Genomic DNA, 532334 nt, shown 5'->3' on the forward strand with positions numbered 1-532334 from the left:
CTTCATCCTAAGTCTGAATATTTATTAAAACCAACAAACCGTGCTGTCCAATGGGACAGATACAGCAGAAGGCAAGGAGACCAGAATAGGCAAAACCAGAGGCAGAATCATGCCCTAAGTGGCTGTAACTCATAAGGCAGGCAGGTAGGGGCTGTCTAGGGCAGGCTGAGGTTGGTGGGGCAGTGCCCCATTTGCACAAGCCCCCACTGATAAAAAAAAACCTCTAACAAACTTAGAAGCTTTTCTAGCTTCTCCATCACAGCTTGTCTGAATGCACTTGCTAGACAGCTAAAGTAGCTAGAAACCTGAAATTAGACTGCTTGTTCAAGAGCCGATCCATCATCACCAACTCATAGACACATAAGAAGACTGAAGATCCCCTTTCAAGTGATAATCCTTCTCAAAAAACCACAAAAAAATCCACCTTACTGTAACACAGAGATATTGCCAGAAGAGGCTGACTCACAGAATTTGTTGTTGTTGTTGTTGCTGCTGCTGTTATATTTTTAAATATCCCACCTTTCCCCAGACTGGGACTCACAAGGCAGCTTACAGAAAAAAAATACAAAAACACAGATAAAAGTAGTGAAAGCTAAAAACATAGAAAAGATGATAATTTAAAAGGAATTGTCTTTTTTCTTTTTTTACGTTTGCTAGTTTTAATTCTACAGTGGTACCTCAGGTTAAGTACTTAATTCGTTCCGGAGGTCCGTTCTTAACCTGAAACTGTTCTTAACCTGAAGCACCACTTTAGCTAATGGGGCCTCCTGCTGCCGCTGCGCCGCCGGAGCCCGATTTCTGTTCTCATCCTGAAGCAAAGTTCTTAACCTGAAGCACTATTTCTGGGTTAGCGGAGTCTGTAACCTGACGCATATGTAACCTGAAGCGTATGTAACCTGAGGTACCACTGTATTAGCATTAAAACTATGTATCTTCTAATTCTATTAAAAATACAGGCAGCAGCAACAACAAAAATATCACAGCACCAGCCCTTTCCTTAAAAACAGTCAGTTCCTAAAGACCTAAAGAATCAGTCTAACTTTCCCAAGAAGAGAGTTCCAAAGTCCATTTTCATATGTCTTGGGAGGCCAGCTACAGTTATACCAACTGAGTAGCATTAACACCCCCAAAGGCTCTTGTTTCTCCCACAGCCACATCCTTGAGGTCAAGGAGAGATCCTGCAAGTCTCACTTTCCGCTTGCTGTTTTGCTTCTGGCCCACATCACTGCATTTCAGCTCCCAACTCAGGTTCTTTCCTTCTGACAATCTCTGAGTTCAGGGAGGTGCCCCACCCATTTTTCATCTGGCACAGAGCTCCCTTTCCTTTGTTCTCTTAATGCCCCATCACCCAGGTGATCACCTCCTTGGGCTTATGTTTTAACATTTGCTGGAACCAGGGATTAGAAGGAACTCCCTCCCCCCCCCAAACTCATAAATATATGAAGTCCCACCATGCTGTCAACTTTTATTGAGTTTTCTTTTAAAATATCTGTGGTTTCACATATTTTCTAAGTTTCAACCTTAATACAGTGGTACCTCGGGTTACATACGCTTCAGGTTACAGACTCCGCTAACCCAGAAATAGTGCTTCAGGTTAAGAACTTTGCTTCAGGATAAGAACAGAAATTGGGCTCCGGCGGCACAACAGCAGCAGGAGGCCCCATTAGCTAAAGTGGTGCTTCAGGTTAAGAACAGTTTCTGGTTAAGAACGGACCTCCGGAACGAATTAAGTACTTAACCCGAGGTACCACTGTAACAGTATGTTGCTCTCTGTACAGCTGTGATTTCGGGGAGACCTGGACGGTGAACCTACTCAAGCAGCTATCTGGGAGAGAGAAAGAAAGTAGATTGCAAGGAGATTTGTTCTGACAGAGCCTGGGAAGGATCCCAGCTCTTTTAAGGTAAATACCATAACTTACTGGACAAGTGTTTGGCAATTATATAAATACTGGCAAAAGTCAAGCAAAGCTAAAAAGAGGCGCTGCCTTACAGCTGCTAAGGAAAACTCCAGGTCGTTTTCTTGTTCTTGCCTGCCATATATGGGCTATTCCATGACATTTCTGTAATGCTTTGCAGTGTGGCACATCTCATCCCTGAAGAGAAATTTGTGTGCAGGTTGACAGGGGTTTCTCCTAAAGAAAGGTAGAATCAGATGCCTTCCCCCCCCCCTTCATGCTGTCTGGCACCTTGTCCCTTTATGCACGGTGCTCCAAGGATAGCCAGAAAAATAGGAACAGCAGGCCCATAAAGCCATCAAGCACAAACTGATAGACAGATGACTCCATCATTCTTAGTGTTTCAGGGGACAGGGAGGAAACAAACACCGCCCACTTCCACCTTATTCTGGAAAAAAATCACTGTCCCTGTGTGTTGTGCACTGACAGTGTTCTTGAGGTAAAAGGCTCTTCCCAATACGTAATCCCAATACGTTCAAAGATTGCTGCCCTCTTCTAATTATGAACAAACTGGTTCCTTGTCTCTCTCTACATCTTCACTTGGTTTTGGGGGGGTTTGATGAGTCACTGTTTTTGTTGATTTGGAAATATTTTGGTTTTGATGATGTTGGCATTTTTCAGCGGCTTAATGTGTCTTTGTGGATTTTGCATGTACAAGTTCATTGATGTAAGCTGTTTTGGAATTTTCTTCTCCAGGGGGAAAAAGTGGGACCTAAGTTAAAAAAAAGAGGGACGCAGGTAGTGCTGTGGGTTAAACCACAGAGCCTAGGACTTGACAATCAGAAGGTTGGCGGTTCAAATCCCCGTGACGAGGTGAGCTCCCATTGCTTCGTCCCTGCTCCTGCCAACCTAGCAGTTTGAAAGCACGTCAAAGTGCAAGTAGATAAATAAGTACTGCTCCGGCGGGAAGGTAAACGGCGTTTCCGTGCACTGCTCTGGTTCGCCAGAAGTGGCTTAGTCATGCTGGCCACATGACCTGGAAGCTGTACACCGGCTCACTCGGCCAATAAAGCGAGATGAGTGCTGCAACCCCAGAGTCGGTCACAACTGGACCTAATGGTCAGGGGTCCCTTTACCTTTTTAAGTTAAAAAAAGAAAGAAAGAAAAAAACAAACCAGCATATTCAGGGAAAGATGGGTGGTGGCGGTGGGCAAGCTGTCTTTCAGCATAATTCATCTGCCAGAAGTGGCCTAAGCGACAAAGACGTTATTAAGTTCTCTAAAGAAACCCAGGGTTCACTGGAACACAAATTGGAAACCACACCGCATAGGACAGGGGTGGATAACCTGTGGCACTAGGTTGCATGAGGCTTTCGGCCTAATGTCAAACCCCTTTTTGCAGGCTGTTTCCTAATGACCTCTGGCAATCTGTCCCACCCTTGGCTGTCTGATGGGTAACGGCAGGGGAGGGGTTGCAGAAAGAGAGAGAAAAGAGGGTGGCAGAAAGCAAGAAGTTATGCCCTCCTTTCACTGTGGCCATTGGCAGAGTAAAAGCTGCACATCCTGGGTCTAAGGTACCAATTGATAGTACAGTGGCACATCGGGTTACATACACTTCAGGTTACATACGCTTTAGGTTACAGAGTCCGCTAACCCATAAATATTACCTCAGGTTAAGAACTTTGCTTCAAGATGAGAACATAAATCGTGCTCCAGCGGCACGGCAGCAGCAGGAGGCCCCATTAGTTAAAGTGGTGCTTCAGGTTAAGAACAATTTCAGGTTAAGAACAGACCTCCGGAACGAATTAAGTACAGTGGTACCTCAGGTTAAGAACGTAGTTCGTTCTGGAGGTCTGTTCTTAACCTGAAACTGTTCTTAACCTGAGGTACCACTTTAGCTAATGGGGCCTCCCGCTGCCGCCACAAGATTTCTGTTCTGATCCTGAAGCAAAGTTCTTAACCCGAGGTACTATTTCTGGCTTAGCAGAGTCTGTAACCTGAAACGTATGTAACCTGAATCGTATGTAACCCGAGGTACCACTGTACTTAACCTGAGGTACCACTGTACTAGAAAATGAAGCATAGGTGATAGGTACTGTGTTACCTCTAGTACCCAAGAGCCACTCATTTGTAAAAAGAGACACGATGCTGTCTTCTTACTTGGTTGGCCTCGTAATGCCTAGCAGAAACAGTCTGTGGTGTGTTATTTGCTTAGTGTGTCTCCCTGTTCCTGCTATCTTACATTGCCACAACTAGGAACCCGCCCCCTGCTCTGAAACAGAGTCTAAACACCAAGCTGGATGTGATGCAAAAGTTCCGTGACTGGAATGCCCACATTGTTTTTCCTTTCTGAAAAGTCTGCCCTAAAGGACCCTTATCTGAAATATGTACAAAGCACAGGACGGCAGGCCTCCAAGATTCCCCTCCTCTGCATAATTTCCTTGCGTCTCTCCCCACCCTCAAACCCTACGCAGTGCTATTTTGCCCTTACTGAGAAAACTTGTGTTGCCCATATTTATTTTTCAAATAAGGGAAAAAAGAACAGCTTGGGGTTTCAGTGGGAAAACAGTATGGAAGGAAGGGTTAAGAACTCTCCTCACTGCATAGGCCCAGGTCTGGATTGTGCCCTTCCCCTCGGCTGCGTTTTGCAAAAGAAAAAAAAACAACATTGGAAATTCCTTTTATATCACTTCTAGTTTGACCCTAAAATATATTATTTTAGCACTCTTTTGGGTCCATAATGTCAAAATATTGTGGGGCATGTATGTGTGTTTGAAATTAACATAGATATTCTAATGATTTTGTGGGATGTGGTTCTTTCAACTACTGTCATAAAAATAAAAGTCAAAGTCAAAGAATATGAAGACGCAGCCTCCTTCACACACTGAATCAACAGATTGAAACGGCTTCAAAGGAGCCACTTGTGTGCTGTGCTGTACTGTCAGCAGTGAGCTGTGCCTTTAGAAATGTTAGAACCATTATAAATCCTTTCTGATCTTCAGACTTATTTTTAGTGACATGAGGCAGGTATCATGTTGATCAGCCTCAGCGTGAAGCCTTCCTAGATCTAATGACTTTTGGATTTGATGCAAATTGTTGGGCTGATTTATTTATCTGTGCTTGTAGAAATGATAATGATAATTAATAGGGAAAATCGTCTGCGTAAGAAGAACCTGCAGGATCAGGCCAATGGCCCATTGAGTCCAGCATCCTGTTCTCACAGTGGCCACCCGGATGCCTGTGGGAAATGTACAAGCAGGATCCATGCACAAGAGCCATCGCCCCTCCGGCAGTTTCCAGGGACTGATTGTTGTTGTTGTTTAGTCGTTTAGTCGTGTCCGACTCTTCATGACCCCATGGACCAGAGCACGCCAGGCACTCCTGTCTTCCACTGCCTCCCGCAGTTTGGTCAAACTCATGCTGGTAGCTTCGAGAACACTGTCCAACCATCTTGTCCTCTGTCGTCCCCTTCTCCTTGTGCCCTCCATCTTTCCCAACATCAGGGTCTTTTCCAGGGAGTCTTCTCTTCTCATGAGGTGGCCAAAGTACTGGAGCCTCAGCTTCACAATCTGTCCTTCCAGTGAGCACTCAGGGCTGATCTCCTTAAGAATGGATAGGTTTGATCTTCTTGCAGTCCATGGGACTCTCAAGAGTCTCCTCCAGCACCAGAATTCAAAAGCATCAATTCTTCAGCGATCAGCCTTCTTTATGGTCCAGCTCTCACTTCCATACATCACTACTGGGAAAACCATAGCTTTAACTATACGTGGCTGGTAGCCATCAATAGTTTTTTTCTCCATGAATTCATGTAATACTCTTAAAAGTCATCCATCACTGCCTCCTGTGGGAGAAACTTCCATAGTTTTAACGATGTGCTGTGTGAAGTACTTTATTTTATCTGTCCCAAATCTTCAAAAATTCACCTTCCACAAGTTTCAGTGTTTTGAGGGTGAAAACCATTTTCTATCCACTTTCACCCTCACATGCATGATTTTATAAACTTCTATCATGTCAACTCTCACTTGCTTTTTCTATAAACCAGGAAGTCCCAAAGGCTGCCGCCTTTTCTCATGGGGGGGGGGGGTTTGCTCCACCCCATTGATCATTTTGGCTGCCCTTTTCCCAAGTGTACAAATACCCTTTTGGAGGTGAGCCAACCAGAACTGTATTCAGTACAGTGGTACCTCGGGTTACAGACGCTTCAGGTCATGCGATTTCGGGTTGCGCACTGTGCCAAACCTGGAAATACCGGAACGGGTTACTTCTGGGTTTCGGTGCTCGCGCATGCGCAGAAACACTAAATCACGTTTTGCGCATGCGCAGAAGCGCCAAATCGCAACCCGCATGTGCGCAGACGCAACGCTGCAGGTTGCGAATGTGCCTCCCGCACGGATCACAATCGCAAATTGAGGTTCCACTGTATCCCAACTGTGGCCCCCTCAAACATTCTATGGGGGGGTTTGAAGGGATCTCGACCCCAAGGCGTTGGCTCCTTCCAACTCTCTGACTTCAACCCCCCCCCCAAAGGCGCACGCTCTTCCATTGTCGCCAGAGACAGACGGACGCCAACAACCTGGGTTCGAGCCCCACTAGGGGGCTGGACTAGATGCCCCTCGTGGGTCCCCCTTCAAGTCTACGGCGAAGCAAGTTCACACGACCACTTGTCATTTGCCGCTGGGTTTGGGAGTCATCACCCTGCGAAGCTCCTCCTTCCCCAAGCCTCGACGCCTTGCTTTCTGACCCGCCTCTCTTCACGTGCTGGGGCCGGAGGGTTGCTGAGGGGGCTTCCTCTCCTCTCCTCTCCCTCGCCATTAGTCGACACCCCCAACACCCCCCCCCTCCTCCTCCTCCGCTCCCTCCCACGTCGTCCCAGGGAGTGGGCGCCAGGCGCGCGAGCCACCTTCCCCGCCAACCAGAGCCAGGCGCGCAGGCGAGGAGCTCGCGGCTCTTCCCCTCACGGAAAAAGAAGCCGCCGCGCGCCGCCGCCGCCTCTTTCCCGCCCCTCGCGCGGCTCGCTCGGGGTCTCTCTCGCCGTCCGGGAAGCCCTGCATGCTGCTGAAGCAGCTGCCGCTGCCGGTGGCCAGGGCGAGAGCCCCGCTGCTTCTTCGCCTCGCCTTGGCGCGCTCGCCTGCCCCGCAGCAGCAGCAGCACCTCAGCCCAGACGCGCCGCGGACGGGAGAGGCGAGGAGGAGGCGGCGGCGGCGGGCCAGGGCGCTCCGGACCGGCGGAGGGCACCATGAACAGCGCCAAAGGCGAGCAGGAGCACAGCCCCGCCGAGCCGAACCTGCAGGAGGAAGAGGTACCTGCCGCCGGAGGGGAGGCGGGCGGGCCAAAGGCGCTGCCTCCCGGGCTTTCGCTTCGGAGCGCGGGGGCGGCGTGCGCCATGGGCTTGTCCGGGGAGCCCTGGAAAAAGTTTGGGGGGAAGGGGGGGGAGCGCTTCCAAGCAGGGCAGCCGTAGAGCTTTTCGGACACCCCCCCCCATCCCTGCCACCCAACCCAACTAGCCCGTCCCTTAAAACGCATTGACACCGAAGCTGTTCGCTCCGTCCGCTTTGGAGAGGTTGCGCAACGCTTGGAAAACGAAAGGCGCGCCGAAGGTTCCCCGAAGCAACTAAGTTTGACCTTAGTTTGAACGGGGAAAGTGGGGTGGTTGGGGGGGGGGACATGGGAGGCGAACACTGTGTTTTCTCCTTCCTTTCCTCTCTTGTGTTCGTGCGCTTTCTCCCTGTAACCGACTTGTCCCCCGACTCCCCACATTAAAAGCAGAGTACTCCTTTTAAAAGAAAGGCAAGCCAGGCGCTCTGATTAATAGATAACGTATCGAGCGCATTCTTTCCCGATGAGTTAAGATGCAGAGAACTTGCACTTGGGCAAATCTTAATTCAGAGCCACCTTGGGGAAAGGTCGTAGTCAAAAAAAAGCAAAGCGTGGCAAAACACGCAAATGAAGTTGGCGATACGGTTTGGCAATATCGGTAAATGGTTTAACTCAGTAATAAAGCAGTGCGAGTGGTTTCCATCGTTCGAGATTGTTGTACTGTATTGTGTTGCCCGTTTATGGTTCAACCCTATATGCCTACTCAGAAGCAAGCCCATACTGTTCAGTGGAAAACACTCCTAGGTAGGGTTGCGTATCTCATAGGATTGTATATCTCATAACATAAGTAATTTCCTTGAAATACTTGTGAGTTCTTGTAAGTTTGAGGTACTAAGCCAGGCTTTATGTCTTAACCACCACATCCCACTTATACACTGTCTACTCAATTTAAACCTCCCTGTGTGTGTTTTGAATATTACAACCTTAGAATGGGATAGGTAGCCTGTGAATTTATAACGCCTACAGCATTTCTGTTCACAGTCTTTTTTTGCAGGGTGATAAACAGTCAAAACTCAGTGTAGTAGGACCTTAGGCATTTTGTTGGAGGAAACTTTGCTTTTCCTTGAAGTAGACTAATCCACAAAACCTTAGTGCTGGGATGATATTGTTAGTCTTTAAGGTGCCATAAGACTCTTTGGTGCTGTTGTTGTTTTGCTACACAGCTCCAAAATAAAGAAAGATGGTTACTCTTGAGCAGGGGTCAGCAAACTTTTTCATCAGGGGTCCACTCTCCCTCAAACCTTGTGGAGGGCCGGACTATATTTTTTTGGGGGGGTGGGAGAATGAATTCCTATGCCCCACAAATAACCCAGAGATGCATTTTAAATAAAATGACACATTCTAATAATGTAAAAACATGGTGATTCCCGGGCCATCCGTGGGCCGGATTTAGAAGGTGATTGGGCCAGATCCTACCCATGCTCTTGAGGCTGGGAACCTGTTTGGGAAATAATTAAGGCAGTAAACTACCCAGATTAACACTTCAAGCCTATTATAAAGTGCTGCTGATTCACAGATCCTAGAAGGATGAATGTTGGTTGCATGGAACAAAACACATTTTCTTAAAAGAAAAACATTTCCTTGTATCATGTATTCATTCTGCCTATCTGTGGGAATTACCATATATTTATAGGAACACGAATATGTAGGTTTCTTCATCTATTACTATATATAGGCTTCTAAGCATCAGTTCAGTTTGTTTTAACGTGGTAACTTGCCCATATAGGTAAGAATGAAAATTCTAATGTTTGCATTGTTTTTCAGGTTGCCGCCAAGTGCTAACCAGATAGTGCTTGCGATCAGCAACATAAACCGCTATGAAATATGTATATGTATGAACATTAGTTACTATACTGATTAATTAATTTTAGGCATGGTTTGGACAAACTTTGAAAATTTTGTATTAGTAGAAGTTCCCTTTTGGGAACTCCTGCAATGTGCTTAAATTCGGCATAAGCTTGCCTTGTATAGCAGCCGTGATATTTGTTAATGGGGTTGGTGGTTGAGAATCTTCATTGCCCTATCCCCTTAGTTAAAGGAAGAATTTTTAATGATTTAATAATCTTGTTAGCGGCGAAATCTGGTGGTGGCTCGGAAAATATTTATGGTGCAACCTGTTGTCCTGTGATGATGTGCAACGAGGTATTGTAACAATGCATTCATACACGGCTTTGATGCTGTGTGTTTCCTTTTGGCTTCTGGTGTCAGCCTTGGGACATGCTTGGCTCCTGAAATCCCAATGGAGAACATTTTCAGTGGGTTTTGGGGGGAAAGAAGTTATTGGTGCTGCACTACCTAAGTATTTTCCTGGTTCCTATCATTTCACCATTGGCAGCAAATAAGTAATGAATGGGAAGCCAAGGATGGAAGGAGAATATGGGAGTCCAGAGGCACTTCTGTTGTTCACCTACCACCTGTCTGCCATTTGTTTGGTGGTATTAGTTTTCTAAGGACCTTCTAATAGTGTTGGGCATGGGCAGAGGATTACATTAACTTCTGACCCTATTCCAACCTTACAGTTTATGGTTCGTTTATATAAACGTGACTTAAATCTCGGCAACCTCACATCTCCTAGAGATCTGTGCTACCATAGATAAACCATTTGGAGGTAGTGCTGACATCAGTGCCACTTTACAGCAGAAGCCTCAAACAAAGAACAAGACCCTATCTCAAAGAGCTTTCAGCCTAAAGTTTGATGGCAACTGTGCAGCAGGTTAGCAGTGCTTCTGAAACAGATAACTGTTCAGTGTACTGTATCAGTCGTGGATTTTATACTTCAGTGTTTTAAATTCACTTGTACTTAACTTTGTATGTAGAGAAATAGCATTCTGATGTCAGACTGTGGTAAATGGGCAGTGTGGGAAAAGGAAGTGGGTGAAAGTGAAAATCGGACGTAGCGCTGATGAAGGACCATATTTCCATTAATTATCTCATCCTTCACTTGTACACACCAGCTTGTTTCATTCATATGTTTGCATTCTTCCATTATCCCACAGTTTCTGCGCAATAAGGTGCACACATTTGCTACCATTAATTTATTGATATATATTTTATGCAGAGTTTAGTTCGTTTATTTCCTTGGGCTAGGGAAATGTAAAAGTCTGTGAGGTGGATTGCTGCTTCCACTAAATACAGGGAATGGAAGTGGAGGGCCAGAGTACATGTTACATGGGAGGTCTGTGATTGGATATCCCAATTTATTTTTCTTTACTTAGAAACTTCCAGGGTGCATGTGTTCCTAGTGTGATCCGGGAAATGGTACTGGTAGTATTTAATGCTTTCTTAGTACCATTTTGTCAATGTAAACCCCATTGCTCAAACTATTAGCCAAATTGTGGGGGAAGACCATTTGTGACTGCCTGTTCCCCCCATAGGGTAATAGCATCTCTGTGTGGTTAAATTGAAGGGTTAAACACATCTTCCCTAGTGGTTCGCAACCTTTTTTTTGGCTATGTCCCATCTAAGCATCTCTAAAATCCTGATACCCCCCCCCCCATGACATATAATTCTTATTACTCAAAAAGTGAACTCCTATTCACGTGGAAGAAGCCTAAAAGGCCATTAATTTGGTCTACACAAGCTTCCAAATCCGCCCTCTAAAAATCAAATTGCACCCGTGTGGGGCATGTGCCCCACGTCGGGAACCACTGCCCTGGAGCTATTGCCCTGATCAAATGAAGAACCCTCCTCAATAAGGAGCGGCTGCTTTGAAGTAAACAAAAAGTTTAGCAAATCTTCCTCATCTCTTCTACTTTGGCTCTGAGGTGCATTTCCCCCCCCCCCCCAAGGACAACTCAGTAAGTTCATGGCTAAGATGTGAGCCCAGGTTTCGAATTCTAGATCCTACCTCTCTTTGCCGAGCCAAATGTCCCTCATAACCTGCAGCATCGCTTAACAAATTGAGGAACCTTCAGGGCTGTAGTTGGTGTTATGTACTGAAGTTCTCACCCTGGGCCAGCAGGGGGATACTGTAGATAGTTTTCACTCAGGTCCGCATATGCAAATAAGGAATTGAAAGTGACGTTCAATGATTGGATAGTTACAGAAAGTTGTTACTGTTGCCCTGTAGTTGAGCTCTATATAAGCAGGCTGGCTGAACCCTTCAATTCAGTTCAGTTCAGTTCTGGCCTGTGAATAAACAAGAGCTGTCTGAAGAACCGTTGTGTCGTCTGATATGTTCACCCACAACTTAACAGTTGGCACCTGTCTTGTTCATGTCTTGAAGTTAGGCTGATAAACTGTGTGTAGAGTTGCCAGAACAGACATGCAATCAGAACAGTGCATGTTGAGGAGAGAATAGGGGATTGGCGCCGTAAGAACCTTTCATCAAAACTTACGATTTAAAATAGAGCAGAAGGCCGAGACCTGTAGTTACTCTAGCAGCTGAAAAAGAGACTAGTCATTTCTAATAACTGTTCTAAGAAAGGGAGAAATTGCCTGAAATGATGTTTTCTAACCACTGTGTAGTATATAGTTGGTGCCTGAAACATCACTGTTAAGGACTGTTTCTCACGTCGGTGCAAACGGAACTCCCTTCTGATGGAAGGACCAGGTCTTGTTGTGATGATATCTAGGTATGCTGAGCCAATACAATAGTAATTTACCACCTAGTATGGTCTTTTTGTTTATTAAAAACGAGTTACCCTCTGAATTACTGGTATAGGTTTTTACTGCTGTGCGGTTGTCTGCCAGATGGTAAGACTCTCTACATGGTGAGTTGGTTGTTGCTGGATATAGAGCAAAAATGACAGTGGCATTCCCCTGAGCTGGGTGGCAAACGTTCAAGTATATTCTTCTTCAGGTATTGCTAATCTTCCGTATCTTTTCTTGGTGGCCTATCAGTTTTTGTTATTTCCAAGTTCTGTTGCTGTTTGAAGTGACTTTACCTTTCTGAGCTGCAATTTAGAAGATTTTTGTGTGTCAGTGCCTGTGCTTAAGTAACCCCTCCCCCCAGATATCAGCCTCGGTGTGTCTGAAGTTGTAATTTTAGCAAGTGTAGATATGAGTGTCATAGGACAGATCTTTACTATACATTGTAAGCTCATCCAGTACACATAGTGCTTAGAATTGTAGATCTGGGGAGGGGGGACTACAGTTCCCAGGATTATTGGGGGGGGGAGAGTCATGTGCCTTAAATGTGCATTTGATGTGCTTTAAAAATATTGTGTGCTCATATTTCATCTTACTATTTATATTGTTTCATAAACAGTGGTAGTTTTCAGTATTTGATTTGGCTTTGAAAAACTCTGCTATGGAGATAGTTTACACATAGGCATGAGCAATCTAATTGAATCCAAATTGTGAATGCAGTGGTACCTTGGTACTCGATCAGCTTGGCTCCCGAACAAATCGGCTCCCCAGCGCCACAAACCCGGAAGTGAGTGTTCCAGTTTGTGAACGTTTTTTGGAAGCTGAATGTCCGACGTGGCTTCCACTGCTTACGGTTGAGTGCAGGAAGCTCCTGCAGCCAATCGGAAGCCGTGCCTTGTTTTCCGAATGGTTTCGGGAATGGATTATTGAAGTTTGAGAACCAAGGTACCACTGTAATGTATGATTACACAGTACAGTAAGGAACCTAGCTATGGAGACTCATATGCATATCTTCTTGGCTGGATCAGAAAGCTTTGGAATGAAGTAGGTGCACATTTCAGACAGCTAGTCTAGGTCAATGTAGGATTTGCGTTCTGGACCTTCACATTCTCTGTAGGTCTTGTTGACTTTTTTTTTCAAAGTAGGCAATACACTTTTTTTAAAAAGTCAACGACCTACAGAGTTCCAGATGTGGATTTCATAGCAAGCTAAAATGGTGATGATAATGCAACCATCCTATCTCTGCTGTGTTAATTAACACCTGTGCATGGGACGTGAAACCGTTGTCTTGAATCAAGCTTAAACAAAAAGAATCAAACCTCTTGATAAGTTCTGGATGATTTGTATTTATCACCAATTAATGCTGTTGTGAAAGGTCACAGTATTTACCTTCCGTATTTACAGTATATTACGTAGAATTATTGCAAGCTGTACTATTCACATTTCATAGCTGTTTGACCTCCCTGTTTTTCTGTTTATACCTCTGTAATATATGCATGTATGTACGTATACACTCTCTCCCCTGGGCCATAGGAGGATAATCTTTCATGCATCAGATGAAATAAACTCTGTTCATGAGAGCTTGTTCCCAGACTCTCCCTCCCCTTTTAGATGCCTTTTTCTTCTTTTCAGCTCATTGCTCAACAACAGTATCTTCATGAACATACATTTTCATATTTATTTAACTGCTGTAGTTATTTAAAAATATTTACAGTCTTCCATTCATCTATTCACATACCAGATGGGATACAAAACATAAATTAAAAAACACACAACAATAGAAACCCACCATTCAAAGTACACAAAAGCAGTTAAAAGCAACAGGTCAGGCTAAACAGCCATTAAAATGCCTGGGCAAATAATTGAGTTTAAACCTGGTGCTAGAATGATGTCAGCACTAATTGCACCTGTGAGTGAAGGGCATTCCACATTCCCGGTGCCACCACCAAAAAGGCTGTATTCCTCACCATGGGCTCACCCGCAGCAGTCAAATGCAGAGAAAAGCCTTTTAAGACATCATAGTTACAGTCAGCTTAGCATAAGGGAAAGGTGTTCCTTTGGGTATTTTCATCCCAAGCCTTTTCGGGCTTTAGATGCAGGTGCCAGCACTTTGAATTGGATTTGGAAGAGAATAGAATCAGTGGGATAAGATTCCACCCAGCTGCACCATTTGAACACTTCCAGGTGGTCTTCAGTGGCAGCCCCATGTACAGTGCATTGCAGCAATTCCCTTTGGGAGGTTACAAGAATGTGGGTCACTGTGAACAAACTGTTCACTGTCAAGGAGCAACTGCAGCTGGCAAAGCAGCTGGCTCTGGGGAAAAGCACTCTGTGCCACTGAGGCCACCTGTGTTAATGGTGACAATGCTGGATCCAGGAATACCTGCACACAGTGTACCTTTTCCTTTAAGGTGAGTACAACCCTATCTGGAAAAAGCTGCCTGCCTGATTCCACAGACATGAGAACCACTTAATCCTACTCGTGATTCATTGTCAGTTTATTGGCTTTCATCCAGCCCATCACCAAATACAAACCCTAGTTCAGAAACCGCATAGCTTCACTTGACTAAGCTGACAGATGGAAATAGGTTCCATCTGCATCATTCGTGGTCTTGTTCAAGGCTCCAGAAGCCTTGATTCTGGCAAGGGACACCTTTCCCCCCTTTCCTACTCTCCTGAAATCTTCCACAACTGCGCTGCTTGGTGCTAAACAGCTCAGGATTGGTGCTGGCTCACAGCCCCTGAATCTGAGCGTTTTATTTTTGAACAGTAGGACAGGACTTCCCAAACTGTGGTCTGAAGGATCAGTGCTTCACACAGGTGGCTTGCAGCATGTCTGTGAAGAACACTTACCATTTGACTTCTGTGGATTTCAAACTGCAGTACAATAAAATACATACAATGTAAGAAATCAAGGAAGCAATAAAAATGCGATTGAAAGTCACACAGCTTCTAACACAGCATATATGATCGCTGCAGCAGGCTCAAGAATCATTAAGTGGTCTAAGACCATCAGCAAATTTCAGTAGCAGGAGAAGTATAGTATGGGGAAGAGAGGAGGGTTTTTTTATTTTGGTGCACACCATTCCGCTGACTCTTAATGTTCAACTTCTAGGATACTGTTATAGAAGGATTAAGGGGCCTTTTTGACTCCATAGGCCAAATCCTTATCAGGGTCTGCCTTTTGGGCCAAATTTGACAGGTGTGTGTGGGGAGGGACGATCCTGCTTAGTGTTGGGTTTGGTTGTGTGAGAGAACACTCACATTCACCTGGACCAAGCAAATTCACTTTCCCTTCACATCAGCTGAGGCCCTGTGTACCTGAAGGAGCGTCTCCACCCACATTGTTCAGCCCAGACACGGAGGTCCAGTTCCGAGGGCCTTCTGGCGGTTTGCTCACTGTGAGAAATAAAGTTACAGAGAACCAGGAAAAGGGCCTTCTTGGTAGTTGTGCCCGCCCTGCGGAACACATTTCCATCAGATGCCATCATTCCCTATAACAGTGCCTATCAACTTGGAAACAAAATGGAACATCTCCGAAACCAGATAATGGTTTCTACTCCATTGAAGGATCTGCTGTTGAGTGCTAGATAGGTGATATTTTAAATAAAAAAACCCAGTCATCTCAGAATCTTACCTGCTCTGGTTTTGGGACATTGAAATAAGATGTTATAATTCATTGGAATGACTGCTGGGTTTGAAATTAAGAGTCGATAATAATTTTAATAATAATAATATGCAAAGCAGGGGGATGGGTTGAGTTATGTTCTGTTACAGGGGCTGTTACAAAGATGAAGGGAGCAGGCAACATTATATCAACGTACTGGTCATCTGTTTAACTGAGGTATATGTTTGTGTTATGGTGCCTGTACAATTTTGAAACTATATGTATATAAATCAGTTCATTTCTTCAATGGTGGTTATGCGTAAACGTGACCTGCATGATTCCTATATTCTCGAAGCTGAGAAATTATGTATGGAAATTCATCCATCTGAGTTTGAACACTAAAAACAACAACAACCTCTTATACCTTCAACACAGGCCTGTAAAATTGCTGCGTGCCTCTGGCAAGTTACAAGCCTCTCTGAATGGGAGAAGGTTTGATAAGTTAGACAAGTATCAGTCCTCGCTACCCCATCAATTAACATGCCAAAAATTGCCAACATAGATCGGGCGTGGGCAATTTGGGGAAGTGTTTTCTTTTTTCAAAGCCTAGAAATATTGTATGCCTCTTCTTTTTTTTGCAGTGTTGCACCAATCTGAAATATGTTCCAGATATGGATTATAGGGCACAAGGATAGTAAAAGGAGGGAAAATTGCATTCCTACTCCACCAGACTTAATTGTTCATTTAAAGCATGGTTGTTGGCATTGTGGATTTTAGTGTTTTTCTCCCCATAGTAGTACGTCTGGAGGTCAGTAGTGTTATTATTTTTTGTAAGACCTTTAGCTGAGATAAATATTGGTTGAGCCCACTTTTTGGTAAGGAAAATAGCATGGAGATCTTTGGAGTTAAGACTTTCAGACCCAAAATGCTTCACTTTAGTGATGTTTTCATGATTCTGTATGATTGCTTCTTTCATGATTGCTTCTGTTGGGAAGCAAGCCCCACTGAGTTCAGCGCACTTTTACAGTGGTACCTCAGGTTTACATATGCTTCAGGTTACATACGCTTCAGGTTACAGACTCCGCTAACCCAGAAATAGTGCTTCAGGTTAAGAACTTTGCTTCAGGATAAGAACAGAAATCGGGCTCCGGCGGCGAGACAGCAGCAGGAGGCTCCATTAGCTAAAGGGGTGCTTCAGGTTAAGAACAGTTTCAGGTTAAGAACGGACCTCCGGAACGAATTAAGTACTTAACCCGAGGTACCACTGTACTCCCGAGGAAGTGACAATATGACAAACTGCAGAACGGCTTGTCTGAGCTGTTCAGGGAGCAGGAGAGAGGCATTTTCATGATGGCACCATGGTTAAGATGGGCTGCTGTGACATGTGAATGAGGCAGCTTCGTATGCACATTTGAATTGGCTATGAGGGGTGTCATTGTACCTCCATGTAAAGTGAAATGGCTGCCTTGGGTTTCAGGTCTTGGATACTCTTACAGAGAAGACAGGGTGGAAAATTGACGCACCTGTCTCGTGAGATATGCTCCTCAAGGCACATTGAAATGAATGGGAGCAGCTCAAAATCTAGCAAGAATGCTATTCGCTGCAAGATATAGCTTGGTGTGTATATGCAGTGCTGAAAGCTCCAGCTTAAAAGACCCAACAGACTGCTTTATTTTTTATTACATAATAGAGCTATAATTTTAAAATATGGTTCTTAATGACTTTTTGGTTTTGGCAGAGCTACAGATATGAATGTTCAGAGCTAGGAAGTAATAGAAGCATGTCAGTGACTTAAAACTCCGTAAGAATCTTCTGCTTGTGGAACCAATAAATCATACAGAAACGTGTGTTTTATTGCAATGGTAATGTGTTAATACTGCAGATCTAGGGTTGCCATGCGTCCGGAATTTCCTGGACATAGCTGGGATTTGACCATAAGAAACAATGTCTGGATTTTCACTTTTTGAAATATGGCAACCCTAGACAAATTGGTGAATTCTAGGTCTTTAAGAGATAATTTCTGTGTAGTTGGGAAACTGTATTCTTTCATTTTTGTGGAACTCTATACCCAGCTACGGGATGCGGGTGGCACTGTGGATTAATCCACAGAGCCTAGGACTTGTCGATTGGAAGGTTGGCAGTTTGAATCCCTGCAACGGGGTGAGCTCCCGTTGTTCGGTCCCTGCTCCTGCCAACCTAGCAGTTCGAAAGCACGTCAAAGTGCAAGTAGATAAATAGGTACCGCTCCTGCGGGAAGGTAAATGGCATTTCCGTGCGCTGCTCTGGTTCACCAGAAGTGGCTTAGTCATTCTGGCCACAAGACCCGGAATCTGTACGCTGGCTCCCTTGGCCAATAAAGCGAGATGAGCGCTGCAACCCCAGAGTCAGTCACGACTGGACCTAATGGTCAGGGGTCCCTTTACCTTTATACCCAGCTAACTCTTGGGAAAAACATATTTATTATGTTTGTAATTATTTTAATGCCTTAAAATTACTTTGATGGGCCATGCACTTTATATTTAAACCTTATGTTCCAAAGAGTTGATGCTTTTCTTGGCCAAACCTGCAGATGGAAGGAGTTCATATAATGGAAGGCCCATATAAGATCAGTGTACACAGTTGGGTCTGATGAGCATTTACTGTTCCCAACCCAAATACTGCAGAAGGCCATCTAATTCAGATTTTATTTTTATCCTGACTTGTTTTTAAGAGGTGATTTAATTATTGTTTGATTTTATATCAATGTTTATATTTGATGTTAGCCACCCTGAGCCTGGTCTCAGCCGGGGAGGGTGGGATATAAATAAAAATGTAAAATAAAAAAAGTTTATCATTCAGTTCATTAAAAAAATGAACTGGCTTGGTTGGTAGTAATCTGGGCTCTAGATGGCATTAGATTACTTCTGTAGTTGGTATGTATTGCTGTTGAATGATAGGCTAATGCTGCAGGTTAACAAAATTCCAGAGATAAGAGGTAAGCTTCCCCTCTGAACCCAAAGAAATCTGAAAGTTTGCTTTGCACTTGCCATGTGTATTGAAGCTTTCATTTACTTTGGATGGTTGTAGAGGAAAGAGCCATTGGCCAGGAATTCCAAATCAGAGACATTTAATGGTTTACACAGGGTGACATTTTCAAGCTGCAAAACAGCAGATAGTAGTAGTAGTAGTAGTAGTAGTAGTAATAATAATAATAATAATAATAATAATAATAATAATAATAATAATAATTTATTTATTTATACCCCGCCCATCTGGCTGGGTTTCCCCAGCCACTCTGGGTGGCTTCCAACAAAATATTAAAATACAATAGTCTATTAAACATTAAAAGCTTCCCTAAATAGGGCTGCCTTCAGATGTCTTCAGATAGTACTTTAGTAAGGACTTGTATCTTTTTTTGCCACACAATAGTATTCAGAGTTACAAAACAGAGTAAAAGAAAACTTCATTGTTGAAATAATCTAATCTAAATCAGTTTCATTCTACCCAGTGTCTTTGGTAATCAAAAACCAGTTAAAAGATCCATGACTACTTCAGTGATAGTGCTGTATATGTAATAGACTCCGACAGGATGTTCCTAACGGAAGGTGACCAGTAGGGGTATCTGTCAGACCTCCTCATCCTTTTTCTGCTCTAAAATGGGGCTGTTTTGCCATTGAGCATTTAACTTTTGGGTTAGTGATAGATATAAATAGGTTATGATGCTGTATAAAATGAGTATAATCTCTGTATTGGAGAAGGAGGAGCTGAGCCTAAATGAACTGTAGCTTGCCTCTTAGGAGTGCCTAGTGAGATATGGCTGAGGTGAGATTTGAACTGGAGGATTTCTGGCTCACACCCTTTGGCAGCAGTCCTACACTTTCCCGTGAGTAAGTCCCATTTACATCATCGGGCCAATGAACTCAACAGAGCTTACTTCTGAACAGATATGTATAGGATTTTATCCCACGGCGCTCCACCACCATGAATAAAATATAGGTGGCTGTGTGTTCTCTAAGTGGAAGTTCATTCACTCCGTGTATTTTAATTTTTAAAACAAAAGCAGCTAGGAAAAGTATTTGTAACATAAGTTTATCTCTTGTTTCTAAAGTAAATTTATCACTTGAAACAGCTCCAAGTTTCCAAAGGCTTGTCGTACGTTCTAAGCAGGTACGCTAATCCACAGCAAAAACAAAGAGGGAAAGCATGAAGGGGGAAGTTCAGAAGATGGGAGATTAAACCCCCCCCCCCAAATGTCTTGAACCTGTTTAGAGTGAACAGGAAAACAGAAAGTGAACAGAAAAAAATCCTGAAAATTCTGAAAATATTATGCAGAAGCAACTCAAGTGCAGCAGGCAAAAACCCTTGCCTCCTTCATTGCTTTTTGGATATTTCCTCTCTTGATTTGTTCTTAATACAGCCCCTGTGCAATCCTGTGTACACTTGAGCACAGAGGTGCTTATTTCTGGACAGACGTGTGTCTTGGTTTCTGGCTGTTGTTAATGCAGCCACTCAAGACTTCATTGCTAGACCAGAACTGGAAAAACCCAAGATTATCATCCTGGGATTTAGCTCCTGACATGCAATGCCCTTCTAGTGCCTTTCTTTTGGCTTAAATGATCATAGATAACTAGAATGGCAGGTGGGGAAGTCTATAAACCTATACCACATTGCAGAGTGGCCCCATTGAACTCCTTGGGCCCGACTGACTGTTAAGTAGACATGCATAAAGGTAAAGGGACCCCTGTCCATTAGGTCCAGTCGTGGCCAACTCTGGGGTTGCGGCGCTAATCTCGCTTTATTGGCCAAGGGAGCCGGCGTTCAGCTTCCGGGTCATGTGGCCAGCATGACAAGGCGCTTCTGGCGAACCAGAGCAGCGCACGGAAACGCCATTTATCTTCCTGCCAGAGCAGTACCTATTTATCTACTTGCACTGGCATGCTTTCGAACTGCTAGGTTGCCAGGAGCTGGGACCGAGCAACGGGAGCTCACCCTGTCACGGGGATTTGAACCGCCGACCTTCTGATCAACAAGTCCTAGGCTCTGTGGTTTAACCCACAGCGCCACCTGCGTCCCTTAGACATGCATAGAACTGTGCTATTAATCTACCACTTTCTCCCCCACCCCTTGGTTTGTGGACAAATACTGTAAATAGAATGGGGGCTAGTTAAATTTGTAGAGGGGCATGTGCATGTATTGAAAAAGAGACTTAAATGTAGTCTGAAATCTGGCCCCTTGTGGTAGTATTTCAGTTGTGTCATGATGACTTCTTAAAAATCTACCAACAGTGGCGTAGCGTGGGTTGTCAGCACCCGGGGCAAGGCAAGTAATTTGCGCCCCCTAACCCCTGGATTTTAGCACTCGAGTGCGAGCGCGCCCCCCAGATGTTGCGGCCGGCCCCCCCCTGCACCCCCCACGCTACGCCACTGGGGCTGGGGGCGAGCGAAGGAGCCAAGGACCCCCCCCCTTAAGGCTCAGCAGGAATTTATTAAATTTATTATTTGCGGCGCCCCCGCGGGCCGAGGCAGCCGAAGCCCCCTCCCCTCGGGCGCCTCCCCGCCCCCTCCTCTCCTTGGGCTGTAGGTGGAGCCCGCGCTCCGAGGCGCTCCAGATTGGGGCTTGGCGAGCGCCTCTCCCCCCCCCCGGCCTGGACCGGGGGCTTCCAGCCGCGCTCCGTCCTCGCCCGACCCCCCCCCCCAGCTGAGAGTTGCGCTGAGAGCCGGAGCTAGCGGCGTCCCCTTCAGCCGGGAGACCCTCGCCCGCCCGCCGGCTTCCTCTCGGAGGGTGTTGGGGAGCGCAGGGCGCGGCGAGGCCCCTCGGAGCTCTCCTCCCCCCCAGTCGGCAGAAGCAGCCGCCGCCTGTGGCTGGGCCGAGGGGATGGCGGCGGCGGCGGGGTGCGGAGGTGTTGGTGCCGGCGGCGGCGCTGCTGCAGTGAGTGGAGCGCAGCTGCAGCGGTGGCGGCGGGGGGCGCGCGCGCACTAGGGCGCAAGGGTGGCGGGGGCGGCGGGGGCGGGGAGGCCGGCGGAGGAAGGAACTTGTCCCTTCCCTCTGGACTCGCGCCCCCCCAGAAGTTGCGCCCGGTGCGGCCGGCACCCCTGGCACCCCCCACGCTACGCCACTGTCTACCAAGACTGTGGAGGTTTCTCTTTTTCATTTTTTTGGTACCCATCTGTCTTGAGAGACAATGGAGTGTTACCGACTGGCTAAACCAGGTGAGGGTAGTCGATGGGTCTCAACCCCTCGATACGCTAGGGACTTCCCCTGTGTGTGAAGACAGTCTCCAGTGGATTGAGGGGACGAGACAAATAGTGGGTCAGATGGTCAAGAAGACGGTTTCAGCATGTGCTGTAGAGGGATCCAATAATTACTAAACAGACAATTAAGAAAAATGTATTTTAAAGCTCATACCAATAAAATAGTTCCGTAAGACTCAACTTCAGAGCAGCCTAATCATATCAATACATGTCAGAATATCCATATCATTAAAAAAAAAAAGATACCTCCTTTGAATTCTATAAATTGAAATTAATATGTTGGAAATGGAAACTGATTTTTGACCTTTTCCTGTCCCTTTCCCGGTCCTTGAATAAGCTAAGAATACATTTCCCCGCTCACCCACCCCCTTAAAATTTTTCCAAACCCTACAAAGGCAGGAACTGGGAATAACTGTTTTTAAAACTTGGATGATTGTTTGGGTACCAGACATCTGTAGCCTTGGTGACTATATGGTAGAGACCCAGAAACGAGGCTTGTGATGATGACATTATGTTGGAGTGCCTGTTAAGGTCCTTGGCTGAAAGTTTTTGTTTGCTTCAAGTGGGCTTGTGGGATTCCAGCAACCATAAACAGAGCCTGATAATCTAAACCAAGAATGGGGGGGGGGGGAGGTACAAGCCCTCCATTAATGGAGTTCGTTTTTATGTGGACTTGTTCCAAGAGAGACGGAATGTACCCTACTTGAAAAAAGCAGTGACACACAGAGAGCTATTTGCCTCTGTTGTTTTGGTATGTTGTATGTTGTTTAGCTGTTGTGGTAAAATTGCATTTTCCTCAAGGAGAAGGAAGACTGCAGTCTTAAATTATTGCAAACCCATGTTGCTTGCCAACATTTCCTTTTAAAATTTTGGAGACTTTTATCTTTCACTCCCTTAAACCCCAAGCATACATTTTCTGTCATGTTCTAGACATAATACTTCCTCCTGCTTGTGTTTATAAGTTTGTTTTAGGGGCGTGTCTACAGGACCACCATTTGTGCGTCCCAGGTGGTTACTGCCTTTGCAATGCTTGCTTGGAAAGCTCTGGTGCTGTAAGGAAGAGAAAAAATGGGAGGGGAGAGGTAAAGGTGATGTAGGATGAGTGAAAGGTCAGACCTCACCTGGAGTACTGTGTCCACTTCTGGGCACCACAGTTCAAGAAGGACACTGACAAACTGGAACGTGTCCAGAGGAGGGCAACCAAAATGGTCAAAGGCCTGGAAACGATGCCTTATGAGGAACGGCTAAGGGAGCTGGGCATGTTTAGCCTGGAGAAGAGGAGGTTAAGGGGTGATATGATAGCCATGTTCAAATATATAAAAGGATGTCACATAGAGGAGGGAGAAAGGTTGTTTTCTGCTGCTCCAGAGAAGCGGACACGGAGCAATGGATCCAAACTACAAGAAAAAAGATTCCACCTAAACATTAGGAGGAACTTCCTGACAGTAAGAGCTGTTCGACAGTGGAATTTGCTGCCAAGGAGTGTGGTGGAGTCTCCTTCTTTGGAGGTCTTTAAGCAGAGGCTTGACAACCATATGTCAGGAGTGCTCTGATGGTGTTTCCTCCTTGGCAGGGGGTTGGACTCAATGGCCCTTGTGGTCTCTTCCAACTCTATGATTCTATGAAAGAAAACATAGCTAGGTGTCGTTTCATTTGAAGATAAGAACTTGTGTCATTCACTTTAGAGGAAATAAACCAGGTACAGTTAATATTGATGAAGTGACAAGCCAAGTAAATTCCATTTCTAAAGTTCTGTGTTCTGGAAACGCTATTCCAATGTGACATGGTGACTATTTTTAGGCTGTAGCCATGGAAGTCTGCAGAGATCCACAAATACTTTCACTAGAGTACTTGCGTTTAATTCTGGCGTCCAGAACCCAAAGCCTCTAGTGTACTGTGGCACAGAAGCAGGGACACATTAAGAGAGCCCCTCTTTCAAAATAGCGCCAGGCTTGTTGCTTCTGCAGGAACACGGTGTCACTGCCATAGGTTGGAGGGGAGTGGTAGCTGCCCCCACACCAACTACCTGCCTCTTCTCCCATATAAAGCCTCCTTGCTGGGCAGCAGATACAAAAAAAAAGGAGCATGTTTCCTTTTATGGATCAGGAAGCAAGAGCCCAAATTACCTTGCAGTCACCCTTTTAACCTACTAATAGAAAATTAAGAAAACTCTGTTGAGCATGTGTGTGAGGAAGAGTTCTGCTTATGTGTGGGCCCTGAGTTATTTTTTTAATAAAAAGCACTTGCTGAATTGCAATCTCTCACACATTGCGTCTGAATATTTTAAGTTTAGTAGTTTCGTTAGGGAATGTTGAGTAAGCGAGGCCTCTTAACCATATCTTCCTCCTTGTGTTGCAAGCCTTCTAAAAGTGATGAACTCGCAAATCCTTGACAAGAATGTGTACAGCAAACTGAAAACAGGTATTCTCTTGGGTTTTTGAAAACTGCAGAGTAGCTAGGGAGAAGGGAGTTTTCGTTGGGTCAATCAGGTGTCAAATGTTTGCCAAGGACACTAGTGTGGTTGCTTATTTTTGACTTGGAATGTGCTGAGGAAAGCTCTGATAGCAAGGAGACTGGGTGCTTGCAGCCGCAGAACCTTCCTGAAGCCTGAGGTGTAAATCTGACTATGTTCCAATGCAACTATGATTAATGCTTGCACATTCATCGTGTGGTGATAGCAATATCAAGTGATAAGTTTCATGTGTAAATCAGCTATTGCAGAACTTCTGTATTGCCTCAGACCAGAATGTTCTTCTGTGGAGCCAGTTCAGACATTGGACTAATCAGTGAGGGAACTTGTATGTTTTATTTTGGATTGTTTTATTTGATGTTTGAATGTGTTGCAAACCACTCTGAGGCTTTTTCTTTAATAAATAAAAATAAAAATAAAAATGGTGCCTAGACATTCCGTTGTGGAGACTGTAAGCTAGGGTTAAGGTACCATTAGGTGATTACCTTATATACTGTGGTACCTCGGGTTAAGAACTTAATTCATTCCGGAGGTCCGTTCTTAACCTGAAACTGTTCTTAACCTGAAGCACCACTTTAGCTAATGGAGCCTCCTGCTACTGCCACGCCGCTGCTGCACGATTTATGTTCTCATCCTGAAGCAAAGTTCTTAACCTGAGGTAATATTTCTGGGTTAGCAGAGTCTGTAACCTGAAGCGTATGTAACCTGAAGCGTATTTAACCCGAGGTACCACTGTATCTGAGTTTCTAACACCAGCCAAAGGGACCTCAGCTTCTGGGAACTGGCTCCAATGATTCACGTTGATCTAGCGCCCTTGAGAAAACGATATTTCCCAGCAGCTCTTTGTAGCCTAGTGAACTGGTGACCAGAAGCAGAGGAAGGAGAAGAGAGAGAACGCGATGGACCTTTCCTTCCTCCTTTATGCCCATGCTAGTGGAACACCAACCAGGTCAGTGGAGGGGATTCAGGGGTGGGTGTGAGGTATGGTTTTATGGGCTGCCTGGGTGAGAGAGGGCTTGGTAGATAACTGTTCTGTTGCTTGGATTAAAATCTGAACCAGGAAAGTACAGTGGTACCTCTGGTTGCGAACGGGATCCGTTCCGGAGCCCCGTTCGCAACCTGAGCAAAACGCAACCTGCGTCTGCGCGTGTCATGATTTACCACTTCTGCGCATGCACGTGACGTCATTTTGAGCGTCTGTGCATGCGCGAGCGGCAAAACCCGGAAGTAACGTGTTCCATTACTTCCGGGTCACCGCGGGACACAACCTGAAGCAAACATAACAAGAGGTATGACTGTATTTCGAGGGCTGTAATGCCTAGCCTTGTATTTGAGGTGAGCATTACGAGCCTCAGGAGACTCATATTTCTGAGCACTGATGACATTCTGTCCTGATTTGCAAATAAATGGCAGATTATTAGCAGAAGCTTCAGTGTGTGTCTAGCAAAAAATATTACAATTATCTACCTGACATAAGCTGCTGCCCATAGAAGGACTGGGCAAATATTTCAAGGAAAACGGAATAGCCAAGAACTGTTTCTTACTCCCCACATCAGTGGGTTTCTTGCTAACCTTGAGTCGTATGCATCTGTGACCCAGTTAGTGCTGCCCCATTTTGCTTACAAATGTTCTTGTCTCTAGGGCCACCTCCCTCTGACCCTACGTAGAGTTCCTTCCCATCATGAAAATGTTGCTTCCTTTTCTGTTGAGTGAATCTGGAGTCCTGTGTTTCTTCTGTCTCCTTCCTGCCTTGACCCCATAGATCAGGGGTCAGCAACCCGCAGCTCCGGAGCCGCATGTGGCTCTTTTACACCTTTGCCGCGGCTCTGGGGCGGATACTAGCGAGGGGAGGAGGCGCATTGTGTGCCCCGACACTCCCCACTGTTTTAAATGTCGCAATGGTTTTGCGGCTCCCAGTTGTTTTTTCTTCGGTCCAAGTCGCTCTTTTTGTCTTAAAGGTTGCAGACCCCTACCATAGATGCTGCACTTCTTTTGAGATGGCAAGGTGAGATTTGGGCTCAGGCTGCATTAAAAAAAGAAAGGAGCAAAAAAAAACCCTGACTGTATGTAAACAAAATGGGTGTGATTCAACAGAAGAATTTCCCATTGTGTGATGGAACCTGTTCTCCACCTGCTCCTTTCCCTGCACTCCCCCCAAATTGGATTGAGGATCAGGAGAACCCCTTCTGGAGAGCTGAAATGTTTGTGCTGATGTAACACGAGGTTGAATTCTTCCCAGTGTTTTCAAAACAAGATGCCAACTCATCTCAAACTAGAATTCTTTTTTTTTAAAAAAAATGGAAAGTTCTTTGTTTAGTTTAAAATAAGCTTTGAATTTTGCTGTTCAAGAAGCTTTCCATATATTTCTTGCACTTTCAATAATCCTTTTACACGAAGGGTGCTCTTTTTAAGAGTTTGAAGCACCTTGTTTTTTAAAAAATATGCATATGCACCGTTTTTTTCTTCGCTGTTTTCGCATTTGGCGTAATGCCCTCCAGCTACAAGACATTGGTTTTGTTATGTACTGAAGTTCTCACCCTGCGCCAGCAGGGGGATACTGTAGATAGTTCAGGTCCACATATGCAAATAAGGGATTGAAAGTGACCTTCAGTGATTGGATAGTTACAGAAAGTTGTTACTGTTGCTTTGTAGTTGAGCTCTATATAAGCAGGCTGGCTGAACCCTTCAGTTCAGTTCTGTTCTGGCCTGTGAATAAACAAGAGCTGTTTGAAGAATTGCTGTGTCGTCTGATATGTTCACCCACAACTTAACAGGTTTATCTGCCTGGCATGTGGGAGAGCAAAATAAAGTTAGCACTGAGGCCAAATATACCCTGCAGAGTATATCTTTGTGACTGATTATGGAGTAGGACGGTGTATGTTTTTTGTGATTGTAAGTTGTTTTTGCTTTTAACATTGTGTTTTAAGTGTTGCAACCTGCCCTGGGAACTTAGGCTGAAGGATGGCAAATTATTAATATTATTATTAATGTATTTGCATTCTCAGTGCACATATGCGCATCCTATATATGGAGACACACGTGTGTCCCACTTTCCAAACACAATGTGATCCCAGGAAACTGTTCATTAGGCAAACGTTTGCATAACGAGTTGATGATTTCCATTATATCCTATGGGAACATTGCTACTCCGTGATCTCTTCCTCTCCCTCCATGGTTTCTTCCTAAAATGGCTGCAGCATCTCTTTGGAAAAAGCAGAAGCATAGGTATAGACTTGTGGAGATTTGTTCCATGTTCTCTCTGCTGCCGAATCCCTGCAAAGGTCTGCACCAGTGTGGGAAAGCAGAAACTGGCTTCCAGGCTAGAGGCCGTGGTTTTTGTGTTTACTTCTGGTTTGCTAGAATCTGAGTTGGAGAAAAGGTTATCCTTACAACGCTTATTTATCTCTTTATTATCTTTTAAAATGCTTATTGGTTCACGATCACTGTGCTGTATTTCCTCATTTTAATATGCAGAACAATACAGTGGTACCTCAGGTCAGGTTAAGTACTTAATTCGTTCCGGAGGTCCATTCTTAACCTGAAACTGACTTAACCTGAAGCACCACTTTAGCTAATGGGGCCTCCAGCTGCCGCCGTGCTGCCGGAGCCCGATTTCTATTCTTATCCTGAAGCAAAGTTCTTAACCTGAAGCACTATTTCTGGGTTAGTGGAGTGTGTAACCTGAAGCGTATGTAACCCGAGCTGCCACTGTACTCCTTGGCCACCATTCATCTGTTCACGGCTAGCAAGAGCTCCTTGCACGTCTCCGATTCCCATTGTTGTGTTTCTGTATCTTGAGGGCTTCAGAAAATACAGACAGGCCCGCTTCAGCCTGTGGCTTCGCCAGAATAAGCATTGAGACCTTTATTAAATGAGGAGTTATATAGTTCGTCCGTATCCCCTTTTGTGCCATACTCCTGATCTCAGGAGCTAAAAATAGAACTTTTCTTTCAATATAGAAGCCAAATAAGAAGATCCTTGGGGGAAGAAAAGAGAAGAATGCCCTCTCCAATCTCTTGCCCCAGCTCACCATTGACTTGACGAAAAGAGCAATAATATTTTATGGTTTGAAAGTTGGCTGACCTGAGATTCAACTTTTAAGAAAACAAGAATAATTGCTAAGGAGATGACAGTTCTCTTTGAGGCTTGTTTTCAGCTCAGTTCTCAGAGCACTTACGTTCGGTACCTGTGATCTCACGGTCAAACATGCTCATCTCTCCCCCTCTCCCCATTATTAATTGTTATTATTTAAATTTGGTTATTGAGTTTCATAATAAAGTATATACTTGTAGGGCTTTTCGTCTTGACACTTGGAAATTTTAATCGAAAACCATGACAATGTTTTGAAGTTTGGAAATAGGGTACAGATGTTCTAGAGCCGAGCTGCATGGTCAGCACAATTGTGTGGTTCATCGCTTCAGACTGCAGGCAGCGCACAATTTCTATGTCTGAACGACTTCTGCCTCTAAACACATCTTCCTACTCATGGGGAACCAGCATGCTGGACAGAAGGCTAAGCTTAAGAGCCCTCCTGTTATATTCACTCTATATTTATCCATCACCCCTCACCCAGAGGCTTCTCAGAGCAGCAATAGATATTTCAAAGTATAGCGTGGCTATTGCTACAAGGTCTCTGAGCCCCTTTTCATCACTGGACCCTTCCGCTGGGCTTCCATTAGAGCTGTGCAATAAATGGCCACATCGTTGCATACCGGTATTGAAATAACATCGTGATAAGTGTTTCAACAAGGCAATATACCTGTGAACAAAAGGTGGAGACTTGACAGCTTCCCAGGAGTTAGCACTTTAGCTAATGGGGCCTCCCGCTGCCACCGCGCCGCCGCCACATGATTTCTGTTCTCATCCTGAAGCAAAGTTCTTAACCCAAGGTACTATTTCTGGGTTAGCGGAGTCTGTAACATGAAGCGTCTGTAACCTGAAGCGTCTGTAACCCGAGGTACCACTGTACTTCCTTACATTTTAAAGCCCTCCACTGCTGCAGGGAGCCTTGTCAAGGCCCTCTGCTGCTGCAGGGACGTGTGGTGGGACCCTTTGCCGGGGGGGGGGGCGGTGCATGAAGGCCCTCTGCTCCTGTGGGGAAGCACGGTGCACCCTTTGCTGCTGTAGGGGGGTATGGCAGAATCGTCTGCTACTGCAGGGGAGGCCCAGCAAGGCCCTCCACCGCCGCATATATATTCCATCATATAACAAGATACTGTGATATTTAGGTAAAGGTAAAGGGACTCCCGACCATTAGGTCCAGTCGTGACCAACTCTGGGGTTGCGGCACTCATCTCGCTTTATTTAGCTGGTGATATATCGTGTTTTTGAAAACCAGGTATCGCCCAGCCCTAGTTTACACCAATTTCTCCTTACAGACTTGCCACTAGGACTCTGACTCAAATACCTGTGTTTCTTGTTGCCTTCTTATGTGCTCAGAGTGTGAAGGCTCCATCGGCATCCTTTCCACCTCTGACCTTTCTTTGGACACTGTTTTCGCAGGCTCTAGGCTCTGTTCCCTTGAACTCTTCACTCTGAGCATGGGATGGAATGCATATTGATGATTCCCCTCCTGCTTCTCTCAGCTTTCCTCTTTCTGATTCCTCCTCAAGCCCTTGCCTCAGTGGTTCTGTTTTATCTCTGCACCCTGTGAGGAGAGGCGTGACTTCCATCCTGACCTGATTTATTGCTCACAGGGCTTCCTGCAAAGACTTAACACATTCACAGCAGCAGCAGAGCTGCTTCCTCCTAACACCTTCCTGCCAACAGTCTAGGGGCCAAACTGCATATGACATTAAATGGGTCAGTTGTGTGACTCTGTTTTAAAAACTATAAATAGCAGCCACTGGAGGGCTTATCCAAGACCGTGTGTGTAGGGGAGAAACCTGTCAGGAAAGTTCCCAATCATCCCAGTGGCACTTTTCCTTTCTCCCCCCCCCCAATACATCTTTATTGAAGTTATGCAAAAAACAGACATTCATAGAAAAAGAAAAAAAATACCAAAAAAGTCATAACAAATCCTGACCATATGTCAGGAGTGCTCTGATGGTGTTTCCTGCTTGGCAGGGGGTTGGACTCGATGGCCCTTGTGGTCTCTTCCAACTCTATGATTCTATGATTCTATGTAAATACATAGGTTAATATTTCCCTTCCCCCACCTGTACAGATAAAGTAAAGACATCAAACAAACAAAAAAAAGGCACTTTCCTTTCAGAGCTAATAGCAACTTGGGTGTGTATTTGATATTCCCCCCTCCCCTGGCACTATGGCCTGGGAATGAAGACTTAATCCCACTCTCGTCACACCCTCAGTTCCAATCAGGCTCTCCATAGTCTGCTCATGGTTTTTAAAAGATTTGTCAGGCAATTGCAACTGATGTAGTTTAGCTGCAGGTCTCTCTGTGCAGAGTTCTTATAATATAAAGGAGAGCATTTGAGCATGTCTAAAGGGGTGCAGGGAAGAGCTGCAAGAAAAGAGAACACAGTTGTAAAAAGAGGACATGTTATAGTAGTCCAGTACGGATTTTTCCAGAGCATAAATCATTCTGGGGAGATCAGGAGTAGCCATGTCCTCCAGGTGTTCCTGGATCTGCAACAGCATGATCAATGGCCAAAGGTGGTGGATATTGTAGTCCAATATTCATCTGGAGGGCACCTCACTTGGTGGAAGGATCTTTGTGCCTTTGATGCCCATTTGGTATCCAAGTTGCAAACTTAATTCTTTTAGGGGGAGTGTAAGTCCTTTCAGAACAGGTTGAACCCCACCTTTCCAGTCCACTAAATCACCTACCAACACTTTATCTGCCTTGTGTGGATTTGCTTTTCCATTCCATTCCTTATTGGGTCCATTTCTGATTCAGATACCAGTTCGCCGCATTCACAGCCTCACTTGGCTCAATGAACACTTTCTTTCTTACATCTACATGCCACCCTTTCGTCCAAGGTGCTCAAGGTGGTGTATATGCCTCTTCTCTTCTGCCTTTTATTCCTGCAGGAGATAACTAGAACATGTACCACTCTGGTGAGACAGGGCGCAGGCAGGTAAGGTCTCAGCTGATGAACCAGATGGAGCTGGTCGGCAGCCACCCTGGACACAGAGTTTACCTGTGCCTCCACAGACAGCTGTGAGTCCAAAATGTCTCCAAGGCTGTTCAACTGGTCAGTGTTGCACTTTTGTATGATAGTCCTGGCTCACTTTATAGGGTTGTTGTAAGTTGTCTACTCTTCCCCATCCCACCCAAATACATTTTGTAGAGCTTTAAATGAGTGAGACCTCTGGCTTAACCTCCATTCCCTTTCTTCTGCAGATGTTTTTGCCCATGTTTCAAGCAGCTGGTCAGAGCAACCATTGGAGTTGCTGTGTTCCTGAGGTACCCAACACAGTGCCCTTGGGGTGTTGTTGGAACGCAGCTCCCATCAGCCCCTGCCTTCATGGCCAGTGGTCAAGAATGATGGAAGTTTTAGTCTACAAATATATGTCAGTTGCCCCTGCCATATGGCTTGAGCATGTTTGCAGAGTGGCAAAGAGTCTCTTAAAATTGGCTTGTGAATAGTCACTTGTGCAGTTTATCTGTGACGTGAATGTTAGCACATTTCCTGCAGGCAACTGGGAAAAGATAACTTTGCAGTCACAAATGGGTATGTATAGGCAGCCAGGCTACGAAATATTTTTGTGGTCTTTTCTTTATAAGACAGTCCTGCAAGCATTCATTAAACAGAAGGGAGGGTTAATGTTTTGCTTGCACACTGATTTCAGGTGTGTCAAACTGTGTCTAGTATGCCGAGTCTATAGTAGGCTTTTTCTCTATTTTTATATAGAAAGTTGGCTGCTTTTCAGTTTGGGAAGTTCGCAACGCAAAGCTTTCTGTCAAATACTGTGCAGAGGCCATTAAGGGAAATGTTTGCAAACAAAACTTTTCATGTCCATAGAGCACCAGTGGAAATAGAAGCCACATCTAAATATTGCAAATAAACAGAGGCTCCAGGCATTGCATGTCACAGTGTCGGGTATCTGCTTGTGGATTTGGAATGCAGGTTAAAATGACTTGGCCCTGTGCTCATTACCCTTGGAAACTCAACATCTCAGATTAGTGCTGATATACAGATGCGCTGGCATCGGCTCCTTTCTCCATTTATGGGGATTTTGACATCTTGTCCTAAAGTTCTGGTCCCTGGCCAAAGAAATTATAAGAGATTACATGGCTCCAGCTTCTCTTAGTCCCAGGAATCTCTATGCTAGGGGTTTGTTTCCACTGTCCCCTGGTGAACTTTAATGGAGATCTTTGCAACCAGCTCATTCCGGCAGTGTGCGTTACAGATTCTGCCATGTGCTAGTGCAAGTTTTCTTGCGCCCTTTTTCCTTTTTTGCTCATAAGTTTATTGTTCTAGCCAAAGGCCATGACAAACTTAGTACCTGCTTGCTTGTGTGAACAAAGATTTCAGAAAGCAATCTCTTGAGTCTCTATATAAGGGGCAGGCCAATGAGTCATGACTTCACCTGAGCTTGACCACAAATACGAAGTCTTCTGTGTATAGGACTCTGTTGTAGTGGCTATCCAAGATTGCTCTGGAGCTAGTTCAAGCAGTTTTGTAGCTTACTGTTATACTCATGTAATGCCTTTGACTAGACTTTACGAAGAGAACAGTACCCAGTAATTCTGGAGAAGCAAAAAAATGCAATGCATATCTAGACTACAATTACGTTGGTTCTATATAATGTTCGCAAACTGGAACACTTACTTCTGGGGTTGTGGCATTCAGGAGCCAATTGTTCAGGAGCCAAGCCGTTCGACAACCAAGGTACCACTGTACTGGGGCTTGTGCATGTGGAAAGTTATATAATTGGAACTAGCTACTTGCTGGCTTTCATTTGACTCTTGTGTGGACTTCAGCAGAACATAACCTCTTAAGATGTTTGACTCCATTGCGATAAGGGTATATCAGATACCTCTGAAGAGGACCAAACTAAGAGGAAGCCATTGAGCCGTTTGCTCATGTAGGGTTATTTAGACTTGCTGACAGCTGTTAATTATTGACAAGGGTTTAGAGATTAGCTTCCTTGTTTTGAATTGGAGTAAATCATTGAACTGCAGAGAATCTCTTAATAAACCTCCAAAACCAATGTTATTTACTAACATTAACTTACTCTGCCAAGTTGTATGTCTTCTTCATTTTAATTTTATTCTTCGGTATAATACATTACATTTGGTGGAGTCAAAAAGTGGAATAAGTGGAATATGAGGCCGCTTGATGCTGTAGTGAACAAGGTCCTAGGCAACGTCTGAACTCATACTTTATACAAAATAGGCCAGACAAAAGGCAAATTCTTGGTTTCTCAGTGAAAATCTATTGGAAAACAAGAACTCGTCTTTTTATTTAAAAATAATAATAATAACAAAAAAGTCATTGCAAACAGCCAAAGGCATTTGAAGTCTTTGTTTCTGTCTCTGTTGTACTTCTGGCAGATATCTAAGGACAAGGGAACATTATACTTAGCTTTCTAGAAAATAACACATGTCTGGAAAAGCTAGATTTAGGGGGCAGCTTTGCCCTTGGCCAGAATACCTCATTAATACCAGAAAGAATAATAAGAGATGAGGGAGGGTAGAGGGTGAAGGACGAAAAAATGTACTCGTAGGAAAAAAATGTATTATTTTTAGAAGGCTTTGAAATTCCTTGTGTACTCCTTCACAAAACCGAGGAATCCTGACAGGCTCAAGCACTGGAACGTTGCTGTGTTTAACACTCAGGAAGGAGTTGGGGAAAGGGGGGAAACCGTTCATGTGGTGGGTTTCAGTTGCTGGCCTGCCTCTGGCTGTAGTTTGAAATGTGTGTTTCTGGGATAGCAAAGATAGGCCAATTCAAGTGAGGGACACTTTAGGATGTAGAATGAGACTTCTGAACCATGTGTCTTGATTCAGTCTGTAGTGTGCGAGAAATGGATCTTGCAGAACCATACCTGTGACTAGGGCTGGGCGATATCTGGTTTTCAACATCATGATATATCGCAAGCTAAACATCACGGTATACAGCTATATAAAGGTGGAGCTATATAGAGGCATTGGCTGGCTTCACGGTTTTTACCGCATCGTGATTTTTGAATAGCACACACCTAGGCATCATGATTCACAGTATATTGCCAGATCAAAAATAATGAAACCGATAGATACTGTGATATGGACTTCGAACTGGTTTTGGACGATATATCGCATAGCCCTATCTGTGATGTGCTCCTTCACACGATGGGTAATTAACTTACGGACATGATAACCACAGTCTGAGATGTGCTTAAAAAGTTAAAGGTAAAGGTACCCCTGGGGTTGCATGCTCATCTCGCTCTATAGCTGGCGTTTGTCCGCAGACAGCTTCTGAGTCATGTGGCAAGCATGACTAAACCGCTTCTGGCGAACCAGAGCAGCGCACGGAAACGGCGTTTACCTTCCCGCTGGAGTGGTACCTATTTATCTACTTGCACTTTGAGGTACTTTCAAACTGCTAGGTTGGCAGGAGCAGGGACTGAGCAACGGAAGCTCACCCCGTCGCATGGATTTGAACCACCAACCTTCTGATCGGCAAGCCCTAGGCTCTGTGGTTTAGACCGCAGCGCCACCTGTGTCCCTTGAGATGGGCTTAGTGGTGGGTAATTTTAAGGCAAATTTATGGAGGAAAGGTCTGTCAATGAAAATTATCCTTCATGATAACTAATGGAGTCTCAGTGTAGGGAGACGGCATAGTCCTGAAGACCAGGTTCTGGGAGCCAATAATGGAGGGTCCTAATTTTAAACTTTGTGATAGCACGTGGGTGGCTCTTGTTGGCTATGGAATGCCGGATGACACGGCTCCTTGACTTGAGCCAGCAGGGCTGGATCCTTACTGCACATAAGAATGCTTACACAAGTATAGCTGTGTGGGAGTATATCCCTACCCCCTTGACTAAAAGGCTATTAATTGCTGATCTCATCTCTCTTTGGTGTTCTTCCATTGAACACGCCGCTAGACTTTTGCTTCTAAAGAGCAATGGAGCTTGAATTTCACCTTTGCACTGTATAATTTATTTACAGAGAAGAGAACTTGGGTCACTTACTATTTGGACCATGATTACATCAAGCCAGAAGAGACCCTTTGTTGCTCGTTTTAAGTGCTCTGTATGTTCACTGACTGAAACTGTAGGCTCAAGTTAAATGTAAATACCCCGCTTAACTAGCACAGAAAAGAGAGAAGACAAAGGCACCCAACTGAAAACAAAAGTCCTCACCTTCTGTCAGGAGCCTCCCCTCTGTTGAGCAAACCTGTTTTGGTCTGTTGTTTGCATATCACCCTGATGAAGGAATTCTATAAGGCAGGAGATGGGGGACAATCTTCTCTTGCTGATGATCAAACAAGGTGTTAAAGGGGGGAGGACTGAATGTACAAATACTTACCAAACCTATCTTCACAGAGGCAAAAGTGGAAACAGTATTGTTATAGATTGGGGGGGACCCCTAAGTCATATAAATTAGGCATGATTTTGATTATTTGGTTTGTGAAGGGAGAAATAAGAGCTGCAGAGGAATTTCTGAGCTAGCCAAAAAGACCAGGCCAAGCTAGGGCCATTAAGAAACAATACAGGGCCATTGGCATTGCAAGAGAACTGTCCTCCCCCTTTGCCCTGAGGTGTGAACAGAGGCTGGGGTTTGGGAAGGTTGCCAGGGTAACTGGATATGAGGTGACAGGAAAAGAGAAGTTTTTTTAGCAAGGTGTTCTGGGAAGAAGAAGGGGGGAGAAGAAGGACTGGGATCCATCTTGGACAGGCTGGCTGAAAGCTGACTGGGAGAGATGCCTTGGACTCTGTGACTGCAGTGCTGTGGGGTACAATCCCCTCTTGAAACGCTGTAAGATCTGGACTCCCTTCATGCAGAATGAAGGTGTAAATAGGTGAGCAAACCATGTTTCTTAAAGCTACAACAGTCTCTGCCATGTCTCAATTCTGCAAAGGAACACAGACCCTGGGTGAGTGCCTGGAACCCCCTGGACACTTGCCACCGCTCGTCGGAGAGAGGGGGAGGCACCTAACTTTTGTAACAGCATACACACCACAAGCAGCATTCTCTCTATCGAACTGCCTTCAGACGTCTGGGATGACAAAATCCTTTGCCTCTAGCCATCAAAGTGCCTTTCTGTGAGGTCTCTTTTATGTCCTACTGAATCCTCAATGATTATCTTTACAGTTGGCAAAAGGCAGAGTCTCAGGACAGCTGGTGATGTCTGTTTAGAGAGCTATGTGTATGTTGGAGAGAGAGAGAGAGAGAGAGGGATGTTGGGGTCAGAGTCTATGTTATCCTGGTCAGAGGGACATGGATGGTGCTGTGGTCCAAACCACTGAGCCTCTTGGGCTTGCCGATTTGAAGGTTGGCGGTTCAAATCAGCGCGATGGGATGAGCTCCCATTGCTCTGTCCCAGTTTCTGCCAACCTAGCAGTTCGAAAGCATACCAGTGCAAGTAGATAAATAGGTACCGTTGTGGTGGGAAGATAAACTGTTTCCATGTGCTCTGGCACAAATCATGGTGTCTCATTGCGCCAGAAGTGGTTTAGTTATGCTGGCCACATGACCCGGAAAGCTGTCTGTGGACAAACACTGGCTCCCTCGGCCTGAAAAGCGAGATCACCCTATAATCACCTTTGACTGGACTTAACTGTCCAGGGGTCCTTTACCTTTACATTATCCTGGTCAGGAAACTTTCTTTGGCCAACTTTTGATTGGTTGGGGTAGACAGTAGAGCTCTTTCTGCCCCGGAACATATTAGAAAAAGAGTAGCTGTTAACTTCTCCTCCTCTTCCTACTATGAGAGGTGGAAAAAATAGGGTGGAAGGCTGTTGAGTGGGCACTCATTTCATATTTGCTGAATCAAAAGCAGCACATTGCTTTGGGGCAAACTCGTACTGGTTTCCTCACAAAGCTGAAGCAAGCACATATCTCTTAATGGGAAACAGTACCAGCCAGGCCGAAACATTCTGCCTAATGTGCCGATCAGTGCCTTCCTAATCCTTCAGGACCTCTGGCACGCTTCAGAAAATTAATGTTTAGTTTGGTGAAGCATAGGGGTGGACAAACAACAGTTGGGCACTTTTATCTTGCATAGTCAGATTTGAGCAGCCCTTTATGAGTCTGGAATAAACTTGCATTCCTAACTTAAGGGAGATTGTACAGTAGATTCAAAACATTGGTTGCAACCCGTGGAAATTATAACACCAGGAAACAGGCTGGGAGTACTTTTTGATGACAGAGCCCTAAACAGAGGACTCGTTTGACAGCCGGCTTTTTTCTTAAACAACAGCAGGTCCTTTGTGCAAGTGATAGGGTAGAAACATTGCAAAACACTGTAACTTGGCATAGGAAGCTTTCATTATTTATCTATAAAAACGTATGAGAGCCTTGCAAAGAAAAGTAGAACTCAAGGTGATTTGCAGCTGCTGCTATTTTTCTAGGAGGTGCTGGAGCTCACCACGAGCCAGTGTGGTGTAGTGGTTAAGAGCGATGGGCTCGTAATCTGGTGAACCGGGTTTGATTCCCCGCTCCTCCATATGCAGCTGCTGGGTGACCTTGGGCTAGTCACACTTCTCTGAAGTCTCTCAGCCTCACTCACCTCACAGAGTGTTTGTTGTGGGGGAGGAAGGGAAAGGAGAATGTTAGCCGCTTTGAGACTCCTTAGGGTAGTGATAGAGCGGGATATCAAATCCAAACTCTTCTTCTCCTTCTCCCTTGTTCTCTTAGAATGGCACCAACCTGAGAGGTGCCGGAGCTAAGCTCTGGTGAGGTCCCGCTGAAAAAAAGCCCTGTGTGTAGCCAAAAAAGGAACATCGTATTAAATTCTAGTTTAAAATGCTTTCTTGATATTTCCAAAGCCAGAGGAAATGTGGTAACTCCTATGCAAGTAAGTCCAAAATAACTTAACAAGGTTAGATGCGGTAGGGGGAGAGAGAGAGAAATGAAAATGTGAGACCACACTGGTGTATAGGGAATCTGTTCATTAGGGCCTGACATGAATGAAGAGATTCTGGCTCAGTTGTGCCTGAAAAACGTATTTTGAAAGGAGCAGCTTATGCATTATTTAACAAGCTTATGGACCTGAAGTTACTTAGATGTTTAAAGCCTGATAGAATAGGTAGATTTTCACCAGACCTCTGAGTGCTAAGAAGGATAACCTGGCAAGCCTCCCTGGAGAGGACATGAAGCAGTTCTTGGCACCACAAATAAGAGTCCTATCTCAGGAGCCCATAAACTGACTTCATAAAGAGCTGTATGCAGAACAGGGTCTCCCAGATGTTCTTTGGCTAGAGGGAGGTTTCCCTCTGTGGGAGATGTTCTCAAAGATACTCTGAGCTAAGGCCATTTCTGAAACAGAGTACATGATTGCAGCATACATTTTCTTCTTGCAAAGCATTATTAAGTAACTTTGCATGCGGATATAGACATTGGTAGAGCAATTTACCATTTACTATGGGTATAAATTTTCCGGATTTGCAGAAGTCTGCGTTACTTCATATGCATCTGCAAGGATGCCAACACTTGGCGATCGTTTTTAAGTCATCTGCTTAAAGCTGGGTGGGGGGTTAATGCTGCTTTAATGGGTAAACATTTATTTATTTCTGGCTAAATAATTGTTGAGAGAAGCTTGAAGTCACGACTGCAGCAAAATATGGGTGTGATCCACCAACGCTCTCTTTCCAGTGCAGAAGAAACTGCTTTAGTATCAGTGTAATGCTGTTGGGTTTTTTTAAAAATCTTGCAGGATGAGCAGGAGTTATTATTTGAAATTAACAAACAGGGCTGGGGAAATGAAACATTGCCATCTGATGACTTTGAAGCCATTTTCATATTTGTGTTTATAAGGAAGGCTTAGACCTTCCAGGTCACCTGTAGTAAGAAAGAATCCCTTGTGCTCAGAGATGGAAGCTTTTGTAAATAAAGAGTTTAGGTCACTCTACACACACTTCCTGTTGATTTGTCATATACAGGTAACAAGATATGTTTGGGCAGGTAGGCTATGAATTTTTGTGAACAGACTTTAAAGGTTGAAGAAACTACTATTTGGAACTTCTTCATTTTTTAAAAAAAACGAAGGTTAAGTTGCCTTAATATTCTTGACGTGTGCCCTTTTTGCTTTTGTTTTTGTTAAAGGTACGAACGCTATTTGTCAGCGGCCTGCCTCTGGACATCAAGCCCCGGGAACTCTATTTGTTGTTCAGACCATTCAAGGTACCCTGCTATTGAACTTGGAACTGAAGTGCCAGTGTCCTTGTTTATGTAAATACTTGTGGTTCGTTTCCTGTTTGTTATAAATGGTAAATTGGTGCAATAATATGTACCGTATTTTTTGCACCATAACACTCACTTTTTTCCTCCTAAAAAGTAAGGGGAAATGTCTGTGCGTGTTATGGAGGGAATGCCTACGGGTGGCATGCCTACGGATTTTCCTCCTCTAAAAACTACGTGCGTGTTATGGTCGGGTGCGTGTTATAGAGCGAAAAATACGGTAATTGCCTCTTCTGGAGTAGCAGACAGAAATTCAGACGATGCTCCTCAGTATCTGGATTTTGAAAAAGGTTGGGATGCAGTCTATCATGATATCTTATTTCAAATAAAAACTTGGCTACAGTGACTTTCCCATGAAGTGAAAGTTGGCCAAGAGCCCATGAGTAGAGTAATTATAAATAGCATACTGGTGTGATCAGGGTTTAAAGTTGTGAATGCTAACCTCTAATGATGATAGGGATTTGGAGTAAGGACTCATAAGAAGGCTGAGCAACATGTAATAATATGAACACACTTATGTATGCTTCCTGCAAGCATACATGCGTATTCCTGGTTGCTCCTTGGAAGTCCCCCAGCTCCCAGTCCAGGCAACAGAATTCCTGCTGCCCAGCCTGGTTTATTTTCTGTTGCAGTGCTGGTTTCTCTCAGGAAATAAACCCCATCTTCCAAGTTTTAACTACTGGATGTAAAAATGTCCCAACTCCAGACTTCCTTAGTACATGTTAGTGTCTTGGCATTATGTATGTAGCAAACTGAATCTGGCTAGCTAATGCTGAAGTACCTTCTTCCCAGCAGTTGGTGTGTCTTGGGGTACAACTACTTTTATTTTTCCCTCTGTATCAAAGTCAAGATGAGCACGTGTCCCATTTTCAGACAGAAAATGAATTGGACTATAGATTCACTAGAAGGGATGCAGGTGGCGCTGTGGGTTAAACCACAGAGCCTAGGACTTGCCGATCAGAAGGTCAGCGGTTTGAATTCCTGCGACGGGGTGAGCTCCCATTGCTTGGTCCCTGCTCCTGCCAACCTAGCAGTTCAAAAGCACATCAGAGTGCAAGTAGATAAATAGGTACCGCTCCGGCGGGAAGGTAAACGGCTTTTCCGTGTGCTGTTCTGGTTCGCCAGAAGTGGTTTAGTCATGCTGGCCACATGACCCGGAAGCTGTACACCGGTTCCCTCGGCCAATAAAGTGAGATGAGTGCCGCAACCCCAGAGTCGGACACGACTGGACCTAGTGGTCAGGGGTCCCTTTACCTTTACCTTTATAGATTCACTGAATTTGAGTTTCTGGGTCTTACAGACATAATCTGTAATGATTTTAACATCCCATAAGTATTATTTTTGCTTCCAGGGAGCACCGCAAATGTCCCATCACTGCAGAATTTGCATGGAAGTATAGCCCTGATTCCCGCTGCTTTAAGAAAACCACCAGTGGCTTTGTGACCTATTACTCTTATCCCCACCCTTCCGTCAGACCTGTTTGCATGCCTAAGAAGCATACCTCACATTTAGAAAAGAGGGAAAGCCTGAAGCCTGCCATGCGCAACAGGCCTGGAAGCGAACAGGTCAAGAACGAATTTGAGCAGGAACTACCATAACTAGTGGCTGAAATTGAAAATGGAGAGGCAGCATGGGATTTTTGGAAGCAGAGACGGAGGGGAAGGCATCCCTAGGGCAAGAGAGGAGGTCGAGCCCCATGAGAAGAAGAAAGCCACCTGGATAGGGAATCTGGGACAGGAACTTGCCCCACCTATCTCAGCTTCTGCCTATCCTCATGGTTTCTTCACACACACACACACACACACACACACACTTTGGTGTGCATCTCACTAGCTGCTTAAGATTTGCATCATTAGCTTTCCTAGTAAAGCTATTTGAAGATTCTTTTCCACAAGCATTCCCTTTGACCTGCTTTTGCAAATTATCATCTATGTTCCTTTTATTGCCAGCAGAGCAGGGATATAAATTTTCCTCATCTTCTACATGAAATCCTCGAGACACCCGTATTTAATTGGGCAGAGCGGACACCTCTTAGACCTGAGGTAGCTCACCTTTTTTGGTCTTCTCTCTGCCTCTTACACCCACGACGCACAAACCCCTATTTGATCACCCCTATTTTATACCATCCCAGAATCTGTATCATCCTTTATTTACATCTGCAAGTAGACACTAGCCTTGAATGTTGATTCTCTTTTAAGGAGTTTTTTTTTAAAAAAAATCAAAGAACTTCTCTAAACATTCAGTGTAGTCATATAGTAAGCCTGGATTTAAGAATGCAGATATGTTACGTTTGAATGTTCCACCAACTGTGTATGTGTATATATTTTTAAACCACCCTCCTTGCACATGTGATGTTGGGGCAAAGAGTTCTAGGTTCTCGTCTTCTGCCTTGTGTGCAAATTTGCCATATTCATTTATTCCCTGAGGCATCTGATTGGTCACTGTGTTTATATGAGAAGGGGGGCATTCAGATGTGTGGTGATCCCAGTTGCAGTGAAAAAGCTTGTACCCAAGCAACAAAACCACAGCCATACTGAAGTACTACTGTGAAATTCTGGATAATTCACAGTTTGGATGGGTTTTACAATGCAAAGCTTCACATGTTTACTCAGAAGGAAGCCCTACTGTGCTTAGAATCGATCAATCATTTTATTTGCATGCTCCCTTTCCAAAGTTAAAACCATGCTTAAGGCAGCTTACGACATAAAAAAGTTACATAACTACAAACATAACCAAAGTAGTCATAAACAATAAAACATCAAAAAGTACACAACCAAACTGAACAATTTCCACATAACTTGTAAAAAAAGATACAAAAATTAATATCAATAACAGCAAAAAAAACTCCAAATAGACTCCAAAGAGTCTGTTCAGCAGCCTCAGCTTTTGTAGCTGGAGTCAGTCCGGGCCCTGCCCTCCCAGATGAAAAAAATCCCTGCAAGGCAAGAAGCAGGTCTTCCAGGACTTACAGCCAAGATGGTCTCTCAAAAGGGCTTACTTCTAAGTAAGTGTGCAAAGGTTTTCAGGCTTGCTATTTTTGTTTAATTCTTCTCTCTCAAACAAGAACAGTAGGCAACATGTATCTCCAGCAAGAATAAGCACCCTTAAAAACCATGCTGTTAAGCCCACCTTTAGGAGTTGGGATAGAAAAGGGAGAGTTCAGCTCCTACTGTTAATAAGACTTCTGCCTTGGAGCCAAATGAAATATCTTGCATCTTTCCCACAAACCTTCCTCTTAAAGTTTGCTGTTTCTAAGTATAGCCAAATAACAAGTCACTCAGGGAAAAATGTACTGTATCCTGTTTTTATATATTCACATTTATTTATCTAGCATTGATCTTAAATTTTATCTTGGCCAGACTGTAATTTTTATTTCTTCCTGCAGGGTTATGAAGGCTCTCTTATTAAACTCACATCTAAGCAGGTAAGCCGAATACACAGTTAACATAAATGTCAGCAGTGTATGGTTAACGTGAGAAATTCTAAACTAAGGAGATGGTATGAAATTTTGGCACAAAGTTTCAAGCACCATAAATCTCCAGATTGTATTCAGTCTAGATTCACCTTGGCTGTCTTGTGGGCTATTAAACATTATTTGGGTTTATGTGGAGTTCAGCAAAGATTTTCAAAAGCATCATACAGAAATGTTATAGAACTGCGAACAGGTTAAAGATAATAAAGTGTCTGCCTTTTAACCGAAGGAAAACTAAACCTTAATGTGTTCATTTCCTTTTAACACAAAATAGCCATAAAAAACAGGCAATTATACCTTGTACTTCCAAGCTCGCCACTTAAAACTGATAATCACCAATGTTCTGTTTGATTAATCTTTTAATTCAGTAGATTACAGTAGCTGCAGCAGTATGTAACTTTTTTATCACTGAAGTGTGAATATTCCTATCCCTGGGTTCTTTATTCATCCTTCAACAATAATTCCCCACCCCCAACCTTTGATTTTCTCGTTTTCTTCCAGCCTGTGGGCTTCGTTAGTTTCGACAGTCGCTCAGAAGCAGAAGCTGCTAAGAATGCTTTGAATGTGAGTATTGGTGCCATATGAAAAGCTTCTGGGTTGTGTTGCAGCAGAGCTGCAGTAGCAGCAGAACAGTCTGGTGGTGGAACTTCTCCCGGCCATGTAGCACTTGAGACTGCAGATGGGGATCCTTAAATGCTCACTCATGTGAAGAACAGAGCATAGGAATTTAAGAGACGGGGATGACAACGAACAAAACATGATGCAAAGCTGTGCAGAGTATTGTTACAAAGCCGTTCCCGACATAATAAAATCGCACCACGTTTTAAAACTGGAATTGTCCAAAATTAACAGCAGCAGCAACTATAGTGCAGGCAATCCTTAAACCCAGAGCAAGCTTAACCCAAGACCTCCAAATACTGGGAGGAAACAATGTGTTTTAATTAGGTGATGGAAGCCCATCAAGGATGTGGACATCTGTACCACGGTTGTTAGAATGATTGGACTTAGCTGAGATGGCAGAGTTGGCTATAGCTGGCGAATTGCCTGTAGCAGGAAATAGACAATCCTTGCCATTGATGCCACCTGGGTTTTCAGTGGCACCCTGACTACATATCTGTTCTTTCAGGGAGACTGCTGCTCCACCTAGGACAGGCTGAATGCCTGGTTCCTATAACTGAGAACCACCCACCAACAGGACCAAAGCTGTCTTAGTGTTGACACCAGGCCTTAACCGGAAAAGGGTCGAGAGAATGAGGAAGTGCTGTACATACAGGGGCCACCTCAGTTTTCAGAGGCCTCATTGCGTTGTGTGGAATGAAGCAAGCAGGCTGCAAGTGTGAGCCACAGTTGAGAAGGGATGAAACATCACCTCAGGCACTACGTTGCCAAAAACAGGAGGGAGCAGTATCCCTGAGTGTTTGTGTTTTACTTTCACCTGTGTAGATGGGGAGTATTTTTTGCTCTATAACACTCACTTTTTCCCTCCTAAAAAGTAAGGGGAAATGTGTGTGCGTCTTATGGAGCGAATGCAGGCTGCGCAGCTATCCCAGAAGCCAGAACAGCAAGACAGATTGCTTCTGAGATTCAGAATATTTTTTTTCTTGTTTTCCTCCTCCAAAAACTAGGTGCATCTTGTGGTCTGGTGCATCTTATAGAGCGAAAAATGCGGTAGAATATTGCATTAGTATTTTCAGTTAATAGCTTAATCCCCAGGGAGAGGGATTTTGCAAGAAAGTAGAAACTTTCCTGCATTTTGTGTTACCATCCTCTATCCATCATAGTAAAGGGGAATTTTCCTATTATTAGTCATGGATTATACAGGGCAGAAAATAGCCCTTCTAGGGGAAGCTGAAGGAAGTCTTATAGAAAGAAATCTGTGACAACAAGGTGTAAACTGTTTTATTTTCTTGTTTGTTATGATTTAAAAACAATAAAAATTATGCGAGAAAAAAAAAAAGAAAAAGAAAATAGCCCTTCTATACTAGGGTTGAGGAGCAGGAATATTATGCTATTGTGTGATTTTTCTGAACGCCTTAGTCTTCCTTCAGGTGGCATTAGGTGGAGCAGATGTTCCCTTTTGTGTTCTGCCAGCTCAGATATTGTTGAGTGCAAACAAAGTTCAGCCAAGTTTAATGTACCTTTAAAATGTGTTGGAAAGACACAGGGTTTTTTTAAAGTTCTCAGTGCAGGAGGATGGAAATTAGTTCAGGACTAACATAGCTTAAGAACCCAATTTGTTATATCTGTTGTGATGAGTTATCTCTCTTTATAGGAGATTTGAATTGATATCTTACGTTCACACCTTAAGTACAGAATCCTAATAAACAATTTTGGGGTTCTGTTTGCCAGTCCATATGCAAAATGCTAAAGCATACCTCTAATCCCTGCTGGCAGAACTCTGCTTGGTGAGGTTTGTCAGGCCATCTGTTATTTTTGTGCTTGTTTAGGCTAGCTTTTTTCTGATAGGTCAGATTTTTATTTCTTGGTTTTGTTTAACTGATGTACCTGTCTCTGTCTTAAGCATATTATATTGTTTTATAGCTGAATTTAATAGTTGTTAGTTGCATTGAGTAGTGCCATGAGCGCTGAAATTATAAGGAAAGGCCTTCCTTTCCTTATTATAAGGAAAGGCGGCAAAAATTTCTACGATCTCTGCTGCAGGTACCCAACTGTGTCCCCAACTCCATACTTCTGTTAGAAGCTGGTGAATGCCCAATTTCAGCTAAAGCATGGTGGGCTACCCTAAAACATTGGCTCAGGATTTCAGTGTTTGATCTAGGGAAGGGTTTGTACCAACACCTGACCAATGAGGAATTTGTCAGCAAATGGCAGAAAACCATGGCTCAGAAAGCCACCTCTATTGGTCTGTCACCCCCCCCCCAACTGTATTACCTGGGTTATGAAGGCGCCCAAAAGATGTTAAAGCAAAGATTATGGGATAATGCACACAGTGACTTGCGATCTCGATCACACGCAGTCTGTAGTCCGCTGGCAGTAGGAGTACAATATGGGCATGTCTTTAAGTTAACATCTTACATTAAAAACCTGACAGTACCAAACTATTGAAGGCTTTTCACCAAAGCCAGACTAAACGTCTTTCCTTCTGCAGTCTTGGATGGCAGGTTGAGAGGAGTTCCCTACGAGGACAGACTTTGCTTGTGTGCTCAAGACATCGATTCCATAAAACATATTTTGTTGCACTGTGCAAAATATGAGCAAGCCAGGGCTGAACTGATACTACCCTTGCTGGTACCTTTCCCGGGAAAATCAGAGGCTCACTATGTCAGGCTCCTATTGGAAAACTGGACAAACGCTAGAACATTAGCAGTGGCAAAGTTTTTATCGGTGGTTGCAAGAACCAATGATCCCTAAATTCTGAACAAAATGCTTGTTTAACCTGGAGGTAGGCTGTATGAATTTTGTCTTGCTTTGTAACGATTTGTTGGGTCTCTGGACCGTAATAAAGGTTGATGATGATGATAAGGAAAGGCTGCTGGATCAGGCCAGTGGCCCCATCTAGTCTAGCAACCAGGGGCCACTGGCCAGATGTCCATGGGGAACTGCAAGCTGGACCCAAACGCAGCAGCACTCCCCTCCTGCAGTCTCTTGCAACTGGTGGACTAGTTATATATAGCCATTGGAGTTTGTAGCCATTGTTGGCTTCATGAACTTGTGTAATCCTCCTTTAAGCCTTCCAAGTTGGTGGCCATCACTGCCTCTCACGAGGGCAAAGGACTAGGACAGGGGTCAGCAAACCTTTTCAGCAGGGGCCCAGTTCACTGTCCCTCAGACCTTGTGGGGGGCTGGACTACATTTTGAAGAAAAAATGAACAAATTCCTATGCCCCACAAATACCCCAGAGATGCATTTTAAATAAAAGGACACATTCTACTCATGTAAAAACATGCTGATTCCTGGACCATCCGCGGGCCGGATTTAGAAGGTGATTGGGCTGGATCCAGCCCCCGGGCCTTAGTTTGCCTACCCATGGATAGGAGGATAGGATGCCAATGCTAGTATAAATAAATACATTCAGTAGAAGATGGGGGATGTCTTTGCTACGTGACTGACTTCAGACCCATTGATTTTAGTAAATCTTATACATGACTAAGCTTTCTGCGGCTCAGGGTCACTGAGTGAGAAGCGCAAATGGCTTTAGTTTTGTGAAACTGCTCCAAGTTATTCTTTTAAATGTTCCTGCGTAGGCTACCTTGTAGGAATTTTGCCTGATAATGGAGTTGAAACAATGCAGCTCATTGATCTTGTCAGCCTCAGGTTATGGATGAACGCAGACAGATATCTAAAATGTAGCTGCCCTATGCTGGGGAGGAAAACCCATCCATGCCCGATGTGTCAGATGTGAAGATAATCTCTTGGTGTCGTTGCTGTCAAGTGATGACAACTCATATGTCAGTTCTCTCTACACATTGGCAATCCTTTAAGTTGTACCCAGTACTCAGGAAAGCAGTAAAAAAGAAGTGTGTCTCCAGGCGTATGAGGAATGAGTTTCCCTCAAAACTGATCACCCCCAGCAACACCTTGTTACTGGGGAGAAGCATTCCTGAAGAGTAGAATGCCTTCTCTCCGACACTGATTTTTGTTCATTTTAAAGTACTGATTCTTTGTCTTGTGTGGGGTGGGAGGGGAGTTAGCTGCCGGGAAATATGTTCTGTGTGTACAGAGTTAACCTCATTATTGATGACCCTCAAGAGCAAAAATATCTTGAGTGCAGTGAACAATTTTTCAGACTAGGATAAAAAGCATGCAGCAAGTACTCTGGTTCCCTAGTCTGTTTTCCTGTCTTCATTTTTTATGTACAATGTCTTCTTGGCTCTGCTAATCTTCGGGGATAAGAGTGAAGCAGAGCAGGATACAGACTGCCTTATATGGTGCTGATACTAAAGATGTTTTAGGAATGTGACTTGCTCTAAAGCCTATGGCCCCAGTTTTTGCTGCCAAACAAATTAGGTCATTTAAACTTCTGAGGTTTTAAAAGGACATTGGAACTTTAATTTGGAACAAGAAACTGATGTTTTTTTGTTGAATGGCTCAGACTCCCAGGGAGTCTAGGTTTGTAATTTTTTGTCAGGCTTCTTGACTCTTACTTGCTGGTTTCTGGCTGCAATGTTTTTCCCCCTGGTTTAAAGTGAACAGGGAAACTTTTAAGGCAGGGGTCAGCAAGCTTTTTCAGCAGGGGGCCTGTCCACTGTCCCTCAGACCTTGTGGGGGGCTGGACTGTATTTTGAAAATAAAAATAAAAATGAACGGATTCCTATGCCCCACAAATAATCCAGAGATGCATTTTAAATAAAAGGACAGATTCTACTCATGTAAAAACACAGATTCCCACACTGTCTGTGTGCCGGATTTAGAAGGCGATTGGGCCGGATCCAGCCCCCGGGCCTTAGTTTGCCCACTCATGTTTTAAGGCCTGCTAAAAAACATATACCGTATTTTTCGCTCTATAAGACGCACCAGACCACAAGACGCACCTAGTTTTTGGAGAAGGAAAACAAGAAAAAAAAATATTCTGAATCTCAGAAGCCAGAACAGCAAGAGGGATAGTTGCGCAGTGAAAGCAGAAATCCCTCTTGCTGTTCTGGCTTCTGGGATAGCTGCACAGCCTGCATTCGCTCCATAAGACGCGCATACATTTCCCTTTACTTTTTAGGAGGGGAAAAGTGAGTCTTATAGAGCAAAAAATACGGTACATACTTCAGTTTGCATTAAAATAATACTGGTCCTAGAATACAACACATGTGAGCCTCACACTTCACTGGGCATGAACAATGCATCTTGAGGTGAGGTGAATTTGTACTGTGAAAAGTTAATGTTCCATCATAGTTGGCTCAGGCATATTTTCCATGACGGAAGGGTTGCCACATTCAGCCAAATCAAGAAGCAACCATGCTTTTCCTTGGACTGTACCATTTCACATTGTTATGTATGAATGCTTCCTTGTGGTGGTAGTGGTGGTGAGCTCTCTAGAAAATCAGCACATCTCTCTGGGCTGATAGCCACTGGATTGAGAGGTGAGGCAGTGACGCCCACTACTCCAGCCTGGTTTGGGATCTATTGCCCCTGGACTCCTCCCTCCCAGATCTCCATTGGTGACCATTCCATGTGTTAATGTATGTAATTTGATTGTACTTGTTGCCATCTTCTTTCTGTGGCATCTGTCACCTTGAACCTTTTCAGAAGCAGGACTCAGGGTCCTCCTTAAACAGCGCACAGTAGGACCACCTTTTAATCCCAAACTGCCACATGGGACACATTTCAAGCCCACGTTTCTGTTGTAAACATTGTCTGGAACTCTGTCTTCAGGAGAGGAAGCAGCTGTGGGGAGACAGTCCCAGGGGGAAAGTGTTGTCGCCTTCTCTCATTCGCAATTTCTGCCCTCCTGGTGTTTCTTTTCAATACTTTTAAAGGCTGAAGCTGATGTTGATCTGTATTGTAGAATTAATTAGCTAGTGCCCCGGGTGAAGTCTCCAGAGGGGCGCCATTGAGGCTCCTGGCCTATGTGTGTTTGTACTCAAATGCGCATGGGTGGGTGTGCGCCAAACTGGGTCTTTGATCCAGGTGAAATAAAGCCTAGTTTTGCCTCTTGCTGAATGCCAAGAGAGAGTTGAGCAATATGTTGCTAGATGTTGCCTCATTATAGCTAATTAGAGGGTACCAACAGGGTAGTCTGCAAGAAGATCAAACCTCTCCATGCTTAAGGAAATCAGCCCTGAGTGCTCACTGGAAGGACAGATCCTGAAGCTGAGGCTCCAATACTTTGGCCACCTCATGAGAAGAGAAGACTCCCTGGAAAAGACCCCGATGTTGGGAAAGATGGAGGGCACAAGGAGAAGGGGACGACAGAGGACGAGATGGTTGGATAGTGTTCTCAAAGCTACCAGCATGAGTTTGACCAAACTGCAGGAGGCAGTGGAAGACAGGAGTGCCTGGTGTGTTCTGGTCCATGGGGTCACGAAGAGTCGGACACGACTAAACGACTAAACAACAACAAAACAGGGTAGTCTTTTTAATGGGTTATTGGGTTATTGGGTTTTAGACCCAACATAAAATCTCATTTAGCAGTACACATGCAAGGAGGAGCTCTGTCCTTGGACTTACACATCCCATGGTCCTCACATGCATTGTCTTCTAGTAGGCAGCCATAATCTCAGAATTGAGTCACTGTTTGTCCATACAGCCACAGCATTGCTTAGTCCTGACTGGGAGCATCTGTCTGTGGTAGAGGTCTTGGAGATGCCTGGGAATGGACCTGCAAACTTGGCATGCAAAGCATTGCTTTACCATGGCCCCTCCCTATGTTGCCCTCCTTGGCACAAGACTTTGGAAGCATCTCTTGCTGGGGCAGTCAGCTCTGCAAATCTATTATTGTAGGGCTAGTTCTCTTTCAGGCGGGTAAACCTGTATCTGACCTGTATGCCTGCAAGTGGGGAAATCACATGATTGAATTCTGTACGCTATAAAAAAATGCCTTTGGTGGGAGTTGGGTGTGGGGTTGTATTTTAAATCACACTAAGCCTCTGCCTCACTGTTGTAGTTATGATTTATTCATCAGGGACCCTTCACTATCTATTACTACAATGGGCAGATAGGGTTCAGAGGTTTCCAGAATCTGGGGTACAGATACATGGGATTTCCATACTGAGCTTTGGTGGCTGAACGGTTCCTGCCTTTTTTCCTCCGTTCAGCGTAATGGAACACCAAAGCTTACAGCTGCTTGTTTTTTTTCTTCACAACCTTAATGGACTCTTTATTTTTGTCTGTAGCTTATTTCAAGAATTTGCAAGCCCAGCTAACATAATTGTGTGTGCTTTTAATTAAAAATGAGAGTGAAGATGTCAAGCTTTATTTATTGCCTCATCCCACAAGTTTTCTCTCAATATTTAATTTCCCAGAGTCCGTCTCCCTAAAGATTCACATTTTCATAGGCCTTGTTTATCTTCTCCCACTTCTCTTGTTGTTAATTGAATTCATGACATCAGTCTTATCCACCCACCCCAAGTTGCAGTGTTCTGTTGGCAATCATTGTTGTAGTGATGCATAGAAAAATTAGGTTCAAACAGTAGTGTCCTGTTTCTAGGACCAACAAAAATAAAATTCGGAAAGCATAGGGTGTGTCATTTCCTTCTGAGTCTTATGTTTGGGGCAGTCAAACAGAGAGCAGCTTGCAGCTCTGATTCCATCCTGGACGGCACACCGTATGGAGGTGCACTTAATATTTTTTGTCAATGCACTAAACAAACAATTAGTTCATCTCCAGTTTTAATAAACATTCAGAATGTTTGGAGTTGCCTGTATAGGATAGCAATGCTTATAGGATATTGGACAGACTTACGAAATTATTATTGAATTATTGTTGTCATCCCCTGCTCAGAGTGGCTGGAGAAACTCAGCCAGATGAATGGGGTATAAATATTATCATTAGCATTGTTCTGTTGAAATCTACTTCCTCAAAAGACTAGAAGTGTCTTTCCCCAATATTTTATTGAAAGGCTCCATAGGAAAATATTGTACATCTTCATTATGGATCTTTATATATTTTCCTGACGGGTAACATAAATGATTGTCTCTCTGCATTTGTATACCCTTTTAAACAGGGAGAAAAGTTTGTCTTGATCTCTGATAGGCTAACACGTCTTAATTTCTTCAGCCTTTTTGTAATGGACTTGTTCCTAGGCCATCTACGCCCGTAAATTTCTCGTGAATCATTTTGTCACAATTCTCCTTGGAATTGTGGCGGGTTAAACTGAAGAAATGCTGCTTCTTAACCGAATCATTTTTGCTGGTGAAGTTTCTCTTACGGAGCCTTTTGAATGCATCATCCCACCCCATTCTGTCGTATGCCTATTTAAGGCAGTGGATTTGGGTTTGCATTTCTCAGGAGGATGTTATGCAGACTTGGCACCATGTTTGAGGGTGCCCTGGGCAAAGTGCCCTGATACACACACACACACCCCAGTAAAATTTATCAGGTGGTGGGCCTGGAACATTTTGTTCTTTTTTTTATATAAAAAGCTTCTTTTACTAGGGCAGACTGTGAAGTGACGTGCTGGCTGAAGCTGCCCACCGCTTCCACTTTCCCAGAATACTTCTGGGTCCTGCTATGTCATGCCTGGTGCTGATCTCAGACCTGATGCCGCGCTCCTCTTTCTGGATTTATTTGCTTTGTATGATGCTGCTCCTATTGTATTCTCATGCCGTATGCAGTCTTGTCTGTTACTTTTCAATTTTTTTTGCATATAATATTTTATTCAAACATTTTCACAATAACCTTCAAATCAAATACCGTATTTTTCCGTATATAAGACTAGGTTTCCCCCCTAAAAAATAATGTCCAAAATTTGGGGGCATCTTATACATGGAGGCCATCTCTCCCCATTTTCTTAAATCGGAGGCCCCCAAAATAGGGAGCGTCTTATACATGGGGGCGTCTTATAGCTGGAAAAATGCGGAAATTACATTGTTTCATAAGCTGATTTCCTTCCCTGCACTCTACATTGTTTTTACTCACACCTTTTCCGCCGCATTATGTCTTTTATCTATTACAAAAGGTTTCTCTATTACAGATAAGTCTTGTCCGTTACTTTCAGTGCAACTTGCCCGCCGGGATATCGCTGCAGGAAGAACTAACTCTCGTTCTTTCTCTTTCTGCAAAAAGGGAATCCGCTTTGACCCAGAAATTCCCCAGACGCTCCGGCTAGAGTTCGCCAAGGCCAACACGAAGATGGCCAAGAGCAAATTAGTGGGGACACCAAATCCAAGCACTCCTGCCACCCCCAACACTTTACCTCAGTTCATTACCAGGGAGCCGTGTAAGTATGTGAGAGTGTGTCTCTGTGCTTCACCATAAAAGAGCAAGCAGTGGTATGTCCCTTGGATAGGAATGCTCGACTTGTCTGCAAATTCCTATATGACCTGTCCTGATCTCCACCTCCTGGACTAATGTGTGGATTGGAGCGTAGCAGTTCTTTGGATTTTGCAGTTTTCCCCTGTGGCGAAACAGGAAGTGCCTGTGCTGCCCACCTCTGGTTTTGGAATCAACTTTGAGTGAGATCTTGCCCCAAATTGGTGCCAATTCTGGCAGCAGGGCAGGCAGGGTACTCTTGGGAACTTCCGCCGCCCGAGGCAGCGGCCTCACCCTGCCTAATGGCTGTTCCGGCCCTGCACTTCTCTGAATTTTTGGCAAGTTTAGCTACAGTATTTAGGGAGCATTTTTTAGGGTACTGTGGCAACAGTCTCTGTCTTAGAATGTTGGCTATAAAGTGGAGACAGGGGAAATTTCAAGCAAAGCAAAAGGAGTGTGCAGGTGTGTGAGTTTTGAGCCCCTTCTCCCCAAAGAATGCTCCCCCTCCCCTTCCCCCAAGTTGCTTTCCCCCCATGCCAGACCCGAAGGCTGTAAATCAGGACTCCATAGGGATGATCTGGAAGGTGGAACGTATTTGAACTTCCAAAACGCTTTTGATAAAAGTGCCTTGCCATGGACTGCTGAAGACATTTGGCAGTCATGGAATAAGAGAGCAGATCCACATAAGGCAAAGTGATTGATAATAGGAAGCAGAGGGCAGAATTTTATGTACAGTTGTCTTAGTGTGTGTGTGGGGGGGGGGGAATAAGCAGTGAGATCCCCCCCAAGCATGTGAACTGGCACTATTTAACTTGTTCATGAACGATCTGGAGATGGGGCAGCAGTGAAGTTGGCAGATGGACACCAAATTATTGAACATCTGGCAAAGCCTGAGTGTGTCTTAAAATTAGGCGAATGGGTAACCAAATGTCAAATGAGAATTTAGTGAAAGTAATAAGTGGTGCATATTGCAAAAAAAACAAAATACAAAGCAACTTTTCTGTCTGAAACCTATTATTTCTACTTTTCCACTTCAACCGGCAGCAGAGTTGCACTCAGTGCAGGCCAGTGTCATTCCCGTTTTCCACAAAATGGCCCCAGGAGAATGGAATACTGTTGTTTCCATTGAGCCATTTTGCGTCAAAAGGTTTGGGCTATTCTGCTGTTTCTCCTTATTTACACATGAGTCATTTCCTGAATATCTTGGGAGCACTCCATCTATTCAGAAACATCTAACCATCTAACATCTAATAGCCAAATTTGCTATTAGATAAACTCACGGTGCGTATCACGTGTGTCATCCCATTTGTGCCTTGGCTTGCTCTTTGCTGGAATACGACTGTCACGACTACGTGACAGACCTGATGTCCTCATTTTCGAGAGCGCAAGGTAAAACTGCCTGAGAGGGAAAAGCAACATAAATGTGTAACATAATTTTGTATTTTATTTTCTCTATACGTTTGCTAGAATCATGAAAAAGTAGCTTGAATAAGCATAGGAAACGGAACACATTTGGGATTCCCAATTTTGGAAAAGACTGGTCCAGTTCATTTATCACATTAAACTGTAGTTTACAGCAAACCATGGTTTAATGTGAACGAGCATTATGTGAACAACCCAAAGCAAACTGGTTACTGCTTGTGGCATGTTTCAAGGAGGCAAACGATGAGCCCAGGCTTGGACAACATGTCTTCCAGACAGGCTTGTTTCGTGCCCTGTGTGGAGCATGTACCGGGAAGCTGCTTGGTTACAGGGGTCAGCAGACTTTTTCAGCAGGGGGCCGGTCCACTGTCCCTCAGACCTTGTGGGGGGCCGGACTATATTTTGAAAAAATAATAATGAACGAATTCCTATGCCCCACAAATAACCCAGAGATGCATTTTAAATAAAAGGACACATTCTACTCACATAAAAACACGCTGATTCCCGAACTGTCCGCGGGCTGGATTTAGAAGGCAGTTGGGCCGGATCCGGCCCCTGGGCCTTAGTTTGCCTACCCGTGCATTAAACCTTGGTTTGTTTTAGGCTATGGTTTGATGTGATATGCAGTTCACCCCTGTATATCTCATAGATTGAGCAAATGGTCATCACTGTAACACTTTGGCTCATGTTGTGTATGCTTGGAGGCTTGTTCATTTTTGGCCCCAGTATTGTTCCTGGTTCAACAGAGGTTTGCAGTACATTTTAATACTTGAAGAACCTGCAAAATCAGTTTTACTGGAGACAATGGTAGGATGAAGAAAAACATCAACAACAGCACACACATGTAGACACCACTACCAATAATGATTGTCTTCAACTCTCTTTAGAATAGTTGTCAGTCTCCCAGAGTATTCATGTGGTGTGACATTATTGCACCGGATATGTCATATTTCTCATAAAGGGGTGATTTTGTAGCTGAGCCAATGCGACTTTTTGTTGTTTTGCCTGGCTCAACCCTTTGTTTCCCATTATACATTTCACATATTGGGAAATGGCCCCTGGGACGCCCAACGATGATAGCATTCCACCTGAACACGTGACACGTCATAGTCCCTGACCCCAAGGAGCTTGCAACCGAAATGTCAACAGAGAAAAGAGAACAGGGAGAGGACGAAATGCCAGAGGCGCAAAGGGAGTATGTGTGGCTGCAAGTGCCCTTTCTGCAAGTTCCAGCAGAGCAGCTTCCGAAAAGAGGGGCCCAGGTTACATGGCAGCGTCCCTTAGTGTTGCGTTCTTGCTAAACTCCTCCTGGCTCACATATTTCGGGGAAGGTTCTGGAGCTCTTGGGTGTATTTATAGGCTTGTTGCTCTCTGCTTGAGAATGACCGCAAAGCTTAGGAATGAATGGCGGAAGGGAACGTTGTTAGCATTAGCCCTTGCCAACTTTTCACTGTTTATCTTGCTTTTAAAACCAACAGGACAAACACTTAATCTCTGCTGTAATTAAAGTGCATCCCTGTCAGCTCCCACTGGGGCTTTGCTTGGATGTTCTCTGCCATGGTGTCTTGCGGGTGGAAAAAGAGGATTTCTTTAAATCTGAGGGTAGTGCGGATGGCTCAAGACTCCTTCAGTGAGATTCCAACCTTCCCTGATGCGTTGCCCACCTCCTCTCATACCTGGAAGGAAGCTCAGGGGCACTTGGGCAAAGCAAATCGTGATAGGAGGAGAAGTAACAGGTTGATAGTTGCCAACTCTACCCTTGGGTAGCCAAAACAGCTGGGGAGGGGAGCAGTCCTAGCAGAGGATCACATCCCCTTCTTCTGTCCCTGAGTGGGAGTGAGGGGACAATAAGCCACCCACTTCTCCCTGACTGTTGTGGCACCAACAGTTGGTTTTAGGGGGCTTTGTTTGGTGGTGGGAGGGGGGCAAAAAAAGAGAGGTTGAGTTGATGCTGGGCTTGTAACAAAGACCAGTTCCACTGTATTGGAAGAAATGGATCAAGCCTCTTCTAACCTCAGAAATAATTATTATTATTTATTAAATTTCCATGCCACCCATAATAACATGCACATACCCCAGGCCATGGGGGACGCGGGTGGCGCTGTGGGTTAAACCACAGAGCCTAGGACTTGCCAATCAGAACGTCGGCGGTTTGAATCCCACGACGGGGTGAGCTCCTGTTGCTCGGTCCCTGTTCCTGCCAACCTAGCAGTTTGAAAGCACGCCAAAGTGCAAGTAGATAAATATGTACCGCTCTGGTGGGAAGGTAAACGGTGTTTCCGTGCGCTGCTCTGGTTCGCCAGAAGCGGCTTAGTCATGCTGGTCACATGACCTGGAAGCTGTACGCCGGCTCCCTCGGCCAATAAAGCGAGATGAGCACTGCAACCCCAGAGTCGGTCATGACTGGACCTAATGGTCAGAGGTCCCTTTACCTTTTTACCCCAGGCCATAGATTGTTTAATTAGACAAAGGCCCGGGAGAAGAGAAATGTATTTGCCTGGTGCCTCAAGGTGTATAATGAAGGCACCAGGTGAGCCTCCCTGGGGAGAGCATTCCACAAACGGGGAGCCACTGCAGAAAAGGCCCTACCTTGTGTTGCCGCCCTCCAAACCTCTCATGGAGGAGGCACACATAAATCATTCTGAAATGAAGCCGATTAAGGTTGAGATGCATCTTTCCTCACTACCCACTAGATTAAGTAAAGTGGTAGCTTGTTCACAAGCTCTCAGAGAAGACAGGGAGCTGCACTCATGCAGCCCAGCATGGCATGTGGATTCTGCTGTTATGGAAACGTTTGGTTCTTGGATGTTTCATATACAGAATGGTGAAGTCTAAGCTGGCAACCGGGAAAGAGGTATTTGGCGCCCGGTGGTTGGCTCAGTGGATATTTCAGCTCTGGCATGGTGGTGCTTATGAAAAATTCAAGTTCGGTGCAAGGCATTGTTAGGGAAAAGACTGAAAATAAAAAACTGCCTGTATGATAATTGCTATTTTAGTAGGATTGCATTTGAAGTGTGTACTTTTCAGGTGACCTATCCCAAAAGGTGATCTGGAAAAGGCACAGGAAACTGCAACCCAAACAGTCAATGGATAATTGCACCTTTCTTTTTGCAAAGCAAGAATGGAGCTGAAATTATGAGTAGTTATCCTGGCTGCCCTAGATTCGTCTAAACTCTTCAGGGACAGGTGACTAGTGGAGATAGGGGGAAGCACTGGGTAGGAGGCCTTCATCGGTGGGGGCAAAGGAAAGAGAAGGAATGTGCTGGTATTGTAACTTAAATAAGGTACCTGAACCACTGATATGTTGTTGTACTGCTGTGAAAGGGTAGAAGAAAACCTTCATTATCATATAGACTCTTGATTTTGTTCTGTGCAGAATGGCATTCTGTGTGCCCCCTCTCCCTCCCATTCTTAAGATAACTGGATTGTTTTTAATTGGGGAGACAAATGTAGTGGGGTAGCTGAGACTAACCTCTGAGTTAGGAAGTCCTGAGTTCAAATCTTGACTATGATTGGCAGGCCAAGAACAACCTTGGCTTCACATTGTGGTTTGAAGCAAGCTATGATCCCTGGTTTAGATGTAACAGGCTACTGTGGTTTGTTGCCTAGGCTCACACCAGGGGAAGAGCGAAGCGGGAGCCACCAAGGCAACCACGGTAAACAGTTAACTATGGCTTACTATGATGTGTATCTAGATCAGGATGCAAAGTGCCACAGCCATAAGAGTTCATTCGCCCAGAGTCTGTATTCTTTCATCAGAATACTTTTGAGTGGCTCACTTTCCGCCTCTTAACAACAGCTGTAGACTGCCTTGCATTTCTTTCTCCAGCCGACAAAACGCCCCGTTTCCTTTCGGACAATAACCCTTTTCCTTAACGTAAGTTGCAAACTTTGGCGCCCTAACTCAGAGCAGAATTTTTGTACCTGCTCTTCTGATTCCATTTCCTAAGGAGAAGGCAGAGGGAGTCGGAGGGACCTCCTTGAGCTCTGCTTGTGTTTGCCGTTTTGTTTCCTGCATTTGCTGTTTTTATAACCATGAACTCTCCTTATTCTTCTCTTGCAGATGAGCTCACAGTGCCTGCACTTTACCCCAGTAGCCCTGAAGTGTGGGCGCCGTACCCTCTCTACCCAGCGGAGTTAGCACCTGCTCTACCCCCGCCTGCTTTCACCTACCCTGCTTCACTGCATGCCCAGGTAATTTATACCAATCAGTCACACCTTCACCCACGTTATACCACCTGATCCTCTCCAGTGCACCCCAAATGACTAACACCTGTCTGGCTAACAGGCACCCCAGAGAGATATTAATGATCACATCTCGATCAAGCTGACGCATTCTCCTTGGGACAACTGGGGACGGAGTTAGGAAAAATTGACAACACCCCACTGCCTGATAGAACCGTGAACACCTTTCTCTCCTCGAGTAATTTCACTTCCGTTCACACGAGGCAGCGAGAAATACCTGCCGGGTCTTTGCACACATATATACCCCCTTGTATATATGGACTCTGCTTCCCAGGCTTGCCTTTGCCACAGTTTGCTTCAAAGTTCCAAGGCTGAATTGTCTTTACAACGGATAAGGGGAAGGTGTGCAAGAGCGTGTTTATATACACGTGTGTTTCTAAAGCCAGAGAGAAGGGAGGTAGATGGAACAAAAGTCTGTCAGAGGACATGCACATGGCCTCTTAAGTCACATGGGGGAATTTGCATTGTAAGCAGTTACCGTATTTTTTGCCCTATAAGACTCACTTTTTCCCTCCTAAAAAGTAAGGGGAAATGTGTGTGCGTCTTATGGAGCGAATGCAGGCTGCACAGCTATCCCAGAAGCCAGAACAGCAAGAGGGATTGCTGCTTTCACTGCGCAGCGATCCCTCTCGCTGTTCTGGCTTCTGAGATTCAGAATATTTTTTTTCTTGTATTCCTCCTCCAAAAACTAGGTGCGTCTTGTGGTCTAGTGCATCTTATAGAGCGAAAAATACGGTACTTCATACACGTTCTGAGCTGTAGCAAAACGAAGTTACCGAGCAAAAACTTAACTGCAATGTGCGTATGACCACTTGTAATCCAGTTGCCTGAATTGTTGTCCGTTCCCAGCGAGTCAGAGAAAATCCTGAATTGTTGCTTGGACATGATGTTGGGCTACAGAAGAGCTAATGAAGCAGCACTTAACCCAGATAATATGAGATGCTGACAATAGGCCTGTTGAGCTGGGAAGGAGCGTTCAGGCTGTTTTTCGATGCAGGTCACACTCCGTCAGGAAAAGCAGGTTTACAGCTTATTCCCTTTGATCCTGCTTTTGTTACTTGATACTCAGAGGTCATTGGCAGCAAGGAGTGCCTTTTTTCCAGCTCCATGTTGGCTAGCTGTTCTCTTTTCTAGTGGCTAAAGAAATAAGTCATGGGGCGTTCTTGCAGGCTTGGATATTGCAGTGTGCTCTATGGGGGCAACCTTTTGATAAATGTCTGAAAGTTACAGCTGCAGAAAATAGGCTCTTGTCCAGGAGAGGAGATTATTACACCCATTAAAGAGCTGAGTTGGTTCTCAGTATCTGGCCCATTTCAGAGTGCCGGTACTGACCTTCTAATGCCTTAAAGAGCCTGGATTTTCAGAGGTTTGCACAGCCTGCATATCTTAAGACATGATGGGGAAACATACAGATGTGCAACTGAGATACTGCTTTGTGAACCTAGTTAGTGGAGGCGTGGGCGATGGCAGTGAGATTTAGAGTCTGCCTTGGGAGGCCTGCAAGGCTGACACTGCCCTTTCCCAGCTTTTAGGAAACATGTTAAGGTCTTCCTGTTTGGGTGGCCCTTTTTGGTTCTCTGGAGTTGGAGGAAGAAGTTGCTTTTGTTTCTCTGCAGTTCTGCTTGGTTGGTTTCAGGCTCTGTTGTTGCTATGTGGTGTTCTGTGTTCACTGAAGTGATGATTTCATTGCCACTTCAAGAGGCCGACAGGGCTGATTAAGCAGAGTATACATTTTTAAATATATCTCTGTGCCAAGAGCTTTGAATTTTATTGCATGGTTTCACCCAGTCAGAAATCTAGGAAGGAAAACCCCCTTGCCTCTTGGCAAACTAGTCTTTGTAACATTCTTTTGAGGGATCTTATGTACACTTTGTTAAATTCCCACCTGGTGAATGGCTTTCAAGCTATTGGGGGGAAGCTCATAACCCCCCCTCCCCCCCTTCGGCAAATGCTGAAATAAACATGTTAAGAAGTAACCTGAAAATTCTGATGAAGTGTGCATGCACCCGAAAGCTTATACCCAGAACAAACTTAGTTGGTCTCTAAGGTGCTACTGGACAATTTTTTAATTCATTTTGACTGCGTCAGACCAGCACGGCTACCTACCTGACTGTGGGATAATGTAACACATGATGCATTAACACAAAGATCAGACATATTTTAGAGTCGGTATATGGGTCAATTGAACATTTCTCTTTTTTTTTTTTTTTAAATAATTTTTATTGGTTTTACAACATAAACAAAAAACAAACAAACATAACACGACTTCCCCAAACCTCCCCTTCACTGCATCCTTATTTTAAAATTTTTTAGCAATTCTTCATCCCTTTTTATATTTAATTCTCTTTAAAAATTTTTTTATAGATTTCAATTTTTTTAGCTGTAATTCTTTGTATCCAATCCCTTGACATCTTAACATTCCGTAATTTTACAACAATTTTTAAGGTAAATTTTGAATTTTTTCCAGTCCTCTTCCACTGTCTCTCTCCTCTGGTCACGGATTCTGCCGGTCATCTCTGCCAGTCCCATAAATTCAGTCACCTTGGTCTGCCATTCTTCCAGAGTAGGTAGTTCTTTAGTCTTCCAATACTTCGCCAAAAGAATTCTTGCTGCTGTTGTTGCGTACATAAAAAACGTTCTATCTTTCTTTGGAACCGTTTGGCCTACCATGCCCAAGAGAAAGGCCTCTGGTTTCTTTACAAATGTCCACTTAAGGATTTTCTTAATTTCATTATAGATCATTTCCCAGTAGGCCTTAATCTTCGGGCAGGTCCACCAAAGGTGATAAAAAGTTCCTTCACATTCATTACACTTCCAACAATTATTGTTGGGCAAATGGTATATTTTTGCAAGCTTAACTGGGGTCATGTACCACCTATAGATCATTTTCATTATATTCTCTTTCAAGGCACTACATGCCGTAAATTTAATGCCTGTGGTCCATAACTGCTCCCAGTCAGCAAACATAATATCATGACCAATTGAACATTTCTCAGTAAGGAGATCTATTTTCCTGCCTGTAACTCAGTACCACCTTGGTTCTTGTTCCGGAAGTCCATTCAAGTTCTGTAAACGTTCGCAAACCAAGGCTTCCTGCACTCAATCAGAAGCTGCAGAAGCAACGTCCAACGTTTGGGTTCCAAAGAACGTCCGCAAACCAGAACACTCACTTCCGGGTTTGTGGCATTTGGGAGCCAAAACATTCGCGTCTCAAGGCGGTTGACAACCAAGGTACGACTGTAGTTTTAAATTCTAGTAGGAGGATGTTAGGACAGTTTAGTGAGGACTGAACACAACATAACCACTAGGTTAGGTTTGAGGGGGGCGGGCAGGGAGCAGGTTTTCACATAGAGATGAAATACGGTTCTAAAACAGAGAACTTTAGGAAACCTCAAGTAAATATCTCATCCCCTAAATCCCGACTAGGTGTTGTGTTTATTCCAGCCTCAGGAATTATGATCAAGTCCTAGTGTTTACAGCTTGATGAGAGCTCTTAATCTTCTTTAGTGCCTGGATTCATGGACCTTGGTAAATTCTGTGGCCACATGGACCATAGTTAAGATAGCCTGACCTCATTCTGTATGGTGAAGCATGATAATATCATCTGATGCTTCTTTAATCCAGGCCATATCTCTTCTTAAAGTCCATCACTGGTAATCAGCCTGAATGCACCCAATGCTGTATAGCATTGTTGAAACTTAAGTGGCCTGACTTGGGAGGCCAGCGCAAGCTGTTCAGTGCTCTTGAAAAGAAGTATGCAGTGTGCATTATTAAAAGACAGGAATAAAGGTTTGGCCAGGCTAGCTTATGCCATGATTGATTGACTGATGTTGCAATCTGCATAATTTCTGGCCTTACCTGTAAAGATTACAAGGAGATAATACAACTTTAAATCTTTCAAATGGAATGCCTTCTGGCAGTTGTTTTTTTTTGTCTCCCATGAATATTGTCTGTGGCTAAACCAGTTCATCCTACACGAGTGCAAAAGGGCAGGTCCCTACCCAGATAGTTGACAATCTGTAATTTGTCATGAGGAAACCACAGAGGAAGGGGAGGAAAGTGGAGGCAGGACTTAACAAGGGGAAGAATGTGTCTTATTCCAATGGCGAAGCCTTGGGCTTAGTTACAGTGGCATGTGGGGACCAGGGGTTTTCTAGAGCTTTCTCTGGAACAGTAGTCCTGAACCAGGGCATTTAGGCAAGGGCTTAGCTTTGATGGCACACGAAGCTATTGCTAACCAGTTGTGTGTGTGTGTGGTTAAAAAAGAATCTTACAGCAGAAGTCAAACTTATTTAAAGTTAGGCACCATCATTCTGCTTTGCTTGTTTCTCCTAGAACAGGGGTGGTCAACTCCCAAGAGACTGTGATCTACTCACAGAATTAGAAACTGACAGTGATCTACCCCCTTTTGGGGGGTTCAGGTCAAAGTTGTTGAGCCTTTTTTACCAGTAGATCACAATCGACCTGTTAGACATCCCTGTCATAGAACACTACATTTTCTTACCTTAATTGAAAATCTAGTGGAAGACAAGATGCTTGAAAATGTCCCTTTCCTAAAATTTCCCCACTCTGAAGCCTGATTCTCTCTTCTTGGTTAAAAGTAGCAAGCACCCTTTTTATTTTTTGAGAGGCACTTTCGTTGCTGGAGAGGCAGCCACCTAGGAAGCCATTAGGGTTCCCTGAGTGGTCCTTGGCCCACGATCTGTAGCTAAACCAGTTCATCCTACAAGAGTGCAAAAGGGCAGGTCCCGAACCTGCAATATACACACCAAGAAGCAGATATCTTATTCTTTTCTGGCACATTAGATAGGTCAGGTTCTTGTGTCAGCTGCCTGGGCTGGAAGTCACAGGGTAAGTCTCGCAACCCTCATTTTCAGGGATGGCCCCAGCTTTGCGGAGGCGGGGATGGTGTGTATTCTCCTCTGCAATTTTCCAGCCGGGTTGTGCTAACGTAATACACAAAACTGAACATGAAGACGGGAGTATGATGGCATTCTGGAGGAAATGAAACCTTTGCCCAAGCCACAGCCTTCCTCCTCTTAAAAGGGAGTAAAAGTTTCAGCCTGAAAACTTGGGGAAAGAATAAATGAGAACGTAACCAGAGCTTGAGGAAAACAGTTTCTGACATGGAGGGAAAGGGGAAATAAGCTTCAAATGGAACACTATCTTTTATTCACGACCTGCAGTGGGGCGGACTGCGAGCGCACGACTGAAAATAACCCCCCCCAAGCTCCACACCTCTCTGGCAAAGTGGGAGGCAGGAATGCCAAGTAATGTATGTTCTGTCACAAGGACTTTTTCTGCTCGCTGAACCTTGCTGCCTGGGACTGCTAATGGCCCCTGAGAGCTGGCGCACTCTAGTTAAAAATTAACAAACAAAGGGAGGGAAAAGTAATTAAATATGGATGGTGGTAATCGCTGAGGAGCATGTCTGGCCCGAACTGCCGCACGCTTGAGCGCTCCCGTGCAGCTCGCCACATCCTGCAAGTTTAGAAGAACCCTGCGGTGAGCTTCCCGGGAAGATTTGCCCATTAAATCTTCGGGGAGGGGCAGCTGCGCTAGGAGGGGATGGGCGAGAGCGCAAGACTTTCAGGCGGACACAATGGGAGACCTGTGGCACAAGCTGAGGAGTGATGGAATGGCGGCCAGGGAGGAATTTAAAAGGGCAGGTCCTTCTTGGCATCATCTTTCCTCAAAATAAAAGGCTTTCCGTAAGGTGTTGCAGATCCCTTGCATTGCATTGTAAGGGCTGCAGAGTCAACATGCATTGCAAAGCTGGGTGTGTGAGTGTTTATTGTGGATCGCCTTGCTGCAAACTTCTTGTCTTTATCAGGTTTGGTTTGTTCTTCCTCCGCTTGGAAGTATTCCATTACTGAAGGATTTGTCTCTTCTCAAGCCCACCACTTTCCAATCTCTCTTTTTACTCTTTCCCTTCTGCCTTCTCCACTCCACACTTACTTTTTTTACATGCGTGAACTTCCTCTACCCCACGCCATCCCTAAATGCACAACTGCTGAACTGCTCTAGGCAGCAAAACAAACTAATCCGTAACTTGCACTTTCTAAGAGCTCTGAACATTCAGGGGACAAGGCGTACAGTTTGTAGTGCTTCTGATTTCCACACGCCAGGCCATATTAGGGTACTTTGAACTGTGATCTCCCTCCACAACAGGCCCACACTGACGACAAAGATTCTAGCTGGGTGGTTTCCTGCTTGTGCTGAGAATGGGAGCTTGGGATTGCTTGGGAAGAGAACACTACTGACTTCCTGGGTAGATAGCAGTTTTAGCACCTAATGCACTTACCCCAACACTTGGGATTTTTGCAGGTAGCTGCGTGTCATTTACATTTTACCTTTACCCTGTAGCAATGGTGAGGCTTAGCATCACAGCTGTCAGTCTTCCACCCAAGGTGGGCTGTTAATGCATCAAGCACAAGATGTGCTGCCTTAGTGCTCAGACCTGGCCTGGATATGAAATTGAATCCACAGTGAAGTCCAAATCAGAAATATGTAATCGTGTCATTTGCATGTTGCTGGTAGATCTAAATGTACATATTGTGGAGTTGCTGAGATTTCTTCATAGATGTAAAACTGGAATAAAGGTAAAGGGACCCCTTTTAAACTGAGCTGGGGGTGGGAAGAACACTGGCAGGAGCTGAGGAGAATCCGGTTCAGAACAAAACTCCCCTCTCCTTGGATGAAGATGATAAAATTGAATAAAAATTAAATGGGGAACATGTTAAACTAGGCACTGTGAGTGCAGGGGCACAGCAATTCAGAGAGGTCGACACAGCACAAGTTAAAATAGTAAAGGTAAAGGGACCCCTGACCATTAGGTCCAGTTGTGGCTGACTCTGGGGTTGCAGTGCTCATCTCGCTTTATTGGCCGTGGGAGCCGGCGTACGGGTCATGTGGCCAGAATGACTAAGCTGCTTCTGGCGAACCAGAGCAGCGCACAGAAATGCCGTTTACCCACTGGAGCGGTATCTATTTATCTACTTGCACTTTGACATGCTTTCGAACTGCTAGGTTGGCAGGAAAACTGGAATAGTACTATCCAAAGTGCATCTCACACTGGATATGTTCCTGCTTTGTTTTCTTCCTGTTTTTAGCCCTACCTACCTCATTTCACATGATGTCATTTCAGTTGCCATTTCATACATTGTCATCACATGTAGATATTCGCTGTTCTGTCCAAAATGACTCCCTGAACGTCATGCAATTCATAAATTGTAGTGTTGGAAGGGACCCCAAGGATCATCAAAGTTCCCATTCAAGAGCAATTGGGCTGCGATAGACCTCCATACACTCTGTCCAGGCTTGTGCCCTGGGGAAGGGTACTTTGGGGCTGCTAACACAACAAAAGCAGTGTGGAAGGCATCAGTTACAAGTTCCCGGTCTTTGCAGCCACAGCAGGCTCTCGGATTCTCCAGCGGATTAACATCCTCCCTGGAGGCGCCCCCCGTTATCTTCCATTACAGAAGGATGCGAACAGCTAACGTTGGAGAGGTGGATGTCAGAAAACCGAAATAAAATTCAAAATGGCCTTGATAGAATGGTAAACTGCAATTTTTTATGTGTGGGGAGTTCAATCCTCCTCAAAATGATTAAGGTTTTAAATGACCATTTTAGGTTATATTTTAGTGATCAAGATTTAATATATATTTTTAACTGCTGCTATATCTATATCGTCTCTATTATACCCAATTGCAATTCAACGTATTCCTGTTGTGTTTTATGATTTTCCTGATATTCTGAGTAAGCCGGAACTGGTCTGTGACCGTAATAATAAAATTCATTCAATCCTCCTTAGTTTGCACATGCAAGAGGTTTCCTCAAGTACCCAAATGCTGCAAGAAGCAGGATTGAACTCCCTGCAAATCAGCCAGTGTGTGAGTTCAATCCTGCTTGGTCGCTGTTTGCCGTTACCCAACTCCTATGGGCCATCATTGACAGATGGATGGTACCACTCACACACCACACCCATCCCTTGATGTCATTATGATGTCAGATGATTGACTGGTGAGTGGTTCTGCCCTCTTGTCAAAATTTGCCCAAGGGGAAAGGGAGGAAGAGATAAAGCCAAAAGCTTCCCTACCCCTGTGATGAGAGGTAATCGTTCAATTTGATTGTGCGGCTAGTCAAATCTTATCTGGACAGCTTGCATCCAATTCCTGGCATGAAACTTGGAGACAAACTGGAGTTACTTCAAAGGGGGCAGTGAAGATGGCTGGTGGGAAAGCAGTCCTGTGCAGAAAGATTGAAGGACAGAAGCCTTGAGGAGAGATGTCATAGCACTCTTCAAAATACTTGAATGGCTCTTACATATAGAAGAAAGACTCATTCAAGACTAGATTTAATGTTGCTTAACTTACAAGGGATGGGGCGCGGGTGGTGCTGTGGGTTAAACCACAGAGCCTAGGGCTTGCCGCTCAGAAGGCCGGCGGTTCGAATCCCCGCAACAGAGTGAGCTCCCATTGCTCGGTCCCTGCTCCTGCCAACCTAGCAGTTCGAAAGCACGTCAAAATGCAAGTAGATAAATAGGTACTGCTCTGGCGGGAAGGTAAACGCTGTTTCCATGCGCTGCTCTGGTTTGCCAGAAGCGGCTTAGTCATGCTGGCCACATGACCTGGAAGCTGTACGCCGGCTCCCTTGGCCAGAAAAGTGAGATGAGCACCGCAACCCCAGAGTCGGCCACGACTGGACCTAATGGTCAGGGGTCCCCTTTACCTTTACTTAACTTACAAGGGTGTAAATTTGGAGAAACTTGCTGATGGTAAGAGCAGCTAAAAATCGAAACTTCTTAGAAGTCAGGGGGGCAGGGCTCTTCCTTGCCTGAGGTTTTAAAACAAGCTGGTTGGTCATTGACTGGGGATGCTTCCCCCCAGTTGTACTTCAGGGTTCGAGTAGGATTCAAATGGTGCTGTTTAAGGACAGATGAGCATTCAAATTCACACTTGTTCCATATCTTCTGTCTCCTTTCCTCCCCACTCTCCCTGCTTCTCAAGTACTGGGTTTGTAAAATTTCAATCAGGCAGGTTAATCTATTTTTAAAACTTTTGATCAAGTAACAAGGTTCCCTGATTAACTAGGCAAACATAAGTGTATTTAATTTTTAAAAAAAACCACACACCATTTTAGGAAAGTTGTTCACCGTTTTCTTGAACACACAAGGAGATGCCTCTTTGATTAATTAAGGATGGTGCTTGCTGCTTCATCTAAAAGCATGCATTGCCCCCCGAAACTATTTTTATCCCTTTGCACATTTAATTCGCATTGGATTCCTTTAAGTTGTTGACAAGTCCTGTCAGATGTACAGATCGTACAGTACTGACTGGCCCAACAGACCTAGAGGCAGAAAACTCTGTAAGTAAAGGCCTCTTCATAATGTTTTTTTCTTCCTCCCTTTGCATTTCTTCAGTGAAACTGAGTTGGAAAAGGGTCAGGTGGTGGTTCAGGACACTGTAGCAGTTTCTGCCAGGACTGCTTTGCACGCCGCACCATTAAGCATAGCCTTTAAGACTTCTGAAGCATGAACGAGACAAGCAAATGTTTTGAAAAGACTTGTGTGTCACGCAGGACTGGCTCGCTTCCCTGTCAAATCTACATGTGGGTCTGTTCCTGGGTGTAGTGGGGAATAGCCCCAAGGAATTATGGGAGTTACTTGGGTTCTGTACAACCTCTTGGTCAGAGACTTCAGGGATACGGCTTGCGTCAAGGTGTAAAGAAGCCCCCTTTCCTTGCCATTTCATTTGTGTACATGACCTCCCACGCCAACACCAATGTTCAGGTAAATAGTTGGCTGTTCTTCTAAACTAGCCTGGCGCTTGCCTTGTCATACCAAGCAGAAAAATCATGGAACTTACTCATGGTAGTTACAAAGGCGTGAGAGAGGGGGGTGTAGGTGCTGGTGGAGGAAACTACCTTGCGTTCTTTCTCTGAGGTGTAGCTGCCAGAGAAAGAAGCATGTTGGGTGGGAGCAGAGCAGAAGGGGTACCATGTTCAGAACTCTTTCCCTAGGCATGTTTGCATGGCACTGTCATTGCAATGTTTAGGGCCCAGATGAATCCCTCTTTGTCGTGTGAATTTTTGACAGCATTTCAGATCCTTGGGGACTTTTGCTATTTTTGTGTTGCAGCGGCAACTAGGACCGCTCCATTAGCTTGTTACATTGCATTGCTGTTGCTGTTAAGTAATGCTTTTGTCCCAGAAGTCTTTTGTTTGTTTGTTTGTTTGAAATGAGAGACAGAGATAGTTTAAATGTTCACTTGTCTTTCACCACTGCATTTGTACATGACCCATATCTTTAAGAAAAGAATCATCTGCACAAGTCTTAGGTTGCAATCCTATACGCTCCTGAGACTGAATTCCAGTGTTGAAGCCAGTGGGACATTCATCTGAATAGAAGACGCATCTAAGATTTTACCATGGGTGGGTTTGCAATTAGGCACCCAAACCATAGTATGGCTTTGAATTCATTAATATTTTAATTTTATTTATTTTTATTTATACCCTGTCCATCTGGCTGGGTTGTCTCAACCACTTGGGGTGGATTCCAACACATATAAAAGCATAATAAAATGTAAAACATTAATGCTAACAATCTAATCCAATATAAAAAGTCACAATAACTTTAAACAGCTTATATCAAACAAAGCAACATTCAACAATCCACCAGAATCTAATAGTAAAACCATAAAGTTAAACATCAGCACATAATAATCAGTTTACACTTATCAACTACAATAGAGAATTGCCAATCTATAATCAATAAAAATAACAGCAAATCGCAATGCATAAAATACCACAAAACATACAAAACCATGTAAAATGGTAAAATTGAGTGACAAGGACACACAACTTATAAAACTGTTTTTTGTTTTTTTTAAAATACAGTGGTACCTCAGGATGCAAACGGGATCTGTTCCGGAGCCCCGTTCGCATCCTGAAGCGAACGCAACCCGTGTCTGCGTGTCGCGATTTGCCGCTTCCGCGCATGACGTCATTTTGAACGTATGCACGAACGGTGAAACCCGGAAGAAGAGCGCTCCATTACTTCCGGGTTGCCGTGGAGTGTAACCTGAAAACGCTCAACCTGAAGCACATTTAACCCGAGGTATGACTGTATACCTGAACTCCTCTCCTCCCAGCTTCTGCTGCTGTTCTCAAACTCATGGTCTGGGAAAGGCTTCCAGGGCTGGAGTGTGGGGCAGGGCAGATGGAAACGCCATTGCCTGGTGAAGAATTCATTGATGTCTTTTGCTGCAGTTTCAGAGCAAGGAGAAGCGGGTGGAGGGGTATGAATGAGAGAGCTCCCTCTTGTGGTGAACTGAATTCTGCCCCCTGATTGATTCTGCGGCCATAATGATGAAGGTTTGGGATTATAGCGCTCTTTCCCAAACCAACTGAACTTGGCTCTTTGGAACTTGCTGTATGTTCCCCCCACACTTCTAATTGTTACGTGACAAAAGATAATCTGAGCAGCAGTCTCTGGCTTTGCTTTACCCCTGCCCTCTTGTCTGATTTATTCATTTGTGCACTGAACTCAGAAGGGGCCAGCTGCTCTAAATGGGAGGGCAGGCTTTGTGCAGCTTGGAAAAAGATGGTGCAAGGAGGTAATTGGACTTGTCATCTAGGCATTGTCTTGTAGGGCAGGAGCTCTTTCTTGGTCCTGTTTAGGGGTCTTGTAGGGTTTGCTTAAGGGACGCGGGTGGCGCTGTGGGTTAAACCACAGAGCCTAGGACTTGCTGATCAGAAGGTCAGCGGTTCGAATCCCCGCGACGGGGTGAGTTCCCGTTGCTCGGTCCCTGCTCCTGCCAACCTAGCAGTTCAAACGCACGTCAAAGTGCAAGTAGATAAATAGGTACCACTCTGGCGGGAAGGTAAACGGCGTTTCCGTGCGCTGCTCTGGTTTGCCAGAAGCGGCTTAGTCATGCTGGCCACGACCCAGAAGCTGTACGCCGGCTCCCTCGGCCAGTAAAGCGAGATGAGTGCCGCAACCTCAAAGTCGGCCGCGACTGGACCTAACGGTCAGGGGTCCCTTTACCTTTACTAGGGTTTGCTTCCAGTAATGCACCCCCTTTCCCAGAGTCCTTATGACTCTTCTTCTCCCACCAACCTTTTTGTCTGGTAGTTGAGAATCTTCAGAGTATGCTATTGAAAAGTTAGTGGTAGTCAGACTGGATGTTTAAGTATATGTAACAGCTATCACCCCCCACCCCAAAAAAAAATTACACATGAGAATTGCTAAGGGTCTTGCTAGACCACTTCCTTTTGTAGCAATTGCAATACACTGTGCTAGATGCTGTATGGTTTTTAATTTTATTTCTATTGCTCCTTATATTTTGTATCTTACTGCATGGATGCTAGATCATAAATATCTGGCACCACTAAGTTAGATGGTGTTATGAAGATAAGTGAGATTTAAGAAGAGATAAATTTTTGGATAATTATTAGATTACATTTAAATTCTTAGGATTTGAACAAAGGATATCTAAAATTAGAGAAAAAACATGGGAAAATTAGATAATAAGATTGGAAACAAGGCGATAAATTGCTGGAAATTTTTTTGTGTGTGTGAGGAACGCAGGAGTGGGAGATGTGAGGAAGTCCAAAGAAGTTAAGAAATTATGTTAAGATACATGTTATATTGTTTCTTCTTTTGTATTATATTTAAAAATTGTTAATAAATATTTATATATATATATATATATATATATATATATATATATATATAATTGTATCTTACTGCATTACAATTTGAATTCCATAGCTTCCCAAGTGTAATAAAATAAGAGACAAGTGGTAAAATACAATGAAAATCCAGTGCGAATTAATGTGATAGTTGATGTGCCATCTCCTGCCTTCAGCCACAAATCCACAGACTTGTCGCGGACCACCTGAATGATGCTTGCGGACAACTGGTGGTCCATGGGCCAGTTTGGCAGCCCTTCCACTATATTTCGGTGAAACTCTCAGTAAATTGACTCCTACAAATAAAAATGAACGTGCCTGTTTTGTTTAAATCAGGAGGCGAGACATATTGCAGGCCCACAAATTTTATAATGAACATTTGTTTTCTTAAAAATCCTTGCTTCGGGAAATGTTTGTGTGTACACATGTAATAGAGAATATATATCACACTTTGAAATTAGCATAGCCCTACTGAAACCACCAGAACAACTTGAAGGCTTTGATTCATTTTGGCTGCTTTCTCACTTAATGCAACACTTGCATCTGTTTTGATGGGATGGCTGGTGTCAATTGCCAGGAAATGTCTAAATTTATAAGTATTGTTGGGGTCTGGATGGGCCGGGTATAGCATCCGAAGAATGTTTGGTCTAGTTCAGCTCTCAAATCCGCTCCGATTTCCCGATAGTGACCCAGGGACTAGAGGTGTTTTGCTGCAAAACCTGACAACTTTCCACGGGTGGTGTGGCTTGGGAATAGAGTTGGTGTCGTCTTATTTCAATTTATATTAATTTTGTATCTTTCTTTTGAGGTTTTGTATATAAAATGTAGGGGGGGAAATCTCCTATAATAATTTAAAGCTATTTTGCTCTATGAGTGAAACTGTGGGTGCCTGTTGTGCCTTATCTTGATTTGAAAACTTATTAGGAACTCTCCTGTGGCACTTTGGGACCTGTGATCTTTGTCTCCATTCTAGAAAATGTCGAGAGGGGCATGTTCTTGTGTGTGCCCAGTGATCTTCCATCTGGTCCCACTAGAGCAGACTTCCCCAACCTGGTGTCTTCCAGTTGTTGCTGGACTCCCATCAGCCTCAGCCTGCATGGCCAATGGTCAGGAACGATAGGAGCTGGTGCCCAACAACATTGGAGGACACCAGGTTGTGGGGAAGCTGCTCAAGGTAAGAGGGACAGTACGAAAGTGGGTCATGTCAGGACAGAGCTTCTATTGGTATTGGGTTGCTCTTGATGGCATCTGTTCAGTTTTAAAGCTACAATAGTGTGTGTGTGCTTATTTTTATTATAAGAGATAAAAAGGAAACACACACACACACACACACACACACACACACACAGTAACAGTGCCAAAAGCAAACAGTGGAGACATCAAAATGAACTTTTGAGTAGCCGGGGAAACAAAGCCAGATGGATGGGGTATGTATGTATGTATGTATACATAAATAAATGTAATTATAAAGTCATCCTCAGGACACTGGGACACGACTGAATAACACCAAAAATTATAGACAAAATAAATGCTTAAAAAAAGGATAAATGATAAAAAAGACTTTACATAATTACAAGGGTGAAAAAAAATATATTACAGAACAGCCGTGTACAGTGCTTCTTCCGTCTCCAGATTTACGATGTATAAAACTTACAGAATTCATGTATTCTGTATGAACAGGTGCCATTCTAATCTCTCTTTATCATAGTGGAGAGTCCAGTAGTTAATAAAACAATTCCATCTCTCTACTAGCTCGTCTGCTCCTTCATCCTTCCCTCCTCCTTACTAGGTCTGTCAGTTTATCCATAAGGCCAGTGTTGTTATGGTATTCTTTTGTTAATCTTCCAACTTTGCTTAGCTGCCTTGGGGCAACTGCAAGAAGGTGGGATGTAAATTTCAAATTAATTTAGATGAAAGAATGCATTGCTTGAGATTCAAAGGTGAGTCCTGCATCCAAGGAGGCTGAGGGCCGCTCTTATAAATGCCTTCCAAGTCTTGTCTCTCACTTTTGTTTTGATTTTTTCTCTCTCTCCAGATGCGCTGGCTCCCTCCCTCAGAGGCTACTTCTCAGGGCTGGAAGTCCCGTCAGTTCTGCTGAATACTGTGTAAGTGGACGAGAAAGACCTTGTGAAAATGCTCCAGATTAGCACAAGAGGGAGCACGAGCGCTGTGTTGTTTTTGTTTTCTTCACTTCCTCTGTCTCGTATGGATTGGTGGGAGGCTTGTGGCTACTTTCAATCTCTGCTTGTCATGCAGTCTTCGGCCTGAAATTAGTCCTTCTGTACTGGTTGCAGGTAGTCTCCCTCCATGCCACCACCACCCCTACTCCCCGCAATCTCCTTCCTGAGAAAAAATATTCAACTTTTTTAGGATGAAAGGGAGCTGGTTCATGCTGTTGACCAAACTCTTTTATCGTTTTCTTTACCCCTTTCTCCCACAAACACATTTAAAAGAGTATAGGATGTCAGTCAGCCCAAGGCCTGTTTGAAGAGGAACATTTTTGCCTGGCTCCTAGTGAAGGTGCCAGCCGAACCTCCCTGGGGAGAGCATTCCACAAACAGGGAGCCACTGCAGAGAAGGCCCCGTTCTCGAATTGCCACCCTCCAGACCACTCAAGGGGGAGGCGCATGAAGGGTCTCAGAAGATGCTATCAGGGGCTGGGTAGGTTTACATGGAGAGAGGCGGTCCTTGATGTATTGTGGTCCTGAGCCATTTAAGGTTCAAATCCAGCACTTTGAATTGATGTTCCCCTTGCCTTGGGTGACAGCGATTAGTGTCTGCATAGTCACACATCACCCACCGCTACCATTTCTTTCAGGGGCATAAATAATACCTTAAGTGTAGATGAAGAAGCGTTTGGATTTGATACCCCGTTTTATCACTACCCTAAGGAGTCTCAAAGCAGCTAACATTCTCCTTTCCCTTCCTCCCCCACAACAAACACTCTGTGAGGTGAGTGAGGGTGGGAGACTTCAGAGAAGTGTGACTAGCCCAAGGTCACCCAGCAGCTGCATATGGAGGAGCGGGGAAGCGAACCCAGTTCACCAGATTACGAGTCCACCGCTCTTAACCACTACACCACACTGCATTTATTTGTTACTTTCCTCCTGCGATATGTGGGAGGGATCCTCGAGACTCTGGGACTGACCCCAGAGTCTGATTGGATAGCTGAGTGAGCGGTAAAAATACACTCCATGGGGTTTGTTTCCAAAACACAAAAAACTCCTTTGACCCTCTGAAGATAAAAGCAACCAACATGCAGCCTCTCTGTCTCCTCCTGCTTTTCTGTAAAGCAGCAGAGACCAATAGACCAATAATCTTCCCTCCCTGTTTTTCGTCCCATTTCAGCCAAAGAAAACAAATCTGCTGTTCTTAAAAATTAATGAAAACTTCACTGGCTGCACATCAAAGTTGGAAAGCTGTAAATCAGTGGGGTTATTAAAGGACATGAGTTTTGAGGGTGAAAGATGCATGCAGAGCTGCATGCTGCAAATGAGTTGGGATGACTTAAAAACTAAACCAGCAAGGACAGAAAGTAGTGAGGCCGAACTGATGGGAGAGAACTGCAAAAAAAATTTCCTTACAGAATGCTGGTCCCAGAATCTCAGGAAGCACTTCATACGCCAAAGTTCTGGTTGCTCTAGAACAGTGTTCTTCAAGCCTTCTATTGGCAGAGAGCACTTTCCATATCAGCTGGGTCTTACTGTGTGTTGCAGAGGACTTTGGGGCATGTCCTAAGTACACCGTCCATTCAGCCAGAGTACTAGCTATAAGCCTATTGGGCTTCATTGTCACACATTGTCAGCAGAATATACATCTCTCCCAACACACTTGTTAATCTGTTCATTCAAGGGAATATGAGCTGTGAAGGGCAAGCAGTATGTGATGCCAATAAAGGTTTGATGATGATGGCAAGCAGTGTTCAGTGAAACTTCTTGTCTTATATTCTGATTTATTAGCTCAAGAAATACATACCCAACTGCCACCCCAGAAAGTTTTGACATTGTTCAGCATCACAGGACAATAGGTGCCTGCTTTAGATACCAACTATTGTACTGTGATGCTGAATAATTTCAAAATTTCGTCTCATATCTGCACTCACAAATCCATTTAATCTTCTGACATCTGAAAACCCAAACCTCATTGTGTGTGGTTAGCAGTACAATGTGCCGCTGTTTTCCTTTAAGAATAAACTCAGCAAATGGCCTTTCCCTAATATAGTGATTTTATCTTCCAAAGCCCAAATTTATCTAGGATTATTGGATTGTGCTGGTTGTTTTTTTTCCCCTAGAGAGAGGGAGCCAATGAGTTGTTTTCATACCAGCGTATCAGAGTGAGCAAGAGATGCATGCAAAAAATGAGGCTTGAGTCCTTGCGGATTGTTCTCCCCTTCCAGATGCACGAACAGCCATATTTGGGAACAGTTCCCTCAGCGGCAAGCTGGCTGCTGCAATAGGAAAGCCTCAGTGAAGAAAGAAAGAAAGAAAGAAAGAAAGAAAGAAAGAGTTCACTTCCAATGATTTTGCATGTTATGTGAACAATAAGAGAAGACAAAAGGGTTCTATTTTAAGAAGTGCTGAGACTGATGTAACAAGTCAAGCACCTGCCTCTCTAAGCATTATTAACATGTTTCAACATGATGCACTGGCCATAAGAATTTGTTCCCTTGCATGTAGCATTAGTACACTAGAGACGCAGGTGTCCTCAGTGGCTACGGGTGTCTTTTACCAGCTTCACCTGGTAAGACAGATGCAGCCATTCCTGGAGGACAGCTGGACCATAGTTGTCCATTATTGGAAACCTCAAAGTTGGATTACTGCAGTGCTCTTGGGGGGCGGGAGGCTACCCTTGAGGCTGCAGTTTCAGTTAGGCTGCTTATGGGAGCAAACCTACTGCCAGCAGCCAATCCTGCTACTGAACCAAGTTCAAGATTGAGACTACCTTTTCTCTTATATACCAAGTAGGTCACTGTGTTTCGCAGGGGAGTTTTTCCTCAAAGTCCCCCAAATATCAGAAACTTTCTGCAGTAACTGAAAGGAAGGCTTTCAGTGGGGCTGCCCTTGTTTTGTGACAGGAGCACACTTAACCTGTACTTTGCAGAAACAGTAGAAGACCTTGTTTTGTTTTGACAAACTTATCCATTTGGATGAAAAGGTCTCTGCTTTAGATTTAAAAACCATGCAAAATGGACATCTGCCTTTAGCTGTTGTTTTTGTACTGTTGTTAAAACGATTTTTAGCCGTGTTTTACGGCATGTTCGTAAATTGTCTTTAAAAAGGTAAAGGTACCCCTGACCATTAGGTCCAGTCTCAGACGACTCTGGGGTTGTGCACTCATCTCACTCTATAGGCCAAGGGGGACGGAGTTTTGTCCGCAGACAGCTTCTGGTTCATGTGGCCAGCATGACAAAGCCGCTTCTGGCGAACCAGAGCAGCGCACGGAAACACCATTTAGACAAATACAAAAGGTGACTGGCAAATAAATCACCATAATCTCACCCCAAAGGCATTCAGTGGAAAGAGTAGCCATTGAACGGCCTGTCCTTTGGTTAATTTATTGGCTATACTAGCCAAATATAATGACCGTCCTTTGATGTGCAGAGGTAGACTTCCAAAATCCAGATACTGAGGGAAGAAAGGAGGAATAGCCATGGTGTGTTGCTTGTGACCTTCTCAGAAGTATCGAGCTATCCTTTTTATTTAAAACAATGTTTTGGGTGTTGGAGCTGGGGTGCTGGTCAGATTGGGTGAAGGGAGGCTTCTCATGGCCTGTGAAAAACAGGTCAAACTTCAGCAAAAATGGGGCATTTTAAGAAAACATGGTTAATAAAGCTACTGTGCAACTGGGAACACCGGATGGAGGAAGGATTCGATGGGAGTCCAGGTTAGTTGTGGCTTTGGCTGCATAGGAGCATTCTAACCCTGTTCCTAAGCTGGACTGTTCAATCAATCAAACCTTTATTGCATTAGCATACAGCCATAGCAGGATAAAAATAAATAAATAAAAATGCTAGAGACAAACAACCAAACAAAATTCAAAGCGATATTACTGCGAATGTATATAAAGCATATAATGGCCCCAAAATAGGCTCGGGACATTAGGTTAAAAAGGTAATAAAAGAATTAAGACAGGTCCAGGTCTAGGACACGCTACCCCGTCAGAGTAGCCCTGAGTTTCAAGGCCTGCACTATAAAGATTGCCACCCCACGTGTAACTTGGGGATTTGCGTCCACAAGAAGCGATTTCAAACAGTCTTCCTTAGATGTGATGGTGGACGGGATCAAGAGGAGGAGCTTAGTTCTTATTAGCTCATAAATAGGGCAGTAGAAAAAGAAATGTATGAAGTCCTCTACTTCATTCATTGTGCATGGACATAGACGCTGAGTAATAGGGGTCTTAGAGTAAATCCCCTGCAGGAAGGCTGTGGGTATAGAATGGAAACGGGCCATGGTAAACGCTCTTCTCAAATTGGGCTCCGTCAGGTCTATCAAGTAGTTGGCAAGTGATCTTACCACTTTCACTTTAGGGAGCCACATGGAGAGGCGAGCTGTGGTGGACTGTGCCTGGTCCATGGCCTCGTCTCTAGTAAGAATCCAGGCCCGGATTTTATGTTGATCCCAAGCTGACAGCGTGTCCAGATCTGGGAGGGAGTAGCGTGCAGTAATAGTCTCCATGGCCTTGGACCATTTATTGCTGTGAGAACAAGTTAAAAAGGCTTGCCTGGCTAAAAGGGAACCTGGGGCTTTGATTAATTTACAATAAAAACTAATAATTCTAATGTGGGCTCTCGCAACAATGGAGGGGAGGCCCAGTTCTGTTCTTAACTGTGCAGCAACCGAGCCCTTGGGGAGACCCAGTACCTTTCGTGCAAAGGAGTTTTGTAGAATCTCGAGCCGTTGTAGTGTTTTTAAATAGCTGGACTGTTGTTATTGTGTCATTTGCAAAAGTGGGGCTTTTCAAGCTAGAAAAAAAAAAATGAACACTGCTAAGGTTGTCATAGAAAAGAAAAAAACAAGGGAGGGAAAAGAAGCAAAGGGACAAATGTGGTATTGCTAGTGTACAGTCAGCATTGTTTGAAAGTCGTCAAGAGTAAAGGCTCAGTAGGTTTTCACCCTGAAATTATAATTCCTCATGCACATAGCACAGTGGATCCAGGGCAAACCGCTTATATTCTTGATGTCTAATTAGTTCGGCTACAGCTGTTGTAGTTTAGCAGATTTGTATGTTGCGGTTGTGCTGAGAACTCTCTCCAGTCTCCTGCACTGGATTTTCCTAGATAGAGGCAATTTTCAGTTTTCACTATTAAACACAGAAGCTAAGGTGTCCAATCTCTGTCATTTGTCCAGTCAGTGTAGTCACTGGGAAAGAAGGCCCCATGTATTTTATATAATTATATCCAAGGGCCTATGCAGTGCTATTTTTCTAGAAAAAAAGGTTCTGGAACTCACTCATTCTCTTAGAATGGCAATGGTGCCCACCTGAGAGGTGCCAGAACTGATTTCTGGTGAGTTCCCCCTGAAAAAAAAGCCCTGGCTATGTATTGTGTATTTTTCTTTATTGTAAATTGCTTGGAGAGCTTTGGGTGACAAGCAGCTATTAAGTTTAATAAACAAACAAACAAACAAACAAACAATCCTATAATGTACCAACTTTTTTCAATAAGGAGATATTCATATTAAGAATCTTTGTATCCATTATGGGGAATAATACCAACTGTCCCACAGATGAATACAATGCTAAAGTTTTAAGATGATGATTGTGGCAGTATTTCTGGTAACGTAACTCTTTGTGTGTTGTGCATCTTGTTGTTTAGTCGTGTCCGACTCTTCGTGACCCTATGGACCAGAGCACGCCAGGCACTTCTGTCTTCCACTGCCTCCCGCAGTTGTGCATCTACTCTCTTGCAATTTGAAGACATGATTTCATATCTCCCTTTAACATCTTTAGGGATCGTCCTTGTCATATTACCCATTTCATTCTAAAGAAGCATTAATGTTTCTGACAATGCATGTACCTTTCTGTTGTGCAGGTACCAGGTGTGTGATGGCGGCTACAATCTGTCTTGTGGGTATTAATGCGTTCTTCCTAAGTCGCTACTGGTATCTTACCTCCATCTTCAGATTTGCAGTGTGGTGGGTAAGTGAAGACCTGGTTGTGAAAATATGCTTTAATTTGATGGGCCAAACAGTTTAAGCAGCGCAGCCAAAAGCCTTAGACCCTCCATTTTCATCTTGGATCCTCTTGACTTTGAGCCAAGAGACTCTGCTGAATAAATGCTGTTTATATGCATCTTCCCTGGCGTATAACCAAGCTGGCAGTGCTAGCTAGAAATAACCTTGCACTGAAAAACCACCAGTTGGCTGCTGCTGGGTGATCAGTATATAGCAGGGGTTGGCAACCTAAGGCCCATGGGCCACAAGCAGCCATGGACTCCCGCTGCCCGCTCGGTCGGCTCCCATGCGCTGCACTAAACCAGCACGGAGCAGAGTGGGGACTGCCTTCTGCAATGCTGGCCAGCTTCCCATTGGCTGCAGGAAGCTTCTGCAGCCAATGGGAAGCTGTGCACGCCTCCTCTGCGCCAGAAGGAACGCCTGAAATAGCGTTTGCGCATGCATGCGTGCACACTCCGGCCCACCATAGCGCATAGCTGTCAACTTACAGATTTGAAAATAAGGGATCAGCAGCCTCGGAAATAAGGGATCAGCAGCCAAAATAAGGGATTTTCAAAGCACGGGTATGTTCAACTTCTGAGCCCCTCCAAGCCAAAGGCAGAAAGCCCATCCAGCAGCCAAACGAAGCCTCAAGCGGTGGTTCCCACAGTGCAGCAACCTGGCAAAGGGGATGCAGCAATGAAAACCACAGTCACCTCTCCGCTGGGAAGCGCTGAGCAAAGGCGAGTCCCCAGGCAACGTGGCCGATTTGATCGGCACAAGGCATGCAAGCTCCATCCCCCGGTCGTTCTTAGATTCCTTATTGGGTGAGCAATGCAGCCAAGCAACACAGTTGGAGCCTCCCTCCTCCCTGGCTGGCAGGGAGGGAGGGAGAGGAGCTGCTTCCTTTGAAACCTGGAATATTTAAGGGACATCATCAATAAGGGACAGCAGTGGGACACAGCGCCAAATAAGGGATGGTTGACAGCTACGCCGTAGCATCTGTGGGACCATGAACCGGCCCAAGCCACAGAAACTTTGCCGACGCCTGATATCTAGCATAGCTTCAGAAGGCAAAGCTTTTGTTCATCCAAGAGCTCTGTTTGCATTTGGCCGCACTGAAGCTTTCTTTGAGATAGCAGCTTGCTAATTCAATTGGCTTGAGCTCAGCAGTAACACTTGGTGTTGCTTTTCCTTTTGGAATCGGGCAGAAGCATGCCTCTCTCACTGCCAAGGAGTGAGAAATGCATTCACAGGAAGAGGCACCTCCAGAGCCCATGCATACCGTGGTTGTTCTGACGGTGAAATCAGTGTGCAAATCCAAACAAAGGGTCTTACAACACAAGGAAGTTTAATAATTCCTGTACATAATTTAATCCACCCTCACATTCTTTCTGTTCTGTTGTGCCCTGTGCTCACACATTATTCTTTGAGTGCTAAAGGTTCTGTTCTGCTCTTAAGAGAAGGTCTTGAACAGAACTGTCTATTTCTCCACTAGCAGATTCCATAGAGGGGAGGGGTATCCTACTTGTCAGCACTGCATCTGTTTCAGCAAGGTGATCTCTATGTTCTTATTGAGGGGCCCTGTGCCTTGTGCCTGAAACCTGCTGGCCTAGAGGCCTAAGTGTCTATATATATGTGAGCACCCACAGACTCTTCCACTTTCTCATTGTTCCAAGATTGTGATTGCCTTTTTCTAACTGATGCATCTTGCCTTTCTTACAGGCTTGAAAAAACCTCACACAAGGTTGGATTCCTTCAAGACTTTGCCACAGCCTCTATCACACATCTGCTCTTTTAGAAGTAAAGTAAAAATACTGAGTAATAATAATGTTTTCCTCTTCTATGCTGTATAAAATTGTAAGGAAGAGTGCGAATTCTAAAAAGCATGGCTGAACATCTGGTTTGAAAAAGTTATTTTCAAACAAAGCAACAAAGAGAACCAAGTATTTTTATACTAAGCATTTTAAGTAGAAAGATCTTACGCTGGGTTGGATCACTGATTACGTTCTTGACTTTTTGAATGCGTGTAATTGAAATTTCTCTTTCCCTGTCCTTTTAAGCTGCATGTTCAAGGCATGTTTTTAAATCTTGTTCAGATTTTTAAAAAGTGTATTGTTAAATTGTAGACTCTTTGGCTATCCTGACGGGAAGCCTGAGAGGATGTGTGTTCAACTTATGAAGTATTCCTGTGGTACGTGCTTCTCCCAGTTGTGCCAAATTATATCAAGCAAGACAATCAGATATGCAAATGTCTTTGTAACTTTGGGATATATTACCGTGTGCTGAGCAGTATACTGGCAGTTCTGACAGCTGGTTTATGCTGTATTTTATCTGTGGTCACATATTTTGATATAAAACTATATGGGGGAGATGTGCTTTTTTTCTACGGCTTTCTACTGTGCACTAAGACCATTTTCATAATTATAACAGCTAGAAAAAGTGCAGTCATCACAATAAAATGACTGCAGCTACCTCTGCATACTGTATTCATTCAGACACATAGTTCCCAACATGCCGTTGTGTAACCAGTAGGATTCCTTGGTAAGACAGAAGGAAAAGCATCTAGTTGGGCTATGGGAACCAGTCTTGAATGGCAGAGCCACGGAGGAAATGTCTTCTGTAAAGTAGGTTCATAGCATTCCTAGTCTACTTGTTTTAAAAGAAATAAGGGTACATTTGCATGCCTTTGCTCCATGTACAGGAAGGATTGGTTCTGCTAAGGTGGTGGTGGTTGTTAGCCGGTAATGCTGCTGTCTGTGAAGCTGACTGAAACATTGAGCAGTAAAGCTTCAGTTCATTTCATGCCATTATCCCATATGCATGCAGAAAACCAAAAGCCTTCTCTGTCACTGGATCCAGATCTAAGGCTCTTCTGTACAGATTTTCTAGGAAGTGCCAAACTTGGATACAACAGTTGACCTTCCAATGTCGCCACTAACATCCTCCATGTGTGTGCAAGGCTGCCAGGTTGTGTGAAACTCACATAAAAAGAGCCAACTCAGCGCCATTGTTCTATTAGTTTGATGTCTGCCCTCTGTCTATACAGACATTTCTGGGATAGAGGAATTCAGCAGCCCCTGTGTACCTACTTTTGTATAAAGTGTTGTTCCACCAGTGCCAAGATGAATGCCAGGATGCCTTGAGGTATTGGGAGAGAGTACCAGCTTGATTTTGCATGTGATCATCTCTCTCTTACTGAGCAACTACTTGGATTTCTTGTGCAGTCAACTGGGGTGTGGACACAATGGATTCGATTAGTCATCTGCCTTCTCAAGCCTGATTCATGCCACCATTTTCAGCTTGTATGCTGTCCTCTGACCTGCTAATGAAGTTGGTTACATGACTTAGGCACCATTGGACAACCTGCCTGTAAATCAGTCAATCAGGATATCTGTCTATAGTGATGTAACAAAAGCAGTTGCTTCACAAAAAGCAGAGAAGTAAAAAAAATAAAAATTAGAATTGACCTTGTCGTCAAAAGATGATTATGTGAACCAGTCCCTCTGAGTACCATGATGATGTGGAGAGAAGGCCAGGGCCCCTGGATCATTTATTGGTGTAGAAGGCAAAACTTCCAACAGATGAGCTTCCTTCTTTCCTGAATGATATGCTCCACATGCCAGATTCTTGCTTCCTATCCTCCTTTGCAATCTAGTCATGATACAGCTATACGGTTACTTCCATAACAATACTGGTAGTTCTGACTAAACAAGGAAACTGTTTTAATATGGTTAAATCTTTCCAAATGGGCTTCCCCAAGTATTGTTAATTCTCCTGAGAACAAATGACTTCATTGTCTTAAAGAGAATGCAGTATTTTGCAGGGAATACAAGTGACAAATGTCAAGCAGTCGGAGGCTTTAAAATTGCAGGGGAAAGGGGGTAGGTAAAAACCTATTCTTAAAACTAAATGGAAGACTTGAGAACAGAATTAAAATGTGAGAGCGGGTGGCTGAATAACAGAATTGTGTCGGACTTTGTCAGCAAAAAACTTGATTTTTCCATATCTCCTCCTATTGGCAATAGCAGAAACAGAAGATGCTTCCAATTTATGGTTTTGTTTTGTTTTTTTTAAAAAAATGTTGTTAAAGGTACTTTTCTATTGTAATTTTCTAAAAATAAAGAAACAATGATTATAACTTATGCCTAAATAACAGTGGCCTCTGTTACAGTGCCTCCTTAACTGATTACCTATTTGAGGAAAACATTATTTCCAGCAAAAATGTCAGGACTGCATTGCATGTTAATAAATTGGTGAAATGTTCACCACAGACAAGGGGGAAGTGAGCATGGCTCATAGTACAGGGGGAAATGAATAACTTATGGTAAATGGAAAATCCTATTGATAACTGGTGCTCATGGAAACAAATGGGTGCAGAATAGGCATCTAATAGATATGTGAAGCCACACAAAACCTGTTAAATAAGCAGGAATCATCACAGGGCAGTATCCTAATATCTGAAAACACCCTGTCAGGGCTCTATGAACCACCACTTTGGATGAAATGAGCTGCAATGCACACATGCAATACTTGAGTCTCCATTATTAATCTCCATGTACAGTTACAGTGTTCTGTGCCATGAGATATCAAAACTGGCATCACAAGTTGTCACCAGCACTTCATCTTAGCAAGTGATACTTGTCTGTTGTCATAAATTTCTCTCAATAAGCAGTTAAGTGCCTGTTTTATTTTTATTTCATATTTTACTTTTATGCTTTTTTGTTGCATTTTTAAACTGGATAATGCCCTCGATAGTGGAGTTCTACATCCTGTGTCGGAGACAGTATGCCTCTTGGATACCAATTACTGGGAATTGCAGGTGGGGAGGGTGTTGTTGCACTCAGGCCCTGTTTACGGGTTTCCTATTTCCTTGAATATATGTATATATATGAAGTAGTAAGTTATCTCCCCTATGCAGAAAAATCGCTCACCTCTACAATTTCCTTTCACCCCCTTTCATTCATGGTGGGCACCAGCATGATCTTATTAACTCAACGCTCTCAACAGCTTTCTGCCTAAGTATCATTGTCAAACTATACTGCAGAATCATCAATAGGAATCAGTGCGTGAATCTCTCATGAACTAGTCTGATTTTACATCTCTCAACCGTGAGACTTAATGGAGGCCACATTTAGTTAGGTGGGTCACAAATACAGGAAGCCAGCCTAATGGAACTTGGAACAAGTCAATAGTGGTGCTGTGCTGGCATAGCTGAAGTCAACCACCTCATCTCCCACCTCCCAACACACCTATTTCACTCCCTTGATGTGTTGCAGATGTTACATAGGCTCCCCTCCTAAAGCAGTTTAAGGGGCTGGGAGCTAGCTGAGGAATGAGCATTCCTTACACATACGCCACTTCCTTCTCTCAGGAGTGAATTTTCTCTTCCCATCTTAATACTAGTTACTGTTAATGAAACTTCCAATTTCTAGCTTCTGAAACCAAGAGGTAACCTGTTGTACCAGGCACTGCTAATAGTAGAAAGAAGAATTCTAACTTGACTGAAGGCATCCGTTAGTGAAAAACACCTATTTTTAATCAAGCCAAGGATGTGCCTGCTGCTAGTCTCTAGGCAACAGCACACCAAGGAATCCGATCCAGCATATTAGCAGCTACCTCCGTGTGAGCCATGCAGCTGTAAGTAATTGGATGTCACTGCCATCACTATCTCCATGGTTATCCCTAACCTCGAATCCCTTTCCATCAGCAGGCAGCAAGAGCTTGCCACTCCCCTGTGTCATACCACCATCTGCCTGCACTTATAGAAAGTGACAGGGAAAGCCAAATGGGCATTCTTTACACAATTTGTCTAAGCTCACTTGCCTTTTTCTCCTCCGTTCTCTAAAAGCCTGGAAGGATTGTGATGAATTATAGATCAAATGCATTACAAACTACTTCATGTCAGTTCTCTCAGGCAACCATGCAAAATCCTGCTGCTACTTCCTTTTTATTCTGTTTTCCCTTTCCCCCCCTCTTCCCTTGCCTATAGTTATAAATATCAGGGGAGGAAATAAAATTACCCTTCTGTTACACCAATTTGTAGAGCAGCATCAAACAGATCAGTATTTGTATTGCCGACCCAATAAACTCCCAAAATTACACTCTCAATTTGTGATGCCCAAGCTTTTAAGGGTGGCTAGGGACAGACAGCAAGTTGAATCTATGATTGGTTGTAGACCTCTAGGCCCAGTTTTTAACATTCAAAGCTAAAGGGATTGGGTCCTTTGTACCTCGAAGAATACATGCCTGATACAAGCCTCTCCTTTACCGTAAGTTCATTTGAAGAGGCATTACTGCACGTGACAATTCCTTATCTAAGGTCAGAACTGGCAGTGGCACTATCCTCAATCTTAACTGCAAGAACAGACAGGCTTTGCCACACTGTCTTGCAGGTTTTCTAGATTGGGACACACACACTTTATTCATTTTAATTATGTAAATTAGGGCAGAGGATTAAGCAAAATGCTCTTACCTTCATTTATTTCTGTTTCCCACTCAGCCGACAGGCAGAACAGGCAAGATGTTCCTGATCACTCCATAACTGCTGTAGGTCAGATGATTAGGTAGAGAAGAGACCAAGCTCTTCTGAGAAAGTCACACACAATATCCTAAGTCTTAAAATACTACGCTGAAATAATTCAGTTTTAAACTGCAAATAATACAGAGCTAAGGAACAGACCTTCATTAAATTAGTATATTGGTTGTCAAAACAGGAGGATGCCTGCTCTCTGAAGAGTGTAAAAAATTGCTAGAGAAGGCAAGAATACCTGATTCCTCACCTTCCGTACACACAGTTTTTATTTGAGTCCTGAGGTGGATCAATGATTTTTTTAGAAAAAGAAAAAGAATGCCACCATGTCCCATTCTTTTTGCAGTACAGTTAAGATGGAAGGAGGAGGCTGGAGCTTGAGTCATGAAGCTCTCCAGGTGATTTTCGCCCAGTCAGTCTCTTAGCCTAACCTACCTTGCAGGGTTGTTATGTGGATATAATGAGGATAAGGAGAGCCGTAATTAATCACCCTGAGCTCCTTGGAGGAAATGTAAGATATAAATGTAGGAAACAAATAAAAATATGTAAAAACCTATTAGCATGGATATACCAGGAAAAGCTCTAGACAAAATGATTTTGGGGATTGGTTTTGCCTGGCATATGAGATGCAGCTTTCCAACATAGGCTGAACTGTATAAACAACTCAGTCCAGTAAACTGCTTGCCCTCCATAATCTGAGTGGAGCTGCTGGCACAGGTGACCAATTGAAACTCTGTACTAAAAATTAATGGAGGTTTCCAGGGTCTTTGTGAAATAATAAATAAGGAGAATGACCCATGAAAAGATACGTTGTGAACATGGAGGACCATTTTAAATTGTATCCTAACACTTCCACCCCCACTCATTTTTATTTCCACTAGATAGAAAGCATCAGCTTTTATTGTAGTTCAGTTAACAGGCAAGGAAATATAACCCAAAATAAATGCCTTGTCTTTCTAGTATTTTATTATAAACATGTTTCCTTGAGAGATAAAACAAACACTCCATTTTATCTCTAAGTCAACCCCGATGAATAAAAGAAAATACCCACAGAACCCCCCAAAAATTATTCAAAGAAGACTTAAATGGTGAATACGAACCTTGGCACTACATGCTGAATATATTTAACTCCAATACCAGAGGTCTATTGACAGTGAACAGCTCTGATCCAAGTTCATATTAGCCAATAAGATAAATCTAGATGAACAGTTCATCCTCTATCTCAAGAGCTGGTTCTTCTCGGCTGCTGCAGGACTGGGAGGGGGTAGAACCACTTAACATTATACACAGGACACTTGTCCCTCAGAGCTACTGAGCATCTGCATCAAAGCTCACAACTGTTTCTTCCAGAAGGTCCTCTACTTGCCCGGAACCACATCAGAGTAATCCTTCAAAACTCCAGCCAAATGGTCATTGTGAGTCTTGAACCTCCGTTTCTTCTGAGAAGCAGGCTTCTTTCTCCTTTGAATTGGAGCCTAAAAGGAAAAATAAGGAATAATCATAATCCTGTTAAAACATTTTCTGCAAACAGCCTTGCAGGATCAGACCAAAGGCCTATCTAACCCAGCATCCTCTCTTGCCAGCAGTGGCCCGATGGGGACCTCTAAGAAGCTCACATGGAGCAGGAACCGGCAAGCCACTCTAGTATCCCTGCCAAGAAAACTCCATGGAAGACAGGAGTGCCTGGCGTGCTCTGGTCCATGGGGTCACGAAGAGTCGGATACGACTAAACGACTAAACAACAACAAGAAGCTCACAAACAGGGCATGACAGTAATACTTATCTCTGATGGATGCCCTGGCTCCTGATAACCAGAAACACAATATCACTGAACATGACAATTTATTTTTACCTATCATGGCTAATGGAAGTTGAAATATCAATTCTCCATGAATTTGATTGCCTGAGAAACACACCAACACTAAACCATGACTTAGTGCAGGAATGAGGAACTTCTGGACTGCAGACCAATCGTGGCCCTCCAGGCTACCCCCTATTTGGCCATGGAGGCCATTTTGGGGGAGTCACACCCACACCACCCCTGATGTCATACATCAGCTAGTGGGCGGGTGGGACCACACCTTCAAATTCCCCGCACTTCTTCAGACCTCCATGATTTGAAAGGAAAGTGCAAAGGGGAGGGATGCATGAAGGTGTGCTGATGGGTGGGGTACAAGTGTGTGCTTTGCTCAAAGCTTGAACACACTCCCTTCATTATTTCTCCTTTAAACCTCCATGTATGTACATGGTAACATAGTCATAATAAATGATTTTGAACAAAATGAGGACTGTACATGGATGAAAGAAATGCTACATTTTGACCCGGGTATAGTGAAATAAGGAACAGCCTTGAAAAGTTCCCAGCACTAATCTTATAATCAAGCCTAATCCTAATGTCATGGCACCATGCAAAAAGAATGAATTTTACTGAGTCCATAAAGGGATCAAATTGCTGTAACCATTTGCCAGATCTCAGGCAAGCATTCCTAATGGTAGGAGAAGGGCAAAGAGGCCTGGGGAGAAGAAGAGGAAGACAACTGCCTCATTTATTAGTTGCAAGACAAATTGTCCTGTAACCTGATTATTTTAAGGGTAACAAAGCATTAAATTCTGACCAGATTAAGTTCTCCTTAACAGACTCAACACTAGAGCAAAGCATGGAAAAATGGAAATTTTCTTACTATTTTCTTTGGTCCAGCCTCCTGCATGGAAGAAATTCCCTGGCGTTTCAGATACTCTTCTATCTTCTCTTCATCCATGGAATCCACAGGAACACTCCTCCACAGTTTCTGAAATTCTAAAATCCCAAAATAAGAATACTTAATTAGACACGGCACTGGATAAACAAACAGGAAATGTTTCTCATTGCATTCACAATGCAAAACTTGCAGTTTTAAGCAGTGTGAAAAACTGCTTTGCCAGACTGTCAATGACACGGCAGACAAACCATAAGGTTTTAAATTACAGTAGTGAATTGAAAGGTCAATGATGAACACTCCTGGAAGCTGGTTAGAGGGTCACTTCAGCACAACTGCTTTCAGAAAAGTCTCCCAACCTTTTCAGGATTTCTTTTTCCTTATAAGAAATGCATATGCACTTATGCTTAGTGAGTATCAGTTCAGTACACTCTAATGATTGATACCATACGTTTTTCTTTAATGTACGTGGCCTTAAAACTAGACAGCTGCTGCACCAGCATTTCCTCCCACTGACTTCTCAGTAACTTCAAGTGAAAGATAAGTGATGTGAAGTCATTGCATTTGGTGCCTCCACATCTCCCACAATGAGGTGGAGTGGAGACAGAATGCATTGTTCTCATGTGTTTTCCTTCCGTAGGTACAGCTGGGGAGAGACGGGTTGGCAGCAGACACACGTTTCCTATAACAACTAGTTTGAGCCTAAAGGAAGTGATTAACAAATCAAAAGATACATCATGCTTCTATCCAAGTCTCATTAGTGTTGTTTTTTTAACACACTTCTAAAACCAAAAAGCTATCTTGGCCTATGGGTCACAGAAAATGAAGAAGAGGCCCAAAGCTTTAAAGAGCAGCAATGGTCTGATAACCTGCATGCAACCTGCCTCCATATATCGTTTTAAGTGCTTTCCTGGAATGCCTTTATCAAGGCTGTGACTGGTACAATTCCACTTCCCTTCATTCCATGGTAATTAACTTTGATAGTGCTTGTCAACAGATCCAGTGCACAGCCCATCAATAAAACCCTAAAATACGAGTCAGAAACCATTTCAGGTATTCCCACATATACCAAGCATTCATGTTTTTGAAGTGATGCTAGCTAAGGAAATCCTCTGTGACTTTTCCTCCTTTGGATTTAATATGAAAGTAATGGAATTGGTTGGAGATTAACAAACTGAGGCTTAATCGAGAAAAGGCAGCTGTACTCAGCAGTGTAGCAGGGGGAGGGGGTCTTCTGGGGCAATTACCCTAGGCGCATTGGGGGGGGGGTGCTGACACTGCCCTCCTCGAGCAAGCCCTGCACCAGTGTCACTCTGGTGGCTGGTGTCACTTCAGTGGTGAGGGCTGGCCAGGCGCAGCAGGCTCCTTGGCCTTCCGTGCCCGGCCCCTGGTGAGGGCACACGTGTCTGACCCAGAGTACTGTTGCTTAAGGTTTCTGTTGATCTTGGTTCAGCTGTACAACCTGTACTTGATGGGGCTACACTCCCCCTTAGTGATCAAGTTAGTAGCTAAGGGGAGCAGCCACAAGCTCAGCAGCTCTGCCTGGTGAATCAGCCAATCAGTATATGAATGTTTGCGTAACTGAGGTGAACGCGAGACATGTGAACGGAGTGTGCAAGTAGTTTACAGAGTGTATTAAACTGAATAAGGAAAAGGTAGAAGAGAAAGTATTTGAAATGAATACATTTTCAAGTTTTTGCAGTTCTTCACTTGTTTTTTATTATTTTGATCAGCAATCTTGGGCTGAGAGGAGTGTGGTAGGTTTTGCACACCCAAACAGTTTGTAAACAAAGACGGGCATTATGTGGATGAGATGGATGACTTCATGAGCTGGCATAATAAAAATGAAATTCAACAATGCACTGTATAAGGTCTCACAAGCTGCTAAGACAGTAAATGCAATTCTTGTGTTTGCTGAGACATTTGTAATATAGGAAGTGAAATACTGGTATTTTTGGCATTGAAAAAGAAACAGGGAACAAGCCTACCAGAATACAGAACTCTTACAACTCAGAAATACAGCACTGTTGAAAACACTTGAATAACTTTGCCTAAAAAAAGAAGCACTTCCATAAAACATATGAATTTGATCTGGGAGAGGACAGATCACAGATCATAACATGGAATAATGAATTAAAAACCTTTGGGACACTTCTGCAAAAATCTAACCTTCCTCCTGCAGCCGCCTAGCAATTCTGAGAATTCAAGCAAAATCTATCCCAGATGCACTGAGTGCAACCATATCTTCTGCAAACAGAATACCTTCACATTTGAGAAAACTCAATTAAGTGCTTATACACATTAATATGTAACGCATTGAGCCTCAATCTTAACCCAATTAGACACAAGCGGAACAAAGAAATAGAAGCCCACCTAACACCTGCACAGTGGGAAAAGGTCCTATGTACAGTGGCATTAAACTATTCACCTATGACATTGGACTGAGATTAATCCAACAACAACAACAAACACTCCTCCAGGTCCACTGAACACTGGCATGCCTTAAACGCTTGAGCATTACACCCATGGATGACTGCTGGAGAAGTAAGCAGCCCACCTAACCCACCAACTATGGAGCTACCCAATAATCAAAACCTTCTGGGAATGGAATTAATTTGGTCCTGGACAAATTCCTGATAATTGGAGGTGCCAACATCCTATTTGGCTACATACCTGGGGATTATTGAAAATACAGAATAGATGGTTCCACTAAGTCACACAGGCAGCAAAATGCATAACCCTCCAACACTGAAAAGGCTGGATCACACACACTCCTCTCCTACAGCTAGCTGCCTATGAGAAAATGCTGCTCTATAAACTACATAAAAAGTCTAGTTTCCAAGAGAATTGGGAACACAGCTTTGGAACCTTTCACAGAAAAATACTCACAACCTGAAGAAGTGGGAGCACAACATAGGGATGGAAACTTCTCTAACTGAACAACTGTTAATCTGGGACCCCAAACATCACTGACATTTATTGGCCCACATCCTTATCTGAAAATGTAAACCCGAACACCAAACAACTGAACATCAGAAATGAAAATGCTGTAACTGGAAAAGCACAAGAGCAGAGGGAGGAACAGAGGAGAACTGGGGGTAGAGGGGGCAGGGATAAGGGATTGTTCTGCTTTATTGTAGGAACATGAAAACCCTAATAATAACAGAAATAATAAAAAAGGAATTGTGAGAAAGCCCTGCATTCCCTAAAAAAGCCAGGAAGATGCATGCAGATCTAGAGAAAAGTCCGAGCTGTTCAGAAAATGCTTATCAGCCCTGATTTTCTGATTCCCAGAACCATACGCCCTCCTATCTATAAGGAGAGAATAGCTCACTACAAAGTTATCATTCACATGTGGCATTATATCAAGGAAGCTCTAGTATTTAAGAATTGAGTATGCCAACTTGATATATATTTTTTAATGGTCTAAAACAGTGGTTCCCAATTGGTGGTCCATGAACCCCAAGGGGTCTGTGTAACCCACCCAGCGGGTTCGCAACACCACTCACATAACAAAAACTACTATACAGATATAAATATTTTCAAAAGTAGGGGGTTCATGGCTTGGCTTTTGAAAAACAGGGGGTCCACAGTACTGAGCTAATTGGGAACCACTGTTCTAAAATAAAGCCTGTAATATGTTATCCTATGATAGCCGTTGCTGACTATTCATATCTGAAAGAAAGAATTAAGTACAGTATCTTTTTAGCAGAGTTTAAGCTTTAAAAAATCAGATAAATGATAAAATCACAGGTCACAAAAACACACTGTTAATGTACCATGACAGATTCCAAAACAAAATTTATACACAATTATTTCCATAACAGAACAAGCAAACTACAAATGTGAGATTATGCTGCCATCTACAGATCAAATTATGAAGACTCTAACCTTTCACAAACATTTTACACAGCTATGCATTCATCCTATCATGTGATATTAAATTTAAACATTAAGCTAATAATTACAATTTTGTTATCTGAAAATAAACATAAAGCCTTAAAAATCAACCATGTTTCAAATTACTGACACCCCATATTGCAAAGGAATTGGGATTAAATAGACTGAACATCAGGTAGAAGTGCAACACCGACTATATTTAGATAATTCATAAATAAAATATGATAATGGTGATGACAATGCAGCACATAATGGACAAAAATGACATCATCATCAAATAGTACATAAAAATAGCACATTACTACATATGCCGAATGGCTTCTATGCTTTCTCTAAAGCATTCAGAAAACAGAACAATCCCACTTTATTCATAGCTTAGCCATATTTAAAATTATTTTCTCTCATATTCTTCTCTCCCCCCCCCCTTCATATTCTTCTAAAATAAATTTTTGAAGGAGACAAAGAGGCTTTATGAAAAGCCTACCAACCACTCCTATATTTAGGGAACAGTCTTATCATCTGCATATTCACAGCAGGTATCTGAAAACTTGCCCCTCTCCCAGGAGGTCCAATCTGGCCTGCAAGGCCATTTCCCCCAATCCACACACACACCAGGTGGCGTCACTGGTGATGTCAGCTGAGGGACAGGAGGACAGGGTTTAATTCCACACTGGCTGCGCAATCCTGTTCCCATATTCCTCCCTTAAAATTGCCTTAACCAAAAATCCCAACCACTTTTAGCTTTCCTCATAGAAGGTGCTCAAATCTCTTGATTATGGTTGTTTTTTTCCTGGGATATAGAGTTTTTAAGTAATGGCTCATACTTGCCTCCTCTCAATTCGTTATTTCCTATGAATAAACTAACAAGTTTACCTGTACCAGCTGAATCTCTGCCTGCATGTTTGCCTTTCATAAGAGGACAGGGGGACTATGTGGCTGTAATGCAAGGGAGCCTAAAAGGCCCTAGAGCAGTGGTTCCAAACCCTGGCTCTCCAGCTGTTTTTGGACTACAACTCCCACCATCCCTAACTAGCAGGATCAGTGGTCAGGGATGATGGGAATTGTAGTTCAGAAACAGGTTGGGAAACCCTGCCCTAGACCATGATACCTGCTTTCAAGGGTCTCCAACATTCAGCACACTGCTAAGATGAGTGTGCTCAGTATTTTAGGCTCTGGAATTTAAATATTAGGTGTATTAGCATTCAGGTTCAAGTTGTACAACATCAGATGAAGTAAGACACGCGAGTGACATTTTAACATTTGACACCATGCATGTGGCATCAGGTTTGGTGAACTCTCTCATCAACCCCAGACAACATGGCCACTTGTCCGTGATAATGAAAGTTATAGTCTAGCAACATCTGCTTGACCAAATGTCTCACAGCCCAGTAATAAATATTCTAAACCCATATCTAGAATATGCTTTCCCTAGACATACATATATTTTACAGCTGTAATTAGAAAACCAACCTTCATCCACTGTAAACTGACAGCTCTTATCATTGTAGAAAAGAATTTTCTTCTTATCAGGACGTGTAACAAAGATGATCTGGTCCCCTAAAGCCTCAAATGTAAACACAGAAACATAAGTGTACTTAAGCACTGATAATTCCAGTACTTTTGAGATCCTCAACAACTGAATCTGTTAAGAGATATGGGTGGATGCTCAACACTGGAACTCTTTTGGAATAAATATGAGACGGATCCTTGCATTAATTTCGCCTATGACATAAACAATTAACAAAATTTGCAAGCATTTTGTGAATGGGCAAAACATCTTGTAACTCACATAAAAACAGATTTTTGAAAGATACAAATTATTTATCCCTACAGTGTTCACTTTTATAAACAAGGGAAAGGTGAATAATCCTAAAGTCTAATGTGCCTTATGGTTTGTTGACTTATGGTTGTAGAAGCAAGAGGAATAACTAACTGTCACTAATTCAATGAATTATGAAGGGGAGTTAGCCCATCTCTATCATATATATTCTGGAAAGCTGCTGGAAGCCAGCTTTTCACTCTGAATGTCACTGCTAGGTAAAAATCTAGCACCAATTATCACATGAGAACACATAACTGCAAGCAGCTCTCAAAACACCTGTCATTAGGGTAAGAGCTGTTTGAAGGTATGCTCCCTCCATGAGAGGTCCAGAGGGTAGAAACACAAGAACCGGCCTTTTCTGCAGTGGCTCCCCATTTGTGGAATGCTCTCCCCAAGAAGGCTCACTTGGCACCTTCACTGCATATCTTCAGGAGCCAGGCGAAAATATTTCTCAAAGAACAGGCCTCTGGCGGATCTATGGCCTTTTAAATGTGTTGGGGGAGACAGTTATTGGTTTGTTAGTTTTTTATGTATTTTGTGTTCTCATGTTTTATTTTTATGCTGCGAACCACCCTGTGATCTTTGGAGATAGGGTGGTATACAAATTTATTAATAGTTAAATGTGTTAGTATTAATGGAATTTTCAGGAAAAGTGATTTATTAGGTGGTCCTCTAGGTGTTGTGTTGTAAGATGTTCGGAGTCTTTAAGATGGCAGATGGTCTAAATCAGTGATGTAAACAAATACCAAAATCTTTTGCCGTGATTCAGTTACTTAATGTAGTTTTGTGAATAAAAGAGTGTGTATTAAGCTTTTGGCTTAGCATTAAAAGTACTAACATGGTTCTTAAAAAGGAAGTCCAGAATTCAAAAGCATTCTCAACCACAAGTTGAACTGATGAGGACCCTAAGGAACTCACTCTCTGTCAGCATCAGTTCCTCATTTGTAAAACTGGTATATTTAGGTTGGAATCCTATACAGACTTACCTGGGAGTAAGTCTCATTGAAACCCCCCCCCCCCGAATCAATACTGCAAAGGCCCTCTTATACTGATTTGCTAGCATGAGTAAGACAATGGCTATGATTCAGAGGGTTGACCCCTGATTTTTATTTTTATTTTTAATTCTACCAGAAGCTGTACACATTGAATTGTCAAACTGTTCTTTGAACTCTGCAGTTCAAAAAGAAGGGTGGATGTTTTGCACCAGTTCGGTTAAAAAGAAAAAATGGTGCTGTGTACACTACTTTCTTCCATCTTCTCCTTTAAGCAGTGTTTGTAAGAACTCAGGGAGCTGAAAGAACAAGTGGGGGGGGGGATTGTCAAGGCAGCTTCTGAGCATTTCTCAAAAAAAAAATTGATCCTTGCCCAGATAGTGCACATAAGTTGTTCTGAACTGTAGCATATTATTGAAAAGTAAAAGCAATTAACAAGTTTGCTTTTGTAGAATAAGAAAAACAAATTCCTAACATGAAACTAGGGATTGTTGCTTACCTTTATGGCTTTCTGTGCATTAGGCAGTCCTTCTTCAATATCTTCTAGAAGTATTCCTCCTAGCCCTCGCTGGTCATGTTTATCCAAAAGCCGAAGCAGGGCCTTTTTGTCTTTCAAATTGTACTTAGGCTTGAAAGCATATTTTCCATCTATAACATCTATTTTGGGATTGTTGACAAGGGCCTGTAACATAAATACATGTTTTCAGCTTTTTACAGAAGATGCCATATATTTGCTTTGTATACATTTTGTTAAAACAGTAATTCCTAAATTATGTACCAGGAAATACTGCCTACAATAAATTAGAGCCACAATAAATTAAAGGCCCAAAGTAGGAACTTCATGTTGCATGCCTGTATTACTCACCTGATCAGCCTCTTTCCACCCAATGATTATGTAAATTGCATGATGTCTTGGCATCACGAGCAACTGGAATATTCAGACACTCTCGGTGCAGAGATCAAGCAGAATTATGTGCCTGCCCAGGAGGCTGCCTGGTGTGTCTCTGAATGAGCCATCACTCTGGCCTTGCCTCTTTCCAGGACCTCTTGAAGGAAAGCTAGTCTGCAGCATCTCTGCTTCTCAGCATGGGTGTTGTACAATATGAATTTGAGGTGAGGAGGACTGTGTCTGCTTGTAAACTCTAAAATATACTAGGAAAACACACACAGGGTGAAGGCTTCAGCATGTACACAGGGTTTCCTCCTCCTCTCACCACTACCCCAATGAAATTGGCTCTGGGGGGGTTGGGAGAACCCCCAGAACAGTTCGTTTCACACCTTGTTTCATATGTCAAGCTGAAATGGTTGAGTCTCTCAGAAAACTGCATCTTGGTAACTCACTCACAGGTAGGGATGGCTGAAGTGCTCATAAGCCTGGGGGATGAAGGTGCTTGGCGATTGTCCCAGGAGACATTGACCTCTCTTGCCCGACTGTGGGAGCTCCCCTCCAAGCACCAGCTATTTTCCCTGCCCAAAGCAAGGCCCACTCTGGCCAAGTCAAGTTGCTACTGAATAGTACTGATGGTGCCCTAAAGACCCTGGTTCACTCAGAATGTCCCTGCTAGAAGAAGAGCATGAAGATGAACAGCTTGCATACTCTGTTGGAACCAATAGGGCAAGGCAGGTGTTTCAGAGTAGGTGGGTGGAGGTGTGTTATATGGCAACAAGCTGCAGTTTTATTTTGCTAGCACATGTCTAGTCATGGATTCTATGAACACTGGGGGCTTCAGGGTGCTCTTTTCTCCAAGAACAGATTATGTTTAGACTTTGCTAAACATTTAATTACTGTTTAAAAGTGATGGCATCTTGTACAGCCAAAGGGAAATATTATTAGAGTATGTGAAAGTAAAATATGCCTGCAATTGTAACATTTGAGAATCCACATTTAAATAAATAAATGCAGATCTTTTAAGCTTTTATTAATATAAAGCACTCAGCATTAAAACTATTCCACAATTAGCATACACACAATATGAACAAATGTATATGCTTTGAAGAGTGCCACAGCTTTTTTAACGTGATGCATGCACATTAGATAGCATTTAGACATCAAGTTTTTAGGGGAAATGTAATATTAAACATTACAGAAAATATATTCACAATAACTTGAACCAATATTTACCAAATAGTAATTTAACAACTTGGTAAGTTTGCCTCTTTTGATAGCTCATTAAAGCTCTGTATGACAGCTTCTTACAGCCATACGATCACTGAACAATATTAGTTAACGTTTGATAAAAATGCTTATTTGAACTGGCCTTATCTTAGAAGTCTGAATAGTTGCTTTCGTTACCTCACTCATTAACCATTGTTTCTGCTTCAGTCCAATATCTAGGTGCTGTGTTTCATCCAATATTTCTTCCAAAGTTAATGGGTGTGTATCACCACGCTGGTGCCGCGTCTAGGGAAAGAAATCATAACTACTTTGAGTTGCTATTAATTTTTTTAAGTAAAACATTAAGAGTACATAAACTATGTGCTGAAGTTGGGTAGCAACGAAATGCAATTTCTTTTAGTTAAAGAACTGAGACACTATTCACAGATTCAGCTCCAGTAATTTATCTCTCTGTATTTATTCTTATCCTGCATGTGTTACAATCAGATCCATTAATTTTTTAAAATATCGACATATAAATGCTCAGAATGCTGTGTACCAACAAATAGGCCAGTGTTGTATCACAAATGTGTTACAACAGCGTTTCAGCAACACTGCATTACAGGAATTCAGCTGCTAGGTTTTGGATCTTTATTGATAGCCCTTCTAAAATTTGAAATGGTACCTATGCTCATAGGAAAGGAAACCAGCATCTAGGTAAACAGGTGGGTGAAATCTCAAGATCAAGGGCACATTGATCTACAGCTTGGCTCTTACCCCAACCAGCCTATACCAAGTAGCTCTCCTGCTTTGCAACATGGGCAGGGCTGTCAAAACTGAGTTTGGTTAACTCTTATCAAAATGCACATTGGGGAAAGAAGCTCCAATCAATGTAAGTTGTAATAATATCATACTGCACAATGTAGTTAGACCTTCTACCAAATGAGAACAGAACTGCAGAGTTTGACATAGCTCTATTCACTTTCACCAGCAGATCCAAAGGAAATAAATGTAATCTTACTCTGTCCACAAAATTACAACTGGACCAGCAGGTCTAATAAACCATTGGACTACAGTCGCTCACCCATTTTTTTATTGTATGAACTAAGGTATATATATTAATTCAGATGAATAATGTCCTTACTGTAACTACAGCGAAAATTAACTTGTACAAAATTATTATTCCAAGCCAGGTGCTAGCCACAATACTTTTTATACTTTTTATCTCATTGCTGCAAACAATGAAATCACAAGAGTTTATATTTTAATGTCTGTGGTTACATAAAAATATAGTTACTTCTTGGTTAGTCACAGATATGTCGTGTACTGCTATGCAAATGAAGAAAAGACTAAATCCTTACTTCAGTGTCTCACATTTCCCTTATGCCTACTTATTCCCTATTAAAACTAGCACTTTTAACCCGAGGTTTAAATAGTCTGTGAGAGGCCTATAAACAAAATTGCACCTCTTAACTTCTATAGTCATTTCTGCACAGGGAACAAGGTTTCCAGGATACCAACTGTCAGAGGAAATCAATCAGCTTGTGGTTGTTGTGTGCTGCTAGGTATGGTCATATTTGTGCTTAAATCAGAAACCTTCAAGGCAGAGCTTAGCTGATACCCTACTCCCATTTCCCACTCTTAAGGATTAAGCAGGAAACGATAGACCTCAGTTGGCAGACAGAATAGTATCCTCCCCAAAAGCAGCAGAGTTATGCCTGCAAGATATATGCCATTTTTTTGCATCTAGCCATTTTCCTTATCACATACATTTAATATTGCTGCTGAGATTAAGGAAATTATACTAGAAGGTGCACACTTTATTGTTCTAAATAACTGGAAACAAATGATTATACCTTCATATAATTCACTATTTTTGCAAGGACTCCAAACTTGTAGCCAGATCCACCAGAAAGGGCTTTCAAGTTAAAAGATCCATTGCTGTGATCTGCAAAGGAAAAACATGTTCTCATTTAGGCTAAATATACCCTTCTGTTACCATAACCACAAAGAAAAAGCTACGAGCAATACCTAGCAGTTTTCATATGCGTTACAGTGTTTTCAGAAACAGCACTTATTACAAGTTTGGAGAAACAAAGATTTTCAAAGCAAATTTCATTATCATAGGAGTAATCTTTATCAATAAACTGTTTGTGACATTTTTAAAGCGGAGTATCTCTTTACAAATTGTGTTACACTGGGAGTTTTGCAAAACTTGGCAGCCTTGGTGTTAACGATATTTACAGATTACCAGCAATGAGCCTCAAGCCTTCCACACAGCATGAATGAGGTTCCATGCACATGAAGCTCTGCAGAAGACATATTCCCATGGAGTGATCCCACAATGATAAAAAGCATGTAAGGTAAAGCAGTAACACAGGTAGGGCCAAATAGTTATTTATCAGAAACTTCAGTGGCATGGTGACTGCATGTGAAGGGGACTGGAGACAATAAATGCTTCAACCAACTAGTAAATAATTATTACCATATTTTATTGATAGCCTTCTAAACAACCGTCTCTAGGTGAAGCACATGAAAGATAATTAATAACAGTTAAAAGCACAAGAGCTGAAACTGTACTATCTGATTGTGTTCATTAGCATTACCTATCTCACATGTGCCTGCCCAGGCAATTCCTCTTCTGAGTCCTCATGCCTTCAGAAATGAAGCAGAGGAGCATGAGAAACCAGGCCTTTTCAAGCACAACAGCAGACTTAAGGAATTGTCTTCCAATGTATAGCCTCCACAAGCAATGAAAACCTATTCTGGATAGCTTTTGAATACTGATGCTTTTATTCTGATACATTGATACCTCGGGTTACATAAGCTTCAGGTTACAGACTCCGCTAACCCAGAAATAGTACCTCGGGTTAAGAACTTTGCTTCAGGATGAGAGCAGAAATCGTGCTCCGGCGGCGCGGCGGCAGGCCCCATTAGCTAAAGTGGTGCTTCAGGTTAAGAACAGTTTCAGCTTAAGAACGGACCTCCGGAACGAATTAAGTACTTAACCCGAGGTACCACTGTACTGCCTTTTAATGTATTTTTCTGCTACTTTTTTACCTTATGTGATTGGATTCATATATTGTTTATTGCATCTTTTTGGAGGGGAAATTCATTTCCCCAACCCCCTGGATCAGATGGTGGGAGAGACAGGAGGATGAGAGAAGAAGTCCTGTTGCACAAGCAGAAATCCTTACACTAACCAAACAACTTTATTAGGTACAACCATCTGTCTAGATTAGTCATGCTGGCCACATGACCCGGAAGCTGTACGTCGGCTCCCTCAGCCAATAAAGCGAGATGAGCGCCGCAACCCCAGAGTCGGTCACGACTGGACCTAATGGTCAGGGGTCCCTTTACCTTTTATCTGTCTAGAAGGCAGCTGAGGGTCCACCAGACCCAGAAATAGCAGGATATGAGATGACATACAGTAATAAATAAAATCTCCCTAATTGTCCCATGTCTTACAGACAATAAATAGAAATTAAACTGCCTCCCAATTTCTGTAGCACTAACCAAGCCAAATAAGCATATATTTTAGATCCCACATGCAAGAAAAGGCCACTGAATTCTTTAGGCTCTGAAAAGTTGCCAGCTCTCTCAAATCCTTCCCACTAACATTCATTCTAGTACCACAAGTCCATGGGCCTGGGTTTCCAACAGCAAACCCATTTACTGAACTAGAGTTGCCATATTTCAAAAACTGAAAATCCGGACACAAAAGTAAAATAAAACAAAAATTTAGTTTTGGAATTATTTTAAAGGAAATTTGCAAAAAAAACCACTTCTGACATGGTTTGGCATACGTCCAGATTTTCCTGGACACTCAAGAGTTTTCTGCCCGAGCGCTGTTACAGATGGCAAAATCCCAGCTGTGTCCGGGAAATTTTGAACATGTGGCAATCTTATCTGGATTCATGTGCCAGAAAAGACCATTAACTAAAAATAATTTTACCACATCTGACCCAGTGGAAAGTCTCTGCAATTACTGTATCAAACAAAGTGGTTGAGTGAACTGGATAAATGTATTTTAGACTGACTTAGGGTAAAAATCAGACTCCTGGCAATGAATGAAAATTTGAGATTTAACTCAGTTATTATGCTGTATAACAATTCACAGGCTGATTTTCTCTACAAACTGTACCCAAGGAATCTCATAATAGAAAAATACAATAAAAACAAAACTACAAGCAAAACCATCAGTAAATTATTAAAATAATGTGAACAGACTATAACTAAGGCAGTAGTTTAAAAAAAGAATGCTACAGTTGAACAGTCTTCTGTTCTTATGGAAAGGCAATCAGTGATTGGGTCAGGAATACCTCCATAAGAGACGGTTCCATAATCTCTTCCCACAGCCAAGAAGATTCTATTTTCTCATGCCCCCTCACCATACATCTGATGGTACAGAGTTCTTGAACGTATTTGTATAGTTGAAAGCAAATTTAGTAACCCCATTCCCAAGCCATTAACCTGCTGTTGTTGTTTTGCTTTATTTCAGATTTGCCTAGCTTTGCTGTTTTTTTTTAATTAAAAATTTGATTTATTAAAGGATTTTCATAGTTAACAACATCTGTTTTCAATTCATAGAGTCCTTTATATTCATAGAGTCAGTTATATTAAAATGAAATATTGTTTTAACTGGAATTGATAGTTTCTCTTCCTTGGTGTACTTCCTTCCGAAAAGGTAAAGGAAAATGTACACCCCAAACTACTTAGCATGATGGTTTTTTAATCACTTTTATACAAGCAGTCGAAGTGATAACAAATTCAGTTTTCTTTCCTAAATTGTAATATGAATCCGCTGAAACAGAACATTGGCATTATTTTCAGATATATTTTGTGGAAAACAAAAACCTAAATTTCTAATTTTCCAGAGGTTATTCTGTTTTTGGCTTATTTCTTTTTTGTTGTTAATAATCATCTCTGGTATTTTGCTAGCTGCCTTAAGATGCTAGAAAAACAGCCTACAATATTTTAAAGAAAGACAGAATAACAAATTTGGACACATTTTGAAGAATTCAAAACATATTGTAATTCTCATAACTATCACTTGGTCTTCCCTGTCTACTTCAGCTATAGAAACGGGTCAGAAAACAACAAAAGAAAAATGTAAATATTACGGATGCAATTCACAAACTACTGCTGTAGTTTCAAATATTTCAATGCCTTTTACCATAAATGGTTGACAAAGCAGAAAAGACAAAAGGTGTGTCTGTGTGAGGTACATATAATATATGAAAATTTAGATCAGTCAGTAATTCTCTTCTATTAAGATCCTGACTAGTTATGGATGGTTCGCACCAGCTTGGTATGTCATTAAAAGAGCAAAGAAACCTGAAGGCATTAACACAATAAGTGCCTTGCTCGGATCAAAGCAAAAGCACAAAAGGCCACATTATTTATAAATATATTTAATGGTTAAAGGAGCTTCTGGGGGAATGGCAAGGCAGGGGAAAAAGATCTAGACTGATACCCTCTACATTTCAGATTTATGAATGATTTCCTCCTCGAGTAGGGGTCTGATGCAAATGAGCATAAAGGAAGTTGTCAGCTGCATTCTGCTTCAGCCAATAGCAGCAGAGCTCCATTTTAGCTGTACCCGAGGCTGTATTAAACAGCAGATCAGCACTGTTCCAGCATCCTTTCTAAAAAGAGGTAGGTTTATACCTTTTTTAAACTGTTGTACAATTATTATCTGACGGCAAAACAGATTTTTTTAAATAAATCAAAGCATGCAAGACCCCTATCTACATTTTTTTAAAAAAATACAAACTGTTTACTTTCTCTTGCATCTAAAGGATTATGTGCTGCTTAAATGCAGAGACGCTTCTCTTGTGCTAATAGAGAATCTTACCATCTGTGCATTCATGAAGAATTGATGACCATCCATCTTACACACCCAGAGCCCAACACACCCAGATAATATACTGTGATCAAAATCCCTTTGAGGCGACGTGTGACCTACTAATTAATCTAATTTTGCCTGCTAAAAGCTACTGTTAATAAATATGAAATAAGGCTGTGCTAGTAAGATTCTTTTGTCCTCAAATTTAAACTATTGCTAAACTGCACACAAAAAATGCTATTAACCAAACCCACTAAACTGGAATCTTAGACTAGCCTTAACCCTTAGCACTTAGCTATTGTACCTCTTCCGAGATGGATCACTGACATATTCAATGGGATTCTGCCAGTTCAAGTGTGAAGTGATTATTGTTTTGGGCTGCAATCCTATATCCTCTAATTTGGGAGTAAGCCCCACTGAAACCAGAGGGACTTCAGAGTAAACATGAGCTGTTAAGTTTTATGTTGTACTGGTTCATTTAACATTACAATTCCATGCATGTCTATTCAGATGTAAGCCCCACTGAGTTCAATGGGTCTTACTCTCAGATAAGTGGGTATAAGACTGCAGAGAAGATCGTCCTTAAAAACATGTTGTCGTATGTTTCCTTATGGAACTTCTTTAACATGACCTAGAGAACCTACTTTGCAAGTCATGTGCTTTTACTGCTTTCCATATGGCTAAGTAAAAATAAGTCAAGCAGGAAGTACATACAAATAATCATGAAATATTTAACTGTCATTTGATTGTGTGGGCACACAATGAAGTGCATACATACACATATATATTTACCTTACTGTAAAACCAAATATTTTGTTTCAAAATTTTAATCTCAAGGTAGTAAAAGAACGAACCCTTCCAAAGCATAATTGTCAGCATGTAAATACAAATGCCCATTCTTAAAACAATCAGTATTGGACAGTAATACATTTACTGGTTTACTAAGCACCATCATGTATTTATACCACATTCTATCAGGGCTAATCCTCCTGGCACAAGTAATATTTAAAAATAAAAGGCAGTTACTCCCTTGATAGCCATGTCTGAAGCTCTCTTAAATAGTTACGTTTATATTTCACCCATCCCCTAAATATTATTGAAATATGTTGTTTTTAAATCTTTGTACAAATTTAAAACAGCATAATACCACCAGTAGCAATCATTAATCTGATTACAGTTTTTTTAACCACTGCACTCTGCTTTTTCAACTAAAATGAAACACAGCCTCATACATTAATCACCCCCCCCAAAATACGTCAGGTTGTTTACATTTAGGCTAAATAGATATATAGGATTCCTTTCACAGAAAAGCAATCAGTAGGCAACAATACCTTTATGACCTATGGACTCATCAGGCTTTTCTAATAATTTAGGCAATGCACTTTGCTCATAATTTTATATACTTCCCAAGCTGTTGCTTCTATTTACAACAGTAAAGTGTTGGATCTTATGTAGCTATGTGTCAGTTGTGGCTAAACAGGAACCTTCAAAACATGGCCCAATCTCTCTCACTGAACTCTACGACCATCATTGGGCACAAGCACCTGCTAGAGGCACCGTGGGCAATTTAGGTGTTTTGTTTTCTTTCCTGTATCTTGTGTTATTTGACAGGATCAAAGTACAACAGGAATCCAAATGCTCTTTTTATTGTGGGTGTTTTGCTTCCTCTTCTCCCCTGCTCTTGATAATTTGGAGCACATTGTAGGTCCTGCTTCAAAATTAACTTGATCAAATTAAGCTCATGGAAGTTCTTTCCAGGAAATTCAAGAAATCCCAACACTTTTAGCTTTTCATGTTCATATTTTCAACACACAGCTGGGCAGTCTATGTGCCAGTGTAGAGCTGGAAAGGAAAGCTGTTCTCACTAGTTAAAACTCTTGCCTTTGCGCAGCCTGACCCCCCCTCCTCTGGCAATCTGCACAGATTTTGCTTATTGGTTGCCATCAATTTGATTTTAATTAATTTTTATAATGAAATGTTTTTAGAATCGTTGGATTATTTTGATTGTTGTTAGCTGCCCTGAGCCCAGCTTCGGCTGGGGAGGGCGGGATATAAATAAAATTTATTATTATTATTTAATATTTGTCTATGTAGTGTGTTACCAGAAGGGCTTTGTCTTTTTGTCTCCACTAAAACTGCCTTTGGAAGAAATGACAGAAGCTCTCCATAGCCAAGTCTAGCCATCTTTCTGTGACAAGTTTTACCAGCTGCCAGGGTTCAAAATTAGCAGGATGCCAGGCACATTTTGTGCCTAAAATTCTCTATTTGTGAGCACCTCAAAAAGTCTGGGTGCCATTTTTCGTGCCTGGCTGACACTCAAGGTTCACTGAAATGTATGTGCTTTAAAGCCTCAAAGTATATGATAAGGATAGACAATAAGTTAAGGAGTTTAACAATAAAGAGTAGAATGTTTTGAAAACTGAAGTATGGTACCAATATTTTTATTCTAACCACCAGTCTAGGCATGTATTAACAGTTTATGCTAAAAATGCAATCTTAACAATGTGTCACTTGTGTGAATTGCGCATCAGTTCATGCTTATCAAAATAATAAATAAAAAGTGCTGCCACCCCACCCCGTCAGTGACAGCTAGACATTCTGTGTTGGAGCCCACAACCCATGTCCCAGAAGCCATTTAGCTCCTAGCTTTTCTATCCAGGTTTCTAACACTGCCTGCTCCTCAATGATGCCATGTGAGGTCTAGCCACCTCTAAAGGAGAAGAGCCTAGCTGTGGCTCTTACTCCCAAGACTGTTCTTCCATCATGCACTAACAAGCAGGCTCTTTTCTCAATGTTGATTTTTCTGATGGGGCAATTTTCCCAAATCCACCCCCTGCAAGGCAGAAAAACCCAGCAGATAGATGACTAGACTGGTGGGTGAACTGTAGTCTAGAACTGCTTTCATCGAAGACACAAAGGCAGTATCAATGCTCTCCCATTCTACAAAACAAAATAAAAAAAATTCCTTCCAGTAGCACCTTAAAGACCAACTGAGTTAGTTCTAGGTATGAGCTTTCGTGTGCATGCACACTTCTTCAGATACACTGAAACAGAAGTCACCGGACCTTTCTATATAGTGAGAAGGTGGGGAGGGGTATTACTCAGAAGGGTGGTGGGAATGGGTGAAAAAGCCATTTTTCACCTTCTCACCCCTTGCTTTTTCCTGTTAGACCTATTGCAGTCGTTAAGAGTCGTCAACAGGCTCATCGCAGCTATCTGCCAATCACCCATTCCCACCACCCTTCTGAGTAATACCCCTCCCCACCTTCTCACTATATAGAAAGGTCCGGTGACTTCTGTTTCAGTGTATCTGAAGAAGTGTGCATGCACACGAAAGCTCATACCTAGAACTAACTCAGTTGGTCTTTAAGGTGCTACTGGAAGGAATTTTTTTATTTTGTTTTGACCATGACAGACCAACACGGCTACCTATCTGTAACTCCCATTCTACAACAGGGATGGGGAATGGAGAACATTAGGCCCCTCCCAAACAAGATGATCAAGTTCCTTAAGCTCTGGGTGTGTAGCTCAAAGCTGTAGTCCAAAGCTCTCTTGCATTTGCTACTGAGGCTTCATGTGAGTGGGGAGTGGGGCTGTCATGCAGCTGAAGAGACCATGTGGGCCAAGACATTTCAATATTACTTTTCTGATCAATGTTGAGCAGAAGGAGCCTAGAGGCTTGGGATCCATGGCATTCCCTGCCTGTTGGGGGCACAGATAATAAAGCAGAGCTAGAACAGTTTTGGGAGTAGTCCTAATATTGAGATGGCGACCCCAATGGCCTCTACTAGGTCTTCTCTTTTGGCGATGGTAGCTGTAGGTTGTGTGTGGAGGATGTCTCACAGCCAAAGGGGTGTGAGTGGGGGTTTGCCAGCTCCATCCAATTCCCCACCCCCATTTTGAGCTCTCTCACTGGGTTGTGGTGATGTATGCTTGCAGCTGAGGAGTCCAACGAGAGCTTGCTTCCCACAAGGAGACAGGATTTCTCTCTCTCTCTCGATTTGACTGGGGAAGCCTCTCCTCAACCAAGTCAATCCAGAATTCTGTCTTCCAAGGCCCAGAGATGGAGACTTTCCCTGTGCCAATTACTGTCTTTCTCTAGAGATTTCAAGAGAAAACTGAGATCTCATTTTTTAAAAGTTGTATTTCACGTTGAGAGCCACTGGTTTAACTCTTATCTCATTAGCTCCTACAATTAGACCATAAAGAGTTCAACAATCCAAGCAAATAAAGAGAGAGGCACCATTATAAATGTGAGAGTACCAAACAAATAGCACACAATGCAAAGTTATTTGGATCTTATTGTGTTAATCAGACTCATTTAAAAATAGAACTGTGATTAATAGCACTAGCCTACAATTTACTCTTTAGGTAAAAAATGGACTAGAAAAGGATTCTAGCATTTGTTTTGACCTCGAGAGTATGACTGTCGTGGCAATTACAATTTTTGTTAAACTTCCAATAAATGTTATACATTCATAAAAGCAAGGCCTTCATTGATGCTCAGAGCCCTTTAAACAGCAAGATATCCTTCTGATTTTGATGTTTGGCTGTTATTTGTACCAAAAGCTGCCATTTCAGAGAATTATATGAAGTGACCAACATTAATCTGTACTACTTGAATTACTATGACCCAGAAGACATACAGGCCTTGTTCAAATGATCAGATCTTAGCTTATATGGCAGAAATATGTGCTAGCCTTTCCCCTGCACATGCTGCTCCTTCCTTTTCCTCTGTGCAGTGCACAGTAATTAAACCCAGAAATCTCTCAGTGACCATAGTTCTAAATCGAGAAAGTGTCGTTTTGGAGTTTTTGAACAAGCCATGGTAAACTGATTTAACACCTTGGTTTGTTCTGAACCTGGGAATCAGGGCTAAAATCAACAATGCCTAAATGCAACCAGAATGGACTTATTGATACAGCCCCAAATCTGCTCCAAAGGTCTGAGATACTATTAGTGCAGATTTGGAAGGGTATGCGGGGAGCAGAGGGGAGTGAAGGGCATTTCCATTGTATGAGTAGACATTAATCTAGACACAAATCCTGGTGACCTTTAAAAAGTTCTTTAAAGCTGCAAACCTATGCTAATTTACTTGGGATGAAGCCCCATTGAACTTAGTGGGACTTACTTCTGCATAGAAATACACTGTGATGTGAATTATGACCAAAGAATTATATTCTAAACACTAGAACTTAATTCAAACAAAATGACTAAGGTTGGCATGCCAGTCAGCCAAGCAGTCAAATTTGGCCAAATATTCCATGAAGTCAAGATTGTCATTGGCTGTGTTAGCATGTAATGCTAACTCATGATTTGTTTAAGCTACTGTATTTCCAACAAACCACAAACTGGCAATCATGGTTTGTTTCTCCAATGTTTGGTTTGTTTTCCAACTGTTCTTGTCTCATGCCTCTATAGCTTACAGGGGTCAGCAAACATTTTCAGTAGGGGGCCGGTCCACTGTCTGTCAGACCTTGTGGGGGGCCGGACTGTATTTTGAAAAAAATAATGAATTCCTATGCCCCCCCACAAATAACCCAGAGATGCATTTTAAATAAAAGCACACATTCTACTCATGTAAAAACACGCTGATACCCGGACCATCCGCGGGCTGGATTTAGAAGGTGATTGGGCCGGATCTGGTCCCCGGGCCTTAGTTTGCCAACCCATGGCTTAGTGAGTGGGGTGATCATACAAACGAAGGCTAAGCAAGGATGCAGACATAACATCCAAGCAAAGTTAGTAAGTCAACTTGTTAGCCAACAATAAACCATGGTTTTACATCACACTTTGTTGCGAGAAAACAAACCATAGTCAGTCTGCTGATCTAGGTTTGGATATTCAAACAAACCACACTTTGGCTAAATGAACCATGGTTTAGCATTATGTATAAACTAGCCATTGTACAGCTGACAATTCACCTTTTTATTTCATCATGGTGTCATTCATTAGCAAGATCAAGAGTGAAGTCTGCTTGCTCCCTAGCCCTATAGCAGTCACAGAGAAAGCTTCTTCTGCTGCTTATCCACAGGCAACTACAATAGTAGCAACGGTCACTGCCTAGGACTGCTCATTACTTCATCTTGTCTACTGAAGGAACCAAATAATTTATGACCTGCACAAGTGCTTTTAAAAACAAATTTTTTGTTTTTCAATAGTTGCTGTTACTTGGCTTATCTTTCTGTTTTACTTTACCTTTAAAATAACAACAACTGTAGGCTGACCATGTTTCAGGATGAAACTGAGAGAACTGATCAGTAAATTGTTCACATTTACACAAACTTTGTTGTTGTTTAGTTGTTTAGTCATGTCCGACTCTTCGTGACCCCATGAACCAGGGCACGCCAGGCACTTCTGTCTTCCACTGCCTCCCGCAGTTTGGTCAGACTCATGTTTGTAGCTTCGAAGACACTATCCAACCATCTCGTCCTCTGTAGTCCCCTTCTCCTTGTGCCCTCCATCTTTCCCAACATCAGGGTCTTTTCCAGGGAGTCTTCTCTTCTCATGCGGTGGCCAAAGTATTGGAGCCTCAGCTTCACAATCTGTCCTTCCAGTGAGTACTCAGGGCTGATTTCCTTCAGAATGGATAGGTTGGATCTTCTTGCAGTCCATGGGACTCTCAAGAGTCTCCTCCAGCACCATAATTCAAAAGCATCAATTCTTCGGCGATCAGCCTTCTTGATGGTCCAGCTCTCACTTCCATACATCACTACTGGGAAAACCATAGCTTTTACTATACGGACCTTTGTTGGCAAGGTGATGTCTCTGCTTTTTAAGATGCTGTCTAGGTTTGTCATTGCTTTCCTCCCAAGAAGCAGGCATCTCTTAATTTCGTGGCTGCTGTCACCATCTGCAGTGATCATGGAGCCCAAGAAAGTAAAATCTCTCACTGCCTTCTATTTGCCAGGAGGTGATGGGACCAATGGCCATGATCTTCGTTTTTTTGATGTTGAGCTTCAGACCATATTTTGCGCTCTTCCTCTTTCACCCTCAATAAAAGGTTCTTTAATTCCTCCTCACTTTCTGCCATCAAGGTTGTGTCATCTGCATATCTGAGGTTGTTGATATTTCTTCCAACATTAAAACATTAAAAATGATAGCAATTACCATTTTGTAAATTAATTGGGTTGGTGGAAAAAAGAGGTTAACTTGTTTTTACAATTTGAAAAATGTCAAGCCTGTTTTTTGTTGTAATAAAGTTGATTTCAAAATACACGACCATTATTTGACAATATCTGTCCAGTCAAATGTCTAGTCCTACGCATGACTGATGCAGTCTTGCAATACAGTAAGAAACATAAAGTAAGCACTATGATCCAAAACTTTGCTTTATTTGAAATAAAACTGAATTAATTTACCTGCAGGTCAACACCGTTATATAAAACTATAGCAAGAAACATGAACAAACAATTAGCCAATTAAACAACACAACCTTTCTCAAACTATTTACATAGAAAGAAACAGTTCTATTTTGTTGGTGACAGGAAAAAGCATAAAAATTTAACAACAAAGGAAAATCACCAACTTTCCTGTTTGTATATTTCAACACAGAGAGCTGGTGCAGAGACGGAACTTGGAAGACTCTCTCAACATGGCAACATTCAACAATAGCCGTTGGAATGAAACTACATCCCTCTACCAATACCTTGGTTTTCAAGTGCAGAAGATTTATCCTTTCCATGACAACTGGAACACTGCCTGCTTTGTAATTTTGGTCATATTTATATTTACTGTAATATGTTTGGTGGTGCTAGCTTTCTTATATGAGCTGCTTGACTGCTGCTGCTGTGTGAAAAACAAAACTATGAAAGACTTGGAGAATGAACCAAACCCTGTTAGATCTATGATGGACAGCTTCAGGAAACGTGAGACAGAAGTGGTGTAGCAATGGACTGTTTTGCTAGCACCTGCAGCAAAACCTATGTTCAATATTATAACAAAGCTGCTTGCAACTTTTGACCAAGCAAGTCAGATTCTGCTTAGCCTTAAATATCATTAGCACCATTTTTTGTTCACTGGTGGATAGAAACTTGAAGAGTTCACAAAATGCTTAATACTGGGATGATCAATCACAGTGTTATGTGAAAATGGATTTTATGTAAAAATGGTTTCTTTGTTGTTTTACAATGAAAACCTGTTGACTAGATTGGAGTAAAATTTTGTTCATCTGACCAATTATGTCTACTGCTTAATTTATTTATTTTAAAAATAAATATTATTGTCATTCAATATTTCTTTCCCAAGGCAGGCAACAAGTAATAACATATAAAAAGACAAAGTAAAGTGTATAAAAACAGAAGGCAGTAAAAAATAGCAGTAAGACTGATTCTATTTTTAAAGTATTTGTCATAGTCTGAAAGCTTATCAAACCAAAAGAAGTATAGCAACACAGAACCATTTTAGAATTCTGCACATCTGAAGGTATTAGATGAGCAAACAACAATTTTATTATCATTTATGTAGTACATTTCAAGTATTTAAAGTTCTTCACATATTCATTATGGTATAAGCATTCCATCAGAGAATGAGTATAGGAGTGGCTAACATTTGGGAGTCCAGATGTTGCTGTCCTACAACTCATGTCATCCCTGACCATTGGCCTTGTTGGCTGGGGCTGATGGGAGTTGAGAGCACAACAACAACTGGAGAACCGCTGTTGGCATTTTTTGTATTCCATCTCCTCTGACCTCACTGCTAACATGTTTTTCTTTAGACACCACATATATATAAATATAAATATTCTGGCAATCCAGGGTAACATTCCATGCATCTGATGAAAGCATTATGCCATGAAAGCTAGCCTTATGCCAATACATGAGTTTGAAAGCATACCAGCGCGACTATCAACTGTATTGCATATTTGTCAACCCTGCATCTACACAGTAGGGCTGACAACTTGGTTAAAAAACATGAAAAACCCAACAGTATGTGATGTCAGGCAAGGAAGGAACTCTTTTAATATGAAAACAGAACTGTTTCCTGCTCTTGACTTTGAGAGGATTTAAGCCTTACAAGTAAAGGTAGTCTGGCACCAAATCTAAGTAGCGCTGTGTTGGGTTCCCACCTCCACCAAAATCTGTACAACACAGAGTACAACTTGATGCCATGACATCATTACACTATGAGGTCCCCTTGCTGCCATCCAATTATGCAGAGCACGGAAACACAGCATGGTGATGACAGGACAAGCAATTCTTGGCAGTAGGCTCATGTAACATTTAGTTCTGCAATCTGGTTTAATGAGGTGGGGGGAGGAAACGACTGAACTGATTCTGCCATGGGGTGAGTGGTACAGCAGTCTTTTCCTAACCACAAGCAAGTCTCAGTGAATTCTAAGCAATACTCAACACTGCAAGTTACAAATGCTTAGCTGGCTGATAGAACTCTACATCAATAGCAGCACCAACTTTGCAATTCTTAGTATTGGCCCTGAAAATGTAGGATCAATGACTTGAGGAAGGAAGTCTGGAGGAAAGAAGGAATGGCAATCATGCAACAGGAGCTGGCCAAATGATGAGGCTTGCTTTATTAGAGCATAGTGTTACTCTATTCCTTTGTCCAGCTGCTAGTGCTCAGCAAATCTCCTTACCTCACTGCTCCTATCTTGCCTGCATGGGCTCCTATCACCAGCTGCAAAAAACCTGCCACTCAAACAGAAATCTCAATATAAGCCAGGGTTAATTCCATCTCTCACATTTCTAGGCTATGATATAACATAATTAACAGCATAAAGGCCCAGAAATGGGATACTGGGTCTTAACTGATGATTTATTTTTTTCTTTTAAGAGTAGATATACACAGTAGCCTTACTCATGTGACTGGAACCTGTATTAAAAAAAAACTATAAACACTGACAAAATACTATCATGAGAGCTAGAACCACTTTAGCAACACAGCTCTGCTGCATGAAAGTTCAGATAATATTACTTTTCTCTTGAAGGAGCACCACAAACCAAGAAGAACAGTCCCTTGGTTCAATTTCTGTTATGTCATTATTAGTAGTAGTATTTTTTGAGAAAAGGGGTATAGTCCAACTTCTCCATCCCCAAGTCATTAACTGATCTAAATTGTTCCTGACCCCCCCCCACAGAACTACTATTAGAAGAAACATACAAGGTGCCCTGGTTTGCACATTATCTATTTATTTGTTTGTTTGTTTGCTTATTTATTTATTAATTAAATTTATATCCTGTTCTTTCTTCCAAAGAAGCCCAGGGCAGCAAAAAACAAGTGGTAAAACATCTTAAAAACATTAAGCCACAATTAAACTATGGTTTAATGTAAAAGAACAGTGAACTTGTGAATGCTACTAAAACTGCAGGCATTTCACTCCTCCCCTACTCCTGCCAGGAAACAAACCATAGTCTGGCTTGTCCAAACCTAGGGCTTATGGTTTGTTTTTCTCCATGAACTGAGAAACCAATGAAGACCAAAGTTTATTCCTGGCTTGTCACTTGTGGTTTGCTTGGAGAGAAATCAGCCACAAACCTGGGTGTGGCAGTGCGGCAGCAGTAGTGAGGCATAAAACATGCAAGATTTCAGTAGCATATACCAGCACACTGCACATTCACATTTATTTTAGCTGTGATTTATTGTGACACGTTAATCAAATCGTTATGTATACATAAATCTCAATGACCTGGAAGGATAGGACATAAGAAGAAGAGTTTCTGTTTAAACTCCAAAAGCAGAACCCACGAACCTGCATTCTGTTTTGAGCTTGATGATCCACCCTGCTCTACCTTTGTCTTCTTCTTCTTAGAAGATGAGGAATCAGAAGAGGGTGCTGGACGTTTTTCTACAGCCGGAGTACAGAGCGCTCGCTTTTTGAAAAGTTCTCGTTCTCTTAGCAAGCTTGGATCCATAATTCTGTCAAGAAAAGTGAAATACTAGTGAAAATGTGTTGTATTTATACAGAGCTTTACATCATACATAATAGTTGTGTTCAGACATTGTCAGCCACTAACATGGGAAGAGTTGTCTTCGCCATGGGTTGAACAAGATCTAGCTAGTCAGTCCCACTCTATTTCCCTCAGAGGACACCAGTGGGAACTGTAGCCTAGTAGGCAGAGGCTGAAGGGCAACACCATGGAAGACTAAGAATGAGGGCAGAAAATGCCCCCTGAATAATCATAGTACCACGGGATTGCCACATTATTTCTGTTCCTAATACCACACTTGAATTTGATTTTTATTGTTGGAATATTTTGTATGCCACTTTGAAAGTTTCTGTGAGTTATAAAGCAGGATAGAAGTACTGTAAATAAAGAAAACTAAATTATAGTTTAACACTACAGGGAAGCATCTGGGTGAACTTCCAGCCTGTGTGTTCACTTCTCCCTCCAAAAGCATTAGCTCCTATTTTCAACTAATCTTGGTTACTTATTATGTGTGAACACAGATAAATTGTGGTTGTGTTAAGCATGTTTTAGGAGCCAAGCTTCATGATCTTGGCTCAGTCTCCTAAACCATATGAAACCCTAACAATAGTTCTTGGTTCAGATATAGCATGTAATCACAATTACTTGAAAATGGAAGCCAAATCTTCTTATGTTTTCCTCACGAACCACAGGAAGGTGAATGCTCAGCTCAAAGCAGCTGCTCAAAGCACTATTTCACTACTTTGTGGCTTAAATCCATGCCATAAAGCTCATAAGCATTATCTTCAAACAGCAGATGTAAGGCTGAAGAAAGCATCTTACCCAAGACCATCTAGTAGGTTTTCAGCAGAGGCAGTATGTGAATTGTGGATTTCCTGTATCACATATTTAGCCATTATAATGCACTAACTTTCCTGGTCACGAGGGTTCCACAGTTTTAGGTAACTGGCAAGTGTGTGCTCATAAGCACAAAACTTTTTACTGACTATGTCTTGCTCAGCCTTGAAGGACCACTAGGAGCCTTCCAAGACTGCTCCAAGGCAATATCCTGTTTTTATTCTATGTTCAAAGGGGAAATGGGCAGCTGAAGAATTGTAAGTCAGCTTTCCCCTCATCCCAAGATGAGTTACCAGGTAAAATATTCAGAGCAGCATCTCTGGCGGGAGTCCACAGTTACACTTGGGAAATACAGAGGACTTCACCAGAAAGTTAAGGTGAGCAAGTGAAACACGCTGGAATATTTGCATAGGCAGCAGTTGCCTCCGAAACTGAGGTAAAGGACTTGCAGACCATTATTCTCTCAGCCTGAGACCTCTTGCAATGTGAGGCAATAGCACCGCCTACGTTACAGGGGTATTATTAAGCATTACCCGGGTCCTATTTCTGCGAAGAGTTTTGAAAACACATGGGGCACACACCTACTCTATGGAGTGCCTATGGAACTGTTGGCGGTATTTATCTGTGAGGAACCCTGGAAATCGTCAGGGAGCCCTTGTGCGCCACCACAGAACAAGGTTTCTGAGGGTTCCCCGAGGGTTCAAGCCAATGCAATTCTGGGCTGCATCAATAGGAGTATAGCATCTAGATCAAGGGAAGTAATAGTGCCACTGTATTCTGCTCTGGTCAGACCTCACCTGGAGTACTGTGTCCAGTTCTGGGCACCACAGTTCAAGAAGGACACTGACAAACTGGAACGTGTCCAGAGGAGGGCAACCAAAATGGTCAAAGGCCTGGAAACGATGCCTTATGAGGAACGGCCAAGGGAGCTGGGCATGTTTAGCCTGGAGAAGAGGAGGTTAAGGGGTGATATGATAGCCATGTTCAAATATATAAAAGGATGTCACACAGAGGAGGGAGAAAGGTTGTTTTCTGCTGCTCCAGAGAAGCGGACACAGAGCAATGGTTCCAAACTACAAGAAAGAAGATTGCACCTAAACATGAGGAAGAACTTCCTGACAGTAAGAGCTGTTTGACAGTGGAATTTGCTGCCAAGGAGTGTGGTGGAGACTCCTTCTTTGGAGGTCTTTAAGCAGAGGCTTGACAACCAGATGTCAGGAGTGCTCTGATGGTGTTTCCTGCTTGGCAGGGGCTTGGACTCGATGGCCCTTGGGGTCTCTTCCAACTCTATGATGGGAACGACAGTCCTGTGGGGCGGATGGCGGTGCCTCTGAAGCGTATGGCGACCGCGAGAGAAATTTCCCTCAAAAGCGGGGGCCACTTTTCCCTCAGCTTCCGCACGGCAACCGTATGTCGGGTTCGACTACCCAGGCTTCCCCCAAAGGGGCTCCAAAGAGGACATGGCAGTTTGAAGAAGCCGCTCCGAGCTCCCTCGGTTAAGAGGTCGACCCTCCTCACAACCGCCCCTCAATTCAAAAACACACAGTGGTGTTGTTGTTGCTTCAACTGTTGTGAGGAGGGGCGGCTTGACCTCTTAACTGAGGGAGCTCGGGGCGCCTTCTTCCAACTGCCAGTTCCTCAGCGGAGTCCCTTTGAGAGGAAACCTCGATAGTCGAACCCGACATACGGTTGCCGTGCGGAAGCTGAGGGAAAAGTGCCCCCCGCTTTTGAGGGAAATTTCTCTCGCAGGTCGCCTCACGCTTCCCCATGCCCGGAATATTCCCGCTTCCACAAGGGGGTTGGGAGGGAAAAGGGGATGATGCCCTGCTGACTCCGCCCGGGGAGGTGGGCTGCCGGGCTGCCCCCCTCACCTTCTCCCGAGCCCGCCCGCCCCCCCCCCCACGAGGCAAACCAGAGCCGCAGCCGCCAATCCCATCCCGGGGTGCCGTTGAGCGCGAGCGCGCCCCCGCGCGCCAAACCACTCACCTCGCGCACGAGACTACCCCAACGGCGGGAGTGGGGTGGGCGGGAGACGGGTAGAGTGTTTGGGGGCGGGGGCGGTTTTGGGAAACCAACTTGAGCCCTGCGGCTCGTGCTGCTTCCCTATTGGCTCAGCTTCCTAGCGCGCAGGTCTTCCGCCGACATTTCCCATCCTGCTCGCTAGGCGCGACGTGACGTCACCGCAGCGGTGCGGGGTTTTTTTTTTTTAAATATGAACCCGGAAGTACATCCCTACGTTGCTCCGGCAACGGGGAGGATTGTTTGAAAGGCGCATGCGCGGAGCAAAAGGGTTCCTCTAAACCGCCCCCCCCCACTCCTATTACTGGGTGATAAAGTAGAGAAAGCGTATTGGTTGGCATGCAAGGTGGGGTGGGGTGGGATTAAGGCGGGTCTTGGGGGGGGTGAAACTTAATTTTTGCAGTGGTCTTAAAAGTACGCTTTGGGGGCGTGAGGAATTCAAATCTGCTATCATTTTTTGTGTTTGGAGAACGTCTGGCTTCGGAAGGCTACGTTTGATGAAGCACATAAACTGGAAAAAGAGCTTTTGGTGGCTCCTAAATTTTGGAACTTCCTCCCCAAAGAAAGACCCCTTTATTGCTTGGAGACCCTTTTATTCTCACTTAGGTGTCAGACGAAAAGAAATACTGTTTTTGTAGGCTCTTAAGATTTAAATACTTCAAATACATTAAGTATCCATGAATTCTGGTGAATAATGAGATAAAAAGTCAAATTTGGTGTGTGTGCGCATAGAGGAAGGGGTGGTGGATTGTGGCACTTAATGAGTAAGGGTTAAATTATTTTAGGTGGCAATTCATTAGAAAAATACCTATACAGTGGTACCTCAGGTTAAGTACTTAATTCGTTCCAGAGGTCCGTACTTAACCTGAAACTGTTCTTAACCAAAAGCACCACTTTAGCTAATGGGGCCTCCTGCTGCTGCCGCACCGCCAGAGCCAGATTTCTGTTCTTATCCTGAAGCAAAGTTCTTAACCTGAAGCACTATTTCTGGGTTAGCGGAGTCTGTAACCTGAAGCGTATGTAACCTGAAGCATCTGTAACCCGAGGTAGCACTGTAATTCTTCAGCATGGATTTTAAAAATAATTTTTAAACTTCTGTCTACTTCTCACCATCAACCTTCATAACTGGACAAAACAGAATAACTTTTAATGCAAAACAAGATTTATTTATAAGAAAGTGCCAAAAATAGTGGCAATTATAGAAAATAATATATTAAAAATTTAACAGTATTCATAATGGTAAAGTAATCTGACAACCACTTAGTTATGCACCACAATATCCTGCTGTTAGGTTACATTTTTTGTCTTCCTTAAAGAAATGGTCACCAAAGTAAAAAAAGTGGGATTGCCCATTTTATGCAGCAATAATCCTACTGATATTACTAACAGGGCAGCTGGAGAAGACGGGTGCTACATGCACTGTTCCCAGGCTTCAACTGTTCTTTTAAGTGTACTCTTTTCTTTCCCCCAAAGTTACTGAAACTCTTTCAGTGGTACACAGAGATGCAAGCCTTGCAACGCTGTATAATCCGATTTAATCCACTGCTGTTTTCTTCACCTCAAGGTTTAGAACCTGGTAGGCCCGGCATATGAACCAACTCAATAATTGGAGCTAATTTTAAGCCCATCCAGTCATAGGTTTGTGTGGTAAAAAATGAACAGTGTTTTTCCTCTCAGTGTTCTGTATTTTGAAAAAGAGATGTTCATAAATGCCTCACTGAGTCAGACTGAATGAAGAAAAGTGAATGAAGTATAAAATTTTGATTCAGTTTTTATATCTAAACATAGTTTTATGATATCTCCATGTTCAACCAAAGAGCCCTTTGCTTCCTCCAGCCTTAGATTTCTTGGGAGTTTTATGAGGAACAGTTTCTCCTGAAGTCCCAATCCATCCTGGTAACTTCCTCTTTGAAGGCTGAGACAATGTCTAGAAAAGAAAAAAAGAAATCAAACACATCTCCCCCCCATTATTGCATACCGCTATTTACACATACTGTCAACTGCCTGTGTTCCTACCAGCCTGCCTGCTGAAGTGGATATAAAGATACGTTACCCCACACTTCTATCAAGTTCCTTGGAGTGTCCCACAACTTTTGGTTTTGCACTTTAACCTCTGTTACCTTGACAGGCAGCCCTTCACTAGGGGCTGCTGACATTTCAATCTCCTATCTTACTTTCCAGTTCCCAAAACATATCAAAGAGCTTCAAGGACAGATGCTGGATTAACATCCCAGTGCTAAATCAAAACAGACATAGCAAAATATTCTGGCTGGCCATGTCATTTGTGCCTCTCTGAGGTCAGATAAGGAGATGGAATGCAGTCTATGCGAGTCACAAAATGCAGGCACACAAAAAATATTGCCCAATGCTTTCTATCTAAAACAGGAGTCGGCAAAGTTTTTGTGGCTTGGGCCGGTTCACGGTCCTGCAGACGCCACGGTGGGCCGGAGTGTGTGCGCGCACGCACACATGCACGCATGTGCAAACGCTCCTTCTGGCGCAGAGGAGGCGTGCGCAGCTTCCCATTGGCTGCAGGAGCTTCCTGCAACCAATGGGAAGCCAGCCAGTGTCGTGGAAGGTGATCCTCACTCTGCTCTGTGCCAGTTTAGCGTGGCGCATATGAGCCAACCAAGCGGGCGGCGGGGGTCCATGGGCCGGTTAAACGACCCCCAAGGGCTGCTTGTGGCCCATGGGCCTTAGGTTACCGACCCCTGATCTAAAAGGTTAAATGCAAATAATTTTGGGACAGTTAGAACAAAATCTATATATTTAATATCTAATTTTCAATCAAATATCACAATTTTTATATCACTACTTTCTCCAGAAACCTAATCAAATCTATGCATGATTAAGGGCTGCCTCTCCCCATATGCATTGACCAGGACCCTGCAATCAACATCTGAGGCCTTCTTTGCGTGCGTCCTCTGTGAGAGGTCTGGAGGGTGGCAACACGAGAATAGGCCTTTTCTGCAGTGGCTCCATATTTGTGGAATGCTCTCCCCAGGGAGGCTTGCCTGGCGCCTTCATTACATATCTTTAGGCACCAGGCGAAAACATTTCTCTTCAACCAGGTGTTCAGCTGACTAACATTCTATGGCTTTTTAAATGTGTTTGTGGGAGAGGGGTTATTGGTTTGTTTTTGTTTTATTATTTATTCTGTTTTGGCATTTTGTATTTTTCTGTTGAGAACTGCCCTGGGATCTTTGGGTGAAGGGTGATATACAAATTTAATTAATTAATAAAGATGAAGATGATTTCAGCTATGGTTTGGGATTTGCATTTGTTTGGGTTCCTCACTTCCACCTTTGTGTGAGAGGGAATGGTGGAATTCTGAGCTCCTGAGGGCAGGGGAAAGCCAGGAATTTGGCTAAAAGAGAATTTGGGAAATACTGCCTTCCTAGATTGCTGTAGGCTATACCCACAAATCCATTCAACAGGGTGGGGGACAAGATGCTAAGCTACAGGGGCTACACAGGGAAGGAGGAGAGATGACAAGCAATTCCTTGTGCGGTTTTAATAAACCAGGTCTCTACAGGACACTGAGATTGCTGCTACTCTCTTGGTTCAAACCTTACGCCAAAGAATAAACAGACATAAATCTGACATCAGGAACCACAAGACAGAGAAACCAGTAGGAGAACACTTCAATCTCCCAGGACATTCTATACAAGATCTCAAAGTAGCTGTTCTATTACAAAGGAATTTCAGAAATAGACTGGAAAGAGAAGCTGCTGAATTGCAACTTATCAACAAACTTAAAACCATGGAGAGACCTGGTCTGAACAAAGACATTGGATTCTTATCTCATTATACATGACAAAGCCATTTTTCAACTTCTCACCCCTTGCTTTTTCCTGTAAGACCTATTGCAGTCGTTAAGAGTCGTCAACAGGCTCATCACAGCTATCTGCCAATCACCCATTCCCACCACCCTTCTGAGTAATACCCCTCCCCACCTTCTCACTATATAGAAGGGTCTGGTGACTTCTGTTTCAGTGTATCTGAAGAAGTGTGCATGCACACGAAAGCTCATACCAAGAACTAACTTAGTTGGTCTTTAAGGTGCTACTGGAAGGAATTTTTTTATTTTGTTTTGACTATGGCAGACCAACATGGCTACCTATCTGTCTCTTGGTTCTGTAATTTATTTAAAGGTGTTCCCTCACCTGGGTAAGAACATGTGGTGCAGAAGTAAATTCTTACCACAATAGTTACAAATGTAAATATGATAATATTGACCACATTACCTGTGACTGGGAATCAGTAAAGAGATCTTCTTCCTCAGCATTGCGTGAAGTCTGATTCCATGAGGCCAGTTTGATAGCACTCTGATGGCTTTGGACATTTGCTTTAGCGCCAAGAATTTGCTCTTCATTATTGCTTTTTGCCTTTGAAAGGAAAAAGAAACCATGACAAACATTCCATTGGCTACTGAACAAGAACACCGAAATAGAAAATGATTTAACATGAAAATCAGTCAGAGTATAATGTTGTGCACATAACACTTCCTACGGTTCATTTGGTAGTTTGTATGACCAAACACTCATAGTTTACTGAAAGATTGGATATTGCTTTTAAGGAAAAAAAACCTGCATCGCAGGTGCTTCATCTTATCATTAAACAACGAGCCCCATGTACACTGTAATGCTTTCCACTTTCTTCAACTATGCTAAAACAATTAGTTGCCGAAAAGAAAGCCGACAACCAAATCCTGTGGGAAAGCTGTTCTACGCAAGGAAAATATATTCATGGATGGAACACAAGAATCAAAGGGGAAACCAAAAGAAAGAGGAAAGAAAATACAAAAATAAAATTAAATCAACCCGGGGCGGAGCGGGGGTGCGCTTTACCCCAGTTGGATTCCAAAACAGTTAACAGACACATAAAGAATAATAGGATTTTATTACATGGGGTTTTTTCTTATGGATACTTAGGTTTCCTGGAATTCTATCCCATACAAAATTATAATGATTACCCAAAATGAAGAGTCTGTAAGTTCCTTGAAGAAAAGCAAGAAGTGTATTAATACACTGGTATAATTTAATTGTTGTTAAAATGTACTAGATAAAAAGTGCAAAATAGGGTCTCATCAAAAGGAAGAGGAAATCCTTAAAACTGATCATTCCAGTCCCTTTGCGTCATAATTTTGACCGAAATTGGTTCCTCAATGCAATGCATTCACCATCTCAACCCTATTTTCACATTTCCAACCTTGTTTCCAAAGCAACTTCTCTATCCCATTCGGCAGCTCTGCTTTGCACTGATTTTACCATCAACTTCCATGTCCTCCCATCATAGAATCATCAAATTCGGAAGGACTCTGAGAATCATCTAGTCTGGAATGCAGGAATATGCTGCTGTCCCATATGGGAATTGAACCTGCAACCTTGGTGTTATCAGCACCACGCTCTAACCAACTGAACTATCCAAGCTCATGCAACCCTGGCTTACATGCATGAACCCTCCTGTCCCACCCCATGATACGAAGTACCCTTTTCGTCTGGAGTTCTCCCTTGCTCCCACTAGGTGAAGCTGTGGAGCCAGGCTTCTAAAAGAAAACAGTATTATTACATTTTCCTTTCTAAGAGCTCAGGTGGCAATTAGTCCCCCGCCCCTCTCTCTTTTTACTTCAGACCCTTGTGAAGCAGTGGATACCCTGAAGAAGTACAGTAGTACCTCAGGTTAAGAACTTAATTTGTTCTGGAGGTCCGTTCTTAACCTGAAACTGTTGACCTGAGGTACCACTTTAGCTAATGGGGCCTCCCACTGCTACCGCGCCACCACCGCACAATTTCTGTTCTCATCTTGAAGAAAAGTTCTTAACCTGAGGTACTATTTCTGGATTAGCGGAGTCTGTAACCTGAAGCGTCTGTAACCCAAGGTACCACTGTACTTGGAAGTGAGTGATGGGCTTGGATGAGGGCTAACAAACTGAACCACCTGAGCTGCTGGTGAACAAGTCTGGCAAACCAAGGATGTAGTGTTTCGACTCCTTCCAGAGCAGGTGGTGCTCCCCTTTAAGAACCTGGTAGCGGCAGGGCCACCACACAGCTTGAGGGCATCAATAGCTCACAATGCCTCGTACTAGCTCAAGCACAGGCAAACTTGGTCCTCCATATTTTTTTCAGACTACAACTCCCATCATCCCCGACCACTGGCCCTGTTAGCTAGGGATGATGGGAGTTGTAGTCCCAAAACATCTGGAGAGCCGAGTTTGCCTATACCTGTACTAGCTTCAGCTCAGGGTGGCCTCTGTGCCCCTTCTTGGAGTGAGATGACCTAGCCAGTGACATCGGGTCAGTTGATGACGTCCCAGGCGCACGCCGGGAAGGGGGCACACATGTGCACTGGACGGGGTGGCATGTGTCCCAGGTGTGGGGGTGCCAGCCCAGCCAATGCCACCAGAGTGGCCCCACCCCCACCAGAGCAATGTGTTGAGCTGCCTGCCCACCTGTGCAAGGAGCAGCCTGGCCGGCCAACACAGTCCTTGGCGGGCAGAGGAGCACTGGATCGAACCATCACCTGCGTGGAGGCACCTGGTTCGTGCCCCTTCAAAAACTGGGCGCCCAGCGCCACAGCCCCCCTAACACCCCCCCCCCCATGCTATGCCCCTGGACCTGGCCACAAGTGCTCATCTTCTAGTTACACCCAGACTCTTGCAATACATGTACATGGGACTGAAAATACAAAAATAAAACTAAATCAACCCAGGGATTATATCAAATCAATCTTCTAGTGCCCAGGAACTACTTTTCCTCCAACATGCAGGAGCCAGACAACTGGGACTGACTTCTGTGAACATATTATCCAGTAACTAAGGGAGCTTCAAGGAGCTGGTTTGGCTTTCAAAGCTGTACATGGTTTTAAGTTTGGCTTAGCGTGTTGTCCAAACCCAGGCTTGTGTTTAAGCTTTCTCCCTGCTAACTACAAGTTTTTTTGGGGGGGAGGTTTTGGTAAGCCATGGTTTGGCTTACCGTGTCCTGCAAAGGCCACTGTGACTGACACAAGCACAGAGTTGTGCCCGACACTGGGGGGTGGGGCCTGACGTAACCCATGCAGTGTGTGTGACAACACATGCATCGCGTATTGCGTGCATGACTGTTGCATTGAGGGAGGCCAACCAGAACTCCTCTCATTGTGACATTCACCCGCAAGGGAATATTGGTCCATGCAGCATCAGGAAATGCCACATGGCCCAGGGTGACTTCCTGCCAGGCTATAAAGCGTCAGGAGATGCCCCGCAGCCAGGGGCAACATCCCACCAGGCCATGCAGCGTCCCATATTGCTGCAAGAATATGGGGAAACAGAAGTGAAATTAACAGATTTGTCCATTGCTAGGCAATGAAACAACTGCAAGTGCAGCTGGGTGCAAAGGAACAATGGAAATAAATCAAAAGACTACTGACCCAAAACCACTTTTTCTTTCTTTCTTGCATAATTAGTTTGACAGTGTCATTCTCTCTTTCTTTGTATAACTTTGTTTACAAACCTTTGTTTTAATCCACATAATTTTCTCCCCATCCTTCTGTGAGGATACTGTCGTCGTCTGTAGGCATGAAGGTTCTCCAGCTGGTCCTTGCTTTTCTGATTCGTCCTGCTGTCCCAGCTGCCGACTTCTGTACCCTTTCTTCAGCAGTGCAATGGTCATTCTTATAAGATACAGTTCAATATCTGCAGGGACTAGTGTTCTAATGGCTTTCATTTGTGTTACATCTTGGAAAGGGGAAAAACAACCATGCACTAATTATTATTTGGGAAGAGGGGAAAAAAACCCACTGTGAAGAACTGCTTTAATTTCCACAAAATCATATTTAAGTTTGCAGTCAAAGCCTGTCATACTCAGAAAAGATCTGTTGGATGGGATGCAATGAATGAATCCCATCAGCGGGTTTCAACTATCGAGTCCCATTCCTCCCATGAAAATTAATGCACGTGACTAACTTAGGTCCAATGAAAAACCTAGACAGCATCTTAAAAAGAAGAGACATCACCTTGCCAAGAAAGGTCCATACAGTTAAAGCTATGGTTTTCCCAGTAGTGATGTATGGAAGTGAGAGCTGGACCATAAAGAAGGCTGATCGCCGAAGAATTGATGCTTTTGAATTCTGGTGCTGGAGGAGACTCTTGAGAGTCCCATGGACTGCAAGAAGAGCAAACCTCTCCATTCTTAAGGAAATCAGCCCCGAGTGCTCACTGGAAGGACAGATCCTGAAGCTGAGGCTCCAGTACTTTGGCCACCTCATGAGAAGAGACGACTCCCTGGAAAAGACCCTGATGTTGGGAAAGATGGAGGGCACAAGGAGAAGGGGACGAGGGAGGACGAGATGGTTGGACAGTGTTCTCGAAGCTACCAGCATGAGTTTGACCAAACTGCAGGAGGCAGTGGAAGACAGGAGTGCCTGGCGTGCTCTGGTCCAGGGGGTCACGAAGAGTCAGACACGACTAAACGACTAAACAACAACAACTTAGGTCCACCAATGTCAATGGTAAAATTTAGTTGGATACAACCAAAAGAACCCTCTATATACAGAGCAGGCAAATAACTTTTTTTTACGGTCCAGGGAAAGTTGAACTTTGGATAAAACAATATAGAATAATAATCATTTTTGCACATGCCACCCCCAATTCTGTAAAGCCAGAACCCCATAAATGTAGGTTATCTTAATAAGCATTCACAAATTCATCTCAGAAACACCAATGAAAACAAAAGCTATTATCTTCTCTACTTCTCTCTGAATTTGCAAAGTTGTGCAGATGGGACCATTTTCTTTTTTCCAGTTTAAACTCTACGTGTTTTGATAAAACACTGGCAGTTTCATTATGAGGTGCCGTATTCATATCACAATTAATTAGGCTCATCTTTGCCCAGGAATGGGCCATTTTCAAAGGTACTGAAGCTCTCATATTTGGTCCGTATCTCAAGAATATCATTTATTAGAGGCTGCAGTGCTTGGCTGAACTTTTCACCTGAGTTGATGGGAGGGTTTTGAATGACTTTCATGATCATCTCTTGTATCTCAGGAGTGAGACCAGCACGTTGTAAATTGACTGGGTAGCCAGCTTTCAAGGCTTGGGATAGATGTGTGCCAACCACAGTAAGAGGCAAAGACCGTTGGTCACTTATACTCCTCTGAGGACACAAGAAAGACAGCAATCAGAAGAGCTACATTAAGTCTGGCCATCAAAACCTTATAGCTGAAAATACATTTCCCCAGAAAGAGAAATAGTTCTTTATCAATAGAAATAGTATTTTGACAATTTCTGGTTTGCTTCACTACACTTTGCTTGGGAGTAGGAAAGGGAAGATAACTTGACACAGGGCTGCCATCTTAGCACCCTAAAAAGTCTGTTAATAATATCTGGCAACAGAGAAAGTGTATGAGGCTCTTGGGGGCTATAAAACGCAATGACGATTTTAACCATTACTGAATATATCAGGCCAATGACCCACCAAGCCAAACACACCACACCCAGATACATACAGTGGACGCTCGGGTTGCGAACGTGATCTGTGTGGGAGGCACGTTCGCAACCCGCAGCGCCGCGTCTGCACACGCATGGGTTGCGATTCGGCACTTCTGAGCATGTGCAAAGCGTGATTTAGTGCCTTTGCGCATGCACAAGCGCCGAAACCCGGAAGTAACCTTTTCCGGTACTTCCGGGTTCGGCATAGTGCGCAACCCGAAGCGTCTGTAACCCGAGGTATGACTGTATTGTGGTCTCTCCATACAGGTATGTTTTGTGCTTGTGTTTTTACAGATTCAGGCAGGATGTGAAAAACCCCAGGTTTGCTTAGCTACCAGTGATGGCTGCAGATTACAAGTTGCTTGCACCTAATAATGCTGGAATATATATATATATAAAAAGGCTGAATGTTGAACTTAATTGTGTAATTCTAGAGCAGTGATGGCCAAACTTGGCCCTCCAGCTGTTTGGGGACTACAATTCCCATCATCCCTGACCAGAGGTCCTGTTAGCTAGGGATGATGGGAGTTGTTGTCCCAAAACAACTGGAGGGCCAAGTTTGGCCATCACTGTTCTAGAGAGTAGATGCCTGTTGAAAAATTATTTGGGCTATAAGTGAAACTATACACTAGTAATAGCACTATTGAATATATTTAGATTCAGGTTAAAAAAAAAAACACTACTTTTCAGTACTGAACACCCTAAGCAGCTGCTTATGCACCAACTATCTACACTTTGACAATTATATTCTTCCCATAAAGAGGACGGCTGTATGTTATGTTTGCAGACTTTCTCCCAGACAGGAGACACCAGGGTGCACCCTGTAATCAATGGTTATTTGATACAAGGCATCAAATTACCTAGTACTAATTGTATTATTGCTCCTTGTTAATTAGTCCTTGGGCATTTTAAATTGGTTGGCTATCTAACAAGGAACACTCCTGGGAGGAGGGAGTTGAGCAGGCAGCAAGCCCCCAGCATCATTGCACAGCAGCACTCTGTGACAAATAAGTGTAACAAAATAAGGTATAGGACTAAGTAGAGGGAAGGTCATGTTCAATGACAATTTTCGGCAGTAGTGAAAAATGCATCCCATATTGATTTATATGCTGTTGGTGGATTATTGTCATTGTCTTGTTGGGCTGTGTATGTGATAAAGGGAAGCCATACTGGGGTAAAGGTGTATTCTTCTGTTTGTCCCCGTGTCAGTTTCAGTTTATTGGTTAATTTTTCTAGTAGGGCTGTTTCCCATACTATTTGGTACCATTGGTCCATGCTTACTCCTGACAGGTCTCTCCAGTGTCTGGTTATGGTGTTTCTGGCTGCTGAAAGTAGGTGGGTTATGAGTTCTTTGTGGTGTAAATGGGCATTGTTGTCTTGGAAGATGTTTAGTAGGGCCAATTCTGGGGTGATGTCTAATACTTGCTTAGTTATTTTACATATTTCTCATATGGCTGTTCACCTACCCACCCCACTCACACATGAAAACAAAGACCACCATAGCCAATCACAAACAAACAACCACACCCTAGGCCAACCCCAACCTCTCTCGCCACCAAAGGAACACAAGTGAACAGCAGAGAACCTGAACAAGCGACGCTGACACCAAACCCTACATACATTAAGCATAATAGAAACATTGCCACCCAACCCCAACCCCACCTATCTTCCCCCCCTCCACCCCTTTTTTTTCCTCCCCCTAATGTCTCAACAAATGAAACAGATTTGTAAAAATGTTATATGGAAAAAAATACGAGAGACATTACACATACTTCTGTAAAACAATAAAATCTTTAATAAAAAAAATGCTGCACTTTTTGGTGGGCGGGCAAGAGAGGTTCCTCTGAAAAGAAAATATGCTCTTCCCTATAAAATGAGAACAATGCAGATCCTAGATGAAATGTTCTAACTTATGCTCAGCAATGTTGCCACATAACCAAATCTGTACAGCCACACGGCATCATGTCGCCAACTTCGTGGCCTGATTGCCAATTGGCTGGGATTGCACGTGTAAGATTGTTCCCAGGAAGAAGGCAGCAAAATACCAGTAGAGAAGAAAACAACACCAGAGCAGAAAAGAAATGACAAAAAGAGAGTGGAGAATATAACATTATTTAGTGGGACTAGGGGAACAATTGCTTCCCTCCCCTTCAAAAACAAAGCAGATAAACATTTGGTGTGGCTTTAACAGAATATAGGTTTCAAACCCATTTAAGAAACAGCAGTGAACATTAAACACAACAAGAGTAGCACACTACCAAATGTATTTTGACACCCCTTAGAGACAATTTTAGTTAAGTGGCATAGAAATTGTTGAATAAGATGAGCTTTCGTAGGCCATACTCCACTTTGTAGGCTGCCCCAAACCAGAAAAGCTTATGCCACAATAAACGTGTTAGCCTTTAAGTCTACTTTATTGTTTCTGCTACAACCATTGAACAAGACTTGCCAAACATTAAATGGTGCACTTTGGCCATACAACCTAGGGTTTGTTACAGCTCTGTGCCTTTCTTTATGTTGAGCAAAGTATTAATTGGTGAAGCTTCACACTTTTAGTGTGATGAAGTGCTTCACTAGTTAATTTCTGCCTGTTAGGAAGTGATGAAAGGCACAGATATTTTGCCCACATAAAAAAAAATGTGGCAATTCTAGGACTATCCTATTATAAGCCTGGTTTTTTAGAAAGTTACATTCCACTGACTTTGGTGGAAGAGCCCCTCCCTCCATGTGTGGGAGCCAATTCCCTATATCTAGATTCTATGTAGCTGTGGTACATGTGCACTTATCCCAACCATGTTGGTGGGGCAGGTTGCATGGGTCTCCCACATACAGCTGACACCCTATCAAGAAAACAGTTCCAGTTTAAGGGCATGCATATAGAGGCCTTATACATCCAGATAAGCAGTGCTTAGAATTAAAACCTTGTTGAATCCTAACATTCTGCCACTCTGTTCCAAATACAGTGGTACCTCAGGTTACATACGCTTCAGGTTACAAACTCCACTAACCCAGAAACAGTACCTCGGGTTAAGAACTTTGCTTCAGGATGAGAACAGAAATCGTGCTCTGGCGGCACGGCAGCAGCGGGAGGCCCCATTAGCTAAAGTGGTGCTTCAGGTTAAGAACAGTTTCAGGTTAAGAACGGACCTCCGGAACGAATTAAGTACGTAACCAGAGGTACCACTGTAAGTGTTCTCCCCAAGCCACAGAGCTCACTTATGGCTTGCACTATGCATCAGCAGCAGCCAGTCTTGCACCTTTCAATTTCACAAAAATTAACCAAAATAGATCATAATCCTCTAGAGCAGAGCAGCTATGAAACACAGCTGGAGGTTCAAGAGCTTACCAATGACATGCTCTTTTCCTGAAACAATGTGTAAGTTGTGCGTTCCGATTCTGTTAGAGTGCTGCATCCACCATCCTTCTGAAGATCTATTTCTGGCTGATCTCTGGATCCAGAATTCTTGAAGACATCAATCTAAACAACAATAAGCAAGCTTTTATTATTTAAAAAAATCCTAAAACCTCAAGGAAAGCCACTAACTAAGCAAATGATGTTGATGGCTGAACACCGTCGGAAAGTTAACTATATTTTTCCAGATTAGACAATGTTTTACAGATAACCCAAAGCAGTGACTAGGATTCAAAGAATTTTATGAAGCTATCTTCCATATTACACTCTGGATTGGCTATATTCACATTTTTAAAATAATAATCACGAAAAGGGTACTTTTAGTGTCACTTTTGAGACTCCTTGAGCTAGGTAAAGGTAAAGGTACCCCTGCCCGTACGGGCCAGTCGTGTCCGACTCTAGGGTTGTGCGCCCATCTCACTTAAGAGGCTGGGGGCCAGCGCTGTCCAGAGACACTTCCGGGTCACGTGGCCAGCGTGACAAAGCTGCATCTGCCGAGCCAGCGCAGCACACGGAAACGCCGTTTACCTTCCCGCCAGTAAGCGGTCCCTATTTATCTACTTGCACCCGGGGGTGCTTTCGAACTGCTAGGTTGGCAGGCGCTGGGAACGAACGACGGGAGCACACCCCGCCGCGGGGATTCGAACCGCCAACCATGCGATCGGCAAGTCCTAGGCACTGAGGCTTTTACCCACAGCGCCACCCGCGTCCCTACTCCTTGAGCTAAGCAGTTCTATAATCCTGCAATGCTGATGGCTACCTATATGACTCTGCAATGCCTGCATAAACTTGTTCCACATTCTATATTCATCTGGGACAGGACAAAAGGGAGAAAATACACTACTTTGAAAAGCAGAGACTAGTGGCATGATGACTCTCAGGGCCGCAGAGGCCACAGAAGCAGCACCAACTCCCACCCATCGCTTGATTGTGTGGTGATGAGAGTTCAATGTCAGCCAGCCGTGGAAGGTGCAAATCCATTCATTGCAATGGGCCTACCCTTGCCCTAGAAATTTGCATGGCAGAGACATCAGTGGGTTTCTGCTGACAAGTAAAAACAATCCTTTTTAAAGCCCTTTTGAACTCTAAGGAAATAAATGCAGGGGAGGGAAACATTAATTCAATTACATCTGACCTGTAAATCATTTGCCTGGCAGAACTCCTTGATTGTGACCAGGAGAGGAGCCAGCATGGTAGATTTCGCTTCAGAAACGCCATCAACTCTCTTAATGTTTTCCACAGTTGTAGGCCTGAAGGAAATATTGGAGACGTTCTGTAATTTAACGCCGTGAGCTTCGATACATAAGGTGTATGCAGGTAAGTCTGGATTTTAACAAATAAAACCCTACAAGCTACTACCATCACTGCTAATAATTTCGCCTCTGTAAGAGACCTTGAAAAATTTCGGAAGATTGTTTTCCTCAAGAGAGTAAGAACGTGTAAGCAGGTGACAGGTTTAAAAGCAGGTAATGAAATCTTCTAGACCAGTGCCATTTCTAAGTCATTAAGAATATTCTGTGTTGATTTGCACATGCATGTTCATCATTTGATGACTCTGGAACACTTTACAACTCTCAACTGAATGTGTAAATACTTTGTTTGCATATTACATAAAGATTATCTTAAGTGTGGCTGGTGTGGTTTGTGCACACATTCCCTGCTCCCTATGTCCTAGCCTATTATGGTCTCTGGTCAAATAGATTCTGCTGGTTTTTGTAGCGCTTCAGCTCTGACTACTGTAAAGTGGGCAATGACAGCCCATCATATCATCCTCCCTGGAAAAGACTCGTCTTGCTGGCATAAATTACCGTATATTTCGCTCTATAGGACGCACTTTTTCCCCTCCAAAAATTAAGGGGAAATGTGTGTGCGTCCTATGGAGCGAATGCAGGCTCCTTGGCTTCAGCGATAGCAACGCGAAGCCTGGAGAGCGAGAGGGGTCGGTGCACACCGACCCCTCTCGTTCTCCAGGCTTCAGGGATAGCTGCCTGAAGCCTTTGGAGCGCAGCGCAAGTTCCCGCTGCGCTCCTTGGCTTCAGATGGCTATCTCTAAAGCCTTTGAAGCGCAGCGGGAGCTTGTGCTGTGCTCCGAAGGCTTCGGGTTCCGTTTGCTGAAGCCGGGAGAGCAAGACTCTCCTGGCTTCAGCAAAGAGGGAGAGCTGCACAGCGCCCCTTCAGCGAAGCGGGAGCAGAAATGGAAGGGGCTCCGTTTCTCCTGCCGCTTTGCTGAAGGGGCGCTGAGCAGAGAGGGGGAGAATTTTTTTTCTTGTTCTCCCCCTTTAAAACAAGGTGCATCCTATGGTCAGGTGCATCCTATAGAGCAGTGTTTCCCAACCTTGTGCCTCCAGCTGTTTTTGAACTACAACTCCCATCATCCCTGACTAGCAAGACCAGTGGCAAGGGATGATGGGAATTGTAGTCCAAAAACAGCTGGAGGCACAAGGTTGGGAAACACTGCTATAGAGTGAAAAATACGGTATTAGGTCATCAGACAAGGTTTATCTTCTTACTCAAACCAAAATAAAGGCTTACCTTATCACACTCATATCAACCAGCACTTTATTTGTTGCTAGTACGGCTGGAGGAATGTCCTTCTCATTTGCCAGTTTCTGACGGGCTGTCACTAGCTTGCCATATAGCATCGTCTGTTAAAGGCAAAAGACAACATGTGAAGGCTGTACTGTGATGCATATGAGGGTCTCAGAGGATGAATGGGGATGTGTATGTCTTAAGTAAGTAAACCCAAAAGGTATGTGACTCTGAAGATAAACATGAAGATGAAGAAAGGTAAAGGGACCCCTGACCGTTAGGTCCAGTTGTGGCCGACTCTGGGGTTGCAGCGCTCATCTCACTTTATTGGCCGAGGGAGCCGGCGTACAGCTTCCGGTCATGTGGCCAGCATGACTAAGCCACTTCTGGCGAACCAGAGCAGCGCACGGAAATGCCGTTTACCTTCCCGCTGGAGCAGTACCTATTTATCTACTTGCACTTTGATGTGCTTTCGAACTGCTAGGTTGGCAGGAGCAGGGACCGAGCAACGGGAGCTCACCCCGTCGGGGGGATTTGAACCGCCAACCTTCTGATCAGCAAGTCCTAGGCTCTGTGGTTTAATGGATTGTTTGATTCTGAAGGAAACAGGAAAGATGGACTGTTGAACTAGCAAACAGTATGTACAAAATAGGATGGACAAGCAGGATGTGCCAGATGCTTGGATGAGTTACAGGACATGCAGAGGACATGCTGAGACAAGCCACCTCTGGGTTGACCCAGAGGAAGAGATGGGCTGTGGGGGTTTTTTATGTGCACGCCTGGCCCAGCAGACAGCAGCCACTGTTCTCAAAAGACAAGCTGGGACAAATAAATATTCATAACTATTTGGAGAATCAGCATGACGACAGCTATCATTTAGTCCAACCCCCCGCAATACAAGACAATGAGGGGATTGAACCTGAAACTATATGAAGGTTGGAAAGTCCCTGGCACAGTTGCGTTGCTGTCCTGCTGCAGAAGGAGCTGCCCAAAGACTCTTAAAAGAACCTGATCAAAAGAACCCAAAAATTAAGGGGAAATGTGTGTGGGTCCTATGGAGCGAATGCAGGCTCCTTGGCTTCAGCAATAGCAACGCAAAGCCTCCAAAGCGTAGAGGGAGTGCTCCCTCCGTGCTCCGGAGGCTTCGCGTTGCTTTCGCTGAAGCCTGGAGAGCGAGAGGGGTCGGTGTGCACTGAAGTATGAAGTCTTTGGAGCGCAGCGCGAGTTCCCGCTGCGTTCCGGAAGCTTCAGGTTCCTTTCGCTGAAGCCAGGAGAGTCTTGCTCTCCCGGCTGAACCCGAAGCCTGCGGAGCGCAGCGGGAACTGGCGCTACGCTCCGATGGTTTCAGGCAGCCATCCCTGAAGCCTTCGGATCGCAGCGCGAGTTCCCGCTGCGCTCCGCAGGCTTCGGGTTCCTTTCGCTCCGTTTCTCCCGCCGCTTCGCTGAAGGGGCGCTGAGCAGAGAGGGGGAGAATTTTTTCCCTTGTTCTCCCCCTCTAAAACAAGGGTCCGTCCTATAGAGAGAAAAATACGGTATTTTAGTGGGTCCACCCATCTAGTAGGTATGAATGAGAGGAGTGAATGAGTCATTAATTATCATCTGTTTATAAATAAAAGGTTATAATTTGGGAAAAATCGTGCCATTTTGTCTTTCTCAAAATCACTCTAATCTTGAAGAATCTGCTGTCACAAGTTTTGTGACAGTACGTTTGATAAACATGTTTACATGGAAGCAGACATACATTTAAAGATTACTGATGGATATTGAAGTAATTGTTGATTAACAACATTTCGCCTAACTGTTAACAGGACCACTGATGTTTTCCTTTCTTTCTTTTTTAATGTTTCAGTATTTTAATACAAATACTTCAAAAATCCACAGGTACAAGGCAGCATCTAAAATGGAACACTGAGCTTTCTTTCTCACACACGAGCAAATGTTTATTTGATGATGGCATGTACCATAATATATGCCCGATCTAAATACAGTGGTGCCTCGCAAGACGAAAAGAATCCGTTCCGCGATTCTCTTCGTCTAGCGGTTTTTTCATCTTGCGAAGCAAGCCCATTGACGGCTTAGCGGCTTAGCGCTATTAGCAGTTTAGCGGCTTTTAGTGGCTTATCGGCTTAGCGGATAAGCAGCTTAGAAAAAGGGGGGGAAAGGGAAAAAAAGTCGGAAAAACTCGCAAGACATTTCGTCTTGCGAAGCAAGCCCATAGGGAAATTCGTTTTGCGAAGCGCCTCCAAAACAGAAAACCCTTTCATCTAGCGGGTTTTTCGTCTTGCGAGGCATTCGTCTTGCGGGGCACCACTGTATGAAGAAATTGCATGTTCTTCTGATAATTTTTCTCCTATGCAAAACATACTGAGATGTATTTATTTACTGACATTTATAGATTGCCCTTCACCATTACTTTGGGTTCTCAGTACAAGTTAGCCGTGTAATACATAAACATTAATAGAAAAGGCAACACTACAATGGGAAGGGCATTCTGGTCTCATTCTCCACCCCTAAATGCTTGTGCAAAAAGCTGCATCTCGACCCAGCATCAAAATGTATATAATGCTGAAGACAGATGCACATCAGACGAGAGGGCATTCTTCACTTCAGGAAACTTGATCATTATCTGCAACTCATAAAACTAATCCACTAAGATTTCTTTAATCAGGTGACAGCCCCAGTAAACATGCCTTCAAATAAGGAATCACTTCAGTTGACGTACTCACCTGTAATTCCTTCTCTCTTAGAGATGCAGCAGAATCTGAAGGGGTCAGAAGCAGTGGCAACTGTGCTGTGGCACTATCAAAAGAAAGGAGGCAAGTGTTCTAACTTCAATTCAGCCCGTCTATAGAGCAACTGACACAAAAATCCCTGCACCTTTCCCTTGAAATATCTGGGAAATATCCTTGGAGATAGGCGATATATTGATATATTGCCCCAAACTGGTTTGAAGTCCATATGATGATCTCGGTTTCATAACTTCTGACGTGGCAATATACTGCAAAACAGGATGTGTGTGTGTGTGTGTGTGTGTGTGTGTGTGTGTGTGTGTTATGCAAAAATCACAATGTGGGGGAAACCGTGAAGCCAGCTAATGCTTCTCTCGATTCCTGCAGCTCCTGTTAACTCTTCCAGCTCAGCTCCCCCCGCCTGATGCCCCCGCCTGATGCAGGGGGCAGAGAATCACAAGAGCAGGCACTGTCAAAAATCACGATGCAGGAGAAACCGTGAAGCCAGCCAATGCCTTTGCACAGCTCCATCCTTATTTCACACATCGTGATATATCAGTCTGTTGCAATGTTTAGTTGGTGATATATCGTGATGTTGAAAACCAGATATTGCCAGCCTTACTTGGAAAGTTTTACCAGTGAGTGAATCCAGAACCCACTGTACTGTGTCCTCCATGGACGACAAAGCTCCAGCACAGCTGCCACTAGCAGCAAAGGGAGGGGGTGTTTGTGGAACATGTGGACAGGAGCAGGAATGTCCATAAGCCTGACTTTGGTGTCAGTTCAGGCCTGCATGCCTATCTATGTATTTCATGGTTATGCAGCTATTTCCCCACCCAGCAGTCTACATGCAAGCGCAGGCAAAAGGCAGGTCGCCAGATGAATTGCAGTGGATTGCATGTTTCTGATTCCCAATCATTTACCAATAGCAACAACCAAAAGGCTCCCCGACCCTCAAAATAGTCTGTTAGAATCCCTGTTACGTGGTAACTCAGATATGGTTAAAAAACCATATCTTGTATATGCAGATAATCCCAGTTCATGTGGTACAGTATGCAATTGGCCTCTTTACCCATATTTTGCACCTGGCTGCAGTTGGTGGATTTTGTGGTTCACACACACACACAATCTCTCACTAATCTAAAGCGTGCCCACACTTAGATTAAAACAACTATTGCACAAAAGGCTGTATTTTCATTAGAACTGAAGATTTGATCAAGTTTTAGTTATTTAATCAGTGATGATGACTGCCTGCAGACCTGCATGTTGATGAGTTTTTAGGCCAAGTTGGTTCTGTTAGGCTGCTGTAATAGGAACTAGAAAAATATTGATTTTCCATCTAACAACGATTGGGTTTTTGCTTATTCCACTGTATGTTGTCTTACACACCCTTCAGTCTTTCGCCAATGCATCTGCATTGTGCTTTGGCTAATGTGGTAATTTAGTCATCAATTAATCATTTAAAGGGTGGATGATTAAAGAACCAAAAACTCTTGAAATGATTGACATTACTAATTGTAGCAACAAAGAAAGGCGTTTTTGTAACTGTATTGTCCCACTTACAGCGGCTGACCCGACCAACATTCTCTAAAGAGACCATAGGAAGACTAGATGGAAAAAGGAGATCTGAAAAGATACAGGGGGTGGGTAGAAGGTGGATAACCTTTGGAAGTATTACCTTTTAGCCGAAGTTGAACTTTCTCTAGAGACTTTACTCGGTTCTCGATACGAAAACTTTTCATGCAAAGACATCTTCAGGAATACAAAATCCCAAACAGAAAATGAATACAAACGCAAAAATTTACTTGGAATAAATATTTATAGTAAAATACTCAAAATAATATCAGTAATTTGATAATGTGTTAACGGAATGCATCTCGTTTCAGAAAAACATTTTAGATTCCACTCCTGTAAACTCTCATGGAGATCTGAAGACAGGAGAATATAAAATGTATCCTGACATGATTACTTGACTTCACCTGCCTAAGGTCTATTACGTATATATCTTATGTATTTATTTCAGTTGTGACTAATACACTTTTATTAAAGTCTTAGTATCTTACTTTATTCTGTTATAGTCTATGGACTAATGGAATAAACATTATTCATTCAATCAATAAATCTTTTTAATTTTGCAGTATCCAATAAATCTTTAAAACAATATAGAATTCTAAGGCTTCATTTCCAAGTCCCTTTTGAAACACCTTTCATGAGAGAAGGAATACAGACACAGATCTCATTTGTGCATATTGCTAAGGGAAACCATGATTTGGTGCAAACATTCAGAGAGGCCACAGCAGCTTAGCATGTCCTTCGAGCCCATTTCTCTCTCACACAAACCATAAGCTGAAAAACCAAAGGACAAACCTTGGTGGCAGCTCATGGCTTATCTGAAAGAGTTAAACCACACACCCAGATTCAGACAACATGCTAAGCGAAACCATAGAGTTACCTAAGCTGTGTTTTGGAAGTGAGAACGGAATGTGTTAGGGAAGTGAGAGCTGGACTATCAAGAAGGCTGATCGCCGAAGAATTGATGCTTTTGAATTATGGTGCTGGAGGAGACTCTTGAGAGTCCCATGGACTGCAAGAAGATCAAACCTCTCCATTCTGAAGGAAATCAGCCCTGAGTGCTCACTGGAAGGACAGATCCTGAAGCTGAGGCTCCAATACTTTGGCCACCTCATGAGAAGAGAAGACTCCCTGGAAAAGACCCTGATGTTGGGAAAGATGGAGGGCACAAGGAGAAGGGGACGAGGGAGGACAAGATGGTTGGACAGTGTTCTCGAAGCTACCAGCATGAGTTTGACCAAACTGCAGGAGGCAGTGGAAGACAGGAGTGCCTGGCGTGCTCTGGTCCAGGGGGTCACGAAGAGTCGGACACGACTAAACGACTCAACAACAACAACAAAGCTGTGTTTTGTCTGCCAGAGAACCATGCTTTGTAGAGCTGCTGCACTAACTTGAGAAGTCACCATAGAATATGCCCAACATTTCATGGGGCTCCATATCAGTAGGAAAAATTAACAGTGGTATGCAAGCTCACTTTTAGCCAAGCTAACACCCATCGCTGTGCAATCATCACGTGTACAGCAACTCCAGAGCAAGGAAATATGTGCCCAGGAACCGGGCAGCTAGGCTTGATCCTGCCACCCTATCATCTATAGCAGGTGTGCTGAACCTGTAGTTCTCCAAATGTTGTTAGACTCCAGCTCTCATTAGCCACAGCCAAGATAGCCAGTAATCAGGAATGATGGGAGTTGTGTTCCATTAACAACTGGAAGGCAACAGTTTGGCTATGCCTGACAGATAGCCTGACCAGATCACTGCCTTTGATTAGAAGGCAAGAAGCGATGAAAAAGTGCTGGTTTCTACCATACAGACCTGCTTTTCTGTTGTCAACTGAGGTGACGTTCTATAGGAGGAATGTCTGGTGTTTGAAGAGGTTGACTGATAGCTGGAAAGAGAAGGAAAATTATCTCAGCCTTCCTGATATCAAAAACCATTCCAACAGCAAGATGCACAGCCAAGTCTTCAAAAATTACTTTTGCAGAATGCAAAGTCACAAATGCGAATGATTTCAAAGTGCAGCGTCTATTTACTTTCAGGCCAATCTCTAAGGCAGTGGAGTTCAGCGCTCTGAAAACTGAGGCACTCCTGTAGTATATAACCATATCCCATGAAATCTAACCACTTTTCCCTGTCTGCCACCAATCTGCCATATTTTTTCTTCACCACTTTGGTGTAATAGTAAGGTTAATCCTTACATTCTAGAAGAGAATTGCAATACCTTTCCCCAGCCATACAAACCTGAACAAAACAAACAATGACACATGCCCTTATTCTGTCATATCAAACAGAGGACTCAATTTGAACAATCAGCACAGAAAGATTTAAAGTGGGAGATGGCAACCTTAAATCGTGGTGACATTTGAAAGCCAGAGAAACTTTGTATTTTCTTTCTTTCTTTCTTTCTTTCTTTCTTTCTTTCTTTCTTTCTTTCTTTCTTATTTCATTCAGATTAGTTTTTTTATTGTATTATGAAAAAGCTTCCATTTTTTTAATGAAAAAAACCAAAACAAAACAAAACAATGTACCATTTCAACAGGTGAGCTTTCAAAATGATCCAGACCTAATGTTTGGCAGCCTGGAAGCACTTACACAAATAAGCATTGATAACTTCAGTCCTCAGACAGGCCATGGTTACCTTAAAGGAGACTTCCTTAAGCTCAGTTCCTCATTAGGCTGAAGCAGAAGCTTGTGTCCTGACTCCTTTCTTGCTTTACAGAGCCAGTCTTTACCCTGAGACAGATGAAACAAATTATGGCTCAATATGGTGCTGCCAAGACAATCAATTAATAGAGCACCTTCTTTAGTTGCAAACTTACCGTCTGCGTCAGCTTGCACTTGGTTGTAAATTTGCGTTGGCCAGAAACCTCCATAAGAAAGCCCTCTAAGATCAGTTGCCGACCTAGTGACTTCCACCAGTTCTCTGGCCAGTCCTTCCCACTTCCGAAGAGAGGATGACTTCGGTATTGTTCTGGGAGGCGTTCAGAATACTGAAATTAAAAAAGGAAGAAGCCAAAAATCCAACTAAAATCTGAAGAACTGTTTCAGATGTTCCCTGAACTTCCCATTCCTGCAGAGACCCACTACTTCAGAAGTACTGTATTTTTTGCTCTATAAGACTCACTTTTTTCCTCCTAAAAAGTAAGGGGAAATGTGTGTGCGTCTTATGGAGCGAATGCAGGCTGCGCAGCTATCCCAGAAGCCAGAACAGCAAGAGGGATCGCTGCTTTCGCTGCGCAGCAATCCCTCTTGTTGTTCTGGCTTCTGAGATTCAGAATATTTTTTATCTTGTTTTCCTCCTCCAAAAACTAGGTGCGTCTTATGGTCTGGTGTGTCTTATAGAGCGAAAAATATGGTACCTTCACATCGTTCTCAAGTAGAAGATGCTCACATAAATGGCTGGCCGATATCTGGTTTTCAACACTGAGATATCTCACCAGCTAAACATAGCGCTATACCAATATATCGCAATGTCCGAAATAAGGATAGAGAACTGGATGGCTTCATGGTTTTTCCTGTATCCTAATTTTTGCCAGCACCTGCTTTTGTGATTTGCTGCCCCTGCAGGAGGCAGAAGAAAGCTGAGCCAGCAGAGTTAACAAGGGCTGCAGGAAATGAGAGAAGCCTTGGCTTGCTTCACCGTTTTCCCTGCATTGTGATTTCTGCATAATGTGTTCGTGCACACACCTTGATTTGCAATATATTGCCTGGTCAAAAATTATGAAACCAACATCACGATTTGGACTCCAAACGGGTTTGGGACAATATATTGATATACTGCCCAGCTCTGCTTATGTAAAGACAGCTCTTTTCAGCATGGCTGCATTGTGCAGGAGGAAACCTTTATCCTGGGATTGTATTGGGGTGGGAAAAACACCTAGTAACACCTGATCAGACTGTATGTGACTGCAAGCTTATTTCCATCCACACATATCATTTTTTTTATTGATAAACAGGTGACTCACTATAGGATTACTATGTCTACTTCCAGACTGTTGCTATCTTGTGGGTGGGGTTCAATCGCATGCCAACAAATTCAGATCGTGCAATTTAAGTGGATTTAATGTTCTTGTTGAACAGAATAACTTCTGAAAAATGAACTTTCTGCAGTAAGGAAAGTAAAGGAATAAGAAAATGCACTGGAAAGAGCAGGATAACCATTGCTTAACACCTTGTTGTATAACCTCCCTGTAAACATATCAGAATCAATGATCAATAAGCATAGCCTCCCGTTGTGCAAATGAATCAGGATGAATGTTCAACAAATACAAGTATATAGGCTTCTTCTGAAAAACCTAAGTCACACTTTTCATTCAGTAAGGCACTTTCGCTGGAGATTATCTCATGGTGTTCGGGAGGCTGGTACAAATGCAAAACCAGCATGAGATTAGACATGCTTCCCCACACCTCCTCACTTTCGGAGCATGAAATCTCACCCACACTGCAAACCTAATTATAGGAATACAGTGTTGTTGCATTGACATTGGTGCTCAATGCTGTTTAGCACAGGGTCTAAGACTCTTATTTTCAGCCTTGGTTAGGAGATAGCAACAGGGATTATTTTTAAGTGCCAGCTCAAGTCTGTCGTGTTTGTTTAGGCGTCTAGTGGTTTTTAGTTGCTGTTTTTTTCTATTAAGCTGTTCCCCATGACCTTATTTCATATTTTAATCTTTACCATGTTTTAAACTAACCTTTTTGTGAGACCCTGAAAGGGTCAACCATAGATCCCTTAAATAAACAATCAATCTTGAGATTAAAATGCAAGAAAAAAATATTGCTGAAGTCTAACAAGCATCAAAATAGCATCAGCCACTATATTTTAAAGTTCCGTACTTTTCTTTGTTTTAACAGGGGTAGTATAAGATTTCATTCAAGGCAACTTCTTAATTTGAAGATTCCCAGGAGGACTTGTTCACCACGGAAGACTGACTCAAATTTCAAACAACAGGTGAAATCTGATCTCTCTTGTGACCCACCTGAAACCTGTCTAGGAGCACACCTGTGCATATTGTTACCAAAAGAATCTACTAGGCTGAACAAAACTGAGGATAACACAACTCTTCATAAAGTATGGGTGAATGTTGTAGAAGGTAAACAATGCACATTCATAAGGCACGATTGGTAAAAGGTATTTCCAACCGTAAACACTTTTCAACCCAAAAAGCTGCTGAGTTAAGTTTTACAACCAGAACAAAACTTGATTAGAATTAACATTCAGCTTTCACAACAAGCTCTGAAAATAATCAAGAACAATTAGAGAACACAGACACCTGTCGCAAGAAGTCAATAAAAGAAGCCCCTTAGTGCAAGTGATGGGAAATTTTCTGATGCATTCTAAACCCAGTGTACAAATGTTAACTGCATATAATTTTTTGAGGGTTCTGGTTTGCTGCTGATCTTTCTGCAGTCCACAGAAAATTAAAACAGCAGCCTACAGAGGGAAAGACTGGTCTTCCAGATTGAGTAGGTTGCAGAAGGAGAGACAGTTAAGCACTGGAAACTGCAAGGGGCGAGAAGGTTGCTATGCATGGGTTCTGCTTCCAAGTTTCCCGCAGGCATCTTGTTGGCCACTGGAAGAACAAGATGCTGGACTTTATGGACCATTGGCCTGATCCAGCAGGCCCCACTTATGCTCTTAACTCTCATGTCAAGATAAACCCAACTGGAAGCACAACTCCCCCCACCCCGGCCACATAAAATGTACCTAGGATCCAAAGCACCCTTGCAGTCGTTTGTAATTAGTGTCCAAACCCCCACTCTCAGCAATTAAATGCTTTTTAGAAAAAAAACCACACAGTTAAAATCCACTCCAGTCCTCTTGAACTGGTGTAACCAAGTAAAAACAGAATTTATAATACAATCAAAATGCTAATGTTTTCCTATTTCGAAAAACTGTGGGGATAGAATGGACCCCATACAGCAGGGATGTCCAACCAGTCGACCGCGATCGACAGGTCGACCCCTGCGTGATAGCTGTCGGTTGCGGGCTCATTTTTGTCCACAGTGGAAAAATAACTGTAGAACTGTAGCCCCCTCGCTCTGTCCTTCATTCATGCAGGATAGGTAAAACAGAAGACGGAGTTATCGCTGCTCGTTTGATTTGCGTGGCGATACCCGCCCCATCCCACAAGTGGAATAAATAAAGACACCGGACACCAGAATTTAGGTTAATGGGCGAAAATTGGCCACAACTTTATTGGGTTTCGGACATGGCGACGCCCCCTGGAGTCCTTTAACGAACTACCCTTCTTGAATTGGGGGAGGTGATGGCGCTCCTCCCCCCCCCCCGACCTCATTTTCATGACAATACCCCGGCCAATGCCTAACCGCCAAAACCAAGAAACCACGGAGTTGTGACGATTTGCTACGAGGTAGGCGAAAAACCAAGTGGCAACAAATTCAGCCAATTAGCCAAATGGAAAAAACTCCTACCAGGCCCCTTGCGGCGACCAGCCGAAGCCCATAGCAAACTCGAGATGAACCACTAAAGGGCGGGTGGGTGGGCAACCGCGGCTGCTGCAGAGGAGGGAAAGGGGCGAGCCCGGGCTGCCCTGACCTTAAGTGCCCACAGGTGGGCCCGCCCCCAGCTCCAGCCCATTGGCTGGTGCTGTCCTAAATGAATATTAATGGGGGAAACCCAAGCCCCGCGAGAATGTGGATGGGGGCGTGAGCCCCGCAAACCCCCCCCCCGAGATCGGGAGAGGCTTTGTTGCTAAGTGATTTATGACCTGCCCCCCCTAAAACAGCTTAGGCGTACCCCCCCTAAAAAAAAAGCTCAACAACTCTGAACTCCCCCCCCCAATGGGTAGACCACTACCAATTTTTTATTCTGGGAGTAGATCGCAGTCTCTTGGGAGTTTGACATCCCTGCCATATAGTTTAGGCAACTAACAGTTTTACTTTCTCATCCATTTCAATACAGTGGTACCTCTGGATATGAACAGGATCCATTCCGGAGCCCCATTCGCATCCAGAAGCAAACATAACTAGTGACGGCATGTCTGCGTGCATGCGCATCGCTTTTCACAACTTCTGCGCATGTGCGTGACGTCATTTTGAGCGTCTGCGCATGCGCAAGCAGCAAAACCCAGAAGTAACGCGCTCCATTACTTCGGGGTTGCTGCGGAGCGCAACTCGAACACGCTCAACATGAAGCATATTCAACCCGAGGTACGACTGTAGCAGTATTTCGAAACCCTGATAGATTAGCAAGTCAAACGAGCAGACTCTAAAAAGCGTTGAGAAGTGCTGAATAACAGTTTAAAAGACTTTTTCAAACAGCTCCTGGGACCTAGAGTAACTACATTATGCCTCCTATGGTAATATTTCCCCTAAAACATACCAAACCTGCCTATAGGTAAAGGTACCCCTGCCCGTACGGACCAGTCGTGTCCAACTCTAGGGTTGTGCGCCCATCTCACTTAAGAGGCCGGGGGCCAGCGCTGTCCGGAGCCACTTCCGGGTCACGTGGCCAGTGTGACAAGGCTGCATCTGGCGAGCCAGCACCAGCGCAGCACACGGAAACACCGTTTACCTTCCCGCTATAAAGCGGTACCTATTTATCTACTTGCACTTAGGGGTGCTTTCGAACTGCTAGGTGGGCAGGAGCTGGGACCGAAAGACGGGAGCTCACCCCGCCGTGGGGATTCGAACCGCCGACCATACGATCGGCAAGTCCTAGGCACTGAGGTTTTACCCACAGCGCCACCCACGTCCCTAAACCTGCCTATATTGACATGTTATTATTGGTTTGGGTTTTTTTGCCTGCAGGGTGTATTTCCCTCCGCAGAAGGGATTTATCATCCTGAACTAGTTCAGTCCAGGAAAAGCTTTACCACTTCATTCTGCTGTAAATAAACTGGCCCTTATTATATTGAAGTTACAGGTGGGCAAGCTGAGGCAGAAAGCATGGCTTGCTTTTAGGCACCCACAGCTGAGATTTGAACCAGGGAATTCTTGGCCCCCAGCTCATGCTCTAACCACTGCACAAAAGCAGCTCTCCTACATGAAACACGGTCCCCAGCAAAGCACATATAAGGGATTGTTGAGCGCTTCACAAATGCATCACCTTTAAAGCGAGAAATTACCGAATTTTTCTGTCTATAAGATGCACCCCATGTATTTTGGGGGACTCTGATTTTTTAAAATGGGGGAAGATCTATCCATGTTTAAGACGCCCCCAAATTTTGGACATTGTTTTTTAAGGGGAAAAACCCTAGTCTTATACACGGAAAAATACGGTAAGTCTTTCCTCCCAAAGTGCTGCACATCAGCCAGTTAAGATTCAGACCTTTCTTCCTATAGATTTCTATCAAGGAATGTGTTTCTAACAGATTTGTTTCCAACTCCTGTTGCATTAGGTGCTCCTTAAAAACAAAAGGTTTGAAGCGATATCCGGATGTAATAAGCAAACAATTCGAAGTCTACACACTGTCTCTTAAAAACAAATTCATAGCCTTTCAGTTTCTGTGCAAAAGAACAGAGCTTCCTTTTCTTCAAGTTTGGGACGGTCTTCAATGAGAACCAGAAGGCACAGGAAAAAGACCTCTCCCTCCTTCCCTCCTACACATACAGACAGCCAAGAGGATTAAAGAGCTGTTAACAAACCACCCCATAAGCTGTAACACTTACAGATCCTCTGAGAAACAGGACTGGGACACCCATGCCAAACCTCTCGTTTAAGGCACATACTGCAGACATCAACTGGTATGCTTGCCGGCCAAAATCCTGCAAACTGTCTTCTGTATTGACCACAGGAGTATGTTGAATGTTCCTAAAACTACAGGAACAAAAATAAGGTTTGTGTAATATGTATAAAACAACAACAGAGGTCAAAAAGTGTGTGCATGTGTGTGCCATGAGAGCACACAGAGAGAGCAAATTCTGGTGGGGAACCTGTGGCCCTCCAGATGTCACTGGTCTGCAACTCCCATCAGTACAGCCAGGACAGCCAATGGTGAGGCATGATGGGAACTGTAGTCCAGCAATATTGGGCCAGTCACCAGTTAACCACCCTTGCCAGTGTGGTGTAGTGGTTAAGAGCGGTAGACTCGTAATCTGGGGAACCGGCTTCGCGTCTCCGCTCCTCCACATGCAGCTGCTGGGTGACCTTGGGCCAGTCACACTTCTCTGAAGTCTCTCAGCCCCACTTACCTCACAGAGTGTTTGTTGTGGGGGAGGAAGGGAAAGGAGAATGTTAACCGCTTTGAGACTCCTTAAGGGGAGTGAAAGGCGGGATATCAAATCCAAACTCTTCTTCTTCTTCTTGCTCTAGGCCAGGCTTCCTCAAACTCAGCCCTCCAGATGTTTTTGGCCTACAACTCCCATCATCCCTAGTTAACAGGACCAGTGGTCAGACATGATGGAAATTGTAGTCTCAAAACATCTGGAAGGCCAAGTTTGAGGAAGCCTGCTCAGGGCAGTGTTTCTCAAACTTGGGTGCCCAGCTGTTGCTGGACTACAACTCCCATCATCCCTGACTGCTGGTTTGCCCTCGCTTTCCCCAATCTCCCATGTCTCCGCTAACTGGCACTCAGCGAAATGGATGCAGCACCTCTGTACATAAAGCTGTGTTCCTGGAATGTAAGCCCCCCCCCCCAATCATAATGCCAATCACCTCATAGGAATGATCAGCGTCACATCCCGCATGCCACGAGTGCTCAGGTCTGTGGCTCAGGTGTGAACCAACAGGGTTTGAAAAGAGGAATCACTACAGCAATGGAGATGTGAGCAGAGGTGTTGTCATCCTTGCTCCACAAAGAACTTCCATCCCTTCTCCACAACTCGCCTTAGAACACATGGTCAGGCAAGCTTCAGATTCTGCTGCAGAACAGGGCTGGGTGGGGGTAAAGTCCATAGATTTCTAGGGATGGAGAAAGTACTTGCCAAAATGGGGCATGCAAGAACTGGATCTTGTGTGAGAAAAGGTACGATACAGAATATCATACGGTCGGGCAATCTGTTGCCATGATGCGAATCCTTAGAGCGTTTGCATTGTGTCTTAATACTATAATATTCCTACCGCGTTCAAGCTAAATGACCGAGCAAATAAAGCAAAACAAAGAGGTTCAGCTCTCTGTGTAGCTTCTCCACCACTACAGTGGTACCTCAGGTTACATACACTTCAGGTTACATACGCTTCAGGTTACACACTCCACTAAGCCAGAAACAGTGCTTCAGGTTAAGAACTTTGCTTCAGGATGAGAACAGAAATCGTGCTCTGGTGGCACGGCAGCAGCAGGAGGCCCCATTAGCTAAAGTGGTGCTTCAGGTTAAGAACAGTTTCAGGTTAAGAACGGACCTCCGGAACGAATTTAGTACTTAACCCGAGGTACCACTCTGTACAATTTTATTTATACAGTCATAGCTCAGGTTGCGAACGCTGCGGGTTGCGCGTTTTTGGGTTACGGATCGCGCCAAACCCGGAAGTACTGGAACGGGTTACTTCCGGGTTTCGGCGCTCGCACAGAACCACTAAATCGCACTTTGCGCATGCGCAGAAGCACAGCAGACGTGGCACAACAGATTGCGAATGCTGCGGGTTGCGAACGTGCCTCCGGCATGGATCACGTTCGCAACCCGAGGTTCCACTGTAAATACGGATGGCTGGGGAGGGTGGGGAAAGAACAGCAATTAAAACGCAGGCATGAAGCAAGGCAGGGGAGGCCAACCTTTTATTGTAAAGGTAAAGATAAAGGGACCCCTGGCAGTTAGGTCCAGTCATGGCCGACTCTGGGGTTGCGGCGTTCATCTCGCTTTATTGGCCGAGGGAGCTGGCGTACAGCTTCCGGGTCATGTGGCCAGCATGACTAAGCCACTTCTGGCGAACCAGAGCAGCGCACGGAAACGCCGTTTACCTTCCCGCCAGAATGGTACCTATTTATCTACTTGCACTTTGACGTGCTTTCGAACTGCTAGGTTGGCAGGAGCAGGGACCGAGCGACAGGAGCTCACCCTGTCACAGGGATTCGAACTGCTGACCTTCTGATCGGCAAGTCCTAGGCTCTGTGGTTAAACCCACAGCGCCACCCGCGTCCCAACCTTTATTGTACATCAGCCATAAATCAAGTCCGAAGTATGAGCTAGTGATGCTTGGGTGTGCACAAGAGTACAGTACATAGCTCCTTCTCCTAAGATCCCTGGCAGTTGTGCCTCTAGTCTAAGGCCATGCGGCAGAAGGCCGGGGTGTGGGGGGACGGACAAGAAGCAGTATAAGCCTGTCCTTGTGTCATATTACCAGGCCTTCAGGCCCACCTGACTAGTGTCCAGATGTGGCCTTTGCCAGTGTAGGCTGGTCAACCATGAACTATGGAAGAGGCCCTGGTTAGGTCAAGGAATTTAGGATATAAGATTTACCGTATTTTTCGCTCTATAAGACGCACCAGACCACAAGATGCACCTAGTTTTTGGAGGAGGAATACAAGAAAAAAAATATTCTGAATCTCAGAAGCCAGAACAGCGAGAGGGATTGCTGCACAGCGAAAGCAGCAATCCCTCTTGCTGTTCTGGCTTCTGGGATAGCTGTGCAGCCTGCATTCGCTCCATAAGACGCACACACATTTCCCATTACTTTTTAGGAGGGAAAAAGTGAGTCTTATAGAGCAAAAAATATGGTAATAGTTGCCTTCACAACTTGAGCTCAGCGCCCACAGTCGTTCTCTGACATAAATTCAAAGAAGAACTTTTCAATTTTATTACTTGGCTTTTTAAGGGTGGATTTTAAATTTGAAACTAAAGCCATATTCCTGCGAGTCAGCTTTTGATTGGGAATTGCTGGATGGCAGCTTGTACCATTTACCCTAAAAGTAACAACATTTGAAGAAAACTTCATTAACAGAGAGCCATTAGAGACTTATTGCTGCTTGTCATATAAGCTGTGGGAAGACAGTTCCAAACCTTTAATCTTTTGGGAGGAACATTTACCTGGATCTGCAATTATCGCAACATTTTTCTGTTCCCATGATACCCGATGAGGCCTTTCGGAGTTGTTTGTCTTCGAAATGTGACAAAATGATTCTACCCAAGAGAACATTGGGAATTAAATAAAAGAACAAGAATTTACATGTTAAATTCATTGAAGAAAACAATGAGCAGAAATCACCATCATTAATTGGTTCACCTGGGAGCTAATTTATCTTGCTTGAATCATCCTGAGACGGGCATATATATTTTTTTTCAAATTATGAGCTTCAAGGTGCAAATACAAAAATGTACCAGAATGTGAGTGGCACTTTTCAAAACTTTGAAAGATTTTCATTGAGGTGTGTTGACAGCTCCTGATTGTTACTTGCTAAAATATAAAGTATAACACGTACTTTCTTCTGCAGCTATTCAAGCTGAGGTATTTCTCAATCTTTGCCATCATCTTCAGTTTGTACAGGCGAAATTTATCATTACGTATCTCACTGAGTAGGTGTCTTAAAAAGAAAGTGGGAGAGAGAGGAAGAAAATTAGAGATGAAACGTTCATTATCTCCCTGTCACCTTCCAAGAAAATATAAAATTTGCACAAACATCCTACACACATACTTTTCATGCAATATAAATCAGTCATAGCTATAAACGGAGCAAGAAATGAAGAACAAGGAAACGCACACCGAAATTTCATATTGTCATCGTCCATATATTGCCATGTTGTCACGATTTCTCTAGTTATATGCAGATACAGTGGTACCTCGGGTTACATACGCTTCAGGTTACATACGCTTCAGGTTACGGACTCTGCTAACCCAGAAATAGTGCTTCAGGTTAAGAACTTTGCTTCAGGATGAGAACAGAAATCATGCTCCAGGGCGCGGCAGCAGCAGGAGGCCCCATTAGCTAAAGTGTTAAGAACAGGTTAAGAACAGTTTAAGTATGGACCTCCAGAACGAATTAAGTACTTAACCCGAGGTACCACTGTATTCTGTCTATATAAAACAGACTGACACCATAGACAGAAACTGCAGTCTGACTGGGCAAAGTAACATTAAAAACAATGATATCACAATTTTATAACACATCTCAAGCATATAAAGTGTTTCACATACACTGGGTGGGATTCAGCTATGTGGTGTGTGTGTGGAACTAGGCCCACTTGCCCAGCAGGACTCCCCCCTCTCTCTCCTCCTCCCACGCACTCCCTAAATATGCTCTGGGGGTTGGGGGGTGAATCCCAGAACAGGTTTAGGGGACACGTGAGGGATGAATGGGGGGGGGATCAGCAGACCTCATTCCTCATGTGTATATCCCACTTAATGCTACACTGAATTCCACAGACTACCTCAGTGGTCATGTTCAGACATCACACTAAACCAGAGTTTAGAGTAACAAGAACAAGATGCAGTGAACCTTGGGCTCTTGCATACTCCATGTTCTTCTGTGCCCATCAGAAGGAGTTCAGAAGCTTTTGCTTGAAAGTTAGTTAGCACGGGTGGCGCTGTGGTCTAAACCACTGAGCCTCTTGGGTTTGCCAATCAGAAGGTCGGCGGTTCGAATCCCCGCAACGGGGTGAGCTCCCGTTGCTCGGTCCCTGCTCCTGCCAACCTAGCAGTTCGAAAGCATGCCAAAAAAGTGTAAGTAGATAAATAGGTACCGCTCTGGCGGGAAGGTAAACGGCGTTTCTGTGCGCTGCTCTGGTTTTGCAGAAGCGGCTTAGTCATGCTGGCCACATGACCCGGAAGCTGGACGCTGGCTCCCTCGGCCAATAAAGCGAGATGAGCGCCACAACCCGTCGTCTGCGACTGGACTTAACTGTCAGGGATCCTTTACCTTTTTTTGTTTGTTTGTTATATTTATATATCGTTTCACACTCTCAGAGGCATCCCAAAAAGATTTACAATAAAAGATTGTTTGAACCAACAGTAGCTTTTTGCGTTGACCAAACCCAACAAACTGTGGTTGATCTTAACTATGGTTTGTTTGAAAAAGGTTACATTCAAACACTGGGTTATGAAACTGGCTTGTTAAGACAAACCATGGGTAAATGTTGTTGTTGCTGTTGTTGTTTAGTCATTTAGTCGTGTCCGACTCTTCGTGACCCCATGGACCAGATCACGCCAGGCACTCCTGTCTTCCACTGCCTCCCGCAGTTTGGTCAAACTCATGCTGGTAGCTTCGAGAACACTGCCCAACCATCTCGTCCTCTGTCGTCCCCTTCTCCTTGTGCCCTCCATCTTTCCCAACATCAGGGTCTTTTCCAAGGAGTCTTCTCTTCTCACGAGGTGGCCAAAGTATTGGAGCCTCAGCTTCAGGATCTGTCCTTCCAGTGAGCACTCAGGGCTGATTTCCTTCAGAATGGAGAGGTTTGATCTTCTTGCAGTCCATGGGACTCTCAAGAGTCTCCTCCAGCAAACATTAATAACATTTTAAACAATAACAGTTTAAGACTGGGCTGGCAAGTTAAAATGTGGTTCCCTGAAATCAGAAGCAAAAGCTCCCGAACTCCTTGTAAGCACATGAGGAGAGAGGAAAGAATGATCCCCAAACCCACTCTGGCTCACTTTTACCATGCTACTGTGCCTATATAGTAGGCCAGTAGTATTGGTTACCTGTTGAAACTCATGTCAGCTGGCGTCCATAATACATAGCAAGAGGCAGGAAGCCCATCACGACCAGCCCTTCCAATTTCCTGGTAGTACGATTCCATTTCCTTTGGCGCTCCATAATGAATAATTGTCCGGATGTCGGCTTTATTGATGCCCATTCCAAAAGCTACAGTCGCTACTATACACTGAAAAAAAACCACCATATCAGTTTTTAACTCCATTTTAATATTGATGCATGGAAAAAATTCAATGTTCTTACAACAGTTTAATGTGTCCACATACATAAAGTATACTATGGCTATGTCTCCAGTTGCAAAGCACTCATTAAAGGTAATGAAATCAAAGTAGCCAAAATGGAGCTATATTGGGCACAGCCCAGTAAAAGGTACTACAGTGGTACCTTGGGTTACATATGCTTCAGGTTACAGACTCCGCTAACCCAGAAATAGTGCTTCAGGTTAAGAACTTTGCTTCAGGATGAGAACAGAAATCATGCTGTGGCGGCGCGACGGCAGCAGGAGACCCCATTAGCTAAAGTGGTGCTTCAGGTTAAGAACAGTTTCAGGTTAAGTACAGACCTCCAGAACGAATTAAGTACTTAACCCGAGGTACCACTGTACCTGAAAGTCCAGTTTAAAGCAATAGAACAAGCCATGCAGCCAAATCCTATGAACATATAGTCAGAGGCAGGGGCTTACAAAGTGGGGGGCGGGCTGCCCCGGGTGCCCCTCTGGTGTGGGTGGGTGTGTGACAAGATGGCCCCTGCCTCCCCCCAGCTGTAGAGCAGTCGAGGGTGCACGCAGTCAGTATGGGCGCCGCTCACACAGCGACCATACAGGCCACCGTGCACGAGCGGCAGCCCATATGGCCGCCTCGCGTGAGTGGCACCCATACTGAGGCAGGGGCCATCTTGTCAAACCCCCCCCCCAGGAGTGGCACCCAGGGCGGCCTCCGTACGGATGTCACGTGTGCGTCACCGGGCGGGGTGTCCCACCCCAAGTGCCGGAAAGGGTTCCTCCGCCACTGGTCAGAGGTATTGCTGAATTCAATGGTTCAGTGTTTGATCTAGGGAAGGGTTTGTACCAACACCTGACCAATGAGGAATTTGTCAGCAAAGGGCAGAAAACCATGGCTCAGAAAGCCACCTCTATTGGTCTGTCACCCCCTCCCCCAACCTGGGTTATGAAGGCGCCCAAAAGATGTTAAAGCAAAGATTATGGGATAATACACACAGTGACTTGCGATCTCGATCACACGCAGTCTGTAGTCCGCTGGCAGTAGGAGTACAATATGGGCATGTCTTTAAGTTAACATCTTACATTAAAAACCTGACAGTATCAAACTATTGAAGGCTTTTCACCAAAGCCAGACTAAACGTCTTTCCTTCTGCAGTGTTGGATGGCAGGTTGAGAGGAGTTCCCTACCAGGACAGACTTTGCTCGTGCACTCAAGACATTGATTCCATAAAACATATTTTGTTGCACTGCGCAAAATATGAGCAAGCCAGGGCTGAACTGATACTACCCTTGCTGGTACCTTTCCTGGGAAAATCAGAGGCTCACTATGTCAGGTTCCTATTGGAAGACCAGACAAATGCTAGAACATTAGCAGTAGCAAAGTTTTTATCAGTGGTTGCAAGAACCAATGATCCCAATATTCTGAACAAAGTGCTTGTTTAACCTGGAGGTAGGCTGTATGAATTGTGTCTTGCTTTGTAACGATTTGTTGAGTCCCTGGACCGTAATAAAGATTGTTGTTGTTGTTGAATTCAATGGGATTTACTCCCAGGTTAAGTGTGCACGGAATCACAACCTTAGTCGCAACCAGTTTAAATTTTATTGGTGTCACTGGGACACAGTCAGAGCTAATTTATGCTGGATTGTGGCTGCTGAGCTTGGAAGGAAAGTGGGAGGTGGGACCCTGGGACATATTTAGCGACTATGATGCTTCCTCCTAATATCCCCCTGTATATCCCACAAAATACAACCACAGAGCATCTTATGACAAGCAAACAGCATTTCCTTCATACCTGAATTTCATCTCTCATGAATTTGTGGTGGATGTCTCGCCTTGCTGTGACTCCCATGCCAGCATGGTATGTTCCACAAACAATGTTTAATTTTGTCAGCTCTGCAGCTACCTGTTCAGTTGTCTTCCTTGATGGGCAGTAAACAATAGTGGGGCCTTCAAACTCATAACTAAATCTAAGAATTTAAAGAAGAAGAAAGCATCTGCGTGTGACATAGGTCATTAAGATATCCAAGGAACGAACAAAGAAAATACATTAGCCTTGTGACAAATCTTTCTTGTAGATTTTCTCCTCGAATACTGGTGCTCTATTAATCTCATAATAAACTTGGGGGGGAAATACTGATCTACTGTTGTGGACTATCAACACATTTCAGAAGTTGAAAGTGTTATTGGAGTAGAAGAGCCTTTATTAAAAAAAATAATAAATTTAAATAAATATTTATAAACGTTTCTTTCCAGCGGTAACCTTGGATCACAAAATTTGCGGGCGAAGGAGGGACAAAACACACTAACTTGTCTTTTTTAACAAGGAACTGCTGTATGTCCACGATGATATTTCCAGTTTTCCGTACTACTTCTAAGTATAAATTAGGCCGGTCAAAGCTGGTACATGTGACCTGGGGAGTCTTAAGGTTCAGACAGTTTATGATGTCCTCTCTGACAGAAGGGCTTGCTGTTGCAGTTAATGCAACAATGGGAACCTGGAAAGAAAAAAGAAGCAGAAATCTGGAAAATGTAAAGGTGATGGATAAAAAGAAACCAAAGCATTAAACTCTTTTTATACCATAATCCAAAATTTAAGGAATAAAGAATAAGTGGGCACTCTTTGATTTGATTTACTCTAAATGGTGTGGTAAATGTATGCATGAATAAAGCACACTGTTTTCAGTAGGGTCAGATTAAGTTTCCCAGAAGAATTCTAGGAGGAATCTAGGAAATCTCCATCATCACCTTCTCCTTCAATGTCAACATTTGCAGTTACAGTGAACATTCACACAGGTTATCATGGTCCATACTCTGGCCTTCCTCCCACCACCTCCCTTCCTCCCTCCCAAAGGTTGTGAGGCAACCTTTAAGAGTCCATGTGCATGTAATGCTCTCCAGACTGGGAGTGAGCTGCAGGATTATACACTCCCCTTTCCGCAGACCATTAATTTTTTCTTATAGCCCCAAAGTTCAATAGCACAATTCAGCCATCTTGCCAAACCAGGGTTAATTATGATTTAGTCTGGTGTCTGTTTTGGCAAACCATGGTTTGCTGGCAGCCAGCACACCAGAATCAGAAGCCAAGGTTTGAAACCAGTTTGCATGTGCCTATTACAGTACAGCATGATGTACAGATTGGCAAAAGGGGATTGTAGCTGTTACTGCTCTTCCATTTTTATAGTGCTTCGGCCTTTGGAATTGCCGAGTAGTTGGAAAACAAGAGCAGATAACCACAGCTAATATATCTGGAAGTTCAAATCATCTTTAGCATAATTTATGGTTGGCATGATTCTGAATTGTGCCTATGCTAGTATAAACATTAATGTGTATTCACAGAGGGAAGAGTATGTAGCGCAGGCATAGGCAACCTCGGCCCTCCAGATGTTTTTGGCCTACAACTCCCATGATCCCTAGCTAACAGGACAAGTGGTCAGGGATGATGGGAATTGTAGTCCCAAAACATCTGGAGGGCCGAGGTTGCCTATGCCTAATGTAGCAAGTTGCCCATCCGAAATGGAAACACAAGGAATGATCAACAACTATACATAGCGCACAGAGATCAAACATTTGTTTTGCTAAAGTTGATCTATGTTCAAAAAAATTAAATCACAAAAATTTCTTGCAATGACTATACTGTACCTTAGGAAGATGTTTCTTCAACAACCCCAAAGACCTGAAAGAATTCCTGAAGTCATGTCCCCATTCAGAAATACAGTGAGCTTCATCAACAGCTATCAGGGTGATGCCTAAGATGAGTTAAGACAGGCCCGATCATGTGGTTACAGAGCACTTACGACAGTATAGATTGCAGAGCCAATTGGTACAGTGGTACCTCGCAAGACGAATGCCTCGTAAGAGGAAAAACTTGCAAGACGAAAGAGTTTTTCATTTTTTGAGTTGCTTCGCAAGACGAATTTCCCTATGGGCTTGCTTCGCAAGACGAAAACGTCTTGCAAGTTTGTTTCCTTTGTCTTGCAAGTTTGTTTCCTTTTTCTTGAAACCGTGCATTCAGGGGGTGCAGTTGCGACTTGACTTCAAGGAGCAACTCATAGCACGCGGTGTGGTAGCCTTTTTTGAGGTTTTTGAAGACTTTGGTGATTTTTGAAGCTTTTCCAAAATCCGTGCTTCGCAAGACGAAAAAACTCGCAGAACGAATTAATTTCGTCTTGCGAGGTACCACTGTATATACGTTTTGCAAATTTAATCACTTATGCAAGTAGTCTACTTTGAATTAGCAGATGTCAGAAGCCAGAGTGACCCAGACCTCTGGGTATACCTCATCTGAGGAAGAGGCCTAAGATGCTGCAGTAAGCCCTGACACACCTAAAGAACCCATTAAAGCAGCGCAACTAATCCAGTCTTACAGACACCTCATCTGGAGCAAACCTCTACATGCACCATGGATCAGATTCTTTCCTGAACCTCTGCAGTGGTACCTCTGGTTACGAACTTAATTTGTTCCAGAGGTCCATTCTTAACCTGAAACTGTTCTTAACCTGAGGTACCAGAAAGAAATGGAGGTCTCGTAGACCCCAGGTAGTGTGGTTGCTGACCTTGAGCCAGACATCCTGGAGAGTACCAGAAAGAAATGGAGGTCTCGTAGACCCCAGGTAGTGTGGTTGCTGACCTTGAGCCAGACATCCTGGAGAGTGAAGTCAAATGGGCCTTAGAAAGCACCGCTAATAACAAGGCCAGTGGAAGTGATGATATTCCAGCTGAACTATTTAAAATTTTAAACGATGATGCTGTCAAGGTGCTACACTCAATATGCCAGCAAATTTGGAAAACTCAGCAGTGGCCAGAGGATTGGAGAAGATCAGTCTACATCCCAATCCCAAAGAAGGGCAGTGCCAAAGAATGCTCCAACTACCGCACAATTTCACTCATTTCACACGCTAGCAAGGTTATGTTTAAAATTCTACAAGGCAGGCTTAAGCAGTATGTGGACCGAGAACTCCCAGAAGTGCAAGCTGGATTTAGAAGAGGCAGAGGAACCAGAGACCAAATTGCAAACATGCGCTGGATTATGGAGAAAGCTAGAGAGTTCCAGAAAGACATCTAGTTCTGCTTCATTGTCTATGCAAAAGCCTTTGACTGTGTTGACCACAGCAAACTATGGCAAGTTCTTAAAGAAATGGGAGTGCCTGATCACCTCATCTGTCTCCTAAGAAATCTCTGTGTGGGACAAGAAGCTACAGTTAGAACTGGATATGGAACAACTGATTGGTTCAAAATTGGGAAAGGAGTACGGCAAAGCTGTATATTGTCTCCCTGGTTAATTAACTTATATGCAGAATTCATCATGCAAAAGGCTGGACTGGATGAATCCCAAGCCGGAATTAAGATCACCGGAAGAAATATCAACAACCTCAGATATGCGGATGACACAACCTTGATGGCAGAAAGTGAGGAGGAATTAAAGAACCTTTTAATGAGGGTGAAAGAGGAGAGCGCAAAATATGGTCTGAAGCTCAACATCAAAAAAACGAAGATCATGGCCACTGGTCCCATCACCTCCTGGCAAATAGAAGGGAAAGAAATGGAGGCAGTAAGAGATTTTACTTTCTTGGGCTCCATGATCACTGCAGGTGGTGACAGCAGTCACGAAATTAAAAGACGCCTGCTCCTTGGGAGAAAGGCAATGGCAAACCTAGACAGCATCTTAAAAAGCAGAGACATCACCTTGCCAACAAAGGTCTGTATAGTTAAAGCCATGGTTTTCCCAGTAGTGATGTATGGAAGTGAGAGCTGGACCATAAAGAAGGCTGATCGCTGAAGAATTGATGCTTTTGAATTCTGGTGCTGGAGGAGACGCTTGAGAGTCCCATGGACTGCAAGAAGATCAAACCTCTCCATTCTTAAGGAAATCAGCCCTGAGTGCTCACTGGAAGGACAGATCCTGAAGCTGAGGTTCCAATACTTTGGCCACCTCATGAGAAGAGAAGACTCCCTGGAAAAGACCCTGATGTTGGGAAAGGTTGAGGGCACAAGGAGAAGGGGACGACAGAGGACGAGATGGTTGAACAGTGTTCTCGAAGCTACAAACATGAGCCTGACCAAACTGCAGGAGGTGGTGGAAGACAGAAGTGCCTGGCGTACTCTGGTCCAGGGGGTCACGAAGAGTCGGACACGACTAAATGACTAAACAACAACCACTTTAGCTATTGGCGCCTCCTGCTGCTGCCGCACTGCCGGCGCATGGTTTCTGTTCTCATCCTGGGGCAAAGTTCTTAACCCAAGGCACTACTTCCAGGTTAGCAGAGTCTGTAACCCGAAGTGTTTGTAACCCGAGGTACCACTGTACAGCTAAGACAAATGTGGACCCAGTGAAAGACAATGAACCAGTAGAGAAGTGCTTGCCCTGCTGCAAGGAGGCTTCCAGATCCGATGTCTACTCAGAAGAAAGCTGCACTTGTAGCCCAGCTGATGTTCAGAAAGGCAGGGATCTGGTTGAATTAGTATAATAAAACCTCTGTGTCTGCCTTTAAACTCCTGCCTAGATTTCTGCTTGTCTGCAGTAGGGCAACTGGGCTGCTAATGAGCAAACTTGAACCCTGATTAGACGACCCAGTTAACATTTATGCCAGAAATTATTCTAGTAAGCTTTAATGCTGATTGGAACCTCAAATTAACCTGTGGACATTGAACTCCATGTCATTGAACTCCAACCACTCCCAACAGGTTAGCCAACTCTTTACTAAAGTTTAAAAAAAGAAGCAGCTGTCACTTGGCAGAAATAAAACCCTACAACCTAATTGCAAACTCATGTTGGTATTTTGCAGAAGAGAAAGGGAAAAAGAAAAACGTCCCAATGCTACCATAAGTCAAGGTCTACGAAATGTTATCTTATCCTTGCACTACTACATCCTTTCCCATACTAAGTTTCTGGCAATTCTCAGAAGCGAAGAAGTACAGAGCACAGACAAGAGGGACTTCAATAAACAGAAACCTTGGCTGACTGGACCAGAGCCAATGTAAACACTGGGGGAGCCCAGGTGGACAACCAAGAACATGCCATAAGTCATTTCTCTGATAAACAGCTTACTCTTTTTATCTGACCCTGAGGCAGGAATGCCAGCAGGGGCATAGCAGATTCCATACAGTAGCTGGCCTTGAAGTTAACTATGCAAAGCTGCAATTAACCAAGTCTCAACGCCAGCTGGAAAGACCAAATATCCTTATCAGCTAAGGCCTTGCTCTCTTCCCAAGGTATTTTGGAGTACTTACAATCAACAACTTAGCCCCAAATGAGAAGAAGAAAAATTGACCCTCCTTTTAGGACTTGAAGAAGGGGATTAAGCTTTCATAGTAATGGTTCTCCCAAAGATCTTTTTTTCTGTTCCAGACTTTGGCTATAGGCAATCCTTCCTCTTCTCTGTGGCAATGGCAGAAATATTTGGTAGATTTCTGTCACTGGAATAAGAATGTACGGCTGGGGGTGGTGGTGGGGGGTGGCAACGAGTAACACACAGTACAGTGGTACCTCGCAAGACGAATGCCTCGGAAGACGAAAAACTCGCAAAACGAAAGGGTTTTTCGTTTTTTGAGTTGCTTCGCAAGACGGATTTCCCTATGGGCTTGCTTCGCAAGACGAAAACGTCTTGCAAGTTTGTTTCCTTTGTCTTAAAACCGTACATTCACTTCAAGGAGCAACTCATAGCATGCGGTGTGGTAGCCTTTTTTGAAGTTTTTGAAGACTTTGGTGATTTTTGAAGCTTTTCCAAAGTCCGTGCTTCGCAAGACGAAAAAATCGCAAGACGAAAAAACTCATGGAACGAATTAATTTCGTCTTGCGAGGCACCACTGTAAATCAAAGGTAGAGGGGCTGGGGATTCCCAGTCTCAGGTCATACTGTGCGGTTTGCTGGCAACACCAGTGCCTTAATTGTTAATAACGCTGAAATGCTACACTGAAGAATAGCCAGCAATTTCCTCGATGGCAGACACTCTTGTCTGGTACGCTCTCCCTGGAAAATCCTTTATCAACCTTTAGGGTTAGGAGCTGCTGGTGCAAACATCTGTTCCCATTCCTTTATACAGTTCTAAATCATCAAGACTGCATGTGTCTGAAAAAAATAAAAAAAAATTCCTTCCAGTAGCACCTTAAAGACCAACTAAGTTAGTTCTTGGTATGAGCTTTCGTGTGCATGCACACTTCTTCAGATACACTGAAACAGAAGTCACCAGACCCTTCTATATAGTGAGAAGGTGGGCAGGGGTATTACTCAGAAGGGTGGTGGGATTGGGTGATTGGCAGATAGCTGTGATGAGCCTGTTGACGACTCTTAACGACTGCAATAGGTCTTACAGGAAAAAGCAAGGGGTGAGAAGGTGAAAAATGGCAATAAACAATGACAGTTCTCTTTCTCAAGCTCTGGGAGGAAGACCTTTCATTGCCTACAGACAGCCACCCAATCTTAAACAACTCCTAACCCACAATAATACTACTACCAGACTTAACACGGACACTGGCACCAGAGCCTGCAATAAACCCAGATGCCAACTTTGCTGCCACATACACCCGGACAACACCATTACTGGCCCCAACAACATCACACATACCATCTCGGGACTATTTAATTGCTCATCGTCTAACATTGTGTATGCCATCAAATGCCAACAGTGTCCTTCAGCTCTCTGTATTGGACAAACAGGCCAAACCTTACGCCAAAGAATAAACGGACATAAATCTGACATCAGGAACCACAAGACAGAGAAACCAGTAGGAGAACACTTCAATCTCCCAGGACATTCTATACAAGATCTCAAAGTAGCTGTTCTATTACAAAGGAATTTCAGAAATAGACTGGAAAGAGAAGCTGAATTGCAACTTATTACCAAACTTAAAACCATGGAGAGACCTGGTCTGAACAAAGACATTGGATTCTTATCTCATTATACATGACAAAGCCATTTTTCACCTTCTCACCCCTTGCTTTTTCCTGTAAGACCTATTGCAGTCGTTAAGAGTCGTCAACAGGCTCATCACAGCTATCTGCCAATCACCCAATCCCACCACCCTTCTGAGTAATACCCCTGCCCACCTTCTCACTATATAGAAGGGTCTGGTGACTTCTGTTTCAGTGTATCTGAAGAAGTGTGCATGCACACGAAAGCTCATACCAAGAACTAACTTAGTTGGTCTTTAAGGTGCTACTGGATGGAAAAAATTTTTATTTTGTTTTGACTATGGCAGACCAACACGGCTACCTATCTGTAACTGTGTCTGAAAAGATATGCTCATTTCTAAAGTTGGAAGTGGGTGAGCATTAAAAGACTAAGAGGCTTGTTTCAAAATGGGAAACCACTGTCATGTGAAAACCTGATCACCTCCTTCCCTGCCGAGAGGGATCTATGGCTCAGTGGCATAGTTTTGCAAGGGCAATTGCCGAAAGGGAAAGTGTGGATGGGTCTTTAACAACCTTTGAAACCTAATGCTTCCATTGGTTCAGCCACAGGGAATTAATTTACTGCTCTATGACATGCTATGGGAATTTGGTAGGACTGAAACAGGTCTGGGAGGGGAATATAGGGGGGATTACTGCACTATGATTCTGAGGCAGCCGCCATTTAAAACCATCTCAGTCTTAGGTTTGTGCAACTGCTTCGAAAATCATTCATGGGTGGAACTTGACATCGGTTCAGCTGAGCTACAAGAACATGACTATGCCATTGAGGTGGAGAGGCTGTACAGTGGTGCCCCGCAAGACGAACGCCTCGCAAGACGGAAAACCCGCTAGACGAAAGGGTTTTCCGTTTTGGAGGCGCTTCGCAAAACGAATTTCCCTATGGGCTTGCTTCGCAAGACGAAAATGTCTTGCAAGTTCCTGCGGGGGTTTTTCCCCTCCCCCCCCTTTTCCTAAGCCCTAAGCCGCTTATCAGCTGATCCGCTGATAAGCCGCTTATGAGCTGATCAGCTAAAAGCCGCTAAACCGCTAATAGCGCTAATCCGCTAAGCTGTCAATGGGCTTGCTTCGCAAAACGAAAAAACCGCTATACGAAGAGCCTCACGGAACGGATTAATTTCGTCTTGCGAGGCACCACTGTAGTGCTTTGTCCACCAGATGTGGTGGCCGTGTCCTTACATTGAAAGCTTTTGGGGCCCAGTATTTAACCACCTCTTGAAAATCACAAAACAACCAGTTGCTAAATCTTCATATATAACCTACTTATCCTTACAACTGGGCAAGAAGCTGCTCCATATGGGCCTTCCTCTTGATGGGGACTAGAATGATGATTGCTGGAGGCTGGAAGACCTCTTCGGATATCACCAGCCATATTTGGACATTTGAGTTATATGGCCAAGACCATATAACACCGGTCCTGAAAGACCTACATTGGCTTCCAGTATGTTTTCAAGCACAATTCGAAGTGATGGTGCTGACCTTTAAAGTCCTAAATGGCTTTGACCCAGTATACTTGAAGGAGTGTCTCCACCCCCATCATTCAGCTGTGACACTGAGGTCCTCCTCCAAGGGCCTTCTGGCAGTTCCCTCACTGCGAGAAGTGAGGTTACAGGGAACCAGGAAGAGGGCCTTCTCGGTAGTGGTGCCCACCCTGTGGAACACCCTCCTATCAAATGTCAAGGAAATAAACAACTATCTGACTTTTAGAAGACATCTGAAGGCAGCCCTGTTTAGGGAAGTTTTTAAACCCAGCCAGATGGGCAGGGTAATAAAATAATAATAATAATAATTCACCTTTTCAGAAAAATTGACTCAGCCTACAGAGCCCATGTGCATTCTAAAAAGCATTCTTTTGATACCACGTGTTTTTTGTTGTTATTTCTGTGAAAACTCATAGGTGTATTATAAGAAACTAGACTCCAGTATGGTGGTACCTATGGTTACATACTTAATTTGTTCCGGAGGTCCGTTCTTAACCTGAAGCACCACTTTAGCTAATGGGGTCTCCCGCTGCTGCTGCGCCGCCACACGATTTCTGTTCTCATCCTGAAGCAAAGTTCTTAACCCAAGGTACTATTTCTGCGTTAGCGGAGTCTGTAACCTGAAGCGTATGTAACCTGAGGTACCACTGTAGATAAAACTCCTAGCAATTCCAAGAGCAGCAATCTCTTCTGAATTTTTTTAATACACTATCAACTATTCCCACTTACCAATTGTTCTGTCAAGTTCCTCAAGCCATGGCAAGTTCCCCGAACAGAACTCTGGGGTAATGTAGACAACTCTATAGTGGCCCCTAGCAAAAAGAGGGGGAAACAGCAGTGAGCTCAAGTTCAGCCTTCGTATGTTTGAAATTGCTCTTTCATGTTTACTGTACCTTATAAAGTTCTTTAAAAGCAACTTTAGTACTCTACCTAAGAAGAGGCACTTTATTTGCCTGACCACCCCAAAAAAATGAGACAAGGCAAGGCTTACGCTTTGATTTCCCCTCTGACATTCCTTGACTGTGCTGATCCGAGTAGGCAAGCTTGAATTCCTGACATCCTACAAGAAAACACCACAGTTTTTTATGATTCAGATTGTAATACCCATTGGCTATAAACAGTTAAAATCTGTCTGACTGCACAGTGGCTGTTCTCTAAGCAGGGCTTTCACTAATTCGCCATAAAAAATAAGATACATTTTACATTTTCACTTCCCATCTATCACTTTGCCCTCTAAAGTAGTATTACAGTGGTACCTCAGGTTAAGAACTTAATTTGTTCTGGAAGTCTGTTGTAGCGATCACACAGGGTCCCCAGACGTTTGACGGTCTATTGATCCCTGTGCCACCACTGTGATTGCTTCCCCGCTGCCACCAACCCGTTTCTCTCGGGTACACACAGAGTCCAGACTGTTGTTAACATTAAAACAACTAAGCAAGTTTATTGTATAAGCATTAACAAGGTTATGGTTTCAGATAATTTTTCTTGTCAGTTTCTTAATCTTAGTTTCTTTACCGGCCTATACCTTCCTAATAACTTCTAACTGATTATCCCAACTGTCTATCTGACTCCTCTTAACAGATTCTCTCACTCTCTCACAACACAACTTGACCAACCCACAGACTTATCCTCCCTCTCCCTTCTCTAACACCCAACTCCAACTCTAACTCCTCCCCCCTTGGGTTGCCACTTGCCAATCACTTCACACTTATTTAACCCTTTCCTTATGACCCAGTATGATGTCACCTAACCCAGGAGGGCAAACGCCACATCCGTTCTTAACCTGAAACTGTTCTTAACCTGAGGTACCAATTTAGCTAATGGGGCCTCCCACTGCCGCCGCACGATTTCTGTTCTTATCCTGAGGTAAAGTTCTTAACCCAAGGTACTATTTCTGGGTTAGCGGAGTCTGTAACTTGAAGGGTCTGTAACCCGAGGTACCACTGTATATGTAGAGGAACAACTGAACTTCCAACGTCACATCCGAAAAGGGATTTTGGTGCAGTGGGGTGGGAGATAAAGATGGCACATTTCCTCATGCACATTTCCAGTTCAACACTACATTAAGGGTATGCTTCTCTGGGACATCCGATGCATGGTTGTGACATCGTATGTCTTAGAAAATGAAATTTCTCCGCTACAGAAATATAAAATCTTTTAGTTCATTTCTTTTTATTAAAGAAGCTTTTTTAAAAAAAAATAGACCCAGGAACAGCTCTTTTGCAATGAAGAAAAGAAAGAAGACAGCACCTCTAAGAGAGAAAAGGTGCTACATTTGTTTTACGCTACACTTTTTTGATAGGTTTGGACATTTTGTGGATTACAGTTAAAAAAACGAGAGACAAACATATCCTCAAAGTTTGATGCGGCTGGGAAAAGACAACAGGTCCTCCGATTTATTGGTTTAAAATATGTTTTAGGCCACCTTTTAGGGCTGCTTTCATCATATAGACACAGAATCACAATATATAAAATGAAGACCAGCCCATTTCTTCATGGCAGGCCTAGACTTACTCAAGTTGTAGTACTTGGTCTTCCATCAAAGAAATAAGGGGAGAGATTACTATTCCAATTCCTCTTGTATATACTGGTGGAAACTGAAAGCACAAACTTTTCCCGTATCCTGAAATAATATATATTGAATGAACACATCTTGAATGATAAGGGAATCTCATTGGAAAACAACATTTCCTTTCCTCAACCTCCCTAGTTTGTTATCAGTCTTTATAGAGACACAGATGTATATAATGACATTAGCGTATTAGTGGGTTTATCCTCATGTCTATGTCAGCACTAATAAGGACCTTCTACAACACTTCAAATTAAAATTTTACAGATGTAGAGAAAATCACAGCAAGGCTAAAACTGGCACGGAATTTAATGAACCAGCTTTCAGTCCTCTATGTTCCAGCGACCTCTAGATCAGAATAATAGAATAAGATGTACATGCGGCTACACAGCTGGTACACAATGTGGCAGCAAGAATGCCGATAGGAACAAAGTGGTCTGAGCATATTAACACCAATTCTGGCACTATGTTGCCTAGTTAGCTAATAACTTAATCTTGTCTAAATCAGAGCTTTCCAAACTTTTCATGTTGGTGACACAATTTTCAGACATGCATCATTTCGCAACACAGTACCGTATTTTTCGCTCTATAGGATGCACCCAACCATAGGACGCACCTTGTTTTAGAGGGGGAGAACAAGGGAAAAATATTCTCCCCCTCTCTGCTCAGCGCCCCTTCAGCGAAGCGGCAGGAGAAACAGAGCCCCTTCCATTTCTCCTCCCGCTTCGCTGAAGGGGCACTGCGCAGCTCTCCCTCTCTGCTGAAGCCAGGAGAGTCTTGCTCTCCTGGCTTCAGCAAAAGGAACCCGAAGCCTTCGGAGCGCAGCGCGAGTTCCCGCTGTGCTCCAAAGGCTTCAGGCGGCTATCCCTGAAACCTGGAGAGCGAGAGAGGTTGGTGCGCATTGACCCCTCTCGCTCTCCAGGCTTCAGCGAAAGCAATGCGAAGCCTCTGGAGCACGGAGGGAGCGCTCCCTCTGCGCTTCGGAGGCTTTGCGTTGATATCGCTGGAGCCAAGGAGCCTGCATTCGCTCCATAGGACGCACACGCATTTCCCCTTAATTTTTGGAGGGGGAAAAGTGTGTGCTATAGAGCAGAAAATATGGTAATTCAGTTTTACTTACAAACTGGAGGTTAAACTAAACCCTTTCCAGCCCTGGGAGGAGCACAGGCAGCATTCGCGTGACACACCTACACAGTGCAGCCGACACACCAACGTGTTGCAACACACAGTTTGGAAAGCTCTGGTCTAAATACTGGAAGTATGATACTGTCCTAAAGGGGGAGGGGTGAAAATGTGAAGGCTGTAGAAAGAAGGGGAAATTGACCCGAAACAGGTACTTTGAACTTCCACCATGCGATACCAAAGGCTTCCTGACCTTTCAAAGATGGAGCAGTGAGGAACAAGTGTAAGAGAGGACATCAAAGTTCATGAGCTTCCTTAAAGTTGCAGTTCTTAAAAAAGCATCCAAAAAGCTTACAGACTACCAACCCAAAGATATCCTTGCCATTTTATCCCCCCAATGGGGCAACAACCGCCCATATCACTACACCCTAACACTCTCAGGAAGTCATCTTCATGGGTTTATCCCTCATACGACACCCTGTGGAAAAAATATATGCAGCTCACCAGTTGCCATGACAACAAGGTTGTCTCTTTTGTCTTGCAAAACTGAAGAGATCACTTTCCACTGGACCCTTGAAGTTAAGGAAAAATATGACACAAAACGTTCAACTCTCATTTGAGTCTTATTCAGCAACTTAGCACTCACTTTCTCATGTGCAACATATAGATAAAGAGACCCCTGACTATTAGGTCCAGTCCTGACCGACTCTGGGGTTGCGGCGCTCATCTCGCTTTACTGGCCGAGGGAGCCGGTGTACGGCTTCTGGGTCATGTGGCCAGCAGGATTAAGCTGCTTCTGATGAACCAGAGCAGCACATGGAAACACCGTTTACCTTCCCGCCAGAGCGGTACCTATTTATCTACTTGCACTTTGAGGTGCTTTCGAACTGCTAGGTTGGCAGCAGCAGGGACCGAGCAACGGGAGCTCACCCCGTCGCGGGGATTCGAACCGCCGGCCTTCTGATCGGCAAGTCCTAGGCTCTGTGGTTTAACCCATAGCACCACCCACGTCCCCATGTGAAACATATAGGTTTCTTTTTACAGAAAGCCGAGTCTTCTATGCTCTATTGACTGAGCTATTCCAGCTAAGGAATTCGGAATAGAGCAGAGCTGCAGGAATTGTTCTCCTTGGTGTCCCCCTTCCTCTGCCTTCTATCACGAAAACAGCCAGCCATGTCACCTTTGCAACAAGTCAATTCCTCATTGTCTCTGCCTGCCTATGCATGCAGCTAGTCCAGATGTCCACCTCCAAATGATCCCATTGGTTCCTGTTCCACTGGCCAAGCCACTTTCATCTCATTTGCACCATGAGTGTGCCCTAGAAGACACCTAACACAACACTCCCCTGGCCCTGTGCACTGCACAGGGGGATTGATAACTTGCCCACTGTTTTCAGGGAGCCCACTCCACCAGCACTGATCTCATCATTGCAGAGCCCACCATATATTGCAAGCAACACAGCTTAAAGGCCACTGCACTATGCATGCTGGTTGCAACCCCTATTCAGCAGTACAGCTGGGGCAAGGGACCTGTCACAGGGATATATGTTTATGTGGTAAATACAAAGCACAGATCCCTTCCTATTGTTGTGTATAGGAAAGGAAAACAACAAAACTTACGGTTTAAAATTTGCATGTCCAAAATACATCTTTAGGCAAGCAATTTGTTTATCGTTGGGTCTAGGCAAGTAGGAATCTTTGAAAACACAGAAAACACAAGATTCAGAGCTAAAGAATGTACAAAATCTAGAGAAGGCATGAGAAGCAGTTCTTGTAGCTAGGTCTCCATTTTAACTTATTATAGTGACTGGGGTCTAACTAACTATTGTAGGCATCCCTCAGTGAGAATTCTGGTTTCCTCGCCACCCCTAAACAGCAGATTCCCCATGCTTTATTATAAATTGCTCTTGAAACTTGGAGGTTTATCTTAGCTTCTCTTTGGAGAAATACAAGTTCCCTTTGAAGTGCAGAAAGATAGGTGGTTCTTTGGATATATTTTAACAAACTTTAACAAACCTAGCTACAAACTTTTTTTTTTAAAAAAAAAAAACTATTTACCCCAACTTTCCTCCTCTTCTTCAATGCCTTCATCTTCATCATTATCATCTACAGTGAGTTCATTTTGCCTCTTGGAGTTATCCAGGGTCGAATCAGTGATATCTTTATTGTGCTTGTCTATTTCTTCTAAGGACTGGAGAAGAGATTGGACAAGTTAACAGACTCTTAGATCAAAAGATGCAAATAAATCAGAGGTAGCTAAGATGCTGGAGTGAAGTTACATTTGATCGCACCTGTTCTGTTTGTTCTTTAATTTAGTTAATGAGCTCATAAACCCTATCAATAGAATGACTCTAGGCTGTAAAAATAACATTCCAGTACAAAGAAACTTGGCTGGCGGGAAAAGTTGAAATTAGTTCTGTCACTTTATCTGCCCATCAAGAAAAAGCTCCAGCTCCTTGATTTCTTCATATCAAGTTGCTGTTAAGACACAGGAGAAGAGGCAACACTTCATTTCGCTAAACTGCACCAGTATTTACTGTTATTAAAAGTCTATTCTTGCTTGTCAAACATTTTCTCAATGGCTTCGGTCAAACATACTATACCAAATACAAACTTCTTCAGTGGAGGAAATACAACCTGGCAAAGTACGTGACCAAGAAATAGCACGCTCTCTCTATTTAAAAAACCTCTTTCTCAAAAACAACTTATTTATTCCAAAAAGCAACACATTTACAAAAACATGCTCATATACGGGGAAAAACAGACATCTGAAAGAAAAGTAAATTATTATTTTTAAAAGTCAGCAGCCATTATTTTGTAACAGACGTCGTGAGAAAATGTAAGAGGCTCAAGACTCATCCCTGGGATTTCTGACTTGTCCCAGCCAAATTCAAGACAATTATCTCTGTTATGCCATGAACGGACAAGCAACCCAAATACATGACAGGGATGCTTAACAACCCATTCCAACCCTTGCTTCCTTATCTCAATATAACCAAGCTTCAGAGCGTCTCTCTATGGTGGGTATTTAAATAAATAATTGAAAATTGAAATCTAACGTATTTTTTGCTCTATAAGACTCACTTTTTCCCTCCTAAAAAGTAAGGGGAAATGTGTGTGCATCTTATGGAGCGAATGCAGGCTGCGCAGCTATCCCAGAAGCCAGAACACCAAGAGGGATTGCTGCTTTCACTGCGCAGCGATCCCTCTTGCTGTTCTGGCTTCTGGGATTCAGAATATTTTTTTTCTTGTTTTCCTCCACCAAAAACTAGGTGCGTCTTGTGGTCTGGTGCGTCTTATAGAGCGAAAAATACGGTAACTAGCCAGAAAGAAACTAATTGGCTCAGGAAGGATCGGGAGAACCCCTAGATACTCCGGTAATTGATACTCAGCAAAATCGAGCCTTGACTGGGATCCAATGATTCCAAGAATGCAAGGTGAGGCAGCCAGAAAGTTAAAACCCAGCAATGCAATTCCCACCCCATCCACACAAAAAACTAATGTAGAAGAACCCTCTAGAAAAAATACACAATTTTTATCCATCAACAACAGGACCAGGGTGGGGATGGACCTTTCCCTTATAGTTTTCCATGAATTTTACTGTTCATAAACAGTATTTTATTGTTCGTGTAAACCCTGAATTACCATAATCTCTCTGGGAGGGGGCAGCACAAGCAGCTGAGACCTTGTTGTATAAGTGGTTCCCCATGCAGGGACCTTTGACACACTTCCAGCGCCGGTTCCCCAAAACATGCTACGTTCTCACTTTTATTTAGGCGACATAGCTGCTTTTCTGCCTCTCTAATCAGAATGCCAATGCCTCCGTGGGCCTTTATTAAAAGGTAAAGGTAAAGGGACCCCTGACCATTAGGTCCAGTCGTGGCCGACTCTGGGGTTGCGGCGCTCATCTCGCTTTATTGGCCGAGGGAGCTGGCATACAGCTTCCGGGTCATGTGGCCAGCATGACTAAGCCACTTCTGGCGAACCAGAGCAGCGCACGGAAATGCCATTACCTTCCCGCCGGAGTGGTACCTATTTATCTACTTGCGCTTTGACGTGTTTTCAAACCGCTAGGTTGGCAGGAGCAGGGACCGAGCAACGGGAGCTCACCGCGTCGCGGGGATTCAAACCGCCAACCTTCTGATCAGCAAGCCCTAGGCTCTGTGGTTTAACCCACAGTGCCACCCGTGTCCCATTTATTAAAAGCATCAAAAATGTGCACACAGTAAAATACTGTTCCCAGCCAGTGAATTTTCCGGTTTGCAAATGTTCACTGGAACCCGAACGTCCGACGCGGCTTCCACTGCTTCCTGCAGCCAATCAGAAGCTGTACCTTGGTTTCTGAACATTTCGTCAGTTGAACGGACTTCCGGAACGGATTCCGTTCGACTGCCGAGGTACCACTGTACTTATACCTGATATTTAACAGAAAGATTATCAAATGTTTTCTGAAAGCACTTTAAAAACTGATAAGTAGATTTTCAAACACCTACTTTAAGCATCTCCATTTCAAGTTCATCATCATCTTCAATGGTACAAAGAGAATCCTCTTCATCCTCTAGATGGCTTGATTCCTAAAAGGAACATTTCAAAGTGAGCACAGTTTCTATTTTGCTGTTGCTTCTCTCTGTGAGCAAACATGACAGCGGCTGGTGTTTGTGCCTTTCCCCCCATTGATAGGGCAACTGAGGTGGGGGGGGGCAAGGGGCATGTCCGTACCATTTTATAATAATAATAATAATAATAATAATAATAATAATAATAATAATTTATTTGTACCCCACCATCTGGCTGGGTTTCCTAGCCACTCTGGGCGGCTTCCACAAAGACCAAAAATATACTAAGATGTCTCACATTAAAAACTTCCCTGAACAGGGCTGCCTTCAGATGTCTTCTGAATGTCAGGTAGTTGTTTATCTCTTTGACATCTGATGGGAGGGCATTCCACAGGGCGGGCGCCACTACCGAGAAGGCCCTCTGCCTGGTTCCCTGTAGCTTTGCTTCTCGCAATGAGGGAAGAAGGTGCTGGATCTCAGCGTCCGGGCAGAACAATGGGGGTGGAGATGCTCCTTCAGGTATACTGGGCCGAGGCTGTTTAGGGCTTTAAAGGTCAACACCAACACTTTGAATTGTGCTCGGAAACGTACTGGGAGCCAATGTAAGTCTTTCAAGACCGGTGTTATGTGGTCTCGGCAGCCGCCCCCAGTCACCAGTCTAGCTGCCGCATTCTGGATTAGTTGTAGTTTCCGGGTCACCTTCAAAGGTAGCCCCACGTAGAGTGCATTGCAGTAGTCCAAGCGGGAGATAACTGCACTGGTTTTCCAACTAACCTCCACCAGTAAGGTAAAGGTAAAGGGACCCCTGACCATTAGGTCCAGTTGTGACAGACTCTGAGTTCTTCTGTAGTTTTGTCTCTTTCTGTTCATTTAGATGTGACGGCCATTATGCCATCCCCCAAAGCAGCCACTTTGTGTTATACCACGCCCCATAGTAGTCATGTGTAGCTCATGCTCAAAGCACTTTCTCCCCAAAATGCTGGAGACCCTTGTAACACAAGAAGGGTTATGCAAAGCCTTATTACTGAGTTAGGAGAGGGGTTTAAAAGTCCGATATTTTGTCACAGGAGAAAACAGAGGTTTCTCCGATTTCTAGAAGCAAGCAGACCCCGCCCACCTCTCATACAATACTGCTTCAGTTGTTGCAGCCCTACTGAAATCTGGGAGAAATATCTGGTTGTTAATAGATTAAACATTACAGTGGAACCTCGGTGGTCGAACGCAATCTGTTCTGGAAGACCGTTCGACAACCGAGGCGCAACTGCGGTCGGCAAAATCCACTGAAAAAAATGGAGAAACGCAGCTCGGAAGCCGTTTGACTTCCAAAAATCGTTCAAAAACAGAAGCATTCACTTCCGGGTTGTCGACATTCAGGTTCTGAATTGTTTGGCTTCTGAAGCGTTCAACAACCAAGGTTCCACTGTACTACTTTTCTTAGACCATTATCCAGATAGACTCACCTTAGACATACAAGCCATTTCACTTAGCAGCTCCTCCTCAGCCTGACGCTCCAACATTTGAAGTTCATATTCAGTTATATCTAGCGACATTAAGCATTCTTGCACCACAGCTTTAGGTCCACTGTCTGAAGCATCATCTACATGTTTTTTCTTATAAATTTCTGATTCACCTTCCATTAGGGCTTCCTTTTGGACTAGTTTGTGACCCACACGATTGATTGACTCAGACGTGACCTTGGAAGTCATGTCTGACATTTCAGTTTTTTCTTCATTACCGCAGATCATTTCTGAATCTGTAGTATCTCCCAGCTCCATCCGGAAGGCAGGCTCAATAAGCAGCTCTCTTCTGAAAGCCTTGAAGTTTTCTGACATGGCAGCCAAAATTTCTGCAGCTCTATTAAAGAATGTCAAAATGGCAGAGCAAGCTTCAAAATGGGCTTGATGGATTTATCCAAAGAGGGTTAAAGCAAACTTGGATGCATTCTTGGTCTGATCTAAATGCACTCCCCTTTCTTAGTAGGATACAGAAAACCATACGTACAATCCAGTTATCTATTGCCCACATTTTAACCCTTAAAAACATATTCCAAAGCACCTTTCAGTTAAAAAACAAAGGTTATTCAATTACATTTAAAAAATAGATCTTAAAAGACACAGTTAAAACCAAGAAGGAAAAGGGATCACTAAAAGTAATCAACAAGCTAAAGGAGAATGGAAATTTAGCTCAGACTAAGTCAGACAAAATTAAGATGTTTTCACAGTTCAGAAGAGGCAGGGGTACAACTCTTATAATCTGGGTACCACAATTAAAAAACACTTGCCCTGCAATCCAGGCAAGCACACCTTAAAAGGCAACAACACATGAAATATTTATTGATGCTCTATAAAATACATTCAGGGGGTCTCTCGACATTCTTAAAAAGATTTTTTAAGGAGTAAATGGAAATGCAGTAAGAAATAAGGCCCAAAAAGCTACGGTGCAAGTACAGACGTCCTGGCGCAAGTAAAGAAGGCCTGTCTATGGTTTTGTCTCATTAATGTTCTGAGAAAGAACACAATACCATTAATTTGAACTGATAAAGCAAACAACACCTAACCTTTGAACGTTTGTAGATTGTCCAAAAGTGCCAGGAAAATTATTTTCTAAATCCATCATCTCCTCTAATAAAGATGCGAATTCCTTCTTCATTTCACTTGCCAATGGGGCCCCATCTGTTTGTTTGTTTGTTTTTAGGGGAGGAAAAGTCAATGTGAACATTATTTTTACACAACCACTATGTGCTCTTTTCCAGTTACCTGGCTTTGAAACAACAACAACAACAACGTAAAATTCATTGTTTTAATAGCGATTTACTTCTCTTAAAATTTCAGGCCTGCTCACAAAATAAGGGATATTGCAATGATTACTTTTAAATGGGCTTCCACTGGGCTTTTTCAGAGAGGCACAGAATTCTCCTAACATGTTTCATATGCATGCTTAAATCTTTCTGGTCATTCTTAAATCACCATATCCTTGCTATGAAGTGAGTCTACCACCTAAGTCCTAATTATTAATAAATAATAATAATAATGCAGTGTTAACCTTTATGTTGAGTTACTACAATGTTGCCTACATGTAGCCGCTTCCAAAGAATGCTCAGAAACTGCAACTCATCCAACATGCAGTTGCGGGTCCATTACTTGCCAGCCTGTTTCATGGACCCAATTCAATGTGTTGGTGCCCTGCAATTTTTTTCATTAAAGATGGAAGATGAAGGCGAAGTACAGTGGTACCTCGGTTTAAGTACTTAATTCATTCCAGAGGTCCATTCTTAACCTGAAACTGTTCTTAACCTGAGGTACCACTTTAGCTAATGGGGCCTCCTGCAGCCGCCATGCAATTTCAGTTCTCATCCTGAAGCAAAGTTCTTAACCTGAGGTACTATTTCTGGGTTAGCAGAGTCTGTAACCTGAAGCGTATGTAACCCGAGGTGCTTCAGGTTAAGAACAGTTTCAGGTTAAGAATGGACCTCCAGAATGAATTAAGTTCTTAACCCGAGGTACCACTGTATACTTTTTTTTTTAGAAACAAGCTCTGCTGATTTCAGCAGTGCATTCCCCGGTAAGTACACAAGTTTGCAACCAAATTCTCATATATATATTTACTTATTTAAATATTTGCAAACTGCACTTACCAGAATATATAACAATGTGGTGTGCAACATATGAACATAAAAATAGGATAACAACCAAAAGAACATCAATGATGTATCGACAGAAACCAATTGGTACACACACACACACACACACACACACACACATATATATACCGTATTTTTTGCACCATAACACTCACTTTTTTCCTCCCAGAAAGTAAAGGGAAATGTCTGTGCGTGTTATGGAGGGAATGCCTACGGGTGGCATGCTTACGGATTTTCCTCCTCTAAAAACTATGTGCGTGTTATGGTCGGGTGCGTGTTATAGAGCAAAAAGTATTTAAGAGGGATTTTAACAGGGAGAGGGAGGTGGCACAACATGTTTTACAGCAGGCACGTCCAACTCCCAAGAGAATGCAATCTACTCCCCCTTTTGGGGGGGACCCAAAGTTGCTGAGTTGTTGACCTTTGACCTTTGGGGGGTGAAGAAAAAGTTGTTTACCTTTTTTTAGGGGGGAAGCAAAGCATGTTTAGCTTTATATTGGGGGGGGGGAGATTGCTCACCTAAAACAACAATGCAGCAGTAGTGACTCCTTTTGTTTTCTAATTCGTCGGCAAAACACCCATTTGACACAACAGTGGAAAAGAGCGACGGCGGCCAGGGACTTTCACTCCATTGCTTTTCACTACCACCGATCAAGAGGGATCCCGTGATTGACCACGATCATCCGGGGATCGACCATTCAATCACGGTCAACAGGTTGGACGTCCCAGTTTTAAAGCATTAATTGGAAAAGCCCTCTCTGCTAGCTAGGGATGATGGGACTTGTAGTCCAACAGCAGCTGGGGATCCAAGTTTGAAACAGTAACTCATGGTTTAGTGCAATGTGGACAATCCAAGCGTCCTTCCAGGTTAGCAAATGAGGAGGTGCTTAGAAGCTTTCACTTCTGCTTCTAGTTAACCAAAGCTAGTCTGTAGGACACGTCGGGGTCACCAGATGTAGGAATGAAAATCACGACAGACGAGTAGTAGGTGTCATGTGAGAGGCGTCTGCCGGGGAAGCCCCGGGAACTCTCTTTTATTGAATATTACAAACATTGCCACAGGTGTGCTTGTGGCTGATTGGTTGATACAAACACAAAGAAACTAGTTGCTGATTGGTTGACATAAATGCAAGGCGGGAACTACATGTGAGGGGTGGGAATTACATGTGAACATTAATCACCGATAGATTAAAGGCTAGGAAGCGAGGTTGGAACCAGACAGGCATGAAACCTCCTAATTAAATTATAACTAAAGATTGATATAGCATAAAACAATTACTAATGATTGATCATAACATGAAAGAATATAATAATCAAGTTCTATAGATGTAGTCAGCTATGCATGGAGAACAGGTCATCATGAACTTAAGATGAACTGAGCAAGGAAGGAATGTCTTGGTGTTTGGAACAGGTCTGTACAGTGTGTGCAGAAGCAGGGAAAAGATGATAAACAAGACTTCCCAGAATGCAAGAGAAAAGAAGCAATGCTTCCCCATAATGCAACAGTTATGTGCAGAAGGAAAACTTCCCTTTACTAGTCAACTAGAGCTGTGTTTCCCAACCTTGTGCCTCCAGCAGTTTTTGGACTACAATTCCCATCATCCCTTGCCACTGGTCTTGCTAGTCAGGGATGATGGGAGTTGTAGTTCAAAAACAGCTGGAGGCACAAGGTTGGGAAACACTGAACTAGAGCAGCTAGTTGGAAACAGAGTTGCTCGCTCGGAGCTCTCCGTGGTGCTGAAAACTCTGATCAGAATCGCCTCATTATCTGTGGATCCACGGGGCAGAGGAACCAAATAAAAGCACTGAAATTAACCAGTAAAGCTATAAATGGCCTGACTTTGTGGTATCTGAAGGAACCGTGTGTAGAATGCATCCATGTACAGGGTCATAGTGTACGCCCTAGTCTTCCAATTGTATAGAAAAATGCAGTGCCTTTTAAAAGACTCCCCATCCCCCATGCTTTTTGTAAAATACAGTCATGGGAAAGTCATGCTAGCAATCTTTCCAGTCTAAAAGGGACACCTTTTGAGGTGTGCAAGGTACAGTGGTACCTCGGGTTACATACGCTTCAGGTTACATAACTTCAGGTTACAGACTCCGCTAACCCAGAAATAGTGCTTCAGGTTAAGGACTTTGCTTCAGGATGAGAACAGAAATCGGGCTCCGGTGGCACGGCAGTGGCAGGTTGTTCAGGTTAAGAACAGTTTCAGGTTAAGTACGGACCTCCGGAACGAATTAAGTACTTAACCTGAGGTACCACTGTATTGCTATATATACCAAATAGTTTGCGGTTTCATTCAAGTATATGACCATACCCACTCTATATTCCCACAGCTCTGATAATATTCACAGTATGAACTGTGTCTATCACATTGCCCAATGAATTTTAGGAAAAGAGGAAAGACAACAGAAGATGAATGTGGGGATGGGTGGAACCTCATTATGGTTTACGTTGAAGCTCACCTTTTTCTGCACTAATTTGCATCTGCTTAGAAGTACTCATGTTCACCAGTTTTTCGTAAATGAGAAGGCTAGCCTGCAACATAAGAGCAAAGAAAACTTTTTAATGCAAAAGGTAATGCTTAATATTTTTTCTCAGTCCATATAATTTAAAACTACCTATATCTCTCTCAAAAAAAAATTTTTGATTAGCATCTTAACAGTGAACATTCTTTTAATACTGTGCTCAACTATTTAATTTAAAAAAACATCTGTTCCAACTCATAACAAGAATTTTCAAGGATGCATACCATTTAAAATAACAATAATGAACAATTTTAAAAATTATAAAACCATAAAACAACAGGGAAACAGGTTAATACAGTTTAAATAAAAGGTGGGACTGGGTGGGAATCTCAGCGGACAGCAAAAAGGTAACTACAGTGGTACCTCGGGTTAAGTACTTAATTCGTTCTGGAAGTCCATTCTTAACCTGAAACTGTTCTTAACCTGAAGCACCACTTCAGCTAATGGGGCCTCCTGCTGCTACCGCGCCGCCGTAGCACGATTTCTGTTCTCATCCTGAAGCAAAGTTCTTAACCTGAAGCACTATTTCTGGGTTAGCGGAGTCTGTAACCTGAAGCGTATGTAACCTGAGGTACCACTGTAGTCATTAAAAGGCCATGGAAATAAGGTCTTGGCCTGGTACTTAGAATTCATTAGTCTAAGCATTAGGCAAGGAGCCCTGGGGGGATCAATTCAAAGTCAAGGCACCCCCATGGTGAAAACCCCTTCCGCAGATGCCACCTCCCTGATCTCTGACAACAGGGATACTGAGAGAATGATGCCCTTAACTGGCAGGCAGCTTCATGCAAAATTAACGATGCGTGGTGAATACAGAATTCTATGAAGTTAATTATGACCAGAAGCTTCCAGATTGGATCAGAAGCCATTTCTGTTTCCTTTTGGCAGCCCAGTCCTATGTAGCTGGGATATCCTCCAAGAAATACTCTCTCTCTCTCTCTACCTTCTGTGTGGCTTAACACTTCTTTTAATCAGAGAATTGAGGGAGCCTGTAACATTGGCCAAAACCACCGATTCTCACCCATATCAGTGGCTTCTACTTTTTAAAAGCAAAATGTTACAGTGCCAACAAATATCAAGGAACAACACGCAGCCCCATATCCCCTAGGTGACTTTGCAATTCTGGGATATGGTTTATAGAAGACAGAGGATGCTGTTCTCTACATAAGATCACTTCAGCGCTACCAAGGGAAAGTGTCTTTGGTAGGATCAAACATGAAACTATGCCTGGCAGTAGAGTTCTGGGTTAATTCACGGGACGCTGAGAAAGTAAGAGGGTAGGGGCTGTGGACTCAGACACAAGGCTCATCCACATCTTGGCATATTAAGCTGATTATCCAAACCAGGCCATAGTAAGCTTGCAAATTGCATACTGCCAGACGTCACCTAGAAAAAGATAAGCTTCTTAGTACATACATAAGCATCGGTGGCGGCGTATAGCTTTTGCTCCTCTGTAAGGGGAAACTGCTTCCAGTTACCACAACGGACCAATTTGTCTTTCAAAAGCTGTTTGTGGAATAGATGCTTCAGAAGGTTGTTCAGGCTCCATATCTCTTTACATTTGAGCTAAACAAAATAAATGGCAAACATTAAGCGCGAGCTATTTTTGAGGCTACATCAGATAATAAGCGCAGAGTGATATATTTCAGATAGAGATGGAATAAATCTAAATCGCAGGTTTAAAATGGGTTCGGAGCTAAATTTTAAAACAGAGGTTACGCGGAGCAATAGGCTGTGAAAGAATTTCATGATACGAAACCTTAAATCAACTACCTTTAAGATGAGCCATGCTGCAATTAAGTGTGTGTATGGGAAATCCATCCAGAAGACAAAATGTTTATCAAGGAGTTAGTGATTCTCACATGGTTGCCCTTCCTGCCTCTGTTCCTTCCCCCTCCCTCGCAGCTGTTAAGTTTTTGATGGTGTGAGAACAGTTTTTGATGTCCTCTATCAGAGCTGTTAAGTTTTTAATGGTGTGAGAACAGTTTTGGATGTCCTAATCAGTGGTGAGGAGGTGAATCCCCCCCATACGCCTTAATCAGTCTGGGAGGATAGTGCTGGGAACCTTCTGTGATGTTGGAAATTGTTATTGGAAAGCGGGGCATTGGGAGGAGACGGCTATCTATAACATCAGATGGCTTGGGCAGAGTTTTTCAGAAGTTTGTGCATGGGCTGATTGGCTGCAGGGCCGTGCAAACTGAGGCTACCTGGGGGAGTCACTTCATCACATCTTGAGGGCTTCCAAGTTGCAGATAGAAGTACTGCATGCTTGGTATGTATATATTGCTTGTTTTTTAGGAATAAAACCTTCTTCTCACTCGTGTTTTGTGCTGCTTCTGAATCTCTTTTAAAAGAACCACCTTGCATTTGGCAAGACAGTGTGCCACAATGAATAGATGTATCAGTTGAATAATAATAATAATAATAATTTTTATTTATACCCCGCCCTCCCCAGCCAAGGCCGGGCTCAGGGAACAAGCAATAATAAAAACAAGTTGAATGAATACAACTTAAAAACACAATTAAAATACAATTAAAATACTGATATATTAAAATGCAGCCTTATCACAGGAGGAGAAAGGAAACAGAAAAAAGAAAGAGGGGGAGGGAATCAAATTGGCTCCAAGCCAAAGGCCAGGCGGATCCTGCAGGGCCCTGGTCTCATGAGGCAGAGCGTTCTACCAGGCCGGAGCCAGTGTTGAAAAGGCCCTGGCTCTGGTTGAGGCTAATCTAACTTCCTTAGGGCCCGGGACCACTAGGGTGTTGCTATTTATGGACCTTGAGGCTCTCCGTGGGGCATACCGGGAGAGGCGGTCCCGTAGGTACGAGGGTCCTAGGCCGTGAAGGGCTTTAAAGGTCAAAAGCAGCACCTTAAATCTGACCCTGTACACCACCGGGAGCCAGTGCAGCTTGAAAAGCACTGGGTGAATATGCTCCCATGGCAGAGACCCCGTGAGGAGCCTCGCTGCAGCATTCTGCACCCGCTGGAGTTCCTGGGACAGCTTCAAGGGCAGCCCCACGTAGAGCGAATTACAGTAGTCAAGCCTGGAGGTGACCGTTGCATGGATCACTGTGGCCAGGGCGGGGCGGGAAAGGTAAGAGTAAAGAGTAAAGTTCTGTATCATTAGCTGAAAATATTCATCGCAAAAGGCTCGGTGTGCCATAACTCAGTGACAGAGCCTCTGCCTTGCATGCCGAAGGCCCAATCCCTGGCATTTCCAGGTAGGGCTGGGAGAGATCCCTGCTGGAAGCCCTTGAGAACTACTGCCGGTCAGTGTAGACAATACTAAGCTAAATGGGCCATTGGTCTGACTCAGTTTAAGGCAACTTCCTATGTTCCTGTGTTTTGTGTCTTTCGAGCAGGGAGTCCCAGAAACCCAACACATGACATGAGAATTCAATGAACCCTGGCCAAACAATACTCAAGTGACAAGCAAGAAGGCTCATCCCAGATTTATGGAAAGTGATATTTCTAGCTACTGAGATGGTCCATTCTCAGCCTCTCTAAATTCCTATAGATTCATAGTCTGGGAAATGAATTCTTTGCACTAGGCTGATCTGAGGCCAGCAACCATAGTAGCTCCTCAGTATTATTATTATTATTATTATTATTATTTTAAAAATCACAAAGTTTCATATAATGCAGAATGGAAATACAGCCCAATAAGCAAAAGCGAAGGAGAAGAAAGTATTTGGCACAATATGAACATTGATCCTAAAAGGATCTCATTATGGGATATCCATTTTCATTTTACCGTGTTTTACATTTAAAATTTAAGATATCACTAGCTGCAGGAGATTCATCCAGCAATGTTAGTCTAAATACACAGCATAGGGTTTCTCACCTACATAGCTGATTTTCTATAACTTCTCTGCTGAGTATCCACTCTAATAACAAAGAGTGAGTTATTATTACCTTTTCATTAGCAAGGTCACCCAGGTCCACAAGGCTCTCCAACTTGATTTCAAAATCACGCATCAGCTTCCATTTATCCCCTTCGATACCAACCCCAACTTTTTTAATAGTGTTACTTTCAAGCAATTTTTTTAGTGCCAAAGGAAAGTCTGAAAAGATCAAGTATGCACATTTTAAAAATAACCACTTAAGGAATGTAAATCCTATCTATTTAATGTAACCTTAGGCTTCTCACAATGCTTTTTTAAAAAAAATAAAGAAGTAAATTATATGTTATTCTGGTCTCTATCACAGCTGCACCACCTCAGCTATACATTAAATTACCTACCCACCAAAAAAAAGATATTTTCAGCTAGAAGTGCTGGATAAACAACAGAATATTTCATTACATTTTTTTTTACCCCACCCTTCCTCCCAAGAGAATTCTGACCATATTCACCAGCTGATCTAGAGATACAGCTCACAAATTCAAAAGAACTTAGGTTCAGCCTAGAAACAGATAGGAGACATGAATATTAGCTACAGAGTTGAAGTACTGTGTATGCATTGATACATAAAGGATAGCACTGAATCTGAAGCACTGAGCTTTGGTTCACAGGCTCAGTGGGAGCAAAAGAAACAAGCATGAAGAAACCAGTGTCACCTCCCCAAACAACCAGACCTAAGTGAGGTGAAGAAACACCAGCAGCTGAGGAATTGGTGTCCCCAAAAATCCCTTGCTAGGAACAGAAAACTGCAGCCAAAACAATTTTTTTTCCGGTTCAGGAACAGCCACACAGTCTTTGGTCCCACGAGCACCCGCATTTGAAGCACTACGATACCACTTTATACATTCATGGCGTCACCCAAAGAAACATGGGAAATATAGTTTGTCAAGAGTGCAGAGAGGAGTTAAAAAGGTAAAGGGACCCCTGACCGTTAGGTCCAGTCGTGACCGACTCTGGAGTTGCAGCGCTCATCTCGCTTTATTGGCCGAGGGAGCCGGCGTACAGCTCCCGGGTTATGTGGCCAGCATGACTAAGCCGCTTCTGGCGAACCAGAGCAGCGCACGGAAACGCCGTTTACCTTCCCGCCAGAGTGGTACCTATTTATCTACTTGCACTTTGACATGCTTTCAAACTGCTAGATTGGCAGGAGCTGGGACTGAGCAACAGGAGCTCACCCCGTCGCGGGGATTCAAACTGCCGACCTTCTGATCGGCAAGTCCTAAGCTCTGTGGTTTAACCCACAGCGCCACCCGCGTCCCTCAGACAGGAGTTAGAATACCCATATTTCCCTCAGAGAGCTACAATTCCCAGACGTCCCTGGGAAGGATTGATTTTTAAAGCACTCTCAACAAGTAGCTGCTATAATATTCTCTTTCTGCCACCACTTTGGACCTGGAAGGCCCTGGAAACCAAGAAAAGCAGTAGCAGGAAATTTGAGCATGTCTTTCCTACACAGCAGAAAAATACTGAATGCCCGTTTCTAGATATTGCTTCTTTTTGATCTGAGAGATAAAAGTAGTGGAACTTTACAGGCAGAGATATGCTGTGAAATGATAAATTCCAACTGTACTTCCTTCTGCACTATGAATCCTACTCTCTCCTCCCTCAACAGAATGAAGCAATTTAAATTGTTGTGCTAAACTGACACCTCTGAACTTTCCAGTTTACACATCAATAAAAGCAATATTTTGTCTGAAAAGAAATCTGATCAGATTTGCTACAACGGAAAAGATTATCACACTAGGCATCATGGAGATCAGGTTCCCTTCAGGTAGATATCACACTTGACACAGTGAGGACTTCTCTCCCTCCACAACTGCAAAATACTCAGCATGAGTCTGTACTATACATATGCAGTAGAACCGCATGGTACAGTTATACAGAGTTATATATTTGACCGGTATTCCACTGTGGGAAGGATTACAGAACCTCCCTGAACACTGAAATCCACCAAGATGGTTATCACATTGCATAAGTTAAGCAAGTCCAGCTTTTCTTGGTTACAGAGTCTGGATTGCCAGGGTACAAAACGTCCTACTATTGTGAGAGCAGGCGTTTTGCTGCTTTACAAAATAGTGTTCAACAAAGCAAACAAACTGAGCTACAGCTTAGATGAAAGGACAACTTAACAAGTACGTTTTGTTGAGAGATTAACTACACAGTACTGACTTGACATAGAAGAGATGTGAAACAAATAGCACTTTTGTTCAGATCCACAGAGTTGGATTAAAGCAACTTTGCCCTCCTTCCCTTTAGTGTAGCATGGCGGCCATTCAATGTCAAATCCTAATGCAGCTCCATAGGATAAGGTTGTACTAGAAGATAAAAGGCATTAACAGGATTAGTACAGTGCAATCCTGTGCAGGATTATTCAGAAGCAAGCCTTCCTAAACCTAGAGGGCATAGATTTGCACAGGTAATATTTGTTAGTATCTTTTCTTCTTTCAAGAAATACTGCATGACTATTTTATCAGTTCTGTGCCAGACCTAGTACTTGCAAGGATCGTTAGTACTAACTTGACATGAAAGACTGTATAAATCTTTGCAAGGGGGGTGTCCTTCATTTTTTTAATTGATTGATTGTGTGTGTGTGTGTGTGTGTGTGTGAGAGAGAGAGAGAGAGAGAGAGAGAGAAAGAGAGAGAGAAATATTGAGGACATCATACCTCTTTCAATTAATGGCCCTTATTCCTAGATTTTGGAGGTGGCTCCCACATTTGGATCAGATTTGTCTATAACAGCCTAATGAACATAAATTTATTTATTTTTTAGCTTACAAAAATGAGGTGCCATAGGGTTAGCAGTTTAAATTAAACTTTCAGTCTCTTACGCAATATCCTCTGAGAGTAAGGAACAATCGTTTGCATTATAGCTGTAAACAATGGAACCATGGAATTCTAAGAAGGGAAGGTTGTCTTCCAGGGCACTCCGATGGACTGGATTATTCTGGTTCATAAAAATGCAAAAGAGAGCTTGTTGTAAAGGATGTCTAAGAAATGGTTTTTCAGATCAATCATACTGGCACAGGTCACAGTGCACTTGCCTTCTTGTCCAGGTTACAAAAGCATCACAACAATTTCTGTCGATAGGTAATTAGAGAAGTTAATGAATCCAATGCATACCAAGAAAATGCTTTGCCCCACGCATATATAAAACATATACATCTTCCAACACAGAGATTATTTGCTATGTCACCACATGCCATGTCATCAACTCAATCTCCACTACTCAACCTGCAAACCTTAAGGAGAGTCACTGATGAATGTTCTTTTGGAATACTTTTCAAGTCATGCAATCACAACACCCAGTCTTCATGAGCAATGGTATCAAGCTAACATCAACACTATTTGGGACGTAATAAATCTAAGAAATGCAGTAGTTTTACATTTTCCCGTGAAACGGAAAAATTCTATGTGATTTGCTAATTAGAAACTGCACACAGAAGTACAATCAGTGCTGCATTTCAGAGTCTGCCACTTTTTACTGCTTTTCTCGTTCTTGTTCTCTTGTGTGAATCAAGAGCCTATTCCCATTCCTTACCTTTTTGTCCCCTTTGGCCTGTTCAGTCATCCACTGAGGTAGTTTATTTGATGAAGAATCCATATTCCTATATTCCTATCAAATTTGTTTGGATTTGTATGTTAACTGGAATAGAAGAAATAACAAGTATGCTACTTGGCTCAGTCTAATCTGAAATGATTTGTGTGGCATAAGTCAATCCATTCCAATCAGTTATTTGGGGGAAAGTCAGAATATAAGTTTTCCACATAAGTAAATAATATAAAGAAAAGATATTGCTTAACCATAAAATATTCAAAGGAGGAACTGTTAAATTGCAATCATAATCCCATTTATGTGGGAATAAGCCCCATTAAATGTAATAACACTTACTCCTAAGTAGACACGGTTAAGGTAAAAGGACCCCTGACCATTAGGTCCAGTCATGGCTGACTCTGGGGTTGCGGCGCTCATCTTGCTTTATCGGTCAAGGGAGCTGGCATACAGCTTCTGGGTCATGTGGCCAGCACGACCAAGACGCTTCTGGCGAACCAGAGCAGCGCACGGAAACGCTGTTTACCTTCCCGCCGGAGCGGTACCTATTTATCTACTTGCACTTTGACATGCTTTCGAACTGCTAGGTGGGCAGGAGCAGGGACCGAGCAATGGGAGCTCACCCCATCGAGGGGATTCGAACCGCCGACCTTCTGATCGGCAAGTCCTTGGCTCTGTGGTTTAACCCACAGCACCACCCGCATCCCAGACACGGTTAGGTTATAACAATAATATAATAATAATTTATTATTTATACCCCGCCATCTGGCTGAGTTTCCCCAGCCACTCTGGGCGGCTTCCAATCAAGTGTTAAAAACAATACAGCATTAAATATTAAAAACTTCCCTAAACAGGGCTGCCTTCAGATGTCTTTTAAAAGAAGATAGCTGCTTATTTCCTTCACATCTGAAGGGAGGGCGTTCCACAGGTTTCCATAGGTAAAAAGGACTTATTCACAGAAAGTGTGTTTAGGAATATTTGTAATGTTACAGCCTAATACAGTCAGAAGAGAGCCCTGTTTAGGGAAGCTTTTAATGTTTGCTGCAGTACTGTATTTTAGTATTTTGTTGAAAGCTGCTCAGAGTGGCTGGGGAAGCCCAGCCAGATGGGCAGGGTATAAATAAATAAATTATTATTATTATTAATTATTATTATTATATAATATTATACACGTTTCCCCAGAAGTAAGCCCTCCTCCCGTTTTATAAAATATAACTTGCTGCCAGGTAAGTGCCTAGGTGTGCAGCCTAACAACATTGCAAACTGAAGTAACTATGCGAGCATGGAACCAGTGCAGAGGACCCAGAAGTTACACAATCAATTTCTGCGTGTACATACAACCTTATTCAACCCAGTCACAGACACTGCCAGTCCGAATGAGGCTCGGCGTTGGAAAACTCACCTGACCTAAGCTTTCCCTGGGACCCTCACCCTCATCCTAGCAACCTTTCCCGCCAGACCCGCTAAATAGCCGTCACGAGCCGCCGACGCTACTGTCGCGACAGAATGACGTCGCTCCCGCGCCTCCCCAGCCCATCCCTTCGCCCTCCCTCCCTTTTCCGCAGCTGTCAACTCTAGAAGGTGAAATGAGGTGAGACGCATGCGCGTAGCGCTTTCCGCGCCCGCCGGCCTCTGGCGCCCGCGCGGCATTCTGGGGCTTGTAGTTTGCGGTTCTGTGAGGGGGAGGCGGGAGAGGAGGCCGGTAGGCTTTGGCGACGGGAAACGAACCCCCGGGCCCCTCTCCCCGCTCGTCGCCCTGCTCCCTCCGTCCAGTGGCGCGGAGAGAGGGCTCCGTCCGGGCTTCCCGGCGGAGGAAAGGGACCTGAGGCGGCGGCGGGAGGCGAGCAGGGCGGGCGGTAGGACCTGCCCGTCCGGGGATGCTCCTCTCCGGCTCCCTGCGGGCGGCAGCGCGGGGAAGGCGAGCGCTGCGGGGGCCAGCGGCGGCTGACTGGCTAGCTGGCGAGCGAGGAAGGAAGGAACGAGGCGAGGAGCGGCTGAAGAGATGGAGTAAGTATCCCCTCGCCCGGCTCCCTCTTCGCCCGCCTCGCCTGCGTGTCATGGCGGCGGGTGAGCCTTCCCTCCCCCCCCCCCTCAGCACGGAGAGCGCCGTGTCTGTCGGCCTGAGGAGATGAGGGGGTGTCCGTGGGAACAGTCACCTGCTGTGTCAGGTGGAGGGGTGGGGGGTTGCTCCCGCAGGTAGAAAAAAGCGGGGTTGGCTTTGACCCTGGGAGGCTGTTGCCGAGGGCGGCGGGCGGGGGGGGGGGGAGAGACAGCCGAGCAGTTAGAGAGGCTTGTGGTGGCGGGAAGGCCCGTAATCGGGAAGGGTGGCAAGATTTTTATTTTTTGCCTTTTGCAGGCCTTTATTCCAGGGGTTTTCCCCTTCCCCTTATCCTGCACCCCCAACAAAGGGCATGCATGCTACCTTGTGCCTTGAACGGCGGCGGCAGCAGCAGCAGCACATGCAGAAATTTCAGAAGAGGGGCGCTGGTATTGGGTTACCTTTTCTTGCTTGCTTGCTGGCCCTGATCCTGTATCCTAGAATCATAGAGCTGGAAGGGACAACGAGGATCATCTAGTCCCGCCATCCTGCCATGCAGGAATATTTTGCCCAAGGTGGGGCTCAAACCCACCACGCTGCAACTCTTGACCCTGAGATTCAGAGCCTCGTGCTGTGCCAACTGAGCTATCCCAGTCCTGACATGCTGAAATTCTGCAAATGAAGGATTTTGTATCATATATTACTGTATTATTATTAATAATCATACATGTCCCATCTGGCTGGGTTTCCCCCAGCCACTCTGGACGGCTTACAAAACATGTAAAAAACATAGTAAAATGTCAAACATTAAAAACTTCCCAATACAGGGCTGCTAACAGATGTCTTCTAAATAATAGTCCCTTCGCCAGGAAAAAGCTGGCGAAAGTTTGTATATGCAGGGAAGCTATTTAAGGCACAAGCAGGGCCAGTGAAGGTGGGCAGGGGGATGGCAGCCCTACATCACCGCTTTTCTCTTTTAAGATTTATGCTCTCTCTAAAATTATTAATAACCTTCAGAAATTTTGCATGTGAAGCTTTTACCACAATGTATACCTGTCAGGAAAGGCTCCAAATCCCTCCCTGCCCCTTGTAACATCCATAGCTCTTATGGGTTGAACGGGCTCTGTTTCTCTCTCCCTCGCTCCCACAGTACTGTGGGTTGGAATAAAAGGCAAGAGAGAAGTGTTACTGGATTAATTTATTTATGTACAGAGAGGCTATTGCCGGGAAAGCAGATTAGGCATGCTGGATGTCTATGGTGTTATGCATCTTTGTCATATATTTGTTGTTTTCAGTTGATTGTTAAAGATGGAGAGAGGCAGAGGAGGAGGAGGAGGAAGGAGTGTGGGGGGCTCTGGCCTACACAGGAGCATTTACTCCCAGTCCCAGCAGCAGTATCATTATCCTGCCTCCTCTTCTCAGGCGGGCTGCATGGAGATCCAGGAGCTGGCCTCCAAAAGAGTGGACATCCAAAAAAAGAGGTTTTATTTGGATGTGAAACAGAGTTCCCGAGGCCGCTTTCTGAAGATAGCAGAAGTCTGGATAGGAAGAGGCAGGCAGGACAATATCAGGAAAAGCAAGCTGACTCTCTCCTTGTCAGTAGCTTCTGAGCTAAAGGATTGTCTGGGAGATTTCATAGAGCACTATGCCCATTTGGGCCTAAAAGGCAGCCAGAGTCATCGGAATGATCACAGTAACGGCAAAGAACAAGATTCAAGAAGACGGCAACACCATCACCCACCATCACCTCCAGCATCAGTTGGCTCAGAAGAGCATCTTCACAGCGTCTTAAAAACTGAGTATATTGAAAGAGACAATAGGAAGTATTACCTAGACCTGAAGGAGAACCAACGTGGACGTTTCTTACGGATTAGACAAACCTTGATTAGAGGACCAGGCATGATAGGATATTTTGGTCACAGTTTGGGACAGGAACAAACTATTGTCCTTCCAGCACAGGGGATGATTGAGTTCAGGGATGCTTTGGTCCAGCTCATTGAAGAGTATGGTGAAGGAGACATAGAAGAAAGGAGGAGCGGAGGTGATGAGCCTCCTGAACTCCCAGAAGGGACCTCCTTCAGGGTAGACAACAAGAGGTTCTACTTTGATGTGGGGTCCAACAGGTACGGTATTTTTTTGAAGGTAAGTGAAGTGAGGCCTCCCTACCGTAACACCATCACTGTCCCATACAAAGCATGGACAAGATTTGGGGAAAACTTTATCAAGTATGAAGAGGAGATGAGGAGAATTTACAATGGCCATAAAGAGAAAAGAATGGATACAAGAGGGGACAGTGGTGAAGAACAAGAGGGTCTTGATTAGAATGTATTTCAACTGGCCAAGAAACAAAATAGAAAAATGGCTACAGATACTGATACGTAGTTGTTGGAAGAAGATGCCTTTCTTTTTGTAAGTTCTTCCCTGTTGTTAGATAACACCAATATATAAAATATTACAAGGGTTTGGTTGTCATATTGAATTATATCCAGTAATATCTCTGTGATTTCTATCAGAATAGTTAACCACCCAATGATTCTGAAAATTCCAATAATTTCATGGTCTTCAAAGACTACTTGTGTATAATAGCGCTAAATCTCTTATTACGACCTTTAAAAGAATCTGTATCAGGTTTGTGTTGCAGTGTAACATGATACAAGTAAGGCAGATCTAATTAATGTCTTCTAATACTAACCATAGAGCATTTATGACCAAAACTGATCTTTAAATTTTAAATACTTGTATTGGGAAAGGTATCTTTGAATAACTATCTGCTGGTCACTTTATGGTAAAAATCTTGGAAGCGTGGGGGAGGGGGGATCAAACCTCTATAGCGTATTGGCCAGTAATTTCATGGTTACCTAATTTTATGATAACCTATTAATTTTAAGTGTCCCAACAATATAAACCCATGTTTGATTGTTTGAGAGTAATGTTTATCATGAATCATCCATTTGTATGGACTGCTTACATCATGTGAGGAGAGTTTTATTTAAATAATGTTGCAACATTTCAAAAGCTATTTTTGTATTTGTGGTGTTAAGGGGCTCCAGCAAGTTGCTGTGATGTGGGAATTTAGTAGGTGGTTACAGTTGGAATTAAAATTCAAAATAAGGAGGTTAAATATGTGATGTGGAAAAGTAGTAGAATAATGTTGTTTTTATCTTTATACTTTATGAAAATGCTTTGAGAGATTTTGGTGCATCACTTAACTGGTACAAAACAGATCTCTGATTTCACACTGGTGCAGTTGAAGCATTCAATAACAGCTATCAGCACTTCCCTTAAATCTTACATTTCAAATCTATATTATTATTGCAGGCCACAGTCTGCACTACTTCTTTTGTTAAATCATTAACCCATGATCCTCCAGCTTAATGCTGTAGAGTTACATCTTGATCTGTAGAGCAATATCTAGAGACAAGAGTTCCAATCATGAGAAGATTTTTTAAAAATACCAAGATGATGAATGGAGAATTCTGTGTTGATTATTGATAAAGAAAAGAAAAAAAGTGAACTTGCACCAAAATCACCAAAGGAACTTTAGAAATGTGTGTTACAGTTGTGACAGAGAAGGGGGAAAAGATGTATGGACTTTAATTTCACTGTTTTAGGTGAGTTTCCCAATATATAAAAAGTGGACCTATTCAGTGTTTGGTCTAGTTTCAGAAATAACAATTAATGAGTAATGTCAAACCTAAAACTAAGATTTCCAATTTGGTTATTTTAATTAGTAGTGGCCTACTGGGCCATGATATCATTGAAAGGTTATACATTCATCTTAGTATAAAAGTATACAGTGGTGCCCCACAAGACGAATGCCTCGCAAGACGAAAAACCCGCTAGACGAAAGGGTTTTCCGTTTTTCGAGGCGCTTCGCAAGACGAATTTCCCTATGGGCTTGCTTCGCAAGACGAAAACGTCTTGCAAGTCTTGCAATTTTTTTCGCTTTTTTCTCCCTTTTTCTAAGCCGCTAATAGCCGCTTAGCCGCTAATAGCGCTAATCTGCTAAGCCGCTAATAGGGTTGCTTTGCAAGACAAAAAAACCGCAAGACGAAGAGACTCGCGGAACGGATTCTTTTCATCTTGCGAGGCACCACTGTACTAAGAGATGTTCTGGGGGTGGAAATTAGACATCTGAATGAAAGAGTTCTATGTACTGTTTGTGATGTTTTAAAATTATAGTGAGTTGTCTAAGCCTAAATTACCATATTGCTGCTTTGGTGCTACACGTCCCAATGCCTATAGTAATGGTAGTATTGTTGGATTCCAAAATACAGGATCCATGAATGTAGAAACTCCTGATGCTCACATTCTCACAACTCTCGTCTCACCATGAGGAACTTCCCCTCCCCCCTCAGTATGCAACATGTTTAATTATTACATCAGTCAATACGTTTTTATTGGAATTTTATGGGAACTTTATCCTATCCTGTTAAATATGGTTCACTGAAATATCCTGCATTCTTCATATAAACTTTTAATTGATAAAAGTATACAAATTGTCTGACTAGTTGTCAAAAAAAAAAGGCATTTTCCCTGTTTTTAAAAAGGAAATAGCTGTGAAGTGGTATCTTTACGCTTCAGTCAGAATTTATATTTGTTTATACACTGGCATGTGCAATTTTTTCATCATTGTATCTAAATCCTGTTTTCTGGATTTTGCCATGGATTCTGTACTCAACCCCACTCCAAATTTCTGTATCCCCATTCCACTAAACAAGAATCAGTTTTCATCTGTTTACAGGTGCAGGTTGTTGTCTTCTTCAGATCAACTATGCCCTTAATTAAATGCAGTGCTTTTTTTCTTGGGGAACACAGGGGGACTCATAACCCTAAACATTTTGTAAATCTTTGTACATTCGTCTATTTACTGTATTTATTTTCCCCAATTTAAACTATAAAATGGTGATTTTCTTGAGTCAAAATGAGAGTACCCCTAAACATTTTTAAAGGAAAAAAAGCACTGATGGTGTGATGGTGTGAGCATCTGAGACTGACTACACATGAGCTGTAAAGTGGCCATCTACTATATACAGTATACAGTGATTTTGGCTTATCCATTGGAAGCAACTGCTTCTTTCATATTGTCATATCCAAGGGTTATATAGTCAATTTACAAAGCTCAGAGCTTAAATGGTAATTTGGGAAATAGATTCTTTTTACACCTGGCAGTACATCCCCATCTTTGGAGAGTGGCAATAACATGTAGTGTTTGCAGAAGGGTCTGTTATAATGTAAAGAACTATTCTTTGCACCCCAAAAATGCCATGTCCCTTAAACTTGAGAAAAACACAAGCTTATTTGCACTAAAAAGCGTGGCCAAAAACAAATCTAGGAGGGCCGGGTGGATAAAATCAATTTGTACCTCTTGAATTATCTGTTCTCATGAGAGAATTTTACAGTAAAGCCCTGACCTCTCTTTTAAAACTATGGTCCAGACAGAAAGTCTGTCAGTTTTGTGATTTTGATAATAATGCACTTTATATTTTATAAATAATAGAAGCACATTTCTGCTACAGGTCTGGTACAGTGTGTTTCAATATTATACTCTAAATCAGTATAAAAATGGCTTTCTGCATATATGTCTGTCAGTGATCTATTTTATGGATTAGATCAAATTACACTGGCATGATTGAGTAGAACAGGCACCACTTTGAAATTAATTTCAAAATATTAGTGGCCTGTTGTTTTTTCAGAAATATTGAGTACATTTCTCACTGGATTTGAATAATCAACATTTCTGAAACTCAGATACTTCAATAGATTTTTAAGTAACTTATTACTGCAGCTGCTGCAGATGTGGGTTAAATAACTTTGTCCTATCTGTAGTTTTGCAGTGTTGTCACATAATTCCTCTTCCTTCCATCAAGAGTCCTTTTTGGGGACTAAATGTTACGTGGTTTACACCAGGTTGGTAGTAGGTGACGTGTGCTGGCTATATCTCATATAATGTAGCCTCTCTTTTGCTGAAGTACAAACCTAGAATGTTGTTATCACAAAACAGTTGTATAAGTGAGTTCCGCAGGACAGTTAAAATGGCTGTACTTTGCACCAATTCTATGAAAATCTATAGCACATTACACTAACTGAAAAGCAAGTAAGTTTGATGAAAAAAGATGCAGAAAAACCATCCTTATTCCTATACTTAAAGAGTGGGATAAAAGATAGCTAATGTGTCAAAACCAGACAGATTTAAAAACTAGAAATGAAGATGGAGATACTATTTCATAGTGACATCATATGTGTATCTCAATATTAAAACTAATTTTTTCTTAAGAATCTGCTGTTCTAAGGACCAGTTTCTCCCTGTCCATTTCTCTCACACATGAGTAGTGTTACTGTTGTAGTAGCTTAAAAGTATCGGGTAAATAGACTACAGTAATTCTCCAGTCGTATTCCAAGGAAATTTTCTTAACGTTTTCAATTTAGTTAAATTTGCAATTAATATGTTATGGGCAGTGTTATTTTTCTAGAAAAAAATGGTGCCGGAACTCACCACGAACACTTCCCTTGTTCTCTTATAATGGCAATGAAGCCCACCTAAGAGGTGCCAGAACTGAGTTCCGGCTGAAAAAAAGCCCTGTTTAAGGGGACCATATCGTTAAAATATGAGAATCACATGCTTTGTGTTTGCACACAAATTATAGCACATTCCATCTTCCATTCATCAGCAGCACGCCCTTCCAAGTCAAAACGAAAAAAGTCTCTTCTTTAACATTGCTAAACCTAGGTTTAGATTTCTCTGAACAGGCTGATGATAGTAGCACCTTACCCATCCTTATCTAGATGCCTGCCCAAACTCACAAGAGGAAAAGTAACCTATATGTTCAGATAATAAACCAACAAGGCTAGGTTATTTTGGAGATAACAAACCCTTTTCTCCCCGAGCAAACACAACAACATGAATCACTCTTGACTATATCTGTGGAATACTTGTTTACAGCACATTTCCCCACATAAGTGTATACCCCAGAGCAGTTTGTAAGCTCTTGCATAAAGGGAAAAAAGGACAGTGTTAATCAGTTCTAAGATTTAGAGTGGTACCCAGGGTGGTAGCAGAATTTCCCCCATCCTCCCTACTGCACCCCCTCAGGTCCCACTTCAGATCTGCTCCAAAGCCTCTCCCAATGCTTGGAAGTGGATTTGGTGGATATCTGGGGGTCTGCCAGGTATGAGAGAAAAGGAAATTCTGTTCTGCTAGCGGTCAGACACAATTGGAATATCACCCTTAATATATCTAATAAGATATTTGCAGTGATTACATCTTTACCATATGCATGTTGGCTGATATCCAATGTTAATCAAACTCAAAGTAGACCTATTGATTTCAGTTGGTCTGGTCTCAGAATTATGGTTGTGTATCGCCCATTATTATATATTAAGCCTTTGACCCTGAAATCTCTGTATTTGAATTTCTGAATTTAAAAATAGGATCCAAAAATCAACTTTTGTACAAACAGAAATTTTAGGTAAATGTTTAGCTCACCAAACTGTTTAATTTATGAGTTACCCCATATTTTTTAAAAAAACAAACATTTTTTAAAAAAACATTGGATTTTGGTATGCAACACAGAGAGGCAGGCCTCTCAGTAGAGTTGAAAGAAAAATAGCAGCAAAAATGCTTCTTAAAATATAAGATGAGGTTGTAAAGTGCAGAGTGAAGGTGTAATATTGGATGCTATAGTGTAGCCTTCCTCAACCTGATGCCCTCCAGGTGTTTTTGGGCTACAGCTTCTGTCATCCTTGACCACTGGCCTAGCTGCTTAGAACTGATGGGAGCTGTAGAGCGAAGCTTTAGGGAAGAATACCATAGTGTTTCATGTAATAGTTGAACTGCAAGTCTCAAAATAGTGCTGATATTTAAGAATGATCCAAAATACTGTATCCGCATGGGGCAACATCAGTGATATACACCCATTTGCACGATGGAAAGCTGCTCATGCAGTAGGACTTTTGGTTTTTCTTCTCCCCTCTCCACCCACAGCCTGCCCCCTAAATCTGTTACAGAGGATCCCTCAACCATATGGAACAAGTTTTAGGGGCACACAGAGGGGCTAATGGAGGAAGGGGGGGACCCCACTGCATGAGTGGATGCCTGTTCTCACCCATGATATTTTATTGGGAGGCAGATTGGTAGGAGCTTTTAATGTTATATGCTTGTTAGTGAAATTTTCTGCATTTTTAAATTGTTTAATAAAGTGGCTTAAAAACTCCATAGGGAAGAGAACCAGCAAGGTTCAGGAGGGACTGATGATCATTTATTGATAACCATGTTAATTGAAACTATAGCAATTTGTGTAGTAGCAATATATTTAGTTTATTATTTAGCTCTTGCTGTAGATTAGCTGCAGTTTGATTAAATTAAGCTCTTTATACAGTAATCGCAACATACTGCTTCAAATTCATTTGCATGTGCATGTAAAACATTTTCATCATCATCTTTGTTGCAATGTCCAAAATGAAATTTGCTTTTTCCATTTCATTGTTTTCAGAATCACTTTTATTTCCTAAATACATTTTGTAATAGTAAAGAACTGGAGTAAATATTTTATTTGGTTGAAGTGGAATGAAAACATGTGACATGCCATACCTAGGTATTTTCAGTTTTTTAAGCTAGAAAAATGCCCGTCTGATATTGTGCTAGGTGAAGAATCTGTAGGCTTCTCTCTAAGCAACTTTTTGCTGTTACAAATAAGCTTGGCTTAAATGTCATGTTTCCAATCGCCGAAACCAAAATAGAGTCATTGTTGGTGTACAACTCCTTTCAACCCTGAACAACAATGGTTTATAGCAGGGATAGTTAACATTTGCCCCTGTAGATGTTGGACTACAACGGTCATCACCCTCAGCTATTGTCCATGCTGCCTGGGGCTGATGGAAGTTGGAGTCCAACAACTTCTGGGGGGCCACAGGTTAGCCACCTCTGCTTTACATTCTATCCTCCCTTTTCATGATCAGTTCGAAGAGTAAAATTCTGGTTTTCAGCTGGAGGTTTGGATGCTCCAGCATGATGTAGCTTGCCCAAACCAGGTAGTTGTTTCTCTTTGTACTCTTGACTTAACTAGTGAGATAAGAAAGTGCATGAGTAGAGGACTTATTCCCAGTCATCCAAAACATAATTTAGAACAGATCTGTTACAGCTGAACTTTTCCTGAGAATTATATACAAACCAGTTCAAGCTAGTTTAACAGTTTTGGAATTTCCACTGACATAGAGTATGGTAATTGTCCAGTGGTTCAGTAGAGTTTGATGACATAGTAACACATTTTTAGTGAATGTCCGCAAGTCATCATTTGAATCTGCATGTAAAGGAAGTGCAGGAGATTTTCTTAATACTGTATGTATATGAAAGTTGCAATCCTTCCATTATCTTTGAAATTATTTCATTACCGCCATTGAGGATTTTTATGTGAGTGGGTTTTTTTTTTTGCTGTGGTTTTGCAAAACAAGGTTAATTTTGAGAGCAATCCTACATTGAGAGCTAACGCTACTTCCAGGGCCACTCTGAATCTTAAGCCTGTAGATCTGATAGATTCATTTATTATTTTTCTCATACTTTCAATGATTTGCTTAAACACAAATATAGCTCTTGAGATAGCATTCATATGTTTCAAATGTAACATGATTGATAGCAATCAAAATCTCACTGCAGCCATAACTTTACTGATCTGACCATATTGAGATCAGGAGTGTGCTGTCGCATTGTGTACTCCCTCCTTGCATGAATCGTCCCGTCTCTTCATAGTTTACATTAACTATGTTGTCATTTCAATCTGCATTGCTGCTAGTCATGCTGTAGGATGAAGCCTACATTGTGCTAGCTAAGGTTTGCAAAAGCACTTCAAACCCTGGTTTCACAGAGCACCACTTTGGTTAACACATCATGGAGAGGGAGGAACTTGCACAGGAGAAGGCAGGACAACAAACAGGTCTTTATTTAGTGCCATCTCTGCAGTACATGTTATCTGTGATTCTGGATTCCTTGATTTAGAAAGCAAGAGCAAAATATGGAGTTAAGATACTGCTCTGCCAGATGTGAGTGGGGGGGGGATACTGTTCTATTATTGTAACACTTGAAAATTTAATAAATGTACTTGAGATATTTAAAATGGTAAATTCATACTAACAATTGCAAGATAACTGAAGCTTCACTGGGAAGCAAAAATACTAATTAGTTTTCTGCCCATCTTTCCCTCTGCTTCAAAAGTTTAAAAAACTGTAGAGCTGTGAAGTGAATGCAGGTTTCTGCTTCCTCAATTTTTCCCATGTGCTCATTAGAGCAGGCAGGGTTCTGGGTCAGAATAAATCTATCAATACTATAATGTACTAATGTTTTTTGTGGCAGCAATGAAGCCTCTGGCACTAATTTGCTGAGCTGTGCTGATGTTGCAGAGGCTGAGCAGCGATCATATTGCAAACTGAGCAGCAGAGGAGGCCTTAGAAAGAGGGAGCTTTGAGTCAGGGTTGCTGAAGAAAGGAAGGGAATGATAAAGAGGAGGCTGGGAAAAGGGGAAGGGCAGGCATATTGAGACAGGCTATTTTAAGGGAAAATGATAAGCAGCAGCGAGTAGGAGAGAAGATGTCAGCAAGGTGCCACATTGAGAACCCTTTAGAGCGGATGTCTGCAGGACAAAAGAAAAGGGCTTGGTGAAGTTCTGCACAGGGAGTAGGGAAGGAAGAGAGAAGGCTCTTATAAGCACAGGGGAAGCAACGGCTTTATGGAAAGAGAAATGGAAGCAAGAATGGAGCACAGGAACATAAGGAAGTAGAGATTTTCTAAAGGAAAAGTCTGATGAGTGATTGACCACAGCTGTGGCCTTGGGTCTCTAATTTAGACTTAGATTGATGGAAATAATCTACATTAAAAGATGCTTGAGCTTTGGTTGTTCACTCAGTATTATGTATTCAAAGCGTTAAGATACTTCTACAACACATAGCTGAAGTTTATATACACATCAGTGCACACTGATTACTAGGGAAAAAATCTGAAAACACCTCCCTCAAAATTAGCACATGACAGGGGCTAACTTTTTAGCACAGAGCAATCAGCTGCGGAATAAGGAATGAAAAGGATTTCCAGTGGCAACTTGTTTGCAAAAATGAAGGTGGTGTATTTACCAGCCTTTCATGTAGAAATATACGAACTGTACAACTATCATTTGGCAGAATTTTTACTAAGCATGGTTGTCTCTATTTTACAGAAGAATTTATTATAGAATGTGTGTGGGAAAGCTGTATACATGCATATGTATGTGTACTGTTAAATAATGTCATTGCTGGACATAGCAAAATTCTTAAACAGTATCCATTCTCAATGGTGACATGAATTCTTGGATTTAGCTAAATAAGCATTTCAGTATTTTCAAATGCCCTAGTTCACAGTCTGTATGTTCTTCTCTGCCAACTAAAGCCCTGTGCTAACCCTGAGTATGTTGTCGTGTGGGGGAAAGTGACCACCTTTAACATACATTCACACATCAACAAGCTTTCAGATATTTGAAATGAATTTAGCTGAGTAACAAACTACCTGAAAACTGCTAAGAAAGATTACATATAACTACTGCTGATCTATCAAAATCTAACTGATACCTATGGAGAGTGCATACATGTGCTCGAGTTGTTCTTTATTACTACAAATAGGTACGAGGCACCTGAACGTAGATGCCCTATACCAGTATACAGTGCAGTGAAATATCAATGAATGTTATCTCTGGTTTTACACTTTTACACATCCAGTATATGCCCGTTATACTGGCTCCGATTCTTTAATTCTATATTTGCTGTTTTCTCCTTGCTTATGTCTTGATCTCTTTTTTCTGTTTCTTTCTGCAGTGCTGGGAAAGGTTGCTAATATCATTAATCTAGCACTGAGCCAAATGCAATAAAATATTTTGAATTCAATTGGGCTCTTAGGTTAAAATGCCATTAATATTCACATATGTGTCAGGGCTTCCCCAATGTTCACTTCCTTGGGCCATTTCAGAGAACCCCCATGTTTTAGGACTGCTGGCTGTGGTCTAGAAAGTATAGTTCACCTATTAGAAGGTAAGTGGCGTTTAGGCAATCCACCGTTTGCCCAATTTTTCAGAAATCGCCTGAGAAGGACCACCCCCAGTTTCATATTTACCAGGATTGGCAACAATCAGATTCAAAAATGAACCAGCATAGAATAAGGTGGTAATTCTCACATAAGGTAGTCAGGAAGTAGAGGTGATGCTGTAGCTCCATCCTTTAATCCTAGGTGGTAGGTTTTATCTGCATAGGGCTATAATAACTAGCTTTTATAACAGAAGAAACCCGAAATATGCTTGGACTTAAATATAAAATTTGAAGTTTATTTTGTTTTTGTTTCATTCAAGTGTGTGTGTGTGTGTTTAGTCAAGAATTTTCATATTTTAAACTCTAGATTTTTAAACTCTAGATTTGCATATCTCATGCTCACATGAATGATAAGCAAACGGTAATCTTCTAATAAAAAAATTGTGTTGGCCTACCCTATTGTCTTTTCATGGCAGCACTTTGTGTTTGAAGAGCACTTTGATACTGGAGATATTCTGTGATGAGTTGTTAGGCAATTAGTAAAGAATAATGATGTATCATGCAGGTAATAGGGCAATGTCATTACACATTTTAAAATATTAAGCTTTTATGCTATAATAGAAAACATTATCTACCTAATGATTTGTGACTGAGTCCAGCTATCCTACAAAGATATTCTAACAAGCTTAATATATAGCCGCCAAATAAAGATTTCCCTTCAAGTGCTGACTAGCTAATCTCATTTCTAAATATTTAATCTTTCCCAATTTATTTATTTTTAATCCTACTTCAAATTGTGTGTTTTCTTTTCCCACAAGATAATAGAACAAATAGCTCTTCTTATCAAGATCGTGCATGGCATTGTCTTTTTTATATAGTAAAGTATAAGTAGGTGGAGGGACTTTCTATGTCCCCCCCCAATATACTAACGGACATCAGAAGCAAACATTTTGCCATTTCTAATTTTATTTTGACCAAATACATAATCCTAATTGTAGAATTAGTTCCAGAGTGGTTGTTTCATCAGGCTACAATCACTCCTAGCCCTACTTACCGGAACGTAAGCTCCACTTAGGAGTAGACATATTTAGGATAGCACTACAGTACAACCAACAGACATGTGACACCTTGAAAGGCTAACCAATTTGTTGTAGCAAAACATAGCTTACATTTTTTAAAATAATAAGCTTCAAATCGTTTAGCCTTGGGGCTAAACCCTTGATTATCTGGGTTGTCCTTTTCTATATGTTCCCCAGGTTTATGGTATTGATTTTAAGGTGGGGCAAAATGAACTGTACAAGATTCCAAATGTGGCTTTACCATGGAGTTGTATGAAAGTATTACAATACCAGCAATTTTATTTTCATTCCTTTTCCTAATCCCTGAAATTTAATTTGCTTTTTTCACAATCACACAGTCTCTTCCCCAATTAGGTACTGCCAGTTCAGACCTCATCAAGTAATGTCTGTGGACAGAATATTTTTGACCCTAGTGAGTATTGCCTTAAAATTACTTTCATTGAACCCAGTTTGCTTGACATTTATCCTTTTAAGCCCCAGAGATAGACAAATAAGGAACAGTTTCCCCTCTGGTTTTCCATTGAACTGGCTGGCTAAGGAGCAGGGGGCTGTTTGCATATAAACTTTTAATTTTAAAAGAAAACAGGTTAGTTAGAGCAACAACTACCAAAGTTAGCACTTTGTACTTTTCTGAAGTACCAAAACTACAATCCTGTTGTATGGAGAATTATGGCCCTCTCCACAGTTAGAAGAGCTGTAGTGAGCCAATGGTGCATGTTCGGGCTATACTACGACTAGTTCACATAAGCACCTTCATTATTCAAATTATTTTTGACTGGCAGTTCAACATGTAAATTAACGCCATTGAAAAGCACTGCTAAAGTGATGGGAAGAGATACAAAACTTCCATCTAAGATGTTATATGTCAGATGACCCATTCACACATCATCTTATGAGCAAACCTCCCATTAACGGGATGAACGTACACAGGCAAGATATGTATTTCTGCATTAATAATCACCAGAAGTGCAGATAGCTGAAACTGTTAGTTTCTGCATTTTTAAAATGCAAAGCTGAGTATTGTTACGTTTCACCCAAAAGTTCAGGAGGTTCCTTTTTTAGGATGCAGTTTTCTCGTTTTTAAAGGCTTATATAGGTGAATTAAATTTATCTTCCTGAGTTGGTTTATTGAATGTTCAGGGTTGGGCATTTTATAGTCAAGATGTTACATACTACACATTTCACTCTTTGATCTGAATATACCTTGATTTGTGTAATATAACTGAGATGTGTAATAGGCATATTATACTCAGTCACAAAAACAATAAATTTAGCATCCCAGGCAATGCTAGAAAGGTTCTCAAGGATGCCCGCTCACCTGGACCACGAGGGCAGGGCTGATCCATTCTGCATGTTTTCAGCACACCAAGAAAATAGTTTCTAGTGGACTTCAATGTGATGGATCCAGTAGCAGCTCTCCTTTTTCTTATCCTGTCTCTGTTGTACTGTGGTGGAGTGGGATGCCGTTTTCAGCGTCCCAAAAGATGTGACGATAAGACCATGGAGCTTCAAGCTAACAGCATGATATATTTAGAATATTTCATTGCCAGCACTTGCTTGGCTCCCTGATGCCTTCAAATAGCTTCATGATTTTTTTTCTGTGCATTTTAGAGTCTCATGCCTTTGTGGCAACGGAGACAGAAAATGTATGAATGAAAATAACATCAAGTTCACTAACAATGCATTCCTAACCTAAGGCTGCAATCCTTACCCCAGTTACCAGGCAGTAGGACCCACTGAATTATGTAGGACTTATGTCTGAGTACACATGGTTAGCCAAGCTTTGCCTCATGCTAATGTTTGGCAGGCTCTTCAGGGAGACTTCAAATAGGCTTCTGGTTTCAGGTAGCAGACACTTCAGAATTACTTGTTCTGGAAGACGCGTAAGAAGTATTGGTACTTTTGCTTTTCAAATTGTCTTCTGCCGATTAAGTCTATGGACTTGTATTATAATGTAAAGCTATTATACAGTGTAAGTTGTTTGTACATAGTAGCAGCCTGGACAATAGCACTGCATATTTCTTTAAACATAGCAAATTGTAATGTGGAGCACATTTGCCATGGCATGTGCAGCACCTGTGCTCTCCGCTCTTACTTTACTCTCTTAAGTAATGTGACAGTATAATTAGGTTTGGGATACTAACCCAAACCATGATCAAAGCTAGCACTTTAAGTACTTGTAGTCACTTTTCTTCTTACTATATGGAGCACCGCACTTTTATAAATACTAGTAGCACTGAGTTTCAAATTTTTTTTGCCCCCATATTTGTGTAGTCTTTACAGGGTGTATGTTTAACAAAGGGTAATGGCTGTATGAAAATAGATTTTCATGAATGTGGCCACTGCCTGGTGCCTAACTTTTATTTTATGTTTTAAAAAATTATAAACTGCTGAAAAGGGGGATGAGATCCAGACTATATGTTGTAACTATAAATGGAACCGTCCCAAATTGCTGACATCTAGACAAAACTGATTTAAAAAGCCAACCCAAAAAATGTGCATATGTACACCCAAAGGAGCAAAGGCTTTCAAAAACATCAAAACTTTTTAAATACCGTAAGTAAGAACAGCACAAGAGCTTGTGTTTTAAACTTTGCATTATATTGACAGAGTATGAAGTAATTAATGTGGTTTTAAATGTAGAGTTCTGTAGACATAACGTTTGGTAGTGGAAGTTTTTAGCATGGGGAATTACCTTGGATAGGCAAGAGTCACTCACAGCTATACTTCACTGTGCATAAGCATTGCTTAAGCAGTTAGGAAAAAAATATGTACTGTTTCTGTAAATTAGTTTGACTTATACTGTATTGTATTTTCGACCGTAAAACAATTTTTTCCCCAGCAAGGTAGAACTACAGTGCATTAGAAGAAACTGTCACTAGTTATGCTATTTCATTTGTGGGATGCTCTTAGCTTACAGAAAGTTTACTAAGGTTGGGTGGAAGCTTCTACACAATCATTAAATTTCTGTTGGTTACAAATAAAAACAGCAGGGTCTTTGTTCTAATTATAGAAGAAACTGACCTAAAAAAAAATATGCATTGTCTAATTTATATCCTTACCATCAACAAACGTGCTAGCTCTACATTATATGAAACCCTTAAATGTGCTGTTCCAGGTTTACTTCATGTTGCTAAATACCTTAAGAACTTGGAAATAAATTAACTTTTAAGGCCTGGGCAGCTTACAAAAAATTGAACCATTTTGTGCAGATATTTTTTTCTTCTGAATACAACTGTTTTCTAGATATCACTCGATAAATGCTAGGGAGATTCTTTCTAAAGAGCCCAAAATATTCATACTCTTTAATGTTCTCATGTGCCCTCATTCAGCTGGCACAATGCAATTACTGAAGCTAGCCTCTGAGGATTAGAAACTATACACAAACAGTTGTTAAGTGCACTATTTATGGTGGCGTCCAGATGTTGAGACTGCACATACAGTTCCCGCTACTCTCTCCTCATGAAGAACCAGAAATGCAGCTCTAATAAAATGATTAGTGTCAGCAGAACCCATTGTTTGTTCAAGGATGAGAAAGGTCCAAACACAAGGCATATTGATTAGGAACACACAGAGCTTGATTGGGACCTTATTCTTAAAGTGCCCTGCGATGTGTTACCAGTCTCGACTAATAAATTAATTGAATTTTGCACAGTCCACTTTCATATCAGTAATAATCCTGAATGAGTTTTAGGAACCCATGTGATTTTATTACAATATAGTGACTATATCAGTCATGTTGATTCTGCCACATCAGTGATATCTGTCTAATCAACTCTTAAAATGTAATGATCTATTCCAAATTCAGAGCATTATATTATAAGAATGTCACTCTTTACACTGACCTAACCTAAATATATTTAACTAGAATAGTCAGTATATTTAGTCCCTTTGCTAGTTGTGATTAAAATTATGTGAAAGAGCTTCTATAGTCAAATGGAAAATTGTGTAAAATGTACTAAAACTCTAGCAATGTCCCCCTTTCTAAGCTAATATACAATAAAATATTACAATATGACCCACAGATAGCTGAAGCATTAGATATAAAGGGTAGGATTCAAAGAACCAATGCATGGGATTGCTCCCCTAACCCCCGGTCCCGCCAGCCTGCTACAGCTCCCTTACAAAGTTATTCCCAGAGTTGGGGGGCCTATGCAGATCTGCACTCAATATTGTGCCTGAGGTTGCATCTAGAAAGGTGCATGTATGGACCTCTTTGGATCCCACCCATTGTAGTTTTAATCCAGACAAATTTGCCAGGCTAGTTTTGTGGATCGTGTCTACAGTAGGCTAAACGGTTTGCAAGGTAAATATATATATATATATATATATATATATATATACTTATACAGATTTAGGGGAAGAGAAACTATAAAATTGGTGGTCCGCTTCAACTAGACATCTACTTTCCCAATGTTCTTTTCTTAGCCTGAAGATAAAATGTTCATGTAAAAATATTTCTAAGGAATAATGAGCTGCTTTTTTAAAAAAGATAAAAACATTGTAACGGCACACAGGCAGTGTTTAACCTTAGTGGGTGGTAGGTTTGTTTTTCTTTTCAACAGCATGTGTAGTCATTTTAATTATCATCTTAGTATTCCTCCGTAAGTGTAACGGTAATTTTGCAGCTGCACCTATAATCAGAATATGGCATTACAACAGTCAAGTTACTCAAAATCATGTGCATAGCAGGTAGCGGTTTACTCTGTGTGTGTATTCTTCCCCAATGGTACTATTCTTCAGTAGGATATTCTTAACCAAAAGGTGTGTTAAAGTCATGGCATGAAAAATTGTAAATGTAAACGAGTACATGTAATGCTAATTTAAAAGAATTTTCTTAAATTTATGTGATGCTTAATATTTCCTTAGAAAATTTGTTTTAAAGGTAGATCACTGTTCTGAAGGATGTTGGTCCTAATGGAATAAAAATAATGGAAATAAAATGCATGTGTTACAATTGTAGACATGGTAAAGAATTAAATGTGAACTTACTGTACGATACTGACTCTGTTTTCAAACAATCTGTTTTGCTGTTCTATTGTTAACATATATTTAAAAAGCAAATGTACTGTAACTTAGCACTTTTTTTCCTATGTGCCCTGTTCTCACTATACTAGAGGTACAAAATGGCATAGGTGTGGAACATGTAATCATGCCTGCATGTATATTTCAGGGTTTTTGCTTTTCTTGATGTACAAGACTGGTCTCTGCAGACATCATCTTAAGTGCAAAACCCTCTCTATCTATTGACTTATACTGTTACCTTACACAGTTCCAGAAATGTTTTTAAAGCAACTTACTGTATTTTTCGCTCTATAACATGCACCCGACCATAACACGCAAGTAGTTTTTAGAGGAGGAAAATCCGTAGGCATGCCACCCGTAGGCATTCCCTCGATAACACGCACAGACATTTCCCCTTACTTTCTAGGAGGAAAAAAGGGAGTGTTATGGTGCAAAAAATACGGTAAGTTCAGGGTCTCTTTACATGATCTCTTTTCTAAAAGATAAGTGTTGGCCATTAAAGAGTAGACCTTGGGGATAATTTGTTTGAGCTCCTAAACACCTAGCTGAGGATGCAATCACATATGCCTTTAACAGGATAACATTTAAAGTTTTTGAATGTGGCATCCCCACACTTGCCATCAAGCAAGTACAGATTTGAAAGGGATGTACTGTATACTGCAAAACCCAGAGAGAGATCATGCCAACCAGAAATGGCCAGAAATGACCACTTTGCTTGTATGTCTATATGCATGGACTGGGGAGCAAAGAAAAGAAAAGTGGAATTGAGTATTAAGGGCATATGCAAATCTATCCTGAGACAGCACCACATATAGGTGTCACAGTAAATTTGCTTAATTTCATTACAAGCATTGCAGAACATCAGAAAATGAGGAAGAATGTACTCTTGTGAAGAGGCCTCTCAAGCAGGACACAGTAACAGGCTAACAATTAAATTCCGTATTTTGCTATCGCTTCTTGTTTGCGTGAAAGAATTAAGACTCGGGGTCCCGTTCACTTGAGGTACTTACAAAAATGAAAAGGGAGGCATTCAAGTACATGGATATATTGAATACGAGCCACTGCTTATCGAAGGAGGGTATATTTTTCCCAGAGCAAAGTGTTGAGTACGGACAGGTAAAGGGTCTTAGTGAGAGATGCTTGAAGAGGAAGGAATACAAATTATTTTGGCTGTGCTGCAATCAAAACAAGCCTTAGGATAGATAAACACACACACACACATGCACTGAATGACACATTTCAGAGCAAAGCTGAATATTCTCTCACATTTAAAGAAAATCTGCGTGGCTCTAGAAAGCTAGCATGACAGAGAAAAATGGTTCTAATACAGCCTTTTTCTGATATGCTGATTTTTCTGAACAGGAGTTTGTAATATGGAGAAGCTTTAAGTCTTGTGGTCCCTTGTCTTCTGAAGTAGCACAGTCCTAGCAGGACTATACTGCATGCATTTTCTGAATACAGTGGTGCCTCGCAAGACGAAAAGAATCCGTTCCGCGATTCTCTTCGTCTAGCGGTTTTTTCGTCTTGCGAAGCAAGCCCATTGACAGCTTAGCGGATTAGCGCTATTAGCGGTCTAGCGGCTTTTAGCGATCAGCTGTTAAGTGGCTTATCAGCGGAACAGCTGATAAGCGGCTTAGCGGCTTAGGAAAAGGGGGGGGGAGCGGACAAAACCCGCGGGAACTCGCAAGATTTTTTTGTCTTGCGAAGCAACCCCATAAAGAAATTCGTTTAGCGAAGCGCCTCCAAAACGGAAAACCCTTTCGTCTAGCGGGTTTTCCGTCTTGCGGGGCACCACTGTATGTGGGTGAACTCTCAGCTAGTCAGCACATGACGACACACAGCTTGAATGTGTGATCCACTCCCATTGAAGGATTATGTAGGGTGAGAGAGCTCCGATTACCTATTCAAATCCATATATATGGTCATCATTTTAATCAATGTGATAAACATTAATGCATGAAGTTCTTCAAGTAATTAAAAAGCTCTGCTTTTTAACTAGGCTGGGATTGAGGAGACACTGAATTTTTGCTGAGAGATGTCAGCAAACCAGGATCAGATGTGAAGCGGGAAAGTAAGGCTTATCTATAGAGCAATATGTGCTGTAAAGCATCAAGCTCAAAACTAAGCAGCCAGGAGTCAGAAAACAAAGATCACAACCAAATGTACATGGATACTATGGGGCTCTCTTCAGAGGAAGAGGGATTCAAAAAGGCAAGGTGAGATTGAAATAGTAATCAAGTTGCTTTAAATCTTACAGAGGTGATGAGTGAAATCGTCAAGTTGCTTTAAATCTTACAGAGGAGATAGGCTTCAAAATCCATGTTAAAGGGAAGACAGGAGATAAGGGTGTTTAGGTGGTGGCAGGGTTTTAGCAGTGAAAAACAGGCATATCAAATGAGATATAAATGGCCATAATGGATGGCAGAGATGTGTACAAAACCAATGGCAGGCACAGAGTTAAAAAAAAATGTCCAAGATCAGAAGACATGTGTTGTTCCTGGGATCAAAGGGAGCATGGAGTCAAAACTTTGTATGGAGAATATGTAACTAGGAGGCTTAGTGATGATAGTCAATGGGGTAGAATCATTATGGCTCTTGTTACATTCCAAGGCCACTGCTATGTGCAGGGAGATGATTTGTAAAAAGGGAGTATTCTAAAGATTTCCACCCTGTTAGCAGTTTTTAGCTCTGTCAGGGTACAGGGCTAAAAGCGTGGTAGCACCCAAATCTTAAACTATCCCGTGGTCTGCTGTAAGTTTATTCATAGACTGATTACTGCTTCCAGGCATTTCTCTAATTATTCTATAGAATTTCTTCACATCGGACTGTTAAAGGTAAACACACAAGATGAAGTGAAGCTTAGATTAAAAATGAGTACCTAGAGCTCTAAGTTTAAACTACTTAATAGTTCATATCACTTTGAATTTTCTTAAAAGTTGAATCATTTGCCATTGATTCCAGCTACCCGTACAATGTTTGGTTTTTGAGGCCATGTAAATACCCGACCCTGAAATTCAGACTAAGTAAGCCTATCAGCAAACTCCCTGTGTTACACTCAAGATTTGCTTCTAAAATCTTCAGCATACTCTAGTATTAACAGGGTGTTCAGATGTGACTTGTCATGTACTGTACTCAAAGGTTCATTGATCAGTGACTGTATTGTACTGTATGAATAATCATAAATTGCCTTGTATTGTTTATAATAAGACTGTACTAAGTACCACACAGATTTCCATGTTCCAAGTTTGTCAGCAATGCATGTGGGCAGTTAGGTCCTGAAACTATGTGGTGCTAACTCTTCCATATCTAATGGTGCTTTTGTGGATGCTAACTGCTGACATGCTGGGGAGAAAACAAAGCTTGAAGTTGAAATGTGTCTCATCCGTTCGTAAAAGTAAAAAACAACCATGATTTAAACTTGAATTGTTTCACAGTACCATTGACAATCTGGTGTTTTATATGTGTGTACTTTTTATTGGGTTTTCAGATGATTCTTCAAAAAGCAGCTCTCCCATTTCTCCTATAAATGGATTTGTATTTGACCCAGGCAATAGCCTCTTCATGTTGACTGCTTATCCCTGCATCTCTGTTTGAATCCGGTGAATATTCAGCCTGCTTATGTATTTTCAGGGGGGTGGGCAGGGGAAGTCACATTAGATGTTCTTATTCACACAATCATTCCAGAAGAGTAAGACAGTTTCTTCTTAAAAAACACTTATACTGAGGCCGGATCATATATATTCTAGAACACTAACCTTTGGCTCTGATCATCCTGCTTATTATGAACCATAAAGCTGTTTCATACATTATAGTCAAATATGACTGAATAAACGCTTGAAAGGAAGTTGAAACCAACCATGGCTCTTTGCCTAGTGTACCTGTATAACATGTTTATTTGCTGCAATCACGTGTAACATTTTTAGATGTACGTATAAAGTGTACATCTTAAAATGTGCCTGCAAGTAGAAGCGGAATGATGATAAAAGTGAATCAAACCAAAGTTTTCAGAGGTTGAGAGTTTAATGAATAATAAAATCATGTCTCTAGAGGTTTAATGAAGGCAAAAATGGAGCAAAGCTTAATTTTCACATCAAACAACGTGCTTTAATGCTGCTCTATATCCATTTATGTGAAAAGCTGCACATACCTGTAGTGGTGTTCAAACATCTATGAAGGGGGGAGCATAATTCTGTTTCCCACATGATCTTATTTTACACAATTATGGGAATTGCCTGATGACGTGAATTGGCCTGTTGGTGATCGTTATATAGGCTCTACAATTTATAGAATCCTGGCAGATCAAAATACTGTAGTTCTGTTCATTTACAGTTCACCTACACTTTGAAGAGATGGGAATATTCCTTGTCTGCCAGCAGTGTACTTACTACTTTTTAAATAAAATGAATAGAATTGCTCAAATACTCAAATCTCAAATACTATAAGGGAGATCGCAACACGTTAAAAACCAAACAACTCTTACGGCTCTGGAATAAAACCTGCCCCCAATTCCAATTTTAACCCACTCTGGACTCCAAGTTTAAATGACCATCAATTGGACATACTATTGTACAAATAACTCTGTTTCCAAGTGTAATTAAGGGGGTGGGGTAGGTAGCACAAAGCATTGTGGATTCAGCAAAGAGGCAGAGAAGTAATATCCCTAAATTGTGTGAGGGGGAAAGAGAGGAGGTAATGTCCAAACCCTGGTGCAAATATAATGGCATCAAGTTAATTTCAGAAATACTTAAAACACCTCTAAAAGTACAGTAGTATATGCCATCCGTAATGTAGACTAAATTCTGCACTGTACCATTTCAGACAGGAGGTAAAAGGTAAGTTGCTTTTTTTTTTTAATGCTACCTCATGTAAAAAAAAAAAAAACCTCCCTGGTAACTTGTCTTGCCAAGGAGAAAGGCATGCTGTATGCTACATGTAGGAAGTTACCTTTGTAAAAAATATATATTTTTTATTTACTAATACAGGGGAGCATTCAAAGATACATTTCTCCCCACCTGTTGTCTTCAACTAGTACCGTCCAAAAATAAAGCAACACATTCTGCATCGTATGTAAAAAAACACACTACATTCCTTACTCTATGAAAGGTGATGTCTCCTCATGAGGTGCCTGGATAGGTACCCAAAGGAAGAAAACTCATCACTAAAAAAAAAAGGCAAAGTGTGTCATGCCTCCATTGCCCCTGCTCTTCCTTGCAAACATCTTTGTCATACCGGATTTCCTAAATTTTTTGCTAGAATAATTTTTTTAAAAATACTGAGCTGCTTTTTGGAGGAATATTCATACATAGATATATATATATATATATTTGTCAGTTTGACAAGTCTATTTGCCCCATAATCAACTGAATTTACATGTTGTTTGCCACTGTTTGTTCTGTCTTACAATAAATTGCTTACTTGTGTAGTCTTACACATTTATTCTGTTTTTAAGCTAATATTGAATATATCAGCTTCACTGAAATTTGTAGAAGTATACATATCCCTGATGTTGCTATATATTTAGCTCAAATGCTTGCACAGTGTATCTTAACTATGAGAAGAGAGGATCTCAGCCTAAAAGCCTGCTTCTTTGTATCCATTTGATTATTCCAAAGAGCTGCCAGAATGTTTTATTTTAGCGATAATACCCCAGTAAACTGGAAGCACCACTCCTCAGAAGCTTAGTGGCTTATGAAGAAAAAAGTGCAGTTGGTCTTCTAAACTAGTGATTTTTAACTGAGTAGGAAAAAGAAAAAGAAGTTTGGATTTGATATCCTGCTTTATCACTACCCTAAGGAGTCTCAAAGCAGCTAACATTCTCCTTTCCCTTCCTCCCCCACAACACTCTGAGGTGAGTGGGGCTGAGAGACTTCAAAGAAGTGTGACTAGCCCAAGGTCACCCAGCAGCTGCATGTGGAGGAGCGGAGACGCGAACCAGGTTCACCAGATTATGAGTCTACTGCTCTTAACCACTACACCACACTGGCTCTCAGGAAATCATAAGTACAGTGGTACCTTGGTTTGCATACGCCTTGGTTTGCATATGTTTTGGATTACAAACGCGTCAAACCCGGAAGTGCGTGTCCCGGTTTGCAACCTTTTTTTGGGATTACAACCCAATTTTGGGGGATTACAACCCAATTTTTTTCGGAGGCTCCATTGGCAAAAGCACTCCTTGGGTTACAACCTGTTTTGGTTTACAAATGGACCTCCGGAATGGATTATGGTTGTAAACCAAGGTACCACTGTACAGTTACATTAGAACCTGCTATTCACGATCCAAAACCATACTGGTAAATGTCATGTAAGTCAACAATGCTGAACTGCAGCAGAAGATGGAAGTAACTGACCGTAAGGGGTTATAGACTCATAATTGTTAATTGTTTGTCATACCAAATTGTTGTTAACAATTGTTAATTGTTGATGAGCAAAAAAAATCTCCAAGACTGATCTTCTAGTATTAATGAAGGGCTTCATGCAACATTCATAGGTTTGAGTTAACCCGTAGCCCATCTGTAGCCTTTGAGTTGTGATGTCAAATGCTCCAGCTCCTATGGAAGGAGGGGTAACAGGCCTAATTCAGACATTACTACTGCAGCATGGGAACAGCTTTCATGTGGGGTGATCCCAAGTTACACTGGTTGGATATGGAAAAAGATTCATATTGGTTGGGAAAGTTAGTGGTTCCTTCTCATATTAATGTCACAGCAGCCTCCTGGGAGAAGTAGACAGAAATTGCATTCACCCATTATTACATAGATCTGTCCTTATTTCTCCTCAACTCCCCTTCCCCCAGACTATTTTTCTCATAGCTGAGCTCCATTTCCAGTTTTGAAGCCTTGCTAGGAAACAAGGACCAGCCAGGAGGAGGCTGCTGAGAGGAATGGCAGAAAGCCATGGAAACATTTGGCACTTAGTCTGCTCCTCCATCACTTGAAATGCATACACCCTCCTGCCATTTTACCTGAAACCTAAAGGAAATTCTATTTGTTCTCCTGCCTAATATAAGCTGTATAGAAATTATATGTGGGATACTTTCAAACACACAGTCTCCGAACTGCAGTCCAGCTAGAACTTTACCAAACAATATTGTTGATCATGTAACAAAAGAGATGGACGGACCAGAATCTGGGCTGATATAAAAAGCGTACCCACCCACAGACTGACATGTCACAGCTTGACCCAGTGATGTAAGGGGGGAAATTGGCCCACCTCCATGCTTTGAATGTGTGCGTAACATTATGTACAGTCATGACGGACCACATGATCTGAGCCAACTTGCATACACTACTATGCACATGTTTGGTTAACACGTAGAGGCTAAGCATTCAGAGAAAGTGGTGCCTTCTATTGTATTCATAATCCCTAGCATTACAGCAGGGAGAGAAAAACAATACAGGTATACAAAAAGCATTTACATTCGATAACTAACAGACTTAATCTGATTTCAGAAAATAACTAGTCTGTTTTCAACGTCAGGAAAGAAACATTTATCCTGATTCTGGCTTCTACTGCTTTTTTTTCTTCCCCTTTTGGCCTCATTCTATCATGCATCTACTGCAACTACATGATAAGCCAGGGAAAGGGAGCTGAAATGTTCTTAGAAACAAAAAAACCCTCCCAAGTACAGAATCCAAATTCTGCTCCAGAAAGAAACTGCAAATTAAATGGATAAGGTAAGCCAAGGTCAGTATGCTTTCCAAACCCACCATTACATACCCAAACATAATATGAAGGCTTTCTTTCAAGAATGACTGACATCGAAAGGACATTAGAAGCTGCGGACCAATATATGGTCAAAACTATATACAAAAATACTACTTACAGGTGGGTTTTCCTTGGCTCTTTGAATCTATTCTGCATCTTCATTTGCAACTAACTACAGTCAGAGGAGAATCATGTCTGCTGGAGACTGTTTTGGGGGTTCCTCACTGGGGAGGACTCTATACACCATATGTCAAATGCACACACATGAAAAATAATGCTGGAAACTGTAGTCATCCCCCCAGGATCTTTAACAAAAATACAATTCCCAGAAAATACCGTATTTTTCACTCTATAAGACGCACCAGACCACAAGACGCACCTAGTTTTTGGAGGAGGAAAGCAAGAAAACAAATATTCTGAATCTCAGAAGCCAGAACAGCAAGAGGGATCGCTGTGCAGTGAAAGCAGCAATCCCTCTTGCTGTTCTGGCTTCTGGGATAGCTGCGCAGCCTGCATTCGCTCCATAAGATGCACACAAATTTCCCCTTACTTTTTAGGAGGGAAAAAGTGAGTCTTATAGAGCAAAAAATACGGTATGTGTTCTTACCAGTTGGTGAGCTTCAGAGCAAGACTTGTATCTCAGTGGAATTTGCTGCCAAGGAGTGTGGTGGAGTCTCCTTCTTTGGAGGCCTTTAAACAGAGGCTTGACAACCATATGTCAGGAGTGCTCTGATGGTGTTTCCTGCTTGGCAGAGGGTTGGACTCGATGGCCCTTGTGGTCTCTTCCAGCTCTATGATTCTATGATTCTAAGTCTCTGGCTTCAAAATGCCAGAGAGGATGCCCAGGAACAATTGTGTCGGCCACCCATTTCACCTTGCCATTTAATAGTGAGACCAGAGCTTTGCTGGGGTCATCAGTTTTCTCCACTGCCAAGTCCCCTATGGCATTTAAAAACACATCAAGTTCCATCAAGGGTGTGCCATGCTGGGGTGCTGGACCAATGACCATCTGAGAATGACCTACAGTTGTCATAGAGACAATGAAGTCTCAAGCTGGCCTGACAGCAGCCTCCCCATGGATATTTAAGTCACCCGGAATTCTTGTTTTAGGGTCCTCCAACAATACCACAGAGATTACCATGGCCAGCCAGATCAGAGATGCTGCCAGGCAACAGGGCAGTTGGTAGACCAGCAGCATCCTCATTCTCTCTGACCAGGTACAGACCCTCTAAGCCCATCCCAAGATCAAGAAACTTCCTAGTCAAGGAGATGGTGCTCTTATAGGCAATATCAGCACCCCTACCTCAGCCTCCCAGTCTAATCTGGTGCAGTACAGAAAACCCAGGTGGGCACAGCTGGGTAAGAACATGCTCGCCCAGCTCACTCACCCAAGTATTGGTAATGCAAGCCAAATCATCTTATCCACAATCAAGTTGTGGGTGAACATTGTTTTTTTACAGACTGATCTGGCATTCAGCAACAGCACCACCAGACCAGAGGGCTTAGTAGATATGCTACCAGTGACATCCAGTCAAGTGAGAGGACTAGAACAAGGAACAGAGGTCAAACACCTAGGTCTCTGCCCCAGATGGTTGTCAGCCCTGCCTTCCTGCTGTGCCTTCCCCTGCCTACCACCACTGGAATTGGGGCAGCATCTCAATCACTCCCTGCTACCTGCCCACCCAGGAGCATTCATGCACCACCATTCACACCATAAGCAGATAGGTTTGCCCTAGAGACAGTCTTTAAACCTATTTTGTTGACCACCAGCATTACGCTTTCTATTTTTAAGTTCTCAATAAATAATAGCTATAAGCAGTGCTTTAAAAAAAAATTGTTTAGGGGTACCCTCCTTTGGACTCAAGAAAACCACCATTTTATAGTTCAAATCAGGGGAAATAAATACAGTAAATGGACAAAAGTACAAAGATTCACAAAATGTTTAGCACCAGCTATAAGCAGCACAGGACGCAGGTGGTGCTGTGGGTTAAACCACAGAGCCTAGGACTTGCCGATCAAAAGGTCGGCAGTTCGAATCCCCTCGATGGGGTGAGCTCCCGTTGTTTGGTCCCTGCTCCTGCCCACCTAGCAGTTCGAAAGCACCTCAAAGTGCAAGTAGATAAATAGGTACCGCTCCAGCAGGAAGGTAAACAGCGTTTCCATGCGCTGCTCTGGTCCGCCAGAAGCGGCTTAGTCATGCTGGCCACATGACCCAGAAGCTGTACGCCGGCTCCCTCAGCCAATAAAGCGAGATAAGCACCGCAACCCCAGAGTCGGCCACAACTGGACCTAATGGTTAGGGGTCCCTTTACCTTTTTATAAGCAGCACAAACACTCTTGCCTGCAACCAGCTATTTCACAGGTCAAACTATTGTAGCACAAAATACACAAACACTTGCTGGCTGAAACAGCAGGGTAGGCAAGGGCCAAGCTGCTGCAAAGTCAGCTCCTCACTGTTTTACTGTGCTCTAGGAGGAAAAGGGCAGCAGGGCTTTTATATTAAGGCAGGTCCTGGTGAACACTCCCCACCCCAGCTGCTTTCAATTAGCCAGCACTTAAACAATAACCCTTCTTTTGAAGTTTAATCTTCTGATGTCAGGTGACTTGCAGGAGGTAAAAAGTGGCTGCTGAGTGTGGGCCAGTTGCAGCAGAAGGAAAAGGAGGAATGGCAAGTAAAGTTATTTGAATATACCTGTATACAGCTAGCTAAAAAGACAGAAACAATTAGGAATAGAACAAGCCAAAAGTTTCTTAAGGAATGGGAGTGTTATAAAAACTATCTAGAAAAACATTGTTCGCAAATTAAACCTTTATTACGCTTTAAAAAAGACAAAACAGGTATTATAACCAAGAAAGTTAATACCAAGAAAGTGGAAACATTTAAAGAAGGCAGTTAAGGAAAGGAAAAATTGACTCAAATTGAAGTAGTAGACGGAAGTAAAATAAAATTTTAGAATTTTTAAGGTTTGATAATTAAACACAACAAATATGGATTACGGGTGGTGGGAAATATATTAAGTGGTTATGTAATTTTGTTTTCTCTTATGTATTTGCTTATTCTTAGGCTAAGCCTGAATTACGGATGGAAAATGTATATGCATGTATGCAAACAAAATGTAATATAAATTTAATTAAATAAAAATAGCAGAAACTATGGAAACACTTGGCAACTGGTGGCTCCCTTTCATAACTCTTGGGATGTTTTCCCCAACCTCAGAACAAAATTTTAGAAATGCTGGTAATAAATCACTCCTTCAAAGTTAGCTCCCAACATTATGCCATTTTTTTTCTGTAGCCAAGACGTTTGCAGATACAGGCTGCCTCAGTTCTCAAAAGCTCCTAATCAAAGTATGTGCCATAACTCCTATTTGCCTACAGCCCATCAAGTTGTGAAATAATTCTAAGTTTCCAGTGTATAAGAGCAATAAAAATTCAGCTATCAAATGTAGGGCAATGGGACCAGATCCTGTCCTAAGCATAGGCAAAGCATGTGAAGCAAGGCTAATAGCAGCAAGTAAGGAAACAAACACATCACCCCCCCCAAAAAAGTAATAGAATAACTATTTTAAAAAATTAGTATGCCTTTTATAATAATCAGCAGTGGGCCCAGGGGATACGGCCTCTCCATCAAAATTTTCTACCAATTTTACTGCTCGTATGTGTGGACCCACATAAAATGAATTACCATAATCCATCGGGGGTGGCGTGGGGAATGAGCAATTTGGACCAATGTTGTATAAGCAGCTCCCCATGCAGGGATCCCCATGCGGACACACTTCCAGCATTGCTTTCCCAACACATGTTATGCTCTCGCTTTTGTTCAGGCCCGTTACATGTTTGGGTGTGCAAGGGCACCCGTCATGGCAAGTGTTGGTGAATTAATAAATGGTAGAATTTGGATAATATTTTGAGTATTGAAGGGAAGATGCCAGGCCAGGGCCTCACCTGGGATAGAAGTTGTGAAGAATGACAAAAAGTCATTAACCTATGGTCGCCAGATTTTTTTCAATGAATCGGGGGACATTTTTTAAAAAAATTTTTTGAAGCTGAGTAGCAACAGGGAATCAGTAGTGGGGATGGTGAGGCAAAAGACCCTGGGCCCAAACACACATGCATATTGTATAAAGGTGCAAAGCCCTTCTTTCACACCCTGTGAAACATAAATGTGCAGAGTTTTAAAAAAACTGGGCAACCACCAAACGGCATTCACCACAGAGCCCACCACCAAATTGCATCTAACACATGGTGGCAGAAACATGATCCTTCATCCAATGAGGACCCCAGACCCAGGTCAAAGATCAGTTGTTGTTTTTTAATATATTTTTTATTATATTTTATTATATAACTTTTCCATATTTTATTACATTTCAGTATCAAAGAATAAGAAAAAATAATAGTAATTCATGACTTAAAACATTGCTTAAATAAAGCACTGACCTCCTTCCTTCCCTCTAACAGACTTCCATACCAATTTCTCCACATTCCTAAATTCACTTTTTTACCTTAAATCAATCTTTTAACAATCACCTTCTTATAAGTAAATCAGCTCCTTGATTTCCCATTACCAAACATTTCAACTTAAACCCACAAACATATTCAACTGTTTACAATTTTCTTTCATATAGAGTATAAATTTGCCCCAGTCCTTTTGAAACAAATCATCACAGCGATTTCGAATCTTCCCTGTCAGCTTCGCCAGCTTCACATATTCGACCATCTGTACTTGCCAATTTTCCAGTGTGGGGAGTTCTTGCTGCTTCCATTTCTGGGCCAGGAGTATTCTTGCAGCCGTTGTTGCATACATGAACAAATTTACATCTTTCACTTGAATTTCCTCAATTAACCCCAACAGGAAAGCCTTTGTTTTTTTTGCTGAAATTATACTTAAATACCTTTTTCAATTCATTATATATAGTATCCCAAAAGGCTTTAATCTTGGAGCAAGTCCACCACATATGCAAGAAATTCCCCTCCTTCTCCCTACATTTCCAGCAAGTTTTATCCTGGTTTTTATACATTTTGGCAAGCTTGTTTGGTGTGATGTACCAACAGTACATCGTTTTCATTACGTTCTGTTTAAGAGCCACACATGCTGTAAATTTAATTGTTTTTGTCCATAATTTTTCCCATCTCTCAAAATCAATGTTATGTCCCAGATCCTGAGCCCATCTTATCATAACACTTTTAACCTCCTCGTCCTTTGTATTCCACTCCAATAGTATCTTATACATTTTTGACAGTGTTTTCCCAAAGATCAGTTTTTAAACAGAGCAAGCCTGGATACAGGAGAGTATATTTTCCCTTTAGCCAGTCAGGGCTGAGAGAGCCTATCCCCCCCCCCAAGCAATAGAGGGCCTGGAAGCTAGAAAATCCTGCAGCTGCTAAGTGGGTTTCTTTCTGCAGAGTCACTGTGACCCTGACCAAACTTGCAGCACACTTTCTATAAAGGTGGCAAATTTGGCTAGTTAGCTGGAACTTTCTTTTCCTCAGCAAGACTGCATCTAGAATCCTAAGTAAAAAGCCATTAAAATGAAATAAATAAATTGGCATTTATTTACGCCTCGGATATTTCTACCGTGCCATTGAAAACTCTCCATACCACAAATAGCTTCATCGGCTGGTTTCTGCACATCACTATTGTACTCCGAAACCTGGGCTTTTTTCAATGAAGAACCTGGACTGAGGCTTAGAGTAAGTGAAGAGATTTGTTTAAAAGTTTATTGCAGGTGTGCTTCCTTCCAGGATTCTCTGTAAGTCTTGGGCCTGACTTGTCTGTGCATTCCGAAATTCTAGCCTGCATCAAGGAATGAGGCAGCATAGACCTTACACAGTCTAGGGCTGCCATACGTCCTGATTTTCCATGACATGTCCTGGAATTTGCCTCTGAAAATGGCATCCTGGAATATTTATCGGATAAATCTCCGTCAAAGAGGGCTAAATTGTGCCAAAAATGCAAAAAAAAAAAAGGTCCAAAATTAAAAAAAAAATGTCGCTTCTACTATAAAAAGCTCAACAACTTTTGAGGTGTCCTGGTTTGTAGGTTTTTTTAAATATGGCAACCCATTACATAGGAAAATCAGAAGCTGACGTTATACAGGACAAAGTCAGACCATTAGTCCACCTAAGCTCAGTATTGTCTGCACTGACTGCCAGCAACTTTCCAGGGTTTCAGCTAGGCGTCTACACTAGCTTTACCTGATGTTAAGGAGTGAACTTGTAAGCTTTTGTCTGCTGTTACCACAAAACCTGTAGGGATGGGAAACCTGGTGCAGAAATAACCCGCTATTCACCCTGAGGTCCCAGGGCGGGTTGCAAGGTTGCGGATTTGTTGGAGTTATTTTTTAAAAAGTGGAGGATCCATGAGGATCCGTGTAGATCCGCCTTTAACCCAGACCCCAAGTTTGCAACCATTTAAAATACAGCGTTAGGTACAACTTGCGATTACAAAATGCAATCACGCACATAAAAAAACACAGCGTGGGTCCTGGAAACACGCATCTCAAAACCAAGGAAAAGCGGTGTGTCTAGTTGTGTTATTTTCTACCCTTCTTTTTGACCAGTCTCCAAATTGTCATGAAATTCAGCTTCCGTAAGAACTTTGCAATTGCACAGCCTTCAAGCCACAGATCTGTGAGGAAGAAATGGGAGAAAGAACGAATGGGGAGGGGTGGGCAGCTTTTAAAATAATGGAACTGAAAACGAAACAAGACAGAAAGTGTTGTCTACTAGGTCCTAGAATATCCGACGGCTTCTGAGGTGCTGCCTTGAACTGTACTAATCTCGGGAATTTCCAATCTGCTTGAACAGTGTGTGTTTGTGGTGAAGTTTTCTCACTTGTTTATGTCATTATTCAGTTTGGTTGGGGTTTATTATGGCTGGGCAAACCAACCGTCCTTGGGTTGGCTCTACGCCTCGGAGGCGAAAAATAAAATAAAATATGCTTGGGGGGGGCGGGGCGTCGGAGAGCGGTTATTTCGGAGCGCGAGAACCTCCGTCCCTTGGCTCCGCCCCTCCCTCGCACCGCGCGCTGCACGTGGCGGGGGCGGAGTTTATAAAGCCCGCTGCGGGAGCGGGCGCTCTCCATTCGCCCACCGGCCGCCGCGATGGTGGCGGTGGCGCGGCAGCAGCGCACCGAGGCCGGGCACGCTGTGGCGACAGCCGGCGTTGCCGGCGCCCTGAAAAGCTCGCATTCGAAGCGCAGGCCGGAGGGATGCTTGAAGCCGACGGGACGCGAGGAAAAGGGAGCGGGGAAAAGGGACGGCGGCTGCGGAGGCGAGAAAGTGAGTGGCCGGCCGACAGGTTGCTTCGCGGGGGTCGGCTAACGGCTTCGCGCGGTTTCCCCATATATCACACTTCGGCGCCCGCCTGCGGCTTCTCTCTCTCGCCCTCCGCGGGTCTCCTGCTGGCCCCTCAGCCCCAGCGAAACCTCGCACTCGACGGGGGGACCCGTTGAAATCAACGGCGAGGTCGCTCACGGTTAGCTAACCTCCGTTGTTTTCAGCGGGTCGACGCTCGCACTTCTGGAGTCCCGTTTCTAATAGCCGAGGACGAGAAGGGCTTGAGGGAAAACCACCCAAGCCCTCCTCGCGTTTCTTGTTGCTCAGCAACGGGGCTTTAAGGCGCCTGCAAACTGCTCCTGAACCTGGAGGTTCCATTTTACTGCCCGGGCTAATAGCCGTTGGCGCGAGTCCCATGGCCACGAATTTCGCAGCGCCTCAGGTTACATACGCTTCAGGTTACAGACTCCGCTAACTCAGAAATAGTACCTCGGGTTAAGAACTTTGCTTCAGGGTGAGAACAGAAATCGTGCAGCAGCGGCAGCGGGAGGCCCCATTAGCTAAAGGGGTGCTTCAGGTTAAGAACAGTTTCAGGTTAAGAACAGACCTCCGGAACGAATTAAGTACTTAACCCGAGGTATCACTGGAAAAGCGTGCTGCGAAATTCGTGACCACTAACAGAGACGGCACTGTTTTATACATACAAAAGGGTGCCGCCTGTGTTAGTGGTTACTTGCATGCCCCGCTGCGGAACCGAATTGGGCACATTTAACTTTGCGCCTTCCGTCCGTGTGAGAGTGGTTCCCCCTCCCCCCCCCCGGGTGGATCTGGACCCTGTTCATTTCCCCGATCCCCGCGAAGCCCTCTTGTTTCTCGACATCGCTGAGGTTATAAAAGTAAATGCTGTTATTGTCACTTCGGTTTTGTAATGGTGGTGGCGGCAAGATTTGGTGGTGATAAGATTTAGCTTCTTGCTCTAACTCTTGATAGTGGTGAGGAATATGTTCAATGCGCGCAGCAGGTTTTGGATTTCGTGTCTCTTATTAGAGGTAGGGCTGGGAACGAAGGAAGAATAAAGGACGGCGCTCCTGAGTATTACTGTGGGAGTTCGTAGTTACAAGTTGTGAAACTTAAGCCATCTGAATCTAGAAAGCAGAAATACAGTTCTGAAATTGAAAGTTGGAACCTCTCATTCATTCTCTCTCTCTCTCTGTGTGTGTGTCTGTGTGTGTGTGTGTGTGGTTGGTCGGTCTGTCTGTCTGTCTGTCTGTCTATTTGATGTGAAAGTAGTTAGTCCAGTTTGCATTTTGGGTCCTTTTCAATCGTAACAATTAAAAAACACCCATCTAGGTACCCATGTTATTAAATCTAGAATAAATGCTTTGCCTTTGGTTCTGAGCAATCACACCATGCCCTCAGTTCACTCAAATTAAAACCTACATGTTGCCCATACATATCTGTTGAAATTAGTGGGAAGAATTACCCATTTACCTTGGTAAGTATATTTAAGGTGATTAAATTATTTTAAGGGCTAACTTAACTGGTGATGTGTTATTTACACAGTGCATCCCCCGTTTGTTTCTTGTTTTATTGCTGAAATGTTCCCACTACTGTTTGGAAGAGTATGTAGGGCCATCATAGTTTACTGAAAATTAAGTTCAGTGCAAGAGGTTGAAGATCGCAGCCTAATTTGTTGTAATGCTGTCCCCTCTGGTAACACTTTGAAAATGATTATTTAACTTGAGAGCATGCATATATTCGCTGAAGTTCATAAGGTAAAAGTGATCACTAGGTGAGCCTATTCCTGCCTATGATAGTTTATTCTCTCGTATCCAGCTAGTTACTTTACCTGTGTAAAGCATTTTCAGAAATTTGTTGCTGATTGATATTGTTTTTACTTGCTTTTTTTAAAAAAAACTGCTTTATTGGGTTTTCTAAAATTACAATGAAGAAGTGCAAAGTTCCCACTCTTTGTCCTTGTTCATTAAGGTGAATCTCATAGCTAAAACAGAGTAAATGCAAGACTTAAATGAACCCTGAACAGGTTAAGAAGAAAATCCTTTTTAACAATCAGTGGGGTTTCTGAAGTTAGTTTGATTGAGTTTTAGATCTTTTTAGAAACTTTTACTTTACACTAGCGTTGTGTTGTGGTCTGTGTTTGTTTGCATAATGGACAAATATATTCTCAAAAGGTTAAAAAACAACTATATTATGACAGTTTGGTTTGATTCATTGTTGATGTAGTGTTTCATTTGCTGTAGAGTTAAGTAACTTCCAATCCAGATTTTTTTAAAAAAGAAAATCTTCCCATGAAAGGAAGTATTGAAAATCCTTTCCAAGAAACGAAAATCTTCCCAAATAATTGGTTGGAAAGGTATCTTTAAGCAACATATCTCTGCTTGGTTTTGGTTTTCATAGCTTGCATATTTTAATTGTGATATTTCAAAACGGTCCAGCCACTCCTGAAAGTAAGGGGTGGGGGGTAATTAGTGTAGCAAATGGAGGAATAATAATTACCATAATATACCCTTGGTTCAAATATTCTGTAGAAAATGTTATAAAGTTAACAGACACAAAATACACCAGTTTTGTTACTAGCATTTTCAAGTGCTGATGTTTGGATGTTTTATCTTGCCACCCAGAAAAGAATTAAAGTACATAAATGAGATTATGTTTAAGAATTCTACACTTTTATAGAATTTCTAGCTTTTAAATTGTGTGATTTGTTAGGGTAATATCATAAGGGAATCTTGTGTCTACATGCTATACCTTTAAATCACATTCAAAACACTTTTTCCTCTCAGAGTTCTAGGTATTGTAGTTTGTTAATGGTTGCTTGGAATTGTAACTCTGTGAGGGGTAAACTATAGTGCTGAGAATTCTTTTGCGGGAGGAAATGCATTGTAAGTGTTTAGGCAGTTTAATATTAAACTTCTGAAAAGTTATTAGGGGCAAAACATAGAATATGTCAACTGTCCTTAATTGCATCAAAGTGAACACCACATCAAACTAGTTTAATAGATTTGCAAAATGCAGCACAAGCAATTGAATATGTTGTGTAGATAATAAGGCAGACTTGCTCACTTCTGCATGGCTTTCAGAAACATGATTCTCTTTACTAGGAGATAGGTCAAAAATTGAATTAGTTTCTATTTTCAAGCTACATGGATATGACTATATTTATACATGATCTATGAAACGTGTATCCTGTTTTTAAATCTGATTTTGATTAGATTGTATATTCTAGAGAGTATTTTTATATATTCTACTGTATTATATATTATAATGTATTCAACGTTATAATGTTGTAGCATGTGGTGGAGGAGTGGTACTTATGAATTCTCATCTTCAGCATTGTTGTGGCTTATTGAGAAGAGAGCTGAGGTTGGTATTGAGCACATGCACCAGCAGGAATGCTGGATGAACTCCACTGGTGCATTTGCACCATATTACCACCTTGTTCCTCTCCTCCCAGTAAGCTGCAGACTGGAGGTCAGGACAGTGCTGCCACATCAGCAGCTGCTACTGTGGTAACTCAGCGTGAGGAAATAATTGAACAGAGCAAAAGCATAACAGACATGTCAAAAATATAAAAAGTCTGAACACTGTGATTGGCAGTTCTTAAAGAGAAATCAGAATTTTGTTTGCTCTAGCAGTTCTGGTAAGATCGGTACATAGGCAATGGTTTAGTATTGTGCCATACTTTATGGTGTAACTTTCTGTCTTTTTTATTCTGTATTGAAATGCATATTCTTCCTAGAAACATAAAAAATAAACTAAGCTTGATTTCAGAAATTTGTTACTGCAAAAATATTTCCGTATGTTTAATATTCAGGGAAGGAAACAACTCTTCTTTAAGTGACAGCTGTTCTGGGATGCCTTGTGCCCAATGTTAATTGCACAGTTCATAGCCCTCTAAACATAAGGGTACATTTTAGGAGAAACTCCCAAACAAACCTTCTTTGTCACAGATCTGTAATTTTTTTTAATGCTATTCAAAAAGTAGAAAACTTTATTAGAAGTTTCTCAGTACAGTGTGCTAAATCTGACCTTTTAGTATCAAATATCAACATGCTTACAGGTGATCTTAATCTGCATACTCTCAATGATGGTTTTGAATCAGAGTTTAGGAAGATAGCATGTCAAGAAAACTGCAGTGTCCTGGAGGGTGAGAATTAGGGTTTGGCTGGGTGCATGCTGAGAAGCTGAAAAATTCCGGAATTCTCTCTTTGCCTGTATCCTATTAGCTATTGAATGTTCAGGGTTGGGTCTAGAAGCCCTGTAGCACTATGCAGCACAGCAAGAGTTTGGGGGAGGCAGGAGTCCCATTTATTTCTTTAGCACATCTGAAGATCTCTCCCCACCCAATCCTGCCGGCCTGAATAGATATTAGATTGGCCACTCTGGAAACAGAATGATTGATTCCTGGACTGGTACTGTGAAATGATCCAACAAGGTTCTTCATGTGCTCTTGATCTTAGTTTTTTTGGAATGCTCACTGATAGTATGCATCCCACAAATAATCTCTGGGCCACCACAAATCATACACCCACACCTCCAGAAAAACTTTATAAGATGGCATTGAATCTTGGCCAGTGCCACACTGAGCAGAAGGCACTGATAAGTGCATGTACCCAAGCCCTTTACAGTATCTTGCACCAAAAGTATTTGGTCATATGTCAATCAGTGTCATCTCATAGAGGGTGTTTGGGGTTGCCCAAATATTATTTTTTTGTAATGGTCATAGAACTGTTTTGATTGGAGAAAATTAGTGTTGATTTTGAAAGCTATAGTCATCCAATCATGGATATGCTTGTTTTAGAGGTTCAAGGACAGACTTTGACTGGTTGACCTGTATTTTGATCTTCCAGAGAAACAAAGAACTAAAAACTTGTAAGCAACTTCAGTAATTCAGTGTGCCCACACACTTTTCTTTACCCTCACCCCCATAGACTGCATATCACTGTGATAAATACTGGTTGTGTAAATTGTCTGCAGTTGTATTGATATTCAAAATGTTACATATTGCTGGAGATGCCTTTGGTGCTAATAGATCTCCATGAATAGTTTATGGTCCTTGGAATACAATTCTGTAGAGAATGAAAATAATAATGTTGGAGACTTCTATGCCATTATTTTTGGCTGGGAAACATGTACTGTATCTCCCTCTAGTGCCTAGTTCATAAATAACAGCCCACCATAATTCATTCCCTTAGCTCAAGAGTTACTGCTGTAAAAACCACTCAGAATTGCTTCTGAAATACTAATAACAGTATTTGGTTGATTATTTTACCTTATAGTGTTGCATTCAACACCAGTCCAAGTATACCCATTGAAATCAATGGATAAGACTAACCTAAGTTCCTGCCAACCTAGCAGTTTGAACACACGCCAAGAAAAGTGCAAGTAGATAAATAGGTACCGCTCCGGCAGGAAGGTAAATGGTGTTTCCGTGCACTTCTCTGGTTTTGGTGTTCCGTTGCACCAGAAGCGGTTTAGTCATGTTGACCACATGACCTGGAAAAACTGCCTGTGGATAAACACCGGCTGCCTCGGCCTGTAAAGCAAGATGAGCACTGCAGCCCCAGAGTCATCTGTTACTGGACTTAACTGTCAGGGCTCCTTTACCTTTTACCTTTTTAGGTTCATTTAGTTCAGTGGGTCTACTCTGTAGAACTTAGGATACAAACCATAGTTGTGAAATGTGATACTTCAGATAAAAATGCAAGAATAAAAGCAGTTGCAATTTTTCATATACTTAAATTTAATATGCTTACACGTATTTTAAATTTCTACTTGCGTCTCTCATTTAAATATGTTGCTGCATGTTCTTCAGTGCGAAACAAAAGTAACAACTGATAAGCCAATTTAATTGCAGTTACCGTAGGCAGTTACTGAGCGTAGTGGTATGGGGGGGGGAGCCTTAACTTGCCCACACTGAAATGCATTCTTTTATTATTAAACTTTTGGGGTGGAAAAGAGGCATTCTTGCTTCAGAGTTAATAGGGAAATTGAACATCCAGGTGCAGTAGGAATTAAAAATAGAAATGGAATGGGCAATGATGGAAGATATTTATAGACAATAAAATAATTGTGTAGAAAGCAAATGTTACTACTACCACAGTTATTGGCATTTTTATCGCTTTTCAGTCTACAAGAGTTCCCAGAGTGGTGTACAAATTTCAGTGAGGACACTCCCTGCTCTCAGGCTCAAGATTTATGGGACAAAAGAAAAAGAGACTGGGAGGGAATAAGAAAAAGCAAGTTACAGTTTTAATAACAGTTTCTGCAATTCATTATTGATTCAGGTTGAAGACAAAATAGAAAAGGAACCAAAGATGGAAGTGATACAGAAAAACAGAACGTCAAATACAAAGGGTATATTTTTGCCAGATCAAAGTCGTTTGAAAAAATTTACCATCCCTAAAAGAGCTCCTGATAAAGGTACAGTAGACAAATAACAAAATACTTTTTGATCACGTGTTATAGATCTGCCATAATTTAATAAGCAAAGAAACAATGTGATATGTGATAGAAATTGTCATTTTCAAACAGTTCATGTCATTGTACTTCAGAAATGTATACTTTCCCAGGTCAGTTGTATCCTGACAGTTTCTGATGTTTATAATAGGAATTGACACTACCTGTGCCTTTTTGTCTCTCCCCTCTTCTGAAGAGTTTCCCCATATGATTGGCTGTGGTAGCATCCGTGTCGGGAGGAAGTAAAGTTATTGGTCCCACAGGACAGAGCTTTCTGCCATAGCACCAACGTTATGGATTGTTATCCCTAAAATGAGTTGCTTGACCTTGTCACTACAGTTCTAGTCAACAAATCCAAACCTTTTTATTGTGCCAGGCCTTCAAATTTTAGGTTTAGCTTTTACCTGTGCTGGATTTATCCTTGTTTTCAACGTTTTTTTATTTTGGTTCATCCCATCTTCAGCCTTTTTATTCAATAATACTATTCTGTGAACTCCAACAGAGATGTACCTTTGTTATCCATTATAATCTTTCAATAAAGATTGATCGAATTGTTTGTTTTTGTAAATTATTCTGTATCAGATTCAAAATTAAGTCACATTTGCAAAGAGAATCTTAATGGTTTACTTGTGTTTAAGCATCCTTGCCAGTTGTGGGAAGTGGCAGATATGCTAATACTATTATCATTATTATTAAATTTAAATCCTGCCCTTCCTCCCAAGGAGCCTAGGATGTCAGATTCTTCTGAGTACAGTAGAACCTCTACTTACCACTGGCTCTACTTGGGCCCAATCCAAGTTGTGACCGCAGCAAACCCGGAAGTAAATACCGGGTTTGCTGCTATTCATGCACGTGCGGAAGTGGCTTCTGCCATTTGTGCACACACAGAAGCGGCTGCCGCCATCTGCACATGCGCAGAAGTGTGCCGCCGCCGAATGCACCTGTGCACAACGGCGCTTCTACCAGCGACCCAGATCAACTTACAGACGGACCTCCGGAACTGATTACGTCCGTAAGTAGAGGTTCCACTGTAGTTCTTCCTGCAAGGATTCCCACCTTCTGCTTTAAATATTGTCCTCCACTATGATGTGCCACCACTTCCTGAGTAATTGTACGGAGAAAAAGGGCTGCTCCCGTTAGGGATGCACAAACATGCTTCAATCTGTTCCAATATTTATCTGCACTTTCATCTGATACTTTCTCTTCCACTGCAGTTGGTTTATTTTGTACAAGTCTATGTTCCGTTTTATCTACTAACGCAGAAACATACGTAGCTTTTATAGAGCATGTAGACATGCATGAATCAAACAGATATTTACAAATTTGTTACCTCTGTGTATTGCTTTTCAATTTTAATTAATTTCTACAGGGAATGCCCTGTTAGTCTTTTGCAGCAAAACAACAAAGGGCTTAAAAATCAAAGTTAATGAAGTGCCTAATTGACCAACATAATGCTATCCATGGTTGCAAACTTAATCATGTCTAATAGTCCCATTGTATTCAGAGGGGCTTACTTCCAGGTAAATGGGGTTAGGATTGCAGCTGCTCTTGCTACCTTGATTTTGCCAGCCCAGCCACTATAAACTTGCCATCCTATCTCCTTTCCGTCACCCAGGCATCAGCTACATTTCATTTCGTAGTTCAGTTAAAAGTCAAGAAAATCTGAAGGATGAGGGAAAGGAAGATAATTTTAAATTTAATGTCACTTTTAAAGCAGAAAGTTAAGGTGGTCAGTAATGGGTAGTCAGAGCCAGATGATTCTTTCTACTTTGACAAAGGGACCTCTTTCCATAGGGAAAGAACAGCATGAAATGATGCATTCAAATGAGTTTGAAAACTCATAAAATGTAGCAGATTAAGGCTAAATCCTAACCCCATTTACCTGGCAGTAAGCCTCACTGAAGTTCACTGAGATTTACTTCTGAGTAAACATGGTCATGATTGTAGTCTTGGTTGTATCAAAAAATAATTAAGAGCAAGAAAAGTAAAGAGGCTCTTGTATACCTCAATAAATATGCAAAAACTGTATGATGCAAAACAATTGACTTACGTATTTATAACATGTGCATGTTAAAAAGTTAGTTGTCAAGAACAAAGGTGAAAGCTTTCACAGGAAGACTCCTTGCCACAATGGGGGGTATGCATGAAAAATGGTTTACAAAGGGGCATGAACCATCTGAATTTTCTCAATCTCTACTTGTATTCTTTCAAATAAAGGTTGACTTGAAGCCTGCAGCCAAATTAACTTAAATCAGTATGTGAACTTCATAGTTTTGCAAGGTCACAATGCTGCCATGACAGTAGAAGCCATAGCTAGCATAATTCCTCTGACTAAGCAACCATATTCTTTGAACTGTTGACCAGCCTTCCTATAATTCCTGTCTGTCTCTCATCCTTCCATAACACCTGTTCTTATGCACTGTGAATTTTCTTCAAAGCTTGCTTTCTGATTACCATTCTTGCCTGAGTTTCCTTTCTCTTCCTTTTCTGTTTATTTTTATCACATAGAGGGGGACACCATTCCTAATAGGGATTAGTCCCCCTACTGGAGAAAGGCAGGGTCTTCAACTTGCAATGTCGTCTCCAGAGGGACAGTTAGGTCTTCATGTTTTTGTGTGTGTGGAGAGAAATGCTTGCTTGAGTGGTTGTTTTGTGTAAATTGTCCCTTTGGCTAGTCCTTCCTTCATCATGTTTGCTAGATCATCTGAGTAAGTTTTTTCACTGTGTTTTCCTGGTTGGCTGCCCCCCTTCGTCATTTCTTTATTTTAAAGTTTTGTTCTCGCCCTCCACCCTTCCATCCCACCCTCTCCATCTTGTATCTCACAGATTGGTGGAAACACAGACGTATATTGAGGGGCCAGGAGAGGAAATAGGAACCCAGTGGTTTCTTTATATCCTAGGACCACTTCTCAGTCCTTTCGCTGCCTCTGTGCAAATTTTAATCGAAGCCAAACTGGCAGCTTCCCTTTCCTTACAGAAGCTGGATTGGAAACTCCTTAGTACCTAAGCAGCAGGATGCTTCATGCCACCGCACCAGTTCAACCAAGCAGTGTCACATGTGCCCCTGTATAACATAGATACTACTTTAACTGGCAATGAATTAATTTCCATGACCTAATTTAAGCAAGATTTTCTCTCCTGAGATTTTTTACTAAACCTTGTAACTTGACAGTAATGTCTTTGGGAGATTCTTTTGCCTGTGACCATCACTGTGTTGCCAAGAATGTTGCTTAGTAATCCCCATGACTGTAATTCTAATAGATTTCTTAAAACTTTTTATTTATTTGTTTTTAGGTTTACTAACGGAGTGTTCCAATAATCAGAGAGACAGTAATGAGATTAAACAACGGCTGATTCAAAGTTGCCTTGACAAAGAATGTAACCTCGAGTCTTTGTGGCAGTTCAATAAGATAAAAATGGTTCACAATAAAGATCTGGAAGAAGAATTTGTCGCAAAGAGGTGAATTGTGCTTATATGAAGAGAAATTAATCCATTTTATTTTATCATATTTGTCTTCCAATAAGTTTATACTCCCAATAAGTTTATATGTGGTGTTTTCTCACTGTATTCTAAAAACAATTACATGAAAAAGAGAGAGAGACTGACTTGCCCAACCCACATAGTGAGCCCCTTCATGGCTGGGGTTTGAACCCATGTCTTCTCCATTCCAGATCCAACACGCTTGTCCATTACATGTGCAAAAGCTATAGGAGCCCTATCAGAAAAATCAAACACACACACAACTAGCTATCCATAGTCATAATTGACTACAGATGCTGAAGTTTAGTTCTGCTTTCTCCTAGTCCCATGGGCTTAGGCAATTCCTTCTCCAGTCCTGAGCCATACACATTGGACTGCGTGATGTGACTCTCTAGGCCACCTGCCTTCCCTTTTGTTACACCCCCCGCATCCTGAACCACATATGCTAAGCTCCATTCTGCAGGAAATACATGCCCATTCATCCTGAATTATCCACTTCCTTGAAACTCACATGGTTCAATGGGTTGTAATAGCAAGATTAACAGTATTACATTTTTTCAGTTTTAGAGATAGGCAGCAGCTTTACTCATCAGACCGGACTCTCTTTCTTGGATATAAAACAATCCATGGCATGTAGAAGAGCCATCATACTAAAACAGCCAATTACAATGTACTAAAGAAAACCATCAACTATTAAGCAACCATCCATTTGCAATGTGGTCAGGGCCAGATTGTTACCTTTTCTTGCAAGTGGGTATAAAGAAAATCAAATACACCAGTATTATGAAATTGCTTATAATCTAAGAAAGTGAAGAAGCATTTATCTGAAATGTATATAATTATTTGGAAATGTGTATAATGTGTTATTTTTCATTGCTAGGACTAAGTTGCGTGAAGCAGGAAGGCAAGATAAAGAAACATCTAGCTTTTTACTTGTCTCTAACAAGGAAGTCTCAAACATTTGTCAGAATGGCCTGCACACTGGTCATTCCAAGAAAGAACAACTAAAAATTATGAAGGAACTTGGAAATCCTCAACTTGGCATATATTTATTCAGACACATTGACGTTGCTCTGAATTATGCATCCGAACACTCAGTCCCAATAGAAAATATCATTATTTTCAGGGTAAGTTTTATACAGAAATGGTAAATGCTAGGCAAGTGTGTAGCATGAGGAGTCGTTTTATGTCCGAATATTTTATCCCAATGATTTTTTTTTTCTGACTATAATGCATTTTTGTATGCAGAAGCCAAATTTAAGTTGCTAGGTAGGATGCTGAAAGTTGGGACCGATCTCTGAAATGCTACTGGCTCCATGTGCAAGGCCAGCTAGACAGGTGCAGCTTTATAGTCTCAATGCGTGGGTCAGACGATGGTGTTGGGAGGAGCAGTTTGGATTTGTTAAGCGCTGAGTGTGTTCCAGTCACAACAAAGAGGTAATTACAGGCCATCTTCAAACTGAGCGAAAAGGCAGTCCTCATTCATAATCTAACACAAAAATACCATCAGATAATAGTGGTTAGTATACCTCAGATTCATATACATTTTTACTAAAATCTTAAGAATTTATATTTTCATTTCCTATGCAGGATTTAAATATCTTGCATTTAGACAAGTGTTATGTCTACTCCAGCTATTAAGTTTTTATACTGAAGCCTCTATGGGTGAGTGATAAAATCACATACTGTTTTTTTAAAGAAACCCTCCATCTGAAATCAGAATATAGGAGTACATTCTTGATATTTGTCTGTGGTGTATATTTTATTTTCATGTTCGTTAACTCACAGTTCATTATTTTACATTGACTTTTTTTAAAAAAGTTATATGCTCTTAAGGGGATTGGCACTTTTTTCTGTGTTTAAAAAAACTTTGTTCCATATACTTACTTCATAGGAAAGGATGTCCAGCTAGGTAACTGAATGCAATCATATGAGCATTTTACTGAAAATAATTCTGTTTTCTTTGATTTAATCTGATAGGTTCTCTTAGGAAAAGTGAAAAAAATTCAGCCTCCTAAAGGCAAGAAGAAAGTTGCTTTGGATCCAACTCCAAAATTTGATTGCCACATGTCCAGAAGTCATCCTTCAGTTAAGGATTCATTGGAGGACCAGGCCATTGGTTCTTTGGTAGGGAATCCTTAACTTTTGCACATGCGACCTAATCAGATGTCATATTTCATTATGCTTGTTGTATTCTTGAAACTTTGTTCTTTTATTTTTAATGTTTATATTCTATTATTAATTTATTATTATGAGTGCAGAATACAACTTAGAAACAGTACAATCATCAGGGGCTGCTGCAAAACTAGAAAGCTGTTTTGTAAAAATTGTAAAACATGCTGGAACGCCCACCTTAATAAAGTCTTTGCCCAACACCCAAAAGACATGTTGACACCAAACTATCTTCTCTGAAAAGGGCACTCCATAACTGAGACCCCATGACAGGGAAGGTCCCCTCTCTGGAGGAGGTCTTCAGATGAAGAAGGAAGGAATGGTATTTATTGTTGCTGTTGGGTTGTGATGGGATTTGAAATGTGAAAAAAACACAGACTCTGACCTGACCATTTTGCAGCCATGGAAGTTTTGAAACCATTTTCAAAGCAGACCCACAAAGAGCACATCATAGTTTAAGGTGATAAAAAGCACTCCTGACCACAGTCTGCACTTGCTAGTGTTAACTCTAGAAACACTACCAATCTGCAAACTTGGTGCTTTAGGGGGAGTGCAACTTCCCATTTCCACCCATAGCATGTCTCCCAAACCACAGCGCCCTCATCTTTGAAGATTTAAGTATAAGATAGCCCTTTTGCAGGTGGCACACTGCTTTTTTTCAGTGGACCCGCAGAACTCTTTCCCCAAATTTATGACAATCATGTAGGTTTGCCTCTGAAGACAGTTCGGAAACTTTAGCTAGTGCAGAATTCAAAAGCAGGTTGCTCACCTGAGCAAGAGGGTTTAAGCATATTACACCGATCCTGGTCCAACTGCGCTGGCTACTAATTAGTTTATGGGCCCTATTCAAAGTGCTGGTTTTGACCTATAAAGCCTTAAATGGCCCAGGACCGCAATACTTCAAGGACCGCCTCTTCCCATATGAACCTACCCAGACCCTGAGATCATCTTTTGAGGTCCTTCTTCATGTGCCTCCACAAGAGATCCAGAGGGTGGCAACATGAGAGCAGGCCTTTTTTTGCAGTGGCTCCCTGTCTGGAATTCTCTCCCCAGGGAGGTTTGCCTAGCACCTTCATTATACACCTTTAGGCTGTTCTGGCTTCTGGGATAGCTGTGCAGCCTGCAATCACTCCATAAGACGCACACACATTTCCCCTTTTTAGGAGGGGAAAAGTGAGTCTTATAGAGCAAAAAAATTGTATTCTTGTGCAATTAGATAATACCATTTTTTTGCTCTATATCTAATTGCACAAGTTCCATAATGGCAACAGGAAGCAGATTATCTCACAGTAGGCAGATAGAACTATATTTAGTCAGCTAAACAGCTGGGCAGCACTAGACTCTAAGCAACTGGGAAACTCTGCAACATAAACCCCCATCATAGCTGCTATCGCACAAGCCTGGGTGGCAGTAGCAAACGAAATGCATTTTGACCCATTTGCCCACTTTGCCATCAGACGCAATCTACATATAACAGCCAAAAATCTTGACTTAAGAAAAGCATGGGCAGAGTGAGTATCTCTCACAGAACATACATACATAATTTTTTTTGTGTGGCGTCTTTTCACAGTTCAAGCCCATGGGGGACTCTAACTCAAAACCCTGAGATTTAGCATCTCATATTCTGCCAATTGAGCTAACATCAGAAAATGCACAACTAAGTGGAACAACCTCCACATAAATCACAAGATCTAAAGTAAAGATAAAATAATAAAGATAATAAAGTATATGAGCAAAATTTGGCCCCGATGTCCTGAGTGCAGCAGACACACCAGATCTCTTGCAAACAGAACATACCATCACCTCAGGAAAACTCAGTAAGTCCCTATACACATTAGTATGTAATACCCTAAGGCCAATTAGACATAAGTGAAACCAAGAATTAGAAGCCTGTCTGATAACTGCACAGTGGGGAAAGGACCTGTGTTGTGTCAAACGACGTACCCATGACATTAGACTTAGAAAATATTCCTCCACCAACACACCTTGGATGCATGGACCTAATACCCACAGATCATTGCTGTTGATGTAAACCATGTGTAGGCAAACTAAGGCCCGGGGGCCAGATCTGGCCCAATCGCATTCTAAATCTGGCCCACAGATGATCTGGGAATCAGCGTGTTTTTACATGAGTAGAATTTGTCCTTTTATTTCAAATGCATCTCTGCCCTGTAATCAAACTCTTTGGGACAGAAGTACAGACTAGAATTAACTTGGTTCTGGACAAATCCGTGTTAAATAGGAGGCACCAAGATAATAATTGGCTACATACCTGCCGGGAAGGCAGGTTTCATTGAGCCATGCTCACAGCAAAATGAATAACCCTCCCAACATTGAAAGCCCAAGTCACACCAGACACAGAGAACTGGATACAAGACCTACATGAGAGAAAATTCTGCTCTATAAGCTACATAAAAACACACCCTTCTAAGAGATTTGGAGGACCATTTGGGGACTTTTCACCAAGTAGTACCTATAGCCGGAAGAAGTGGGAGACATAACAAAGGGATGGAAACTTGTCCAGTTCAACAGTTCATAATCTGGGACTCAGAGCATCGACACCCATTTATCGTCACCCTTCTCTGAGCACATGAGCCTGAACAGTGAATAACTTGCCAAACTACCAAACAGGAGAAATTAAAAAGTTGTAAAAAGAATAACAAAAGGGTGTGTTTGTGTTTGTGTAACTGAAATCCAATGTGCAAATACCAGAATGGAAGGGGATGAGTTTGGGCCACTCCATCATCTCTCATGGGATGTGGATGTCTGCATATGGCTAAAGAGTTTTGTGTGATGATTGTAACAGCTTGGGGGTTGATTTCATTCTAACCAACTTGCTTTTACAATAGCTTTTCATGATTTTGGTAGCAATTGCTTTATAGCATGGATGTCCAACCAGTAGATCGCATGTACAAAAAGTTACCGGGGGGGGGGGGAGTTTATAAACTCTGTGCAACCCTCCCCACAAAAAGCTCAACAACTCTGGGCAATCCACCCACCCCACGCACGTTCCTCCCTCCAATGACAGTGGGTAGATCACTGCCAGTTTTTTTTATATACTGGGAGTAGATTGCAGTCTCTTGGGAGCTGGACATGCCTGCTTTATAGTTTTGAGTTCATACAGACAGGGATAATGCTTCTGTAATTGATCTAGTCGGACTCCTTTATGGTGCTAGGTGCACACAGGCCTCTTGCTTCTGGCAGGACTGACAACTGGGATGGAGGCAGGTCAGGAAACTGCTGCAGGAAGCAGTATGACTTACTATTTTGATTACTATAATGCATTGTATGTGAGACTGCCTTTGAAGGAGGTTCAGAAGTTTCAGTTGCTGCAGAATATGTTCCTTTTAGTATTAGGGCATTACAAGCACATGACAGTACTGTTATCATCTTTACTGGCTACTGGTCTGTTTCATTTACCCATTCCAAGTGCTGGTTATGACCATTTAAGCCTGTCAAGGCTTGAGAACTTGGTATCTGAAGAATCAGCTCTTCACCTATGTGCTAACTGAAGGCTCTGGTGCTGAGCGCATTGCAAGCCCTACCGTTATAACCCCAGAGCGGACCTGACTGGGACAAACCTTCACTCAGGTCAACTTGGGAGCCTGGAAGCCCAGTTTTATTGCTGATAGGCTCCCGAGTTCTTGTGGGAATTTTGGCAAAGGAAGACAGAGTTATGTCTTCTGTGTTAGAGGCCGGAAATGTTGGCTGTGCAGCTGAGCTGCAAAGACTGCTCTCAGTAAGACAGGGAACAGGTATATATAAATAAAAAATGTAAATTAAAAAAAAATTCTACCCTTTTCAGAGTTTAAGGCAGCTTATAATCAAATATTGAAATTGCAATAAAATAAAACAACTAGTAATTCAAGCTCTTACATTAAATATTTGAATGTTTCCACAATAACTATAGTGTTTTTAGATTTTTTCTTTAATTTTAGTTTTGTATCATGTTATAAATGGAAGGTGAGATATATTTTAAACTAGTGGATGTTTTACAAGTCAATTTTGCTGAAATATGACCAAAACCTGAAGTTATTTTAGCAGTCTTTGTCTAGGATGCACTTTTACTAATCCTGCAAGTGATATTCTTGTGATATTTTTCATATTTGCAGATATATTTTTATGAATACAATGAACATTCAAAACCAGTGGACAAGCCTAGGCAATGCCTTCCATATGCAGTAATAGAAGTAAAGCGCATTAATCAGAAAAATGCAACTGTCTCTGCTTCAACACCTATGCAGTGCAGACCTCAAAAATTGCCTAAGCATGTGGGTAAGCTGATTTTATAAATGTGTATTTCTTATTCTTAAATTAATACACATGCCTGTTTCCGCCCCCTCCCATTTTGTATGACCCTAACCCTAACCATGCTTTGTTCAGCCACTCTAGATGCTCCCCTATGCTACAGTGGCACTGGGCTTTGCTCACCTGTGAAACATCTCTTGTTTGTTTGTTATTGCCCTAAGGTCCCTGGGCAGGTTACAGCATTAAAATACAATATTGAAAACAATTCAAAACAGCTTATAGCCATAAAAATAAGATGGGCCCTGAAAACATCCATATTTCAAGTGTCAAAAGCAAGGGTCTTCTGAATTCTCCGAAACCAGATGCACTTCCGTGGGGAGGGAGTTCCACAGCTTAGGGCCCACTACAGATAATGCCCTCTACTGGCCTACCCCGAGGCTTTGACAAACCATGGGTTAATGTGAATGCATCTGTTTCCTCAAGTCTTTGTCTATTTAGATTGCCTTTTTTTTCTTGTGTCCTTCAGCTATTCTGTTTCTCTACCAATTCACCCTGCCTTCTTAGTACTCTTGTCTGTCGTCTCGCCTCTCTTTCTGGCAGCAAGGTTTAGCTTTTTCTGTCCTTAGATCTAGAGTGGTCTTCAAAATAAAATTAAAAATCCCCTTTTATTGCTTTCACCTGCCTTCTCTTGCATTTCTTTCCTTTAGGCAGCAATCCTAAGTACACTTATTTGGGAGGAATTTCTATTAAAGCCATTGGAACTTACTTCTGAGTAAACATACATACATACATAAGGTAAAGGGACCCCTGACTATTAGGTCCAGTCGTAACCAACTCTGGGGTTGCGGCGCTCATCTCGCTTTATTGGCCAAGGGAGCCAGCGTACAGCTTCCGGGTCATGCGGCCAGCATGACTAAGCCGCTTCTGGTGAACCAGAGCAGCGCACAGAAACGCCGTTTACCTTCCCACCGGAGCGGTACCTGTTGATCTACTTGCACTTTGATGTGCTTTCGAACTGCTAGGTTGGCAGGAGCAGGGACCGAGCAACGGGAGCTCACCGCGTCGTGGAGATTCGAACCGCTGACCTTCTGATCGGCAAGTCCTAGGCTCTGTGGTTTAACCCATAGCACCACCCGCGTCCCCACAGCGCCACATACACCTTATTTTTGCCTCCTGGTATTCGTCCCTGTTTATGAGCCTGCTGCCTATTCCAGCCGAGGGGAACTTTTGGCATAATTAAGCTTCTCAGGCCTCCCCAATTGGCTTGCAACACTGGTTTGGACAGGCCACACCCACCCGTCGCTAAACTGATGTATGTTGCCACGCATGGCACTGGTAAAGTCATGGCAGCAAATGCTCCCAGTTGTGCCTTTGCAACCACAGCTTGAATTCGATGTTATTTAAATCTCTGGTGAAAGCAGCATGACTTGCATATGGTGCCAAATTAAAACGGCAGAATGCAAGCCATAGCTGCAGATGAATCATTGTGAGTGCACTCTTAATGCACTCCAGTTGTTCCTTTCCCATGCCTGATGTCAGATGCGCTCTAGCTTTTCTCCCTTTCTTCTCTTTCCGTCTTCTCTCCTTGTCCGTGTAGCTGTTCCTTCCTTAAAGTCTGTCTATGCAAAGTTATTTTCCATCCAGACTGACCTTTTTCCTCACAGAATGTTGTGAATGTTCAGTTTGTTCTTTTTAAAAAGAAGATTAATGATTTGTTGAAGTGTTAGGCACATCAATTTGTCTACTTAAGTTTCAGTTGCTCAGTAGCCAATACTTCGCAACTGTTCTTTGATGTCATAGGAAGCATCACTCCCAGAACTGCCACATTTTAACCTGAAGATACTGCACACAGTTTGGTCAAAAATATTTTCACAACCCTATACTTTAATCTGTTTCCTTGTATTTACAGGAAGAGGAAGAAGACTACCACTGGAAAACTGTACACGAGTGACAAGGATAGGCAAAAGCCAACTCATCTATGAACATTTCAGAAAGCCCACGATAGGTTGTGCAGTAAACTCAGAAAATAATGCATCTCCTTCATTTTCTGGAGGCCTTCAGAACTGGAACAGCTCTATAATTGAAACCCAAATGAAGCCCAAATCTACTGGAAGGTGGGATTCCCCACATATACAAACAAATGAAATTAATCTTCATTGTTCCCCTGATCTGGATGTCAGCAGAAATGTTAGAAGTGCCCATATTGAAAACTCTTCTTTGAAAACTCATCCTGAAGTTTCTCCTGCCTGTGATAGCGGCTCAAGTACTGTAATTACTTCAAAACTGATTAAGGATCCAAGGTTAAAAAAAAGGGAACAAGTCCTAGAGAAGCAAAATGGAGAAGCAATCTTGGATAGGATTTCACAGTGTGAGAATGAGCTGGACTATAACTTGGAAATGAAAGTATCTGCTACTCTAAGCATGCCATATCCTGTAACTGAGAATTCTCTTCTTAACTCCAAGAATGCAGTTGGTCAGAAGCAATATATGGAGAAAACATATTTGGAAGAAAATTTGGAAGGGACTATATTGCCATCTGTGTTAAACAGAAATAAAGATTCCCCAGTGAATGGTGAGCAAGGGTTAAGTACTGTCAACAAAAACATTTTGGATTCTCAGAATACTGATACAGATCACTGTTTGAAAGCATATGTAGGTGATAGTTCTTTAAAATCAAAGGTCTGCAAAACTAATAATTCAGACAGAACCCTTATGGAAGATGTAAGAGGAGAAAAAGGAACAAGACATTCAAAATTGCCCTCGTTACACCTAAATCCTTCTAAAACATTGATTAATGAATGGAAATTTCCAGACCAAAATCCAGAAAGTGCAGCATTTGGCAATTATAAGATGGGAGGAGAAATGGAGAGCCAATTACAAGAAGATGGTGCTTACATTTCTGAAATGCATTGCTCAACCAATTTGGATACAAAATGTGCTCAAAACAATTTTACTTCATCAGAGGAAGAACAGAATGATAGTGCTAACAGTTGTAGTCTCCAAGATTACACATTACAGTCTGAAGTTTGTAAAAAACTGCATATTTCTGAAAATGTTATGGGAGAAGTCTGGGATGAAGATCTCAGTGAGCAGTCTATAGAGAATCAAATGGATGCAGAGAATTTTGAACAAAATGGGTGCCATGCGGTGACAGAATTTGAAAAATTCAATAAGATTGAAGCACCTGTAATCATTAATAAATCAATATATACAGCATGTGAAGTAGCAAACAGCTCAGTAGGTGAAAAAGACTACTGTACTATAGAGAAAGTAAAAGATAATTCTATCGGAGAGAGAATGGTGCATCAATCCCCAACTTCCTGTGGAAGTGACACAGTAATGAGAAATTTTAATGGGAAAAGTGTGTGTCTTCCTGAGTCAGTTTCATTGGATAAAAATATTTTTAGAGATAGCAAAGAATGTCTTCTTTCCTCAGGAATATTTGTTGATGAACAAAGGAACTGTAAAACAAACACCACAGCAAATACCAGTGATTTTGATCAAATATACACAAGCGAGTTGGAAGAAAAAGGTAAAAGAGATACCCCTACAATACAGATGCCTTCCTCATCAGAAAGTTCAGCAGAGGAAACATCAGAAAAAGAAGATTCTGTCGAGGAGGACTGGATAAGTGATATAAAATGCTGTATGGAGACTTCAATGGAGCCTGAAATTTTGGATTCAGAAAGCTCAGGTTCTGACTTTAACTTCAGTGGTCAAGGTAGAGGCTCAACAACAGAAGGAAAGCTGATAAACAATAGAAAAGAAAAATGTGAAGACCTACATAACCAAGCATTTCTAACTAAAGGTACAGACATGGTGACTTATCAAGAAAAACATTGCACTGCCTCTGTGATAAGTACCTCTGTTCCTGTACCTTTGGAGAATATAAAGGATATAGAATTTAAAAAACCTCAATCTCAGTCTGAGATTTCAGGTCTTTCAAATGCAAATTTTGAAGAGTTGAACAGTAATTCCTCTTGTGAAGATGATAGTCTAGAAGTATTTGAACAGGATTTAGAGGTAAAATGCAATGACCAGAACCTGAACATTGTTAGTGACTTTGAAAATACATTAGGAGAGTGTAAAAAATGTATCTCCACACCACAGCCATGTAAAAATGGAAACTATTGGGAGAAAAAGGATGTGTATCATTATTTACAAAAGCGTATGGATTGGGATAGTCTCTTAGAAAAACCTAGTCAGAGTACAAAGGTTTCTGGAAAGCCCTCTGTGGAAGAGAATAAAAATGATTCGGAAGAAAAACCTGAATTGTTTGTATGTCCTGACCTGCAGATTACAATCACCAACATAATTCAGCCAAAACTGAATTCCCCTCATAGCTCTTTCAGAATGAAGACAGATATGGGGAAATGTTCAGGACATAAAAAGGATATGAAATGGTTGCAGGAGAAAAATACCAAACATCACAGAAGGAAAGAACAGAACAATTCAGAAGAGAAGTATATATTTTCTTCATCGTCCAAGGGACAAGTTGAAACATTTGTGCAGTCTGAAGAGTATATTAAGAATGTTTTGAATACTCTTAACACTCAAGCATTGTTATGTAAAAACAAACATCTTTCTCAAAAAATAGATGGAGCAATGTTTCACTTAAGAAAAGCACATCGAAGGGTTCAGAAATCTTTAAAAATATTAGCAAAAGCTGGAAGGAAAAAATCAAGTGAATCATCAAAATCATGTGAAGTCCTACAATGTGGATCTTCATCTAGGTGTGTTTCAGATATGCCTTGTAGCTGTGATAACATGAGAAATGCAAAACTAACTAAACTTCAAACAGCCTCCAAGAAATCTACTAGCTTAGATACCATGGAATTGAAAAGTACAAAGCCAAGCAGTGACAAACACATTATGAGCAATGAGCAGAACATTCATTTAAATGTCGTCTCTGGATATAATACCCAAGAAAATGTAAGTACCAGCATGGTAAGCACAGAGCACGACATCAGCTCTGAAGTTAATAGATGTACAAGCAAAGATAGTGCAAAACATTTGAATACAGCTGTTGAGAAAAAGGAGTCATGTGTCAATCGAGAAGACAAAAGAAAAGATGAAAGGACTTGTGACTCTGATATCAAGGCAAGTGCAATTAAACTTGCCATGCCAGTTCAAGCGGCATTAGAATCTTCTGCAAAAGTGAACATTTTAAAACCAGATAATATTTCCATAAGGCTGGAAAATGTTTTTTCTGATGAAAACGAAGCTCTGGAAATAGCCCCAGCACCGCAAATAAAGATAAGTTTGAGTGCCAAAGCTTCATCCAATGATTACGAACTGTCTCCTGTGTCCTTGGAAAACAACTGTTTTTCAAATGAACCTTTTAATAACTGCAGAGACCTCAGTCATGACATCAAACATCCAGAAGTAGGATTTGAACAAAAATCCCTTGATTTTATCATTAAAATATCAGAGATCTTGAGAAAGGCAGATGAAACCACATCTTTGAATGTATTACTTGAACAACTTATATTTTGCAGAAGCATTCTTCCCTCCTTTGTTAGAGCTTTTGAAAAAAAGCAGGAATGCTCTTCTGAACATGTCTTGGTTTCGAGGGAGATACTTGAGAGTACTGAAAGAAAGATGCAGGCTATTAATAAATTGAAACCTTCTGCTATAGAATCCCTGATTGAACTACAGATTATAATGGAAACCATTGAATTCATTGAAAATAAGAAGAGACATATAGAAGGTGTACCAACCTTCCGAAGCTTGCTTTGGTATGATGATTCACTGTGTAGTGAGTTGTTTGGTGGGGAGTCAGGTTACCAACAACAATCAAATTTCTATCCTGCTTTTCAGAGAAGACTAGAATACAATGCTCTTAATGAGTTACAAACCCATCACAAACAATTAGTGGATGCCTTTAATAACACAAGATGGGAACATAATTCTTACTATTCCTTCTTGAAGTTGAGGCGAGAAATAGAGGAATGTGAACAAGCAATGAAAAGCAATTACAATTTCTCTGATTTTTTCCTTTCTGTCCCATATGTTTGTGGAGCTAACTTTGGAGATACTCTTGATGACTTAGAACATGCAAGAAAAAATACAGTAGATTTAATAAGCAAATCTAAAACTCCTGGCATTAATCTGAGGACAGAAAAGGAAGAGCATCTTTGGGTCATGATGGATATTATTGCTACAAAGGTAGAATTCATAAAAACCTGTGAAGATGTGAATATTAAAGCATCACTGTTTGGACTTGAGCACATATTTTTTGATGCTGCTAAAAGTCTTGCTTGGACAGAAAAAGTTAAGTTTATAAATGGAGATTTTAAAGGTGAGGAAAGACAAGCAATCAAAATAAATGAAGCTGACCTATCTAAGCTCTATGAGACTTATCAGCTTATGATAGAGGAGTTTGGAAGACGAAATTTCAACGGTGCTGTTGAAGAACAGACTTTCAAGAAATCTTCAGTGGACTCTAGTAATTGTGAAATGGCAAGCAAGCAACAAGAGGCAAATTATTGTATTACAAATTCCCTCATTGTACGCCAGGATATTGGTTGTATTGGTGAAATATTAGGTGAAGCGCAGTCTTCAGATACTGAGAGATTACAACAGCTCTTGTCCAGATGTACAGAGCATATGGAAATGTTGAAACAGTATTTTCAGATTTTACAGGAAGAGAGTGACAGTGTTTTGATCACAAAAGAAAATGTGCTGGGATTCTTGAAAAATGGTGGCATAAATCCTGTCATTTTGAAACCAGAAGCTGTTGAGGTGTATGCTGAAATGACAATGGTATATGAAACAGTTCTTTTTCTCCAAAATTCAATAGCAAGAAGAGTAGATAAACCAAGATTTCGAAGTTTATTATGGTTTGATACATCACTTACACCTGAACTTTTAAGATGTCAAGAAAAAATGGCTTCCTTCTCTTACCGGAAAGGCAACCTTATAGAAATTATAGACTCTTCCATCTCTGAACTTCAGAATGAGTGGAAAGCTATTCATGGCTTCGCAAAAAATTTGAATTGCTCATATGCGCTTCATCTTTTCTCAAGGGAGCTCAAAGAACTTTCAGAAACTAAAAACCTGCTGCAAACATCGAAGTCCTTCAGTTCTATGTGCGTCAACTTGGTACCGTATACTATAAGTTTAAACTATGGAAGTACTGTGTCTGAACTAGAATATAACTACAATCAGTTTTCTTCACTTCTTGACAAATTGATAATGTGTGAAAGGAAGGATTTAGGAAAAATGGCTCACATTATGAAAATAATGAAGACTATTGAGCATATGAAGTTTATCTGTTCTAAGCAGGAAAAGTCACCTTTGCCCCTCATTATATATCAAATGGTTAAAAACTGGAGAAAATCTTGCGAGTTGAAAAGGCATGGACTGGATACCACTGAGGGACATGGCACCAAACACAGTATGTGCAGCAGTGGCCCACCAGCTTCCCAGGCCTCAGATTCCCAGTCTCAACACAAAAGACCTGCCAGTATCACTTCAGAAGATTGTTCCAGTTCATCTGAGGAGACGAGTGATCCCTCACGTACAAAAAAGATAAAGGTAAAACCACTTGGCTCAACACTTCTGTTTTTAAAGAATGATATAGTGACAATGATACATACTTGTATTTGGTTCTAAATATATTTAATGTATTATTTTTGTTCACAAATGTGGTGATAGAATTCTTCAAAAATACTGCAAGCATTACACATGGCTACTAGTCACAATGTATGTGTATTGCCCAGCATTTGCAATATTGCTTAGAAACACTGCCTCTGATACTGGAAATTGTATTGCGGTGACTAGTGACCGCTTATGTTTTAACTAAGCTTTTTATGGGAAGATGGGTAGTATTAGTGGCATTCCAGGAACACTAAGGGCATATTAAATTACCGAATATTTCAAATAGGGATGTTGCAAATATTCCAACGGAGCTTGCAAAAAACATAGGATTGATGAGAGCAGGGCTGTCCCAGCCTTCCCCACTGCCCAACACCAAAACTCCTTGCTGGGGCATGGAAAGGATGTAGGAAGTGGCAAACAAGCCTCAGGTCCTGCAGGATTATCTTTTCCCACAAAGGACTGAGATTACTGCAGTCTCATTCCTCATGAGAAAGGATGTTATGCTAAGGTATCAAAAGTGCCCTCTACTGCTTTCCATGTTCTGCCCAACCCAAGGTATATTATTAGACCCCTGGAGTGATGCAAATCATCCTTTGTATCTTTCTGAGTGCATTCCAGGTCTTTGTGAGGATTTAAATAGAACAGTCTCAAAGAGGTCAAGCCTTTGTAAACATTTAGTCTGAATCTGTCTAAAAGTAATCCAAAAACACCATAATCATCATAGACTTTTATTACTCTAGCCATAGGCCATGGCATCATTCAGAAAAATAACAAAAGGAAAAACAGCAATAACCATAAAAAGAAAAAGTAATCACATAGTGAATGAGTTTTGGTCTAGGCTCACCTGGATAGTAGAAGTGTGCATGGACACGAAAACTCATACCAGTAACAAACTTGGTCTCTAAGGTGCTACTGGAAGGAATTTTTTTATCTGGATAGTAGAGCATTGGATCAATGTTGTGTAAGGCCACCATAAGGAACATTATTACGGTTTTGTAAAACCAAGTAAGAAAATAATCTGGTGTTACAAACTAGCCCACCTACTATTGCAGTTATGGAGGTTTGAAGAGGTTTCCCACCAATAATAATCCTCCTGCCATTAATTGTATGATTAATATACAATTAAACGCTTGTATCTGAAGATACTATTAAGAAGGGAAATATTTTTCCTCCCCCTTTTATTAAAGATTTTATTGGGTTATAAAAGTACATGCCTCTCTATTTTCAGATCATAAAGTCCTTTTTCGAATCAGTTATATTCAGTGTGAGAAATTGATGTTGTATATAGTATAAGGTGGGGGGGGTTAGTAAACTTTACTTCTTTTACATAGTGTATTTGCAGTGCTAATGGAAATACATGCACAACTGGAATTAGCAAGGAAATTTACATTGGTGGTACCCTTACTTCTAGTTAAGAAGTTTTGTTTTGCAAAACTGAAATAGAGAATATAATCATTTCTTAGTTTGTTTCATAAAAATAATACACCGCTTGTAGAAAGAAGAAAACAACCCTCAAAGTGATTTGTAAAATCAATAACAGTGTTTCCCAGACTTGGGTCTCCAGCTGTTTTTTGACTACAAATCCCATCATCCCTAGCTAGCAGGGCCAGTGATAAGGAATGATGGGAACAGAGTCTTGATCCAATCTAAAGTCTTGTCCAACAGCACAAAAACGCTTTCCCATTGTTTTTACATTTTATAGAACTTACAGAAAAGTGTTAAAAGAATTAATGTGCATAATACACTTACATCGGTTTGTTTTCCTATTTTTATTTATTAGATTGCTGATTCACTGATGACAACCACAGAAAAGATAAACGAAGAAGAAACTAGCAGGAATTTAAGGTATAAATAGTAAAACAGTAACAAAATACCAGTGCCTAGTGGACCTCTTTGAAATGTGTTACTTCCATAACACAAATTTTGTGGATCAGGCCCTTCTCAGTGTTAGAACTTTATTTAGAGGATTTCTATTGCACTGTTCAACTCCCAAGCCTTTCATGCTATCAGCTGGAACTATATCACGTATGTTTGTAATCACCACTTCCAACAACAGCTTTCTAAGCCATCAATCAATATATGGAACTCTGGAAATTATCCTTTAGATATATTGCTAGATTGTTTGATTCCATCTGTCTACCTTATTTCTATGAGTTATACTTTTTACATTTAGATTATTTTATTTTTTATTCTGTTTTGGTTTGTACTTGTATTTTGAAAACCCAATAAAAAATTACTTATTTATTGAATTTATAAACTGCCCTATATCCGAAGGTCTCAGGGCAGTTCACAGAACAAAACCAGAATATAAAACCACAAAATATATAATCAAAATAAAAGCAACAACCTAATAAGCGCCCTCCCAAACCTCACCTTTTAAAAGGGCATAGGATTTTAAAATGATTTTAAAAAACAAAATGCCACCGGAAAGGCAACCAGGGTGTCTTACATAGAAACAATTAAACTAAGACAGTTCTTGTCCCCAGGCTTAAAATCTAAAAGACCAACCACAAAAGGAAAATGGGATAGGTAGGAGGAGGGGGTGAAGGGAAGCAAACTCAGATACTGCACCTTAAAGTTAAATAGTACTTTTTTAAATAAAAAGCAGCTGGGATGGAAACAGTTCAGGGACAGGTCTTTCAGAGGTGAGGGAAAGTCCCTGTTTCTCATCTCTCCTACTGTGGCAGGGTACTGTAATGGCTGATTCTAGATGACTGTTGAAGGAGAGGAGACAGTATTTGGCATATAATGTGCACATATCTAAAAAGACTTCTAATTAATATTATTTGATACACATTTAGAACAGAATGTAAGCAGAGAGGTGGACATGAAATGCAGATGAGTATAGACAGTGGTAATTAAATTATTAACAGTGGCAATTCACAAAAATAGTTGTGTTGCTGATATGACATCCTGGCATTGGAAAGCCAATTAATGCATGCCTTACAGACAGTACATGTACGTTCTGTCTCCCCACATGAACCCTGTGCCATCGCAGATTTGTTTCAAAGGGTTGAGGGAAATGCCAGAACAGATTTAGGGGGTACACATTGAGAGAAAAGAAAGTTCCTTTGCACAGTAAAAAGTCTTGCATTGATAGAACAAACGGGTTGATTTCTCCCTGCATTTTTGATGTGCCATATTTTTTTTAACCAGCTGCCAAAGTAGCCTTTCACGTGAAATTCCTTGTGGACCTTGGTTAAAATAAACTCCGTTATCCACGTTTATACAACCAAGTTGTTCATTTGAATATCATCAGATAGACCTGGTCAAGAAACAGCCTCCCTTGTTCTTTAAAAGTCATCTCTTCATAAAATGTAACCTGAGAAAACATTATTTATCTCTGAGGATTCATGTGTTTTTCTTGAAAGAAATTTCGTTCTTGAACAATCAGATAGATAACTTGAATTTTAAGCAAAATACTCACATTTTTGTTTCTGTTCTCCTATTAACATGATTTGCGTGCTGTTGTATGGAAGAAACCCGTGTTGTCTGTGGGAAGGTCTGCTGAACAGTATTGAATCTAGTATTAGATCTTCACGAAATCTAAAGTTGATGAAACGTACTTTTGAGAGGTCTTTAGCCTGTCTTGTTTTTGCTTTTTACTTCTATAAATTCCATCTATTAAATGCCTTTTAAAACGTTTCCCTTATGAAGTAGACATTCCCTACACCCTTTGAGGGATTAAGATTGCTCATTTGGGCAGTGGACATAACATTTGAATATTCTGCGCACATAGGCCAACAAGTTTCTCTCACGTACACCTTGAGTAAATTGTTCAGGGTCATTAAAAAGAGATTGTGAAGAGCTCCAAAAAGCCCCCTCCAAACTGAGTGAAAGATCAGTAAAATTGCAAGTGCAATTGAATGTAAACAATTGTAAAGCGATAGATGTTGGGCAGGGGACACACTTTATTTCACATTTACACTGGCGATGACAAATCAGGAACAAGAATTTGAGGTTGACCCAGTATGTAGCAGCAGCGAAAAAGTTAAATTCTATAATAGGGATCATTAAGAAAGGAATTAAAACTGCTGATATGATTATGATATGATATAATGTTGATTATACAAATCTATGGTGTGATCACTTTTGGAGTACTGTGTACTGTTCTGGCCACCTCACCTCAAAAAGCATATTGTAGAGTTGGGGAAGATTCAGAAAAGTGCAACCCAAATCACCAAAGGGATGGAGCAACTCCCCTATGAAGAAAGGCTTCAGTATTTGGGCTTTTTAGTTTGAGAAAAGGGGAGTAAGAGGTTATATGATGGAAGTTTTTAAAATTACGGCATGGAGAAATTGGATAGAGACAAGTTTTTCCGTCTTGTACACAACACTAGAATTCGTGGATATCTATTGAAGCTCTGTGTTTGAAAATTCAGGACAGATCAAAGAAATGTATTCTCTATGTAGTATGTTCACTCCCACAGGAGGCAGTGATGGCTAGGAGATGGTTTGGTTTTAAAAGGGAATCGGACAAATTCATGAAGAGGGCTATGAAAGGCTATTAGCCATGATAGCTTTGCCTCCACAGTTGGAGGCAGCAATCCTTCTGAATACCAGTTGCAGGAGGGGAGAGTGCTTTTATGCTCAAATCTTACTTGCTGGTTTCCCACAGACGTCTAACTGGCCACTGTGTGTATAGGATGCTGGACTAGATTGGCTATTGGTTTGAGCCAGCTGGCTTTTCTCATGTTTTTATCAAGCTAACACACATTTTTATTTGATTATGATAACCCATGCCCAGATCATTTGATGAATCTAGTAACCCACAAGATTAGCTACCCACACCTTTTCTTCTCCATTATTCACACTTAAGACAGCTGGAGAATAGTGATGCTGTGTTTCCACCTTGAAATGTTAGTATTGAAACAAAATATATTACAAGATTATAAAAATAGGGACCAAGCAAATGTTTAGAAATAAATACATAAACAATTTATGTTTTTGTGCATCGAGTAAATTCAGATCAGGTCCGAATTCTAATAGAACATCGATATTCTTGTGTTTCAAAAATCACTTTAAAAAAAAGTTTGATTTTTGTTTTGCAGAGTGAGTGGAAAATATAATTTCCCCAAAGAGAAAGAACTACAGTTAAGCATTTCAACAGACAGTATGTGGAATAAAAAACCTGGCAATTTGAGAGAGACAGCACCAATCTCACCTTCACAGTTAAAAGTTGCTTATACCTGTGAAAGCATTCAATCTTCACCAAATGCATCAGAACCAAAGTTCATTTGTTCAAACACATTAGCTGGTCAGCAGAATCTAGCAGATCTAAAAGATTTCAACAAGAGCGGCTGGAATGCAAAAGACCATGACCAAGAATATATTGCATCCCACAATGAGGGAGGTGAAAGTCTTTCTTTACCTTCAGTGACAGTTGAGTTATTACAACAATCTCCTGAAAACTCTCCTACTAGAGATGATGCTAATTCTGTGTTGGGTACGCTAAATGAGCACCATAACTTAAAATCAGATGTCCTGAGAGATGCTTCACATTTAATGCCTGAATGTAGCACAGCTTTGAGTTCACCTCCAAAATCTGATCGAAACGAAGGGGAATGTGGACAGGAAAAAAATGTGACCCCCAACTGCACAACCCCATATAATTTAGATTCCACAGTGATGACAGAACTAAATAAAGCCATGGAATTGGAGCATTTGCAGATGGAACCATCGTACAGTGAAAATAACAAAACTAAATTTTCACCTTTAAATCAAAATGAACATATTGAGGAAACCTCTCAGTTGCAGAGTTCTCCGGTGCATATTTATGGTGAAGTTTATCCTTACTACTCTTGGTACTTATACCAAAATCATTGCAATACTCACTCAGTAACTCAGACATACCAGGAATTAAATTCCTGTGAAATGAATCCCCTGACACATCGCATGTCCACAACTACAAGCATAGTGTATAACACAGAGTCTAGTACGTTTTGTTCACAGACTTTTAGTCATTTCAGTGTTGGAGAATCACAAAGGTTTAACTTAACCCAAACCTATCCAATGTATGGTTATTTCAGTTCTGCCGTGGCCTTTCCATATAGCCACTGGCAACAGCCATCATGGTATACAGAAAATCAGCCTTGGACACAAGTTGCTTTTCCATATCCTTCCAATAACGGCTCAGAAGATTATGTAGGAACTACATAATAGGAACTACATACATACAGTAGGAACTAAAGCAATTTTTTAAATGAGCGTGTGTGTTTTTTTAAAGTGGTATTTAGTTGCCCATTAGTATGTGTCTAGTAAAAATCTAGTAAAATCAACATGATACATTTGACATGAGTCAGATGCTTAAAATATCTTTTTGTGAATCAACAACCATGTCCAGCAAGTAATATGGAGCCAGCGCAATGCATGCATGGTTCAGGGGGGCATTTCCCATGTGAACCAGCCCTTGGAGGCATGTTGAACACCATAGCTGTTATTTTATTGTATTCTTTTAGCTTTCATTCCTTTAAAAGCAGTCCTGAACTAGACCTTGGACTAATGTATCCTAGGAGAGTGGTTTAAGAATTTTTTTTAAGCCCTGAAGGAAATAAACTTTATTTGAAAGTTAACAGACTGGTCCTGTACTGGTTCATCATTTATAATTCAGGCAGAAACTTGTGCTGTTATAGTAAGCATAGCATCCAGAAATGAAACACCCAGATGCCCCACATACTATTTATTGCCAGTACTGTGGAGTCATAACTGCTGAATCTGCCCTTTGGATGTTATGCAAGTAATTACAGATATCGCTGCACTTTACAGCAGAGCAAAGGATTGTGATGTTACATATGGAACAAAGGCCAATACATTCATTATAATGGTTAAAGGTATAAATCTGGTTTTTCTTTGTTTTCGGCTGCCTGATAGTAGTCTTCTTTCTATTCTTGGTTGAATCATGAATCATTTGCACAGAAATTTTTTGTCCCTTCTTTTTTTACTTGATTAAAATACTTATTTAAATTTGATATTAATAACTTAAAGGCTGTTGCCTTGCCTTTTCAACCAAAATTAAAACTTAAGAAAAAGCCAAATCTGAATCTTTATAACTTAATACTGGGCAGTTTATCTGGAACACAATTCTGCACAGTTTTACACAATCTAAATTGGAGTACAGGTGAAATTAGTAAAGCATAATAGAAATACTTTACTAGTCACATTTTATTTCAGTGGGATATTTCATTTGTGATTCTGTTCCTGTGAAGCATCTCGCAAGTGATTTCACAATGCATTCTTATACACACACTGAACTTTGACAATGACATAATCCTTGTGTGAAAACAGCAGGTGAAATGGGTGAGCAGAGGTACAATTTCTCTAGAGTAGTTCCTTACTGTAGTAGACATGTTTTTTGGTGAGCATGGACTTTGATGAACAGCTGTATCATATGTAGCTGTGTCGTAACATTAACCCAGATAAGATTGGGACTGGTAGCTACAATGGACTTGCTGCAGTTCCTCTGCACTACTACCACTTTTTGGAAGAGACATGGGTTCATCTTCATTCCTCAGGAAAAATGTTCCGCCATATCTGTGTGGAAAAGAGAGGTTAACTGCACTCAGCACTGTAACAAAGCCAAACTAGGGCTGTTAAAATCTCATCCAGAGACTTGTGCTAATTCCACAGAAAGTATTTTTTAAAGTCCAGAAGACTGCAGCCTGTATTCATGGTTTGGGGCATGACATTAGATAGCTGTTGGCACTGTGGGACCTGATGTTTAATTCTGCAAACCGCCCCGAGATCTTTTGATGAAGGGTGGTATATAAATTAAACAAAATAAGCAAGCAAACAGTCTTCTGCAGTGATTGCACCTTTTCTGGGATATGTGCTGACTTGCATTTGCATGGGCTTAACTTTGCTGCAGACCCCACAGCCAGCACAATTGCTCCTGAGCTGTATACCTCATTCAGTGCTGAAGGGGCTCCTAAAACAGTTAAAAGCACTGCTTAAAAAAAAAGCAAACATTAAAATCATAGAATGTTTTTAGAAACCGTGGCACTACTACTAAAAATTTCAGGACATTTAAAAGGCCGGAGTACATAATAAATTCACTGAATGTTCCAGAAAGTTGGTTTCAGGGAAGTCTTGGGACACTGGAAGAATTTCAAATATGAGGCATCACCCTAAAAATAAAAAAGTCCAACTTGTTGAAATCAAGCTTGACAGTATTTGTCAGTTCCCTGGACGATGAAAGAAAAAAAGGTGCTTGTAGTGGGCTCCTTCCCCAAACTGCACCCTTCAGGCTGTGGCGGACCTACAATTTTGGGGCCCCAAAGCCTGAATGGTCATGGGGGGGGGGCATCTTCAATGGGGTTCTTCCATGTCATCACCACAGTTAAAAAAATACATTTCAGATTTTGCTTAAAATTGCTGTACTGCCACACTCCACCTTCACAACAAATGTGCGCCTGACTCAAACTTCAGGATTATTCAAAACAAAATAAAAAAATTCCTTCCAGTAGCACCTTAAAGACCAACTAAGTTAGTTCTAGGTATGAGCTTTCGTGTGCATGCACACTTCTTCAGATACACTGAAACAGAAGTCACCAGAGCCTTCTATATAGTGAGAAGGTGGGGAGGGGTATTACTCAGAAGGGTGGTGGGAATGGGTGATTGGCAGATAGCTGTGATGAGCCTGTTGACGACTCTTAATGACTGCAATAGGTCTTGCAGGAAAAAGCAAGGGGTGAAAAGGTGAAAAATGGCTTTGTCATGTATAATGAGATAAGAATCCAATGTCTTTGTTCAGACCAGGTCTCTCCATGGTTTTAAGTTTGGTAATAAGTTGCAATTCAGCAGCTTCTCTTTCTAGTCTATTTCTGAAATTCCTTTGTAATAGAACAGCTACTTTGAGATCTTGTATAGAATGTCCTGGGAGATTGAATGTTCAGGATTATTGAAATACAACAACAAACCCGACGCCCCCTACCCAAAAAAAAGAAAAAAGTGCACTAAAGCATCTTCTGGGGGCCCTCGGGGATTAGAGGCCGTGAAGCTTAAGTTCCCTTCGTTTCATAGTAGATCCGCCCCTGCCTTCAGGTTTCGATCCCTTTTCTCCCCTCAACTCGCGAACGGAGCAGAGGCGAGGTAAGTGGGCACGTTCTGCCCTCCGGGCCATAGGTGGCGCTGCGGCCGGCCCGTTTCGCCGGAAGCGCCTCGACGTGAGGCGGAAGTGCGCAGCGCCGCCGCCGCCGCCGCCATTACACGGTGCCGGAGGGAGAGAGGGGGTGAGGGACTTGAGGGTGAGGCTTGGGCCTGTGTGTCGCGCGCGCGCGCTCTCTAGGCGGGCCGTTGGGCTTGTGACCGTTGGTCCGGGCCTCCCCCTCCCCTCCCCCTCTCTGCCCCCCTCAGTACCGTTGGCTTGTCTTTCTTTTTTCCCTTTCCTCCCTTCCTTTCCCTCCCTTTGGGCCGGTCCAGCCTGGACCACGCCGCCCTGGCCACGCCGCCCGGCGCTGCTCCCTTCTCCCACAACTGAGCGGGCGGCTGGCCAGAATGGAGGACAAGAGCTTCACCAAGGAGCTGGACCAATGGATCGAGCAGCTCAACGAGTGCAAGCAGCTGAGCGAGAGCCAAGTGCGGAGCCTCTGCGAGAAGGTGCGGGGCGGGCGGGGGGACGGGGGCGGGCGGCCCAGATCCTACCGAAATAAAAACCGTATATAGATCTGAGAGGATCGCTAGAGAAAGAGGAAGGAGGGGGGGGGAAAGCTGGAAATGACTCGGGCAAAAGGTTTGGACTTCTCCCTTTGCCAGCAAAACGGGTCCTGGGAAACCAAGGAGACAGTTTTGAGAAGGCTAAAGGTGGAGAGAGTTCTCTGGAAAAGGCGGCCAAGGCTGTGTAAAAGTACCCCCCCCCCAAAAAAAACCAACACACCACACATTTGCATATAGCAATTAGATTAAAAGCGAAGCTGACAGTCCACGAATGAAGCCGGTGGAGTATATATATCAATGTCATACTTTGAACCCAGGCTTTTGCCTTTCTTGGACTGTGGCTATTCTCCGCTCCCTGCGAATTTCTCTCCATCCTCATCATTCTTAGCACTGTTAAGATCTTGGTGCCTGGGGCCTGGTTTGAAATCTTGCTGTGTTCCTGGCAAAGGGCACTGTGGGATTGTAGGGAACGTTACAATTCACTCTCCTCCTCCTTTGCAATTTACTCTTCCCCGCGCGCTCGTGGGGAGATGGAAGTGTTGCGAAGGGTTCGGGCCACAGACAGATCACCGCAACTGTATTGTTGTTTTTTCCAACAACAACAAAACAAAAACCCACGATGCTCTCAGCACCGGATTTCCTGCAGCAAGAGGTTGCTTTTGCCACTCTTACGCATGCTGACCCACAGAGTACGCGTCCGCAGCAGCGGGTTCTGTTATAATCCAGGTATGAGCCACAGTACTGTATCACCCCAAGTACTCAGTAGGTGATGCAGTGCTTATGTGGTCACTACATTTTGAATGTATGTGTCAGACATTTTTTAGAGCGTTGTGCAAAATAGCACCGCTTGGTTAAAGTGCTTTGTCACTTTGAAGAGGAAAAAATGGCTTTATGACACAGTTCTGTATATTCCTTTACCTCCATAGCTGTCAACGTTTCCCTTTTTTTAAGGGAAATTCCCTTATTCCGAATAGGATTCCTCGCAAGAAAAGGGGAAAGTTGACAGCTATGTTTTACCTCCAATGATGGCGTTATCCTCACTGTTTTGCACACCCTGATCCAGAAAATTTTGGAACATTCTAGTTTCTTTATCCGAACTAGGTTACTTGCTTTTCCTTCCCCTCACAAGGTTGAATACAAAGAAGCCTGGGTGAATTTGACTTCTTTCAGAACTTTTGGACAGCTTCCCTCGGACAAGGCTTCTTTCATGGCTCTAGCTAGCCTATGAGAATATAGAGTTAACGGTGTGATCCTATACTTACCTGCTCAATGGGAACTACTCGCAGGCAGGTGTGTATAGGATTGCAGCCTAAACAGTACAAATAATGTTTACATTTTTCTTTTTGTTAGGAAAACAGCTGTACGTGTTTTCCACATATTTCAGTAATGTAAATTCTTGCAGTGCTCTGTATAATTGGATACAGAACTACCCCCACTTTTCAACTAAACATTCAACATCCATTACACTTAGCATTATGGACGTAGTTGCCCAGCCACCAGGAGTGTGACTTTGAAAGCTATGTAGTTACAGGCAAGAGGGAGCCACAGGAATCCCATAGTTTTGTGCTTATTTCTTGAGCTTTATAATATCTTAGTTTATTGGTATGTCTTTTGAAATCAGATTTTTTAAAAATGCAGGGCTGAATATGTTTATGTAGTCAGAAATATGCATAAATTAGTGCAAAAACATTGAAGCAATGGCTTCCAGAAGACCACATTTCTAGCACTTTTACCACTAAAATTTATACATAAATGAAGGATTTCCATGATTTATGGAATAGAAATGAGATGAATATTATTTAATCCATAGTAGATTAAATATTTTAATTTCTTAATAATGTTTGCTGCTGGTAGTAATGATAGGTCTGGAAGTGGAGTGCACCTAGGATAATAAGTTTTAAGAATATTGATTTTGCTTATCAATACAATTTTTCTTGGAGTGGATAAACACATCCTGAAGTGTCAAGCAAGTGCTTTTTGAACATTGTAGGGCCTTGCATTTGTTGAAATAGGGGTTTGGGGTTTGGTTGGAGATAATAGGTAGTTCCTGAACACCTGGAAAATTCCTAAACGTTATGCCAGTTGTGACTGGTGGGCAGACTTCAGGGAGGCAAACAGTAGGGTGGAGCCATAGCCAGTTACAGGCAGAGCCAGTTGATTCTAATTTTGCCCCCATCCTCTTTCCTGTTGAGTTCAACATGGAACTCAGTTCAACACTGAGATTAAGGACAGTCACTAGATCTTCTGTTGCAGCAGTTTTTCTTTACATTTGCATAAAAAACTGACTATATTTTGGTTTCAAATCTGATTGGTTGTTTTTTCTCATATTAGGCTAAAGAGATACTTACAAAAGAATCAAATGTTCAGGAAGTACGTTGTCCTGTTACAGTTTGTGGAGATGTCCATGGTCAATTTCATGACCTTATGGAGCTCTTTAGAATTGGCGGGAAATCACCAGACACAAACTATCTCTTCATGGGAGATTATGTTGACAGAGGCTACTACTCAGTGGAAACTGTGACTCTTCTTGTGGCATTAAAGGTAAGGTTTGTAGGTTCTGACTCCTGTGGTTTTAGATTAAAATATGCTTAGTAAACATTTTGCAATGAGATAAACTCCATGCCACCTGGAGTATAATGGTGATACCAGCTGATGGATCATTACAACATGTGTTTGTTCTTTATGGCTAGGTGCGCTACCCAGAACGGATTACAATTCTGAGAGGCAATCATGAAAGCAGGCAAATTACACAAGTATATGGCTTCTATGATGAATGTCTACGGAAATACGGAAATGCCAATGTTTGGAAGTATTTCACAGATCTGTTTGACTATCTTCCACTTACAGCTCTAGTTGATGGACAGGTATGATACTATTATTTTAGTGATACTCATAAAAAAGTTTGGCTTCAGTAAACCTGGAAACCATTACCAAGAATGATGCAGATGTGTGGAGGGGAAAGGGAACTCGTGACAGCCCAGCATTCCATCCCATATGTGGTTTTGCCTTCATATTCGGTGGTAATAGTACTGTACTAATGACTCTAAATTTCATGTCCTTAATTTGAATTGTTAGGTGTAAAATACATATTGTTTGTATTTTGCAGATAACACTGTAAAGTGTGAAACATACTTGTGTATGGAGTTCAGAAACTCTAGTTTAAGAAATGTTGATGCTTTTTGTTGACCTAGAACAAAAAAAAAGATTAGCCATTAAGTAAGCTACAGAACTTTTCACTGTGCAAAAAATTGATTGCTTTCTGGTGCTATTTGAATTGGAATTTAAAATGAATTTGGCTTGCGTATAGAAGTGCTTATGTAACAAAAGTTTTATTGGTTGAAGTGACCCTTCACTCTAGAACAAAGGAGCAACTTTAAAAAGTCCTAGGATTTTGATACCCTTTATTTCCCTCCTCTAGATGATGCAGATAGAAGGGGATTGTTGAAATGCTATGAAATCAACTATTTTCACAGAAGAGGCAGAAATTGTTTTTGTTACTCTTTGCTCTGTATTATGCGGGCTTAGATGTTAATGCATTTTGCCACATTTTTAGCATTGTGCTACTAAATTGATTGCTTTTGTGAAACTTGTTTGGGTTTACTGACAAACTATGGTTAATGGTGATCATGTGAGTGCTGATATATTGTGATTATTATTAACCATAGTAAATTGAATCAAGGCAGCTTCATAAACTGCCTTTTTGTTGACTTGTTTCAACAAACCACTGTTAAGATTAATTATAGCTTTAATGCAAGCTGCGTTTAGAGCAGAAGCAAAACTTCTAAACTCCAGGCAGCTGAAGAGGAAAGGGGAGGGGGGAACCTTAAGTTTGAGGCTCACTGCAGCTTATTATTGTAACCCTAACAATGGTTTTAGTGTTGCATCTAAAGTGGCCCGATGAAAAACCTGTTTCAGGTGATCACACAAGCTGGTGATTTTAATCTTGGGTAGAAATTTCTGTTCTCCCCTTGTGCAAAAACTGAGAAAGAAAGCAACACACAAGGATCATTGTCAAGTGCATGTTGCGACAGTAGCATAAAAATTGGTTCTTGGTATCAACAAATACCTCAAGCGAATGAAGAGTACAACCCCTTGGCAGTGCACATAATACATTTATTCTGGTTCTTATTCTTCTACAGATATTTTGTCTCCATGGAGGTCTTTCCCCATCTATAGATACACTGGATCATATTAGAGCTCTTGATCGTCTGCAGGAAGTTCCACATGAGGTAATATCAATGAAAATGCATTGTGACTCAGAGTATACATTGAATTGCAAATATATACATTAAATATAGAATAGGGTATGGTATCATATCTTTGAACTGAATCAGGCAAATATAATAGCTAGACAAAAGGGTTGCAACATGTAGTTGATCAGTTAATTGATTAAAAAATGTGTCGGTTGCCTTAATTAGTTTGCAGATCTTTATCCCTTAAAATTATTTTTCATTCTAGTCTTTATAAAAATGGGATGCAGTCCTAGTTATGTACCTGAGTAAGTTCTGTTGACCTTTGTGGGCCTTACTTCTGAGACATGTATAACATGTATAAATTGAGATGTCCTGAGACATGTAGACATGTATAAATTGTACATTATGAGGCATTCCCTGTTGCATGTGTGTGTGGAAATGCCTTTTAAAATTTTGCAAGCTCTGATCAATCTTAAAAACCAAGTGTTATTCTTCTACGGTACTATTTTTTTTTTGTATGACTTTAATTGGATGGCTAGAAAATGAACAGACCAGAACTTCTACTTCATAATTTACCATAATAGGGTCTGTAAGAACAAAATGTCTGCACAGCTTGGGTGTCATATCAAGCCCTGAACTGGTGGTATAGATACTTCGTTCCAATAATATTTTTTCAACTCTCCCTAAATTCAAATATCTCAGGGTGGGTGACAATATTTCAAAGGATAATAACACATCTAGTTACTTAAATGAAAGCAGGTAAAAAATGGGAAATTACATTTCACAGTGTGAAATGTAGCAGTGGGCTAATATTCATAAATGCCCAGCCTGGTGTTGGAATGTCAAAAGCATTGGGGCCTGATTTATTTCCAGGAGGAAGGCATTTCATAATCAGGACGCCACCACAGAGAAGGCCATGGACCACATATCTGCAATACTTCTTAACACAGATGTTTCCCAAATGGTTTATTATGTGCACTCATGGCAGTGATACATGACTCATTCATTTGCACTGGATTTTAGTCACCACAGAATGCACTTGGATAACAACAGTTCTGTAGCAACTGGAGTTGATCTCCTGTAACTTTACAAAGTGGCTAGTACATTGCTACAGCTGAAATATGTTTTAAAAGAGGAAGACTAGCTTTTTGAAGAGGTTGAGAATTTGTAGATAATAATAGTAATAATAAAATTTTATTTATATCCCGCCCTCCCCAGCCGAAGCCAGGCTCAGAGCGGCTAACAACAGTAAAATAATACAACATTCTAAAATCAATTCATTATAAAATCAGTTTAAATCAAATTAATGGCAACCATTGGGCTAGAGTTCTGTGAGGATTACCAGAGGAGGGGGTCAGGCTGTGGCTTGGCCAAAAGCCTGGTGGAACAGCTCTGTCTTGCAGGCCCTGTGGAAAGATGTCAATTCCCGCAGGGCCCTAGTCTCTTGTGATAGAGCGTTCCACCAGATCGTAGCCACAGCCGAAAAAGCCCTGGCTCTGGTTGAGATCTTCTCTAGAAATTTATAGTTGGCTCCCCCTTTCCTAAAAGCACTTTGTATCAGGATTTAGCATCCGCATTCCAACAGACGTAGGAAGCACAAGGATATGTGGACTGGTCCAGTCCCCAGCATCTCAGGCACACCCGGCTTTTCCAAGTTAAGCAGGGAAATCTCAATGAGAATTCTAAACGTGCTTGAATAAGTGAGGATAGAAGCTCATTCAGACCTTAGTGAGGGTGGGTGGAGTAGACAGACTCATGCAGGGACCTTGGTAGACATGATGCCTGAATAGGGCTGTTGTCTTATATAAATTGAATTATTCTGGGTATTTGTAAATAATAATTTGGATGTCCATACATGAGTTGAAAATTGTGGTGTTAATTACTTTAGAAAGTTGAGATTATGCCTGTAACCTGGCTTTGAAAGTTTACCACATGCTGGTGCACACAAGAATGTTTTACTATAAACAGTGCATAAAATTTCTGTAGCTCTGTTTTGTTTGAGCTGCAAGGTAGATCATGGCTCCTTTCTTCTGTTTGCACCACAATGACTATGTAGTTTAAGAGAGACACGGACGTGCATCTACAGTGCTATATAGTTAGAAGGTACATTTTAAACTGATGCTGATGTCATGCAAAGTTTGCTTGATGAGTCAGTTCTGAGATTATGCATAGCTTTCACATTGGAAGGGTGTAGACCCTTTAACTAAAACATTTCATTTGTGTGCTTGAAGCTGGAATTATGCCTAGGTACTTTGCATGCAAAAGCTGATCTTGCAGGATCCTGGCATCCCTCAGCTGTTCTTTTGGATTTTCCTTCTTTGTTTAGCTGTCATCTGGTTTCCGTTCTTCCTTTTGGGAATTGCCTTAGTTTTTCTCAGTGCCTTTACTGCCTCTGGTCCTTTCAACCTAGTTTTCATTTCAACTGAAATTACACTTTTTCTTTACCAATTTTCTCTCTAAACAGCACTGTGGCTTTTCTGTTCAACTTGATCTTTTGCCAGATACACACACAATAGTTCACATACTGGTGATGTTCATTTATATTTTCCTGTTTTTTCCTGGTATGCTTTTTTCTATTTATTGACTTATTTTTTTATCCTGCTTTTAGTTCTTCTGCTCCATCTGTGTTTGATTGTTTCTGGTATTAACTTTTCTTTTTGGCTTGGAATGTATGTATTTTGTTTTGATGCTTTTACTTCATACACCTCTTTGTTTGCCAAACTCATCTGCTAAGTTTCTCATCACTTTTACAGGGGGGTTGGGTGATTTTTTTCTATTGATACTGTTCACGTCTCTGATTTTCACACTTGTTTTCTCTAGATAGGTTTCATTTTCAAATTCCTTAAGACTGTAACAAACCACTTTTCCTATTTCTCTGTAAAATGTTTTTATTATATAGAATATGCAATATACTTAAGAGATCCAGGAGCTTAACACTTTTTAGATTACCTTTTGCAATATTTCCCCCCTTATGTAACATATTGTACCATTTTCTTTGAACAGGGCCCAATGTGTGATCTGTTATGGTCAGATCCAGATGATCGTGGTGGCTGGGGGATTTCTCCACGTGGTGCAGGCTATACATTTGGTCAAGATATCTCTGAAACATTTAACCATGCCAATGGGCTTACATTGGTGTCTCGTGCTCACCAACTTGTAATGGAGGTATAATTACTCTGTTGCACCTAGTCACCTAAGGCTTAAAAATGAAAGTCTGTCTTTTTTGGAAAGAAGGTTGTATAGTCTCAGCATCTTGAATTTTTATGCTATGTAGTAGGCACCAAAAATGTCCTGTATCTTAGAAGGTGTAAATTAGTATAGTATTCATCAAGAATTATCAGAACACTATTCAGAGTAAATAAAAATGTTTACACGTGTCACAAATATATGGTTCAATTAACTTTATTTGCCAGTGTGCCAGTTAATCCTGTAATATTAATGTCTCTGTGACTGATTTTAGTTCATACTAAATTAATTTTAAGGGGACATTTCAAGTGAGCATCCTACGTTTTCCAATTTGCTAGTGGCTAGGGTTTGATAATTCGCCACGAGTTACAGAGAATGTTTAAAGATGTAAAAAATGGTGTTTGCATTTGAACATAATTAGTATTCATTGAGATAGTGCAAAGCATGTTTGCTCTGACTCTGAAGTTTGTTTTGTACCAGTGAAAATATATAAAGCAAGGTAGGATGCATTCCTAAGGTGGTGGGGAGGGCGAGTCAAAGATGGTCCTGCTGGGCTTGTGGCAGCACTGTGAAAGGGAGGACAAAGGAGCAGTCATACATTACTCCGTCCTTTTCTTTTTATTTAAACTATTTTCCTCCCATTGCAACCAATGCAAGGGAGATAGAAAGGAATAAAGTTTTCAGCTCCAGGGCTGTAGTTTAGTCCCTGGTGTAGGACTTGTCAGGGTACTGGGAAGGCATTAGATCAAAGTATTTTGGCCTATCCCCAGCATGTCTCTTTATCACCTCTGATCAGGGTAGAGCAAGAGTTGTGGAAGTTTCAGCTATGCGGAAGGGGAATTTAGCGTCAGAGCTTGCTTTCTGCTGCCAGAGAAGGGAATTAGATGCTTCCTATGACCCCTGGATCTCCCTCCTAAGGGTCATGGGGTTACTGGCCTTACACCTTTTAATCTAGTTACACCTTTTTAAGAAGAAATTGGTTGATACTTTTAACTGAAAGCATTTTCTCCCCCCCCCCACTGCAGGGTTACAACTGGTGTCATGATCGGAATGTGGTCACCATTTTCAGTGCACCCAATTACTGTTATCGTTGTGGGAACCAGGCTGCTATCATGGAACTAGATGACACTTTAAAATATTCCTTGTAAGAAACATGAGCTTGTTTTAACAATGGGGGTGGGGTTACAAGGGGTAAAGTTCTCTGGCTTGTGTTAAGTGTTGATGAATTCTATAGAGTACACCACTTTTGCAGTATGAACTCTAGTTTACATATGCTGGAAGCCTAGTTACGGTTTAGCACAAATGTGTGGACTTGTGGAGAGGAGATTGCAGCCATTTTGCTCCTTTCCAGTTGTTTTGCTGCTGCACTGAGCGGGACAAAGCTTGGCTCAGCATGTTGAAATCTGGGCTCGGGGATTAGCTCATCTGGACAAGCTACAAGCCCTAACCCATAGGACAAACTTTGGTTACAGCTTGTGGTCAGGCTGCAGAGATCTAAACTACAAGCCAGAGTTTGGGTGACGTGAAGTAGTTATGGCTTAGTTCAGTAGCAGGCTGGGGCGGGGGATAGACTGCTCACATTCCAAGGCTTAGTGTGATGTGCAAACTAGGCCTTAATGTTCAGAAAATGATAGCTAAAACATAAGTAATATTTTTGAAACTGTATGTTAAAAGAATACTGCCTTTTGTTTTTAACATCACTCAAGTTGAATTGCTACCTCGTCTAATCAAGGAACAGGACACATTAATTTGGGAATTACACCACAAAATAGTCACCTTCAATGTAGGGACAGAATTTTAAACAAATCATGATTAAAACTATGCTAAATGGGTCCATTTTTATTTCAGCGGAACTTCTCCCGCTCAAGCCCTAATAGAGGGTGAAAGTATGGGAAATGATGACTGAAATATTGATAACGTTTGTTGCAGTTAATAAAAAGACAATTTCCTTTTTTTGATTCAGTGTTGCATACCATTTAGTGAAAAATGGGTAATTGTCTACCGTAGTCAAGCAAGCACAAACATTGTCCTCTTGAAATCCTAAACCCTTGGCTGAAATACTATTTTCAGTTTTGGCAAACCTGAATGATCTTTATTGGCCTGACATTCTGCAATAAGATAGCTTAAGAATGGAACTCATGGAAATGAGAGTGGGGAGAGGACAGGTATGGGATTTAATTAATAAAAATGCAGCAGTTAATGCAACAAAGCACTTAATCAGCCTTTTCCTTTTAACAGCCTTCAATTTGATCCAGCGCCTCGCCGTGGAGAGCCTCATGTTACTCGGCGTACCCCAGACTACTTCCTATAAACATCTCTTCCTCAGCCTGACCTTGATCAGTAGTAGTACACCTGGCAATTTTTGAAAAGCAACAATTTGTGATAAGTTGAGGTCTGTCTCAGCGTAAAGCCTCTTCATGGACCAAACTGTGCCATAATGAGGATGATGAGCTTTTGAGCACAACTTCAGATGGACTTCAACGCACTAATCAATCCTTTATCAGCCAGTCCAACAGCCAGTTTGCCTGCTGTAACTATAGTAATTGTTTTCTTCTGGACTATTCAAAGAGGAAAGGTAACTAACAAACTCATCTCCCTGTCATGCTTACTTGTAAATTTTAGTTGTAGTGTTTAACTGGCATGTATTAACATTTTGAAGTTTAAGAAAAATGCACAAACTAACTTCCTTCTTACGCCTATCACCCTCTATTTTATTGACATAAGTAACTTAACTGCAGAAGAAAGTTCCTCTTGGGAGTATGTTGTCATAAGCTTTCCCTCCATTTAAGCTAGATTACTGTTCTGTGTTGATCCTACCTTTTTTCTGTATATTTGTCAAAGTGCTTGCATCTTATTTGATGTATTTGAGCAAATAAACTTGCAGATCATTACTCCAATCAGATGGGTACACTGAAATGAAATAATTTCTCTTTCTCATTCATTATAGGGGATTTATCAGTTGTTGGAATACTGCTTCTTGGCATTAAATATCTGGCAGCTAAACACGTAGGACCAGGGCCACAAACATAGCATGAGACTGTTTGCACTCACTCTTCCTTTCATAGTAATATAAAGGTAATAGTCTAGTTTATATCATGCTAACTAGTATCTGCAACTAAATATTTAGAACTCACATTTTGATATGCTGCATAAGACAGTAGCTATATCCCTCATAATGAAGTAAAATGTTAACTTGTTCTATTTATGTAAAACTATATTAGCTCAAATTCACATTACAGATTTAACTTAACAAAATGTGGGTGAAGACACTGCCTATTTTTCCTTATAGTTGGTACCTTTTATAAACTTAGTTCTTTTGCAAGTTGTAATTTCTCCTAACATTTATTCTCCCTCCACAACTTAGTTTACTGCAAAATAATCACTTTAAAAGCTTCTGTAAGAATTGAATGACAATTCCATCCCACAATGTTAAGATGATTTAAGGCAACTTTATTCTTTGAGTATTATTATTCCAGTGCTGCATTTTCCAAGGGCTTGTTGATAGAAGGGCAAACGTTTCATTTACAGTTCAGTTGCAGTAAGAAAAGACAAGTTAATCTTGTATTGAATTAGAGGAGAGAACATGATTCTGTGAAGATTATATCTAGGCACCTTATTAAAAAAAAAATCAACGAAGTGTAACAAGTTCTTCAGAAGATGTTGGGTGGATGGCCACTGTCTGGTCAAAATCTGCTTTTGTTGCTCCCATTTTGACAGCCACAGCAAAGCCTTGAAGCATTTCATCACATCCTAACCCTTGCATATGAAGGCCTACCACCTTAAAAACAAACAAACAAACAAACATGTTAATTAAGGCTTTGGTTTTGCATTGGTGATTTAATACTATAATCAGACATCTCATTGACTCCCCAAACCAGCTTTCTTCATCAATAAAAATAGGCTTATGTTTACAGTGTTCTCCTTCTCCATTGGCCAGTTCTGCACAAAGTACAGCCATGTGTGGTGTCTAGATAAGTATAAACCAGTGGCGTAGCGTGGGGGGTGCAGGGGGGGCCGGCCGCACCAGGCACAACATCTGGGGGGGGGCGCGCTCGCCACCTCCGGAGTCGCCGAAGAGCCTCGGGCGCAGGCTGTAGCAGAGCCCCATGTCTCGCGGAACCGACGAGTTGTGCGCGCGTCCGGGCTGAAGGCGTCTGGCAGGCAGCAGCTCTCAGCGCTCGCCGCGGTCCCCGCGCGTCAGGCAGCCCCTCCTCACAGCCCCGCCGCCGCCGCCACTGCTGCTGCTGCTGCAGCTGCTGGGCCATGTTGCATTTTCCTCGCCTCTCTGCCCTCTTCCTCCTCCGGGCAAGCGGCGTCGTTTGGGCGCCAGCGCCAGCGGCAACTCGCCTCAGATCACCTGACACGGACCCCCCGCCGCCGCTACCTTACCGTAAATACCCCAGCCCAGGCAGCAGCAAGAAGAAGCTGGCAGCGGCGGCAGGTTAGGGCTGCAAATTACTTGCCTTGCCCCGGGTTAGGGCAACCCACGCTACGCCGCTGGTATAAACAGAATAGTTGCTCACAGAATCTTTATTCTTCCCCGTTTTGCTCACCTTCTCCTGTTTAGTTGCACACACCAGTTTCATTACACACTTCATTTTCCTTTTAGTTACAGCATGATACATTGGGATAAAAGAAGTTGTATATGTTTTGACATTCTCGCTTCCATATGTAGTTCTAGCTTCCGCTGAAACAGTAAGACAAAAATAAGCATATAGCCTACATAGCTAAGGAAGAGGAACCACAAAGCACAGCAATAATTGCCTTGCTTTAAAAGCCAAAAGGCAGGCTAGACGTGTCTGAATTGCTATGCTAAAGTTTTCGAAAGTATTTGACGTGTGTAAATACAGATGTTATAAAGCAAGAATTGGGAAACTGCAGCCCTCCAGCTGTTGTAGGCTGGGTGGGTGTGTCAGGACATCCACCAATACTTTCTACAGCACCTACAATAGTTATTCATAAATATCACAATGCACAACACTTTTTCCTACTCAGTTGCCAATCACACTTGGCTGGCATCTCCTACATTGAAGCCACCTCTCAAGCGTGGCCACATTTCAGTGGAAGTCAAGATGGACACGCCTCCAGTTTTGAACAGATGAGATCTGCAAAGAACATCTCTCTGTCAGCAAATACACAGTGGCTGGTGTAGGTTCCACCCCATCCTCCATGTGCAGGGCATGCCCACTGGCCCCAAAAAAGATTGGTGACCCCCTCCTGTAATCAAACAGCTCCCATAATCCCTAACCACTGGCCATGCAATATCTGAAGGGCCTCAGGTTCCCCATCCTGGTTTAGAGGGCCTGGGCTGCCAATTTTGCAACTCACAACTCCTTAACCTTTCACTTTCAGAGTTTAAGTCCCAATTTTACATACTAATATAGTTTTTTATGCTTTGAACAAATTAAGAATATGTCTTCTGCACTGAAGTTCAGGAGGATCCTCCACCATAGTCAAGGGGAAATGGGAGGGGATGAAGCAATTCTGCAGCCAGTCTCTAAATTCTAGTTAGCATCTGCAATGTGTTTACGTAGGCACAACCTTTTGTTCTTTATATAGCCTTGCCAAGCCACTGGCAGAAAATGTCCTAGAGCAAAGGATAAAATGGTATCGCATGTCACAAACGCTTAAGGTTACAGCGCCATTTCTTTTGCCCACTGAGCCATAGGAACAAGCAAGACAACAAGGCCTAAGATCCTACCTTCTGTTAGTCCCACCGTTCCAATAGGTGGGTGACTGAAGACCACGGTAGGAATGTTGGTGTAGTCAAGTTTAGAATCTTCTTTCCTCTCAAAAATCCTGTGTGCCAGTTTCCTTCCAGCAGCTATTGCAACTGTTAAGGATGAAATTTAGGCATGTCACCTGGCATAGTAGCAGGCAACAGTGTCCATTGCCACTCTCCTCCAAGGGACGCATGTAGTACAAGCAGCCCCCCCCCCCAATTTACATGGCGTAGGGTAAAGGTAAAGGAACCCCTCACCATTAGGTCCAGTCGTGAACAACTCTGGGGTTGCGGCACTCATCTCGCTTTATGTACAGCTTCTGGGTCATGTGGCCATCATGACTAAGCCGCTTTGGCAAACCAGAGCAGCGCACGGAAACGCTGTTTAATGATAAACTGTGGTATCTGCCCCAGTGCAGGCATGCTTACACATGAAGTGATCCAGTGGATGCAGCTGCATGGAGGAACTACAGTAAAGGTAAAGGGACCCCTGACCATTAGGTCTAGTTGTGGCCGACTCTGGGGTTGCGGCGCTCATCTCGCTTTATTGGCCGAGGGAGCCGGCGTACAGCTTCTGGGTCATGTGGCCAGCATGACTAAGCCGCTTCTGGCGAACCAGAGCAGCGCACGGAAACGCCGTTAGAGCAGTACCTATTTATCTACTTGCACTTTGACGTGCTTTCAAACTGCTAGGTTGGCAGGAGCAGGGACCGAGCAACGGGAGCTCATCGCATCACGGGGATTCAAACCGCCAACCTTCTGATTGGCAAGTCCTAGGCCTCTATGGTTTAACCCACAGTGCCACCTGCATCCCAGGAACTACAGACAGCCCCCCTTTTACGCAGGGGTTACATCCCGAGGCACCACGAATGTCAGTGAAATTGCATATAATTGAAACCCATTGAAAAAGCCTGCAGATACCCATTTCTGTCCCCGCCCTACTAGTGATGTTTTTATGACATATCCAGGTCAGTTCTGGGTTCAGCGCAATGCACGTATACACAGTCGCACGTGTATTGAACACGCGTAAACAGGGAGCTGCCTGTATTTACATCTCTCCATTGCACTGCCCATTTATTCCTGCTCTTTGCTTCCTGATTTTTAATCAGTTACTGATCCATAAGAGGGCATCTCGCCTTATCCCACAATTGCTACGTCTACTCAAGAGCCTTTGTTGAAGAACTTTAACAAAAGGTCTCCTTGATCACCCCTATTCCCCATGCTTCTTATACCTGAACAACCAGACCCAGTGATTTGTGAGTTTTTAATTTGCCAGGGATGTGGAACTACGGAACTACAAGACATTGCGGAACTACAAGTCCCATTGGAGTCTAACAACATCTGGAGGGCCAAAAGTTTCCTGTCCCTGGCCTAGAACTTCATCTCATCTCCAGAATTTGCATCAATTATTCTCCATATGACAGGGAACTAAAAAGCTTATATATTGTTTACTTGGTGTGGCAGATCTAAAGGCAAACCTGATAGACTTCTAACAAGTCACACTGCCACACAATTCTTTAATTTTCTGCTAGTGTTTCAGAAATCAGTGATAAGGGAGATACTAAGAGGTCATACCCAGACCTTATTGATGCAATAGATTTACTATGCTCAAAAGGAGTAGTATTCTGTATAGCACCCAGAGAAGTTGATGAGCAGAAAAAGATCCCCAGGCAACCACTTGATTATTTCCCCGTCTTCCTCCCAGTTCTCTCCCACGCTATTTTTGGTGCAGCATGCACAGGTTCCCACATAACATTATAGAAACCTTTTAAGCAAAATAGCATACTAATGTTACCTGGTGTAAGAAGAGCTTTCCCACATACATCTCCAACAGCGTAGATCCCCTTTCTGCTGGTATTTTGGAACTCATCAACAATAATATGACCCATAGAATCTACCTTAATATTCTAAAAATGGAAAGGATAGTTTAAGTCAAACACGACATTCTGGGAAAAGAGTATCCAAGACAAACAGCACTGATTCATCTCTTATTTCTAAGCTGTGTAACTTTTCAGAAAAGTTATGTGAACAAGGGAAGGCAGGCCTTTTTCTTCCCACGTAGCCTCAGCACACAAAACACAGGGAACAATTTCAGAGGAGTCAGGCATGAGCTGTATGCTTAGTGACAGGAGCTATGTGGGATATTTTTTCCATAACATTTAAATGACATTTACTATGTTCAGAGCTTTGCATGTATTATCTCAATAATCCTATGAAAAAATGCAGGTTTGCATAAAATATTTGCTGGTGGGTGGAGGAATTGTTACCTAATATGGTGGTCTGCTCTTTTTGTAAGTATTTCTATTCATTCTTTTTAATAGGCTAAACAGAACAGCTTTCTAACTGAACAAAATGAGTTTTTAACTGACTAAACACTGCAGCTCCACTCATAACCACAACACGATGCCAACTATCACATAATCCAGATTCTATATGCAATGTATCAAAATCCCACATTGTCTCAAAGAAATAAAATAATTCCTGCTCACCTGCTGGTCAAGATTTAGCCCCTCTGTGTTTGGCTTTCTACCAATGGCCCATAACAGACAATCAACATCCTCAATAGTTTTAAAGGTGGGTTTCTGACTTGGGGGAGAGGATGTTACAGTTACCGACAGCAGTCCTGAAGGTGACTTTGTGACCGACTTGACCTGTTGAGAAACAGGAGACTTGAGGACAAAGAGCAAAACAGTATGTACAATGACCAAAAAGACTAGCTGCAAGGAAGGTGGATATTAGGGCTCAACTTGATTTCCTGCTTCAAATTTGTTCTACAGTGGTACCTCCGGTTGCGGACAGAATCCACTCCGGAGCTCTAGTCGGATCCCAAGGTTTTCGCAACCGGAGGTGCCTGTTCAGCGCATGTGTGTGGTGCGGTACAGCGTTTCTGCGCATGTGCACATGGCGAAACCCAGAAAGACTTCTGGGTTTGCCGCATGCGTATCCCAAAGGGCACGTAACCAGAGGTGCGTGTAAGTACCACTGTATTTATTTCACAATTTGTTATAATATCTTTTTAAAAAACCCTTTATTAGATTTGACATGTCAAGTTATAGGCATGGCTACATGCCTGCCACAATTCTGTAGAGAAAAACACAATTACGTTGCACCATTACAGATCCCAGCTTCCTTGGGATCTCTTAATTTCGTTTGAAGAAAAACAACAAGGGCTGCTGGAATCTTGAAAAGTGGCAGCAATGGCCAATTATGTTTTCCAGTGATCGGAGGATGGGGTTGGAGTGTCGTGCATTGCTCCTATGCTTCAAACATGCAGAATAAATTATGCAAAAGAAGTACTATGGAAAAAAGTATGCAAAATATATTTTTAAAAAAAGTGTTATGTGAAAAACCTGCCCTAATTGTTCTTGGCCTTTTCCAGTTTTATATCAAATTTAATATGTAAGGCCATTGGACAGGGCATGTCTGTGTCTTCAGAACAGTGTCTCGTTTGTTTTTAGGACAGGGAGGCCAGGACACCTGTGCCACAGAGAGGTCACTTTGGTGCTGCTAATGCAGCAGAAACAATGCGAGAGGCAGCAGTTACGAGTTTCTGGTTTCTGCAGCCACAGCAGGCGCTGTGATTCTCCAGCGATTTGATTTCACCCCAGGAGGCGCTCTTCATTGTCTCCTGAGACAGAGAGATGCCACCTTCAAATAATATACAGTCATACCTCGAGTTAAATGTGCTTCGGGTTGAGTGTGTTCAAGTTGCGCTCTATGGCAACCCAGAAGTAACAGAGCGCATTACTTCTGGGTTTCGCTGCTCGCGCAAGCGCAAACACTCAAAATGACGTCACACACATGCGCAGAAGCGGCGAAACACAACCCGCAGATGCGCCATCACGGCTTGTGTTCCGTTCGGGATGCGAACGGGGCTCCAGAACGGATCCCATTTGCATCCCGAGGTACCACTGTAATTAATACAAGTTACAGAATTCAACCTTTCTTCATACAGAATGTGTGACTGACTGGTATCGCTACTCATCCTTGATTTAAGGACAGCTGCAGCTTTCCCAAAATGTACCAACCAAGGTGCAATAAATAGGAGCTCTGTTTTTCTGCTTATGATCTGGCTACTAGCCCTATTAAAAGCAGCTATAAATACACCAATAAGAGAAGCAGCATGGGCAATAAGTTGAAGAAAAAGGAGGGTGGAGGAGTATTTTGTTTACATGTTTGCTACTTCCTTTCATTAAGTATAATGCCACTCACAGAAGGAATTAAAGCACAGTTCCTCAAACTGGTGCTTAATAAAAGGTATTAATCCATTAAAACAAACAACATAGCAAGACAAGATGGGAACATCTCTGCATACTTTGCCCCGATAGAAGATCATTCAGCCCCACAAAAACAATCAGGGCTCTATACAGGATAAAATACAAAGGAAAAACACTAGTAAATAGTTAAAACAAAAATAACAAGACATTCCTCCCCTAAATAAGAGCACACAGATGATGAAAGTGATACAGTACATAGATAATACCTGAGAATGTTTCCAGACTTCTACACCACCATGCTCCAGCTCCTGAGTACAGTTTGAGCTGATCATTGAATCAAAGTTTCTCAGCACCTGTTCAGGAAGAACATTAAATAAGACTGTGAGGACACACAGCATATCCACATAACTCATTCAAGAGAGCTAGTGTAGCAGTTACAGCTGTTTCTGAACGCTTGTAATTTCCATATCACTGCATTTTTATAAGAAATTCCTGTAAACCGCTTTGAGGTTCACGTGAAAAACAATATATAAATACATTTAATAAATAGTAGTGGCTAACACCAGTCTGTAAACCTAGCAAGGGCAACTCACTAAACCATAATTCTCTAAGCCTCTCCACCCCAAACCCTCAACATGTGGATAATAATATTGGCCTACTTTACAGAGGTGTTGTACAGATTATTGAAGACATAATGGGAATTGAACATTCAGCAACATTATACAAACACTTAAGCATTATTTTTTCCTCTTGTTTTATTGCACTCAGGCTTTTGTCCAGAAGGAACCTGGGCAAAGTTTTGCTGCTTTTCAGATTACAATGCAGGTCAATTTCACAAGAAATGAGAAGGGGTGGTGCATTAATTGATCAATCGATCAATCAATCAATCAACCAATCAACCAATCCATATCAGTTAAAACCTCTTCCCCCACTTAAAATAAGGCATATATACATATATATTTTTGTATGCCACCTTTCCATAGTTCAAACCATGTTCAAGGTTGCTTCCAACATTCTAAAATTACATAATTATGAACAACAAAAGTAGTAATAAACAATAATTAAAACATCAAAAATATACAACCAAATTAAACAATTTCCACATAAATCATAGTAAGATCTAAAATAAAGATACAAAAATTAATACTGATAGCAACAAGCCCCATCAACAAAACACACTAAATAATGCCCCAGCCCAAGAGGCTGTTCAGCAGCCTTAAGCTTTTGTAGCTGGAGTCAGTCCGGGCTCCAGAGCAGGTGGAAAAAGGCCTGCAAGGCAGGGGGCAGGTCTTCCAGATCTCACAGCCAAGATGGTTTCTGGCCTGGATCTGGTTTATTGGGAATTCCTCTTCCTCATCCCCTAAGACAACTGTGAATTAAAAGCACTTGCAGCTCTCCACTTTACACAGCACTGACACCAGAAGAGCATGGCAGCCTGACCTCAATGGGAAAGTGCATCCCAGCCAGTGAGTCGACTACAGAGGCTGAACCTGTGGCCTTGGACAGAGCAACAGCTGGAAAACTCAAGTAACAGGGTCTGGATTAGCCAGTGCTAAGAGATATCACGTCTTGCAGCAGACAGGTCCTGGATGTCTCATAGCAATTGCAAGAGAAGGTTTGCATGTAGCTGGCTGCCGGGGATTTAAGGAAGGGTCCTGCTTGCAGTTTTGGAGAAACAAGGGAGCTGCTTGGGAGAGGAGAAAAGCTAGAGAGGTTCCACTCAGCTGGCAAATCAGAGTCTCTCTTCTTGCATAGCTTTTGAGTCCATGGCTCCCTTGACCAACTGCATTCTTTCTGCGGCAGCCCTGTGGGGCTCAGGAGCTCAGCTATGTCACCCCTTGCCTGCAGAGCTGGCAGCCTCTCGCCCTTTTTCAAACACCCTCCCTTGTGGAGTGTTCCCTCAACCTCCTCTCTCCCCTCCTTGGGAGTCCTCTGGGCAGCCGTAGCTGCCGCCCCTGGTCTGTGAGCTGCCCCCCCTGCCCCAAAGAGAGGTGCCTCCTCACACTGCCCCACAGGGGGCTGGGAAGCACCCCCCGGCCAGCCCCAGAAGCACCATTCGTCTGCGGAGCTTGTAGCTAGGGCTGCTGCAATAAACAGCTGTGTGAGCCTTTGGGAGGCAGAGATGTGAGAGGGCATCAGAGGAGGGAGGGAAGAGGGACAGAGGCCAGTGTTGGCTTATTGGAATGAAGGTATAAACAAAACCAGGTTATTTATGTATGTGATGTCAGCAGCAAGGGTTATAGTGGCAAAACACTGGAAAGATAAAAATACACCCACTAAAGATGAATGGGTAGTTGAATTGTGCAAATACTCGGAGCTCACAAAGCTGACAGATGCAATAAGAGATAAACCTAAAAAGATGGTGAAAGAAGAATGGGAATGTTTAAATAATTATCTAGGGGATAAGGGTTCATCAATAAAGACCTGGTTATGTTTAGAATGATACTGCATAGGGAAATGTTCCCTGATACGAAGATGAGGGATTCTATGGAATGCAAATAGAGAGAATTGATAAGAATAATGATCTGTTGTGACCTTGACGGAAGCATTCAATGGAGCGCCTTCTTGTGCTTTGTCTCATTTTCCCCCTCCCCTTTTTTTTCTTCCTTCTCCTTCTCCTTTCCTTTTTTCTTTCCCATAATGGCTTATGTTCTATGCCATGTATTTGATATATTTTGTAGCTTTTTTTAGCCTTTTCCATTATTATTACTAAGTATTTTTCTTTTGTAATTTTGGTTGTTTATATTTATCTGTATATGTTTAAAGCAAAATAAATATTACTTTTTTTAAAAAAAAGAAGGTATAAAGAAATCACTCTCTGGCTCATTTTTAAATGGCTTTTTACTCAGAGTTCTGGGCACAGTCTTCCTGCATGTTCATCTTGCCGGATGAGTGCTTCCTTGCCCAGCCAATCAGTGCAAGGAATTAAAAGCGTGCACAACAGAGCCCAAGCCTTGCTTTTTATTGCATTGGCCAATATACAGCAGAGCAGTCAGTACAATGAAAAAGTTAGTGTGCCTTACCTCACCATAACGTATCAGTAAGGACGTCTTTGAACCCAGGGCTGAAAGAATGCCAACTATCTCCACAGCTATGTATCCAGCACCGACGACAACACTGCGCCTGAAAGAATAACGGGTTTTGAGGCATATCTCACACACCCTACAAAGTTCCTGTTGGAAACATATTCTACTGCACCCTTAGCTATGCTTTGCCTGAGTGCCTCGTACTCAGAGCCAGTGTGGTGTAGTGGTTAAGAGCGGTAGACTCGTAATCTGGTGAACCGGGTTCGCGTCTCCGCTCCTCCACATGCAGCTGCTGGGTGACCTTGGGCCAGTCACACTTCTCTGAAGTCTCTCAGCCCCACTCACCTCACAGAGTGTTTGTTGTGGGGGAGGAAGGGAAATGAAATTGTTAGCCACTTTGAGATTCCTTAGGGTAGTGATAAAGCGAGATATCAAATCCAAACTCTTCTTCTTCTACTACTGAGGCAGTCAGGATCTTCACTCAGCAGACAGTTAAAACTATGGAAGCTGCTGCTCAAAATGTAGTGATAGTCATCCTTAAGTAAAGGGACCCCCGACCATTAGGTCCAGTTGCGGATGACTCTGGGGTTGCGGCACTCATCTCGCTTTACTGGCCGAGGGAGCAGGCATACAGCTTCCAGGTCATATGGCCAGCATGACTAAGCCGCTTCTGGCGAACCAGAGCAGCACATGGAAACACCGTTTACCTTCCCACCGGAGCAGTACCTATTTATCTACTTGCACTTTGGTGTGCTTTTGAACTGCTAGGTTGGCAGGAGCTCACCCCGTTGCGGGGATTCAAACCGCCAACCTTCTGATCAGCAAGTCCTAGGCTCTGTGGTTTAACCCACAGCATCACCCGTGTCCCTAGATGGTCCTAAAAGGGAATTGGACAAATGCATGGAGGGAGGACTATGCTATCAATAGCTTCTAGTCATGAAATCTATATGCTACTTCCAAGATCAGAGACATACCTCTTGGTACCTGTCGCTGGGGAATAACAGCAAGAGAGGGCTATCGCTCTCATGTTCCACCTGTGGGTTTCCTATAGACATCTGGGCAACTACACGTGTTCAGATGAAAGTAAACCTCCTCCCATCTTCCAGAGTTCTGGCCAATGAGTGCAGAAGCAGTAGCAAACATTTGGCTACATGATGTGTGCGTTTTATAAATGACCAAATAATTATATGAAAGTTTGGTTGATTTTAATTAACTTAATGACTCAAATTGAGCATTTTGCTGCACTGATTTGCAAACCACACCACCACAAGCCTGCTAAACTTTTCTCAAAACACAAACAATGCCAATACAGAGCAAACCGTGTGTGTGTGTGAACGAACAAGTCATTAGAAGGGATGAGGAGGAATGTTTTGCAATGATATTCAACTGCTCCTAAACAAGAATTTTATAGGTTTCACGTATCTCCCCAAATCAATGTGTCAAAACATCTATTTACAAGCCAGACATGAGACTTTGTGCTGATTCTTGCTATTCTGAGATGCAACCCAGAAAGTAGGATTGGGACAATCGAAAAGAACAGCTGTTGCATGAAGGAGCCTGAACTCTACAACCTCCAATTTTAGTACAGTGGTGCCCCGCAAGACGAACGCCTCGCAAGACGGAAAACCCACTAGACAAAAGGATTTTCCGTTTTGGAGGCGCTTCGCAAAACGAATTTCCCTATGGGCTTGCTTCGCAAGACGAAAATGTCTTGCGAGTTCCTGCGGTTTTTTCCCCCTTTCTCCCCCTTTTCCTAAGCCGCTAAGCCACTTATCAGATGATCTGCTGATAAGCCACTTAACAGCTGATCGCTAAAAGCCGCTAAACCGCTAATAGCGCTAATCTGCTAAGCCGTCAATGGGCTTGCTTCGCAAGACGAAAAAACCGCTAGACGAAGAGCCTCACGGAACGGATTAATTTCGTCTTGCGAGGCACCACTGTACTACATAAAACCAGCCAGTAAGGTAAACCTCCTTTAGGTGCAATTCAGCCACTGTTAAACATTTGTAAACCCCATTGCTTTCAATGGAAGACTGGGTGCAAACTTCTACCTACTTCCCTAATGGAAGCAAGCCTTACTTAATTCAAGAGGACTTACAATGCATATAATGCACTGTTAGGCACATACTTAAGCCCTCTTGCATTAAAATTAATTGTGTTTACAAGTGCTTTAATTTGTCTGGATTTTGCCCGCAGATTTTTCTCAGGCAACAAAAGGAACAAAGGCTCTAATCTAGCTCTAGACTAATACCTGATATGCATCTGGACTGACCAGATGCTATATGGGGCATCTTAAGCAATTCTGCAACTTGCAACAGTAAATACAGCACTATGAGGGAACTCACGAGCCTTTTCCCTGCACTTCAGATATTTATAGACATTTGAGGGATGTACGTGAGCCCCACCTCACCCCGCCTATCGCACAGTAACCCACAGCCAGCATGCTCTATTTCTCAAATAATCTCCATTACGATGTGGAAACTGAGAACAGGTTCACCCTAGATTGGCAACTTACTTGGGCAGCTCTTCAAGGTCAAAAAAACCATCACTAGTAATTCCCAAGCTGGCCCCTGCAAAGCAATGAGACACTACCCTGAATATCAAAGTCCACTTATGTATAAATAGATCTTAGCTATGCAAATATTCAACTTTTCTTACAGCTCATTCACTAATGCAGAACAGCTGCATATAATACAATTCAATACTGCAAGCAGGAAAAACAGGCTTCTCCTAAACTGGGGCGAAGATGGTAAACATCTGAAAAATGTGGCGAATGCACTCCAACAATTATGTCCGCAGCAATCCTGAAATTGTAAGTTCCTTGGGGCAGGGGTTGCCGGACTTTTCAAAAATTACTCCACGTACATTTATGACCCTTAATAATTAACATGGAGAGGGGGAGAGGAGGAACATTCCTGAAAAATGCATGAATTCCCCAAAGATCAGCAAAACACAACGAGCAGCACAGGCAATGAGGGCAACTGCGTTTGCCAAGGATTAATATTACAAAGTACAGCAAGTTATTGCTTAATCTTTTGAAGCAAGAAGCTCAACTGTCATATCAGCTTTTTTAGATCTTTCCTAATCACAGGACAAAGAGAGCTATTTCCATTTGCTTTACCTCACCCTCCATCTAAGGAGTCTTCGTAAGGAAGCTGCTCCCAAGAAAAATCTTGATGAGATTCTTGCCTTTTAGAATAAAACGGGGGGAGGTAACAAGAAGGGCTGGGTGATATCTGGTTTTCAACATCACGATGTATCACCAGCTAAATATCGCAATATAATGATGTATCACGATGTCAGAAATAAGGATGGAACTATGTAGAGGTGAACAGTAGGGCTGGGTGATATCTGTTTTTCAACCTTGTGATATATCACCTACAAAATATCATGACATATCAATATATCAAAATCTGTGAAATAAGGATGAAGTCTATGTAGAGGCATTGGCAGACTTCACGGTTTTCCCCACATTGTGATTTTTGCATAGCGCATGCACACACACCATGAGTCACAATATATTGCCAGGTCAATAATTATGAAACCAGTATCACAATATGGACTTTGTTTCGGACAATATATCGATACATCACCCAGCCCTAGGAACAGGGCAATAATGATGATGTCATTTTGGATGTGAAGTTACTGGATATTTCTATTTCTGAACTATATGCGCATTTAAACTTTGATGTATGTTAAATGAATTTCCAACCACTGAATTTTTAGCGTTACATTGTAGTGATATTATAATTTTCATTATGTATTGTTATTATTGGGATACTACGCTTTGACGGTTTAAGTGCTTTGAGAAACCGTTGTGTTTGCAAAAAATGTGGCATGTAAATGACTTACCCGGTACCTCACTTTCACTGGGGACTGAAGGCTGCCCACCAGTTGCAATCAGGATATGGGGTGCTGTATATTTTTTACCATCCACTTCAATCGTGCCTTTGCCATCAGGTGTGAACGAAGCATCACCACGAATAGTTTCTACATTGGACTAATGAAATTAGGTTGAAAATGAGCTGTCAATCTATACGTCAATTCAAAGACCAGATAAAGAATTTCACAAGACATTTTAGCTATTCCCTATGTTGTCACAGTGCTACCCAGTTGGTGTGCCGATTTCTCTAATCTGTTGATACTCTCATGAATTTAAATAATTGAACAAGTCTGGGTTATCCAACGCTCTCCTATATATTTTGTCATAAATTCAGAGAAACCTCTATACCAGGCTTCCTCAACCTCGGCCCTCCAGCTGTTTTTGGCCTACAACTCCCATGATCCCTAGCTAGCAGGACCAGTGGTCAGGGATGATGGAAATTGTAGTCTCAAAACATCTGGAGGGCTGAGGTTGAGGAAGCCTGTTCTATACTGATAGAGCAGGTAGAATTAAGGGCATGTTTACAATGCAGACTTAAATTCATTACTACCTCTATCCAAACTTCTCTAGGGGAATTAGGATCTCAAATAGATAATTCTTTGTACCCTCAGCATACAAACTATACTTCCCAGGGTTACTTAGAGAACCTATGAGAGATAGAAAAAAAAGACTGATATAAAATCAACATATATTAGCAATGTGGATAGGGCTAAGACATTCTCAGAGGCGGGGCTGCAAATCCTAAAGCATTTCCGGATCGGTGAGAGAGATTTTACAAAAGTGCTGTGCTCTGAAACTAAAAGGAATATATTTCCAAGAGCGAAGGACGGTTGTCTCAAAGGAGTAAGATGAACCAGCAGAGCCCTCTAGATTCTATACTGTGAAACGCATCGCTTGCAGCTGGAGGAAAGAGGCTTAACGATCGGTTGAGGTGCAAAACAGGAACATTTACAAACCTTGTTCAAATTATTTTGATAGATATCATTCAGTCGTTTCACATAAGCATCACGCTTTTCCTTAATTACTCTGTAATAAAATAAGTTTTGTGTGACAAAATTATCTCTCTCTTGCACTAGCAAAACTATGGCTCAAAAAAAACCCCACAACCTAACCTTGTCCCTCCTTTCAAATCCCCATTCATTATTTGCTTTAGGAATTTACATCCCATCAAAAAAAATCAAAATGCAGGTACATTGGGTAGGCAGAACTGTTTATAAAGCCAGTAGCCAACTGTTTATAAAGCCAAAATAATAAAACCAGAAGATGAGCCAGTTTTTAAAAGCTTCAAACTTTTTTCTCCATTGACTGAGCTGCTTTGCTGTCAAAAGACAGCCTTGTGCATTTCAATGGGACAAGAATATAAATACCTTATAGTAGATTGGAGGAAATCTGATGAATGGGGTACATTCAGCTACTATTAATGATGCTCCAAATATTTCGCCCATCTTCCACTCAATTCAGTGGGGCAAGCATATCAGAACCTCTTAGCAAATTGTACCCCACTCATCGCATTAGTCCGGTGGTGCACATTTATTTCCACAGAAAGGAATTTTAACCTGACTTACCGCCAGTTAAACTTCACATCGGATACTTCAAAACCATAATCTGCATGATCATGGATGAATTCAGAGTGGACAGCAGTATTCCACATCACCTGTTTGGGGAGGGGAGGGTGCAGTGAGAACATCCAGGGTTTAATTTAAAAATAAATGAAAAACCAAACACCACTATTTATGGTATAATGCAGGATAATGTGAATAAACATTTTGATATGTTGACAGGGCGGGGGGGGGGAGGTATAATGCATAAAGGATTTTACATTGGGACAGCAGTTTAGACATATCAGGCCCACACAACTTGCAACCCACCATGATAAACGTAACCCACTAGGCATGTTCTGTAGTCTGCAAAATACTTTAAAAGCTCAATTTTAAATTCACTCAGTCTTTCTCTAAAGCAGTTCTTCTCCTGGTAACTAACTCCTGGTAACTTCTCCTGGTAATGCTTCAGGTTGTGTTTTTTTTTAAATCAAGAATAGTCTGAAAGATCCCCACTCACTCCCAGAGGCAGTGGGACAGGAGACCTGTATCTTCAGTCAACAGCCCATAACCTGCCATTTACAACTCTACCTGCTTTGCCAAAAGGATGGCTTCTAGGCAAAGGGCACGCTCCAATTTGCCAGCCTCCCTGCAGCTACTTGGAAGCATCCACTGTCTGCAGCGGATGGAGACACCAGCCTTCAATTTTCTATTAAACGATTATGATCCCAAGATTTCATTTTCATTTTATTTTCCCCAAATGAGCATCATTGCATCAGGCTATTTTGATTGTCTTCCCATCAAAACACGCCAATGCAATTTCTTAAGTTCATATTTGAGCCTGTTCACGGAGAAGGCAAGAGAAAAACCAGCAACGTTTTCTTTCTAACAATAAAGGACGCTTGCTTCATACATTGCAATGTTGGCTTCTCAACCCCTCAGAACCGGATCAGTCAGATGAGCCTTGGGAAATTAGGCACTTAGCAGGAGTAACAGCAATCCTAAATTAGACAGCGGAGAAGCGAAGCGATGGCTCCCCCGGTGTATACAAAACCACACCAGCTCACAATGGCCAAGGATATAAAGACAGTTGTCTTTTTCTTTCTTTAACAGCTCACGCCTGACATAGATGGGGAGTCCCCAAGGAAGGGCCCCTGGAGCGATCTACAAGGCTTAAGTCTAGCAGACCTCAAGCTTCTGGGACCCCCGCCATTGGTAGGACAACCAGTGAAGTGGAAAGGCCCAGGGTGTCTTTTACATGCAATCTAACATCCCCCAGCCATCTGATAGCATTTAGTTTATTATCTGGAATCTTGTCTTTATGTTGTATGTTATATGGTGTATCCTTGCGATTGTAAAATTTTAATTCGAAAAACTAAATAAGTAATACAGTCATACCTCGGGTTACAGATGCTTCAGGTTGTGTTTTTTCGGGTTACGGACCACTGAAACCCGTAAGTATTGGAACGGGTTACTTCCGGGTTTCGGCAGTCACACATGCACAGAAGTGCTAAATCGCGCTTTGCGTGTGCGCAGAAGCACCGAGCCACAACCTGCGCATGTGCAGAAGCGAACGTGCATCCCGCACGGATCACGTTCACAACCCGAGCGTTGGGTTTATGTATATGTATCAGCAAAAGTTGAACTGTGCACTGAAATCTCTGCTTTGAAGAGTACGCTTTGCCCTCAATGCAATCAAACTGAAACTCAGTATGGAATATAAGAATGCTAAGTTTACTACAGTCAAACCTCGGTTGTTGAATGTAATCTGTTCTGGAAGCCCATTTGGCTTCCGAAACGTTTGACAAATGAAGTGCAGCTTCCGATTGGTTGCAAGAGCTTCCTGCACTCAAGCGGACGCCGTGTCGGACGTTCAGCTTCCAAAAAATGTTTGAAAATCAGAGCATTTACTTCCAGGTTTTCGACGTTCGGGAGCCAAAACGTTGCAAAACGGACCCATTCAGGAACTGAGGTTTGACTGTATAGGAAATACATGTTGGATAGGAAGAAATCTACTTCAAAAAATCTAGGATGGAAATGCAGAAAGCCATGCTTGCTCTTTTATCTTTCTACAGGGCAGACAAAAGGAAATATGTCTACTCCTCCAAGGTGGGACAAAGAAAAAGTATAAACACCCTGAGAGTATCAGTGTAGCAACTGAGGAAAGGTCAGCACAGATTCATTCAGAAAGACAAGTCTAGGAGGCTTGGCGGTTCCTGTCCACCTACTTTCTGGCCATGGAAACCCAGCAGCCTTAATGCAACTGAGTTGCATCCCAGCACTTTCAGCAGCATCAACATCAGGGAGAGAGTTAGAATAGCACTCTGATCACAGTTCTTTCTAGAAGAGAAGCAGAATGCCAGACCACACTGTGCCAAGTGACCCTCCCATACAAAATCACACATAAGCAAAAAGGCAGATGTTTTTTGAGTGATCTGGCCATTTTCTTGTGTTCGTCTGCATTTAGAAGACAATGGTCTCCTTGGGTAGCAATCTGACACATGCAGAGAGCCTAAGAATATACTTTAAAACCATTTCTAGCTGTTACTGCTGCTGAGTTTTCACTTCACACAATTTAAAAATAAAATAAAATAAAACAAGTTAATAGTGACACATTAAACGGGTTTGTTTTTACCTTTTTAGGAACACATCCAACATTCACCTGAAAACGAATAATAAACAGTGTCAAGCCCCAACGATACTAAGCAAGTATTTAGCAAGCATGCACAAACAGGTTACAAGATAATTTGTTATGGATAGCTTTTTATTATTTCTTTATTACAGTAGTTCAGAGGCATACTGCCCTAATATACAGCCAACATGAGTGGTAGGCACTGCTATCTTTATCCTCCATAAATTTGTCAAATCCCCTCTTAAAAACATTTAAGCTGGTGGGCATCCTTACATTTTGAGGTAGCAAATCCCATAGTTCAACAATGGACTGTGTGAAGGAAGTATTTTCCTTACCTGGATTCAATAAATATGGAGATTATAAGTGACCTACCTTACTTGTAAGGTACTTGACCTGCCCTCTTGTAAGGGTGACTGAGATAATGTACGTAAAGTACTGGATTCCGGCATGAGATGGAATTGCATTGCTGACTAACAAAACTATTTTAGATTTGGATTTTATTGTTGTCTTGTATAACATGTTACATACATGTTTTTGTGTGAGTTAATTGCTTCCAAAGCTTTGGTTACAATGTTGCCTACACATTTAAGAAACAAAGATTTGACTACAATAAATATGAGGTACAGTGGTGCCTCGCAAGACGAAATTAATCTGTTCCGCGAGTCTCTTCGTCTTGCGGTTTTTTCATCTTGCGAAGCACAGCTATTAGCGGCTTAGCGGCCATTAATGGCCTAGCGGCTTTAAGAAAAAGGAAACAAACTCGCAAGAATTCGCAAAACGTTTCGTCTTGAGAAGCAAGCCCGTAGGGAAATTCGTCTTGCGGAACGACTCAAAAACCGGAAAACTCTTTCGTCTTGCGCGTTTTTTGTCTTGCGAGGCATTCGACTTGCGAGGTACCACTGTATCGCAATTATAAATATAACAGTTGCCTCCTCCATTGTTGAAATTCTGTAGCAAGCTCCTTGGAAGCAGATGTGCAATGATGGGTTCTTTATATTCAGTCAAGTGACCAAGAAACAGAACTCAGAATGGGGCAGAAAGAAACAAGACATGATTCTCAATTACTTGATTTTCAACAGAAGAGGACCTCAGAGGAAGAGAGCAAGTTTAGCACCGCACTGCTTTGTGGTGTCACCCGACAGGCTCTGCTTCCATATAATTAAATGGTTGCAGCCATTCGTTCCAACTGGGAAAAAGAAATAGTGACACTTGGGAATATTACAAGGAGGTTAAAATGTACCCTGCATCACGGACAACTGGGTAACCTGGCCCTCACAAATCAAGAACCCAGAAAGGATGGCAACAAACACATGATTAAAAATTACCATATTTTTCGCCCTATAGGACACACTTTTTCCCCTCCAAAAATGAAGGGGAAATGTGTGTGCGTCCTCTGGGGCGAATGCAGGCTTTCGCTGAAGCCTGGAGGGCAAGATGCGTCAGTGCGCACCGACCCCTCTCGCTCTCCAGGCTTCAGGAAGCTATCCGCAAGCCTTGTAAGCCTGGCAGGAGTTGCCGCCAGGCTCGCAAGGCTTGCGGGCAGCAGCCTGTAGCCCAAAGCACGGGGAGCCCTCCGGAGCAAGCCTTGCGAGCCTGGAGGGAGTTGCCGCCGGGCTCGCAAGGCCTGGCGGATAGCAGCCTGTTCTGGGGGCTGGGGGGGGGAGAATAATTTTTTATTTATTTATTCCCCCCCAAAAAAACAAGGTCCGCCCTATAGGGTGAAAAATACAGTACATTATATCATGTCTTTCCTAAAAGGAAATAAACTGATCTGTAGAAAGGACTCTGTGAACTGAAAGCAGATACACTGTGTGTAATTTTGTAACCCAAGAAAATATTTAATAAAAACAAAGCTTTAAAAAGATACATGACTCTCCCCGCCCCTCCGTTTTATGCTCACAACAACCCTGTGAGGTAGATTAGGCTGAGAGGCAGAGATTGGAGGCAGAGATTAGAGACTGTGGAGAGATCCACAGTCCACCCGTGAGCTTCATAGCTGAGGGGGAGATTTAAATCCTGGTCTTCCCAGGACTTTTTAACCACTACCATAACAACTGACATGTCGCACAGGTGTAGCCAGGATTTTTGTTAGGTAGGGCAGGACTTGGGGGCAGGGGCAGAACCAACGTGATTGATCAGTTAGTTAAGTATTTCTATTGTTTTACTTGATGGGGGGGGCAGCTGCCCCCCCCCCCAGCTAAGCCCATGGACATGTGGTCCTTTTGCAAGGATGATACACAACATTGTGAAGTGTACCACATTTTGGGGCACGGAAATAACGCCTGGCATGCAGAAAACAGTGAAACCACTCTTTCATTAATTCAAAGTTTCAGGTTTTTTGTTTCCTCTCCCCTGAGCCATTTGAAATGTAAAGCTACTAGGGCTGGCACATGAGGGCAGCATATGGAACGTCCTAAAATCTAAGTCATAATTTCTGCCTAAAGAACTAGACCTAAAGATAACACACAGTGGCCTTCTCTCTCTGTCAAATGCATGCCCACATTTCCTCTGTTCCTCTTTCCAAGTTCAGTGTGTGTGTGTCTGCATGCATGCATATGTGTGTGTGTGTGTGTGTGCACAAGGAAATAAAAAGCAGAAAACAGATTAATGTTCTTATTACAACTTTCCTGTGCTCCTAGTCATCCTTAAGTGTGGGGCAGGGGCTGGGAGACACCCTGTAGAGCCCTTTGTCAGTCTGTGTTGACAACACTGAGCTAGAGGGACCACTGTTCAGCTTCATATAATCATAGGCTTGTAGAGCTGGAAGGGGCTCCAAGGGTCATCTAGCCCAACCCGCTTCAATGCAAGAATCTCAGATGGATTATACACAGCAGGCGGCCATCCAACCTCCCTTTGCAGTGCGTTTCACAGAATAATAAAATTGGAAGGAGCTCCAAGGGTCATCTAGCCCAACCCGCTTCAATACAGGAATCTCAGCTAGATCATACACAACAGGTGGCTGCCCAACCTCCCTTTGCAGTGTTTTACAGAATAATAAAACTGGAAGGGGCTCCAAGGGTCATCTAGTCCAACCCGCTTCAATGCAAGCATTTCAGCTAGATCATACACAACAGGTGGCCGCCCACAGAATAATAAAACTGGAAGGGGCTCCAAGGGTCATCTAGTCCAACCCCTTACAATGCAAGCATTTCAGCTAGATCATGCACAACAGGTGGAAACCCAACCTCCCTTTGCAGTGCGTTTCATAGAAAAGAGTTGGAAGGGGCTCCAAGGGTCATCTAGCCCAACCCGCTTCAATGCAAGAATTTCAGCTGGATTATACACGACAGGCGGCCGTCCAGCCTCCCTTTGCACTGCGTTTCACGGAATCACAGAGTTGGAAGGGACTCCCCCCCCCCGCGGCCCCCGGGTCATCTAGTCCAACCCGCTGCAAGGCAGGACCCCCAACTCCGCCATAAGCCACAGAGGGCCGCCCAACCTTCCCGGGCGCCGTGTTTCCTCCCGGCCAAGTTTCCTAAGCGCCCGCCTCCCGCTCCCGCTCCGGGACTCACGCAGGTGCCGCCCAGCCGCCCTCTCTCCACCACGGCCACCCGAGCGCCGAGCTCCGCCGCCCGCCGAGCGCTGGCCAGGCCGCCCGAGCCGCCTCCCAGCACCAGGTAGTCGAAGGCCGTCGAAGAGGAGGCGCGGAGCTGGGCCATGGCGGCGGCGGCGGCAGCGCGACTAGCAGGAAGGAGGAAGGCCGCCACGGCCAGGGGAGAACGCGGGCGCGGCCACCGCATCCCGCCTCCTGTCCTGCCCCCGCGGCGGGCCAGGCGAGGCGGGCGGGGAAGAAGGCGGGCCAGGCAGGCCAGGCCGCGGCGCCTCAGGGAGGGAAGGAGCTCCTGAGGGAGAAAGCGGGCCCTGGCGGATTTACGTATAAGCTACACAAGCTATAGCTTAGGGCCGCACTCTCTTGGGGGGGGGGGAATTAAAGGGGAAAAACCTGGATGTACATTTCCAAAATAGAAGATAAAAAACAAATAAAATAAAACCTACACCCAGCAGCAGTGTTTTGTTTTTTGTAGGCTCCTGTGATGTAAGTCATGGGCCCCACCTCCTCCCTAAAATATCCCTGGTTTGCTCATTTCTACATATAGGGCGCCTACATTCTGCATGGACTGGTTGCACGGCAACATGTGCAAATGGCTTGAGATACCTATTGGGTCCATAAATGACCATATAGCATATATTCTGTGATAGGAATTTTGAGGTCTTAAGATATAATGTTCATAAGCGTACCAACCAAGCACATACATAGATCAGCACAGGAAGACCGACCTGGAACCATTTTGATTCCTAAACTGAGCAAATGTTTTCTCTGCAAGGTCAAAGTGGGAAACCTTCCATTGTCTCTTTCCTCACAAATCCTGTCTTAAGGGCACATTTAAGATATGAATAGGGTGTGAGCCTGTGACCTGGCCCAGGAACTACCGGTTACAAAAGATTGGCCAGGCTCCCCAGGAAATCCAATCAAGTAACCTGCCAGACAGGAGATAACTACACGAGAAAAACAACATTCAGATTTCTGTTTTAGACCGCCTTTTCTGTGATGTAGGTATGATGTATCTGGGGGTGGTCTTAGGTTACAGCCCTTCTGTGATGTATGTATGATGTTTCTGGGGGTGGTCTTGATCTACAGGATGGCAAATTCAAAAGTCTTTATAAGGCCTTGCGCACCATTTTTCTGGGTTCCTCTTCCTCTCCTGAGGGTGAGAGGAGCACCCTCTTGCAACAGATCAATAAAGATCAGGCTTACTAGCTGCTTTGCTTCTCAATATTCTCTGGTTGGCCTCTGTTATCTTCTCCTACCAATAGGGAACCTATGTAAGGACTCTATATGGGCTCTTGGATACCCCATAAGGGAAAAGGGCAATTTTTGTTTACAACACTCCCTAAAATATCCCTGGTTTGCTCATTTCTACATAAAGGGTGCCTACATTCTGCATGGACTGGTTGCACGGCAACATGTGCAAATGGCTTGAGATACCTATTGGGTCCATAAATGACCATATAGCATATATTCAACACAAAAAACAGCGACAATTTGTTGTTGACAAAGGATATATAAAGAGCCCCATTACCTTCAGTAGCTTAGGGCCTCATCAAACCTAAATCTGGCCCTGCCTGCAACATTTCTTTTCCTTTTTTTATATAAATCTTTTTTATTCAGTCTTCTATTAGCCCTTGTAAAAGGAAGAGGCCGCTGGCAGGAAGGTTAACAGCACTTGCTTATATCTCCTTGGTGTGCTGCCTGTTTATTCCTTTGCTTGACCCCTGCCCTGTTTGGTGTATTTGCTTTTAGCCACACTGAATCTACTTCCTCCAGTTATGCCACCCATTTTGCAGTTTCTCTCCCACCCCAACATTTGCCTGACTTCACCTCTAGGGTGCAGAATTAATCAGCGACAACCCAATTAAACCACATACAATTCTTTACAGACCAGCATCTTTACTGACGATTTTGTCGCAGAACAACATTTACAAAAACAGAGTCCATTGCCTGTATAAGGGGGAGGTTATTGACAGAGGGAAACTGGGACTTCGACTTGATGCAGCCAGGGGGTGATCCAAACTTCAAAATAGCAGCTGAATGTCTGAGAAGGGGGAAAAAGGAGAAAAATGAATATTAAAATCAGCCCAGTGTCGAAATCTAGAAAGCTGACCTGTGTCATTATCCGATGGCTTGTTCAATATCCTGACCAGGTATTTCAAAAAGGAACTCACAGTTATTCCACCTTCCTCTTTGACAACCCCAAGGCAAGGAGATGTGGTCGCAGCTCCTGCAACATTCATGCGCAACTCCCTACTCTGGCCTCATGCCCAACGTGATAACGGACAGAGGCCTCTTGCAATGCTCTGGCTTATGAAACGGCAGTCTTTCTTGAAGTGCTTTCGCTATCTGATAAGCTCCATATATTAGTGGGGAAAGGAAGAGTCAGCAAAGGAAGAGCAAAGGAAGAGTCTCTCGCTGCTCTCATGATGTTGCTGCACGACTTCTCATGCTGCACAGGGAGAGGTCCCAGGCCACAGGAGCAACGAAGGCCACACTCCTTTGACAAAGTGCCTTCTGTGGCTTCGTTCTCCAACATCAGTAGGGCCTGCCCCTGATTGACCACCAGCAGCAACCATTTCAAATTTTCCACAGTGCCCTTGTACAACTTTCTCCTACACAGTCACCCCAGAGCATTGTGGGAAATTCATCATGACCATTTGCAGCCACTCACTGCTTGGTAGGTGGGGGTAGAGGCTCAGGGCAGGTGCCAGAAGGTGTCTAGTGTTGATATCAGGCCTGGGCGCAACATAACTGTGCTGGTCCAGGGGGGAGGTTACCGTGGGGCGAGGTCCAGGACCTGAGCTGAGGGTCAGCAGACAGTCCTCCACGGGCGAAGCGGGGTCCACAGCGAGAAGCCGGGCAAGGACAGGAACTCTGGGGGAACAGGACTGGATGCTGGCCAAAACAGCTCTTCAACGACGTTGCTCCCGCAACCTGGGACCGGGCTGACTGGCCTTTATCCTCTCTGAGGCCAGGGACGGTCCCGGCCCCCAGGAGACCCGCCTCTCCTGGCCTTAAGGCGAGCACTCCTCCTGGGAGAAACCAGTTCCCTTCGCCCCTCTGCCCTTCGCCTCTGCAGTTCAGGAGAGGCTGAAGGGTTACTGGACCCAGGAGGAGACTCACCTGTAGACACTGAGTCCTCAACCACCTCCAGAGCCAGAGTGGATTCACCTGGTGCCTGCTCCTGAGGATCTGGCACAGGTGCAGGGGCTTCAGAATCAAGTCCCTGCCCCAGCTCAGCTGGCCCTGGAGGCGGGGACTCCAGTGCAGGCTGGGATTCCTCCGGTTCAGCCTCTGAATCGGATTCCCAGGCCATCACAATAACTAATGCAGAAACAGGACGGAGCAGGGTTTTTTAAAGCCAGAACTTGCTGGAACTCAGTTCTGGCACCTCTCAAGTGGCACCATTGCCATTATAATAACCAGAGAGTTCTGGCACCTCTTTTTTCTAGGAAAAATTAGCACTGGGAAGGAGCCATAGTATAGGTTCCTCTCACATTGCCCAGTGCTTCTTACATTACCGAAGGTATTGTGTGAAAGATACAGTCGTATCTTGGTTTGTGAATGCTGTGCGAGTCGAACATTTTGATCCCCAAACGCTACAAACCTGGAAGTGAGAATTCTGGTTTGCAAACATTCTTTGGAACCTGAACATCTGGTGTGGCTTGCACGGCTTCCGATGGGCTGCAGCCAATTGGAAGCCGCGCCTTGGTTTCCAAATGTTTGGAAGTTGAACGGACTTCCAGAAAGGATTCCGTTCGAATTCCGAAGTAATAATAATAATAATAATAATAAGTACCACTGTATTTTTTAAAAAGCTCCCAGATTTGAAGGTGGAAGGTAATGTCGAAGCTCTCGGACATTAAGGCTCCCAACATGTAACAAAATTTGCACCATCAGGACCTTGGAGAGGTAAGAATCGCAGCTGTCTCCCCAACGTGAATTTTGCATGCTATACATTTATGCAATGAAACACATCCAACCGCCTTGGCTCATGTGCTGCATGAACCAAGCATGTTCTCTGGCCCTCTTTGCCATGTGTATGAGTTCTGCAGCACACCAGTCAATGTGAAAAGTGTTTCCTGAAGAGAGAATTTGAAATCTACAGTGGTTTTTTTACACGTGGCTTCCCTTATCAACTTATTGAATTATAACTGGGATGGGGAATCTGTGTCCATCAACATCTGGAGAACAATAGGTTCTCCCCACTGCCCCATTTATCACTCCCAGGAGTAGGTATGTCAGTTTATTGCAGCAGCAAAAACAACAAATTATCGGGGCATCTGAAAAACCAGCAAATTTGGTTATGACATAAGCCAGCCTTCCCCAGCTTTCTGCCCTTCAGGGTTTTGGTTTTTTTCATTTTATATTGGTCACCGTGCTTATTTTACCTACATTTAAGTTCTAAATATAATGTTTGCACTTCTAGACTCATGGACTTAGCTACGTCACCAGTGAAGAGATACCAATATGCATAGGAGTCCATTCCTAGGGGCCAAGGTCCCTTTGGCTCCCCTAATAAAATATTTGAGGAGGCCAGGCCCCTCAAAGTTGATGGGCAGTGCCATTCAAATGATGTGGTGCGCCACATCATGTGTTCAGTTATGTGGGGCAGGGCCTACCTCCCCGCCCCCCATTTTATTCAAGTTGGCCTCCCTGCAATATGGATAGCACATCAGATCCTGGCTGAATCTAGACACATGAGGGGGGGATTTCAGGAAAATGTGTTGTAAACCTCATAATGTGAAATCACGTTGCCAAAAGGCAGAACTCCACAGCGCCATCTGGTGTCACAGCGTTCTAACACATTTAAAACGATTTTTCTTTACTAATGTAGCTCAGTCCCCTGTAAAGTTCCACATTAGTCCATTAGGAAACCATCTTACTTGTCTCAATGTCTTTTTCACCTGGAAATCACATCTGTCCAAGTCAGGCTCTGGATGTATCCTTTTGCTGCATACTGTCCGGCAGATATCGACATCAATTTTGTATTTCACCCCTCTCACAACCTAGAGAAAACAATTTTCACTAAACCACACATAGCAAGGACAAATTGGAGAGACAGAGGGAACTTCTTATATACCGGGGGAGCAGGAAGGGAAGATAATCGTTTTTTCAAAAGCCTTATATTTCCACACACACACCCCCCCCGAGTGGGAGGCATATTGCTATGGCATGTCGGTGCCTGTTGTTTGTATATTCATCCTACTGTTATCTCTGATTATTGGTTTTGAAGGACAAAAACCTGTTTAACCTTTTTGACCAGAGACAACATTGGGAGAAGGTGATGAAACAGTGAGGTTACTAGTTGGGGTTCAATTTGGATCATATATAACCTCTTAAAACAGCTGCATTGGTTGCAGCCAGTTCTTTGCTGCGCCTAATTCAATATGTTCGTGTTAGTGATTAAAGGCCTTAACAACTCAGGCCACAAATACCTGAAAGACCGTCTCCTTCCCTATCAACTTTCTCTGGTGTCAAGATCAACAGAAGGGGGGCAGCAGAAGCTCAGGGTGGTGGCAGCCCAGAAGATGGCATTCTTTGTGGTTGCAGGAGAAATGTAGACCTTCCAGAAGGGCTTATTTAGCCATCAGCAGAGCAGCAGCTGAACCAAGATGTAAGTCATAATAGCTCACTTCAACAGTGTGACTTTCAGACGCACTGCAGTGATATTTCCACTTGAGTGTGAAGTGACTTACAGGAATATTTCATCTTGCATGGGCACCAGAAAATGACAGGTTTTGTTTCATTGCTGAATTTGTTGCCATAACAGCCGGAGTTTCCTTACCTGCCTCATGGCTTTGTTTATGCGAAATTCTCTGAATAGAAAGATGTCATTTGAACTGTTGTTGTATCTGTAAACACCAAACCTAGCAGCTCTCTGAACTCCTGGGTCGTTGGTCTTGACAGCGATAGGAGATCCCGGTTTTATGGCTGAATGAGGCAAATGCCTCTTGCTACCTGTACAAGAAAAATTCACAAATGAATAGTTATTTAGAAATTTTGTCCAGCGGACACATGGAAATAAGCTTGTGACGTATCAGCTAAGTTCTCAAGGCCAATTGATGGCACGGCAGAGGAACTGTTTTTTTGTCGCAGTTCCATGTCAGACTGGTCATTTGTGCAGAGAGAAGACACACAAGTTGGGAGAATGGCCGATGGCTCCAAAAGCTAGAGAGGCTACCGGGAATGGACAGATCTGTCAGCTTCAGATTTCTCTATTTAATAACAATTAATAATAATGATTCATCATTTGAATGAAAGAGAGGGCAAATTTGACCACAACACAAATTACAATTGGAGTCAGCCCCTGGGAACCAGGCAAATAGTTTTGTGAGAGAAATGTGGCCCAGAGCTGCTTGTTTTGTTTTTAACTACACAGGGCTTTGTGGGTTTGCCCAAGGTGTTAGCTTGCCATTCATTTGAAATACAGTGATCCCTCGGGTTACAGATGCTTCAGGTTACAGATGCTTCAGTTGACAGACTCCACTAACCCAGAAATAGTACCTCGGGTTAAGAACTTTGCTTCAGGATGAGAAGAGAAATCGTGCTCTGGTGGTACGGCAGCAGCAGGAGGCCCCATTAGCTAAAGTGGTACCTCAGGTTAAGAACAGTTTCAGGTTAAGAACGGACCTCCGGAACAAATTAAGTTCTTAACCCAAGGTATCTCTGTGCAGGCAATGGCTGGTTTGATGTGCGCCTGTGCGCCTGTGCATTGCATCGACCCCACAAGTGGACAGAAAAGGAGTCAGAGCAGGGGTAGAGTGCTCTCTGCTGATGCTCGCAGGGGTCTCAAACACAACTCTCTTGCAAAATGGCCATCACCTGTAGTCCCAACACACCAAGATCTACCTATTGGTGCCTCCAACTTTATTGAAGAAGCTTGCTGTTTGGCGAACTCTGACTGAAAAACCGACAGCTTTCAAAGCTGATGTCGTATGAGGGGACACCAGCAGCTTCTTCCTTTCTCTCACAGTTGAAACCCACTCTGTGGTTTATCGTTACTCTGCAATCAGCAGTTGACTCACAGGACACGACAAGAGAGCGTCAAAACTGCAAACTTCCCCCAAAGGAAAGCTTGATATGGCAGTGCATTTAAACAATAGGTCAAGTTTCTGGCAGGACTGTGTGTAGCTTATGGACACATGGTGCAACTCACAAAGTCCTGGTTTTGCAACTGTGTGATGAAAAAAAGCAATTGTCTGGATTAATCATGGTAAAAATTGTGCAGTTTCTCTCCCTTGAACAGTACGGGCCGGTTCATACGTTCATATTAACCACGTGATCACTACAAGTACAGATTTATCATGGCTAGAGAAATCAGGTGATACATGCATTAAAGGTAAAGGGACCCGTTAGGTCCAGTCATGGACGACTCTGGAGTTGCGGCGCTCATCTCACTCTATAGGCCGAGGGAACCGGCATACAGCTTCCGGGTCATGTGGCTAGCATGACTAAGCCGCTTCTGGTGAAATAGAGCAGCGCACGGAAACGCCGTTTACCTTCCCGCCAGAGCGGTACCTATTTATCTGCTTGCACTTTGACGTGCTTTCGAGCTGCTAGGTGGACAGGAGCTAGGACTGAGCAACGGGAGCTCACCCTGTCGCGGGGATTCGAACCGCCGACCTTCTGATCGGCAAGTCCTAGGTTCTGTGAACTAGCTGCACACAAAAGCAGGGACACACTGAGTAGCCTCAAACATGACACCACACATGCTGAGCAGCACCTCCCTTGGCATCTGTGTGCACAATGCAAACATTTGTAGGGACATTCCTCCAGACATTTGCCATGTGTCCATGAATGCCAGGAGGGGGGTCACTTAGCATGCACAGTATATGGGGGGGATATACACTCTTGTTGTTGTTTAGTCGTTTAGTTGTGTCCGACTCTTTGTGACCCCCTGGACCAGAGCACGCCAGGCACTCCTGTCTTCCACTGCCTCCCGCAGTTTGGTCAAACTCATGTTAGGAGCTTTGAGAACACTGTCCAACCATCTCGTCCTCTGCCGTCCCCTTCTCCTTGTGCCCTCCATCTTTCCCAACATCAGGGTCTTTTCCAGGGAGTCTTCTCTTCTCATGAGGTGGCCAAAGTATTGGAGCCTCAGCTTTACGATCTGTCCTTCCAGTGAGCACTCAGGGCTGGTTTCCTTAAGAATTACATTGTGCTATTCACTCAGCAAGTGTGTCTGAATGTTGCACACTGTGAATGTGTGTCCAAATCACTCAAAGTGGAGACGTTTATCCCAGTCTGTATGTGCATTGGACTTGAATTTTTTAAAATTCTTGATGCTTTTATTGTTGCGTTGATTTGAGATTTGCTTGTAGAAAGCATTTCATAAATGGAATGAAATAAATAATCTACCGCACTTCAGAATGTGTGTATAGCTCTGTTAGGGATAGACAGAAATACAATAGAGGAAGAGCAAAAGAGGAAGTGGTTCCGAATTCCACACACATTCCCAGCAGAGAAGGCTATACGCACATTGTAAAGAGTGAGAGGGGAAGTGGTTTGAAATTTCACACACATTCACAACATACTGAAGGCAACTGGATAACTGGATGCCTATGGGGAACTGAGAATGGAACATGAATGATGTGTTCATTCACAGTGGTCACTGTGATAGCAGCAGTTAGTTAATAGGTCCATCTTCTTCCATGCTCTTCTCTTTCTGTCCCCCTTTTCTTTTTCACTCTGAACGCCAAGCTGAGCAAATTCTCAAATATTCCCACCCTTTGGCTGGCATCCCACTGCTAGTATTAAAAATACAGCTCCATATACATCAGTGCCGCTCCTTCCAGAAATGTTGAGAACAGCTGCATATTTATTTTACAGTAAATAACCTTGAGAAACACCTAAAACAACACCCCCCCACACACACCAGTGTTAAACAAATATTGGGAGGGAGGGAAAACACCCTTAGCTTCTACGCTACTCAGAATATAAACCACAATGGAAAAAGAGAGATTTCGGTTTATCTAACAGCAGGCATTTTGTGAGACTCTGTTTTTTCTGTGCATTCATGTCTGAATAAAGAGAGAACCTCAACATTAATTATTATTATTAATAATATTAAAATTTGTATACTGCTCTTCATCCAAAGATCACAGGGCAATTCACAACATAAAAATGAAAAAAAGAGAACACAAAATGCATAATAAAAACCAATAGCCCCCCTCCCACTTAAAGTTTTCAGCTCAGATCTTGAACCTTTAAGCGCAGCCTGGCATCCAGCTATTTAGCAAGAGAAGGTTTTCCAAGCATGGAGATGTCATGGGCTTGGGAAGGGAGTTCTGTGTGCTGAACCTCTGTCTCAGAGGGTTTGCAAAGGAGCATCAGGTGGCGTCTGTAATCCCGTTTCCAAATAAAACACTGGAAAATCTAAAGTTGACCTACCAGTAACTGCTACTAAGAAACCTTGCAACAGCCTCTCTTTCACAAGGGTGTTACAGTCCTTGATTCAATCACACACACTCTCCACCCAGTGCAACCCTGTTTCTTAGACTTAATTAAAAAGTAGTGGTCTCAACTGATAATGGCTGCGTACACAACATACATTTAAAGTGCATGGCTTCCCCCAAGGAATCATGGGAACTGTAGCTTATCCACCACAGAGATGCAATTCCCAGCACCCTTAAGAAACTACAGTTCCCGTGATTATTGGGGGGAAACCCATGTACAGCATTTTAAATGTGCTTTAAGTGCATTGAGTGTAAACACCCAATATTGTACACACACACATGCAAATGCCATGGGAGAATACTAAAGCTATTTTCTGATCTTACCAGCTGAAGTCCTGGCCACATCGCAGAGAAGAAGGAAGCAAAGAAGAGACATTTTCCTCCACCCGGTGGACACCATTTCTACCTTCCTAGAGTAATCAGCAGAGACGAAGGCTGCTTGACTCGAACACTTGCTTTTCTGCACCTAGCAGAGGAAGTGGGGTTTCCACTGTCTGTTCAGGAACTCTCATTGGTCAAGAAGAGCATACTGTATAAAAAACCCTCGATCGCTATCTCCTGTCCCGCTCATTGGCCCTTGCAAAATCTATTAGCAAGTTTCTTTTTGAAGAACTCTGGGTGATGTTAGCACTTAGTGCATGTCAGGGAAATGCCATCAGGGCCGGAGGGAGAGAGCGGGCTCCGGAGGGGTCCCAGAGAGCGTCCCGGGATGGGGAGAGGCAGCCCATCTTCTGGGGTAGAGAATCAGCGTAGCACCAGTGGAGAAGGGGGGCAGATGGGGGAATTGGCAAGGCGGTCCCATGACTCCTTGCCAGGGACCAGCGGGGAGAGTAAGGGTCCTCCGCTGCCTACGCCCTCCTTGCGCAGGAGGCTTTCGCGCAGAGAGAGTAAGAGGAGACTAGGCGTCAAAGAGCTTCTTTGCTGGAAGAAGTTCAAGAAATGCCCACTGACGGATTCTGCCAGCGATTGAGACAGCCACGGGTGAGTGGCTGTCCGGACAGAAAAGGTTCACTCAGGCAACCCAGCCAGGTGTTGCACCGGTTTATGCACGAGCAACCCCTAGAACCATTTCAGTGCAGAATAGGGTTTGTTTGTTTGTCTGTTTTTAAAAGGGAAGTCAGATCCAAAATGAGCAGGTAGAAGGAGTAAGAGGCTATTCAGAAAGAACATCAGGAGGAGTTCAATCATTCAAGTCATGCAAAAAGTTGTGCTGTGTTAGATAATAGAAAAGGGTGTAGCCCAGACCCTGACCAAGTATACCCATTTCTCTTTCGCCCTGCCAACGACCCTCCCTGCAGACTCCACTGCTCCTGGTATTCACCAATGCTTCTAGAACGAAGGAGATAGTTCTAGAACATGGTTCTACTCCTGTGGTGCTGCGATAAGGGTGGGAAGCCAGAAATATCCAAGATGGCATTCATAACATGGACCTTACTGGAGTCAACATGGATGTGAAATATTTGTGTCCCAAATGCACAAAATTATTAAAGCAGTTTCGAAACAGAGAAGTCTTCTGTCTAGGTACCTCACTGTAATGAGAGGCAGCCACAAGAGATACGAAGGAATTATGAGTTCTCAATGTTAAGTTGTGGGTGAGCGTATCAGACGACACAGCGATTCTTCAAATACCTCTTGTTTATTCACAGGCCAGAACAGAACTGACAAGGGTTCAGCCAACCTGCTTATATAGAGCACCACTACAAAGCAACAGTAACAACTTTCTGTAACTATCCAATCACTGAACGTCACTTTCAATTCCTTATTTGCATATGCAGACCTGAGTGAAAACTATTTACAGTATCCCCCTGCTGGCTCAGGGTGAGAACTTCAGTATGTAACACTCAACTCTCCCAAGATCCCTCTTTCCTCAAAATCCCAGTCCTGAGGAGCTCCTCCCACTCTGCGTCGATTTCTAAAGGCTGTGGGATTTGACACTCACCAAGAAAGGATTATGCGCACATACAGAAAAGACATAGGTGCATTGTAGCCGCGCATGCTTTGAGCATGAATTATAATAACATGCCACTCGGCAATTGTAAATTTTCCTATAAGACCACTACTAGCGGTGGGCAAATCTGCCAATTTCTGTTTCTCTCACTCTCTCATTTTCATGTTCTTAAGTTCTCCACATTTCCACATCAGTTTGCAAATTGTTTTCTCTCTCTCTCCAAAAAAAGTCATCTTGAAAAAAATGATCAGTATTTTTGTGTGAATTTCTTTTACTGTGCACATTTCCCCCCAAATTCTCCAGCCAAGTAATGTGTACGAAAAATGCAAATAATATGGTGAATTGTGCATGAAAATGCATATATTACTAGAGGCTCTCTTGCTGATCTTAAAAGAGTGGAGTGACTCCCATGATCTTTCTTATTACAGTGGTACCTCAGGTTACATACGCTTCAGGTTACATATGCTTCAGGTTACAGACTCCGCTAACCTAGAAATAGTGCTTCAGGTTAAGAACTTTGCTTCAGGATAAGAACAGAAATCATGCTTTGGTGGTGCGACAGCAGCAGGAGGCCCCATTAGCTAAAGTGGTGCTTCAGGTTAAGAACAGTTTCAGGTTAAGAATGGACCTCCGGAACGAATTAACTACTTAACCCGAGGTACCACTGTATTACACTTCTCTCTCTCCTCTACAAAGAATACAGGCAATTTTTCTGAAGCCATGCTGGCTCTCCTACAGGACAAGTGAACCAATACATTATATGCTCAGTTGAGGCAATCACCATTCACCAGGGGGCACTATTACCCTTTCTAAGAAACTTGGTTCAGGACCATCCTTGACTCCAAGTTCTTGTTCTGGGCTCTTCTGCTCCCCAAAAGCCACATTTTCCGAACCTGTTTTGTGCGTTGCGGCCCTCTATGGTTCCATACCTATGGGAGTTGCTTGCTGTTCTTGCATTCCATTGTATTTCAGATCGACAGTCGTGTTGCTCATTTTAAAAAACTCACCCATGGACCCTTCATAAAACCCACTCCCTCTTTCCAGAAGAAATAAGGAAAACACCTGGGCTCTGCTTGCTTCCCTCTTCCCTATATTTTGGGGGCATTGTTAGACTGCAGCTATTTGGACTGGACTTCATTTCCATGTCTAGCTAACTATGATTCAGCGATCATCAATCCTGCCTCAGCTCTATAACCCATGCAGGTGGCACGCTCTTAGTCCATTGCTGCTCTAAAGGAGGAGGGAGATGCGCTTCTGGGGAAGCAGTGGATCTGTGTCAGTTGCTTTCTAGTGGTGAAGCTTTTGCCAGATTGTGACAACCGGTCTCAGAAGGGAGAATAGCACCTTATGTGACTTTTCTGGTGGGTCTGTCATTCTCTTACAACATTCCTCCCCTCTCAGGTGAGCAAAGGAAAATCTGCCCCGTGGTCCTTACTGACTAACACAGCCAACAACTCGGCCTACTCAGAAGCAGGTCAAAGGGACTTCCTCTCAGGTAAATGTGTTCCTTCCTGCCTGCACCACTTGCCACCTTGCATATGTAGTAAGGTTAAAGCTTACTGGGAAAGGAGGTTTAAAATAACCTTTGTGGGGGAAGAACCCAGAAGCTTTTCTTTTGGGAATTATAGGTACAGAACTACCTAAATGGTATAGAAATTCATTTATGTATGCGACTACAGCAGCAAGAATGCTACTTGCCCCAAAGTGGAAAGAAGCAGAAGTCCCAGCAAAGGGAGAATGGATACAAAAACTTATGGAATATGCAGGAATGGCAAAACTTACCAGAAGAATAAAAAATCAAGATAACAAACTTTTTATAAAAGAATGGAAATGGTTTATTGAATATTTACAGATAAATTGCAAACAGATAAAAACATTGGCAGGATTATTGTAATAACCTGCAGTTTCATAAAACTATATATTTAAGACGCAGGTGGCGCTGTGGTCTAAACCACTGAGCTTCTTGGGCTTGCCGATCAGAAGGTTGTCAGTTCGAATCCCCACATGAGGTGAGCTCCTGCTGCTCTGTCCCACCTCCTGCCAACCTAGCAGTTCAAAAGCATGCCAGTGCCAGTAGATAAATAGGTACTGCTGTGACGAGAAGGTAAACACTGTTTCTGTGCGCTCTGGTTTCCATCACAGTGTTCTGTTGCGCCAGAAGCGGTTCAGTCATGCTGGCCACATGACCCAGAAAGCTGTCTGTTGACAAACGCCGGCTCCCTCAGCCTGAAAGCAAGATGAGCGCCGCAACCCCATAGTCGCCTTTGACTGGATTTAACCATCCAGGGGTCCTTTACCTTTACCTAGATTTAAAGTAGATAAGTAATTGAGCAAATTAAGTGAATTTGGATATGCAGAAGATATTAAAAAACTAATTTAAGGAACTGCAGTAAGAGGGGGAAGGAAGTCAAACTCTGAAATGTTAAAATGTCTGTAAAATTAATGAAATGTATAAATTTGCAAAGTATATATATAAAAACTTGCTACCTTGCATCTAGCATGCAGGGACCTGGTGGAGGATGGAAGTGACACAGAGGAAGAGTTAAGAGACAGGGGAGAATGGGATAACCCCAAAACCCAAAACCTTGAAATTACAAGTGCACGTTACACAGCACAGTGGCATGTAATTGATTTAGAAATGCTTTTTGCATTCTTGCTGAAAAGCGGGTTTTAGTGCTGGGGGGGGGGGGAACAGTGGGGATAACCCCTAAGCTAAATAACAGCACAGGGAGTGAACTAAGTGCATGAATAGTTGCGGCTAATCCTCGGCTAACAGAAGATCATATCTTCTTACTTCTCTGAAATCCTTTGCAGCCCCACATTTCTAACTTAATAGGTGGTTGCCACTTCCTAAGCAAACACTTTCTCACAGCCACATGCCTAAACCACATCCTAATGCCAATGCAGACTGCCCTTTGTTAATGATGAGCATGTTGACACTGAGCAGGCACCTGATTCTGCTACCTCTCAGTCTCGGGGTTCTCCCAGATGGGGGATGAATATTGCAAAATGATCATTGGCAGGTGACACAATTTTCGGTAACTTTTCGGATTTCCCACCCAAAATGTAAATCTGGATTACCATTCTTTTGCTCTATAAGACTCACTTTTTCCCTCCTAAAAAGTAAGGGGAAATGTGTGTGCGTCTTATGGAGCGAATGCAGGCTGCGCAGCTATCCCAGAAGCCAGAACAGCAAGAGGGATTTGTTTTCACTGCACAGCGATCCCTCTTGCTGTTTTGGCTTCTGAGATTCAGAATATTTTTTTTTCTTGTTTCCCTCCTCCAAAAACTAGGTGTGTCTTGTGGTCTGGTGCGTCTTGTAGAGCGAAAAATACAGTATATGGCTGGGGGTGGGGGAAGGATAGTGGCTGGCATTTTGATTCCAGCAATGCTGTGTGGATGCTGTGAAAAGCCTGCATGCACAAGAAGCATAGATACATGTCTGGATTAAGCACTTGACCACCCATGCTGTCTCCCCCACCAGTAATAGCAGAGCTAGGGAACCTGTGGCTCTCCTGATGTTGTTGGACTCCCACTAGCCCACTAGCCCACTAGCCCCAGTCATCATAGCCAGTAAAAACTCCTGGATCATGTGCCTCATGTTTCTGTCGCTCTAAGGATCCTTCTCTCTCAATGCCCAGTGTCCAGAAGCTGAGCTAGCTGCTCCAGCACCCAGAGCGGCACACATGCTGTGCACCCAGGGGTGGGGTTAGCTGCCCGCGGCTCAGGGGGTGTCACCCGCGGCGAGTGTCCCAGGAGGGTGGGGTGGTAATGTCACCCCGCCAGGGTTGACACCCGGGGCATGCCGCACTCAACACCCCCCTTCCTCCACCAGTGCCAGGATGGAGTTTGGGGCACTATAAAATACCAAAGCCTTAATCATCAGGTCTGGCCCCTCGCAAGACCTGTGGGTCCATTTCTCTCTCTCTCACACACACAGAGCCCCAGGAAGTCTTCCCGCAAACAACCAGATCTTCCTCAGTTTTCTATCCCTTTCCTGTATGTCTCTCTGTGTGAATTTGATTGTGCCAGGATGTCCTCAAATTAGATGTGTTAGTAATACGGTGAGAGCAATTTTCTGCTTCAGATTCCGTTTCCTGCGCTCCTGTCATAGTCATCCCTGATTGCCTCATCTCTTCGTCTCTCGAAAGGTCAATTGTCCTCTGCCTGGAGCCAATGATGGATCACAGGGATGCTCTGGGAAGATCACACTAGGACTCAGGATTTTAAAACCTGATTTATTATTAGATGGTGTTGTTAATTGGAAGACAATCTTACTCAGCTACGAGTGATCACCAGAGAAGAAGAGAAGGAGATGGAGAAGGAGAAGGAGAAGAAGAGTGTGATCATAATCTTTCTGGAAATTCTAACATTTTAATTGCATGGAGCAAGCAAAGCAGGTAGCATTTAAATAACAGTTGCAAATATTAGACACGGCTTGCTTTTTAATTTTTGTTCTTGAGAATCCATGTGGTAAAGTCGATGAGATCTGGGAGGAACCCATCTTCAATCCCTGCTCAATCATGAAGCTCCCTAGGTAACCTTAGGCCAATTGCTCTCAACTTAAGTTTATATTATAGGCTGATTGTGAAGACAAGATGGGAGATTAGAGAAAATAATTCATTGGAGGGTATGTTAAGAATAAGTTTTAAAAAAAGGTAAGGGACCCCTGGACGTTCAAGTCTAATGAGACTAAGGAAGCCGGAGTTTGTCCACAGACAGCTTACCAGGTCATGTGGCCAGCATGGCTAAACCACTACTGGCGCAGCGGGACACCGTGATGGAAACCAGAGTGCATGGAAACGCCGTTTACCTTCCCACCACAGTGGTATCTATTTATCTACTTGCACTGGTGTGCTTTCGAATTGCTAGGTTGGCAGGAGCTGGGACAGAGCAACAGGAGCTCACTCCATCACAGGGATTCGAACCGCCTAACTTCTGATCAGCAAGCCCAAGAGGCTCGGTGGTTTAGACCACAGCAGCACCCGCTCCCCTATGTTAGGAATATAATGTAACTATCAAAACTTCTTTAACCCTCTGTTGAACAAATAAATAAATCTAAACCTGGGATCAACTGCACCACAAAAAGTCTTATATATTTCCACCAGATATTAAACATAACTCATTTGCAGATTAAAAATCATGCCTTCACTGATAATTTTCCTTTTCCAGTAAAAATATATACACTCAGATCAATGGGATCAACAACACCTCAGATGTAAGGAAGAACAAATAGTTGATTAAAATTGGTGAAGTTTTGGTGGGTGGCAGATCGGGACTAAGTGCTGACAGTCTGCAAACGACAGGAGTTGTTCTAACAGATTGCGCTTTTACAGAAGCCCTTTATTGTATTTTATTCAACTGTAGTTAAAAGCCACAGGAGCAGAAAGGAAAAAGGGGGAAATGGCGCCCCTAGAGGTTACACGGATAACGACAAACTCCGCGGCTGTTTGTTTTTTTCCTTCAAGGAGTTAAATAGCCACTTCGGTGTTTTTATTGTCTTCCGGGAACCACGTGCGTTTCTCCCGGTTTTTCTAAACGCCCCTTTGCACACTTACGATTTGCGGCATAGATAGGCTCGACCACGCGGTTGCCATTCTGTGCACACCTAAAAGTGGCGGGGAAGAGAGAGATTGAGGTCTGTTGCACCCGGGGCGATTTGTAGCTTCGATGGGTGGGTATACCCTCCCCAGCAGGGGTGCCATTTGGGGGGGGCAGGTAATCCCCGCGTAATTAAGCACATGACGCAGCATACACACACTTTTTGAATGCTAATGTCCATCAACTTGGGGGGGGGGGTGGCTCCCTCAAATAATTTATGGGGGGGCAAAGGGACATCGGCCCCTAGGAGCTCCTCAGGCATGGGCGTAGGCAGGGGGGCAAATCTAAATCAAGCAAATAAATCAAAGCACTTAACTAAAAGCAGAAACCGTAGAGTGGTTTGGAGAGATTTTTCTGCGCCGTTGGAGGCAAAACAACATTTAAAAGAACTTGTGGACACATTTCATTCCGAATCTGCTAGACAGAGGATGATGACAGGTGGGTGTCCTACCCCCCCAACATAAATCCTAGCTACGCTAGACAGAGGATGATGACAGGTGGGTGGGGGGGGGCAAATCTACATCAAGCAAATAAATAAAAACACTTAACTAAAAGCAGAAACCGTAGAGTGGTTTGGACAGATTTTTCTGCGCCGTTGGAGTCAAAACAACATTTAAACAACATTTAAAAGAACTTGTGGACACATTTCATTCCGAATCTGCTAGACAGAGGATGATGACAGGTGGGTGTCCTACCCCCCCAACATAAATCCTAGCTACGCCCATGCTCCCAGGTAACAGTATAAGAGGCGGGTCTCGCCTCCCCGCCAGCGATCCACAGTGGAATCGTCGCCCTCTCCAGGCTCTCCTTGCCTCTTCCCACCCCCGGTGGCTGGGAAGAAGATCCACCCTTCTTTCCTCGGTGGATCCTGCCCGCCAGCCAGCCGGTGGGGGTGGGCGGCCTTCCCCTTCCGCCATCCTCTGGGCCGCATGACTGACAGAGGCGGCGGGAGGGCCCCCCCCCCGGCTCTCCTTTCCTGCGCAACTTTAAGAGCGCGCCTGTCTCCGGCGCGCGTCTCGGCGGCAGTCGGCGCGCGTCTTCCTGGCGCACCGCTCGGCAGGGCCCCGGCCTGGGAGGCGGCAGCAGGTACAGAAGCGGGCGGGGCGGGGTGTGGGGAAGCCGGGGGGGCCCCTCCGGCTTGGGACACCCCCCCGAACCCCACCTATGTCCGAGAAACCCGGCGGCAGCCCGCCAAGCCATATGTGGCCAAAACATCCCGCGGTCACCACCGGGGACCCGCCGGGCGCAGCAGCAGAGCGCCTATAAATAGCCGAGTCGTCGTCCTCCCTCCCTCCCTGCCGCTGTTGCCTGGAGGGAGGGAGGGAGGGAGGGAGGAGGCGACGCCCCCCAACGCGTCGAATTCGGGAGCCCCTTGGCTCGTGCGAAAGCAGTGGGGCCCCTGACGCGTGTATGGCAATAGCAAGACCAGGCTAGGCTAGGTTTGGTTGGAGTGTGGCAGGGCGAGACGCGCACCCAGAGGGAGCCTGCCTGAAAGTGGGACCCTGGAATGACAATACCCTTCAACATTTCTCCGGTAAAAATAGGAACGTCCTATTCAATTAATTCTTATTCTTATTTTATTTATGTCCACCCATCTGGCAGGGTTTCCCCAGCCACTCTGGACAGCTTACAGCACTTATAAAAACTTATTAAGGCAACCTAGTAAGATGGGCAGGCAAATAATAATAATAATAATAATAATAATACGTAATATGTAATAATAATTGCCTGCCCATCTTAGTAGGTTGCCCCAGCCAGTATAATTTCTTATCTCCTTGGTCCCATAACCCCATACCCTCTGACATTTCTCTGATGAAAATAGGGACGTTCTGGGATCAAATCAGATTCTGTAAATCCGGGGCTGTCCCTGGAAAATAGGGACACTTGGAGGGTCTGGAATGGTCTCCTTTCAGACATTTTATCCAAACTCCTCCTGGACCTCTTCAGGAAGCAACCTGGCGCCAAAGAGTTAGGCAGGTGACTCTCTTTCCCCCTCCCCAAATCCTCTTCTGACAGGGAGATAAGTGGGGCGGATGGGCAGTGGACGTTGCCACCTTAAAAGCTTTGGGCATTGCAAGAGACGAGCAAGCAGGGCCAGGAGGAAAGTTGTTGGCAACCCTTTTGGTGCCTCTGCCCAACTCAGTGCAAAGTTTCTCTCTGTGTGTGTGTGTGTAGAAGGGACACTTCTAAATAAATCTCAGCGTCCTGACAATAAGCTGGCCAATAATAGTCTGTTAACGTACAGTAACAACAGGCTTGAGAACTTGGGCGAGGGGACTCTGTAACTGCTTGGCATCCCAAAATGAGCAGCGGACCATGCTGAATTGTATGTTTCCAGCAACTTGTCTTGAAGCATGTTTCAGGTTTTTAAATCTTGTTTATGCACAGTAGGCTAGTTGTGCCCAGAAACCACGTGGCTTTGTGATGCATGTGAGGTACACATCTTGGGGCCCATACAGCTACATTGCTACTGTTAAATATGTTGCTTTGACCAGCTCTGGATGTGGCAGCGAATCCTTGGTTTTGGAAACTGTGCTGTTTGATGGACTTTCATCTTATTTTTCCTGACCCAGGAAGAGAAGAACCTCCTGTTCTTTATGCCAGGATTGGAGACAGTTTCTCTTTGCCTTTTTTAAAATTTATTCACTCCCCAATAACCTAAGACAGTGAGTCATGAAGTGGGTGGGTTGCCATGCTGCAAGAGGGAATGTTACGCAGTGAAATAAATGGTTGGCAGGCCAGCATTGCCAGTTTTCTCAGATGTGCTCCTGTTCATTGACAGTAACAACCAGAGCTGCCAGCTGACCAGAAGAAAACAGCCCAATTTGTTACTTTTGCAATAGGTAAAGGTAAAGGGACCCCTGACCATTAGGTCCAGTCGTGACCGACTCTGGGGTTGCGGCGCTCACCTCGCTTTATTGGCCGAGGGAGCCGGTGTACAGCTTCTGGGTCCTGTGGCCAGCATGACTAAGCTGCTTCTGGCGAACCAGAGCAGCACATGGAAATGCCGTTTACCTTCCTGCCGGAGCGGTACCTATTTATCTACTTGCACTTTGACATGCTTTCGAACTGCTAGGTTGGCAGGAGCTGGGACCAAGCAACGGGAGCTCACCCTGTCGCGGGGATTCGAACTGCCGACCTTCTGATCAGCAAGTCCTAGGCTCTGTGGTTTAACCCACAGCGCCACCCACGTCCCAAAAAAACACTTTTGCAATAGTGTTCCTTTAAAAAGGAGAACAGCAAGGGCATAAGCATTCTTGCCAGTTAACGTCTCCCAGCTGACCAAAGTAAAACAGCCTCGCTTACTCATATTCCTTTCTATTATTCCAGTTTCTGGATGCCCCAGAAGGGGAGAAAGCTCCTGTGCTCAGATCCCCCTTGTGGGTTTTCCATAGGTTGACCACAGGATGCTGGACTAGATGGGCCATCGTTCTATTCTTAGCATTTGCTTCATTTGCAAAAATCAGCAAACTTTTGTTTTAGGGCATGAGCGTAAACATTCTCACCTGCTAATGGCTGCAGATCACGTTACTGTTAAATGCATAGATGCAGGACCTGGAAGAATGGTTGACAACCTTAACAGCAATCTAGTGCACAGGAATTATAACCAGGTGGAGTTTTTTCCTATGGTGTAGACAAGCAGCAGGGAAATACCGTATTTTTCGCTCTATAAGACGCACAAGACCATAAGACACACCTAGTTTTTGGAGGAGGAAAACAAGAAAAAAAATATTCTGAATCTCAGAAGCCAGAACAACAAGAGCGAAAGCAGTGATCCCTCCATTTGCTCCATAAGACGCACACACATTTCCCCTTACTTTTTAGGAGGGAAAAAGTGAGTCTTATAGAGCAAAAAATACGGTACTTCTTTGCTGATTGGGTGTGTGTCAAACTGCTCTTAATAGCACCAGGACTGATAAAAAGAGGGCAAGTAGCAAACTCTCTTGGAAGCACTTTGAGCCTTAAATAAAGACAAAGATCTCGGGGGGGGGGGTGGCCTTGAGATGATGGAACCTTTCTTCACCTTCTCACTAGAAGGATGCTCACTGAGTGCGGAGGGGTATACTGTGCCATCTGAGCCTAGTGGTACAGGTGATCAGATGTCAAGCAGATAACAGAACCTCTCTTTTAATCTGCTGTAAATAAGAGATGTTCCAGGAGGTGCAACTATATTGTGTAGGACAGGGTGGATAAAAATCAATGATTTAAAAAAAAATCAAAATTGGATTTTTAAAATTTAAAAAGATTTTTTTTATTTACCGTATTTTTTGCTCTATAAGACTCACTTTTTCCCTCCTAAAAAGTAAGGGGAAATGTGTGTGCGTCTTATGGAGCGATTGCAGGCTGCACAGCTATCCCAGAAGCCAGAACAGCAAGAGGGATCGCTGCTTTCACTGCGCAGCGATCCCTCTTGCTGTTCTGGCTTCTGAGATTCAGAATATTTTTTTTCTTGTTTTCCTCCTCCAAAAACTAGGTGCGTCTTGTGGTCTGGTGCGTCTTATAGAGCGAAAAATACGGTAAATCAGATTTTTAAAATAAAATGCTTTTGGAGGAAAAATCTTTCTAAAGATAGTTTTCTATTTAAGTTACATTACAGTCCAAAGCATATTCATCAGGAAAAAGGATTTGTTTAAAGTTTTTCATGTGTGCTAAAAGTTTTTGTTTTTTAAAAACTGTTTAACCACATCAGTTAACAAACATGGATACATATGCTATAATGTCATTGTTTTAGTTAAATAAATTGTTATTAAGGAAATGGTTATTTTTCTCCTTCCAATAAAGTACAGCAGAAAAGTTGTCCAAATATAAACAGTTAACTTATTAAACCTCACAATAATTTCATAATCATCAGTCTATGTATTTCTAATACTAGAACCAAATCAGTAATTTTTGATATAACTGTAAAAACTACTCTGAAAATTTATTATTCCAAAAAGGAAACCTTCATGTGGTTGTAAATATTAAGATGATACCAGGAAGAATGAGACTTTCGGGGGGGGGGGCATGATTTGAATCAAGTCTTTCTGACTAGTGATTTAAATTGATTTGATTTAAATCAAATTCACCTTGTGTAGGGAGAACAAAATGTGCACCTGCCAGAGCTTCCTCTTCTATACAAATGTTTAAAGGGACATAAACTCCAGATTGTAGTAATAAAGACAGTGGGGAGGAATCCCCATTGTGACTGCAGCTACATGCTACCATTATGACATTTGCAGACGGTTTTATATATAAAATATGTGATGTTGTGGCTGAAAGGCTGAGATGGAAACCAGTGAGGTCTCTGCATTCCTCTCTCCTCTTTCAAAAACTCGATTGGTGGCCTTAATCAAACCACTCCATCTTGCTTTGATATAGGAACACAGTGGCGTAGCGTGGGTTGTCAGCACCCGGGGCAAGGCAAATAATTTGCGCCCCCTAACCCGTGGATTTGCGCCCCCTAACCCGCGGATTTGCCCTAACCCCAGGTGTTGCGCCCGGTGCGGCCGGCCCCCCCTGCACCCCCCACGCTACGCCACTGTAGGAACAGTAATACTGGGCTATCTTGTTTAGACTTGGAAGTTAAAGGAGATTCCAACTAAACACCAGGAAGAACTTTCTGACAGTGAGAGCTGCTCAACAGTGGAATGGACTCCCTTGGAAGATGGTGGACTCTCCTTCCTCGGAGGTTTTTAAGTAGGGATCGGATGGTCATCTGTCATGTATAATCTGATTGAGATTCCTGTACAGTGATGCCTTGGTTCTCAAACTTAATCCGTTCTGGAAGTCCGTTCCAAAACCAAAGCTTTCCAAAACCAAGGCGTGCTTTCCCATAGAAAGTAATGCAAAATGAATTAATCCATTCCAGACTTTTAAAAACAACCCTTAAAACAGCAATTTAACATGAATTTTACTATCTAACGAGACCATTGATCCATAAAATGAAAGCAATAATCAATGTACTGTACTATGAAATAAATAAGACAGTATTGTAGATGATAAAAATTAAAATTATTATTATTTTTCTTACCTGCACTGATGTTTGTCATTGTTTGGATGGGGGGCTTTTATCCATTTCTGCAATCACACAATCTGTCAGTAGCCGGACTGGGTTCCACATAGTCACAAAAACAAATGAACTGAAAAAGCCTCAAAAACAAAAACGCAAAATAATAGCGAAAACAAAAGCACCAAGCTTAATCCGTTACGGAAGTCCATTTGACTTCCGAAATGTTCAAAAACCAAGGCGCAGCTTCTGATTGGTGCAGGCGCCCCGGAAACAATAGCCGAGAACTGCATTGGACGTTTGGCTTCCAAAAATCGTTCGAAAACTGAAGCACTTCCGGGTTTTCGGAGGTTGAGAACCAAAGCGTTTGAGAACCAAGGTACCACTGTATTGCAGGGGGTATTGTATTGCGTTTGAGAACCAAGGTACCACTGTATTGCAGGGGGTACCACTGTATTGCAGGGACCAGGGTGCCTTCCAACTCTACAATTCTATGCTTGAGTTCATGCTTTTTTAGCTTGGATTAGTTGTGGGAGTTGTTTGGAGCAGGCTGTTCCACAGGCATCTTCTACTGTGCTTAAGCTATCCACTTGGCGGCAGACAGCGGACTGGATAGGATAAATTGATCTGAAAGGAAAGAACTAGTGCAGGCTTAGGAAAAGCGTGTTCTCCTTCATGGAGAGCACGTATTGCGGTGGGGGCAAACAAGACATGCTGGGAGGGTTAGTTTGGATGGCCACGAATCTTATTGGGCACCTCTTGGTCGTTGGGGAAAATTTGATGTTGCTATTTATGATTGACGGCCAACACTGTTTGCGTTGACCTTGCTATGCCTGTCATGGGGTCGTCTGCTTTGGGGCAGGAATTTTTCCATTTGGCCAGTGCCATTTGGTTTTTTGGGTGGCAAAATCGTCACAACTTGTAAGGTTGCGGTTAGGTAAAGGTAAAGGGACCCCTGACCATTAGGTCCAGTCGTGACCGACTCTGGGGTTGAGCGCTCATCTCGCTCTATAGGCCGAGGGAGCTGCCGTTTGTCCGCAGACAGCTTCCGGGTCATGTGGCCAGCATGACTAAGCCACTTCTGGCGAACCAGAGCAGCGCATGAAACACCGTTTACCTTCCCGCCGGAATGGTACCTATTTATCTACTTGCACTTTGACGTGCTTTTGAACTGCTAGGTTGGGAGGAGCAGGGACTGAGCAACGGGAGCTCATCCTGTCGCGGGGATTCGAACTGCCGACCTTCTGATCGGCAAGCCCTAGGCTCTGTGGTTTAACCCACCGCACCACCTGTGTCCCAGGTTGCGGTTAGGCATTGGTTAAATTTGGTTGGTGGAGGGGGTATGGTTGGCTGCCCCTCCAATGCTGCTGCTGCAAGGGTATTCCGTTAAAGGAATCCAGGGGCTTGCCATGCTCTTGTCCGAACCCCTGTCCAGGGGCTAGGGCCAAGCAAGAGCCCCTGGGAGCATTTGGGGAGAGGTGAGGGCCTGGCGCCCAGCTCTATTGTCTCCCCAAAATGTTTTCCCTTACTCACTTTCGCAGGCTTGCAGATGTCAGTTCTGTTCCTAACTCTAGGTGGGAACAGATTGTTGCGAACCAATGCCTAAGCAACCACTCACATTCTGTAATCAAGAAAGTTGTGGCCAAAAAATTATGCCAAAATCCTTAAACAAAAATTCTGTCTGAATTGTGTTTTATTTGAGGGTGGCTTGGGGAACTCGACACGCAATTGTTGCTAGACCACAACTCCCACCAGCCCCTTGATTCCCAGCCATGCTGCTGGGAGCCCAGCAATATCTGGAAAGCTACAGGTTGCCCCATCTCCGCTTGAGTACCGGGTGGGTGATACTATAGAGTTTGTTTTCTTTTCTTTTTTGCTTCAGGCAAGACTTAAGCTTCCCCTTCCCCCTGGTTGGTTGGTTCCCTTCATCTATTAATAAATAATAATAATAAAGAAAGGTGTTCAGGGTAAGAGACAAAAGATCCTTTTAGGATAACACTGAGCTTCCTGGAGCAGAGATTTTCAAACTGGTCTGCGGCCCAATGATGGTCCATTCAGGTATTTGGCAGAGAAGTTGTGAAATGGTTTTCTAGCTTTCCTATCTACCTACCTATCTATTCTGATGGTGGAGATTGGTTTTGACCAAGACTTACAAGGTCCTGGTCTAGAACCATCTTCAAGAGTAGCCCTGATAGGAGGTTACTGGAACATGCAGAACAATGGTTTGGCGCAATCGTTACCATTGATTTGTGTGCTCATCTGGCAATCGGGTCTTGCAGGGTTTAAAATCTTACCAAACCTCTTTGATCACAGAGATAATGGTGGGACAAAACAACTGCATGTGTGTGCCCAAGGAACAGCAGTGTCTCTAGTTCGGCCTCGGTCCTGTATACCTGAAGGAGCGTCTCCACCCCCATCGTTCAGCCCAGACACTGAGATCCAGCACCGAGGGCCTTCTGGCAGTTCCCTCATTGCAAGAAGTGAGGTTACAGGAAACCAGACAGAGGGCCTTCTCGGTAGTGGCACCCGCTCTGTGGAGCACCCTCCCATCAGATGTCAAGGAAATAAGCAGCTATCTTATCTTTAAAAGGCATCTGAAGGCAGCCCTGTTTAGGCAAGTTTTTAATATTTAATGCTGTATTGTTTTTAACACTCGATTGGGAGCCGCCCAGAGTGGCTGGGGAAACTCAGCCAGATGGGCAGGGTATAAATAATAAATTATTATTATTATTATTATATTCTGGGCAAATCACCTCCAGCTCTCTCCAAAGCCATTATTTGTCTTCAGCCTTTAGTTTGATTTATTACAGCCATTGGCCCATATCGAAAACAATACATCAAAATTTATCCATAAACAATACAATTTAAACAGTTAAAATCCAAGTTAAAACACCCATATAAAACCAATTTTACTTCAATTAAGTAAACACTATACACAGTAAGCTCCCTCTATGTAAACCGAAATTCAAATCCCTCGGATTTTGGGAGATATTATTATTATTTTTATATTCTGGGCAAATCACCTCCAGCTCTCTCCAAAGCCATTATTTGTCTTCAGCCTTTCTTTGGCTTGTCGTACAGTTTTGTTCCAGCCGGGAGAAAGGGGAGAAGCATTTGAAGCAGCTGCAACTCAGATGATTTATGAGATATTTGCACCATTTAAAAATCATTGCTCTGTAACTTACGACTTGTTTTTGCTGAACTTATGTGCCGGTGTAGTGCCCTGTAAATCAAACTGCTACACAGCGTTATGAAATGCAATGCTGGGGTTTGGACAATTGAGCAGTAGAAGGACTTTTTTCTTTGCTTTTTTCATCCATTCTGGCAGTTTAAAAGCAGCCCTCTTGGATTTGTTGGGATGCTTTCTTTTTCTTTTCATTTAAGCTCGAAAGCTGCTGCCCTCAATCAATGGGCACCACAGTTCAAGAAGGACACTGGCAAACTGGAACGTGTCCAGAGGAGGGCAACCAAAATGGTCAAAGGCCTGGAAATGATGCCTTATGAGGAACGGCTAAGGGAGCTGGGCATGTTTAGCCTGGAGAAGAGGAGGTTAAGGGGTGATATGATAGCCATGTTCAAATATATAAAAGGATGTCACATAGAGGAGGTAGAAAGGTTGTTTTCTGCTGCTCCAGAGAAGTGGACACAGAGCAATGGATCCAAACTACAAGAAAAAAGATTCCACCTAAACATTAGGAAGAACTTCCTGACAGTAAGAGCTGTTCGACAGTGGAATTTGCTGCCAAGGAGTGTGGTGGAGTCTCCTTCTTTGGAGGTCTTTAAGCAGAGGCTTGACAACCATATGTCAGGAGTGCTCTGATGGTGTTTCCTGCTTGGCAGGGGGTTGGACTCGATGGCCCTTGTGGTCTCTTCCAACTCTATGATTCTATGATTCTAATGGAGTGTTACATTTCTACATATAAGGCGTCTTGGTCAACTAAGACCTTCCTGGGGCGCAAGCTTGGGCAGCGTGTCTAGAGATCCTGGGCTGCCTAGATTACAAGACCTCCATCTCAGCCTCGCTGATGTGGTCCAAAAGAAAGCAGAACAGTACGTTTGGCACCAGCTTGGCTGCAGGAGTTGCTGGAAGGAGGCCTTCAAGGCGCCATCCAACCATTGTAGGGGCTCCATTCCAAGTTAGCCTTTTCTTCTCCCGAAGATATCCTGCAAGGCAGCAGAGGTTTAGGATTAAGGCTGGGCGATATCGGCCTTAACCAACCTTTCAAAATTGTGACGTATCAGCAGCCAAACATCATGATGTAGTGATAGATCACGATGTTGAAAAGCAGAGGGAGGAACAAGCTGGGCTGATGCAGCCAGGGTGGATTTGATTTAAATCAAATCGATTTAAATCACGATTTAAATCACTAGTCAGTAATACTTGATTTATTTTTTAATTTTTTTACAGAAAGACTCATTCTTGCTGGTATCATCTTAATATTTACAACCAGATGAAGGTTTCCTTTTTGGAATAATAAATTTTCAGAGTAGTTTTTACAGTTATATCAAAAATTACTGATTTGGTTCTAGTATTAGAAATAGTTTTGGAGGGGGGGGAATGCCCCACAAATAACCCAGAGATGCATTTTAAATAAAAGCACAATATCCCGGTTTCCCTTTTTCCTCCCCTCCATCTCCTGGAGAACAATTAAAAGTGGTGTGTGTGGATAGGTGCAAAAAACAGAGTCCTGTTTATATTGAAAATAAAATAACTGCACAAAAAGAATTTTACAAGGTGGGTGTGAGGGTTCCCCTGTTTCTCAGCACTTAAAAAAGTGTTGTAGTCCTGTGTCTTACCAACACCACCATGTTTTCTGTGAGTACCCATGCAATCCACACTGTAGGACATAATTTCTCTGGGCATTCCAGGATGTGTGATGCAGCTGAAAAGCAACGGAGACTCTCAGAGTGCACAGAAAGTCATCCCCACCCCTAAATTTCAGGAAACTTTGCCCATCCATCCCAGAGTCATTGGGGGTATCTTTGCCTCCCCCACAAATTGCCAAATGACAACAAACTGTACTGAAAATTGCAGCGCAGGAGTAATAACTGTAAGTTAATCAATCTATTGTTGATTCAATTCTTTAGTAGAGTTGAGCTCTGGCAACTGAACCAACTGCGAAACCAAAAATGGGCCGGATTCAGCTAAATAGTTATGCTAGCGGGAGTCAGTGCAATGAGTCCTCCTGTCCCCACACTTCCCCCAAAATTGGCTCTGAGGAAGGGGGTCAGGAAAACCACTAGAACAGTTCGGGGCGGGGTGGGGTGTGTGTGTGTGTGTAAAAGATTGTTCCATTGGCCACTCAAGGCTTGCATTGGAAAGCACAATGTTTAAATTCCATCTTGTATTTTGTACTTTCTTTATTAGAAACATACAGATTGTATATTAGAGAGAAGCTCTTGAGAGCAAGAATTCTCCAGGATGTCGTACCGAAAAGAACTAGAGAAATACCGAGATCTGGATGAAGATCAGATCCTTGGAGCGCTGACAGAAGAAGAGATCAAGATGTTAGAGGATGAACTGGTAGACTTAGACCCTGATGTAAGTGATTTTAAAGGACAGGTCATGTGATACTTCTTGAATTGTATGAAAACATCTACATTGGGCACGCTAAGCAATGAAATATAAATAAATAGGGGATCCTTCTGCTACTCTTTGCGGTGTTAGACCATCTTTGGATCTGCTTGGGCTTTCCTTCGCCCTCTTTCCCTCCCGACTCTCCTTGGACGTGAGCCAGGTTTGATACACAGTCTATTTTGGAATCTTACACCTTCGCTGTCTGCTTAATTTGAAGCAGACTCTTGCCTGCAAATGTCGGCGCCGCGCTCTGTTTGGTGGTGTCAGGAATACTAGAATTGCCTCCTTGGTTCAGATCATAGAGTCATAGAGTCTTGTTTAGATTTTTCCTTGGCAGGCACTCCTGGTAAAAAGATGCTGCTTTAATTCCTTTTGATGATCTACTGTCGCTACTGGGAAACTGAGACATGGTTTAAATGTTACGTGAACGAGCCTTGGCCTCCCCTTTCCCTCTTTCCCTCCAGTACACCTGCGAGGAGAAGATTGTAAGTACAGTACAGTCGTACCTTGATTGTCAAACAGAATCCGTTCCAGAAGTCCATTCAACTTCCGAAACTGTTCAACAACCAAGGTGTGGCTTCTGATTGGCTGCATGAGCTGCTTCTGACGTTTGGCTTCCAAAAAACTTTCGCAAACCGGAACACTCACTTCCGGGTTTGCTGCATTCAGGAGCCAAAACAGACGAGTACCAAAGTGTTTGACAACCAAGGTACTGCTGTAGTTTGTTCTGTGATGCTTCCCCAATGTGACCACGTCATTGCCGTCTGGAGAGGCACTGCACAAAAAAATTATCTGAAACGTTTGTGCTATAAAAAAGTTGCAGGATTTAAGCAAGAAGCTTCAGGGCAAAGTTGTATGTCAACTCTGAAACATTTGGAGGTGCAGACAGTATTGAAAGGGGGATCACATATAATTGGCACAATGCCATTGTTGGCACAAAACATCAGAAATGCACAAGAAAAAGAACATCTGGAGGGGCTCTAAGGTTCTTTTGTACTGTGCTAAACCAGGGGTCAGCAAACTTTTTCAGCAGGGGGCCAGTCCACTGTCCCTCAGACCTTGTGGGGGGCTGGACTATATTTTGAAGGGAAAAAATGAACGAATTCCTATGCCCCACAAATAACCCAGAGATTCATTTTAAATAAAAGCACATATTCTACTTATGTAAAAACACCAGGCAGGCCCCACAAATAACCCAGAGATGCATTTTAAATAAAAGGACACATTCCACTCATATAAAAACAGGCTGATTCACGGACCGTCCACGGGCCGGATTTAGAAGGCGATTGGGCTGGATCCAGCCCCCGGGCCTTAGTTTGCCTACCCATTTCTACTTATTACATATTCTACTTATGTAAAAACACCAGGCAGGCCCCACAAATAACCCAGAGATGCATTTTAAATAAAAGGACACATTCCACTCATATAAAAACAGGCTGATTCACGGACCGTCCACGGGCCGGATTTAGAAGGCGATTGGGCTGGATCCAGCCCCCGGGCCTTAGTTTGCCTACCCATTTGCTAAACTCTCTCTTAGAGACCCTTTCATACTAAGCTGCAAAGGTGTGCTGTTTTCTTTGGGTAGAGGGAAGCTGTTGCTACTTTTGCGTGTTTCCACTCGCCTTCTTCCCCACGTACAGTAAGAATATTTGCCAATATGTAAATACCACAAAAATGTCCATTGTCTCCATGCTGTTTTTGCCGCGCACGGAAGCCAAATTTGTGAAGAGGAATTAGTGATTTTTGTGCCAGAGACAGCCATTTCTCCGGTAGGGTTGAAATGTAGACCTCCTACATTCATGATGGGATAACCCAAAATTATGCACAGTGGGTGGAATTCAGCATTCCATCGATGTAAGCGTTTTGGCTTGTGAGATGGAACGATCCTCCCCCTCGCACACTTTTCAGAGAGTTCTTGCACCCACCCCCAAGCCAGTGTTTGACAGAATGAGGGGGGGGCAGAGCCCCATTGCAGAAGCCCTTCTATAGGGCTTCTGATGACAGCAGGAGCGCCGTCTGTAGGGGGCAGAAGGGGCTTCAGCCCCCTCAATATCTGTGGGCAGGTGGCTGAACGCCTCCAATATTGAGGGCCCCCCAAACGGATCAGCCTTCCACCTGCAAACATGTCAGGAGCTCAGCCTACACTCAAGTAGGACCCTGGCAGAGACACATGCCTGACTGCCATGTTCTCCCCCTCCTGGTCGATCGTTCAGGAGCTTCAAAAGCTTTCTTCAGCCCGAACATCACAGCGACCAATGCCAACAGACACCGGCACATTTAGGGCTCCACAGAGTTTGCGCACTTGCGTAACAGACCTCAGCAACTCAGCATTTTGGCTAATCTACTTTATTTACATACAAACACACACGGAGCACTGCAACATGGCTCCCTCTCTCTTTAGCATCAGACAGCAACGGGGAAAAGAACAAAGGACAATAGTCCCACTTCACGGAACACAGTAACACAAACATCCTGTCTTTGTCGCTTCCCACTCTGTGGAGTCAAAACATATACCGTCATGTGATAGACAAAAATTCCATGACTGCAATCATGGAGCAGGAATTCTAACAAAACAGGCCCTCCCTGCCGGGCAGGGGACAGGATGTGTGGAGGATCACCTTCCACTTTTCCCATTCCCCGCCGCCGACCCCCAGATTGTGCATTATGTGCATATGACATCATGTGATGCCAGGCCCCCCTCAATGTGGGGGGGGGGCAAGTGGGCGCCCCTGGCTGACAGGACCGATTAATTGAATCCCAGCCAGAGAGGGGAATGAATTGTGGATTTGATTTATTTTTCAAACTACTACTCTCTCTCTTTTTTAAAAAATAAATCTTTATTGTTTTAAAATACAATCATACAACAAAGGTAAGTATAACAAAGTTAAGCACAAAGTAAAAAAAAAAGAGAAAAAAAGATTCGTCACATCAAAAAAGGCAAAGATGGGTTTGAAAGTAACGAGAAAGTAACGAGAAAAAAGACGGCAATAAAAAGAACCAAATGTTTATACAACATCATGTCTTATCCAATAAAGTTTTCTGTTCTCAATGCAATGTAGCTGAGAAGTCCTGTGAGGACTAGGCTCCTTCAGGGATATTCCAGGAGCCTTCCCTTAGTGTGAGATCTTAGAAGTCTTCCCCTTGTGAAATCTAAGGGGAAGTGTGTTTGCAGCATGCCAACCACTTGCTTCCTAACAAGTAAACCTGCCACCAGCTCCCCCTGTTCCATTCAGCAGGTGCAAAGAGGTGTATTTGCCACGCAGACATTTATTCCAGTTCCTCTGTACTGAGAGGTCAGAACAGTGGCAACAGATTTACTCACAGATATTTATTTTTATGTTTTTGGGAGCCATGGTGTGGCTCCCTGGCTGAAACTGCCTGGCATTCATGGTGGGAGATGCAAAACCAGTAAAGATGGGGGGAAATGGAATGATATATTCTGGAAAAGGGTCATGGCTGGCTGTTTGGAACCCTGGAGAGGATCACTCCACGCTGCGACATTTTGTTGCAGATTCCACTCACCTCTTTAAAAAGAACTTACCTGGTCATCTTCCCTACACACTGTGGATACAGTCAGATGGGCACAGTCAGTGTGTGGTGTTTCAGTGGTATCTTATATTTAAGAATATGGGCTGAAAAGTGATGGTGATCATGCGTTTTCCCTCCCCTTCTCCGAAATCTAGAATGCATTGCTGCCTGCAGGAATGAGACAGAGAGATCAAACCAAGAAAACACCCACTGGCCCCTTTAAAAGAGATGACCTACTCGCCCATCTGGAGAAGCAGGCAAATGAGATTAAAGACCGAGAAGATCTGGTTCCTTTTACAGGGGAAAAAAGAGGTATGAGACAGTCAAATAACTATGCCCGGGTGTTTCTCAAGTTTTGGGTATGTATTCTCTGGATTTTCAGTTAGCCCCACTGAATGAATCGAGGTGATGTTGAAGGTTAAGTCTCCTATTTCATATACCATTCATTTCAGTAACGGTTGCTCAGGCCAACTTCCCACTGACGTGGCCTGGTTCGCACATCACATTAAACCATAGTTCTTAAAGCAAACCATGGTTTAATGTGAGTGTGCAGCCTGCTGGGGCACACTACTCAAAAGTTTTCGCAGCGCTCCTCCCCTGCTCCTGCCATACTGTAGACAAAATATAGCAGAGTGCAGCATGCCATGTTATCCAGATGTTGGCTTCTGGTTTCTTTCCACCCAATAAACCCTGAGTGCTAAGCCAAGGACAAACCTTGGTTGCCACTAACGGCACGACAAGCCAGACTCTTGACTTGCTCACATGCTGCTCACTCACATTAAATCGTAAGTGTGTTTTAGGCCACTGTGTCATGAGAGATGCATGTAGATTGATGTTCATATTGGGTTTAGGAATGCAGAAAATTCATAACCCGTCTCCAAGATTATATCCACTAGTGGCCAAAACTGTGGAAACCTTTTGGGGGAAATGTATTTCCGAGGTTTGATGGCTCATAACACTCTTTCTTTTTGGAGTAATACCATAAAATTATATATCAGTGGGAAGATAATTTAATGGAGAATGTAACGCAACAAAGTTTGTTCAATTATCTGCATTCTATTAAAAGTTATAGCCAAATAACCAGAAAAAGGAAGCACAACTTGCTTAGGTTGATATGCAGGAGCTTTCCTTCATTTGAATGTAGCCAGTGCTTTTTTTCTGGGGGGATGCAGGGGTACGCATACCCCTAAACTTTTTGTGAATCTAAGTTTGGCCTCATTGGGGGGCAGTATTTCAATATGAGTAGGAAAATGAGAGTACCTCTAAATATTTTTTAAGAAAAAAAGCACTGAATGTAGCCATTCTTCTGCTTGCACTCGGGGGGGAGAGAGGGAGAGAGAGGGAGAGAGAGAGAGAGAGCCATGAGACAGAGGGCTGATTTAGATGTTGTGCTCTCCATGTGGAGACTGTCAAAAAAGCCCTTCCCTACAAGGTTGGTCTGTGTGGGGCGAGTCGCATTTCAAAGGGCCTTGCCCTGTTTGGCACATCGCTAACAACGCCACCGCTGGCATTTCCACTTCACAAACAATTGGCCAATCACTTGCTGCACTTGCTGCAGATCGCTGCTGCTAGGAAGGGATTATAAAATGTACATGGGCCCACAGTAGTCAGAGTCATGGGGGTGCAGGTGGCGCTGTGGTCTAAACCACAGAGCCTCTTGGGCTTGCCGATCAGAAGGTTGGTGGTTCGAATCTGAGCGACAGGGTGAGCTCCCGTTGCTCTGTCCCAGCTCCTGCCAACCTAGCAGTTCGAAAGCACGCCAGTGCAAGTAGATAAATAGGTACCGCTGCGGCGAGAAGGGAAACAGTGTTTCCGTGTGCTCTGGTTTCTGTCACGTTGGGCCAGAAGCAGTTTAGTCATGCTGGCCACATGACCCGGAAATCTGTCTGTGGACAAACGCCAGCTCCCTCGGCCTGAAAGCGAGATGAGCACCCCATCCCATAGTTGCCTTTGACTGGACTTAACCATCCAGGGGTCCTTTACCTTTTGTTTTTTTCTTTAGTCGGAGTCCCTACTCCTGTGAAAAGGCAGCATCCCATAAATGTTGAGTAGCCAGGATAAGCTGAATTACAAACCCTGTTACGGCTGAGTCCATGGAAGGCACAGCTGCCTTCACGCAAGGGCATCTCCTTGGCTATTGTGGTAAATGGGATGGTGGAGAGGATGAAACTTGTGTCTGATCCAGCAGTGCTCTTATGTTTTAATTAGACATGCATGGTAGCAAAATTCCATATTTCAAGCTTCCCTGAACTCTGGACTAGGTGGGCTTTTGTTTTGATCCAGTAGGGCAACTCTTCCTTTATAGTGGTACCCCGGGTCCATTCTTAACCTGAAACTGTTCTTAACCTGAAGCACCACTGTAGCTAATGGGGCCTCCCGCTACCGCTGCGCGATTTCTGTTCTCATGCTGAATCAAAGTTCTTAACCCGAGGTAGTATTTCTGGGTTAGCGGAGTCTGTAACCTGAAGCGTATGTAACCTGAAGTGTCTGTAACCCGAGGTACCACTGTATGTGGTTGCCAAACACACACTGTTTGTCCCATCAGCCCTTTTATTTTGGAATATATAGTGACACACATTGAACGTTACTGGAAACCCAGCATTTTCTCAATTTTAAACCCGCTCCATAATCCCTCCTCCCCTCCTTCATTTCCCCTTGGAAGCCCAGCCAACCTGTCACCTGCCATTTGGGAGCACTAAACCCAGGTAAACGTTGGAAATCCGATAACCAATGAAACAACAGGAATACACATATCAAAAGAAAAAAGGGGGGTCACACTCTGAACAACACAAAACCACAAAATCCGTCTTTGGAAATTTTCTTAGCAATATATCTAAGATCAATAAGAGACCAGGGAGTGGAGTGGAGTGATTATACTGGTGGCATTTCCCCCCCCCCCCCCAAAGTTACATTTTAAGTCAAAATTCCTATTTGATGTTCTCTGCACCCTGATGTTTGTGAGCATGCAGATCTTTGCCTCTGTAAAAGTCCACCCTTTCTCTTCTTCAGTATATGCTTTTAAAAATCTAAAGTGTCTAGAGAGGGCAGTGCCATAAAGGATTTCAAAATTTATTTTCTGCTTGAGAGGCAACCAGGGAGCAGTTGGTTCTTTTGTGAGGCCTAAATTTAGCCACGCTCAGCCTTCGAGCGGCTTTTGGGATAGCGTGGTCTTTGTTCTCCTCTCCATTCTGCATCACAGGGGCAGCAAGGACAAAAATAGCCCCAGTGTCACATTCCATGCCTGGAGCAAAGAGTATGCTATCTCATTTACAGGCGTCTCCCAGATTGTTTTCTTTAAAAGTGCCTCTTTTTTTTTTTCTTTCTTCAAGCTGCTCGTGTTTTCACTATTTCAATTTTGGTGTGAATCTTTCAAAATCCAGCTTTTATAGAACGTTTATTGAACTTCTCTCCCCCCCCCCCTTTTAGTGGAAAAATAACTAAACAGGTATTAAAAATAGATAAACTTTCCCCCTCTAACCAACACCACCTTGTAATCTATGTATTTTTCCTTACAATATACTGTATTTTTCGCTCTATAAGACGCACTAGACCACAAGACACACCTAATTTTTGGAGGAGGAAAACAAGAAAAAAAATATTCTGAATCCCAGAAGCCAGAACAGCAAGAGGGATCGCTGCACAGTGAAAGCAGCAATCCCTCTCACTGTTCTGGCTTCTGGGATAGCTGCGCAGCCTGCATTCGCTCCATAAGACGCACACACATTTCCCCTTACTTTTTAGGAGGGAAAAAGTGAGTCTTATAGAGCAAAAAATACGGTAGTGGTTGATTGTTCTATACTACTTTCAACCCTTTGTCCCTGCTCCTGTGTGTGTGTTTACTTTGAAGATTTTGCTGAAAGGACATCTGTAGGAGGTCACTGGTTGGACCCAGAACTGGTGAGGCTCATTTGACATAAGTAGGAAACCGAGCCTTCGGTATAATGGGCCCCCTCTTGTGGAATGCTCTTCCGATAGAGATTAAGCAGGCGCCTTCTGAACGAACTTTCAAACATTTGCTGAAAACTATTCTGTGCTGCCAGGCTTATGCAGACAATTAAGAAAAACATTCTTTGTAAAAGTCAGCTGCTGACCTTTTAATTTTTTAATAATTGGTTTGTCATTTTTAAAATCGTATTGTTGTTGGTTTTTTTAAAAAAACAAAATTGCAGTGTACAATTATTTTTATAAATAAAATAGATATACAATATTACATATCTCCTGTCTATCTGATATCAGAATGCCATCGTTACTACTAAAAGCCCTACTAAACAGTACAGTGGTACCTCGGTTTTTGAACGCCTTTGTTGACGAACATTTCAGAACTCGAATGCCATAAACCCGAAAGTAAATGCTTCCATTTTCAAACATGCCTTGAAAGTCGAACCGCTTCCGCTGAGTGTATATGTTATCTTTCTCAATTTTCTCTATTAAATTTGCGAACGCCCTTTGCGCCTTGGTTTTTGAACATTTCGGAACTCAAATGCTCTTCCGGAATGGATTATGTTCGAAAACTGAGGTACCACTGTATTGACTAACCCACTTTCTTTAACATTAAATTGGAGTTGTTATCAAACATCTCTTTCTTCCCTTTTCCCAAATGACTTAATTGGGATTTAGTCGTCCCCAGTTTCAGATACTTTTTACAAGTGTAGGAGGTTTAAACTTTTGAAAGTGAGGCAAGAAAAGCCATGGGCTGTTAACATAATAAGCAAAAATAAGATCATTTTGGTGCGAGGTAAGGATATACATATCAAGAGTAAATGAAAAGAAATTGTTATTTAGGGGATTTGAATTTAATTCTAAATTATATACCAGAAACATGGGAGATTACAAGGGGTAAAAAAAATATGGATGTACCGTGCCATATTAGAAGCAAAAAAACTTGTTTCGATGAATTGGAAGAGCCGCAAAAAGATCCCATTGAGCACGTGGATTGACAATATGGACAGACTAGTTACATACGAACGAATTGCATTTCGACGCAAATTAAGAATGGATAAATATTAAGAGATCTGGAAGGAACACTTAAGCGATAAGGCGGAAAGTGGTGGGAAGTAGGGGGAGGAGAGGTGGGGAAATATTGTTAAAAAGGTGTAGTTATAGGTATATCAGTACTCACATCTGAATTGTTAAATTGTGTTATTAGTGTTAATTGTGTTTTTTGCGGTTGCTGTTTGTATTGAAAAAAATGATTAAATAAATTTTTAAAAAAACATAATAAGCAAAATGGGAACAGGATAAAACCAGGGTTCTGGAGTTTGAGTGAATATCAGACGAAACACAAAGTGTCCCTCTCTTGTGGGGTGAGCAGGGAGAGAAAGGCTGAGCAATGTGCTCAGATTATTTGGCAGATGAAGGCGGTTGGGCGGCAGTAACAGTACCTACCCTGCCGGCCTTCACACAACAAAAGCCCCCTTAACAAGCCTGCCTTGCGCCCCATAAGCTAGCCTGCTCTCTGGTGGAAAAGCCTGTTGCCAGTTTTGAAGTAAGATTCAGCTGTCAGCCTAGTCAGGCTCCGTACACGAAATGGTCAGGAGCCAGGGAGCGCCGTCCTGTCCGTTGCCTCAGGCACCAAAATGTCTTGAGACATCCCTGGGGGATGAGCCTGGCTCCTTCTCAGCTTTGCAACTGAAACAAGAGATGTGCATACCAGCAAATCCAATGCTGGCACAGCTGACACTTTGCCTCCTCGTGGCGTTGAGTACCTTAATTTTTTAAGTTACAGATAGGTAGCCGTGTTGGTCTGCCATAGTCAAAACAAAACAAATTCCTTCCAGTAGCACCTTAAAGACCAACTAAGTCAGTTCTTGGTATGAGCTTTCGTGTGCATGCACACTTCTTCAGATACCTCTTGCATATTCAGTGGGATACGTGGATTGTAGAGGGTTCTTAATTCTAAGACCCTTGGGTATAATGTCCAGGTTCTTGCATTTAGTAAGAAAGAAGATATCAGTCTGTACCTGTGCAAGTTTCTTGGTGAGGTTGATGGACTTCCATTTCATGCGGCTCAATGTGGTGCCTTCCATAGTTCCAGTTACAGATAGGTAGCCGTGTTGGTCTGCCATAGTCAAAACAAAACAAATTCCTTCCAGTAGCACCTTAAAGACCAACTAAGTCAGTTCTTGGTATGAGCTTTCGTGTGCATGCACACTTCTTCAGATACCACACTGAAGAAGTGTGCATGCACACGAAAGCTCATACCAAGAACTGACTTAGTTGGTCTTTAAGGTGCTACTGGAAGGAATTTGTTTTGTTTTAATTTTTTAAAGCACTACATAAAGTTCGTGAGCTTTTTCAGCTTACAGATTTTTCAGCGCAAAACTGCTCCAGAAGGTAAGAGAGGTTCCTTAATGCCTAGGAGGTGGGCAGCCAGTCATGCACGACAGACTTTTCCGCTTCAGCCTTGAGGAAAGGTATTTTTGGAGAATTGGGCTGAATGCAAGGAGGGTGTTTCCAGAGTAGACCTTCTGCTCTGAAAATAGGTAAAAAGTCAAGGACCCCTGGATGGTTAAGACCAGTCAAAGGCAACTATGGGGTTGCGGCACTCATCTCACTTTCAGGCCGAGGGAGCCGGCGTTTGTCCACAGACAGCTTTTTGGGTCATGTGGCCAGCATGACTAAACTGCTTCTGGTGCAACGGGACACGGTAATGGAAGTCAGAGCACATGGAAATGCCATTTACCTTCCTGCCACAGCGGTACTTATTTATCTACTTGCACTGGCGTACTTTCAAAGTGTCCGGTGTTATGCTTCGCTGACTAGCTGTACAAGTTAATCTGGTCTGTGACTGTTTAATAAAATTTGATTTGATTTGACTTTCAAAGTGCTTGGTTGGCAGGAGCTGGGACAGAGCAACAGGAGCTCACCTGGTCATGGGGATTCGAACCGCCGACCTTCTGATCAGCAAGCCCAAGAGACTCAGTGTCTTAGACCACAGTGTTACGATACGGATGCAATGCAGCTGCAAAGTGCTAGCTTGAAATGTAAACATGATGGGAATGTTGGGACTGCCCGTGGGAATCAGAGGGACAGTCATTTCACAGTGCGAAGCACCGGAATTAGCTCAGAGTGTAATATGAGCTCTTCCGTTTGTTCCTATCCAGGAAGTGTTTGTCACTAGACTGCTGGAGCTTGAAGAGAGCAGTCATGTTTTTTGTAATGCTGCAAAGACAGAAATAAAGGCATGTAAATACGTTTCTGTCTATCTCTTTCCCCTGCCCGGGGGGGCAGGAAAGAGGGGTGTGTTCTTCTCACGTTTGAGAAGAATCGCCTATCGAGACCTCGCCTGGATCTTGCTGGGGAATGCAGCCAGGGAGGTCAACAGGGAATCATGCCGGGTGCCTGGGAGAGTTGCCAGTTTCTCCTGATAAGGCCTGATTTCCGACACACAGTACCCTCTGAAAATACTGCACTGCTTGCTACCCTTTGCTATCCACTGATTATATATCCTGTCGTTTTATGTACTTTTGCTTAATCAAAACATACATGCATCCGTGTCAGTAAGATCAAATTTTAACCTTTGGGTTGGGACACAGTAGCTGTTGTTCTTGGTGCTACATATTCTGTTTACTAGGGGTTTGTGGCGAGGAAACTTAAATCCCTGTCGTTAAAGTAATTGCCACGAGGCTGATGGCCCTTTTTGTATTTACAGGAAAAATTTGGGTCCCCAAGCAGAAGGCTATAGATCCTGTTTTGGAAAGCGTAACTCTGGAGCCAGAACTGGAGGAAGCACTAGCAAACGCCTCAGATGCTGAGCTCTGTGATATTGCTGGTAAGACACGAGACTGCCTACATTTGACTTTCTTTGTAATTATCCTTATCGGTTTGGAAGCCACCTCACTACGTACAGTCTGTATGTGCTGCTTCATCCTCCAGTTTTGAGTTTTTTTGGTGGGACTGTTCTGTAAGTTTACAGCAAAAGCTGCCTCTGGACAGCACAGAATGACTAACTCATGCGATCTCACAGGTTATCTCTTCCAATCCACAGAGCAATTTTGAACCTGTTTTTTAAATACAAGGTGTGACCGGAAAGTTCGGTGAATGGTCACAGAAATCGGACAGCGAGAAATATTCGAACATACATACTTTACAGGCCTTCAAAGTAGGCCCCCTCTGATACAACGGACCATTGACAACGTACATAGAAACGTTGGTAATTCCTGGAGAAGTCCTTTTTCGTGCTGCTTTCAGTTCCCTCATCACAGCAGCTGCTTGGACGTGTGAAATGTTGGAAAATCTGTGCCCTTTCAGTGCATATTTCAGTTTGGGGGTGGGAATCCGGTGGGGCCATTGGTTTACAGCAGGGGTTTGAGGGAAGTCACAGCTCAGAGACAGGAGAACAGAAGAATTGGGAAGTGTTAGAAGAAGGGGGGGGGAGACTGTGGCAGGGCAGCCAGCTGACACTTTGTCACTGGAGAGTATTTCTGATTCCCCTTCCCCTAGAACTCGGCGTTCAGGAACAATGGAATCAGAGACGTTTGACCCTGGGTGGCCACCGTAAGGGAAAATGATGCTGCTAGGAAGGAGGGAGGTGGAGCCCTGTTTGGAGCAACACCATTGTTAAGCCTTGTTGCGTTCTTTTGTCTCTCGCTATTAGAATCAAATAAAACTCATTAAACAGGACTCTACCTTGTTTTCTCTGCTCTTGTTGCAGCCGGGGGAGGAATAGCCTTCCCGAAACCTTGACAAGTTTGGACCTAAGCTGAGGCGCTAATGCAGTCTTACCCTCTAACCCTGTTTGCTCTCCAAATGTTGGTGGACTACAACACCCAGTTTCTCATTGACCTTCCTAGCTGGAGCTCATGGGAACTGGAGCCCAGCAGTATCTGAAAAGCACTTGCCTACCGCAGATAGTCTTGGCTTATTTCCCTAGAGTTCGTATTAACACCCGACTTGCTCGTTTCAACTAAAATCCTCTTTCCCCCTCTGTTCATCTCATTTTCATGCTCTTTTACTGAATCCAACCCATTCCTTCCTCCTTAAACTGTGTCTTGTTTTTTCCAGCCTGCTGTCTGTTCCTTCCCATATTCCCATGACATCATCCATCTCACTAGAAGCCGCAGAGGGACTGTAAGAGAACCTTGCTGGTGGCCTCGTGGCCCTGCTTGGGAATGCTTTGGTCCTGCTGCTCTGCCCTGCTGTCCAAAATGGTTTTGCTGCTTGGTCATTTTGTATTTGCAAAAAGCTGCCTGTCCACACTGTCAGTTCAGGGCTACCACCATAATAAGACAGGTTACCATTTGCTTAGGTGCTGTCTTAATCACAGGTGCAGATTGACAAGCTAAGCAACTGAAGCTTGCAAAGACTCGAGAGGTTCAGGGCGCCTTGTAATAATCCAGGCGCGTGTCCCTGTGGCCTGTTCTCACCTCCTCAGGAGCAGGCGCAGTCGGTGGACCAGCTTAAACTTGGCAAAGACACTCCTGTTGTCACGTGACTGACACCCCGGGGAACGGTGCATTGTAAAAGCCCTATGTAATCATCTGCTAAAAGGCAGTCCCACATGTCTGCAAATGTGTACACAATCCATTTGGGGGCAAATATCGCTGGCTTCCTCCTGCCTTTGAGTAGCATATATATCACGGATAAGATTGTACGGTTGTGGGCTAAAGCCTGTGTTCCTTTCTTTTTAATTTCTGTACTTGAATAATGATGGCTGTGGGTAAGAAAATGAATTTGGCTGAACCTTACTAACTGGATGTCTTACAATAAAGTTTAACATGATATCCATTTCCAGCGCATGTTTATCTGGAAGTTAAGGCCAAGTGGGCTTATTTCCCTAGGAAGCCTAATTAGGATTGTATCCTTAGTCAGGCTTATCAGATTAGTTTATTTAAAATTATTTCAGCCATTTGAAACTTCCCCTAATTGAGCATATTTTTTTTAAATGAATGTTTTAAAAAAGAGAGATGGTTGCAGGCCCTATTTTTGAAGAGGCTTTTCCCTTTTTCTCCTATACTGAAGCAAAGGCTTCAGTATAGGAGGAGATGCAACTAACTGACATGTAATACTCATAGAATGAATCAGTTGAGATCAGATTGCAGACATGGTAACGATAAATTCTAAGCTGCTCTCAGGTTTAAGGCTACACAGGATGTTGCATGTTGCCAGATCATTTGCCGGAGGGGAGATCCAGCTGTTACTGAATGTATTTCTGCCTGCTGCTGAGTGCATGTCATAGAGTGAATTACATGGACAAACTCTGAAATCAAGCCAAGTCCAAGTCTTCTTTGTTCTGACAGTAAGAGGAAAACTTCACACAATTTTCCCCCCAGGCCTTTGCAAGTTCTATAGGTGGAACACATCCCAGACAAACTAGAGTCAGAGGGTGGCTACCATTTCCCTAACAGTAATTTGTTGCAGTGTGCATGCAACCCGCTTGGCAGACCAGTCATTTATGACATTTTGCCAAATGGTGAGGGTAATTTTGCTCCTCCCCTCGATTTCTGAACCATTGCAGTAAAACTCTCCTTAACACTTGGCAGGATCGACTTTTCACCAAGTAGCAACTTGTATAACACTTACGGTTTAGTGCAACTTGCACAAGCTGGAATGAGCCCAAGCAAAGCCACAGGCTCACACCACCTTCTGCATGACTGGGGAAAAGACTAATGCAGCGTTTAGTTTCACTTTCCATGAATCCTGGTTTAAACAAAACAGGATAAACAAACAGGATAAACATAACTGACCAGAGTTTTGTTTTAAATCACAATTTCTGGTTTGTATGTAGGGATAAACCAGGATTCACGGAAAGCGATAAACCAGGATTCATGGGAAGAGGATTAAAACTCTACAGAAACCAGTTGTGCAAGCGGACTAGATGGGGAAGCATACAAGCCTGAGGCTTTGCTTGTACAGTCATACCTTGGAAGTCGAACGGAATCCGTTCTGGAAGTCCATTTGACTTCCAAAATGTTTGAAAACAAAAGTGCAGCTTCTGATTCTGAAGGTCCTGCAGCCAATCGGAAGCCCCATCAGATATTCGGCTTCCAAAAATAATTCGCAAGTCGGAACACACGCTTCCGGGTTTGCGGCATTCGGGAGTCGAAATGTTTGAGAACTAAGCTGTTCAAAAACCAAGGCATGACCAAGCTCATGCTAAACCACAGCTTAGCATTACAGGCGAACCAGTAAGTTGCTCCATGGTAAAAGATCATCTGTGGTCAACCAAAGTGACTATTGAGAAACATGGAATCATATCCTCTCGCAATTTTTATGTAAATTGTGTTGAGTCCCACCCAGCGCATTGGATCTTCTTGCATTGTCCTCCGAGTCCACTCAAAATGTGAACAACATAATTGACTTGAATTCTGCTGTTTTGTGCTTTCCCCCCTTGCCTTCTATGTATCTTGGCCAGATTCTCACTTTCCCAAGAAAGGATTTTAGTTATTTTGCTTAACTTGTTTTGTTTTATGTCTCTCCTCTCTCATGTAGCTATTCTTGGCATGCATACCCTGATGAGTAACCAACAATATTACGAAGCACTTGGAAGCACGACTATAGTCAACAAGGAAGGTTTGGATAGTAAGTAAGATTTGCAGCCACATGACATATTCTGGACACCTGAGCCAATAGGTATAATGTTTCCGGTACTTGTTGAATGAGTGTATATCCTTAAGGTGAATCATCACCAATGTATTGTCTTGGCATTGTCCTTGGAAGTTCCTCTCTGTGGTATTCTAGGAGGATTCGTTGTCTAGTGTTCCACTTGTAGGCTTTTTTTATGAGAGAGCAAATTCCTCTCTAAAGAATGGGTGGCCCAGGGATCATCAGGTCTGCTGGCTGGGAAGGATTTATTATCACAAGTGTGGGGACCTTTAGGCCCTCCAGATGTTGAGGAACTACAACTCCCATCAGTCCCATTGAGTATGTGAATGGTTGGGGATAATGGGAGTTGTAGCTCAGCAAAATCTGGTGGGCCAAAGTTTCCCCACACCTGCACTTTCGGCAGGTCTACTGCTGAGTAAACATTCTCCTCTTTCCATTCAGGGAAGACCCATCTTCTGAGGAGGTTTTGATTTTTCTTTCTTTCTTTGCTGCTTAGTTCCATTTGTCTTTTAAGTGGTATAAAGGTGGCACCACCATTCACCAGTATTGGGGGGTATGGGACCCAGCTGGAATTCGAATCAGGATGAAAATGCACAGGAAGAGGTACTGAGGTAAAGGTAAAGGGACCCCTGACCATTTGGTCCAGTCGTGACCAACTCTGGGGTTGCAACACTCATCTCGCTTTATTGGCCGAGGGAGCCGGCGTACAGTTTCCGGGTCATGTGGCCAGCATGACTAAGCTGCTTCTGGTGAACCAGAGCAGCGCACGGAAACACTGTTTACCTTCCCGCCAGAGCGGTACCTATTTATCTACTTGCACTTTGACATGCTTTCGAACTGCTAGGTTGGCAAGAGCAAGGACCGAGCAACGGGAGCTCACCCCGTTACGGGGATTCGAACCGCCGACCTTCTGATCAGCAAGTCCTAGGCTGTGTGGTTTAACCCACAGCGCCACCCGCGTCCCTAAGAGGTACTGAAGGAGGTACTAAATATGGGTTGAGGCTAGTGCTGGAGTGTAATGTAAGGCAGAGGTGGACTCAGCCAGCAGTCACGAATGGCAGGAATTCTAGTACAGACAGCAACATTGGGAGCGGCACAGGATAGCCACCCCTGATTTAGGGGGAAAGTTGAAAGCTTTTCAGAAATACCTGCTTGTGCATAACCAAAGACAGAATCGAAAATCATTTCTCTCCAGCTTTTGTGGTCATTTAGTGAGGCTTGTTGTGAGCACATTACACTGTTTGGTTATGTGCTAAAACTATCCCTTGCCATTTCTATGTAGATCCAGTACCGGAGAATCAGATTTCCTCTTTTATTCCCCAAATGAAATGAAAGCTGGTGAAACCAGTATGGTTACCAGGAATCAGAAGCTGCAGGGCTGAAATCTGGAGTCCTGAGAGATGGGCACTAGCTTCTTTCTCACATTAGGGGAACTGGTTAGAGGAAGAGACATTGTAGGCCTTTTCTTTGTTTATTTGTTATCCTTGTCACACTACCCCTTCCCATGCAGGCATAATCAAGCCCACACAATATAAACCAGTTCCTGATGAGCCCAATGCAACCAACGTAGAAGAAACCTTGCAAAGAGTGAAAAACAACGACCCGGACCTTGAAGAAGTTAATCTCAATAATATAAAGGTAGGAATTCCTTCCATTCATCAAATAGCAGAATGAATGTAAGCTCTGCAAAAGCATTATGGGAAAGGTAAAAAGGTAAAGGACCCCTGGTGAGTTAAGTCCAGTCAAAGGCGACTATGGGGTTGTGGCGCTCATCTCATTTTCAAGCCGAGGGAGCTGGTGTTTGTCCACAGACAGCTTTCCGGGTCATGCGGCCAGCATTACTAAACCGCTTCTGGTGCAATGGGACACTGTGACAGAAACCAGAGTGTATGGAAATGCTGTTTACCTTCCCGCTGCAGCAGTACCTATTTATCTAATTGCACTGGTGTGCTCTTGAACTGCTAGGTTGGCAGGAACTGGGATAGAGCAATGGGAGCTCACTCCGTCGCAGGGATTTGAATAGGCTCAGTGGTTTAGACCACAGTGCCACCCGCAAGAGTATTACAGTGAAGCCTGTGTAGGAGAAATACCTACTGATCCTGTCACTGGCGTAGGCCTGGTCTACACAGACAGTAGAATGGACTGATCACGGTGTGTTTTCCTCAGTGTGTGTAGTTATGATGCCCCCCCTCAGCAAAATAGAGCACACTGCCATTGACTGCTTGTTGGTCTTTTGAAGGACATTCCCATACCAACTTTAAAAGCCTATGCTGACGCTCTGAAGAACAACTCGTACGTGAAAAAGTTCAGCATAGTAGGAACAAGGAGCAATGACCCTGTCGCTTATGTAAGTATTAGGCAGATTACTTTCAGCTAATCTTCTCGGGGAAGTGTTTAATGGGACTGTCTCTGTTAAGTTGTGGGTTGACATAGCAGATGACACAGCGATTTCTCCGACTAGCTCTTTATTTCGTAAGCTGGAATAGAACTGACTGCAAACAGCTCAGCCGGCCTGCTTTTATAGGCAGCCGGCTGTCAACATTGTAGCAACAACAGCCCAGAGTTCCCGCCTAAAATAACTGACGCGGACCTGAGGGAAAACTATCTACAGACCTGAGTGAAAACTATCTACAGTATCCCCCTGCTGGCCCAGGGTGAAACTTCACTACATAACACCCCTCCCCACCGAGACAAGGCGTTAGTTACAATCGTAATGGTTTCCTTATATACAGCACTACGCGTAATGGTTCAATTAGGCACAAAAGCATCTTGGTTACATTTCCCATACTTAGACCAACAGTGATACATGTCCAACAACATAGTCCTTTAAATAAGTTGGGCGCTTGGGAACTCTGCCAGACCGCCGGGGACAGGTAGCCAAGTCCGGAGGGCCACACAGTTCTTGCTGAGGCTGTGGTGCGACCCTAGGTGGCGTTGGAACCAACTCCCCTGGATCCGCTGCTGTGGGTGGAGCCTCCGCAAGTGGAGTGGTCTGAGTCTGTGGTAAGTCTGGCAGACCCTCTGAAGCGGCTTGGTTCGGCTCCACGCTGGCAGTTTGCGAGGGAGGTGTAGGTGGGGCCTCGCCATCTGTACGTGTCTCTTCTGGAGCCGCAAGCGCAGTTGGGGGCACCTCGGTAGTGTCCAAGTCCCCAACCCTGCGCCTAAGCTGGTCTATGTGCCGTCGCCACAAGCGTCCGTCTTCGAGTGCCACCTGGTACGAGCGAGGTCCAGTGACTCCCACTACTGTGGCTGGCACCCAAGGAATGTCCCCCACATAGTTCCGGGCAAAGACCTGGTTTCCTGGGACAAATGACCGTGGTGCGTTGGCACAGCCTGGGGGTTCAGCCACGGCAAAGTCCGGGTGTAGCCGGTCGAGCGGTGACCTGAGGCGGCGGCCCATAAGCAGTTCAGCAGGACTCCTCCCTGTGGCCGCATGAGGGGTGATGTGTTGCACGAACAAGTATTCGGCGACCCGCTCATGCCAGTCTCCCCGGTCCAGGCGCGCCAGTGCCTCTTTTGCCGAGCGCACCATTCTTTCCGCTTGCCCGTTGCTGGATGGATGAAAGGGTGCCGTTAGGGCATGGCGGATGCCCAGTCCCAAAAGATACCGCTCAAACGTGCCTGACGTGAACTGTGGTCCGTTGTCAGAGACAAGGACATCAGGACACCCATGCGTTGCAAACAGGCCTCGCAGCACCCGGATGACAGCTTCGGTAGTGGTGGAGGGCATCAGGGCGACCTCCAGCCATTTGGAATAGGCGTCCACCACTACCATAAAGGTCCGGCCGTGAAAGGGGCCAGCCAGATCAATGTGCACCCTCGACCAGGGTGTCTTTGGCGTCTCCCAGGTGTGTCCCTTAGCTGCCGGTGGTGCAGGCCTCGACTCTTGGCACGCTTGACAGGCGGACACCCAGGCAGCGATGGCATCGTCCATATTAGGCCACCAGACGTAACACCGAGCCAACGCCTTCATTTTGACAATTCCCGGGTGGCCAACGTGCAGAGCCTCCAGGACGCGCTGACGGAGTCCCTGGGGAATCACGACGCGGTCTCCCCACAGCAGACAGCCGCGATGAGCTGAGAGTTCATGTTGTCTGGTTGCGAAGGGCTGGAACTCCGATGCAAAAGGCCCTTGTGGCCACCCCCTCCACACCCAGTTGAGCACCCGGCTGATGGTGCGATCCTGGGCAGACGCGGAGGCCACAGTGGCAGCTGATACAGGCGCTGCCGGAAGATCCTCAATCAGAAGGAGCGATGAAGCTGGAGCCGGGTCTTCCACAAATGCTGGAAGAGGGCAACGGCTGAGGGCGTCGGCATGGCCCATTGATTTCCCCGGGCGATGGATGAGCCGGTAGTGGTAGGCAGCCAGGAAAACAGTCCATCGCAGCATGCGTGGCGAGAGGACCGGTGGAGTTGGACGATCACCGGCGAGGAGGCCCAGGAGTGGCTTGTGGTCAGTGATGAGGTCAAAAGTCCTGCCATAGAGGTATTCATGGAACCTCTTCACTCCAGCCACAAGTGCCAATGCCTCCTTGTCGAGCTGGCTGTAATTCCGTTCCGTCAGAGATAGTGTCCTGGAAAAGTAGGCGAGTGGTGCTTCTCTTCCATCTGGAAAACGGTGACTAAGGACAGCACCGATGCCAAAAGGTGAGGCGTCGCAGGCAAGGACCAGCGGCCTGGATTCACTGTACTGTACCAGCACACTGTCTGATGAAAGGAGAGCCTTAACCGCGTTGAAGGCCGCCGTCTCCCGATGACCCCAGGCCCAAGGCGTCTTTGTACTAAGGAGTCGGTGAAGAGGCTCAGCCACTGTGGCTTTGTGGGGCAGGAACATGTTATAAAAGTTCAGCAGCCCCAGGAATGCCTGCAACTCCGTCTTGTTCTTTGGGGTGGGGGCCTGCTGGATAGCGCGGATCTTAGATGTGGTCGGGTGAAGGCCGGAGGCATCGATAAGATAGCCCAGGAACTCTACCTGTGGAACGGTGATCTGGCACTTCTCCCTCTTTACCTTGAGCCCGGCCTCTTGGAACCTGGTCAGCACGGCACGGAGGCGCTCGAACAGCTGCTGGTGTGAGTCTGCAGACACCAAGACGTCATCAAAATATGGTACCACGCCCGGAAGCCCTTGCAGGAGACGCTCCATAAGGCTTTGGAAAATGCCAGGAGCCACACTCACCCCGAACTGCAACCGGCGGCAACGGAATGCCCCCCGGTGGGTGACGATCGTCTGGGCTTCAGCAGTGGCATCATCGACTGGCAGTTGTTGATAGGCTTGGGCAAGGTCCAGCTTAGCGAAGACCTTACCCTCACCCAGGGAATGCAGCAGGTGTTGGACAACAGGAACCGGATAAGCGTGCTGCTGAAGTGCCTTGTTGATCGTGCACTTGTAGTCAGCGCAGATTCTCACCGACCCATCTGGCTTGACAGGCGTGACGATGGGGGTTTCCCACTTGGCGTGGTCAACCGGCTCCAAAACTCCTTGGGCGATCAGTTTGTCCAGTTGTTCGTCCACCTTAGCCTTGAGAGCAAAGGGAACCCGGCGTGGCTTTAGCTTGATGGGGGCGACTTGTGGATCAAGGCTAAAGGAGATGGGCGTACCTGTATATTGCCCCAAGGTGCCGTCAAAAACCTCGGCAAAGTCTTTGACCAGACCCTCAGTCTCTGCGTTAGAGATGCAGTTGATGCCGGTGACTTCCAGGCCGAGGGCATCAAACCAGTCTAGCCCTAGGAGGCTTGGCCGCTGACCTTCGACCACCACCAACCGGAGCAGGCCCGAAAAATCCTTGAAGGCAATCCGGAACCGGCCAACGCCTACCACGGGAATGTCGTTTCCCTGGTAGTCTCTCAGGTGTACGCGGTGAGAGTCGAGTTGCCTTTTGGACACTCTGGGTACCAGTCTTTTGATGGTGCTCCACGACACGATGGACAGGGCAGACCCGGTGTCGATCTCCATGTCACATGGAGCTCCTTCAATGAGCACCGTGACGTTCAGCTTGCGTCGCGTAGGCGAGTCAGTTTGGCCAATCGTGGTTCCAGACGGGCAGCGGCAGTTGGTGAGAGCGAAACAACTTTCCTTGGCAGACTGGAGTGAAGGCTTGGACTTGCGAGTCGATGAAGGGGGAGTGTCAGACGGAGCCGATCGGCAGACCTTAGCGATGTGGCCCCTTCTGGAACACTTCCTACAGATGGCGTCTCTGAATCGACACTTGGCACGGGAATGGTTGCCTCCGCAGCCGGCACATTCCGGTTGGCCCTTGGACTTCTGTTGGAACTTCCTGTGCTCCCGCTTTGTCTGGTGCACGTCATCGCCTTCACTGGAGGATGCCTCATCACTGCTGGCCTCTTCATGATGCACCGGAACTGGCTCCCTAGCAAGACGCGGGCTGCTGCACTTGCGGATCTCCTGGGCGGAGCGTTCAGCAGCTTCTGAGGCCACAGCCTCCTCAATGGCTTTCTGCAGCGTGAGGTCTGGCTTGGCAAGGAGACGCCGTTGCAGATGGATGTCCCGGACCCCGCAGACGATTCGATCCATCAGGGCATCGTCTAAGTCTCGGAACTCGCAGTGCATTGCAGCCTGTCGCAGGGCGGTGGTGTAGTTGTTGATTGACTCCCCCTCTGCCTGGTTCCGGTGGTAGAACGCATGGCGGGCAGCAATCTTGGACGGCTTTGGTGCGTAGTGGTTGCGGAGCTTCTCTTGGATCGTGTCCCATGGTGTTGCCTGGACCGCTTCGGGCGCAACCAATGCTCGGGCCGTCTCAAACACCTCAGACCCACAGAGGCTGAGGAATAGGCCCCACTTACGATCCTTTGATACTGCTGTCAGCTCGTTGGCTTGGAGGTAGCAGTCGAACCGAGCGAGGTAGGAATCCCATGATTCAGAGGCTGGCGCAAACGGCGGTAGAGGCACAAGTGAAGCCATGATTCCGATGCCGGCGTGAAGGGGCGATGGATGGAACACAGTGCTCTAGCCAGAACAGTCAGCTCTGAATTGGTTCTGTCCAGTGATTTCGCTCAGTGATTTCGCTCTGTGATTCAGCTCAGTGATTCAGCTCAGTTCAGAGGCTGGCCGCATCTGGCTGTGCTCTGATGTCCATCCATCCCACCTTCGTCGCCAGTGTTAAGTTGTGGGTTGACATAGCAGACGACACAGCAATTTCTCCAAGTAGCTCTTTATTTCGTAAGCTGGAATAGAACTGACTGCAAACAGCTCAGCCGGCCTGCTTTTATAGGCAGCCGGCTGTCAACATTGTAACAACAACAGCCCAGAGTTCCCGCCTAAAATAACTGACGCGGACCTGAGGGAAAACTATCTACAGACCTGAGTGAAAACTATCTACAGTATCCCCCTGCTGGCCCAGGGTGAAACTTCACTACATAACAGTCTCCTTTAAAGACGGCCTGCTGGATGAAGAAGTGTCAACATGCAAGTCCTGTGTCAAAGATCTTTCATAAACTGGAAATAAGGTTATGGCAGCAAATGGAGTTAAGCACAAGGCCCTGGCCTTTTTGGGTCTGCAGTCATATATTGAAAGATCTCAGAAACTGTCCCAGGCACCACAGAATACCTGTTTCACTGGCCTGACAAGCTATTGCTTTGGTCTGATACAACAGCAGGAATCTTAAGTTCTTAAAACAATAAAATAAGCTTTCTAGTTATTGATGATGATCTTATTACTTCTTTTGTTTATTATTATTTCTGGAAGGCATTGGCAGAAATGCTAAAAGTCAACGGTGTATTGAAGAGTTTAAATGTGGAATCAAATTTCATTTCTGGATCAGGAATTTTGGCGCTCGCAGAAGCACTGCAGGAAAACACGACGCTAATTGAGCTCAAAATTGACAACCAGGTAATATAAAAATCCGTGTCCGTTCTGTTATACAAGGAAGCACAAAATAAAAAGTTCTGCTTTATACTCAGAAGAGAAACAGAAATGTTGCATGGGGAGAATTAAATAAGTGACACATATTTTGTAGATTGTATGCACAGGTGAGGGATGAGGCAAATTCATCCAGTGAAGACAGACCTAATGGCTGCATTTGCACTTAATGCTGAGCCATGGTTTGTTTTAACCATGGTTGGTTCAACAAACCACGAACCATCTCACATCTCGGCAAAGAAACCATGTTTTATTTCTCCTAAGCTTGGTTTGCTTTTCAGATGCTCTTGCTTCGTGCCTTTGAAGTGTCTGGGTTGTATGACTGAGCAAACCATGGTTAAGCAAGGTTTTTGGCTTCAAATATGACACCAAACCATGGTTAGAACAAACCATGGTTTGTAAGCAAACAATAAGCCATGGCTTCACATTCTGGTTTGTTGGCAGGAAACAAACCATGGTTACTCTGGTAGGCTGGATTCAAACATACCATTGTTAGGCTAAAGAATCACTTGGCAATAAATGCAAGCCACACCATTGTAAAATGAGAGCCCAGCATAACTCCCAGCTTTACAACTGAAATGACTTGCATTCATTTCATTCCAGTAACTGAAGCGCTGGCTTAGCTGTCTGTCTTGTGCCTTCTCTCATGCTTCACCAAAGCAGTTTACTTCTTGAATTATTACTGTTATAAAATGCAGTCTGAGAGCGTAGATCCATTCAGCCAGTTAAACGTTTATTATTTGTAGCCAGTGGCCGTTGCAGTATAAATCACAGAAAACAAACAAGGCAATCCATGAGTGAGTCAATACATTTATCAATTTTCAGAACTGCAAATCATTAAAACTTAAAATTCTGTAATTCCACGAATCATTTAAAACCCTTTTGACCGTCAACCTTGTTTTGGGTCAAAGCAAGTAGCCCATGACTTTCTTGCAGCTTGTGGATATAAGGGGGAAAACATCACTATATCAACCAGCAATCACCTAATTTTGAAATCATCCGGCTGATCTTCTAAAAAGAATTTGCTAGGTGACCTGTATAAATGGCAATACAGGATATAGCACACGTTGTCTTCTGAACCACAAAGATAGCAATTGGTTGGCCTATTAAGGAAATTATTCTTCAGGCATAGTTTGAAATCTGAGCTGGGCTTAATTTCAGTATGCTTGGGGTTCCCCATATATTCAAAGTCCATTTTGGCTGCATCAGCAAAAAAGTTTTCACTGGCCTTCAGAAATGGTCAGAAACATCCCATGATGACATTATGAGGGAAACTGGGCAAGTTGACACTATTGACACAGCCTTCTCTGTTCTGCAGGTCTAAAAAAAAAAAAAAAAAAAGCAGTTTTGCTCAGTGTTCTGGTTTCAATGAGAGGTTCCCCCCTCCAAGGATAGAATCATAGAACTGCAGGGCTGACCTGTCTGCTAAATGAATAAAAGCTTCTAACAAGGTGCCTACACATGAGTATACTCACGCAGTGAAAGTGTGATGGACTGTGACCTTTAATAGAAGCAGACTGAGGCAGCCTGCCTCAGTTGGCAGAATCCAAGGGGTGGAAAAGCAGTGGCAGCATCTTCCGGGTTCTGGCGAGACCTCACAAGAGCCCCATGAGATTGCCAGAACCTGGAAGCCACACCTGCTGAACCCCGGTGAGCGAGGTGAGGGGCAGGGGGAGGCATGTGTCTTGCAAAAAGCGGCCCCTTCTCATTTTGCCTCAGGCAGAGAAATGGGACTGGCCACCGCTGTGGAGCTGAAGTCAGATCTAAAGTCAAGATCGAGTGGATGGGGAAGTAAAAACAGAATGGGTTCCTGTACTAACTCCCTTTCCCTTTTCCTTTTCCAAATAAAGAGCCAGCCCCTAGGCAACAAGGTAGAAATGGAGATTGCGAGTATGTTAGAAAAGAACGAGTCTCTCTTGAAGTTTGGGTATCATTTCACCCAGCAAGGCCCCAGGCTTCGTGCATCCAATGCCATGATGAACAACAATGACCTTGGTGAGTTGCTTTCTCCATGTGATTGGGCTCCATTTGTCTTATTTTCTTGGGTCTGTAAAAGCAGTTGCGCCCAGAGGTGGCACAAATTCTGGCCTCTGCCCCGGCCAATGCAGCACTGATATTTTGTCTCTTTAGCAGACAGAAGAGGTTGCTTTCCTCGTATCTGTAGCAGTACTAAAACACGTAATCCCAACACAATAACAATCAACAAGTGCTGATCAAGAATTAATAATCAATCCCTCAGATGCCGTTGAATGCCTGGAAGTAAAGGAATATACAGTGGTGCCCCGCAAGACGAATGCCTCGCAAGATGGAAAACTCGCTAGATGAAAGAGTTTTCAGTTTTGGAGGTGCTTCGCAAAACGAATTTCCTATGGGCTTGCTTCGCAAGACGAAAATGTCTTGCGAGTTCCTGCGGGGGTTTTTTCCTCCCCCCCCCTTTTTCTAAGCCGCTTATCCGCTAAACCGCTAAAAGCCGCTAATAGCGCTAATCCGCTAAGCCATCAATGGGCTTGCTTTGCAAGACGAAAAAACCGCTAGATGAAGAGACTCGCGGAACGGATTCTTTTCGTCTTGCAAGGCACCACTGTACCAAAGTCAACACCGGGGAGTCCATATCTAAAATTACCATCTCCCACATCGCCCTCCTCCAAACTTCTCTGTGGGGGAGAGGGGAGCTTCAAATTCTGTTTGGTGCCCTCATTTCCCCTAGTTGCTGGTGCTTCAGGGCCATTTTTCCAACACTTCCCCCCTTTCCTTGCTCATGGTTGATCCCAGCCAATTGGGGAACACGTATCCTGAATAAACTGACTCTCTTGAAGCACTGCTGAATTATTTTGAAAGAGGGAGGGGGATGTTGCCAAAAGTATTGAAAAACACACCCTAAATATTGGGGTCAGCCCTGTATGCATATATCAAGCTGCCATATATTGAGGCAGAACATTGATTCATCTGCCCCAGCATTGTCTACTTTGAGTGACAGCTGCTCTTCGGATCGTCAAGCAGAAATCTTCCTTGGTTCTCTGGGATCGTTTAATGGAAGATGCCAGGAACTGAATCTGCACCTGAAGCATGTACACTTCATATGCTGGGCGCACAAGCCCTCTGTATCTCTGTTCTATGAACAATGGGATGTCTTGTGGTCCTGAAGACTAGCATAGGGCCTCAGCAGTGATTGTGGGTGATCAAACCTTTTTAAGCAGCTGCTGTGCAAAAGTTAGCTTGTCTATTTCAATATTTATTTTATATTGAGCTTCTGGTTGATGGTTACCATTGGCTGAGTTGGTGCAATTGCACAGATTAGTCCAACTTCACGTGGGACAAAGTTGTTACTAATCTAAGCTTTGTAGTCCAGTATTTGTGGGAAGAGCATTTGTCAGTTTGGCTGGGAACTGCTCAGAGTTTGCTTCCGTGGTGGCAGGAGCTGTGCAAAAGATATCTGACTCAGTTCTTATTTGCAGCTCGTATACATCGATGTGATGGCCTTTGGCATAACACCTCAGCCCCGGAACTGGAAGATGTATAAGTATAGATTCTTCCCTCACCCACTTTCCTCTTGGCAATCACTCTTTTTCGTTCGTGGGCTTCAACTCGCAGTGCCTTCCTGCGACTCCATTTGGATTTTACTGTCTCTTTTCAGCTTCTGTCATGGCTTTGCTATGGATATGTTTTATTCTTTCGAAATGCCTTCATCTGCCCTGTTGCAGGGAGTGGGGTGTGGGGAGAGAGCCGCCTCTTGCCTTCATTGTAACATGAATGTGACCTGTTCTTTCAACTTTTTCTTCTTCCTGGTCTTATTTATCAGAATGACTAAAAACTAACTCTTTTGGAAGCAAATACATTTAAGAGGTAGAACGTCAACAAAGGGTAGCCTGTGATTTCGGGGGGGGGGGAGAACTTTTAGTGTGTGTGTGTTTTACAGGGATTCATTCATGAGGTGAGAGGCGCTTATATCTTCCTCTTTTTATATAAAGAAGCAGTAAACGTTCAAAGGATTGAATAAAGGTAAAGGGACCCCTGACTATTAGGTCCAGTCGTGGCCAACTCTGGGGTTGCGGTGCTCATCTTGCTTTATTGACCGAGGGAGCTGGCGTACAGCTTCCGGGTCATGTGGCCAGCATGACTAAGCCGCTTCTGGCGAACCAGAGCAGCGCACGGAAACGCCGTTTACCTTCCCGCCAGAGCGGTACCTATTTATCTACTTGCACTTTGATGTGCTTTCGAACTGCTAGGTTGGCAGGAGCAGGGACCGAGCAACAGGAGCTCACCCCGTCGTGGGGATTCAAACCACTGACCTTCAGATTGGCAAGTCCTAGGCTCTGTGGTTTAACCCACAGCACCACCCGCATCCCTTACTGAATAAAGGTATGCCCAAACAATTAATGAATAAGGGTATGCCCATACAATTGCCGTTGGCACTCTCCACAGCAGAACAATGGGAAACATGCCCCCCAACAAAAGGGCAAGAAACTCCACACACACAAATGTCACCACAGATGAGTGTGCTTATTTTAAGAGCTACCCATCTCAGCCACTAAAAAACAGCTGTATCGCTGATTCCCTTCTTTAGAGCAGTTCTAGATTCAATTGAGCCAACATTTGCTGGGGACTAGAATGCTAGTGAATAGATTATGTTTTCAGGGGCCTTGAGAGTGATAGGAGGAGACATTACCGTCTACAGCTAGACTGGTGACTGGGAGTGACCGCCGAGACCATATAACACCAGTCCTGAAAGACTTACATTGGCTCCCAGTATGTTTCTGGGCATGATTCAAAGTGTTGGTGCTGATCTTTAAAGCCTTAAACGGCCTTGGCCCAGTATACCTGAAGGAGCGTCTCCACCCCCATCGTTCAGCCCGGCCATTGAGGTTCAGCTCTGAGGGTCTTCTGGTGGTTCCTTCACTGCAAGAAGTGAGGTTACAGGGAACCAGGCAGAGGGCCTTCTCGGTGGTGGCACCTGCCCTTCCATCAGATGTCAAGGAAATAAACTGTCTGACTTTTATAAGACATATGAAGACTGCCCTGTTTAGGGAAGCTTTTAATGTCTGATGTTTTATCAGTTTATTAGTATCATTATTATCATCATTAATTCTGTTGGGAGCCACGCAGAGTGACTAGGGAAACCCAGCCAGATGGGCGGGGTAATAATAATAATAATAATAATAATAATAATAATAATAATTATTGCATTTTTCACCCTACAAGCATCCCTTTTCTAACAGCTTTGGGAGGTGTGTTTTTTAAAGGAAATAAAAATAGGAAGGCCTGTTTGGCCGATGACCAGAGCAAAACAGAGAAGAGGGGAGAGAATGTGTGCATGTACCAAATAGCTTCACCATACAGTTTTCAAACCTTGGAAAATCAGTCTTCCTTACACAGCCTTAGATATACCAAAGCTAGCTCTTCAAGCCCATACACCTTAGAGCCAACTCTGGCAATACAGTTCTGCCCTGTTGCAAGCACGGAGTTGGTTAGAAAACCAAGTCCTGGAGGGTCAGGACTTGCAGCAGGTCCTGAAGACCTGACGTGAGAATTCATTCTTGTGCAGCACCGTCTAGCTCTGGCCAAAGTGTGGATCTGCGGGGAGACTAGGCCAACCAGTAAGGAAGCCTCTCAACACTGGTCGTTGGCCAGAGCAGATCACTGCACCCGCCAAAAAAGTTTCCAGGTCAGGCTTGTTCACCAACCTAGGCAACAAGAGGACTCTGTGGCTGTTCCTGAGAAAGAACCGCCTTCATTTTTGTCGTTTGTTCTGTATCATCTGACAGTCCCCAACTCTTGTCGTGTCGCACAAAACTGCTAGCAGGTATTCGCAGAGACCTGCTTTGACTCCTCTGCGATATACGTGTGACTGGTTCTTCCTTCAGATGTCCCTCAACAATGGAAATGTGCAGATTTAGGCCTTAATGCAACAAAAGAAACACCTGCTGTCCCGTTACATTTTCAGACCAACATATCTGTCTCCTGTGCCTTTTGCGTTCAGTAATAGCACATGGCTTAACTAGCAAGACTTCATCTCAAAGACTCCCAAGGCCTGTTCTGTGTTGGACCCGAGACCCCAGCCCCTGGTCCTTTCACGGAATAGAACAACTTTCCAGGGTTTCTCAGCTGGGAGGCAAAACAGTTGAGGCATATCCTCACCAAAGACTATGCTGCCATCTTCTCCACACTTAGTTGGGAACAACCACCATTGAAGTTTATTATAGAGATTCCTGAGTAAACATTTATGGCAGGCACGTCCAACAGGTAGATCATGATCTACCGGTAGATCACTGGATGTCTGTGGTAGATCACTGGCTCCCCCCAAAGAAGTTCAACAGGGCTAGCCTTCCTAAAAAAAAGCTGAACAACTTTGACCTGAACCCCCCAAAATGGGGTTGTTTTTAACTCTCTGAGCAGTCTCTTGGGAGCTGGCCACCCGATTTATGGGATTGCACAGTGAACGTGGCTTTGCGGTCATTCCTTGGAACTGTAATACAAGGGGCAGTGGTGGAGTATCAAATAGAATTCCTCAAATTAAGATTCCTAGGATTCTTGAGCGATGGAGAAAGGCAGTCTCGAGCCAAAATAAATTTGTGGTATAGAAAGGGCCTTGCATGGATGTCACTACGAAATGGCCATCTTGGTTTAGATTGTTTCCAGAGGAGATTAGCGGGCTTATTACCACAGATTTTACACACAAAACATTCTTCTGTGTGAAAGAAGTATTTGAGAATTTAGAACAGGCTTCCTCAACCTCGGCCCTCCAGATGTTTTTGGCCTACAGCTCCCATGATCCCTAGCTAGCAGGACCATTGGTCAGGAATGATGGGAATTGTGGTCTCAAAACATCTGGAGGGCCAAGGTTGAGGAAGCCTGATTTAGAATATCTCTGGAAACGCCCTGCCCCCAAACCGGACAGGCACATAGCAGCTCTTTTACCTCAACTGTATTTCTTTCTTTTTTTCCAGTGAGGAAGAGGCGGCTTGAGGACCTGAACGGGCCCATTTTTCCCAAGTGCCGGACCGGAGTGTAGCTCTTGGCTGTGCCGATGGCACTGGATTGCGAAGTCTCGTGCTCGGACTGGATTGCAACGCTTTGGTGTGGAGCAAACAGTGCAGAGAATTTGTGGTGCCTGCTTTTTTCCTCTTCTTCATATGACATCCTTGCGCACTGAAGGTTTAAACGAAATAGTGATTGTAGGCAAAGACCCGTGTTATCATTGTGTGGAGAATGACATCTTCTTGTTTGTTTGTTTGTTTGAGTAATCCCAGTTTGAGCCTGTTTACAGTAAGGTGCTAATTTTGGATTCTGACAAAATAACATCATAGCACAAAGATGGCTTCAGCTGATAGAGACCGTAGCTTAATTTTGGTATGGAATTTTTGTGTGTGGTGTGATATGCATGAGTAGTTCACAACAACAAAAGGATGCAATGCTACTCTGCAAATGTAGCAGAAATGTTAAAAAAATACTTTTATTTTTATTTTGACAATCTCCAAGAATTAGAAAGAAGCTACTAGTTTGACAGCATTTCTATCAACCCAGTTTGCATTGTTATTTTTTTAAGGACTTGTGAATTGCAGTCGCCTAATAGCCACAGCCCTGCATTGCAACCTAAGTTTATAAAGCATCTGTTAATAAGTCTCTACACACCCACCCAACAGAAAGAATGTAAGGCCACTCTCTCCCCCCCCCAAGCAATAGTCACAAGAAGACAGCTGCCGACTGGGGTGTCGGTTGTTTTTCTCTTGCTGAAGACTCCAAGACCTTAAAACAGTGAATTTGCACATGTTGTTCTCTTAAAAATGTCTTCTAATAAGCACAAGGAAGTGTCTGGACTCTTTATTCTTCTGAATGGCTGCTTTGTTCATTTGTCAGACTTCTGTTTCAAGAACTGCCCTCACTATTGTTGCCTTGGATCAAATGGGTTCAATCCCCGTCTGGGATGGCTGCATATTCCTGCATTGCAGAGGGTTGGACTAAATGATCCTCAGGGTCCCTTCCAACTTGTAATATTCTTGTAATATTCTGGGTCTTCTGCCAAAGGAGAAGGGTGCTGCCTGCCTGGGTGCAAAATCTCCTTGGCGGTGTCACAATATGCCCCATCAAAGAATTTCCCAAAAATCAATAGGAAAGAGTGGCAGAGGTTGATGCTGCCCTTAAAAGTGCAGGGCACTATCAGGCTCTGAGGAGCAGAGATTGGCTCAGGACCCTTCCAAACATGGCACAGCACCCTCTGTAGAACTTAATAAAATGAATGGCAGGTTCATTGCAGCACTGCTTGGTCCGTTGCAGCCAGCCTTGTAATGTTCCACTGCTTGTAAATTTCCCCTTAATAAACCATTGCTCATAACAACAACCTCGGCTGAAAATAGATACTGGACCATTCCTGCTAGAAGAATCAAGATGCTGATTAGCGCCTTGTTAGGCTCTTTAAACCCTGCATCACAAATCTCAATTCTTTCCTCCTGCTTGCAGATCCAGGAGTCCAGAGGGGTCTGCCTCCTTTTGCAAGAAGGTGCTAATTGCAACTAGATGCACAGGCACTGTGCAGAAACGTATATTTGCAATATTCCCACCAGTTCTGTCTATACTTTGGGCAGTTGCCAGAGATGCATCTTGATTAAGCCTGCCCTTCCTGGAAGCCACTGGACACCAAACTACGGGTCAGTTTTGCTGCATTTCCGAACAGCCTCCGCTTTTAAGCCAAGGTTGTGTGAATTTTTCTCCACCCACAAATAAAAACTCCAAGAAAGGCCGATTTCTACAACCTGTGCATGTTATGCAAATATAATAACTTCTGTTCCCTTGCATAATTCTGCGTCTCCTAAGCTGTATCCACATAGGAGTTTATCTTATTTCCTTAGCTGTTAATTTCCACATTATGTTTGAGCTTTCACATGAAGTAAAAGCCACTTCCAGAACATAGTGGAATACAGTTGTACCTTGGAAGTCAAACGGAATCAGTTCTGGAAGTCCGTTCGACTTCCAAAATGTTTGAAAACCAAAGCGTGGCTTCTTATTGGCTGCAGGAAGCTCACTTCCTGAACAGTCACTTCCAGGTTTCGATCATTCGGGAGCCAAAACGTTCGAGAACTAGGCTGTTCGACTTTCAAGGAACGACTGTATAGTGGAAGTTCCATGCTCATTTCCATGTAAATTGCTTACTGAGAAAAAAATCTGTTTGCAACCCATTAACCCAGAAAATAAGAGTGAAGTGGCGGAATTTGGGGGAGTATGTCAAATTGCTTCACAGAGGTTTTGCCTCCCGTTTTGGAACCTGCTAACCACCTTTACTCATCTATATGTGCATTTTAAGGAACTTTTAAGTCGCCTTTCCGAGTCCTCTTGCAAACCTGTGGTCTCTGATGTCTTTTACTATCTAAAACAATGATGGCCAAACTTGGCCCTCCAGTTGTTTTGGGACTACAGTTCCCATCATCCCTGGCCACTGGTCCAGTGAGCTAGGGATGATGGGAATTGTAGTCACAAAACAGTTGGAGGGCCAAGTTTGGCCATCACTGATCTAAAAGATGATCAAGGATCTGGAAACCAGACCTTCCAAGGAACTGTTGGAGGGAGTTGGGTATGTTTAGCCAGGATAAGAGGAGACTTGAGAGATGTACAGTAGCCATATTCAAATAACTAAAGGACTGTCACAGGGTAGATGTTGAACCAATGGCTTCAAGTTACAAGAAAGGAGTTTCCAACTAAACATCAGGAAAAAGTTTCTGATAGTGAGAGGCATTCAAAATGGGAGGGAGTCCCTCAGAAGACGGTGGACTCTCCTTTCTTGGAAGTTTCTAAGAAGAGGATGGGCGGCCATCTTGTCATGGATGCTTTAGTTGAGATTCTTGCATTGTAGGGGGTTGAACTAAATGGCCCTTAAGATCCCTTCAAACTCTACAATTCTGATTATTTTGATTCTTCAGATCCCCCATGCAGATCTCTTACCTGGGCAGGGGTGGGGATTCCACAAAAACCGGGAACCAGCACAGTTTCCTACCCAAAATTCACTGTTTGGGAGGGAAGACTGGGAAACTTGCAGGCCGATCACAGCCTATACCTACAAGCGCATAACTCACTGCATGTATAGGTGGCCCACATTTGCTGGAAGCCAGAGCACATTGTTGCCTCCCAATGCACATACACATGAGAGTCTACCTGTGGGTGGCGTGCTTTTCCTTTAATGGAAATCCTCTTTACACCTCATTGTGCCTTGTCGCTCTGTCGTCTTGCCCTGGTTCAGAGAAGCAGAGCAGTGATGCTTTCTGTCAGCGCTCTGCATCCTGCTTGAAGGGAAGGGGCGATCATCTCACACAAGGAAACGGTTGTGTAGCACCATGGGAGTTCTGTTGTGTGTACATGCTTGCACCATTAATTTACTTCGGAGAGTTGCGATAGCGTTGCCATGAAGCCCTGATTAACTGCCTGAAACCGGAGGTCAGCAAAGCTGCTTGCCTCAAATCCCCTGAAAAGAGAGCTGGGATTCGGGCACCCCAAGCGGATGTCCAAGGACGTGGGATCCTTGGTTAGATGTGCTCCACTGGCACCTGCCGCCGTGTGCCGGTGCACTCACACTCCTCCTTGAAGGAGAGCCCGGAAGGAGCTGAAGCCAGCGCCAGGCCTTTCTTCTGGCAGAGGGGGCAGCAGGCTGTGAACCCTTTCAGCTGGCACTGTGGGCATGCCAGGACAAGCTGGCGGCAGGGCTGGGTGGAACAAAGTCGATACTGGTCCCAGAGCATCCCGCAGTAACGGCAGGCTAGAGGAAGAGAGGGAAGAGGGGGTTAAATCTCCGGCCAATAGCCGTTATTTGTGGTTGCCGCTGACCCCACCCTCCCCAAGTCCTCTGGCAGACGCTTCAGATCAGGCTTCCTCAACCTCGGCCTACAATGTTTTTGGACTACAACTCCCATGATCCCTAGCGAGCAGGACCAGTGGTCAGGGATGATGGGAATTGTAGTCTCAAAACATCTGGAGGGTCGAGGTTGAGGAAGCCTGCTCCAGATTAATTTTCCATTCTGCCTTCATTGTCGCTTCTGCTCAAGACACATTCAATCAATGCTTTTTTTCTTTAAAAATGTTTAGGGGTACTCTCGCGTCCGTCTGAGACTCAGGAAACACCGTGACAATAAATGAGGCTGCCATTGGGGGTAGCAATGGAACAGACGATTCATAAAAAATCAGTTTCTTCTCCCGTTCAATTCACAAAATGTTTAGGGGTATGCGTAGCCCTGCGTCCCGCCAGGAAAAAAAGCACTGCGTTCAATCCACAAAAGCTGCCTCAATGCAAGAAGGCACTCCTTAATTTTTTCCCCCTGCTCTATTCTGCAGCAGAAATTGACTTAAGGCTGCCATCCTAATCCCACTTAAACCTTATGCACCATTAAATTCATGGTTAGGTAAAGGGACCCCTGACCATTAGGTCCAGTCATGGTCAACTCTGGGGTTGCGGCGATCATCTCGCTTTATTGGCCGAGAGAGCCAGCGTACAGCTTCCGGGTCATGCGGCCAGCATGACTAAGCCGCTTCTGGTGAACCAGAGCAGCGCATGGAAACACCGTTTACCTTCCCGCTGGAGCGGTACCTATTTATCTACTTGCACTTTGACGTGCTTTCAAACTGCTAGGTGGGCAGGAGCAGGGACCGAGCAACGGGAGCTCACCCCGTCGCGGGGATTCGAACCGTTGACCTTCTGATCGGCAAGTCCTAGGCTCTGTGGTTTAACCCACAGCACATCCCAAAAATTCATGGTTAAGCTTGCCTAATATCGCAGAGAAGCAAGATCTCGGGCAGCCATTGGCTGAGGTGCTCAGATCCAAGATGGAGTCCTAAGCGCATCTGGCCCAAGGATGAATGGCAGGTGGTTTGACAGAGCACAAACATACAGTAGTTCTTGAGGTGCACCAAACACGCACAATACACTTCTGGTGTTTACCGAGCTGGTTCCCCTCTCTGGGCCTGAGTTCCAAGCAATGGGTGGCCACGCCTACCCCCCCAAAATTAAGTCCTCTTGTCTGATGGCGCACCACAAGCAACCTGCGACTTCTCCTACATGGAAGGTGTTAACTGCGCCTGCTTTTTCAAGCCCCCTCCTGGTCCTGGGGGGCAGCAGCAAAGGGGAGGATTCTGCCAGCCCCCTCGCTTCAGGCACCATCTCTCCCTCAGCTCCTGGTGTGTCCTCTCCTCCTTCCACCGTTTCTGACTGTTCAGACCCCCTCCCCATCCTCCAGCTCTGGCTCCTGCCTTGCAGGGGGCACAGAACCCCACAAATCACTGTCCCCTTCCCCTAGATCAGCCTCTGGCACCGCTACCCCTTCCACCCCTCCTCAGAGCCCTGCCAGTCCCTGACAGATAAAGGCAAAAGGGCCCAGGGAAGACGGGAGGTGAGATGGGGGTCCAAGGGAATGAGGCAGGGGATCTAAGAAAGCAGCAAGACAGGGATCATCATCATCATCATCATCATTATTATTATTATTATTATTATTTCCCCAGCCACTGTGGGCAGCTTACAGGATATATATAAACATAATAAAACATCAAACATTAAAAAACAATACAGTGGTACCTCGGGTTAAGAACTTAATTCGTTCTGGAGGTCCGTTCTTAACCTGAAACTGTTCTTAACCTGAAGCACCACTTTAGCTAATGGGGCCTCCCGCTGCTGTGCGATTTCTGTTCTCATCCTGAAGCAAAGTTCTTAACCTGAGGTACGATTTCTGGTTTAGCAGAGTCTGTAACCTGAAGCGTCTGTAACCCAAGGTACCACTGTATCTTATACAGACTACAAATAAACCAATAAATCAATTAATAATAATAATAAAAATTTTCAGTTTTACCCCAATGAAAATAACCCCAACCACAACTGCTGTGCGCAGTTCTCTGCTTCCCTCTGCGGCATGTGCAGAAACTACCTTCGTGACCATTGTAACCTCTATTGGTTTCATCCGCTCAATCTGCCAGAGCCTGTCTTCGCATGTAGGACAAGTCCCTAACTCACCAAGGGTTTGAGACCCATTGACAACCCTCACCAGGTTTAGGTGCCCAGTCAAAGCCATTCCCAGAGTGTGGACGCTGTTGCATTCTGACAGCTTCCAGGAGCCACAGCTGAGTGCAGGGTGGGGACCAAAGGTGGACAAACTTACCCCAGAAGGAGCATGGTGTGTCCCCCACCAGAGCTACTACCCCTCCCCTAACACCCCATACACTCCCATCCCTGGACTAAAGTTTACAAATAAGCCTAGGAAAGGGGAAAGGGTCGAATGTCAGAAAAGCCCCTCAGGAAAGGAGGCTCACCTACCTGAAATCACATCGCCATTGGAGGAGATGCTATAACGTTCATCGAAGACGAAGAGCTTCCCTCGGTAGAACCCATCTGGGAATTCTTCCAGGTACTTGTGAATGCCACCCTTGAGGTGGTACACTCCTTTGCACACGCCCTGTTTCAGAACAGCCCCAAACCACCAAGAGTCATATTAATTTCTGACCCAGAGGCAAAGACTTCTCTCCAGTCTGCAATTGGCTTGGTTATTGTTACCTGCACTACCTGCTTATTTTCTGAAGTGGGAGGGAACATCATGTACTGAATGTCCTGGCCCTCCATGTAGGTAAGGTAAAGGACCCCTGGACGGTTAAGTCCAGTCAAAGGCGACTATGGGGTTGTGGCGCTCATCTCGCTTTCAGTCCAAGGGAGCTGGTGTTTGTCCACAGACAGCTTTCCGGGTCATGTGGCCAGCATGACTAAGCCGCTTCTCGCAGAATGAAACACAGTGACGGAAACCAGAACGCAGGGAAACACCATTTACCTTCCCGCCGCAGCGGTACCTATTTATCTACTTGCACTGGCCTGCTTTCGAACTGCTAGGTTGGCAGGAGCTGGGACAGAGCAACGGGAGCTCACCCTGTCGCGAGGATTAGAACTGCCAACCTTCCAATCAGCAAGCCCAAGAGGCTCAGTGGTTTAGACCGCAGAGCCACCCTCTCCTTACCTTACCTTGCCCTCCACCTAAGCCCTCTTCACATGTTGCTCGGTGCTGAGTATATAATAAGCAAAGTGCCCCTGCTGTGTCTGCTCCCACTGTTGCTGCTGTCACATTCACAACTTGTGCATGGGGTAAAAGGTAAAGGGACCCCTCACCATTAGGTCCAGTCGTGACTGACTCTGGGGTTGCGGCGCTTTATTGGCCGAGGGAGCTTCCAGGTCATGTGGCCAGCATGACTAAGCCGCTTCTGGCGAACCAGAGCAGCGCACGGAAACGCCGTTTACCTTCCTGTCGGAGTGGTACCTATTTATCTACTTGCACTTTGACATGCTTTCGAACTGCTAGGTTGGCAGGAGCAGGGACTGAGCAACGGGAGCTCGCCCCGCCGCAGGGATTCGAACTGCCGACCTTCCGATTGGCAAGTCCTAGGCTCTGTGGTTTAACCCACAGCGCCACCCGTGACCCTGTGCAGGGGAGTCTGCTCTATACATGCATAAGAAGACGCCCTGCACGACTCAGAATGCTGATCATGTAGGGAGCAGGGCTGCAACATAGGAAACTGAGGGAAACATGACCCATGTTCCTGAGGGAGGAACCAGGAAATTGCCAGCCAAAACACAAAAGCTCTGCTCCCTGACTGAAAAAGCTTTTTACAGGCACCCCCTGCCCATTTTGAAATACATTTCCACCAAACAGGAGGACGAGAAACCAGCTTTGCGTTTCTTTAAAGCAGAAGCCAAGCAAGATGGGATTCTGTGCCAGGTAACTGTGAAATGACAGGAGACAATTTGCTTCGGTTATCAGGACAGGGTCTCAAGTGTAATATCTGTTGCCTCTAAGCTCAGTGAACTGCCTTGAAAGGACAAGTGTTAATCTCCGAACCTTAAAGGACCTTGTCTCTAGGGGAAGGTTTGCCAAAACACAGACAGCACAGGAAATAACAGGATGGCTTCTCCTGTCTGCTAATGGCTTGAGCAGTTACCTCTGGTGGCACTCGAAAGAGCTTTGTTTCTATAAGGAAAGAAATTAAATGTTTTGAAGAGATGTTGCAGCAGATTCTTTGCCTCCTCTAAGTTATACAGTGGTACCTCAGGTTAAGAACTTAATTTGTTCTGGAGGTCTGTTCATAGCTGTCAACTTACAGATTTGAAAATAAGGGACCAGCAGCCAAAATAAGGGATTTTCCGGGCACAGGTATGTTCAACTTCTGAGCCCTTCCGAGCCAAAGGCAGAAAGCCCAGCCAGCAGCCAAACGAAGCTTTATCAATAAGGGACAGCAGCAGGACATGGCGCTGGGACAAGGGACTGTCCCACCAAATAAGGGACGCTTGACAGCTATGGGTCTGTTCTTAACCTGAAACTGTTCTTAACCTGAAGCACCACTTTAGCTAATGGGGCCTCCTGCTGCCGTGCTGCTGGAGCACAATTTCTGTTCTCATCCCAAAGCAAAGTTCTTAACCCGAGGTAATATTTCTGGGTTAGTGGGAGTCTGTAACCTGAAGCATATGTAACCCGAGGTACCACTGTATTGGCTCATCAGCTAAGGGTGCTGCTACAGATGATCTAGCTCTAATCAGAGCATTTAGAATAGATGAACTTTATGCCCTTTCCATTCCTTCTTAATAATTATTTCAAGTGCTGAACTCAAGTTTACCCAGTGCTGTCATCGTTCTGCTGTCATCATTTTTTCTTCTTAAATTTGTGGGCCTATATGTCAAACCAGCAAAGCTATGAACATTTGACTGCTCCAGTCGTGCTCTGAAACACACAAATTCTCTCGGCCGAGTGCTTTCCCCTGAGGCAGCTGCTCACCTTGGACCTGAGGTAGGCTGAGCCCCGCTCACAACGGATTCCTCCCGTGCAATACATCAGGATCCTCTTGCCCCTGAAAAGATCCAGGTTCTCATCCACATAGGTGGGGAAGTAGCTGAATTTCCTGATGTCTGGAGCCAAAGAGCCTTGGAAATGTCCCTGGGGGCCACAAGAAAGGCATGTCACTTAACTTGAGTGTTTTGCAAAGTGGGGCCACTGAAACACTTCTGGAGAGTAGGAAATCTCGTGTGGGGTTTCTGCATCAGTGTCCTATTGCTATTGAGAATTAAGAGGCACTTCCAGACTGCCACTATTTCCGGGGTGAGGATTCAATCACAGACTGGCAAATTCAGGCTACGCAGTTGGGAAGGATTGCACAATAAACCTGCTTCCCCCCAAGATCGGAATGTTTGCGGTAAGGAAAGTGACAGGGAAATGCAATGGGAAGTGTGGGATAGCACTTGCCTTGACGCCACATCATTTAACCACCCTACAAAGCAAGCATGAAGAATGCTCAATAAACAGGTTATCTGAAAGTGCCACAGGCAGGCTAAGGTAAAGGTAAAGGGACCCCTGACCATTAGGTCCAGTCGTGGCCGCCTCTGGGGTTGGGGTACTCATCTTGCTTTATTGGCTGAGGGAGCCGGCGTACAGCTTCTGGGTCCTGTGGCCAGCATGACTAAGCCGCTTCTGGCGTACCAGAGTAGCGCACGGAAACGCCGTTTACCTTCCTGCCAGAGCGGTACCTATTTATCTACTTGCACTTTGATGTGCTTTCGAACTGCTAGGTGGGCAGGAGCCGGGACCGAGCAATGGGAGCTCACCCCGTTGCAGGGATTCGAACTGCCATCCTTCTGATCGGCAAGTCCTAGGCTCTGTGGTTTAACCCACAGCGCCACCCGCGTCCCACAGGCAGGCTATAAATCTTATAAATGAAATCATTTTTAAAACATGGCAGAAAGCAGATGGAAAAGAAAGGAGGAAGTGTTGTCTTTTTGGCAACTACTGATGATGACCTTCCTCTGTCAACAAATCTTTAAGCTGAAATCCTTCCCCAGGCTGCATCTGTTTTGGAATCGTTTTTAATATGCTTTTCTACTGTTTTATCACATTTTGTTTGCTGCCCTGGGTGGGATATAAATTAAAGAAAGGCAAAATCTGCTTCCTTCAGACTTTCGAATCCCCAAGAAAGAAAATAAAAGCCAACTCAAAAGCCACCTACTATTTTACTTTCGTAGAAGTTCCTGCAGTCCAGCAAAATGGTGTCCGCTTGCCCTTTGTTACCCTGAGAGAGATATTTCTCCACTTCTAGATGAAACTCCTTCGGAGTCAGACGGATCCCTACAAGCAATTGAAAGTGTCTTACAAAGGTATAAAAAACAAACTTGAATTCGGACTCAAACAGCATTCTTCTCCGTCCTTTGCAAGGGTGTGGGGAGCCCTGCGTCAAAACAGAAAACCCCTTCCGATGAGACATATTTCGGTATAACATTAAAGTGTTTCAAATCCATACAGCAGCAACAATTTGGGACTGCCTGAAGTCTCCCTTTCCAATAGCAATTGGGTGAAGGGGTCCTGAAAACCAGGGTCTTCAAGGGCAGAGCAAGGGGAAGCAAACAGAGGCTGTGGCATCAATTCAGCGGCCATTTCCTTTTACAGTGTTCAGTCAATGCAGCTTGTCCATTAAGGAAAATGGGGCTCTGCTCCACCAACCTGAGCCTGACCCCTACCTGCCTTCTAGTTTTTACAACCGGTCCGGGGCAGAGCTCTGGGTGTCAGCTACTTCCACCTTAGTCTCAGTAGAACTCAGCAGGAAGGAGGATAAAAGCAAAATTAGACTCAGTCGGCTCCGCCCATCCCTAGCTATGGCTCTACCTTTCATTGATTTGGGCTCCCTGTCCTCTGCCCCACCAGCCCCCCGCCGTGTTTGGTGCCCCCTACCCATCAATTCCCAGTCCTTCTAAAAGCCAAGAGATGTTGGCCTCAGCCCAGTATACCTGAAGGAGCGTCTCCACCCCCATCGTTCAGCCCAGACACTGAGGTCCAGCTCTGAGGGCCTTCTGGTGGTTCCCACTTTGCAAGAAGTGAGGTTGCAGGGAACCAGGCAGAGGGCCTTCTCAGTAGTGGCGCCCGCCCTGTGGAACACCCTCCTTTCAGATGTCAAATAAATAAAACAACTATCTGACTTTTAGAAGACATCTGAAGGCAACCCAGATTAGGGAAGTTTTCAATGTTTGATTATTTTATTTGATTTTTAATATTCTGTTGGGAGCTGCCCAGAGCCGCTGGGGGAACCCAGGCAGATGAGCAGGGTATAAATAATAAATTATTATTATATCATTATTCTCCACACCTGTTTCTTTGTAAGAGACTTTCTGCGGGTTGATTCCCATGGGCACAATTTCTTCAAAGACGCCAACCCGAAGGTCTGTGAAACAGTGGGCTCCTCCTGTGCTGGTCTGAGGAACAGGGAGAAAACCAACAATAAACAGGTACCAAGAGATCTACGCTGGAGGCAGGTCAAGTGGAGACAGGGACGTTGTTGGACTCCAACTCTCATCAGCCCCAGCCAATGTGCTCCATGGTCAGGGATGATGGGAGTTGTAGTCCAGCGGCACCTGAAGTTCCCTATCCCTAGACAACAGACTGCATTGTTTCCCTATCGCCCCCTGGAGCTGAAGGCTATTGCCAGACTGTTACTATAAGGTGGTTTATGCACTTGCTGAAGAGGGAAATGAGGAGATGTGACTTGTCAACCTGGGAAGGTAGCATCATCCTTCTGCCCAGACACTGAGGTCCAGCGCCGAGGGTCTGCTGGTGGTTCCCTCATTGTGAGAAGCAAAGCTACAGGGAACCAGGCAGAGGGCCTTCTCAGTAGTGGCACCCGCCCTGTGGAATGCCCTCCCATCAGATGTCAAAGAGATAAACAACTACAGTGGTTCCGGAGCCCCGTTCGCATCCAGAAGCAAACGTATCTAGCGATGGCACGTCTGCGTGCGCCGCTTTTCGCCGCTTCTGCACATGACGTCATTTTGAGCGTCTGCACATGCGCAAGCAGCAAAACCCGGAAGTAACGCACTCCGTTACTTCCAGGTTGCTGCAGAGCGCAACTCGAACGTGCTCAACCCGAAGTGCATTCAACCTGGGGTATTACTGTACCTGACATTCAGAAGACATCTTCAGGGAAGTTTTTAATGTGTGATATTTTAATGTACTGTATTTTTTTGCTCTATAAGACGCACAAGATGCACCTAGTTTTTGGAGGATGAAAACAAGGGAAAAAATATTCTGAATCTCAGAAGCCAGAACAGCAAGAGGGATTGCTGTGCAGTGAAAACATCTTTGCTGTGCAGTGAAAACATCTTCCCAAATATCTTTGGGAAAATAAAAGGCACAGTAAATCTGGAGTGGAGCCTTGTACGTCTTCTTCCAGTGACTCCTGTAGCCAAGCTGGGGCCAAACATCTTGCCCTGCTTTCCTTTGGACCCCATCAGGCAGGCTGAGAGGAGGGTCTTGCCGTCTGGGCAGCTTGAGGCCTCCATACACACTGCCCAGGCTTGCGCCCCAGAGAGGTCACTTTGGTGCTGCTAATGCAGCCGTTTGACTTCACCCCCGGAGGCATACTCCATTGTCTCTCAAGACAAGCCGATGCCAGCAACTACTATTTTGCAGATACAGTGGTGCCCCGCAAGACGAATGCCTCGCAAGACGGAAAACTCTCTAGACGAAAGAGTTTTCCGTTTTGGAGGTGCTTCGCAAAACGAATTTCCTATGGGCTTGCTTCGCAAGACAAAAATGTCTTGCAAGTTCCTGCGGGGTTTTTTTCCTCCCCCCCCCCTTTTTCTAAGCCGCTAAGCCGCTTATCCGCTTATCCGCTAAGCCGATAAGCCGCCAAAAGCCGCTAAACCGCTAATAGCGCTAAGCCGTCAATGGGCTTGCTTCGCAAGACAAAAATACCGCTAGACGAAGAGACTCGCGGAACGGATTCTTTTCGTCTTGCGAGGCACCACTGTACGTTTCCGTCGTTCAGCAGCAAATTTAGGTTTGCCCATTTAAAGTGGATTTGACAGTCTCACGCTGCAAATCCATTCTTTTGGAGCTCTAGCTCTGCCTACTACTGGCTTCTCTGCCTTCCACCCTAGAAGTGAAGAGGAAAGGGCACTTCAAGAAATGCTCGCTGCAGGACCAAGAATAGGCGTTTCCGCATCATGCCAACCAGATCAGGTCTCTCACCTTGAAATCCTCCCTTGTCAAAATGCCTTTAAAGAGGGGATGAGACAGCATCGCCTCCACGTAAAGGCTAGTAGCCATCTTGCTCCCACCAACGGTTCCGTTGATTCCTTCAGAAGCTATTCGCACCTGGAAACCAACCAAGGAGGAAAGGAAAGGAGACGAGATGCGAAACTCAGGCCTACCCAGGAGTAAAGTGCAACTGATTGGCTTACATCCAAGAAAGGATGCATTGGGCTTTGGCCTTCCAGCCTCAACGACACCTTGCACACAGCTGCATGTAAGTAATCCAAGGAAAAAGCTAGCACAGGTTGTATAACGCCTTTGGTGGACTTACTCTCCAAAGGATTGGATTTCAGGAAAATTAGTTCATCATTGGAACTAATGTGATTTATTTATTATTGCGTCTATAGCCCACAATCCCTCCAAGAAGCTCAAGGTGGCATGCATGGTTCCTCCCCCCCCCCCATTTTATCCTCACTACCACCCTGTGAGGTAGGTTAGGCTAAGAGACCAGTGAGCTTTGTGGCTGAGTGGGGATTTGAACCCTAGGTCCTACCAGGTCCTAGTCCCATAAGAGGTTTAAAGACTCTCTCAAGGCAAATCTTTTAAAAATGTAGTATAAACACCGACAACTGGGAAACACTGGCTGCTGCGAGTGCTCCAATTGGAGAACAGCCTTTACCAAAGGTGTTGTGGGCTTTGAAGACGCTCAAACTCAGGACGAAAGGGAGAAACGTGCTAAGAGGAAGGCACGCTTGGCAAACCCACACCGTGATCAACTCCTGCCCGGAAACCTATGTACCCACTGTGGAAGGGCGTGTGGATCCAGAATTGGCCTCCACAGTCACTTATGGACTCACTGTGTTCATGGAAGGCAATCTTACTCAGCAATGAGTGATTGCCAAAGAAGAAGAAGGAAGTCTGACAAGCTATGCACATTCAAAGCACATTATTTCCCCTCAAAGAATTATGGGCATTACATTTCCACCCTCAAAGAGATACAATTCCCAGCAACCCTTAACAAACTACGGTGCCCAGAATTCATTGAGGGGCAAGGGAAGGAGCTTCAACGGTGCTTTAAAGGTACAGTGTACTCAAAGCCTGACGCTATACTAGGGTTGGGCGATATCTGGTTTTCAGTGTTGAGACATATCATCAGCTAAACGTCGCAATGCACCAATAGATCACTATATCTGAAATAAGGATGGAACTCTGTAGAAGGAAAGAGGGACGCGGGTGGCGCTGTGGGTTAAACCACAGAGCCTAGGACTTGCCGATCAGAAGGTTGGCAGTTCGAATCCCTGTGATGGGGTGAGCTCCTGTTGCTCGGTCCCAGCTCGTGCCAACCTAGCAGTTCGAAAGCACGTCAAAGTGCAAGTAGATAAATAGGTACCACTCCGGCAGGAAGGTAAATGGCATTTCCATGTGCTGCTCTGGTTCACCAGAAGCAGCTTAGTCATGCTGGCCACATGACCTGGAAGCTGTACGCCGGTTCCCTCGACCAATAAAGCGAGATGAGCGCCGCAACCCCAGAGTCGGTCACGACTAGACCTAATGGTCAGGGGTCCCTTTACTTTTTTATGTAGAAGGGAACAGCAGGACTGGGCGATATCTGGGTTTCAACTTTGTGATGTATCACCCGCAAAACCTCGCAATATACTGATATATCACAATGTCTGAAATCAGGATGGAGCTATGTAGAGGCATTAGCTGGAATCTAATGCCTCTACATAGCTCCATCCTTTTTGCATTGCAAATGCATCATGATTTGCACCCAGCCCTACTCTAGGTAAATGGTAAAGGTGAAGGACCTCTGGATGGTTACACCCAGTCAAAGGCGAGTATGGGGTTGCGGCGCTCATCTCGCTTTCAGGCCGAGGGAGCTGACGTTTGTCCACAGACAGTTCCGGGTCATGTGGCCAGCATGACTAAAAAGTTTGGATTTGATATCCCGCTTTATCACTACCCGAAGGAGTCTCAAAGTGGCTAACATTCTCCTTCCCCTTCCTCCCCCACAACAAACACTCTGTGAGGTGAGTGGGGCTGAGAGACTTCAGAGAAGTGTGACTGGCCCAAGGTCACCCAGCAGCTGCATGTGGAGGAGCAGGGAAGCGAACCCGGTTCACCAGATTACGAGTCTACCGCTCTTAATTACTACACCACACTGGCTCTCAAACCGCTTCTGGAACACTGTGACACAAGCCAGAGTGCATGGAAACACCATTTACCTTCCTGCCACAGTGATACCTATTTATCTACTTGCACTGGTGTGCTTTCGAATCGCTAGGTTGGCAGGAGGTGGGGTAGAGCAACGGGAGCTCATCCTGTCGTGGGGATTCAAACCGCCAACCTTCTGATCGGCAAGCCCAAGAGGCTCAGTGGTTTAGACCACAGCGCCACCTGCGTCCCCTGTCAGCCCTACACTATACCACAGTGGCTCTTGTAAGGTGTCTGAACAGATAGGAGATTCCTGATATGGGAGGCACCCCTAGCCTGCCAGGTCTGCTGGTGGGGATAGCTGTGGACAGCCAATCTGCTGCAACTCTTCGCCGTGTAGCGCGCTAAATTACTTACCTTGCCCGTGAGATGCAGGTGTTGGCACAAAGCCCTCTGCCAGTCACAGAGTCCCTGTGGATCTGCCACATCACAGTAACAATAGTACAGCAAAACTTGGCCAGGCTCACCGTCACTGACAACAAAGGGGGAGCAGGGAGAAGCTTATGTAAGAAAAACTACGTCTTCCGCAATGGCCATATAACACCTGAAAAGTTATTATCCAAATATATAAACCGCTTTGCAGCACAAAACATGGAAACTGTGCGGGGTCAGTAGTAAGGCTTGGGGGAGAAAACTGGTTTCGTTTGCACTTCCCGAAACAGAGGGCCAGACTCCTGCTAGTGGGATGGGGCTTTCTCCCATCTCCTCCCCACGCCTCCCCCAAATCCATGTTAGAGGGTCAGGGGAACCCGTGGAACAGTACCCAGGGGGAGGAAGGGAGATCAGTCCCCCCGGAAGCAGAAACGCTTGCACTGACGGAACAATTGCGTCAGCTCAATGTTAAATTCCGTCCAATACATGGCCCAACATGCAGCTGTCCTTTGACTTTTGTATTTCACTGAATTTTCCTGTGTATTTCGCCAACCAAAAATGAGGGAAACGCTCACAAATGTCAGTGAAAACAGCATGCAAAAATGGATTATATATGGGGAAATTGCTTGCAGAAGTGTCCGTAGAATCATAGAATTGTAAAGTTGGAAGGGACCCCACGAGTCGTCTAGTGTCTTCAGATATCCAGATGTCTTCAGACATCTGAAGGCAGCCCTGTTTAGGGAAGCTTTTAATGTTTGATGTATTTTAATATTTTGTTGGGAGCCGCCCAGAGTGGCTGGGGAAGCTCAGTCAGATGGGCAGGGTATAAATAATAAATTATTATTATTATTATTATTATTATTATTATTAGTGCAACCCTTGCTATCCAGGAATCTCAGCTCGATCATACATGACAGAGGGCCATCTATTTGTAGGCAAAATTGCACAGTATATTAGGAGAAATGCATACTAACAATGCTGACAAATTTGGGGGAGTGGTTGGGGCAACCCAGCCAGCTGAACGGGGTATAAATATTAATATGATTATTATTGGGGTGACCTTATGTAATGGTTCTAGGGGTTGCTCGTGCATAAGTCGTCGCCACACCTGGCTGAGTTACCTGGGTGAACCCTATTCTGTCCGGACAGCCACTCACCCATGGCTGTCTCAATCGCTGGCAGAATCCATCAGTGGGCGTTTCTTGAACTTCTTCCAGCAAAGAAGCTCTTTGACGCCTAGTCTCCGCCTACTCTCCCTGCGCGGAAGTCTTCTGCGCAGGGAGGGTGTGGGCAGCGGAGGACCCGTTCTCTCCCCGCTGGTCTCCGGCGAGGAGTCATGGAGCCACCTCGCCGATTCCCCCATCTGCCCCCCTTCTCCCTCCCCAAAAGATGGGCTGCTTCTCTCCCTCCTGGGACGCTCTCCGTAATCCCTCTGGAGCCCTCCCTCTCCCTCTGGCTCCGATGGCAGTTCCCTGACACCTTATTTTTAAAAAAACTGCAAACTGATGTAGAAAGGTGGAGATTTGAATTTAAGATGTGGGGGAGAGGATAAACTGAAATTTGCTGAACTGTGCATTCCCAGGTGCTGTTTGTGTCTGTCAAAAAACAACAACAACAAAACCAAAAAAAACCTCTTACCTTGTCATTTCATTGATATCGATATGGCTTGTGTCTGGAAGCTTCTGGAACATCTCTTGGCTTCTGTACAGGGGCCTGCTAGGCCTGGATGTTTCATCTGCCGACGAAACAGGGCTACTTGTGACACTGACGCTGCCTGCCATCTGTTTCAGGATCACGGATGTCTGCTGCCCCACATCGCCCGAATGCTGAGCCGCTACATGCCTGTGAATTCCAGTCAGGTCTTTGAAAGTTTCTTGGCAGCATTTCCAGGAAATCGCCCTTTGGCAAGCTGACATAGGGCAGCAAGTGTCAGCGACCACTTCCTTGGCTTTGACGAAGAGAGCAAAGGCCTGCGAAAACGACAAAAGGAGAATTTTGGGCACAGACCACCTTTCCACTGGAGATGGCAAAGACTGTGGTCACACTATGCACATTTGAACCACATTCCCCCCCCCCCCCGCTCAAACAGCACTGACTCTCTGAACATGCTGGCACCCTACTTTAATCCTCCTCCTAGGTCTCTAACGCTCTTCAGAATAGATTTGATACGGGGAAAGTTGGGGGGGTTAAATAATAATAATAATTTATTATTTATACTCCGCCCATCTGGCTGGGTTTCCCCAGCTACACTGGGCAGCTCTCAACAGAATATTAAAAACACGATAAAACATCAAACATTAAAAACTGCCCTAAACAGGGCTGCCTTCAAATGTCTTCTAAAAGTCAGATAGTTGTTTATTTCGTTGACAACTGATGGGAGGGCATTCCATAGGGTGGGCGTCACCACCGAGAAGGCCCTCTGCCTGGTTCCCTGTAACTTGGCTTCTCGCAGCAAGGGAACCGCCAGAAGGCCCTCAGAGCTGGACCTCAGTGTCCGGGCTGAACGGTGGAGACGCTCCTTCAGGCATACTGGGCTGAAGCCATTTAGGGCTTTAAAGGTCAGCACCAACACTTGGAATTGTGATCGGAAACGTCCTGGGAGCCAATGTAAGTCTTTCAGAACCGGTGTTATATTGTCTTGGCGGCCAGTCGCCAGTCTAGCTACCGCATTCTGGATTAATTGCAGTTTCTGAGTCACCTTCAAAGGTAGCTCGCATAGAGCGCATTGCAGTAGTCCAAGAGGGAGATAACCAGAGCATGCACCACTCTGGCAAGACAGTCCGCGGGCAGGTAGGGTCTCAGCCTGCGTACCAGATGGAGCTGGTAGTCAGCTGCCCTGGACACAGAACTGGCCTGCACCTCCATGGACAGCTGTGAGTCCAAAATGACTCCCAGGCTGCGCACCTGGTCCTTCAGGGGCACAGTTAACCTATTCAGGCCCAATACCAAGAAGCTGCCATCTGCACAACAATGTTCACATCACTAGGCGGTTACGTACGTTCTAACTGTGTGAACCAGACGCTAAATACCTTTTTCTTTGCGGACGCATACTTCTTTCGGGCCCTGGCATCTAATTCGGCTTTCAGGTGGCCCTCGGGTGGGGAAGGACTGTGATCTTTCAGCTCCAGGTCTGCAAATGTTAAAATGCAAAATTCCGCGGTACTGTCTCCATCAGGTAGCGACAAAGAAGAGGTCATTGCTACGTCACAGCAGCTGGGCATAAGTTCTTCTCTGGGACCTAAGAGAGATCATTCCAAAAGAGGAATATATAGTTAAACCACAGAGCCTAGGACTTGCTGATCAGAAGGTCGGCAGTTCGAATCCCCGCGACGGGGTGAGCTCCCGTTGTTCGGTCCCTGCTCCTGCCAACCTAGCAGTTCGAAAGCACGTCAAAGTGCAAGTAGATAAATAGGTACCGCTCCAGCGGGAAGGTAAACGGCGTTTCCGTGCACTGCTCTGGTTTGCCAGAAGCGGCTTAGTCATGCTGGCCACATGACCCGGAAGCTGTACGCTGGCACCCTCGGCCAATAAAGCGAGATGAGCGCCGCAACCCCAGAGTCGGCCACAACTGGACCTCGTGGTCAGGGGTCCCTTTACCTTTACTTTACTCTATATATATATATATATATATATATATATATGCTTTCGTAGATTTTCACGGGTACAGGAATGCAGGTTTTGGTGTCCTCGGGTGTCTTCCCGTGTAAAAGTTGGGGTGTCTAGGCGACGTTTCGACGAGGTCTCACTCGTCATCTTCAGGCTGGTGCTTTCGGCTTCTTGTTACTGGAACAGAGCAGGATCTCAGTGTTTGAGTTCCTATAAATACTGTAGAGGGGGTGTGGTGTATAGCCTCCAATGTTCTGGGCAGAGAGGAAGTTCCCAGGCTAGTGTGCCTTTTCTTCTTTTGTTCCTTAATTACTTGAGAGATATCTTGAGTGATTTCTTGAGTGATATCCTGAGTACCACTTAGGTGGGTCATTAGGTGTGGATTAGTTGCTAAAGTCTTTGTGTCTTGACCTCTTGAACTTTGTGAAGAGTTTTCATGAGAAGATGGCTGTACTGTACTTAGTTGTGCTCTGGCTTGGCTTCGTGTATAGGGGCGAGCTGTGGTTTTGTGGCTTGTGTCAGCCAGATCTGTGTAGGGATTGCAGGGGGGTGCAGCATCCGGAGGTGCCACCATGGATTGGCTACTGGATGGTGTCTGTAATTCATCTGTGGAGAGGGTCTGGGTTTGGGTCTGGTGTGGTTGATTGGTGTTGGCGTTCTGTGTGCCTCTGGATCTGGTGTCAGTTTTTGTGGGGAGGGCTAATTTCCAGATGTCTGGCAAGCGGGATGTGTCGTCACGCTTGTTCATGTTGTGAGGGTGTTTCTCTATCTCGATGGCTTCCATGATTATTCTCTTGTGGTGATGTTCCGTGTTAAAGAGCAATTTGGAATCTGCAAAATTAATTTCGTGTCCTGTTTCTTTCATGTGTTGGAAAAGAGAGGAAGTTTTTTCTTCTTTTTTGACGGCATTCTTGTGTTCTGCGATACGTGCATTTATTCGTCTGTTTGTTTGTCCAATGTACGTGGCTGGGCAGACTTTGCAGGGTATTTCATAGATCCCTTGGTTTTCCAACTGGATTTTATCCTTGGGGTTTCTGAGGATATTGGCTATTTTTTGGTTGGTGCAAAAGGCTGTTTTGATATTGTGTTTATGGAGGATTTTGCTAATTTTATCTGTAGTGCCCTTGATATAAGGAAGGAGGGCCATGCCATTGTTTTCTTCTGTGTCTTGGTTTTTGGGGGGTGTTTCCTTTTGGATTAGCTTCGTCCTTAAAACCTACATCCTAATGACCTACTTGTGAGCTTCGATGTTGTATCTCTCTTCACACAAGTGCCCATTAATGAAGCCTTGACAGCTATTCAAAACAAATACAATCCCCCCGAATACATCTTGGACCTGACCAACCACTGCCTAACCAACACGTACTTCATCCACAATGGACAAAGATACAAACAGATAGAAGGAGCACCTATGGGATCACCCCTCTCACCGGTCATCGCAAACCTGTACATGGAACACTTTGAAACCAATGCTTTAGACAAGTCAGAACACAAACCCAAACTTTGGCTCAGATATGTTGACGACACCTTTGTAATTTGGCCACACGGGAAGGAAAAACTGGATAGCTTCCTCACACATCTCAACAACTTACACCCCAAAATACAATTCACTATGGAAATAGAAGCCAACAACCAACTTCCCTTCCTTGACGTCCTAATCTACAAAAAACCTGATGGCTCCCTAGGACACACTATCTACTGGAAAAAAACACACACCAACCGCTACTTACATGCACAATCACACCACCACCCTGCACAAATAAACTCCGTAGCCAAGACTCTCATCTCCAGAACCAAACGCCTGGCTGACAAAGACCACTTGACAACTGAGTTACAGAATCTCTCAAACGTGTTAATTGCCAATGGATACCAGCAAAACAGGATTACGAAGCTAATCCAAAAGGAAACACCCCCCAAAAACCAAGACACAGAAGAAAACAATGGCATGGCCCTCCTTCCTTATATCAAGGGCACTACAGATAAAATTAGCAAAATCCTCCATAAACACAATATCAAAACAGCCTTTTGCACCAACCAAAAAATAGCCAATATCCTCAGAAACCCCAAGGATAAAATCCAGTTGGAAAACCAAGGGATCTATGAAATACCCTGCAAAGTCTGCCCAGCCACGTACATTGGACAAACAAACAGACGAATAAATGCACGTATCGCAGAACACAAGAATGCCGTCAAAAAAGAAGAAAAAACTTCCTCTCTTTTCCAACACATGAAAGAAACAGGACACGAAATTAATTTTGCAGATTCCAAATTGCTCTTTAACACGGAACATCACCACAAGAGAATAATCATGGAAGCCATCGAGATAGAGAAACACCCTCACAACATGAACAAGCGTGACGACACATCCCGCTTGCCAGACATCTGGAAATTAGCCCTCCCCACAAAAACTGACACCAGATCCAGAGGCACACAGAACGCCAACACCAATCAACCACACCAGACCCAAACCCAGACCCTCTCCACAGATGAATTACAGACACCATCCAGTAGCCAATCCATGGTGGCACCTCCGGATGCTGCACCCCCCTGCAATCCCTACACAGATCTGGCTGACACAAGCCACAAAACCACAGCTCGCCCCTATACACGAAGCCAAGCCAGAGCACAACTAAGTACAGTACAGCCATCTTCTCATGAAAACTCTTCACAAAGTTCAAGAGGTCAAGACACAAAGACTTTAGCAACTAATCCACACCTAATGACCCACCTAAGTGGTACTCAGGATATCACTCAAGAAATCACTCAAGATATCTCTCAAGTAATTAAGGAACAAAAGAAGAAAAGGCACACTAGCCTGGGAACTTCCTCTCTGCCCAGAACATTGGAGGCTATACACCACACCCCCTCTACAGTATTTATAGGAACTCAAACACTGAGATCCTGCTCTGTTCCAGTAACAAGAAGCCGAAAGCACCAGCCTGAAGATGACGAGTGAGACCTCGTCGAAACGTCGCCTAGACACCCCAACTTTTACACGGGAAGACACCCGAGGACACCAAAACCTGCATATATATATATATATATATATATATAAGCAGAGGTGGAGCACAAGATATGAAAATGTGGAAAGCAAAGAGCAAATGCAGGCATGATATTTTAGGGCAGTGGGTCTAAGTCTGGAAGCATCCTCATTGTGATCAGTCCAAATCATTTCAAGCCTGTTCCTATTCCTTTCCAGGCTAATGTCTGAAATAGCCTCCTTGCTCACGATGGAAGCAACATGTGGTACTTAAAAAAATAAAATAAAAAGGTAGAAAAGGTCCACCTGAAGCGTGGGAGAAGGGGGCAAGACTGATAACTTCACCTTGCAGCTGAGGACCATGCTGTGATCTCTCTTTCTTATTAAGCTCTATCTTCACCTGTGGAGTGTGATTCCGAATGACGGTGGAGGTACAAAATAGCCATTGTGGCAAGCAGACTTTGATAGCTATATTTGCCATGGATTTCTCTGTTTTTTTAAAACCATCCCAATTGCTGGCCATCCCTGCCTCTTGTAGGGAGCCAGTTCCACAGTTAGTGCTGTGTGAAGAAGCTTGCCCATCTCTCAAGAGGTGGATGGGCCTCTGTGGCAGGGCACTATACCCCAGAATCTGGCCCTCCCCCCCCCCCGCCTGCAATAAACACGTGAGAATACCAGACTGCCTTACAGGGTTGTTGTAAAGGTGTCACGAGATCGAAGTGCTTTAAAGCATCATTCCGCGAGCGATAAATACCCATGTTTATGGCAAGCAAGGGGGAGAGCTTGTCGGCTGCCAGAATTTGCCCCCCAAAAAGTTCGGCTGCTTCCAAAAGTTGTGCTTTGCTCTTTCCACAGTCGTGTGAATGAGAAGAAGCCAAAGTGAGTAGTTCAAAGAAATCATCTGTGCCAGATGCTGGACTCACGTTTCTTGGCTAAATAGGCTTTGCCCCCTCTCCAGACTGCTGCAACCCATTGACATGGTGTCCCACAGAATTCAATGGGAGCGATCATGAGCCAAGGCTGCACCACTCCTTTCCGGATTCTCTTTTTGCCTTGTTCTGTTTGCTGCATCCCAGCGCTGCTCTCCCTTCTTCCTGCTATTGCTCCATCGCCCCTTTTTACCTTGCAAAGCTCCCTGTGTCCCCAGGAGATCTCTGATCCAGCTGTTCTCTGAAGCGGCTCCTTCCCCTCCCGAGCAGGCAGCTGAATTTGCTGACTCTCTCTGCTAAGGGAAAGCATGTCTTTTTCCCCTCCCACCCAACCCTCCAGCCCGGCTCCTCCCTGGGAAAGCTGCACTTGAGGGACTCCTTGCAATTCACAGCCTTTTGCAACAAAGGTCCGTATAGTTAAAGCTATGGTTTTCCCAGTAGTGATGTATGGAAGTGAGAGCTGGACCATAAAGAAGGCTGATCGCGGAAGAATGGATGCTTTTGAGTTCTGCTGCTGGAGGAGACTCTTGAGAGTCCCATGGACTGCAAGAAGATCCAACCGATCCATTCTGAAGGAAATCAGCCCTGAGTGCTCACTGGAAGGACAGATTTTTCGGAGCTAGCCGACCTAACCTGAAGAGTCCGCGACCAGAAGGAGGAGGAATATCAGGAAGATTGGATCAAATTTAATGATTACTTAGTTAAATATGTTAAGTTAAACTAACTGAAAACAGTTTGCGGATGCTTAATTGGCTTAGGATTTTATTTAAGTTAAGTGATGAATTAATATGTTTACTTTCATAATGTGAAGATCTAAGGATATTAATGTTTAAGTTAAATTACTTTAAGAACTGTGATTTGGAAAACCGTTAGAAGGACATGCAATGAAATCCAACCAAGGGGAAGCGAGGAAGTCACTTAACAATGTTAATAAGTGTGATTTTTAATAAGGTTGTGATTTATGTTTGTTTGTTTTATGTGTTTGTTTGTTTATAATGTTGTGAAAACCAATAAAAACTTTTGGGGGGAAAACAAACAAACTGCGGGAAGCAGTGGAAGACAGGAGTGCCTGGCGTGCTCTGGTCCATGGGGTCATGAAGAGTCGGACATGAGTAAACGACTAAACAACAACAACTGTGGGGCTTGGTAAGCAAATTGCACCCTCTAAAACACACAATGTCTTTCAAGACCTATCTGCGAATAAGCCCTACAGAAATCAGTGGGGTTTCCTTCTGAGTAAGGAAATCAGCCCTGAGTGCTCATTGGAAGGACAGATCCTGAAGCTGAGGCTCCAATACTTTGGCCACCTCATGAGAAGAGAAGACTCCCTGGAAAAGACCCTGATGTTGGGAAAGATGGAGGGCACAAGGAGAAGGGGACGGCAGAGGACGAGATGGTGGGACAGTGTTCTCAAAGCTACCAGCATGAGTTTGACCAAACTGCGGGAGGCAGTGGAAGGCAGGAGTGCCTGGCGTGCTCTGGTCCAGGGGGTCATGAAGAGTCGGACACAACTAAACAACAACAACAAGCCTGCAATGGAAAGAGGAAAGGAGACAAAAGCTGGGTGGGGGTGGCGCTCTCTCTGCAAGGGGAAAAGGCTAGCAGTCTGTAAGGACATCCTAACAGGCAAATCTCTGGAACCTGAAACCAGTATTTCCAAAATTTCTGATAGCAGAAGCAGCCTTTCCTTTAAAACAACAACAACAAAACTGAATGAAAATTGGAGGCAGTGCCGTCCTTCACTCTTCCTCCAAAATAGGTTTTATGTGTAAGAGGTGCTCACTCTCTCTGTGTGTGTTGCTGATCATGCCAAGGTTGCAGGTTCGATCCCTGTATGGGACAGACAGTGCCAGATTTTTATTTTATTTTTTTATTTCATTTACACCCCTCCCTCCCTCCCCAGCCAAGACCGGGTGCAGGGCGGCTAACATCAGGTATTAAAACAATTGATTAAAATACAACCTCAAAACAAAATTAAAATACTACTTAAAATGCAGCCTCATTTCAGTGGAAGCCCAGATCAAAAACTGTTTGGGGGGAAAGAAAACGTCAAATCTTCACCAAGGCCAACTATCCAGACTGGTCCTACATTGGCCAGAAAAGCCCAAACAAGCTATATAGCTTAGGGCCCCACTCTCTTGGGGGCCCCCAAAAAATTTAAAGGGGGGAAAACACCTGGATGTAAATTTCCAAAATATAAGATAAAAAAACCCAAAACAAAACCTACGTACAGCAACAGTGTTTTGTTTTGTGTTGTGTAGGCTCCTATGATGTAAGTAATGGGCTCCGCTGGCTAGCCTGCTCCCTAAAATTTCACTGGTTTGCTCATTTCTATATCAATTACTTTGATAAAATACATATTTTGTTTTGTGCAAATGGCTTTAGATACCTATTAGGTCCATAAATGACCATACAGCATATATTCAACACAAAAAACAGCGACAATTTGTTGTTGACTAAGGACAGCTGGACATATAAAGGGCCCTATTACCTCCAGCAGTTTAGGGCCTCACCTAAATCCGGCCCTGAGCTGCATAGTCCTGCATTGCAGAGGGTTGGACTAGATGATCCTTGGGTTCCTTCCAGCTCTACAATTCTATGATTCTGCATGAATTACTGTTCTTGGGGGTGTCTGCTTGGGAGGAGAGAATCCCAGAGCAGAGGCTAAACTCATGTAGCTGCAGCTGCCGGCCTCTTGGGAGTGGGTAATTCTGGCCAGTCTCCACTCAATCACAGACAATACAGAAACACATCAGGATTGTCCATTAGATAGGAACACTCGGGACGCTGCAGGTCTCACTTGTTAAAATGATGCAGACATTTTGCAATGCGCAGAAACTCAGTAAAACTTTCAATTAACAGCAGAGTGGTGTGAAGCCGGTCAGAGAAATGCAGTTTGCTTATTATCGGGCAAACTCCACCTCAAAAGAATATTTTCCCAGTTTCCTATGAGATGGATTTTGCCTGATAATAGATTTGATAATAGATTTGGCCAGTTTTACTGAGTATTTCCATATTGATATCGTTAAGCAGAACCTGCAGCAAAATGTTAGAGAAACAAACCACATACTTCAAATAACAAATTATGCTTCCAATGTGTAATAAATGGTTTATTTTGTTATGTTATGGTTTAATAGAAAATAAAAGAAAATGTATTTCAAATGACTTTTTAAAAACCAATTGTGGAGTCTTCATTAATTGTTATTTTGAGATTATCAGTTCACATATATCTTCTTTAAATTTTGTATAGATGAATGGAAGAATCCTGATGGATTTTTTTTTCAGGTATCATCTTCTGTGTATTTTAAGCTACATTTGTCAACACCTGAATACTAAATTTTGTTCTGCTTGTCTCTTTAAGAATAAATATATATTTATTTTAAAATTGTTTTGATTTTAAAATTTTAATTAGCAAATATATTTGAAATAGTTCACCAAACCCAAGAAAGGTGACAAGTGAAAATATAGCCTATCTTTAAAAAAACAACAAAAACTCTCAACATTCGGTAATTTGTTATATATAACCAGAGAGAGAGAGAGAGAGTCCTTTTTTAGGGGATACTCAATGGTACGCAGTACTGGCACCTCTTTTTTGTTGTTAAAAAGTGTGACACTGTAACAATTTCATGGTGAATACTGGCACCTATTTTTATAGAAAAAAAGCAGTGTGTGTGTGTGTGTGTGTGTGTGTGTGTAACATGGTGTCAAATCAAGAGAAAAAATACACAAAGAGCAGACACAATATTACAACGCGATCTTAACCATGTCTACTTTTTTATAAACTGAATGTGCATAATCCAAAGAAAATTCTGAAATCCACACTTGAGTAATACCAGTATTAGACCCAAACAAAATGTCCACAATATAGTGAGCGAGCTTCATTGGGCTGGGTATTACACAAAGTAAGGAAAAATTTACAAGTGAAAGCAGACGCTGCCACGTCATAAATGATATTTTCCTGGAGATGTGTGTATATGATTTGTAGTGGCACAAACATGGGGACACTCAAGTCTACTCTTATTTGCATAGTCATACCCTGGACCCGGATCCTTGACCACAGCACACTGGGATTTTTAAAATTTTTGAACAGTAATGTGTCATTTCCTATAAAGTTCAATGTGATGCTCCCAAGTAACTGTGTGAGAGATACAGTGGTGCCTCGCAAGACGAAATTAATTTGTTCTGCGAGTTGTTTCGTCTTGCATTAACAGTTGTAAGAAAAAGGAAACAAACTCGCAAGACGTTTTCGTCTTGCGAAGCAAGCCCATAGGGAAAATCGTCTTGCGAAGCAACTCAAAAAACGAAAAACCCTTTCGTCTTGAGCGTTTTTCGTCTTACGAGGCATTCGTCTTGCGAGGTACCACTGTACCTCAGTTGGTAAAGCATGAGACTCTTCATCTCAGGGTTGTGGGTTAGAGGTCCATGCTGGGCCAAAGATTTCTGCATTGCAGCGGGTTGGACTAGAATACTAGATGACCCTCAGCGTCCTTTCCAATTCTATGATTCCATGATAAGAGTGCAGCCTTGGTCTGAGTTCAAGACCAAACCTGGAGACAGCTGCTGATGAATTTAAAGCCTGTTTCCACCTCGCAGGTATGCTCTGATTTTGCAGCCTACACCGAAATGTTTGCCTTCTTTAAAAAGCAAATAGCAGCAGCAAAATGCCACCCGCTGCATCACAGGGTGAAGTTTTAAAATGAAACATGATTCCAAGAAAAATAATACTTAAAATTGTAATATGAATTAAAATATAAAACCTGATTGCACATGAAAATAATAATAATTCAAATTGCAATATGAATTAAGAAATGAAATACGATTTCAAAGAAAGATAATAATTAAAATTGAAATATGCATTTTAAAAATGAAACATTATTCCAAAGAAAGATAATAATTAAAATTGCAGTACGAATTTAAAAAACGAAACACGATTCCCAAGAAAAATAATAATTAAAATTGCAATATGAATTAAAAAATCAAACATGATTCCCAAGAAAAATTAAATTGCAATATGAATTAAAAAATTGAACGATTCGAAAGAAAAATAATTAAAATTGCAATATGAATTTAAAAATGAAACACGACTCCAAATAAAAATAATAATGAAAACTGCAATATGAATGAAAACATGGAACATGAGTCCAAAGAAGGCTGACATAAAAAAAAAAACACCGGTTCTGCGCGTTTCGTTCGTTCCCGAGGAAGCCACTTTGCAGACCTTCCCTTACTCCTGGCTGCCCCGGAAGAGCTCCTGCTCGCTTCCTGTCCCGCCCCCTTCACCTCAGAGCTGAGCTGGTTCGGCCACAGTCTGCGGCTACCGGAAGAAGCCTGCGAGCGGCTACCGGAAGCGAGGGAGGCGAGGAGGACGGAGCTCTCTCCGCGCGCGGTTTCTCGGCGGGCGTTGTGAGGCGGCGGCGGCGGCGGCCGAGGCCTCCGGCAAGAGAGCGGCGCTTTCGAGCTCGCGGGACGCCCTCGGCAGAGCCTTCCCCGCGCCTGGACGCCGCTGGCGAGGCGGGAGGCGGGCCATGTCGCGCAGGCGGCACAGCGACGAGAACGATGGTGAGAAGGCGGGCGGGCGGGCGGGGAGAGTCCGGGGGTGGCGGCTTCTTCCCTCCGCCTGGCCCCACAGGGGACCCGCCGGGGGAGAGAGCGACCCACCCACCCAACCCCCCTCCTCGGGGCACGTGCTTCGGGGAACAACAACGGCAGCCTTGGCGCGCGCCGCCTTCCTGCACGCCAACTTTTTTAAAAAAAACAACAACAACACCGTGCGGATTAAATTTATTTATTTTATTAAATTGAACTTGCACAGGAAGGACCGAGTTCTGTCAGTACTCAATGCCAAGCCCAGTTGTGTCTGCTCTGGCTGGCAGCACTTGGTCAGCCCAGTTGTGTCTGTTCTGGTTGGCAGCACTTGGCCAGCCCAGTTGTGTCTGCTCTGGTGAGCAGCACTTGGCCAGCCCAGTTGTGTCTGCTCTGGCTAGCAGCACTTGGCCAGCCCAGTTATGACTGCTCTGGTTAGCAGCACTTGGCCAGCCCAGTTGTGTCTGCTCTGGTTGGCAGCACTTGGCCAGCCCAGTTGTGTCTGCTCTGGTTGGCAGCACTTGGCCAGCCCAGTTATGTCTTCTCTGGTTGGCAGCACTTGGCCAGCCCAGTTGTGTCTGCTCTGGCTAGCAGCACTTGGCCAGCCCAGTTGTGTCTGCTCTGGCTAGCAGCATTTGGCCAGCCCAGTTGTGTCTCCTCTGGTTGGCAGCACTTGGCCAGCCCAGTTGTGTCTGCTCTGGTTAGCAGCACTTGGCCAGCCCAGTTGTGTCTGCTCTGGCTAGCAGCACTTGGCCAGCCCAGTTGTGTCTGCTCTGGCTAGCAGCACTTGGCCAGCCCAGTTGTGTCTGCTCTGGCTAGCAGCACTTGGCCAGCCCAGTTATGTCTGCTCTGCTTGGCAGCACTTGGCCAGCCCAGTTATGTCTGGGGTGTGGAGATCCAGGTTTTCCCAAACTTGGGTGTCCCACTGTTTTTGAACCCCACTTCTCATCATCCCTGACCACTGGTCCTGTTAGTTAGGGATGACGGGAGTTGTAGTCTAAAAACAGCATGAGACACAAGTTTGGGAAACCCTGGTGTAGATTTATTTTATTTAGGGGAGACTGTGACTGAGCCCCCCCACCCAAGCTAGAGTATGTGTTGTTAGCCCTAAATATACCTTAGTTGCAGCATAGAATCATAGAGTTGGAAGAGACGGCTAGGGTCTCTGATCCAACCGCCTGCAATATTTTGCCCATCATGGGTCTCGAAACCCAGGACCCTGAGATTAAGAGCCTTGTGCTCTATCAGACGAACAATTCCAACCAAAGAAAGAAGACTAATGGATATATTTGACGAAAAGGGATTTAGAGGACAGGGAAGAAATGCAGTAGATGTGTGGTTTGTTTAATGGGTGGAAATGCTATTTAGGCTATTGCTGGGAGTGTTGTGGCTGCCTAGTACCAGCCCTGGCCCAAGACCCCATTGTCCCAGGTCTTGTGCATTTTCATCGTTTGCTGATTGTAGAATAAAGTGACCATTTTCAAATATGAATAAACTATCTTCACAGACGATTTCCATGCCATCTGTTGCTGACTTAAATGAAGTACTTTTTTATGCAGAGAGTTTGCACAATTTAGTGGCAGCCAAGTAAAGAGTAATCAAGTTGTATTATCAAGAAAAGAAAACTAATTGTAATTACCATTTGTGCTTCATTGGTGTCCTAGCACCATGTCACATATTGTGTAGTAGCAGCTCCCTCCTCTTCTGTGTCGTGGGAACATAGATATCATAGAAGGTACAGTGGTGCCCCGCATGACGGAAAACCCGCTAGACGAAAGGGTTTTCCGTTTTGGAGGCGCTTCACTAAACGAATTTCTCTTGCTTCGCAAGACGAAAAAATCTTGCGAGTTCCTGCAGGGTTTTTTTTGCTTTTTTTGCCCTTTTCCTAAGCCGCTAAGCCGCTTATCAGCTGATCCGCTGATAAGCCGCTTCTCAGCTGATCGCTAAAAGCCGCTAGACCGCTAATAGCGCTAATCCGCTAAGCTGTCAATGGGCTTGCTTCGCAAGACGAAAAAACCGCTAGACGAAGAGAATCGCGGAACGGATTCTTTTCGTCTTGCGAGGCACCACTGTACCATTGTTAAGTAATAAGATAATCCATTGGCAGTTCAATAAGCTTTGGCTTGTCCTCAGTGTGAACAGGAAGGAGTGGTATAAGAAATGCTGTGAAGTTTTGTATGAGTATAGGATTTGGTGGTGGGGTTTCCATAGAAGGAAGAAATGGAGTTTAATGTTGAGCTTTGAAAAGAGTGTCTGATTTTCTTGTCTTACTCTTAATTTTGAGAGCTGAAAGCAGAAGGTATTTGGCAAAATAACTGAGGTGTTCAAAACACCTTTGCAATATGTCAGACTTGTCAGGCATTCTTTAGTTCATGGATAGGCAAACTAAGGCCCGGGGGCCAGATCCAGCCCAATCGCCTTCTAAATCTGGCCCACGGATGGTCTGGGAATCAGCGTGTTTTTATATGAGTAGAATGTGTCCTTTTGTTTAAAATGCATCTCTGGGTTATTTGTGGGGCCTGCCTGGTGTTTTTACATGAGTAGAATATGTGCTTTTATTTAAAATGCATCTCTGGGTTATTTGTGGGGCATAGGAATTCGTTCATTTTTTAATTTTTTTCCCCAAAATGTAGTCCGGCCTACCACATGGCCTGAGGGACTGTGGACCAGCCCACTGCTGAAAAAGGTTGCTGACCCCTGGTCTAGAACAAATTATTTCAACCTGGTCTGTGGAGACAGCCTATCGTCATTTCCTGCACAAAAATATTAGGGCAAACAAACTTTTACATTATTATTTTTCACTCGTAAGTGCAAAGCTGCTTGCAGTGTTGGGCCCAGTTAGTCTGCACGGATGCAGTAGGTGTATGGAACAGGCCTCCCTCAGGGCCAGTTCAAGCTGAACTTTACCCTAGAAGGTGCTCCAGAGACCTTTCTTATACTCAGGGGCTCCGTGATAAATAGGTCAATACGGAAGGATTTATGGAGGGTAACTGAGTGGGAAACTGCTCTAGAGGCTTTCATCCAAATGTAGGGTTATTCTGGTGTTGTTCAGTGTTTTTTTCCTTTAGATTCAGAATTTGTTAGCAAAATAAGAATATTATGTTTCTCTGCCTGTTGGATAGCTTTTCTTCCCTTAACTAATCTTCTTGTTAAAAGATGCTGGTAAGCTTTGTTCCTGGAACAGTTTCTTGCTGTTCTTTGGCATCACCCGTTAAGATTGTTGCTATTCACTTTAAGAGTCACTTAAACCTAGACAACAGGGACGCGGGTGGCGCTGTGGGTAAAACCTCAGCGCCTAGGGCTTGCCGATCGCATGGTCGGCGGTTCGAATCCCCGCGGCGGGGTGAGCTCCCATCTTTCGGTCCCAGCTCCTGCCCACCTAGCAGTTCAAAAGCACCCTTAAGTGCAAGTAGATAAATAGGTACCGCTTTATAGCGGGAAGGTAAATGGCGTTTCCGTGTGCTGCGCTGGTGCCGGCTTGCCAGAGCAGCTTCATCACACTGGCCACGTGACCCGGAAGTGTCTCTGGACAGCCCTGGCCCCCGGCCTCTTAAGTGAGATGGGCGCACAACCCTAGAGTCGGACACGACTGGCCCATACGGGCAGGGGTGCCTTTACCTTTACCTTTAAACCTAGACTGCAATCCAAACCTTGCTTGCCTAGGAGTAAGCACCATTGAATTAATTAGGACATGGTTAGGATTGTGTTGTAATTTAGACCTGTGCCACCTATCAAGTCATTTGAATACTACTATGCAAGTACATAGTACTTCTCGAAGCTACGAACATGAGTTTGACCAAACTGCGGGAGGCAGTGGAAGACAGGAGTGCCTGGCATGCTCTGGTCCATGGGGTCACAAAGAGTCAGACACAACTAAACGACTAAACAACAACATGCAAATACAATGAGGGGTAGTCTAAAACTATGTTGACAGCTAACATTTTCACTTCCGATTGGCGATGGAAAATGATTGGTTCATATACATGCATTTCAGTTTTGCATGCCTTGTTTAGCTCCTTGACCTTTGGAAATAAAAGGTTAATTGCTTACTCTCCTTTCCTTCAAGTCTTTAAAATGAGCCCTGCTATATTCTCAATAGGGGGTGGGTTTTTTTGGTCTTGCTTTCCTCCTGGCAGGGTCAGAGGCAGCCTGGCCCACTCACATCAGCTTAGCTACAACTGCTGTTTTGGCTGCTCCTCTCCCAGAACTTTTCCACGTAGGCATTAAACATTTTATATCTGCAAAGAGTTTTTGTCTGAATTGGCTTGTTCTGTTTGATCTTCCTCCTTTTGAATCGTGTCTGTTAAGTTGTAAGCCTGTGGGCAGCGTGTTGGATGCTTTTCATCTTAGGACAGCAACTAGAAAATTCCAGGTGCTCTATAAATAATGGCTTGGATCCTTCATTTCTTTCTGCCAGCAGGAACATCGTGTGGGTGGAGTTCCACTCATAGGACACTCAGAACAGTGGGGAGGGAAGAAAGCGACTTTTCAGGAGCATTGTGTAGGAGGCATTAATCACCTCCTTGGCCCAGCCAGCTGTCCCCTCTTTGGTAGTTTTATCAGCCAAGGGTCCAGAGTTCAAGTAGTTGCCTTGACTGATCCAGGTACCTTGTCCATGCCCTCAAGCCGTACCGACTGAAACTCATCCAACACAACAGGACCAGACAGTGCTATGGACCAAGTTTGAAATTCGCCAGGTGTGTTTTTGCTACTGGTGTGAGTGTGACTGGTGGAGATTTTTGGGTGCCAGGTTGGCAGCTGACATCTCCATTGAGCCAGCTGACTCACACGCAGTTCTCTACCATCACAGCAAGGAAAGTAAGTGCAGGGCTGAGTACAGATATATTTGACTGTGCTGCAGCCTGTCCACAGGCCACCCAAATGAATCTCACAGGCCACAGTTTAAAAACGCCTGCTTGGTCCATAGTTGATTCCATTTCCACTGTGTGTGTTTCTCTTTCTTGCATACTGGGACAATTGAATTGTTGTAAGAGCAAGCTGCAGTAAAGCAATGTACAGTGGTGCCCCACAAGACGAACGCCTCGCAAGACGGAAAACCCGCTAGACGAAAGGGTTTTCCGTTTTGGAGGCGCTTCGCAAAATGAATTTTCCTATGGGCTTGCTTCGCAAGATGAAATGTTTTGCGAGTTCCTGCGGGTTTTTTCTCCCCCCCCTTTTCCTAAGCCGCTAAGCCGCTTATCAGCTGATTCGCTGATAAGCTGCTTAACAGCTGATCCACTAAAAACCGCTAATAGCGCTAATCCGCTAAGCTGTCAATGGGCTTGCTTCGCAAGACGAAAAAACCACTATACGAAGAGCCTCACGGAACGGATTCTTTTCGTCTTGCGAGGCACCACTGTAGCTGAGATCATAGAATTGTAGCACCGGAAAGGACCCCATCTGGTCCAACCCCCTGGCGAATAGACATTCTGTTGTGGCGATAGTAACTTAGGTTTAAGGTGCAGTTTGGTGCCTAGCTTCCATATCTGAGTTTCTAACACTGCTCTGGATACTCCTTGAGTATTCCAGGGGATGCAAGTGATTTTATTCTCAAAATGCTTAGCAAACATGTCACAGTGAGATACCATCAGTTTTGCCACTTCCTTCAGGACAGACTGTAAGAGGCCCTGCACAGGCTGCAAAAGCTTTGTAATGAAGGCAGCAAAGTATGCCGCTTTGCTCCCTTCACTGCTCAAGGACAAGCCCTTACCCAAGTTTGATTGCATTTGACCAGAGTTTTCCCCCGCTCACGTTCTAGCTGTCTCCCAGCTTGTTTCCTCACCCTAAGCTCTGGAGTATACCGGGGGAGCCAAGTAGGCTCTACAAAAGAGGAGAGAGCGCTCGGGTGAGTGTGTCAATTCAATGACTCAAGCCATCCAGATTTCCCCCAAGTCATCCAGGGCTTCAACAGGAGCACCAGTCATACCAGCTGGCAAATCCCCCAGGGCCATCTGGAATCCAGTTGGATCCATCAGCCTCATAGGTCCATCCATCCATATAGGTCTCCAAGCTGTAAAGACGCTGAGAGCCTAAATCTCAACAAGAAGTGATCTGGTCATGACAAAGGACTGGTGTCAATATCCCCCACTCTCGGATCACCCTTTCCCTTCTTATTTGAGAAAACAAAGTCCATAGTGTGACCTACCAAATGTGTTGAGCCAAAGGCATATTGGGACAGCTTCATGATTGTCATGGCTGGCATGAAATTCTGAGCCACCCCAGAGGTAACTGCTTTGGCATGGATGACCCTCAGCAACAGCAGTCTGGGAGTCCTCAACACTGCCTCCGAGACCAACTCTGTCAGCTCAGGCAGGGGGGCTGTTGGGCATCAAGGCAGCCAGTAAACCAGAATTGGCCAACATCAGGGACAGGCACTCTGGGCCCCCACTCAACTGGACAGAGAGTCTGAACAGAGAGTTGGAATATCTGGGCTATTGCAACTCCCCCTCCCTGACCCTCAAGTCTGCCCTGATGGTGTCCTGATACCCAGGTGGGCACAGCTGGATAAGACCAACTCCACCCTGCTCACTTAGGTCTCAGTGATGCAAACGAAATCGGCCTCCTCATCCACAATCAGATCATGGATGAGAGAGGCCTTCTTCAAAGCCAATCTGGCATTCAACAGCAGCAGGCACAGACTCAAACGGTTGGATGATAGGACAATCACAATTCCCCAGGTTGGAGGGAGGGTTGGCACACAGCACAATCACTAACTGCCTGTCCGTTTGCTCCTTACCAGGCCTAGCCCACCCCACCCCACACCCCCCCTTGTCCAGAACCACTATGATTGGGTCCCCCCCAGCTCCACTCATCCCAGCCAAATTTTACATCCTTTAATTTAAAAAACAACAACAAGAACCCCAAATTTAAAAACACACGTTAAAAAACTGTTAAAACAGGATGGAAACAATTAGAGCAAGGCTATCCCCAGAGAAAATGATGTTATGGCCCTTGCCTTTCCCTAAGGTTGCTCGCCTCGGGGGGGGGAGTGCCACTGCTATTGGTCCAGGTCTTGATATAGCCCCCCCCCCCCCCCCGCCACCGCCCTGGTAGATTGAGCAGACTTCTCTCTGCTGGCTTTCTCAAGAGATGGAGGAAGGCCAGATGAACAGCTCACCGCCTCACTGATGGCCTCTGGCTGTTGCCACCTTTGAGAGTGAATCATCTTTTTTTAAAAAAAATAATATTTATTACTTTTAAAGCTTACAAAAAAGAAAAAGAAGAAAGAAAACAAAACAAAAAAGAGAAAAAACAATGCAAGACAATATATAAACAATACAAAACACAACCTTAACACATTAAACTAACACAATAAACTAAACCAAACCAAACAAAAACAATTTAAAAACATACATCATACCTTTTCCATATTCTATCTTTCATTCCCTTGTATCATCGACCTCCTCTCACCTCCCTCTTTGTATTCCACTTCCATTAATTATTTCAGCAATTCCTTTCCATCTTTCTCTCTTTTCTATCATATAAATGTCTTAACATATTTTTAATCTTATTTCCATTAAAATTAGTATACTTATTTAAGGTTAACTCCTTATAGCATTTCTACTAAAGCTATAAAATTTCATTCCAACATTTTTCTATCACTCATTAATTTTACAATCTTTCTATATATAGACTTTAAATTTCCCAATCTGAGTGTGAATCATCAGCATGGACGATATTGTGGGCTGAGTTCTTCTCTGCTTTATCTCATTGATGCAGGAGGGCAGCCACACAAGAGGAGGAGAACATCTGAGGCATCTGAAATTGAAGAGCGGCTGGAATCCTTAATATGCAGAGTAGGAGAAAAGGTATGAGGGGCTGCAGCTTTATACTGTTTTGCATGTGTGGTTTCAAAAGCTTGTGTATTGCAGTGCAAATACCTTTACACAGTCTTCTTCTTCTTCTTCTAATCCTCTCAGAGCACTTCTTCTTTGGAGAGCAACTTGGAAGGCCTGGCTGGGGTCTTGGAGGCAGATTTACCAAACTACAAAAGCAAGATACTAAGAATCCTTTGTACAGTGTATGTATGCAAAAGATTTATGGATCCAGGTGATAATGTATTACCTACACTAAATGCTTTTAAACATAAGGTTACGTTGTATATTTTTGTGTGTGTGTGTGTGTGTGTGTGTGTGTGTGTGTGAGATTCATTCATTTTCTGTCCTAGATGTTTTCTGTCTTAGATGTTGAAACTGAGAGGAAATGAACAAACTGAGTAAAACCAATAGTCTGTTTACCTTAGGCAGAAAGTTTTTGAGCTGATAATCATTGACTAGCCTTTCTGAGTAAATGTGCGTACGGTTCATGGTCAGAAATGGGGAAAAAGGACCTCAGGTTTTTATTAAAAGTGCACCACTTGCCAAATATTTTGAGGTGGTTGTTGGCAATGGGTGGCAATGATGAGGTGAGCAGTAGTGTGTTGGTATGTGTTTTTTTCACTGTATTGCCTTGTGCGTGTGTGCTTTCTGGAGTGCTATTGCTGATCATTTAGCCACATACTCTACAATTCAAATGCCACAGTTGGTCTGTTGACTGCAGCAATCAACTGAAGCATGTTTTGTAGTTCCAGATTGCTGGGAGATATTTCAAGGTGCTCCAGGAAAGTATAAGAACTTTGCCTAAGTTCTGCCTCCTGCTCTTCCTCCTGTTTCTTCTGTTCTTTTCAACCAGTGCCCTGCAGTACAAGGAGAGACACTGCTACTATACAGTGGAGCTGAACTAAAGGCCGGGCTCAGCTGCCCCATTCTGCTAGCGGAAGACGGCACAAGGACTCCTGATATTGCAAAGGAGCTTCCTCCCCCAAATCTGCTCTGGAGGGTCGGGAGATTCCCCCCCCCCCAATAATATTCAGGGAGAGGAGTGGGGAGATCATCCCATTGGGCAAGCAGAAATACTTGCGCTGTGGTATGATCTCCTTAGTTCTATGTTGAATTTCACCCTAAGAGGAAAAAACACAGTAGATCATGTTGCATAATTTATATGTATTTTATTCTAGTTTTCCAAGGAGAGTTTGAAAAATAAGTCAAATCCAAGCAGAGCCTTTTCTCACTTTGTTCTAGGATATAGATTCTTGAGTTCAAAAAATATCTGTATCCCACCTAACGGTTTGAATTTGCCATGTTGAAGAACGATAACCCAATGTTTGCAATCTGAATTAATGCCTGGTGTTTGTGTCTCCTCCTCAATGGGAAAAAAAATCAGTGCACGTTTGTTACCCATAAAGCTGACGGTTTACACTACTTTAGTCGGCCTGCTGAACGCAAGGAACTACAACTTTGGCGGAGAGTTTGTAGAAGCCATGATACGTCAACTCAAAGAGTGTTTCAAAGTCAACATGTATAATGAAGCTGTGGTTTTAGTAAGTTCCTTTTGCATCTTACAGCCTTTATTTAGTTTCCTTTCCAGTGAATCTGAAGGGCTTACCTTTCATCTTGCAGGGTGCAGTTGTGGAAAATTCAGTCTCATTTTCTCCCCAATGCACCCATCCAAACCCACACCTGCCCATCTATTTGTAGCTTTACTGCAGTGCTAGTGGCATGGCATGTTGTGTGATTTTAGTGCTTGTTCAGAGAGCATCCTCTGCAGGCTGCAGGATCCTCATTACGCTGATGGCACACAAAGGATTAAGATCCAGCAGGTAGATTTTTTTCTTATTCACTGCATCTTTTTAATACAGTCGTACCTTGGTTGTCGAATGGAATCTGTTCCAGAAGTCTGTTCGACTTCCGAAAACGTTCAACAACCAAGGCGCGGCTTCTGATTGGCTGCAGGAGCTTCCTGCAGCCAATCGGAAGCCATGTCAGACATTCGGCTTCCAAAGAACGTTCACAAACCGGAACACTCACTTCTGGGTTTGCAGCGTTCAGGAGCCAAAACATTCGACTCACAAGGCGTTTGGGATCCAAGGTACAACTGTAATTTACAACTCACAGGTGAAGCTTTTTCATTTTCTGTCTTGCTGCTGCCTTTTTAAGGGATTCCAGCCGATGATAAGGTTGGGCCATGGTCTCGTGTGCTTCCTCTCCTGCTCCCTCACCAAGGGCAGATGGTAGTGCAGTCACAGTGGGACTCTGATTTTTGGAGAGCCTGCTTTTCTCTATCGGCTGAGGGAGGATCCCAAAGCAGATTCCATTCTCACCACAAGTAAACTCCCAGCTCCCCCTTCTCTTTCTCTAGGTCCGTTTTCTGTCTGATCTTGTGAATTGTCATGTAATAGCTGCCCCATCAATGGTGGCCATGTTTGAAAATTTCGTTGCTGTGACTCAGGAGGAGGATGTACCTCAGGTAAGCAAAGACATTCTTTTGTTCCATTGATGATTTTGCTTTTAAGATGCCTGCCTTTGGAAGAAGAAAAAGCAGGCTTCCTCAGCCTCGGCCCTCCTGATGGTGTTTTTTTTTTTTTTTTTTTGGCCTACAACTCCCATGATCCCTAGCTAGCAGAACCAGTGGTCAGGAATGCTGGGAATTGTAGTCTCAAAACACCTGGAGGGCCGAGGTTGAGGAAGCCTGAGAAAAAGAATGCTGCAACACAGTCAGAAACTTTCCATCAGGATTCTTGAATGATCTATAATTCCAAGCTGCTAGACCCAACCCTAATTCAGGTTTGGGATTTGAAGCTCCTTGAATAGAACAGACACTGAAATGTCAAATTGTCAGGGATGGGAATTTACCCTTTAGGAGGCCTGGACACAAACACGTGATCAGAGAACCCATCACATATCACCAGAACATCCTGCTAGTGCGTTTACCAGAAACACTGTTTATTCATATTAAACTTTGCCTTAGGAGACCAAATAACTGGATTTGGGTTGGGGAAACACCAATTGCTTACTTCTAGGCTAGATCATCTTGCGCACACCCACTGACATCTCTACAGCATTACGGTATGTGCTCTGTCACTGAGCTATATGGCCTTTCCGTTCTTTGGCTTGTTCATCTTCTGCATTTTTTCTGCAGCTGTTTTCATATTGTTATAGTTTTAGAATCAGTGTTTAAAATATCTAGATTTGTGGGGTGATTTCTGCCAACTACTGGCAAGATTGGACATTTTCCAGGCCTCAGGTGATCTAGGGAAAGTGAGGGTACGTCCTAAATAAAATTGGAGGAAAGATGTGGTCAATTAAAGCAGAACTTAAATAAATGCTTATGCAACCAGTATGATGTATGAACAACCTTTTGAGAATTTGCCCTCTTTGTTTAGCAGTCTAGTTACAGATATTTAGACAGCTGTTTATGGAAATTGGCCTGTTGTGTTTGAGAGAGCCTGCGTGGTGTAGCGGTTAAGAGCGTCGGACTCGTAATCTGGTGAACCGGGTTCGCTTCCCCGCTCCTCCGCATGCAGCTGCTGGGTGACCTTGGGCCAGTCACACTTCTCTGAAGTCTCTCAGCCCCACTCACCTCACAGAGTGTTTGTTGTGGGGGAGGAAGGGAAAGGAGAATGTTAGCCGCTTTGAGACTCCTTAAGGGGAGTGAAAGGCGGGATATCAAGTCCAAACTCCTCCTCCTCTTCTTCTTCTTGATGATGATGATTTGTGCTTCAAGCATTATATCGGAATACAAGCCCCTTGCCCTTGTTCCTTTTATGCGCCTGAACATTATCATCACTTCTGTTTGCCACAGGTACGCTGTGACTGGTATGTGTATGCTTTTCTCTCATCCTTACCTTGGGTGGGGAAGGAGTTGTATGAGAAGAAGGATGCTGAGATGGACCGCATCTTGTCCCAGGTTGAAAGCTACCTGAAGTAAGAGAACAGTAACCAATCTGCTTTGCCTTATTAGATAGCAGAGTAGAATAAAGTATTTGTTTTATCACAGTCTCTGTCCCCGCCCTTCTCTCCCCCTGCCCCTAAGGGGGGGACACAGGACACCTTACCTTGCAAAGTACTACAACTGTCATCACTCCTTATGTCCAACCAGTCTGGGACAGAAGATTATCGGACTGCACCAAGATTCAGAGGAAGAAAGAGCTAAGAAGCAGGCTCTCTGCTTCCTGAATCCCAGACAAAACACTTAAAACATTAACAAGCAACCCAGATGGTTAGGAACTGGGTTCAGTACCATGCCACCTTCTCCTCAAAGACAAATCCACAGACGCGTCATAGGCCACCTGAACGAAGCTCACGGACCACACTTTGGGAACCCAGGCCCTAGAACTTTATTAGATTTTGTTTTTTGAATTGTACTGAAGTCATCACGGTTATCATGTAGCTTTAAAAGTGTGTGCTCTTAGGTCTTGACTTGACTTTCTTTTCAAAAGCCCCATAAACTCACACAAAAAAGAAAAAGGGGGAAAAAACTGAGCTGGGAATTGGATAATTGAAAATGCATACCTAACCATACTCTGGCAACAAGCCCACCCCTCTATCGGTCATGCTTGCTTATCTGAGTAACTTTTATATCTCCTCTCACTCTATTTCAGACGGCGTCAAAAGATTCACGTACCAATGCTGCAAGTTTGGTCTGCTGATAAACCACATCCACAAGAAGAGGTAAAACGTGGCAAGGAGTCTTGAGTACATGTCACCACATATATCTGAATAATTTTATTTAAAATATATTGTCCTTTGTAGAGCTTGCAGTGTGGTTTACAAGTCCAAGATAAAATACTAATTGAGCGCATTTTAAAAATCAATACATTATAAACCCTGGGAAAAAAAAAGATGTTTTTATCTGGCAACAAGAAGAAATGTTGGCACCCAGTAGGCCTCAAATAAAGTCCTCGGTTTTTTAAAAAAGAAAATTGTCATGCGACACTGTGGACTGCTGTTTTCAAATCCATGTCATCTTACTTATGTGGTTCTTTAGATCAAGGGGGTGGGGGCTAAACCGTGGCACTCCAGATGTTGCCAGACTACAAGTCCCATCACCCCTGAACATTGACTGTGTTGGCTGAGCCTGATGGGAGTTACAGTCAAACCAGTTCTGAAGCCCCACAGGCTAGCCACCTCTGCTTTCCTTCCTGAGGCACTAACAGCAGCAGAGGGCAAAAGGACGTTTGCGGGGATGGATGGAGAGTTGGCTTCCAAGTCGGGCAGTGGAGTGGATGGAAGAAGAAATGCCACTCTGTTGGCAACGGGCGTCTTCCTGCATGATGGGCACTTTTGTTTTTCAGTACTTGGATTGCCTGTGGGCTCAGGTTCAGAAGCTGAAGAAAGACCGCTGGCAAGAAAGGCACATCCCAAGGCCATACCTTGCTTTTGACAACGTGCTCTGCGAGGCACTGCAGCACAATCTGCCTCCCTTCACTCCGCCACCTCACACCGAAGACTCCATTTACCCAATGCCCAGAGTTATCTTCAGAATGTTTGACTACACTGATGATCCCGAGGTGAGTTGCGTGTATGTACGGATGGTGGTTAACGGATTGAGGCTAAATCACGACAAGACAGAAGCACTGTTTTTGGGGGACGGGGCAGACAGGTGTGGGGGGCTCCCTGGTCCTGAATGGGGTAACTAAAGAACCAGGTGCACAGCCTTAGGGTCATTCTGGACTCACAGCTGTCCATGGAGGCGCAGGTCAATTCTGTGTCCAGCTCCCTCTGGTATGCCAGTTGAGATCCTATCTGCCCCAGATTAATCCTGCTTGGACTACTGCAATGCGCTCTACATGGGGCTACCTTTGAAGGTGACTCGGAAACTACAACTAATCCAGAATGTGGCAACTAGACTGGTGACTGGGAGTGGCCGCTGAGACCATATGAAACCGGTCTTAAAGGATCTACATTGGCTCTCAGTGCATTTCCCAGCACAATTCAGAGTGTTGGTGTTGATCTTTAAAGCCCTAAATGGCTTCAGCCCTGAATATCTGAAGGAACATCTCCATCCCCATCATTCAGCTCCCTGAGGGCCGCCTAGCGGTTCCCTCATTGCGAGAAGTGTAGTTACAGGGAACCAGGCAGAGGGCCTTCTCGGTAGTTGTGCCCTCCCTGTGGGATGCCCTCCCGCCCAGCAGATGTCAAAGAGATCAACAACTTTCCGTAGACATCTAAGGTAGCCCTGTAACGGTAAGCTTTTAATGTCTGATGTTTTGCTGTGTTCTTTTATATTCTGCTGGAAGCCAACTAGAGTGGTTGCGGCAACCCATTCAGTTGGACAGGGTACAAGTAAATTATTATTAATTATTTGCAAGCATGAAGTGTGCCTACAGTTTAAATCCGGGGGGTGGGGGTGTTCATTTAATTCATTGCAGTCCCTGACTATAAGAGAGAGACTTTATAATGGGGGTACAAAGTATTGTCTTCTCTCCCTTCTAAAAATTTGGTTTTTGCAGTTTCTTTGGGTCCTGGACAGTTTTAGACAAAGAGTTGTGTAGACCAACACTAGAGGCTTGCAGTAGTCAAGTGATTTCTTCAGGGCATAACCTGTCCCAACCTGCTCATGACAAACAAATATATTTTTGAAACTTTTGTTTCAAAAGTTGCTTTTCGTAGGCCATAGGGGGCTACTCAAAAAAGAATAAAGGATCTAAAGTTTCCTTGAGGTCATGGAACTTGTTTCACAGTTCTTTGAATCCTGACCTGTTTTTAACAGCAGCAAAATTTATTACGGGGAAAAATAGTTTTTAGCATTTTGAAATTGCTTGCGAATGTTAAAGCCCCTAGAAAGAATAAATTGTATTGTGTTATAACTATTGTCAAAGCTATAGTGCCAGTAATGCAGCCAAACTTTGTCATTTATTTTGTTTAAAATGGACTTTTATGTTATATCACTTCTGCTGTTTCTTAATTCCTTCAACAGGGTCCTGTTATGCCTGGCAGTCATTCCGCTGAAAGATTTGTGATAGAGGAAAATCTTCACTGCATCATTAAATCACACTGGAAAGAAAGGAAGACATGGTAGGAGTTACTTTTCATGCAGGGCAACCATTAGGAGATCAAAAGACCTTTGTTTTCTACCTACCCGACAGCACTGTTTTCTGAGTGTGGCTAAAGAGCATATTTGCTCGTGAGGTGAGGATGGCTGCAATTCACCAATTCATTTTAAAAGCAGCTTGCCTCTTCATCCAATTTCTGCTGTGAAAACCTCAAACTCTTCAGCTGCATGTGCCTCAAATTTCTGCAAATTGCACTGATCTGGAAAAGTTATATTTCACAGTGTCTCCACACAACCTCTTGCCACCGCCTAAGCCACCCCTTTCACAAGTGCCGTATATTACAAACCTTTGATAAAAATAAGATCTATTATCTGATAAAGGGAAACAAGCTATCTTTCCTGTCTGGCAGACAGTGACCTACCAAAAATCCCAAATGGCTCAAACTTTGAAATGAAACCCTACAAGGAATTCTTCATCATGAAAAGTGATCAGGGTAAAATATCTCCTGAAATAAAATTTCCAGTTGCCAGATGGGTGGTTGAAAACAAACTGCGAACAGATGGCCTCCTGGGATACAGTCCCCTGAAAGGACAAAACACTTCTGGGGTTACTCCTTTTTGAGTCACCTCAGATTTAGGCTGGAAGGAGAACCTCCCCTCTAATTTTGACTGCTTTCAAATGCAAAGGTAGAATTGAGGAACTGTAAAAATGGCGTGAGTCACTGATGTATCCAGGAGGGATATGATTTTAGAGTTGGGTAGCTGCAAAGGAACACACTTAGCATCCTAGAGAATTGCTGCTGTCTACTTGGGCGCGAAATGCTCTTTGTCAGATTGTGTCTTGACAATAAGTTCACAAAATAACGCTTTCAACATCCACACCTCTGTTCTTGCAGTTTCTGTAATAATGGCACATGGATCTCTCATTCTAGTCAATCAAGAGCTTATGGTGGGTTTTGAGGAGATACTTGGAGTCATTTTCAGTTTGCATAGTCCTTTTGCTATGCTTATGAGTCTTACTGTCACTTTAGTGCCAGCTGCATGTGAATTGATACACATGCACTTAACTGACAGTCTGTTCTTTAGCAAGGCTTCACTTTGCTTCCTAACTGACCTTTTTCTGTATTTGCATTCTTTGAATCACTGAGTCTACCTTTTCCTCTAGTGCTGCTCAGTTACTGAGCTACCCAGGGAATAACAAGATCCCCCTGAACTACCACATAGTTGAGGTATGCATCTCTTTACCATATTTATCTTTTTCCTCTTTCAAAATGCCTTTACTTGCTATGCTGTAAACTCTATTATAATTTACCCAGATTCATTTGCAAAAAAACAAACAAACCCTAGCTATGCAGAAAAGGAGGTTGAATCTGCGTCAAACCTCATATATAAATAAATATGTTAAATACTGATGAACTGTATCTGGCTAAATTGTTGTTGTTTTATTTACACCCTGTCCATCTGGCTGGGTTTCCCCAGCCACACTGGGCAATTTATAGAATATATAAATGCTGAGGATAGTGGTTAGAGCAATTGACCTAAGGCTAATTTCAAGCCCCAACTTAACATTCCAGCTTATTGGGTGCCCTTGGGGTCAGTCCCTCTCACTCAGCCAAACTTGCCTCACAGGGCAGTGGTGAGGATAAAATGGGGGCATTAGACCTTGGAGGAAAGGCAGGAAATAAATTTAATAAATATGCAAGTTTGTGCTTATTTGTGCAAAGTGTTGGTGCTGACCTTTAAAGCCCTAAACGGCCTCGGCCCAGTATACCTGAAGGAGTGTCTCCACCCCCATTGTTCAGCCCACACACAGAGGTCCAGCTCTGAGGGCCTTCTGGCAGGTCCCTCACTGCGAGAAGTGAGGCTACTGGGAACCAGGCAGAGGGCCTTCTCCTACCATCAGATGTTAAGGAAATAAACAACTACAGTGGTGCCCCGCAAGACGAATGCCTTGCAATACGGAAAACCCGCTAGACGAAAGGGTTTTCCGTTTTGGAGGTGCTTCGCAAAATGAATTTCCCATGTCTTGCGAGTTCCTGCGGGTTTTTTCCCCTCCCCCCCTTTTTCTAAGCCGCTAAGCCGTTTATCTGCTTATCCGCTAAGCCGATAAGCTGCTAATAGCCGTGCTTCGCAAGACGAAAAAACCGCAAGACGAAGAGACTCGCGGAATGGATTAATTTCGTCTTGCGAGGCACCACTGTATCTGGATTTTAGAAGACATCTGAAGGCAGCCCTGTGTCGGGAAGTTTTTAATGTTTGATATTTTCCTGTGTTTGATGTTTTAATTTGCTGGAAGCCGCCCCGAGTGGCTGGGGCAAGCTAGTCAGGTGGGCAGCGTATCAACGAATTGTTATTTCTGCTGCTGTTGTTGTTCTTAGAGCATAAGAAGGGTCATTTCACCACTATACCCCAACAGTTGCCAGACTTAATACTAATAATGCCTTCTGATATCAGTTCAGATAAGACAGGTATACAGTTCATTGTATCTGTGTCATGTTTTCCCCCCCAGGTAATCTTTGCCGAGCTGTTTCAGCTTCCTATTCCACCACACACTGAGGTCATGTACACAACACTCCTTATTGAACTTTGCAAACTTCAGCCCGGCTCCTTACCCCAAGTTGTATCCTTTCTTCTCAACAACTCTGATATCAGTTAGCACATTTTTTTGTAGGAAAAAATGTTAATGCATTATGTATTACTGTTCACAGTTGTATTAGAAGTCGGTTGGTTGCAGATGCAGGTTATGTTGAGTAATCGCTGAAATGAAAGTTGTGATTAAAAACGTTTTCATTGGTAGCCAATCTTATTCATCAGGCAAAAATAGGAAGGCTGCTCAGAAGTGTAATGGTTGTAGGCTGCCCTGAGGCCTTAGGGTGAAGGGAAGGTAATGAATTAAAATAACATTTATAATAATTTTACATGGCTAATAAAATATTGCCCTGCCTCTTAAAGTGTCTAAATCCAAGATACACTGGAATCTCGGTTGTCGAACGTAATCTGTTCCAGCAGACCGTTCAACTTCCAAAACGTTCAACAACCGAGGCGCAAAGGGCTGTCAGCAAATTCAGTTGAGAAAATTGAAAAACACGTAGCGGAAGTCATTCAACTTCCAAGGTGTGTTCGAAAACGGAAGTGTTTACTTCCGGGTTTTCGGCGTTTGGGTTCCCAAATATTCGTCAACTGAGACGTTCGAGAACTGAGGTTCCACTGTACTTGATTTGAGTCTGATTCAGTAGCCTAGAACTCTAGGTTTGGGTGCGCACAGTTTCTCTCTTAACAAAGGGAGAGTTAAAGGTTCATCCATATTATCCCTTAAATGGAATCTTGCAGCTTGCACAAGCCACAGAAATGCTGTACATGCGCTTGGATACAATGAACACTACTTGCATAGACAGGTAAGTAAGTGCACTTACCTTTAGATTTCTAAGAAGTTTGTGAAGCAGGTTTCATCAGATGTCACGGAGCGGTTGGATGCAGAGGAATGGTGGGAGGAATCAAGCAAGGGAAGAAGGCTCAGAACCTGGGGTGGGGTGGGGGGACAACGGTGAGTGGTCAGAGGGAGAAGACCGGGAGGAAGAGGTGTTGGAAGCTGAAGAGGTAACAGGGCTTAGTGAGCTGGGAGAGTCTAGCAGGCGGAAGTCCAGAATCAGGCAGAAACTGAAGGAGGAGGAGAGTGGAAAGAGGGAGGCCAAGATGCAGAGATGAGTCAGGCTGGTGAAGAGTTATAGGTGTCTGCCCTCTCCCCGACTCCCAGAACCAGAAGAGGCATGAAAAGGGCAGAGGAGAAATTGGCTGCATGCTGATGCCGTCTCCGATTGCTTCGGGAAAGCACTGGAGAGCAGGAGACTTAAGACAGCTGTGAGAAGGCAGGGACTTTCAGTCTTGGCAATTTTCATGAAGGAAGGACGCAGGGAACAAGCCGCTCTGCTCACTAGGCCTGAAACTCAACAAAGTCTGTGCAGATCGTGTTTTTGTACTAATAAAAAGTTAACTCCATTTTTTAGTTGTGTGATTACTGACAGGTGGGTTTCTGTGGCATCAGCTTATTTGAACTGAATAAATGTATAGCTGTTGTTTCCTGTTTTATGGTCACAGTGATTATCAACGAGTGGGGGTAGCCAAGTACATCTTAGCTTGGAAGACGAGCCAGGAACACCTGAAAATACGCTTCAAGTATTACATACAAAACTATTATCTGAAGTGTCCATATCTGAACTACAGTGGTACCTCTAGCTGCAGACACAATCCATTCTGGGGTGCTATTTGCACCCCGAAAAGTCTGCAACTAGCGTAGCTCTTCTGCACAAATAGAGTGCTTCTGCGCATGTGTGAAACGTGAAGAATGCTTCTGCGCATGCGCGCATGGGGAAACCCGGAAGTATACACTTCCGGGTTTGCTGCATTCGCAACCCGAAAAACCGCAATGTGAAGCAAACACAACGAGAGGTATGACTATATAATTAGCTTGTTTTACTAACTTCAAAGATAATTAGAACTTGCAGAAGATCCAGTTATCTGACAGCTTTGGGCATTCTGCACCTTAATGTTAATTTTTTAAGAGTTCTGTATTTACATGCTCTTCATAACCAGTATTTCCAAGAATCAACAAAATGGGTTGTGGCATTCTTTGTAATGGCTAGGATATAGCGTGAATAATGTCACTGTGAATGGCTGTGGTTTGGTCTTCTGGGAGTTTGTGAAAGTTTCCTTCTTTTTTCATGAAGGTTCATTAATTGGTTTTCGCACCATTTGAATAATTTTGAATTCCGTTGGAGCTGGGAAGACTGGTAAGTTTATTTCTTGTTAGTTTCTCAATTGCTTTCACATATGCTTTTGTAATTTTTCAGTGATTCTTATTATCTCCTTCTGAAATATCCAAATGGTGCTAAATTCTGCAAATGTCAAATTACAAACGTGATATATTTTCAATGATTTCTGTGCAAGACTAGATAGCCCACAGGTATCTGTGGTTTAAAATGTCATTATGTGAAATTATGTAAGCTTTGCTGCCTTAAACTGTAACCTCCAGTACTGTATGAATTTGCTTCCTGGTGGCTCTGACAATGCAGAGAGCCAAAGAAGCACAACATTGAAGATTGAAGCTTCCTAAATCAGTGCATATTAGACAAATAAGCCTTTATATGCTTCTCTGGGTAATGGCAATTGCACAATTTTGTTCCAATGATAGGTCAGATTGTCTTTCTGAGGACCTTGACAAACCCAGACCTAAATTCGTAAGAGAAGTTTTGGAAAAATGTATGAGGTGAGTGAGGCATCAGAACTGCAGAAGGGGTAGTATTCTAATAGATATAGCCTATTTTTCCAACTTAATGCAGTTGCTAAAGTGAGGAAGAAATAATATCAGCTCCCACTTCAATAGTATTTGCTTAGTCTTTGTATGTTTGTCCAGGAATAGGGCACTTACCCATTATGAGTTAAGACATCATCTGGATGGTTGGAAGTATTCTGCTGGGAGAAAATTCAGTAAATAAAAATAGTGCTTTTGAATTATTATTTTTAATTCTCCAAGTTTAGATTCCTCAGTTTAATTCCTTGTTTTGTAATGTCTAATGATCAAACAACAAAAACAAAATTGACTAAATGGAAAACAATTGAGCATACAAATAAATGATCCTAAATAGTTACTGGGAAGTAACTTCTATTCAGATCAGTGGAGCTGACTTCTGTGTAAGGGGCATAATTGTACTTTGGACTATTCCTTTCCTGTTTCAGTGTAAAGCATAGACTTTGATTTTGCCATATCTAGATTTATAATCTGCATTCACTGAGGCTGAGTAAGGGTTCATGCTTGGCTGGGTTTTGTCCATAGACCTGTATCATGATAGGAGTATCACTTCTTCATCTTATGCAAAATCTTTTTTTTCTCTTCTAGGCTTTCCTACCACCAACGAATAGTGGATATTGTTCCTGCTACGTTTTCAGTCCTAACTCCTGCAAATCCAGCATGTATTTATAAATACGGAGATGAAAGCAACAGTATGTATATGGGTTATGCACTTTCTGCAGTGTTTTCTTTCTATTTTTAAATACAGTTACAGATAGGTAGCCGTGTTGGTCTGCCATGGTCAAAACAAAATAAAAAAATTCCTTCCAGTAGCACCTTAAAGACCAACTGAGTTAGTTCTAAATAACTAACTAACTAACTAACTAACTAAATAAATAAATAAATAAATAACTGAGTTAGTTCTAAACTATTTTTAAATAGTTAGACTAGTTTTGTTGAATCTGTCTTTGGGGAGCTGGTGTAGTCTAGTGGGTGAGAGGCTGAGCTATGGATTGAGGTGGGGTCCTGGTTCAAATTTGGCCCCTTCCATAGACTCAACAGGCATTCTTGAGCAAGCAGCTCTCTCAAAGCTACAGCCTCCATCTGCAGTATGAGAATAAGGATGGAATGTTGTAAGGGTTACAAGAGAACTAGGAAATTTTTTAGCCCTGTTTGTTTTGTTATACTAATAGCCTGAGCTTCCTCTAAAACAGCCTTTCTCAACCTGTGGGTCCCCAGATGTTGAACTACAACTCCCATCACCCCCAGCTAGCAAAGCCAGATCTCAGGGATGATGGGAGTTGTAGTCCAACAACATCTGGGGACCCACAGGTTGAGAACCGCTGCTCTAAAAGGTCCAGAACAGCCTACAAGCAGTTCCTAATCTACAATCCGGGTCCACATCTGCTTTGCTTCAACAATATGATAGCAGAAGGTGCCCCTAAAGATGTACACTCGTACCTTGGTTCTTAAACGTAATCCATTCCGGAAGTCCGTTTGACTTCCAAAATGTTCAAAAACCAAGGCGCAGCTTCCAATTGGCTGCAGGAGCTTCCTGCACGCAAGCAGAAGCCGCGTCGGACGTTCAGCTTCCGAAAAACTTTTGAAAACACTTCCAGGTTTTCGGCATTTGGGAGCCAAAACATCCAAGTTACCAAGGTCTTCGTGAACCCAAGGTGCTACTGTATTTGTCAATTTCCTGTTCAGTTTTTATATTTGGAGCTCCTCAAAAGAGTTCAAGGAGCCTGGCAAACTGCTGTGCAGAAAACCAGGCCAGCCTATTAGTGTGCAGGCAACTCTGGAATGAACAGTGTGTTCATTCTTAACAAGTTTTAAAACTTAACATCTAGGCTGGTGGAAGAAAGAAGGAGGGTGAAGTTTGACTTGGTTGTTCATTCTACTCATTACATGACCTGGAAGTCTGCAAGATGATGACTTCCAAAGAATGGTGTTTCTTCTGTCTTGGCTTTTATGAGGAAATAGGGCTTTTTTAAAAAAACTAAAGGTAACTTTGCTTCTTTGTTTATTTGTAGAGTCTCTTCCAGGATACAACGTTGCGCTCTGCTTAAACATCGCCATTAAAAACAAAGCCAGTAACGATGAGATTTTCACCATTTTGAAGGATGTGCCCAACCCTAATCAGGATGATGATGATGGTAAGAACTTCTGATAGCTGTAGTCAGGTGCTCCTAGTTCTTTCTGTATTTAAGCTTATTTCATTGCTCTGTAGAAGTGCTACTTTGCAACGTCGTCTTCTCTGAATGCATAGATTTAAACTTAGTTTCCATCATTCAACAAGTGTACAATATATTAAGGAAACTGGATGGATGACATGAGGTAAAAAAGATGGATCACTTGATATGGAATGACCCTCCCATGGAATTTTTGACTTTCTTTGGACAGCTGACCCCACCAGTCATCCGCTCTCTGCCTCATACACACAACAGTTTAGCGTTGCGCAATGGCTGTTGTTTATATAGCAACATCTGTATTTGGTGCTTTACAAAGAATGGCACAAGAGACGAAAACAGAAGCGGAGAAAAATTGGGGAAGAAAATGGCTACTCTTTGGTTTCATGTGCACACACTTAGGCTTAGTTACACACAGAGAGAGATCATACTTGCCTTAGGCATAGACTTTTTTTTTTTAAGGCAGAAAAATGTGGGTGCTGAATCAAAGGCTGTACTGGAAGTACTGACTCAAATGTAACTTTTTTTCCCCAGATGAAGGCTTCTCTTTTAATCCTTTAAAAATAGAGGTGTTTGTGCAGACACTGCTGCATTTGGCCGCAAAGTCATTCAGTCACTCCTTCAGTGCTCTGGGAAGGTAAGTATAACCACAAAGTTGCCAGTGCTATCAATAACACACTGCTACTGGCTCATATAACCAGTTTTAATTGTTTCTTACTTTATGAAGAGCCTGCCTGAAATTGATTCACAAGGCAGAAACTGCAAGACAGTTTAGCAAAAACCTTCGATTAAAGTATTTATCATTATTGTTTACTTGTAGGGAGAGATGAGATGCATATTGCTTTTTCTATCATGCTATCAGTCAGCTGAACCTATGGGCACCTTGGTTAGCAGGGCTATCTGCCCTTGTGCGGTACTCCTGGTAACAGACAAGCTATCACTGCTGCGCTATCTTATTTTACTTGTAACCAGCAGGCGGGCTGCGGAGGAGATGCTTGAGATGAGGTGGAGTGTTCCCCCAAATCACCTTGTTGGTTGACAACAGCAAGCGCATGTTGGATCCCTGTGGGAGACTGTCAGAGCTCAGAGTCCTTGCCTCCTCCCATTCTGAAAGAGACTCTGCTCTATATGACTCGAAAAGGAGGGCACAGAATCATCTAGCTTTCTTCTCACCCTCTCAGCCTTGCCACTCAACAACTGTAGGTCCAAAGTGAGCTGCAGCCCTTGTTCAGCAATCAGCTTTTGAATGTCAGGTCACAGCCAACGAAAGAGCAGGCAATATACTTTACCCCTTAACGGCCTTTCATTGCTATCTTTCCCTGTTCTGATAAGATTCCGCGAAGTCTTCAAAGCGCTGGCGGAAAGCGATGAAGGGAAGCTGCATGTGCTCAGAGTTACGTATGAAGTGTGGAAGAATCATCCACAGGTGAGAGTGAATGGACTTAGAGGTTTCCTCCTTTTTCCACTCATCCAAAAAGTACCTTTTAAGTTCCATCAATTGATTTCGGTGTAAATTTTGTCTGCTGCACACCAGGCCCTAAATCAGGCTTCCTCAACCTCGGCCCTCCAGCACTCACGGAGGAAGAGGAGTGCGCGGCTGCCCCCGCAGGCAGCGCGCCCCGCCCCCGCCTGCTCTCCACCCCCCCCCCCCGGTGCTGGAGCATGAAGCTCCGCCACTGCCCTCCAGCTGTTTTTGGCCTACAACTCCCCTGATCCCTAGCTAGCAGGACCCAGTGGTCAGGGATGATGGGAATTGTGGTATCGGAACTTCTGGAGGGCCGAGGTTGAGAAAGCCTGCCCTAAATCCGTGGGAGATTATTTCAGTGTTGCCTTTCGCTTTCTGCTGCCCATTTTGGAGTTCACTTTCTCTTGCAGGCTCTGCACTGATTGTACATTAGAATGTATTGATGATGCATTTGAGATAAGATATATGACGTATAAAATTAGTGTGGCTTATATTCAGAGCCGAGCGCCAGCACTGGCTTGGGGAGCAGTGCACAAAGCGCCGGCCGTCCCCCATTCAGCGCGGTAGTGCCAGGAGGCAGGCCGCACCCGCAAATATGCCATGAATTTTAAAGGTGCTGCTTATTTGCGGATGTGGCTTATAGTCGGGTCAATACGGTAATACAGTCATACCTCGGGTTGCAGTAGCTTCGGGATGAGTATTTTCGGGTTGCGCTCTGCGGCGACCCGGAAGTAACGGAGTGTGTTACAGTGGTGCCTCGCAAGACGAAAAGAATCCGTTCCGCGATTCTCTTCGTCTAGCGGTTTTTTCGTCTTGCGAAGCAAGCCCATTGACAGCTTAGCAGATTAGCGCTATTAGCGGTCTAGCGGCTTTTAGCGATCAGCTGAGAAGCGGCTTAGCGGCTTAGGAAAAGGGCAAAAAAAGCGAAAAAACCCCGCGGGAACTCGCAAGACATTTTCGTCTTGCGAAGCAACCCCATAGGGAAATTCGTTTTGCGAAGCGCATCGAAAAACGGAAAACCCTTTCGTCTAGCGGGTTTTCCGTCTTGCGAGGCGTTCGTCTTGCGGGGCACCACTGTACTTCCAGGTTTCGCCGCTCGCACATGCGCAGACGGTCAAAATGACATCATGCGCGGAGGTGGGTTGCGTTCGCTTCAGGATGTGAACGGGACTCTGGAACGGATCCCATTCGCATCCAGAGGTACCACTGTACCTTATTTGTAGGATTAAACAGCATTCCACATGTATTTTCCCTGTAAGCTTCATGATAGCTCATTATCACTGCATGAGCAATGATTCCCAATCTTTGAATAATTAGACAAAGTGCCCTAGACACCTGTTTCTGTACAGCAATTAAGCTGGAATAAACCCTGCATGCAGATTTAACAATTAAAGGTACTATTTTGTTACTTGGAGTGTAGTTTCCTTTAGGTTTAAATTGCAGGCAGCAGGGATAACACAGCTAATATTGCCTCCCAATGCAGAGACTTCTCTCTTAAGTGACGCACCTTGAACTCTCTTTTGTGACTCGCACCAAAGCACAGGGGAGTAAGCTCATCTCATGGTTTTGGTTTTGCAACCTTTTTTTATTCTGAATTAAATTTCAGAAATAAAAAGTGTACCATAGCTTTCAAAAATTTAGGAAGCAGCATTAGATTATGCTTCCTGAGTTGTCACCACTATAAGATAGTTGAGCAGGAGAGACAGGGGTGTGCCCTTCTTTTGCCTAATCTGTTCTTCTCAGTAGCAAATGAGCACCTGCTTTTGATAAGCTGATCCAGAAACCCTTTGCTTCCCTTTTCACGCAGATGATTGCTGTGCTGGTGGATAAGATGATTCGCACCCAGATTGTGGATTGTGCTGCAGTAGCAAACTGGATTTTCTCTCCAGAGCTGGCTCATGATTTCACTAGGTAACTAGATGTAAATCGCCCTCTTCCACCCCCTTTCTTTAAATTGTTTGGGTTGTGATTTGAATGATGCTGGCAGCAGATCACCTTTTAACTTTCTCAGAATATTTGCATTGGGTAAACAGTTTTTCACTCAGCTTTTCAAAACTCACACGAAGAAATTACAGAATTTTTGGTAATTCAACCATTTCTGTTTATGGCAGGGAGCAAAATCCTGGTGCATTGGGCCCAACGCACACACATTATGCTGCAACAAACCTGGATTTGCCAGAGTGTGTGAATGACAATAGGCCACAGCCAGTGCCGGTTCTTTCTCATGTACATGTACAATGCACTCCAGGTTGCAAACAGAATTGTTACATTCATGCTTGATACTTCAGGAGATGTGGTTTACAGTACAGTCAAACCTCATATCCCAAACGCCGAAAACCCAGAAGTAAATGCTCCAGCTTTCAACCATTTTTCGGAAGCTGGACGTCCAACACGGCTTCCGCTTGAGTACAGGAAGCTCCTGAAACCAATCAGAAGCCGCACCTCAGTTGTTGAACATTTCAGAAGCTGAACGGGCTTCCGGAACAGATAATGTTCAACAACCGAGGTTTTAATGCACGTCTAAGACATCATTTATGAAAGGCCCCTTAAAATGAATTGTAGGGAAGATCCATTGATGGTACAGAATGTTTATTCCTAATCCACAGCCTCCTGTATCTTGCAGTTAATAGCCAGCTTTACAAGTGAGTATATACAATGTGTACATTAGCATTATGACTGAAACGAGCCAAAGTATATTGTATGAACTAGAGCATCTGTTTCATTCTCTGCTAGGTTTTATATCTGGGAAATCTTACACTCAACAATCCGTAAGATGAACAAGCATGTGGTGATGATCCAAAAGGAGCTAGAGGAGGCCAAAGCGAGATTAGCCAAACAGCACAAACGTGTACGTAACCATTTTTCCAGGGCTGTGGAAAAAACGTTACTTGACGTAAAGATGTGTATAAACAGCAGTCTTGTAACTCTTTTCCACCAACAATAAAAATGAAAGAATTGCTATACTGTGTAAAAGTCCAGCACTCTGTTTTCAGCAGCAGCCAGCTAGAGGCTTCTGTAAACGTCATCCTGTGTTTGTCTCCATCATCTGATACATTGCCTCTGAAAAATGGGGGATAGCCTGGCAAATAGCCATTGGTAGACCCATCTTCCATTGATGTGCCCATTCCCTTTTTTAAAAAGCCATCGAGCAAATAGCAATCGCCACATCTTGAGGTAATAGGTTGATTATGAGTGTTATGTCTGGCAGACCAAAGGACCAAATTAGGCTGTTACTTTCATTGTGTAGCAAGCAGCTACATCTGAGCTTTTTCTTTATTTAATCCCAGGCACAATTGACTGATTGTCATCAGGAACACATACAAGGAGGAGAGGTTTACCCCATTCCTTCCTAGCAGTGATCCTGACTAAAATTGCTGCACCCTTCTCTAGCTATGAGGCTTACATGAAAAGTTCCCATTGATGCCAGTGCAAGCTTTTGTTTTTGTTAAGACTCAGACCCCCCTGCCTTGCACACGATGTTCCTGATGACATTGGCCACCTCTGCAGCTGCAGCATTGGGCAGTAGCCAAACCACTTGTTCCACCAGTGCAATAGTTATTTTTGCACAATACACAGATACACCTCTGACACACTCTGTGCATTCTCCCAGATCTGCTCCATGGGGCTGGGGGAAACCCCAGAACAGAGTTAGGGGGCTCGAGGGGAGAGGAAGTTCTGTTGCCCAGCCAAAAATCCTTGCACTGATAGAAAGTGTACAGTGAATATTGGCCTAAATTATGCCAGAAATCTAATAGGACATGCAGAGATCAGAAATTCTTGCAGTGACTTGAGTTTCTCATTGTATTGTGTGCCACTGTGACAACCCCCTTTCTCTCCCTGAGAACCCCAGAGCGGCTTATATTGGGAATCCCAAGTGGTTTCCTGGGCTGGGTCAGCTTATCTTTACTGTAGATCAATATTTCATGGCTTCAGGCAACACATGCAGCAGTACCTTTTTATTTTGTTATATCTTACACGTTGCATTTATTCTTTTAGTAAATGCTATAGATGCATGCTAAAATCATGACTGTAGCTCACTTCAAGCTGGAAGAGAGAAGCTTTCGGCACTTTGGTGGGACAGGGCCCTATAAATTAAAAGAGGGAATGAAACAGAGTGTGCCCTAGCTATCCTTTTGGTCTCGGAGCACTTATGATCCCCCTGTTAAATGTTAACTATTCCTCCCCAGCGAGACAGTGATGATGATGACGATGACGACGATCGAAGTAGCGACAGGGAAGATGGACCCCTCGAAGAGCAGATAGAACGCCTGCAAGAAAAAGTTGAATCGGCTCAAAGTGAACAAAAAAACCTCTTCCTTGTAATATTCCAGGTAAATGCAGAAATATTCATTGGTTTTTAGAAAATGAGTTACCCTATTTTTCCGTGTATAACATGGCCCCTATTTTGGGGGACTGAAATTTATGAAAATGTGGGAAGACGACCCCCATTTTAAAAATTTATTTTAGAGTAAAGAAAACCTAGTCTTATAGATGGAAAAGTACGGTAATAGAAGATGGGCTGTTGAGTGTTGGGGAAGCTATGAACCTCATCTTTGCAAAACTTTATAATGTGTATTTTAACCCTTTAAGTTAGCCAGTTTTACTGTGGGTGTTTTTGGTGTGAAATTGCTTGAGGTATTTTATGGGAAGTGATTCATAAATGGAACCAAATAAATGATATGAAAAGTTTCAAGTAGAGGAAACAGTTCCAAGTATTTGGGAACTGCTAGTTGTACTAGCACAGGGGTCAGCAAACCTTTTCAGCAGGGGGCCAGTCCACTGTCCCTCAGACCTTGCGGGAGGCCGGACTATATTTTGGGGAAAAAATAAAAATGAACAAATTCCTATGCCCCACAAATAACCCAGAGCTGCATTTTAAATAAAAGGGCACATTCTACTCATGTAAAAACGCGCTGATTCCTGGACTGTACGCGGGCTGGATTTAGAAGGCGATTGGGCTGGATCCGGCCCCCGGGCCTTAGTTTGCCTACCCATGTACTAGCAGAATGGCTTGTGCTGGATAAGCTCTGAAAGGCAGTATGGTCTCATAGCTGTGGTTAAGCAACAGATTGCTGTAGCCCTGATGCTGTTGCAACACCAGCTTCAAGAAGTGAAACTATTGTGCTGGCCTGTTCTCACGCTCGCTGAACCCGGGAAAAGACCTCCGGGAATTAGCAATGAATTCTGTGCTAAGTGGCGCTGTTCTGTCATGAAATTTCCATTCTTTAATCCAGAAACACTATTTCTCATGTGTCCTCATTCTCTCGTCTTCTCTGTGGACGTTGACTTCCCTGTATTTGAAAGATGTTGCTAATATTGCCCTTTCCAGCGCTTCATTATGATCCTCACGGAGCACTTAGTGCGATGTGAAACAGGAGGCATTGATGTGATTACACCTTGGTACAAGAACTGCATAGAGAGGCTGCAGCAGATCTTCTTACAGGTAACTCTCATTCCTTTCCAAAGTCACGAATGTGGTAACTAGAAATTGCATAGAAATGTGGTCGCACAGAAATGATAATTCTGCATTTGCAAGGACTTGCTTGATGTAAATGTTCAGGAGGAAGCTATATTCGGCTGATAGTCCATATAAATGGGCTTTTTCAAAATCGTTTATACTAGAGGCCAATATAAAGCTGAGGCAGGTTTCACTTACTATACAGAAGCACATCTTGCTTGTCTTAAACCGACTGATTGTTCCTGTCACTTTCGTTTATGGTTAAGACCAGGGGTCAGCAAACCTTTTCAGCAGGGGGCCGGTACACTGTCCCTCAGACCTTGGTGGGTTGGCCGGACTATATTTTGAAAGGGGGGGGGGAATGAACAAATTCCTACGCCCCACAAATAACCCAGAGATGCATTTTAAATAAAAGCACACATTCTACTTATGTAAAAAGACCAGGCCGGTCCCACAAATAACCCAGAGAAGTTTGCAAGAAGTTTTGTGAGGAGTATTATTAGAAGTATTCTAAAAATGGACAATGGGGAGGATGATTTGTTAAGAGATGTAAAGGCAATATAAAGTTAAGAAATGCATAAGAAGTGGTTAAAACGGTGGATCATCAGAAGGGCTGATGGAAGTCTAAAAAGATTGTATAAGTGATAGGTTTGGTGGTACATTTTATAATTTATATGTTAAAATTAATTAAAAAATATTATAAAAAAACTAAATAACCCAGAGATACATTTTAAATAAAAGGACACATTCTACTAAATCCGCAGGCCGGATTTAGAAGGTAATTGGGCCAGATCCAGCACCTGGGTCTTAGTTTGCCTACCCATGATTAAGACTGTCCAGCCCTTCAACCATTTTTATACTATTCTTCTCCCTCTCTCTGGCTGCTCTTCTCAGGTTCTTTTTTTTTTTTAAGTGGAATGACCAGAATTGCAGGCGACATTCTCGGTGTACAGTGGTGCCCCGCAAGACGAATGCCTCGCAGGACGGAAAACCCGCTAGACGAAAGGGTTTTCCGTTTTGGAGGTGCTTCGCAAAACGAATTTCCTGTGGGCTTGCTTCGCAAGACGAAAATGTCTTGCGAGTTCCTGCGGTTTTTCCCCCTTTCCCCCCCTTTTTCTAAGCCACTAATCAGCTGATCCGCTAAGCCGCTAATGGGCTTGCTTCGCAAGACGAAAAAACCGCAAGAGGAAGAGACTCGCGGAACGGATTAATTTCGTCTTGCGAGGCACCACTGTATTTTATCCATTCATAATAAGTTTCTGGTGTTCCTCAGCTGCCGAGTGAATGCGGGGGGAATGTGATTTCTCTCACTATGTCCTGCCAAGACCAGTAATGAGTAACTGAGATGGCTCTTTTCTGTCTGCAGCACCACCAGATCATCCATCAGTACATGGTGACATTGGAAAACCTTCTCTTCACAGCAGAATTGGATCATCATATATTGGCTGTATTTCAGCAGTTCTGTGCGTTGCAGGCCTGAGAGACTTCGTTTTTGTACAGGACTTAATTGACTTCACCTTTTTAAAACAAAAATGGGAAAATTGATGAGGGAAGAGAAGGAAAGAAGCTTTTAATTGGAAAAACAAGCTTGCCGTGCTGTCGTAGATAAGCTACTCGGCACTCAAACGGGGCAGTTCTTTTAGCAGTAGAGGCCTAACTCTGTTTTACGACTGCTAGGTGACTGGGATGGAATAATGTGTGGATTTTTAATTTTGAAATGGTTTGAATGCTGGCTTCATCGTGGCATTTGTTTTGTCCCCTTCTGTTGTTTGTATAAAAATAAAAATAGGGAATAAATAGGATTGGTTACCTTTGCTTGGCCCTTACATACGAATGAATTCCCTCATTATAATAATGTGAAGCAAGCATCAAGACTTGTGAATCTGAAGAGCAGCTTCCCAATGAGTAAGATTAAACTCTCTGAGGGACAGGAGCATAGGACACATGAAATGCTAAACAGGCCAAGCCTCCAGAGTAGCCTAGAGTATATGTTTGTTATCAAAATTAATTTTCATGGTTGTATGAAACATGGTTGAAATACAATCAGAATATGTTTTTTAAATCTGCCTATTGTGCTTATTTTGGATCTCAACGAATAGGTGAAACATATATTTAGGTCGCAAACATCTTGTAAGAAATAACTACAATACATAATGATTTCTTAGTGTTTCACATATCTTCTTGATGGAGGATGGGGTGGGGGTTGAGACTCATATGACTTCATAACAGTGGAAAGTGTGGCGTTCACCTACTTAGAAGAAGTTGGTAGCTCAAGCTCCGGAATGTGCTCTGCTCCAGCCATCATTACAGGGTAACTTTCTGAAAAAAGCAAATTGACTGTGAGCTGGACAGGGAAGAACCTTGTCTCCAGACCATCTCACTTTGTTAAGAAGAAAGCAGCCTGGTCTGCTGTAATAATAATAATAATAATAATAATAATAATAATAATAATAATAATAAAGCATTGATGCATGTTGTGCATCGTCCTAAATGCTCATACTTGCTCAGGAATTTGGCCAGGATGAAGTGCCGAGTTAGAAATGGCTTCGCAAGACATCTTGGTCACACCCCTCTTGGCTCTGGGAGAAACAACCTATCCAGATTCACCGCAGGGCTTAACTGTATTCCCACATGACGTGAACCTGTTTCTCACGGACTGTGTGAAGAAGACTTGGTGGTTTTTCCCGAAGACCTCACATTCTGCAGTTCAGTGATACTGTTGTATTTCTCACCTATATCATCTTTGACATGAACAACTATAAAGGATGGGCAAAACTTGGGAGTGATGGTAAAGACTGGACAGGCTACTGTCTCATATTAGAAAAGAGTATTTTAGCAGTCCTAAATTACGGGTCTAAATTAGCTTTTCTCTAATCTTTGACTAACTCAGGAATGGAGTCGGACAAATTCAGACAAGAAACCAAGTATTAGGCTGCATTGAAAAACTGACAGATTGCTGGATCTGGATGGTATCTTACAAGGATTCAGAATGAATTTGTGATCTTCGAACAAAATTATGTAACTTGTCTCTGAGGTTTGCCTCCTGAGGCATTCTCACAGGAGTGTACATCAGTATTTGCAGTCCAAGTGTTGCTTGGTGTTCCTACCTTTCCTCGTTGCACAGAACCATTTCCCTCTGATTAATTTCCCCAAGCACTTAACTTGCATCCGGTTTCTCTACACACCTCGTTACTGAATGCCTTCACCATTTAAGTTGTTTCTTACTGAAAAGCCTGAGATTGTCTTGGCTTAAAAGTCCTTGCTGTGGTGGACATAAAATCACTGCTTTGTGTACGTATGTGAGATGCCACTGGATTAGCACTTGAACTGCTGCTTCTCAGCTTTCATTTTAACTATAATGAAAGTTACATGTACTTAAGTGTGCTAAGGACTGCTGGCTAAATAAGATCTCAAGTGGTTAAGGGAAGGGGTCTGCTGGCTTTTCCTCTATCCAGCAAAACTAGAAACCATACACGTGCATAATTTAAGGGGGCCACTTCCTGTACTTCCAACTTTTGTAGAGCATTACCAAGCCCTAGTAAATTACTTCAGTAGCATCTTTCGTCCTAAGTGAACAAAATGCTATTGGGATGTACACCCAGTGGAAGTCTTAACACTTTGTATCACACTATTAGAATATCCAGCAGGAATTACTGAAGATAATGTGGTGCAATGAAAGATAAAAAAGGGATGAGAATACCATTGTTTTCATTTATTTTATTTTATTAGCAGTGATACACAATACAATTCAATACTTACATGATTCAGCAGGCTGCACAGTTCTCCCATGAAATCAGTTTTTTAACATTGCATTTCAATTGTGGATAAGGAAGACTGCGTGTAAAAAAAGTCACAGAGCACTTAGTGCATTGGATTTAAAAAATTTACAAAAGGTACACTTTAATGTAACACACTAAGAACATACTACATTTTTTCATATGTTAATTCATGACCACACGTCGTGCAGGTTTTCTTGTATAGGTCTTCATCTATCATTTCTTCATCTCCGTAGTCATGTTGATGAACGCTTGTATCTTTTTTCCATACGCTACTCCTTACAGCTCGGCGCAGTTCTAATACAAAATGAAGAAGAAAATTATTCAAGGCAGACCAGAAGCCCCCACGTTTTTCTTTTGTGTCCTGGAGATGGGCTCCAGCTTTCAACCATGATCCCTGATTTGTATATTGTAGTCCAGGATTTGTAAGAGTAGAAAAACTGCAGAAGTCTTCCCAACATTGGAAGTTCCAAAACAATTATACCAAACTGAAATACTTCAGAGGACCAAACTACAGAGAAACTATCCCACAGATGGGACTAACTCCCTCCCCCCACCATAGGTAAAAAGGTAAAGGACCCCTGGATGGTTAAGCCAAGTTAAAGGTGACTGGGGTATGGCGCTCATCTTGTTTTCAGGCCAAGGGAGCTGGCATTTGTCCACAGATAGCTTTCCGGATCATATGGCCAGCAGGACTAAACAGCTTCTGGCTCAACGGGACACTGTGATGGGAACCAGAGCGCACGGAAACGCTGTTTACCTTTCCGCCACAGTGGAACCTATTTATCTACTTCCACTGGTGTGCTTTCAAACTGCTAGGTTGTCAGGAGCTGGGACAGGGCAATGGGAGCTCACTCCGTTGCAGGGATTCAAACTGCCAACCTGATCAGCAAGCCCAAGAGGCTCAGTGGATTAGACGACAGCGCCACCCGCGTTGTACAAGTACCCAGTAAGCCGTTCAGTGTGCTAGAAGATGAAGACACCTGTTGTTTAACTGGTAGGTTTGTGGGCTGGGGTAGTCAAGAGAACGCTCAATTCACACTCACCTTTAACTTTCTTATCAAACTTCTTTTGTTTCATCTTCTCTCTGTTGTCTTGTCTGCTTTCCTTCGCTTCCTCTAACGCTTCTTCACTACCCCAGATTTCAAGAGAGCGCTTGATCACCTGCAGAATAAGACATTTGAACAAACAAAAAACCGGTCTCAGAGTTTTATCTCCGTTTGCAGCGCACTGTGGTCTACGCCCAGAGGCTTGATCTGTGTAGGCCTCAAGCCTGCATGGATCTGTTCCAAGGGAATTCCTCTAGTTCACTATAAAAATGGGACACAAAACTATGCAGATACCCACCTCATTCGTTTTATTCGTGTTGGTACAGAAGTAGTGTGACATTTAATAAACTAGATACATAACCTGTATCCAGCAAAGGCATTTGTAACAATGTTGCCCTTCTGAATTAACATGTAGAAGGGATTCCTGCATGTAAAGGGAGGGATGTTGAGGAATGTACATAAGTGTTCAGAATAGGTAAAGGGGACCCTGACCATTAGGTCCAGTTGTGGACGACTCTGGGGTTGCAGCGCTCATCTCACTTTATTGGCCGAGGGAGCCGGCGTACAGCTTCCGGGTCATGTAGCCAGCATGACTAAGCCAATCTGGCGAACCAGAGCAAGGCACGGAAACACCGTTTACCTTCCTACCGGAGTGGTACCTATTTATCTACTTGCACTTTGACGTGCTTTTGAACTGCTAGGTTGGCAGGAGCAGGGACCGAGCAACGGGAGCTCACCCCGTGGCGGGGATTCAAACCGCTGACCTTCTGATCGGCAAGTCCTAGGCTCTGTGGTTTAACCCACAGCGCCACCCGCGTCCCTAAGTGTTCAGAATAGGGCTTGGCAATAGCAGCTTTTCAACATCGTGATGTATCACCAGCCAAACACTGTGATGTTGAAAAGCGAAGTGAGGAACGAGCTGCGTTGGGCCCAGTCCTGTGAGGCGCTGGGGTGAAACTGCCTCAGCTCCTTGGCAGGAGAATTGGCAATTTCACTCCAGTGAGCCAATGCATTTTGTTCCTCCACACTCCCTCTGCCCCCAGTGCCCGGGCACTAAGGGAAAAACAAGCTGAATTAGCTCCAGCGCCTCGCAGCTTGTTCTTCCCTCAGTTTGAGGACCAGAGCGCGAGGGCAGCCTCACCTGGCGGTGTGTCGTGGGTGAAACCACCACTGCTCTCTCACCACCAGGTACCCAGTTAACTTTTCTGGAGGGTCACACCCTGCCTTTTGTCTTCACACTGCATATAAAAACTGGGTGTTTTTTTTATAGAGAGATCACACATCATTGAAGAAAGCCCCGTACCTGTAGCTTTAAGTAAAGTTTCATGTCACCCCATCGCGGATTATGAGGGTTTTTCTTCAGGATAAATCTTAGCACCGGTTCTCTCTTGTCTAAATCGCAGTCTTTCAGAAGATATTCTTGCTTGGCTTCACTCCTTGTTATGAGTTTATGCTTTTCTTCAACATCTCTGAAACAAGGTCCCATTCAGTGAAACTAAGACCGTTATTATGTATGAGCTGCTACTTTCTGAGCTGTAAAGCGGTCCGTCAGCAATCTGATATGGGAAGGTGCGTTACACAGAGTTAGTCCCCCGGTCCATGAGATCTTTATTGCTTACATTGACTAGAAGCTGTTCTCCTGCTCAGCCAGGAGATGGTCGGGCAGGAAGCCTGTGGAGTTTGGAACAAACAGGGTTAAAACTCCGTGGTGCCCTGCATCTGGGAGGGGCCGGAAGCAGGGCCCTACGTCACAGGCTTTGTCTGTGAGAGTTACTTTCAGTTCTCACTGAGAGACGGAGAGAGACGCAGCTCAACTGACAGGCTGTGTCTGTGTGCTTTTGGAAGCACGGAGAGATGCCAGAATGGCGGAGTCTTCTGACGGGAAAAAGACTGATTTATGACTTGTAAATAAACGCTTCTAGAGATAAGAACCGATCTGTCTTTTGGACTTGATTTATCCCTTTCTCACATGGACTCAGGACCGCTGCATTACTCTGCTAGGCCAGCTCAGAGCTTCCAGGGATACGGAGCCCAACTGGGAAGCTTGCCGGACCCAATATCCGCAAAAAGCCAAGACCTTCTGAGAGCAAAGAGTGGTCTCTCTCACTGAGCCATGGCCCTCTCCCTTCGGTCCTATGCATAAACACACACAAGTACTGTATTTTTCGCTCTATAAGACGCACCAGACCACAAGACGGACCTAGTTTTTGGAGGAGGAAAACAAGGGAAAAAAATATTCTGAATCTCAGAAGCCAGAACAGCAAGAGGGATCACTGCACAGCGAAAGCAGCAATCCCTCTTCCTGTTCTGGCTTCTGGGATAGCTGCACAGCCTGCATTCGCTCCATAAGACGCACACACATTTCCCCTTACTTTTTAGGAGGGAAAAAGTGAGTCTTATAGAGCAAAAAATACGGTAAATCTTACTATAGTGGTACCTCGGGTTACATACGCTTCAGGTTACAGACTCCGCTAACCCAGAAATAGTGCTTCAGGTTAAGAACTTTGCTTCAGGATGAGAAAGGAAATTGTGCGGTGGCAGCGCGGCAGCAGCAGGAGGCCCCATTAGCTAAAGTGGTGCTTCAGGTTAAGAACAGTTTCAGGTTAAGTACGGACCTCCGGAACGAATTAAGTACTTAACCCGAGGTATCACTGTATTTTAATGTGGCTCACTGTCCTAAGTGTGCCTAGAATTGCAGCCCACAAAACTTAAGCCAGCCATGAATTGCATCTCATGGTTAAAAGGCATTCCCGGTTCTAGTTGCTCAGTAACTGCACCGAAGCAGCAATGATCCAGGCAAAGTTCAGCGATTTTGGACACAATCCTAATCCCACTTATTAGGGTATGGGCAGGGTATAAGTAATAAATTATTATTATTATTATTATTATTAATTACAGTGGTACCTTGGTTTAAGAACATCTTAGTTTGTGAACAACTTGGATTAAGAACGCCGCAAATCCGGAAGTAGGTGTTTTGGTTTGTGAACGGTGCCTTGGAATAAGAACATGTTCTGCTTCCTGTTGAGTGTGTTCGATTTGTAAATTGATTCCCCCGCTGCTATGGGAAAGCATGCCTTGATTTAAGAACGTTTTGGTTTAAGAACGGACTTCCGGAACAGATTACATTCATAAACCAAGGTACCACTGTATTATTAGTATTATTATTATTATTATTATTATGGTCTGCACTGGGCATAGTGTGTATTCCATCCAAGCAAACATTCATAATATTGGGCTACATTCAAATACCATTTCATTCCATGCAAGACTTGAGCATGTGCTATCCTGTACATGCCTTTACAACAGGCAGCTCATGTTAGCGTGAAAATTTAGGTGCCCTTTTGCTCAGCTGAAACATACGACCTTTAACAAACTTCATCATACTTTGCTGAAATGAAGTTTATCAAAGAACATTTATATTGAAACAAGAATAATTTTTACAACACAAAACTACGCACACAAAATATGAAATATTGAGGGCATTGAGCCACAGCCTAAGCTGTGGCTCCACTGGCACAAAATATTTCCATGTGCACAATGGAGTTTCCACTTTCTGTCCCCTCTAGCTGTTCTGTGCACTCTCCAAATCAGCTCCAGAGAGTTGGAGGATCCAGCAGGTCTCCAGCTTTTAGGGGACTACACTTCCCATCATCCTTGACCACTGGCCCTGCTAGCTAGGGATGATGGGAGTTGTAGTCCAAAGACAGCTGGAGACTCAAGTTTGGGAAAACCTGCTCTAGAGCAGTTTTGCGGGGAGAATGAGAGAAATGGTGAATGCCGCTTTGCCAGTAATAATAATCATAATTCAATTACTTGCACCCTGCCCATCTGACGGGGTTCCCCAGCCACGCTGGGTAGCTTACAACAGAATACAAAACAACACAGTGAAACATCAGACATTAGAAGCTTTCCAATACAAGGCTGCCTTCAGATGTCTTCTAAAGGTTGCATAGTAACTTATCTCCTTGACATTTGATGGGAGGGCGTTCCACAGGGCAGGTGCCACTACCAAGAAGGCCCTCTGCCTGGTTCCCTGTAGCTTCACTTCTCGCATTGAGGGAACCACCAGAAGGCCCTCGGTGCTGGATCTCAGTGTCCGGGCTGAATGATGGGGGTGGAGATGCTCCTTCAGGTACACAGGGCTAAAGCCATTCAGGGTGCTAAAGGTCAGTAGAATCCTGCTGGCCACAGCATTGCATACAAGCCATTATTTCCCCTTTCGTTATTTGCTATATACCTGCAATTATCGCATGTTGCTAGATCAAAGTGGTTCATGAGGTAGGAATCCATGAATTCTTTACCACATTCTTCACAAATAATGTAATCAAATTCTAACACAGGCCCTGTTTAAAAAAAAGAATAAACAACAACAGGGCATAAGCTGTTAAAGTACATTCAAGATAGCAAAAAATTTTTTTTTAATTTTAAATTTATTTATTGATATTTATTCAGAGCTACACAAAAAATACCCATTACAAAGTATCTTTTTATAATGTACTGATATAAAACAGCTACTTAGTCTAAAAAAGAACAAAGGCAGAAAGGAGAAAAGACAAGAAAACGGAAAACCTGAAGAAAGGAAGAAAGAAAGAAAGAAAGAAAGAAAGAAAGAAAGAAAGAAAGAAAGGACTTCTGACTCTCTGTCCTGCAGCTAAATAGCTAAATATAGTATTTATGCATGCAGCCTTCATATTCCTTTTAACATTCTTTACATTCCCAGCCCTGTGAGACCAGACTGTTAGATAATTATGAACTGATGCACAATACAGTGGTACCTCGGGTTAAGTACAGTGGTGCCCCGCAAGACGAACGCCTCGCAAGACTGAAAACCCGCTAGACGAAAGGGTTTTCCGTTTTGGAGGCACTTCGCTAAACGAATTTCTCTATGGGGTTGCTTCGCAAGATGAAAAAATCTTGCGAGTTCCCACGGTTTTTTTTCGCCCCCCCTTTCCTAAGCCGCTAAGCCGCTTATCAGCTGTTCTGCTGATAAGCCGCTTAACAGCTGACCGCTAAAAGCCGCTAGACCGCTAATAGCGCTAATCCGCTAAGCTGTCAATGGGTTTGCTTCGCAAGACGAAAAAAACGCTAGACGAAGAGAATCGCGGAACGGATTCTTTTCGTCTTGCGAGGCACCACTGTACTTAATTTGTTCTGGAGGTCCGTTCTTAAACTGAAACTGTTCTTAACCCGAGGTACCACTTTAGGTAATGGGGCCTCCCACGGCTGCCGCACGATTTCTGTTCTCATCCTGAAGCAAAGATCTTAACCCAAGGTACTACTTCTGGGTTAACAGAGTCTGTAACCTGAGGCGTCTGTAACCTGAGGCGTCTGTAACCTGAGGCGTCTGTAACCCAAGGTACCACTGTAATGTTCATCAGGTCTTTTAGAAGAACACATTGTACCAGCCTTTCAGACAAATATTTTTATGTCTCTGCAAGCAAGCAAGGAATTTCTCTTGGTTCAGTTCCCATTTTCCCCTATCATGGCACCTTCCGCTAACTACAACAGCAGCTGTTTCCTCACTGCCATATTTACCAGGGAGATGCACAACTTTCTCTGCTTTGTTTTCCTCTTCCTCCTCCTCTTCAAGAAAGAATCCTCCCCCGGTATCGATTATCTTTGGAGGTGCTTTCACTTTGGAACTGCCTGCAGAGAGAAACAACAAAAATAAACTTTGCAATCAGTACCTGACACTAATGTAATAAAGTCTATTGGTAGGTGAGGCAGCCATGTCTAACCTTGCTCAAATGTGAAGAAGCAGCCCACAATCCAAAAAAAAGGAGCATCTATTGAAATCCAATACATTATTATTGCATTGCTTTAATATCCTATTATATCCTATATTTCATCCAAGATGGCATACTTGGTTCTCCCTCTCTCCATATTATCCTGACAACAACCCTGTGTGGCCATTTGGGGTTTGAATTCTGATCTCCTAGATCAGGATTTCCCAGACTTGGGTCTCCAACTGCTTCTTGGTTTTTTGGACTACTAGCAGGACCAGTAGTCAGGGATGATGGGAATTGTAGTCCAAAGACCTATCCTAGATCCTAGTCTGACAATAACCACTATACCACACTGGCTCTCTATACATTTAAGAGATCCCCATTCACTTTTAAGAAGGCGGAGGATCAGATTGCTAGAACTAACGAGGAAGATGGGCCTGAGGTCTCTGAAAGGTCTCCTTTTAAGTGGATTTGGGTCGTCGACATCAAGGATCACCCCAGGTATTTTCTATCCCTGGACCATAACTCCAAAGCTGGTGGCAACCACCTAAGATTTCTGCTTTGTAGCATTACAGATTGAAGGCTTTCCCTTCTTGCCTGGATGTTTTTAAGGAACACTACATTAGCCTCCTTCAGGAGCTCACAGACTTCAGCATCACACAGCCACAAACCCACAACTTCCCATCATAATGTGCCTTTTACTTTCCTGTATACTTTTGCTAGCCATATGCACGACAGGGCGGTTCATAAAAAACTTTTTTTGAAAATGCCTGCTCCAAAGGCCTGAAATTTCAAGAAAATAGCTGTTTACGTGGCTGTTTTCCTATGTCGTGAAGGCTGAAATTTCAATTCAGTGGAGCAGGGTCAAGATATTAACTGATGTGCATGAAATTTCAGATCTAGCTATATAATCCCTAGTGTAGTAAGATAAGATCTTTGGAGCAGGCTTTTTTTTTTATTTAAAGTTTTTTATGAACTGCCCTAAATTGCACAACTGGCTCAGACTACAGAAGCTTCAGAGGCAAGCCCAACGTCGAAAAGCATGAGAATTTGCTCTTTGGTCACAACATCAACCCTCCACTGCGGGTGGGGTGGGGTTTGACTAGATGAGCTTTGGGGGTCCCTTCCCATTCCAAAATTCTAAGATTTCCCTCTTCCCTATCCACATGCCTCTCTTACCAGCTGGAGGCTAACCTGCACAAGCTACCTGGACCTGTCCATTGTGTATTACATTGCAGTGCCAAGCGAACCTTCGCCGGTAGGAGGGTAGGGCCTGGTAGCCAGCCTTGCTTGCCTCAGCATCAGTGCCCGCTGGCGATTCCGCTCTATCTTTGCCCTCATTGCGGCAGAGAGTGCGGGTTTCTCCCCTTCAGGAGCAGAAGATTCCATGGCCGGATTTAGAGACGGAAACCTAGAAAGGTTAAATTGAAATAAGAATGATTTTTCTATCAAAAGTGGAGCTGGAACTCACCACGAACGCCTCCTTTCTACTCTTTTTAATTATTTTTCAATTTATACATTTCATTAGTTTTACAATCAATTTAACGTTTCAAAATTTGACTTCCTCCTCTTTCTGCTGTTCCTTAAAATCATTTTTTAATATCTTCTTCATATCCATTTAGCTTGCTCGTTTAATAATCTAAAGTAAATATATACTCTTACAAAGCTGAAGGTTATTATATTAATCCTGCTAATTTTTTGTGTTTAGAATTTATCTGTAAATATTCAATAAACTATTTCCATTCTTTTATAAAAAGTTCATTATCTTGATTTCTTATTTTTTCAGTAAGTTTCGCCATTTCTGCATATCCCATAAGCTTTTGTATCCATTCCCTTGTTCTCTTATAATGGCAATGGCGACCACTTGAGAGGTGCCGGAACAGAGTTGCAGCAAGTTCCAGCTGGAAAAAAAAGCCCCGATGATAATAATGAAAAGGAAAGAGGTGGAATCCTAAAAGTAGCCAAAAGGATTGCTAGCTACCAACCAGGGGAATAGGCAGCAGGTGTTGGTCCCATCATTCTGGACCTCTGGTCTGGTGAGTTAGGGATTTCATGCATCTCCATCTGCCAACTTCATGTGTCTGGTAAAGTCCTCAACACCTCGTGCGCCAATAAATTTCCTAGTCTCCAACAATACAGTTCTATGCATAGCTACTCAGAGGCATGACTTCTGAAACTGAATTCAGTGCAGGGTGGATAAAAATCAATGATTTTTAAAAAAATCTGATTTTTTTTAAAAAAAAATTAAATCAGTTTTTTAAATTTAAATTGGATTTTTAAAATAAAATGCTTTTGGAGGAAAATATCTTTCTAAAGATAGCTTTCTATTTAAGTTACATTACAGCCCAGGAAATAAGGATTTGTTTTAAGTTTTTCATGTGTGCTGAAAATCAGTCTAAGTTTTTTTTTTTTATGTTTAACCACATCAGTTAACAAACATGGATAAATATGCTATAACGTCATTGTATTAGTGAAATAAATTGTTTAAATTGCTATTAAGGAAATGATTATTTTTCTCCTTCCAATAAAGTACAGCAGAAAAGTTGTCCATATATAAACTTACTAAACCTCACAATAATTTCATAATTATCTGTCTATGTATTTCTAATAGTATAACCAAATCAGTCATTTTTGTTATAACTGTAAAAACTACTCTGAAAAGTTATTGTTCCAAAAATGAAGCCTTCATCTGGTTGTAAATATTAAGATTATACCGGCAGGAATGCCTTTCTGTAAAAAAATAAAATGATTTCAAATCAAGTCTTACTGACTAGTGATTTAAATCGTCATTTAAATCGATTTGCTTTAAATCAAATCCACCCTGATTCAGTGGGACTTTCAGGTAGAAGTGGGTGTGAGATTGCACCTTGAAACGAGACCTTTCCTAGCATTTGTTCTAACAGGCAGATCTGAAAGCAAATGCTTGTTTTGCGCTTACCAAACCGGTAGATCATCATTTCATTCGTATAATTCAGGCCATGCTCAAAGCAGCTTATATGGCACGGGGGAAAAATTACCCAATTACAAAAGCAAAGCAGTCACAAACAATAAGCAGAACGCATCGAAAAGTCCACAAAATGGAGCAACTGCCACGTAATAAGTAGTTAAAAGAAATAAAGGCACAAAATATTAATATCAAATAAAAGAATGAGTTAAAAAATAAAATAAAATAAAAGCATGAGATTTTTATTTTTATTTTTAAAAAAGATGCAAAATATGAATAGCAGCAGAAACAACCACAAAACCCAACAAACAATACTCCAGCCCCGATCAAGCTACAGGGGAAAGGCGGACTTGCCTCTGCCAGCCGCTTTCAGCCCTTCTGCAAAAGTGAGAGGCGCCCCAGACATCAACAGGACCCGGAAAAAGGAACCTTACCTGCCCACACAAGGCTTGGCTTCTTGAAGCCGTGTGCGCATGCTCCAAGAGGGAAGCCGTCCCTTTAGAAGCGCTCTGTTACTTCCGTGACTATAGAAGTACGAAAGTATAGAGGCGGCCGTCCATAGAGACGACACTTCCTCGTTCCTACTCAGAGGCCTGTTTTGTGTGTGGTTTTTTTTTTTTTTTTTAATGTAAAAGACGCCTGCTTCTTGGGAGAAAAGCAATGACAAACCTAGACAGCATCTTAAAAAGCAGAGACATCACCTTGCCAACTAAGGTCTGTATAGTAAAAGCTATGGTTTTCCCAGTAGTGATGTATGGAAGTGAGAGCGGGACCATAAAGAAGGCTGATCGTCGAAGAATGGATGCTTTTGAATTATGGTGCTGGAGGAGACTCTTGAGAAGATCTTGCAAGAAGATCAAACCTATCCATTTTGAAGGAAATCAGCCCTGAGTGCTCACTGGAAGGACAGATCCTGAAGCTGAGGCTCCAATACTTTGGCTATATCATGAGAAGAGAAGACTCCCTGGAAAAGACCCTGATGTTGGGAAAGATGGAGGGCACAAGGAGAAGGGGACGAGGGAGGACGAGATGGTTGGACAGTGTTCTCAAAGTTACTAACATGAGTTTGACCAAACTGCGGGAGGCAGTGGAAGACAGGAGTGCCTGGCGTGCTCTGGTCCATGGGGTCACGAAGAGTCGGACACGACTAAACAACAACAACAACAACACTTTGAGGCAGAAATGAGAGCCGTATCAATCAAGAGCAGACTGTGGCTCCGCCTCCAAGAAAAGGTGGTGCAGCAGTAAAAACTACTAGCACTTTTTGCAAAGCATGGTTTCAAGATTGGATGGAGGGGTCGGACTAGATCAAGCAATGGCAAACTCGGCCCTCCAGATGTTTTGAGACTACAATTCCCATCATCCATGACCACTGGTCCTTTTAGCTAGGAATGGTGGGAATTGTAGTCCCAAAACATCTGGAGCGCCAAGTTTGCCTATGTCTGGACTAGATGATCCTTCCCTCGGGATCCCTTCCAAGTCAACAATCCTATGATTCTATGCAACACAGTCCATAGGTTGGATGGCCACCTTACAGTGCTGGATTTACGTATATGCTAAACAAGCTATAGCTTAGGGCCCCACTCTCTTGGGGGCCCCTGGAAAAAAAACTAAAGAAAAAAACCTGGATGTACATTTCCAACATATAAGATAAAAAAAACAAATAAAATAAAACCTACATACAGCAACGGTGTTGTGTGTTGTTTAGGCTCCCGTGATGTAAATAATGGGCCCCACCTGCTAGCCCGCTCCCTAAAATATCACTGGTTTGCTCATTTCTATATACGGTGGTACCTCGGGTTACAGACGCTTCAGGTTACAGACTCTGCTAACCCAGAAATAGTACCTCGGGTTAAGAACTTTGCTTCAGGATGAGAACAGAAATCGCGTGGCGGCAGCAGGAGGCCCCATTAGCTAAAGTGGTACCTCAGGTTAAGAACCGTTTCAGGTTAAGAATGGACCCCCAGAACAAATTAAGTTCTTAACCCAAGATACCACTGTATAGGATGCCTACATTCTGTGTGTGCAAATGGTGTTAGATACCTATTAGGTCCATAAATTACCATATAGCATATATTCAACACAAAAAACAGTGACAATTTGTTGCTGGACATATAAAGGGTCCCATTACCTTCAGTAGCTTAGGGCAAGGAAGGTAAAACAAATGTGTGGCACTCATGACAACAGACAGCAGAGTGCGCTAAAAGCATTGTGGATTTGTACATCAGTCTTCATACAAATGTAGAATTGATGGTATAATAGCCTTAAACTGCAACCCTGTGCCCATTTAGTTGGGAGTAAGTTTCACTGAGTTCAGGAGCAAAATTGGTGCTGGATTGGACAGCAATTGTATTTAGGATTGAGGTTTATTGTTTGTTCTTGTTTGACCTGACGTGAGGGGAGAGGAAACACACTGTTTGACTAAACTGGAAGTTGAGAGTACTGAATTTAAAAGATCCAAACAGAGGGATTCAAATGCAATGGGTCATAAGATCAGTACAGTATTCTAATACATGAATGCTTGTAATCAGACAATGTTACTCATGTACCTTAATGGTGATCATATACTAACCAGCAGTTCAATGTGAACTAAAATAATCCAAAACAAAATAAAAAAATTCCTTCCAGTAGCACCTTAAAGACCAACTAAGTTAGTTCTTGGTATGAGCTTTCGTGTGCATGCACACTTCTTCAGATACACTGAAACAGAAGTCACCAGACCCTTCTATATAGTGAGAAGGTGGGGAGGGGTATTACTCAGAAGGGTGGTGGGAATGGGTGATGGGCAGATAGCTGTGATGAGCCTGTTGACGACTCTTAACGACTGCAATAGGTCTTACAGGAAAAAGCAAGGGGTGAAAAGGTGAAAAATGGCTTTGTCATGTATAATGAGATAAGAATCCAATGTCTTTGTTCAGACCAGGTCTCTCCATGGTTTTAAGTTTGGTAATAAGTTGCAATTCAGCAGCTTCTCTTTCCAGTCTATTTCTGAAATTCCTTTGTAATAGAACAGCTACTTTGAGATCTTGTATAGAATGTCCTGGGAGATTGAAGTGTTCTCCTACTGGTTTCTCTGTCTTGTGATTCCTGATGTCTGATTTATGTCCGTTTATTCTTTGGCGTAAGGTTTGGCTTGTTTGTCCAATATAGAGAGCTGAAGGACACTGTTGGCATTTGATGGCATACACAATGTTAGACGATGAGCAATTAAATAGTCCCGAGATGGTATGTGTGATGTTGTTGGGGCCAGTAATGGTGTTGTCCGGGTGTATGTGGCAGCAAAGTTGGCATCTGGGTTTATTGCAGGCTCTGGTGCCAGTGTCCGTGTTAAGTCTGGTTGTAGTATTATTGTGGGTTAGGAGTTGTTTAAGATTGGGTGGCTGTCTGTAGGCAATGAAAGGTCTTCCTCCCAGAGCTTGAGAAAGAGAACTGTCATTGTCCAGGAGAGGTTGTAGATCTCTGATGATGTGTTGTACTGTTTTAACTTGGGAGCTGTATGTGATGACTAGAGGTGTCCTGTTATTTTCTTTTTTGGGTCTGTCTTGCAGCAAGTTCTCTCTGGGTATCAGTCTGGCTCTGTTGATCTGTTGTCTAACTTCATCTGCTGGGTATTTTACTTCTAAAAAGGTTTGCTGTAGATCTCTTAGGTGAGAGTCTCTGTCTGTAGAATTGGAACAGATGCGGCTGTAACGTAGTGCCTGGCTATATACAATGGACTGTTTGGTATGTTTGGGATGGTAGCTAGAGGCATGTAGATATGTTTGTCGGTCAGTTGGTTTACGGTATAAGGTGGTGTCTATGCGCCCATCCTGTATTTTTATAGTAGTGTCCAAAAAATGTATTTCTTGCATAGATTGATTCATTGTTAGGTTGATTGTGGGGTGAAAATCATTGAATTTCTGGTGGAAGGTGTCCAGGGTCTGTTGACCATGTGTCCAGATGATAAAAATATCGTCAATGTATCGCAGGTACAAGAGAGGTTTGAGTGGGTAGGAATTTAGGAAACGTTGTTCTAAATCTGCCATGAAGATGTTGGCATACTGTGGGGCCATGCGGGTGCCCATTGCTGTGCCGCTGATCTGAAGGAACAGGTCATCACCGAATTTGAAGTTGTTGTGGGTAAGGACAAATTGGCAGAGTTTGGTAGCAAAGTCCGCTGTGGTTTTATCTGAAATGGTGTTCCTTATAGCTTGTAAACCATCGTTGTGTGGGATGTTGGTATACAGAGATTCCACATCCATAGTAGCTAGTATAGTATTGTTAGGAAGATTAATCCTAACATAGTATTGGATTAAACCTAACATAGTATTAGTATAGTATTGTTAGGAAGAATAATCCAGATTTTTAATGAAAATTCATTTATCCCCATTCAACATAATGGCATTGCTTTCTGGCTTCCAGAAAGGTAATTTGGAAATTAGTCTAATTGATGTCAATGGAACATGTTTTCAGCTACAGTTTTTGGGTTCAGAGTGCAAATTGCCTTAAAAGTCCCAGCATCACCAATAGGTGGATTAAGTTATTTTGGAATCAATTATGTAATTACATAATGTCTCATGTTTTTATATACATTGGAAGCCACCCAGAGTGACTGGGGCAACCTCATCAGATGGGCAGGGTACTAGTACTACTACTAATAATAATAACTTGGCCTGCCATACAGGGTTTCAGTAATTATTAGTCAGATTTTATGTGCCATTTGTACAGAGAAAACATTTAAAAATTTCTGTGAAAGTGTGTGTGGGGGGGAGATAAAAAAAATTAAATTAATAACAACAGCAGTTCAGAACCGGCAACTGGCAGAATTTTGAGTGGTTCTGCTCATCAGAGTTATACAGCATGGGTTCTACAGGATCTTTTCTGATCGTTTATACAAGATATGACCAGAAAGTTTGGTGAATGGTCACATAAATCGGACAGCGAGAAATATTCGAACATACAATCGACATCGGAAACCCACTAAATGCTTACAATTGTGTATAGAGATGAAGCTGTAACTTGAAAAACAGTGCATGAGTACTTTAAGCATTTCTGTGAAGGGGGGCAAACCATTGAAGTCGACCCTTGATCTGGCAGACCGTTGAGGAGCAGAACGGCGGCAAAAGACGACAGAATTCGTGAGTTATTGATGTGGGATCGGCGTTTGTCTATCTGAAGGATGAGGGAAGAATTGCATATTGTTGCTGAGGTTAATGAGTTGTCCCACCCTCCATATTCTCCCAATCTGGCCCCACCGGATTTCTTTCTTTTCCAAAACTGAAATCTGCACTGAAAGGGCGCAGATTTTCCAACATTTCACACGTCCAAGCTGCTGCTGTGATGAGGGAACTGAAAGCAGTACAAAAAGAGGACTTCTCCAGAAGTTTTCAACAGTTCTACAAATGTTGTCAATGGTGCATTGTATCAGAGGGGGCTACTTTGAAGACCTGTAAGATATGTGTGTTCAAATATTTCTCGCTGTCCGATTTCTGTGACCATTCACTGAACATTCCAGTCACACCTTGTATGCTCTTGAGCCCAATTCATTGTTAACTTACAAAACCCTAAGTGACTTAGGAACCAAATACTTGAAATAGCATCTCTTCCTATAGCAGCCTGCCCACATATATAAAGATCTGCGGGGGAAGCCCTTCTTGATTTCCTGCCAGTGCGTGAAGACATGAGATAGGGCTTTCTCTGTGGTGGCACCTAATTTATCGAACTCCTTTCCCTTGGAGGTACAACTGGGACCACTGTCAATTTGGTGCCAGTTGAAGCCGTACCTTTTCACCTGGGATTTTGGAAAAAGTCGATTTGACCTGGCCAGCTATAGATTGATAGAGGTCTGTTTTCTGGTATTGCTAAGATGACTTACCGGTACTTTTAGTTATTGCTTTCATGTTATTTTATGGAAAGTTATTGTTTTAAGGCTGGTGCCTCTGCAGCAAACCGCCCTGTAATCACAGTTGACGAAGGATGGCTTAGAAATTGAATTAATAAGATAAATAAATGGTGCCTATTCCAATATATTTTGGCTTTGCTTGCCACCTGGTGGGAAGGCTCATTTTGGAGTAGTCTTTCTGCTGTCTTTCTGCTTCATTTATCATCTCCCACCTATTGTCTGTGAACTTGGCTGATAGATGGGCAATTAAGGAAGCACGTCAAGTGTTGAAAGCTCCTGCCCCAGAACTGAAAAGCTGAGGTATGTGAGTAAAACTGAAGTGTAAATATTCAAGGGCAAAAAAAACTGGCACTCTTCCCTGACAGGCAACCTTAATGCAAGTTTGTTATTTTTGTTATTATCACAGGAGACGGAGGACATGGCAGGATGTGAGCATGCCTTGTGTCTTTTTTTTTAAAGAAAAAAACACCACTGTGTGGATTGTCATTATTATTACTGTTATTCAACAGGGTTTTACATCCCAGCGTAATCACTTTCCAGCAGATCAGGGGGGAGGTGCTTCAACATCTCTGGACAAGAAAGTGGCAGGAGGTTGAGTCAGGTAAAAGCTGGGATTCACTTGTACCGGTCCCTCCCTCTCCATCACACACATGAACCCTCGCGTCAGTGCTTGCTGATCTGCCGCCAAAGTACTCAGCACGCTCTCGTTGTCAGCTGGTAATCCGGGAAGTAAGAAAGCTGTGATTTTCTAGTCGAATGGCTGTTGCCAAAGATTGCCTTTCAGTCTCCCTAGACCAAAACTCTTTGGGCATTGTGACAAAATGCCACACAGGTACTGAAATGCAGGCATTCCAGCATTTTAACTGCTAAAAAACAACAACTCCACTCCATGCTTTATGTATATCCCAAGGTCTAGGAGCTGACATCCACAGGATCTTGGCCTTCTCCCTAACATGATGTGTGAGTAGACCAGGCACACGTCCGCAGTGGGAGGTTTTGTGTTATTGATTTTTAGCAAGAGAGATCATTCAGACCTTTGGTCCCCTCTTGCAGTTGGCCATGGTACAGTCCAGCAGAGACACCCAGGCCGATGGAACACAGCAACTCTTCGCAAGATCAGGACCAAGGGCATAAGCCATTCCTCTCTGGTTTTAGTGGCATCAAACACCATAATGAATGATGCAGCTTCTAATCAATTCCAGGCTTTATTTCTCAGAGTATTCTGTATGAATGAAATCTTTAGATTTCCAAATGAGCTTATACTTTAAGCTCATTTCTTTTGGAAATCACATATGTATACCACAATAGCAGTTCCATGTGGGAATGTTCAGGGTGGCAGGAGAGGATATATTGTTTATTAATATCCTTCCTAACTTCCTTTACTTAGCAGAGTGCATTCCCCTTTACACAGCAGAAAACTAGCTGCAAATTCGTGTGAGTTTCTTAAGACAATATGCAATTCAATCTGGCTTGTCCAGATTGAAATGGGTTCTAATATTTTCCTGGCCCGCCTACTAGTCACATGAAAGAGGAAGGATGCTCCAGGCCAGAAGGAACAGGAAGTTTCGACTGGCTGGACCAAACATTCCCTTGCATGTCCACTCTAGGAAAACAAGGAATGTTGCACTTGACTGCTCCCAGTGGATTACATCCCACATTCAAAAAGGAAACTTTTGGAAGGTAGCAGAAGCTTTTCTTTCTTTCTTTCTTTCTTTCTTTCTTTCTTTCTTTCTTTCTTTCTTTCTTTCTTTCTTTCTTTCTTTCTTTCTTTCTCCTTTCCTGAGGAACTGATCAAGTTGGAACACAAGTTTTCAGTTTGTGAGTTGGGATGTGGTCTACAGCGAAGCATGTCAACTGCATCACCTCCCATTCCTTTTCTTTAGGGTGTTCTTAAAGAAAGAAAAGTTGGGGAGAGACAAGCAAATGCAGTGGCAAAAATCTTAAAAGTGGGTACAGTGGTGCCTCGCAAGACGAAATTAATCTGTTCCGTGAGGCTCTTCGTCTTGCGGTTTTTTCGTCTTGCGAAGCAAGCCCATTGACAGCTTAGCGGATTAGCGCTATTAGCGGTTTAGCGGCTTTTAGCGGATCAGCTGATAAGTGGCTTAGGGCTTAGGAAAAGGGGGGGAGGGGAAAAAACCCCGCAGGAACTCGCAAGACATTTTCGTCTTGCGAAGCAAGCCCATAGGGAAATTCGTTTTGCAAAGCGCCTCCAAAACGGAAAACCCTTTCGTCTAGCGGGTTTTCCGTCTTGCGAGGCGTTCGTCTTGCGGGGCACCACTGTACTATGTACAAGTTTTGATAAAAGACAGGCCCCAAGTCTGAATAAGCTAAAGACTATTCATAGAATCATAGTTGGAAGGGTGGAAGGAACCCTGAACATCATCTAGTCCAAACCGCCTGCAATGCAGGAATATGCAGTTGGATTGAAGCTACAACCTTGGCATTATCAGCACCACGTTCTAACCAACTCAGCTATCCATCAGCACAGAACTATCTTGCTGCTCTTTGCAAGGGATGAGGAATTTCTCCTGCTCCAGATGTTGCTGTACTACAACTGGAGGGCAAGAGATTTCCGCACCCCTTGGAAGCAGGAAGAGTTACCGTCGATTGAAGAATGGAGGATGAAGTTAATGGACTATGCAGAATTATATAAACTAACAGGAAGGATTCGAAACCGCCGAGACCAGAAATTCACGGAAGACTGGAGTAAATTTACAGACTATATGAAAAGTAATTGTGAAGAACAGATGACGTTTGTAGGGTTGCAAGAAGTTTTGTGAGGAGTATTATTAGAAGTATTGTAAAAATGGATAAGGGGGAGGATGATTTGTTAAGAGATGTAAAGGCAATATAAAGTTAAGAAATGCATAAGAAGTGGTTAAAATGGTGGATCATCAGAGGTGCTGATGGAAGTCCAAAAAGATTGTATAAGTGATAAGCTTTGTGATACATTTTATAATTTATATGTCAAAATCAATAAAAAATATTATATAAAAAAGAGATTTCTGCACCCTTGCTCTTAGCAGACAAGAATACACTTAACTTCTTTAATTAATATAAACATAAAATTAGGGGATAGCAATGCAGTGGTATCAACAGAACAGCGGATCAACAGAACCACGCTGATAATGTATGGGCTAAGCCAATAAGACCAGGAGGGAGGTCTTACAGAAGCTGAGAAAAGCGACAGGCCATATTATCTGCTAACATCTTTTGGGCCTCTCCAACATATCAACACCGTCATGTGCAAAACACTGACTAGTAGTTTGTGGATTTACTGAAGTGTGGCCTTTGTTTGAAATTCTGAAGAGTACAGCTGTGGCCTAACTTCAGAAAATAAATTAGTAGCTGGCTAATCTTACCCCATTCATGTACTCCTTGGAAAAATGCCCCTCCCCTAATCTTGATGTAGGGTTTTGGTGGTTTTTTTTTTTTTGTCAACAGCATGAATAAGCAGAAAACTGAACTTTGCCACCAGTACAGGAATCTATTGTTTTATGAATGACAGATTGAAAGGAACATGAAAAAACAGCAGCCCAGAGGCTGTCAGTTGTGTGAAAGCATTCCTCCATTTGACTCTGGGTGGTCCTCTCAGAGACTGCCATGATTTCAACGCACTTCATCACAAAAGAGGGTGCAGCATGTGTGTACAAAAGGAGAAACATTTAATTACATGACTTTGAAAAGCTAGGTTATTGACTACATGATTGGTCTGCAAGTTGTATGCATTTGATTGCAGAACTTTTATTTTAAACAAAATCAATTCAGCACATGTGGAAAACAAAAGAGCATGATCACAATAATTATATCAGTGAAGTGACTAATAACTTGACAGGCTGTGTTTACTTTACCCTGTTCGTCCTGGCATTTGCTCATCCCTTGTTATACTTAACTCTTCCAATCCTATACTGCTCAGTAATTTGTCACTATTATCTTTTCCTTCCTTCCTCTACCCCTTTTTTGTCCTCCATTATTGAAATGTAGAATGCAAGCTTCTGGGGGCAGATAATTTCCCCCCCTTTTCCTTAAACGCTACTTATGATACAATACAAACAACAACAATTTTAAAGCATTTTCCCCAAATGACAGAAGCATCACTTCTTTTCTGGATTCACTTCAGTTTACTCTGACACCAAAAGAGATCCATGCGTGTATTTTCCAAATCTCACAGCAAAATGCTACCCTCTATGCAACAGAAATACAGTGGTACCTCGGTTTTTGACCGTAATCCATTCCGGAAGACCATTCAAGTTCTGAAACGTTCAAAAACCGAAAACTCAATAGCCAACAGCTAGGCTTGCACTCAACAGAAACTGCCTGGCATTGTTCGACTTCCGAGGCGTGTTTGAATACCAAAGCATTTAGTTCTGGGTTTATAGCGTTCGAAAACCAAAATGTTCATTAATGGAGACGTTCGAAAGCCAAGGTACCATTGTAGTCCAATTCCTATAGTCTCCCAGTGTCTTGCTCTTCCCTTTGCTTGATAGTCAAGGGGATTAGAGATGGGAGTGTGCTTTTCTTTTTTAAAACAACAACACTCATGCTTTTATTTTATATTTCTGTAACATAAAAAAAAATTCAAATTAAAAACACAGAGTACAATTATGACTGTGGACCATTCAAAATGAAGTTGTTTAAATTACAGATTTTGCTACATTTTCTTGGTTTCTTTCTCTTTAGGAAGGACATTTTAGGTGTTACTTTGAATCAGTACTCTCCATAGCTTGACATGAGATGCTGGAGACAGTTCTTGTTAACATACAGGTGCTTCAAAAACAGCAAAACTGTCGCATCCGGCCCTGTCTTTTAGGACTCTGTTGTATTGCTGCAGAGTCTGCATCCCATATTACCGGTATCTCAAACCAGCCATGCCAAGAAAACTTGAGCATGCTGCTGCCACGAGAAGATACAACACCAAGTCTTTGTGAACAATCTTAATTTCCTCAAGCCTTCCCATCGATAACAAAACAGCGTGGTTAGGGACTCCGCTTTTGTGAGTGTCGCCTCAGAGATTTTTTTAGTGTCCATCTGCTGTACCATGAGCTACACTTCTTCCCTCTCTCCTGTGGAATGACATCACTGCCCCAGTATTAGCAGAGGAAAAGGGGCGCGGGTGGCGTTGTGGACTAAACCACTGAGCCTTTTGGGCTTGGCGATCAGAAGGTTGGCGGTTTGAACCCCTGTGATGGGGTGAGAGCCTGTTGCTTTGTCCCAGCTCCTGCCAACCTAGCAATTTGAAAGCACACCAGTGCAAGGAGATAAGTAGGTGCCACTGTGGTGGGAAGGTAAACAGCGTTTCCGTGCGCTCTGGTTTCTGTCATGGTGTTCTGTCATGCCAGAAGCTGTTTAGTCATGCTGGCCACATGACCCAGAAAGCTGTCTGTGGGCAAACACCAGTTCCCTCGGCCTGAAAGTGAGATGAGCGTCGCAACCCCATAGTCGCCTTTGACTGGACTTAACTGTCCAGGGGTCCTTTTTTTTAACCTATTAACAGAGGGAAACAGATTGATGCTGCACTTGAGGATCTGAAAAAGTTGGCATAACCAACATTTCTCTGGTGAAAACAGGGACATCCTTTTTAACAACAACAACAACGTATTATTTATACCTCATTTATACCCCCGTCAATCTGGGCAGCTTCCAACACCTATAAAAGCATAATAAAACATTAAACATTTTAAAAATCCCTATACAGGGCTGCCTTCAGATGTCTTCTAAAGGTTGCAAAGTTACTTGTCTCCTTGGCTCGGGGGTCGCATAATTCCATAGCTCCAACATTTTTTTCTGATAAAAATAGGGATGTCCTAAGGAAAACCAGGACATTCTGGGATCAAATCAGAAACTGGGATGGCTTCTGTAAATCCGGGGCTGTCCTTGGAAAATAAGGACACTTAGAGGGTCTGTGATAGTCTTTACTTGGACTTTGTTATTTTAATGCATGTGCAACTTCTCGTTCTACGTGCCTATTTTATAGTTTTGTTTTTCATCTTTTAAATTTTGCCCATTGTTATAATTGTGATCTCTGTTTTTTATCTACCTTATAAAATGAAATAATAATAATAATAATAATAATAATAAACAACCTGCTGCACTGTGGCCGCATTCAAAACAAGGATTCCATTTTTCAAGGCCCACTTCAGTGCTTCTCACAGTCGACTAATGTGCCCCAGAGCAAAGTTTGGGAATCACTGTGTGACATTAATCTGCCTGTCTGTTTCAAGTCATTTGTGAGTCTTTGCAGCTGGATCAAGTGAAAGCCCAGAAATAATAAGCCGCTTGCCTCGCTTGTAAAGCAAGAGCTGCGCTTGGAGCCAGCCTAATTTTGATAATGCATCCCTAACCCATCTCAGAAGGCTCAGACCCTGACCCAACATGACTCTTTCAGTGAAAGAATAAGGAATGCTAGAACCTACAATAAAAAAAACCAAACAACCAGGAGGAGGAGTAAAGGAACCTGTTTATCTATTTATGTCATGCGGAGCTTTGTCTTAATAACCAGATAGAACGATAGAGCTGACTAAAGCCAGATCAGAGGACATGATGTATTCTGAATTGACTGCTAATGACAACAGAAGCTTTTCCTGTTCCCCTCTGTGTGGTTTTCAAACCAGAGGCAAGGAAAAGCAACCCTAGAAGTTCAGTGTCAACCTTTTATGGAGGACTTGAATAGAAAATATGGTCTATTACTATTGTGTTACTGTTGTGAGGCATTCCTGTTTCAATCACTACCTCATTCCCTCCAACATTTTTCTGTTGAAAATAAGGACGTCAAAATAAGGACGTCAATAATAATAATAATAATAACAATAAAATAATAATAATAATAATAATAATAATAATAATAATAATAATAATAATGGTGCCTCACCCATCTGACTGTGTTGCTCCACTACCCCAGCTCTGGGTGGCTTCCAACATATATAAAAACATAATAAACATTAAAAAAAACCCACCTTTCCTATACAGGGCTGTCTTCTAAAGGTTGTATAGTTACTTATCTCTTTGGCTTGGGGGACACATAACTCCATACCCTCCAACATTTCTCCACTCAAAATAGGGAAAAGCAGGGTATTCTGGGATAAAATCAGAAATTGAGGCAGCTTCTGTAAATCCAAGATTGTCCCTGGAAAATAGGGACATTTGGAGGGTCTGCTACATGATCAACACTCCAAAACAATCAGACTTAGCACCTATACAGATCCTCCTCTACCCCTCACTACAAATTTCAGAGTGAAACAGCACATGTTTGTGTATTATCCTCTGGGAGGCTAATAGGACCTTTGGGTGGGGAAATTTGAGTCCGGGAATATGTACAGAGAAGAGAGTTCACTTTTTCCTCTCTGGAAAAGGAGCATCTTATGCCAAATGGTGCCCATTTTTGTGGTATGTCCACCATACACCCTGGATTCACAAATTGTTATAAGATTTTGCTGAACTACTAAGTGAAAATAACAGCAGCTTGAGGGTTTTGTGACTCTCTTCTCCAGAGATGGTCAATGTTCCCATGCCAGCTGAGGCTTACGGGAACCGAAGGTCAATAACAAAGGAAGGGGTACCATTTTGGCTTTGCCTCAGGTGCTGTGCATCCTAACGACAATGGTTGTGTTGGATTGTTTTCATTCATTTTTCCAGGTTACAATGGAAGAGAATACATAAAAATAAATATATTAAAAATTAGCATACTACTACTACTACTACTAATTTATTCTTTATACCCCACCCATCTGGCTAGGTTTTCCCAGTCACTCTGGGCAGCTTCCAACAAAATATTAAAATACAATAGTTTATTAAACGTTAAAAGCTTCCCTAAACAGGGCTGCCTTCAGATGTCTTCTAAAAGTCCGATAGTTGTTTATTTCTTTGACAGCTGGCGGGAGGGTGTTCCACAGGGCGGGCGCCACTACCGAGAAGGCCCTCTGCCTGGTTCCCTGTAACTTGGCTTCTTGCAGAGAGGGAACCGCCAGAAGGCCCTCGGCGCTGGATCTCAGTGTCCGGGCAGAACAATGTGGGTGGAGATGCTCCTTCAGGTATACTGGACCGAGGCTGTTTAGGGCTTTAAAGGTCAGCACCAACACTTTGAATTGTGCTCGGAAACATACTGGGAGCCAGTATAGATCTTTCAAGATCGGTGTTATGTGGTCTCGGCAGCCGCTCCCAGTCACCAGTCTAGCTGCTGCATTCTGGATTAATTGCAGTTTCCAGGTCACCTTCAAAGGTAATCCCATATAGTGCGCATTGCAGTAGTCCAAGAGGGAGATAACCAGAGCATGCACCACTCTGGCAAGACAGTCTGCAGGCAGGTAGGGTCTCAGCCTGCGTACCAGATGGAGCTGGTAGACAGCTGCCCTGGACACAGAATTGACCTGTGCCTCCAAAATGACTCCCAGGCTGTGCACCTGGTCCTTCAGAGGCACAGTTACCCCATTCAGGACCAGGGAGTCCTCCAGCATAATTTAACATGCAAAGGGAGGCAACCTTCCTGATCTTCAGAGCCCAGAACGCAATGAGTCATAACTCTAGAAGCCAGTGTTATACCACCCAGGACGTTAGGCAAAGTGAAGTGCACATCCTTTGGCCAAAAGAAAAGTTTCCTTTTGTGTTACACGGTGAAAATGTATTGATGTGAATGAGACATAACAAGCCCTCTGTTGGCTTGGCCCAGAGACCCATCAAATCCACGATTCTTTCCCCAGTTGTGGGCCCGCTGGATATTTTTGCAAAGCTTAAACACCAGGCCGGATGGAAACATCCGCTGTTACTTCAAGGTATACTGCCTTTGAATATGGGAGCTCCATTTGGCTCTCCAAGCCTCCATGAATTGGTCCAATTCAGTTTTGATGCTATCTAAGCAAATAGCTTCCATTATCACTTCTGGCCGTGAAATCTGTAATTATGAGTTGTGTGGAGAACTGCTTTCTTTTTGCTCTCTTTTATCTGAACCTAGTGCTGACACATTTAATTAGGTGGTCCCAACTCTGTGTACTATGGGTAAGGGAGAAATGTGTCTGCTCTTTCTGCATCATTCAAGATTTTGAACATTGCCCTACATTTCCCCCCTTACTGTGCAATCTTAGGTACAGTGGCACCTTGTTTCTCAAACACCTTGGTACTCAAACAACTTGAAACTCAAACACTGCAAAACCAGAAGTAAGTGTTCCAGTTTGCGAACTTTTTTCAGAAGCTGAACATGCTCCGTTTTGAGTGTTACGCTGAGGTCTGTCTGTTTTTGCTATTTATTTTGCGTTTTTGTTTTTACGGCTCTTTTTGTTTTGTTTTTGTGACTGTGTGGAACCCAGTTCAGCTACTGACTGATTGTGTGACTGCAGTACATTGTTTATTGCTTTCGATTTATGGATCAATGGTCTCGTTAGATAGTAAAATTCATGTTAAAATGCTGTTTTGGGGGTTGTTTTTTAAAAGTCTAGAATGGATTAATCCATTTTGTATTACTTTCTGTGGGAAAGCACACCTTGGTTTTGGAACGCTTTGGTTTTGGACTGGACTTCTGGAACGGATTAAGTTTGAGAACCAAGGTGCCACTGTATAGATATAGATAGAGAAATCTTATCAAAAGCAAACTTCATTGAGTTCAATGGGGCTGGTATAGGATTGCCACGTTAGTCAACTGTTTTTCTAAATTAAAAAGTTCCAAGTGTTTTAGGCATCCTCCCGTGTGTGTGTGTGTGTGTGTGAGAGAGAGAGAGAGAGAGAGAGAGGGAGAGAGGGAGAGAGAGATGCATTCCAGTGCCTTTATCGTTATAATTAACCTTTCTGGTGCCTTTTCCAGCTTTTTCAGGTGGGTAGCCACATCTGGACCCACTATTCCAAAGGTGACTGAATTATAGTTTTAAAGCAGGAGTGGCACATGTTCCATATCTGGCCTCCTAAGTCATTTTTAGAAGCCTCTATTCCTTACACACAATTGGTTGCTATGTCTGGGTATCTTTATTTTATTTTGATTCCCCCCCCCCCAAACAAACAAAACATCAAGCTAGAAGCAAACACAGCCACAAAGGCAGGAAGAATAAAATTGCAGGTTAGAAAAATAATAGCCATCCTAATCACAGAAAGCTTAAAACATAATGAGTGGTACAAAATACATTCCATAGTGCAATGCAAGGTTAATGTCGGTACCAAACGCACCAGATAATCAGGAATGTTGCCAAATAAACTCCTATTTAGTGGGAATGTGCCATTGGTCATATACGGTAAGTCACAAGCAAACCCCAAATGGAAGCAAAGTCAAAGGGGCGTTTTTATTTTAATGTTGTTGTTGTTGTTGTTGTTGTTGCAAAGCAGCAGGTGGCGCTGATCGGGCCCACAGCTTCTGCTGCTTGTGAGCTGAGAGGCTTTAAGGCTGGCGAACGATGGGGATGCAATCGCCTCCTCTCATCTCTTCATCATCTGATCAGTCTGTAAAGCAGCCTTTGTCAACCAGGGCTGGCAGGAGACTGATGGGAGCTGTTTATCCGAAACATCTGGAGGATACTGGGTTGGTGACTGCGGCAAAGCAGGTGACAAAAGGGTGGGGTGGGGTGTGCAACTTGGCAACCGCAAAAGAAGACTACACAAGCACCCAGCACCAGCCCCTGATGCTGCAGTGTCAGGAGTGAGCCAGCAGCATAGCTGTCAACCGTCCCTTATTTGGTGGGAAAGTCCCTTATCCCAGCGCCGTGTCCCGCTGCTGTCCCTTATTGATGATGTCCCTTAAATTTCCCGGGTTTCAAAGGAAGCAGCTCCTCTCCCTCCCTCCCTGCCGGCCAAGTAGGAGGGAGGCTCCAACTGTGTTGCTTGGCTGCGTTGCTCACCCAATAAGGAGTCTAAGAACGACTGGGGGGTGGAGCTTGCATGCCTTGTGCCGATCAAATTGGCTGTGTTGCCTGGGGACTCGCCTTTGCTCAGCGCTTCCCAGCGGAGAGGTGATGGTGGTTTTCCTTGCTGCATCCCCTTTGCCGGGTTGCTGCGCTGTGGGAACCACCGCTTGAGGCTTCGTTTGGCTGCTGGCTGGGCTTTCTGCCTTTGGCTCGGAGGGGCTCAGAAGTTGAACATACCTGTGCTTGGAAAATCCCTTATTTTGGCTGCTGATCCCTTATTTTCGAGGCTGCTGGTTCCTGATTTTCAAATCTGTAAGTTGACAGCTATGGCCAGCAGTAAATCCCAGGGTGCAAGTTGGAATTAACTCTTTATTAGCCAAAACACAATCGGCACAGGAGCATTAGGCCTAATGAGCCCAGTAGCTCATCTCTGGCAGGTCTTGCCCCCATGAAGCGGATGCTGAGACTGGAGATCTCCCTGCGTAGTCCATTCATTTTGTCTGCCATTCTTCTTTCGTCGGTATTTCTTCTTGCTTCCATTTCTGGGCCAACAATACTCTTGCTGCTGTTGTTGCGTATAAAAACAATTTAACATCCTGTCTATTAATATCCTCACTTATAATACCAAGTAAAAATGACAGGAAGGATTCGAAACCTGCGGGACCAGAGATTTACAGAAGATTGGAAGAAATATACGAACTATTTGAAGAGCAACTGTAATGAACAAATTACGTTAGTAGGACTACAGGAAGTTTTGTAAGGAGAAATATATGGAATATTGCAAAGGACAGAAAGAAGAGAGACATTAGTTATGATATTTAAATGTAATAGTGAAAGTAAGAAATGTAAATTAAGTGAAAAGATTGGAAGATTTTCAGATGTGATTGGTGGAAATAAAAAAAATTGTATAAAAGTATGTTTAATGTTGAAAATGTTATGTTAAAAAAACTAATAAACATATATATACAGTGGTGCCTCGGGTTACATACGCTTCAGGTTACATATGCTTCAGGTTACAGACTCCACTAACCCAGAAATAGTACCTTGGTTTAAGAACTTTGCTTCAGGATGAGAACAGAAATTGTGCAACATTGGCGCAGCGGCAGCAGGAGGCCCCATTAGCTAAAGTGGTGCTTCAGGTTAAGATGATGATGCCACTCTGGGCAGCTTCCAACAAAACACTAAAACACAATAACAAGAACAGTTTCAGGTTAAGAACAGACCTCCAGAATGAATTAAGTTCTTAACCTGAGGTACCACTGTATATAAAAAGAGACTGGAGATCTCCACCTCCCCACAGCTGTCTAAGTCCACTCCTCTCCAGGGTTTCTTCCCCCCAACAATCGGAGACTGTGCCTGGGTGTCGCTAATCTCTCCTCCGCCCTGTTCACATCTCTTCTGGTTCTGGGAGACAACGGGGAGGGGGAGACACCTGTGATGCTTCACCAGCCAGACTCATCTCCATGGGTGCCAACTTGCCCTCAGGATTGTGGGTGCCCAAGCCCCCATGGCCCCCTGGATTTGGCTCCTATGCTCGCCTCTTCTTCTTGGCCTCTCTCCTCCCACCCTCCCGCAGCACCCCTGGCCATCATTCAAGGCACCCCAGGGTGCCACGGCGCACTGCTTGAAAGCCACTGCCTTTAGGGATGAGAGAGAATAATATTTTCTGGTATGCCATCGTGTCTACAGATCATATGCACACTTACCTGGAGATAAGCTCCCTCAGTGGAACTTACAGGTAAAGGTAAAGGGACCCCTGACCATTAGGTCCAGTCGTGGCCGACTCTGGGGTTGCGGCGCTGATCTCGCTTTATTGGCCGAGGGAGCCGGTGTACAGCTTCCGGGTCATGTGGCCAGCATGACTAAGCCGCTTCTGGCAAACCAGAGCAGCGAACGGAAATGCCGTTTACCTGCCCGCCAGAGTGGTACCTATTTATCTACTTGCACTTTGACGTGCTTTCGAATTGCTAGGTTGGCAGGAGCAGGGACCAAGCAACGGGAGCTCACCCCGTCGTGGGGATTCAAACCGCCAACCTTCTGATCGGCAAATCCTAGGCTCTGTGGTTTAACCCGTGGAACTTAGGTCTCAGTAAACAGTGCAAGACACTGACCCCTTCCTTTGACGCTTGTCTCTGCCATTAACTCACTAGGGGGCTTAAGTAAGTCATTCATTCTCATCCTTAACCTCCCCAGCCCCAACCACGATGTGGGGATAATAATACTGACCAGCCTTGCAGGGTTGTTGTAAGGGTGGTACAGGGTATGCTTTGGACACTCAAAGTTCGTCTAACTTGCTTCCAGTTATGATTTGATATACACTTTGTCATAAGTGTAATAAACGAAAATCTGCCCTTATTCCCTTATGGGGGACACAAGACCCCTTACAGAGTCCTTTGCAGGTTCTCCATCGGTCGGAGAAAATAACAGAGGCCAACCAGAGAATATTGAGAAGCAAAGCAGCTAGTAAGCTTGCTTTATTGAACTGTTGCAACAGGGTGCCCCCTTCACACGCAGGAGAAGGAGGAGAACCCTGAACGAAGGTGTGCCCGCCCTTATATAGACATTCTAAATTGCCCACCCTGGAGTCCAAGACTACCCCCAGACACATCATACCTACATCACAGAAAGGGCGGTCTACAACAGAAATCTGAGTGCGTTGTTTACCTGTTAATGCTTACTTGATTGGATACCCTGGGGAGCCTGGCCAGTCTTTTGTAATGATAAATACTTAGTTCCTGAGCCAGGTCACAGGCTCACCCTATTCATACACAGACATACCCTTAAGACAAGGATTTGTGAATGAAAAGACAATGGGGAGGCTTTTCAATTTTCCTTGACTTTGCAGAGAAATCATTTGGTGAGTTTGAGAGTCAAAATGGTTTTCAGGGCTATTTTCCTGTGCTGCTTCAGACATGTGGTTTATATATTTATGTACGTGTTATTTATGAACATTTATTATATATATAAGTAAAGGTAAAGGGACCCCTGACCATTAGGTCCAGTCGTGGCCGACTCTGGGGTTGCAGCGCTCATCTCGCTTTATTGCCCGAGGGATCCGGCATACAGCTTCCGGGTCATGTGGCCAGCATGACTAAGCCGCTTCTGGCAAACCAGAGCAGCGCACGGAAACACCGTTTACCTTCCCACTGGAGCGGTACCTATTTATCTACTTGCACTTTGACATGCTTTCGAACTGCTAGGTTGGCAGGAGCAGGGACCGAGCAACGGGAGCTCACCATGTCACAGGGATTCGAACCGCTGACCTTCTGATCGGCAAGTCCTAGGCTCTGTGGTTTAACCCACAGCGCCACCCGCGTCCCTTTTATTTTTAATATATATATATATATATATATATATATATATATATATATATATATATGACCTTAATTTTTTTTATTTCATAAGCCACCCCAAAGGCCTTAGTTGCTGCTGCCTTTAATGCATTTAATGAAGCCTGTCTTCTTAAGTGCAAAAGCTTGAAGGGATGGGGTTGTTTAATAAAAAAACTATAGCTGCTAAATTCAAACGCAGGTTTAATTTAATCACACACCCAGAGAAGGAAAAGTGTGAAAGTGGCAACTCACCAGATCCAAGGTTCCTGATAAGTGCATGTACTGACTGGTTGTAGAGAGATTAGACATTGGCTTGTCTCTGAGACTTTTTTTGGCTGGGGGGGCGGGGGGAGAGAAGGATCTAATTAGAGAGGACTGTGGGGGAAATGGCTGCGCCTACATTTTTCTGTAGCCCTCTTGTTTCAGCTGTTGAAATGTAGGATACACATTTCTGTGTACTTAGTGAAGTCTGACTGACTCCAAATAAGTGCAGTGGTTCGGAACAGTGCCTTCTCTCGCAAGCATTTGATCAAACTGGTTTTATATTTTTTTTAAATCCTTGGAATGTAATTTCAGCTCGCAGAGCACACCAGGCAACTGCGCCACAAACATGGCCTAAAATGAAGCACGTGGGTGCAAGTTTGCGAATTGCGGCACCATTAGCCACTAGTTAAAGGAACTCGAGAACACACGCTCCTGCTTTGTAAATTTACGTAAATCACTTTGGCCAATCGGAAATTCCAGCTAAAATACTAGGTAGTGGAGTCAGCTGTTCCATAGCAGATGGAAGAAATTTGTTTTCAAGCCCCATTTTCAGTCCCTATTTTCCAGGGATAGCCTTGGATTTGCAGAAGACACCCCAGTTTCTGATTTGATACAAAATGTCCTGGTTTTCCTTAGAATGTCCCTATTTTCATCAGAGAAATGGAGTTATCTGACCCCCAAGCCATCTGGAGGCAGCCCTGTATAGGGAAGTTGTTTAATGCTTAATGTTTTCTAATTTATTTATATACGTTGGAAGTCGTCCAGAGTGGCTGGGGCAACCAAGTCGGATGGGCAGGGTATAAATAATAAAGTTGTTGTTGTTGTTGAATAGGACATTCCTATTTTTAATGGGAACATGTTGGAGGGTATGGTAATATGCTGCTAGGCTCTTAGACAGCCACTGTGTTTCTAAGTGCTATTCTTTGAAAGTGTGCTATTTCACTACGGTGGGCTTTGTTGAGTATTGATACTTATCTGTGTTCTTTATACCTGTATTTGTACTTAATACAATTTAAGGCTGTAAAAATCCACAGTTCTTAATGTGCATTTGTAAGGACTATTCCATTCTATTCAGAATAGCTTATACAGCACTGAAAGTCAGAAATCACAACAAGCTTGCGTCACTGCAAAAAGCTCTCTTCGAGCAAGCGGGAGGGAGTATTCCCCAGACAACAGTCACACGATCAGTACATGTTTTGGGTTACTTAGTTTTTCAGGTCAGTTTTTCAGACCTTGATTCATGCACAAAACTGTTAGTAGCTCACTTAAGATGTTTGAAGTTTTGTTGCTGGTTTAAAAGAGATGTTATGGTGTTATGTACTGAGTTGAATAGGATCCAAAAGGCAGCAGTCTGATTGGTCCTAGAACAATAGGATTCAGAATGCAGCAGTCTGATTGGTCCTAGAACAATAGGGTCCAGAATGCAGCAGCCTGATTGGTCCACAGGAGCCATCCAATCCAGCTCCAGGTGGAAGTGAATCCGCAACCTGATTGGCCTACAGGTGAATCCCGGAATTAGCCAATCACGTGGGGCCCATTGTGCAAATAATGTATATAAAGCAGACATTCTGGGGGAACTTCCATTCCTCCTCACCACTATGAGCTGAATGAAGAGCATGAAATCCACTCTCGACTCTGAGTATATTTCATATATCCTGAGTTACGGCACCCACTAAAATGGCTGTGCACAAAGATATAGAGGCAAAACCCACTGCAGACTTTATTGAGCACTTCCAGTTTAAAGCTGAACTGATTTCCAATGTGCATTTCGTGTGCATGCACACGAAAGCTCATACCAAGAACTGACTTAGTTGGTCTTTAAGGTGCTACTGGAAGGAATTTGTTTTGTTTTGATTTCCAATGCAAAGTATATAGGGTTTTCCCTATAGAGAAAGGTCTAGAGCGATGGCAGTTTACACCCATGAGGAATCATAGCAAAATACCGTATTTTTCACCCTATTGGGCGCACTAACCCATAGGACACACCTCGTTTTTTGGGGGGAAAATGAATAAAAAAATATATCCCCCCCCCAGCTGTGGGGCTGGGGCAGGGGAAGCCCGAGCTTCCCCTGACCCCAGCCCCCAGAACAGGCTGCTATTCGCAAGGCTTGCGGACACCTGCGCGAAGCACGAGGCGCCCTCCGGAGGGCACCCCGTGCTTCAGGCTGCAGGCTGCTGCCTGCAAGGCTTGCGGATAGCTTCCTGAAGCCTGGAGAGCGAGAGGGGTCGGTGCGCACCGACCCCTCTTGCTCTCCAAGCTTCAGCGAAAGCCTGTATTCGCCCCATAGGATGCACACACATTTCCCCTTCATTTCTGGAGGGGGGAAAGTGAGTCCTATAGGGCAAAAAATACGGTACACCTTTTAGAATTTACTGTTTGGGTTTGTCACTCTCAAGTTTGGGTTGTCACTCTCAAGTTATTCTGTCACTACTGTTTTGACTCTGAGTAACAGAGGCTGTATACACACCACACATTGATGCCGAAATCCAGCATTGCCTGAGCTCTGCAAGCGCAGCTCTCTCCAGATTGAAGTGCAGAGTGTTTGAGGACCAGGACATTTGCAGGGAAACCAAAATGCTTGTTTACAAAGCTATTGTACTGCCAACCTTACTGTATGCTTGTGGAACATGGACCACGTATAAACGCATCTCCAACTCTTTGAAGTTTCCATAAACGATGTCTCCGAAAACATTGACTCATCACTTGGGAAGACAGGCAAACTAATACCAGTGTACTGGAAGAAGCAAAGATCACCAGTGTCAAAGCAAGGATTCATCAGCATCAACTTCGTTGGACTGGCCATGTTGCTCAGATGCCTGATTGTTATCTTCCAAAGCAACTACTCTGTTCCGAAAGTGTAATGCTGGTGGTCATCAAAAGAGGTTTAAAGACTCTCTCAAGGCCAATCTTAAAAAATGTAGCGTAAACACCGACAATTGGGAAACACTGGCCTGCAAACGTTCCAGTTGGAGAACAGCCTTTACCAAAGGTGTTGTGGACTCTGAAGATGCTAAAACTCAGGACAAAGGGGAGGAATGTGCTTAGAGGAAGGCACATTTGGCAAACCTTCAGCGTGATCAACTCCCACCCGAAAACTATGATGTCCCCACTGTGGAATGACATGTGGATCCAGAACTGGCCTCCACAGTCACTTCTGGACTCACTGTTAAGACCGTGTTCGTGGAAGACAAACTTACTCGGCTACGAGGGATCGCCAAAGAAGGAGGAGAAGATACATTTAAAGCACTCCATGCAGAAAAGAATACTAGGGGCAATAGTTTACCCATCACCGAGCTACAATTCCCAGCACCCTTTAGAAACTGCAGTTCCCAAGGGTTGGGGGGGTGTGCTTTAAATGTATGGTGTGGATGAAGCCTCTTTTCAAAAAGAAACAAGTAATGTTCCAAAAGAGGGACGCAGGTGGCACTGTGGGTTAAAGCCTCAGCGCCTAGGACTTGCCGATCGAAAGGTCGGCGGTTCGAATCCCTGCGGCGGGGTGCGCTCCCGCTGCTCGGTCCCAGCGCCTGCCAACCTAGCAGTTCGAAAGCACCTCCGGGTGCAAGTAGATAAATAGGGAAGGTAAACGGGAAGGTAAACGGCGTTTCCGTGTGCTGCGCTGGCTCGCCAGATGCAGCTTGTCACGCTGGCCACGTGACCCGGAAGTGTCTGTGGACAGCGCTGGCTCCCAGCCTCTAGAGTGAGATGGGCGCACAACCCTAGAGTCTGGCAAGACTGGCCCGTACGGGCAGGGGTACCTTTACCTTTACCTTTACCTTTACCTTTACCTTTACCTAATGTTCCAAAATAACATCTGCAGCATAAATGCATCTAAAGAGTATAGCCATGTGTGTGTGTTGTGGTGTGTGTGTGTTGTGTGTGTGTGTGCACAGTCTTTACAGAGGATGCCACTGTAGTCTCAAGTGAATAAACTTCATTTTCCACCAAGACTGAGCCTGGCAGGGAATGATGGTACCTCTTACTTCCATGCCCTTGATGGCTTATTCACCTGGGGCACAGCCAATCCAACTCTTACCTAGTAACTAAGGGGGATAGTGTTGATGCATTTGGAGAAGGCTAGTTGCCATGCCCCATCTGTAAGCCTCTGGGCGGCCTTCTCCCTTGGATTTCCCCATCCTTCTGGCTGCCACCTCCTGTGATCCTTCAGCTGTTTTCCTCAACCTGGTGTTGCCCAGGTGTTTTGCACGATAACTCCCATCAGCTCCAGCCAGCACCTGCCAAGTATGGAATTCAAATATGCACTTAGAGTAAAATTTAGCTTATATAGTCCATGCCTCAAACCTAACAGCTGAAATCACCAGGCAAGTTCTCTCTGACTATTGAAAGAGCACTTAATAAGTGCTAAGTTGTTGTTGTTCACTATAGTCACCAATATAGGACTCTTTCAGTTAAGCAGCTGTTGGTTAATTGGAAGTTTGTGCAGGAAGAGGTAGGTCCTATATGAATTTTGTGCATTAATAAAATGTGTAAATCACTTCAAAAGGATTCAAGGAAGAGATGCCGTAATATAACTAACTATCAGATTTTGTGCTGGCAATGTGGTCTGTATCAGTGATTGGCTGAGCTGCCTAGCTGTCACAAAGGGGGTAGCAATCAGGAATGCCTTTGACACCAATTGGCTGAGTTCTCTCTTTAGATCTCCAATTGCTATTGGCTAAACTCTTGTCATCTCAACAGCTGCCAGTGGATGAACTGGTCCGACTTTAGAGAAGTGAAGGGCAGACAGAAGGTCCTAGGGAAATAAAAGCAGAAGAATCAGAGGCCTAGGAAAGGGAGGCTGGAAGAAAGTTTCCTCCATTCTGGGGCCTTCCAGGTGTTTTGGACTATAACTCCTACAACTCCAGGCAACAGGGCCATGCTGACTGGGGCAATGGGAGTTGTGGTCCAAAACGTCTGAAAAGTACCCAGGTTGAGGAAGACTGCTTTAGAGAAAGAAGGAGAAGAGAGAGAGCCCAAAACAAGGCATCTGAGAGGGGTCAGTACTATTTTTCTAGAAAAAGAGGTGCTGGAACTCACCATGAATGCCTCCCTTGTTCTCTTATAATGGCAATAGTGCCCATCTGAGAGTTCCGGATAGTTCCGGCTGGAAAAAAGCCCTGAGAGGGGTGAACCTGGCCAGGATCTGCAGAGATGTTGGGAAGGATAAAATGCCACTGGATTAAATATCTAGATCAGCCTGGTACCCTCTAGACATGTTGGACTACAACTCCCATCAGCCCCAGAGAGCAGGGTGTGCTGGCGCTGATGGGAATTGTAGTCCAAAACATCTTGAGGGCTGCAGGTTGGGCAAAGACTGACCTAGATGGAAATTTGCATGGTAGAGAAGACACTTTCCATCCCTTTCATCAAGAAACCAGAAGCCTTTCTTCTTGGAATAATAGGTTTGGAATTGCCCAAGAAAGATGTTAAATTATTTTTGTATGCCACAACTGCTGCTCGGATTTTATTAGCTAAGAATTGGAAAACACAAGAAGTACCAACAATGGAAGATTGGCAGATAAAGATGATGGATTTTTTTGGAGCTAGCTGACCTGACTGGAAGAGTCCGTGAACAGAAGGAGGAGGATTACCAGGAAGAATGGACGAAATTTAAAGACTTCTTAGTTAAATATGTTAAGTTAAATTAATTGGAGAAGCTTGCAAATACCAGATAGGCTTAGGATTTAAATATGTAATGTGATGAATTAATATGTTTAATGCTGAACTGGAAAGGGGGAAAAAAGATGTTAAGTGATTAAGTTAATTTTATAAGAATATTGGTTTTGAAAACCATTAAAATGATATACACTGAAATTCAACCAGGGGGATACGAGGAAGACACTTAACAGTGTTACTAAGTTTGGTTTAAATACGGTTGAGATTTATGTTTGTTTATTTGTTTAAATTGTTTTTGGAAAACCGATAAAAAAATTTGAATTGGAAAAAAGAGAGAGAAGACATTTTCCATCCCTCGAACTGCTTGGATTGCTGTGGGGTGAACTCTGCGTGCCCTCCAAGTGTCCACGGGGCTTTTGCACGAGCCACGGCAATGAGGAGGACCTGTGGGCGGTGAACAGAGCCGCACCTCACTCTCATCTCCCTGGCAGCAGCCAGGCAAGGAGAGGCTGTTCAGTATCTAAGGGATTAAGGCAAGCTCTTGAAACCTATCCAGCCCATTCAGACTGATGGGAAGGAGGGTGCATCATTGGCTGTGCCGTCCGCCACAGGTATTTTAGGAGGATTATTCACCGAAGTGCTTTGTCCTGATGTCATGGAACAGGAACACCCAGGCAACCGAGAGAGTCAGATTGTTTTACTCTTGGAGTCTGAGAGCGCCAGTCCTAGTCCTCTGTGCCATCTCCTCTTTGTCCTGACATAATGGGAGCATTAGAGCTCCCCTTTTCTGACGGACAGAGCCGTGTTTACTAACCATTGTCAGTGCATTTCCTGCAAGGTGCACCCGCCCTTTCTCTGATCCACAATGCATGAACTTTCTGACTCCCAGGGATATACAATGGAGTGGATTTCTCCGCAGAGCTCGCATACCTTTTTCTTCCTTTGGAAGGGAGGTTTGAGAAAGAAGCACGTGGTTTTCCTTGTCATGTGTCACGCCGGGCATGTCACGGACAAGTTCACGAACAGAGGAGCCAGGCTTTTAAGGCTCAAAGAAACTTGACTTAGGGGAAGTGCTGGAGCTCAGTGGTAAAGCCCTCTTTGTTTTCCACAGAGAAAAAGCAGCCTTTGGGGCTCCCACAGCCTCATTAGATCTGGCTGCTCTGTTGTCTCAGCTCCCCACACCTTCCTCTCATTCAATCCCCTCCAACTGCTGGCCAGAGTTCTCAGAGGGAATCATGACAATACAGCCAATGGCGAAGGATGATGGGAGTTTTAGTACGGCAAAATCTGGATGGTTCAGTAGGTAGAGCATGAGCTTCCTAGGACCCTCGTACCTATGGGACCGCCTCTCCTGGTATGTCCCACAGAGGACCTTACGGTCTTCAAACAAAAACATCTTGGAGGTCTCGGGCTACAGGGAGGTTAGGCTGGCCCCGATCTGGTGGAACGCTCTGTCACAAGAGACTAGGGCCCTGCGGGACTTGACATCTTTCCGCAGGGCCTGCAAGACAGAGCTGTTCCACCACGCCTTTGGCCAAGGCACAGTCTGACCCCCTCTTTCGGTAATCCTCACAGAGCGCTAGCCCAATGGTTGCCATTAATTTGATTTTGAATTGATTTTAGAATGAATTGATTTTAGAATGCTGTGTTACTTTTATTGTTGTTGGCCGCTCTGAGCCCGGCTTCAGCTGGGAAGGACGGGATTTAAATAAAAAAAAATTATTATTATTATTATTATTATTATTATTATTATTAATCATCTCATGGTCATGGGTTTGAGCCCCACTTTGGGCAAAAGATTCCTGCATTGAAGGGCTGGACTAGATGACCCTCGTGGTCCCTTCCAACAATTCTGTGATCTATGATTCTAGGAATGCACCACAGGTATAGAATAGGGGCGAGGAGTCTCTGGCCCACACGGCTAATTAGGTCTGATTAGGTCTAATTAGGTCTGCCAGACTTTCCCATTTGGCCCGTGGAGCCATTTTGGCTGAGCCACACCCACCTGTTCTACACCTGTTGTCTGGTGTGGGGCAGGGAAGGGCAGGGCTTGGCTGAAAGAGTGTTTTCAGGCACTGTCAGTCAATGGACATTCCTCTTAAAGCACCCACTCGCCCTACACTTTGAATGGGGCTTCTGAAGACCAGACAAGCTCCAAGATCCAGCAACCCCCTCCCCAGTCTTAACATCAACAACAGTTGCCCCAGTAAAAGGTCCAGGTTTTGTCTGAATGGAAAACCTCCTCTCTCACACTTTCTCTCTGGTTGCAGGTGGTTTTTGCACGTTTGAAAGTACCTGGCATTGAAGCACTGCTTTCCTTTAAGGGGAAAAGCCGCCTTCAGCTAAGTAAATAAACACTCTGTGTTGGAACATGAGCAGAATATCGCTTTTTGAGGTCCACGTTCTTTCCTAGAAAATGCTTGAAGAATCCTGCAAAAACAAATATGAATCATCGGCCGAATTCCTCATAATTGAGAAGCCATTGCTTTCTCCATAGAAATCAGCAACATTTACTTCCCCACCATGCTTGTTTAGGCAGACCCGGGAGAAAGTAAGCGAAAGAGGGGAAGGGGGGAGTCACAGACCGGCATGTACGGGCTGTGCAAGGAAGAGATGCTTTGCCAGCGAGAAAGCTGTGATGCCTCAAGAATGTGGGTCAATGGGGGATTTCCTCCCAGTGCAAACTCCAGCTTCAGAGAAGGGGTTTTCTTCAGGGCTAGAGGGAAAGAGGAAAAGCTCAAATTCCTTGGGCCTATTGGGATTCAAGTGCATATCATGAATGTAAGTTTGCACAATGAAAGCAGATCAAAGCATCCCAGCACCTTAGCACCAAAGAACCACTTTAAAAAAGAAACTTTCCTTGTGGTTTTAAAAAGTGTGGGATGAGAGAATGATCAACAGGAAAACATACAAATGCCTCACAAGCAAATTGGGATGAATGCTAAATAAATAGGTCATCTGGAGGAGGCTTTTACAAAGGTCTCCACTATTTTATCTGTAAGCTGCCTTCAGTCCCCATCTGGGGACAAGGCGGGATATCGGGTCCTCCCTTAAAGAGGGCACATATTGCGCTGAGACCTGGAAAACCGACACCCTGTGTTGTGGGTGGGTACGATTGGTCAGCCACAACACCTGATTGGTAGGTCCCTTGAAGTTGGGTACAATCTGGCCAATGGGACGCAGTCCAAATGGTTTGAGGGACCTATTTATGTCTCTGCACGTGACCCAGAGCTTCCTCTTTCAGCGCATGCATTAGGAACACCCGCCCACCTCTCCCTACTTTTAGGGCTTTGCGCTTGACCTTGCTATGCCGTCGTGTGTCGTCTGTCGTTGGGACAGGGGCACGGCAGGAATTTTCCCCACTTGGCTGATTGGCTGTTGCCATTTGGGTTTCGTCTGCGCGTAGCAAATCATCACAACTTGTAAGGTTGCGGATAGGCTCTGGTTCAGGTGACAGGGATGGGAGAACGCTCTCACCATCCCTATGTGAAGGGTATTCCGTTAAAGGAATCCAGGGAGTCAATGGTTTGGTCAACCCCTGTGAGGGGGTTGTGCCCATTCCTGAGTCCAGAGGGATATTTGTGTGGCGGAGTTAGCCCGTTCCTGGCTTTCCGCTTATCCAGGTGTTCACCCTTGGCTGACCTATGCTGTAACCCTGGGTCAGCGCTCCCTGCATGGCAGGGAGCTAGTCGAACCAGAGCCTATGCAACCAGTCACCTTCTGTAATCAATAAAGTTGTGGCCTAAATTCTGCCGAAAACCAAACCACAATTTTGAGTCAAGTGTGAATTTATTTAGCGGGGAGGTTTCTGTAACGCAAATAAATATTGTTACAGATCACCCCCATCTTTGCTGAGCAGTAACAATATTCCAGGTCTTGGCACTTAACTCGGGTTTGTGTTCCTTTGGAAGGAGGCACAGTGGAGATTAGTGTATTCAAGAAATATGGTTTATCTTACACATATTTGCAACCTGGGCTTTGATAGAGAGTGCAGAACATTGTACCCTATAGCTTCCTCCTATAGCTCCTATAGCACCCTACAGCTTCCTCCTATAGCTTCAGCAAGCTTGCGTCCTGAGCAGCTTCAGCCTGCTATCTCTCCTGGTCTCTTGGTGCAGCCTCTCCTAGCCAGCACAAACAAAGTTCTGGCCCCTCCTTTCTCCTTCCCCAAAACCCTTGCTCCAAGCCCCTCAATTCAAAGGGACACCTTTTTCCTGCGGTGACATCACTTCCCTCCATTACCCTGACAACCTCCCCCTCCATGCACAGGTCTTCTGCCTGGTTGGTGGCTCCCATTATCAAGCAAACCATTGTTCTTGTATTTACGTGAAAAGCAATAAAATTTATTTTTTTTTAAAAAAAAATAATATTTATTACTTTTAAACCTTACAAACAAGAAGAAAAAGAAAAGAAGAAAAAAAAGAGAAAAAACAAAAAGGAGAAAAAACAATACAATGCAATATATAAACAATGCACCACACAACATTAACGCATTAAACTAAACAAAACAGAACAAAAACAATTTAAAAACATACATCATACCTAGCTAAGGCCCGAAAAAGACTCAATATGGAGGCCAAATGGCCAAAGTATTGGGAAATATTAGAAAAAGATGGAGACAATTGGAAATTGCAGAGTTTGGAGAAAATGAAAGATAAAGTGCGAGACTGGTTACACTACGCTCAGATTAAAGAAGTTTTTAAAAATGACAAAAAGCTAGGGTTTCAGGTGGAGAAATCGAAGCTGGAAACAGAACTGTTAGAACCTAAGACTAAGGTACTTTCAAAAATGTATAACTTGCTGTTAAAATGGAACACACAAGATGAAACGGTCAAATCAGCTATGATAAAATGGGCACAGGATATTGGGCATAATATTATGTTTGAGGACTGGGAAAGGTTGTGGACTACTGGGCTGAACTTCACTGCATGTAATGCTTTGAAAGAAAATGTTATGAAAATGATATATAGATGGTACATGACCCCAGTCAAACTTGCAAAAATATACCATTTGTCTGATAATAAATGTTGGAAATGCAAAGAAAATGAAGGAACATTCTTTCACCTCTGGTGGACCTGCCCTAAAGTGAAGGCCTTTTGGGAAATGATATATAATGAGCTGAAAAAGGTATTTAAGTATACCTTCCCTAAGAAACCAGAGGCCTTCCTCCTGGGTATTGTCGGTCAGAGGGTGGTAAAGAAGGACCAAACTTTTTTTCTGTATGCAACAACGGCAGCAAGGATACTCGTCGCTAAGTACTGGAAAACCCAAGATCTACCCACACTGGAAGAATGGCAGACGCAACTGATAGACTACATGGAATTGGCCGAGATGACTGGCAGAATCCGAGACCTGGGAGAGGAGAGGGTGGAAGAAGATTGGAAGAAATTCAAAATTTATCTACAAAAACATTGTAATTTGGTTGAATGTTAAGAAGGATGCTAGATCATAAACAATTTGGCACCATTAAATTAGATTGAGTTATGAAGATAAGTCAGATTTAGGAAAGCATAAACTTTTGGATAACTATCAGATCATATTTAAATTTCTAGGATTTGAACATAGGGTATCTGAAATTAGAAAAGTAACATGGGAAAGATAGTTAACAATAATGGAAATAAGGCGATAAATTGCTGGAAAAAATTTTATTGTGATGAAGTTAGGAGCGGGAGGCGTGAGGGAGTCCAAAGAAGTTGTGAAACTATGTTGAGATATATGCTATATTGTTTATTTTTGTGTATTGTATTAAAAAAATGTCAATAAATATTATTTTAAAAAAAAACCATACATCATACCATCTCAATGCCTTATCTTTCATTCCCTTGTTTCATCGACTTCCTCTCACCTCCCTTTTTGTATTCCACTTCTAAAAGCAATAAAATTTATTGTATTGGGGAAAACCAACCAACCAACCATTATAAGCTTTTTGTGTCTTCATTGACTCCTGCCCCCAGAAGGTATCACCAGGCTGGCCTCACAAGGAAGGGATTTATTTTGAGCCCTTGCTAAATTCATGAACTTATGAGTTTGTTCAAAATCTGACCCTTTGCTGAATGTAGAGATGGGGGGGTCTGCCCCCCACAACTCAAAATCATCATCATCAACTCCCAGGATTTATTTATTTTGGGGGAGGGAGTGCTTTAAATATATGATGTCCATGCAGCCAACAAAACAGACACATGATAAACACTTGCTGATAGATCTTCCTACTAGTTGGGAAAATGGGGAGCCATGCATGAAATTGACTCCTTGACTGCTGCAGCAAAGCAAAATGGGTAGACAGCATAAAATTTGGCCTAAGAAACAGGTAGAGACAAAAGGCAGAGTAAGCACTCCATGCTCTGCTGTACAAGCAACTCTGCTGAAAAAGCCCGGGAACTCTCAGAGCTTCACCACTCAGTGTATCTAATGGCATCCTTTTGCTCCTGAAGTGCTCAGACTAGGCAGACGAAAGGCACTTAGCTGCCTAAGGGCTGCGAAGGTCTCAGCCCAGCCGTGTAGAGATTGACTGAAGAGAAGTAGAAGGTACAATGCCACCGTTTCTTACAACTTAAAAGCACTTAATGCCCCAGAGTGCCGAGTGTGGCAGACCATGGCAGTGTTGTTACAGGTAAGGGCTTTGAAGGACAGGTGAGGATGCAAAGAATAACAAGAAGAGGCAGGAAACCAGCAAACTCAAGCAGCCTCTCATTTCAGGAGACAGGTTCTTCAAAATGTTTGCATCCTTTGACTGTCGTGGCTGCAGGCCTTGGGAGAATGTTCATGTAGGCTTTTTATTAAGGTTTTCCATGCTACAATAAGATATGCAAAACTAATGCAAATTAACAAAAACTACAAACAAACAAAAAGAACAGAGTACCGGTAAGTAGAATACAGAGTCCTCTCTTAAAGGTAGTTCTTAACCCATTACCACTCACAGAAGGTAGCAGCCCCTCCCAGCTCTTGTCTGGTATTTTTCCTTTCTTCTCACAGCTTTTCACTCTGAGAGAAGAACATTGTTAGCAACATGATCTCAGCCTGTCAGGGATGACAGAACCAGCATCATGGCACCACACAGCCAATCACATTTAGCAATGTTCACACCATGAAGCCAGTTCAGAGTGAGGGCAACAAGTATTGCCTTCACTCTGAATGGACATTGAGCAGAAAAGTGCCCAGCAAATCTGTTTGCTACTACCCGTAGCCACCACCCCATCCTGAAAAGCTGATGGGAGGGGAACATTCTTTTAACAGAGAGTGAAAACGTCAAGGAGCAGCCTTCTGCACATTTTAGCTTAGCCAGATTACATACAAATAAATGGAGAGATTCATATATTGCACACGGTCTGCCTACAATCTAAAATAAAAATGGTAGAATTAAAGTGTGGAATATCGCTCCCAAATATGCTGTCAACATAAACGCCTTTGATACCAATGACTTCATAACGCAAATGGAAGACCAGAAAAGTCACTTAGTCTTCAAGCATGGGTAATACAAAATGCAAAGGAAACCCAATATGTTGTTTGAATGCTTTGAGATCTTACAGTGGACCAGATGAGCCATTATTCTGTGGGTGGCTCCCTTCTTCTACATTTCCTTCCATTGTTCATTGATGTCAAAGAGATGACATGTGACTCACACACAGCAAACAACTCTCAGATGTCGATCCATTTTTACACATAACCTACCAAGAATCTTTCAGTAACGCTGGCGATATTCTGATCTATGAGGGGATAATCCTCCAATGAATTTACAGTTTACCAAGAGCTATTTTTTACTTTCTTCCAAAATGCCTTGACAACTAAAAAATATTTTCTTGATTCCTTTGACACCGGGAGGAGGAAGTAACCAAGGTGAGTATTACGCGGCAGACTATTCAAGGTTGGGCAGCCGTGAAAAAGCAAGGTGCATTGCAGTGAATTTCATGATTCACAAACAAGTTTGAGGTGTTTGAAAGACCCAGTTGTGAGGTAGCCAGCAACCTAGTGTGAAGCCAGATCCATCCGATCTCAATGGGGCCAACAGAAAGTGGGAAGTTGGAGCCCAGGGAATCATGTTGTTGTTGTTTAGTTGTTTAGTCGTGTCCGACTCTTTGTGACCCCATGGACCAGAGCATGCCAGGCACTCCTGTCTTCCACTGCCTCCCGCAGTTTGGTCAAACTCATGTTGGTAGCTTCAAGAACACTGTCCAACCATCTCGTCCTCTGTCGCCCCCTTCTCCTTGTGCCCTCCATCTTTCCCAACATCAGGGTCTTTTCCAGGGAGTCTTCTCTTCTCATGAGGTGGCCAAAGTATTGGAGCCTCAGCTTCATGATCTGTCCTTCCAGTGAGCACTCAGGGCTGATTTCCTTCAGAATGGATAGGGTTGATCTTCTTGCAGTCCATGGGACTCTCAAGAGTCTCCTCCAGCACCATAATTCAGGGAATCATAGACCCATAGAATTGTGGTGTTAGAAAGGACTCTGAGGATCATCTCGTCTAACCCCCTGCAATGCAGGAATATGCAGTTGTCCCATACTGGGATTGAACCAGCAACCTTGGCATTATCAGCACCATGCTCTAACCCAGTCTTCCTCAACCTCGGCCCTCCAGATGTTTTGAGACTACAATTCCCAGCATCCCTGACCACTGGTTCTGCTAGCTAGGGATCATGGGAGTTGTAGGCTAAAAACATCTGGAGGGCCAAGGCTGAGGAAGCCTGCTCTAACCAACTGAGCTCTCCAGGCTGTCTCCAAACAATGAACAAGGGTGGGAACTATTTAAGAATAATTTTTTTGGGGGGAGGGGTGTCTTCCAACAATGTATCCTCAGTGAGCCCTCATGAACCTGCAAGAGACAAGGCACACAAATTAAGCATCCTCTCATGCCACCTACCAGCACACTGGTGCTGTTCAGGCAATTTTACACTCTGCATGACAGGAGACTGCCCTTGCTGTCCCAGTTTCAGATTTGACCCTGGAATATCCCACTTTTCCTTAGGACGTCCCTCTTTTCATTTGAGAAATGTTGGAGGGTATGGAGTTATGCGACCCCCAAGCCAAGGAGATAAGTACAGTTGGTACCTCAGGTTACAGTCGCTTCAGGTTACAGACTCCGCTAACCCAGAAATAGTACCTCAGGTTAAGAACTTTGCTTCAGGATGAGAACAGAAATCGCGCGGCAGCGGCAGGAGGCCCCATTAGCTAAAGTGGTACCTCAGGTTAAGAACAGTTTCAGGTTAAGAACGGACCTCCGGAACGAATTAAGCTCTTAACCTGAGGTAACCACTGTATCTATAAAACCTTTAGAAGACATCTGAAGGCAGCCCTGTATAGGGAAGGTTTTTTTAAAAAATGTTTAATGTTTTATTATGTGGTTATATATGTTGGATGCCATCCAGAGTGGCTGGGGCAACTCAGTCAGATGGGTGGGGTATTATTATTATTGTTGTTGTTGTTGTTGTTGTTGCTGTTGTTGAATAGAATGTCCCTGTTTTCAATGGAGAAATGTTGGAGGGTATGGGGCCATTCATTCATGACACCCCTCCCCACTTTAAAATGATACAGTCCTAGCACCTCAGGAACTGGGCACCTCATTGCCACCCCATCCAATTGCATATATAGGCCACACCCTCACTGACTTAAATGAACATACTGATTATGAACAGTTGATGTCATGCTTTCTCTCATCATTGCTACGCTACAACTTGACAGTCTGACAGACAAGCCGATTATGCAAACAATTTCAAGGTGTGTTGTTCTTGTGCACTCACCACTAATAAAATGTTTTGCTTTGTGAGAATACGTTGTTGTTGTTGTTGTTGTTGTTGTTGTTGTTGTTGTTGTTGTATTTATACCCTGTCCATCTCTGGGCAGCTTCCAGCAAAATATAAAAAATAATAAAATGTCAAACAGCAAAAACTTCCCGATACATGACTGCCTTCAGGTGTCTTCTAAAATTCATGCAGTTGTTCATCTCTTTGACATCTGATGGGAGGGTGTTTCACAGGGCGGGCGCCACTACCGAGAAGGCCCTCTGCCTGCTTCCCTGTAACCTCACTTCTTGCAGGGAGGGAACCACCAGAAGGGTCTCAGAGCTGGACCTCAGTGTCCGGGCTGAACGATGGGGGTGGAGACGCTCCTTCAGGTATACAGGACCGAGGCCGTTTAGGGCTTTCAAGGTCAGCACCAACACTTTGAATTGTGCTTGGAAACATACTGGGAGCCAGTGAATAATCTATATCAGGGGTAGGCAACCTAAGGCGCGGGTGCCGGATGAGGCCCAATGGCCTTCTCAATCCGGCCCATGGATGGTCCAGGAATCGGCATGTTTTTACATGAGTAGAATGTGCCCTTTTATTTAAAATGTATCTCTGGGTTATTTGTGGGGCATAGGAATTTGTTCATTATTTCCCTCCATTATTTCAGCCCACGGCTGGAAAAGGTTGCTGACCCCTGATCTATATATTTTTAAAAGCACACACACAATTGTTTATACTTTGTGTACCATTAGGTGGCACTCTTCAGATGCAGTTGCAATATTCCATTTCCGGCATTCGCCCTGAAGCAAGGACGTTTGCCATTAATAATGCACACAGTTCCATTTTGTAAACCACCCTTTGTTTTCTTTGATCAGAAAGCAATTTTATTTGGTAAGATATAAAATATCACTGCTCTTTGAGGAAAAGGGGAGAGAATGTCTTGAATGTTCGCTTCAATTTATTGTAAAAGGAAAGCCTTTCTGTAAAACTTCTGTAGATACTGGAGAATGCCATTTAACCATGGGGCATTTTAATATGTCTCAGATCGCCAAGTTCAGCTGTCTGTATCCCCCAATGTTGCAGCATCAAAATTTCAATTATAAGGAAACACTGTAGATTGCATTGCAGATTTCGGTAATGTTTTACATATTTATCTCGATTTTAAGTTATTTATTTATTTCCATTTCTTAAATGTATGCCTATGAAACACCTCAAAGCGATTTACTGAGAAATCACTGGCACCTTCTGTGCCAACTTTTGAATGCCTGCTGAAAACTTATTTATTCTGCCAGACCTATATGCAGGCAGTTAAGTACATGTCCTTCCACATTATTAATCAATGTCTGCTTTTAACTTTTCTTGATTGGTTTTGATTGTATCATTTTGTGCCTTTTATTGTTGTAAATAATAATAAATAATAATAAAGCCAGCGTGGTGTAGTGGTTAAGAACGGTAGACTCGTAATCTGGTGAACCGGGTTTGCTTCCCAGCTCTTCCGCATGCAGCTGATGGGTGACCTTGGGCCAGTCACACTTCTCTGAAGTCTCTCAGCCCCACTCAGCTCACAGAGTGTTTGTTGTGGGGGAGGAAGGGAAAGGAGAATGTTAGCCGCTTTGAGACTCCTTAAGGGGAGTGAAAGGCGGGATATCAAGTCCAAACTCCTCCTCCTCCTCCTCCTCCTCTTCTTCTTGATGATGATGATTTGTGCTTGAAGCATTATATCGGAATACAAGCCCCTTGCCCTTGTTCCTTTTATGCGCCTGAACATTATCATCACTTCTGTTTGCCACAGGTACGCTGTGACTGGTATGTGTATGCTTTTCTCTCATCCTTACCTTGGGCGGGGAAGGAGTTGTATGAGAAGAAGGATGCTGAGATGGACCGCATCTTGTCCCAGGTTGAAAGCTACCTGAAGTAAGAGAACAGTAACCAATCTGCTTTGCCTTATTAGATAGCAGAGTAGAATCATAGAATCCTAGAGTTGGAAGAGACCACAAGGGCCATCGAGTCCAACCCCCTGCCAAGCAGGAAACACTATCAGAGCACTCCTGACATATGGTTGTCAAGCCTCTGCTTAAAAGAAAAAAGTATTTGTTTTATCACAGTCTCTGTCCCAGCCCTCCTCTCCCCCTGCTCCCAAGAGGAGCGGGGGACACAGGGGGAGGAAGGGAAAGGAGATTGTTAGCCACTTTGAGACTCCTTGAGGGGAGTGAAAGGTGGGATATCAAGTCCAAACTCCTCCTCCTCCTCCTCCTCCTCCTCCTCTTCTTCTTCTTCTTCTTCTTCAACCAGGGGTCGGCAAGCTTTTTTGGGGGTGGGCCAGTTCACCGCACCACAAACCTCCTGGTGGGCTGGAGTGCGTGTGCCCATGTGCATGCACATGCACACACGGTAGAGGGGGCTTCTCTCTCCCCCAGCCCATCCTGTCCCCCTGCCTACCTAGGGTGCTGCTGGAAATGTTCTCGGCCAGTTCAGCCCAGCCCCCTTCCTCCTCTTGGCCACGTGCAGCCGCCGCTCACCCATTGGCCAGGGCCTCAAACCGTAGCAGGCGATTGGCCGGCGATTTGCTGCCCGAGGAAGAAGGAGGGAGGAGGTTCCGCCCCAGTGTGGGGGGGGGATGTCGGCGGGAAAAAATGGTGCCTGCACTGCGAAAAAAAACACCATGGAATCCCCACGGAACCGGCCATGGATAGTTGCTGACCTCTGTTGTAAACTGCTTTGATATATTTTTATGACACAGTGCGACAGTGCGTAGACAAATATTTTTATGAATTAAAAAATTAAAAGCATCATTTTTTTAAAAAAAACACACACACACGTAAAACAGTTCCATATATAAAAACAACTTCAAATTCCTTTGAATAGATGCCGGCAGGCATCAAAATCTATGCTTAAAAGACTTTCTTCAGGTGTTCAATGTGGCTAACACGTTTAATAAAAACTACGTAAGTTGACGCTTGTTTGTTTGTTTTGCAAAAACTGAAATGCAAAAGCAGCCAGATATAACTCTTAATCTCTGGGTTGTGGGTTTACAAAAGAATCCCGCATTGCAAAGGGTTTAGACTAGACCAGGGGTCAGCAAACTTTTTCAGCAGGGGGCCGGTCCACTGTCCCTCAGACCTTGTCGGGGGCCAGACTATATTTTGAAAAAAATATATAAATGAACAAATTCCTATGCCCCACAAATAACCCAGAGATGCATTTTAAATAAAAGGACACATTCTACTCGTGTAAAAACATGCTGATTCCCGGACCATCCACGGGCTGGATTGCATAGGCGATTGGGCCAGATCCGGCCTCCAGGCCTTAGTTTGCCTACCCTGGACTAGACCATTGGAGTCCCTTGTAGCTCTACAATTTTAAGACTTAATCTCACCCAGCGGTGTAGCTAGCCGCTCGGGTGCCTGGTGTGGGGGCTTGTCCTGCAGCTGGGGGGCGATATACCCGTAGGGGTGGGGTGAGCTGCCTGTGGGGGCGGGGCGAGCCTCTCCAAAGCTTGGAGCCTCTCCGCTGCCTCCCCCTCAGTTATAGGGCGGCTGAGGGAGAGGCAGTAGGCAGACGCTGCCGTTTCAGGCAGCGTGGAACCTGCAGGCGCCTAAGCCACCGCGTCACTCCTAAAAAGTTTCGTGAGCCCAATTTTATTTTATTTTAAACTTATTTTGTCACACACACACACACCCCAGTGATGACACCCGGGGCACACCGCATCCCCCGCGTTCCCCTTCCTCCCCCACTGATCTCACCTGCAATAACAGGAGCAGGAATCACAGCAGGAATCACAGCTGTGCACCATCAGAATGAACACACCGTATGGAATCCATAGGGTGAGCCATTTTCAAACTTTATGAGCATTGCGCAGAAGCAAAATCAGTGTATTTTGGAATATGCAGGTTCTGTGTAATATAAGTACACGTGGCAAACCTTCGTAAGACAAAGCGGCGAAAGCCAGGTTTTTGAAGAGAAGGAAATGGCCAGCAACCCCCACCATTTGGGAAAAGATGGCATTTCCAAACTTGCCATGGGCTGTGAATAAAATAAATAAATGAGTCATCTCCAACAAATCCACTTCAGCACTTCATTCTCCAAAAGGCAAGGCATCCAGAAAAGAATTCTAAATTCCCAGTGGGTGAGATGGTGAATGGAAAGAAGGAAGCTTTTGCTCTCTTGCAAAATCAGTAAGCCTCAAATGATGAAGGCAATGCCTCTGCTAAGAAAGCAGAGTGCTCTGTTGCGACAGAGACAGTTGTAAACACGCTTGAGAAGTTCTGTCTCTCTGCAGTGACTGAAATCTCGTGAGGTCTCAAGCCCATGACTTAACCTGACTTTGCACTGGGAGACAGGGATCATTCAGGGACACGAACTCTCCAAGTCAAAAAATATAGCGCAAGAAAACAGAAATATTTCAAGGATGTAAGAAAGGACATCAGTCAAATAGTTATTGGCCCTTTTAGGCCAGCATTGTGGCCAGATGGAATGGTCATTTGCCCTCTTTTCTAGGGAAGCTGGCGGGGTGCGGTACCACCCCAGAAACAGCCTCCTGGCAGCGGCAGCACTGAAAGTTGCCAGGGATGTCATAGGTCACGGCGTTACCTAAGCCACCTTTCCTGCTGGTGTGTCCGCACCATTCTGTCCTTGCTGCCATCCTGCCATAAAGGTAAAGGTAAAGGGACCCCTGACCATTAGGTCCAGTCGTGGCTGACTCTGGGGTTGCGGCACTCATCTCGCTTTACTGGTACAGCATGACTAAGCCGCTTCTGGCGAACCAGAGCAGCGCACGGAAACCCCGTTTACCTTCCCGCCAGAGCGGTACCTATTTATCTACTTGCACTTTGACGTGCTTTCAAACTGCTAGGTTGGCAGGAGCAGGGACCGAGCAAAGGGAGCTCACCCGATCGTGGAGATTCAAACCGCCGACCTTCTGATCAGCACGTCCTAGGCTTTTTTTGGCCATGCCCACCTAAGCATCTCTAAAATCCTGATGCACCCCCCCACCATGACATACAATTCTTATTATTCAAAAAGCGAACTCCTATTCATGTGGAGGCCTGGGCAGGCCGGGTCGTCCTCTTATATATCTGGTGGGATTGACAAGGCATCTGACCCTCACCTGAATCTCATAGCTCTCCTGTAGCTGCCTCTGATTAGCCAAACCAATTAACCAACTAGAAGGATTACTGTTAATATCACCAGTTTTCTTATAACTTGATAATGCTGGATAGTTTTCATGAACTGCAAAAGCATGTTTAGTTTGCTTTCTGTTTCCACCCTGGAACTTTTCTGTCCTGACTGTGACAAAGGTGACTTGTGTGCTTGCTTGCTTGCTTGCTTGCCTCGCTCTTCCCAGACCTGCTCTCTTTTGGCCTGTATTTTGGAGCTTTATAATTTAGGAAGACTTTGGGAGAACTGGTTGACAAGTCTTATCAGTTGCTGATGTATTTGCGGATTTTATTTGCTGCTATTCTGTGCTTCTGGTGCACCAGGATTTACACCAGCATAATAGAGTTGGCCAGGATGCCAGAAGGGATACAATTTATGAGCTTTCTCCATTATCTGCACCGCAGGGGGTGTTCAGTCAACAGTGCAAAGGCTCAGCTGAAGCATTCCCTGCTGGTTACCTGCTTTCAGCAATAGGGATCACTGTTTGGTAGTACCCAATTGTTTAGCTGTCAGATTCTAGAGCTCCCTATTGGTGGCTCTTAGGTAATGTGTAGCGTAGTGCTTATGCGACTGTGAATAAAAGGTGGCTGGGCTCATTGTCTCAGGGTTTGGGGGGGGAAGAGGTGACAAAACTGATTTCCAATAAGTGCCCCCCTTTATTTCCATTACAAGTCCTTGAGTCTGTACTCTGAATGGCGACACCAGGGACCTAGAAGCTGCAGGGCTTGTCAGTCCAACCCCTGCACAGTCTCATCTGGGCTGACCTTAAGGCAATTGGAGCAATTGGGACAAATTGGGCCCTGGGGGCCGCTCCTAAGGGGCCCCCTGCACCAGGGCAATCTAGATGGATTTTATTTATATCTAAAAGATTTTGCAGACTTTGGCTGTGAACTGGGGTCCTACCCCCAAAAAAAGTTCAGGTTGCACCCCACTGCTTCAAATTGGGCCCCACTGGCTAGCCCTGAGTCTAATAGTTGCTGGGCCTGAGTTGCCCTGCCCTTGCATGAAGTCTTGGGTTTACAATTTTGGGAGAGGGGAGAGTTCGGCACTGGGGAGCGGGCAGGCTGGTGAGGCCCCCTAGATTTAGAGGCCCACGTTGTCCTGCCCTCGCATGAAGTCTTGGGTTTGCAATTTTTGGGAGAGGGGAGACTGCCCGCTGGGGAGCGGAGGGAATGGCAAGGCCCCCTAGATTTAGAGGCCCTAGGCTTCAGCCTACTCAGCCTATACATAAATCCGGCACTGGGATGAGTACCTGTGTGGGGTTCCTGCATCTCTACACATTTGGCTGAACAGAGGCAGGAGTCACATGGCAAGGGGTAGCCAAGGAGATGGTTTGCACAGCCACTTCCTTGTATAGCCGCACCCCCTGACTTGCCCAAGGTCCAAAATCCCGGCCACCACAGAAAAAAACACCAGAATTTTTGAAATCAAAAGTTCCACCAGCAGCAAAACGAACATATTTTTTTGCTGCCTGCCTGGGATTGCAAAAACAGGAAAGCGAACAAGCACCAGAAGGAAAACCGCACTATGTAGCTGGTGGGCTGTATTAGTTGTGCAGGGCTCCACTAAGCAGTTCGCTGCCACCAGAATGACCTTTCCTCTCTCTGGTACCTCAAATACATATCCAGAGTTTAATGGAATTTCATGAAATGTGTTCCGATTCATTATTTCCGTGACCTCAGCTACTAAATTGGAGCCTTGCAAATCACTAATTGCAAAAGGAGTATTGAAAAGTATTGTTATGAAAGGATTATGCTCCCACAATAGAATCTCCCCTTTTAACTACAGGAAACAAGTCTTGCTTCATACCTGAGACATTGCTTAGTGGAAGGCGTTGTCATGGGAAGTATATGCTCCTTGTAAGTTCAACCTCTTCTTCTTCTTTCCTTCCAGCGTTGCATGAAGGGCACTTATAATTGATGGGGTTTGACAAATTCTGTTCGTGAAAAAGCCAACCCCCTGAGGTTTTGTAATTGTGTGAAAGACACATCTATTCATTTCGTTCATTTTTTCATCAATATTGAGTAAGAGAAAGTGAGCAGATTTATATTGTTTAGTGAATGGCTTCTATGTTTATCCCAATGTTGCCCAAGATTCTGACATTCATTTCATTTTCATTTATTAGACCTGAAGGTCTCCAGGCAACTTACAACAAAAAGATATACAATACATAATACCTGGTGAGGGGAGAGAATGGGGGGAATCATGTAATACATTAATCCATTAATATTTAATATAACATTCTTTTTTCAATAATCTTTTTTACCGGTATACAGTGGTACCACAGGTTACATAAGCTTCAGGTTACATATGCTTCAGGTTACAGACTCCGCTATCCCAGAAATAGTACCTCAGGTCAAGTACTTTGCTTCAGGATGAGAACAGAAATCGTGCTCCTGCGGCACGGCGGCAGCGGGAGGCCCTATTAGCTAAAGTGGTGCTTCAGGTTAAGAACAGTTTCAGGTTAAGTATGGACCTCCAGAACGAATTAAGTACTTAACCCGAGGTACCACTGTAAATCAATTTACATAAAACTTAACAAATACAATACAATACAGTACATTACATTACATACATTACATATAATGTAATGTTGGGTGTGTATTATAACATAACATTCTTATTTATTTATTTTTTAAAAATACTCAAACAATAGAAAAGCACAAACAGGATGACTTCGTTGGAGTGGCTGGGGAAACCCAGCCAGATGGGCGGGGTATAAATAATAAATCATTATTGTTATTATTTATTATTATTATTTTACAAACCTATGTCTTCCCTTCCATGTTCTAATGCTGATTACAAAACCTCATTGTGGCATCAGATAACATCAGTGATTTTAATAAGGTCACGAACCTGCCTGATGTTTAATCCTTCATGTAAACATTTGCATTTATGTGAATGCGCGAAAATAAAAAGTAAAAATTAATAAAGTGATGGAGTTCATTCTGGCCAAGAAATAAGTCACCAAGATGTGGATTACTGTTGCTAACAGTGTCTAATTTGCAGAGACCACACGTTCGTCTCTGGAATGAATATAGACAAGTGTGTTATTAGCCCACGTAATGAAATATGTCTATAAGATGCCTCTGTAACTGGGAGGAACAAAAGTCAGGTATGAGCTTGGTTATGCACAAGTTGACATCTTGGTTGCAAAATACAGTTTGCAATTAAATGGTGCGTGGGCACAAATAGGGTTTACGCTGCAATTGCCTGTAGTTTTATATGACCTGGTCATGAACTGTATGGAACATGAATGATTCCATAAAAGCCTCCTGAGAACTAGAATCTTATCCCATCCCTAATCCTTTCTTTCACATTGTTGCTCAGATGGGAAAAGGTGACTCTTACATACACTGGAGAACCAGTGCCAGAAAACCTACCAGGAAACTGCTTGGTGCAGAATTTTCAGAGAGATTCCAACATTTTATCTGGTTAGCTTAACTGGCAAATCCTAATTCGTTGTCAGCGTATCTTACTGAATGTTCAGTTAAGCTTTCCACTACAAAGACTATAATGTATAATCTGTATGATTTATGAAGGATGAAGAATTCACAAATTCTTATTTTTATACAGCTTGTAATTAGCAATGGGGGGAAAACTGTGACTGGCTCGTTGTTGTCCTTTTGTATGTATATATCTCAGATATATTATGCATGTCCCAGAACCTATTGAAGCTGGAGAGCCAAAGCAATGTGGAATACTAAGCTGGACGAAGGGGACCAGATTTCAAAGCCCTGCTCAGTCAAGGAGCTCCTTGGGTGACATTAAGTGAGGCCAAAGTGTTGTGAGATCTCATAAAGTTCTCCGTTTGCTAGGAACTGACTGTTAGGGAAGACCCTAGTGTTGCCTGTTAGGGGTCGAAAGCAAAGCATTTAACATCCAGGTAACGTACCTGAAGGTTGAAGACTTATGGAAAGTAGTGGGAGTGAATAGCAAAAGTGCTTGAGTCTCCTTCATTCTGGTTCCTCACTCTGAGATTTTCCTTCTTCCCTGCAGACAAGGCTAAACCTTTGAAACTTCCGTCAAACTCAGACCTAGCAAACCTACAGCCAAAGCTGTCAAAAATAGGGATGTTGTGGAGAGGAACTTGATGTGTGTTCTGCCATGACCTTCTTGAAGGAAAGGTGGAATATATTTTAATTGAAATAAATAAGCTTTTCTTCACCATGAGAGGTCAATGGCCAAGTAGTCTGTGAAAACAAAGTTCAAGCTGAGGAAGCCTATGAAATCTACTAGCAAATGAGACACGTTTATCTTGGAGAATATACATAGCGTAGTGGCTAAAAACAGCTAGAAAGTCCTTGTTTCGTATCTCACCTCAGCTGGGAATTTACTAGGAGGCAAGCCATACCCTCAGCCTAACTCCATCATCAGTGGTACGGGAATAATAGCACCAACCTATCTTATGTAGTTGCTCTAAGGATTTATGGGATGCTTTTGACTCTCAAAAAAAGCTGTAGATGGATGCTAGGCATCTTAAATAATGACGTTGCATATCTCTGGGAGTCTGTCTTCTCACAATTTGCTTTGCTGGCGGAGATAGCTCAGAGAGAGGGCAAAGGAATCGACTGTGGCTCTGGACACACTATGTGGAGATTGGAAGCACAGTCTTTCCCTCAAAGAATTCTGGACACTGTAGTCTACCCCTTGGTTGTTGTTGTTTAGTCGTTTAGTTGTGTCCGCCTCCATGACTCCATGGACCAGAGCACGCCAGGCACTCCTGTCTTCCACTGCCTCCCACAGTTTTGTCAAACTCATGCTGGTAGCTTCGAGAACACTAGCCAACCATCTTGTCCTCTGTCGTCCCCTTCTCCTTCTGCCCTCCATCTTTCCCAACATCAGGGTCTTTTCCAGGGAGTCTTCTCTTTTCATGAGGTGGCCAGAGTATTGGAGCCTCAGCTTCAGGATCTGTCCTTCCAGTGAGCACTCAGGGCTGATTTCCTTAAGAATGGATAGGTTTGATCTTCTTGCAGTCCATGGGACTCTCAAGAGTCTCCTCCAGCACCATAATTCAAAAGCAACCATTCTTTGGCGATCAGCCTTCTTTATGGTCCAGCTCTCACTTCCATACATCACTACTGGGAAAACCATAGCTTTAACTATATGGACTTTTGTTGGCAAGGTGATGTCTCTACCCCTTACAGAGTTACAATTCCCAGCCGCCGCTAACATACTGCAGTGCCCAGAATTCTTTGCAGGAAGGAAAAGTACTTTGAATGGTATAGTGTCATATGTATGCAGCTTGCACTTAGAGACCTGGAAACCTTGAAATGCTCATTCACTACTTCCCCCTGTTTCAGGGAGCCGTCAAAAGAAGCAGCTACAACCCCACTTGTCCTCATCTCAGACTCCCATGCCTTGTAACTAAAAGACAAAGACTGCTGGACTTAAGAAGCCTGGAAGCAAAGGGTCAATAATGAACGAGGGTACGAAACCAGAGTGTCACCATTCACTGTTTGATTAGCATTTTCCTACTTATTTATCTGAAGTCCTATTTTTCTCCTCTCTCTCTTTTTTTATATACCTTGATGAAACTATTATATTGCCCAAAATTGGTTTTTAAAAGAGCAGACAGACAGCATCTTGCTTTTCAGTCAGTGACAGACGGATCATTATCGCTAATTAGAAGCCTGTACGAACACAATCCTGTGCTGGAGGAGTCAGAACTTCGAGGAAGGTGCGGTTGCCAGGGCTTGTGTTTGACATGTACAGGTACAAAAGAAAAGTTGAGTGAGGCTTCCAGTTTCCACCCACTCATCTCTGGAACACGTTGATGGAAGAGAACAATGACAGGCCATGAGCTGGTTTCTAATATCCACACTGACAGCTCTTTGGAGATCCTGACGTTGAGTGCAGAAAAAGCTGGCAAAGGGAGGCCCAGGCAGCCAGATGGAAATGTTTAGGTTTTAAAATTGTAAGCTGCTTGCTTTTAGACAATTTTTTTAGTGGTGAGTATTAAATATAATAGCAACCACCACCACCACCACAACAACGATAATTTAAAAAAACAACATAGCATGTACTGTACAGTGGACGCTTGGGTTGTGAACAGTGTGGGATGCACGTTCGCAACTTGCAGCGTTCGCAACCCGCGTCTGCACACATGTGGGTTGCGATTCAGCACTTCCGCATATATGCAAAGTGCGATTTAGCGCTTCTGCGCATGCGCGACCGCCAAAACCCGGAAGTAACCTGTTCCAGTACTTCCAGGTTTCAGCGGTCTGTAACCTGAAAAAACACAACCTGAATGGCAGAATCCGAGACCAGGGAGAAGAGTCGGTAGAAGAAGATTGGAAGAAATTTAAAGTCTATTTACAGAAACACTGTAAAATTAAGGAATGTTAGAGGGAGGTTGGAATGAAGTTAAGTGGTTTTAGCAATAATGTTGTTAAGGGGTACGTAAAAATGGATTGCTAGCATGCAAAAATGTAAAATTATAATTTATTTGATAAAGTATCAAGATAAATGCAAAAAGGGTAAGAACTTGCTGAAACAACTATTGAACTAGAATACAAAAGAGGGAGGTGCGAGGAGGTCAGGGAAATAAGTAAATGAAAGACAAGATATGGAAAGATTGAAATGTTTTTAATTGTTTTTTTTTACTCTTTTTTGTACTTTGTATTTCTTTTTCTTTTTTTCTTTTTTCATTTTTGTAATCTCTTTGAAACTTTAATAAATATTATTATAAAAAACAACAACAACCTGAAGTGTCTGTAACCCGAGGTATGACTGCATATGGCACATCTAATGCCCTTTTAAATGTGTTGTGGAAGAGGGGAGTTATTGGGTTGTCTTTGTTTTTGTTTATATTGTGTATCTGTGGTTTTTTTGTATTGCAGTTTTATGTTGTGCACCGCCCTGAGATCTATGCGTGTAGGGTGGTACAGTCAACCCTTGGTTTTCGAACGTCTTGGCTGCCGAACATTTCGGAAGCCGAACGCTGAAAACCCGGAAGTCAATGCTTCTGTTTTTGAACGCGCCTCGGAAGTTGTACGGCTTGTTTCTCCACTTCCCCCGCTGAACTTGCTGACAGCCCTTCGATCCTTGGTTTTCGAACGTTTCAGAAGTCAAATGGACTTCCGGAACAGATTACGTTCGAAAACTGAGATTCCGCAGTATACAAATTTAATAAAGAATAAATTTTAAAAAACATATCAGGTGTGCATTATTATTCTGATACTCTGTGTGTGTGTATGTGTGTGTGTGTGTGTGTGTGTGAAGTCCTAACTTGTTTAAGACCATGGCTGAGTTCAGATTTGAATCTGGGGCTTTTTTTTTTTTACACGCTATACCTTTGAAGAAGTTACAATTCGATGCACAGTCTTTATATTTAACTTTGACAACTCCCTGAGTATAGAAAATTTCACAGTAGCAGAAGAATATAGGATATCTGACTGGCCATCCTGTCAGGCCATCCAGACTTGCCCTCTTTACTTCACTGTAGCTGTGAATTATATTTTGTAAGCAATGGCAAGCATCTTTTTCGTTTTTTGTTCCCGGTGATTATTGTAATACATGGGTGGTTCTCTGGTATTATGTCCTCCATGCACCACCCAGACATTAGGATAATCACCTAGAAAAGTCACCCCTCATTGTTTCTGGTTGTGTAAGCCCTATTCGGTTGTGTTTCGCTGTGCCAGGTGATGGAGGTGCCGTGCAGCCTGATTTGCCATAACCTAGACAGTTTTTCTTGGCTAAATACATCACTAGTTTCCAATTGCAGAGGCTAAAATATTCTATGCTTGCTGAAACAAAAACAGCACAAGCCTGTACAAGTCTACTCAAAAGTAAGTTCGATTAAGTTAAATGGGGCTTACTCCCAAGAAACTGCAGCCCAAATAGATAATGGTAGATGGCTGGTTCCATTAATTTCCAAAGTGCATGTTGGGTCATGCTAGTGTGGGGGGTCAGAGTTGCCTATCCTCAAAACAAGCTCCCAATGCATCTCTGCGTGAATCAGTGCTCTGGGCTTGCTTCTTTGTAGGACAGGAACCAAAATGCAGCTTCGAAATCCGCATTGCCTCAAATTTTGCGATGCAATTCTCCAACCAAATACAGTGGTACCTCGGGTTACATATGCTTCAGGTTACATACGCTTCAGGTTACAGACTCCACTAACCCAGAAATAGTGCTTCAGGTTAAGAACTTTGCTTCAGGATGAGAACAGAAATCGTGCTCCGGCGGCGCGGCGGCAGCAGGAGGCCCCATTAGCTAAAGTGGTGCTTCAGGTTAAGAACAGTTTCAGGTTAAGAACAGACCTTCGGAACGAATTAAGTACTTAACCTGAGGTACCACTGCAAATGTGCACTTAAAGAGAAAGTGTGCATTAAAAACACATAGGTTATCTAAAGTAGCATGTAAAGATGTATTTTGGAAGAAATGTTCAATACAATTTCATGAGGACTTTTGAAGAAATGTGTGTCACAAACTGATGTGCACATGCATCTAACTGAATTTAAGACTGGAATAACAAGAAGCCCACAGGAAGCTTACTGCCCACATTAAACATGAGTGAGCCCTCAGGTGAGAGGAGGAGATGGCAGCTGTGCTCCTTTCAAGGCACTTTCTGGAAGCCAAGAGGATTATGGGGCTTTTACAACAGAAAGAGGGGTGCAGGAGGTTATTATGGTTGGACCACACACACACCGTACACGAGTTCTGAGAGACAGGGTTCAAAATTGATTAACCAGCCCATTATTTGGCTGCAAGCTTCTAGCCAAGTACTCCGAACCTACATGCACTACAAGGTCAGCAACATAAGCTCATCTTGCTTGCCTCCTGCCAGAGATATGTGTGTCCAAGGCAGAGGTCACTTTCCACAGCACCAAATTGGCTTTGGAATCCATTGAGCTCCACCAGACCTGGCTCCCTTTTTCCCATTAGCTTTCCCCTCGTTGGACTGCTTTTGCTGTTGATTCTATTTTAGCTATTTTGAGTGGGCTCAAAAATCATAAAATTGCAGAGCTGGAAGGGTAACCTTCTCCAACCCCCTGCGATGCAGGAATCTCAACTCAAGAGTCCATGACAGATGGCCATCCAACGTTTGCTTAAACACCTCCAAGGAAGGACAGCCCACCAGCTTCTGAGGGAGTCCATTCCACAGTCGAACAGCACTAATAATAATAATAATAATAATAATAATAATAATAATAATAATAATTTATACCCTGCCCATCTGGCTGGGTTTCCCCAGCCACTCTGGGCGGCTCCCAACAGAATATTAATAATAATAATAAAGCGACAAAACTTCAGACATTAAAAACTTCCCTAAACAGGGCTGCCTTCAGATGTCTTCTAAAAGTCAGATAGTTGTTTATTTCCTTGACATCTGATGGGAGGGTGTTCCACAGGGCAGGCACCACTACTGAGAAGGCCCTCTGCCTGGTTCCCTGTAACTTCACTTCTCGCAGTGATGGAACCGCCAGAAGGCCCTCAGAGCTGGACCTCAGTGTCTGGGCTGAACAATGTGGGTGGAGACCCTCCTTCAGGTATACTGGGCTGAGGCACTTTAGGGCTTTAAAGGTCAGCACCAACAGTTTGAATTGTGTTCCGAAATGTACTTGGAGCCAATGTAGGTCTTTCAGGACTGGGGTTATGTGGTCTCGGCGGCCATCTGAAAGTTCTTCCTGATGTTTAGCTGGTATCTCCTTTCTTGTAACTTGAAGCCATTGATTCAGGTCCTAGCCCCCAGAGCAGGAGAAAGGAAACTTGCTCCATCTTCCACAAAACAACCCTTTAGATATTTGGGTTCATAGCTCCTCTCAATCTCTTCTCCAGGCTAACCATACCCAACTCCCTCAATGGTTCCTCATAAAGCATGGTTTCCATACCCCTTATCATCTTGGTCACCCTCATTAGTTGCTGTGTCTCCCAGTAGTTTATCTGTGAGTATTTTATTGCATGTCTGTTTTGAGTTGCCTCAAAACAGGTGGCATATAAATATTTTAAACCAAGGGTAGCCAACAATATGGTGACCTCCCAATGGTGCGGGACTCCAACTCCCACCAACCCTGACTATTGGCCATGTTGGCTGGGACTGATGGGAACTGGAGTCCAACACCATCTGGAAGGCACTGCAGCCTTGCACAGCCAGGGCTTAGATTTCCTCTGCCTGCCATTATATTGTGCACCATAAAGGCAGCCCAGAAAGAAGAGAAAAATGCACTCACCCTACTAATGGCAGGTGGAAGAGATTATTGCTGTTTTTTCTCCCCTCTTTTTTGCACAAAACACCAGGAGCTATAGGCTGCCAAGCATTTGAATATAGCAATTTGTTGTTTCTCCCACCCCCATTCTTTCGGCTGTGCGGCAGTTAAACTGTCATAAGCCAAGCCGCAAAACATCTTACTGCATTGTGGCAGCTGAACTTCTCATCTCCACCACCTCTTTCTGCCAATCCCAGAGCCGAAGTGACTCATTCCATTGGGATTAACTCTTCTTTCTCTGTCCTTCTATTTTGGTGTTGCCCAGACTAGTTTTTCAATTTAAAAGACATAAAGCAACACTCCCCCACGTATAATGGAAGATTATTACAAATGACTTGAAGAGCTTTCGGTCCCAAAGCTGGCAAAAGACTTACTTCTTCTGCTTTTACGTCCTTCACTCGCCTACCTGGCCGGACTGACAGCATCTTATTTGCATGGCTTGAGTGTCTCTTTTGCATGGTGTTTATGGCATTGTTTCTGCAGAAGAGATTTCACCAATGGCAGTCAAAGCGGATCCCAGATGCAGAGTGTCTGCTCCTGAAAGGTCAAAAAACGTACCTCCTTGGCCATGTTAGCCTGGAATCTTCTGCCTCCTCCCATCCCATTAGCTGATTTAACAGGAATTTCAGGGAATCCATTTCCTAGTTATGACTTGTAAATGGCCCACCTGTATTCCAGGGAATCCCTTTTCATTCTTGAAGTTCTAAGCAGGAATCTCTGGCTATGTAGACACACCATACATTTAATCCTAGGAACTGTAGTATAACCCTTCACAGATTTACAAATCCCAGCACCCTTAACAAACTACCCTTCCCAGGGTCCATGTGAGGAAGCCATGTGCTTTAAATGTGGGCTGGATGTGGTTTAAATGTATGGTGTGTACTCAGTCTCTGGCTCATCTTTTAGAAGCTCAAGCAGAGTCAGCTGGGAGGACACAACAAGGTCCACAAATTGCTGATGCCTTTACAGTACACACAAACAGGCAATGCGGTGTAGTGGTTAGACCCAGATCTCCCCACTTTAACTGTTAAGAGTATTGGACTGGGGCTGAGTACACAGCTTCAAGCACTGCTAAGTTGCTCTTTTCCTCAATTCGGATCAAAGCTGGTTTGGACAAAAACTTATCAAAATGCAGCATTTCGTAAGGAATGACAGGATAGACACGGGATAGATATGCATGGTTGCTAACATTATGTGTACATGGCTTCTCAATCCAGCAGTGGGAGAACACTGGTTGCAAAATAAACAAGAGTGTATATACAGCCTAAGAAAGGGGGTTGGGGAGATGTGCAAATACCTACATAAGCCCCATCTGCACAAAACAGTTCCATCCCACTTTAAACAGTTCTGGCTTCACCCGAAGAATTCTGGGAACTATAGTTTGCTAACATTGTTGAGAGTTGTTAGGAAACTCCTCTCCCCCCCCCCTCCCCGAGGTAGTTCTTAGAGTTACCTGGGATTGATTGTTAAACTCCTCCAGGAATTGCAGGTCTGTGAGGGGAATAGGAATCTCCTATCAACTCTCAGAACCCATAACTACAGGGTTAACGTCCCAGGATCCTTCGGAATGATATTGCTTCAACATACCGTGGTACCTCGGGTTACATACGCTTCAGGTTACAGACTCCGCTAACCCAGAAATATTACCTTGGTTTAAGAACTTTGCTTCAGGATGAGAACAGAAATCGTGCTCCGGCGGCGCAGCAGCAGTGGAAGGCCCATTAGCTAAAGTGGTGCTTCAGGTTAAGAACAGTTTCAGATTAAGAACAGACCTCCAGAACGAATTAAGTACTTAACCCGAGGTACCACTGTTTAGTGCAGGTGGAGACTTAGTAATGAAACTTACTGGATAATCTTGGGCCAGTCACTATTTTTCAGCCTAACCCACCTTACAGGGTTGTTGTGACAATAACATGTAGGGAGGTGAAACATGCCCTGAACTTTTTGGATGAAAGTCACGGTATGCGGTATGTGTGATAAATAAGAAGAAGATATACTTTCAAGGGTAGAGTGAAAACAGTACTGTTCTGCCTAGCTTTTAATTTACAAGCTTTGACTCTGTGACTGTAGATTGTTGCTTTTAGCATCTATTGTTATGCTAATAGTTGCTTTTAGGGATAATTGTACTTAATTATGATTATAGAGATGCTTTTAAGACTTATTTATAATCATAGTGGTTGCTAATTTTTTACTGTCATTAAGTGCCTGGGGCATTTCAACAGCAATAGAGTAAATTAGATTACACAGGAAGTGCAGAGGAAACACCACCTAGTGGGAAAAGTTTAATGTGGCAAAAGGGGTCTGTGAATCATGAGGGTTTCTTCACCCAAGGTGCGTAGCCCACAATCTTCCACACCTCCAAAATACTTCACATTCCTTCTTTGGATTCCCTAAAAAGGAGGAAGGTTCGGAACTCTGAGAACCATGCCTTTGTGAGAGGAATCGTTTCCTTAAAACTCTCCTAGCACGCTTAACAAACTACTTCTTCTTATTTGGCAATCACTCGTAGCCGAGTAAGATTGTCTTCCATAAACACGGTTTTAACAATGGGTCCATAAGTGACCGTGGATGCCAATTCTGGATCCATACATCCAGTTCCAGGGAGCCTATGGGGAATTCATGACAGTTTAACGTGGCATGATACTACTTTAAATGTGCCGATGAGGCCTTTGTTCCTGTTGCCCTCAGTGGTTGGAAGGCAAGTTTCTGAAGTGGAGAATCGGCTTCTACTCCCATAGGCTCTCTGTGGAATCTGCAACCCTGATTTCACAGGGTTTTCTTGTGGGCACTGAACTTTCTCAGATCCACAAGGCTCCCTGCTTCAGAGAGTTGCTCTCCAATTCATGGTGAGCGGCAGGGACACCAATAGGCAGGAACAGCTTGCTGTTGTATCTCTGGATTTGAATTACACCTGAGTAGGCCAGTGTGTCGGGGAATGGCTGCACACATACAATGTGTGTACACACACATTCAGATGGAGAACCTCACCCAGAGACAGAGACCTGTTTCCAACATTACAATAAATAGGGAAGTCTTTGCATGTAGTTCCAGAGCTGCAAAGAGACTGTGGGGTTTATAAAGGGGTTTCCCCCCCCCCTCTAAAAAATAAACATTTGCCAATGGTGAAGATGTTCTCTGGCAAAAATTTGCATGGAAAAAGACATGCCTAGATAAACAAAAGGTCCGAAACCGGTTGAAAAGAAACCAGATCTCAGCAGCTGGGGTTTATTTTGCGTACGTTCTTAAATCATTTTCCTATTATTATTGCTATGGCAGGATAGGAAATCGCACACTTGGAAATCATATGGTAACCACTTAAACAAATGTGTATTAAATGGAACACACCTTGGGAATGGGGAAAAGCAAAGATGAGATGAAATCAGCGTGGTGTAGCAGCCAAAATGCTAGGCTGGGACATGAGGAAACCCAGGTTTAATGCCCTGACTGCCTGCAGAATTCATTATGTGACAATTATGAAACCATTCATCACCCTAACCTACCTTCCAAGTTTGTGATGAAGCTAAAATCCAGCTCCAAAGTCATGGGGGAAGTGAAAGATATAAATTAACGCAACTAAAGTTGCAAATTGGTAGCTTAACCCTGCATGGCATGTGCTTTGCAGAATGATGTATGCCCCACAGGAGTCAGCAGTAGTAGCAACATATTTATTTGTTTAGGTATAAGCCATAACAACAACAAAGACGTTCAGAGTTGAACCACAAATTTGGCTCTCAATTTATTGGCAGCCAACACAAATAGAGACACATGCAAGGTAACATAAATTTTCCTTGTCCAACAGCAAAAAGCACACAATCTTACTTGACGTTACAACATTTCTCCTGCGGCTGAACTCGAATATTTAACTCCAAATTGTTAGGTTTCTGATGGTCTGTCTTAACAGATGGATACAGCCTAGAAATCTCAAGGAATAGATATCAGTTAAAGAAGCTCTCATGGAAAGACTTTCCTTGCAATTTAGACATGGACTGGTCCTCCACGAACATCCTCTTTTGAAGTGTGCTTCATATAATATTCCTGAAGAGTTACTCTAAACAACATACATTGATTATGGGATAATACATATGCCACTACTAACAAAGGCAACAATAAAAACAACAAGAATTCTGTATTTGGTGCCATCACTGTATATTGTGCTTTTACAGAGCAGCAAAACAACGAAAAATAAAATATAAGTCTATCCCTTGCTCTTAGTCTAAATTATTGTCACATTCACCTATGGAATTAGAATTGTTACTCCAAACTTAAAGGTAAAGGGACCCCTGACCATTAGGTCCAGTCGTGGCCGACTCTGGGGTTGTGGCACTCATCTCGCTTTATTGGCTGAGGGAGCTGGTGTACAGCTTCCGGTTCATGTGGCCAGCATGATTAAGCCACTTCTGGTGAACCAGAGCAGCGCACGGAAATGCCGTTTATCTTCCCGCCGGAGCAGTACCTATTTATCTACTTGCACTGGTGTGCTTTCAAACTGCTAGGTTGGCAGGAGCAGGGACCGAGCAACGGGAGCTCACCCCATCATGGGGATTTAAACCGCCGGACCTTCTGATCGGCAAGTCCTAGGCTCAGTGGATTAACCCACAGCACCACCCGCGCCCTTACTCCAAATTTAGGAGTGTGTTAAACATGGATTGAGGGGTGTGTGTGTGTGAGAGAGAGAGAGAGGGGGAGAATTTGTCATTTGTTCACCCAACTAATGTGAGTAAAATACTCCTTACTGCCCAGAACACAACTGCAGTACAGTCCTATACATTTTTACTCCGAACAGTCCAGTTGAGTTAAATGGGACTTAGACCCTAATAAATGGGTTTAAAAAGGGTTTGGCCCTCCAAATGTTTGCTGAACTACAACTCCCATCATCCTAACCATTGGCCATGCTTGCTGGGGCTTTGGGGAGTTGTTGTTCAGCAATATCCAGAAGGCCACAGCTTCCTCACACTTGGTTTAGAGCTGCAATCCTTGGTGAACTGGAAACATTTCAGTGGTTAGAACAGGAACACTGACTCCTCCCCCCCCCCCCAGCAAATATGCACCGGCATTTTACACACTTGCAGACAGAAAGACCACATTATTTTATTCCATGTTCAAAACACGGGGTGTGTGTGTGTGTGTGTGTGTGTGTGTGTGAAAATCCTCCCTTCAGGCCAGCAGACAACAGGTTAAACTGTGATTCAGGCACTGACCTCTGGAGCCTCCTAAAGACTTGCAAGTCAAGCATAGCTGAGCAACTTTCAGCTTCAGATTAGGAAAATATTTTGCCTCTGCCCAAAAGAAGTCAAGCCCAGTTATTTGCATATCTGTTCCTGATTTGCTATGAAAAGGAGTGAATTGGCAACCATCATGAAAAAAACCTAGGCTTCTCTTTTTTCTCAGATATGGACAGCGGAAGTGGATTCTTTTGCTTTAGGGGTTTTCAGAAGAAAAGCTTGCCATGAATGTGAGAAGGAGCGGAAGAACCAGGCTGCAGCCGGCCTTCTCCTCACAGTTAACTCACCCACAGGGTTCAAGTAAAGGCCCTTCAGATTAACATTGTAGTAATTCTGCCCTGTTGTCTTTGTCCATGGAGTTTTCTTGGCAGGGATACTGCAGTGGCTTGCCGGTTCCTGCTCCGGGTGGTCTGTATAGTTAAAGCCGTACAGTTAAAGGTCCGTATAGTTAAAGCTATGGTTTTCCCAGTAGTGATGTATGGAAGTGAGAGCTGGACCATAAAGAAGGCTGATCGCCGAAGAATTGATGCTTTTGAAATATGGTGCTGGAGGAGACTCTTGAGAGTCCCATGGACTGCAAGAAGATCAAACCTATCCATTCTAAAGAAAATCAGCCCTGAGTGCTCACTGGAAGGACAGACCCTGAAGCTGAGGCTCCAATACTTTGGCCACCTCATGAGAAGAGAAGACTCCCTGGAAAAGACCCTGATGTTGGGAAAGATGGAGGGCACAAGGAGAAGGGGACGACAGAGGACAAGATGGTTGGACAGTGTTCTCGAAGCTACAAACATGAGTCTGACCAAACTGCGGGAGGCAGTGGAAGACAGGAGTGCCTGGTGTGCTCTGGTCCACGGGGTCATGAAGAATCAGACACGACTAAATGACTAAACAACAACAATTCTGCCCTGTGCCCTGGTGTTCACAGTAGTATTTGTGTCGCTTTCAGCCAAATTTTTGCACAAAGGTGTCTCAAGGCAACTCAGCACCTTGTCGATGGAACTGAAAATCACCTCATCAATGGAACTGAAAATATTACCGTCAAACATTCAAGAACAGATCTGAGGCATTGACTGACCAGGACATTCTCCATTGAGACTTTGCAGTTAGCTGCTTCTGCGCCCTTGGCCAAATGTAGGCTTGGAGCTATCAGGAGTTCTCTATTGTTTACCAACTGCAAATTCTGGCATAAGTGTGCATGTGAGGAAATTGAGCTGACAGTGTTGACCCAGATTAGATTTCCAAGTCCTTATTTGTCATCAGACCCGAACTACATAGCAAGCTTTGTGTGCTCAGCATTTCTTCAGTCCAAGTTCAGCACATGTGGCACTTCCCCTGCCCCATAAAATCCCCCCATCTCTTTCTTTCATCAACCTAGTTATTGTTCGACACCTTTGTTAAGTCAACAGGCTTGATGCAGATGAGCCATAGCTAAAAGCATCTGGCTGGCAAGTTCTTTTCCAAAGCTCTAATCCCACCCACCCAATTCAGTTTGACAAGAGAAAAGACAAGATGTTTATAATGCCCCATAACTGATCCTGAGCCTAGCTAGTGATTCTGTGCCCCCCCCCCCACTGAACCTCCAAGCCCCAATGTCTCAGGTCACTAGCATCGCGTGTGGAAAATTTTATTTACTGTAAATGGCATTTGAGACCTCTCAAACTTTATTGTATTAACAACCCACTGTCTCCAGAGTGTTGGAGAGGGTGCAATGGTCTGGGCAACTGCAGGCACATGTGGTGGGATTGTGTTCTCGAAATTAGTTTCTAATGAAGTTTCAGAAAGAGTCTGTCCCAATGCTCTGATCCCACTGGCTGAATACTCTTGGAGAGAGGAGTGATGTAAATGAGATGAAAATGTCATCTTCTTCTTTGGCGATCACTCTTAGCCGAGTAAGATTGTCTTCCATAAACACGGTTTTAACAATGAGTCCGTAAGTGACTGCGGAGGCCAATTCTGGATCCACACGTCCTTCCACAGTGGGGACTTTGGTTGATCACGGTGTGGATTTGCCAAGCGTGCCTTCCTCTTAGCACATTTCTCCCTTGCGTCCGGAGTTCAAGTGTCTTCTAAGCCCATGACACCTTTGGTAAAGGCTGTTCTCCAACTGCAGTGCCCACAGGCTAGTGTTTCCCAATTGTTGGTGTTTATACTACATTTTTTTCTCCTTTAGAAACACATTTGAAAGATAAATCCATTTAGAGATGAAAGATTCTAGAGCAGGGGTAGGCAACCTAAGGCCCGTGGGCCGGATGTGGCCCAATCACCTTCTAAATCCAGCCCAGGGACAGTCCGGGAATCAGCATGTTTTTACATGAGTAGAATGTGTCCTTTTATTTAAAATGCATCTCTGGGTTATTTGTGGGGCATAGGAATTTGTTCATTTTTAAAATTCAAAATATAATCCGGCATGGTCTGAGGGACGGTGGACCGGCCCACGGCTGAAAAAGGTTGCTGACCCCTGTTCTAGAGAGCATGATTTAGGTCCCAGAGCCAGCCGTCTGTGGGACAGCATCAACCGTGCATGCTGTAAATAAGATTCCAACCGAAATTAAGCATTTGAGGTTAATTCAGATTCAAATCCAGGTTAAAGGACTTAATTATTTCATGGGTATTAGATCTTTTTGGTTTGACATTTTAAATTAGAATTCAAATGTTTATTGATGAGGGGGCAGGTAAGGCTAGGAGGCTACAACAGGATCTAGCAAGGGATCTCCAACTGATTTTCAGTAGATTGTCAAGTGTGTCTGACCCACCCACAATTGTTCAAAAGCAGGAAATAAAATAATTAAATTATCCCCCCCCCCCCTTAGAGTACACTGATGATGAAATGAATAAAGCCAAGCAAGAACAGACTGTCCGCGCATGGTCTGCGGCTGAGTTCAGTTCTGGTACTGAAAATCAAATTCTGAACCTCAGAATGTGCTCAGAGGCACCCTTGCCCTTTAATTCTAACCGTTCTGTATTTTGCACGGGGCTGTGGTTGTTAAATCTTGGGGGTTCCCGTTGTTAGAAAACCAAAGTAGGTCTGACAGGATTGAAATCTGTCGAGAACACTAACAAAGAGGGGTGGGGGAGAGGATTATACGAATATTTTGCTTCCCAGAGTCAAGGCTGCAAGCACCGCTTTGAAATAAATGTTTGCTGTTGCCGCTGTTTTAAAAAGCAAACACGAAGCGCCCACTCATCGTGGCTAAAAGGGATTTAAATAACTGTATATTTGTCTATATTTAACGAGCAACGTGTCCAGCCCCGCAAGTCATACGCAATGCAACCATCTTAATGATAAATATGGCTCACGCACGCCTAAAACTTAATTCCTCCTCCTCCCTCCGCCTTGCAAAAAACCAACAACTTTCCATTTGATCCGATCTCCGCTTCAGTTCCAGCCGGAAATCAATGGACTTAGGACCATAGGACACTTCTGGAGAGACGTGCATTCCTATCCGATTCCTGATTACTCCAAAGCAAGTCTCACAAGCAGCTTACTCCAGAGTAAGTAGGCACAGGATTGATCACTCAGAAATACAGATGTGAACTCAATGCTGTACCCCTAAGCGGGCCTTTCGGTCTCTTCCATCTAATGAACGGGACTGCAAAGTTCTTGCCCAGCGAGCTTGTTGATTAGTTTCAGTGAGTTGTTACTATTAATATTATTGTTTATTAAATTTGCATACTGCTTTTCCTCCGAAGATCACAGGGCAGTTCACAACGTAAAAATACAAAATAAGAATAAGAAATACAAAATACAATAAAACTTAACCGAACTATCAACACCCGTTGAAAAAGCTGGCCAATAAACCCCACAATCAAATATTTCCCAGCCCGATCCTATCTCTGTTCCCTCAGAAGTAACAGCCTATGAGTTTAATTAGGCTTTATCGTGAGTAAACGAACAAATTGCAGTTATATACAACAAAGAGTAGACCTATCAAAGAGTAGGCCCAAATTAGTCTGTCTATTAATATCAGTGGAGCTACTCTGATGAGGCCTAACCCTGGATAAAATCCCTAGATCTTTTGTAAAAAACAAACATACAAACCCAGAAGTCAACAATGTCCACAGTATGATTTATAGTTTGCTGATCCTTGATCTTAAACACACATCTTTGAAAATTAGATTCAGCACAACACAGCCAGGATTTACTGCTTTTGTCTATCCACCCCGACATAAACAATGTTTTATTTAAACGAACATGTAACGGAATAAAAACCGGTAACACAGAACACGACGTTAATAGTAGCGGAACTAAACATAACAAAATGTTTTTACGCACCAACCACACGAATAAGGCACCTTACAACTGAATAGAATTCAGTAAGATTTGCTTCTAAGTAGGGGGCTAGGATTGCGCACATCCCATTTGAGTAAGGTGGGACTTACTTCCAAGTAAAGTGGGTGAGATCTGCTCTCACTTGGCACAGAAGGAACCCCATCAGAAACCGAGCGATTTCATTTGGAGGAGTCTTTTTCAGCAATCCAAACAAATGCCTTGCGTCGTTTCATGCTGTAGAATCCAGGAATCAATCGCCCAAACTTTACACAAAACGGGGTGGGAGCGGGGGAGACCTACGGCTATTGCTTCCAAATAAAAGAGCTTAAAAATAGGGCGGCCATATTTTTATTTTAAAGAAAAAGCATTTTAAAAAACCACTTATGACACCCTATTTGTCCAAGTAAGTCCCATTGCAATCAATGGCGCTTCCTTCCCGTTGCAAAGAGTTTTGGTTTTCTGAGCTACCCGGCCCAAGCTCTGGGGGTTTAAAGGACTTGATAAATCTGCTCTGGCTGCCGCAAGTCCTGTGCAGGTGGATGTTTGTGAGTGTAGAAATGCAAAAGGCTTCCCATCGTTGCAATAAGAAGTGCCGCGCGATTACAATGATAAAAGAACGATTACCCACCCTAAGCCTCAATATATGCAGCCGTTTCGAAAGCAAAAGGTGATTGAAGGGAAAAAGCAGCAAAGGATCGATTTTATTAACGAAACTATTTGGGGGACGGGGGGACTTGGAAGCTTTTCGGGACGAAAGATTTGCTGTTCAGTCAGCTCTGGAGAACAGACGAAGAAGCGCCCCGAATGTGTTCAGAAAGTTTGTTTTTGCGCGCCTTAGAAACGGAGCGAGTTTCGCCGGTCGCTTTCTGGGAAACTGGGGAACAAACGAACGAAAACCACGAATTTCGTTTACCAGCTTTCCTTTTCGTCTCAAAGTGACTTGAGTGTATTTCAGGAAGGAAAAAAAAACCGACCCCAAACGTTTTTTTCCGACACCCCGCGACTGCAGTGCACAACACTGAGAACTTGCGCTCTCTGAAGGACCCCCCTCCAACAGGAAAAAACAAAAACTTCGTGGATATTTTATTTTAGTTATAATATTCAGTCTGCCATCCCCATGAAGTGCATCGCTACAGAGGTTTGTTCCCCGCCCCAGTTTATTCCTAGCGCCCCAATTTAAAAAAAAAATTGAAGAAAGCGTATTTCTTACAGTGAAGTCGATGGGAAGGATTTCATTATCTTCAGCGCATTTGGAGACAGGGAGGGATTTAACAACCTGCAAAATAGCATGATGTGCTTGCAAAAATAATACGGTGTGAATTGCACTTCATTCTCCTCAGTGTGTTGGGAGGGGGGGTGTAAATTGCAAAATAATGTATTTGCAAAATATTCTGCAGAATAATATTTGCTAACTTAATTTCCAAATAGCTTATTTGGGGCTCCCTGAGAAAACTAGGTAAATCATAACCTCAACTCTAAAGGGGTTTATCAACAGAGCTGCGTCCCTGGACTTGGAAACGCAGGGTTAAAGGAGAGCGTCCTCGCGAGGTTTGTTCAGAGCAAACTGGTTAGAATAGAGAGACGTTCCTGAAACAGAAAGTAACCAAGTATATTCGTGCGACTTACCTTTGAAAACAAAACTGGTTTTTAAACTCATTTTTAAAGAGATGTATGTACAGCACCGCTTAAAAGGCAAGTTTGTAAAATGGTCTGGGTGGGAGAGAAAAATCTATTTAATCTAGTCGTTAAGACTTGGCTCTGATTTGGATGGTTCTAGCCACCCTTTTCGGCGTCATCTCTTCTTGAGCTGCCTTCTGCAACAGCGGTCCTATATCCTTTTGTGTTTTTCCCCAAATGTAGCAGATCTTTCCAAATTCTAGTTTCTACTTGGCATTTCTATAATAATTCAACCTCTTAGCGGATTAAGTTATAGTTATAAAGGTTTGCGCAACGGAATAACATTGGGTTCATATAATTATTCCTAATTTCTTACTGGCCATTAGGAAATAGATGAGCTTTGCTCTTCTAAATCTGACCAAAGGGGCAGGAGGCCAGCATTCTCTCAGGCTGAGATCCTGCGCACATCCCCCTGGAACTAAGGCCCTGTTGAATGAGGCGAGGCTTTCCTTCGTAGCAAAGACGTGCCAGATGGGTATGACTGCAATCTTATGCACTAGGAACAAGTCCCACTGAAATAAATATTACTTTTGAATAAGCACTGATAGGATCAGGCTACACAAGCAGCCCTTGGGAAGCTTACAAGCAGTTCTTAAGAGAGGCAGCCACTCCCTGTTGCTTGTCTTCTGCATGGTATTCAGGGAGGTATACTTTATCTGAACATGGAAGGTCCATTTATGCACCGATCCTATCCATACTTTCAAGGGACTAAGCAGCACTGAGGTCAATGTGACCTACTTCTGAATAAATATGCATACAGGTTTGCATTGTCAAAAGTCACCTGTATGCTTCAGGATGTCTCCGACCTTATATTCAATTATGGTTCCTTGATTCTCATTTTCACTTGTTTTAATTGAGCCAAACACAAAGTCAGACATCCCATTGGAGCAAACGCAGCTCAAGAAAGCCCTTTTCGGTGGTGGGGGGGCGCTCTCTCTAGCAATGGCTTATTGATCATTCCATGGTCCACATCTCTGACAGTAACTGTTCAATGCAATCACAACCCACTTACATCTACACAAGGGTAAAGTCAGTTGGTTTGATCCTGCTGAAACCAGTGTATGGAGCTCAGTAGTATGGATGCTGGTTTGTGGTTCTGAGGTGTTGGTTTTGGTGAGGGGTTGTTTTACTGTAGCTAATTATTCAATTGGACTGCACAAAGAAAATAGAACATAAATATTTAAAATAAAAATAAAAGTCACAGCAATTTCAATGGGAGAGATTCAAGCAGATGGTTACTTCTTTTCACAAAACAGAAACTGTGTAGGATGCAACATAGCTGTCTGATGAGGAACTGTTTCCTTTCCTGTGCTGCAGAGTTCATCAACCTTGGAGATGTGAGCTAAGAATAGAATGAAAGGGCTCCTTGAGCAAGTGCAGAACTCACTAAGGAAAGAGAGCCTATACTCTTCAATGGCTGTGGCCGGTGTGTGAGCCTTCAAGATTAGACCGCAGCGTTTCCAAATGAATATTGGTTCAACTTCACTCCAACAACACTCTTTCTAAAAATTAAGCACCATTTCAATTCCTCATCAAAATGGATTTTTTTTTTTTGGGGGGGGGGAATCCATAATTGGATAAGATTACAGTGGAATTCTGTACAGCCTATGCAAAAGCGAGCCCCATTGAGTTTAATGGGACTTAAAAAGGTAAAGGGACCCCTGACCATTAGGTCCAGTCATGGCCGACTCTGGGGTTGCGGCGCTCATCTCGCTTTACTGGCCGAGGGGGCTGGCGTACAGCTTCTGGGTCATGTGGCCAGCATGACTAAGCCGCTTCTGGCGAACCAGAGCAGTGCACGGAAACACCATTTACCTTCCCACCAGAGCGGTACCTATTTATCTACTTGCACTTGACATGCTTTTGAACTGCTAGGTTGGCAGAAGCAGGGACCGAGCAACGGGAGCTCACCCTGTCGCGGGGATTCGAACCGCTGACCTTCTGATCGGCAAGTCCTAGGCTCTGTGGTTTAACCCACAGCGCCACCCGTGTCCCATTAATGGGACTTACTCCCTTGTAAATGATGGTATCTGAAGAAGTGTGCATGCACACGAAAGCTCATACCAAGAACTGACTTAGTTGGTCTTTAAGGTGCTACTGGAAGGAATTTGTTTTGTTTTTTCCCTTGTAAATGAGTATGGAATGCCACCTTAGTATTTATACAGCATTTTTAGAATGTTCAATGAACTTTACGTTCCTTAACTAAGCAATCCTTCTTAACAACCTTGTAAGGTAGGCCAGGGACATTTCTGGCTCTTGGCTCCTCCCCTTGGGCGTCACACTACTTTAGCTCTCTTGGCCACCTTGTTCACTTTGACCAAGAACATATTTTACTCGGCCAGCATCCTAACCTGCAGAGGAGATACACTTATCCGGATTCTAGCCAAATTAGATCCTAGATACTCAATGGATGCAAAAGTCTAGAGAAACTGTTGCCCTTTTAAGCAAGCAGAGCCACCGAATGAAACAGATTCATTCCAAGACATAAACACCTCATTTCAGACACTCGTGCCGTTGCCATTTCTGCCCGAGTTTATATAGCATGTTGTTTCATGGCTGCGGTTGTACGTGGCCGTGGTGGCGGCTGATTGATGTTTCATGGGCATATTGTATTGCTGTTATTTCTGCAAGGTGCTTTGGGTGCTACGGCTGGGAAGCAGCATAAACATTAGCACAATAAATAAATACATAAGCGAGCAAGGGCTCTGCTGGGTCAGATCAGCTCATTTCTAACAGTGGCTGCCTAGGGACCTCTCGGCATCCCACAAGCAAAAACAGCATGAAGGTGGTGTCAACACCCCACAGCCTACCCCGTTTGACACCCCTGCCCCACCAGCAATGGTTTAAGGTAGCCATCCTGGCTGTTAGCCTGTTGACACGTCTCTTCTGTGTGAATTTTCCCGTCCCCTTTTAAAACCACCTTAACAGGAAGCATCACCACCAAAAGTCAGCTCTGCCCACAAGAGAAGTGCAGTTCGTACTTTCTTTTTTGTCTGTTCACTGGGTCACAACCCTTCTCCAACAAACACAATTCGAGTGCTGTGTGAGAGAAAATATTCCATAACCTCTCTCCACAGCATGGATGATTTTGCAAAGTGAAATCTATGGGCTACTTTTAAAATGAGGCTGCATTTTAAATTGCATTTTAACCTGTATTTTAAATTGTGTGGTTTATAATTTCCTATTATATTTTTACTGTAATTTTACTGGTGTTAGCTGCCCTGAGCCCGGCTCTGGCCGGGGAGGGCAGGGTATAAATAAATTATTATTATTATTATTATTATTATTATTATTATTATTATTATTATTATTATTATTATTCTTCACCCACCCCTTTTATTTAAACTCAAACTAATCATCTACATTTCAAGAAATGGCTCCAGAGATTTCAATGAATCTTCACCCAGCTTCACTAGACATTAGCTTCCCTAAATGGCTAGGAGTCCTCCGTTGACTGACTGGGATTTGACGGGCTCCTATTAACCAGCATTCCCAAAGTGGGGGGGGGGGCGCAGAGGTGAGAAATACTTGCTTACTTCCCTCTACCATGCTTTCTCTCCTGGAGGGAAAAAGAGGAGGAATAGCTATTGCAAGTTGATTGTGAGCGCTCCCCCACCTCTTTGGTCCTCGGCAATTGCAGCTGTATATGCAAAGCAGTCCACTGCCATTGTCAAAAGACCTGGTGAATTAATGGGGATACAGCCGAGCAGTACAATACTACTATACATGTCTGTTCAAAAGTACCTCCCATTGAGTAGGATGAGGCTTATTCCCAGGTAAAGGATTGCAGCCAAATACTGCAATGCTAACCCCACAATTCGGGGCCTCTGATCCAGCCACCTCAATTAACCCCCCGCCCCCAAATAAAGCCCCACTGATTTTTGGCAGTCGCAAGAAAAAAAAATGAAAGTTCACACAGTGACTGCTGTGATGGGGATGCAATCCTGCCCCTTTGCTGGCCATCAGTTCAATTATTTGACCAGCAGAGAAGATCCCATAACCCCTCCCCCGCAGCTGATCTGCAGGGATCCCTTGAGGAGAGGTGTGTGTATACATGTCTGCCTGCATTGGAGAGCCTGGGGGAGGCACACCTGCCACTAACAGCGGCCCCCGGATGGTTGGCCGAAGGTACATGTGGTCCTGGAGCCCAAAAATGTCAACCCCCCTCCCCTGCAATGAGATGAAAGTCCCATTGAACAAAGGCAGACTTACTTCAAAGTAAATGCACGTGTGGATCAACCCGCTTGCCTCACTTTCCTGAGAGTACTGATGCGCAGGAGCCCTCCAAACTGCGAACAGCCATTGCAGGATTCCTACCCGCTAGAGGGAATGAAATAACTGGTACGCGTACACATTATTCCTTCGACGCACATTCTTTGCCCTCGAAGAATTCTGGGCGCTGCAGTTTCCCCCTGGACTCAGAGAGTTACAACCCCCAGCAACCAGTAGCAAATGACAGCGCTCAGAATTCTTCGAGGGCAAAGAATGTGGCTCGACTTTTGCTTTAAACGTATAGCATCCTGCCCACTCTCCACCTTAGAGCAGATTTATGCCACAAGGTGCCATAGGAAGGCACTGGACATAGTAAAAGATCCATCGCATCCTGGTCACTGTCTCTTCGAGCTCCTGCCGTCGGGACGGAGATATAGGACGGTGAAGACAAGAACGAGCCGTCTCAAGAACAGCTTCTTCTCCAGAGCGATCTCGGCCCTGAATGGGAAACCTGGACTTTGAAAGTTATCTAATCTCCCTTGCTGTATTATACTGTATTGTTTTAATTAGTGTTTTTATAGTTGTTCTGATTTTGAGTGGAATGCCCTACCTGGGTGGATGGAGCAGCCAAGTAATTTCGTTGTCCCCGAGAGGGGGCAATGACAATAAAGATATTATTATTATTATTATTATTATTATTATTATTATTATTATTATTATTATTATCCGTGTAGTCTTACAAAAGTGTAACAGTGCTCAAGCGTGGTGAAACTCAGCGGGCGAATTAGGATTTCCTGTTAAATGAGCAAAAGAAGGCAAACCCGGGTTTGTTGCCGTGGGATTTGCTGTCGAGCAAAGGCCCAGATGGCCAAATTCCAAGGCAGCGACCCCGCCGCGAGAACAGGGCCGCCGCGCCCCTCGGGCAGTGCGCAAAGCCGTCCGCCTTGCGCGCCGTCGGGCCGCCTTCCCTTGGGTCCCTTGGGCGCCTCCCGGCTGCGCCTTCTGCCGAGGCGGGGAAAGACCTGGCATCCGGGCTTGGCTCCGCACCTCCCCGCGGATGACACCTCCCGGCTCCTGCCCTGGGCCAGGCCCCTCCCTCGGCCTCCCCTCTCGGCAAAGCCCCGTCGGTCTGCGGCGCCCCCGGCATTCTCAAGAGAGGCTGCTCGGGCAAGCTGCGTCTCCGCCCGTCCCTTTAAGGCACAGCAGCTACAAGGGAGTGCCGGCTGCCCAGGTGCGCAGCGAGCGGCAGGAGGAGGAGGCACAAAAGCGCATCATCCCGGCCGGGAGTCACCCTCTGCTTCGGGGGGGGGCCTGGGAGGGAAAAGGCGCTTGCATCTCTCCGGGGGAGGGAGCATTAAGTGAAACCCGAAAGCGCACCCCGTCGGCTGCTCAGGAGGACACTAGGCGCGCACCAGCTCCGGAGCAGCCCAGTCTTCTGCGCGGCTGTCTCCTCTCCGGCGCCCAAGTCCCACTCTGCCCGAACTTGGGTGGCTCTCTGGGCGGTGGGGCCCCGATCCCAGCCTCCCGACTGCCGGCGCTGCGTTGTTTCAAGGCAGCGCCGCTCGGTTCCAACCGCACGTCCAAGGCAAGCTCTGATCACCGACGCCACCCGCGGTAACAGCGGCCCGCTCCGTTCCAAGGGCGCCAGGCGCCGCCGATCCAACCTACCCAAAGCCACCTCTCCAAGGATCGCTCTCCAGCCTTGCCCGCGAGTTTCCCGGCGTCGGCACCTGCGCCCTTCGGACTCCAAAGCCGCCTGGACCCCTGATTGCCCGCAGCCCCCGAGGGAGCCTTGGAGACCCTCCGTCGGAAGGCAGCCGCGAGCAGCGAGGCTGGCGCGTCCGCATCGCCAAGGTTGCCCGTCGCTTCCTTGGGACCTGCTGCCCCGCCGTCGGTGGCTGGGCCAGAGCCTGGGATGACAGCCGAGAGCCCCCAGTCGTCGACGTGCGCCGCGGGCCAGGCCGACTCCGAAGGCGGCTCGGCGTCCAGGCTCGCCGCTCTCGTGAAGGTGGAGCCGTCGGCGCACGGGGAGGCTTTGGAGCCGGAGCCGTCGGAAGAAGAAGCGGCGGCGGCGGCGGCGGCAGGGGGAGAAGGCCCGCGTCCCGGCGGCCGTCGCAGGAAGCGCCCGGTGCAGCGCGGCAAGCCGCCGTACAGCTACATCGCGCTGATCGCCATGGCCATCGCGCACGCCCCGGAGAGGCGCCTGACGCTGGGCGGCATCTACCGCTTCATCACCGAGCGCTTCCCCTTCTACCGCGACGGGCCGCGCAAGTGGCAGAACAGCATCCGCCACAACCTGACGCTCAACGACTGCTTCGTCAAGGTGCCCCGCGAGCCCGGGCGGCCGGGCAAAGGCAGCTACTGGGCGCTCGACCCGCACGCCCGGGACATGTTCGAGAGCGGCAGCTTCTTGCGGCGCAGGAAGCGCTTCAAGCGCAGCGACTTGTCCACTTACCCGGCCTACATGCACGAGGCGCAGGCCCAGCCCGTCGGGCCGGCCCTCAACGCGCCCTACGCGGCCCCCGCCGCCCTCTGCTACCCGTCGCAGCCGCCCCTCTTCAGCCTGGGCCCGCTCATGGCGCAGCCCAGCCCGGAGTTGGCCCACCAGCAGCACAGCCCCGACGTCACCCCTTCCCCTGCCAACGCCTGCTCCTTCGCGGGCACCGCCGCCTACCCCAGCCAGGGCTGCGTGGCAGGGCCTGGCCTGCACAGGCCCCACAATGCCATGCCTTACTCCTACCCGCTCCCCAGCACCCAGCAGCTGCAGGTGAACCAAGGCACCTACTCCCAGAGCGGCGGCGGTGGCGGCAGCCACCTGTTTGGGGCCTCTGCCCGCCTAGGGATGCCCACCTCGCCCACCCTGGGGAACGACGCTATGGATTTCTATGGCAGGATGTCTCCCAGCTCCTACGGTTCTTTGGCTCATGGCTACAACGCCGGCGGGCAGCTTGGTAGTCCGGGTGCCTACCTGCGCCATGCGGCCTATTCCAGCAACATGGAGAGGTTTGTTTCTGCCATCTGAATCCGAGAAGGGACTTGGTTTGGCGGAAGGCAGTGGGGCAGCGGGTGAGATCTGCGGCTGGGCCCGCTTATTGGTGGCCTGCCTTATCATACCCCAATGCTTCATTGCCGTGAGCGTGTTACTTTGCTCTGTGGGGTGGGCTGTTGTGGCATGCATCTGCCCAGTGTGACAGCACCCAGTGAGTAAAGGGCCTCAGAGGATCCGGACAATGGAGAGAGACGTGGTCCGCAGTTCTTGGCTGCCAGAAAGACCTAGGATCTGTGAACCGTATGCACTATAGGACAGGAAGCTAGTTATATTGGTGGGGCCTGTGTTGTGTTTATCGAGAAGGCAGAGGGAAACCTTTGTAGGCAAGACTGTGAAGTGTGAAAATACAACTTCTTCAAGCCAAAGGAAATGTAAAATATTTGGGTTTCCCCCACCTCTGGGCTTTCGTCTTCCTGTTTGCTTTTGTGGGCTCCTTAGCTTTCCAAAATTAAACGCTGCAGCAGTAATTTCAGCCAATCTCACTTTCCAGTCTTTTGGTTTAGCCGGATTACTAGGAAATTATGAAAAGCTACTAGGTGTGTGCTTCATATTCTCAATTCCAGGTTTTCAGTGACTCACAAGCACATTTGGACAAATAAATACACAGTCAATGAATCATACTTCCTTTTGGCTACTTAAGGCAAATGCTCTGTATAGTTCTCTATATAGTTTTCTTGTGGTTTTAGGAATGCAATAAATAACTTTCCCCACAAATGTTGTCAGACAGTTGTTCTGATTGCCACTGATAACTTTTAGTTGGGTGAAATTTAGTTAGGCAGGCAAGAGAAACCTCAGTGCACTAATTGTTCAGTGACTCCCTTTAGCCTCGAGTCAGATTTCTTCTGTTTTTCAGGGTTTAGAAATCTGTAATTAACATCCTGTATAGTTAGATGGGAACATGTTTGTTAATTGCTTAAAGATTAGATGCAGGAAAGCTTCCAATCCACTCCCATGTATTCTTCATTCCAGGAAACAAACGCTGTAAAACAAGACAGCTCTTTCCCCATATCCAACATACTTATGGTAGTTTTTCTCTCCTTCCAACTGGGGTTGTTACTTTCTAGAAATGCTTAGTCCAAGTCCAGTGTACCCGTGTTTTTATAACCTCTCTCTTTGTAATACAAAAACCAAAAGGTTTATTGGAAAAGGCACCCTGCAGTCTGCAACCTGTTTGCAACCTGGAGTACTAGGCTTTACCTTTAATATTGAAAATGCAGTGGAAGGGTATACAGTTGCCACCCTCTCACCTGTTTCTTCATTTGGCAAAGAGATGAGTCTAAAAATCACTGAAGGAGTGGGATGGGCAGTGCAGGAACTCCCCAGTCGGCCACTGCATCATTAATGCTAAAGGTAAAGTCGAGTTCTAGAGGTAAATGATCTGACAATCCTAGCTCAAACATGTGCTAACATTGTTATTAGAACTGGTGTGGTCATGGATTTAGTGAGCTGAGCACTTTTCAGATGCCAGACAAGGACAGATCCACACATGCAGGTCAATAATGCTAACAGGGTTCCTGTACCATTTCATATATTGGGTACAGAAATGTATGAGAGAGAGAGAGTGTGAGAGAGAGAGAGAGAGAGAGAGAGAGAGTTGTATGTTAAAGACAAGAGTTTCAACTAACTTATTTTTCTGCACATAGAGAGTTCTTTACACAGGGAACATTGAAACTTAAAATCCACACGCACACATACACCTGCAGCTTGAAGCGGTAGAATCCTGAGAATTCTGGACCGTGGTTCGCATGCAAAGAGCGTATGATCTGCAAGCATTCCTTGGGAGTATTTCTCCTTAAGGGCAAAGGAACTGCCTTGCTGGATCAGTGGAATGACCATAATTCAATAGTAGAGCAGAAGCTTTGCATAAAGATGGTCCCAGGTTTGATCCTTGGTATTCCCAGGCAGGGGACACCGCTCTGAAGCCCTGGAGTAGGACTCCCATTCTACTTAAACAGTACTAAGGCAGGTGGACCGATTGTCTTCACAGCAGCTGCCTGTGTTTCTATATAGAAAGAGCCACTTGGGTTTGTTGTTATACTGTAGAATATACTTACAGAATATGAAAGGGCCTTGGTAGGAGAGCATCTACCTTGCATGTAAAACGTTCCAAGTTCAATCCCCAGTATGAGAAAGAAACCCTGGAGAGCCATAGCCAATGTAGACAATTCTGAGCTAGATGGATCTCTTCCCTGATAAGGCAGCTTCTTAGGTTACGCATGTTTCCATATCAGATCAAGAACCATTCTTAAAACAGTGACGAGCTCAAAACCTCTGGGTTTTGTCAAGCAGGGTACGATAAAAGTGAAGGCCTTCTTTCATTCCTGGCACCTGCTGTTCAGAGGTATACGACCAGCCAACATGACTACTTCAATTATGGTGGTAAATAACCATTTGCAAGCTAGTCCTCAGGGTATGTGTTTCATCAACAATCCTTTTCAAAAGCTAGTGACCACTGCCAGCTCTTATGCAACGTGAGTGCCCACCATAAGTTAATTATTGTGCTGTGTGAAGAAGTGCTTTTTTTTTGGTCTGGCTTGATCCTACTGGCCATTCAGATTCATTGGGTTCTAGTATTTCAATGGGGATTTTTTTTTTTAATGTTATTATATACCACTGATTATTTTTTTGTCCATGTGTATAGTGAAGAATGGGTTGCGGTTCCAGATTTCTACTGTGTACCAAAATTCTGAAAACCTTTGTGCCAAAATGCTAGTAGATTCTTTGGTATGAATAAATAACACGCATTGGGCAATTTTGCATATTCTTACAATTTTTACATGCTCTTGGCTATGTGATATGTCTGGGTTTCGTTTAATGAATGTTTGGAATTTTTGTTTTGCTCCTTTTTTTTTTGTCATGGACCTAAGGAAGGGGGGGGGGATACAAAAGAGCCGCAGAACAAAGGGGGAAGAATTGGCTGTTCTAACTGAAGAAACTCTAGCCCTGAAGAGTGGAACCTTCCCTTCAAGTCCTCTTAAGTTTTTGAGCTTTCTGTCAAAAAACAAGCAAAACCACTCTACATGTTCTGTCCCTAACCATAAAGCACATAATCAAGCCTTTTGTTTTATTTTCGAAAAAGGAAAGCTCGTCGGTGGAATCTATAAACATATAAAAACTCTGTGAAAATGCTTTTTTAAAAAACGTTTGGAACAATTCATTGAATTTTGCATAGCTAACTGTCACCATCTAGTGTCACATTTGTATATTGCACTTCACAACACATTTAAAATGTTTTATTTGTAGCTGTATAACTTTGAGTCCTTTGAATCACTGGAGATCCAATCATTTACAGTGCAGCAAATTATTTTTCTAGTTCTCTTCCAAGATGATTTATAAGAATTCTAGGTGATCTTTGAACCAGGCTTGAACAGAGTGCCGTCTACATTCTACTGAGGTCAGTGGCAGAACTTGCTGGCATCGTGTTCTGGGTTGCATGCACAAAAGTGACAGTTAGGGTGGATAGTCTCATTTCCTTTCCACAAATCCAAAACGTTTTGTGACTGGGTGCTTCACAATTCTTTCCCTCCTTTTCTTGCTTTTCCAAGCCACCATTGTGTAGGCTGCTTGCAACAGAAGCACATTTAGTCCTTGTAGTAAGGACTCTCAAGAGGTTACAAACTTCTGGACGCAGCAATAGGAGCACTGGGAGGGCCTTTTATCTGTTTACAGGTAACAGACAGGGTTAGCTAACTTCTACAAACCACTCCATTCTCTAGGGTGGGCAGACTTCAGGTTTCCAGGACCTCCCTTTTGCTTTTTATTAGAACCCCGAGAAACTATAAAGCCTGGTGCAAAAGACATACATTGAGAATGAATTCTGAGTGCAGGAAATTGTTTTGAGTTGCAGAACGGAACTGAGCTCACAGTCCTTCCAGAAAAAAAAAATCTCTTCTTGCTTACTCCTGCCCCACTCTCACACACTGCATTCTTTATTTCGAAAGCATAATTTCGAGAAAATGGGAGTTGTATTCTTATTGCTATTGTTAAACCATTGGGAGTCAGAAATCCTTACTCATCTTCTGCAGCTTATCAGTGGCTTGCGGATATGGGAAGAAAACGTAGGTCCCAGCCCAGTGTTGCTCGGGACCTTTCCCACTTTAAATGTGGGATCTAAATTTTGCTCCGGTGTGGAGCAAGTCCCACTAGATCAAGCAGATCTACCTTCTCTCCATTGCTCATCTTCAACCAAGGCAGGGAAAGAGAATCTTTCTCAGCTAGAGAGCCACATTCCTTTGTGGGGAATCTTCCAGAGGCCACATGGCAGGAGCCATGGACAAAAGAAGGTATATCTTACAATGGTCATAGCCAGGATTTTTCGGGGGGGGGGAGGAGGCTTTTGTTAGGGAGGGGCAGAACCTCAGATTTGTATTGATTTGTGTTGATTTAGGGCAGACAGCTGCCCCTGCCCCCCCCCCGGCTACGCCCATGACTCTTACCTTTGTACAGTAGGCTAGTTATATAGAAATAGACTAGAAAATAGAAATACTTTATTGTCACTGTACCACTTGTTTACAGTGAGATTAAACGAGCCCCCCCTCACCCCCACAATCTCTCAGTCCTTGTTACACTCTGTGTGCTGTCCTACGACCACCAACCCCAAATATCAGCTGCAATGTTGCTGTCTTCCATTCAGCAGCCTCACGGCCCATGGGTAGAAATTGTTCTGTCTCATCGCCATCATCTGTTCAGGTAAGCAAGAAGCATTATCAGAGCAGAAGGACATTCCATCTAGGCAACACCCCCCCCCAAAAAAAACATTAAAAGGAGGGTGCCAAGTAGGGCCGTGCGGGATTGTGTGGCCTGAGGAGACTCTCAAGGGCCAGCTAAAAATCCTTGGAGGGTTGCATCCAGTCCACAGGCCTGAGATTCCACCCCCCCCCCCCGAAGGAAAAAGAGGAATGAAAGAAAACAGGGGAGCCGTGAGCAAGGGAAAGATGAGCATAATGAGTTAAAAGAGTAAAGTTCCATAAGGTAAAGGTAAAGGGACCCCTGACCATTAGGTCCAGTTGTGGCCGACTCTGGGGTTGCGGCGCTCATCTCGCTTTATTGGCCGAGGGAGCCGGCGTACAGCTTCCGGGTCATGTGGCCAGCATGACTAAGCCGCTTCTGGCCAACCAGAGCAGTGCACAGAAATGCCGTTTACCTTCCTGCCGGAGCGGTACCTGTTGATCTACTTGCACTGGTGTGCTTTCAAACTGCTAGGTTGGCAGGAGCAGGGACCGAGCAACGGGAGCTCACCCCGTCGCGGGGATTCGAACCGCCGACCTTCTGATCAGCAAGTCCTAGGCTCTGTGGTTTAACCCACAGTGCCACCCTGCATGTTAAAGATGGAGCCCAGGTCCAAAATGGTTGGTGATGACTAGATCTTCGGGGAGCTGAACAATTTTATCCCCTCCCGCCACGTGTCTCCTGTAATATAGTTGGCATCACCTCCTATCTGGAGGATGTGTGCCCAGGTGGTGTAATGAAGATATTCATGGGGGTGGGCTGCTGAGGACCACTTCTGCTTCCTGAAAGATTTCCTCGAGAGGCAAGCTGGCCAATTTTAATGGGTGGAACTGTGTGTTAAAGGCATGCTTGTGTCTTTTTTTATTTTTATTCCAAGTGTATTACTGTAATAGCAAAAGAAAACAAAATGATTAAAGATGGCCTTCAAAAAGTGAGTAGCTGTTTCTACTTTATTACGGTAAATTGTAAACTTTGACTGTGCTTCCTTCAGTATCACGCAAACACACATGCTGAGATTTTGGCAAAATACACATTTATTTAAGCTGAATTGATCCACGAAAGGCATATGATTGATCAACTGTCATTCAAATATATGGAAACATATAAAATTGTATTTGTACCTCTGGAAAAACAGCAGATGGTGCTCATTCCACCCTGTTTCAGTAAAAAGCCCAAGAAGGTTTCTCTTCCCTCCAGATTGGTAGCTGCTTGCACCTCCTTCTGCTCATATTCACAAAGCAAGCAAAGTAATGGCCTTGTGTTTAATCTGGCCACAGGGTACCCATCACCACCCCTGTTATATCCAAAGCCACAGGTAAATGGTAAAGGTAAATGACCCCTGGATGGTTAAGTCCAGTCAAAGGTGACTAGGGGGTTGAAGCGCTCATCTCGCTTTCAGGCCAAGGGAGCCGGTGTTTGTCCACAGACATCTTTCCGGGTCATTTGGCCAGCAGGACTAAACCGCTACTGGTGCATGGAGGACCATAGCGAGTGCCAGAGTGCACGAAAATGCCATTTACCTTCCCGTTGCAGCGGTACCTAATTATCTACTTGCACTGGTGTACTTTCGAACTGCTAGGTTGGCAGGAGCTGGGACAGAGCAACGGGAGCTCATTCCGTCATACGGATTCGAACCGCCAACCTTCTGATTGGCAAGCCCAAGAAGCTCAGTGGTTTAGAGCACAGCACCACCCACAGCCATGACACACGGTCCAGTCCTGATGGACCAGATTTTTGTGTCACAAGAACAGGGGAAAGCCCATGACACACTGAACACTGCAACTGAAGATCAGTAGTATAAGGCAAGGGGCTCTTTCTGGGAAGTTTGTGTGCCATAACTGATCTCCTGATGAACCTCAACATTCCCTGGAACAAGGTTTGAAGACCACTGTTCTAAAGAATCTGGAACTGGTCACAGTCCGAGCCAGTACAGTTCAATAAACTGTGTCATGGGTTCCAGACCTCGCTCAGTTTTGTCCCATTGTGCATTTACATAAATGAGATGAAAACACTAAATAGCATTCTTCTTTCCCATACTGCCCTTCAGCTCAGAAAGGCAAATCGGGTGGTTGTGTGCAGCAGAGAGTTGAATGAGGAAGTAATGTATATTTTTCTGTTTCTTGTCTTCCCCTTTATATCTTTCTTTAACTGGAAAGCAGATGGTACAAGCAAAGGGTGTTGTCTACGTATATGCAGACACACATTTATTTCTCACTAAGGTGGTAATCTATCCATGGGTTATAATATACCACTTTGGGCTGCTGGTGGGACCACACAGGGTGGAATGGTCCTCCACACAAATACAAATAAAAAAATAATAAATCCTGCATATGAAACAGTAGCAAATAGAAGATTAGGCTAGCTTCAGTCTCCCTGACATCTAGTTTCTATGTAGCAGGCTATTTTCATTTTAATTCATTGACGGGAGTCCCCACTTACATTCTGGCACAGGTTTCATAGTGGAAAATGGGACTATGCACACTCACAAACAAGGAAATTGGAATCTGCTGTATATTTTTGAAAGTGGTTTTGTCTTTCTGCCCGTTTGTTTTCTGTAAGTTTAGACAACTCTCTACGTATCGCCAAATTTGGCATGAGGGTTCCTGAGGTGGAGGTGATGCTGCTCATTGTGTTTGCTCCCCCCCCCCCATTTTGAATCAAAATGGCAGACTTAAATGTGACCACACCCAAGCTTCGTGATGGGTTTGTGGGATGTGTAGCAGTCAAGTACAACATTCCTTGTTTTCCTATAGTGGACATGCAAGGGGATGTTTGGTCCAGCCAGTCGAAAACTTTCTGTTTCCTCCTGGCTGGGGCATACTTCCTTTGCATGTGACTGTCAGGTGTGCATGCAGGAGCCAGGCCCTAAGACCAATAGGACTCTGCAGGACTGGGGCCTTCCCAAGTTTGTTCTGAAGAGGCAAGGAGCGGCCACACAGGTGAGGCCAATTGGTAACTCACAGCACCTGGTGGCAAGAGCCGGGAAGGGATATAAGGTCAGCATTTTCCCTTCAGCTCTTTGCCACAGCAACATGTTCCCTGCCTTGCTGTGTTTGACTCCTTGCTTCTTTATCCTCAAACCCCTGACTTCGTGACTCCTTGCTTCTTGATCCCCAGACCCAACTTTGTGACTTCTTGCTCCTTGATCGTCGGACCCTTGGCTTCTTGACTCCTGCTCTCTGACCCTCGGACTCTTGGCTTTCTGACTCCTGACTTCTGGACTCCCATTCCTGCTCCCACCCCGCCATCTTGCCCCCAGTCCCAACGTCCCCAGCCGGGACTTCGATCGCCTGTGAACTGGACCATGACAGTGACTAGAGGTGGGCATGACCTTACAGTACCTGTGCAGGTACAAAAGCACTAGGCATGCAGCACCCTCCCTCTCTTTCCTCTTCGGCTTCCTCCATCATAGGACCAGCAGCTTTTTAGCTAGAGATGCTCTGTTGGCTTTCAGCAACCAAAGGGACTATGTGCTGGTCCCGGGGGGAGGTGACCACAAGGCGTGGTCAGAGTCCGGTCCTGGGTCGAGGGTCTGGAGACTGTCCACCAAGGGCGAAGCAGGGTCCAAAGCGAGGAGCCGGGCAAGGTCGGGAACTCTGGAAGAACAGGTCTGAGTGCTGGCAGAAACAGGATTCCAACGACGTTGCTCCCGCAACCTGGGACCGGGCTGACTGGCCTTTATCTTCTCTGAGGCCAGGGGCGGTCCCGGCCCCCAGGAGCCCCGCCTCTCCTGGCCTTAGGCGATCACTCCTCCTGAGAGAACCCAGTTCCCTCTGCCTCTCTGCCCTGAGCCTCTGCAGCTCAGGAGAGGCTGGAGGGTTACTGGACCCAGGGGGAGGCTCACCTTCCCCTGACAGGGCTGGGAGAGGAGCACCTGTAGGCGATGGGTCCTCAATCACCTCCGGAGCCAGAGTGGATACATCTGGTGTCTGCTCCTGAGAATCCGGCACAGGTGCAGGCGCTTCAGTTTCAAGGTCCTGCCCCGGCTCAGCCGGCCCTGGAGGCGGGGACTCCTGTGCAGGCTGGAATTTCTCTGGTTCAGCCTCTGAATCAGACTCCCAGGCCATCACAGACTATCGCCATATGGGATAAACTCACATGTATATACTTTGTAACTATGTCTGCCTTCAGGGCTCCATCTGTGAACTGAATGTGTGAGTAATTTTCTTTTATATACTTTACACAAGATTGTGGCGTGTTTATTCTTTTAAGGGGGATATAAGAGAAATTACCAGGAATCTGATAGAGGCTTAAACAAGCCTGCAAGAGCTACCTGTTGTGCATTTAGAAGGGGAATGTAAAACTCTGCTAAGTTATAGAACTTGCTAGCGCAAGTTAGGAAGGTAGTATTAAACAATATATCCTTTCCTGCCTCCTTGAACATTCCAACAGGGATATTGTCACCACCCCTAGCACAAGGGTTCCTGAAGCCGGGTCAGGGTCTTTGTCACTTATCATTTTGCATCAAGGTGGTGGATTGAAACATGACTTTGGATTGACTTCACCTGATTTTTGGTGTTGACAGATCCGAATTGCACAATGTTTTAAAATCACAATATGTTTTGGTTTCTAAAAAAAACCTGGGCAGCACTGGGCACTTTCCACTATTAGGGAATGAACGAGGGGCATGCAAAGACAATATCTCTTTCCAACTCCCTTTTCCTTATCACTTTTCATTTACCCGATCTGACCTGGGGGAGTCTTGCCACCAGACCATTTGAAGGGCCCTTTTTCTTCACCTCCTCCACTCATACAGTTTCCCACTGACAAGTTCAGCTGCTCACCCCATCTGCATGATAGGGTGAGCTCCCATTGCTCTATCCCAGTTTCTGCCAACCTAGCACTTCAAAAGCATACCAGTGCAAGTAGATAAATAGGTACTGCTGTGGCGGGAAGGTAAACAGTGTTTCTGTGTGCTCTGGCTTCCATTCTGGTGTTCCAGACGTGGTTTAGTCATGCTGGCCACATGACCCAGAAAGCTGTCAGTGGACAAATGCCGGCTTCCTCGGCCTGAAAATGAGATGAGCGTCGCACCCCATAGTCGCCTTTGACAAGACGTAACTGTCCAGGGGCCCTTTACCTTATATATATAAAAACTGAAGTATTGTGACAAGTGAAAGAGTGATGCCTTTACCTTATATATATAAAAACTGAAGTATTGTGACAAGTGAAAGAGTGATGAACAGGTCCTGAGCAAAACTTCTATATTTAACTATTTTAAAAACACACCAACACAGTTTATATACTGAGATCTGGCTCCTCTGAATGGGGCATGTGGCCATAAGTGGAAATAGGCTTCTTTCCTTCCCTACTGCAAACAAAATGGCGATGTTGTGCTCAGGTAAGGAGCCAATAGAAATAGGGATGTGGTAGTACCCACATGACAAAACCAGCCACCGGGGCAGATTGTGCGAATAAGCTTCCATACTAGACACATAATGTGTTGTTTTTTTATTATCAGATTTTCTGCATTATGAGGAAATCCGGATTAAATGTAGGAAAAGCAAATAAACTCCAGCCTAAAAATAAACTCAATGGAAAGAGAGGATGAGAGGGAGAGCTGTTGTGAGCTTGGGACCTTATAGGTTCAGGAAGGCTCTTTCTGAAGATGTGGTGCGAGGTGCCTGATGTGAACTCTAATATTTGTAAGTAATCCAAATACTAAAAACGCAGTTAAGTGTCTGTCGTCCTGACTGAGGAAGCCAAACTCGGGTAGTGCTGGCTCCGGAACTTATAATCTCATGGGGAAATTGGAAGCATGTAACAGCACTATTGAGCGTTTCAGGGAATAAGACTTCAACGGAAATTGCAGAAAGGTGACAGCAGCAAAGGCGGCTGGCTTTTATTGCTCACACAAGAATAGCAGGTATCATGTATTCTAACAGTGTTTCAAGTTGAACAGTGAAAAATTACTGCCAATTAAAGCAAGCCATAGAACTTTTGTTCCAAATGATCATTTTCCACGGACTGAGGAATTTCTCCTGGTTCTTCTGATCTTGGTGTCTCCTCTGGTTCTGAAAAGGAAGAAAACATTAAGTATAAAGGTTTCTGTTTGGTTGAGGCAGTCCCAGCAATAATCAACACAACAATGGCGTAGTGTGGGGGTTGGGGCCACAGGGACGGTTGCCCCGGGTGCAAAACTGTTAGAGGGCGCAAAAAATCAACACCTGATGCTGCCTCAATACAACTGCATACTTCTGGGTGCTATTGAAAATGGCTTCTCCATGCAAACCAGGAAGTGACCTCTCCAGACGATGGAACGACTCTTCTTATCTCTGTGGCTGCAATCTCCTGGGTGACGTGGAAGCAATTAGGCAGTTGAATCTGCATGCGTAATTCATCCATTTCCTTTCCACCCACCCCCTCAGTGCAGCCCCGGGCACTGGCAACCCATGCTATGCCACTGCAACACAATAATATCTAGTATTCACAGTAAGTACTAGATACGACAAAACAAAAGGCCGATGGCTAACACAACAATTTGTCTTGATCAAACATATGGGCCGGATTCTACAAATGATCCCCGTTAGCGGAAGCCAATACAAGAGCTTCTGCTGGCACAACAGGGCCTTTTGCCCTTTCTCTCCTCCACCCCCAGCAAGCCCTCCCCATTGCTTGAGGGGGCAGAAATCAGGGGAAACCCCAAACAGTAGCATGGAGATTGTTCTTCCTGACAAGCTAAAATGCTTGCGCTGCAAGAACACTCCCCTTAGCACTATGTTGCATTCATCCCTATGGCCCCAATCTAGCTAAATTTTACACTCTCCCTGTAAGTTATTAAGGTTTCTTCATTATTTTTCATTACCTGTAACATCATCAATTCATATTATTAGGTATGAAGGGGAAGAATATGGAAAATAATTAGAACAAAAACTATTCGTATAACAAAAAGCAATTCAGAGGCCAAGAGGCTTCCAATAATTAAATCACGTTGTCGTTTCAGATAACTGCTTAGCTTTAGGTTGCCTCTGTTAGGGCAACCCAGGCAGTTTCTAAACCAAAGCAGCGAATAGTTATATTTATTCAGTGTTCCTGCAGCTTTATGATCCAGGAGGTTGGGGCAAAGCAATGGATTTGTGCTATGTGTTGGGGCCGATTCAGTCCCAGCAGTAAAGCTGGAGCAACGACTGAATCCTTTTGATCCAATTGACTAGTGAGGCCTGAGATACAGTTACTGGGGTAAGCAGAGGTAACAAAATGCTTCAAAGGACTAGGTTCTACCTCCACTGTTGGAGGCAGTAAGTCTCTGAATACCAATTTCTGGGTATTGCAGGTGGGGAGAGTGCTTTGGTGCTTAGGGCTTGTCCAAACTGGAGCAAAATGTGGATTCACATCACTGTGTCTTCCCATTCATGTAGGGGTGTACACACAACTCCTGCCCATCCCAGTGTTTTCACACATCATTATCCCTTTAAATGCAGGGCTTTTCCTCCAACCTCTGTTGGAGATGTAGTGGAGAAATAGGAACAACAATACATATGTGGTGGAGGCGTGAGGAAATTAAGAAATCTTGGATAGTAGTACATGAAGAACTAAAGAAGATGATGAAAATATCAATAACAAAGAAACCAGAGACATATCTCCTTGGATTGATAGATGAAGAGATACCACGGGTGTGGGGGGAGAGAGAAGTTTTCTATATGCAAGTTCGCAACCGGATGGATTCCTTGCCAAAATCTTTAAACATCCACGGCCCCCCTCGCTTTAGCTCCAATTTTTGTAGATGTTTCAACTCACAACACGTAGGGGAGTCCGTTTTATCTTGTGGAGGTTCGTCGCTCTTTTTTCGGCAGAAGCTAGAGGCATCACAGCACGGAGTCGGTGTATTCCCTTTTCTGCGCTCGCGGCTCTGTCCCGGTCTTCCCCCCGAAAAAGGGAGGAAACCCAGTAAACAGCCAAACCGCTCCCACGCTGCCGGGAACCCTATCCCCCAGGGGTCTCCCCCCTGGGATTTTTGGGGGGCGCAGTGCCTATGCGACTCCCCCAAGCCTCCGTGCTGCCCAGAAACGCCTTACAGAGGCTTTCTGCGCTTCTTCACCGACCGCGACCGAAACCGGAAGTTGAATGCAGAGATTATTGTAAATTGTATAACGTGGAGGAAATCAAGTGGGGGCGGAGGGAAGTGGGAGGAAGGAAAAAAGAATAATATGATGGATTGAGGAAATATAAATGTAAATGTATGGGGGGATGGGGAAGAAATGGTGTTGGCTTTGGTACATCTGTATTGTAATGTAATATGTGAAAATCAATATTAAAAAAATGCAGGGCTTTTCCGAATTGGAGAAATCCTGCATTTAAAGTGAGAATGGGCTGTCCCACCCAGACCAAAGGAGGGAGTCCACATTTGTTCTAGCGTGGACCAGTCCAAAGTCCCTTAAAAGAAATAAATCTGAATGAATATGCATCAAAACAACCAGTGGTGTCTAACGGCTCTGCAAACAAATTGGGGAGAATGATCAACAAACAGGTCATCAGGAAGCACACATTCATTCTTACAGACTGCGGGATCCTTACCCATGGAGAAAACAGCACTTCCAGCTGGGGTTGCACCAGCTGTTTCGTGCTGAGTGCACAGCTCCTCAGCAGCACTCGCAAGGGGGACTCCTTCCACTAGTTCCTTCTGAGTATATAGTTCTCCAGCTTCCAGAAAAGGGATGGAAGACTCCGCTGGGAGATCTAGACTCTTCTGGGCCGCCTCCTCCAATTTAGTCACCTGTAGCTCAGGCTTCTCTTCCTCCTGAGGTTCTTCCTGTGGCTCTGGAGCCTGCTGCTGGCCTCTGCCCCTGCCCCTGCCTCTCCGGGCCCCTCTTCCCCTTCCTGTTGGCTTGCTCCTCTTCTGCTCCCTGTAGCACACAAAAGGCATTTTGGTATAAAGGGATCTGATGGATTGCTTTGAAGGGCCCTGCTTGCAAGGATGTTCACAAGAATCAGTGGTGGGCTCCTTCTGAAATTCTGCCTTTCATTTTTAACAAAGGGTTGGCTTCTGTGATGGTGATTCAGTGAGAGCACAGGGGGGAAAGGACAGAATTTAATCTAGGGTGAGGGATTCAGCCGCTGAGTATCCCAGGACCAAAATACACATTCAGTTGCAGCTGAATAGGAAGCATTAGCCCAGGAGTATATATGATGATGGATGCAGGTGGCGCTGTGGGTTAAACCACAGAGCCTGGCACTTGCTGATCAGAAGGTCGACGGTTCAAATCCCCGCGACGGGGTGAGCTCCTGTTGTTCAGTCCCTGCTCCTGCCAACCTAGCAGTTCAAAAGCACGTCAAAGTGCAAGTAGATAAATAGGTACCACTCCAGAGGGAAGGTAAACGGTGTTTTCGTGCACTGCTCTGGTTCGCCAGAAGCGGCTTAGTCATGCTGGCCACATGACCCGGAAGCTGTACACCGGCTCCCTCAGCCAATAAAGTGAGATGAGCGTCGCAACCCCAGAGTCGGCCACGACTGGACCTAATGGTCAGGGGTCCCTTTACCCTATATATATATATATATATATATATATATATATATATATATATATGATAATTATATTAATCTTCTTATATCTTATAGTGTGGTGGTTTGTTTGATTTTTCAGTTGTTTGTTTGATTGTATGTTTGTTTACTTGTATGTATATCTGTTTTTCATAAATGTATTTATTTTAAATTAATAAAGATATATTTAATAATAAAAAAGAAGTATTAGCCCGCAGGAGGGAGTGGTTGGCAGCTGAACCTTGTTGCTAATCCCTTCCCCTACAAACTATTCCCCCACTCCCCAAACTTCCCCTTAACTACTCCCCTCTCTGGCCCAAGGGACCCATTTTCTGAAAGATAAACACAAGTCTAGGATAATAGTGCAAATAACTGCAGTCTGTACAGACAAGACCACTGGACTAACATTACACATAGCTGATGTATAGCGTGGTTTTTAAGTCCAGCAAGCCTTTAGCCTTAAATTTCAAATACATGCTTGAAAGCATACAGGCAATGCTTAGTGCAGGGCTTCCCAAACTTGGGTCTCAAGCTGTTATTGGACTACAGTTCCCATCATCCCTGACCACTGGTCCTGTTGTATTCCAAAAAGAGCTGGAAACCCAAGTCTGAGAAACCCTGGCATAGTGACATGTCAGGAACTAAAGCGGCAGTTGAATAAAATTTATAGTGGTCAGACAATGTCACCACTGACATCCTCCTAATTTACCTCAGGACCCACTGGTGAGTGTTTTTTTCTTCCGCCTCGGCTTTCCTTTTTCTGAGAAGCTCTCGGTCTCTCAAAAGGCGCGTGACAGCAACCTCTGCAAGAGCAAAGAAGCAAGTAGAGGAAAAGATGACTCCAGGAGGAAATAGAATCCGATGAGATGGTTGCAAGATTAGAGGATGGTGCCACCACCAAGAGAACCCTTCCAACCTGAGTGTTGGGTTAGGAAAATGAACAGAAAAGGCCTGTTCATATAACGGATGTTTGCAGTCAATGTGCATTGGGGGTGGGTGGGACTTCAGCAGCAGGCCCCACCCCCAACACGCAGGTGGCGCTGTGGCCTAAACCACGGAGCCTCTTGGCTTGCCGATCAGAACGTTGGCGGTTCGAATCTACATGATGGGGTGAGCTCCCATTGCTCTATCCCAGTTTCTGCCAACCTAGCAGTTCAAAAGCATACCAGTGCAAGTTGATAAATAGGTACCGCTGTGGCAGGAAGGTAAACGGTGTTTCCGTGCACTTTGGCTTCTGTCACTGTGTTCCATTGTGCCAGAAGCGGCTTAGTCATGCTGGCCACATGACCCGGAAAGCTGTCTGTGGACAAACGCCAGCTCCCTCGGCCTGAAAGTGAGTGCTGTACCGCATAGTCACCTTTGACTGGACTTAACCATCCAGGGGTCCTTTACCTTTACTTACACCCACTTGGCCACATGAATAGATATTAGGAGTGCACAAAAACTTTATTTGAGCATTCAGATCCATGAACTGGGGGAAAAAGTAGGAAGCCTCAGGAGACTCCTTGCACCATTTGCATACCCTCCAACATTTCTTTGATGAAAATAGGGTTGATCAATCAATCAATCAATCAATCAATCAATCAATCAATCCACTGCCTATCTGACTGGTTTGCCCCAGCCATTCTGGGCAGCTTCCAACATATATAAGAACATCAACATTAAACAAATTTTTAAAAATCCCTATACAGGGCTGCCTTCAGATGTCTTCTAAAGGTTGTATAGTTACTTATCTCCTTGACATCTGATGGGAGGGCTTTCCACAGGGTGGGTGCCACTACCAAGAAGGCCCTCTGCCTCCCTGTGGCTACACTTTTCACAGAAGGCCCTCGGTGCTGGATCTCTGTGTCCTGGCTGAATGGGCAGGGGTGGAGATGCTCCTTCACGTATATGTTTAGAGCTTTAAAGGTCAGCACCAACACTTTGAATTGTGCTCGGAAACATACTGGGAGTCAATGGAGCCCTTGTCCTATGCTGAGCACCCAGCTTCAGAAATACGTACTCAAAACCTGGCAAAGGCTAAATAGGGCATCTGGTTCAAGCGATGGCAGCCATGATAGATCATTGCACTTCACCTTCCTGTCCCTTGGGTCTAACTTCCTATTGTATGGTGAAACCTGGTGGACACAACTGAAACAAATTCACACACACACCTCATCCAATTAGGTCACCATGATACATACCATGTCAGCATGTTCATCCAGGATCAAATTCTGTAGAACGTATTTTGCACCATTAACTATCCTTGCATTCAGCAGCAAAACTTTAAAACCCCATACAAGTTACCATGAGGTTGTTATTAGGCAGATAGCCCATAAGGCAGAATGACCACGGAGCTATGCCTCTTCTGATGTCCCTGCACCCACAGTTTTTCAAACACCCGTTTCCTGGGGTTCTGTGCTGCTGAGATGAATTTGCCCTCCATTCAGATATGCAACTTTGAGTGAAGACAAATGTGTCATTAAGAGTGGAACTGACCAGAACAAACAAGTTTTCTGGGTAGAGTATGTGTTCAGTAACCTTATATATCACACTTCAGTTGTGTACACGGACTATACCTTTAGAACACTCAAAGAATCCCGGTCACTCTAGTTTTCCCCTCATGGAGTTACAATTCCCAGTAGCCCTCAACAAACTACAATGCCCAGAATTCTTTGAGGGGGGGGGAGATGTCTTTTGAATGTGCTTTAACTGTATCGCGTGAATGCAGCCTTAAAAAAACCATGGTATTTATATTCTCAGGTTTTTAAAGACTGTGAAGAAGGGGCTGAAATCTGAACAATCCTGCTGCACTTGTGCATGTAATCCCTATGCATGCCTACTCAAAAGTAAGCCCCCACTGAGTTCCATGGGACTTACTCCCAGGTAAGTGAATATAGGAATGCAGCCTAAGAAAATTTGGGAAAGACATAGCCCCAACATTTCCCCCCAAAGGTAAAAAATAGGAACAGTTTTATCAGAGACACGTGCCAGAAAAACAGGTGCAGCCCCTATTAAATAGGGTCTACTGGAGAGAATGTAATTTTAACAGAATTGCATTAGAAGATTCCCCTTTCCCAGAATAAGATTTGTTACCTGGAACTGCATAGTCCTCCGCTGTGACCGCTGGCTGCTGTGGATTTTCAGAATAGGAATGGTCCTTTTCTAAGCTCTCCATTTGCAGTTTCTTAATTTATAAATATATATGAAAAAGAGCTTAATTCCAACATAGAACCATCTGACACATGTACCGCTTTAGTGCTAAATGAAGAGTTTCAGGGGAAAAAAGAAAAACTACACGCCCAGAGTATCTTATCTGCTCCGGACACTGGTATGTTAATACTTCTTTTCCTTATCATGCTGCAAAGGTGTTTAAATTCATGCTCATAGCTCATGGCATAGCTCTGCCAAAAACATTAACATGCCCCTCCTGACAAATATTGCGTTTTCAATGACATACTGTTTGCAATGTATTTTTATCGGTTTTTATTGATTTAGGGGGGCAGCTGCCTCTTCCTGCCTCCCCTTTGCTACACCCACGGATGAGATGTTGTTTGGGAGTGAATCAGCCTACCCATCTCCCCCGCCAAAAAACAACAACAAAAGAGGACACCAATTTTTATTTTAAAAATTATGTTTGATGGAAATTGATACATACAGTATATATTTAGTAATGATTGTAACAGAAAGGAGGAAATACTTTCTAGGACAGGGTAAATAGAAAACTTAGAATCATAGAATCATAGAATCAGAGTTGGAAGAGACCACAAGGGCCATCGAGTCCAACCCCCTGCCAAGCAGGAAACACCATCAGAGCACTCCTGACATATGGTTGTCAAGCCTCTGCTTAAAGACCTCCAAAGAAGGAGACTCCAACACACTCCTTGGCAGCAAATTCCACTGTCGAACAGCTCTTACTGTCAGGAAGTTCTTCCTAATGTTTAGGTGGAATCTTCTTTCTTGTAGTTTGGAACCATTGCTCCGTGTCCGCTTCTCTGGTGCAGCAGAAAACCACCTTTCTCACTCCTCTATGTGACATCCTTTTATATATTTGAACATGGCTATCATATCACCCCTTAACCTCCTCTTCTCCAGGCTAAACATGCCCAGCTCCCTTGGCCGTTCCTCATAAGGCATCGTTTCCAGGCCTTGACCATTTTGGTTGCCCTCCTCTGGACACGTTCCAGTTTGTCAGTGTCCTTCTTGAACTGTGGTGCCCAGAACTGGACACAGTACTCCAGGTGAGGTCTGACCAGAGCAGAATACAGTGGCACTATTACTTCCCTTGATCTAGATGCTATACTCCTATTGATGCAGCCCAGAATTGCATTGGCTTTTTTAGCTGCCACATCACACTGTTGGCTCATGTCAAGTTTGTGGTCAACCAAGACTCCTAGATCCTTTTCACATGTACTGCTCTCAAGCCAGGTGAGTTATGTAAGTACTGCAGGGCTGTGCCTCAGGTATTTAATTGACAATGCATACGGTACATTAAAAGCATAAATTCACAAGCATACTTCACTACATAAAAAAGGAAGAATCTCACCATAGGAAAAGTATAATAAAGTAGACCTTTGTGTTACAAAAAGATCTGAAACATGAATGGGCCACATCAGACTAAAAGTATGTACAAGGGCACCATACTGACATTCCCCAAGTCACAAATTTCCGGTCATTTTTTAAAAATGAAAATGTTTGCAGCTACCTTTCAAAGGTCCTTCTACATCAGTATTTCGAATTCTCCCCGCCCCCACCCCCCGTCCCTTGGGCACCTCCCTTGTGCTCAAGACAGATTATTCTGCTCTTCTGCAAAGGTGGGGCAGACTTTACAAGTCACAGTGGTAGATGGGGCAGCTGCAAAGGGAGTTCTGTACATCTCCTGCTTTCTCCGATATGCAGAAGGCACAGCATTCACAGTGGAAGCCTGCAAAAGTCAGTGGTTAAAAGGGAATCCCAAACAGCCCATTATTGCACCAGACACAAACTCTCCCTCTCTGTAAGCTCCCCCAAACTACGGAGCATTTATTATGACTTGCTTGCACAAGGCTTACACCGTAGTTAGATCATATCCAGTTTTTAAGTGAACATTCATTCCCATTTGTTTGCAGGGGTGTTTATATGACGAGCATCTAGCCTGCTTTTATCCTGATTTGATTGTGGGGTGCTTATACGTCTTCCTGTTCTTTTGTTCACCCCACACTTTTCAATACATTTCCCCATCACTTGCCAAACCTCCTTATTCTTTTTTAATGTGGATTTGTTATGTGGTGGGTGGAGGACCTTTTTCACCCTGCAATGCCTTCTGCTAGCCCACATGCTAGCCACAGTGGGGCCAGGAACAGAAGCAGGGGCAATGAATGTACATTTTACCTTTGTACAGTAGGCTAGTTTCTGCACACGCTTGAACATCTCTCTCTAGCCTTCATCCAGGCAAGCAAGACTGGGGAGGGGCATGATCTGGTAGGTGATTGAGGAGAGTGGGTGAGGAGAGGCCAGAAAGAGAAGCTGGACACCAGGACAAAAGTGTATTTTCCACATTTAGGGACAGAATGTCTCAAGACACAATGGAGTGTGTCTGCAGGGGTGAAGTCAAACCACTGTGTTAGCAGCACCAAAGTGAGCTCCCTGGGGTGCAAGACTGAGCTGGGCTGCCCAGGCAACAAGACCCTCCTCTTGCCCTCACTGATGTGGTTCTAAGGAAAGCAGAGCAATACGTTTGGCACCAGCTTGGCTGCAGGAATTGCCAGTAGTACAAGGTGCCACCCAACCATCTTAGGGACTCCACTTGGGATTGGTGTAGGGGTTACTCCTTAATCTTTTTTCTCCTGAAAATATCCCAGAAGACAGTGGAGGTTTAGGATCAGTTTTTTCCTTCTCCCAGGCTGACAAGCCCCATCTGCCCACCACTTCCCTCTACATCTGTGGCATATGCAGAAACTGCCTTCTTGGCTATTGGACTCATTATTAGTCTCATTCACTCAATCTGCTGGAACCTGTCTTCGCATGCAGGGGAAATCCCTAACTGACCGAGGGTCAATCGAAACCATTCATGGGGTGTGGCTGCTATCACATCCTGACAGCTTCTAGGAGCCACAGGTGAGAGCTGAGTGTAGGGTGGAGACCAAAGGTGGACAAACTACCCCAGAAGGAGCATGGCGTGTCCCACAACAGAGGTACTACCCCTCCCCTAACACCCCATACAACCCACAGAGCACTGTAATCTACTTTAATTGTACAAACCTACCTTTCCCAGTAGGTACTTAAACCCCTCTCACAAAAGAGTGATAGCCTAGGGCTCTCCTGTACAGGAGAGTCGAAAGTTCAGTTGTTCATCCTAGGAACTTAGGAGGATGTACAATTCATTTGAAGCACCATTAAAAGTGTCAGTCGCTATTCATATTCACATGAAGGCCTGCCTGACACATTTGGAAGCACTCAGAGCAAGAGTGACCAAATTCTCATTACAGTCTGCTGAAGGCTGATAATACATTATGACCGTGACTCAGCAAAATAGTCAAAGATGACAGGTCAAACTAGATAACTTTCCCCCCTTCCAGCCTATGGAACAAAAAAAGGGCACTTTGCCTGCTACAAAGTGACAGAAATTATCACCGAACCCTATTCACAAGCCCACTCCAGTCACTTGCAGTTTCCAAACCAGGTGGGTGTTGAGCTTTGTGGGTGGACCCTAAAAGCTGCTTGCAGGGCAATACCGGCAGGGAAGAACTGGCAGGGACCGGAAGGGCATGGCCGTAGGGGGGGGGGTAGCTGGTTTTTTTTGCCCAGGGTGAAGCCTCCAGAGGGGCGTCACTGAGGCTTCCAGCCTGTGTGCCAAACTGGGTCTTTGACCTGGGTGAAATAAAGCCCTGTTTCGTCCTGACAAATGATCAGATTTTTAGTTCTTAAACTCTGCACGTGCTCAAGTATCTCTCATTGCTGTAAAATAGAACCCAGTTTGCTTAACTCCATTAGGTTGTGCCTTTGGTGAACATAGAAAATGCAACTCTTACTTTTAAGAGAGGAAGCTTTTTTCTACGTAGATCAGGTGGGCAGTGACCCAAGATAGGATATTTTTCTGTTGTTCAGATCCAATTATGAAATTCTCCCCCAGAAGCATCAAATTCCCCCTTCACCCTGGCTATTGGTGGACAGTTGCTGGGATTTTATTTTTTTTTAAAAAAGCTTTTTAATACTGCTGCCCTTATTGTTTAATGATGTAGTAGACAAATTGTGTATTTTTTGATATTTTGAGAGCTCAACTATTGGATGGCACAGCTCCCTTTCTCTGCCACCTTCCAGTACATGCTATTTCTCCCTTGCAACATCAGTAACAGCAGACCTACCTAGAGAAACCCTTGTAACAGCCTTGGCTATTTCCCCTTCATTAAACAGAATACTGTGCCATATCATTCTGTAGCATGAGCATCCCCTGCTGGTGAAACAGGTGTACTGTGATAGAGCAAGGTTTCTCAAACCGGGGGCTAAGGCAGGCAGGACCCATCTGTGGGCCTTAGGCCTGCCCACTGCCTCTTTCCTTGCTTGTCATGCCTTTTGGCTGGGTTAATGCCAGCACCAGCAACTCCTTGCATGCTGAGTAAAGGTGGCAGGGAGACAGAGAAGATCCAGGGAAGGCAGGCAGGCTTCTGAGGGGAAAGGGATAGAGATGCTGAAGGATATTAGTGCAGTACAGTAAAATAAAAGTTTAATATATGTTAATATTATTTAGTTGAACTGGGAATACAAAGGGAAGGGGATAAGAGAAGAAAGCTGCTATTGGACGAAGAAGTGAATGTAAAAGGACCAGTGAGGGGGGGTGAAAGAAACCGGCAGGGTGTGCAGATAAAGGACAAGAGCAATAACCCTCTCACTAATGTAAATGAAGGTCTTGTGAACTGCAGAATGTGTCATGGACTAGTTTATATTATTTGCAGAATTACTGCTGGCAACAGACCTCCTAAGGATTCCCCCTTCCTCCAAAAATGGCAATCAACACTTGGGAGACCGGGTTGCTGACCTCTAATTTATCTTTCTATTTCATCTCTAACTTCCTCCTTCACAGCACGGTAGTCAAGGCTCCTCTGGTAGGCTGAGGAGAAGCAAAACAAGAATGCGGGTAAGAGCAATGTTTGAGAGCAGGACAGTGAGTATCGGTCCCAGTGGTTCTGAATTCAGGGCAAGGGAGGAGAGACACCTGCACCACCTTTGGTAGGTGTGCAAAACTAGAATTTCAGCTGGTGCTTCGTTTGGTTTGGGTTTCAACTCGTGCATGACAAGCTGCACTTGCCAAAACACACAAACCCTTCTTCGATTTGACTTTTAAATCACAGGAGCCCTAATCTATTTAAAATAAACACACACACCACTCTGATATTGACCCTGCTTCTGTTCACAGCTAGAAGTAGCCCCTGCTTTAAACTCTGTGAACACAAATGAAAAAATAAAGGATTAGGCTGCCTACCAAATATCTGGGGAGCAACAACAGGAAGACTATTGTCTTCATCTCCTGCTTGTGGATGCAACTAGTTGACTGTGTGAGAAACACACTGGGCTACACAGACCTTTAATCCAGCAGCACTCATCTCACGTTCTTAGGAGGACAGCAGTAAACACTGTACCCAAAACCCCACTGGGACCAAAGGCCTGTGTCATGTGGCCAGAGGGCACATCCTTCAATAAGCATGCATGCATAGAACACCAAAGCAGGAAAGGGGAACCAGTGGCCCTCTGTTAGTTAAGAACATATGAAGAATCTGCTGGATCAGGCCACTGGCTCATCTGGTCTAGCATCCTGTTATCAGAGTTGTCCCCAAGATCTCACTCCTGGTCAGTCACCACCAGCTTAGAACCCATGAGCATACATATGAAATGAAGATGTCTTGTGCTAACATGCTTCACTTTACATTTGTTCACAATGGATTTAATTTGCCATTTTGCCGCTCATTCACTTAGTTTGGAGAGGCCCTCTTGGACTCCAGTTCCCGCCAGTTCCAGTAAGGATAGCCAATGATCACAGATGATGGGAGATGGGAGTTCAACAACTTCTGTAGGGCCACAGGTTCCCCATTTTTATTGAGACTATTTCTCCATTTGTGAATGGCTCAGCTGCTCCAGAAAACCCAGCCCCAGAAGCAGCACACAGAAATAGAGGTGCCAAGGGCAGCATACCCACCCCTAGTTGTTGCCACAAGGAAGACAGAACCATTGTGATGATAAATGAGCTAGTTCCCAAGGGAGGAAGGCGGCCATGGTGGAGCTGGGCAACAGACCATTATTGATCTGGGAGAAACAGTTCCTTGTTGTTTTGAAACACTGAAGTGGGGTTCTGTATGCGTGTAGAATTAATGTTACACTTTTTGAAACATCCTGCAACAATCTTTAACGGCCTTACAGGTGATCAGGCTGGCCTTTGCAAGAAGTGAAGGATAAGCTAATGTCTCTCCCCATTCCATGAACAAGAGCTGACTAGTCAGACTGCTGAATTTTACTTCAACACAGAAAATGGAGACAGTGCACACAGTGGCAGATAGCTTAGGGCAGGCATGGTACACACACCATAGTTTTCCAAATGCTCCCTACTGCTCTTTGCCCATGGCATCTGCAGCCTGAGGCAGATTCCCCATGGTAGGGCCAGCCCTTCAGGTGATCCGTAACATTTTGTTAACTCCTAATGTGAAAGGCTATAGCATCAAATAACTACTTGGCTGGAAGCTGTGGGCGATATGAAGCAAGAGCCATCACTACTGTATCAGTTGTGATTGCTTTATTCATATTTCTTTCTTTTGCATGCAAACTCCTCTGCTTTCAGCCTTTTGTTATCTTTTCATGCCTACCATTGTGCCTTTTACACCTTTTACAATGGAGCTCCTTCAATCTACAATAGCTTCCTATTCTTTATCTTTCAGGTACCTCCTCCTAATAATTTAAATGCTTTCAGAAAAGCTTCCTAGCCTACAGGTATTAGGTTTTGTTTTTACACTTTAACTTTTCTGCTGTCGTTTCCTGTGCAGCTCAATCCTATGCAGATTTACACATAGGATATTTGTCATCAGATCTCAACCTTGCTTTCTCCCCTAAAGGGTAGATCAGAGCCATGGCAAATGGACAGAAGCTTAACGTTTTTTCACCAGTGCACCTCCCCCCCCCAATTTCCAAGCTATTTACCCATGTATTTTCCCCAGCAAGAGTAGTATCTTAGGGAGGTATTTTAGACTGGGCAATAAGGGAAAAGGTCCTGATCCAGTTTGTTTTTCCCCACTCATCCTTCAGCAACTTGAAGAAAATGTCAGGAGATATTATCACAGATTTTTTGAATTTGAATAAGGTTGGGCCTGGAAGCTGTACGCCAGCTCCCTCAGCCAATAAAGCAAGATGAGTGCTGCAACCCCAGAGTCGGTCACGACTGGACCCAATGGTCAGGGGTCCCTTTACCCTTTATGAGCCAAAACAGATGTGACATTAGTAATGCTATACTTTTGTTAAGAGCTATTGGAGGGCGGGGGCTCTGATCCAAGTCAGTACAATTGGGGGGGGGGGAGCTTTAATCCTGGATTAGAGGCCCAGTAGCTATTTTCATTGGAAGCTACCATTAGCAGAAACAAAAGCTTCTTCCAAGATGGAAACATGGGGTGATCTGAACTGCAAGTATGGCAACAGCAAAACGTTAAAGTATCCTTCACCAACACTGTAGCCCGCATCCCAATCAGGGGTTTTACAGCTGCCATATTGTGTCCCAAAGTTCACTGAAATCAGTGGGCAAAGCAGATGATACCAGACTACTCAGGATAGTAAAAACCCAAACAGGCTCCAGAAGGATCCCTAAAAGGTGGGCAAGTGGGAAACAAAATGCCAAATGATGTTCAATGTAAGTGAAATGTTAAATGCATGATTGCGGGGGGAGGGGGAACCATAATCGTGTAGGCATTTATAAAAAAATATCGATATGCTGCTTTTAGCCGGCAATGGGGAGGGGAAGGAAGCCATGCTTCTGCTTTCTCCCCGGGACCGCAAACATCGCAGAAGCAGCAGCAACTTAAGTTTTTGCAGGCCTGGATCAAGTAATAAATACTTTACAATGGGACCGACGATCGGCTGTTCTGGGAATGGGGGGCGGGGGGGGGGAAAGGGCCGCTCGTGTCGACCTAAAAGGGTGGGAAGCAACAACTTTCGGCAGCAGGAGCGCGCCGGCCTCCCGCGCTCCAGGCGCAGAGGCGGGAGCGCGCCTCCTCCGTCCATCCGTCCGTCCGGGCGGGGTGTGGCTAGGACGACGGAGTTCCGGGGAGTCTCTTCCCCGGCGCGCCCCCTGGCGGCCAAGTCCGCCCGTTGATTCGGCTCCGTCTCAGCCCAGCCCAGCTCAGGGCCCCGCCGCCAGTTTAACTGCAGTCGCGACGACGGCGGCGGCGCCCAGCGCTCCAAGCCTTGCCTTCTTGCTGCTGCTGCTGCTGCCGACGACGACGACTCCTGCTCGGCCGCCGCCGCTGCCCTTCCGCGAGTTAAGTCGGAGCCCCGCGCCGAGGCCCGTCCCGCTCATTTCCTCCCAGCCGCCGCCATGGACATGAAGAAGCGGATCCACTTGGAGCTACGGAACAGGACTCCGCCGGATGTAAGCATGGGCGGGAAGCCGGCGACCACCACCGAAAACCACCCACTTTCCTCGGGGTGGAGGGGGGGGGAAAGAGAGGGAGCAACCGGTTCGGGGGGGGGAGGGGAGCTCGGTTCGGGTGTGAGGTGAGGGGAATGGCGGATAAAAGCGAGCGAGAGAGAGAGCGCGCGGAGGTGGCTCGGCCTGAGGGAGGCGGGAAGAGCAGAAGCGGGCGCGCGTGTGTATGTCGGGGGAGAGCGGCGGGCGGGCGGCTGGCTGAGGAGAAGGGCTCCTCCGCGCGGCCGCCATGTTGTTCCGCCGCCGCTGCGTCCGTGTGAGGGAAGAGAGCGTGGGGCTGCCTTGCGGAGAGGCGGTTGGTGCCTCGCGCGCGTGCTCTCTCTCTCTCTCGCGTGCGCGCGACGGCCCCGCCGCGTCCGTCGTCGTCGTCTTCTTCTTCTTAGCCGGTGGGCGCGCGTTTGGGGCGCGCGCCGCTTCTCCCACCCCCACAGCGTCCCTCTTAAACGGGCAACAGCTGCATTGAGAAATAAAAAAAAATAGACAAAACGGAAGGCCGAGTGAGTGAGCGCGCTCCTCCGCCTTCTCTTCCTTTGGCGCTCACGTGCGCGCGCGCTGAGGCCTTGTTGCTCGCTCGCTCGTTCGCTCTCCCGCCCTCCCCCCGCCCCACGCCTTCCCCCTTTAAACGGGCGACGGTGTGGGGGGGGGGGACGGTTAGCGAGGGAGCGCGCTTGCGCTTCTTTTTCCGCCTCCCTTCATGGGAGAAGCCGCCGCTCATCTTCCCGCCAAAAACTTCCTTCCCTCCCCTCCCCCCCCCCGCGCGCGCGGCAGCACCACCGCACTTTCCTCTCACAAATAAGAAGAATACTGTAATAATAACCTTAGAGGCGCCACCTATCCAAAGGGAAGCGCTTCTTCGGGATCCCCTGATTTGAAGCAGGAGTGTTTTTAGTTTAAAAAAAGAGTTATATCTCGCGTGTTCCGGGTTTTAAAAGCCTTCCAAATAAAGAAGCACATTAGGAAATCTTCCAAGGTGAAGAATAAAATGGAAGAGTGGGATGAACTTTAAAGGGTTGACAGGGGATGCCCTGACCAGCTTGAAAACTGGAGGAGCAGCACTTTTTCTAGCACCTGTAAAACACACCTGCACCCCATGGAAGAGTGATGGTGCCCGGGGAACTTACTAAGTGTGTGCCTGTCTCGTTGGAAAGCCCTTATGGTATTGGGTAACCCAGCCAGATGGGCAGAGTGTAAATAATAAAATTATTATTATTTATTATTAGTAATACTGTGGTTAGAGTGGCAGACATTTGTGCGTTACGGTACTGTAATGGCACAACCACAAGTTCTTTGGTGGTAAATCAAGGTTTTCTACCTTGCAGAGTTATGGCTCTCTATCAGATCTGAGCTCCCCATGTATGCTAATATTCCCACTTGCCACAGGGCAAGAAGAATTTAAAAGGGGGAAGTAAGCTTGGTGTAGCAGAGTTCATGCCAAGGAAACCTTGATTTTCTTTATTTCTGTTGTGCTAAGGTCGCACTAAAGGCCTAGGAGAAAGACCAGAAAAAGTGAGAGTTGCAATTCATTTCTTCTTGTCATAGTCTTGATTTACCTTTTTATGGGTGGTCTACAATTTTTCACCGGCCTTCCTATGGCTGCTGGGCTCTTCTCACCTGCCAGCTGGAGGGGAGGTAAGCACCTCCAGAAAAATTACCAAAGGAATCTCCCCCAACCTTTCCTATGGGAAAGGCAGAATGGGAGCGTTCCAGCTTCAGCCAGTGCTCTGAAAAGAGATTCCAGTGTCTCTACCCAGCAGCAGCTGCAGAGGGACTCTGAGCCTCATTGCCAAGCACCAACCTCTCTGTCTATTCACCTCTGTCTCCTGTGGGAAAGAGAGGCAAAGAGTGTGCTTCCAACTCTCCTTGTTTTCCTTCCAGTCTTGGGAGCCGGGGATGGCTCAGGGACCGCAATGATGGTACTGGGGTGATCGCCATCCACCTCTGCAGTTGGAAGGAAGGCTTTTATTATTTGTTTTGCTTGTCCTTGCTTTGCAGGAGGATGCTCCATTTGCCATGATGTGTTTTAATTATCACAGCCTGTGCATATTTAAAGCATCATACATGTATACAGTACCTAAGGAAATATGAAGTAGGACTGTACTGCATCTTCTGTGTAGAGGGTGGGCATGGCCAAATAAGTGGATTTCACAAAAGGTGATCTTTGAAAGCTACAACTTTGAAAAAAACAAGTAGTTTGAACCAACAGAGCTGTAAAACAGGAGGGTGCTTCTTGGCAGATACTGCACAATTTAACCATTGCTTGTTACACTATAGTTAGGCACACATCAAGGCCATTTGAAAGCAGTTGTCTCCTTCCTGGTGAACAGTAATTTAACATGGGTAGCCATCTGTCATGTACGATCTAGTTAAGATTCCTGCATTGCAGGGGGTTGGACCAGATGACCATTGGGATACCTTCCAACTCTACAATTTTATAATTCTATGATTTTGCTTGTCCTTAGATTTGTGAAGCTGCATGAGTCACTTCTTGAGTGTCTGTTATGTATGGACTCTGCATAGCTGAATGTTGATGAGACGCTGCTGTGCCCCCTGTGAAGTTCTTAATGATATGCTCTGTTTTGAATTGTGAAAAGATTTGCCAGTGAAGGACCACTTGGTTTATTTTGGCCTCCCTTTTCTCTTAACTGTTGCAGTTTGTCATAGGAGAGTTTTACATACATATTAATATTCATACAAGTACACAAGTTCAGCAGGTAGTAATTGGAACACGTAATTTTACAAGGTGGTTGATGATCTGAATCAAAACAAACTCGTACATGGTTTTAGTGCCAATGGATACTTCCTGTTGCACTTTCTGATGTATAGCATTATTGTTACAGAAACTGACACCTGGGAGTGCCTTAATCTTGTAGTGCCAACAGTATTTTGCCAATAACTCAGTCCAGCTATTAGATCATAGATAGGCAAACTAAGGCCCGGGGGCTGGATCCGCCCCAATCGCCTTCCAAATCCGGCTTGCCGATGGTCCAGGAATCAGCATGTTTTTACATGAGTAGAATGTGTGCTTTTATTTAAAATGCATATCTGGGTTATTTGTGGGGCATAGGAATTTGTTCATATTTTTTCTCTCCAAAATATAGTCCTGCCCCCCACAAGATCTGAGGGACAGTGGACCAGCCCTCTGCTGAAAAAGTTTCCTGACCCCTGTATTAGATGTTGCGCATCAGCCAGGAAAGGTTAAAAACAGTTGAATAGCTGCACTGATTGAGGAAGGATTTTTTCCGTAATAGTTCAAACTACAAGATCTTCATGCACCTGATTGTTCAGGTGTCTAATTAGATGCCTAGGAATAGCTAGGAAACAAAATAGATATTGGACACTGATATTATGTGTTCCCTCATCAACATACTGGTCAGTTGACCTCTTCTGCACCAGATGTATTTTCCAAACACACAAACAGCAGCTCTATTTAGAGTCCATTTAATACTCACTGAAGCAGGAGTGGGGAACCTGTGGCCCTTCTTTGACTTTTAGCCATACCTGGCATGGACTATTGGGAGTTGGAGGCCCTCAGCACCTACTGTAAAGAGAGATAGTATTAGAACAATATATTTGGTGAAAGTTACATCAGTGTGATTGTAACGACAGTCTGAATGCGGCGGGAGAAGTGGAGAGAAGGCTAACTAGTGCTGCCACCTTGGCTAAGATGACGGAATTCTTCCAAAGGGATTTGAGAAAAAATAAATAAAAAGTCCTTCAAGCTGCGTAAATAACTTTATTCCTCCATTTCTTCAATGGATTTTGCCGACCACCCATTGATCCTCGGTTTTCAAACATTTCGGAAATTGAACAGTCTTCCAGAACAGATTACGTTCGAAAACCAAGGTGCCACTGTATTACTATGCATGTGTTGCTCTTTTAAGTATTTATAAACTGGAGAAATAGACCAACATTTAAAATTCTTTACAAGTGACTTCTCATATATAGCTGAATATATTTCTGGTAGACGTTGAGTACAAAGTTCAAATTAATATATGTTTATTGAGGGTCATTAGTAAAGGGCAAACCACTCTCTTCCTGCTGGCGTATATCAGGGCTTTTTCCTTTGTGGTAAAATACATGCCATGTTATCCATAAACTTTTTAAAAAAACAACACGTTTTAGGAAACTAATCATGAGTATCTGATGTGAAATCTCGTAAATGACTTTAACAGTTTGTAATGAGCTGGTATGCATTTGATACAGTCATATTAAGGAAAATAATTAGCACTGGATCCACTGCTTGATCAGGCTTGTGAAACTGTCAAACAAGAAGAGGAACTTGTTTTAGATTCATTAAAATTCTTCAGCTGGAAAAAGGAATTTAAGGTAAACTGGTCTTTGCTATCTGTTACAACAGATGATGATAAAAGTACTGCTAATTTTGAAATTATATTGAAAGGAAGTCATGACTTGCTTGCATTATGATAGTGGTAAGAATAGCAAGCTAACTTTATATGCATTATTTTTTATGGCTTGAATTCTTAGGTTTATAGAATTGTAGAATTATCTGTCTTGATGCATGTATTCTGCTCCGATACCAGACAGCCCTTAAAAATATGTCTCGTTCCCTCTACCCCTCGGCCTCTCCTTTTGGGTGGGACCAGGTCTGCCATGAGCAGATAAACTCCCCAGCACACCCTCTTGTTTTGGGCATGTTTGCTCACTTTCCACATGTAGTGAATGATTGGAGACTGTAGTTAGTGGTGTATGTCGTGCTTCTGGTCGAATCCTCTGCTAGGCTAGAATGGGGGCATTCATCTGCCTGAATTACAGTGCATTTTAACTGTATCAATATGAAATCTAAAACTGAGATTCCTAGAGCTGCTTACATTTCATGCCAGCAGTTATCTTAATTTTTGCTTTTCATATATTTTTATCACAATGAAGTTAAGGCAGTTTTCATAATGAGAAGCCTCTTTGGGTTGGTTTCATGCAGATATTCTATTTAGGTCTTTGACTATTGTACTGAAACACTTGAGGTTTGAAAATACAAACCCTGTACTTTGCATAGACTTCAAATGCTGAAGATCCTCTCACATGATTGATATATGATAGCTGTTTGTTACTCTTACCACTCTTTGTCTCTTGCTGTGCTAACATTTAGACCAAAGCTTTCTGAATTGTGTGTTGTAGCACATTAGTGTGTCGGCTGCAGTGTGTGGGTGTGTCACATGAAACCTCCCTGCGCTCCTCCAGGGGCTGGAAAGGGGTTAACCTCCGGTTTGCTAAGAAAACTAAATTACTATGTCATGAAATGGTACGTGTCTAAAAAGTGTGTCACCAACATGAAAAGTTTGGAAAGTTCTGGTTTAGATTGTAAGTTGTTTGGGCAGCGATGTTAGACTTAAAACTTCCACCAGCTCCATCGGTCAGATGTGATGGGATTAGTAGCCCAGCAATACTTGGAGGGCCACAGGGTTCTCACCCCTGTGCAGTTCTAAAAAGTGCTATTGATAATATGTAACAATAAATACTATTTAACTTTTCAGAGAGGCACACAAACCTGGTGTGATAGCATACTTAGAAATGAAACCTTTTGCCTATTCTTTTCTGTTATCTTTTTTTCCTTTGCATTGTGATGATTTATATTTAGCACAGTGGGACTATTATCCCTTTGTAGCTCTTCTCCCTGGTCCCTTAGTGTTCTTTTCTCAGCAGTATCTGATTGCTCCCTTTGTATTGTGAAGACACCCCATTGCATTGTACTTAATTTGGGGGAAAGCTTATGGTATCCACCAGCAAGTGAATTTGATTGAGGTATTCTTGAAACACGTCTGCATTGAAATTTTCTATACTTTTGAGTCAGTCCTGGAATGCTATTCTTGCAGCGTAAGAGAAGCTTCTCTGCAAAACATAGTCAGTGGTGTAGAGAATTCTATGCCGACAACATTTTCAGAGTGGTTCAAAGTACATTGCTTGTGGTGGCTCCCTTTAAATTCTGAAAACCCTCCAATGCTTAGGTATCATTTGGAAGAAATGAAAGTTCTTTTAATTTGGAGTGGGTTCTAGTAGCCAGGGATAGAAAGTGATGTTTAATCACAATTACATGGGGTTTTGCAACTGATGAATTGTTAACTTGCAACAAACAGTTAGGTTTACGTAGTTTGTAAATCAAAATAATTGCATAGCAGCAGACTTCCCTGTATGTACATGTGGCATATTTTTATCAGATGCAGTTCTGTGCACTGTTACTTGCTGTTGTTTTTAAATAAATTGTACTTATTTGTTTGTCGCTTCAGGTCCAAGAGCTTGTTCTTGACAACTGCAGATCAAATGAAGGCAAAATTGAGGGGCTGTCAGGAGAGTTTATCAACTTGGAGTTTCTTAGTTTAATAAACGTTGGACTGACATCTGTCTTGAATCTCCCTAAACTCCCAAAGTTGAAAAAGGTAAGACCTGGGTGGGAGATTATTGGGTTTTCATATCTGCACAGTGTTGCTAATTCCCATTTCCGTAAATGATCTTAATATGGCTACAAATCAAATGGCTGTTTTTCTCCTTTGCTTTCTAAAATGTAATCATAGATTTAGATATATGCTGAGATCCTGTGCCGCTGACACATACCTCTTTCAGTCACGGTCCTTTGTCTTGGGTGTTTTTTCTAGACCCAACTCTTGTTTTGGGGCTCAGTCTAGACAAATACATAATTGGGCAGGGAGGGGGAAAGGAGCAGATTGCAAAATGAGTCCTAATGAGAGCAGTAGTGGAAAAATGAATGAAGTGGATTCAAACACATTTTAAAAATAATTTTGGAGGGAGATAGCAAAGAAAGAGACGAAGCAGAAATTGTTACTGTACCTGTTGCTGGTGTTTTGGATCTTAATTAAGATTTGGAGAGTTCAGTGGCAAAAGCACATTGCAATTGTAATCTGCCTTTCGGAAAGGTGGCTGTCTATGGAGATGTGGTTGGGCAAGTTGTGGTGGTACTCATGGGTCACAGTGTTGCTGTGGGTATCAAATATTTGTATTTGATGGCACTCCTTCCCTTCCCTTCCTTACCACCCCCCGCAAAAAAAGACCCAGAGCTGTGGCAGGATGAGTTGCCTGCAAACTACTTGTTGCAATGGAACCTGTAAGTCAGAGGAGCAGAACTACATACTGCATCATGATTAGGAGCCAGAGGTGTGAAGATAGCATATTGTAGCTCATTGAAATAGCAGAAATGGGGAAAGGCTTTAATTTTGTCTTGTCCTCCCAAGCTTCTTGGCTACTCCACTATTAAGAGATTAATTACTTTGCATTGTAATTTTTTAGAGGAATGTTATGAAAAGGGGTTGTTTGGGAATAGTGATGTGGACTTTCCATAATTTTTTCCAGTCTCCCAAAGCAATTGGGATTTGATCTAGCATGTTTGACTTCTATTAGTTTCTTAACGTAAATATGACATACAGTGGTGCCCCGCAAGACGAACGCCTCGCAAGACGGAAAACCCGCTAGACAAAAGGGTTTTCCGTTTTGGAGGCGCTTCGCAAAACGAATTTCCCTATGGGCTTGCTTTGCAAGACGAAAATGTCTTGCGAGTTCCTGCAGGGTTCCCCCCCCTTTTCCTAAGCCCTAAGCCGCTTATCAGCTGATCCGCTGATAAGCCGCTTATCAGCTGATCCGCTAAAAGCCGCTAAACCTCTAATAGCGCTAATCCACTAAGCTGTCAATGGGCTTGCTTCGCAAGACGAAAAAACCGCTATACAAAGCGTCTTGCGAGGCACCACTGTATTCATTTTATGTGCTCTATAAATATCTCAAAACATTTTTCCAAAAGTACGTGCACTGAGATATTTTGATTAGGGAGAAAATCAGTAAAATACACAATGTGGTTAAATGTTATGTTTCAAGTCTTACCTGAAAATTACTTTTTATGATAATAAGTCTAAATATTTTATGACATAATTCAACAGCATACACTTATATGTTTAAATGTTAAGCGGGGAATGAAGGCACTGAAAACTGTTACCACAGAAGTGTGTCACAAAAGGTAGAGTAAGTATAGAAGGGAGAACAAATCAAATCAGTTTTAGAACTTAGTGTTGTATGTAGCAAAACCTTGATACCCGTTTTTCCATTAGAAGAGTTCAGTTTCAGGAGAGGTATCTGTAGCATAGAATTTGGTCCTTAGTTCTTTCCCTGCCCAATATTTATTCAAATAGCTCACCCTTCAGCAGAGCTGAAAATACCTATTTAGAGGTGCTAATATGTGTGTGGAACTCTGCAAAGGGGAGAGTGATTTGGAGCAGGAAAGTGGTAGGTAGGTTTTTGGTACCAAATTCTGCTCCTGAAACTATTTTTCCTCAATGAATGCAGTCATTTGACTTTTAAGAGTATTTGCATGTAAAGTGTAGTCAGCATGAGAAACAATTTAAGGACGTGCTCATAAATGGCTGAGATCTGAGGGCAGGCTTGTTTCACAGGCATTCCCATATTATGCTGGTGGTGCAAGTTGTACATTAGGTTATTTTATCAGATAATGGATTGATACACAATAAAGATCAAAGTCCACTTAAATCTGCATTGGGTACTTGTACCTGTTTGTTTTATTTGTATCATTCCCACCTACCCTCCTAAATTTTATTCAGTCCTCATCTTTTAGGTAATTTGGGTGAAACGTAAGATTTTAGCTAGCTCTGAAATACATAGTCAGCTTCCAGATCATATGTCTAAATGGCAGATTTTCAAAGATTTCTGAAGCCATCCCATAAAATGTTGAAGTTATCTTGTTGCACCCAAGAACCTTAAATATAATCAGAACTTCCTTCATAAGGATTCCATACAAGCACAAAGCTCAATGGGTTGGATCCAGAGAAAATTGAGTGGAACTCCAAACTCAAAACAGTGTTTTTCTGGCTTTCTTGCTCCCTGTGCCCCTGAAAAGTTACTCATGAGAGTCCAAGGACCATCTGGGATAAGCTGGGAGGGGGCATTGGACAGTAGTAGCAGGATGGGAATCAGGAGGAATTTGGTGAGCTTTCCTTGGCAAGTAGAAGTGCTTTTTTGCTCATGCAAGACATCTCTGGATCCCAGCTGACCTGGCATTAAAAAAATACATAAAATACATTGTATGGGGGGATTTAAAATGTGGGCTGCTTCCATGACTGCTACTCAACATCCCTCTTACACACTTAACTAATTTTTCTACCAACCTACCTCTAATAAGCAGGGGGAAATAGTGTATATTAAAACTATACGCAAATATATTTCTTGCAAGGAAACACTACATTTTCTTGATATGGTATGTGGTGTGGAACACACACACACGTGTGTTAGTTGCTCTTGTTCATAGAGCATATTTAGAATGAGAGGTATTGAACAACTAACATTTTGATAAAGGAATGTAGCTGAATTGGGATCCTCTCTGTTTTTTTTAAGAAAAATGTCAAGATGGGAGACGATAATCTCAGTCTAGACCAGGATTCCAGTTCAGGAATGTGCTGCTAGGGAAGCCAACATTTTTTGTTTGCTTGTTGGAGCTTACATGCAAGCAAAATGGGCATGCTAACCAAAATACACGTAGAGTAGAAAGAATGAGAATAGGGCCTTTCACAGTTGCTTCACAAGTAAAATATTTTGTTAAGGAAGTTGTCTGTGTGTATATGTGCAAGACTGATAGTGTTAAATGGCTACCACATATAAAGTTAAAATGTGAATTTTAAAAATTAGCATGGTTGGCCATCATCTTAAATCTTGACACTCCAAAACTAAATTGTACATTTCGATTTCAAACTTAGTGCCCCCCAGGTGGTCAACTGTAGAAACGCTGATTTGGCAAAGGCAAGTTCATTGACCTCATGGAATTAAGTACTGTACAAGGATTGTTCGTTATGGCAGTTCCCTAATTCAGCTTTACATTAATTCAGCAATCTTGTTGCCCCGCTTAAATAGCACCTTGTTCAGATTCTCTCATGACAACATATCAATACTGTGGGTATGGTCCAGCTAAAAGTTAAGGAGCTGTTAAGTCCTATTGATTTCAATGATGACTGAGGATTAAAATAAATTTAAGAGCCATTGGACTTAATCTCAGGAAAGTGGGTATAGGATTGGAGCCTAAATGCCAAATTACATGGCAAGTGGTGCTGCTGGTTGTCCTCTGTGTTGCAGAGGCTTTATTTCCCTCCACTAGAAGTCAGGTATTTAGAGTTTCTGGTCCCATGCTCTGAAACATTCTTCAAGCAGAGATTTGGCAGGCATTCTTGCTTTTCATTTTCAAGTGTCTCTTGAAGACATCTATTTATGCAACTATTGAATTGTATTTTTTTTTTTATCAGCCAGTCATTTTAATATTCCTCTACTTTTAAAATGTTTTTTTTTATTGCGTATACTGTGTACACCACTAGATTGTATTTTATGAATTGGCGGTATATAAGTACTTTTATAAATAAATAATACCATGCTATAGCAACCTAAACATTTAGCTTCCATCCTAAACACATAGTAATGAGTAAGACCCATTAAACCGTGGGTCTTACATCCCAGTAGATATGCATATGATTACATTGTTGGTGCCTTTTATTTATTTGCAGGAGGAACAGAATAATTATATAGAATGTATTTTGCTGCACCAACTCCAATAACTTTCATTTATTTCAGCATTTCAATCTGTTCAGGCTTTTTCATCTGATATATGTTTTGGAGCAAAGAGATTTTTATAAAAAGAAGAGGCTGTTATGTAACCATGTTTGACCATGAGGCTTCTCTTAAGAAAATGGCTGAGCAGCAGAGCTGTATTTGTGTTAGGTGTAATCTTGAAAAACCTAGGTCAGCAATTTTGTTAGCCTTGGAAAAACATAGGGCCCACTTACTCTACAGACTTAGACTAGAATGCTATGTGCACACTTACCTGGGAGTAATTATGATTGAACTTAATAGGACTTGCATAGGATTGCACAGGTAAAACTCTGTTCGTAATCCTTCCCGCTTCGCAGTCAACCTTGGGAACTGAAGTCCTTGAAAGGCAAAGGAACTTCTTACAAAGAATTTCTAGCACCTCATCAAAGTTCAGTTCCTGGGATTCACTGGAAACAATGCCAGCTAAACTGGTAGAAAACCAGTTCAGATTGGTAATATATATTATACCCATAGCTGAATGTATATGTTTCATTCTGTGAAAGACTGGAGCCATTAGGACAGACATGGGGAATTTATACTCCACTAGGCCTCGTAAACTGCCCCCCCCCAGTTTGCTCTTTCTAAACCATGCCCCCTCCCCATCCCACAGTGAACAGGTCATCCAGGAAGAGATCTTGAAGTCAAACTGAACGAGGGAAAATACATATATATGTTTTGGCCTCACCCTCTTTGGATATGCAACCATTTCCTCCCTGCCCCCCAAGGAAATTCGGCCCTTGGGGCAAGGGGAGGTTTCCCACTGTGCATGCAGTGATGTAGCAACCTCTTCCTTATGTAAGCCAACATGGTGTAATTGGGAATATTTATTACAGCATTGCACTGCAACTCAGTGAGCACAAATCTCTAGCTTCTATTGCCAGATATTTTTATGAATGCTTTTTGTGGGGGTGGGCAGGCAAGCATAAATTTAAGTATTGATCTGGATAAATATTATTTGAATCTCAGCCTTGTGAATGTTTTGCTTCTAACTGCACTGTTGCTGATATGTTCACTATTTTGCCTTTTGTGGTTCCTGTTGCAGCTTGAACTCAGTGACAACCGAATTTCTGGAGGTCTTGATGTATTAGCAGAAAAACTTCCAAACCTCACACATCTAAACCTCAGTGGAAACAAGCTGAAGGATATCAGTACCTTGGAGCCATTGGTATGTTCTTAATGGGTTAAAAAAATCTTATGCCTCTCTGTGGTTTAAATGCAGAGATTATCATTCAAAAGAGGGCCTTTCCCCCAAAAAGGCAGTCTGCAGTTTGATGCCAACATAGATGCCTTGCTTAGTGCATTTTTGTGGGCACTAAGTAAATGTATGAGCAAATCAAGACACCTGAAGCAAGCAAATATACCTCTTATGACATTTCATAGCTGATGCTCTAGTTCTCAAACATATTGGCCCCAAACATACTGACCCTAATCCAGCTTTAGTAATGAGCAACAAGTAAGCCCCTGGATGGGAATATGCTTCCCCATCTGCTTCAAAAGATGTATCTAGCAAAGTCAGCAGAGGCCAAATGAACATTTCAATGTGTGTGCATTTTCCAGATTCAAATCTACATCAGCTACATAGGCAGAAGCCAAGTTAGCATTTATATCTTAAGCCCATATCCCATTACTTTTAGTAATGAATATGTTTTCATGTTAACCTTTTTAGTTTATTGGTTTCAGTCAAATTAGACTCCCCTTTCTGTGTCTGGCAGATTTTGATTTTATATCCGATTTGTCTATAAAAATGCATGTTATCAGAACATTTAATTCCATACGTCAGCCATGATGCTGTGCAGTCAAGAATTCTAAACTCATTTGCTACAAATCTACTTGCCATCTATCCTGTTTGGCAGAATGAGTTAAAATAGGAATCATGTGTTGCCTGTTGTGCAGCATAACTTCATTGTTGTCAAACATGGAACATACTGACTGGAAATTATGACAAAAACTCATATTCTGTTTGTTGTGCCTTGTTTCTTCAAGAATTTCCTAAAATCACTAGTCAAATAAGTTGTATTAATCTATAAATTATGTTAGTAATATCAAGTCAAATTAGAAGTTGATTTGCTTTTATTCCAGATAGTAGATTCATTTTGCTGCTTAGTACCTGTTTGCTAATGATATAATAACTCAAGCAAGCGTCTTAATTTCTCCATGCAAAAATGGAATATTTAAAGGCAGTTTATATGGTGTCTAGAATCAAGCAGCAATACTTACCTTAGACTGTACTATTTTAGCATGCAGGTGGCAGATGATGTTGCCGATACATTGTTTATTTTATATGAAGGAAGTCCAAAAAGATTTACCAATTTATTTACTGATTTTTTAAAAAGACTGTTTCTTAGGTAGAATCATAGACTGTAGAGTTTGAAGGGACTGTGGTGATCATCTAGTCTAACCCATTGCAATGCAAGAATCTTTCACTCAACATGGGGCTTGAACCCACAACCCTAAGATTTAAATTAAGTTTTCAAAGGAGCACCTTTTATTAGGTGATTCATGAGTTACAAATGTCTCCAGGTGAATTTCCAGTCATCTGAGTTTCTGCTTCATTGTACGGAGAGGAACTTGTAGATGTAGAGTGTAATAATGATACTTAATAACATTATATGGAGCTTTAGAGTGCTCAAAGTGCTTCACATATATTCCTCAGTTACTGTGTATCTTTACAAGATTTTTATAAAGTAGATCAAGATTAAACCCATACTGCAGGTGGAGTTCACCTGCAGTACAGTGGTACCTCGGGTTAAGTACTTAATTCGTTCCGGAGGTGCGTTCTTAACCTGAAACTGTCCTTAACCTAAAGCACCACCTTAGCTAATGCGGCCTCCTGCTGCTGCCGTGCCGCCGGAGCACGATTTCTGTTCTCATCCTGAAGCAAAGTTCTTAACCTAAGGTAATATTTTTGGGTTAGCTGAGTCTGTAACCTGAAGCGTATGTAACCCAAGGTACCGCTGTAGAGGCAAAATAGTGTACCAAACAAGGAAAGAGTTGATTCTCTCCGTGTAAGATCCAATGTGATTAGGCCAAAATATCCCCCCATTTCGAAGATAACTAGATAGCTTCTTCAGCTAGTTGTTCAGTATTTTCCTCACAAAAGTATTAGGATGAAGCGCCTGAAAATCAACTTCCATGTTACCAAGTTTTAGGCAGAGCCTTGGCAAACATACTGTTCCCCCCCTCCCCCAAATTATCCAGTGGTTGCTTCTTGTCCATGCAATAATAACTTTGCTTGTTTACAATTTTAGAAAAAATTGGACTCTCTGAAGAGCCTTGACCTGTTCAACTGCGAGGTAACAAACTTAAATGACTACCGAGAGAGTGTCTTCAAGCTTCTTCCTCAGCTCACCTACCTGGATGGATATGATCAGGAAGATAAAGAAGCCTCTGACTCAGATTGTGAAGTAGATGGCGTTGATGAGGAAGACGAGGAAGGGGAAGAAGGTGAGGACAGGCATTGTTACTCTTGGGTGGAGAATGTCCAATTCCTAGCTATGGTCTCCAACCTAAAAATTGCACTTGGCTCATTTTCATCTAGAATTTTAATTGCAGAAGAACTGGTGCTGAGTTAAGATGGCACATTTTATACTCATATCCTTCTGAAATGTGCTGGCACCACAACTCAAACAAAAAATGCTATAGCCACCTCTTAAGACTTCCCTTAAGTCACATTGCAAGGAAATGGTGTGTTGTTTTTAGTATATCTTTAAAAGATAGATACTTCCACTCCAGAAATGTAACTGGATCTTCTCATGTTAAAGATGTAAACTTATTTCTGCAATCATAGGACGCTTAGAAGTTACTCCTTTGTTATGTCTTCAGGAGTCTGGTGATAGTTCACAAATTGCTGCAATAGCCTTGCACTCACAAAATCTGCAGGCTGTTTTTAGATTACAGTGGTGCCTCGCAAGATGAAATTAATCCGTTCCGTGAGGCTCTTCGTATAGCGGTTTTTTCATCTTGCGAAGCAAGCCCATTGACAGCTTAGCGGATTAGCGCTATTAGCGGTCTAGCGGCTTTTAGCGGATCAGCTGATAAGCGGCTTATCAGAGTGGATCAGCTGATAAGCGGCTTAGCGGCTTAGGAAGGGGGGGAAAACCCCGCAGGAACTCACAAGACATTTCGTCTTGCGAAGCAAGCCCATAGGGAAATTTGTTTTGCGAAGCGCCTCCAAAACGGAAAACCCTTTTGTCTAGCGGGTTTTCCGTCTTGCGAGGCGTTCGTCTTGCGGGGCACCACTGTAGAGTATCTTGTGTACTGCTTAGCATACAGCCTACACTAAGAGTGTGAGAGACTAGATGCTAAATTCTGGTAGCTTATTAATGTATTTGAAGTGTTGGTGGGTATTAACACAGCCTCATGAGTGCCGAAACCCGGAGGTAACCTGGTACTTCCGGGTTTGGCATGGTCCGTAACCCGAAAATGCGCAACCCGCAGCGTTCGCAATCTGAGGTATGACTGTACTTCCAATAATTAATGACTAATTTGGGGTAGGGAGCTGGGAAAGAACCTTTCTGTTTCTCTGTTATTTACAATCGTTTATCAGTAGCAATTCAGGCAGTTTGACCATACGGTCACTTGTACTGGGGGACTTGCAACCCAGGAAGGCTGGCATGAAGGCTCTGACTGTTTCTCTGCAGCGTTGAATTGGTTGCAGTCAGTTATGTTGGATCTTGCTGGCACTACTTTTTTCATTTATAGTCATCATCAGATCGTTTCCCATCAGATTTGTTTTGCGCTTGAAAGCTTCTTTGAGAAATTAAAGGGGCTTACCAGAGCACTTCTGCAGTGTCCTGGCCCACACTTAAAAGTAATCCATCAGTTTGTTTGGCCTAACTGTTTTTTTTTTAGATGTCCGAACCCTGCCCAGGGTTTCTGACAACAGACCACGGTCTGATGCCATGGTTTGTTGTTGGCTTACAAATTGTGGACTGTTTTAACTTTGACTTGGTGTTGGCACACAAACATGGCAGCTTTGCTTAGCCATGGCTTATTTGCCTACTTTCCCCAAAATACTCATCAAGCTGCAGAGTCATAAGGCACAAGCGGCTGAAAAATGAGACTGTGTGCAAGGCTAGGCAGTTCTTGCTGGCGCTTTTCCCGAAAAAGACCTCCCTCCTAACTTTGCCTGGCAACAGATTCCTTTCCTAATCCCACTACTCCACAAAAAAGTCCTCTCTTGCGAGCCAGGTGGCTTCACTTCACAGCTGCTGCTGTTGCAGGAGAGGGAAATTTAAATGGACTGCAGTCCACCTAGCTAAAGTGAAATATAAAGGAATAAACAGGAAAGCAGCAAAACAAGCAGTATACTACAACATATTTAAGATTCTTAACTAAAAGGTTAAAAAAAAGAGCAACTGGGAACAGTAGTTTAAGACATGCAAAACATCTAAGACACTACTGGGGGGGGGGAGGGAGGCATGACCTTTTCAAACAACACTGCCCTGCCCTTTGCAATAGCCTCATGCAGCTTAAAACTTCACTGTAATTAGCACCTTTTATGGCAACATCCTCACTGAAGAGATGTTTCAGAGGACAATCTTCATGGTACCACAGTGGCTTCTAAAGAAGTTTGACAGATTCATGGAGGTTAAGGCCATCAGTGCACTTAGGTCCTGCTTTCAGGCTTGTCATCAGCATCTGGTTGGCCACTCTGAGAACAGGATGCTAGACTAGGTGGGCCATTGGTCTGATCCTGCAGGCTGCTCTTTTGAAGTCTCAGTACTTTTGACTAAAAACCAGGAGGTGTTGGTGTTTAAAAGTTGAAGTTGAAGGGAGAGGAGCTGGTATGGATCAGCCCATTCTGAGAGCAGCTGGGGAGATCTCATCCTGTTCATGGTAAAGGGGTTGGTGGTGCGGTGAGGTAATGTTGGTGTTAAGGCACCACAAAGAAGTTCAGTATATCAGGCAGGCAATGAGGAATAGGTGGGGGATAGAACAAACCCAAGCTTCAGCTATGGTTTGTTTGGTCATCTGTGGGGCAGCTCATTGTTTCTTAAATATACCATGCCTTCGTGTTGCTGTGGTGAACGAGGCCAGTGTGTATTGAGTATACCCACTTACGTAGTTGGGAATAAGCATTCTGTTTGTTCATGTATTCTTGTTATTTGTTAGTCTCCTAATGAAATTTGTTGCTCACTGCAGTGTTTAGCCACCATACAATACAAAGTTTAAACAATACAATAGGTATGTTAAGACAGCTATAAACTTTTCTAACTTTTAGAAAAATGTAGGTTAACTATAAGGAAAGTTATAGAAACCATTTCTTTCTCAGAAGGTGAGGAAGAAGATGAAGAAGAAGAGGAAGATGGTGAGGAGGAGGAGTTTGATGAGGAAGATGAGGATGAAGAAGGAGAAGAAGGAGAAGACGAAGAAGACGAAATCAGCGGAGAGGTTAGTTGAAAGTATTTCCTGCTTTTATGCTTTCTGTGTTGAAACCTTAGAGGCTTATCTGCCAAGTAGCAAAAAGAGTAACTGGATATGCCTGCCTGCCTGCTTGCTTGGAGGTAAAATTGCTGAGTGATGTTTGAGTGGCGTCCTTATGTATGACCTGGCAAAGGCAGCTGGAACAGTGAGCGGGCTGCCCACTACCAGAATAACTGAAATAATGAAACCTATTCTGCATTACCCAATTTATGTTCTGTCATTGGTCTGCCTCTGTGTGTTGCACACTGTCTGGCTGTTGCTTGGTTGCAAGCTTCAGCCAAGGTGACAGTAAAGAGACTTGGCTGCAGCAGCATGCATCACTGCTTCTCTGCTCATGTCATCCAGTATCTTTGGTTACCCAGCAGAGATTGAGAATACTTCCTTCCAGGAGGTTAATGCAAATGGGAGGAAAAGTGCTACTCTTTCAGTTGCAAACCTGCTTATATTTTCAGGAGGAAGAGTTTGGACGTGATGGGGAAGAGGAGGAGGAGGACGAGGAAGAAGAGGAGGATGAAGGTATGCTCAAAGTTTCAAACCAATTCCTTAATTATATGAATCTCCAGGGTGACAGGATATGGATGCGAGTGGGATGAAGAGGACAAGGATAGAAGGCGACAGAAAATATATTAGATGCTTAGCCCAGCCCATCCAAAATACTGTGCTAAGTAAAGCCGTTCCATTTTAGATGGGAAGTGCAAGTAAAGACAGCAAGGATGTGTGGCTCTAGATTTTTTCCCTATTTCTTTGGTTGTTAGGGTGCAAGCCTTGGTGGCTGTGGCCAACCAGTGGCCTCCAAACCCTTAAAGGTGGGAAGTACTTGGTCCTTGTTGAACTTCCTTCAACTGAGTGAGTGAGCCACTGTGCTATTAAATTACTGAAATGCTAGAATTGGAGACTTTGCGGGAGTGCAGAACAAGTTTATGGGATAATACAGTTGTATTGCTGCCCTTTTGTCAGATGATGAAATGTATTTTTTTCTCTGGTCATTGTATAGATGAAGAAGACAGTGGGAAAGGTGAAAAGAGAAAAAGAGAAGCAGATGACGAAGGGGATGAAGAAGATGACTAAGGCCTTCTGTGTCCCCAAAGGACTGTTCAGTATTGCTTGGGCCACCCCTTGGATGATCTGTGACTTGAGGAGCACTTGAGGCACATTGTAGTTGTCTAAACAAGCCCCCTCCCCCCTCGGGTGCAGCACTCAAAGAGCCAAAGAGTCGGCCTTTCCTGTGACATTCCACATACCCTGCAGCTGATCTCCTCCAGGTGGTTACAGATCTAGCCCTCTTGGGCTAGCACCTTCACTTATCCCCTTGGGGTTCCCAGGCCTTCATCTCCCACTGTTGCCATAGCAAGAAGAACGAGTGTGATGGGTCAGTCCTGGTTGTCAGGGGCTACACACTACCCACTGACTGTAGTCCCTTTTTTACTTTCTGTGCAAAAAGGCTTTGTAAATAGAGTCCTAATGTTTTGGGGACTGTTCTTCATGCTTTGCTTTCCCTGCCTTCCTTTTCCTTTTCTAAGCTGTTGGATATTTTTTACATTAGGATGTTTTATGCAACAACAGAAAAGTATTTTTAAGAACTTGAAATGAAATAAACGTTATTTGGTAAACTAATCTTGCAAAGTTGTTATGTTCAGACTTAATCTGAAATTCTGTGGCCTTCTCATTTCTCTAAAACCACATTATGGGCAGGGTTGTGTATACTCTGCATTAATTTTTTTAAAAAATTGTACCAGCAGAAGCTAGATTCCTTGACCCATGTAAATTCCTTGGTTTACATAATTTATTCTGCTTCTGCTAGTCAAGGAGAAGAACAATGAATTACGTGGGATATTGAAGCCATAACCACTAGAAATCTTCAGACCTTACAAGGATTTTAGCCACAGATTTAAAAACCCACCTTATTGCCCATTAAGGATGGACTTTTAAAAAAACGAAAACTAAGATTTTCAGGTTGCTGATTTCCATGGTCAATACCAAATTTTGTGATTTTTGTGTGTGTGCTCGTAGTAAACTGTAGAATACACCCAGTGCAGAAGACACCCTTTATTCTTAAATGCAGTGATTGAACTTTGTCTTTTACACCCACTTTGCAAATAATATTGCCCTAAATCTCTGAACCGCAATAATACATTTTTTTAAAAGATAGGATTGGTTCTTATCTTGGTATTTTTTGTCCACAAAGGTCCACATCCATGTGCAAAATCTTTAAAAGAAGATTTACACTGTGTGCATGTGCTCACATATGCTCAGATTGTAATGCATATACCAGCAAGCCACCCCATCTTTTACTTCTTGGCATGTTTTACATGGACAAAAAAACATGGTATGGCCTGGCCACTCTTGCATTACAAAATAAAGTGATTTGTGTACGTGATTAATGATGCAGTACTGTACACACTTACATGGAAATAAATCCCATTAATCTCAGTGGGGCTTATTTCTCTGTATACACGCATATAGGATTGCAGAACATGCAACATGGAAATGAGCTCTTACAGCTTAATCCTGTACATTTCTACGCAGAAGTTCCACTGAGTTCAGTGGGGCTTACTCTCAGGTAAGTAGGTATAGAATTACAACCTAGTCATACAAAATGCATATAATGAAAGTGAACTTGACCTTTAAACAGACGAGGCTGAACGCTGTTAATTGGAGCTTTTGATATCCTTACTTCTCATGTAGTGAGACATTCTAACATGACCTTGCCTCCAATTTCAGATTCAATTACCGTTTTTTTTGCTCTATAAGACTCACTTTTTCCCTCCTAAAAAGTAAGGGGAAATGTGTGCGCGTCTTATGGAGCGAATGCAGGCTGCGCAGCTATCCCAGAAGCCAGAACAGCAAGAGGGATTGCTGCTTTCACTGCTCAGCGATCCCTCTTGCTGTTCTAGCTTCTGAGATTCAGAATATTTTTTTTCTTGTTTTCCTCCACAAAAAACTAGGTGCGTCTTGTGGTCTGGTGCGTCTTATAGAGCGAAAAATACGGTAAATGCAGAAAATGGCTGGGATCCACCTGTATTTCCCCCAGCCTCTCCAAATGTGTCCAGAGAGTTCCCCAACCCCCCACAACAGGTTGAGGCGGGGGCTGCAAGGGTGTGAGGAGTAGAAATCTTTGTGTTCATTCTGTTCTGAAGTGAACTGTATCAAAGAGTTGAAAGGGATCCGGTGGCCAAGGGACAAAAATAAATCAGGAAATACATCTCTTTGGAACTAATGTTCATATTGATATGCTGTTGGTAGTGATAGATACAGCAACAATAAATAAAGGAGTGAGGCTCTTTTGCCCAGGATATGTATATGCTGAAAATCATATTCCAAATCAAAAAGCTGCATTCTGTAACCTGTATAAACTATGCAAATGTATGCAGTTTTGTGTAGACATTTTTGGTTTTGCAAGTAACGGAGGGGCAAGGAGCTTTCTGTAGCGCACTGAAACTTCACCTACTGACGATGGGAAATATTTAGCTACACCTCTGGTAGATGAGATTCTGTAGGCACCTGTAGTTTCAAAACATAATCTGCGGGCACTAGGCCTAATAGCCGGTCTCTTTTTGCTTTTAATTGAAAGCTGAGGTTCTCAGGAAGCAGAATTTTGGGCCCTGTGTCACATTCTGTGCTCCTCTGGAATTGCAGTAGAGACTCCTTGGTTAGTATATCACAGGAGCTAGTGATATACTAGAGCACATATATATGTTGGGTACCAGCCAATTTAAGAAAAGAGGTGCTTGTGAACAGAAAATGACTGCTCCATTTTGAGTTTCTTTTTAAGTTATGTGGATATCTTGGTTTGATAGCTCCTGGGCTGCATGTATGTGTAGAAGAGAAAAACCTGAAACAATGTGTTTTTAATTGGCTGTTTTGACAGGGTGGGAGGAGACTGAAACCAGCTTCCCTGCTCTTCTTTCTCAAAGAGGTATTTGATGGGATTCCAGCCCAAGTGGGTGGGAAACCTTCTATGTAAAACTATTTGTGCATATGATTCCCCATCTTGCTGTGCCTAAATGGACAGGCAGCTTGTCAAGTCATTTAAGAATAAAGTGTGTGTTTCTCATATTGTTGATGTGCCACAGATTACTTGCACTGATACACATGGTCGGTAGCACTAGTAAAAACTGTAGTAGGCTACTAGCTTTTTGTGGACTTGGTTGCATGGCTGGCATGGAATCTAACTGGATCAGAGTAATACATTTGGATATTTGTTTTGGTTTAAGGATTGAATCCCATTGAATCCACTTTCTTACTGAAACCAATCAGCTGTTAAGAGTGTTTAACTTTGGCTGGATCATTCCTTGAGCAATTGTGACCAGTCAAATATCTTTCAGGTATGCCCCCCCCAACTGTATTCTGAATGATTTACTTCCTTTTAAATGAAGATAACAAAAAACTGAAGAATTCTGTCAATCATTAAATATAGTTAGGCACTGTTTAATAAAGCGTAACCAGTTTGCTATTACTGTATAGATATTTTCTTTTCATTTCTTTCCCTCCAACATACATGAGTAAAGCGTTGCTTTAAAATGTACCATCTCCAAGGTTTACATAGAACAGAGAAGTGATACGTTAAAAAATAACTTTCAAGTGCTGAATTATTCATTTTCTGAAAGGTTACCAGTAAACATAATGTAGTAATTTTTTTTCAAGTAGATTTAGGATTGAGGAATCCCCTTGATAAATGGCTAACATTGCTGTCTGTTGATCAGATAAAATGCATAAAAACAAGCAAAAAATCATTTAAAGGTACACTTTAAAAATGCATTTTCAAACTTAACTTTCCCTTTGCCTTAGCTGACTACTACTTTAAATAATTTATTCTGCATTGTAAACAAGGAAAGAGAGCAATCCCACAAATTGCAGGGGGTGGTAGCCAGCATTAGTCATAATCAGGGTAGACCCACTGGAATTAATTGACTTGTCCATTGATATGAATGAGTCTACCCTAAGTATGACTAACAATCATTTTTCTCCATCCTGATTGGGACTATTTGCACATGTATCCTTAGCTGGAGGTATTAGAGCCTGTGCCAACGGATTCTGCATGGATGGTGTCCTAGTCCCATCCCTGTGTGTGTACAATCTGTTAAAAATAAATGCTGGATCTCTGCTCGTCAGTTGTTTGGGATAAAAGATCAGGAACCTGGATTCAGTCCCCCTTGTCAACCAGCAAAAAGGCTACACAGCAGTCTCATGCTGTTGGTCTGCAACAATAAACTGTTAGCAACAGCTAGATAAAACTGATCACTCGGCTTTTTTTAGGGGCAGTGGGCAGGAGAAAGAAAATCTCTGAGATTAGCAGTAGAGGGTGGATATCACCATTGTGTCCCGATTGTGAACACAATGGCTAGTCCCATTTGGGAGAGACAAGTCTGTCCAATGGACAGTCAGCATGACTATGAAAAGTTCCTAATAGATCACGGCCCTCTGGAATGAAGTGTGGAGATGCTACTTTTTAAAAGGATTGGATAAAAGTCCATGAGCAATGGGTATAAAATACTCTTTAATATCCAGAGGTCAGTTTGAAAGGGTAAAAGCTTGGTATCCAAAGTAAGGTTGAGTTTCCTACAGGTTTCATGATGCCTCTTGCACTGTTCTGACCACCGGAGTAGCAAAGCCACAATTATTTTTTGCCCTATAGGACGCACCTAGTTTTCAGGGGGGGAAATCAAGGGGAAAAAAATGACCCCCCCCCCCGCAGCTCTGGGAGCAGCAGACAGGCTGCACGCAGCCTGTGTGCTACTCCAAGACC

General features: G+C 43.6%; 16 protein-coding genes and 4 long non-coding RNA genes across 28 annotated transcripts; 10 read left to right on the plus strand and 10 right to left on the minus strand.

Moving 5' to 3' along the window:
- Window positions 1–1453: 1453 nt before the first annotated feature.
- Window positions 1454–1901, minus strand: LOC309332639. The gene is made up of 2 exons (XR_014152273.1): window positions 1749–1901; window positions 1454–1520 (listed from the first exon to the last, which is right to left on the minus strand). It is a non-coding gene; the product is annotated as an uncharacterized lncRNA (long non-coding RNA).
- A 4961-nt stretch (window positions 1902–6862) lies between these two features.
- RBPMS (RNA binding protein, mRNA processing factor) lies at window positions 6863–81858 on the plus strand. The gene is given in 10 exon segments (XM_081845584.1): window positions 6863–7071; window positions 7073–7193; window positions 39325–39402; window positions 42845–42883; window positions 43433–43495; window positions 52608–52761; window positions 58279–58409; window positions 73189–73258; window positions 79183–79289; window positions 81029–81858. Coding segments are annotated over 8 exon segments (777 nt in total). The 5' UTR covers window positions 6863–6943; the 3' UTR covers window positions 73252–73258; window positions 79183–79289; window positions 81029–81858.
- A 4925-nt stretch (window positions 81859–86783) lies between these two features.
- On the minus strand, window positions 86784–117088 carry GTF2E2 (general transcription factor IIE subunit 2). The gene is made up of 8 exons (XM_081845563.1): window positions 116895–117088; window positions 113894–114060; window positions 99197–99288; window positions 97539–97646; window positions 95745–95927; window positions 93902–93995; window positions 88517–88632; window positions 86784–87310 (listed from the first exon to the last, which is right to left on the minus strand). The coding sequence occupies exons 2-8, from the start codon at window positions 114054–114056 to the stop codon at window positions 87194–87196; spliced, it is 873 nt and encodes a 290-aa protein (XP_081701689.1). The 5' UTR covers window positions 114057–114060; window positions 116895–117088; the 3' UTR covers window positions 86784–87193.
- Window positions 101965–111366, plus strand: SMIM18 (small integral membrane protein 18). Its single transcript, XM_081845689.1, has 2 exons — window positions 101965–102998; window positions 110745–111366. Exons 1-2 carry the CDS (start codon window positions 102839–102841, stop codon window positions 111074–111076), a joined length of 492 nt encoding a protein of 163 aa, XP_081701815.1. The 5' UTR covers window positions 101965–102838; the 3' UTR covers window positions 111077–111366.
- Window positions 117089–118071: 983 nt separating the features above from the next.
- Window positions 118072–185171, minus strand: WRN (WRN RecQ like helicase). The gene is made up of 35 exons (XM_081844793.1): window positions 185048–185171; window positions 183634–183738; window positions 182924–183039; window positions 182264–182409; window positions 180108–180256; window positions 177608–177757; window positions 176132–176204; window positions 172583–172697; window positions 171486–171879; window positions 169963–170043; window positions 167528–167660; window positions 167090–167165; window positions 165975–166042; window positions 164294–164402; window positions 162771–162839; window positions 162509–162591; window positions 155033–155139; window positions 153701–153888; window positions 153186–153360; window positions 151160–151341; window positions 148947–149048; window positions 148555–148647; window positions 145264–145405; window positions 139452–139622; window positions 139271–139365; window positions 138448–138520; window positions 136742–136815; window positions 135061–135133; window positions 132338–132450; window positions 130941–131055; window positions 129740–129871; window positions 125896–126058; window positions 124418–124641; window positions 121175–121315; window positions 118072–118854 (listed from the first exon to the last, which is right to left on the minus strand). Exons 2-35 carry the CDS (start codon window positions 183694–183696, stop codon window positions 118735–118737), a joined length of 4308 nt encoding a protein of 1435 aa, XP_081700919.1. The 5' UTR covers window positions 183697–183738; window positions 185048–185171; the 3' UTR covers window positions 118072–118734.
- A 103-nt stretch (window positions 185172–185274) lies between these two features.
- PURG (purine rich element binding protein G) lies at window positions 185275–193791 on the plus strand. 2 transcript variants are annotated; one of them, XM_081844495.1, is made up of 3 exons: window positions 185275–185652; window positions 186979–189482; window positions 189790–193791. In XM_081844495.1, the coding sequence occupies exon 2, from the start codon at window positions 186992–186994 to the stop codon at window positions 188003–188005; it is 1014 nt and encodes a 337-aa protein (XP_081700621.1). In that variant the 5' UTR covers window positions 185275–185652; window positions 186979–186991; the 3' UTR covers window positions 188006–189482; window positions 189790–193791. The 2 variants fall into 2 exon arrangements, with proteins under 2 accessions (XP_081700621.1, XP_081700622.1); XM_081844496.1 differs by having other exon boundaries at window positions 185278–185652; window positions 187106–189482.
- Window positions 193792–203960: 10169 nt separating this feature from the next.
- Window positions 203961–207738, minus strand: LOC309331931. Its single transcript, XR_014152020.1, has 4 exons — window positions 207614–207738; window positions 205619–207568; window positions 204268–205277; window positions 203961–204096 (listed from the first exon to the last, which is right to left on the minus strand). It is a non-coding gene; the product is annotated as an uncharacterized lncRNA (long non-coding RNA).
- On the plus strand, window positions 205945–209254 carry LOC309331932. The gene is made up of 2 exons (XR_014152021.1): window positions 205945–206085; window positions 206127–209254. It is a non-coding gene; the product is annotated as an uncharacterized lncRNA (long non-coding RNA).
- A 9375-nt stretch (window positions 209255–218629) lies between these two features.
- On the plus strand, window positions 218630–249362 carry TEX15 (testis expressed 15, meiosis and synapsis associated). The gene is made up of 9 exons (XM_081844685.1): window positions 218630–218810; window positions 225116–225251; window positions 228582–228747; window positions 229649–229895; window positions 230749–230895; window positions 235053–235215; window positions 237098–242727; window positions 244571–244635; window positions 247842–249362. Exons 1-9 carry the CDS (start codon window positions 218634–218636, stop codon window positions 248947–248949), a joined length of 7839 nt encoding a protein of 2612 aa, XP_081700811.1. The 5' UTR covers window positions 218630–218633; the 3' UTR covers window positions 248950–249362.
- A 2631-nt stretch (window positions 249363–251993) lies between these two features.
- On the plus strand, window positions 251994–262717 carry PPP2CB (protein phosphatase 2 catalytic subunit beta). Its single transcript, XM_081845532.1, has 7 exons — window positions 251994–252384; window positions 254773–254982; window positions 255132–255305; window positions 256581–256670; window positions 259638–259799; window positions 260846–260964; window positions 262059–262717. Exons 1-7 carry the CDS (start codon window positions 252283–252285, stop codon window positions 262129–262131), a joined length of 930 nt encoding a protein of 309 aa, XP_081701658.1. The 5' UTR covers window positions 251994–252282; the 3' UTR covers window positions 262132–262717.
- On the minus strand, window positions 262472–284593 carry GSR (glutathione-disulfide reductase). The gene is made up of 13 exons (XM_081845295.1): window positions 284351–284593; window positions 280842–280868; window positions 278234–278322; window positions 277625–277694; window positions 276638–276785; window positions 275301–275355; window positions 272783–272882; window positions 270026–270112; window positions 268032–268193; window positions 267338–267449; window positions 265522–265653; window positions 264374–264507; window positions 262472–263598 (listed from the first exon to the last, which is right to left on the minus strand). Exons 1-13 carry the CDS (start codon window positions 284576–284578, stop codon window positions 263449–263451), a joined length of 1494 nt encoding a protein of 497 aa, XP_081701421.1. The 5' UTR covers window positions 284579–284593; the 3' UTR covers window positions 262472–263448.
- On the minus strand, window positions 268874–270019 carry LOC309332644. Its single transcript, XR_014152278.1, has 2 exons — window positions 269496–270019; window positions 268874–268971 (listed from the first exon to the last, which is right to left on the minus strand). It is a non-coding gene; the product is annotated as an uncharacterized lncRNA (long non-coding RNA).
- A 1674-nt stretch (window positions 284594–286267) lies between the features above and the next one.
- On the minus strand, window positions 286268–294433 carry LOC309332476 (cystatin-F-like). Its single transcript, XM_081845700.1, has 4 exons — window positions 294174–294433; window positions 290180–290352; window positions 289278–289400; window positions 286268–286432 (listed from the first exon to the last, which is right to left on the minus strand). Exons 1-4 carry the CDS (start codon window positions 294247–294249, stop codon window positions 286355–286357), a joined length of 450 nt encoding a protein of 149 aa, XP_081701826.1. The 5' UTR covers window positions 294250–294433; the 3' UTR covers window positions 286268–286354.
- A 7818-nt stretch (window positions 294434–302251) lies between these two features.
- On the plus strand, window positions 302252–343712 carry TMOD1 (tropomodulin 1). 6 transcript variants are annotated; one of them, XM_081845463.1, is made up of 11 exons: window positions 302252–302484; window positions 312753–312926; window positions 316646–316802; window positions 324142–324261; window positions 327921–328010; window positions 329545–329672; window positions 330274–330381; window positions 335738–335881; window positions 337762–337906; window positions 339367–339425; window positions 342856–343712. In XM_081845463.1, the coding sequence occupies exons 2-11, from the start codon at window positions 312807–312809 to the stop codon at window positions 342856–342858; spliced, it is 1074 nt and encodes a 357-aa protein (XP_081701589.1). In that variant the 5' UTR covers window positions 302252–302484; window positions 312753–312806; the 3' UTR covers window positions 342859–343712. The 6 variants fall into 6 exon arrangements, with proteins under 6 accessions (XP_081701589.1, XP_081701588.1, XP_081701585.1 ...); XM_081845462.1 differs by having other exon boundaries at window positions 302253–302484; window positions 339367–339431; XM_081845459.1 differs by lacking the exon at window positions 339367–339425 and having other exon boundaries at window positions 302256–302484.
- A 1845-nt stretch (window positions 343713–345557) lies between these two features.
- On the minus strand, window positions 345558–366342 carry TSTD2 (thiosulfate sulfurtransferase like domain containing 2). Its single transcript, XM_081845274.1, has 10 exons — window positions 366212–366342; window positions 361533–361741; window positions 360142–360473; window positions 358489–358603; window positions 355915–356040; window positions 354035–354140; window positions 352904–353022; window positions 351682–351840; window positions 349188–349326; window positions 345558–346649 (listed from the first exon to the last, which is right to left on the minus strand). The coding sequence occupies exons 2-10, from the start codon at window positions 361722–361724 to the stop codon at window positions 346420–346422; spliced, it is 1518 nt and encodes a 505-aa protein (XP_081701400.1). The 5' UTR covers window positions 361725–361741; window positions 366212–366342; the 3' UTR covers window positions 345558–346419.
- A 5033-nt stretch (window positions 366343–371375) lies between these two features.
- NCBP1 (nuclear cap binding protein subunit 1) lies at window positions 371376–402870 on the plus strand. Of its 2 annotated transcripts, none has more exons than XM_081845031.1 (23): window positions 371376–371577; window positions 379321–379409; window positions 379521–379650; window positions 380803–380959; window positions 381778–381885; window positions 383221–383342; window positions 384020–384089; window positions 384713–384928; window positions 386338–386435; window positions 387578–387641; window positions 388922–389032; window positions 389743–389807; window positions 391137–391199; window positions 391601–391675; window positions 392306–392409; window positions 393730–393852; window positions 394420–394522; window positions 395218–395311; window positions 397158–397261; window positions 398084–398198; window positions 399538–399681; window positions 400680–400793; window positions 402175–402870. In XM_081845031.1, exons 2-23 carry the CDS (start codon window positions 379391–379393, stop codon window positions 402286–402288), a joined length of 2313 nt encoding a protein of 770 aa, XP_081701157.1. In that variant the 5' UTR covers window positions 371376–371577; window positions 379321–379390; the 3' UTR covers window positions 402289–402870. The 2 variants fall into 2 exon arrangements, with proteins under 2 accessions (XP_081701157.1, XP_081701156.1); XM_081845030.1 differs by having other exon boundaries at window positions 379521–379621.
- Window positions 402871–404510: 1640 nt separating this feature from the next.
- Window positions 404511–420853, minus strand: XPA (XPA, DNA damage recognition and repair factor). Its single transcript, XM_081845569.1, has 7 exons — window positions 420835–420853; window positions 412610–412770; window positions 411169–411279; window positions 409871–409976; window positions 406937–407102; window positions 405631–405748; window positions 404511–404881 (listed from the first exon to the last, which is right to left on the minus strand). Coding segments are annotated over exons 1-7 (813 nt in total). The 5' UTR covers window positions 420837–420853; the 3' UTR covers window positions 404511–404732.
- A 61061-nt stretch (window positions 420854–481914) lies between these two features.
- FOXE1 (forkhead box E1) lies at window positions 481915–485251 on the plus strand. The gene has a single exon (XM_081845809.1). The coding sequence runs from the start codon at window positions 482589–482591 to the stop codon at window positions 483693–483695; it is 1107 nt and encodes a 368-aa protein (XP_081701935.1). The 5' UTR covers window positions 481915–482588; the 3' UTR covers window positions 483696–485251.
- A 9005-nt stretch (window positions 485252–494256) lies between these two features.
- HEMGN (hemogen) lies at window positions 494257–501236 on the minus strand. Its single transcript, XM_081845654.1, has 4 exons — window positions 501004–501236; window positions 498638–498731; window positions 496965–497293; window positions 494257–494464 (listed from the first exon to the last, which is right to left on the minus strand). Exons 1-4 carry the CDS (start codon window positions 501083–501085, stop codon window positions 494370–494372), a joined length of 600 nt encoding a protein of 199 aa, XP_081701780.1. The 5' UTR covers window positions 501086–501236; the 3' UTR covers window positions 494257–494369.
- Window positions 501237–509188: 7952 nt separating this feature from the next.
- ANP32B (acidic nuclear phosphoprotein 32 family member B) lies at window positions 509189–528202 on the plus strand. Of its 2 annotated transcripts, none has more exons than XM_081845583.1 (7): window positions 509189–509506; window positions 515803–515952; window positions 521205–521327; window positions 523411–523606; window positions 526440–526555; window positions 527041–527104; window positions 527583–528202. In XM_081845583.1, exons 1-7 carry the CDS (start codon window positions 509453–509455, stop codon window positions 527654–527656), a joined length of 777 nt encoding a protein of 258 aa, XP_081701709.1. In that variant the 5' UTR covers window positions 509189–509452; the 3' UTR covers window positions 527657–528202. The 2 variants fall into 2 exon arrangements, with proteins under 2 accessions (XP_081701709.1, XP_081701708.1); XM_081845582.1 differs by having other exon boundaries at window positions 509194–509506; window positions 526437–526555.
- Window positions 528203–532334: the final 4132 nt, after the last annotated feature.

Source organism: Podarcis erhardii (assembly GCF_964252035.2).
Source record: "Podarcis erhardii genome assembly, chromosome: 17".
NCBI lineage: Eukaryota > Metazoa > Chordata > Lepidosauria > Squamata > Lacertidae > Podarcis > Podarcis erhardii.

What these genes read in the sequence shown, in the direction of transcription:
- SMIM18 (XM_081845689.1), top strand. Translation starts at nt 102,839, where the DNA reads ATGATTTCCTCCTCGAGTAGGGGTCTGATGCAAATGAGCATAAAGGAA. An exon ending in AGCATCCTTTCTAAAAAGAG is followed by an intron (nt 102,999 to 110,744) that starts GTAGGTTTATAC and finishes TTCAACACAGAG; the next exon opens with AGCTGGTGCAGAGACGGAAC.
- GTF2E2 (XM_081845563.1), bottom strand. Translation starts at nt 114,056, where the DNA reads ATGGATCCAAGCTTGCTAAGAGAACGAGAACTTTTCAAAAAGCGAGCG. An exon ending in AACAATGGTTAATGAGTGAG is followed by an intron (nt 95,928 to 97,538) that starts GTAACGAAAGCA and finishes TTTATGTTACAG; the next exon opens with GCCCTTGTCAACAATCCCAA. An exon ending in ATGCACAGAAAGCCATAAAG is followed by an intron (nt 93,996 to 95,744) that starts GTAAGCAACAAT and finishes TTTACATTTGAG; the next exon opens with GCTTTAGGGGACCAGATCAT.
- WRN (XM_081844793.1), bottom strand. Translation starts at nt 183,696, where the DNA reads ATGGATTCTTCATCAAATAAACTACCTCAGTGGATGACTGAACAGGCC. An exon ending in GGAACTTGACAGAACAATTG is followed by an intron (nt 155,140 to 162,508) that starts GTAAGTGGGAAT and finishes AACTCATCTTAG; the next exon opens with GCATCACCCTGATAGCTGTT. An exon ending in TCCTGTTTCTCAGAGGATCT is followed by an intron (nt 139,623 to 145,263) that starts GTAAGTGTTACA and finishes TTTTAATTTCAG; the next exon opens with TATTCTGAACGCCTCCCAGA.
- PURG (XM_081844495.1), top strand. Translation starts at nt 186,992, where the DNA reads ATGGAGAGAGGCAGAGGAGGAGGAGGAGGAAGGAGTGTGGGGGGCTCT.
- TEX15 (XM_081844685.1), top strand. Translation starts at nt 218,634, where the DNA reads ATGGTGGCGGTGGCGCGGCAGCAGCGCACCGAGGCCGGGCACGCTGTG. An exon ending in TAAAAGAGCTCCTGATAAAG is followed by an intron (nt 225,252 to 228,581) that starts GTACAGTAGACA and finishes ATTTGTTTTTAG; the next exon opens with GTTTACTAACGGAGTGTTCC. An exon ending in CACGTACAAAAAAGATAAAG is followed by an intron (nt 242,728 to 244,570) that starts GTAAAACCACTT and finishes TTTATTTATTAG; the next exon opens with ATTGCTGATTCACTGATGAC.
- PPP2CB (XM_081845532.1), top strand. Translation starts at nt 252,283, where the DNA reads ATGGAGGACAAGAGCTTCACCAAGGAGCTGGACCAATGGATCGAGCAG. An exon ending in TGCAGGAAGTTCCACATGAG is followed by an intron (nt 256,671 to 259,637) that starts GTAATATCAATG and finishes TTCTTTGAACAG; the next exon opens with GGCCCAATGTGTGATCTGTT. An exon ending in GACACTTTAAAATATTCCTT is followed by an intron (nt 260,965 to 262,058) that starts GTAAGAAACATG and finishes TCCTTTTAACAG; the next exon opens with CCTTCAATTTGATCCAGCGC.
- GSR (XM_081845295.1), bottom strand. Translation starts at nt 284,578, where the DNA reads ATGCGGTGGCCGCGCCCGCGTTCTCCCCTGGCCGTGGCGGCCTTCCTC. An exon ending in GACCTTGAAGAGCTGCCCAA is followed by an intron (nt 272,883 to 275,300) that starts GTAAGTTGCCAA and finishes TTATTCTTTCAG; the next exon opens with GCGCAGTGTTGTCGTCGGTG. An exon ending in TACTGATACGTTATGGTGAG is followed by an intron (nt 270,113 to 272,782) that starts GTAAGGCACACT and finishes CTTCCTGAACAG; the next exon opens with GTGCTGAGAAACTTTGATTC.
- LOC309332476 (XM_081845700.1), bottom strand. Translation starts at nt 294,249, where the DNA reads ATGGTGTCCACCGGGTGGAGGAAAATGTCTCTTCTTTGCTTCCTTCTT. An exon ending in TGTGGCCAGGACTTCAGCTG is followed by an intron (nt 290,353 to 294,173) that starts GTAAGATCAGAA and finishes TTTCTTGTACAG; the next exon opens with GTAGCAAGAGGCATTTGCCT. An exon ending in TAAACAAAGCCATGAGGCAG is followed by an intron (nt 289,401 to 290,179) that starts GTAAGGAAACTC and finishes TGTTTTCTCTAG; the next exon opens with GTTGTGAGAGGGGTGAAATA.
- TMOD1 (XM_081845462.1), top strand. Translation starts at nt 312,807, where the DNA reads ATGTCGTACCGAAAAGAACTAGAGAAATACCGAGATCTGGATGAAGAT. An exon ending in TGAGCTCTGTGATATTGCTG is followed by an intron (nt 324,262 to 327,920) that starts GTAAGACACGAG and finishes TCTCTCATGTAG; the next exon opens with CTATTCTTGGCATGCATACC. An exon ending in AGCTCAAAATTGACAACCAG is followed by an intron (nt 335,882 to 337,761) that starts GTAATATAAAAA and finishes TTCCAAATAAAG; the next exon opens with AGCCAGCCCCTAGGCAACAA.
- TSTD2 (XM_081845274.1), bottom strand. Translation starts at nt 361,724, where the DNA reads ATGCCCAGCTGCTGTGACGTAGCAATGACCTCTTCTTTGTCGCTACCT. An exon ending in TGACAAGGGAGGATTTCAAG is followed by an intron (nt 354,141 to 355,914) that starts GTGAGAGACCTG and finishes CCTGTTCCTCAG; the next exon opens with ACCAGCACAGGAGGAGCCCA. An exon ending in ACTTCTACGAAAGTAAAATA is followed by an intron (nt 351,841 to 352,903) that starts GTAGGTGGCTTT and finishes TGTGGCCCCCAG; the next exon opens with GGACATTTCCAAGGCTCTTT.
- NCBP1 (XM_081845030.1), top strand. Translation starts at nt 371,544, where the DNA reads ATGTCGCGCAGGCGGCACAGCGACGAGAACGATG. An exon ending in AACCACATCCACAAGAAGAG is followed by an intron (nt 384,090 to 384,712) that starts GTAAAACGTGGC and finishes TTTGTTTTTCAG; the next exon opens with TACTTGGATTGCCTGTGGGC. An exon ending in TCCTTCAGTGCTCTGGGAAG is followed by an intron (nt 394,523 to 395,217) that starts GTAAGTATAACC and finishes TGTTCTGATAAG; the next exon opens with ATTCCGCGAAGTCTTCAAAG.
- XPA (XM_081845569.1), bottom strand. An exon ending in CTACCCTCCTACCGGCGAAG is followed by an intron (nt 411,280 to 412,609) that starts GTTCGCTTGGCA and finishes TTCTCTCTGCAG; the next exon opens with GCAGTTCCAAAGTGAAAGCA. An exon ending in GTTTGATAAGAAAGTTAAAG is followed by an intron (nt 404,882 to 405,630) that starts GTGAGTGTGAAT and finishes ATTTTGTATTAG; the next exon opens with AACTGCGCCGAGCTGTAAGG.
- FOXE1 (XM_081845809.1), top strand. Translation starts at nt 482,589, where the DNA reads ATGACAGCCGAGAGCCCCCAGTCGTCGACGTGCGCCGCGGGCCAGGCC.
- HEMGN (XM_081845654.1), bottom strand. Translation starts at nt 501,085, where the DNA reads ATGGAGAGCTTAGAAAAGGACCATTCCTATTCTGAAAATCCACAGCAG. An exon ending in GGAGGACTATGCAGTTCCAG is followed by an intron (nt 498,732 to 501,003) that starts GTAACAAATCTT and finishes TTGCTCTTGCAG; the next exon opens with AGGTTGCTGTCACGCGCCTT. An exon ending in ACTCACCAGTGGGTCCTGAG is followed by an intron (nt 497,294 to 498,637) that starts GTAAATTAGGAG and finishes TGTGTGCTACAG; the next exon opens with GGAGCAGAAGAGGAGCAAGC.
- ANP32B (XM_081845582.1), top strand. Translation starts at nt 509,453, where the DNA reads ATGGACATGAAGAAGCGGATCCACTTGGAGCTACGGAACAGGACTCCG. An exon ending in TCAGTACCTTGGAGCCATTG is followed by an intron (nt 521,328 to 523,410) that starts GTATGTTCTTAA and finishes TTACAATTTTAG; the next exon opens with AAAAAATTGGACTCTCTGAA. An exon ending in AAGACGAAATCAGCGGAGAG is followed by an intron (nt 526,556 to 527,040) that starts GTTAGTTGAAAG and finishes TTATATTTTCAG; the next exon opens with GAGGAAGAGTTTGGACGTGA.